Raw genomic sequence first — 576,716 nt, 5'->3', positions numbered from 1 at the left:
ATGACATCATTTTATCAACTCATTAATCAAAAGGAAAGGCTTCTCATTCTCACAGATGTTAAGGATGAATTACTCTCAAAGCATGCAGGCCATAGATGACAGGTACTCTATCAGCCTAAAGTATTTTTGGAAGCAGGGCAGTCAGTGAAAACTGACCTGGTTACTGAAGTTGGTTGGAATTCAGCGCCATTTTGATGGTTACCACAGGAAGCAGATGCTACTGAAGAAATTATTGACTCGTCTGTTAAAAATCATCTAATTAGGAATTTGGGCTTTAGTCTCCATATAATAACAGACTAAAGGCCTTATTAAAGCTGTTCTGAGAAAAAAGCCAATCTGCCTGCCTTTCAAATTTAAAGCACATACCAAGGTGTCCACACAACTAGCTTTTGGGACATTCTCTTGTTGTGTCTCCAAGTTTTTGCATTTCCAAGTTTGGGCACCACACCTACCACTTCTGATGTGTGTGCATTTTCTTTTCTAGAAAAGCTCTAAACATTTACTGACATTTATTATCAAAAGTAACGTTTTTAAAGGCAACAGTCGTGACAGCAATGCTACCTTACTGGAGAGGACAAGAAATGGAGGTTGGATTCAAGCCACTTGATTGCTCTCAATTCTGCTTCAGTGATTGAAGGGCTTGGGGTATTAGTCACTGGAAGACAGTGAGTCTTGTTGCAAACCTAAACTCTTTGTGTCTTTCAACCAGTATCCAACTGTCTTCATCTTTTGTTGCTACTCTTATAAAAAGTTAAACCTAAGTTCTTGAATCTGTCATCTGCTCACCCAGAACCCATTTATCTTCTGTGTTTTCAGATACATGTGACATCCACGGCTATGTGGCTTCCTGACCCACTCAGAAACACACTGGAAACAGAAAACATGGTGGGATGACGGTAGCGGCAGGAATACAGGAAGGATGAGATGGACACGTGTGAGGAACAATAACTCCACTCACAGACCTCTTTTTAGTTTGCTAAAGCACGATAAAAAACAAGTTTGAGATCAGTAGGCTATGCTCCCTCCAAAGGCAGTAGGGAAGGATCTGGTCCAGGCTATTCTCTTGGCCTCTGGTACTTCCTTAGCTTGTGTCAATATAACATCAATCTTTTCACGGCATTCCCCTTTTGGCTGTCTGTATCTAAATTTCTCCTGTTTACGAGGATATTGGTCATATTGATTTAGGGGCCTATCCTCCTCATCTTAACTAATGCATTTACAACATCCCTATTTCCAAATAAGGTCACATTCGGAGACTGGGGATTAGGACTTCAACATATAAATTTGGGTGTGGGGCAGCAGGGAGGGACAGGATTCTACTCAAAGATCTCAACAGCCTCTGATGGTGAAATCATATCACAGAAAAATCCACAATGAACTGTCATGAAGGGGCTACAAAAGAGGAATGATGGACTAGATTGGCCCTGAATTAAGATTTAAATCTGTATTCTTTCTAGCTGTGTAACTGTGGTCTCCTTTCTTAATGATTCTGAGCCTTTTTTTTTTTTTAATCTATAAAAGGAGATAATGAAAACTTTTCTTGTCTTGGGATGGTTGGAATCAAAATAAATGTGAAAGCCCCTTAAAGTTTCAAATTCTATTCATGTAGCATATAGTAAATGTACATAATCTACTTCGAGCTAATATTGTAATGATTTATGTAAAATATAGAAACCTTGCAATATAGGTTCAGTTATTTTCCATTATTTTTCATACTATAGGTGTCAAATGTACTACATTTTTATGCATTATAAATTTGACAAGGTAATGTATTAAATTTTACTTTAAACAGTCATATGTATTTTAAACCATGTAAGAGAAAAAAGATCTGTTATATTTACCCAAATATTTACCGTTTCTAATGCTTTTCCTACCTCCTTAAAATCTGAGTTTTCCCTTGGTACCCTCATTCACAGTAGCACATCTTTTGGCAAAAAATTCTTAGTTTTCTCCTATTCAAAATGTACTTATTTTCCCAAAATTCTTGAAGGATATTTTTGTTGGATATAAAAACGCCAGATTAACTGGGTTTGCTCCCCTTTGCTTGTAGCACCTTAAAAAGTGTTTTCCACTGTCACCTTGGCCTCTATGGTTTCAGATAAGAAGTATTCCCTATTTCAGATCATGCTCTTATATGTAACTTGGCATTTTTGTCTGGTGCTCTCAGGATTTCCACTTACCTCTGATTTTCAGAAGTTTGACTATGACATGTTTTAGCATGGTTTCCTTTTTGTTTATCGTGCTTGGAGTTTGCTGAGATTCCTGAACCTTTAACTTTATGTCTTTCATCAAACTAGGGAAGTTTTTGGCCATCATGGGAGGCTACCCCACCATTCCAGATGCAGAATTTCTATACTATAGTGGGTTAGAAGCTAAAGACTGGCAGAGCTATCTTGAGATGTCATTCCACATGGCATGTGGAAGTCAGAATTCCTGGGAACTGAGCACAGATGTACCAAAGACTCCCAATTAAGACTCTTTGCATTATTTCTCAAGAGAGACGACAGACATCTTTGTCAGCAAATAGAAATGGTGTACTGAAAGGACTAGGGCTTTGGGCTTTGTGTTGGGTAAGTGGGTCCTAGTTGCATATGAAGACATCCAGAAATGGCCAGAAAGGCATAAACTGGTGGGATATCTGCCTGAAAGCATTTGTTAGGTAAGCCTACCTAGTGGTGCCCTCTCTTCCACATGGTGTGTCTGATGGCTATGTGAGTCTGCAAAGCACTGGACATGTACTGATAGGTGGCTCTGATTGTAGAAACATACAAAGGGCCATCTGTTTTCTTTTCTCACAAGACTTTACTAGTACATATCCAGGCTTAAGATTCAGGGTCTCATCCATCTGAGCCATGAATTACAGGACAGAGGCTTGTATTCACTCTTAAATGCCTGTGGTGCTGCTTTTCACTCTTCTTTCTTCTGAATTAATAAACTGAACAAAATTAAATGTGAGAGGTTATTACGCTGTGACTTGTGAACATAAAGTAGCTCTATCTGAGTTAAGGGTGATGGCCTTCTTAGGTCAGAATAAATAGTGCTTATACCCAAGCAGATGGTAGACTAAATATTTCAAGACACTCGTGTTTCCTCTGAGTTTTTAGTGCTTATTGGAAATCCGACAAATCAAGCAAGTTCCTGCTCTTAAACTAGACCACCTATCAGAGAGTCACAGCTTTTCTTCTGCAAATTATTTACAGCAATAGAAAAATCACTGATGTGTGATCCAGACTCTCTAGCTATGATTCATCAAGAATGAGCTTTAGTTAACAGATTAAATGCCACACTGTCTTTGGAAAATTAGGACATTAACCTCAGATTCTACTTAGAGTGTGTGAGTTTTAATTCAGGAAACAGAACGTTTTCTCCTATCATCAGTGTGTCTAAGAACTCTAGAAATGAGTTTTTGTTCAAAAGCACTGTGGTTACCAAATGCAGAACCTGAGGGCATTTTTATCTATGACCAGAGCATATGGGCCATGAGGCTAGAGAATCAGGACACTGGAAACTCTGATAAACTTTTGGATTTTTATAAAACAAAGATTCTACTGTGAGAATTTTCAGTTCTGGTAACAGTAACTAAATAATTCAGACCAACTTCTCACTAAGAACAATAGAAGAAAACATTTTTGAAGTATGTGTTTAGAGGAATCAATGAACCAACAAGAGAGTGAAGAATTACAGGTCCAGGATCTGGGAGGAAAGCAGAGCACAGAGAAGTGATCTGATCATTTGAGGCCACTATTTCATGGGGTTAGCACTATGGGAGGAGAGGATGTTAATCAATGTTCAACTAATCTGATGGCAGTTGGTAAAAGCTGCACACCCAGCATCTTTCTCACTCAACCCCTTCTGACTTACTTTGGAGAGTTTTCTATCCATGCCTTATACAACTAGTGGGGGTTCTAATCATGACTCTCAACAGGGTAGGCATATGACCCAAGCTGGGGCAAACAAACAATATGCCATTCAGGAGAACAGCATTAAGGTAAACAATAAGGTGAGAACTGAATGGTGAAGAATTCCAACTCACAGAGGTACCTAGGGGATGGGTAGTAGGAAGAGAACCACATAGTGTGTGATCAGTCACATCAGGAGTGAGTGGCATCCATGGAGCCCAAGAGAAGAAAGTGTCATGAAAACCGAGGCCAACCATGAAAGATACTCCTGAGAGGTCAGAATGACAACAAAGGTGTCATTATATATGATAGCATGGAGTTTGTTGGTGACTTTTGACAGGAGAAATTTCAGGAAAAATGGTAGGAGAGAAGCCAGATTGGAGTAGGAGGAGAGATATCAGCTGATAAGGGAATGGAAACACTGTGTAGACAATTATTTTGTGATTTGGGTTTGGAGGGGGTAAAAAATGTGGCCATATCTGGAGGTCGATAAAAAGTCAAGGGAGTGTTTGTTCTGTTTTACTTTGCTTAAGATGAAAGATATTCAGGCCTGTTTGTATGGCTGCTCTGAAGTTGAATCCATTTTTATTATACATGAAACCAGCTTTTGTTCTAGTTTTAAGTTCTTATTCTTACACTGTTCTCTACGACCAACTTCTTGACATCAGATGTTGAGAGTAGATAAATTTGTAAGGCCTGCATTTAAACATAAATATTTGGGAGCTTTAGAATTGTCACTAGTCCAATCACAATGGGTCATGCTAAGCCATCTTAACAGTTGGCTAATGACAGGATCTTGTCCTTGAAGACTAGGGAAGCCAGACATAGAACTTTAACTTCTCTGATGAACCTAATGTTACACAGGGCTCACATTCACTCTCAAAACTTTAAAAAATATATGTAAAGAGAAACAACTCCAAAACCTCCTTCCCCCAGTCTCCTGAGAGTGTGTGATACTGTTCTTTAGACCATGATCATGTTTGGGATATCGATAACATTGAATCTCTAGACCGTAATGTGTGTGATAGTGTTCTTTAGACCATGATCATGTTTGGGATATTGATAACATTGAATCTCTGGACCATAAACCTGGGGGTTGGGCCTTATAACTGGGCAAAGTTGTTGATGTACATTATGAGCCCCTAACTGGCCAGTTGGTTGGAATCTTCAGCTAGTAGGTCTATTTAAGGGAAGAGAGAGTTCGACATTCAATTTTCTTAATTCTTAATCAGATAATTGGCCCAGTGGGGGTCTCTTTCAGTTCTAAGCACCAACTCAGAATCTAGGCAAAGTTGTGAACTAAGCAGCCAGAATATAATGCTTATTTATGAGCACTTTTTGTAAGAAAGTGCCAAGAAAGAGCAAAATATGTGAGCAGGAAAACAAAAACAAAATCGAAGAGTAAATTAATATGGAGTAATCAAGCATTTGAAGCTTTCTAAAAATTTCTCTCAAAAAAGAGCAAATAGATGACTATCTTAAGCAATTGTCAAGCATCAGATTCAGCCTACGTGACTGAATATCACCTATCATGTATAGGTGACACAGCAAAATCAAAGTCACAAGTTTATTATCTCCTTGAAAACCCAATTCCCAAGTCCTTGTCACGGTCTGCAAACTTCCACAGATATAAAATTACTTGAAATAGATTGGAGCCCTCATCCCAGAGAAGCATCTCATGCAAGTATAGTTGTCATTACTAAAACAAGCAGTACTTTCAACAGGATATTAAACATCTGGCTCAAGACTTAAAAATCTACGAAACTACCAGATTTATGAAAGTGCCAGGCTTGACTACATTTGGTGTGCAGGCTGGGGTGGGGGTGTGGAGTGGGGAGCAGGGGCTAATTCTATATTTGAGCAAGGCATCGTTTTGAAAACTTTCGGTTTTTCAGGACTTCCTGTTTTCTTGTGAATTAACTAGGTTATTCCATTCTTTACTTAAAAACGTTCCCCTCAAAGATGCAAATAAGCATGTATGTACACACACACACACACGCGCGCGTGCGCGCGCACGCGGGCGTGCACCACACAGTAGATGAATGTCTTTCTTCTAGAATGATTGATAATAAATTTTTTTGCAGTTTTCCTTTTTCAACAATGCAAATTTCGACGAAAAACTGGGCAACATCAAGTTGGTGACATCGAACCCATTTCATCACGGAAGTGGCAGTGATTTGTCCTCACTGGAATAGGTTCTTGTTTAGAGAATGGATTTGCCTTCTCTGCTGGCACCAGCCCCACCATCTATGGATTTATTGAATGCCTTAAAATTCATTACGTAACCCACACCACATAGATTCAGACTGAGCAACCCAGTTCACAGCATGAAAAGTATGCCACTTGGCTCTCACCTCTGGAGTTCTCAGGACTCACCATCTACTCTATCACTGAGAAGGAGCTGGCCACCTAAAATGGTTATGTTGCTAAATGGAAAACAAACCGCTGGGTGATCAGGGTGCTATCTCTCGGAATGTGGTATATATATTCTCAACCTGCAGCTGGTATGTAGAGCTTTAGAACACTACTACAAAGTTGTAATGACCCCTCTCATTATTACTCTTAATGATACAGTTTTTGCTTCCCATCCCAGAACTCGGAGATCTCTTGATCTAAAGGTCTTCATTGCCACGGGACAAAGAATGGCCGCATCAGATTTGAAACACAGGCTGTACCTGGCCAGGTTGGCTTCCTTATACCACTGAAACAACAGGCATTGAGACAACGTTAGTTGAAACAGTCATTGCAATGGGGCCAGTAACCATCTAGGGTGATTTGTTCCGATAAGTAACGGGAAATTGGGTTTCTGCTATGAAATGGTTTAGAAGTAGTTTCGTACGGAGGTTGATTTCTAGGTCGCCTGGAAATTTCCTGTTTGGCTTCTTAGCATTTCATCATCGGTGCAGCCAATATCCTGCATTAAATTTCCTCTGTTTAAAATATTTAGAGTGGTTCCTTAGGACCTTGATCGATACAGGCGTTGGTATCAGGAGTGGCCTCATGAAAAGCCCCTCAGGGTGGGATTCTAAGAATGAGATCTCATGTCTTTGAGCACAATTTCAGGGTCGTCTACCTTAACAGACAGAAAATGGTTTGCCAGTACCCTCGGCATGAGCACCTTCTTCCTCTGCAGTAGAATCTCCGTATGTTATCTGAGCCCATGGCCACCCAGAATAGCTATCAGTTTGGGGCAACTTGACTTGCACTACGTATACTCATGTGATTAAGTCTGGCCAGTGGAATGTAAACGGAACTAGTATGTGTAACGAGCCATCTTTAAAGGGAGGGGATTGCAGCTCCTTTCCCCTTTTTGACTGCAATGTACACATGGAGACTGGTACTCCAACAGGTTTCTTGGACTATCCTTTAGGACAGCAGAAAAGAAAACTTGAAGGAGACTCGGCCTCCAATGAACTTAAAGAACTTTCTTATCTGCCCAAGGGCTGGATAAAACCACTGACATTGCCAGTGGCCCCGGGGAGGCCAGAGGCTCTTTCTCAGAGATAAGCAAGATCCAATATCTTAACTGGAGACCATGAAAACCTAGTACGCAGGACGCCAAGAGGCCTCTCCTCTCCCACGAAAGGGAGATTTCTAAGGGTCCCCTTACACCCATTTGCCACACTGCGAAGGAGATAGAAGAGAGGGATTTCTGTGATAAAGAGATGATATTCAAATTCCCTGAATATCCACCCTAAAAAGACTCAGAGATCCAAAGAAAATGGTTTTAGCCAGAAGGGACTGAGACGCCATACACTGGAACATTCAAGGTTTATTTTTCCTTGCAACCCAGTGGGTGGGGACAGAAGGGGGACATTAGATCAGTCACAGGAAATAAAAAAGCAACATCCTCTTTGAATATGTGGGTATAGAGGGTGTGAACATCTGAAAAAACTGAGTTTTATATGGCTGACTTGGTAGAATGCTAGAGTCATAGTTAGGGAGGAATTATGCTTGCTAAAACCAGAAAGTTCTCACATTCTAGTATGGCTGAAGTCGTCAGGCAGAGCACGCCTGTCATTTCTTGTATCAGGAAATTCTATGTTGTAAACAAATGCCCACAGTGATGAAACAGCAAAGACTCTGATGAGCTTTACATGTACGAGAATAATTCACATACCCTGCAGCGATCTCTGCCAACATCAGTGCAAGAAGACATCTGTAAGCAAGTTGTAGAAACTTCAGGAAACGCCTCAGCCCAGGTCCTGATAAAACCAAGATCCTGAGCGTTGGTGACGAATGTCAGTCATCCCCCACTGGAGCCCAAGTTCCATAAAAGCAGTGACGGTGTCTGCTTTTTTGACCGTGTGTACCCAGTGCTCAGAACAAGGCCTGGCATCTAGTAGCTGTTCAATAAAGATGTGATGAATGTACAAATAGAGAGAGAATCCATAGCCTTGTCTTTACTTTCAAAATCTTCTACCACAAGGAGATAGTGTATTTATATTTAGAAGGAAAGAATTATTAACATCTTCTTAGTAAATATGAAATGTAGTACTTTAAAAAGTTTCCCTATTGGTGTCTCCGAAAGAAAACACCAGAAGATAATGGAGCAAAAGCTACATACACTGGAGGAAGAAAGTTGTGACTTAAGTAGGGGAAATAGTGACAGGGGTCAAGGGCTTCTAGGACGCAGGGGACCAGGACTGCCACAGAGGGGAGGTGGGAGAGCCAGAGGCAAGGATGGGCACCATGGCGACATGTTGACTTTTATTTTCTCCCAAATATTTGGGGTGGCTACTAGAGGCAAAGCACTGTTCTGGGCATTTTATTTCTGTATCTCCTTTAATTCTCATAGCAATCCTGTCAGATAGGAATGATTCCCATCGAACAAGATCAGAGAGGTTACACAACAACTTGCAAAAAGTCACACAGCTGGAGGCAACTAGAGTGAGACCTGATTCAAGCTGTTTCACCCACAAGCTTGGGCTGATACTTCCAGACTTACGTGAAACGCCAGCTCAGGGGGGCACCCCTCTGCTCACTGGCTATCTCTGCTCCTCTCTTACCCCGGGCTCTGACTGACTTATTTCGCCTAGCATTATACTCTCTGCATCCACCCACGTTTTTTGCAAATGACAACATTCTTTTTTATGAGTGAGTAGTATTTCATTGTGTATATATACCACATCTTCTTTTTTTTTATATTTATGAAATTTATTGTCAAATTGGTTTCCATACAACACCCAGTACTCATCCCAACAGGTGCCCTCCTCAATGCTCATCACCCACCCCCCCTCCCACCCCCCCCATCAACCCTCAGTTTATTCTGTTTTTAAGAGTTTCTTATGGTTTGGCTTTTTCCCTCTCTAACTTTTTTTTTTCCTTCCCCTCCCCCATGGTCTTCTGTTAAGTTTCTCAGGATCCACATAAGATTGAAAACATATGGTATCTGCCTTTCTCTGCCTGACTTATTCCACTTAGCATAACACTCTCCAGTTCCATCCGTGTTGCTACAAAAGGCCATATTTCATTCGTTCTCATTGCCAAGTAGTACTCCATTGTATATACCACATCTTCTTTATCCATTCATTGATCAAGGGACACTTGGGCTGTTTCCATAATTTGGCTATTGTAAATAATGCTGCAGTAAAAAACAAAACCTGTATATATGGCTAATAAGCACATAAAAAGATGTTCAACATTATGAACTATCAGGGAAATGCTAATCAGAACCACAATGAGATACCGCTTTACGCATATTTGTCTGGCTATAAGGATGTGGAAAAATCGGAACCCTAATACACTGCTGGTGGGAATGTAAAAGGGTGCAGACAACTTTAGAAAGCACCCTGGCAGTCCCTCAAATGGTTAAACAAAGAGCTGCCATATTACCCAGTGCTTCCATTCCTAGGTAGATACTCCAAGGACATGAAAACATATGTCTACCCAACAACTTGCACAGGATGGTCATAGCAGAATGGTTCATAATAGTAACAAAGTGGGAACAATCTGCCAGATAATAAATGGATACATGAAATGTGATATATCCGCACCATGGAATATCATCTGACAATAAAAAGGAATGAAGTACTGATACATTCTACAACATGAATGAACCTTGAAAACACGACGCTAAGTGAAGAAGCCAAGCACAGCGGACCAAATATGGCAGGATTCCACTTATACAAGATGTCCAGAAAAGACAAATCTATGGTGATAGAAAGTAGATTAGTAGCTGTCAGGGGTTGGGGCTGGGGGGACACTAGGACTGACTGCCAGGTGGTGTAGCACAGTGAAAACTAGACGGTTCCCAGAAATCTATATAGATGAGGGGCTGACAGGGATCCCAGACAGGAGAGTGGCTGTCACACGGTCACATGTCAATTTCGTCCAGATTTTCAACTTTATTCCTATGGTAATATTTTGTCATGAACAAAATCTATTTCTTATTATATGACTATTATAATGTCTAATGCTGTGTATTTAGTTGGGCTTTCTTTATCAAATAGTAGGTAACAGTTATTGACTACTTAAAATGTTCTGGCAGTATATGCTGATACTAAGAGGACAGACACTGGAACACCATGAATGGAGTTAAACGTAGCTTCACCACTTGCTGTGTGACCCTCAGTCAAGTCATGTAAGCTGGGATGAGTTATCCAAACCTGCCCTGGTTGCTTACCTGTAAAATGGGAATATAATAGCTCGATATCATTGGGTTGCTGTGTAGTGCTGAGAACAGTGTTGGTGGGTAATAAGTGTTGGCTATTTTTCTTTCTTTCTTTACTGCAGCAGAATTATTTAGTCATGTTTATTATTAACCCTCCCCCCCAAAAAACCAGTACATGACCTAATTTACCAGTTCTATTTTGTTGTTTCATTAAAACATAGTATATATGTGTATATATATATATATATATATATATATATATATATATATACTATATATATATATATAATACTATATGTCTGAGGGTATTATGTACATCTACATAATAGTAGATATATGTATTATATATATTAAAATATAGCAGATATGTTTATCTACTATCTACTATATATTTTATATATGTACATTAATATATAGTATATATATCTACTATATAATAAAGTAGATATATATATCTAGTTTATTTTAATGGCATTTTAGGTTCACAGAAAAATATAATGGAAGGTACAGAGTTTCCATATTGGCCCTCACAATATGCACATAGTGTCCCCTATTATTAACATTTTGCATTAATGTGGTACATTTGATACAACTGATGACCCAATATTGATATGTTATTATTAATTAAAGTCCATAATGTACATTAGAGTTCACTTTTTGTATTGTACATTAATTGGGTTTTGACAAATCTCCAATGATTCATATCTATTATAATAGCATATAGAATAGTTTCATTGCCCTAAAAGTCCTCTGTGCTGCTTATTCATCTGTTCCTTCCCCCGAACCACTGGCAATCACTGATCTTTTTACTGCCTCCAGAGTTTTGCCTTTTCAAGAATGTCATATAGCTGGAATCATACAGTATGTAGTCTTTTCAGATAATCTTCTTTCACTTACTAATATGCATGTAAATTTCTCCCGTGTATTTTTGTGTCCTGATAGCTCATTTCCTTTTATCACTGAATAATACTCCATTGTCTAGATGTACTAGTTTGTCCATTAACCTGCCAAATTACATCTTGGTTGTTTCCAAGTTTGGACAATTATGAATAAATCTGTTGTACACATTCATGTGAAAGCCTCTGCGTGAACATATGTTTCCAGCTCATTGGGGGTAAATACCAAGAAGCATGATTGCTTGATTGTATGGTAAGAGTATGTTTAGTTTTCTAAGAAACTGCCAAACTGTCTTCCAAACTGGCTATCCATTATGAATTCCCATCAGTAATAAATGAGAGTTCTTGTTGCTCCCATCCTTGCTGGCATTTGCTGTTGTCAGTGTTTTGAATTTTGGCCATTCTACTAGGTATATAGTGGTATCTAATGTTGTGTTATTTGCAATTCCCTGATGATATATGACATTGAACACCTTTTCATGTGATTATTTGCCATCTGTATATCGTCTTTGGTGAGGCATCTGTTCAGATCTCTTGCCCATTTTTAAATCTGGTTGCTCATTTTCTTACTGCTTAGTTTTAAGTGTTCTTTGTATGTTTTGGATACCAGTCCTTTATCAGATATGTGTTTTGCAAAGATTTTTCACCCCGTCTCCTGCTTGTCTTTCATTCTCTTAATATATTTGTTTTTCTAACTCATTAATATCTTCTTTAACCTTGATGTAATTCTCCTGCTCTTTTTCAGATTTGCTCATTCTAACTTTGCGAGTCAAATGTTTATTAATGTAATTTCTTTATTTGCTTTTGTTTAACATGAAAATGTGCATGCTTCTGGATTGTCTTCTTGGTGCATTGTTGGCTGAATCCCATTTTTTTTAATAACTAAGGTTTTCAAGATAATGATGAGAAGTGATAGATAACATGGAAATTAAAAATAGTAAATTAGGATAAAAATGAAAAGACATGTGCTATATGATAAGAAATTATTAAACTTAAATGAGAGAATACGATAGAGTAAGTTACAACAGCCTGATGCTCCCCCAAGATTGACTAGGGAAGCTGGATAAAATACAAAATCCCATCTGTCTGGAGACCACAGAGAACTGGTGAGTACTCTGGGGGCCACGATTCTGGAGAAAGATGAGAAGAAGGCAGATTGGTGAGTAGACATTCTAGGGTTGCTCTGCCCTCGGGGAATTCTCCAATTCTTGGCACCAACCCAGGCAGAAGGCAGAGAAAGGAAGAGATTCATTGCTTAGAGCCAAGAAGCCAGCAGAAATTCTAGCAATCTCACACATCTGGGGAGGTAAAGGGGAGTTTGGGGTTGACCAAAAAGCCACAAGAGACCCCAACGGGAGCAGCTGGTCGTTGGAAGCGAGTCTGATGCTGTTGGTTTTTCTGGAGGCGTTTGTCAAATTCTTAAACAGTACAGGAAAGAAATATAAGACACTGGGAAGAGGGGCACCTGTGTGGCTCAGTCGGTTAGCGTCCGACTTCTGCTCAGGTCATGATCTCACAGCTTGTGAGTTTGACCGCCGTGTCGGGCTCTGTGCTGACAGTTTACAGCCTGGAGCCCGCTTTGGATTCTGTGTCTCACTCTTTCTCTGCCCCTCCCTCACACCTGCTCTCTCTCTCTCTCTCTCTCTCAAAAATAAACACTAAAAAATTTTAAGATACTGGGAAGAAAGACAAAGGACAAATCATATTTTTTTTGCTCATGGTACTGAGAAAATAAAAATTTGAGTTCAGGACTGATCATAGGAGATAGGGCTAGTTAACAATCTTGGAGCTCAGTCAGGAACCCCAAAGGACCACAACCTCGGAAGCAAGTGGAATCAGAGGTCGACTGTGCAAAAAGTGCAGTCCAACCTTGAATTAGCTCAGTCCCTGATTGGATTAAGGTAATCCATCACTTCAATGATCTGCTTGCCAGAGGATAGATTGAGCCTTCTTAGATAAAGAAAATACTGCTCAGAGTTGCTACAATTTGACACACAATACACAGCACTCGGGAAGAAATCGCAAAGCCTTCCTAGGAAACTGGACCAAGAGAAAAACAAACAATAGAAGCACGTTCACAGATGAGACAGCTGTTGGAGATGACAGACAGTGACTTTGAAATTTTTATAAATAACATGTTGACGAAAAGAGCATTTCACAAGAGAACTGTAATATGTAAGTGAGAATCAAATGGAAATCTTAGAATTAAAAAATGAAATTACCCTCTGATCCAAGAATTCTACTCCTCAATATATACTGAGCAGAAATTTGCCCGTATGTTTTCTGAAGACCTGTATAAGAATACTTTTAGACTGTTAGTTTATAATAGCCCCGAGCTGGAAACTACTCAAGTGTCCATCAGTGGGCGAACGAATAGACCTGCTGTGGTGTAGCCACACAATGGAACACTACTGAGTGACAAGAAGGGAAGAACTATCAAATACACTGAACTCTTCTTTCCACATCCTCTCCTTTTCTCCGTCAAGCCCGCCCCTCCCCATCTTTGCTCAGAACAAAACTGTTGTAGTCAACTTTGACTGCCTTCGTTCTCTAAGATATGCCCTACGAGCAAATCAAGTTGACTCTGCTTTCAAAACATGCTTCTCTCAAAATAGCAATTTCTTTTCAAAATTTTGGTTCCAGACATTTCTCATGACTCCCCAGTCATCACACCGTGATCATAAGCCATGATCATTTCTCTCCTAGAGTCTTCAGGTGGGCTTCCTGCTTCTGTACTTGCCTTCCTAGCACTCCCAGATGTGAGCCTTCTGAAATTTATCTCACCTGCCCATAGCCATCCAATGATGCCCATCTCACATGGAATCACATCCTGAATGTCCCACATGCCACATATCATCTCTCTTCTCTTGTCAAGCTCCAGGTCCACAGGCCCTCTACTTGCCAAACTCCTCAGGAATTTTCTATGATCTTCTCAGAATTACCCTTGACTGATAAGGCCTCCTTACTTGGAGATGACTGGAAGGTTAATCTCCACTCCCAGGGGGTCAATTATTAACATAGCTATAAAACACTATCCCCTTGCCTCAAGGTGGGACAATGTTGGGATAAAATATACGCTCCAGAGCCTGGCTGAGGTTCAGGCCATGGCTGGACTTCACCTGGGACTATATTCTTGCTCAGCTACGTCCCCTGCCTCTTTTTGCTTCCCTCCAGCCCCTTCTCCTACCTCTTCCCCAATAAACTGCATGCATCCAAATTCCTTTCCCAGACTCCGCTTCTAGTTATCCAAACCTAAGACACAGAGCTATTGCAGAAGAAAGTGCAGTGACTTGGTTGAAGATAAAGGCTCTCATAGCCAGTTTCCTGTGCCATTTATATAAGTGGTAGGTTGCCCATTCTGTTCAGAGTGTCCTCGCGGATTTGGGAATTTCAAAACCTCAAGTCTTCAATGAGCCTACGAGTTAATTAACAAAATTTTAAAATTTAAAGAAATTGATGAACACAGGTAAGGGCTGAACTCTCAGACATCACTGTCAGCAGGGCAAAAGCCTTGGCATGTGGTCAACTTGGAAAGTTCAAAGTCTGGAAACCAAGCCAAAATAGAGAATACCAAGATAAGAGGTCCATAAATCTTATAGCAAAAGTTATGCCTGAATCCAGAGTAAGGAGTAGTTTCTCCTTTGAGTAATTCTATATTTAAGGAGACTTGATGGAAAAGTTCCAGGGAAAAAGCCAAGTGTTTCCAAGAGGAAAGATGTAGAGCCCGCTAGATCCCATTCCCGGGAACTGGGGGTTTAATTTCTCAGACTGCTACATGTTGAAGCAGCTTCCACCAGCCAGGGCAATCTAGGGAGTTCGCCCACATCAGCCTCTAGCTGCAGCGACTGTAGTGGTTGGGGGATGGGTATGCCAGGTGGTAAAGAGAATTCAGGAGGGCATCAGCAGGGTTCATCATACCCTGCCGTCACTAAAAGCTATTAAGAGAGTGGGATATGAATCTCTGAGAGAGACAATAAGAAGCCAATTTCCTCCATGTCACTAAAAAGTAAACTACAGGGCCACTCAGGACTCCTGCCTTTTACTTCTCTGAGGGTAGCTATGAGTTTGGAGGCTTTTCCTTTATAAATATCCAATCCCTTCTTCTTGGGTTTCACATGACCGGAAGTGTTCCTCTTTACCCCCAAATGTGGGCTATCATAAACTCCTTACTCCTACCACCTAAAATATTAACCCAGTGCGAGTTCAAATTTTCACAGAAGCATATTCAGGGGACTGTCCCCACTCGGGACCTCTGGAGCCCCCAGCCTAAGCCGGCTGTCCTCCCATAGCATCTCATGACCTTCTCAGCCACGGACATGTGAGTGTCTGGGGGGCCTGCTGTAAATCATGACTCGAGCTGAACTTCCTGGTGAGCCCCCCTCCCCTCTCCTTTAGTTGAATTTTGCTTGAATCCAAGTATTACTCTTACATAAATGTAAAGATCAATGTCCCCAGAAAGGAGTCTTCCAGTCTCTTTCCCAAGATGCGTATGTCTGACACCAGAATTACTATGTCAGATGGGAAAGAGGCGCGTGAGGTGCCATCACCCAGGACACGGGCTCAGCTCCTCTGCTCCACATCTCACCACATCCTCAGCTGAGAGCGAATCTCCAGAATCCTCTTGCCAGTACGTTCCTAGGCCGCCGAGGGTAGGGGACAGATCTGATGGGTGGGTTCGATCACCTCCACGTTGACGCCATCAGCAAATTCTCTTCAGCGTCCCACCACAGACACCCTCCCGCCTCCCACAACCCTCCCAGGTAACTGGTGTGTGTAGCTTCTGCATCTCCTTTGATTCTGGGATGGAAGTTCACTTGTTTCTTGCTGCCTTCACCATCGGCAGCACCCGGTTCAAGGTTACCCGGTTAGTTACCAGGTAACCATTTCACTTTTAGCCTTTGGGAATTTATGGGAATTTATGTCATCTCCAGTTTTGTTGGACTGAACTCCTGTTCTCTTTGTTCTTACGAACTGATGGACTTCTTATTCTTTACCTCTCACTTTAATGGGTTTGTCAGGGAATAGACCTTCATGCTTGGGTTCAGCCTGGTGTATTTCCGGCCCAGACTTTTCAGAGTTTTGTATGTTAGTGGATCTTCCTCCACAGGCTCCTTGCTCACATCCGTAGTAATTATCCAGAGAATCTGAGGTGGATTACAGAAAATATATGATTTTACTTTTAACCTTCAAATAAAGACCCAGGGAGAACGGAAAGGGCGAAGTCTGGGATGGAGGGGCCATCCCAGGGCACACCTGCCTTGTCCATGCCAGCATCTTTTTCTGGAAAGATTGCTGGAGCTGACAGTACCCCATCTACCATCCCAGAATCCAAACTAAAAATAAGCTCCTTCCAAAAACCATCGGAGTGGGGTTTTCTTCTATTCTAGACTTTCCTATTTTCAAAGGTGAGCTAGGAAAGATTGCTTCTATTAATTTGTGTTGTGAACGTTGACCTCACGCTTTAAATTTACAGAGAGCTTGTTCAGAAATAATCTGTCACTTCTTGGTGGTAATCAAAAAACATACAAGTCCTGCCAAAGAGTGCCCTTTGACTGTGCTTGGCTGGATCCAGTGTCCAGAATATAATTTTTTTTCCTTGAAAATATGGTCCTACTTCTAACTTGGTTAATTTCTAAGTCTGAAGTGTGATCCCGCGGATGGCCATTAGGGGGTGCAAGAATTTTAACTGTAAGGTCCTAGAGGATGCCACTCTTATCTTCCATTTAATGGGCAAAAGTGGACTTTTTCTTATGACTTTTATTTATTTATTTTAAAAAATTTTTAACGTTTTTTATTTATTTTTGAGACAGGGAGAGACACAGCATGAACAGGGGAGGGTCAGAGAGAGGGAGACACAGAATCTGAAACAGGCTCCAGGCTCTGAGCCGTCAGCACGTAGCCCGACGCGGGGCTCGAACTCACAGACCGTGAGATCATGACCTGAGCCGAAGTCGGCCGCTTAACCGACTGAGCCACCCAGGAGCTCTTCTTATGACTTTTATAAAAACTTTCAAACCACTGCATATTTAAAACATCATGTAGATCACCAAATGCGAACAAAGGAAGAAAGAAAAAGCAAAGAAAAACAAAAAACTAATAAATAACCAGACTACTGGTCCATGTTTCAGCATGAACCCATTCATTCATCCATTCAACAAATGTTTATTAAGTACCTACTGCCCACCAGATACTGACCCAGATGTTGGGGATTCAGCAACACACATGCATTCCTGCAGGTCTCACAAGTACTCAACTTGCTTTCTCTTCTTCATATTGCCTGTCTATAAGAATTCTGAATTCCAGAGACTTCCAGCAGATGACATCAGAATATTTCAGGGAAATTTTTGGCTAAAGGCCAGAGAAGAATCCTTTCCCTTAGCTAGGTACCAAATGAACTAACGGGTTCCTTTAAGAAGGTCACAAGGAGAACGTTTGGAACTTTAGAGACATCAATCAGCAAAGGATTTGGACAGAATTCAGTACTTTTCCTACTCAAGATACCATTGGGTAAAAATCTGAGGATACCTTCCATTTTTTCTCTATTCTCTTCTGGTGATGCAACCATCCTTTAATTGTTTCAAAGGGCAATCATACCTGCCCTGGGATCACCCAGGGTCACCCTCCCTGCAGTCTTAGGAGGAGACAAATAAAAAGTTCATCTATTATGAAGCGCCATTGACATGAACTGGTCAGTGGTTCTCCCTCAGGATAGCCTGTCTCCCTCCTTTATGTCCATGATGACTGATGATGATAAAGCTTATTCTGGCTTGCTTATTTATTTTTTTAATTAATTTGAAACAGAGATTGAGAGTGTGTGCCCACAAGCAGGGGAGAGGAACCAGAGGGAAAGAGAGTGAGAATCCCAAACAGGCTCCACGCCCAACATGGAGCCTGACTTGGGGCTTGTTTGCAGGACCCTGGCATCATGACCTGAACTGAAATCATGAGTTGGACGCTCAACCAACTGGGCCACCCAGGCACCCTGAGGCCAAGGCTTTGCCTACTCTCTGAAGAGGTATTTCAAAGTAGTAAGTGGGCAAAAATTTTATGCAGTGGTGCAAGAGCATCACATTCATTCATTTATTCTTTTCCTTTCTCGTAACATAAAATTGATCTCAAAGAAGAGGAGCGATCCAGGCATTGCTGTACCCTGCTTTCCTATTGACAACTTACTACCCCATGTATCCCAGATCATAAGAGTTTTAGCACATGGTGATGGTCCTGAAGTCCTCTGGGCCTGATGAGGAAGGGCTGTTCCAAGATCTCAGGCATATGCTCATCTTTATATGCCCTTTGACGGGAAATATGGCCACCGACAACTCCCGAGGATTATTTCTTATTAATTGTACCACTGGAAAGAAACATTAACTCTCTAGATCCCAATGCAAAAATAACTATAACAAACAAACATACACACAAATAAATACTCAGATGCTATCCCTGGAACAAGCAAATGTCACCAAAAGGGGGGAATCGTGGGCAGATCATGGATGGGAACCTCAGGGCAGTAGTGGAACAGCTGTTCTCAGAAGAATGGGCATGATGTGAAGACAAAGCCATAGGTGTCCACTGTGGCAAAGTTCACCATTCCTTTTCAATATAAAATTAATTCTCACTTTTGGATACAGAGCTATTTTGGGTGTGATTGATATGGAAAAAAAAAACTTTGGCTTTTCTTTTTTTTTTTTTAAACAAGAACACACAAAAGCTTTCAAGAATGGATCCTGGTTAAAATTATACTGAGGAACCCTTGGAGTCATGCCATATGGTATACCACAAAAAGGTAAAACACCATCAAATGTCACTGATCCCAGCGAAACTCAACAATGAATCTTTCATCTAGCATAAATGGAACTTAGCACAATTCCTAGTGAAAGACATACTTTCCCTGACCCCGTTAAATATCCTGTTTCCAAACCCCTTACATTCTCAACTATGATATCTATGGGCTAGTGGCAGAAGAAAAGAAGTTGTTTTAATTGCCCCATCTATAGAAAGAAGGGTGATCTCTAGAGAAACACAGTTTGAAAGCATCTGAATTTAGCACCTTTAAGTTAACAGTGGCAAACAGGAAGATCCTGCATCTGGCAGAGGAAAGACTTTCAAGTATGTAATGGAATTTAGTTCCTGCAGTCTGAAAAAGCCCTAAATATAAACTTTTGGGAGCGGCCTAAAAGTGTTTGTGGCTTCTCTGTTTGGATGAATTTGTTTTTTGCTTTGTTTTTCTGAGAAGTTTCATCCTGTAATTAACAAACGTGAAGAGGAATTTTAAGACATTTTCATTTCACATTCAGGGTTACACTAAAATGGTTGAACTTGTATTTCCAAAGATAGATTTTATTTCTCAGATTGTTACATAATACCTACTTAGAAAAAAAAATTTTTATTGAGGTTTAACATTCATCTCAAGAATACAGCTGGATGAATTTTTACGTGTGTATAATGTATCTGTGTGGTCACTACTGAGATCAAGATGTAGAAAACATCCAACACCACAGAAGACTTCTCATGCCTCAGTGTGGTCAACTCCTACCCCTACCCCTGGTCCTAGAGGTAACTTTTTTTTTTTTGAAGTTTGTTTATTTATTTTGGGAGAGAGAGAAACCATGCACATAGGTGGGGAAGGAGCAGAGAGAGAGAGGGAGAGAGAATCCCAAGCAGGCTTTTGCTATCAGTGGAGATATGGGGCTCGATCTCACAAACCATGAGCTTATGACCTGAGCCAAAACCAAGAGTCAGATGCTTAACCAACTGAGCCACCCAGGCGCCCCCAGAGATAACTTCTATTCCAACTTTTATGACTATTTGGATTTCATAAAAATGGAAAAATTTGGTATATGCTGTCTTGTGACTGGCTTCTTTCACTCAGTGTTATTTGCCTGGGATTCACCCATGATGTTTCATGTAGCGGTGATTCATTTGTTCTCATTATTCTATATTATTTCATTGTACGAATAGACCACAATTTCATTATCCGTCTATTGTTTTATGGTAGACTTATGCATTCATTTCTCCTAAACATACCCCTGGAGTGGAACTGCTGAGTCATTGGGTAGGCAGGCATTTATCTTTATGAGATAATGACAACCAGTTATCTAACTTGATTGTGCCAATTACACTGCAGCAAGAAAGTTGTTTCACGTTCCTAACAACTCTTGGTTCTAATCAGGCTCTCTAATTTTAGCCATTCTGGTAAGCACAGAGTTTTCTTGCTGAAGTTTTCCTTTGCATTTCCCTGTATGCTGCTAATGTTGTGCTGCTTTTCATATGCTTGATGTTATTTGGATTTCTTATTTTGTAAAGCGGTAGCTCAGTTATTTTGCCTATGTTTTGTTGGGTAGTTTGCCTCTTTCTTTCTTTTTTTTTTTTAAATTGTCTAATGTTTATTTTTGAGAGACAGAGCACAAGTGGGTGGGGGGGGGGGGCAGAGAGAGACAGAGAGGGAGACACAGAATCCAAAGCAGGTTCCAGGCTCTGAGCTGTCAGCACAGAGCTCGATGTGGGGCTCAAACCCATGAACCGTGAGATCATGACCTGAGCCGAAGTCAGACACTTAACCACTGAGCCACTCAGGCATGCCTTTTTCTAACTGATTTATGGAAGTTCTTTATATATTTTGGACATGGGAACTTTGTGGGTTGTATGCATTGCAACTATCTTCTCCTAATCTGTAGGTTGCCTTTTTACTCTCATATTGATGCTTAATGAAAGTCAATCCATCAATTTCTTTTTCTAGTTAATGGCTTTTTTTTTGAATCTTAAGAAACTTCTTTTAGTTTTGAAAGAATCGTAGATCCATAGAAAGTTGCAAAATAGTGCAGAGGGTCCGTATACTCCCACTGGTTTCCCACAAAGGTAGCATCTTACCAAACTGTAGTGGAATAACTAACCAGGAAGTGGACATTGATTCAATTCAGAGTTTATTCCCATTTCACATCTTATATGTACTCATTGTGTGCACATGTGTGTGTGTAGTTCCATGCAATTATTTCACGTGTGTATATCATGTAACCACTACCACGGTTAAGATACAGAAGTATTCCAGCACCACAAAGATCCCTGGGCTACCCCGTTATAGCCAAATTCATCCCCTACCAACCACTAATCTGTTCTCAATCTCTAATTTGTAATTTCAAGGATGTTCTATAATGGAATCACATCGTATGCAACTTTAAGAGATTGGCTTTTATCACTCAGCACAATGCCCTTGAGATGCATTCAACTTATTACATGTACCGATGGTTTGCTCCTTTGGGCTATAGCAGTACCACGGTGTGTTTAATGATTGGCCCATTTAAGGACATTTGAGTTGTTTCCAATTTTTAGCTTTTACCAATGAATCTGCTGTGTATATTCATATACAAGGTTTTGCATGGACATAAGCTTTCATTTCTTTGGAGGAAATGCTCATGAGTATGGTTGCTGGGTCATATGGTAAATAGGTATTTTGTTTTTTCAGAAACTGTCAAACTGTTTTCCAGAGTGACTGTATCATTCTATGTTCTCACCAGCAATATCTGAGGAATCCAGTTCTCCACATCCTTGCCAGCATTTGGGACCATCCCCTCCATGTGTTGTGTGATAGTGTGGCATGATGTGATAATGAGGCTTTTCCCTCTGGTGTCTATTGTAACTTTTATTTCTTTAGGGTTTTTTTTTTTTTTAATCCCAACCAGTCATTTAAAACCCAAGTAAACACAGACCTGGGAGCAGGGGTTGGACACTGCACCTCCCTCCTACTCACTGTGAACAGCAGTGGTAAAGAAAGAGGGGACAGGAAGGGTGGCTAAAGTGAAACAGCACAGAGCCATCTCCTTCCTTCCCCAGGCTCTGGCTGGAGCCCCTCTGGCTAGGGGTGTGGAGTGGACAGAACTCCCCTCTAAGCCCTCTCCCCTCCTCAGATAGCCTTCCTGAGTGTTCAACCCATTTCTTCTGGCAAGAGACTGAGGCACAGAGAGAGGAGAAGTGGGAGAAGAAGACACTGGAGAGGCAGGGATGTGGAACAAATGAATTCAGAGGTGAGGCATGGTGAGGTCCCTGTTTGGAGGCCTCTGTCCACTTACCCCATGTCCAGCCCGGGGAGGGGTAAGGAAGTCATTCCATCACATCATATTTTTTATTTTAGTTTTTCTAATAAGTATGTAGATAATATATTGTCTTATCATGATTCCATTTCCCATGGATTTCCCATGGATTTCCCATGATTTCACATTTCCCTAAGGACTAATGACATAGGACATCTTTTCTTGTGCTTGCCAGTTTTTCCAATAAAATGTCTGTTGGTGGGCTAGACTTGACCCATGGGCCACAGTTTGTCACCTTTAGTTCTAGATTATTTGTTTGTTCTTTGCCTCTCCATTTCTTCTTTGTCCTAATTGTTGTGTTCTTTATTTTGAGTCATACGTCCACTTGCTTCTTTCATGTGACTACTTGTTCTGCATCATATTACCAATCTATCCTTTTATCTTAATGAAGATATTGATTGTGCATTGTCCGTGTCAATAACTCTACTTCAGACGATATATGTTACTTACTTTTTGTCTTCGGAACTGTGACATAGTATGATGTTTAAAAGCTTTGGTGCTAGAACCTGTCTGCCTGAGTTCAAGTACTGGCCCTCCACCTACTGGTCAGTTAAGCCTCTAAGACTCTTGTGTAACTCCAGGAAGTGATAAAGTTCCTCCAGAATGACTGATATTGGATCACCACCAGTATAGCAAGTGGGAGCTTGGGGCCCAATTGAATGTGTCTCATAAAAATAAAACAATGTATTGTACTTGCATTGTGCACAGTGGAGCTAATTTAAGGCCACAACATCTACATCTAGTAACCATAATTATGATATGCCACATTGGAGAAGCTGAAGTAAACAGAATCTTAAATGTGAATCCGATAACATTGTATATTAGTAAAAAAGATGTAGTATAAACTTTATGAAAGAATATAAAAAGAGCCTTAAAAAATTCATGCCCTTTGGCCCAGTAATTTCACATCAAAAGCCTTTTTAAGCAAATAGTGGACATGTAAATATGGAGACAAGAAGCATATGTTAAGGATGATAGAGCAGGGACATAGAAGGAACTTGACTCCTGACAGAAAAATTGAGCTGCTCTGTCCCTCTCAGACCCTGTATCTCCCAACTTATTGTTGGACAGCTCAAGGCAATCCTAACTGATAGAAACTCAAACTCCCGACTACCAAAAATGATAAGTAATATTGTAGTCCATTTATTAGACTAAGATTTTTATAAAATGCATTGTAATAGCATATCAAATAGTTTATGGCGGGGGTGGGGGGAGTGAGAGGCATGATTTTATGTGCCACGTGTTTAGAACTACAAGGAAAGACATTTCCTACCAATGTTTATGCTTTAAGTAAGTTCTTGTTTTTTTTAAGTCTATTTATTTAGAGAGAGAGAGAGAAAGAGAGAGAGCATGAGTGGTGGAGGGGCAAAGAGAGAGAGAGAGAGAGAATCCCAAGCAGGTCCAGCACTGCCAGCATGGAGACTGATGTGGGGCTCAAACTCATGAACCATGACATCGTGACCTGAGCTGAAACCCAGAGTTGGATGCTTAACCAGCTGATCCACCCAGCTGCCCCTAGGTCTTGTTTCTTATCCTATATTTCGAGTTTCCTTTTTTAATATTTCATAATTATGAATATACAAAATAAAAACAAATAGTGTTTTCAAAATACATTTTCCAGTGAAATACTGAATCTGGTAGAGAAGTACCAGAAATCTAATCTATGCCACAAGTGTATATTAAGTAATGAAATAATGGTGCTGGATGGAGAGGGAATGCAAACTTCTGAATTCATTTAAGATCAGCTTTGCTTACATACAGGGAAGGAAAAAAGCCTATTCAGCATTCCTAGTTTCCTTATTCTTAGTTTCCTATTTTTATTCCTAGTCTTATAATACCTAGTTATGCTATTCAAAAACCAAAGACTCCAGGCACCCATTAAATGGATGAGATGGATATTTCCTTTGAGATTCAGTGTCTCTGCAATGAGGCTGCAAGTTGGCTATGTTCAGAGGGATTGTATGCACAGTAAAATCATAAGTATTTTTTCTTCGGTTGGATTGGGGCAAATGTTAGTAATAAATTATTCTCCTAAGCTTAAAAGAAGGCAATTGGCAATAAATTTGAATAATCACAGAAGACTGAGCATGTTGAGATCATTAACATGGCCCAGGCCATGCAAGTAACTTACCATATTTAATTTTTTAAGCCATATTTAATTTTTAAAGAATATATAAAAGAAAGTTCTAGTTTCAGCAATGTTGCGGAATGAGAAGTCTAAAACTCCTCCTACTAAAAACATTAAGAAATGATGGCAAATATAACATCTTTGAATTGTATTACCAAGCATTTTGGAAATTTTCAACTGTCAGAAACTAAGAAAACTAGATACCAGAGATGTAACTTCACGAGTTTATGTTTGTGGCTTCCACAGATGTCTGGTGGTGAGAAGAGTAGTTAGTTTCGCCTAAGGACTGACCTAAAGAATTGGGCTGTGTTGGAAAGGTAGAGAAGGGAGATAAAGCCCAGGCCCATGAAAGGCATAACCAAGATCCTAGAATAAAGCTAGAATCTTTCATAGGCTCCACTATCTGCCTTAACTGAAAGGGCAACCTAGGGGAAAAAATCAATTTTATCCCCTCACTAGCAGTGGGTGTGGGGGATAAAAAGAAAGTCCCTCAACTGAGACTAAGAATGTGGGCCTGTCCCTGACCTGGGCTTTAGGTTAAAAAAATGTTTTAACTAAATGATACAAGAAAGTAATGTGTAAATTTACAGTAATACTCTTGGCCATTGGAAGAAAAGAAAATAAATTACTCCGAAGAATATGTCCTCAGCTTGTACTCTATAGAATTCTCACAGATAAAGTTCTGTTAATGATTAGCTCACAATCCCAAATTACAAGACACAGGAGGAAATAATTCACCATGATGAAAAAACTACATATGTGATATAATAATCTGACAGAAACTACACATTTTAAGTGTTTAAGATAATTAAAGAAAACTTCTGACTCTGACCATGATAGAATAATGGGTGTCAGACTTACACTCCTGGTATGAACATCTCTAAAACAGGACAAAATACGTGAAGAAATATTTAAGACTTTGGACCACAGACAACACAGATCTGTGATCCTTTAGAAAAAGGAAAAAAAAACACATGAAGTGAACCCCACATACATCCTGGCATCTGAGGCATCTTGAGGGCACTTTCCAAAATGGTAGCGTAGGGAAGAGAGCACAAGCAGAGATCAGTTATCTGCCTGAGCAAAGGAAACACATACTGAAAATCAGAGCTTTGGAGGCAACTGGAATTTGCTGAGCAGGGAAGCAGAGAAGAGGGAGTGTACAGAGAAGGAACCCAAGAAATATGCATAGGAACCCCTTGAAGTCTGGTCAAATACTAAAATGGACATAAGCAGAACAAGACTCCAAAAGGCTTGGCAGAGAACAGCTACTCGGCTGTAAGGTGAACAGAGATTCTATTCACCTTTGAGATGAACAGATGTTAGAGATGACAAAGATAGATACGGTTTAGAATTCCAACCAGTCAGAGTGGAATGATCTCATTGTGCACCTAAAAATTCTGCCGAGATCCTATAAAGGCCACAAAATAAGGGGGGAGATACCCCTCCAAATAAAAATTAAAATCAAGATTTGATAAGATCAAGCTAAGTCTCCAGTAAAGGAATTGTTGGCCAAAACAAAGCTCAACATTTTTTTTTAAAGCTAACATAATGCAAACTCTCAACTACATAACAGCCACAATGTTCAGAACATAGACATTTTTGAAACATACAAAAAGGCAGGAAAATGTGGGCTATTACCAGGAGGGAGAAAAAGTAAAGAGAAACACATCCATGGAAAATACACATGCTGGAATTTGCGGACAAGGACCTTAAAAATTTATGTAGATAAATTTAGAAAATAAAGAAAAAGACAGACTGAATGAATGAACAGATGGGTAATCTCAGGGAAGAGATGGAAAACTATTTTCTAAAACAACTAAAGAGAAATTCAGGAACTGAAAAGTACAATATTTGAAATTCCCTGGATGAGCTTAACACAAGGTGGACACTGAAAAAGAAATGATCAGCGAACTTAAAAATAGATCAATAGACACTATGCAAATTAAACAGAAAGAAGAAGCTATTGGAAAAATACACATCTTTGGTGACTTGGGGAACAACAGCAAGTGGTCTGATACGTGAATAATTGGAATCCTAGAAGAAGAGTAAAGAGATTGTGCAAAAAATGTTTGAAGAAATGTCTGAAAATTTTCTAGTTTTGATTAAAAAAAAAAATCAATCCAGAAGTTCAGGAAGCTACACAAATCCATGCTGGTTACACACAAGGAAAGCCCCACATAAACACATCATATTCAAACTGATAAAAAACAAGATAAAGAGTAAGTCTTGAAAGAAGCAGGGGGAAAAATACACATAGAAACTAATGATAAGAATCTCTACTTATGTCTTATCAAACACAATGCTACCAGAAGTCAATGTAACAGCATCTTTCATGTGCTGAAAGAATAAAACAGTCAGCTTAGAACTATATATCCAGCATGAGTATCTTTTAAAAATTAGGATGAAATATGGACTTTTCAGATCAACGAAAGCTGAGGGAATTTACTGCCAGCAGACCTGCACTAAAGGAAGTCATTCAGAGAGAAGGGCAAAAATGAAATAATGCCAGAGTGAAACCCGGATTTACACAAGGGAACAGAGATTGCTAGAAATGGTGAATATGTGGGTAAATCACAAAGCTTTTTCTCATTGATAATGTTTAAAAAAAAAGAGCAATAATAATGTACTGTAGGGTAAAAACTTATGTGGAAACAAAACAGGTGACTGGAAGAGGGTAAATGAAAATATTTTGTTATAAGATTCTTAGATTAGATATAAAGAATTATTATATTACAGCAAGGTACACTGTGAGTAGTTACAGATATGTAAATAGCAGCCATAAGAAAGTCAAAGTCTCTGTATTAATATTCAAAGTACAGTTCAAGAGAGATCTTTCAGTTCATAAAAAGACATAGGGGTCCTAAATCATTATGTTTCCATGAACAAAAATTCAAAATACATGAAGCAAAATCACAGAACTAAAAAAAGGAATGGATGAGTCTATAGTTATAGTTGGAGAATTTATGCCTCTTATCTAGTTACTATTTGGACACTTAAATAAAAAATAATGTGTAGAGAATTTGCAATACTATTACATAATTTAACCAACTACACATTTAGAGAAAACTTCACTTCATTATTCACTGAATAATACACAGTCCTCAGAAGTGCATAGGGACTGTTCACCAACAGACACCATATGCTGGACCCCTAAAAATCTCAATAAATTGAAAGGAACTGAAATCATATGGAATATGTTATCTGACCACAATGGAACTAAACTAAAAGTTCAACAATAAAATGATACATGGGAAGTACCCAAGTATTCAGAAATTAAACAACACACTTCTATATGACCCCCAAGTCAAAAAAAAAATCTAAAAGAAGATCTAAAAAAAGATCTAAAAGCTCTTCTTGTGGAAGAGCTGAACTAATGACCACTAAAACCTAATATACCAGCCAAAGAAGTCCTTAGGTGGAGTCCCAGCTCTGGAAAAGAATGCTACAAAATCAGTGATGTAGAATTTCATCTTTTAAAAAGGATAGAAAATAAGAGCAATTAAACTTTAAGAAGGCAAAAGGAAAGAAATAGTAAAGTGAAATCAGTGAAATGGAAGACAGTCACACAATAGAGAAAAGCAAAGAAACCAAGAGTGGGTTATTTGAAAAGATCCATAAAATTGATTGGTCCTATCTATCCTAATGGACCTCTCGTAGGACTGAGAGGAAGAGAAAGTACTATCAGAAATGAAAGAAGGGACATTGCTACACAACATACAGATACTAAAAAGTTACCAAGCAATACTATGAATTATTTTATGCCAAGAAATGTGGCACCTTAGATGAAATCCATAATTCCTTGGAAGACAGAATTACTCATAGTGACACTAAAAGAAGCTAAAAGTCTGAAGAGCCTTGTGTCTATTAAAGACATTGAATTCAAAATTTAAAAAGAGCTTCTCACAAGGAAAACGCCAGGCCCAGATGGCTTTACCAGTGACTTCTAGACACCATTTGAGGAAGAAATAATATCAGTATCACACAGCTCTTTAAGAGAATAAAAAAGGAAGGAACACTTCCCAGCTCATTTTTGAGGCCAGCACTTAGAACAACAGATAAAGATGTTTTAAGAAGAGAAAAATAAAATTCAGGAGGCTGGAGCTAATATCTGAGCTAAGGGAGTGATGGCTTTTGCTGGGTCAGTTTTTCCATGCTATAACCCCCAGTTATTCAAATGCCAATCTAGATGTTGATGGATGGGGATTCTGAAGATGTAATTAATGACCCTAATCAGTTGTATTTAAGTAAGGAAGATTATCCTGGATAATTTGAGTCTGCCTGACTTAATCAGTTGGACATCCTTAAAAACAGGGCTGAGGCTTCTGAGAGAGAGCCAGCGAGAAAAAAAAGTTCTCTCTGTGGCTAACAGCTTGGGCACAAGCTTGGGGCCTGCTCATGAGCTCTCCTTCTCTGGCTGAATCCTGACTGATACAGCTAGGGTAGCATTAGAAGTTAGAAAAGTGCACAGAACCCAAGTATGCTAGCTCTCACAGGCTGTGTTAACAGGAAGGGGTTTTTCAGTGTCGTTGGATATGAACAGTCATATAACCTGAAGGTTTTCCCAAGAACTTGCTTAATAAATACCAACTTCTGCCCATCGAAGTAGAGAAATAAAATGAGATCATATATTGGTGAGTTTAAAGAGAAATTACAACCACTTTATCTTTGGGAACTATATCCCAGGGACACGGCTGAAATTAAAAATAGAGTATTTATATTTATATATGTATATATTTTTCTCCTGCTGTATAACAAATCAGCACACATGTAGCAGCTTTAAATATAACACCCATTTAATAACACACAGTCCGTAGGTCGGAAGTCTGGTAGGACTCAGGTCCTGGTAGGAGTCATAGGACTGAACCTTACTGGCTGTCAGCTGGGGTCACTCTCATTCCGAGGGGCTGTCCACATTCCTCCCCACATGATCCTCTCTATCTTCAACAGAAAATCCCTCCTCACTTGGAATCTCTGTCATGCTTTGAATCTTCCTGACTTTGAACTCCAACCAACCTCTAGACCCAGGTTCGAAGGGCTCCTGTGAACAGGTCAGGCCCACCTGGGAAATCTTCCCTTAAAGACAAGTGTCCCCCATAACTTAACCTAATCACATAGCGAAACCCACCATGTTCACAGCGCTGGGGCTATAAAGTGCATGCACGCCAGGGAGCTGGGAAGCTCAGCCCATCTTCAAATTCTACCCACCACAATATCTATATCAATATGTAGTCTAGATAGATGTATAGATAGGTAGGCACACAGAATGTTTATTCATAATGTATGTGTATATTCAAATATGTGTCTACTAGATATAACTGAATTCCCAACTCTAGGCCAGCCAGCCTGTGGTAGATTAAATAACGAAATATTGCCATTGCTTTGATACATGTGTCCTTACGTATGTTTCTGGGACGTTCTTGCCTGCTCGCTACCTCTAATGGCAATGTAATATCTCATGGAATAATGTGTGTGCAGTGATAATAAGAATTGCAAAACTGCATATTAGGATTCCTACAAGGATCAGATTGAAAATTGGGAAGATGGGGTTTTTCATTATTTTGTAGTTGTTATAAGGTGGGGGATGGGCAGAGAAAGAGCAAATGCCTTCAGATAAACAAAATGGGCTTCTCCTGTCTTCACCATTTGGGGGCTTCTGCTCACACCAGGCAAAATTTTCAAACTAACGGGGCAGAAGTAGAATGAATTTGGCAAACACACGCTTCCGGTTGAAGCCAGACTCCCAGATCATTTCAAGGCTGTGTGAAGTTGGCTTGCAGAGGCAGGGCGGCTGGGGAGAGGGATTCAGTGAGGAGGGCAGTGGGGGAGGGGGACGGGTGACTCAGCTCCCAGGGCTCCCTTTGCTGAGAGGCTCTGTCTGCTCCTGACTGTTCCCTTCATCTCTGAGTCACTGATTGTGAGTGACAGCCAGAGTAAATATAAAGTCCTTTTCTCCTCTTTCCAGCCAGCCGTCCAAACTCCGTTCCCCTCTGGCAGAGAGGCCCCATCCTGGTTGCTGACTGATCTCCCCAGGCCTTGGACAACCTTCCTTCACACTCCAGGCATCAGACTTCATTTTCCTTGCTTTCCCAAGCAGGCTGCCCTGTCGAAGGCCTGGAGGGAAGAGGCCAAGCAGGGCAGAGAGGCCAGAAGCTTGCCTTCACACTTCAGAGACTTTGGTAAATGAGTTTTTCTTCCCAACAGTAAGAGCACTGGGACGGAGGGGCCGTGTCTGTTTGAAGCTTGTAATTCAGACATCCATCTTCCTGGTGAATTCGTGTTGTAATTTTCTCGGAAATCAGAGTAAACTAAACTTAGGAAGGCCTCTGTGCTTTCAAACAGCTCAAGCTAGGTCAGAAACTGAGGTCCCATGATGGCTGCTCCTTCCAGTGGGTGGTTGGCTCCTACCCCTTCCAGTTCCTGAGTCGTCCTGTAAAGCTGTTCTCCCCATTTCATGAGAGTGTTTTTAAGCTTTAAAAAATGTCTCCTTTCTCTTGCTACAAGTCACTGAGGGCTTTGAGGAGCATAATAAATTTTCCTGTGCTTGACATCTAAGAGACTTGGAACAAATGTGCGTGGGCTCAGGAGATGGCAGTGCAGCTGAAAGGCACAGAGCTTCTTCTTTTGTTTTGTTTTTCTCCCGTGCCAGGGTCCCATCCCTGACTTGCAAACAACGTAATCCCACCACCCCCCCCACCCCCACCCCCCCCACCCCCCCCCCACCCCCCCCCCGCTCACAAACATAGGTAGTAAATCTAGGCCCACCACAGGTGAGGTGTTTTGTTTGAAAACTTCCTGAAATCTCCATTAACGTTCACAGTAAGTCTCTGAACCAAAGATCCCCAGGTCAGTGACTTTCCCCTATTTTTCAGACGATAAACAGGCCAGTAGAAGGGCCAGAATGTAATAACTGAAACAAAAATCCCAGGAAATCAGAAGACTTACAACAAACGAAGACAAACATTTCCTAGGGAATATAAGAAAAAAATGCAAAGAAGGCTCCATTGTGAAATGCGAAACACCAAGGACTTCTTTCCATTTGTCCAAATGAAAAGAAAAAAACAGCCAATTTTGAAAACAGTTTGGCGGTTTCTTTAAATATTAAACATATGCTTATCATATAATGATCCAGCCGATCCTAGGTATTTTCCCAAAAGCAACAAAAGCATATGTTCACACAAGGACTTGAACGTTGAGTGGTCACAGTGGTTTTATTTGTAAGAGCCACAAACTGGAAGCAATCCAAATGTCCAGCAACAGATGATGAATAAGCAAACTGTGACACATGCATATAATGGAAAGCTACTCAGCAATAAAGAAGATGAACAGCTGATACATGCAACTACACGGAGGGGTAAAAAAATTATGCTAAATGAAAAAAGCCAGACAAAAAGAGATTGCAAATGGTATGCAACCATTTATATAAAATAAAAACTCATCCATACTGGCAGAAAGCAGATCACTTGTTGCTGGGGATGAGGTATGGGCTACCAAAGGCATGAGAAAACTTTTGGGACAATGGCCTTAATTGTGGCGATTGTTATATGGATGTCATCAAATTGTACTTTGTATTTATTCATTTATTTATATTTTTAAAAAATTTTTTAACGTTTATTTTTGAGACAGAGAGACACAGAGCATGAATGGGGGAGGGGCAGAGAGAGAGGGAGACACAGAATCTGAAACAGGCTCCAGGCTCTGAGCTGTCAGCACAGAGCCCGACGCGGGGCTCAAACTCACGGACTGCGAGATCATGACCTGAGCCGAAGTCGGACACTCAACCAACTGAGCCACCCAGGCGCCCCAAATTGTACTTTTTAAATATATGTCCTTTATTGTGTCAATTATCTCTCCATAAAGCTGTAAAAAATAGCAATGATTCTTTCCTTCATTTCAAAATGAAAAGTAAAAAAGAATATGCTGTGTGTCCCCAAGACCTGTGAGATGATTTAGACGTTTGCAATGACATATACATAGACATAGATGCTTTTGACTTGAATGTTTAGGACTGGTTTGGAAGGCCCAGAGGTCGGAAAAATAATTTCTACTGTTTGGGCTCTCCAAAAATATATAATAATCTGATTGTTCTGAACTTGGAATAAATTTTGTAGCTTCATTTGCGGCGTTTCCTCACAGATGATGTGCCTGTAGAGTAAGAGATACTGATTTGGTCCATGGGATAGGATCTGTCAGTACTTCCATTGGGAAGTACTTCCATTGGGAAGACCCTTTGCCCTTACACACTTTCCATGGCAGGAGAAGTGACTTACCTGATGGGCGAGATTAAAAGACATGGCCCTCTCTCTGGCTGAGCCTCATGGACACAGGCTGTTATTTTCTTCTGTCCCCCCCTCCTCCTAATGGCAAGTACACCTGGGTTGGGCCCCTTGTCTACCCATCTGATGGGGCTTGAGGTACATTCCAGATCCATCATCCACATGACTATAGGAGTCCCCTGTGCAGATGATTCCACCCCCCCCCCGCCCCCGCCCCTTCATGTAGAAGCAAGGTCTACGTTTAAGGGCGGGGGGGGGGGGGGTCATTGAAAACAGAGTTTGGCCTCAGGTCTGAATCATATTCTGTAATTTCACTAACAATAAAGTGGATACTATGAGTCAATTCCAACCTGTCAGTTGGTTCAAAATCCATGGAGATGGGTGGTGTAATTAGAGGATGGGATCATATCAGGTGGTGCTGTAACTGCAGTAGCATTCTGCATGGAATGGAATGATGGGTAGGTTGTCATATTCCCAACAGGAGGGGGACTCTTTCCATAAATAACGTAGCAAGTAGGACTTCCAGCTATAAAATAGATCGATGATGGGAAAGTATGGTGACTATAGTTAGTAATGCTGTATTGTGTATATGAAAGTTCTTTGTTCACAACCCCCTCGGGAGCTTCCAGGGTAAAATCTGAAACTGGCCCCCATACTGGAGGGCAGGGAGAGGTGAAGAAGGAGGCAGACGACTCCAGAGCGGTAGGCGGCAGGTTTCTTATGTACCAGGTTTGCCTTGGGCAGCATTGTGTCAAGTGGGTCCTTGTACTTACACGCCAAATCTTAAAAGTTTATAGAGAGGCCTTAACTGGGTTTATTCACATATGCCATGCAAGTATTCTCAACATCACACCATTATGTTAAGGCTGTTTCCTTGGAGCAGGCTCCGAGAGCGGAAAAGGCAAGCCAAACCCACATTCCAAGGACTGGGGAGGGGGTGAGGAGCCTCAAATGCCCAGCTTAGGTCTTATGGGTCAACTGGCAGTCACATCCTGTCAGTGACTTCCCCCAACAAAAGTTACTGAAGAGTAGGTCTTAAAAGTTCTCATCAGAAGAAAAAAATTTTTTGTAACTATGCATAGTGATGGATGTTAACTAGACTTTCTGTGGTGATCATTTCACAATTACCATGTTCTAGGTTAACTCTATCTCAAAAAAAGAAGAGGAAAAAAGTGGTATTTTTAAAAAGTAAAGGAAAACGAAAGGTGAAATCGTTGTCATATTCCTAAATTAACCAGAGTTTCTTCCCCTCATTTGGCATTTTGATATAACAATGATAAAAATTGTTACACCTTTAAATCAATAGGTTCACAGAAGAGATTAATCACCCTTTTACGCTAAGAATGCCAATGCTGCTTGATAGTATGCTACAACATTTTGATATGTAAAGGTATTTTTTGTCATTCAGTTGCCAAGTTGTTTGAGAAGGATTTAGAAGATGTTGAAGATATATGGGAAGAATTGTTATATAACATTTAAATGAGTAAACTATGAGATTATTTTTCCTGCATTCTTTACGACTTTAGTTCTCTAAAATAAGAAACCTGAGGTCCAAAAATAAAGGGAAGAATTTAAAGCCATTCAGAGGTCCTTTTTCCTTTGTTACACATCTCTCCACTAATTTTCGAACTTGTTATGGCTGAGGAAAGGTTCGAGAAGTTTTGCACGGGAAGAGCCGGGGAACAGAATTGCCACGCGCACTGTGTTCCCTCCGGGCTCAGGTCAAAGGGCGTAGCCTTGACACCTGCCATTCTCCCACAGGCCCTCTGAAATGTGGGCCGGGGAAACATCGGAGTCCAGTGGGTACCACTCGTGAGAATTTGCGTTTGCTGCTTATTACCTAACCCTCAAGCAGTAGTGACGGCAGTAATTTTGAAACAACAGGTACTTTTTCTGTAGTGCTCACCATGTGCCAGGCATAGTCTAAGTGCTTTACGTGCATTATTTCATTTAAATCTCCTATCATATCAATGGAAAAGCTAGAACAAATCTTAATTCATTAGAGATCTTCAAGCCACATCACACCACTTATAAAGTCTTGTGATCACTGCAAGTTTCCAGAAGACAATTTGTATGTTGATTCGCACTCCCAATCTCTCTCTCTCTCTCTCTCTCTCTCTCTCTCTCTCTCTCTTTTTTTAATGTAGCTTTGAAGAGTGGCCCAGACTATGAGCTGTGTGTTCAGGGCAAATAAATACGAAAAAGAGAAAGAAACGGTGCCCAGAGAATCAATCTGTAGTAATAAGAACTAACTGTCAATATAGGGGCTTAGAGTGCAGAAAAGAGAGGTGTGTGTGTGTGTGTGGGGGGGGGGGGTCGGTATGCCTGGGTGGCTTAGTCAATTGAGCGTCCAACTTTGGCTCAGGTCATGATCTCATGGTTCATAAGTTCGAGCCCCGCGTCGGGTTCTGTGCTGACAGCTCGGAACCTGGAGCCTGCTTCGGATTCTGTGTCTCCCTCTCTCTGCCCCTCCCCACTTGTGCTCTGTCTCTCTCTCTCTCTCTCTCTCTCTCTCTCTCAAAAATAAACATTAAAAAAAAAGAAAAGAAAAGAGAGGTGTGATGGCCCCATGGAATGATATGCCCACCATGCATCATTTTTTTCATGTCATAGTACTCTCAGTTAAAGGACTAAGAGTCTCGGCACACTGCCCAGATGGGGCAGCTTTGTGAATAGTTTCTATCACACACTTGCTGAGGAGCGCTCTTACCTTCTCCCATCATCTGCCACTGAGCCTCATCTCTCCCCAGCCCCATTGATTCTCCATCTCTCTTTCTCCTTCTCTTCCCTCTTTCCATCTCCCTCAATACTCTTTAACTATTTTTTATTTTAAAACCAGCTCATCGAATACCTCTTTTTTTTTTTTAAGGGACTTGAGAAGCCTTCTCCAGGTGCAGTGGAGAGAGGCTCCAAATTCTTGGGTTGGACAGGAAGTGCCACCAAAATGGTTTAGAACACAATCCTCTATACCTCATTTACTTCCAGTTCATGCTGGACTAGTGTTCTAGTAAAACTGCTGTCCTAGAGAAAAGAATTTTGAGAGTTGGTTGGACTGTCTCCAAAATAAAAATTGGATTAATAAGAAGCTTCATGGGGAGAATGAGGATAAATTAAGTGACATGTCCAAGACAGAGCTGGAGCCAGCCAAGGTTTGAAGCCAGCTGCGTCTGAGTTTGGAACCACCCTCTCTAACCACTACTCTGTAGTGTCTTCCAGCTAAGGGGCAGTTTACCAATTACCAGCCCCAAGTAGGTCAGTCTGCATAACTGTAGTTGTTTCTTATAGAGCTTTACCTTTTCGTTGTGAGTGGGGCAGTCCATGGCAATGTCTTTGGTCTTTCTCTTTTAGGAGTGCTTCCCAGGGTCAAAGGCCTTCTAGTCTTCTTTCTAAGTACTATCATTATTTCAGGTGTAACTGATAATTCAAGAGCCTCGCACTTTTAATTCTTAGTGTAATGTATGTGCTGCTTCTTGTCATTCCACCTGCCATGGGTTCCCGGCCTCTGGTCTCACCCCAAAGCCAGCCTCACAACACTATTTACTTGTTTCCCCAATTCCAAATCCTATCTGGAAATGTAGATTTTACTAAAGAATTTGTAAGAGAGGTGGAGGAAGTACTTTACATAGCACGATAGATGTGTTTCACTCAAAAATTCCTAGATATCTTCTAATTCTCTCTTCTGGGACTTGCAGTCGCAGAATTTCCTTGCTCTCCTCCAGCCATCTTCCTGTAGGCTCCTCCTCATCTTCTCCTCTCAATTCATATGCAGAGCAATGTAGCTCTCTCTCTGTTTCCATATTCAAGTTTGCATGGCTCCACAAAACCACTGATAGCGTTGTCAAAGGTATTGTTTCTGAACACAGAGATTTTTGTTTGAACCAAGCAAGCAAATGATTCATCAACCATTTGATGAATAACCAACCAGCAAATGAATAACCAACCATTTTAAAGACAGTGGAATATGGTGAATACTTAATGCAGAAGGAAGCAGGGTAATCAGGGCTGATTAAAACCCATCTTGTCTAGGATGATAGAGAGGCTTCTTAGAGAGTGACTCCTGAAATCTTTAGAATGAACATGTCTTTAGAATGAACATCTCATGGAAACGTTTGTTCCTGGAGAGGCTTCTTCATCTACAAATGGAAGAGGCTGGGAAAGACCTTTGACAGACCATTCATCTGTATGAGGCCAATGTAAGGACCAACGGGACTGTAATTCACATGTCTAATGCTAGAGATCTGGTGGGAGGGTCAAGACCTCCCCAGGAGAGGCCTCATACTTGACCCAGAGTTATGTGGAAGAGCCAGTATTTTATTTGCTCCTGAAAGAGTTTTTAAACAGTTAAGAGTTTGTGTCCAGCAAAGATCTATAATACATGGCAGGACAATGACAATGTGGACCAGGGTCAAAGAACTCCATTTATGTAGGCACTTATTCTAATATCTGTTTCTTTTTATCAACCCGTGTCCTGCCATGATGTGGAGAAAGATAGATTTTCATGAGGTTTTGCACAAAACTGTAGAGATGACAGCAAGCTTCCTAGCATCTCACCGTCTCCCACCATGATCTTTCCTAGCTTCCCAGTACCTCATCCACTTTTCTCTTTAGCCAGAATGAATTATACAAGAGGCTCAGTCCTACGACTGTGAAGATCCAAGACCTGGCATTTGTCGTGGAGAGGCAACTACAATGGAAGGATGTATTGGTTTCTCGCCATTTTATGTGCAAATGTTGATCATTTCTTCCTGCCAACTACTGAAGATCCCGAATTTGAGATACGAGCAAGAATCAGCTCCCTCCCTCTGACCCAGGATAAGAACCTAAGCGTCTGCATTTCTCAAAAACACCGGCAGCTAATTTTTGTACAAATTAAAGTTTGGTAATCACAATGATAGAAAGATTATGGATGGAAGCTACCAGGAGAATATATTGGGAAGGGTGAGGGAGCAGTGCTAGTACATATGGGCCGAGGATGGTTTGACAGGCTGGATTCATCTTAAGAATAGAGAGAGTTAGTGAGGCAACTTTTGGTGGTTCCTCCAGAACTTTCTTACCCCTTGTCAGATATCTTCGCTGGACTGACATATCCTTGGCTGACTACAAATCAGGTCTGCCACTGTCCCACCATCTCCCTCTTTTCCACAGACACAGAGCTGCTGAGGTGAACTGGTTCATAACCCCTTGAGAGGAGCAGTGATGACACATTTGCATTAACATCTGTCCCTTTATCTTCAGACACAGTCTGGGTGGCCTCATTTAGGTAGATGCTCTACACTCGTGTCCTCCTAATTATCTCCTGCAAACTGTGTGTAGTCTTTGCAGCTGTTTCTGGAGTCTCGAGGGGCATCCACCAGGCCCTTCTAGTTTCCTGCCCATCTGTCAGCCTTTCTATCCTCACTCTCAACAGTGGGACTCAGCTGCAGCCACTGCATAGACGTCAGGGCTCCAGCTGGCCTTTACCTGCTGCATAAGCAAGCCAGAAGCAGGCAACAGTGTCTTGAGTATGTTTCTCTCTGGCTTTGCAAAGGCTCACTGAGGCTCCCCGCCTAGGTATCCTGAGATCTTTTCCCTGGAAGAAGAGATGGGACAGCAAAGATATCTAAAAAGCTCCTTAGAAGTCGAGCCTGATCCAGAACTTTAAGTGTTGTGGTGTTCCTCCCTGGGTCAGAGCCAAGAGGGCTCAGGCCAGGGTTGGTAGCTGTGGGGAAAGAGGACCTTAACGTCTGTTCTGAGGCTTTCTCCTGTCTTGACTTTGTATCACCTTTGAGCTGAAGTGGGGAATGGTTTGTATCTTGAGATAGATTCTGCACAGTCTCTTAGAGCAGACTCTGCACTGGCTGGCCTCCTATTAGGGTGTTTTTCCCCACAAGGGAGAAGATAGGCATGTAATAACCCTTTAGGGAACAGGGTCAGGCTCTTTGAGCATAAGTTTATTCCCAAGACCTTAGAGCTAAAGAGAAGTTTCCTTTAACCCTAATAAGAGGAATCATGAAAGACTGATGGATGCAGGGAGAAGGGAAGGGAGATAATAACCCAGCAAGCCTAGCCTCTTGGTAACCAGTAATGAGAAGTGTCAGAAAATCTTCCACTATCAGTGCGCCCATGTTATCAGACTTGTGCTCATCTGTCTTGAGTTGGGTTTCTTAGAACAGAGCCCATGAGAGACTCCAGGTTATGGAATTTATTGATGGAGTGCTTTTCAGGAAAAACCTGTGAGGAAGGGAACCCGAATAGGAAAGTAGAAAGAGCTAAAGAAGGATAAAGTCTCAGCCTGGTCCCTGGGTCCAGAGAAAGGAATACTCCCTATACCTCAGCCTTGACTTCACTCCCCAGGGATTCTGCACCTCATTCTTAACTGCTGCCTCACTCAGCTCCACAAGCTTTGCTGGGTGCTGGCGGTGGGCCAACATGTCCCTGTCTTGAAGAGCTCACAGTGGTCATAAATGACTGTAGGCAAGCAAGTATCTTTGTTCTCGCACTTTTTGCTATCACTGGATTTCTATACCTTATACTGGGAAGTGAGTTATTTCTAGTGAATCTGTCTCTGCTCTTGGGCACATCAGTTCATGAACACATTTCAAACCTAGTTTTCTAATGGTTCTGAAATAACCTTCCTCCCAGATTTTGCTCTGGGCTACAACGGTGGGTTATTATTCCTATTTAAAAAAAATACCCTGCAAACATTTACTTCCTTTTTTAAAATCTACTTCTATTTTTAGGAGAGTTGCTTGTAATTTGGTGTTTTAGAAATGATTAACATATTGAGGTTTTCCTATTTCTAACTTAAAGTTAACGTCTCAATCAAAATGAAGGGAAAAAGAAAAAAAGAGAGAGAAAAGGAAGCAAACTATAAGAGACCCTTAACGATAGAGAACAAACAGGGTTGCTGGAGGGAGTTGGGTGGGGCATGGGCTAGATGGGTGATGGGTATTAGGAGAGCACTTGTTATGATGAGCACTGGGTGTTGTATGTAAGTGACAGATCACTGAATTCTGCTTCTGAAACTAATATTATACTATATGTTAACTAACTAGAATGTAAATAAAAATTTGGAAGAAAAAAATAAGATGCTAAAATCAGTAACTATACACCATGATTTGTAACATGTAGATAAAGTTAATTTTATTTTAAAATTAAAGTTGAAAGCTTTAAATAATATCATCTATTTGTTTAGTGTGTGTATTTCCATATACCTATATAAGTATATTATAATTCATGAACAAAGGAAGCCTATGCATGATGAAAAAGAGGGAACTAGTAGCTTAAACCTGATGCTTGGAGAATTTAGTTAGCTCTTAATAAGAGGTCATAAAGAGCTGTTCTCTCCACTTTGTGTAACCTGCCCCCAAAACAGACATTTCTTGTCTCCCCCACCCCCCCAAATTCTCACTTGAGTGCTGGATAACTTTGTGTCTTTGTGCTGACTTTTGCCATGCTCTTAAATTACGTTATAAGCAAACATCAAAAATTCCTTTGTCTAAATTGTTAAAGCTCCTAGGTTACCTTCTGTGATGTCTATTTTATTTTATTTTTTTAAACTTTATTTATTTATTTTGAGAGAAGGGGGAGAGAAAACACGAGTAGGGGAGAGGCAGAGAGAGAGGGAGAGAGAGAATCCCAAGCAGGCTCTGCACTGTCAGACACAGGGCTCAATCTCACGAACTGCAAGATCATGACCTGAGCCAAAATCAAGAGTCAGATGCTCAACCGACTGAGCCACCTAGGCGTCCCTGCTGTACCTATTTTAAATGTTGCATTGCCACTCTGGTTAATAAGGGACCCAAGCTATTAGCATTTTTTATTCTCAGGCTCCTATGCTCCTATCCTAATGAAGAGGCCAATCTCCTGCAACAATTTTTTTTTTTCTGGATATAATGCACCTTTATTACCTTTAGAAACATCTTTTATACATGTGTCTTTTCAGAGTGCAACAACTTTTTTTTAATGTTGCACCCACTTAACAGGATGGATTGGAAGCCCCTGGAGAGATTTGTAAAGGCTCTCCACAGCTACAATATCTTCTTACCTTCAGGGTAATAATTCAGCCTGACTTATTTAAAAAATATATATGTGCATGTATACTTAGCATAACACTCTCCAGTTCCATCCACGTTGCTACAAAGGGCCATATTTCGTTCTTTCTCATTGCCACATAGTGTTCCATTGTGCATATAAACCACAATTTCTTTATCCACTCATCAGTTGATGGACATTTAGGCTCTTTCCATAATTTGGCTATTGTTGAGGGTGCTGCTATAAACATTGGGGTACAAGTGCCCCTATGCATCAGCACTCCTGTATCCCTTGGGTAAATTCCTAGCAGTGCTATTGCTGGGTCATAGGGTAGACCTAATTTTAATTTTTGGAGGGACCTCCACACTGTTTTCCAGAGTGGCTGCACCAGTTTGCATTCCCACAAACAGTGCAAGAGGGTTCCCGTTTCTCCACATCCTCGTCAGCATCTATAGTCTCTTGATTTGTTCATTTTGGCCACTCTGACTGGTGTGAGGTGATATCTTACTGTGGTTTTGATTTTTATTTCCCTGATGAGGAGTGGTGTTAAACATTTTTTCATGTGCCTGTTGGCCATCTTGATATCTTCTTTAGAGAAGTGTCTATTCATGTTTTCTGCCCATTTCTTCACTGGGTTGTTTGTTTTTCGGGTGTGGAGTTTGGTGAGTTCTTTCCAGATTCTGGATACTAGCCCTTTGTCTGATATGTCATTTGCAAATATCTTTTCCCATTCCGTCGGTTGCCTTTCAGTTTTGTTGATTATTTCCTTTGCAGTGCAGAACTTTTTATCTTCATGAGGTCCCAATAGTTCATTTTTGCTTTTAATTCCTTTGCCTTTGAAGATGTGTCAAGTAAGAAATTGCTGCAGCTGAGGTCAGAGAGGTTTTTTCCTGCTTTCTCCTGTAGGGTTTTGATGGTTTCCTGTCTCACATTCAGGTCCTTTATCCATTTTGAGTTTATTTTTGTGAATGTTGTAAGAAAGTGGTCTAGCTTCAACCTTCTGCACGTTGCTGTCCAGTTCTCCCAGCACCATTTGTTAAAGAGACTGTGTTTTTTCCATTGGATATTCTTTTCTGCTTTGTCAAAGATTAGTTGGCCATACTTTTGTGTGTGTGTGTGTGTGTGTGTTTATCAGTCAAAGAATTCTATCATCCTCCATTTTTAAATCTCGTTTGTCACTGCAACAGATTAAACATTCATTTTGTTTTGTCATCAGTAGGTGGTCTCTCTGCTCTCCTCTCACTTTGCCTGAGGACCTATTATGAGTTACAGACCAGAACCTCCAGCTTCTGAAAGTAACACAAAGAAGGACAGCCTCAGAGCATCGTAGGAAAGGCTGCACCAGAGTCTGATACTGATACTGTAAGGAATATATTCAGGGAAAAGCATCCAGAAGGAATGACGCCCATAAATAACCAGGACAGCTATACCAGAATATACTGGTTGAAAATCCATTGCACAATTATCACCTCTCCCTTTCCTCTACACCCACAACTTAGATTCAAATATCACTCTATGAGATGCTGTATCTAACTGTGACAATGTCCTTGACCCTTTGGTCTTCAGCCTTTTTTATTTCCTAATGCATTCATTAACTTAGAGAAAGTAAATCGAATTACCTGTAAAGTCCTCCCTTTCTAGGATGTAGGCTTCTGGCTTCTTAATGTTTTGCTGACCTTTGAGGAGAATTTTTTTTTTTATCACTAGATAGTAACTATTTAGGTTCAACACAAATATATCCAGGCTCCAGGCCAATAAACCAATGCTGATTTGCATGCCTACCCAATTTAATCTTGTTATTATTTTAGTCAATGTAATTTCTCATAAAAATAATTTACTAATGATTTGTACTTTCATTATTCAAAGAGCTCTTATAAGTACAAGTGTCTCTTCAGTGATGTAAAACTTCCTTTTCTTCAAGATTAAATACAAAATTTTAATTAAAATACGCAAAGCAATAAAGTAAAATTCAAATCCCTTTATGTAGTCAATGAAATGGAATTCAAAGAGAGAGGAATAGTGGATTTTTTAAAAATGATCCATCCAATCTTTTTAAAAATTTCATTAACTTTCAAAAATAAGTTATCTGAGATAATGTTTCCTCTTAACAGGCGGCAGAGTTTTCCAATGAAGTTGTTATTATTCAGTCACTAGTAAAATAATCAGCTACAGGGGATTTTGCATCCCTAAAATAAATGTCTGGTCTGCTAATGGACACATACCACCTCTTTCTAGGCCACTTCCATGTAATTTTATTTTATGTAGGTATATCTCATCTCGGCATTCGTTATGGAAGTGGAGACAATTCTCTCATTTTAGGGACTGCAAATATGCCAGCAGCAAGCAACCGTGTCACGTAGACAAAATTGTGAATTTGCAATCCACACCTGCAATTTCCACACAAAGTTGCTTGGCCTAAGTTGCCATGAAAAAGGTTAAAGTTCACTTGATCCTACATATATATGTATAAGGGAGAAGTTCTCTCCACCACCACAATTATGCTATTACACATCTTGTGTACTGTGAATAACGAATTTAACTATTCTAAGTGTCTCTTCTTGCACAAAGTTGCCAGCTCCCTCCTTCTTAAGATGCATAAAACCTTAAAAAGCTAATATGTAGTAATTAAAAATTACAAGTAACAGGAGAAGTGTCTGTTGAAGATTAGAAGAAAGAATCGTCTTTGAGAAAATGACTTGTATAGACAATAAAATAAAACTTAAGAAATTGTCATGTTCTATGAAACGGAAGGGGAAAGCTAGCATTATGAAATGAGAGTCACTCTGCCTTCTTCATGAGCACATTAGAATGTTTGCCACATAGTACTCACTGAATCAATATTTGTCATTTTAATAGTTGAAGAAAAAAATTTCTGAACTAAAAAGAACACCAGGGTATGCATAGCAACACAAAATGCATCCTGGGTAAATTTTGTATTTAAAGAATGAAAGGTAGGTAGATAGATAGGTAGACAAATAGATGAGAGAGAGGGAGGACAGAAATTTCTATGAGCATTGAATAAAGGGGGAAAAACTGGGAATGGAAATCCGACTGGCCTCACATCTCCTTGGAAGGAAATACTAGACCCCAAAGTACAATGAAGAAACCTCTATAGATTTTAGGAAAAAGTTACAACTTGTTCCTAAAAATGGAAGAGAGAAAGAGAGAGAGACAGAGAGAGAGAGAGAGGAGATCATGAGTGGGGGAGGGGCAGAGAGAGAGGGGGAGATAGAGAATCCCAAGCAGGCTACATGCTCAGCACAGAGCCTGATATGGGGCTCGATACTACGAACCATGAGATCAGGACCTGAGTGTAAATCAAGGGTCGGATGCTTAACTGATTGAGTCACTTAGGTGCCCATTCTGTCAAACCTTTATGCTTAAAAGCAATAGAAAAATAGTTCAAACATTTTGTTCTTATAATTATTTTTGAAATATTACATAAATATTTTATTCCAGCAGTCTTCAATATAAGATACACTTACCTCAGGAGTATACAAAGATTCTTTAGGGAGATAAATGGGCAAGTTTCATGGGAATCAATTCCTATATCCTGAACATATGCACTATTTATTAGAACTAGTTTGCTTGGTGGGTTTTTCTTTCCAAACTCCCATTTAATGATCACCCTTATCCCACTTGAAAAAATAAAGGTCCACTTCTTACCCACCCAGAAAACTACTACTGTACATGATTGCCCTTGGTGTAAATATCTCTGGCACAATTCAGAATAATGGTGTCAGGATTGAAAAGGTGACCCTAAAGACAGTAAAAACACTTTTGGAGATCAGGGAAGTGATCACTTTGGAGTGATCACTTTGGAGATCAGATGCTGACAAACAGCATCTGTTGTCTTTAATAACCTAAATGGTAAGCTGCTGGATTGCTTAAAAAAATTGTTTCACACTAGTGAATGTGATTTTTGACTTATAACATAGAAGTCTAAAGAACTAACATTGTTATAGAAAAGACTTTCTATTGAAATCTACTTAAACATTATTTTGTGCTTCCTAGAGTTTCATATAAATGTACTGTTTTCAGTCTGACTTCTTTCGCTCAGCATAATACCTTTGAAATTCATCCGTGTTGTTGCATATATCAACAGTTCACTTCTTTTTATTAATGAACAGTACTTGATCCTATGGATATAGTACAGTTTACTTATCCACCAGCTGTCAATGTGCGTTTATGTTGTTTCAGGCTATTATAAATAAAGATGTTATGAACATTCGTGTATAAGGTTTTGTAGGGACACATGTTTTAGTAAGTATCTAATATGAAATAACAGTTAATGTTCTTTACTCTTGCATAGATATCTCGAAGTGGCATGAGCAGATCATATGGTAAGTTATGTTTAATATTTTAAGAGGCTGACAAACTCTTTTCCGGAGTGGTTGTGCCATTTTATATTCCCATCAGCACTGTACGAGAGTTCCAGTTCTGCCACATCCCACCAACATTCTGTAAGCTGAAGCGAAAGCAGTGCTTGTAGAAAACGTATAGCTTAAATGCTTATATTAGAAAAAGAAAGTTCTAAAATCAAGCATCGAGTCTTCCAAAACAAGGATCTAAAAAAAAGAGCAAATTATATCCAAAGCAAGCAGAAAGAAGGAATTTATTGACATACAAGGAGAAATCAATGAAATTGAAAATAAAAATAGAGTAGAAAAAAATCAAATGAAACCAAAGGCTGGTTACTGAAAAGCATTAATAAAATTGGTAAATCTCAACAAAAGCAAAAATGAACTGTTGGGACCTCACTGAGATAAAAAGCTTCTGCATGGTGAAGGAAACAATCAGCAAAACTGAAGGCAACCAACGGAATGGGAGAAGATATTTGTAAATGACATATCTGATAAAGGGCTAGTGCCCAAAATCTATAAAGAACTTATCAAACTCAACACCCCAAAACACCAAATAATCCAGTGAAGAAATGGGCAAAAGACATGAATAGACACTTTTCCAAAGAAGACATCCAGATGGCCAACAGACACATGAAAAGATGCTCAACATCACTCATCATCAGGGAAATACAAATTAAAACCACAGTGAGATACCACCTCACACCTGTCAGAATGGTTAAAATTAACAACTCAGGCAGCAAAGATGTTGGCTAGGATGCAGAGAAAGAGGAACCCTTTTGCGCTGCTGGTGGGAATGCAAACTGGTGCAGCCACTATGGAAAATAGTATAGAGGTCCCTCAAAAAATTAAAAATACCCTACAATGTAGCAATTGCACTACCAACTATTTATCCAAAGGATACAGGTGTCCTGCTTCGAAGGGGCACATGCACCCCAATGTTTATAGCAGCGCTATCGACAATAGCCAAAGTATGGAAAGAGCCCAAATGTCCACTGACGGATGAATGGATAAAGAAGATGTGGTATATATACAATGGAGCATTACTCAGGAATCAAAAAGAATGAAATCTTGCCATCTGTAACTACATGGATGGAACTAGACTGTATCTTGCTAAGCAAAATTAGTCAGAGAAAGACAAATATCATATGGCTTCACTCATATGTGGAATTTAAGATACAAAACAGATGAACATAAGGGAAGGGAAGCAAAAATAATATAAAAACAGGGAGGGGGACAAAACATAAAAGATGCTTAAATACAGAGAACACACTGAGGATTGCTGGAGGGGTTGTGGGTGGGGGGATGGGCTAAGTGGGTAATGGGCATTAAGGAAGACGCTTGTTGGGATGAGCACTGGGTGTTCTATGTAGGGGATGAATCACTGGACTCTACTCCTGAAACCATTATTGCACTATATGCTAACTAACTTGGATGTAAATTAAAAAAAAAAAAAATTGGTAAATCTCTAGCCAGATGTACTAAGAAAAAAAAGTGAAGATACAATTTAACAACAGAAGAATAAAAGAGAGGCCACTGCTACAGATATGACAAAACACTAAAAAGATACTTAATTCATCTGTCATAAAGATGACATTGAGGGAACTAAAAAGATATGGGACTATTACAAAAGATAAAAAGATTATAAGGGAATATGATAAAAACACTATGTCTATAAATCTGACAACCTAGATGAAATGGATCAATTCTTTGAAAGACACAAACTATCAAAATTCATTCAAGAAGAAGGGCAGATAACTTGAATATTGCTGAATTTATTGAAGAAATTGAATAAATTATTGCTAATATCGTTTTAAAGCAATAAAGAAGACTCCAGGCCCAGAAGATTTCACTGGCAAATTATACCAAACATTTAAAGAAGAAATAATACTAATTCTACGCAACTGTTTGAGAATATAGAAGAAAAACAAACTTCTCAAAGACAGAAGAAAGAAATCTGTAGGTCAATATCCCTCATGAATATAGATACAACCCCCCTCCAAATATTAGCAAATCGAATTCAGCTATACAGAAAAAGGATACTGCATCACAATGAAGTGAAGTTTATTATGGAAATGCAAGGTTGGGTCAACACTGAAGAATCAATACCATTTACCATGTTAACAGACTCAAGAAGAAAAGTCTTATGATAATCTCCATAGAGACAGAAAGAGAATTTGATGTTTCCATCCCAGTACTACCTAGCAGTGACCTCAGGCCAATGTACTTTTCAGAGCAGAAAGACCCTGTCAGCCGGTCAATACTTCCATGGCCAGAGGTGAGCTATGTTTGCTTATGTGTTCTAAGAAATAAGGACGGCCTGGGTATAAGGATATCACCTGGACAATAATCTTTTCAAATCAAGCTCCTTGAGCCCTCTCTCATGAATGGAGAACAGGGCAGGGGGAGGCGGGGAGGAGGTGAGAAGGCAAGGACCTTTTCAACAAAACATTTCTGCCCCTGTCATCAACATTTTGCAAAGAGCTGAGTTTTAAGAGAAATGGAACAAGAGAGGAGATCAGAATAGCTCAAGGGCCATCAAACTTCTTTTGATAATGTTTTAACAAGATTTGTGAGTCTCATTTTGTGGCTTAAATAAAAGTCCTTCCGTCGAGAATTTGAATAGTTTTCATAGACTTCATCTTTGTTATGAGACAACAGAAGGCAGTGATGAGTCCCAAGCATTTTTCTTGGGAAATTCCTTTTCTTTTCTTTGAGATGTTTCCCCCCTTTGGCCTTTGAGACAACAGCTGTGGAATATCTTCTAGTACCTGGTATCTCTAATACCTGGAGAAGAGCTTGTGGTGGATATGTTCTAATTATAATAAGGGCTTGAACCTGGGGTGCCTGGGTGGCTCAGTCAGTTGAATGTCCGACTTTGGCTCAGGTCATGATCTCACAGTTCATGAGTTCCAGCCCCACGTCAGGCTCTGCGCTGACAGCTCAGAGCCCGGAGCCTGCTTCGGATTCTATGTCTCCCTCTCTCTCTGCCCCTCCCCTGTTCGTGCTTTGTCTCTCCCTCAAAAAGAAATCAACATTTAAAAAAAAAAAAAAAATAAGGGCTTGAAACTAATTGCAGCCCTACTTTCCATTCATTTGCTCATTGTTCACAGTGAAATTCAAAGTTCTCATCCTGGCTCACGAGGCCCTACAACTCTAGCCTCTTCCCCTGTAACTCTGTCCTTTCTTCTCCTCGTTCTAGTCACTATTTCATAAAGCCTTCCTAAAATTTGCCTTCAGACACGCTGTTCCCTCTATGTGAGATGTTCTTCCCTTCATTCCCCACCTGCTTACCTCCTATTCATGCTTCAGGGGTCCACCTAAAGGTCCTCCTCAGAGATAACCTGCCCTGAGCCCACCACCCCAAGTAGGAAATGTTGTCCCCTACACTTTCTCTCAGCACCCCTACTACGGCTTCATTGCACTTAGAATGATTTGCTGCTTTGTACGCATTTGGGATCTCGTCCTTGGCACTTCTCCCACTAGGCTGTAAATTCCATGCAGGCAGAAGCAATGTTCACTTTACTTTTTTTTTTTTCCAGAAAAACTTAACAGGTTTATTTATAATTGTTATACAGTTGAACTTGTTCACAGAAGCATTTTGACTTGCATTAATGCTTTCTGTCCCCGCATTTAATTAAAAATTCACCCACAAATGAAAATGGAAAAACTGCCAATACCTGACTTGTGTCCCCTATTTTTCCACTCGCAATCGTGTACTTAGGTACCCTTTGGCCCCATGGGGAAAAAATATCTAATGTTTGGAACTATCAATAACAGGAAGAAGAGATTTATCTATCTATCTATTTATTTATTTATTTATTTATTTATTTATTTATTTATTTATTTCTAGGAACGAAACGATTTCCATCATAGCACCATGTTAAGCACGCGTTCCTCTGTGCAGTGCACTAGCTGGGTGTCTTCTGGCGTAATTATTACACGTTCGGCATGGACAGCCCACAGGCTGGTGTCTTCAAACAGCCCCACCAGATAGGCCTCGCTTGCCTCCTGCAAAGCACCAAGAGCTGTACTCTGGAAGGGCAGAGGTGTTTTGAAGTCCTGAGCAAGTTCTCGCGCCAGGCGCTGGGAAGGAAGTTTGCGAATCAGACGTCCTGCGGGCGTCTGATAACGTCTCATTTCACAGGATCAGGCCCGTGACCACGCGGTTTCTTCACCCCTCCAGTAGAGGGCACACTTTGGCCAGCAGCTTTTGTAGCCAGTTGCTTCCTCTGTGCTTTACCACCGGCGGAGTTGCGGGCAGTCGGCACGGTGTAGAGACCCCTTCCTTGATTCTCCTCCTTGGACAGCAGCGACCTGAGCCGGAGGGGGCGCGGGTGTTAGCGAGCCAAGGAAGGCATAGCGGTAGCGGCTGCGAACCCCGCAGTGTTCGCTTCATACACACACTCCATACATACACTCCAGTGCGTAAACAAGTACTACCACATAGTAAGCGCTCAATAAATCCTTACTGAATAACTGTTGAATGGACTTCCATTATTCTTCTGGACTTTCCTACTTGATCCAGAGTGAATACTCCGTACTTAAGCCCGGTCGAAATATATTACTGTAATTAAAAACTTTTAATAATATGGCATACCTATTAAAATCACGTGCACTATTAGAATGAAAATGAAATTAGTGTAGTCTAAAAGAAAAAGGCACGGTTTTGAATGTTTAGTTACCTTGGAGTGCTGGAGAGTCAAGCAACCTCACCACCTGTGCCATCCGGCATTGCCACCACGGGTTGCTACCAGGTATGATCAGATAGCTTAGAAAGAAGTCGTTCTGCAAACAATTTCCACTAATTTGTTTCCACTTTTCTCTACTTTTCCCACCCATTTCCTAGTAAATGCTCATGCAGTGGGAAACAATTAATCATTTTATTTTTCTAGTAGGCTACTCTGTGCTTGATGAAGTGATCAGCACAGGGAATCCAAGAAGTGTATGTAATACAGGCTGTCTCCTCTCCTGCTAAAAATAGGATGATATGTTGGTGTCATTTGTTATATTCTAATTTTTTCCATTTTAAAAAGCGCCCCAAAGTTGGGGTAAGGAGGTTGAAATACCCAGTCTGTCTTTGCCTTGGCAGCTGAGCTACACATCCGTACTTTTCATTTTTCAGTTGCTGGACCACTACTGTGTCTAGCTACGGAGTGACAATGATAAGGAAATTAATAATGTTGACCATTTTGCTCCTAGACTAATGGTTTGTTTAATTAATTGGTTGCCAGGCACAGCAAACAGTATTTCAATGTCTCAAGCCATCCATAATGGGGACAGCATCTCTAATAGACTCAGGATCCAAGAGGTAAAGGAGACTGTATTTGAAATCAGGCCAACTACAATGACAGCATTATAACTTCAACATGAAGACATATGGTTTGATAAATAATTTCAGGACACTGATTCATCATGTGAGATTGGAGTGGCTCCAGGAAAAATCAGAATCAGGTTATCGTAGCCAAAATGTAAAGAAGAATGTTTGGATTCTTGGAAGAAACAAGACCTGATGAGTATTTCCAGTGTCCAAGGCATCCTTCTGACCAATGAAATGGAAAGGGGAAGCGAAATGGAGTCACTTCCTTTGCAGCCTTCTTGGGACAGAAGGAAGGGGCTATTGGCCTGGGACCTGAAGTGGAAGAAAAACCATAAAAAGCCTGCATGATACTAGGACCCAGAGAACTGGAAAAATTAGCAACCATGGCTAAGAGCAAGACAGACAGAGAGAGAGAAAAAGATAGTGACAAAAGCCATCTGGTCACAGGGGGGACCAAACTGAGTGACATGATAGAATTCTGTGCTCATGGACAGCTGAGGATCTGAATGGGGCCAGAGAGGTGAGGTAAGTAAATTGTGCATGCTTTTGTCACCCAGAAATTCCCAGTGGCTCTTTTCAAACTACATGCTTAATGTTTTATATGTGTTGTGTGTATATAGGTAAATAATATATATAATATATATATATTTGTGTGTTGTGTTATATAATACTACGTATATATACTATTATGTGTATATGTAATATAGAGACGTTGTATATAAATAAATGTAGTACTCTATGTTATTTAGATAGTGCTTACCCAATGTTTCAAATAATCTTCCAAGTGGTTGGGACAGGGGGTTGTGGTATCTGGCAACATTCTATGCAAATCATTAACTGTTTTCTCTTTCATTCCTTTCTTTTCTAGAGTAACACCAAATTTATTCCCTTTTTAATAAAGCATGATTCTGCCCAACCCCAAGTCCCTGACTCTCCCCTCTTTCCATGAGGCGGACCCAGTTCCTTAAGTGGAATACAGAAATAACTATTGCTACAATTGTATATACAGTTGAGTTATATCAAGTGGCATGTAGGAATATTCAGAGTTCTTTACGTTCATTCTTTGGGGAAAGAGAGCCGTGCTTTAGGCTGGTATAGTCAGTGTTGGTGTTTCCTGTCCCAGAACCCCTTAATGGAGCCAATGGACCCATCCCCTAGTGGGTGTGTGCCCTCACATGGCTCTCCACTGTCCCCTTCCCTGGAGAAGAACTGTTTTTGGCCAAGGAGAGCTCTTTCTGGAAATGCCCGGGAGGTTGTGTCCTCTGCATCCCCATGATTGATTCATATGTGGTTAAACTACTGAGTTGTTTAAACTAGGGAGGTCTGAGCAGGGGACTACAGGAAATATAAAAACGGCATTGTTTCTTCCCCAGAGGATCATCCTTCACCACTTAACTGAATGACCTACCTGGGGTCATTCTTTTGCCCAAAGGGGTGAGGTGTAACATCAACATTGACCCTTACCTCCACAATGGGGAGCAGGCAGACAACTGGCTGAGCAAACAGCATAGAGTATAAAACCAAAGCGAGAGACTCTTAACTATACAGAACAAACTGAGTTTTGATGGAGGGAGTGGGTGGGGTGATGGGCATTAAGGAGGGCACTTGTGATGAGCACTGGGTGTTGTAAGTGATGAATCACTAAATTCTGTTCCTGAAACCAATGTTACACTCTATGTTCATCAACCAGAATTAAATAAAAACTTGAAACAAAAAAATAATAATAAAAGCTAACCACCACCCCAACCCCCCCCCCCCCACCACAATGGCAAGAAAAGCCATTTCTGGGGGAAATAAATAACCAGCAGCAAGAACTTTGGAGACGGCATGGAAGGACACTCCATGGAGGAGACTCAGCACTTAAAACTACATCTGGAAAATCTTAGAATCAGACCTAAAATTAGCTGCAATTGGTAATAAGAACCTTCACATAAAAATAACAGTAATAAAAAGTAATAACAGTTATTGTTGATTGAGCGCCTGCTGAGTCTGGGGCTCTGGGAGGCTCTCTGCCAGGTTCCTTACAGTTATTCATCATAATCCCTGCAACAAATGTGTAAGGCTGGAGTGGGGCCAGCGCCTGCCTCCAGCCACAGCGCCATATTGCCCTGTTCTTATTCCGGTACAAACTTGCATGGGAAAGAGGGGTGTGGAACATGTAAAAAAAAGAGAAATGGAACCCATAGTATCATTTCCTTCTTAGCACACAACACAGTGAGTGCCTGGCTCTGGTAGTCACTCAATAAATTTTTATGGAATGAATGAAAGACCGGAAATTTACATACCAAAATTTTAATAATACTTAACTTTGGATGGTGGGGCCAGGAGGTGCACTTTTGTTTGTGTGCCCTCAAGCTTTCTGCATTAAATTAATTCTTTCATAAGTTGGAAAATTATGAGCATATATAACTACATGCCGATACTTAAATATTTTGGAAATTATGATCAAATTATGTATACCAAAAAATGCTTTAATGAAGAGAATTTTTTAGTTTTTCCATGTATCCCTTTAGGCTTTAATTTATTAGTACACATAAATCCGAAGTTGCATAAATGCCTCTTAGAAATAACTGTTAGCACCAACTATGGCAATTTGCATTATGCCATTATGACTCCAACTGTGTCCCAAGTTGAAGTGAGCTTCAGCTTTCCCTGGGGGAGGGGGCCACGGTTTAAGACATCTCTTCTCTATGAAAAGGGAACTTTTACTTTCATCTGTGGCCATACAAACGTCCCCATAAGAGAGAGTCCTGGACATGTTCTTTAAATCATGGGCCTGTTTTTCATAACAACCGGCAACAAACAAAAGAAATCTCAGCAAATGTGATGGCAGTCAGATTCAAAAATTAGGATTCTAAGAAGTCTGCTTAGATTAAAATATGCCTGGGTGCCATGACTCCGTTTTCTGGAATTACACCTCGGTGAGATAAATGAAAATACTCTGGAATGCCATTTCTTTTCCCCAGTGAGCCGCTTTCTGACCAGCCATCAGTCCTCTGCTGGGTAATCTGGAACCTGAAACTGAACTGTGTTCCCATTTTAGATGAAGAAACCGAGGCTCAGAGCCGTCTGCCAAAGAGCACAGCTAGCTGAGAGCAAGTCTGAAATGAGAATAGGTTTCCTGGTTGCCCTATGCAATCTCTGTGGTACCCACTGACGAGCACAGTTTGTCTGGTTCTCCTGCACACGTTCTTGTCCAGAGGCAACTCGGCTTCCCCATCTCACCTCTGCCTCCACCCCATCACCACTTGCTTCTGGAAGAACTCAGCATCTGGTCCATCTCTCCCTGTAATGCTTTCCCCATCTGCAGCTGACATTTTTCCTGCCTTCAACCTATAGGGGGCAGAGGTGGTCCTTCCCGAGGGTCACCGTGCCAGGAGCTCCAGGGCGGGGCCCAGCCAGCCCTCTCAATGCCACTTTCTCTGACCCCTGTCCCCGAGCAGCCCTTTTGGCTGATCCTGGTCCTTGGAGGCTGGGCGCTTTCTTTCAGCTGTGGTTGAATGAAGCTCTCACTAGGTTCCGGCCAAGCAGCCTCCCCATTTCCTCCTAGCTTGGGGTCCTCACACTTGCTGGGCCTCCTGGAGAAGGGCTCCTCTTAACTCCACCCTGCTGGGTGCTCACTACATATTCGGTTAAACCATATTATCCATATATTTTTTTTTTTTCACCTACGGAAACGTCAATTTCGTTTGGTTTAACTTAACATGGAAAAGTCCTGCACAAACACCAAGACACCAGACATTGTTGCATTGTAAGTGGGTGAGATTTGAAAGAAAGGTTATCTTCCAGGCATTGTATTTTCCTTTTTGGAAAGGCTTGACTTTTCTAGTCACTTCCATACCATATAGTTATACATCCTCCTGTATACATGTGCCTGTGCGTGTGCGTGTGTCTAAACGCGTTATGTCTTAATATGTGTTGATGCTATTCTCACTGACTACCATTTAGCATGGGAACATAACGGTTTATAATTGAAAGCGAAGCCAGGGCTCTAGGTCCTGTACTCTTAGCACACGTGGAGGGGCTCTGTTCACAGCTGTGCCCTCGGTGGGTGGATTCCAGCAGGGACCACAATCTTCAGATGTCCTTCAGTGGGCACAGCAATGTCATTCTGCCACAGGCTTGGTTCCCTGCCAAGGAAACAGCTAAGCTCCAGAACAGAGAAGCCAGCATATCTGTCTGCTTAGGAGGAAGTTTTGGCCCAGTCACGCAGAAGGTCTCAAAATGGGGTGGGAGCAATTTGCAATTAGGCACCCTCATTTGCATTTTTGTTACGAACAGCCATGTCGAGAAGAGCTTAGACATGCTGGCTAATGATTCTGGGAGCTGGGTCTGCCTCTATCCACAGACCTGCAGGCAGAAGGGATTTTACCAGAGCATCATTGAAATACTTACGGGAAAACACTTATGAAGCAGATATTCCATCTTGCTTTTTGTGTTAGTAATATTTTATCTGTTCTCAGGACTGTTTACTACAGCACATACTGGATTTCTCCATAGACTATCTGGGTGAGCTTAGACAAAGCATTCAATCTTTCTAAATCTCGGTCTCCTCATCTGTAAAATGGGGTAAGAACGTGTTCCTCATAGGATTGTTGTGAGATCACGGTTACATTGTGGTGGGGCGGGCATCCAGCAAACCATGATCGTACTGGTAAGTGTTTGTTGTCGTTGTGATGAATGATGAAAAGGAAGCATTCAGGACATCATAAGAGTCACTAATGGGGATCTGAGTTGGTTGGGGGTAACTTTACATCTTAGGGAAGATGTACTGAAGAATGATGTCATTATGATACCCAGTTAGGAAAAGACAAGGGGAGCGTCCTGAGATTATTACCAAAGTTTAGGTCTGGGATGCATGGCTTTGGGTAAAGGAAGGAGCTAAGACACCGTAGTTATCAGTAGACGCTTTTGTATTCTGTTAGTATTTCTAAATGTGCTTGATGAAGCAAAATAAAGGAAGTGAATAAATCAGAGGTAGGCATTTACTTCTGGTTCAGGGTTTTAAACACTATTGACATTTTGAGTGGGGTAATTCTTTGTTGTGGGGATCTGTCCTGTGCACTGTAGAATACTTAGCCACATCCCTCAGGTCTACTAACCTCCTAGTCTTGACATCCAAAATGTCTCCAGACACTGTCAAATGTCCCCTGGTAGGCAAAATCACCTCCCACGGAGAATCACTGTTCTAGTGAATTCATCTTAGAATCATAGCATTTGGAGTAGATAAATCAATAGCAAATAGTCCCCCACTTTTGAGAAGAGAATAGATAAAAACAAACAAGCGAACACAGTAACAAAGGCAGCCCAAGACTTGGTCAGCACGCAGGGTGGGTCTTTCAGCATGAGGACGTCTCCCTGAGTTGGCTGTGCTGGGTCTTTCTGCTGTCAACTTTGTAAGCTGGAACTAGATTTCTCAGAAGCCCCATCCCTGAGCGGCTTCAGACAGGGCTGGTCAACAGAGGAACCTGCATCGAATCTGGGAGGCCAAAGTGAGGCACCAGCCATCACTCTCAGAAGGCGTTCAGGGTCTGGGGGCAGACACACAGCCAACTCCAGCTTGTCCTCATTCTCTTCCACTCCTTGTCTGGTTCTTCCCGACAGCTGGGCCTGCTGACCGACAACGACCCCAGTTCACCACCAGAAATGTGACTGTGGAGGGGCAGAGATGGTGGCTGAGAGACAACAGCTTTATCTCCACGACAGATCTGCTTGGGGAACCAGACACGCTCGGCTTCTCAGAGATCCCTGCAGCCTCTGACTTGTCCACCTGACTTGTGCTTCAGGACGTCTGGTGAGGGCTTCTCTGAGCTCCTGATCTCTTTCAGAACTTCACTCCCCCTGCTTTTCCCATAGTTGGGCAATGTCCAACTTCTATAAATAACCCAACCCCTTATTCCATAACACTCATCACAGTTGAATGACCGATCTTTGAGACCACCTCTCTGTCCCTTAGCCTTCCTCAGAACTGGAAATTCAGGAGCCACTGCTATCTGAGCCATTGTTAGTCACATCCATCCCAAGGGAGGACACTTAGGACATGAGTCATCACCCAGAACAGAGGCAGAGGGAAACAGGACAAGCAGTCAACTTCCTTCCTAATTCAATGGGCACTAATAAATTTATCTCTACTATGCCTGTTCCAAGAGCTCAATTTGTTTTGTCTGCCCTGGAAGATTGTAGACTAGAAGAAAATTAACTCTTTGTAGGCTGGAAGAATAAGGCTGTCCCCTGAGCAGCCTCAGGCTTTAGATTTAAGCTGTGGTGATAAGTTCAGTAGAGCGGCCCCCGGCCCCACATCCCTACTGAAGGTAGTAACCACAGTGCAACTGTGGGATTCTTCTGTGTCTTAGTTCAGGTTCCCCAGAAGCAGACCCAGAGGCAAGGATTTGAGGCAAGCCGTTTACTTGAGAGATGATGCCAAGAGACACTGAGAGAGGCATGGGGAAACGGGGCAGGCAGCCGATAAAGGGTTCGTTATCAAGCTAGTGGCTGTGTGGCTAACTGCAGGTGCATTCCACTGGGGGGCTCTGGGAACCAGCATAGAACACACTGGGTTAACCCACCTGGGGTTGCTGCCTCTTAGGAAGGAGGAGTATTATGTTAATTCTTGACACGTGCTTGTGACGTGCTCTGCACACAGGCAGAAGACCCCAGCGTCCAGAGAATGCAGATGTTATAGCTGGACGTTGGCCAGTGGGCGCTAAAATGTTAAGGCCCAAGGGAATATGCAGAGAGGCACTGACAGCATCTGTTGTTCTCTGCAACACCAGGTTTTGTGCCTAAGAGTCAATATTCAGACAGAACCCAGATCTTAGAAAAGAAGCACATCAAAAAATGTAAAAGGGTGTGTCGGATGTCTTGTCCCTAGTCTCAGGAAGTGTTTGGTACCACTGTCTTTGAATCTTGAGTCCCGGAACCTTAAAGTCTTCCTCATTCATGTTCCTCTGTTCGATTTAGAGTAATGTGGAGCACAACCCATGTATTTGCTCAGTTTATTTGTTTCCTATTCTTTCTGGATTTACATCATCTTCAGACTTGATGGTCATTCCTATGCTTCCTCTTGCGTTGGTACGTTGGGCCACAGAAAGGAAAGAGGTCAGAGGTTGTTCCTGGAAACTTCACAAAATGAAAAGGGTGACTCTTGAACATAGGGATATATACAGGTATCCAGGGAAAAGAGCAAACTCAGAATGAAATGCACCCATGACTGGAGTGCCACTTGTCTTGGCACTCAAGGAAGAGAGAGAGAGAGTGATTAAAGTCTGGGGGAAGGACGAAGAGGAAGGAAAAGGGAGGAAGAAAGAATAGACAGGTGGGCCATAGTGCTTCCTGTTGCCAGCCGGTGAGATGGTCTCATCTTAATTTCGTGGTGATGCCCCTTAAGCTCAGAGACATTAAGTGGCTTCCCTATGGTGATTTAGCCAGCATGGCCAGGCAATGCTCACATTCAAACCAGGTCCGACTTCCTCCAAAACCAATATCTTTTCTACTTTGCAACCCAGTGCAACAGTTGTACTTAGCAGACAGCCTGGGTGGGTGGGTGTGGGGGTTCATGGTACAACTCCCTGCAGAGGTGAGAAAAGCCCAGTAAATGCAGTTACTCAAGTGTCACCCGCAATACCTTCGTCTATATTATTAACGATAAGTGAATGATAAATAGCATTTCGGAAATTACTACATGCTGTGCACTGTGCCTGTCACTTAATCGTCAGAGCAACTGTGATAACACTTTAGAATTACCTGGGAGCTTTTAACTATATGAACACTTGCTGGCTAAAATGAACAAATCAGGAGACTCTAGATGCTGGCGAGGATGTGGAGAAAAGGGAACCCTCTTGCACTGTTGGTGGGAATGCAAACTGGTGCAGCCGCTCTGGAAAACAGTGTGGAGGTCCCTCAAAAAATTAAAAATAGATCTATCCAGCAATAGCACTGCTAGGAATTTACCCAAGGGATACAGGAGTGCTGATGCATGGGGGCACTTGTACCCCAATGTTTATAGCAGCACTTTCAACAATAGCCAAATGATGGAAAGAGCCTAAATGTCCATCAACTGATGAATGGATAAAGAAATGGTGGTTTATATACACAATGGAATACTATGTGGCAATGAGAAAGAATGAAATATGGCCTTTTGTAGCAATGTGGATGGAACTGGAGGGTGTTATGCTAAGTGAAATAAGTCATACAGAGAAAGACAGATACCATATGTTTTCACTCATCTGTGGATTCTGAGAAACTTAACAGAAGACCGGGGGGAGCAGGAGGGGGGAAAAACTTACAGGGAGGGAGGGAGGCAAACCATAAGAGACTATTAAATACTGAGAACAAACTGAGGGTGGATGGGGGGTGGGGGAGAGGGGAAAGTGGGTGATGGGCATTGAGGAGGGCACCTGTTGGGATGAGCACTGGGTGTTTCATGGAAACGAATTTGACAATAAATTATGTTTAATATAAAAAATAAAATAAAAAATAATAAAGAAACATTAACAATTTTTTTTAAAAAAAGAACACTTGGTGGGTCCACCTGGGATCAGTATATTGGACTTGCTTGGGGTTGGAACATGGCATTAGTACATTTTAAAAACTCACTGGGTGCTTGTAATGAACACAACCAGAGTGAAGCACCATGGCTTATGACAGTGGTTTCTAGACCAGCGTGCATCAGAATGCCCCCGAGGGTCAGTAAAAAGGATTTCTGGGCTTCCCTCTGAGAGTTGATGATTCAGTAGATCTGGGGTGGGGACCACAATTTTGCATTTCATACAAGGCCCCAAGGGACCACTGATTTTGCTGGTCTGAGGACTGTACTATGTGAACCATCAATCTAGAGCAACTTTGAGGATGGTGTTAGGGTGATGTCCATTTTTCATTTAATAAACTGAAGCTTGGTGGTGACCAGGCAAGAACTTGCACTCAGGTCTGGGATGCTTAAAATCTATTCTCTATTTGCCTAATTTTATACACAAGTAGATCAGGCCTGACTTTGCCGATTACTTCACTGAAAAGCAGCTGCAGCCAATTTCCAGCATTGTGTAAAAGTCTGCCTGGTGGGCTGCATTAAGTCAGTTCCAAATTCTTGCCTAGCAAGAAGGAAAAAGCATTAGAAATGAGAAAGCTAATTTGGCTTCATTAATCAAGATAACATTAATTACTCCAATCTTCTTAATGAAAAACTGCTAATACATACAAAAACACTTTATCCAAGAAAACTTCCAAGTGCCTCCTCCAGGGCTTGTGCTCAGAATGAAAGCTCTTCTGGATAAATGTTCTCTCCTGAGTGGACTCAGCTGTCTGCACTGCCTGCCTAGGTAGCCAGGATGTTCCTTAGAAAGTACAACTTCTGTTCCAGCTGATCCCCGGGGCAAGCCCCAGCCGTCCCAGTGAAGGAGGGCTTTGGTCTATGGGGAATTCAGGGACAGTCCTGGGTGGATTTAAATCCGTTGTGAAAGTCAGAAGTTAAAGCCAAAGAACATCATAAACAAATTGATTATGAGTTCAATTTCCTCCAGGATATATATTTTTTTATTGCCATGGAAGTGAATTTTGAAACCTCAAGCATCCAAGTGATTTCACTCCTAACTTCAATCAATTCTCAATTTAACTTTTAGAATAGGCTGAGGGTCTCTCAGATTCTAGAAGGAGGCCAGCCTTCCGTGTATATACCCTCCCTCCCAGATCCTCCCTCCATGCCATCTTGCTCCTTATAACAGTGGTCCTTTCACTTAGAAGAGGGGTATGGAGCTGAGACATGCTCTGATCAGATTATTCCCTGACCCTCCTCTCTCCCTTCCATTTCTCCCTCTCTCCCTATAATATTCCTCACTTCCTTCCTTCCTTCCTTCCTTCCTTCCTCCCTCCCTCCCTCCCTCCCTCCCTCTCTTCCTTCCTTCCTTCCTTCCTTCCTTCCTTCCTTCCTTCCTTCCTTTTTCTCTCCCTTTTTTTCTTTATTTCCTTCTTTGCTTCCTTCTTCTTTCTTTCTTTCTTTCTTTCTTTCCTTCTTTCATGAGAGCCATACCACCAATCTGAGAGTAAACATAGAAAACTATCTTATGTGGATTCTCTAAAAGCAGAACCTGAGATGGCTTATTTGCAAATAATGGAAGGAATGATCTCAATTCCCATGAGAGGGAGGAGAGCAGGCAGGAGAGGGAAAGAAGCCAGGCAAAGATGTGAGTCAGCTGAAGTCTAGACTCAGCCTGACTTCACGAGAAGGGTGAGTACAGTACAGGGTTCCTTCCCTGAGGCCAGGGGCTCAGCCTTCTGTACCCTGTGTCAGTCAGTGACTGGTATGCCACTGGTGGAAAGGGCGTAATAGATAGGCATTTCCAGAAGTGATTCCCAACAGACCAAGGGCATATCTTGGGATAAAGAGACAGCTATCTGACATTCACAGAAGCTGCTTATGGGAGCACCTGCCTGATAAAAGGGATCCGGACACCAATAGCATCACTACGGGAACTTCACAGAATCAAGGAGATTCTTTCTCTTGTGTGCAGATAGCAAGTGCCACTAGGAAGAAATTGACATTTTCTTTCTACAGAAGGTCCTTTCTTTAGGACCGCCCAGGGCCCTTGGCTTTCCCCCCTCTCTATTCATACCTCCTCTGTAGCCCTGGGGTATGTTAATGTGTTTATTGTGTCCTTCTCCACCTTGAGACCAAGAGGTCCTTGAGGGTTGGAACCCAGACTTACTCCATCTTTGTATCCTGAGACAGCACCTGGCACATGCAGGAGCCTCCTGGTTTGCTAAAGGTATGATCCAAAGCTTTCCTGTCCCTCCTCTGCATTAACACTTCTCAGTCCAGTCCCATCTGGGCCACTTTCAGTGAAAAAGATGGCAATCAGGATCTTAAAAATGCACATGTCTGGAGCTTACGAAGCATCTTAATGTAATTGCAATTGTGTAGAAATAAAGACCGATTATTCTCTCTGAATAGAAGACAATGCCAAAAGATTTAGTTATTCTTGAACTTTTCTGGTCCAAAGAAAGACCCACTTACTGGATCTTTAAAGGACGAGGCAACAACCTGCACAGAGATTAACAAAAGAGACATGGACCATTCTTCAGGGTATTAACTGGCACATTCAGAGATAGCATTTTGTATAACAAAAGTTGTTATGGAGAATAAAGGCAGAATAACTCGGGAATAGACGCTCATTTCGCAAGGCCGGTAGCCTGTAAGTAGATATCACTCTGGCATTGTTATAATATGTAGAAATTGGGTTTTTCAAGTATATTCCAAAACATCTTCTACTTAAACTAAAACTCTTTCCTTTCCACTTATAACCATGAAAAGTTATTGCAATACAATAATCACAAGCAAAAAACAATTTGCACAGAATTGATGCAAATTGCATTTTAAGGAAAGCAAAGATTGTTTTTTTGTGGTTGTGTGTGTGTGTGTGTGTGTGTGTGTGTGTGTGTTTAGAGAGAGAGAAAAAGCATGTGAACCAGGAGAGGCTGAGGGAGAAAGAAAATCCTATGCAGGCTCCATGCTCAGCACAGAGCTTGATGCAGGGCTCGATCCCATGACCCTGGGATAATGACCAAAGCCAAAAACTAGAGTCCGATGTTCAATTGACTGAGCCATGAGGCACCCGAGGAAAGCAAAGATTGTATCATGATGGCCACTTGAATACATGGTTTTGCCTAAAATCTCTAAAAATCACACATAAATGATGAAATCAAGGTCTTGATTTTGATCGAGAAGATCAAAGAAGAGCTCCATCTGGGCACAGTGTTTCTGAAAAGATTAGGAGTGTTGGAAAGGGTTCTCTTGGACCACTACCCACATACTTAGCTACTGTGACATTCCCTTCTAAGAATGCGACTGGTGGAAACTGGGCGATGTGCCTAATCCTAGTGCCATTTTCATGGTCCAGTGGGTCTTTTTTTTTTTTTAATGTTTATATGTATTTTTTTCAAATATGAAATTTATTGTCAGATTGGTTTCCATACAACACCCAGTGCTCATCCCAACAGGTGCCCTCCTCAATGCCCATCACCCACCCTTACCTCCCTCCTACCCCCCATCAAACCTCAGTTTATTCTCAGTTTTGAAGAGTCTCTTATATTTGTTTCCCTCCCTCTCTAACTTTTTTTTCCTTCCCCTCCCCCATGGTCTTCTGTTAAGTTTCTCAGGATCTACATAAGAGTGAAAACATATGGTATCTGTTTTTCTCTGTATGACCTATTTCACTTAGCATAACACTCTCTAGTTCCATCCACATTGCTACAAAAGGCCATATTTCATTCTTTCTCATTGCCACGTAGTGTTCCATTGTGCATATAAACCACAATTTCTTTATCCATTCATCATTCTAAATGGTGGACACTTAGGCTCTTTCCATAATTTGGCTATAGTTGAAAGTGCTGCTATAAACATTGGGGTACAAGTGCCCCTATGCATCAGCACTCCTGTATCCCTTGGGTAAATTCCTAGCAGTGCTATTGCTGGATAGATCTATTTTTAATTTTTTGAGGGACCTCCACACTGTTTTCCAGAGTGGCTGCACCAGTTTGCATTCCCACCAACAGTGCAAGAGGGTTCCCGTTTCTCCACATCCTCGCCAGCATCTATAGTCTCCTGATATTTTCATTTTAGCCACTCTGACTGGCATAAGGTGGCATCTCAGTGTGGTTTTGATTTGTATTTCCCTGATGAGGAGCGATGTTGAGCATCTTTTCATGTGCCTGTTGGCCATCTGGATGTCTTCTTTAGAGAAGTGTCTATTCATGTTTTCTGACCATTTCTTCACTGGATTATTTGTTTTTTGGGTGTGGAGTTTGTTGAGTTCTTTCTAGATTCTGGATACTAGCCCTTTGTCTGATATGTCATTTGCAAATACCTCTTCCCATTCTGTTGGTTGCCTTTTAGTTTTGCTGATTGTTTCCTTTGAAGTGCAGAAGCTTTTTATTTCCATGAGGTCTGAATAGTTCATTTTTGCTTTTAATTCTCTTGCCTTTGGAGATGTGTCAAGTAAGAAATTGCTATGGCTGAGGTCAGAGAGGTTTTTTCCTGCTTTCTCCTCTAGGGTTTTGATGATTTCCTGTCTCACATTCAGGTCCTTTATCCATTTTGAGTTTATTTTTGTGAACGTTGTAAGAAAGTGGTCTAGTTTCATTCTTCTGCATGTTGCTGTCCAGTCTCCCAGCACCATTTGTTAAAGAGACTGTGTTTTTTCCATTGGATATTCTTTCCTGCTTTGTCAAAGATTAGTTGGCCATACTTTTGTGGGTCCAATTCTGGAGTCTCTATTCTATTCCATTGGTCTATGTGTCTGTTTTTGTGCCAATACCATGCTGTCTGGATGATTACAGCTTTGTAGTAGAAGCTAAAGTCTGGGATTGTGATGCCACCTGCTTTGGTCTTCTTCAAAATTGCTTTGGCTATTCGGGGTCTTTTGTGGTTCCATACAAATTTTAGGATTGCTTGTTCTAGCTTCAAGAAGAATGCTGGTCCAATTTTGATTGGGATTGCATTGAATGTATAGATAGCTTTGGGTATTATTGACATTTTAACAACATTTGTTCTTCCAATCCATGAGCGTGGAATGTTTTTTCCATTTCATTATATCTTCTTCAATTTCCATCATAAGGTTTCTATAGTTTTCAGCATACAGATATTTTACATCTTTGGTTAGGTTTATTCCTAGGTATTTTATGATTCTTGGTGCAATTGTGAATGGGATCAGTTTCTTTATTTGTCTTTCTGTTGCTTCATTATTAGTGTATAAGAATGCAACTGATTTCTGTACATTGATTTTTGTATCCTGCGACTTTGCTGAATTCATGTGTCAGTTCTAGCAGACTTTTGGTGGAGTCTATCGGATTTTCCATGTACAATATCATGTCATCTGCAAAAAGTGAAAGCTTGACTTCATCTTTGCCAGTTTTGATGCCTTTGATTTCCTTTTGTTGTCTGATTGCTGATGCTAGCACTTCCAACACTATGTTAAACAACAGCGGTGAGAGTGGACACCCCTGTCGTGTTCCTGATCTCAGGGAGAAAGCTCTCAGTTTTTCCCCATTGAGGATGATATTAGCTGTGGGATTTTCATAAATGGGTTTTATGATGTTTAAGTATGTTCCTTCTATCCCGACTTTCTCAAGGGTTTTTATTAAGAAAGGATGCCGAATTTTGTCAAATGCTTTTTCTGCATTGATTGACAGTATCATATGGTTCTTATCTTTTCTTTTATTAATGTGATGTATCACATTGATTGATTTGTGAATGTTGAACCAGCCCTGCAGCCCAGGAATGAATCCCACTTGATCATGGTGAATAATTATTTTTATATGCTGCTGAATTCGACTTGCTACATTCTTATTGAGTTTTTCTGCATCCATATTCATCAGGGATATTGGCTTGTAGTTCTCTTTTTTTCTGGGTCTCTGTGTGGTTTAGGAATCAAAGTAATGTTGGCTTCATAGAATGAGTCTGGAAGTTTTCCTTCCCTTTCTATTTTTTGTAACAGCTTGAGAAGGATAGGTATTATCTCTGCTTTAAATGTCTGGTAGAATTCCCCAGGGAAGCCATCTGGTCCTGGACTCTTACGTGTTGGGAGATTTTTGATAACTGATTCAATTTCTTTGCTGGTTATGAGTCTGTTCAAGTTTTCTATTTCTTCCTGTTTGAGTTTTGGAAGTGTGTGGGTGCTAAGGAATTTGTCCATTTCTTCCAGGTTGTCCAATTTGTTGGCATATAATTTTTCCTAGTATTCCCTGATAATTGCTTGTATTTCTGAGGGATTGGTTGTAATAATTTCATTTTCATTCACGATTTTATCCATTTGTTTCATCTCCCTTTTCTTTTTGAGATGCCTGGCTAGAGGTTTATCAATTTTGTTTATTTTTTCAAAAAACCAACTCGTTTCATTGATCTGCTCTACAGTTTTTTTAGATTCTATATTGTTTATTTCTGCTCTGATCTTTATTATTTCTCTTCTTCTCCTGGGTTTGGGGTGTCTTTGCTGTTCTGTTTCTATTTCCTTTTGGTGTGCTGTTAGATTTTGTATTTGGGATTTTTCTTGTTTCTTGAGATAGGCCTGGTTTGCAATGTATTTTCCTCTCAGGACTGCCTTTGCTGTATCCCAAAGAATTTGGATTGTTGTATTTTCATTTTCATTTGTTTCCATATATTTTTAAATTTCTTCTCTAATTGCCTGGTTGACTCATTTATTCTTTAGTAGGGTGTTCTTTACCTCCATGCTTTTGGAGGTTTCCCAGACTTTTTCCTGTGGTTGATTTCAAGTTTCATAGCATTGTGGTCTGAAAGTGTGTATGGTATGATCTCAATTCTTTTATACTTATGAAGGGCTGTTTTGTGACCAAGTATGTGATCTATCTTGGAGAATGTTCCATGTGCACTCAAGAAGAAAGTATATTCTGTTGCTTTGGGATGCAGAGTTCTAAATATTATCTGTCAAGTCCATCTGATCCAATGGATCATTCAGGGCCCTTGTTTCTTTATTGATCCTGTGTCTAGATGATCTATCCATTGTTGTAAGTGGAGTATGAAAGTCCCCTGCAATTACCACATTCTTATCAATAAGGTTGCTTATGTTTGTGATTAATAGTTTTATATATTTGGGGGCTCCCGTATTTGGCACATAGACATTTATAATTATTAACTCTTCCTGATGGATAGACCCTGTAATTATTATATAATGTCCTTCTTCATTTCTTGTTACCACCTTTCATTTAAAGTCTAGTTTGTCTGATATAAGTATGGCTACTCCAGCTTTCTTTTGACTTCCGGTAGCATGATAGATAGTTCTCCATCCCCTCATTTTCAATCTGAAGGTGTCCTCAGGTCTAAAATGAGTCTCTTGTAGGCAGCAAATAGATGGGTCTTGTTTTTTTTATCCATTCTGAAACCCTATGTCTTTTGGTTGGAGCATTTAGTCCATTTACATTCAGTGTTATTATTGAAAGATATGGATTTAGAGTCATTGTGATGTTTGTAGATTTCATGCTTGTAGTGATGTCTCTGGTACTTTGTGGTCCTTGCAACATATCACTCACAGAATCCCCCTTAGGATCTCTTGTAGGGCTGGTTTAGTGGTGATGAATTGCTTCAGTTTTTGTTTGTTTGGGAAGACCTTTATCTCTCCTTCTATTCTGAATGACAAACTTGCTGGATAAAGGATTCTCAGCTGCATAATTTTTCTGTTCATCACATTGAAGATTTCCTGACATTCCTTTCTGGCCTGCCAAGTTTCAGTAGATAGGTCTTCCACTAGCCTTACGGGTCTCCCTTTGTAAGTTAGAGCCTATTTATCCCTAGCTTCTTTCAGAATTTTCTCTTTATCCTTGTATTTTGCCAGTTTCACTATGATATGTTGTGCAGAAGATCGATTCAAGTGACATCTGAAGGGAGTTCTCTGTGCCTCTTGGATTTCAATGCCTTTTTCCTTCCCCAGATCAGGGAAGTTCTCAGCTATGATTTGTTCAAGTGCACCTTCAGCCCCTTTCTCTCTCTCTTCCTCTTCAGGAATTCCTATGATACGGATATTGTTCCGTTTGATTGCATCACTTAGTTCTCTAATTCTCGCCTCATACTCCTGGATTTTTTTTATCTCTCTTTTTCTCAGCTTCCTCTTTTTCCATAATTTTGTCTTCTAATTCACCTATTCTCTCCTCTGCCTCTTCAGTCCGTGCTATGGCCGCCTCCATTTTATTTTGCACCTCACTTATAGCATTTTTTAGCTCCTCATGACTATTTCTTAGTCCCCTGATCTTTGTAACAATAGATTCTCTGCTGTCCTCTATGTTTTTTTCAAACCCAGCGATTAACTTTATGACTATTATTCTACCTTCTTGTTCCATTATACTGCTTAAATCATTTTTGATCTACTTCCTGGAGTTTCCTTTGAGGAGAATTCTTCCATTTCGTCATTTTGGGTAGTCCCTGAGGTGGCTCCAAACCGCAGGGTGCTTCCCCTGTGCTGTCTGGAGTAACTGGTGTTGGTGGGCGGGGCCACAGTCAGACCCGACGTCTGCCCCCAGCCCACATGGGGGGCCACAGTCAGACTGGTGTGTACCTTATCTTCCCCTCTCCCAGGAGCGAGACTCACTGTGGAGTGGTGTGGCCCCTGTCTGGGCTACTTGCACACTGCCAGACTTGTGGTGCTGCTTCGATGGGATCTGGCATATTAGCTGGGGTGGATCTGCAAGGTGCACAGAGGCGGGAGGGGCAGGCTCAGCTCACTTTGCCGTTGGTGGTCCTCTGTGGGAGGGTCCCTGCAGCACCGGGAGGGAGGCAGGCAGACCCGTCGGAGGAATGGATCCACAGAAGCACTGTGTTGGGTGTTTGCACGGTGCAAGCAAGTTCGGTGAACTGGTTCCCTTTGGGGTTTCTGCTGGGGGATGGGCGAGGGAGATGGCGCTGGCCAGCGCCTTTGTTCCCCACCAAGCTGAGCTCTGTTTCCCGGGGCTCAACACCTCTCCCTCCTGGTGTCCTCTCGCCCTCCTGCTCTCCAAGCAGAGCTGTTGACTTTTAACATTCCAGATGTTAAGTCCCACTGGCTGTCAGAACCCATGGAGTCTGGCCCCTCCACTTTTGCAAGTCTGACTCAGGGGCTCTGCCTCCCAGGCAGGCTGCCCCTCCACAGCCCCAGCTCCCTCCCACCAGTCCGTGTAGCGCACACCCCCTCTCCACCCTTCCTACCCTCTTCTGTGGGCCTCTTGTCTATGCTGGGCTCTGCAGAGTCCATTCTGCTAGTCTTCTGGTGGTTTTCTGGGTTATTTAGGCAGGTGTGGGTGGAATCCAAGTGATCAGCAGGACGAGGTGAGCCCAGCGTCGTCCTACGCCTCCATCTCCCTAGTGGGTCTTAATCCAAAGGTGGTTTCCCAGGAACAAAGGCAGATCCTCTTGTCCTGCCCTGAGCAGGTACCACAGCATCCTCCTTAGAGCATGTATGTGCTAGAAGGAAAACTCTCCCTAGCGCTCATGGATATCAGGGCTTTTTTGGTCGATCTCCACTCCTGCCTACCTTTCCTGAGCTCCATTCCCTTTTTTTGTGGTTGGTGGTGAGCAAGGGGAGGGAGTTGCCATTTGAGGGGAGTCACAGAAAGAATTCCTAAAAGATATCATGGTGATAGGGGTAGGGAATCCTTCAACAAGCCATGATGATTCCAGGTTTTTCAATTGTTAAGATTCCTAGAGCTCTAACTCAAAGATTAGCCCTGGGAGGAAAGCCTGTGTTTGTGTCACTTTCCTCGCCATGCCCAGTGCTTTCCACCTGGGAGATGCTGTGGCCGATACAGGCATCAGTTGCTATTCTAGATCCTCACCAGAGTGATAAAACTAGTGAAAATCTCCTTGATCCTGGAAGTCTGTCTACTTTGGGGCATTGACAGGAGTGTAGTATGTTACTGGGACTATGCAAAAGGCTGCTCAGACTGCATTCAACATGTCATTTTTACACCCAAAACCTCTAACTTTTAGTGGAATGTAGTTAATGTGACTGCTTCTGCTTCCAGCTTTTTAATGCCTGAACCACTTGGATGCTTTACTACCTGATGTCTTTAAGACAGATCTTCCTTCCATACACTTATGATGCATGAACTTTGCTCACCTACATATTTTGGTGTGTTTTTAAATGGTTTTCCATAAATCAGTCAGAAAAATACAAATACCATGTGATTTCACTCATATGTGGAATTTAAGAAACAAAACAAATGAGCAAAGGAGAAAAGAGAGAGAGAGAGAGAGAAATCAAGAAACAGACTCTTAACTAGAGAACAAACTGATGGTCATCAGAGGGGAGGTGAGGGAATGGGGGAATAGGTGATGGGGACTGGGGAGTGAATGTGTCCTGCTGAGCACTGGGTGATATATGGAATTGTTGAATTGCTATCTTGTGCACCTGAAACTAACATAACGTTGTATGTTAACTACACTGGAATTAAAACAAAATCTTAATTAAAAAATGGTTTTCCATAAGTGTTACTTAACCTCACAAGAAAAATCTAAGTGATCTGATAAACACTCCTAGTATTTTTTCTAGTTAATTTTTCATTTTTCCCAATGTTTACTTTTTAAAAATTGAGCCTAAAATAAACTGAACTTAAGTGTACACTGTGATTATTTTTTATTATTAAATTCACATATAATTAAATTACAGTTAAACATATTAGTTTCAAGTGCACAATATAATATGATTCAACAAACGGTTTGATTAATTTGACATGTTAATCCACCCGGGGAACTTTCTCATCCTCCTCCCATTCAGAGGGAGCCAGAAGGTAACCACTATTCTGATTTCTGTCATCATAGACTTGTTTGGTCTGTCCTTGAACTTCATGTAAATAGATGCTGTTTTCCTTTTTTTTTTTTTTTTTAAGCATTTGATTTACTTTTGAGAGAGTTCAAGCAGGGCAGGGGCAGAGAGAGGGGGACAGAGGATCTGAAGCAGATTCTGTGTGGACAGCAGTGAGCTTGATGTGGGGCTTGAACTCAAAACTGTGAGATCATGACCTGAGCCAAAGTTGGGTGCTCAACCAACTGAGCCACCCAAGTGCCCCTATTTTGCAGCTTTTCAAAAATTTATTTAACATAATGTCATTGAGATTTATCTTTGTTTCTGCATGTATCAGTAGCACATCCATTTTTTTTTTTTTTTTTTTTTTTTTTTTTTGCTGAGTGGTGTTCCATGGTGGGAAGATTTTTGTCCTTTTGAAATAAGTGTTTCTATTTTTCTTGAAATATATAGGCATGGAATTGTTGGATCACAGAATAGGTGTATGGAAGTCATTTCTTGTTCCACATGAATGATGAGTGTCAGTGATAGTGATTTAACAATCACAGACATTGAAAGCCAGAAGTTAATTTAACCTGTTCTCATAATCAAATTTAACTATGGGTATGGGTGAATTGACCTATGGCCAGGACCTCCCTGCTCAACAGAAACAATAGCCATATAAGGAGGCCAATCAGAGACAGCTAGCTACCACGTCTGGAGAGATTCCCTGCCCTTGGTGTGCCTTTAGAACAAGAAGAATTAGGAAAGGGGATTGAGAGAGTCAGGGATACTAAACATGGAAATCTGGTTAAAACAATTTTATTTGGCAATGTAGTTCTTTGCTGAAAGGGTTGTGGAATGTCCTGTGGTCCAATATGCATGGCCATGGGTGGGGGCCAGTGCTGGATCATGAAGACATTTATCTGCCAAGCTACCCAACTTACATTATGTTGAAGGCAGCAGGAAACCACTGAAGGTTTATAAGCTGGAAGGTATTGGATTGAATTTAGACTACAGAATGATCTTTTTCATCACGGTAGGAAAAAATAGACTAGCAAAAGAGAAGGATCGGGAGCAGGGAGACTAGCTGAGAAGATGCAGGGGTCATCTATATGAGAGTCAGTGGGGTCTGAAACCAGGGACGTAGCGAGGATGGAGTATGAAGGATCAGAATCACCCTGGATCGCTGGGACTGCAGATGATGAGAAAACCAAGGAGGTAAGAATGACATTCTGATTTCTGACTTGGCTATTTAAGGGGATGCAATGCCATTTGCTGCTTCCCAAGACAAAGGAGAAGGAGGGGTTTTGACGTAATAGAGGCATAGAGATGAGTTTTGGACACTTTGAGTTGGAGATGTACCTGTGGGACAACCAAGTGGAGGTGTCTCAGAGACAGTTGATATTTCGGTCTGTATCTCATAGCAGAGCAGGTCCCGTGGGTGTGCAGCGTGTGGCAGTCACACAGGGCCCCGAGTTCAGAATAACCCCCTGCTGGGCTTAATGTTCTGCTGTTGCCATCTTGAAATTCATGATAAGTTTTTAAAATGTATTTTTCTTAATGTTTATTTTTGAGACAGGGAGAGACAGAGCATGAACGGGGAGAGTCAGAGAGAGGGAGACACAGAATCTGAAGCAGGCTACAGGCTCCGAGCTGTCAGCACAGCCCCACGTGGGGCTCGAACTCACGGACTGTGAGAACATGATCTGAGCCGAGGTTGGCTGCTTAACCGACTGAGCCACCCAGGCGTCCCATGATAATTTTATTGTGCATCGGGCCCCACAAATTCTGTCACTGGTCCTACTCAGTAAAGTAATCAGTTCTGGGGATACAAATTTGTAAGTAACGAGTATACAGGTGGTCACTAGAGCCAATGGAGTAAGAATCAACATAGGAATTTCCACAAGAAGAAAGTATGGAATGAGAAGAATCTAAAGGTGTCTCTGGAGAAAGACATATTTAAAGGATGAGTAAGAAGAGCCCCACAAAGGGAATAGAAAGCATCCAGCGACATCAATGGGGAATGAATCCGTGGACATTATGGAACCAGCATCTAGAAAGATGGACATGGAGAAAAGAGAACATGCTTATAGAATCCTGAGAAAGTTACATGCAGCTTTATACTTTTGATGAATGCTATCTATTGGTCCATATGGAGACTTCTGTCAAACACATATGAGCCCTTTTCCCCCGATCTTCCTCCTCCTTCTCCCCTTCCCCAGGATTCATTTGCCTCTTCTACACTCCTATCCTTCCTTCAGGGAGGTCATTTGTGAAGTAGACACACAAGGTTCCTGGTCCATGACAGCAGATCTTGATGCTCTGACCTCAGGAGTAGGGGGATGGGAGGTAGAGGCAACAGATTGTAGCTCGAGGCCCTTCCGATCCTTGAGAGTGCTATCTTCAAGGTGAACGTATCTTTTTCATGCTTATATTAGCCATCTCCCGTGGCATACCTTTAAGCATTATTATAGCAAGAATATTTCTATCTCCTTACTTTGTCTTACCAGAGACAGACCTCCATCTGGACCAGGTAAAATATGGGGTGGGAGAGAAAGGATAAAGAAAAAAGGAAATCCCAACCAATCACTTAAATCAAAAGAGATGAGAGCATTAAAAGGATGTGGTAGTTACCTGTCAAATCAACAGACAAGTCAAATAATAGAAGATCTCACAAAACCTGCATCAAACTCTACAATGTAAAGATCACAATTGACTTCTTCCAATCATGATGGAATAGCTTGTAACAGACCAAGACTAGCCAGATCAGTTATTTAAAAAATATATTGGAAGCCATAATACAGATTCTGGGGCTCCCAGGACTTCAAGGCCAGTATTCTGGAACAGGAAATCCTGAAGAGGTGGGCCAGCACCCTACAGTTGGTTTTGCCTTGGGGCATTTGCCTTTTCTAGGATCAGGAAGAAGACTTGGGAATCTGAGTGGCTTCCATGCCAGAGAGCTACTGTTAACAAGCAGAGAAGCCAATACATTTTGGGGAAGTCTTGTAGACCTAAAGGGATAAAAATATGAGACTTGGGTGGCAATACTGTGGAAGAAGAGAAGACAAAGAGTGAATGGTAATGAAAATTTTGAGAAGTTTGCCTTCCAAGAGGAGAGCAGAGACTGGGTAGGAACTTTAAGGATATTCAGGGAAAACAAAGCGGTAAAAGTGAGGGTCCTAAGAACAAATTTGTAGGACTCAGATTAACTGATTCTAAGATTTATTATAAAGCCACAGGAACTGAGACAAAGTAATATTGGTGAAAGGATGGGCACATAGATCATTGGAATAAAATTAAGACTCTAGAAATAGACACATGAATATGATCAACTGATTTTTGACAAAGGTTCAAAGATAATTCAGTGGAGAAAGGACAGTCATTTCAAAAAACAGTGCTGGATCAATAGAACATCCACGTGCAAATAAATAAATCTGACCTATGCCTTGCATCATAGAGAAAACTTGCCATTCACAAAGGATCAAAAGCAAAAAAAAAAAAAAATGCTTATGAGTACATTTAACCTAGGGGTGGAAGATCCAATACACTGCTAACTGTAAGGTATTGATGAAAGAAGTTGAAAAACACACAAATGGAATTATATCACGTGTGTATGAATCAGAAAAATTAACGCTGTTAAAATGTCCTAACTACCCAGAGTGGGCTATAGATTCAACGCAGTTCCTATCAAGATTCCAATGGCATTTTCCACAGAAATAGCAAAAACAACCCTAAAGATGTGTATGGAACCACAAAATACTCCCAAATAGCCAAACAATCTTAAGAAAGAAGAACAAAGCTGGAGGCATGACATCTCCTGATTATAAACCATATTTAGGGCACTCTTTGGGATGAGCCCTGGATGTCATATGTAAGAGATAAATCACTGGGTTCTACTCCTGAAACCAATAATGCACTGTGTGTTAACTAACTTGAGAACAAAAAACAACACAAAACAACAAAAAGACCACCCCCCTCCCCACAAAGCTATAGTAATCAAAACAGCATGGTATTGGAATAAAAACTGGCACATAAACCAATGGAACAGAATAGGAAGCCCAGAAATAGCCCCCACATTTATGGTCAACTAATATTCGACAAGGGAACCAAGAATACTCAATAGAGAAAAGATAGTTTCTTCAATAAATCATGCTGGGAAAACTGGATATTCGCATGCAAAAGAATGAAATTGGGCCCCTATCTTACACCACTCACAAAAACTAACTTGAAATGGACTAAAGACATAAATGTAAGACTGAAACTGTAAAACTCCTAGGAGAATACTTAGGGGAAAAAACTCCTTGATTTTGGCCTTCACAATGATTTTTTGGATATGACACAAGAAGTACACGCAATGAAAGCAAAAATGAATGAGCAGGGCTAAATCAAACTAAAAAAAAACTTCTGTAGAGCAAACAGTCAACAAAATGAAAAGGCAACCTATGAATGAGAGAACATGTTTACAAACTATATAGCTGATAAGAAGTTAATATCCAAAATACACAAGGAGGGGCGCCTGGGTGGCTCAGTCAGTTAAACATCCAACACTTGGTTTGGCTCAGGTCATGATCTCACCATTCTAGGGTTCAAGCCCTGGGTCGGGCTCTGTGCTGACAGCGTGGAGTCTGCTTGGGATTCTCTCTCTCTTCCTCTCTCTCTCTCTGCCCCTCCCCTGCTCACATTCTCCCTCTCTCTCTCTCTCTCTCCCCCAAAATAAATAAATAAACATTAAAAAAATAAACCCAAATTAAAAACAAAACAAAACAAAATACACAGGGAACCCACACAGCTGAGGAATTGGGGTGGGAGGAAAGTGATCTGATTAAAATGCGCAGATGAATTGAACAGACATTTTTCCAAATAAGAGATACAGATGGAACAAATACATGAAAAGGTGCTTGGCATTACTAATCACCAGGAAAATGCAAATCAAAGCCATAACGAGACACCACCTCACTTGTCAGAGTGGCTATGATCAAAAAGACAGAAGATAACAAGTGTGGGCAAGGATATGGAGAAAAGGGAACCCTTGTATACTGTATAAATTGGCACAGTCACAGTGGAAAACAATATGAGACTCCCTCCAAATTAAAATACAACTACCATATGACCCAGAAATCACACTTTTGGGTATATATCCAAAGAAAATGAAATCAGGATCTGGAAGACATATTTACATTCCTATATTCATGGCAACATTATTCTCTGCAGCCATCATGTGGAAACAACCTAAGTGTCCATCAATGGGATGGACGGATAATGAAAGATGTGATATAATGGGATATTATTCAGCCATGAGAAAAAAGGAAATATTTTCCACAACATAGATGGACCTTGAGGGCATTATGTGAAGTGAAGTAAGTCAGACAGAGAGGGACAAATATATGTGGAATACAAGAAAAGCTAAACTTATAGAAACAGAGGGATGAATGGTAGTTGCCTGGAGAGGGGAGTAGGGGAAATGGGGAGATGTTGGTCACAGAGTACAAACTTCTTGTAAGATGAGTAAATTCTGGGGGTCTCATGTACAGCATGACAACCATAATTAACAATACTATATTATATATTCGAATAGTGCTTAGAGAGTACATCTTTTTTTTTTTTAATGTTTTTATTTATTTTTGAGATAGAGAGACAGAGTGTGATTGGAGGAGGGGCAGAGAGAGGGAGACACAGAATCTGAAGCAGGCTCCAGGCTCTGAGCAGTCAGCAAAGAGCCCGATGTGGGGCTCGATCCCATGAACTGTGAGATCATGACCTGAGCCAAAGTCGGACACTTAACAGACTGAGTCACCCAGGTGTTTCAGGACTTTGAATTTTAGAACTGGGATCGTGCTGAGTAGCCCAGGATAAGTTGGTCACCCTAGATCTCACCTTCTAGGCTCTGAGAGATGTTTGTCACAAGAAGGGATTTGCAGAGGCTTACTCCTCTAGGGTCTCATGTGACTCCTTTCATGAAACCGGGGGGCTCAGTGGTTCTCTTCCTACTTTCACCATGTGCCTTTGCTCTTCTCAGAAACCTGTGGCCCCTGCAGAGAACACTGTCTAGTAAGACTCAAGGAAGGAGAAACCAAGGATTGATTTTGTTTTCTTTCTCTCCCACTCTGAGGCTTTTTCTGTTTCCAGTTCCCATGTGAGTCTGGGAAGAGCAGACGTCCAAAGGTCCAATCAGTCACCAACCCCCTTCCCGTCAACAGTGCTTCTGGTGCTCACAACCACTAAATCAGAATTAATTTAATAATTCTGGATCTTGCATTTATATCGCCCATTGCTTCAAAACCTCTTTGAGAACGATCCCTGAAAGAGAAACAAAATAATTCTAGCTATCGATGGATTTCTTTAACTTTCTGTTTTGAATGCATTTCAAGAGAAATTTCCAGTTGATTTCACTGAGGGTTTTAAAGTCATTGCCTGCAGCAGATGCGTGTGCTGCCTTCCCATAATCCCTCACTCTTGCTTCCTCAGGGCATGGCTGTCCAACTTCCAACTGGCAGCACCTGCCTTTCTTTGTTGAGAGTTGTCCCTGGTCTCCCCCCCCCCCCAAAAAAAAATCACGTGAGGTGACCCAGAAGTGCAGAGGAATTAACATCTGCAAGGAGCAGCCCCCGGTCCATGACTGAGCTGTAGTAGAAACAGCCTACAGCTCCCTTGCCTTCCAGCAGAATAACGCTGAGGCCTGAGTTTCCAGCTGGCTCCAAATTTCCCCTGTGGGATTAAGGTTCAGGTGCCCCCCGTGGTAGCTTTGCTTGATGATACAGCCCTGGTTGGCTGTCTTCCCTTTCCTGTCTCACTTCCCCACTCACCCACCAGTGTTTTCTTCATTTTGCTAGGAAGCTGCCTGTTCTCCAGGCTCTGTGTCAGGTTCTGCTTCTGAGGAAACCCAAACTACAGCTCTCCCGGTTACAAACCCAGAGCAGGTTGTTTTCTTTCAGAGCACGCTGTTTGTTTCTTCAGAGCACTTACCACGATGTAAGATTATTGGTGTTGTTTTTTTTTTTAAACCAATTTATTTATTTTGAGAGAGAGAGCATGTGTGACTGGGAGAGGGGCAGAGAGAGAGGGAGAGAGAGAGAATCCCAAACAGGCTGTGCGCTGTGAGCACTGAGTCCAATGCAGGGCTCGATCTCACGAACCGGGAGATCATGACCTGAGCTGAAGGCAAGAGCCGGATGCTTAGCCAACTGAGCCACCCAGGCGCCGCACAATGTAAGATTACTGTGTTTACTTGGGTATTAACTCTCTCCCTAACAAGGTAAGCTACGTGAGTTTAGTCTATGTCCATGTTCCTCAAGCCTTTCTCCTTCGAACCCTCGCAGAGCTTTGCATACAGCAGGCGCTCAATAAATGGTTGTTCAATGAATGGATGAAAGAGTGAATTTGAAGCAAACTGACTCAAAACCAGGAGATCTACAACCAGCTTACCCAATTATGTTTCAAGGAACACACACACACAGTATGTGTGTGTCTACACCAAGCTTGTCTAATAAATGATATGCAAGAATATCCTCCGGTCGAAACTGGAACCTGAGCCACTAGACTGACGTTTTCATCATTTAAAAGCAGTTATTACCTACATTATTCCCAATCACAGAGGCTTCCTGGGATCATTACAGTACTGTGCGTACGACACAGCTGTGAAAAGCATTCCGCATGCCCGCCTCTGGCAGACACTGTCCATGTCTGTGCGTGTGAAATGGGAAGAATAGGACCCTTGTCTCTGACGGAGGTTGAGGGCATCCTCAAGGACGTAACATCTATAATCACAACCGGCTTTCCAGAAGAGATCCCTATTTCCGTAAAGCACCTGGGTACCTGCAGGGTACCCGAAGCATCTGTTTTCAGGATACCGGCCAGCTTGTTTGACAAGTCAGGCTGCTTAAAGACAAAGAGCCTGGAGTGCAGGGAAAGCAATTAAGGAATAGGCCGAAGTGTGAAGCCACAGGCCCGGATGGACGAAGCTTGAAGAGGGTGTAAGGGCAGAAGTCCAGCTCGGTTCACTGGCTCCCACCATGGTTCCTAGGATACTTTCTCCTCTTCTTTCAGGATCCTAAAAACAAATCCCACCCCTTGCCTCATGCAGAGCAACGTTTACTTTTTTCTTTCTTTATTTACATTTTTTAAATGTTTATTTATTTATTTTTTTTGAGAGAGAGACAGAGTGCAAGTGGGGGGGGGGGGTGGGCAGACAGAGAGGGAGACACGGAATCTGAAGCAGGCTCCAGGCTCCAAGCTGGAGCCCCACGTGTGGCTTGAACTCACGGACCGCGAGATCATGACCTGAGCTGAAGTTGGATGCTTAACTGCCTGAGCCACCCAGACACCTTCTTTATTTCTTAATACCTTCCAACACCCAGGCCCACAGAACCTCCTCCATTTACATGGCTGTGTAAAGTGGAGGTCCCCAGAAGTAGAGTCTGAGACAGGGATTCACGTGCACAGGACATATTCGGTATGTGCTCTCGGGGAGACTTGAAAGGGAAAGAGAGAAGCAGATAAGGTGGACAGAGGGGCTGAGAGAGAATATGATCTCAGCTGGGGTCCAGCTTCAGCCCGATCCAGTGGGGAGCTCAGGAGTATGAGCTCAGGAGTTGGTCCCACTCTGAGACAGGCGGCCAGTGTTTGAATCCCTTTGTCAGTCACTCATTGTTGTGGGGCTGTCCTGGGCTGCCACCTTGTAGCAAGTCAGCTCTCCTCTGGCTGAGGGTATCGTTTTGGAGAGGGGACAGCTGTGAACCATAAGAGGTCTACACTCACTTCTACCCTTCACTTCTCAGTACTACAGTACTGAGGTGATGGGGGCACCAATTGAATAATGGGGTCTGAAATGGGTATCGAGAGCAGTTAAAATGGGGGTATGGAGTTACTTTGCAAAATGGAGGCACCGAAGAGGACTTAGGTCTTGGAATCTCCAACATGCTCATTTGTAATTATGCATCCCCCCTTCTGCACGTCTTTGGATGAATGGATTAAAAGCTATAAGAAGAATCCTATACTGTCCGTCTTTTTTTTTTTTTAATTTTTTAATTTTTTAATTTTAAAATTTACATCCAAGTTAGTTAGCATATAGTGCAACAATAATTTCAGGAGTAGATTCCTTAGTGCCCCTGACGCATTCAGCCCATCCCCCCTCCCACACCCCTTCCAGTAACCCTCTGTTTGTCCTCCATATTGAAGAGTCTCTTCTGTTTTGTCCCCCTCCCTGTTTTTATATTATTTTTGCTTCCCTTCCCTTATGTTCATCTGTTTTGTCTCTTAAAGTCCTCATATGAGTGAAGTCACATGATATTTGTCTTTCTCTGACTGACTAATTTCGCTTAGCACAATACCCTAGTTCCATCCACATTGTTGCAAGTGGCAAGATTTCATTCTTTTTGATTCCTGAGTAATACTCCATTGTATATACACCACATATACATACCACATCTTCTTTATCCATTCATCCATTGATGGACATTTGGGCTCTTTCCATACTTTGGCTATTGTCAATAGCGCTGCTATAAACATGGGGGTGCATGCGCCCCTTTGAAACAGCACACCTATATCCCTTAGATAAACACCTAGTAGTGCAATTGCTGGTTCATAGGGTAGTTCTATTTTTAAATTTTTGAGAACCTCCATACTGTTTTCCAGAGTGGCTGCGCCAGTTTGCAATCCCACCAACAATGCAAAAGAGATCCTCTTTCTCCACATCCTCGCCAACATCTGTTGTTGCCTGAGTTGTTAATGTTAGCCATTCTGACAGGTGTGAGGTGGTATCTCATTGTGGTTTTCATTTGTATTTCCCTGATGATGAGTGATGTTGAGCATTTTTTCATGTGTCTGTTGGCCATCTGGATGTCTGCTTTGGAAAAGTGTCTATTCATGTATTTTGCCTATTTCTTCACTGGATTATTTGTTTTTGTGAGTGTTGATTTGATAAGTTCTTTATAGATTTTGGATACTAACCCTTTATCTAATATGTCATTTGTAAATATCTTCTCCCATTCCATTGGTTGTCTTTTAATTTTGCTGATTGTTTTCTTCTCTGTGCAGAAGCTTTTTATTTTGATGAGGTCCCACTAGTTCATTTTTGCTTTTATTTCCCTTGCCTCTGGAGACGTGTTGAGTAAGAAGTTTCTGTGGCCAAGGTCAAAGAGGTTTTGCCTGATTTCTCCTCTAGGATTTTGATGGCTTCCTGTCTTTCACCCATTTTGAGTTTCTTTTTGTGTATGCTGTAAGAAAGGGGTCCAGGTTCATTTTTTGGCATGTTGCTGTCCACTTTTCCCAGCACCATTTGCTGAAAAGACTGTCTTTATTCCATTGGACATTCTTTCCTGCTTTGTCAAAGATTAGGTGGCCATACGTTTGTGGGTCCATTTCTGGGTTCTCTATTCTGTTGCATTGATCTGAGTATCTGTTTTTGTGCCAGTACCATACTATCTTGATGATTACAGCTTTGTGATACAGCTTGAAGTCAGGATTGTGATGCCTGCAGCTTTGGTTTTCTTTTTCAAGATTGCTTTGGCTATTTGGGTCTTTTCTGGTTCCCTACAAATTTTAGGATTGTTTGTGCTAGCTCTGTAAAGAATGCTGGTGTTATTTTGATAGGGATTGCGTATACCATCCATCTATATGCCACCTATATACTGACTTCTATAATCATGCATTTGTCACTCATATCAAAAACAAAAACTGCCTGAAACTTGTGACTATGCCCCATCCTAGCTAATATTAGTTGAGTGCTTACTCTGTGCTTGCCACTGATCTAAGATTTTTTCTTTTTTAAATTTTTTTTTAACGTTTATTTATTTTTGAGACAGAGAGAGACAGAGCATGAACAGGGGAGGAGCAGAGAGAGAGGGAGACACAAAATCTGAAACAGGCTCCAGGCTCTGAGCTGTCAGCACAGAGCCCGACGCGGGGCTCGAACTCACAGACCGTGAGATCATGACCTGAGCTGAAGTCGGACGCTTAACCGACCGAGCCACCCAGGCGCCCCTGATCTAAGATTTTTATATGGGGGCACCTGGGTGGCTCACTTGGTTGAGCAGCTGACTCTTGATTTCGGCTCAGGTCGTGATCCCAGGGTCGTGGTACTATGCTGCTTGGGATTCTCTGTCTTTATCTCCCTCTGCTCCTCTCCCCTACTTTCACACTCTCTCTCTAAAATGAGAAATTAAAAAAAATATGTTAAGACCTTTATGTGTTATATGACCTAGCTCTTCCACAAACAGAGGAGGTACTATTGGCCCCAAAGTAAACTGCTCTGGAACAGAGTAGAAGAGGTCAGACTTCCAAATTCCTTTTCTAAAAACCAATATAACTCAGATACCCAAACCTGACAAAGAGCACACGAAGGAAGGAAGAAAAAAAGGAAGGAAGGAAGTAGTAGATCAATTTCACTTATAAATAGGGACAAAATCCTACAGGCAGGAAAAATTTAAGAATTCTTTTATCACTGTAACTATATAACACATATATGTAATATAACTAATACCCAATATGATTAGATAAGAGAAAGAACAAGAGGTATAAATCATAGGATATTAGAAAGGCACAGGCAAAAATATTACTATATGTAGATCTTGTAATTTTATATCTGAGAATTTAAGAGAATCCATTGTATTTTACAATTCAGTGATCATATTTTTTTTCCTTGAAGGCATTTTTTTTCCTGATCTAGATTTCTTTCTATATCCCTTGTTTTAAATTTTACACTTACAGTGGCGTTATGTTGTTGTATTTGAGTCTTTTGAACTAAGCAGGGAGGAAAGCAGTGAATTCTCACTTAAAATGCTGATGGCAGGAAAATTATTCACTGTGCTGAGAGGTAGGTATCTGAAGCCTGAAGCTGACTGATCCACTCTCCCCTTTTCAAACTATTTCCATGATTGGTGGATATTTTAGATTTTAGGCTAATTTACATATTAGTGAAATATAGTATTGCTACATGTGTCCCTTTCTATTAATAGGGCCAAAGTAAGTTGTTGGGTTTTTTTTTTCTGACTGCTAGAAGGGAAAAAAAGGAGAAATTGTATACTAGCTTTGGTTGTTGTGATTTCTTATTTGTTTGTTTGTTTGTTTGTTTAAAGTAGGATCCATGCCCAACATGGGGCTTGAACTCATGAACTCTGAGATGAAGAGTCATAAGCTCTACCACTGAGTCAGCCAGGCCCCCCTACTTGCTGTGATTTTGATGCTAATGTCAACTCCCTACTACATTAAACTGGAAAGATTTTGAAGGCAATATACATCTCAGCTGGGAAGCCTAAAGGAGGACTAAACAGAAGGAGTGTGGGATGGTAAGGAAGCAAGTAATCTTGCAGAGTATTTTCAATTCTCAAAAAAAAAAAATACATTTGAAAGTAAGCTTTGCCACAACAGGAAATATTAGAACTATTCCAAATGTCCATTAAACATATCATCAACCTGTCTGAGCAAAGCTAGGATTGCTTCCTGGGAAGCAGTAATATTTCCAGAAAATAAAAATGTAAACATTCTTTTTGCCTAATTCCTCAAATATGGGGAATTAGCAATTAATTACAAACATAATAGAAGGGCTTATTAAAAAGATGGAAAGTATCAGGATGCAACTCTTTTCCTGGTTCCTCCACTTATTGGCTTCATGAGCCTAGAAAAGTTACTTAACTTCACTGAGCCCATGGTTTGCATCTTAAAATGAAAAGAGTATATATAGTATGCCACTTTTTGTGTAAGAGAAATAATGAAATAATAACACTATGTATGTATCTGTATATTTTTGCAAAAGGAAACACGGGAAGGATTGTTGGAGAAAGTCATTGAGAGGATGTGACCGCTGGTTGACCCAGAAGCTGGACGCGGGTGGGGTAGGGAGCAGGGGCTAGGGGGTGGGGGAGCAGTTGGAATTTTCTCACCCCAGCTGCTGTCCTTGGAATGTACACTCTCCCCAGCCTTCCCACAATGGGAGCCGTTTTCAAGGACGCAGTCTTCAGATAGTGATGTGATTTTGAGACCATCTGCAAGGTATATGTGACTCAATCCTGATAAGCCTCTATATACACTTTTAAGATTCTGGTGGGGAGGCATGGGGATCTACTGGTCTTGTAGCCACCAGAGACAAGCATCATAAGTAAGTCCCCTTTGCTTATTAAATCACCACCCTTTCTCCTTGCCCTCCATGTATGGAGCCAGTTTGTGAACTGACAACGATAAACCAAAAACTAATGGGATTGTTTACCTAAAGGAGGTGGATGTGAATGGGGTGGATGGGTTGGGGGCAATAACTCATATTCCTCTGCGTATCTGGTTTTGGATAGTTTTGACTTTTGGAACCATGGTGGTGTTTCATAATAAACAACAAGTAAAATTTAAAAAAAAATTACCAAGGATAAGAAGGGAAACCCTAAATTAGAATAAACAAAACCAAATGTATTTAATTATACTTCAAATGAATAACATAACCAAACTGAAGAGGGGAAAAAAAGAAATAACCAAGGTAACAGTATTTTGACTAGATACCCTCAATCTGAAATTAATAAAAAACTTAAGTAAATATTGAATTCTAGTTAGTAAGTTTCTTTTTTCCCCCACCATTGTGTGTTAGCAATTCTAATACTGCTTTTTATACATTCTAAGATTGAGCAAATAAGTCAATATATTAAGGATGGAGAAGGTACGATCAAAGCTGTGGTTTTGGATTGGAATTGAAAGCATCAGCACAAACTTGTGGTTTCTGATATAGAGATACATCGATAGGTGATAGATAGAGATGAAGAGATGCGTATATTTACATGTACATACATACATTTCCTAGCTCTGTCCACTGTGAGTCTGGAAGCTATGATACAGCAGTAGTAGTAAATACATCTGATGCCCAGATTGTAGTTGCTAAATTTCTTCTAATGAAGAAAACCAGAAGTCCTTGGAGAAATGGCTGATGCCAGGGCTGGGGCTGGGAGCGTAAAGGATAAACCTTGACATTTTGTCATGCCATGTTGACATAAAAGCTAAGGTAGAGGAGCACACCAGGCCAAATAGGGGACGATGTGAGGACCAAACAGAATAATGGCAGTAATAGATTAGAACACATGAATTGGGGAAAAAAATCCATGAGTCCATAGTGACACCCCAAAATAGAGATAAACAAGGAAAGACCTTTTCTTTAGAGAAGAAAGCTGGCTAACAGATAGAGAAGAAATAATAGAAATTAGGGAGGAAAATCACCATCTTGTAACCTGAGTGTCATAACTGATTTAGGCAAGAATTCACAATGGATGCTGATATCATTTGTTGATAAGTTATTGGGAAACAGAATATTCAAATGGTTTCAAGTTACCTTTCCACAAACTACTCATTTGCAAAGGGAAAAATTTACCTTCTAATGGGAGACACAGGATACTACTTTTGCTTAGGAGAGGTATTTACAGCAACCAAGATCAAATAACATACATAAAAGGACAAGGAATAGGAGAGAGGCCAGTTCGCTCATCTGATATACAAGATTATAGCATAGAACTTTGTCATTGCAACAATACAAGAAATAGGAATATGAGATGCGAATATTCTTCTGAAAAGATTAAACTCTGCGTGTAGCTGGTATGGCTATATGTCTAGAAATTCAGGAGAATCAAATGAAAAGCTATTGTAACCAATAAGACGATTCAATAAGGTAGCCAGAAACATAACCAACAATTTAAAAATTCAATCATTTTCTATACATCGGAAAATGTTAATAGAGAAAGATTGATTCACAAAGGAAACCAAAGCTAACAACTGACACTGAATATGTGCAAGACTTGTGTGAAGGAAGAAATGGAAGAATTTTGCCTGATATTAAAACATACTGTAAACAGCACAGAGTTTTGGTAGACATAGAAAAGCATATCCCGATGATTAGTGATGTTCAGCAATTTTTCACGTGTTTACTGGCCATCTGTATGTCTTCTTTGGGAAAGTGTCTATTCAGGTCCTTGGTTGCCAGAGGGGAGGAGTGTGGGATAATGGGTGAAACAGATAAAGAGGATTTAGAGTACACTTATCTTGATGAGCACTGTGTAATGAATGTATAGAATTGTTGAATCATTACATTGTACATCTGAAACTAATATAACACTGTATGTTAATTATACAGAAAGAAAGATGGGGCGTCTGGGTGGCTCAGTCGGTTAAGCGTCCGACTTCGGCTCAGGTCATGATCTCAGGGTTTGTGGATTCGAGCCCCGCGTCAGGTTCTGTGCTGACAGCTCAGAGCCTGGAGCCTGCTTCGGATTCTGTGTCTCCTCCTCTCTGTGCCCCTCCCGTGCTCATGCTCTGTCTCTCTCTGTCTCTCAATAATAAATAAATGTTTAAAAATTTTTTTAAAAAAATTATACAGACAGAACAAAAGAAAGAAAAAAAAGAAAGAGAAAATAATGAATCTCTCCCTCCCTCCCTCCCCCTCTCTCTCTCTCTCGCACACACACGCACACACACGCACACACACACACGCACACACATGTGCGCGCACACACACACACACACAGCAGAGACCACCACTTTACACATGATAATGGTGGCAGTTCAAGCCAATGGGAGAGAATGTTAATACATGATGTTAGAATAAAAAGTGACATTAGGGCAAATAAAAGTAAATACGGAAGAAACAAATTTAGAGCCTTCTCTCATGTCACACACAAAATTGAATTACTATTAAATATTTAAACGCCATAAAGCTTCAGGGAAGTATTATTATTATTAAGGCGGCAGAAGCTGTTCCTCACAAGGTATAAAACACATAAGATATATGTAAAAGGTTGACAAATTTGAAAACACCGAAATTCAAATTTCTGTAACAAATTGAACGATAATCCGAAAACTAAAACATTCATAAAGCCATATTGACACAAAGGAATGACTGAAGAATAAAGAAATAAGTGGTGAAGGGGAAAACCTTAACAGAAGAATTTCATATAATAAATGGAGATTCTTTCCCCTCTTCCAGGCGGCGGAGCTTAATTTCCTTCCCCTTAAAGTGTAAGCTGGATTTAGTGATTTGCTTCTAACAAACAGAGATTGGAAAAGGAAAAATAATGACTCTGCAATGGAGAAATCTGGCAGACACCATCTTCAGTGAGTGATGAAGGCTAGCGTCGCCAGTGGAAGGTCATGTGGATATTATGTACCCCCGATATGATGCGGTGACAAGGGCACTTCACCTCCAAGGTGTTCTTCCTCCAAGTCAGATTGTGAGAAAATGCCAGAGAAACCCAAACTGAGAACATTCTACAAAATACAGATAAACACTCACCAGAAGTATCAACGTCATGAAAAACAAAGACTGAGAAATTGTCATAGATTGGAGGCAGCAAAGGATACATGATAACCAAATGCATCAGGGTGTCCTGGATGAGATCTGGGACCAGAAAAGGGGCAGTCGTGTGAAATCTGGTGGAATCTGAATGAAGCCTGTAATTTAGCTAATACTATTGTACCAATGTTAATTTCTTAGTTTTTGACAAATACATAATGATTATATAAGATATTCATATTAGAAGAAGCTGGGTGAAGAGTGTACAGGAAGGAACTCTTTGTCTTATCTTGCAACTTTTCTGTAAATCTAAAATTATCTCAAGACTTAAAAATGTTTAAAAGCTTGATAATAATGAAGAATCCACACCACAAAAAGAGACAATATTATAATGACAGAACAGAAAGAAAATTATACATACATACATACATAAAAAGCCCCTAAAAATCAATAAAAGGCAAACAGTCTGGTACAGAACTGGACAGAGAGTGTGAAATGGAGGGGTTCCTGGGGGGCTCACTCAGTTAAGTTTCCGACTTCAGCTCAGGTCATGATCTCACAGTTTGTGAGTTCCAGCCCCTAACTGGGCTCTCTGCCATCAGCATGGAGCCTGCTTGGGATGCCCTCTGCCCCTCACTCTCTGCTCCCCCCTCTCCAGCTCATGTGTGCTCTCTCAAAAATAAATAAACATTTTAAAAAAAGAATATGATGGAAAACAAACACAGAAAGAAATTCCTATGACTGATATTTCTATGAGAAAATTCTAAATAATCAGAAAAATGCAAATCAAAACAAAAAGATATGGCATATGCCAACACAGATGGCAAAAAATGAAAAGAATGCTAATAATGGGGACTGGGGGGCATGGAAACTTACTTTTTACAGCTGACGGGAGTGTAAATTGGGGCAACGTCTTTTGAAGGCAATTGGCAACATCTATCGAGCTTTTAACTTGGGATAGTCTTTATTCACAACTCAACCATTGGGAAAATATTCTGGAGAAATGCTCTCACTCATACACAAGTGTATACACACAAGGATAATCATTAGAAATCTGGTTTATAAAATCATAAATGCTCTAAATGTCCACAGAGGAAGGTATTCAGAAAATTGACAACAATGTAAATGTCTAAAAAAGAGCATTTAGGGGCATCCGGGTAGCTCAGTCAGTTAAGCGTCTGACTTCAGCTCAGGTCATGATCTCACAGCACATGTGTTCAAGCCCTGAGTCAGGCTTTGTGCTGCCAGCTCAGAGCCTGGAGCCCGCTTCGGATTTGTCTCTCTCTCTCTGCCCCTCCCCTGATTATGCTCTGTCTGTCTCTGTCTCTCAAAAATAAATAAGCATTAAAAAATTTTTAAAAAGAGAATTTAAATTAAATAAGTGTATGAATATATGAAATATCATGCAACTCTAAAAAGGAGGGAAGAGATAGAGAGGTAGATGATAGACGAATAGATAGATAAATAAAAAGAAATGATAGATATATGCTTATTGTCTTTTCTTCCTTTGACGGGACTATGGGCCCTGTGATTTCAGAAATATAAGCAACAAGAGGGATGAGTGAAACAAATAACGTACTTATTTTGTATCAAGCGTACTCTTTACGAATACCTGAGCTTTGTTGACTTTGGGAAGGGCAGTCTGTCTCCTTGTCTTTAATGATCTTGAAATAGAAAGAATATATGATCATTATTTTGACCTCAAATGAAATCAAGATGCTCCGCATTCTGAGTAATGCTGGGAGAAGGCTAACATTTTTGTGTGTCTGTTTGGTGTTGCACAGATACGTGCTCATTGTTTTGCAGGAGTGTGCCTCTGTGCGTGTATCTGGTATTTTGTGTGTGTGTGTCGAAGTGCGTTTGTGTGTCTGGGTTATAAGGAGGTGCTGCTTCTCACCAGTCCAAGAACTGTGTAAATCCTCTGCTGTCCTTGTCTCCCTGGTCCCCTATTTCCACCCATGACAGCTGCATTGGCATAGGAACGTTTTGTTCTGGCCAAATGATTGTGCGCAAATGGCAGTATTAATGTTTTTGGAGCAGGTATGTGCCAAAACTCTACCAAGGATAAAGGGGAAAGAATGTTTTCATGCCCTGTCTACAACCACTACCCAGGCAGGGCTCAACTTAAAATATTTTATTCTCCCTACAAATCAGAAAAAACAATCTTTGTCAGACAATGTATCTCACTTAGAGGTTCAAAAAATACAGCCATTCAATCCATACCAGGGGATACTATTCATCAATAAAATAGCCCCAACTTCTGATATTGACTGCCACACGAATAAACCTCAAAAACATTATGTTCAGTGAAAGAAGCCAAATGCCAAAGACCACATATTCTGGTTCCACTTACACTAAGTGTCCAGAAATGACAAATCTGTAGAAACGGAAAGTAGATTAGTGTTGCTTGAGGTTCAGGGGTGAGAATAGGGAACGTTTGCAGTATATATCTTTTGGGAGTGATCAAAATATTCTAGGAGTGGATTGTGGTGATGTTTGCACAGCTTTGTAAATTTACTAAAAATCGCTGTACACTTAAAATGGGTGAGTGTGATGTTATGTAAACTATACCTCAATAAAGTAGCTAAAGATATTTATACAATCTTAAACAGAACAGTCAGACGATGCTGAATTTACAGCATCTACGGGGTCTATGTGGTACTCAATGTGTCACTGCCTACAACTAGACTACGTCCCATATCCACCGAATGAGAGTTGCTGTGGTTTCTCATCTGACGGCTTACTCATCCATCGGAAAGTGCTCAAAGGCCACAGTGGCAGGAGGCTGCCTTTAGCCATGGGCACACGGAAGCCCTCGCCTTCACATACTGCCCTCTCCAACCCCTTACATGCACCAATCAATATCAACCAAACAACTAAAAGAGAGGAACAACCATCGATGTTGATAGACACAGAGGCTTGGACAAGGTAGGCAAAAGCATAGCTCAGGATCATCATTCACATTAATATTGGGCAAAGAACAAGCCCAGTTAGAATTGTCCAACTTATAACTTGAATAACAAGCAGGAACATCCACAAAACTAAGGACTAAACAGCTTGCAAGAGAAAGATGGAGAAAACATATGGATTACTGCAACAGATCCCATACCCCCATCACAGAGGCAGAGCCATGGCCCAAGCCGAGCCATTCTGTTCTTTGTAAAAAAAAATTTTTAATGTTTATTTATTTTTGAGAGAGAGACAGAATGTGAGCGGGGGAAGGGCAGAGAGAGAGGGAGACACAGAATCTGAAACAGGCTCCAGGCTCTAGCTGTCCACACAGAGCCCGACACGGGGCTCAAACCCACAAACTGCGAGATCATGACCTGAGCTGAAGTCGGACCCTCAGTCAACTGAGCCACCCAGGCACCCCTGAGCCATTCTGTTCTTAACCTTTTGACCACACTCACTGATGTAGGGATAGGAATGTAATCAGGCTACCTCCTAAACACTCCTTTCTCCCTCTAGCTAGAGAGAAAGTATTTTGTCTCCCACGATGAAGGGTTTGAACGAGGGCCTGTAGGAACCAGGTATACCATGAGAGAGAAGGAAATTAATTCAATGATACAAGTAGAGGCAGGAGACAGAGAGGCTGCCGATGGCATTATGCCCCTAAATCCAGCTCCAACCCTGCCCCTCCTGCAGTTTGGTTATGTGAGCCAATAAATTTCCCATTTGTACTTAAACTGGTTTGTTTCCATCAGTCGTAACCAGAATCTTTTCTAATATAAACTAACACCGGAAAAAAGAATCAATGACAACAGGGACTCAATGAAACAGAAGTTAAAGAGGAGACACAGCACTTCAAAGAAGCAATAAAGCAACAGAATGGGATGTAGAGGTAGCTAGCAGGATAAATTAAAGAGACGGAAAAGAAACCGAAAACCGCCTCAAAGCTAAACATTAAAACAAGAAACAGCAAGAAGTAGGATTGACCAAACAGGAAAGTGTATCAGGGATATGGAGTGCAAGCTTGAGGGTGAAAAATCACAGAGAAAAATTACAGAGGGATTAATAAAGCAATTTTTTTCTGAGATAAAAAGGCCCGCATCTGTAGAGGGAAGGGATCCACAGATCCCAAGAAGGGATAGAGCCATCACCAACCTTTAATGCCAGCATGCAAAAGAAGCAGTACAATTACAAAGGAAAATGAACTAGACCAGCCTCAGAAGAGGATAGAACAACACATATGACTGCAGAAGACACAAGAATATCGATACTGAGTGCCATCTACATGATAAGAAGGTATAATGGAATTTAAAATGACATGGGAGGCATTGATCATACACCCTTTGCTTTTATTTGTCTTGTATTTATGACTGGATAACTGAAACTGTGCTATACTTGAATGTGGATCAACACCTGATAGTTGTAGCTTAAAACTAATCAGCCATGTGAAGTCAATACTGGAACGTTCTCTGGTGCGTGAATGTTTTCAGGGATCTATGTCACAAAGAAACAAGGTGGGAGGCAAGTGTGTATGAATGTGGGTCAAAAATGACCTAAAGGTCTGAGTTAGACACATTTGAGGAGGAAATATTCCAAAGGCATTAAGGCCACAGAATTTACCTACCATCTCCGTTCATGGGCTATTCAGGGACTTGACCTAAGTGATATTCTGTGACACCAGGAGGAGAAGGACTAAACACTTTACACCGCTGTTCCAACTCAAACGTGTGAGGCCTTGGCGGTCCATGCCTGTCAGATAGTTCCAGAGCACCACAAGCGGAGATCCCAGTGTGCCCCTCAGCCCCACCTCAGCTGAATAATTACGGGAGCCAGCAATGGCTAGGTGTCGAGACTAGATTGGAAAAGACACAATTCCCCAAGATGGTGGAACCCCAGCCAAAGGAACACCCTGTCTTGAAAAAACAGGAAAAGTAGAATGATGGTAGTTGGGGCCCTATCATGATTTCAACAAATTATATCCCAGTAAATATTTCTATACTCCAAAAGCCTGGCTACCCAGAGAGTTCCATGTTATCTGTTTTAGGCAGATTGGGAAGAGAACTGGAAATCTTCGACTCCACTCTGACCGGGGCCATCCATCATAGAAGTCTTGATGGAGATGTGATCAAATATGCCAGGAAATCTAAAACGAATGCTCTCTAATGAAAGAATTTACTTCAGGGTATAACGCAGCCCAAGAGGAAGAGAGAGAAAGGGAAGGAGAAGGAGGCAAAACGAGAAGAACTCACAAAGGGACAAGCTGTGGCAATAAAGGCACAGGAAGTCTTGGCTCCATTTAAATATATTATATATAAACAGATGTCAGTGTATGATATATAGATATATATTGGTACAATATTACTACACAAATATATAAATATATATTAATACACATAAGATGTAATTACATATATTAATCATAGTCTAAATAATTACAGTAATCTTGATGACAAACATAATGTATGTGTATAGTTCCTAAATGAAAAGATAAATAATGTAAAATATAATTTATCTTTAAGACACAGAAATATAGCTCAGAGGACACTTGCAAATAACGGGAAACGGGGCCAGAGGTGGGAAGAAGTATGAGTTGCTAATTTTCCCCACTTTAATTCGGAGAAAATAGAAACTTCTTGGTTTCTGAAGTTGTTACATTGGTGTTGGTGTTGAGATGATTGATTTTAATAACCAAACTTCTGTCTGGTAATATCTGAGGCTTTTAGGAACTGTAAGTGGCTCTTCTGGAGAGTAAAATGGCATAACCTATCCAAGGTCTGAAATACCTTTGTAAATGTTGATTAAAAAATTCTACTTTTGGGAATTTTCCTAAGAGAGTAATCAGATGTACACAGAAGCACACAGATACATGCAATCAGATGTACAGCAATTTGTGTGCAATTTTGTTTACAGCACCAGTATGTATGTGTACAAGAGGTCATTCAAATCCTGTACAATCAGGAAGGTGCCAGTGCAAGTTGCATTCTAGCCAGGATATTTCTGAGAGTGAAAGGCAGTGCTGTTAATAATTATACCAGGACGGCAGGTGCCAAGAGGGATGGTGTCAGACACCAGCATGTACTACGAGTACCATAGGTATATATTACCTTTATAGTCAGGAGAAAAAGGGTTACTTTAAATTTTTTTTTTAACGTTTATTTATTTTTGAGACAGAGAGAGACAGAGCATGAACGGGGGAGGGTCAGAGAGAGAGGGAGACACAGAATCTGAAACAGGCTCCAGGCTCTGAGCTGTCAGCACAGAGCCCGACGCGGGGCTCGAACTCACGGACCGCGAGATCATGACCTGAGCCGAAGCCGGACGCCCAACCGACTGAGCCACCCAGGCGCCCCGAAAAAGGGTTACTTTAAAATCTACTAAGTTCTGGGGCGCCTGGGTGGCTCAGTCGGTTAAGCTCTGACTTCCGCTCAGGTTGTGATCTCACGGTTCGTGAGTTCGAGCCCCGCGTCGGGTTCTGTGCTGACAGCTCAGAGCCTGGAGCCTCCTTTGGATTCTGTGTTCCGCTCTCTCTCTGCCCCTCCCCTGGTCATGCTTTGTCTCTCTCTGTCTCAGAAAAATAAATAAAAAACATTAAAAAAATAAAAAAAATATATACTAAATTCTTTTTTTTATTATTTATTTTATTTTTAGAGGGAGGGAGAGAGAGAGAGACAGAGAGAGAGAGAGAGAGAGAGAGAGAGAATCCCAAGCAGGCTCCATGCTCAGCACGGAGCCCAACATTGGGCTCAATCCCACAACCTTGGGATCATGAACTGAGTCAAGATTTGGGGGGCCTCCAGCATATACAGGCTGAGATGCTGACATTCTAGCATCACAGGACTAGAGCGATCGAGAAGCTTGCCTGGCTGCCTCTCACCACTCACCGTCCCCCAGTTTCCTGTAAGACAACATGACTTTGATGATTCTCTGTTGTACACCTAAGATCTCGTAATCCAGAATTTTCTTAACTTTTAGGACATCAGAACAATCTAGCAGTATCTTAACCACACAAGGAATCAAACATCCAACAAAAGAAAAGTCATCCACTAGTAGGAGCACATTCCTTCACATACACATCTGTTAATGCACCAGGAATGACTGCACACAAAGAAAAGCTCTCAGGGAGTTTTGTGGAGGCTCAAAAGGCTGTCTCATTTAGCCAAGTTTTCCTGAAGGAAATAGGATCAGGGAGGCTCTCAGAGAGGAAGAGACATTGAGGTAGTCTTGAAGGAAGTCTTCACATGTCGGAATTTCATGAAGTCTTAGTGTAGCTGGTGCAGAAAATATATGTTGAAAGCCCAAAGAGAAGCTTCCAGAAAGGAAAGAGTGAAGAGATGCATGGGTCCTTCCACTGCACTGTCTCACAGGCCCCAGCCTAGTACCTAACAAAATCATCCCTTGTTTGCTGGGCCAAGAACCATGTGTTTCGTTGGATCTCCACGTTCACAGCCTCCCTGGGCATAGATGACAATACCAGACACTCAACTGCTCCAAGCCACCTTTGTCCCAACTCTGACGCTATGAAAATGTGTTAGGGTTGCAGCTGCTAACAGACCTAGGAGTGACTGCTCTTCCCTCACCATTGTCTGCCCAAGGAGAAGGGGAATTAGCAGGAGTCTTCTACCAATGGGAGCGCTTTGAACTCTACCCAGTGTGAGCAGACACTGTGGGGCTGACCTACAGGAGTGGTGTGAACAGCAACAGGTTGCCCAAGATCTCTGAGAGGATCGGCATTTCGAAAACAATCTTGCCACGGTTGGTGGCGTCGGACAAAGGAACTCAATGGCAAGATTATTGAAACTGTTGAATTTGTACCTGATACGCAGATCGAAGGCTAACTTTTCTTCAATCCACTGATCATCACGACAATGAATGGGCAGAACTCATCACCATAAATCAATTTTACTTTGTTTCCCACTGCCTCTTTCAAGTTTGCTCAGTGGGAGGACTTCTCCGCCCCTAGTTCAAAACTCACTCAGTAAATTGCTTTCTGATCTCTCATAGATCATGGAAGATCCTTCACATGTTTAAAAATAAAGCATAGAACCTCCACTGAGAAATTAAAGTTCTAGTCACCTATAATAATTTAGATTCCAAACTTAATTCAAAGTTAAATCTTCCCGGCCTTCCTAGTTAGGGCCTTCTGTAATCTTTCCCTTATATCCCTTCTGCTCACCAGCCTGGTTTCTGACCCACATTTGCTTTGCCCTGGCAGGTTGCGTGAACAGCCTCTTTACTCCCAGCCACTTCAGCCTGTCAGGTAGCAGCCTGTGTCTCACCCTTTGTCTTCTCAGTCAGCCCTCGGTCCACTTTGTCTCTCCAACTGTAGGTGATACGGTACTGTGCTGTGAAGAGTTTCACTGAGATGAAACTCTTGGTCTGAGATGAAGGGAAGCATCGCCCACCTTCACCCTTGCTCACAGCCCATGAACAGCTCCCCACAAATCAGTCCAAACTATGATAAGCTCCCTCTGATGCCCAGAAACCCAATCCTTTTATACTCTCAGTGTCAATGAGGAGTTTAAGAGTCATGTAACTGGTTTCTACTCATTCCTTTGAAAATTTTCATTTTGGTTTAACACCTTGTTATTCAAATGTGGTCCAAGGACCCTGTAGCATCGTCTCAGCGCTTGTTAGAAACAGAGAAACTCAGGTCCCTGTCTCAGACCTACAAAATCAAAATCTGCATTTTAGCAAGATTTCCAGGCAATTTGTGTGCATGTTAAATTTTGAGAAGTGCTGCTTTAGAAACTCTTTTCGACTGTATTTTGGTGTCTCGGTCAAAACTTCCTATTTAATTTTCTGTTAACACATTTGTGGTTCAACCTCCTTAATGTAGCAGCGTGGGTTCTATTTTCAGAAAGGAGGGATGCTGGTGTCTGTCCTTTGCAAGTTCGGATCTCCAACCGCCTAAAGAACTAAAGTAAATGTCTTTCTGCTGAATTCAAACATTCCTCTGTTACTTCCAATTCAACATAACTTAAACCGAAGTCATCATTTTCCCCCAGACTTGACACCTCTTCCCGACTCCTTTTACCTATAAACCTACCCATTCTTTAAGACCTGATAAAGGTCAGTCTCCTCCAAGGCTTTTCTTGACTACTACAGACCACACTGATCGCTCCCAAGTCTCATCTCACACACCATATCATCCTTCAGCACTTCTTATATGCTGCTATGTTTCATTTAAGCTAGACTGCCCTGAATTGGTATTTAATTTTTTATTCATTCACTTACTATGTGCCAATCAATATTCTATTTATTGAGCACTTACTATGTGCCAATCAATGTTCTAGGAGCTGGGGATATAGTGAAAAGCAAAACAGATTAATTTTCTGCCCTTATGAAATGCATATTCTTGGGGAAGAAAGAGACAAAAAAATAGATAAACAGATAAATACGTAATCTTCTAATGATGACTATCAAATTAAGATCATGAGTCCCAACCTCTCCCTTTACCTGTAGCTCATACAGTCAGTTCTCTGCTCAGTATCTTCACTTGGATGTCTGACATGTGTCTCTAACTTAACATATCCCGATCGAACTCATGATTTTCACCCTAATGCCCCCTTTCTCAGTGTCCTCGTCTCAATAAACGGCATCCACCTCCCATCGATCTCTCCTTCTGTCCACCCCACTTCTACTCCATCATCAAGTCCTGGTAACTCTGCTTCTAAACTTATCCAAAACATCACCACGTCTCCCCACCTCCTCTGCTGCAGCTCTGACCAACAGCTCCTTTGGACTGTGACAGTAACCACCCGCCAGGTCCCATGCTTCCGGCTCCATCCATCTACCACAGTAGCACTCAACACAGGAGCCAGAGCAAACCTTTTACAGGGTGAGTCTGAGCATTCCCTAGCTCAAACCCTCCAGAGGCTTCCCACTGCACTAAGAATTAAATCCAGAGACGCTGCAGACTCTACACTCCTTGTGACCACTGACTTTACTCCCACCTCTGTCCCCATGCCTTTCCTAGCCCAGCCACCTCAGCCTACTTGATGCTGCCCGACTCACACAGCAGGCTCCCTCCCTAGGGCTTTTGCAATTGATTGTAGCACTCTTCCCCCAGAGAAGGCCTTCTCCCACCTAGGAGGCTGGCCTTCTCACTTCCTTTAGATCTCTACTCAAACATCACCTCCTCTGAGAGGTCTTTCCAGATTACTTTACCCAACAAGGCACTCCCTCACCTTCTCCTTTTCTTTTCTTCATGACATTTGCCCACTGTCCACCCCTGCTGCCCCCCACCACCACCACACGGAAACACACATTTCTTCATTCACCTGTTTATTTACTGTCTTTTCACTAAAATGTAATTACCCTAAAAGGTAATTTCTACAGATAGCAAGAAATTTGTTGTTGTGTGGTTTGTTTTTTTTTTAAATTTTTTTTTTAACATTTATTTATTTTTGAGACAGAGAGAGAGAGAGCTTGAACAGGGGAGGGTCAGAGAAAGAGGGAGACACAGAATCTGAAACAGGCTCCAGGCTCTGAGCTGTCAGCACAGAGCCCGACGCGGGGCTTGAACCCACGGACCGCGAGATCATGACCTGAGCCGAAGTCGGCCGCTTAACCGACTGAGCCACCCAGGCGCCCCTCTTGTGTGGTTTAAAACTATTTCATGCCAAGCCCCTCGACCAGTGTGTAGGGAGTCGATATTCAGTAAATATGTGTTGAGTAAGTGAAGCATAATTAGAGTACCTAAGTTTGCGAATTATTGACTTTGTTTAATGACAACCCAAAGTGTCCCTGTAATTACATCACTGTCACCAACTTGTATTTTAAAATGCTTCCTTAAGTAGGATTACAGCTGGGAACTGGCCCTTGCTTATTCCAGCCTGACAGTGTCATGCACATGAGTATCGTCCATCAGATGCATGAAGTAGAAGGAAAATTTGAGAGCAGTTGATCTAAAACACAATTTCCAGGCCCGTTGTGCAGGTAAGTTTTTCTTCTGGAGGCATTAAGTGACAAGGCAGGAGCTTGGCCTCAAGAAGCTGTCCCCTGACCTTCTCTGAGGAGTTGGGAAGATGTTGCCTCCCACATGCAGTGAGGAATTCACCCTGCCACCACCTTGCCTGCATCAGAGCAAAGATGTGGACATCAGTTTGATGGCGATGTCCTCTCGGCACGGCTCTGACTGTGACCCCTGACTGCGCTGTAGACACACACAGAAGTTTTTAAGAAACAGCCACACCCCTAGAGATTCTGATTTAATTGTTTTGGGTGAGCCAAAGCATTAGCACTTCTTAAAAGCTCCCCTGGCAATTTTAATGTGCAGCCAGGGGGCCAGCGTCTGGTCTATAATCCCCGGGTGTTAGCGCCAGGGTAACACAGAACAGAGGCACATTCTGGGCAGAGCCAAGTACGAGGCACTTGGGGTGAGACCCGGGAACCACAGCTGGTCTCAGCCTCCTTCAAGAGCTCACGGCCCTGTGGAGGGCTTCACAGCTGTATGCTCATATCCCAGTTAGAACACTGGGAACACTTCGGGGTTCGACAGTTCTAGAGGTGTGGAAAACTTAGGAAGATTCAAGAAAAGAATGGATGGAAATATCTGCGGTGTTTGGAACATGAAATATATGAGGCAAAAGTCAAAAATTAGGTTTAGCTAGCTTGGAGAAGTAGAGTTGGTAGGAAAGTTGGTAGAAACAGAGTTAACTTTTCGATCATTTTTAAGTGATTACATATATACCTACACGAAGAAAGATCTAGTGTACAAAAACGTGTGAAATAGACACAAGAGAGGTTAATTATTTATGCCTGTATTATACACACAAATACACACAGATTAGTTACAGGCTGATATTTACACAGTATTTACCATGGGCTGGGTACCATTCTAAACTCTATGTACAGCTGCGTGTATATTCACTCATTCAGCTCTTTGGATAACCCGATGAAATAGATACAGATATTATTCTTATTTTACGAGGAAGAATCTGAGGCACTCGAAGGTTAAGTAACTTGCTCTTGTTACCATATGGATCTGGAACTTAAATCTAACTGGACTGGTTGCAGTGTGATACACATATACATATGTGTATATACATGTATATATACATAGATATATGTTATATACGCTGTGAATTTATGCATGTATATATCCATCTTTCTAGATACATACTATAGCTAGCTATGTAGTACTATGGGTGAGTATACCCACCCATCCACAGACATACAGATGCACATACGTGTGTAGTAATGTCTTAAAGAACACACATACACATTTTGCTTTACAAAAAGATGCAGTTTGCTTTCAACAATAAGCAATACTTATTTAAACAATAACTTTTAACATTGGGATTCACAAACAAGTAAGCAAGAATTTTGAAGAGAAAAACACTTCCGCGATCATGTGATAACCCATTACAAATCCCTTGTTGGGAAAGGTTTTTGAGACAGATTAACTGGAAGGCACGAGTAGTTCAATGGAAAGTCTCGTACATTTGTTCTGAGTTATTTTAGCATGTGATGGATAAATATGGTGAAAAATGTGTTCTTTCAGGATTTTCCTGAGGGAAAACATAAAAGCCTGGCTTTTAAATATTAAGGCTCTGAAATTCGGTGACTCAATGACTTATTGTTCTCTGGCTAATTGGCAGGGGGGCAGGGGGGTTGGTATTGGGGAGGATGGCATGTTCTTGAAGAGACTGCACATCAACAGGGCCATTAAAAAGCTTGAGTTTGGGTTTGTTTTTGCTTTCGCTGTTGTTATTTTAATAAATTAGGCAAGGTGCTTAAAGGATTGCCCAGGGAAGTAGTTGAAATGCCAGTTTTACAAATACCATCTAAAATTTTCTTGGAAATAGGTCTGGGTTTAATGCGATGATCTTTTTTTTTTTTTTTTTTTGGTTAATGTTTATTTATGTTTGAGAGGGAGAGAGAGACAGAGTGCTAGTGCAGGAGAGGCAGAGAGAGAGAGGAAGACACAGAATCCAAAGCAGGCTCCAGGCTCTGAGCTGTGAGCACACAGCCGGACACGGGGCTCAAACCCACAAACTGGGAGATCATGACCTGAGCTGAAGTTGGACACTTGACTGACTGAGCCATCCAGGCGCCCCATGCAATGATCTTTTAAACGACGAATATGCACATGGTTCTAAAAATTAAAATATTCTTTTATTTTCTATTGGTTTACTTGAGAGACAATTTAGAAACCTTCCTATGTGGGATTGAAATTCTTTAATTTCCTAAATATTTGTGATTTGATCATTATAATGCAAACTCAGCTGAAAGGTTAATTCAAAATGAACTCGCGACATAATCATTTGGTCAACTTAATTAAGTAGTACTGAGTGTAAAGAGTGTGCAGCAATAATGAACAAACATAAGCTGAGGGTGAGGGGTGAAAGTCTCCGAAGGTCGAGGATGATGAATAAGTAAGGAGGGTGATACCAGTTACACTGGCCCTTGTTCCATTGTCCCAAAGTTGTTGATAGTTAATGAAATATTTGAGTATCAAAGACAAGAGACAAAGGTGCTTTATGGAATACTGGTGACCAAAGTCTTCTTGTGAAAGGGCAGCCGCTCAACTTGGTTGATGCCCATTAAGGGCCAAGTTAGCCAATTTTTAAAACACAGATGCCCTGCAGAGCCATCCTTTCCCTAGTTTCATATTCCCCTTTGTCTAGTAGGATGTGTGCTGTGAATGTAAATGGACTCTTCAGACGTAGTTACGAAGTGACTCGTGGAACATCCATAGCATTTCTGTCCTGTCAGCCAGATTTCCTCGGGGGGCTGGGTCTGCCACCTCCCCTGCCCTGCCCTGCCCCATCCGGTCTCCCCTACGGTTAGGGATCTCTGGGGGACAGGGAGCGTTTTCCCCTGCAGCTCGCACCCTGCCCATTCTTAGCCAAGCTTTCTGCTCCAAACCTTTCCTTGTGTCCTGACTCTGGTGGTGAGTGGAGCTACATCTCTAGGATCCCCACTTGGATCTTTCTCGAAAAAGACCAAAAGCAGGTAGCAGGGCCACTGCCTATCTCATGCCCCTCCTCCTGGCACTGCCCAGATCTTGTCATCAGAGGCGACCTTCCACACAGGAGGTACCATTAGATCATATCAGCCCCAGGAGAGAAAAACCATCTAGCACTAGAAGAAAAAGGATGGCAAGAGTCTCAAAGAACTTATTTTAATCATCTTCACTTTTCCAGAGCTACCAACAATACCTGGCAGTCACGGGTGTTCAATAAATACTGGTTGTACTGAACTTAGACTCCTTTTCTTCCTCCTCCCAACGTCACCTTCAGGATCAGCAGCCCTATTGGGGGTTTCTTATGAAATTACCATAAAATATTTTACTTATAATGCCTCGCATGTGAATTGTCCCAGGTCAACAAAATTTCCAAAATTCAGATGCCTTAATTAAAAAAAAAAACTTTTTAAGAGATAAGGTATGGTATATAATTTGGAATATAAGGCATAATAGTAAAGAAATGAGTTTTAAAACTCTGTAAGTGTTAAAAACTGGCAATTACCAAAATGCCCTTTAATAGTGGAATGGATAAATAAACTGTAGTATAGCCACACACTGGAATACTATATAGCAACAAAAATAAACAGTCTACAGCTACACAGAAAAATATGAATGCATGTCGCAAATATAATATTCAGAGAATTAAGCCACATACAAAAGAATACAGTGTAGGAGTTCATCTATATAAAGCACAAAGCAGACTAAATGATCTATGCTATTAGAAGTCATGATAGTGGTTGCCTCACAGGCAGAGGTTCTCAACCAGGAGTGGTTTGGTCCTCAGGGCATATTTGGCCATATCCGGAGAGATAGTTTTCGTTATCATGCCGGAGATGGGAGTTGCTACTGTGGGTAGAGGCCAAGGATACGGCTCAAGATCCTGGAGTACATAGGACAGCCTCCCCCACCCCCAGCAAAGAACTCTTCGGCCCAAAACATTAATAGTGCTGGGGTTGAGAAGCCCTATCTTAAGAGGAGTCATGGCTGAAAACATACAGAGGAAAGCTTCTGGGGTCTGGTAATATTCTGTTTCTTATCTGCTTGCTGATTACACAAGTGTGCTCCATTGGAAAATTCATCAAGCTATACACATGGCACGTGTACTTTTCTAGATGTACATTATCTGTCAACAACATGTTTTTAAAATGCTGAAAAGCTACCTATGCTTTAGTAAACCTTTGTTTAATAAAAAATATACCCTAGGATTCAAACAAAGAATATGCTAAGCAGCTCTCAGCTTACATTAACCAAAATCATCTAGACTTAGTAGAAAACAGAAAAAAAACAAGTAACATGTTATAGAAAACCCTAAATGTTTAATGATAAGACACAATTTAAATCTTTCACTCATCGAATCTTGCACTGAATATTAGAATTTAGGATGCACTTTAAAATGGCAATGACAATTTCATAAAAAAGAATCATGCACTAATAAAAAATGCATGAATGTTTTATTTACCAGAAAATCCTGCTTGATCTGTAGGTAGGAATCTGGCCAAGTCACTTAGAATCAGAATTTGTTGTGTCAGCATCTGCAGAGACCAAAGAAGAAATTATCTACTTTAAAATGCCTCAGTGCTTTCCATAGCTTCTTCTTGGGACCTCTCTTCAGCCTGCACATCTGCAGCGTCTCCTGCTCTGGGGTTGTTGGTTCGCAAACCAGACCCATACATGGAGGCCAGGCAGAGACCCAAGGAAAGGGTAGGCCACTCCAGATTGGCAGATGGCAGGTTTAACAAGCAAGGGAACTTACTTGCCAGGCTTGTCTTGGGTGGCCATGAGACGAGTAGACCCATACCTACTGCCAGAATCTTAAAAAGTTTACATAAATTCCTGGACAGGGTTCAGTCATGTATAACGACCTTCCAGAGGGTCTCAACACCACCTACCTCACTATCTCGAATCTGTGCCCTTGAAAATGGCTCCAGTTGTAGGAAAGGTGGGCAGAAGTTACATTCCAAGGACAGGAGAGGGGTTGGGGAATCTCTCATTACCCGCTAGCAGCTTGTGGGTCAACTTGGGATCACATCCTCTTGATGACCTTCCCCAACAGTGATGAGGTCCTTTGGCCCATGAAATTTACAAGATTTTCACTGAATGAATTGTTCTCAACAGAGCGTTCTGAATGAGAAAGTCTACTGTGGTCATCCTGTCCTCACCTCCCATTTATATGTTGTATGTGTTGAGGGCAAATAACTTCTCTTCTTAGTTCCCAGGCCTCCAATCAAGCCTCATGTGGAAGGAGGTAGGTCCCAAAACCATGGACTCCAATCCAGATGGAAAGAGATCTTGGAAGGGGGTAAGTCTATTTTGCATGTAGAGGAAACAGGAATAATTATGGCCAGAACATAAGGCTGTGAAAGATCATTTACAAAAATGGCCATAGTTACTTTCTTCCCTCAATCTAGACCTCCATGAAGCATGGCTTTGCAGTTCTTTCCCTGGGGAGATGGAGTCCATTTCACCCCTGCTTGAAATCCGGACTGAACTCGGGGCTTGTTTTGATTAAAAGAGTGTAGTTTGGAAAGTGAGGCCATTCCAGTTTGGAGCCTAATGCTCAAGAAGTCTCGCCCACTTCTGCTTACAAGAGCCATGCCCCTGCCTCGTGAACAAGCCTGGGCTAGTCAGCTGGATAATTAGAGACCACATGGAGTAGAGACAAGCCATTCCAGATGAGGTCATCTTAGACCAGCCAGGTCCAGCTAATCAAGGGGATGCCCACAGATATGCAAGTGAGTCCATCGAAGACCAGAAAATTAACTCAGCTGAGCCCAGTTCATATTGGCAGCCCACAAAATCATGAACCAAATAATTTAGAGTGATTTCTTGTATACCTTTGTCCTCAGAAAGATGACTGTAAGCAGCTCCGGCATTTATTCTATTCATGTCAAGTCCAGTTTTATGAATAGCCCCTCTTTCTCAATAGTTGGCCTAGCTCACGTAGCGTAACACCATGGCCAGGGAGTTGGATGCTTGGTGGCCATATCTTGGTCCTTTTCAGAAACTGGGGAGATGGGATAGACTGTGAGATAGTGGTACTTCCCAAAAGGCAAAAATGCACAACGCACAGGTTGCACCGTATCTCATTGCCTCTAATGTGAGAATTTAGCTGCTACGATGTTTCCAACTGGTTGGTCACTCATTGCTTTGTAGATTCTGTCCTCACCACGGACACCAGAGAAATTCATTTATTCGTTATTCTACTTACATGATTTGAAACATGAAGGATCACGAGGAAAAAAAGTCAATCAAAACAAGTTTTGTCTTTTGAACGCTTCAGTGTTTGGATTTCTGGATGACTTATCTTCTACTATATTTTATCCTTGAAGTATATCAGAGATCTTTTCTCCTGAGAGTGAAGGAAGGAAGTGTTGGCCAATTTTACACTGTGACATGTTACGGAATGACACTCCTTATAGCGAATGCTCCCGTTTGTATGGAAAGTAGAATTAGAAGCATAAAATGAAGAAAGAGATGTTAATGCTTGAATAATAAGTACAGAGCATTGGCAGATAATGGACAAAAGAACACTATTTCCTTTAATCTTACTTAATAAGCTTTGTCTTCTAGCCTTTTGATTTTTTTCTGGCTGACTGCGGATGCGCTTGACTTGAATTTATTTACTTTCAAAAATAATCAACACTAAGAGGTGGACACGGTGCGCGAGTGGGAAATGCAGTGGAAAGCACTGACAGAGCTTACTAATCCTTCAGGAGATGAAGAGTGTGTGGGTTCCTTCTGTTGAAACATTGGTTTTGTGATGGGTAATTCACCAAATCATCCTGGTGCGTAAACCACTCAGGAATCAAGAAATGAATTCTAATACATTCATAGGATGGAATGATCTGCAGCTGTTGAATAGTGACAAGGGGAGTGTACATAACATTTTGCCAAGTGAAAGAAATTTCTAGCAGTATATTATATTATCATTTTCATTACACACACACACACATATGTGTGTATATATATATGTATGTATATATATATATATATGTATACACACACACACACACACACACGCACACACACACACATATATTACATATATATTACCAGTGGGGTCTCCAAAGACAGATCATTTGAGTGCATTTCTCCCTCTAATGTTTCTTTATGTTTTACAGGCTCCCAGTGTTAGAATGTATTACATTCATAATTATAAAATATAAAAATGTAAATGTATCAATTAACTATATTGATAGTCATGCTGACAAAATATTTGCAGCCAGAAAAAAACTGATTCCCTCCCTCCTCAAGGTGTGTCCCTCTTGTATGAATTTTGAAATCAGTATTGTAGTCTGATGGGGATATTCTTTTCAGGGCTGCTGGGTCTAAGCTAAACTACATAATTCCTGACATCTACAGAGGACACGCTCTATGTCAGACCCTGTTCTAAGTATTTCATGAGCTTACGCTCATGGGATAGTCAGAATATCCTATGAGGTGGTGACTACTGTTATCATTTATGATATTTTATTTATCATCTCATTCCATGAGAACATGGAAGCGTGGAGATTTGAAGCTCAGACTCCAGGGTTCTTGCTCTTGACAAGTATTCTACAGTTCTCTCCTGTCTTGTGAGACCGGCCTTTCCAAGTATCACTCATCTGAAAAGGAAGGACCTCTTAGAGAAAAATGTAGAAGTGTGAACGCAGAGCTGAGGTAGCCACAGAAGGTCCTGATGTTCTTCTCTTTGTCTCTTCATGGAGGAATTCACCTTGAGTTTTCAGGACAGCATCTACCATTTAGAAGCTGAGAAGGATGTAGGGAAGAAGAGACTCCGGCACCCTATTTGCCTTATGTGGGTCCCCTTTGTAAGGCTTGGGATACAATTCAGGTAACCAAACTGATATCTCAGGACATGGTGTCCATAAGATATTGGTTGTGTGCTAAAATAAAATGTTCTGTACTTGAGAATCGCTGCACTAGGAAAAGTTAGAGGTCTGTTGCAGGACTGCTCAGAGCCTTTATTATGCCCATGTACCTTTTAGTATCCGTGAGTTAGATAAAGTGTGCACCACTGCCCAACTTCGTTCAACCACAAACATCTTCTCATGGAGCATCTTCTATTAGCGCCCCCAAATTAGTGTTCCGTGGGGCAAAATTTGAGAAACACTAGTCTCAAATAATGGTACTCTTTTTAAAAAAATTTTTAATGTTTATTTTTGAGAGAGAGATACACACACACACAGAGTGCAAGCAGGGAAGGGGCAGAGAGCAAGACACAGAATCTGAAGCAGGCTCCAGGCTCTGAGCTATCAGCAAAGAGCCCCATGCGGGGCTCGAACTCATGAACCGCGAGATCATGACCTGGTTTGGAGTTGGCCGCTCAACTGACTCAGCCACCTAAGCACCCCTCAAGTAGTGGCATTCTTCATGTTATTTCCATTTTTCCTAGTCTTCAGTGATTTTTTTCAACATCCCAACCTTATCTCAAGTGTTCTCTGGAGACACAAGGAAAAGATTTGTGTCCTTGTTTGGGTATGTTGATTAGAAGAAGAGTAGAAATCCACTGAGACCAACATGGTGGAAGGAAGGTGGGGGAAATAAATCTTGGTGCTGGAATAGGAACGGGGTCTGAAACTTCACCAAGTCCACCATGAGCTCTCTCTCCATCTACAGTAAACTGTGGGAGGTTTATTGTTAATGAAGCAGTGTTTCCTTCTAGTAATGTTAGTTGAGCTTGGCCTGTTGAACTGCAGAACTTGCTATATGATACACATGGTTACCAGAGGAGCATATGGAGGAGCTCATCACCAGTGACCTGATTCAAAAGGCACGATGGGGTGGGAATGATGCTACATTCTCGTTTTGTAGATGGCAAAGGAATGAGAGATGTTTATAGAACTCAAAAGGTCGTGCAGAAAGTCCTTTTCCAAGTTTACCTCCTGCACACGCTCATCTTCAAAAATACTGTAGAGTATATATTTGGTTGAGTTGTAAGGTTGTACATGGAAAGAAGTTGAACATTCATGCTAGGAAGAGACTGCCGGTCAATTATTAGGAGCATTACTGTGCTTGGTAATACAACCAACTGATAAATATTTCAAAAACGTTTTTGTGCATGCCTTGGAATTACAACTATGTCTTATTTAAAGAATGGTGGAGAGGGAACAAGAATAATGAGGGAAAAGCATAGAAAATCACTAAAATAATTTGTTAGACGGCCTCTGACTTACAACCCATTTCATTCAGTTAGTAAGGCTAAGTTATCCGTTTGGCAGATGACCCACTTCCTCAATGACCCCAGCAAGATCAGCTGAGCGAGTCCAGTCCCAAAGAACCACCCAGCTACCCCATAGAATGATGAATTAGTAAGTGCTTATTGTTTGGGTTTTTAAAAATTTTTTTTAAATGTTTATTTATTTTTGAGACAGAGAGAAACAGAGCATGAATGGGGGAGGGTCAGAGAGAGAGGGAGACACAGAATCCGAAGCAGACTCCAGGCTCTGAGCTGTCAGCACAGAGCCCGACACAGGGCTCGAACTCACGGACCGTGAGATCATGACCTGAGCCGAAGTTGGACGCTTAACCGACTGAGCCACCCAGGCGCCCCAAGTGTTATTGTTTTAAGTTGCAACGTTTTGATGTGGTTTGTTACACAGCAACATCTAACTGATGCAGTGTCCTTGGCATGGTGAAGATTTGGAGTCTTTCCCTTGATGACCTGACCCCACTTTGGCTCTTAACGTCATAACAGAACCTCTGAACTTCAGCCAAATCCCACATCAGGTCTCTGGCCTTGGCAAACCACCTCCCATCCCCTGCAACAATATCGCCTACCCCCTCCCGACAGTGCCCCCTGCAGGCTTGCTGGCCCTCAATAATCAGTATCTTCCACTCCATACAGGAAGTATGCAGGCATTTGTGGATTTCTTCCATGCTGTATAACAGCTGAGGGAGTGTCGGGGTTCCATCTCCTATTCTTTCTCACCTTAGGTTGGACACAGTTCCACTCCTGCTTGGCAGCGGCTGCTCTGTGTTGCCAGATGGGAGCCACGTGGGGCTGTCTCCTTCCAGAGTCCCAGATGAGCTATGGAAATAAAGGAGTACCATGCAAATAAGAAAGCCACCATCGCTTGCATTTGGTAGAGTCAAAAGCAGACAGCAGAGTAGGAAAGTTTTATAACTAAAGAGAAAAGGAAGGTATTAAGTATGATCTGATTGGACGCTGTCGGCATAGGAAGTCTGGACGCAGTCTAACTAGAAGCGGGGCATCTTACACGATTGGTTTAGAAAGTATATTTGGCCTTCTCTGATCCTGATTGGAAGCTGGGGCAAAACAATTAAAAAGTCGGCAATTATTAACAAAATGCTAATTGTTCTGGGCCAGATGCTACAGAGGTTGTGTTTTTGCTTCCTGAACTGGTTGCTGCAGAGGTTGTGAGCCAGCATTCTATTGTCATACATGGTCTGGTCATTTTCCTTTGTATATTCAGTCTCTCAGTCTTCCTTTTGGCAACTCTCTCACTCCTGTGAGTGATGGGTTGGCCAATTCAGGGAAGGCTACAGATCCAGATCTTCACTGTGGGGATGGTTCAGTTGTCTCCATGGTCAACTGCATAACTGCAAGATCACCTTGAGCTTTTGGTTGTTGTGTTGTCACGGTGATTATCTGTCAAGAGAGGAGCTATGCAGTAGGATTTACTATTCTGGATAGGATGCCAGAGACCAACATCATGACCACTGACAAAAACCAAGAATAATTAATAGTCCCTGTAAGACACTTACAAGAACCAGGAATCCCAACTGCCCATCCCAGGCCCAGTAAATGAATCCCAGGGGCCATAAAGATCAACCTAAAAATGTCAAGTAGCTGTTTCCCTAAGGCAATGTATTACCTGTTCTACTTTGCCTGTTTCTTTAGTCTAAGTATTAGCAAAGACTAGCAATGGCACAGATACCACCAAGACCAGCCAGCAAAAAATCTAGGGTAATATAATTGTCCATCGTTACTTGTGCCAGTGAGTTGAGATTGGTCTGTACATCATCTAGGGTGGAGGTGGTATTGTTAATCATTTCTGCCAAAGTTAATAATTATTTATTTATTTACTTATTTAGAGAGCACGTGCGTGAGCGAGTGAGCTAGGGAGGAGCAGAGGGAGAGGGAGAGAGAGAATCTTAAGCAGACTCTACATTCAGCATGGAGCCTGATGCAGGGGCTCAGTCCCATGCCCCCTGGGATCATGACCTGAGCTGAAATGAAGAGTTGGACACTTAACTGACTGAGCCACCCAGGCTCCCCACTGATAAGTTTTTTTTTCTAGATTTTCTGCTTATAAGATTTCCCCATTGGAAACACTGCTGTCATTCTTCACATAAACAACTGGTTGGAAATTTCTCAGAATGCCTGGATAATCAAGAATGGGCTTGTTTGGGAACTTTCATCTCAGTTGGAATTTTCTATGTTCATGATTTCTAGAATTAGGATCTCTGTATAGCGATGTCTTGGCATACTATTGCTAAAGTGCATGAAGTATGAGTCAGAGGCAAACAAGACAAGGCATTCTGGCTGCAAAAGAAGTAGTATCCAGTAGGGGGCACATGGAGACCCAGGAGAAAAGGAGTCCCTGATGGTGGAAGAGGAGGTCTTACATTAGCCCAGTTACAGTTTTGATCGCTATTAATGTCTTCCAGGTGGCAAGTAATTGGCCCATCACCCCATGAAGGTGGTTGAATTCCAATGTCTTATAATAATTGGTTCTTTTTCTGAGAGAAGGGCACTACCAAATTCATGTGTTGACTTAATTAAGGTCATTTGTCTATTTTGATGCAAATGCCATTCCTTATGGCCTTGCTTATTAAGACTGAAATCCCCCCGAGATTTTTTATCATGATGATCTGGTGATGGATGGCATATACAGCAATCAGCGAGGCAGTGGTTACTGTTTGGGATAATCCAAGAATGGCATTAGAATGCGTATGTGCTGACCTAACAGTTATAATAAAGACCAAAAGGGCCATTATGGGTGGACAATAACCAAGGGTCTATAGGAAATGAGCAGAATGGTTATAAGTGAGCAGATGAGCAAGCTAATTCCAAAACAGGAATTAGCCAGGAGCCTCGTCCTATGTCTCAGGCAGTGACTGTCCACTATCCTAAGTTATTCGCATATTCCATAGACCTTGGGTCAGCTACCTACTTCCAAAAGTTGGCTGCTACTAGAGGATATCTGAGAATTTGAAATTTGAGGTCCTTTAATGTAGTAGACTGCCAACTGTGTGGAATTCTGAATGCTTCTTTAATTATGAAACATGGACCCAAGGATGGACTCCCTGGAGTTTCACTGCTATATTTGTTGCTAACAGTATATGATAGGGTCCATTCCAATGAAGTTCAAGAGTAGTTTTTCTTTGAGGTCTCTTCTAATAGGTGAAATTTTCTGGTTTAAGATTGATAGGAGGCTGAAGCTGTTTAGGAAGATGTTGTGGGAGGGCAGCCTTAACCTGTTGATGATGGGAATGAGTACATGAGTCCTTTGCAATGTTTTGCCAACTCTGCGAGAAACAGGGTAGAATATCAGAAATGAAATCCCTAAATGTGTGGGTCTTGCAGTTACGAGATCATAGGGGGATAATGATGTGTGCCTGAGGGAGCGGACTGAATGGCCACAATCTCCTACAGCTCATCTTTTCTTTTTGTGTATGATTAAATTATGGTCTAATAAAATTCTGTTGGAAATGTTTTGGGTATGTCTTTTAGCAGACTTTTCTCTAATTTGGGGGGCCCTTTTGTACCCTCAGGATTATTACAAAAGAGTGACTCGTAGACCCCTTTCTGTGTTTGTTCGATCAGTTTTTGCCATCCGGGATTTAGCATCTGATGTTTTGATCAACACGTGTACAAGTTGATATAATTCAGGTAACCTTGGGACATATGCACCCAAAAGAAAGGTAAATTCTATCAATAGGAGCTGGCCTTCTCTGGGTTAGGGAAATTCTGAATTCTAACTATAAATTCAGCTTGGATCCAAGGCATACCTGACTCATGGCAGGAATGAATTTTTAGAAGCAACCAGCATTTAGGGGTCTTAGGAAAGTCAGTAGGAAAAGATAGGGGATCTGGACAAGGGAAAGAAGAGAAAGAAGTTATCAGAAGTGTGGAAAGAGAGAGATCAGAAGGAAAAGAGGGATGAAGGAGAGCTGGATATAAAGAGGGAACTGGAGGACAAAGAGGGAGAATTTACTCAGGAAATGAGTCTAATTTGTCATTGCTTAGGATTGTCAGGCTTCTCATTGGCTTCGGCCAAAAAATCTTATGGTGAAGCAATTTTTTCAATCAGAATTTCATTTGGAGGCCTCTGCATACCAATAAAAATGCTGCCTATTAAATCTGAGAAGTCTCGGATCCTTTGTTTTCTAAGGCACCTCCCAGATGAACAATTTTATTCAAGCCAAGTGTTCCCAGGGTGGCTACTGAATCTCCAAATCATCGCTGGTGAAGAAGTGCCATATTTTGGGAATTAGGATTATAAGAAGAGTTCAGGTAGAAAGCAGGAGTTTCTCCTGGAGGAGGAGGAGTAAAGGATTTAGACCGAGATGGTCCCTTGGGAGCAGGCAACCCTGTGTAAAGTGATGCTTGTGCACTTTGTAGCTTGGCCCCCAACCTGATGGTTTGGCTGCCTCTGAACACAGACTTGACCATCAGCACCTCCAGGCAGGTGGAAAACCGAAGAGAACATTCAGCAAAGAGAACATTTTCTCTGGATCAAAGCCAAGCTTTCAGAACAAAAAGAACAAAAAATGTGGTGGAAGGAAAATCTCACCCCGTCTTACAGGTAACGTGGCAAAATTTGCCCCAACGGGCTTTGCTTTGCTGGGAACCACAAACTCAGGCTCAAAGGGACCTATGCTTGCTTCCTATTCTGTGATTCTCCTTCCTATGGCAAACACTTTTGAGAGCACATCACACAAAACAGAAGCGCAAAAGAGCAAAACGGGTAAAAAAAAAAAAAAAGCCTGATTACATTAAGGGTGCCAAGCCAATAGGTACCAAGAACAGAACCCAGGTACCGAACTGAGAATAAATAGTGGAGGAATTCCACATCCAGAGAGCAGAGCTCAGGACCAGGGCTGGTTCGCAAATGTTTGGTGAGAACCTGACAAGCCACAGTGGCGAGGCACAGGGGGCCTCTGTGGGCACCTCGCCTGGTAAAGGCTGGGGTCCGTGGCGGTGGGCAATGCAGTTTGTCTCAGTAGAACCTTTAGGAAAACTGGAAATAAATGAAGACCACCCAAATGAAAATAAACAGAAGCTTTTTGTTCAGCACTTGTGTTTGGCAGAGGCTCAAAGGCAGGCAGGGGAATAGGAAAGCTTTATAATGAAAAAGAGGAAAGGCTTCCAGCAACCTCCCTGACTGCAGGCTGGGGCACGAGGAAGCCGGAAGCAGGCTACCTAAAAGCAGGGCAACCCTACGTGATTTTGGAGCGTATTTGGCTTTCTCGGTTGTCCCTAAGTTGGAAGCAAGGGCCAAAAAATAAGGAAGCCAGTAGCCAGTGACCAAGTCCTGATCATTGAGGGCTGATTGCCGCAGAGGCTGTGGTTTGGCTTCCTGCCTGGTTGCTGGAGAGGTCATGGGTCAGAGCCCTGTTGTCATCTCTGGTCTGGCTATTGTCCGTTTGTACATTCAGTCTCTCAGGGGCTCAACTCCGCCAGCCCCAAATGCTATGTGGTTTTCAACTTCTCACCACCTTTCCTCATTTGCTATTCTCAGCGCCCTGGGGACCAAGAAAGATTCACAAGATTCAGTCCTGCATCTTTGGGAGAACCAGCATTATTTTTTACCTACCACACTCATTTCAAATGATCCCCTTGCTCTTCTGGTAGAGAGATTTCTTCTTTTTCCTCTTCCTCCTTGCCTTCTTCCTCCTCCTCCTTCTCCTTGTCCTTCTAATGCTCCTCTAATTCTCCTCTTCCTTCTCCTCCTTATTTTTGTTCCTCATCTTTTACCCCTTTTTCTTCTCCTCCTTTTCCTTCTTCTCCTTTCCTTTTCTACAGAACAGAATCTTCCTCCACATTATATCCCCTTTCTTTCCAGATCTTTTTTGTCTCCTGGAGTCATAAGCCTCTTGGCTCTGCCTTAAAGGTAGTGATGATCATAGTGGAGGGGGGAATTACTGAGAGGAGAAATATCCTCAATGAACCGTCAACACTGCAGCCAGCATGGAAACGCTTCATCTCTGGAAAGAATTTCAAAACACATGAAAATTCAGGTCACCTGACTAAAAAAAAAAAAAAAATCAATGTGAATATTCAGCATGCGCAAAAGCTTCTGAACATCTTTGAATTGTAAATGTTGGTGGATGAGCATTTTCTCTGGCATCTTCATTCGTGTAATAAATATTTATCCAGCACTTCCTATGTGCTAGGCTCAGTGAGCAAAACAAAAATCTGTGCCCTCATGCAGCTTATGCCCTAGTGGGGAAGACAGACAATAAGTAGTAAACAGAATAAGAAAGTTAATAGTGTGTTAAAGGGTGACAGGTGCTATGGAATAAAGAAAATGCAGAGCAGGGCAGCGAGGGAAAGAGGACAGATTCACCTGCCTGGGGATGCCTGACTGCCACTGCAATGGCAACTTCATTGCTAAAGCCTCAGTGAATAAGATCACGGCAATTAAACCATCCCTCAGGCTTTGAGGATTGTTACGAAGGGGATGCACACTCACACACAGGGCACTGGCTAAGTTTCCGGGCATTATTGCTAATGTTATTAGTCCCCAGCACAACGGCAGGCTGAATCAGCTGCTTCAGACCTCAACTGGTTCAGGGTTCAGCGAAGCGTTCTATCTGATTTGGCTGTAGAGGTTATCAACCAAGCCTGGGCTTTATCGTGGGGACCTAATTTATAGTAAGAAAATTCTAAGAGAAGACAGTCGCAAATGAAGGCTCTGTAAGTTGGTAATCATCTATACTCCCATAAAATAACATTTTGTATCAGTATCTCTTAGCAGCAGCAGGATTCCTTATTGGATACTGTAATCAGTGAATGACAAGATTCTATAATTACTTCTATACTGTCCTTCCAAGATAGAATCAACCTTACTAAAGAAGGCAATAAAGCTTTTTAGAAGCCATTATTTAGTAGGGAATGTATAGCTGTATAAAAAATATTCATTGTTCCAAAAAAAAAAAAAAACCACCTTGGAGAAAAATACTGTGCTTACTAGAAACAATGAATTCTTTTCTAAGCATTTCTATTTCTAGTTCTGTTTCGTCTAGTATGATCTATGTCATCAACGCAAGATACACATATGGTCACATGTCTTTTGTTTTTCCAGTTAATCACTGCTGAAGAGCAGAGTCCAGGGTGTGCATTTTGAAGCCTCCCATTTCTCCTCGGATTGTCCAAAAACATGAGTGTTCACTTAGTGAGCACTAAACTCCATCCTGTTTCCTCACACGGCATGCAGACTGGATGTATGTTGTGGTCCTCTGCTCTCCTACCGTGCTGGGTGGAGCTCTGAGGACTGGTCCTATGCAGCTTGGTTTGTCAAAGTTGGTGTGAACACATACGTTTTCATTTCTCCAGGACAAAGGCCCAAGGTGAGATCGTTGGGTTGTGTGGTAGGTTCGGTTTTTGTCGGAAAAGCAATAGCCACACTGTTTTCCAGAGCGGTTGCACCTTTGTACATGCCTACCAGCAATGCGTGAAGTGTCACAGTTTCTCTGTCTCCTCGCCGGGATTTGGTGTCGTCACAATTTTGTTATCCTACCCATTCTGATAGTATGTAGTCATACTTCATGGTAGTTCTCACTTCCATTTCCCTTGGCTAATGATGTCGAGCATCTTTTCGTGAAATATCTCTTCACGTCATTTGCCCATTTTCTAATTGGACTGTTTGGGAGTACACTATTGAATGTTGAGAGCTCTTTATATATTCAAGATACAAGTCCTTTGTCAGAGGTGTTATTTGAAAATATTTTTTCCCAGCATACCACTGTCTTTTCATCCTCTTAATAGGGTCTTTTACACAACAAATGGGTTTAAAACATTTTTTTGATGAGGTCCAATTTAGCCAATTTTCCTTTCACCCACTTGCTTTTCATTCAACAAATAATTACTACATGTCTACGGTTTATCAAGATAATGTTCCAGTTGCCCATAGGAATCAAAGATGTGACATGGTTCCAACTTCAAGGCATTTCCAGTCTAGTTGGGGAGATTGGTGATACACCCAAATAACTAATATTACCTAACAAGTGTTACGTGGAATGGAAGAGGTAGAGATACATGTTTCAGAATTTTGTTTTTGAAAATCAGATATTATGTTTTGGCTGACAGCAAAGTAGTGGGCAAAGGTTTCATCACTTCTATGCCAGCAGATGCCACAAAATGGTATGGAAACTTCCTTTATAAACTCGTTTTTTCCCAGATTGAAACAATCGTTTTTAGATAGCTAACATATTAAATCTCATTATGTGCCAAGAATTTCACAAACATTGTATCAGTAATAATCTTGCCGGGCAGTGGAGAGGATTATACCATATTTTAAATTTAGAGAATCTAGGATTCAGCAAAGTTCAGTAACTTGTCCAAGGTCACAAAGACAGGAAGCAGTAAGGTCATAGGAGCACCCTGGTCTTTTGTGATTTTTAATTTTACCCAGAATCCTCCTGAGACATGTCCTTTTCCTGCCAGTATAAACTCATCAATCTTCTGGCTAAGAAATGGACTGTCTGATTTATGTTTTAAAAAGATGAGATACACATCCTTGGTGCACAAAAGTCAACGAGCTCTTCTTGATAAAGGAAGAATCCATTCAAACTTTTACAGTGGTCAAGATGATGCAAAAAAATGGAAAAACAAGCACTACCTGTGAGTCAGGAGAAGCAAAAGAAGGGATGGATGTTGCTGGAATTCAGTAAAATTTTGCTGAATGACAGCCCAGGATGGAGTGGTCAAGGGGGTAGCACTTTAGGTCACCTTCTAGCAGGCTGATTGTTACCCAAATCATCTTCGAATGCCAAACCTTTCACGGAATGTTTTAAAAAAAGTCACTAATAGCTCAGCAAAGGATGGACGCTGTGCCTGTTTCTGACCCTATAAGACAACAGAAAGGGAACTGGGGCTCTTTCTTGTGCATAATGTCCCTGGATTTCCATCTGTACTTTCTTCCTGTCTTATTTGTAACCTTGCCCAAATCGCTGAACCCTTCCGCATTTATTTTTCTTTTGAAATGTTTATAACTTAGGAAAGATGTTAGGATCTTGATTCTGAAAGAGGCTGTAAAGTGGCGAATTTATAGATTAGGACAGTTTTGCAAACACTTGCATAATGTCAAATAACCTTCGAACCCAGTCCCCGTTCTTGCCAGGATGCAGCCACTACTCGGCAACCCCCAGGTGGAGAGTAAGTCACACCTTTACTCTGCTGGCCTGTGCCAAAAGTTAGACCTACCATTTTGCATAACAAAAGGCAAAAATGGGAACACGGGACAAATACATCTGGTTGATTACATTTTCTCTAGGAGGGTAACCGGGAACAGGACAGCAATGGGGCCCCCCCGGGGAGAGGAAATGAGAGGCCGGGAGCATGGGTGGGAGGGTGTCTTCTTACCTGTGTACCCATTTGGACTTTCTGAATTTCGTCCCATGCTAATGGTATTCAAGTACAGGTAAATAAAATTAAAACTGAATGTAAAGAAAAAAGGAACAAAACACAAACTTTCTTCCACTTTAGCCCGTCTGTGGATAATAAAATCCCTTTAAGAGAGGAAATCAGATCTTTAGAGAAATCAACTCATTTTACCTTCCAAGTTCCCTTCCTAAAGGTTTTTTTCTTCCTTCCTTCCTTCCTTCCTTCCTTCCTTTTTTCTTTCTTTCTTCCTTCCTTCCTTTTCTCTTTCTTTTTTCTTTTCTTTTTTCTTTTTTCTGCTGCGGACAGATCAGCAAAGGAGCCATCCAATTCTACTGAGCAAATCCACACGGAGAGGACACTCTTAATCCACCGGCCTGCGAGAGGATTCCCAGGGCTTTAGGAGTCATCAGTGTAGGGCAGCTCCACAAACGCGTTATTTTGATGGAGTGACTCCCAGGCTGCAGCTAAAACCGACAATGTGTTTTCAGTCTAGTTGTCGGGGCTGAGGCAGTCAGTCTCAGGAAGATTCCCGGCCCTGCGCCTGAAGGATGCAAAGGCGCTAGGAAGCCCTGGCCTGGGGGGGAACCTTTCAACTCCCGGGCGTTCTTCCAGGACCTGGACCCCCTCCCTGCCAGGGGCCCGAATGCATCCGTCACTTGCGGCCATCCTCGGGCATCCTTCTGGCAGCGCGGGCTCACTAACCCGGCGGTGCGACGGCGAAGGGGTCTTGGGAGGTTTGCGCGCGCAGTAGCCCGGGGCGGACCCTGAGCCGGGTGCGAACCCAGTCGGGGCGTGTTGAACGACTGGGCGGCGCTACACAGCACATTCCCGGGAGAATGAAAGGAATCCAGCTCAGGGAATGGGTCACCACGGTGACTTTAAATACCCAGGGACTGTGAAGAGAGGAAGAGCTGTGTTTGGAGAAGCGCCACGCCGGCCCTGGTGAGGCTCGGGAGAGAGGGCGCCCACACTCCGCAGGGCGAGCGGCAGCGCTGGGAGAGCCAGGCCCACCCCGGATTCGGGTGACGCGTCACTCCGCGGTCTGGGGGGGTCCGGGCCCCGGGGCTCAGGGGCAGGGGACAGGAAACACCTTCCTCCCAGGCTGATAGCGACCTGAAGTCTCACCTAGGGGCTCCCGGGCCGTGGCCCCAGCACTGCACTGCGCCGCCAGGAAGAGCCCGAGAAGGGGCGCGGGTCCCCGCCCCGGGCGCGCGCAGCCCCAGCCCCGCCTCCTCCCCAGGCGCCCCGCCCCTCCCGGCGCGTGCCGCCCGCGCGCCCGGGGAGCTTCCGAGGAACCGGCCCGGCGGGCACCCCGTGCCCCGGCGCAGGCGCGAGCGCGCGCCGCCCCTCCGGCCGGGCGTCCCGCTGCGCCCCCCCCCCCCGCCCCGCCTCCGCACGCGCCCCCGCCCCGGGCGCCTCTGATTGGCCGTCGGCCGGGCCAGCAGGTGTCGGCGGCGGCTGCGGCCAGGCTGGCCCCGGCTGCCTGCGGCGCGGGCGCCTCCCTCGCAGCCGCTGCCACCGCCGCGCTCCCGCCTCCTGCCCGCTCCCGGGCTCCCGCTGCGGCTGCGGTTCTGGCGGCCGAGCCCCCGCGGCGCTGCAGCTCAGATCCGGCGCGCCGAGCGACCCGCGCGCCCCTGCCTCGCCGCTCGCAGCTCCCTCATCCACGCGCCGCGCTGCGGCAGGTGCCCCGGGCGTCCTGAGGCGCGGTGGCCTGAGCGCGGCCGCCATCGGTGACCCTGGCCAGGGACCTGCTCCAGCCTGGCCACCCCGCGTGAGTACCGTCTCCTCCCCTCCGGCGGCTTTGCGCCACTGTCCCCCTTGCGTTGCCGCAACTTCGGGGGTGGGTGTGTGGAGGTGCCTCTCACGCTCCCCCACGCCCGTGCGAGTCCTGAACCAGGAGGGTCCCCGGGCACGGCCAGCCTGCCTCTGCGGACTGGCTTGCGGAGGGCGGGGGCGTTGAACTTGCTCGAGGTTCGTCGCAGAGTCGCAACCGCCCCTTTCCCCCCTTGGCCGCGGCCGGAGCTCGTCCCTGCGTTTCCCTCGCGTTCGCCGTTCCCCGCCGGCCACGTAGCTCCTGGGCTGCGGTTCGCCGCGCACCTACTACGCTGCAGGTGCATCCGCCGGGCGCCTGGAACCACCGGGTAAGCGCCCGGGAACAGCCAGCGCGGCGGACTTGGCTCTCTCGGACTCTTAATTTCTGTAAAATGGGGCTAGTCAGAGACTCACTCAAGGTCATGGCCCGTGCGCGGAGTAAGAACCCTAGTCGATCGCTTCCGGCCGGGTCCGCGGACTGCCTGGGGAGGGGCGCGCTGTGCCGGGTGGGTGGTCACTTCGGCTTCATCCCGGTCTCTTCCTCTTACTTCCTTCCCTCCAAGTCCGCGGGATTTGCAGACGTCGGGAGCCGGTCCCAAGGGACCCTACAGAGGTTTGGGGGCGTCCGTGGGGGACCTTTGGGGGGAGCGCGGTGCCGAGCGCTTCCGCGGCGGAAATCCCTGACCTGAGACATTTGCAGCATCCCCTCCAATCCCAGTCATTTAATTTGCTAACGTCTCGGCGGGGTAGGGGCATTTTCTAGGTGCCTGCTCTTAGAGAGTCCTGCTCCGTTTCCGTTTCCCAGATAAGCCCTGTCCCCAAGATAAGTATGGGAGAGACGAACTGGACATGTCAGTTTGGGTCCAGGGACTTCGTAAGAGAAGCGGGTTCGCTCTGCTGTTGGTTTAGCCAACCCTGGCTCCCATCTGCTCTAGGAAAATGCCTGGAGTCTGGCTTCATTCCTGCCCTCCCTACTCCCTGCCCCTTGATCTGGGTTTGTTGCACACTTTCCCTGGGGAGGGTGGAGTCCAGTCCCAGAATGTGTAACTGTTGCCGGATGTCTGTCGTTTATTCCAGATCCTTTGAGGCAGTTCCAGTGGGTTGTGGGCGGTTCTCAGAGCTTTGGGCTTGGGAGAGACTTACCCCTCCTCTTTTGACATTGTTTCTCTGTCCCTCCAACTCAGCCTACCCCGCCCTTACTCAGCGATCACATGGCTACTTGGATAGTTTTGTGATGCGTGACAAACATCTTTGAGCCTCAACTTTTTTTCTTTTTAAAGCAAGCTCTGTGCCCAATGTGGGACTTGAACTCATGACCCCAAGATCAAGAGTCGCATACTCTGTAGACTGAGCCAGCCAGGCGCCCCCGAGCCTCAATATTTAAAATCTATAAAGCAGAATAATCCTTGTGTTACAGTCTTTCCAAGGCGGTAAGGGTTCAGGGGACATGGTGGAGGTGAACGTAGAAGGCAGTTGGTTCCAGACGATCTGAGCTGTGCGTGGAAGTGGAGGTGATTTCAAAAATTTTTTACAGCAGTCTCTGAGACCCTAGGCACAGATGTAAAAATCTTTGTTTCTAGAGAAATTTACTCTGCCAAGACTTTGAAAATACTACTTTTCATCTTCCAGTTGATGTCTCTCACTTGGCCATGGGCAGCTACATCTCTCCTAATTACCCCCTGCCCCATCTGTGGTCTTTGTGGGCAGGGAGCTGGCTGTCTCTGCCGGGCTGGGGGCTGTCTGTGGTGGTGGCGAAGCACTGTATCTGTGTGGGGGGGGTGTTGTCTCTGTGAAGGTGAAGTGTATCTCTGTGGAGATGTGTGTATCTCTTTGTGGCCTAGGTTTCCTGTGGAGGGGGAGGGACAATTGTTTGCTCCAGGGTCTGCTCGTTTTAGGAAAAGTGAAGGGCTAGCCAGGCTCTGCAGTGTAAACAGTGGTATGGATTGTATCCTGTCTCCTTCCTCCCTGTCCAGAAGGATAGAAGGAGAGCTCCTCTGTGGCCTTGGTCTTTAGAAAAGTCAGTTGGGGCAGACTGGAATACCTCAGAGAGAAATGGGCATCCCCTGTTTTGGGTTATTATTGTTTATGCAGTCTTTTGTTTCAAAGGCGAGTTAAAGAGGGACGACGGGTCTGAACTTGGTGACTTTATTTTAACGTTATATTCAGCTATGACATAATAACAGAAAATAGCACAGATCTGAACTGTACTCTCAGTGGATTTTCACAAGCTGGACACACCTGCACCTGCCCAGATTAAGACCTAGAATATTCCTCGTCTCCCCATGTCCTCCATAGATCTTATCCCTCAAGGGTAACCATCATGCTGCTTAGTTTTTTCAGGTGAGCTTGATTTTTATTTTCATTATTATTTATTTTACCAGTTTAGTGTCAAAGGTAAAACGAAGCTGCTTGGTGATTTTCTACTTCTTCTTTTAACGGATGCTAACCAAAGGTAGTTGCACATTAACCAGTCCAGAAAGCTTGTAGGGAGGCTTTGGGCTTAAGATCTAGGTGGAATCTAAACTGATTGTCTCTTCCTCGCCCCCCAGCTGGTTCTTGGGTGGTGAAATAAGCCAGACCGCAGGTACAACAGCACTGACATTGAGACATTGAAGCCAGGTTGTTCATAGAGTGTATTTGAATAGAGCAGACCTGAAATAGTATCATGAGAAAATATACATGAAAAAACATATGAATTAATTCTCATTTGAAACATAAAAATGGGAATATTGTGAATCTCTCAATGTTAAAAATTGGTAGAGGACCACAGAACTTCAAGGCTGAGTGATTTATAAGCCGTTTGTGCTGTTACCACATGGTGGCGCCACCTTGGCTGGAGAACGGCACTACCGAGCATTCTTTCCCAAGCCCCCAGTAAGGAATCCCAGGAATAAAATCCAACAGTGCAGTGTCTCCGGAAATGATTTCCAAAGTGTGTGGCAGGCAGGCCTCCCCTCTGGCGCCTGCTACCCTAAATCCACGGATCGAACCCTATCCCAGCTTTTTAGGAGGGTGGCTTGTGTGTTGGAGAAGGTGGAGTTGGGACGTTATGGCCTCTCTTTGGTAGTGTGGAACTGTGGTATGTCCTTGGAATTTTTTTTTTTAATTTTTTTTTTAACATTTATTTATTATTTTTGACACAGAGAGAGACAGAGCATGAACAGGGGAGGGGCAGAGAGAGAGGGAGACACAGAATCTGAAACAGGCTCCGGGCTCTCAGCTGTCAGCACAGAGCCCGACGCGGGGCTCGAACTCACCGACCGTGAGATCATGACCTGAGCCGAAGTCGGACGCTTAACCGACCGAGCCACCCAGGTGCCCCATGTCCTTGGAATTTTAAAGAGGGTTGACTGAGAAGCTAGCTCAGGTGTGTTGTGATTATTTTGGACTCATTTCACCCCGGAATTCCCCCAAAGGTATGAGAGAAGGAGTTCTCTTTCCTGAGCCGGGTAGCTATAGTCACACCGCACTGTCCATGGTGAACTTGAAGGAATAAATAGGTATAGGTGTAGTCAGACTGCTGCCCTCTGAAATGCCCTCTGTGTTCCACACAGAGGTGGGGGCCAAGTCACAAGGGGAGACCACAGGGTGTGGGCTTTTGTAGCCAGCTGTGGAGAGGGCTTAAGCAGACCATTCTAGTGCCTTTTCCCTTCACTGTCCGTGTGATCAAGATGCTGCCTAGAAGACTGTATTCATGATGGCCACCATGCTAAGAGTATTGCATATTGACCATGTGCTGGACCATATATACATATATATCCCTGTATTTTATATATATACATATATATACATATATATGTATATACACACACACACACACACACACACATATATATCCCTGTATTATATGTATACATATATATAATATTATATATATATATGGATATATGGATATATATGGGGTTGAGTCCATGAAGCCTGCAACATTGGGACTGAGTGTGTGCTCATCAGAATGTGTAGTCTTACTTTATGTCTAAAATTTTAGGGGCGCCTGGGTGGCTCAGTTGGATAAGCAACCGACTCTTGATTTCGGCTCAGGTCATAATGTTGCGATCTGTGAGACTGAGCCCCAGCGTCGGACTCTGCACTGACAGTGTAGAGCCTGTTTGGGATTCTCTCTCTCCCTCTCTCTCTCTGCCCCTCCCCTGCTTGCATGTGTGCTCTCTCTCTCTCTCTCTCTCTCAAAATAAATAAATAAACATTTAAAAATTTATGTAAATGAAGGTCTGTTAATTTATTTTTGTAATTTGCTGTTTTTCACCTAACATTGTTTTAAAAGCATATGTTGATAGCATTTGTTGATAACTGAAAGTTTAGTTGATGCATTTTAACATAGTATTTCCTTGTTTGGTATCATCAATACCTCATTGATGGACAAAAAGATATTTTTACTGTTTGCTATTATGAGAAATATTGCAGGGACTATCCTTGATAAGGTCTTGTAGAAATGTGTAAGTGTCTCTAGGATATATATCCCCAGAAGTTGAATAACTGGGTAGTAGGATATGCCTGCCTCAACATCTGTCTGTTACAGGTTTTGCAAATTGCCCTCCGTAGTAGTTGGCCCGCATTACATTCCTACTAGCACCGTGTTGGAGTTCCTTGTGTCCCCATATCTTTGTGCATCAGATGTTTTGATTTTGGTTCATCTGATAAGCATAGAATGTATTTCACTTTGCATTTCACTTTTACTTTGCATTTCCCTGAGAGTTTTTTTTTTCTTTAAAGATTTTACTTTGGGCAATCTCTCCACCCAGTGTGGGGCTTGAACTCACACCGCTGAGATCAAGAGTCACATGCTCTACCAGCCAGGTGCCCCTCACTTAGAGATTGTTAAAAAATACGTTTTGGTTTTCAAAGTTTCTTTTCTAGGCATTGCCATATTTTACTAGAGAAAACGTTCAGGTCTTAAAACTCCTCTGAAATTTGTATTTCTGTATTGTGTGAGGCAGGGATCTAATTGTTTTCCATACTCAAAACCACTTCTCCCATTATCATTTATCGAATAGTTTCCTATTTTCTCACTTATTTTATTGCAGTCTTCATAATATGCCAGTTTGGTTACAATTTTGGATCTGTTTCTAAACTCTGCTTTATTAATCTCTTATGATTCCTCAGCTAATACCATTTTATTGAATTATTAAGGCTGTATAATCTTTTCTTCTTAGCTTTTTTCTTCAAAATGGTCTCGGTTATTCTTGACCCCCTAGGCTTCGACATGAATTTTAGGATCTTTCCTAAAGATCCATTTTAATGAAAAATATTATTACAGAAATTTGGTAAAATACCAAATAAACTATATTTTTGTGTTTCTTTTTCTTCAAATATATATTGTGCTCATCAAAACTTTTAATTTCCCATAATTTGGTCTCCATTTTAAATGGATTCACTTTATGTGACTCTTCTCTGGCACCAGATATCTTGAATAATAAGGACCATTTGAATATGATTTTTCAAACACATATAGGATCATTTTTTAAATTCAGCAACATACGAGCAATGTTAAAGTCAATGATTATTCTTCTGTGACATTTGTATCCTCGTAATAATTCATTTCATTTATGTACCATAATTTATTTAACAAATCCTTCTTTTTGTTAAAACCTGAAGCACTTTATACTTTTTATTGTAACTTCATCCTTGTGCACATCTCTGTTTCATTTGTATGAATTACTTTGTTGAAAGTTGTTTACTTTTCCTTACATTTTTGGTACACATTGCCAATTAACCCCCCAGGAAAGTTTATAAATTGATTTTGCTATTAGTCGCATATGAGTATGACAGATCCCCATGACTTGCCAGCGATAAATACAATTATTCATCATCATTTCCAGTTTCACGGGCAAAGGAAAAAAGCCAGAATCCTGGGTTGTTTTGTTTATTCGTTTAGCTTTTCTTTTCTAGGAAGACAGAACATATCTTCATGTTTATTGGTTCTTCAAAGCTGACTTCACTATAGAATTTTCCACGAGGGTTGTTTCTCTTTTACTTTCTGTAAAAGAAACTTGCATTATCACTCTGCTTTTTTTTTTTTTTTTGAGAGAGAACAGATTGTTTTATACAAATCATGTTCATATTTTTAATGTTAAATATTCTGTCATATGAAAATACCGTATTTCAAAAAGCTGTTCCCCCGTGATGGACTTTAGATTATCTCTGTATTTTTTGGCTATTACGTATATACATGCAATAAACATCCCGGAAATGTATTTATGTGCATGCAAAAGAAATTCTTGAGGATCTGTGCCCAGAAGTGGGATTGCAGGATCATATTATATGCAGTTTCACAGCTTGATGACCTGTTGCCAAATTGCTCTCCAAAGCGGCCATACTCAGTTAAACTTCCGTGGCACTGTGTATGGATAGTGTCTGGCCCATAAAGGAACCGATACTATTAGAGAAGGGAGAACAAAGGCGTTGAAAGAAAACATAGTAGGTATGTATGTTTGTGTGTACGTAACTATCCTAAAGTTCATTTAGCAAAACTCAGAGGTTGTTGACCTTTTCATTTAGAAACTTGCATCATAGAAACGATTACATAGAAGTACATAGAAGTAAGACCAGAACAGCATGAAACTGCTAGAAGGTTAGTAGGGAAAAAGCTGGATGAGGAACTTGGTTGGAAACAGGCTGGAAACTTTACTGAAAGAAACCTGACCCCATTCAAATGTACTCTGAGAATCAAGTCTGCATTTGTGGAAGGGACCTAAAAAGAGCCTAATGAAACTGCGTAAATGCTGTCTGAAAACTGTTTCTGGTTTGGTGTTCGACCATGTGTTATATTCCCCCATTTTCTTCTGTCAGTAATTATGAGTTCTTTTTTTTTTTTTTTTTTTTTTGTATATATTTATATATCATCAGCTGGGGAAAGAAAAACACTCTGTAGAAAGTTCTTTTGTGGCTGTGATTTACAGCGTAATGCCACAGATACGACAGACACGCGATCTGCAGCTGGGATGCACAAATCCATTCTGTGGGCTGACAATTTAATCTCACTGAGCAGACACTTGAGAAAAGAACGCAAGACGTGCAAGGAAGGGCGGGTGCCTGGAGGACGGAGGTGCCCGCCCGTGGCCCCAGGATCTGTTGTGGCTATTTGCCAGAGTCCCCAAATCATCTTCTGACACTGACTCGTGACTCAGATAACCATGTCCTTCTATACGGTTCTTTCTTTGTGGTATGAAATAGAACTACCCTAAAGTGTGCAGGGTCATTTTCTAGGCTTGGATGTACTATCTATATCACTGCCGAAAAGGAAAATTACCCGTCTCTTTGCATTGTTTTCTCTGAAGATTCACAGTCTGGATAAGCAGTGCTTCTCGCCCCAAACATCTTCCTAACCTCCTCTTGAAAACCATTGTCTCAAGCGTCATTTCACTTTATCTGTGTAGCTCCAGACTCAGAAAATATGGAAGGTGCTGTTTTGTGTTTGTGTTATATAAATGTGGTTTGGGTGTTTTGCCTTTTTTTGAAAAGCAATTTATTGATCATTAGGGACTTTGATTTACTAGAATGACATGTAACCAGCATAGTCAAGATTAGTCTCTTTTATGGCTAATTAGAAGAAAAAGAAAAAATGCTGTTTTAATTGAATCTCTGTTTAGTCTTTTAGAAATCTGCGAGTTGGTTTTTCAGCTTTGCAGTCCAGTAAATGTCAGGTGCCTCCCAGGACGGCAGATCTTGCAGTCTGGTGCCTGAATGCTTCGGAAATCCCCTAACTGTCCCTTTGGGCTCCCAGTCTCGAATCTCTCCCCCTCAGCTTCTGGGTACCTGATGCTTCCCTTCCCACTGTGGTCACCCTCACTTTCTGCCTCAGTTTCCTTCCCTTCAGACTGCTGGTGGTGGTGGATGCCAATGCAGTGCTGTTATCTTCCCCTTCTCTTCTTTAAATGATCCAGAACCGGTTAAGAGAATGAGAAACAAAAAGAGCCCAGCACCATTTTTGGCTAATCAGGGAGATGGTTAAAATTGCTTCCCCTAAGAGGAAGGGCTTCCCAAAGAAGTGAGATCTAGTGGGAGTGCTTTGGAGACGGGCAGATGTGCTGTGCTTGTTCAGTCAAGACCACTTCTCAGGAGGGCTGGGGCTTTTGGATGGACACAAAACCCAACTTCCTTCTAGGTCACAGTGGGATAAGAAAGCCTATAGAGTTGGCCACCACTTTCTACCCCCACAGCTTAGTGCTGTCCTCCTTTTTCTCTTGATCAATATCACTAGAGTTACAGTTTTTTTTCCCCAGATTTTCCAAAGAAATTTGGCTTTCTTTTCTCTATTGTGTCATTATTTTTTTATTTTATTAATCTCCATTCTCATCCTTATTATTTCCTTCCTTCTATTGACTTCATTCTTTTTATAATCTCTTACCTTTACAAGATTTAACTCATTAACTTCCAGCCTTTCTTCTTACACACACATGCATGAGCCCAATCAGTTTGCCTCAAGTATTGCTTTAGCGATATTTGTATTCCACAGTTTTGATCTGTAGCGTTTTTACTGTTCACATGTAAGTTTTTTGCATTTTCACTAGGATTTCTTCTTTGACTTATGAGTTCTTTATATGCTTTTTATTTTATTTTTTAAATTTCCAGAACCTTTAGCCATTATTTTTTCTATTTTAATACATTGTGATTAGAGAATGTGGTCTACGTGAGTCCATTTCCTTGAAATTTGTGGCAATTTTGTGTTATGGCCTAGTACATAGTTTTCGCAGATGTTCCCATGTTTTCATGAAAATAAAGTAACTGGTTACAGTAGTCAATATATGTTCATTAGCTTAAGCCAGTTAATTGTGTTATTCAAATCTTCCCTCTTCCTTACTCATTTTTTGGCAGCTTAATTAATCAGTTATTGAGGGAGAATATATATAGAAATGAATTTGTCAATTTCATATTGGGCTGCTTTCAGTTTTTGCTTTGTGTATTTTGAAGCAATATGTTATTAGGTGCATTCTAGTTTACTTTTTCTCCTGGTCAACTGAACCTATATCATTATGAAATAACCCTGTTAATGTCCAGTAATGCCCCTTGTTTTTAAGTCTGTTCTAATAGAGCTATGCCAATTTTCTTTTGCTTAGTATTTGCCTGTTTTATCGTTTTCTTATATTTTCACTGCCAACAGTTATGTATATTTTTATTTCACGTGTGAAGCTGTTTTAAAGAGCATAAAGTTGCTTTTTTTAACCTGTATGTTTTAATGTGAAAGATACATTCATTTTCAGTGCCACCATTAATATATTTGGTTCTCTTTTACTGTTGTACTTTGTCCCACCTTTTATATACTTAGTTACTCTATCTAGTTGCTTTCAGTATAATTTAGATCCTCTCTTCTACCCCACATTACAGTTTCCCCTCTCACTTATTCAAAACTTTATGCTCTATTTCTGTTTTCTAGTGTTTATGATATGGTAATTTTAGCATACGTGTTTACCTTAACAAAATTCAAACTGAGTCAGAGTCATTTCTGTCTTCCTGAGCAATTCAAGGACTTTATACTTAACTCTGATCACCTCCCTCCCCAATTTATATGTGAGTGCTGTCTGGTGTTTTAGTAAGATTTTAACACTTTATTATTATTTTTTTCACATAGTATGTGATGTGTTGACGATATTATTCCACTGTCTTCTAGCTTCTATTGTTTCATTCCAAGAATTCAGCTAATAATATGCTTATTGTTCTTTTGTAGTAATCTTTTCTTCCTGGCTGGTTTTAATTCCTTATTAGTGTATTTGTTGTTCTGAGTTTCACTATAACATATATAGTAATGGGCTTCTTTTTTTTTTTTTTTTTTTTTTTTTTTTTCAATGTTTTTTATTTATTTTTGGGACAGAGAGAGACAGAGCATGAAAGGGGGAGGGGCAGAGAGAGAGGGAGACACAGAATCGGAAACAGGCTCCAGGCTCTGAGCCATCAGCCCAGAGCCTGACGCGGGGCTCGAACTCACGGACCGCGAGATCGTGACCTGGCTGAAGTCGGAGGCTTAACCGACTGCGCCACCCAGGCGCCCCAGTAATGGGCTTCTTTTTGATTGTTCCACTCAAGAATCACTGGACTTCTTAAATGTAAGGATTGCTGTCTAATCAGTGTTCTGGAAAATTCTCAGCCATTTTTTTCTTTGCTTCTCTTCCCCATTCTCTATTTTCTCCTGAAACTTTGATCAGAACCTTCTTCCTATATCATCTGGGTCCTTTAAACTCCTTTCTTATTTTACTTCTTTTCTTCCTGCTGCACTTTGGGTTATTATTTCAGCTCTCTCTTCCAATTTACCACTTATCTTCTCTGCTGTGTCTAGTCTGTTTTTTAGTATGTCCACTGAGTTTCCATTAACTTTTTCAAATAAATGTAATTTTTATAGCTTCTCGTTCACAGTTGCACTTTGATAAAGTCTTATTTCCCGAACCATATTAAGCATACTTATTTAATGTTTTGTATAAAATAATTTCATGATTAACAGGAATTTAGCAACTGGGGAAGACTGATCTGGCAGTCTAGTTCTGGGTTCTTTATTAATTTATTAAACAAGGGGTCATGTTGGGGACCACACGCTAGAACTCAGACTTGCCCTCTCCAGATGCTCTACCCATGTCCCTCCCAAAGGGCAGTAGGGGGTTGTAAGCGTGAGTAGTACTGGGCTTCCTCTGGTATCCTCACCATCCACGGTAGGCACCACAGGGCACCCTGCTCCCAAGCTGCCCCTGCTCAATAAAAGTTGAAAGGAGCCCCTCACGCTGGGTTAAAGGTCACGTCTACTTTGGCCTTCTGTTCTCCATTGACTTGGTCAAGAGGAAACTTGAAACACTCCTCCCTCTCCCTCTTGCCCCTTGTGACTCATGGTCCCACTCCCACTCTGCCTTGAATGGACCAGGACTCATCCCGTCGTGCTCTTTATCCCCGTTTTTCAGTCCCCCTGACTCCAGGGCTGTTTCCTTTCAGTTCCTGATGACTTCAGCTCCAGATTTTCCACCACTCCCTGCAGCACTGCTCCTGCCTTAGAACTGGCACTTTAGTATACAGGTAGGGAATCCTTCTAACATCGAGGCCTCCCAGTTCCTTGACCTGCTTTGCTCTGATTTTCTGTCTTCCGCCCCATTCTGCCACCGACTTCCACAGTCATGGATGGACACTTTCATTCCCAGTAATGGCCAGCCCTTCATAATCAGTTTCATGCAATCAACTTCCGTCTTCCAACCCTTTTCCTGTCTTCTTCCAATTCCGGCAGTCCCTCAGTGCTCCTCACTCTCAGCCCATGACCCTAGACCCTTGAGGTCCTCTCCTCTGCCTTTTCCAGCCTATACCTCGTGGCATGCCCTGTAGTCAATCTTTGGAGCACACCCTCCGTTCACATACCCATCCTGGACACCATCCTTCTCTCTGGTTCAGTCCCCATCTCTGCCTCTCCCTGCCTGCATCTTTGCCACTGAATGTGGCCAAAGGAAAACTCACAAGCAGTTGACTGGCCTCGTATGGCCATGAGCTTCGGGTGGGTGCCTGATATTTCCCTGGGCCTGGCCCTCTCCCGTTCTCTTCACTGATTGTTTCACACTCTCTCCCCTGCCTTCCCATTTGCCTCAGATGTGCTCACCTCTCCATCCTCATTCTTAAAGTGTCCCTGCTGTCACTCTCACTGAGAAAGCTGGAGCCATCCAGAGGGAGCTCCCACAGACTCACTCCACCATCTGCCCCCCACCTGCCTCCCTCTGTATCTACATCCTCTGCCCTGTGTTCTGGACTAACTATGAAACATCTGTGTTTGGATCTAAAGTGAGACCCTCCGCTCCCTGGCCCCGTAGCCCCTCCTACCTTGAATACTCAAAGATATCACTCCAGCGATTCTCCCTCTGTATTGCCAGTTTTCTCTGTCTACCAGATAATTCTCGTTGGCTTACACACATGTTATTTCTCCTTTCTTGGAAAACACTCCCTCTGTAACTGACTTTTACCTCTAGCTCTGAGTCATTTCTCTGTTTTCCTATATACAAAAACAGCTAAAGAGAGTTGGTCGTCTAGTCTCACTGTCCACAAATTCCCTCCTCCCAGTCTGTGTTACCCCACCCTGCCCGCCGCAGATGGCCAGCTCAGTTTCACCAACTCCACCAGCAACTGCCCGATGATCCGTGAGCGACTCCACCTTACTGAACCCAAGGGCTGTTCTCACTCTCCTCCTTCTTGTTCCATTAGCACCATTTGACTCCGCCAGTCAGCCCCTCTTCCTCGATATACTCTCTTCCCTAAGTCTGGAGGATACATTCATAAATGCCTTCTACATCCTTCGTAGTTCTCTAGCTGCTGCTTTGTCTTTTGCTTGACCTCTGAATGTTACAAGGCCCCAGGGCTGAGTCTTTGATCTGCTTTGCCTTTTTATTTCCATTTCCTCCCTACAGACCTCACCTCGGTCTTATTTCATGGTTTCAAATACCATCTATGCCAGTGATCCTTGACCCTTTATCCCTGGGCAAGACCTCTCTCTCAAGCTCCTCGAATAACTTACTTGCCCTCTCCTCCTGGGTGTGTAATAATCATCTCAACTCTTTGAAAACCGAACCCTGATCTTACCCCCAAACCTCTTCTACCTTCTTTTTTCTCATCAAGCTGCTTAGGTCCCAATCAATATAATCAATCTAAAATTATTAATGCCTTCCTTTACCTTCTTTTTTGTTGTTGTACTACTCTTTGAAATCTGATGTGTACTTTTCAATCATGGAAGATCTCAATTTGGATCCTAAATTTTCATCAGAATTACTTGATTCAGGGGTGCCTGGGTAGCTCAGTTGGTTAAGCATCTGACTTTGGCTCAGGTCATGATCTCATTGTCTGTGGGATTGATCCCCACGTCGGGCTCTGTGCTGACAGCTCAGAGCCTAGAGTCTGCTTCAGATTCTGTGTCTTCCCCTCTCTCTCTCTCTCTCTCTCTCTCTCTCCCTCCCTCTCTCCCTCCCTCCCTGCTCATGCTCTGTCTCTTTCTCTCTCAAAAATGAATAACCTTAAAAAGAATTACTTGATTCATAGTTAGATTTAGTGAAATATACAGTTAAAAAAACTGCATCCACACACCCAAGTTGTTCTAAATTTATTTAAATGTTTTCCCATAGCTGAATTGACTATCATTTAACAGGAAAGGTTAGACTTGTTTTGCATAGCAGCTAGCTCTCTGTTGGTTAGAAGGAAGTCAAAAATTTTGTCTGGAGCAACTTTGCTCTCCTCTTTGTTATCTACACAGTAGGATATTACCTAGGGTCAACTCTCTTTATAATCCTGTTGCTTAAATATCTTTGAATATGACCACAGTTTGGAGGGACTAGCCGAACACCCTATTTTATCAGAAATATTTTCAGTGTCTCCTTCCTGAATAGGGGGGCAACCCTGGGTTATAACTCAAAACATAGCTGTAGCCACCTGGCATTAATTTTCTTCAAGTGATTCTTCTCCAGATTCATGGAAGAACTCCTCAAATAATTATCTTTCCAGGGGAAGGGATGTCTTGCTGTGTTTCCATTCCTTCTGTTAGAAACATGTGAGAAATTCACTTAATTGCCAGACCGAGACAGAGGCTGAGATCTTGTGTTTTTGCCCTTTTGGACTCATTATTCTGAAGTGGTCTTAGAAATAAGCTTTTGGGACTTGGGAGGACAGGCATTCAGTACTTAGTATTTACATCAGATACGCCTGATAAAATTGAAAAATTTTTGAGGAAGCACTATCAATGTACAGCCTGGGCAGTGTGGGCATATAACACTCCTTTCTCAGAAAGGGACTTACTGAAAACCTAGGCAGTGGCAAAAACAGGTTTTTAAAAAGAATCTAAAATTATTTGGGGTTCGGTGTGGAAGCAAAGGCCTAATTTTAGTGTAGAGCGGTGTTCCCGGTGAACCTGCACAAATGGGAGATCGGCTGTGGGCACACCATCATCTCTGTCCATTTTTGCTCATTAGGTGCCTTCACTGTTTAGATGCCACCCTTCAGACACGCCGGAAAGTATGTCTCAGGAGCCTTATTGTACCCTTGGACTCAGCCATTTCATTTCTGGGAATCTAGCCTAAGGGGGAAAAGTCCTTAATGCGGAAAACCCTTGATGCACAAAGATGTTTCTCATAGTTCTCTGTGAAATTGTCCAAAATTAGAATCAACCCAGATGTACCACACTGGGAACGGGTCGATAAGGATATGCGCTGGATAAAATGTAATGTAACCATTAAGAGTGATGCTTAAAAGGGACTGTACCAACACAGAAATACACCGGAGGTAAGGTGTTTAGTGGACAACGGCACCGGTCTCTGTGCGTCATTGGACAAAACCCAACAGTAGTCCCTACAAAGAGTGGGACAAATGGCACTTCAGCAAAGCCATGTGTTAGTATACGCTGTTTGTTCAGTAGTGTCATGGGATTAATTTTCTTTTATAACGTCATCCTATCTTTCAAATTTTCTTAAGTGAGCATTTTCTGGGGGTGCTGAAACCACACAAAAATTCCAAAGTAAAAACTCAAAAGGATAAGAAGGGGTGGAGATCTGTGAGAGCCTCCTTCTGATGAGCACCCGGGACATTGTTTCTCTTTGAGAACTGTTTCTGCAAAATTGAGAGTGAACAAAAAAGGGAGAGAGATGGTAGAGGACAGGTGCCCCAGCTGGGCCAGATGGGGATACACATTGTTGGGAGGTTGTCTCCTCTGCCTGTCTGGAAAGGTCGGGCAGGGCTGCGTGCTGTGAATCTCAGTCCTCCTTTGTTGGACATATCTCTGGGCACACGGGGGCACCCCAACAGCGTTTGTTGACTGAAGAATCGATGGGCACAGACTATAGCGGATTCCATTGGCCATGTTACAGAACACTGAAGATTATGCTCTTAGGGTGTTACCTTTGAATTTTGAGAAAAATCTGGAAGAAAAAATTTTCGCTTATATCCAATTTGAATGGAATGCCTATGGGCATTACTACTCAAGACTAAACTACCTTCCCCGCCATCTCTCAAATTGCTGAACCCATTTATTTAAAATTTTTTAACGTTTATTTTTGATAGAACACAAGGCAGGGAGGAGAAGAGAGAGAGGGAGACACAGAATCTAAAGCAGGCTCCAGGCTCTGAGCTGTCAGCACAGAGCCCAACGTGGGGCTCGAACCCATAGACCATGAGATCATGACCTGAGCTGTAGTCGATTGCCCAACCAATTGAGCCACCCAGGCGCTCCTGAACCCGTTTATTGAAAATAAAGGTGTAGTTATTTTTGATTAGCTTCTGCTTCAGAGTTCTGTAATCTTGTCTATAGAATTTTGTGACACACCTTTAATTATTCTCGAAGTAGCTAACTTTAATTAAAGCATGTGTCCCTGAACCCCCTGCTGATGGAAGATGTACTTCATAGCTGGGTTTGTGAAACCCGCCACAGATCAGGCTAATGTTAAAGATCATTAAATAATTTCCCTTCTGCCAAGGTACTGAATTGGAGATTTTTTTTTTTATTGCCTAGAGCAGCTTTACTCTCTTCTTTGGTATCCAGTAGGATATTATCTAGGGTCAAATCTCTCTTTATAATGCTTTTGCTTATATATCTTTGAATATAACCACAATTTGAAAGGCCTAGCCTAGCACAATATTTTATTATAAGCTTTTCTGTCTGAAACTATTTTCCCTTTGAAAATGTACACTCCAGTCTAGTTCAAACACTCATTTCAATGTTCACTATATTGAGACTTCAAAGAAAGAGAAAGAAAGAAAGAAAGAAAGAAAGAAAGAAAGAGAAAGAAAGGAAGGAAGGAAGAAAAAGCAATATATTTATCGCATGTGGGCCTTGGGTCATTGACAAAAGCACGCAGTTAAAAAGGATCAGATCGGAAAGGGGTTTTGAAAAGGATCTGGTCCAGAGGTAGAAAACTGGTGGGCCAAGAGTCATCAGTAGGTCATTCCCTTATCTCACCAGGTGATGTGCCATGTTGGTGAGACCAGTGAAGTCCATGGACATGAGCCCATGGCCAAACTACTTTTGCTGTAAAACGAGTTTCTTGGTCAGTCACAATGTGACAGAGGGAACCGTGGTAGAGAATGAAGTATTCGTCACCGACGGGCAAAGATGCAGTCAGGAGCGTTACAGGCACAGTTGGCAAACCCCTGCTTGTCTATTCCAGGCAGGAACCAGTGCTCCCTGTGTGACAGAAAGGGACTAGTGTAATCACTCTCCACCAGGTAATTGGCTGGTTTCCTCCTCTCCACGTCCTGGGGAAGGGCTGGCACTGGTCTCTGCTATTGGGAAGACAGGCCTAGGCACTGAGCAGTGGTGACAGTCAGATGAAGCCTGCAGCGGGGAAGTTTGTGAGCTCGGACCCGCGTGTGGCCGTGTTGGTGGACCGTGTCCCCAGGGCCCACCGTATAGGGGCCCCGCTGGGGAAGAGGCCACCTGATCTCCCCACATGTCATCTTGTCCACCTGATTATCGAGAGCTTCCACAGAGATACTGAGACATTGCCCTGCTGCGCTCCTCTGGGGGGCCCATCGCCCACATACCTCTTCCTCACACCTCCTTGTCACTGGCTTCCCAGTCTTCTTTCCCATCCTGCCGTACTGTCAGCCACTGCCCCTGAATTGGTCTAGGTCCATTCTTCCAGACATCTCTTGGTCCAGACAACATGGAAAATCAATATACTGCTTGACATCCTGTCTGCCAGAAGGATTAACCTTCACTGTTACCCGTCGGGGCCACTCCTCAGCAGGGCTGTGATGTCATAGCTTTCCACTTTTGGAAATCTCGCAGAACTGTCTAAAGCAGGCTTGGGGGTTTTCTTCATGTTGGTGATCATCAGCAACTTCCTGTGAGGAGATAGGTGTGGCTTGAGGGAGAGGAGACAGAGCAACAGATACGGAGGGCGTGGCAGCCTGGGACGCCTGCCCCCGCAGCTTACATCATCTGATGTTGCTTCAGCCTGATTGCCTATATACCATTTCCACTTAACAGTAGATGCCTACTGTCCAGCCTAACGAGAGGCTCAATGCTGGGTTCTTCTGGTCATGGTGGGGGGCGGGGGGTGGGGTCACTGGATGTCTCACTGTCACGTGTTCAGTACCAGAAGCCGTTTTGCACAAGGAGAACGCTTCTGTGTAGAAGAGGGCATGGCTGTGTTTTAACACCCTTAGAGGCCTTGTGAAGCCTCTCTTAGAACTTCCCAGAGGTCCTGCCCAGCATCTCTCTTTGTTACAGACACTTCATATGTCACTGGGTCTGTCGGATCCTGCGTAAACCAAGGGGCAGAGTGGCTTGCGTTACTGTCCGGATCGCTACAGGGGCTTGTCTGACTTCGGGCCCTGCTCACTTCTGGCTGCCTTATAGTTTACTTAGGAAATGGCTGAGAGCAGCGTTCTTGTGTGTTTCTTATTTTTTTCTTTTTCTTTTTATTAAAGTTTTTATTTATTTATTTGAGAGAGAGCATGAGCATGGGAAGGGCAGAGAGAGAGGGAGAGAGAATCCCAAGGAGGCTCTTTAAGTGCAGAGCCCAGTGTGGGGCTGGAACTCACGAGCCGTGAGCTCATGACCTGAGCTGAAACCAAGAGTTGGACGCTTAACCGACTGACCCACCCAGGTGCCCCTGCTTATGTGTTTCGATGTGTCATCTTTGAAATCCAAAATAGCCCTCAAAGCTTCAAGCCTCTTTTTTTTTTTTTTTTACTGAAAGGCTAAAAGATGATGATGATGATGATGATAGCAATAATAAAACAACAACCCTAGGCTGTCTAGGATATTGATCAGAGAAATAACAGCTACACTAAGGTGGTTGGGACACGAGTCTGCAGCTGGCAAGGTGGGGTGCTAACTCTGTCACATCCTGGTGAGACCCAGGTAGACGGATGGGGGGGGCACAGATGCTTGTTCTTGAAACTCTTGGTTTAAAGTACTGTGGGAGCTGCTTTAGAATTAGACTTTTTACTGGGTGCCTGGGTGGCTCAGTCAGTCAAGTGTCTGACTTCAGATCAGGTCATAATCTTGCAGTTTGTGGTTTCGAGCCCCACGTCGGGCTCTGTGCTGACACCTCAGAGCTTGGAGCCTGTTTCAGATTCTGTGTCTCCCTCTCTCTCAGCCCCTCCCCCATCTATGTTCTGTCTCTCTCTCAAAAAATAAATAAACATTTAAAAAATGTAGAATTAGACTTCTTATCATGGTTTTGAAAAGTACCCCTCATTTGGGAGTTTATCATTTCTATACATTTCATTTCCTCTTCTTCAAGATTATTGTCTATATGTGTGTCTTTAGCTCATCAAAGGCCATGATCGGGGTCATTTTCTTTTCTATTTATGTATAGACCGTATCTCTGAGTTTCAAAGTCATATATTGGGTTTTAGGCACTCGGTAGGCATTTGGGATGAACTTATTTGCCAGTTGGCACTGTCTTAGTAACAGCACTCGTGGCTGGATTTTGTGAAGTTTGGCAAATTCTTTTTAATGGCCTACTCTGAAATCAGTCAAATAAATGCCACCAACCCCTGAGTGACTCAGTAGAGGCAGAGGCTGGAAGGCCCCCTGGGTGCTGAGGGAATTGTCACCCACATGTTTTCCAAGCTCAGACACTTTTCTCAAGCCAAGTCTTTGCCAGTGAAGCCCTGCGGAACAGATACCCTGTGGCACCAGTCTCTCCCCCAGCAGAAAATCCATACTTCTGGGAGTCACCTGGAATCTGGATCTGAATACACAGATTGAAAAAGCTTAGATCAGAGGGGCGCCTGGGTGGCTCAGTTGGTTAAGCGTCCGACTTCAGCTCAGGTCATGATCTCACGGTTCATGAGTTGGAGCCCCGCGTCGGGCTCTGTGCTGACAGCTCGGAGCCTGGAACCTGCTTTGGATTCTGTGTCTCCCTCTCTCTGCTCCTCTCCCCACTCATGCTCTCTCTCTCTCAAAACTAAAGCTTAAAAAAATTTTAAAAAGCTTAGATCAGATTGAAATAATTTAAATTTGCTATAAAACGAAACAACTTTCCTGCAGTCACAGAACGATTCCAGAACAGGCAGATCAAATAAGTGTGTGCCTTTGAAAGGGTGTACTAGAGAGTTGAAGTGTGTAGATAGTTTGGAAAATCTTGTTTTGAAAGATCTAAAATGGACTACAACAAGCACAGAAGTTGAAAGAGTTCCTTCCCGCAGCGTTCAGCACTTTTTCTTTTTTTTTTTTGAAGGCAAATCTATGAAGTATGTTGTTCCCAATTAGTGTCATCTCTTCCTAAAAGTAGTGCTAAATTTTTACACCAAGAAAGAGGAAGGCCTCATGAGCTATAATAATTTACAACTCCATGGGAGGAAGGAGTTGGAAAGAGAAAGGGGAGATCCAGGTCGAATATGCTAGAAGATGCTCAGGCTTCTGTATCAAACATGCACAGGAATGGTTTGCAGAGAAGGGAATGAATCACTTTTCAGTGTTCTTTCTTGCAGTTCAGCGAAGCTAAGAGAAAGTCTTTTATTCTGGGGAACCCATTTCTAAGATGTAGTGGGAACTCTGTGTTGGTAGATAAACCACAGCATTGAAATGGGAGCAGAAGGAAAGGACAAAGGATCTGAAATGATTTGCTGACACTTGCTTTACCTTCTTTCCACCATGGCACTGAACACCCCAATCCTCAAGTAGGCTTCCATGTCCTGTAACCAGGGCACGGTGAGAAAAGGGGTTTTCCCAGGATGCTTTGGGTCGTCCGAAGTTGGATAAAAATAGATAAAGCCATCTCTGGGCTCATCATTTATTTCTGAGTCTAAATACTGAAGACATCAAAACAACTACATTTTTACAAGGTGTTTTTAGTTGATGATGTGTTTGAAAAATTGTACCAGGGTAAGACTAGGGAGAGGTTTTCTTCAGTGCACAGAATGCCGCAGCAGGCCATGGGCGACGGAGGTCCAGCAAGCCCCGTGTAGAAATGGGAACTGCCAGGCACATCGTGGTGATTGCTTATAACCTGGTAACTTCTGATAACATAACTTGAAAGTGGGAACTTTCAAGTTGTCTCTCAGCCATTTTAATCTGGTAGAGAGGAGACATTTTTAAGACCGTAAACTGAAGAGTTCCTGTCCTCGGCAGTCCTTGGGCTTTGGTCTTCCTGCAGCCACATTTCATCTGACTCAGATGAGAGTTTCTTCTATAGTGGAGAGAGGCTGACTCTCCCTTAACAGACTGAGCTGTGAGGCCCAAAGGATGAAACGTGGGAGGTAGAGAGAAGAAATCCTGGCCCTTTGGGCCAAGCAGTGTGGGGGAGAGAGGGGAGAGAGAGAGAGAGAGAGAGAGAGCACAATGTGGTGAGGAGTGTATGTCCTGACCCTCCTTGCAGTGGGATGGAGGGAGGTGTGTGTGGATGCCATATGTTGGGCAGAGTAGAACCTTCAGCAGAAGGGACGGGGGTTCGAGAACATGGGGGGGGAAGACTAGGCTGGAGGGCACTGCATCCCTCTCTGGGAAGTCCTGTATAACCACATGCACCGTGGCCCAGGTGTGACCATGGAGCACTGATGGGGAGAGCCACCTCTCGGGTTGGGTCCCTCAGCCTGTGCAGGCCATGCAGGAAGCCAGGGGTTCCTGTGAGCTCTAGTGAGCGAGTGTTGAATGGCTGCATGGACAGCTGGAGCTGTCGAAGCCTGGGGTCCAGAAGGGGAGGCTGCCAAGAACAAGGACCTTGATGTTGAGATGCCTCGGTGGAGCCACGGTCAACAGCTCGGTGTGCCATTCATGACAAAGGACAGAGAGGGCTGGTTACCACTTGATACATATGGTCCAGACACCAGACCGGCCCCCCTGCGGCAGAGCCCAGCCTAGAAGAACCCTCGTCTACTAGTCACCCTGTCCCTCATTGCCAAGAGAGCAGTAAAGCCTGCCCCTGGTGTCAGATGGCATCTTGGGAAGGAGGAGGGATCACCAACACCTGGAAACCTCCCCATCTCTGGCTCCTCCTCCTCCTCTCCCACCAAGGGCAGTGACTCACAGTCCATTCCTCAGGTAGCCCTGACCGCTCTGTACTTGGATTGCCCTTTATTGCCTGCTATCCTGACCTCCACTCAGTGAAAGTGTGAACAAACAGCACTCACCCCGGTCCCAGGATTAAGTGCCAGCATTTGTGACTCGGAGAACCCTCAGATCTGAGGTTTGCATACTAAAAACCCAGGCTCTGCAGCTGTTATTTGCTTACACTGTAATTGTAGTGTTTACATACAAATTGATACTTCTAAGTAAGTACCTGCTAATAATTTGCTCCCTTTGGAAGGTAAATATTCTCCTTTTCTTGTCTGCTATTAGTTGCTATTGGCTATCCCTTTACTCTGAGAACAAATGGCTGAATTTTAGCCTACCATGTTTGATCACAAATTCAGAACTGATGAGGTCTGAATTAGTGAGGTTTTAGTGTATATTTCTTCATAGTTTTATGTTCTCCGCTGTAATTATGTGATCTAATTCCAAATACAGCCAGCTGCCAACTCTTATCTTGATGCACTTTTATTACAGGCAGAAGAAATGTACCAGACTTTTATATAGCAGAGGGAGCAAAGAGCATCATTATCCAGTTGAAACTGAAGAGGAAATTCTCAGTGGGGAGAAGAGCTGTGTATTTTTATCGAGTGTTCATTAGCTGTCCTCTGTGCAGGGGATCTACATGAAAACACCCTTCCCTTCCCCAAAGGATGGGAAGCAGACAGAGAAAAAACCCAAACAGCAGGAGAGGCCTCACACAGCTTCCACTGTGTCCAGTGGCTCAGAAAACAGAAGTATGGGGTGTCAGGTGCTGCTTTAATGTCAAGATGGGAGAGGAAAGCGCTGGGCTTCATATAAACACTGGGCTTTTTTTGTCTCCTATAACTACAGTCATCACAGATGAAGCCAGAAAAATGCAATCAAGGTTTATTAAAGAGGTCAGGGTTTTGTTTTTTTTTTTTTGTCAATAAAGTGTAATGTGTGTATGTATTAGGGTTTTCCACAAACAGGACCAATAGGATGTGTGTGTATAAATATACATATTTATATAAATGTGTTAAAGATATTTATCATGAGTAATCGATTACGTAGGGTGACCTATCCCATGTTTTGTGGCTGAAAACCCAGGAGAGTCAATGGTTAGTTCTAGTGTGAGTCCAAAGGACTGAGAACAGGAGAACCAGTGGTGCTGTTCCAGCCCAAAGATCAGTGGGCTTGGGAACCAGGAAGAGCTAATGTTTCAGTTTCAGTCCTGAAGCAGGAAAAAGCCAGTGTCCCAATTTGAACACATCAGACAAAAAGAATTCTTTCTTATTTAGGGGGAGGGGTCACCCCTTTTGTCCTGTTCAAGCCTTCAACTAATTGGATGAGGCCCACACACATTAGAGAGAGCAATCTGCTATATTCAGTCTGCTGATTCAAATGTGAATTTCATCTAGAGATCCTTATGGACATACTCAGAATAATGTTTAACCAACTATCTGGGCACCCTGTGACCCAGCCAAGTTGACACATGGAGTGAACCGTCACAGGGTCTGTGAGTGATTTCTGAACCCAGAGTCTACAATGATCCTAGTCCCTTATGCCTTCTTGTGGTGACAGTAATGACGGCCCCCTTGTGGACTCTGCTGGGCATGCCTGGGGATGCCAGGGCACAAAGAGCATGCTTTGCAGCTTTCGGTTTAGATCCGGGTTTCTCACCCATGGCATTATTGACATTTTGGACCAGATTATTCTTTGTTGTGGGGTACTGTCTTGAACATCACAGGATTTTGAGCATCAGCCTCTGACCTGTACCCACTGGATGACAATAGTGTATCCCCAGCTGTGACAACTAAAGACCTCTTAGACATTGCTGATTGTCCCCTGGGAGGCGATATAACCCTCAGTGTAAACCAGAAAACCACTGGTTTAGACTCCTACTCTCTTGCCCTTCCGCCAGCCAGCTTCTGCTGACTCCCTCCACTTTGTGCTTGGGGTGCGTGTGAATGTCCTTCTACTGCCATTTCACACTATCCCCTAGTAGCTGTTGCCACCAGACAGAAACCAGTCCATAAATATGGGATATTTCTTCTGTGTTTAGTGTACAAGGCTTGAACTTCTTATGTTAAATTTATTTGTAAGTATTTTATTCTTGATACTGTTGTAAATGAAATTGCTTTCTTAACTTTATTTTTTGAGGATCAATTTCTACTGTTTAGAAATATGATCGATATTTATATATCAATCCTGTGTCCTGCAACTTTGCTGTTCTCAGTTTTGTGTGTGTGTGTGTGTGTGTGTGTGTGTGTGTGTGTGTGTGTTCCTTAGAATTTTCAGTATACAAGGTCGTGTTCTCTCTGAATAGAGATAGTTTTACATTTTCTTTTCCAATCTGGATGCTTTTTAGTTCTTTTTCCTGTCTAATTGCCCTGACTGGAGCCTTTAGTACAATACTGAATAGTAATGGTAAGAGTGACAATCTTGTCAATATTTGAGGAGAAAGCATCCATCCTTTCATCATGAAGCATGATGTTAGCTGTGAGCTTTTTGTAGACAGCCTTAATCAAGTTGAGAAAGTTCCCTTCTGTTCCTGATTTGTTGAGTGTATATATAATGAAAGGGTGTTGGATTTTATCAAATGCTTTTTCTTTTATTGAGATGATCATGTGGTCTTTGTTGTTTAGCTTATTAATATGCTGTATTACAGTGATGGATTTTCATGTGTTCAACCAATCTTACATTCCTGGCATAAGTCATATTTTTTCATATAGTATTCATAATCTTTTTTTATATGTTGCTAGATTTTATTCGCTAATATTTTTGAGCATTTTTCATCTATATTCATGAAGATACTGCTGCATAGTTTTATTTTATTGTGCTATCTTTGTCTGCTTTTGGTGTAATAACCACTGAAGCCATCTAAACCTGTGCTTTTCTTTGTGGGAAGGTTTTGGTTACTAATCCAAAATCTTTACTCGTTACAGATCTGTTTTCTATTTTTCTTGAGTCAGTTTTTGTATGTTCTGTCTAGGAAATTTTTCGTTTCATCTAGGTTATGTAATATGTTTGCATACTGTTCTCAGTATTCATTTATAATCCTTTTTTATGTCTGTATTGATGTCCCTCTTACATTGTAATGATACAAATCTTGTATCTTTTTCTTGGTCAGTTTCACTAAAGGTTTGTCAATTTTGTTGATCTTTTCAGAGAACCAACTATGGGTTTTACTGATTTTTCTTTGTTGTCTTTCTATTTCATTTATTTCCTCTCCTGACTTTATTATTTCCTTCCTTTTGCTTACTTGGGCTTATGTGGTTTCTTTTTCTAGTTTTTAGGAGGTTATTGACTTGTGATTCTTCTTCATTTTTTTTTTTTAACGTTTATTTATTTTTGGGACAGAGAGAGACAGAGCATGAACGGGGGAGGGGCAGAGAGAGAGGGAGACACAGAATCGGAAGCAGGCTCCAGGCTCCGAGCCATCAGCCCAGAGCCTGACGCGGGGCTCGAACTCATGGACCATGAGATCGTGACCTGAGCTGAAGTCGGATGCTTAACCGACTGAGCCACCCAGGTGCCCCGATTCTTCTTCATTTTTTAAATATAGGTATTTATAACTATAAATTTATCCCTAAGCACGGCTTTAGGTGCATAAGTTTTGCTATGTGTGTTTTCATTTTCATTCATCTCTAAGTATTTTCTTAAATCTCTTGACCCTTTGGTTATTTAAAAGTGTGTTGTTTAATTTCCATATACATGTGAACTTCCTACATTTCCTGCTGTTATTGATTTCTAATTTCAACCTACTGTGGCTGGAAAACATACTTTATATTATTTCACTTCTTGTAAATTTATTGAGATTTATTTTACACCTAATATATGGTCTATATGGAGAGTGTTCCATGTGCATTTGAGAAGAATGTATACTGTTCTATTGTATAGAATGTTTTGTAGATTTCTGTTAGGTCTAGTTAGCTTGTAATGTTCAAGTCTTCTATTTTCTTGTTGATGTTTTGCTGGTTGTCCTTTTATTGAAAGTTGGTATTGGAGCCTCCAGCTATTATTGCTGAATCCATTTCTTCCTTCACTTCTGTTAGTTTTGCTACAAGTATTTCCTTTGGTATTTCTTGCAAGGCAGGTCTGCTAATCACGAAGTCTTTCTGTTTTTGTATATCTAGAATGTCTTATTGGCCTAATTTATCATTCATTACTATAGTTTTTCTGGGTATAGAATTTTTGGCTGATAGTTCTTTTCTTTCAGTTTTTTGACCTTCATGATTTCTGATAAGAAGTTTAGCAGTTGGTGGGATTGAGGATCCCTTGTATGTGATGAGTAACTTTTTCTCTTGCTTTCAAGATCATGTCTTTTTGGGTTTTTTTTTTTTGTTTTGTTTTGTTTTTTTGGCTTTTGATAATTTGACTATGATGTGTCTAAGTGTGCTTCTCTTTGAATTTATCCTACCTAGACTTTTTGGATGAGAAGAGTAATGCTTTTCATCATGTTTGGGAAGTTATCCACCATTATTTATTCATATATGTTTGGGAAGTTATCATTCATGTTTATTCATATTTATTCATTCATGTTTGGGAAGTTATCCACCATTATTTATTCATATATTTGTCTATGCCTTTTATTCACTCCTGTTTTTCTTGTGTACTTGAAGGAGTTCCATAGGTCTCTGAGACTCTCTTCATTTTTCTTCATCCTGTTTTTTGTACCCCAGACTAGATCATCTCAATCTCAAACAATCTCAAAACTTATCTTCAAGTTACCTAATTCTTTCTTCTGCCAATTCATATTTGCTGTCGAGTCCTTCTAGTGATTTTTTTCATTTCAGTTATTGTATTTTTCAAGTCCAGAATTTCTACTTAGTTCTTTTTCATAATTTCTCTCCCTTTGTTGATAGTATTTGATGAAATGTAACTCTCATACTTTGCCTTAATGATTTAGACATGGTTTCCTTCAGTTCTTTCATCATATTTATAATAGTTAATTTAAAGTCTCTATCCAGTAAGTCCAATATATGGTATTCCTCAGGAACAGTTTCTGTTGACTGATATTTTCCCCTCTCTGAGTCATTTGTCTATTCCTGTGTCATAATTTTTTTTTAATTGGAGATTCCAAATAATATAGTATGGCCACACTGAAAATCAGATCTCCCCTTCCCCTGGGTTTGTTTGTTTCTCTTTGTTTGTTTAGTGACTTTTCTGGACTAATTCTGTAAATTCTGTATTCTTGGTAGCGTATGACCCCTGAGGTTCTTGGTTAGCTTAGTGGTCAGCGGATTAGACAAGAGATTTCCTTGGTGCTTTGAACCAAGTCTCCCAGCCTTTGCCAAAGGGGCTCTGTGTTTGAGTGTGTTTTCAGTGCTGTGGCAGGCAATTTACACCTCTGTCTTAGTCTTCACCTCTTGCTTGCTCAGTGCCTGAAGGTTCCTCTAGAGATGAGAGATTGGAGTCTTTTCATCTCTTTCCTGAAGGTACACACAGATCTGTGAATGCACACAGCTTTGTAGTTTCCCAGGCATGTATTGAAGCTTTTCAGAACCTCCCATGGACATCTCATTTCTCAGTTTTTCTTTTTAAATGTTTTGACCAACCTCTTGTTATCCTTACTGGATATCCTGTCCTTATCAGTTATCCTTAACTACTCTATCCTTAGAGTACACTTACTCTAGAGTAACTCTTACTTTAAGAGTAACTACTCTATCCTTAGAGTAGTTAAGGATACTCTTTTCTGGGTCCCCTTATGTTCTTTTTACTCCTAACTTGTAGAGCCCTGTGCACTTCCTAGACTGAGCATGACTCACTTTCTATATGAGGTAGTCTGTTGACTTGCATATTTCCCCTCCTAAATTACGATACTTATCTAGACCAGTGATCAATACTTTTTCTTTTTGCATCTGAAAATGTGTAACATATACCCAGATGTTTGTGGAACAAATGACTATTATGGACTCTGTAACACAAGGAAAATTCCTTATCCATATGATATGTGGTGTTTCCATGTTGCATTTAAAGTTCTTATTTAGCACTCAGAATAGGAATTGTTTTTAGATAAACCTTTCTTTGCAACCTCTCACCTGTTAGGCATAGACTTGAAATGTGGGAATTATTTATGTTTTTGAAATATGCTGAATAGCCTTCAGTTCCTGATGCTGGTTTGACAAGGCTGCTGGCTCTGGGTTGAACAGACCTGACCTTTTCAAACTAAGCCATAATTGTTACTGAAAGCTTGATATCGTTTACTAGAAAGTATAGATTTTCCCGTTGGAACATGGGACAGAAGAGAGCTTGCTTCACATTCCTTAGTGTAAGCTTAAGTAGATGTGATATGAAACTGACATTTGTTTTTGGAAATAATAAATTTGACTCTATCTCTATCTCTACTTAGATATATTTTTCTTATTTGATTTTAATTCCAATAAAATATATATATAACACAATACTTAGAACTGTAACCATTTTTAAGTGTGCAGTTCAGTAGTATTGAGTATATTCACATTGTTGTACAACTAATTTCTAAAGCATTCTACCAAAGACGTCCATTAGTACCTGTTTTTGCTAATTGAAAGAAATCCAGGGGTGCCTGGGTAGCTCAGTCGGTTAAGCATCTGACTTCAGCTCAGGTCATGATCTCATGGATGGGGAACTTGAGCCCCGCATCGGGCTCTGTGCTGACAGCTAGGAGCCTGAAGCCTGCTTCGGATTCTGTGTCTCCATTTCTCTCTCCCGCTCCCTGGCTTGCGCTCTGTCTCTTTCTCTCAAAAACGAATGAACATGAAAGAAAGAAAAGAAAAAAGAAAAAAGAAAAGAAAAGAAAGAAAGAAGGAAGAAAGAACGAGGGAGGAAGGAAGGGAGGAAGGAAGGAAGGAAGAAATGCAAAGAGGACTTTCGTATTTACCAAAAAAAAGAGGCCAAAAATGAAGACAGCATTCAGCTGTTTTCCAGTGAGCTAAGCCACTACAGAGGCAGTGTGCATCCTAAGCCACCAGACTGGTGCTGCCCAGCTCCTTCCCCAAGAACCTCACTCAGTGTCTCAGCATCAAGTGGTCATAGCTTTGAACTGTGTCTGTGAGCATCTTATTTTGATTTATTTTGTGCATCCATTAGCAAGATGTGTCCTAAGGTGTCAAAAAAGCCTAAGAGACGTTATTTTTGGGGTCTGGGAATGCTAAAAATTTTCCACCTGAATTAATGGTAATTGTGTCTTTGCTTTACACAATTTCGGCTTAAGAAAGTTTTCATAGAAACACTTTACTTTCAGATAACAGGGGAAACCTGTATTTTAAAAACTGAACTCTATAACCTGAAACTGTCTTGATTATTCAAGGGTGGTGAACCAGTTTGTGGAGATCCTTTGGGTCTGTGTCTGCCTCCCTGGTGAAGCAGTCTTCATACTTCATAATAAGCATGCTTGTTATCAGCCGCGGGGGAACCCAGAGCTAAAGGAGAGTGCGATCCATTTCTGTTAATCATAGGCAACTTCTATTACTGCACTGGTGGGCAAGGAGCTTAAGATATGGTAGGTGATGTTTGAGCCTTTTGGGTGGATTGCAATGAATCATGCTCTATGGAGGCGATGTGTCACAGGAGGCAGAGCATTGACTTTGGAGGGACACCATTGTTTGTTTTGAATAACTAGATTTGTAACCTGGGGTAAAGTACTGAATCTCTCTAAGCCTGTTTCCCCATAGGAAGAATGAGACTATTGATATCTGTTGCCTAGTTAGATAAGGATTTATAAAATTGCTGTTATTGACTGTCTTTTATTTGTTTGTGAAAACCAGAAAAACCAACTTTGTCTCCCTGTTACTTAGAATTTTGATCCCCTCCCCCCAAAAAACCCTCTACCATAAAAATAGCATAGTTATTTTTAAAAAGCTTTATGTATGCTTAGTAATAAGTTGATGCTTTCCAGCTTTAGTTTCACATGCCTAGAAGAGGATTTCAGCTTCTCTTCACATGTGGAAACAAGAGTCCTACTATTCATACGTGTGGGTGTGCTAGTTGAAAATGATTTGATTGCAAAGGATAGGAGTAGCCTTTAGCTTACTCAAGCAGAACAAGGAAGTTTGGGGAAAGAGACGTGGAGGCCTCGGAGATTGAAACTAGGATGGCTTAAGGATCTCGGCACATGGTAGTATGACCAGATGGAGAACCTCTTCACGGAGGAGCCCTCGGAATTACTCAGCTCCAATTAGAAACAGTCTTTGGGCTACTTGGTACAAGAGTCACATTTTGGGGGAGAAAGTCTCATTGGCCTGGCATGAGTTCTGTGCCTGTGTTTTGCCTGGAGTGACAAAAACTTTAAAATAAATGGTTCCACCAAGACCGCATGAAGTGTGGGACTAGAAGTTCCGAGGAATGGAGTTGGGTAGTATTACCAAATTGTTGGGGTGGGGGGGGTGGATACTGGGCAGGGGAAGACAACATGTATCTATTCTCCCAAGTACAACCTTCTAGGAATTGCCCGAATTGATCAAAGCCTGGTAGGCAGAAGCCATGTTGATGTGAACAGAATAAACACTGTGCTTTAAATTCAGAGGCGATAAGAACCATCTCCCCACCTTTTAAATTGTTTACAGTGTTTGGAAATTCCAGTGGTAAAGATTTATAAAGTAGTAGGTAGGATGGTGAAAAGTCATGTTCTCTGAGACATGGCTTCAGGATCTCGTGGGGTTCTGATATTGGTCTCTCAAGAGAGGTACAGGATTCGTTCCCTCAGAATAGGGAGGTAGAGAGCCTAGACCCCAAACTCTACCTGGATCTGACTCCACCTCTTTGATTTCTGTTGATCCTGCATCAGGCAAGTGTTTAATCAAGCTAAGCACCAGTTTTATCATCTGTAACGGGGGACTGATAATTTCACCCTTCATAGTTTTCATAGTTTCATAGTTTTGTAATGTCATTATATGCAGCAGCTAGTACATGTTCGGATAGACCCAACGTACTGATGTCTCTTCCCCTAAACTCACAACCCTTGAGAAAACATTTATTCAACCCCTTCTTGACTAGGCATTGAGGAAATTAAGACCAACAACGTATGGTCTCTACCCTCAAAGAACTCTGCCATAAGCAGATGGTTTCAGGCTATCAGCACAAGGTGTGTGAAGGCAGACGGGTGGGCGGTAGGAAACGGGGGCATCTAGACTGATCAGGAAAGGTTTTCCAAAGCAGAGATGGATCCTGAGCCAGGGGGCACCGCATAGGTAAAATGATGAGGAGAGAAACCTGATGCACACAGTGCTTGGAGGGACTGCATTGGTTTGGCATGGCTGGAGTATAGCCGTACTCAGGGTAGGGACAGAGCTGGAGAGCCGGCCAGGGTTTACCTGGCTGGGAAGGACTAGGATATCAAGCCAGGAAGTTCTGTCTTTTCTTGTTCCTGGAAAACATCCTTCGCAAAGTGTAATCCTTCTGGGTTATCTTTACTTTGTCCTGAAAGAAGGAGGGAGGGGATATCTGATGCAGACTGAATAATTCTCAGGAATTTGGATGCCAGAAAAAGCTGGGTTGGGTTGCAGCAGGCACCATTATTCCTTTCCACATTAACAGCCAACATGGCACAGAATTCTCAAATGATGCAGGTAGGATATGCTTTCATTTAACCAGAGCTAAGGCTGAGTTTCATCATAAATGTTTCCTCCTGGCTATAGGACTGCCTTAAGTTTAGCAATAATTTTTTTCCTTTTGTTTCAGTTTTTGATTTTCTATCCATTTTAGGAAATACTTATTTTAATGGGTATTTTCAATCAGTATTCCTGTCTTTCTCCCAAATCCTATAAATCAAGGAAGCCAAAGGAAACCAAAATACAAACTTGAATGCAAATTCTAGGTAATTAAAAAAAATCACTCCTTTTCATCTGCCTTACTCCTACTTAATTTGTGTTTTCCATTGACAACTTTAAATTCAAACAGACTTTATTTATGAACTTAATTTCATCAGATGCTTCATCAGCTCTTTGAGCAACAGGGGAATGTGATAACAGGAGTTTCTTTGGGTCTCGGCAAAAGATTATACCATAGTTGGTGATGTACTGACAGATAAGTCTTGGTGAAAAATGAACAATGGCGTGTCTTCAGGTTTTCTGATCTTGATTCCTGCCAAAGAAATGATAATGTTTATATTCCAGTTGAGGATTTTCTTCTCTGCAGTCTCCTTTTTTGTGTGGGTAGGCTGTCAGACCTGCTGGAGTTTTACTGGGATTTAATGACACATCCCCCTGGGACCTTCCAGTTCTCTGTAGCTACATCTTCCACCAGAAGCCAGTGAGGGTTAATCTAATCTAAGAAGCTGGTACCTTTGGGGGAGGCAGATTGTATTCTGACAACCCCCAAGTAGGAAGATTCTGGGACATACGCTTGAATATATGCCACTTAAGTTAGATATTTTGGTTTAGCCAAGAGTTTCAAATGTATAAAACTGTTTGCAATTTGGAATCTTAGTCACTTAAAACTTAAATGTAGGTTTGCATTACAAGTTCAACTTAAAATCAGCATGGACTTTGGGACTATCCTTTAACAGTTGTTTTCATACACATAGAGGGAAAGATTTTCAATGTGATTGCTTCTTATAATGACCCTTTGATGGTAGGATGGAGCAGGTTAGGAACAAGATTCTGGAGTCAAGTATCTTTAATTTGTAGGTTGGTACAGCCACTTACCAGTTGGTGACATTGAGTCGCTTGTTTAACTCAGTGCCTCAGTTTCCCTCAGTGAAAGAATAGGAACTATAATAACTGTGATTTTTGAGAGACTTTAGAGCAGAGCCTGCCACAAATAATACATTTTATAAAAAATGTTAGCCACTTTTGTTATTGTTAGTTAATGATAATCATCATTAATATCACTTAGACCCATATGTTTGGCCAACAGAGGTAGGGTTTGCAGAAAGCAGGAATGCTAATGTAGAAATTATGTCTGAGTTATTAGAATCATTTTTTAACTTTCTAAAAACAATTTCTAGTACTATTAGTATAAAGTAGAGAGAGTGATAAAAAGGGCTTACAAAGTGCCAACCATTATATATGTATTTTATAATATTGCACAAAATACATAGCAAAAATTGAACCCAGTACAAGCTGCTGTATATTCTATAATTGTCTGCAGCTGTCACACATCATGGATGCCCCAAAGCTGTTATTAAATATTTTTGTATCTCTTTCTGTTCTTATCCCTGGAGGTGCATTTATAAACCATGGACTGCTGATGAATTTCCTGTCTCATGGCCCAGCTTTATTTTTCAGAAATCATGTAATTTTTCATTTACTTTCCCTCCCGATAAGAATAGCATACATACATATATTCTGTGTAATATCTATTATGTATGTGATAGTATATATATGTATACACACACATATATATGTATATATATAGTTTCTGGTTATAAAGTTAATAAATACTTAGAGGAATGTAAAGAATATACTATCTTAATAATTCTAACTCTTTCACTATGAACTTTGGTGTAATTTTTCAACAGTATGCACCTGGTACTTTCAGAAGGTGAATATTTTTGAGGATACTATGTATCTTCATAACAAATAGGTTTTCTAATGCATTTTTACTAAAAAATATAACAAGGAGATATCAATGAATGTAGCTGTCCCAAACTCTGCTCCTTCTTAAAGTGTATAGGTTATCAAACACATTGAATTTGTTACAGCAAATTGCCTTTGACATAAATACTGCAATTTCTGCTTTTTATATATTGTTTGATATATTTTTGTTAATTATCTTACTTTTACCCTTTGAGTCTTTTTTTTATTACATTTTTTTAAATTTTTTATGTTTATTTATTTTTGAGACAGAGAGAGACAGAACATGAACGGGGGAGGGTCAGAGAGAGAGGGAGACACAGAATCTGAAACAGGCTCCAGGCTCCAAGCTGTCAGCATAGAGCCTGATGCGGGGCTCGAACTCACAAACTGTGAGATCATGACCTGAGCTGAAGTTGGTCGCTCAACCGACTGAGCCACCCAGGCGCGCCCCTCCTTTTGTTTTAAATATGCCTCATATGTGGAATGTAAAATTGGTTGTTAATCTTTTTTGAGAGAGTCTTTTTTAAAAGTGGTTTTTTTTCACTTACAGCTATTATAAATTATAGGCTGGTCTTAATTCCTGCTGTCTCATTTTTGTTTGCTAATCTTAACATCTGGGTTATCTCAGCCTATGTTTCCTTTTTTTCTTGGCCTTGAGTGACTTTTTTGTCCTATTTTTCCCATGTCTAATAATTACTGATTGTATATTGGACATTGTAGAGGATATATTGTAGAGCTCTAGTTTCTGTCGTTTTCTTCTAAAGAGTGTTGCGTTTTTTCCTTCAAGGCAGTTAAATCATCTTGATGTTATGGAGCTTGATTTCACACTTTATTAAGAGGGATGTATTTCAGGTTTTATCCTTAGACTTAGGGTGAATACCTTAATTTTGGGAAACAGTCTTTACTTTTGCACTGTGGCCCTTCTTGGTTTCAAAGGAAAAGCTTGAGGTGTTCATTCACCGAGATGCTGTAACTTGGCAGATCTCAAACTTTCTTCACTTCTTCAAAGAGCAGGAGCTGAAATCTCTCCTTATATTTCTCAGTGTTCCATGTATTTATTGCTTTAAAATTGTGCTCCTTGGAATTCTCCCCCCGCCACCCCCCACAGGGATGAGGTCAGCCAAGGATGTGAGGGGAATTTATAGGTGGATTTTGAAGCTCCCCTCTAGGACTCCCCTTGTTCTGGGTCTACCCTCAACCCGCCACCTCAATTTCCAGCCACCCTGGCAACACTGAGCTCCGTTTTCCGATACTTCATGAGTTCCAGTCATCCTGCACCCCACAGACTAGTAACTGTTCTCATTGGAGAAGCCCTAGAAATATGGAGGTTACCCCATGAATGTATTTCCCTTTTTTCAAGGGCCAGATCCCCTCAAATTTCTGTTTGCTTTTGATTGCTCCCTGGTACCTTCAAGCAGTTATATTTAATTTTTTCCAAAGTTTATAATTGTTATATGCAACAAGTTTAGTCTGATATAGACTACTTGTCTATTACTGGAACACACTTGGAATGATTACATTTTAATAGCTTAGAAAATGTTAATTTTGTAAGGAATAGGTGTTCTCAAATTTATTTAGCCATTTCCTCATTGAGGAAAATCTAGCTTTGTTCCTATATTTTTTTGCCTGTAAAAACCATATGCGTGCTAATAAGTCAGCTCTGGAACCAGATACCTTGGTTCATTTCATTAATCTCCTACTTCCAATATGTGTTACCTAGAGCAAGTTATGTGGTTTCTCTTTGCCTCCCTTTGCTCATCTGGTAGATGGGTATGATTGTTTCTGTCTCCTAAGTGTGATGATTAAATGGGTCAGCACATGTAAAATATGTAAATAATTATTTACCCATAGACTGCAATAAATGGTGGGAAATTGTGTTGTTAATCATTATTTAAACCATGTGTTCTGAAATTTGCTCTGATGTTCCTTGATGTAGGTCATTTTTTATTCATTGTTCGGGTCTCAGTGGATTCTTCTAATCTGGGAATGAATATCCCTCAGTTGTAGGAATTATTTGCATAATTTGTTTTGATAATTTATTCCTCTCCAGTCTCTCTGTTATATCTTTTTGTATCTCCTTTTCTTTTTTTCTTTTAGTCTTCAGTTTTCTGTTTTTTTGTTTCACTTCCTGGAGATTGCCTCAGTCTTCCAAACTTTTTTGTTGAATACGTTTTTGCCATTATGTTTTCGACTTACAGATGTTTATTTTTGTTTGTTAACTAAATATTTGTTTGTAATTTAGTGTCATTTTTTTTTTCCTCATGGATGAAATTGACATCTTCTTCCGTATCTTGGAATGTATAGGGTTGTGGTTTTTTTGCATTTTCTCTAACTCTGAGCATTGTATCTATTTCTTCTATTAATCTTTTTGTTAGTTTTCTTCTTTGTCTTGGCTGTGGCCTGAGCTGTCTGACCACCTGAGCAGGCTGTTTACTCATATTTATGTATTTTTTTTTAAGTTTATTTATTTGGAGAGTGAACATGAGTGGGGGAGGGGCAGAAAGGTGTGGAGCCCTATGTGGAGGTTGAAGTCACGAACCATAGGATCATGACCTGAGCTGAAATCAGGAGTCAAACACTTAACTGACCAGTCCACCCAGGCACCCCTGTTAACTCATATTTAAAAATAAGTAATAAAATGCTGGTTAGAAGCTTCACGTGTGTGAGAGGCCTTACTGACGTATAGCCATCACCAAAGGCTGAAGTAACTTGTTGCCTTGCTACTCAAAAGTGAGTGGTACCTCCAGGGCTTTCCATTTGAACATACCAGTTTTTCCTCAAAGGAATCTTCTGGTCTTTTGTTCAGGTATAAGCCTGAATGCCACCTGGGAACTGTGTATGGGGAGTGGGTTGGAGGCCCACTTTATGTAGATTTTTAATGAAGCCTCCTGTTTTCAGGGTGATTTTACACTGACCTTCAGCTATGCCTATAGTTTGTGCATTCAGAGATTCTCTAGCTCAGTCTCTCCTGAGAGGAAACCATGTTTCTTCTTCACCCATCACCCCATTTTTAGTGGTCCTTGGTGCTCCCTGATTTTTTAATACTTTTTCAGCTGTTGTGGAACGGATCAGCTTTTTCCTGATGACTTTCCCCTCTGCAAACTTGGATTTTAGTTTTCTTAACTTCACCAAGTCAATTATCCTTCATTTGTGTGTTTCTTTCAAAATTTTGTTGACATCATTAATCTGTCTTTTCTTCTTTTGTTTCTTTGTTCCTGAGTTTTGTTTGGTTTTGTTTGGTTTTGTTTTTCTAATGATTTTTAGATTTCTTTCCCATCTTTTTAAATAGCGTTTTGGGAGATGGAATAGAAGATAAATGTTTACTCCAGTATGTATAAATAGAAACATCCTTGTTAAATGTAATCCTTATTCTAATATTTTATCTAATTTATGAACATTAAAAATGGTATCTGAACATTTTTCCCTTTTCTTATTATGTTTTTTGCAGTGACTGTTGTATCTTGAGTGATGTACTGAAGTCATCCTTCAGTTTGAATACCTGTGGATTTATGCCCAGTCTATTCCACAAAGGTGGTTGATGCTTTGCATGTTAACTTCTTTTCCCTGTGGCCCCAGTTTCAGTTTAGAAGCTCTGAGAAAATTTCATCTTTTCTATAATATCTTTCTCTTTTGCATCCCATAAGAGGATCTGTTGGGCCTGTCCATTGGACTACTTTGCATGCCCAGTTGGGTGCATTAAATCCTGTCACCAGTCTTACGATATTTTGTGAAGGGGGGTACCGGAATAGAGATTTAGGGACTCAAAATGGCATTGTAAATGATCTTAAATATAATTTAATTTTTCTGTTCTTTTTCTAGAAAAAGATTATGCATTATTTCTGGATAGTTTCCTAATATGATTTTGAGAAATTTAACTAGGTGAGACTGCTTTGCTCGGTGGTTAGGGGCATAGACTCTGGAGCCAGTTACAGATGCATGATCTTGGGCAAGTCATTTGCTTTCTCTTTGCTTTAGTTTCTTTCTTTTGGAAATGAAGATAATATTAGTACCCACTTCCTAAGGAGGAAAAAGTTAATGCATGGAAAGTGTTTAAAACAGTGCCTGCTTTGTAGTCATTGTGATGCGTTTCCTGTTATGTGCTTTGAATCAGGCGTACAGAGTTAAGTAATCCACACGTAATCCTGTAATTTCCTCCTGTTTAAGATAGCAGAAGAGCATATCTGTTAATGGCAGATCAGGCAATTGGGACTTGCTCTTCTATTGATGATGACTGGAAACTCTGAATAAAATATATGGGAAACAATAACAAAATACCTCTGTTTAAGAGCGTTGGAGAGCTAACAAGATAGTGAAGACTCAATGGGCCAGAGCTTCGGTGGACGAGAGACCGTCATTTGGGGCTTTTCCCTGGGGCATTTGCCAGTTTGTGAGGCTGAGCAGTATTTTTGACAGCTTCTTGGGGCTAGGGAGATTGGACTTAGAGGCCTGACAAAGCCAACTTCCTTGTGCTGAGATCCCCAAGGGTTCCACCCTTCAAGTGGGGTGAACTGGGTGGAGAAAGCCTGTGCAGGAACAGCAAGCTCAGCTTCCGGTGTTTTCAGTTTTGAAGTTGAAGTTCAATCTTGAAGATAAGAGTGCTTGCTTGCGGTCACTACAAGGCCCCTGACACAAACAAACAAGAATCCTCCGTAGAGGAAAGTAACTACAACATAGGCTTCCATTTTCTTTTTTTTTTTTTTTTTTTTTTAATTTTTTTTTTCAACGTTTTTTATTTATTTTTGGGACAGAGAGAGACAGAGCATGAATGGGGGAGGGGCAGAGAGAGAGGGAGACACAGAATCGGAAACAGGCTCCAGGCTCCCAGCCATCAGCCCAGAGCCCGACGTGGGGCTCGAACTCACAGACCGCGAGATCGTGACCTGGCTGAAGTCGGACGCTTAACCGACTGCGCCACCCAGGTGCCCCTAGGCTTCCATTTTCAAACCCAGTGTGCATAAAAAAATAATGGGGTACAAGAGGAGATGAGAGGAAATGAATACAAACAAGCAGGAAGAAAAGGGAAATATAAACAGACCTACAGAGTTCCCAGATAGTTATCAGACAGATTCAAAAATAACTGTGTTACTGTATTCACGGAGATAAAGGAAAAGATTGAGAATCTAGAAAGGAAAAAAAAAAACAAAACAACAGAACAAGCAAGAAAGAATGAAATGGAAAATTTAGAATTGAAAAATTACCAATATTAAAAACTTAAACATAGATTTAATGATAGGCTAAAAATACATGAAGAGAAAATGAATAAACAATCAAAGAATTCTGACCTCAATTGGAAAAATATCCAGAATGATGTATGAGAAACAAAAAGGCATAAAAAAGAGACGAGTATATTGAGAAGGTCTGACAATCACATGTGCTTATAGTCACCAGAAAGAAAGAGAAGGAATAAAAGAAGTATTATTAGAGGGAAAAAATGCCTGAGAAATTTACAAAACCGATGGAAGTGTAGGAGTGTTACAGATCCAGGATATTTCTCCACAAAACCTCTACAAAATGGAATGTAATTATGAAACAAAACACAACTGTGATGGCTAATTTTATGTGTCAACTTGGCCGAGCCACAGTGCCTAGATATTTGGTCAAACACTATTTTGATGTTTCTGTGAGTATGGTTGTTTTTTTTTTTTTTTTGGATGTGATTAACATTTAAATAGGAATTTGAGTGAAGCAGATCACTCTCTATAATGTGCGTGGACCTCATCCAATCAGTTGAAAGCCTTAAGAGAACAAAGACTGACACCCTCCTTCCTCTACTGTGAGCAAGAACAAATTCTGCCAAGGGACTGCCTTTGGACTTAAACTGTAACTCTTCCCTGGGTCTCCAGCCTAATAGACTCCCCTATCAGACCTTGGATTCGCCAAGCCTCCACCATTGTATGACCCAGTTCCTTAAAATAAATCTTTCTCTCCTCCTTCTCTCTATCCTGCTGGTTCTGTTTCTTTGTAGAACCCTGACCAATACAACAACCAAAGGAGAATTTTGAAAGAAGAGAAGCAAAAGCCAACTATCTGGAGAGCCCCGGACCAGAGAAATAACATAGTGGCATGGCATCTGATGATACTGGAACCAACGGCAGAAAATGACTCAGCTTCAGTGTTTCCTGAATTCCAACCTATAGGCTCATTCCTTCTCCAGGTTGAACAGGCATCCTACAACAACAGCAGATGAACATGACACCACCCACAAGGGGAATCAATTGGGAGCCAAGTAGGGATTGGGAATCAAGTAGAAATGGGGAATCAGTGGTGGATCAAGTAGACAGGGCAAGCACCCCCCCCCCCTCTGCTGGAAGAAGGGGATGATTCTGCCCCAAGTACCTGGGTTGAGAAGCACTCGGTATCACCACAGGCTGGGGGTATCTTACCACAGGTGCCCAGCCTGGGAAGCCTCTTCATCCCTGTGGGGCTGATACCTTTCTCCCCACCTAGACATACTAGGAGGAATCCTGCCATAACAGGCAGCCTAGACCTAGAAGCCTCTTTAGTTCCACGGGTGGGGTCCTCCTCACCACACCTGGCAATCTGGTTTAGGAAAGCCCAGTGCACTCCCTCATGAAGCACAACAGGGACCAATGTGAACCTCAGTGGCACGAGATAAGCCAAATGGATTTTTGAAGGCCATGGTAAGTAAATTGTCATTGGAACCTTAATCTAAAAAAGTAGGACAGGACCTTGTGCTAAATAAACCTAAACAGAGGTACTTCCTGTTACAACAAAATAACTAAATAGGACCCAGAGTCTCCTAACATAATAGCCAAAATGTCCAGGGTACAAATGAAAAACACTCATCATACCAAGACCTAGGATATTACAATTCTAATGAGAGAAGACAACAACTGATACTAACGCAGAGATGAATCAGATGTTGCAATTATCTGACAAGAATCTCAAAGCAGCCATTATAAAAATGCTTCAACGAATAATTACAGATCCACTTGAAACAAACGAAAAATAGGAAATCACAATAAAGGGAGTTATAAAAAAAAGAACCAAATAAGAAATTATGGAACTGAAAAATATAACCAACCACAGAAAGAAAAACAAAAAAACTTGCTGGATTAACAAAAAACTATAGTGGAGATGACAGAGGATCAGTGAACAGAAGGACAGACCAATAGAATGTGCCCAATCTGAACAAAGAGAGAAAACAGACCCCCCCCTCCCCACCACACACAAAATGAGTAGAGCCTCAGGGACCTATGGGACAGTAACACAAGATCAACACGTTTAAGGGTAAGGGCAAGAGAGAGCAGGATGTGTTCTGATAACTTAGTGTGCCTGTTGTTTCATAGAGATCAGGGAAGGTTACAGTCAAGCCCAGAGAGAAGGAACAGGTTAGGATGAAGTCTTCAAGGGCCTTGGTGGTAAGCTGAAGTTCTCTGAAATTTGCCAACAAAACTGTAGGGAATAACAAAAGGTTTTTACGCATGGGGGTAACTTGATCAGTTTATCTCTTTTAAAACAGATTATATGTCAGTAAAACCTTGGATTATGAGTAACTTGGTCTGCCAGTGTTCTTCAAGACAAGCAAACATTTCTAATAAATTTTAACTTGAGAAACGAGCGATGTCTTCCAATACGAATAGTATGTGATTGCTCAATGTCACATGATCACAACTGAGCCAATGGTTTGCTTTGCTTTGATATGCAAGTGTTTTGGACTACAAGCATGTTTCTGGAACAAATTATGCCCGCAAACCAAGGTTTTACTGTATTTAAATTTAAAATATTAAATACACAATACATTTAAATCTTTCAAAATTTCAAAAGCATTAAAAAGTATGTTTCACATAGAACAGATGAACATAGGGGAAGGGAAGCAAAAATAAGATAAAAACAGAGAAGGAGACAAACCATAAGAGACTCTTTTTTTTTTCTTTTTTCAATATAATTTGTTATCAAGTTAGCTAACATACAGTGTATACAGTCTGCTCTTCGTTTCGTGGGTAGAGTCCCGTGATTCATCACTTACATACAACACCCAGTGCTCATCCCAATAAGTGCCCTCCTCAATGCCCATCACCCATTCCTACCCCCCACCCCTAATCAACCTCAGTTTGTTCTCTGTACTTAAGAGTCTCTTATGGTTTGCCTCCCTCTCTGTCGTAAAGGACTCTAAATACAGGGAGCAAACTGAGGGTTGCAGGCAGGATGTTGGGTGGGAGGGATGGGCTAAATGGGTGATGGGTGTTAAGAAGGGCACTTGTTGGGATGAGCACTGAGTGTTATATGTAGGTGATGAATCACTGAATTCTATTCCTGAAGTCATGATTACACTATATGTTGGATTTAAATAATTTTTTTAAAAAAGTATGTTTCACATCCCTGACCATAGTTACCCTTCTCTTTAGGTAAGTCATGCTACTGGGTTTTTCCCATGCATTTTTCCAGAGATATTTATGCACATACAAGCAAATGTGTGTATGCACATATACATTAGAAACATATATTTTGTTCTCTTTTTATGCAAATGATGGTATGGTACACCTACTGTTGGGCACTTTGCTTGTTGTGCCTACTGTTGTGCACCCTGTACTTAACCCTGTATTTGAAGAATTTTCCATATCAGCTCATACAGTTTCTTCATTTTTTTCTTAATAGCTACATAGTTTTCCATTGTATGACTAGCCCATTGTTATTTTTCACTTAGTTCTCTAGTGATCTTTCTAAATATGCCATTTTGCATAAACATATGTGTATTATCTCTGTGGGATGAATTCTTAGAAGTGGAATTGCTGAATGAAAGGATGTCTATCCATCCGTCCGTCCATCCATCCATCCACCCATCCGTCCACCTACATATAATATCAATAGATATTAGCAAATTGTCCTTCACAGAGATTGTACATTTACAGTCCTCACAGCAATGGACAAGAGTGCCTGTTTTCTTAAAGACTTATCAGCACACCGTGATACTAAGCTTTTGAATCTTTGCAGATCTGATCGGTGAAAAAAAAGTCTTTCAATTTGCATTTGTCTTTTTATGTGTTTGATAGGTTTATGAGCCATTGGTAGTTCTTTTGGTGCACTCTATTTCTTTTTATTTTTATTACTCTCTTTGTCCATTTTTCTATTGGGTTTTTGCTCTTTTTTTTCTTACTCACTTGTCAAAGTTTTTATATTGAAGGAAATTATCTTTTTGTCTTTGATGTAAGATGTATTTTTCTTCTTTGTCACTTAACTCTGCTCATAGTGTTTTGGTACCTTATTATGCAGACATTTCCAATCTTATGTTGAATTTATCCATTGTTTTCAATGGCTTCTGAATTTTGTGTCTTATTTAGTAATGGTTTTCCCCCTCTGAGATTATGGAAGAATTTTCTCCTGTTTTCTTTTATTACCTTTATGGTTTTATTTTTTTATCTTTAAGTTAGTCCTGTATTTTGGAATTATTCTGGTGCTGTGTGAGGTCTGCTCATGTTACCCATTATTTTTCTAGCTTACAAAAATTCAAAATTGAAAAGGTCATTTTTCCTTCAGACCCAGTGTAGTCTCAAAATCTTCAGGAATTGCTTATGTTCTAGTATTTCCATTTCCTTCTTTTGGGTCTCTTCTAGGTTTCCTCCATATCTACAATATTCTCCCCAGTCTTTCTAACTTTATTTGTTTCACTTTGGCCCCTTTCTCATGTCTTCTCCCTACCGTGTCTCTCACTTTGTTCCACTGGTTTCTCAGCTACCTCGACTGCCTTCTTGGCATAATTTCTGTAGTGGTTGTAGTTTCCCCCACTCCTTTCCCAAGCGCTGTCAATTCACATTTTATCATTTCTTGATACTTTGATATTTTTTCCTGTTTCTTCATTCATGGCTGTGATTTGATCAATAAGTGTTTAATTTCTTAAAAATCTTTGGTCACTCCATTGCTTCATCAAATGTCTTATAATGAGAGATCTTCCCTTGCTGCTTGCCTTTCTTTCTCATTTGTTCTTCGAATGTTTTTATGTAGTTCCTGAGGGTTTTTTTCTTTTTTATTATTCATCATCAAAGGAGTTTAATTTTTCCTGAATAATTATTGTGGAAGGTTTATAGAGATTGGGGATATGGTTCTGCTAGGTGGAGTTTTATTCTATTTTGTTTTGTTTTTGTTTTTTTAGAACTGGCCTTTATTTTACCAAAGCCAATGAAGAAAGGAAGATTTTTTTGTTTTGTGTTGATTTAACTCTTTTATTTTTGGGTAATGAAAAGATTGTGTTTTCTTTACCGCACAAAAGAAGACTGCTTCCTTGTAAATAAGTGTTCTTTGTGATTCCTTGTAAATTGTTGCCATTTTCTTTGTGGGGGAAGAAAGAAACAGACAAAACACTGGATCCACACAAGCTCATGGAGCCAGCTGGTCTACCTCTCCTGTTACAAGCAAGAGTTGAAATGTCAGCCTGTGTCCTTTGCCTTCGAGAAGGGTAGTTTTGCTGGTGCTTGCTGAGACCTTCAGCTGCAAGCTCTGCAGCCTTTTCTCTTCTCTTCCTCCAACTTAATTTCCTCTGTTTTAGATGCTTTTCCACTTACATTCGGTCTCTATAGTTTTAATTGTCTCCTGGTTTAGCTGAAATGAAACTTGCATTTTGTTTCTCATTTTCCTTGTTGATTTTTTGGATGATTTCCAGGGGGAGAAGGGGGAAATGTCGACATTCACACACGCGGCTTGAACTAGAAGTCAGTCTAGATTTTGTTTGAGCTGCAAAAGGCCCAATAATTAACACCTTTATTTTAAAAGTCATTTGGTGGCATTTTCAGGTGGGATTGCAGCAGGCCACCAAGATCAACACACTCTAGCTGAATGTTAATAGCATTCCCAGACAAGGGACTCTGCCATCCCTGGTCCAGTCAGCTGTGCCCCGGTGGTGCAACGTGTCTGCTCTGGGCCATTCCTGTGTGTAGGGAAAGGGGGGGAGTCTCAGAGAAGCAGGCTGTTGTGGCAGGGATAGCCACTCTTAAAGGTGAAGGAATGAAGGTCATTGAGCCCTACAGCCCAAGTACCACTTGCTCCAAAGAACAGACCCAGTGAAAAATACATCTCGTGTGTGTGCGTGTCGGTGTGTATGTGTGTGTGTGTGTGTGTTTCTTGCCAGGTAAAGTTTTTTTTTTCTTCTTTTCTTTTTATCCTGGGAGAGTTCTAACATTTAGATTTTTTTCGAGGGCTAAGAACATTTATTTTCAATTCTAGTCAACATCTAGTCATGGTCAAAGAGGGAAGCTCCAGCTGTATTTACAGTTTTATCACCTTCAGAATTTCGGACATTGCAAGTTAACCTTTTTTACTTTTCTCTTTCTATTAGATTCATCATATCACACGTTGTGGGTTTGTAAAGATCTCATTCAATTGTCTGTCCTTGACCTTTTTCTTCTTAGTACCTTCCTAGAATGTCACTTTGTGTAGATAGACACTGACCTTTTGTGATGAACTTTCCATAAATTATGTATGTATGCACTTAGTGTCCTTGGAGTTACTTTTTTTTTTTTTTCTCATTTGTGAAGTTTGTACTCACCAGTTTCCTGGAGAAGTGTCTGTGTCCTCCCTCATGGCTGTTACTTCTATCCAGGAATAATACAGACGATTCTACTTGTGTTGGGTCTTCTAACTTCAAAGTTATGAGCCATTTGCAGCTATAGAGAGCTTTGAAAATATAAAGAAAATCACTCCTGAACAACTGCTGCCAGGCATCTGCTCCTTTGTTACAATCTAGCTTCTGCTTTGCTTCTCAGGGTGGCTGACGCAGGTCGTTTTTTCTCTGACGCTTGCAATCAAACACCTCTTCCATAATGTCTTGCGGAAGTGCGGGTGAATACATGTGAGCACACTGCTGTTTCGTGTCACGTGGAAAGCCTCCAAATGGAAGCTGAGTATGATGAGACTTGGTTTGGTTTCCTGTCTAAGCTGCTGTCATCACATTTGACCACGCACAGAATTAAAACACTGTTCCGTCTTGAATGGGTTGCATGGTTTCATAAGTAAGACCCCCACCTCTTTTATAGGTGGGTTTTCTGTTCTCCACATTTTGAGAATTGTACTGTTTACAGACGGCCTCAGGCCAAGCTGTTTTCTTTTTGTTGGTCTATCAAGATTGGAAGGATTTACCCATTTTTGCATGAATTATACTAAAATTTCCAATTATCTTTTGCTCGACCCCAGGTTTTTAAAGGTTTCCCAAGTCTTGAGACTTAAATATTCTTTGGTTTCTGGAGCATATTAGGAACCTGAATTGATATGAGTTATTTATCAGTTGATGCTAATAGCGTATCCATCAGGCATTATTTCAAGGCTTTGACATAAAAAGGGATTTTTTAGTGATTGGTCTTATAGCTCTTCTTTTTTTAGGGTATCTGGAGCTATAAACTGATGTGAAATACAACATAATTGAGTAGTGAGCAGTTTTCAGACTCTTTCCTATATTATGATAACATCAGGCTTCTCCTTTGACATTTTAGTTTTCATGATCCTGTTATAATGTCAAGATCATGTATTATAATTTTGAGTTACTCTTCCAATGTTATCACTAGCTTTGTTAGTGTTCAAAGTAACATTTATTTTTCATTAAGGAAGTAATCCATGTTCATTGTGGGAAAATTGGAAAGCATAAATAAGCAAAAACATAAAAAATAATTAAAAGCTTTAAGAAATCCAGTCATCCAGAAATAATAACTATGAATGTTTGGCATATGATTTGTCATTCTATCCTTTTCATTTTTTTGGTTGTTCTTTCTTTTTAATATGAAATTTATCGTCAAATTGGTTTCCATACAACACCCAGTGCTCATCCCAACAGGTGCTCTCCCCAGTGCCCATCACCCACTTTCCCCTCCCTCCCACCCCCATCAACCCTCAGTTTATTCTCAGTTTTTAAGTCTCTTTTCATTGGAATTCACAGACTTTTTTTTAAGAAAAATAAAACAATTGAAATCACTTAATACAGTTTCCAGTCTGTAATTTTCAGTCATAAATATGTTGTGAGTATTTTTCCATGTCAGTAATATATCATTTTTATAGCATTTGAATATACTGTCTCAGAGATACAGCAGATTTAACCAATGGTCTGTCATTAGACATTTCAGTTGTTTAAACAGATTTGCCATTGTAAATAGTATTAAGGAGAATACCCTCATACGTATCCTTGATAATGTGTGTTTAATTATTCAAATGGTGTTTATTGTAGAAGAAAGGGAAAAAACACGCAGAAGCGAATTTTCAAAAATTGCATCATACGAAATTTAACCATTCAGAGATAACCCTTGATAATATTTCTTGTGATTATCTTTCAGTGTATATTTTGAGTTTATCTGTTCACATCAGGATTTTACTGTTCATACTGTATTTTCTACCTTTTATTGAGCCATGTCACACATAGGAGAATACGCAAATCAAAAGCGTACACGTTGGTGGATATTCACAAATTGAACACATCTGTGTAACCGGCACCCAGGTCGGAAACAGCATTAACAGTCCCCAGCCTTGCCCTTTCTGGCCACTGTTTTCCTGCCCAGTGATGACCACTATCCTACTTTTCACACAACAGAATAGTACTGCCTGATTCTGAACTTTGTATAATTGGAATCTCCACGTCTAGCTTATTTTGCTTAGCATGATATTTATGAGATTCAGTCACACTGGTGTATGTAGTTGTAGTTTACCCATACTTACCGGCATGTAGTATTCCACTGGTGAATATACTACCCTTTAGTCTTCTATCGAAGAGTATTTGCCTAGTTCCTAGTCTGGGTCTATTATTCATAATGCTGCTTTGCACCAGATGCGTTTTCATCTCAGCAATAAATTTTCCATTTTCCTCTTCATTTGTTTTTATTGCTTTAGTTTATTTAACTCACTAACAGGTGTCCTTAGAAATCTCACAAACCTGATGTGATTGGCCAACTGACCCAATACCACTTATTGACCCATCTATCTATCTGACTTAGATGATCCATGAACAGATAGTTAGATACACAGACACACAGACACATATGGGACTTTGTTGGGACTTTCTGCCCTGACCTGTCCTAAGGTGGTCTCATGCCAGTAGCACACTTTAAAACCCACTATTGCAGATCACCTCGCATCATTTTTCCTTTTCAGAACTGTCTGGCTGACATTATCCATTTATGTTTCCAGATGAACCTTAAAACATCTTTGCCAAGCTGGGAGCAAAAATTCAAATGAATCTTTTATTGACTGAGGAATGTGTCACTTAACCTGGCAAAGATCTTCTGTCTTTACAGTATTAGGTATTCTCATAAAGGAGTGGAAAATAGGTAGGAGTTTATGCATACTTGATGATAACTTAAAAATAACACCCAACGTCTTGCTGCATAAAACAGGGAAGTTCACATGGCAAAACATAAGATGAATAAAATTCAAAGGCCAGTGGCAATTCGGGGAAAAACAGGACAGATGATTATTTTAATATATTAAGCCTACTTTTAAAATACTAAGAAGTACATAAGGTTCTCTGAAAGATCAAATTACACAGCTCATGAAAGTAGATAATTCCACAACTATCAGGGTCCAAAACAAGGTTTAATGATATATTCCATATACTGGTAACCAAAGCACCGCTAATTATAAGAACTTGCCATTTTCATTTAATAAGATTTGAGGAACACAGGCATTCATATATCCTAGTAGGAGAAATACAAGAATCAATGCTTTAATAGCAATCTGGCAGCTATTATCAAATATGCCTAAGCATTGACTCAGCTGTTTTGATCTAAGAATTTTCTTTAAGAATGTGCAAGGATATATGTACAAAGATGTTCATCTTAGTGTTGTTTATCTTTTTTTAAGTTTATTTGTTATTGACAGAGAGAGAGAGAGAGAGCGCGAACACAAGCTGGGGAGAGGCAGAGAGAGGGAGATACAGAATCCAAAGTAGGTTCCAGGCTCTGAGCTGTCAGTACAGAGCCCAATGCAGGACCCGAACCCACAGACCGTGAGATCATGACCTGAGCCAAAGTCAGACACTTAACCGACTGAGCCACCCAAGCGCCCCAATCTTAGTGTTGTTTATGATAGAAAAATATTGAAAATAAGCAGAAAGTATGTAAGTATGATTGGTTAAATTGTGCTACCGCCATACTATGGAATATTTTGGACCCATAAAACTGTCTTAAAAGGAAAGAATTTTATGACATATTAAGGGAAGAAATCAGATGAAAGATACAGCATGTAGTTTACCAAAAGTATGTGTTGTTACAATATTGTATTCTCTCTGCTACCATCACTTATAAACCAGAGAGATCCAGGAGCAAAAGCACTGTTCTGGAAACCAGGAGCTTCTGAACCAGTTTATGTGTTGGGGAACCCTCTTCCATTTCCTATGTTTACCCTCTCTCATCTGTAAACGAAGAGGTCATACCTAAGTGACCTGTGACTCGTGGATGTGAGGCTTCTCTAGCTCTGAGACGCCATTTCTGTTGTTCCATGGGAAATCTAATTGTGTTTACTCTAGAAAAGGAAGATGCTTTCCCCATTTTCCCAAAAGGTTTTCTCATTGTTCTCCGCCTTGTCCATGTAGAGCTACTTTATTTATTTCTTTACAGAAACCATGTATCCCTTTGGAGTCCCGATCATTCTATTTAGATTTGAGATGATCAGAGCTGCCACTTCTGTCTTTCACTAACTGGGCATCTTAGAAACTCAGTTAGAATTCTCAGAAACCAAAAGCCAGTGAAGTGAAGGGGACAGATATGTCACTTTGGGGGAAACTCCAAAGTGCCATTATCACCTTTAATGGGGTGTTTTGAAGGAAGAAGTCAGTCTGCATTTTCCCTGTGCCCTCTGATCTGTTTCTTCCTGCTCGTCGAGGGATTTGAAGATGGCAGTTTATGGAGTTCTCCTTGGCCTGGCAGCCTAAGAGTGGAGTCTTACTTCTAATTTACTTCTGCGGACCAGCAGGTGCACTAGGATCTCTCCCTACCCCCACCGCCCCCACCACCCCACCCAACACCATGTGTGCAAAGCGGCCCACAGATTTACTTTTGACAAGTAGCCTAAGAGGCGTGAAAAATCTTTTTTCTTTTTTCAAATAGTTGGGACTCCTGTTGTGATATTTTGGCTAAATTTTGAGGTTCATTTGCGTCATACAGGCATGGGGTTTTAAAGTCATTTAACAGAGGACGTTTAAGGACTGGCACTTCTCTGTTCTCTGCGTTTGTTGCCATTATTTGGAAACTAAAAGAGCAGGTTACCTTTGTCTGAATAGCAGCCAAGTGATGGGATCCCCTGTTGTAACATGTTAGAAAGAGAGGGCAGGGAACTCTAGACCCCAAGGGTGAAAACCTGAGGTCTAGAGTTTCCCTCTGCATCTCACAGGAAGGCCTACACGTGGAGTAAAGGTGTGGCCTCTGAGCCAGATACAGACCCAGTCAGACCCTAGCGGTCTTTTGTCATTTATCTGTTTTACAGCCAGAACGTGGAACTATGTATCCACACCTTCTCATCTGTGAGTGGCGGCAATGGCTGTGGTTGCCTGTAGAATTTTGTGAGAGTTAAGAATATCAAGTGTAATATATCTGTATCTGTATCTATATCTGTATTTATATCTGTATCTATATCTATCTCTGTATCTCTATCTGTATCTATATCTGTATTTATGTCTGTATCTATGTCTATCTCTGTATCTATATCTATCTCTGTATCTATATCTGTATTTATATCTGTATCTATCTCTGTATCTATATCTGTATCTATATCTGTATTTATGTCTGTATCTATGTCTATCTCTGTATCTATATCTGTATCTATACCTGTGTCTGTGTCTATATCTATATCTGTATCTATATCTATATCTGTATATAGATATCTGTATATCTATATTTCCTCTGAAACATAGTAGGTGTTCAACCAGTAGTGATCTATCAAAATCATTATTTAACAATTTACAATTTTTTATTGTTGAAGGATAGTTGGGCATACAGTGTTATTTGTGTTAGTGTCAGGTGCACAGCCTAGTGATTTGACAAGTTTGTACATTACTCACTGCTCACCACAACAAGTGTCGTCACCATCTGTCACCATACAGTGTTATTGGAAGATTATTGGCTATATTCTCTATGCTGTACTTTTCACCTTCACGACTTACTTATCAAAATCATTTTCATCATTTTTCTTACACTTCTCAGCATATTCGCTGGACAGTGTTTCAAATGTTTGCTCTAATGATGGTGAAATTACCTGAGTTTTGTTTAGTGTTATGTTTACTTGAGTTTATATGCTTATAAAAGATACCTTACAGACAAAAGTGTATATAAAAGTTGGACTTTTAATAATAATAAGTAATAATAATAATATACTATTAATATAATTATTACTTAATAATAACGGTAGTAATAATAAGAAGCAGCAGCAGTAACACTGTCTTTCCATTGAGAGCTGTGAAGCCTCTATGTAATTATCCCCAAACCCTCCCTCTCCCTCAGTGATCCCATCTTGCTCTTTAGGGTTTTACCATATTTGTTCCTAAAAAATACATGCTTTGACTTTTTATGCTTTTGAACTGTTTATGAACAGGATTATAGTGTGTGCCTGCTGCACATGTGTGTACATATGGTGTGCTTTTCTGTCTCAACATTATGTTTTAAGATTCATCCATGTTGGTGGATAGACCTACGGCATGCCGTTTTTCACTGCAGTGGGGAACTCCATTATGTGAAATAAATATACGTATCTGTTGACCTTGCCATTAATGGATGTTCAGGGTAGTTTGCAGGTTTTATTTGATTTGTTTTACTTTTTGTTTTACTTTTTTACTTTTTTTACTTTTTTACTTTGTTTTACTTTTTTACTTTTTGTGACTGCTAGTAACGTCTCCTGCTAGGTCGAACTACGTGAAATAGACATTTTTATAAATTGGAATGGTGCAGATTTAGAAATTTCATGTGAGCCAACCAAATCCCTACCTCTTGGTGCATGTTTGCAAGATTATATCTGAGGCATACCCCCAGGTGTGGCAGAAATGCTAGTTCATAGGGTACATGCATCATCAGCTTTGAAAATGATAATTGTGTCACAAAGCAGTCGGGTCAATATGTACGTGCTATGTGAAAGCCGCCATTGTCCCTCCTCCTGTCAACACTTGATAAAGGCTCTTTATTTTGGTGGGTGTGAAATGTGGTTTTGATGTGCAATTCTGTAATTACAGGTGAAATTAAGCATCTTTTCATCTCTCGTATTCTGTTATTTCTATGTAAACATGTGCAGGTGGCTTTGGAAGTGGCTCATGGGTGAAGGTGGAGGTGTCCTGAGTCACACGCTAGAAAAAGCCGAGGTTGCCTTGAGGAGACTGTTGGTGGAAATATGGATGGTAAAGGTGATGCTGCTGAGGGCTCGGGAAGAAGAGAGGTACCTTCTGAGAGAATACGGGTATCGTTGTGAATAGAAAGGTGGTCAAAATGTGAATGTTTAAAGCACTTCTGTTGAGGGCTCAGGCAGAAATGAGGAACGTGTTATTGGAAGTGAAGGAATTGGATCCTTGTATAAAGTGGCCGAGAATTTGGCCAAGTTGTGTTCTAGTGTTCTGTGGAAGGTGGAACTTCTCAGTGATGAACTTGGGTATTTAGCTGAGGAGACGTCTAAGCAAAGTGTTGAAGCATGGCCTGGTCTGGCCTTGCTGCTTCTAGCAAAGTGCAAGAGTAGAGAGATGAGTTGAAGAAGAGATTGTTAAGCAGAAGGAACCAGGATGTTAAGGTTTGTAAAGTTCTCAGTCTATCCATATTGCAAAACATGAGAAAGTGTGTCTGGGGAGAACATCAAGGGTGTGGCTGGACAGCCACTTGCTACACAGATTATGAGAACAACTCAGGGATCGAATCAGCCATTTCAGCAGAAACCAGGAACAGAGCTTTGGTTACCCAGGAGAGAGCTGTAGAGGACCCTCTTGTTTGATGGTTTGGCCTTCTGTGTATTGCATGGGAAGCCAACAGAGTTTTTGAGAATTCATATCAGCAGAAGCACTGCCAGTTTAGACTAAACAGAGACAGGATGAAATGAAAGCAGCCTGGCGTCCTCTGAGATTCTGCGGGATGTGGCCAATAGAGCTATCTGGCTTCACACGTTGTGTTATCCTTCAAGAAAGGGGAAGAATGAGCCCGAAGGCCATTCGGAGGTCCCTGGAGCTGGACTGCCACCATGGCCTGTGGGGTGGGACTCCTCCTGTGGCAAGGCCACCTCCTCAGTTTCAGCAGGGCAAGCTGCTGTGGCTACAGGGCCAGGGGAGTTGGATAGCCACCCTGGTGGGCTCAGAAGGGAGGGCCACTTGGGGGCACAGAGGAAGGGACTTATTCTTGAGGCTTAAAATCTAATGAAATTTGCTCTGCTCTCAGATATGCTTGAGACCCAAGACCCCTTTCCTCTTTTCAGTTTCTCCCATCAAGATTGGGAATGTCAATCCAATGCCTCTCCTGTGTCTTCCATTTTGGAACAGGTAACTTGCCAGATTTCACAGGTTCACAGCTGGAAAAGAATTTCACCTCAGGATGAATCATTGCTCACGACTTGCCTGTACCTAAATTAGATAATATTTAAAGGAGGGGTGCCTGGGTGGCTCAGTCGGTTAAGCGTCCGACTTCGGCTCAGGTCATGATCTCGCGGTCCGTGGGTTCAAGCCCCGCATCAGGCTCTGCTGACAGCTCAGAGCCTGGAGCCTGTTTCTGATTCTGTGTCTCCCTCTTTCTCTGACCCTCCCCTGTTCATGCTCTCTCTCTGTCTCAAAAATAAATAAATGTTAAAAAAAAAATAAAAGAAAGAAAAGATTTGCCTTTAAAAAAAAAAAAATAAAGGAGACTTTGTACTTAGAGTTGATGCTGGAATGGGCTAAGACTTTTGTGGCTGTTTGGATGGGCTGAATATATTTTGCATGTGAGAAGGCCATAAATTTGGGGAACCAAAGGGTAGAGGGTGTGGGCCAAGCTGTCACCCTAAATCTCATATGTTGAAGTCTTAACCCCAGTGCCTCAAATTATGACTGTATTTGGAGATAGGACATTTAAAGAGGCAGTTAGGTTAAAATGAGGCTATTAGGGTGGACCATAATCCAATATGTCTAGTGTCCTTATAAGAAGAAATTTAGACATTGATACATATAGAGAGAATACCATGTGAAAACACAGGGGGAAGATGGCCATCTGCAAGCTAGGGAGAGAGGCTTCAGAAGAACCCAACCCTATCGACCCCTGGATCTCAGACTTCTAGCTTCCAGAACCATGAGGAAACTTTTTCTGGTGTTCAAGCCACCTAGTCTATGGTACTCTGTTATAGCAGCTTTGGCAAACTAATACACCTGCCTGTATGTCAATACCACTCTGTCTTAATTAATGTAGCTTTATAATAAAGGCATTCCACACTGAGTAGAGGTAGTGAGAGTGGATGTTTGAGCCTTGTTCTTGACCTTTAGGGAGAGCATTTGGTCTTTTGTGATTGAGTATGATGTTAATTTTAGTTTAGGTTTTCTTTCTTTCCCTTTCTCTCTCTCTCTCTCTCTCTCTCTCTCTCTCTGTCTCTCTCTCTGTCTCTCTCTCTTTCTTTCTTTCTTCCTTTCTTTCTCTCTCCCTTTCTTCTTCTTCTTCTTCTTCTTCTTCTTCTTCTTCTTCTTCTTCTTCTTCCCTCTCTCTCTCTCCCCCCTCCTTCCTTCCTTCCTTCCTTCCTTCCTTCCTTCCTTCCTTCCATCAATGCCCTGCCCTATATATAATGGAGGAAATTTCCTTGTAGTCTAAGTTTGCAGAGGGCTCCTGTCACGAATGGGCATTGAACCGATCGTATGATTTTTCCATTTTATTCTGTTAATGTGGTGAATTACACGGGTTGATTTTGAATGTTGAACCAACCTGGAACTGTTTAGATAAAACCCACTTGGTCTATGTATATAATCATCTTTTTTGAAATCTTGCTGCATTGGTTCTGCTAATACTTTACGGAGGATGGTTGCATTCAGGTTTATGCTGGTCTTCAGTTCTAGGCGATTTTCTGGAATTATGTGTTTGATTTTATAAATGGATACAGCTCTTCATTAAAGATGATTTTCAAAAATATTGCTTCCCGTGATTTCTAGGCATGTGCGGCTGGGAGGTGCTCCTTTCAAATACCATCTTTTCTACCGCTGAGAAAATGGCTAAATAAGATGATTTTACTATATTTTTTCCTTTTGCAGAAGAGAGTTTATTGGTTTCTAGTTTATATTTTATAGCCATATGATTAAAAGATCAGGGGATAGGGTCTCCTGGGTGGCTCAGTCAGTTAAGCCTCTGACTTTGGCTCAGGTCATTATCTCGTGGTCTGTGAGTTTCCAGCCCCACGTCGGGCTCTGTGCTGACAGCTCAGAGCCTGGAGCCTGCTTCGGATTCTGTGTCTCCTTCTCTCTCTGCCCCTCTGCCTCTCATTCTCTCTCTCTCTCTCTCTTTCTCTCTCTCTCAAAAATAAATAAACATTAAAAAAGAAGTTCAGGGGTTATAGTGTATATAGGATATTTTAAAAAGTATTATAATTTATTTTATCTTGGAATTATAGATAATACTTAGAATTTAAAACTTCAAGTCACAAAAATTTAGAAGTTTTGGATCCTGTCTTTGGCATTTAGTGGCTAGGGCCACTAGCTCTCTTGTATGCTTGCTTCATTGCATCGAAAAAAGTAATTTATGTCTTTTTTTCTAATTTAAGGGTTGGGTGGGATGAATGAGACTGGCAGATGATCAGGTACCTTCTCCCTTTCTCTGCGGCCTGACATCGTCTGTAAATGTTTGCTGAATATGAGAGCAGAGCAAGGCACCACCTTAGATGAAACTGTATTAATTTCATATGAATAAAAAAATGGGTTGATTTTGGTCCCTGGAGCGCATTCCTCTTGCCCTCAATTTGTGGTCTCTCCTTGATTTCTCAGGTCTTGTGTTATCGTCTGTGTTGGGTATTAAATCATGGGGAGGAAGCTGGACCTGTCTGGTCTGACCGACGACGAAACGGAGCATGTCCTCCAGGTGGTTCAACGAGACTTCAATCTTCGCAAAAAAGAGGAAGAACGGCTAAGGTGAGATGCTTCTGTTGCCCTCCTGGGTAGCACGGGACAGCTTTCCTGAGAATGTTCCTCTCCGCTAGCCCTGAGTTCGAAGTCTTTATGTCATGTACACACACTTCTGTTTATAGGAAGACTGCCCTGTCCTTCACAGAAAGGCTCACCAGCTTCAATGCTGGGCACCATAGTGCCCGTTCGGAAACATGCCTCCCCATCAAGGTTTTCCTTGGGCTTCTCACCCTGCACAGTTTTAGCTGCAGGAGAAGTATACCTTGTGATGACAGTGGCTATTTGGAGCTTGCAACTTGGCTTTAATTTTCCTGTTGGCAGGTAGTAATCTTCCTGTTGCTGAAGAATAAAGTGTTAGGTGAACAGTTCTTGGAAGAATTAGACTCACAGAGTCTGTACAATCTCCTGTTAGAATACTCAACTCCCATGGTGCAGTAGAAGAGTTCCAAAGACCTGGTATAAGGAAAGTGCCATCTGGCTGGGCTGGGGTCACCTGGCCTAGCACCACCTTCCTCATTTTATAGAGGAGGATACTGAGGCCCAGAGAGGGGCTCTTCCAATGCTCTAGTTGGCATTTCCTCGTGGAATGTTCTGAGAAATACAGTTGCTGCTCATTTGGGTAGAAATGACTAAATTTGGAAGAGGTCAGAGTGATCAAAATGAGGTCATATGTTGGGTCTAGTGTGTTGGAACTAGATAGTAAGTCATCATTACCTGCCCTCGTCCATCCGTCTGTTTTCCCTTGGAATCTGATGGGTTTATCATGGCACTGTCTTCTTCCTTAGCCACCGAGCTCAAAACCCCTTTGTAATTCCTCCCCTGACTTGGTCCCCACGCAGGGCTGGACCAGGCACTGCTGAATCTGCCTCCTCACCATCTGTCCCCGACTTTTCCCCAAGTCCAGCTTTTATCACTGTCATCCTGGGAACTGTCATAATCCTTATGGCCTTCTGCCTCCACTCCTCCAAATAGCCAGGGCTGTGCGACATCTGAGCCCCAACCATGTCCTTTCCTAATCAGCTTAAAATGTGGGTTTTTTTTTCCTTTTCACTTGGGGTACGTCAGACTTTCCATCTCTTTACGTATTACCTCCCTGACTAGATTATAAGCACTCCAGTATAATCATGTCTATTTCTATCATGGGTTTTTTTCTCTGTCATATTATATACGGTTAATATGTGCTTGTTTGAAGGAAGACAAAAAAAAAAAAAACCCCACCTGTTAATTAAATAATTAATTGATTTACAAACCATGTGCCAGGCACTGTTCAAGCTGCTGGGAACATGGTGAGCAAACCTAGTCTTTGTCCCATGGAGTTTATATTCTAGGCACCAATCATGGGTGCCTACCGAGCACTTGAAACGTGATGAGCCTGAGTTGGGATGTGCTGTGTGACATACACACCACATTTCAAATTTAGTGCCCACCAATGTGTCCTGCCTTAGTAATAATTTTGTATTGACTTCATTTTTGAAAAGCTCTTGTTATACGAGATATACGAGGGGAAAGAAAAAAACATTAAATGTAATTTTCGCGGTTTCTTTTTACTTTCTCTAGTATGGCTGCTCGAAAATTCAAAATTCTGTGTATGTCTCATGCCATATTTCTGTTGGATGGCACTGCTCTAGAGGGAGGAGAGAGAGGGGAGATGAACAAATAAAAATGTGTTTAGATACGTTCAGTAGTGGTGAGAGCCATGAAGAAAGATAAAGCAGGGAAAGGGGCAGAGACTGGAGGAGGGTGGCAGGTGCTGTTTTTCCGTGGGCTGCTCAGGGAAGACCTCTCTGGGGACATTGGGGACATTTGGGCAGGGATCTGAAGGAAGCGAGGGAGGGAGCTCTGCGGCTACCTGGGGGGACATTAGGCGCAGCAGAGGGACCCACAGAAGTCAAGTTTCTGACTTAAGGACATGCCTTGTATGTTTCCCCGAGGAGCTAGGAGGGAGTGAGCCAAAGAAACATAGTACAGAATGGAATCTCAGCAACAGCCTGAGCTCAAACCATGTAGTAAGTAGAGAATCTGTGGTAAAGCCCTGAATCTCACTCTAGGTGGAGGAATCACAGAGTTTTTAGCACAGGAGACATGGTGGCCTGACATCTGCTTTATAGGGTCGCTGTAGCTGCTCGGTGGGGGTTGGGGGGGAGGCATCACAGAAAGGCGGGACTAGCAGCGGAGGAACTGATAGGAGGCAGCGGTCCAGGTGAAAGGTCGGGCTGTCTCAGAGCAGGGGAGGTGCAGCGGGTGGTGAGTGGTGGTCAGATCCTGGATACGTGTCAGAGGTTGAGCCAACAGTGAATACTGCCGCATTTCCTTACTGGGATATGCAGTGTAAGGGGGCACAGAGTCAGGGAAGACCGTGAGGTTTGTGGCTTGGGTGACTGAGAAAATGAAGTTGCCTTTCACCGAGTGGAGAAGACAGAAAAGCAGAGAGATGTCAAGTCGGCAATTCTGTACTTGCATCTGGCGTTCAGGTGGGAAATCCAAGCCAGAGATAAACACTTTGTAATAGAAATGGCCACCAAAGGGCAGCAGAGTAGGCAGAGCCTGGAAGTACAGTATAATGCCAGTCAACACGAAGACTGTTGGGGGTTTGTGGCCACTCATTTCCACTGAGACCAGTTTCAGCACGGTAGTGTGTTTGCGCCGCGTTATCCAGCTTTTCTCCTCAACGGGACCACCAACAAGACTCATGTCTAACTCAGTTTTGTGCCTCAAGCTCTGGGCACTGGGCCTGGCACATAGTAGGCATGCCCTAAATATCTGTGGGACAGATGGATGAGTGTAGATGGGCTGTCAATCTATATGGCCATCTTTATGTGTGCCTTGAAGAAGCAGTCTTCCTATTTTCTAGGAGTCATAAAGACCAGCTGTGTATCATGCCTCATCTCCTGCAGACTCGGGTATGGGTAAACCAAGAGTGTATTCAGTGTCTTCTGACTGTGGATACTTGTCTTAGCTTCACTGGAGTCATGTGCTGGACTGCGTAGAAGAGTTGCTTTATGGCTTGGTTTGGGGAGACTTATTTTTAAAGGCAGTGCAGTTGCCATTACAGTAGCTTGCCAAGGTGGGCGCCATCTTTCTTTGAGGACTCTTGGCCTTTGGCCAGTAGTCAGTGACTCTCCTGCAGTTCCATACAAATGCACACTTGTGGGAACCTGCATGTGTTAGGAAAGAATGATACTTGAAGCCATCAGTGCCTCAAGAGGAGTGACACAGCACCTCTTCTGTCCCTGGGAGTGGATGATTTTCCTCTGAAGACAGCCGTCACTATTGTCCTTCTACCGAAAGCCCAGTCAACATGCCTCCGTGAATGCTGACCAAACTCTGAATGATTTGGCCTAGGACCTTATTATTGGGTAAGAAGAGGTTGGGACATCACCACCTCAAAACCACCGAAATCATCAAAACATTTGCCTCACCTTTTCGGCATTGCTTGGATTTAGGGCGCATGGGAGAATCTAGGGAGCTGTGTTATAGCAGGCATTTTTGAATTCTTTAATATTTGCTTAAATGACCATAAGACTCAGAATGGAGGATTTTTATTTTAAAGTTTTAAATTGAATTACGTGTCTTTCCTCCTGATCAGCTGTTTTTTATTTACCTGGTGTCTCTCGTGAGCTTTGGTGGGGGTAGGATTGGGTTTAGAAGTTATGCAGTGTTTCTAATGATCTTCAGCGTGCACATAAAGTGCGGCAAATAAATAGGTGGTGGAAGTGTGAATTAAATGTCCTCAGAACAGAAGGGGAGCTAGTGGGACTGAAGAATTCAGCACAATTAGGTCATGGAAATGAATTCACGAAAAGAGAACTAGAAGGTGCAAAGCAGTCACCGTGAACTGGCACTGCCCTGGGTACTCTGTAAAGTCATCTTACTGCTTCCTCCCGGGAGTCTCTATAAGGTGGATCTCCACGTTACATGGAGGCACCCAAGCACAGAGAGGTTGCAAAGCTTGCTCAGAGTAGCACGGCTCGTTGGGGACAGAGCCAGGATTTTGTTTCCCAAATTTCTCTCAGTTATATATACTAGATGAAGCCTTTTCAAAACTGTCTCCCTTCTTTCCTTCCATCCTCCCTCCCTCCTTCCTAGCCCTTCTTCCTTCCCTCCCTTCTTCTCTCCTTCTTCTCTACCCCTCCCCTCCCTTCCCCTTTCTGTATTTTCCTTTCCTTCCCTTTCTTTCCTCTGTCTTTCTTGTGGTTAGGATCTTGTTTAACCAAAAGATAGCCCGAGGTGGTGAAGAGAGTCTGGTTTTAGAGTTTCAAAGTATGAGTTTGGGTCTTAGCTTGAGCCCCAACCCTTAGAAGTCCACTTACTCCTTCGGTTTAAATTGAACCTCTAAAAAAATGGGACTAAAGGCACTTGCCCTATCTATTCCATTATGTTGTTGTAAATACTGAAATAAATGATGCATTTAAAAGTGCTTTATGGGGGCGCCTGAGTGGCTCAGTTGGTCGGCTCAGGTCACGATCTCATGGTTTGTGAGTTTGAGCCCCACATCTGGCTCCTCAGTGCCAGTGCAGAACCTGCTTGGGATTCTCTCTCTCTCTGCCTCTCTGCCCCTCCCCTGCTCATGCGTTCGCTCTCTCTCTCTCAAGATAAATAAACTTTTAAAAAGTGCTTATGAGTTGTTAAAGATATGTATGTAGATCATAGTAACTGACATAGATAGTCGGAGAACATTGACCAGTAGTGGAAGCACCATGACTTGGGGAAGCCTTTCAAGATGGCGAGCCAGGACGGAATCCTCACGAACTGGAGTGACAGGCAGGTAGGATGGATAGTCTGTGCCTCAAGCCAATCTCTCTGTCCTGAGTTCAGGCCTACAGAGTACACTCTGGAGAACGGTTAGCACATGGCTTCCAGATGGCCCTCCCGGGACATCCCACAAGTACCTCCGTCTGCTGTGCCCAAACGGTGCACTCTCCCAAGGTGGCAGGGGATGGGGAGTCACAGACACTGGCCTGACTTTGTAGACCCGGCCTTCAGCAGGAGGAACAGCGGGCTTCTGCAGGGCCTTTCGGATTTCCCAGACATACCTGGGCGGTCCATTATGATTTAGTGTGCTCTGGGTAGACTTTAAAAAAAATAATGGCACATTTTAAGTGAAGGTTAGGGCTCTTTCCTCAGTTTATTCCTAGGTTAAACTGCCTGTGGGCTGTGGGGAAATGATACTTAACAGACATTTATTGGGTGCCTACCATGTGCCAAACACCATGGTGGGTACTGAGTATAGAAGATCAGTGAAACAGTTACATGTCCTGCCCGGGGACAATGACACACATTAAGCAAGCAATCCTACAATTGGCTATATAACTTCAACTGTGGAGAGTGCTCTGAAGGAAAATTGCAGGATGCTTCATCAGAGCATACACAAAAGAACAGGTTAGATGCTGGGGGGCATAGAAGACATTCCCAGGAAACTGACACTCCTGCTCATCCTCAGGGCTGATCTGGAATGAGCCGGGTCAAAAGTTACGTGGATGTTTTGGTGGCAGCTTTGGTATGTGTGCCCAGGATCACGTTGTACCAGCCTCCCATCTCCCCACCTTGGGCAGTGGGATGGTGTCACTGAGCATTTATATACCAAACTGGTTTCAGCAATGCCTGTGCTTGGCTGTAGAAGGTACTCTGGTCACAAAAACAGAATTAGATACAAGAGTATAAATGAAATGTGTGAAGAGGTGACAGGGCTTCTAAGCCGTTGCTTGGGAGCATTGCAGAATCTGCCCCCGGACCAGGTGTCTGAAGATTTGACACATCCTTTTTTCTGGTTCGCTGTGGGAGGGGGGAGAGAGACATCATCATCGCTGTGATGATGAGCCCACAGAGTAAAGTCATCATTAGACCTCATGCCCGTGCTGTTGTGGATCTTGGTCCCCATGCTGACGTGTGGATCAATTCTAAGCCCATCTTGATAGGCTGGTGGAGAACTCAGTCATTATTAGGGTGGCCTGTCGCCCTGCTTCTGCAAAGATCCCAGGTGGGTATAGTCCTGAGGTATTGGAGATTCTCTCTGGTTACCTGTCCGTCCACATAGGTTTCTTTTTTGATGCCCATTATCTCAGGCCACGTGGTCCTGTTGGTTGGGCTGCTGTGTTGCCACATCCAGTATAGATGTCCCCCTGCCACTCTGCCTAACGACCTGTGGTCTCCTCCTGGTCTAATGGAAACCTTTCTTCGCGCCCACTTGCTGCTCTTAATGGTTGCGCTCCCCGCCTTGCTCTCCTCTGAGTCCCCAGGCAGCATTAGTAAGTAAGTTTGGAATCTATAAAAGATGTGAGGAGCCCTTAACTTCCAGCAACTTCTACTTCCTGCCCTGTAAAATTTCTGCAAGCCCAGAATTGACAAAAGCAAATAATACCCATAAATCTGTAGGGCTCATATATGATTTGATACCTTATGTTGGCAAGTGACCTTGTCTTCTGTGCCCAAGGTATCTTCACTTGGCCGTGGTCTCAGTCATAATTGAGCCCTTAGCAGCTGTCCTCTCCAGAAGTCCAGAGTGAAATGTTTCTCCTTGGGCTAGCTTGTGTTGTGAAGAACATAGAGTCAGGTTTGGGTTTTCATTTGTAATGAGAAGTCAAACCAAGCATCATTGTAATTTTGTATGGAATTACATTTTTGGTTTCTAAGATGAATTTCACATAAAGTTAAGTGCACATAGCTTACACGTGTAGTTGAACTTTGATAAATATATGCACAAATGGGTGTGCCTGGGTAGCTCAGTTGGCTAAGCAGCTGACTCTTCATTTCAGTTCAGGTCATGATCTCACAGTTCATGAGTTCGAGCCCTGCATCAGGTACTGACAGTACGAAGCCTGCTTGGGACTCTCCCTTTCTCTCTCTCTCTCTCTCTCTCTCTCTTTCTCTCTCTCTCTCTCTCTCAAAATAAATAAATAAATAAACTTTTATATACATATATATGTGTGTGTATATATATATATATATATATATGTATATATATATGGATGGATGTATACACACACACATAAATGTAACCAATATGCTAATGAAGATGTAGAACATTCCATCATCTCCCACAGTTCCCTGCCTCCAGTCAGTCCCCTTGTCTCAGTAGTAGTGACTGTTTTGATTTCTTTATTTTTTAATTTTTTTTTAATGCTTAGTTATTTTTGATAGAGACAGAGAGAGACACAGAGTGTGAGCAGGGGAGGGGCAGAGAGAGAGGGAGACATAGAATCCGAAGCAGGCTCCAGGCTCTGAGCTGTCAGCACAGAGCCTGACGCGGGGCTGACTGTTTTGATTTCTATTACATGGTAGGTACTCTTTAGGATCTGGCTGTATTGATGTATGTATGTATGTATTTATTTATTTATTTTTGCTCAGCACGGTGGCTTTGAGATTCATCCATGTTGTGGTGTACATCAGCAATTAGTTCCTTTATTTTGCTGGGTAGGACTCCCCGGGGTGATCCATGCTGCCCCAGCTTGTGGACCCCTCCTCCTGTTGTTAATTGCGTCCTTTCCAGATTCTAGCTGTTACGAACAAGCTGCTATAAGCGTTCTTGTACAAGTCTCTGTGTGGGCTGTGCTTTCATTTCTCTTAAGCAAATACTTAGAGGTCAAATTGCTTGGTCTTAAGGAGGTTCACACAAGTAGAAAGTACAAAAAACCAGCGTGTATCCACTCCAGTCGTAGCAACTACCGGCATCCAGAGGCAGTTGCGGACATGGTATTATTTTGCCTTGAAATACTTCATCATGCATCTCAGAAAAGGCGCTTTATTACGTGGCATAATGCATGTTAACAGCTAACAGAATTAAAATAATTCCTTACTATCCCCTGTTATTTGGTAAGTTTATCCGGTGGTCTTTTTTTAAAAGGTCTTTTTACGGTGAGTGTTTTCAACGGAGAATGAAAAGTGTCCACTCACTAATAAATGTTTTGAATCTAAAGTCCCTTAGTTTTGTCATGACTTCTGACTTAAATCAGCAGGCCAGAGCAGGACTGGGTGCCTCCCGGGAATAGTTTTACTTTTGATTTGTTGTTCTCATGGTCAGGCAGAGTTAGAGATGGAGCTTAGTTTTGTTGTAATTTTCCCCTAAGAAGGTCCTTTGTGGCAATTTTTTCCATTGATCTCCCTCCAAATTCTATTAAAAAATTTCTTATCCATAACTTAAGTGTTCTTTTTCTTCTCCCAAAACCATGTATTTAGGTTGGGTGGGATATTTTAACACATGCAGAAAGGACAGCATGGTCGTCAAGGTGGGTGAGTGGAGAAGGGCACGGTGTGGAATGTTACAGCCTCCATTTTTTCTAGGGCTCCCAGTGAGCAACCAGAAGATGCCTGTGCCCCACTCCCCCCAGCAACTTATGATGGGCACAGTCACATCACAACTGGGGTGTATACATCAGCTCTTATGTATCACCTCTTATGCGCACGCAGAGGTCTTACTACATAAAGTGATTCTGTGGACCCCATATCAGTAAGATTGCGTGCTTTCCCAGTGCTGCAGATGTGGGGCATTGAACATTTAATTTCACGAAAGACTATGTGTAGAGTGGGACTGTTTGGAGAGAGACCAAGACCTGGACAGTCCTGAGACTGGTAGACATGCAGTACCAGAAAGCGGAGGGGACACTTATTTACAAGTTCAGTAGAGTGAATGCCGATGCACTTAGCTCTAAGACACACAACAGCATTGAAGCTACGAAATAGAGGATGTTGGAGAACACAAGACATGTTGATTTCTGTTCCTACCTTCCAGGGAGCTTGGGTCTAATCTACTCAGGCACAAGTGTAGAAAATGCACATTATACTCGGTTGATTTTATTCTTTGCTTTTTCTGTTTTTGTCAGATGATTTCATGCAGACAGTAGAAATCAAAATGGTAAAGAAGATCTTATAATGAAAAGCACAATGCCCTCTGCTTCATGTTTAATCATCTTGTTCTTAGCTCTTAGTCTCCCTGGAATTACCCCCATAAATCTAAAAAGTATGCTTATGTTGCTGTTTCTTGATGAATCAATTTTGGACATTCCTTCAGTTCTCTGCTCTGAATGGGCTTTTGCTCACTCACGCTACCATTAGCTTTTGTTTCTTGATGTTTCTGATCTTTGTTTCTTGATATTTCTTGAATTACTTTTGGCCTGGTTTTCTCTTAGTTGTCTTTCAACCTTATATGATAGATACAGACCTTTGAGTCTTACCCCATCAACTTTTCCTATCCCTTCTTGATTCTGACAGTGCAGATGTGCATATTGGTGCCCCTGCCTTCCCTCTACCACTCCTTCGGCTTTCTTTAGCTCACATCTATCTTTGCTCTTACATACTCAAGGCCGAGGCCATTCACAGGCTCTTCTGCAAACATACTTGAGCCTCTCCAGTTTTGTTCAGAAGTTGACGCTAATGTTGAAAATCAGCAAGCAGCCCTTAAGTAATTATGATGGAACATATTATCTGTGCTCCCTCTCCTTTTTTAGAACTTCACTGCAACCTGTAGGTGGCTGATTGTTCTCCTTTTCTCTTTACTTTTATAAATTAATTGCACTTTTATTTCTTTGCTGTCATTTTGAAGTAGTCTTGGGAAGGAGGGAGAGGCAGCTAAGTGTTTGTTTAGTCTGCCATCTGGACTTGCTGGTCAGGGCCGTGAGGTGCAGAGGTGACGAGCACTCCGGTGGCATGAACCCAGAGCACGCTCGCGGTCCAAGGGATGTGGATATGTCTCCTTCTATCACCTCTTCTCTTAGGCTTGGTACCCAGCTTCCTGAACCTGGGAGGTCAAAAGGAGTCCAGAAGAAGCTGGTTCATTGCTGTACGGGAACATTGTCCTATTCGCAGGAAAGTTGACATTTCTGGAAAGTCTGTCCTCACTTTCACTTCACCTCTGTGGATAGAGTGTTTGGGGGTGGGGTGGGGGGAAGGCAACCCATGCGATGGACCCTGTTCTTTCGGTCTTGGATCCATAATTCCAGGCATCAGCGATGCCTGCTGAGAGGCACAGCCTCTCATGGATTTCAGGTTTCTACATTTTTCTTTGCTTGACTGCCCTCTCTACTTCTAGTGTTGGTCTCCTCGACAGAGGAAACTGGGTTCAGTATATTGTCTACACAGGATTCACTGAGAATAATAAAGTTAATTTGTATAAAAACTCAGTGTGTTCAACGCTGTGTTCAACGGCATGCCCTAACAGCTAATGAGATTCGTCATCGGCATGTGAAGTTTCTCTATTGCCTTCTTTCCTTAGTTATGCAACTCTTAAAGAATCTTTGTATGGTAGAAAAAAGTAACTAGACATATCTGCTGCACTGAAGGCCATGCTGTTCCAGAATCTTACCCAACCACTTTATTCCTTAGAATTTGAGTTTCTGGGGACGGTTGGAGTGTGGGAACCCCGGCCGGGATCAGTGTGGTATCTTTAGCAGCTCTGAGCCTGGCACCAGGCTCCATTGAAGTTCTGGGCCAACCAGGATTTTGATGACATCATTTATGGCAGCAACAAAGCCTCAGAGGGGGAGCAAGGCCCTGATTGGAGGAAGAAGTGCTAAACATAGCTTCCTAGGCTGTAGGCAGACTAGTGGACAGACCACCATAGGGCAGTAAAGCTGAGGGTGGGGACGGCCAAGTCGTGCTGCTTCTTTGTTGGACTCCTCGTGCTTCCCATGTGACTCAGATCCAGGAGGCCCAGCATGCATCTGAGCGTGCCAGTCTCCCTGTGGTAGCCTACAGAGGGCCCGGCCCCGGACTTGTACCTCGTCCCTCCTCGGGGGGCTGTGTTCGCTTGAGTATTGGGCATTTGGCCTGGTGTTCCCTTCTCTCTATCTGCCTCTCTGCGTTTCTGGCATACTTAATTTGAAGAACTTCTTTTTCTTCTGTGATGTAGCCTATCGTGATGGTCTGTCAATATCTGCTCAGATAAACAGATTAAATTAGTAAAATAAATAAATGAGGTGTCATCCGTACGGTGGAGGTAGAGAGTGCTCGCCAAATATGTCATGTGTTCCTGCACATTTCCCAGCCCCCCCTCCTCCCCTGCGGTGAGGTCGAGGCCATTTAACTAAGTCCGGCCAATAGGCTGTGGGAGGAAGGGTACGTGGCACTGTTGGACCAAGACACTTAAAAGCTGATACTCCTCTCTATCCCCCTGCCCGCTGTGGGGACCCTGGAGGCCTCATGTTGAAACGTGGCATCACCAGATGGACGGAGCCCAATCCCTAAGACATTGGATGGAGCAGAGTTTCTGATGGCCAGCAAGGGACTTTATGTGACAAAGAAATAAACTTTTATTGGGTGAAATCGCTGAGGCCTCGGGGTTTATTTGTAACAGCAACATACTCTAGTATTGCTTTGAATAATATAGTTTCTGGGAGCTCAAAGGGACCCGAGTATTCATTATTTCTCTGCCCTTGACTTGCAGCTGAAGAAGCAGGCTCAAACAGTGCAGATAGTGGGAGAGCCTGGCCAGGCCCTGAGGTTCTGGATGCCAGGGCTCCTGGCCTTCTTCCACCATCTGGCCCCTCGTGTGGTAGAAGATACCGTGGAAAGAACTCCAGACACGCAGCCGCATCATAGTTTAGACCCTATGATTTTACATTGTCAGGCGCGTTTACAAAGTGGTTTTAACAGTGACTGTTAATTGCACGGTACTCTGGTGTTCACATTGAGTCTCGGAGGCATTTACGAGATAGACACAGCCTTTACAGGTTTTCATTTAATACATGCTTGCCAGAAGCTAGTTAGCAGCTGGATAACTTCCAAACATTTGCTGGTGCTCTAGTGGACCTGTCTGTGGTGGAGCAGGGGTTAGAGGTAATGAAGTGGTTTCCTGTAACTGCGACTGGCCATTAATTGTCAGCGTTCGCTGAACTGGCGGTCTCCTTAAGCCTACCACGCACCGCGGGGCCAGGCTGGACAGGGCCAGCGGAAGGAAGGGAGGGAAGGGTTGAGAGCGCTTCCTGCCTGTCTTTGTCTGAGAGGCTCTCGGGGATGGGGGATGGCGGTGTGCGAGCTTCTCCCCCTTTCCCTGTGTTAAGGAAAGGGAACCGAATGCACCTGGAGACCTGCTTCTGCCGCCCCCTGGTCTCAACTGCTCACTTCTGATAGGACCCGCACCTGCTTTGCCCCGTGTGGGGGAGGGCGGTACTCCACCGCACAAGAGTCAGGTCCAAGTGTCTTGAAATAAGAGCTGCCAGGCGTGTGGAAGAAGCCCTGTAGGGAAGAGAAGCGTCTCCCCCGGTCTAGAAACAGTTTGTGTGTCTAGTCTGTTACACAGACGCTCCTTTGAGGATTCATCGCCCTTTTTTATTAAAGTAGAAAGAACACAGTACTTTTAATAAAATGGGTCAGTGATCCTTCTTCATTCAAAATTCATTTTAATTTTCAACAAATTAAAATCGTATTACAAGAACTTGAGTGTTCAAGAAGTTTCTTTTTCCAAAAGTGAAACGCCTTTGTTCTCAGTGTCTTTTGTGGGGACGCTTAAATCGAGCTAACGAATGAACAAAGGCCCCCGGTTGTATCCGTCTCTGAATTTGGAAGTCCGATGGCCTTGTCTTTACTCGGTTGGAATAAGTGGGCCCTACGGTTGATGAGATAGCTGGGCGTTCAGAGAGTGCCTCTGCCTGACATCTCCACACCGGCCCTTTGTAGCCCCTCATACTCCACACTGACACCGTGGCACTGACCTGTCCAGTTAACGAATCTGTCATCTCAGAGGGGACAGGAGGGACTCCCTCCTCTGCAGCAATAGATCAGCGTGGCCAGCCAGTCACCTGGAAGGGCCCTGAAAGAAGAGAGCCCGAGAGCAGGTGCATTTTAAAGTCCAGTGGAAGGTCTGGTATGGTTCTGTTTGAATGTCACTTTGGGAAGGGGAAGGCCCTGTGAGAGTCAGAACCGGGAGACATCGGGAGAGAGCCTGGAGACCTGTGGGGACAGGTGCAGGGACCTCAGAAACAGGTGGGGGGCGCAGGGTATAGAGTATCAATCTCAAACTAGAGGGGACCTCCCAAGATTTTTTTAAGAATCTCCTTTTTACTTATTATTAGAATTTTTATTAATAATGAAAAGGTCAAATATACTAAATCAGAGTTGTTGGATTATTTCAAAATCATGGACTTAATGTCAGGACCCTCCTGGGCAAATGAGAAGGGAATGAAAGGGCAGAGGGAGAGAGGGAGAGCTTTATAATTTTAATAAGTGTCTTAGTTCTTGAGGAATAGTCCAGAAGGTGGACTTACATGTATAGTTAAGACTTACGTGTATAATTAGAATGTTCTAGAGAGTTAGAAATAAAAACATCAAGGGGCACTTGGGTGGCTCAGTCGGTTAAGTGTCTGATTTTGGCTCGGGTCATGATCTCACAGTTCGTGGGTTTGAGCCCCACATTGGGCTCTGTGCTGACAGCTCAGAGCCTGGAGCCTGCTTTGGATTCTGTGTCTCTGTTTCCCTCTGCCCCTCCCCCACTTGCCCTCTGTCCCTGCCTCAAAAATAAACCTTTAAAAATTTTTTTTAAAAAAGAAAGAAAACCATCAAGGCAGACCCATGGGAATACCTACATCTCGGTGGAAGGTAGGAAAAAGGAAAGACTTCCTTAAGAGGGGAATTTTTAGATCTGATTCTTGAAGACGGACAGGATTTTTTAAGCAGATTAAAACAAAGGTCTGGGTAACAGGAAGCATCCTGGGCAAAGTAATAAGGACATGTTTTCTCAGCCCCACATCGGGACCTGTGGGGGGCCGTGGAGGAAGACAGTAGTTTTGCTTCCACTGTTCCTGATCATAAGGGATAGAGTGTGGTGTTCCAAGAATGTCACCTCCTCTTATTTCTAGTGACCCTCAGAAAAACGGTTTCTTATCCATTGCCAGAAGGGGGAAACTGAGGATCCGAAAAGATGTTAAGTAACTTACTCAGATTGTACACAGTGAGAGGTAAATTCAAGCCGAGGCAGTTTCACCCCAGAGCTGAGGCCGGTAACTAAGATAGATAGCACACAGCCTTGGCATTGAACCAAGGCCACCCAGGCGCCATGGGACGTAGTAGGGGAAGTTAGGGCCATCTTAGAAAATCTGGTACCTGTGCTTGCTAAAGCTTTGCATATTGGAGGGGGGAGCTAGGAGGGCTTGATTTAGGATATGGGAAAGGGTAGTTGGGACATTATAGTAGTCATTAGTCCCCTGTGGCATTGAGCTCACCAAATATGGCTTGTCCAAATTGAGATGTAGTCCAAATATAAAGTACACTCTGGATTTCGAGGATCTAGTGTGAAAAAAAGCTATAAAAGATATCAGTAATCATTTTTATATTGAAAACAAAACGTACCTAAAATTACATTTTAAATAAAAATAGTTAGAATTAATTTTACCCATTGTTTATTTTATTTTTATTTATTTATTTTAAATGTTTTTATTTATTAGAGAGAGAGAGTGGGGGAGGGGCAGAAAGAGGGAGAGAGAGAGAATTCCAAACAGACTCCGTGCTGCCAGTGCAGACTCCGACGCGGGTCTTGAACCCATAAACCACGAGATCATGACTTGAGCCGAAACTAAGTCGGATGCTCAACCCACTGAACCACCCAGGCACCCTGTTTTTTTGTTTGTTTTTATTTTTTTAATGTTTTATTTATTTTTGAGAGAGAGAGAGAGAGAGCACAAGTGAGGGAGGGGAAGACACAGAATCTGAAGCAGGCTTTAGCACAGAGCCCGACGCAGGGTTCCAACTCACAAACCATGAGTTCGTGACCTGAGCCGAAGTCGGACACTTAATCGAGTGAGCCACCCGGGCACCACCCCCGCCTCTTTTTTTTAATGTGATTGCTAGACTACTTTATATACATGTTTCACATTAAGCTTTTATTGGACAACACTAGTTTGGAATGCAGGTTAAGCAGTTTGGAATTTATAAGACCAAAAAGTAAGCTTTCTTTCTCCATTTTGTTTGGGGCTAGTGCTTTTCTGTATGAGGTTTTTAGGTATCTGAAGCGTCCAGGCAATGTCTTAGCTACCAAATTGTATATTGACCTTTGCTTTCAAGTATTGTCTCTCTCAAGTGAAGGTGGTCTCAGAATAATGTCCTGGTTTGGGCCTTACTATGTAGTTTAAAAGGAAAGTCCATTGTGTTCATGCTATATTCACTGCAGAAAGTTTGCACATCTCAGGATGGAATAAATCCTTTGATGTCTCTTTGAAGTTAATGGTTGACCAAGTATGTCATGACCTTTGAAATAATCTGTGGCTTTAGAATAGCCTTATCTTCATAATTTGTATAGTGTCTCTGGCACCATAAAATTAAATTATCATATATTTGCCTATGGGGCCTGCCTTTAGGAATGGCCAGGGGAGTTTGTTGCTGCAAATGTGGTTGCAGGGTAAAAGGGAATGATACTAAAGCTTCCATTCACTTTTAAATGTGTAGCCCTTCGAAGATGTGTAGTTACCAATTGGGAGGTTCTGGTTCCATTCACCCCATAATCCCATAGTCTTTAATAACAGTTTCTTACAAGGTTGCTTTTGTGGTGTTAAGTTCCTGATCTTATTTACTTTTCCACTGCAAATGCCAGAGCTTCAACTCTGTTGGGCTGTGATAAAGCTTCTTGGCACAAATTCTTGGCCTAGCCCTCATTCCTCCAACCCCTGGCTGCGGAAGGCATTTCTTCGGCATTCGGTGTGCACAGATTTCAGAACTTGAAAGGGAGGAAGGAGGAAGGTTTCCACAGCCACTGAAAAAGCAGCTGTCTCTAACCACAGTAGTTCAGGCGCATACACAATCATCTCACCAGAGCTGGTGAGGGCAGATGGGCAACATGGAGATCAGAATTTCTTGTACTTCCTCGCCCTGTGCTGTGTTGCTAGAATAACTTGCTTGTTCCGTGAACAACTTCAGTTTCTGGATATGGACCCTAGCCTTGGTGGCCAGCAGCTGCCTTCCCTTCCCTCCCCACCAGCTCCTAAAGCCAACAGTTCCTAAGCTGACATGTTCATAAGGAAATTCATGAACAACCTGTTTGACTCACAGGTGACTTTTAATGGGCTCCTTCACCCCAGTGGGAGACTCCTGGTCCAGGGTAGAGATTCCATTGCTGGAAATTGGAGCAAGGCCTCCAATTCGAAGAAGAGCTCGGCCCCAGGTGCGCCTCGAGTCCCAGCCTTCTTCAGCTCACCCTGGCCCCTGTTGGCCTGACTCACGGGCTCCCCTTCTGCATTAACTATTAATGTGTGTAAGCCTAGGAGGCAAGTATCCTGCCCTGGCTGATTCTTCTCCCCATGCCTCAGGCCAAACCCAGAGTGCCTAGCTTCTGCATGCCTAAGTAGATTCTGGGTCCCAACACGTTGACATACCCAGTAAGTTGCCAGGGTCTTTGGAATTAGTTCAGGAATGGAGTGTCTCCTTTGCCCCTACCAGGCTTCCCCAAATGTTGGTGTGTGGTCAGCCCCAGTAACTGTGCTGGTTTAATGCTGGTCGTCTTCCACAATGTAATGCTTCGCTTGCCTTTTATGTCTTCTGGGCTGAGCAACTCATAGCCATCAAGGCCTGCTTTGCCCCATTCCATGCCAGGAATGTGCCTGGAGCCTGCATTTCCTCCCTTCCCAAGGCTGCTCCTGGCCACTGGTTAGACAGACATGGTTTTGTATTGCTCTCAGAATCCCGTCTCTAGAGCTCCCTACCCTACTGCTCTACACACCGGGGCTGGCGTCTACCTGAGTGCTCTTGGCAGATTGCCACCCTCCCCTGAACCAAGGCTCAGGCAAGGTCCGGTCAGACTGCCCGATGTCTATGGCTTGTGTCCCTCCCTGAGCCGCATCTCTGAGCCCCAAGAGGACCGACACTTCCCCAGACCCTGGACATTTGCCATACGGTCTTGCCGTACCCTGCTCTTGTGTCCTCCCCTTTTCTTCCCTCGCCTTCTCCTTCCCCTCCTGGGTCGGCTCTCCCACAACCAGGTTTATCCAACTGGGGGGTCCAGGACAAAAATTCTAGAAGCTTCTATTCCTGTGAGAGCATAAAAAACATCTGTGTGTGGTCCTGAAGCAGAGCATAATGGCCTACGTTGCCTGCCGTGCTTTGGTGACGCGTGGTGAGAGAGGGAGAGAAAACTCTTAAAATTCATTGTTGACCGTATTTTTGATCCTCCTTCCTTGGCACAGTATTTATTCATTTTTACATGAACCTCAGAGCAAAAGCGTGGGGGTGGTATGTAAGGCCAGATGCTCAACTGTACTACATGTCTCATTGAAAATACAAGAATGAAGGAGTTCATCAATGTTGGTTTGCTTTATAGCCGAAGAAGCCTCACCTGACACGTGACCATGGATATGTTCCTTCATATTTTGTGCTCTGCTTTTCCCACTGTGCAGTAAGAATGATGGAGGTGCCTATCTGGGGGCTGTGAGGGTTCCATGAATTAATACATGGACAGCCTGTGGACAGATTTGGGACATAGAAAGGACTCGGAAGAGCTGTTGGTGGCTTGCTTTTGGCCAGTTCATCTGGTGCAGGAGTTAAATCATTGCAGTTACGTTTATATTTTCATATCTGTTTAATACATTCAAATGGTTTTATGGCTTGGCTTTTCCTAAAGCGAGATACGTTCTCTTTTTGATTATTAGATGATTCTCGACAAGTAGAAAGGAATGCTCGAGTTTGTTTTATAGCCGATGCTTAATTATTTGGACCTTTTAAAATAAGTTTTCATTTAAATTCCAGTTAGTTAACATATAGTGTAATATTAGTTTCAGTTGTACACTATAGTGGTTTAACACTTCCATACAGCATCCGGTGCTCGTCGTGACAAGTGCCCTCCTTAACCCCTGCCACCTATTTAACCCATCCCCACCCCACCTCCCTTCTGGTAACCATCGGTTTGTTCTCTATAGTTAAGAGTCTGTTTCTTGGTTTGCCTTTCTCTTTTTTCCCCCCTTTCCTCTTTTGTTTTGTTGAAATTCCCCCCGTGAATGAAATCATATGGTATTTGTCTTTCCAAAAATACTAATTATTTGAACCTTTGATGTCTGTCTCCACTTTGTATATTCACTCGAGTCCTGACCCACCGTGGCCAAAGGAGACTTTTTTCCCTTAGATTTGGACACTCTGACTCCTTTTCATTTAGGGAGGTTGCTCTATATAGTTTCTGTTGCCCTGCATACTTTCTGTAGGGCTGTTTAGTAGCTTCTTTTCTTTCTGATTAGAGAAACAAAGTATTCCTATATGAAGTAGAAAATGGCTCAGTGGGCCCATGAAGAGTGGATTTATGAGAAAATCACACTTTCTGCTTTGACAGCTTAAGTATGAAAGGGAAGCTTTTAAATATAAAGTAGAACCCCTGTACGCAGGCAGGCACCCCAGCAGGACTATAATTGACCTTAGGTGCTGCCACTGAGAGTGTTTGTTTTCTCCTGGAGCGACATTTCTGTCTCCAAGGCAGTTTCCAAAATCTTGCGTGTCACAGCTCTACAGTCAGCAGGGCCTCCGAGCACTGCACAGACAGCGTCCAACCTTTAGTCCCTTTATTCTGAAGGCTCTCTGCCCTCATGTGACATTAAAGCCCTCAACATTGCTGATGTGCTCAAAGCCACCTGACGCAGAGGTGATTCTGGTCCACCGTTGCCATTATTGGGGACAGCAAAGGATGCCTCTGGTTGGAAAAGCTTTACATTGAGAAGCCTGTCCCTAAAACTGACATTGTCAAACCTTCGTTTCTTCTCTGAAGTAGAGAGAAAATATTCTAGAGCAAATGACGGGTTTAAGAGCTAAAATAGGATGTAAACATCAGTCCTGAATTCAAGCATAGCCCGCTCGATTTATAAATGAGGAATCTAAGTCCCTGGGAGTTAAGCGTGTTACATAAAGCAACACAGTGAGTGATACTGGCAGTCTCATCCTGTTCCCTCAATCATGACAGCGTGTCTCTTGTTTAGTCTTTGTTTTGCAGTGCAGTTAGGCATTCACTTAAATGTCAGGAGAGCTACACTCCACGACCCCCACCTACTTTCAAGGGAATATTTAAGTTAAGCCCACTGTATTGTTGAAATACAAATAATCATGATTTAAAATAAATTTGTTTTTTAAGGCATTTGATTTTGAAAATTGAGAAATGAATTTGCATCCTTCATTATGAAGCTCGTGCATATTCACATGGGATATTACAGCCCAGCTCTAGGTACGTTGTACAAATGCCAACAGCTGGCTGATTTCTGCTTCTGGGAAGTGGAACAGAGGTACTTCTCCCTATTCCTTCTGCTAAGTACAACTAAAAACGCCGGACACTATATCTAGACAAATGGAAGGAGACTGTGAAAGGTAGGTGGAAGAAGGCAGACTGGCTCAGTGCCCCTGGAACGGAAGAATGACACAGTGGCAAGTTCCCTGGGCGTTCTTTGTGCCTCATATAAATCTGAGATTTGGAAGTAAAATATCTGGCAGCCTGGAAATGCAATGGTCATAGACAAAAAGAGCCTCAACCCCCCCCACCCCGCCACCCCCAAACAAACAAGACCATCCAACAAAAGCCAAAGAACCAGGAAAGGAGTAGCTGAACAAGACTGAAAACTTGTAGACAACAACTGCTCTCCTCGATCCAAACACCCAAGAAGAGGATCTGGGGCTCCCAGCCCCACCCAGAGAAGGCCAGGTAGGGAGCTGAAGCTCTTAGCTTCAGTGGCCACTAACAAGCCCCCACCTCTCTTGTGGTGTAAACGGGGCCCTGTAGGGAGCCAGACTTCTACCTGCACCCGGCAGAAACAAAGTGCTTCTCCCCATCCCTGCCATGGTGGTGTCAGTGAAGGACTAGGGAAGACTCAAAACTTCCAACATTGGCAGAGATAATGAGGCCATCTGCCCTATGGAGTTACTGAAGACCATTTGGGGGGGCTGCAGTTCCTACCCAGCAGTAATGAGGAGCCTCCTCCCCGGGTGTCAACAGAAACCAGTGGGGAGCCTACACTTCTCCCCCTATCTGGCAGCAACAATGCCACACTGGTGTCAGAGAAAGCCAGCTAAAACAGGCTTAAATAAGACCTAGAGTCTTAGAACATAATACAAACATGTACAGGCTTCAGTAAACAAAAAAAAATTGCATACCAAGAACCAGGAACATCTCAAACTGAATGCAAGTGGACAATCAGTAGATGCCCACGCTGAGATGACAGATAGGATGGGAATAGGCAGTATTTGGAAGCAGCCTTGATACAAATGGCTCAGCCAGCAATTTTGAACATGTTAGAAACAAGCAGACAAAACAAAACGAAAAGCCTCAACAAAGGAGTAGAAAGTTTGAGCAAAGAAATAGAAGGTATGATGAAGAACAAAATGGAAATTTTTGAACTGAAAAATATAGTAACCGAAGCTCAAGAACAGAATGGAAGAGTAGAGGAAAGAATCAATGAGCCGGAAGATACAACAATAGAACTTACCAAATGTGAACAACAGGAGACAGTGAAATGAAACAAAAAAAGGAACAGAGCCTTAGTGGCCTGTGGGACTATCATATGGTATCTTACATTCGTGTTATCAGAGTTTCAGGTGAAAGAGGGCTGAAAAAGTACTTGAGGAAACAATAGTTGAAAACTTCCCAAAGTTGTCAAGAAAGAAACACAAGCCTACAGACTTAAGAAACGGATAGAATTTAAAACAGGGTGAACTCAAAGACACGCTCTTCTAAATTAAGAAAAGAAAAAATCTTGAAAACAGCCAGAGGAAAATGGCACCTTACATACAAGGGAAAAACAATGAGAATGACAGCAGATTTCTCAACAGAAACTGTGTAGGCCAGAAAGAAGTGGTACTATTATTATTATTTTTTTAGCTGCTGAGAGAACTGTCAACCCAGAATCTAATACACAGTGGAGACAGTCTTCAGGGATGAAGAGAAAAATCAAGACATTTTTAGGTGAAGAAAAACTAAAGACTGGCTAAAGAAAGTTCTTTAAGCAGAAATGAAGTGACAAAAGAAGTACATTGAAAACATCAGAAAAGAGGAATTTGATAAGCAAAAATAGGAGCAAATACAATATTTTTTATTCCCTGGTAAATATGTTTTTTAAATTATGCTTCACAGTTGAAGCAAAATTATGCCATTGTCTGATGTGATGCTAAATGTATGTAGAGGAAATATTTAAGGCAATTATGTTGTAAACAGGGTAAAAGGACTTAAAGGGAGATAAGATTAATATATTTCACCTGCGCTGGTAAAAATGACTACGTTAGTAGACGGTACTATGTTTTGTATATATAAAATGTCATACCTACTAACCACTATAAAAGTTATACAGATAACATTCTAAAAACATTAGATAAATCAAAATGAAATTCTAAAAAAATGCCCAAGTAACCTGTAGGAAGACAGGACAAAGAAAATAGAGAATCAAGAGAATAAACAGAAAAAAAAAAATAGCAAATTTAAGCCCTAACATATCAATAATTACGTTAAATATAAATGGCCTACATACACCAACCAATTAAAGACACAAATTAGCAAAGTGGATAAAAAGACACATCCCAAAGATATGCTGTCTATAAGAAACCTGCCTTAAACATAACAATAGAGGCTGGTTGAAAGTGAAAATATGAAAAAAGATATATCATGCAAAACTTAATAAAAAACAAAAAGCAACAGGGGGCGCACCTGGTTGGTTCAGTCAGTTAAGCGTCCGACTTTGGCTCATGTAATGATCTCACCTCACCTGAGTTCGAGCCCTGCCTCAGGCTCTGTGCTGACAACTCAGAGCCTGGAGTCTGCTTTGAATTTTGTGTCCCCATCTCTCTCTGCCCCTCCCCTGCTCATGCTCTGTGTGTCTCTCTCTCTTTCTCAAAAATAAATAAACATTAAAAAAGAACCAGGAGTGGCTATATTATAATGGATAAGCTATATTGCAGAGCAAAGAAAATCACCAGAGACAGAGGAAGAAGGCATTACATAAAAAAGGGTTGATGTACCAAGAAGATGTAGGAATCTTAAATGTGCATGTACCAAACAACAGACCTTGAAAATAGGTAGAGAAAAGCAGGTAGAACTGAAACCAGAAATCGTCCAGTCAACAATTAGAGATGGAAACTTCAACAACCTCTCTGAACAGTTAACAGAACAACTAGACAGATAATCAGGAAAGATCTAGAAAAAACCCAACACCACAGTCAACCATGGAGAGGCAGTAGGTTACTGTGGAAAGAGTCCAGCGCTAGGGTATAAAGAGCCACCATGGAGAAGAACATGAGTTGGAAGATGCCTCCAAATTGGAAATTGGTAACTTTGTCCATCAGTCTGTGCCCTCAGAGCAAGTCTTAGCTCTCCCCGTCAGTGTCTGCAGACCTAGTGTGTGCAGGGCCAGAAGAGGTCAGAGAGTCCCGCAGTTGATCCTGAGAGCTCACTCGGTCCTCCCTCCACTCTTGTGACTAACGGCACTGAGGCTGCTCTCCACCCCTGGGGTCTGTGTATTAGGCACTGACAGTGCCCAGCGTCAGGGACCAGACCCTCAGGCCTCACTTCCTAGCCGTGCGCTTGCATTTCCTCAGAGCATTGGCCCAAGCTTCTGAATTGGATATGTTAAAGCAACCATAATCTGCATATAAAATTTAAAGTTACATTTGCATGAATGGTGTTACCTCTAAAAATACGTAGACCAGATTTTAAACAAGGACAGAATGCACAGAATCTGTAGAACTACTTTAGAATAAGTGACCCTCTGGCAAACTGCATGAATCTAGAGGCAGCAGTATGAACTCTTAGCTTTTTAATTTCTTGCCTGATCAACCATCACTGAAAAGTTAATAGCTCAGCATTAGGAACCTTCTCGTGCAGAGATTGGCAAACGATGGACCCACGGGCCAAATCTGGACCGCCACGTGTTATTGTATGTGAAGTTTTATCGGAACCTAGAGAGCAACATCAGAACCATCTGGGAACTTGTTGGAAATGAAATTCTCCTGCTGCACACTATTGACTCAGAAACTCAGGGGGTGACACTCAGCACTGTGTGTTGGAGAAAAGTTGGAGAACCAGTGGATTACCCTGTCCTACCATACACTGGCTAATGCTGTGATATGGCAGTACCTAATACCTTTGTCTTCTCTAAGGATGCAGTTCAGCCAACATCCCTGGATGCTGTGGCCATGCACCTGATCCCTTGCTGTGCCTGAAAGTACACAGGCTCTGGCCTCCCGGGGAAGCAGGCACGCGACCGCAGTGTGGCGTGTGGAGTCTTCTAGGGATGCGTGAGCTCTGCAAGCCTGGAGCGAGGAGGACGGAACTACCAGAAGTCATAGACTTTCCTCGTCACGTCTGTGTTTCTGGAGGTAGGGTGTAAGGTCACCCTTGAGACGGGCCTCAGGAAGCAGGATGAGTGAGAGCCACGCCCAGGTTGCTGCGGTGAGCCTGGAGCCCAGGCTCGGAGCTGGAGGAGGACAGCCCGAACTGGAGTGCCAGGCAGACGGGATCACCACAGCCCAGGCAGCAGCAGACGGCTCAGGGAAGGACGAGACTGGGCCAGAGGGAATGGAAGAGTGTTGCTTTTCTTCTTTCTTTTGCATGCCTCGGTGTGCTGGGCTGCAGGATCTGAGGACGTGATTCAGGATAAAGAACCTAGCTCTGGAGTCCGGCTGGAGAAGAAGCAGAGAGCAGCAGTACCTGAGGTGTTCTTATTGTTTCTAAAAGTCAGAGTCGCGCTCACAGATGAGAGGTGTTAGCAGTCTCCAGCGAGGCATCAGCCAGGAGTTGAGGGTCAGAGGAAGTGATAGAACACTCCGTTATTCAGGTGTAATTCAGATGAAGGCTCCATCACTGAGACTGTAGCTACATGTAATCTGAAAGTTGCCCCACCAAAGAAGTGGGCAGAGCAGGTAGAAACTGCCTCTCTTCTAAGCTAAAGTGGCAAAAGTCATTTTGAAAAAGCCAAGAACCAGGTGACAGGGATACCTCTGTGATGGAGAATGAACCCAGACATCATGAGGCAGGAACGTCTGGATAAAAGGTTGAGTTTAAAGTTGTCCAGAGACAGGGTCTGAGTGAGAACATGTTAAATACAAGTGGGAAGGTTCCAAGGCAATGACTGAACAAGGTCTTTGTCAGGTGGTTATTATGTGTTTATGTGGTTAAAGGGCCAGACACTGGATGGGATTGGTGTGTTACCCAAGATGTGGATAATAAAAATATGCAGTGAATACAAATGAGATGACCTTTAAAAAAAAGAGAGAGAGAAACCCCCAACTTGTGCTTCCTTCTCCCGTTCTCAGGCTGATCCCTTTCCTCCTTCTATGACGGGTGATGTTTTGTTTCACTCCCCTGACTTGTGTGTCAATGACAACATCCCTGTCTCTACTGGTATTGCTCTGTGCTCAGGCATTAACTGGGATAGGGGATCTGGGGCTGAGCTCTTTGCCTGGACACACAGCTCCCTCTCTAGAACACCACGCGTCCTGAGTTCAGATCGTGTTCCTTATGCTTTTCTGCCCCAGCCCCCAACCCTCAGTTTAGAATTCTTTTAACAGTGCTTGGACAGGAATCACAGGGTGAGGCAGCCATAAAGCGGGCCTCGAGGGACTGGAAAGTCTCCGACAGGGGTGTGCGCAGTTGGAGTGACAGTTGTCAAAGGCGGGGAGCTGCTGGGGCACAAGGCAAGAAGGGATTCTGTAAATCACAGACAGTCGGCGCTCAGAGAACGGTGGAGTTAAAGCATAAAACACATTCATGAGCTGAGTGGACTGTCGAATACAGCCCAGGAGTTAGGAAGAGGGCAGGAGCCTTCCTGCAGTTTCAGGGTGGGGAGGTGAGCCAGAGTGTTGGGGAAATAGCTGTGTGGGAAACAATGAGGAGAGCAGGAGGCCGGACATCCCCACTGGGAGTCTTGGCATGTGTCTCCACGTGGGGATTCCTTCCCAGCATGACTCAGGGTGTTTGCACACTTTCCCAAATCCCTAGAAAAATCGGTAGAGGCCTCATGACAATAGGAGGAAGTGTTAGAATTTTTCTGTGAGAAATGAAGCTTACCAATCAATGGAGAGATGTTAATTAGTTTGAAGGAATCCACTGATGTCAAGCAAGGGCAGGGACAAAAGCCACGGACACACGATGTTGAAGGTGAAGGTCAACATTTCTGGGAACAGGACAGAGCAGTCAGGAGAGAAGCAATCATGGTCTAAGTGGTCATTCTTGCTTACGTCTCTTTCCGTGTTACAAGTGTGGGTCTATAGCCCTGGCTGCTGTGAACCCAAGTCATTGTTTGCAAATGGAATAAATATTAAAAGTGTGTAGTCATAGTGTACTTTAGTCAAATTCCGTGAGTGATATTTCAAGATACAAGTTTTTGAAACAAAAGAAGTCCTTTTGGCCATTTCAACATTAAAGCCGTGTGGAATTGTTAACTTTGCTAGGAGATCAAATATTTCATTATTCATGTACCACCATGTAACGTTCACTCTTGTTTTCCAGTGTTTGAATATTTGGCGTAGACCACAGTCCTTTGTAAGCTCTACTAAACAGAATATTTGTTTTCCTTAAACAGTTTTTAGGTATCTGTAGTAAAGACGAGAGGGTATGAAGAAGTGAGTATGGTGAAGTAAGTTTTCAAGAAACTTACGATTTTGAGCTTTCCCAAGAATGCCAAGAATTCTGGCTTCTCATTCTGAATCACATTATCTTTGGGGAGTTTGGGAACACTAGCTAGCTAGCTACAGTCCCCTCATAGGAGGAGACAGAACCACGGAACCACAGTATGGCCAGTGCAGCCTCTACAGAGGAGCGCTGGGGATTCGTGGAGCTAGACGGAGACAGGAAGGAGCGAGAGACGGCCACTGAAGGTCAATCAGATGGCTGAGGCATGAGCATAACCTGGGAGCCCCGCTGTCTCCAGAAAGCCAGCACGATGTGGTGGGGTGGGCTGCCGATCTTCGAACAAAGAGGTCTCTCTGGGACATTCACATTGGCCATGTCTGAGCGCACAGCCAGGTGTTTCGCAGTGAAACTCTGGAGATGGGAAGGGCAGGAAGAACCAGAAGGCAGATCCTGTAACAGCAGCATGTAGGCATATGTTTACATCATGGCAGATGAGGACTTCTGGCAGATTCTTCCCAGGGCTCTAAGCACTCTCTTAAGCATTTGTGATTTATATTTAACCATATATATATAAATGTATATGATATGTATATGTCTCCTTTGCTCTGAAGTTAAGTAACTGAACCATATTCAGGTTGTCATTCTCCACACCCTTGAACCTGAAGCCCGCCTGCATTTGTGGTCTGGCTTTATTCAGCACTTTATGCACTTGGCCTAATTTAGTCCTTACTTCAGTTGTGTGAGGTTAGGCATTATTGTCCCTAATTTACAACTGGAGGAAGAAAAGTCACTGACACAAAGTCACTCAGCTCCACCGGTGGTCAAGCCCAGACCTGCCTGTCCCTCCAAACCTTAACACCTGGCCACCGTGCTCCAGCCCAGGTGAAATCATCTGGTGCTTCCACCACTGGATCTTAGAAGGGCCTTCAGGAGATCACGGGCAGCCTGTCCCTTGCCTACAGGCAAGACGTTTTCATCCTCACGTTGGAGATGATCTGTCCGAGGTGTTAGCATTTTGCATGCGTTTTTGCACAGACCCCAGGAGTAAACTGCAGAAAGAGAGACTAGAGCCTTGCGGTTCCTTCTGTCAAACCGTGCTGCGCTTTTCTTGGCTTGCACCATTAAGAATGGACAGTTTAGCCTAAGGGATCAACAGATAGTTTGAAAAGGTCATTGCAGACCAGACCTGTCCTTTGTTCCTGCCCTTGTCTGTCAGATCGCTGCCTGGCACGACTGGCCGTGGTTGCGTTAACGTCCGCCCATGCTGAGGATTCCTTTTCCAGCCAGGATATTTAACATCAGGTGCATGAATCTGGCCGCTTTCCCGGTAACAGCGGCCTGACGTCGGTGTGTTCATCTTCCAAAGACAGACAAGGCCGCCTTCAGCATACTTGGGGCAAGATGTGTGTTTGCCGGGACGACGGCAAGGTTGTTCCGTATGACTGCTATGCCGCTCTCACTGAGTACTCTTTTCTTAGGAGTCGGGGCCTCTGACACTTTTATTTACACCAAGGTTTCTGAGGCGGAAATCTGGTACATTGTACCCGTGTCCTTCACCTCGTCATTTCTGAGTGGGAAAACGGTGTGCACATTCCCAGTGTGCTTTCTCTGTGCCGGGGCACACCTGAACAGCATCTCAGGCTGGGGTGAAGCCTCTGCATCGGAGTTCCAACTCGCGCCTGCTCTTTATCCTCAGGTCCAACTGGTCTCTGTGATGTGGACCGCCCAGTATTTATGTATTCAAGGCTCGTCATCATTCAGAGGGACTGGAGTTTGTCCAGTCACATCCAGTGTGGCCTCTCTTAGACCTCCGTGCATGAGCCCAAATGAAAAGAGCTAATGAAAGGGGCTCAAATATGAGCTGCAAAATGCTTGAAGGCCTGAAAGATACGATTTAATAAGAAAAATGAAAACAACTAATGGTAGGTTAACTGGTACATTACGGCCACTGCTGGCTCTACCTTCCACGACAATAGTGAATTACGTGTTAGTGATGCCGAGAGAGTATTAGGTTTCCCTGAATTGTCACCAGGGGAGAATTAACCTCCTTCTGTATATATGATAGGTAGGAGCTTTTGGGGGAGGAAGAGGGATAATTTAGAACTGCAGTGAATTAAATCAGAGATAGAATTACAAAGAGAGAGAGAGAATAGGATCCAAATGAGAAGAAGAAGAAATTAAGGATGAGGGCACAGAGAAGCAGCAGCCAGCCACCTTTAGTTAAACCGTGGTCTCTGTGCTGGGAGAAGACACGGGAGCTTGGCACCAACTTTGACACTGAATGCCCCCGTGTAACAAGCATCCGGATCGAGAAGCAGGACGTACGTGACCAGCTTCCAGAAGCCACTCTTCCCCCTTCTAGTCACTAATGCTCAAAGAGAAGGCCAATCTGTGCCTCTAGTGGCAGGATCAGTTTGGCCTCCTTTTGAGCGATAGACTCATAGAGTATATGTTCTCTTCTGAGTGTGGCTTCTTTTGCTCAATATTGTTTCGAGATTCATCCACATGATACGTGTAATTGTAGATTGTGTATTCTCACTGTCCCATAGTATTCAGTGTATTCGACTGTCTGCGTGGGCATCTGCATAGTGCCTAGTTGGGGTCCTTGCAGATACATCCACCGTGAGCACTCTGTCTTGATGAGGCCACGTGGATGGGTTTCTGTTACGGACACACCAAGGAGTGGGATTTCCTGTCAGAAGCATGAGTGTATTGCCAGGGAAGATATTGTCAAACGGTTTTGCGCCAGTTCGCACCTCTAAAGGTTCTGATTATCCTCATCAGAACTTGTATTTTCTCTCGTAATATTAGCCGTTCTGGTGGCCACTAGGTAACGGAGGAGAAAGCTGAGGCACAGAGAGGTGTCTGATACTCCATACCTCCCAAGTGGGGAAGCTGGTGTTTGTACCCTTACAGCTGGCTCCGGGCTTCATGCCCCCCACCCCACCCTCACGATCTTCCTTCCTCCCAGGAGATGCTTCCTTTCCTGTGATGACCCATGTTGGTCAGCCCTGGCCAGCCACCACACCAATAACTCAGTCAGCTTCTGTGGGCCCCCGCCTCAGATATTTTAACCAAGCTCTGTCGTCGGCCATTCGATTGTCAAACCAACCTCAAAATGTAATTTCTGGACCCAGAAAAGCTGCACGCTGCACCCCAAATCGCACTTTGGTTTCACATTTAAAATTCCAAATCCCATTAATGAATTTCCCAGCGAGCCCCAAAAGCGGCTGACTTGTGGTTCACTCTTTGTCTTTGCTGGCCAACCTCTGAGGGAAGAGGCCAGTTCTGTCAGACAGCAGGAAAAGAGCGACCAGCGAGAAAACGGAAACAGCCAGAGCGGGCAACATTTTTGCATGAGAGGGTTCTTTCTGCAGACGTTCGTGGAGACTGTGGGAAATGGACCAGACATGACAAATAGGCAAGGAGTAGTTTAAAAAAAAAAAAAAAGCAAGATCTAAAATGTTACGACCATTGAAATTACATCTAATAAAGCACGCCCGTGCACCTGAACATGTGTCTTTAAGCTAGCAAGAAGAAACAAATGGCTCATAGTGATTGTTTTAGGTTGACAGGACAGTGCCTAGGGTTTTGTAGTCTCTTTTGTATTTCGTGGAATTTTTTGCAAATTGCTTACGTTAGTTTTGTAAAGGAAAAAAAATCGCTTATATCTAAAAAGATTGTTTTCCTTTCATGTTTTTGCTGCTTGCATTTGGGGAAAATAATGTAGAACTGTAATCATTTGAAGCTCTGCAATCATTGTGTTTAAAAATCACAGAACCATCATGTAACAATTAATGGCAGGGTACTACAGTGAAATGAGTGAAAGCAGCCAGTGTTCCAATAAGGAAATGAATCTATATTAATAAAATGGGACCTATTCCAGAAGTAGAATTAAGGAGGTTATAATCTGTGTGTGTATAAATGGATGTATCAGTAATTATGCATATGTACATATATCTGCACATATATACATTGCTGTGTATGCAAACACATGACTCAAATTCACTATACACACTATATATATGTAATTTATCAGTCTATGTCTGCTCATTCTTATTAGTCTCCCTCTTTTTTTTTTGAAGTTTTAGTTATTTATTTTGACAGAGAGCATGCGAGCAGGGGAGAGGCAGAGAGGGAGGGAGAGAGAGAATCCCAAGCAGGATCCATGTAGTCAGTGCAGAGCCTGATGCAGGGCTTAATGTCATGAGCCATGAGCTGAAATCAAGTCAGATGCATAACCGACTGAGCCACCCGAGTGCCCTAGTCTCCCTCTTTTAAAGATAGACAGGGATGCTAAGGACCTGGGAAGTAAAATATGTATAATATGTGTATAATAGTAGATTATATATATCAATAAAATATATATGCTAAAGTATACATTTTGTAAGTGTGTATATTTTCATATAGCTGAATCATATATACACAGGTCTGCATGGAAATACACAAAATAACATCATTGCTATTTCTTGGTGGTATTATGAATAGTTTTCCTTTATACTTTATTGTATTTGAAGATTTTTTTACGATGAACATGTGTTTAAATGAAAAAAGTCAGAAGGAAGGTCTTAGGTAACATTTGAAACTTCTAAGTCCCCTTTGTAAGGTGGGTAAGGACCCTATGAAGGAAAAGGCAGTGTTGTGGAAAGATATTGTTCTCTGTTTTCCAAAGGAACATTGAATTGTATTGTTCAAACCACAGCTCTCTTTAAGTAGATAATACAGTAAAAAAATTGTGAATGTTATGTTAGATTTTTTGCCAACAATGAGGATGTGTTCTTGGCTTTGTTCTCTTTTCAAGGTCTGTTTTATTTTCTATCAGATTTATGGATTATTAGACCCCATTTCTTGTCTTAACAGAGACAAAATGAATCCTTTTATTCTTCTTAATGCTCAATGTTCTGTTCTACTTGGATAGATAATGAGACCATTATTCATTTTGTGCACTTATGTGTTTAGTAAACCAAACAAGGGAATAGAAATGTATTAGGCGGCAAATAAATATAATTTCATCTATTAAAATTCATTTATTTAAAAATGTTTTCTGATTACAAACATGTGACAGCATACAAAACTAAGAAAAGGGTATAGAAACTTAAAGAAGGGGTGCCTGGATGGCTCAGTTGGTTAAGCATCTGACTCTTGATTTCAGCTCAGGTCACGATCTCACGGTTCATGGGTTCAAGCCCCATGTCAGGCTCTGCACTGACAGTGTGGAGCCTGATTGGGGTTCTCTGTCTCCCTCTCTCTGTGCCCCTCCCATCCCCCCTTTATCAAAAATAAATAAACATTAAAAAAAGAAACTTAAAATTTTGCATAATTGCACACTTTAGAAATAACCACTTCAGAAAACAGTGGTGAGTTGCCTTCTAGATATTCAGCATTTATTACCAGTTATTGCCTTTAATGGGTATTTACTGAGCTGCATGGTTTGCATTGCTGTATTCTGGGGAAGAGTTTGTGAGCAGGACAGACAACATCCTGCCCCCACATAACTTACTGTGTCTGCCTGGGCATCACTGTGTGTGTGTGTGCGTGTGTGTTTAGAGGGGTATGCAAAAGGCAGAGGAGGGAGGAGGGAGAGCAAAACAGAAGAGTCCTCTATCAGTTCAGTGCGAAAAGTGCTATTATGGGGGAATTGTAGTCTTCTAAAAATTGTGTGCAAGTTTACACACATACATGCATACATATATACGCAAGTACGTGCATGTGTGTATACAGTAGCCAGATTGTTAAAAAGCAAGTTGGCATTCTATGTAATGTTTTCTCATGTTAATATTATATTAAGCAGTGTCCTATGTTGTCAGATATGGCTATGCCATGTGATATTGCAGTGTCATATTACATCACATCATATCATACGCATGCTTGAGAGCGAGGTTGAGAGAGAGGGTGTGCATGCGCCAGATAAAGGGGGGAGGGGCAGAGGGAGACAGAGACAGAATCGTAAGCAGGCTCCATGCCGAGTGCGAAGCCTGACGCAGGGCTCGATCTACCAACTGTGAGATCATGACCTGAGCTGAAATCAAGAGTCGGATGCTTAACCGAATGAGCCACTCAGGTGCCCTACTTGCTTCTTAATCTAGTTAACCCTTCCTTGATTGATATTTGGGATATTTATGATTTTTATACTATAAAGAATGTTGCAACAAATATCCTTGTATATAATGAAATTTTGTCATCTTCCCAGTCTTTTTTCCTTAAAATCCATTCCTGAAAACAGAATGACTGGCTTAAATGTGTGAGATGAAACTTTTCCAGGCTATGGGACATGCCATCAAGTTGGTTTCCAGAGGGTAGTGCCAGCTGCCTGCCCATTTTTTGCTCACTGGGGAAACCTTTCATATTTGCTTCTTCTGAAACTTGTGGACCGCATCCAGGGGAACACGCCCTGTGTTAAGATCTTTATGGCAAGTGCTGTTTGGCACGGTTCTCTGTTTATTGTCAATTAAGCAAATGGAGGTCAGTTCCACCTACAACATAACAGTGATAGCAGCCCCATGAAGTTAGTACCTCTCTGTGCATTCAGAATAGGAAATGGGGGTTAAGTGGAGGTCAGAATAACAAACGAGAGCCATGTCACTGGAGTTTCCTTTGATCTCATTTGTCTGGCTTGGAAGGCAGAAAGGACCACCACTAATATAAGAAACAACAAGCCCTATATACTTTGTTCCAGAATAAAAATTTTGTCATACGAACCCTGCCGAGACTCTCTCCTAGAAATTCATATCTGACATCTCAGATGTTTGGATTTTATAGAGATGGGAATTAGCAAACTTCTTTTGTGTTTTAGATATGTCAATTTAATCAGCAAAGACAAATAGCTTTCAAAAAATTAAATGAGATACTTGTTGGCTCTGGAACAGTGCTGTGCTTAAAGACACGATAATGGAGTGCCCATATAAGCACTCTTATTTCTGATGACCTTGACTCTTGACCCATCTGGGACACCCACGACTGAGACCATGTTTAGGGATGTAAAGCAATCTTCATGCTCTAGAGATTTTCTCTGATATGGATGAGCTATAGAGCTCATTAAACTTTTGGGCGTAATTGCTCGGATGACCACCATAATTTATGACAACATTCTTGTTAGTTCTATATTTTTATAGACCCTACCCTTTGGTTTAATATTGTTAAGGTTTTATGGTGGTCCCATCCAATGATGAAAAGTAAGTGGCAAACATCTTGCCCTGGTTTCCTGTGCTTTTTACCAGGCGGGTATCCCATGATAGGGCAGGTCCTGAAGGTGAAGTGAAAATGAGTGTCCCTTCAGTGTTGAGAGAAAGGTCTCGGTGGATGAGGGCTGAAGTGGGATGGGCTGGAGGCAGCATGACTGTGTGTCGCGGTGCCTCTGTGTAGTGCTTCGACTTTGGTAACTGCCTTCCCCTCCTTAGTTATCCAGTAGAAGACCACTGCTCTATGAGATCAGTACATTCCCCTGGAATTACCTCTTAATTAACTTTTCTGGTGCTTAATCATCATAAGCCTTATTTAATATCTAGGCAATGTAGGATAGTACCGGATGGGATTTCTTTTATTAGCAATAAGATAAGGTCCCCTGGAGCCTGTTAAATCAATTCTCATTAGACATTGATTCATGGAACCAAGAACTCACCAGCACTCTGCTGCTTTTATGTTGAGTTTAGTGTTTTTATGGGCTTTGTAGAGATGCTCAAATTTAATGGATTCTGGACACTATAATCATTTCAATATGTCCTGAAGCTTTATAGCGATAGTGTGTTTTGTGGTATTCATGTGTCATAGGGAGAAGAGAGTGAGAGGAGCCAGGATGTTTGGAGCAAAAATCAGAGCCCATTTGAGTCTTCGCACACCCATCCCACACAGCCACACAAAAAACAAACAAAAAATTGGGGACAGAAATTTGAAAATACCATATAGTGTGCATTGGAGCTATTAAAAATCATGCTATATTTACTACCATACGACCCAGCAATAGCACTACTAGGAATTTACCCAAGGGAGACAGGAGTGCTGATGCATAGGGGCACATGTACCCCAATGTTTATAGCAACGTTCTCAACAGTAGCCAAATTATGGAAAGAGCCTAAATGTCCATCAACTGACGAACGGGTAAAGAAGATGTGGTTTATATATATAACAGAATACTACTTGGAAATGAGAAAGAATGAAATCATGCCATTTGCAGCAACATGGATGGAACTGGAAGGTATTATGCTAAGTGAAATAAGTCAGTCAGAGAAAGACCGATATCAAATGTTTTCTCTCATATGTGGAACTTGAGAAACTTAACAGAAAACCATGGGGGAAAGGAAGGGGGAAAAATAGTTACAAACAGAGAGGGAGGGAGGAAAACCACAAGAGACTCTTAAATACAGAGAGCAAACTGAGGGTGGACCGGGGGTGGGGTGGGGGAGAGGGAAAATGGGTGATGGGCATTGAGGAGGGCACTTGTTGGGATGAGCACTGGGTGTTGTATGTAAGCCACTTTGACAATAAATTATTTTTAAAAAGTGTCATAAATTAAATCATGCACTTTGCAACCTTTTCAAAAAAATCATGCTATAGTAGGCTCATACATTACTAGATGAAAGTATAAATTGTTACTTGCTTTCTGGGGAGCAGTGTGGCTATAACTATCAAAATTACAATATGTGTAGCCTATAACCTAGTGATTTCATCATCTGCAGAACTATCTTGCATAGGTACTTCACACATTTGCAATGGCATACTTGAGGTTTTAACTGTAATATTGTTTAATATATATACCACTAAGTTATTGGGAAAATAAACCGTGGTATATGTGGACAATGGAATATTACACTGTTACAAAAAAGAATGAGGGAGGAAGCAGTCTTAATATACAAAGATCTCCAAGATATGTTAAGCAAAAAATAAGTTTCAGGACAACTGAATGATACAATTTTATCAAAAGGAACAAAAAATTTTTTAAAAAATATATATAGAGAGAGAGACAGAAGGGCAGCAGGAAGAGGCAAGATAGAGGGGGAAGAGAGAGAAAGAGTCTATATATAGATGAAATATCTCTGGAAGGATATATGGGAAACAAATAACTTGGTTTGACTGTAGGGAGGGCAGTTGGTAGCTGAAGGACAGAATTAAGGGCAAAGAAACCTTTCTGTTTTAAAAGCATTTTTTAAATGTTTTATTTATCTTTGAGAGAGAGAGAGAGACAGAGTGTGAGTGGGGGAGGGGTAAAGAGACACAGAATCTGAAGCAGGCTCCAGGCTCTGAGCTGTCAGCACAGAGCCCCACTCGGGGCTCACACCCATGGATCTTGAGATCATGACCTGAGCCAAAGACGGACACTTAACCGACTGAGCCACCCAGGTGCCCGGGAGGAGACCTTTCATTGTAAACCTTTCCATACTTTCTAAACTTTGAGCCACATCACTGTAAAACAATTGTAAATGGAGCCTAAAAACAATCATAAGAGTCTTAATGGCGTATGGCATTGTTGGATGAATATTAAGGGTTCATCAGAAGTTTATTTTCTTTTCCCTAAATTGTAAAATAACGCGATTGTACATATCCTTCGAAGAAGTATTGTTTATAAGTTTCTACTTTCCTTTAGAAGCAGGGTACTGAGAGAAACATTTATTTTTTTTGTCCTTTGAAATTGTTTATCTGAGTAGCGTTGACACACAAGCTTACATTAGTTTCAGGCGTATAGCATAGTGATTCAACAAGTTTCTACATTATGCTGTGCTCCTCACAAGGACTGTACTCCACTATTGCAATACCATTGACTAGATTCTTTATGCAGAAGTATTCATTTTTATATTTGTTGTCCCTCACTGTGTGACTGTGAATCTTTATACACGTATCAGTAGATTTCATTAATGTTTTGCTGGAACGTAATTTTTCTGCTTTTATGGAGTAGTGTGTTGATAGAATATTAATATTTTTATTTGTTTTACACAGTCTGGACTTGTGCATCTGGGAGAGTCTCTAAGGTGATCTGGTTGGGCCCCATTAAAGGATATGCATAAGGTCCGCAGCTAGTCAGAGATGCCGGGATGTTTTCATGGGTTTTTTGTTTTGTTTTGTTTTTTTCTGGTTTTGTTTTTGTTGTTGTTGTTGTTACCTTAAGTATATATTTTGGCCTCAGAAATCACAGTTATTCCTATGCACTTAACCTCATTCGAAAGGCCTATCAAAATAATAGGAGCTTCATCAACAAGCCAGAAACAAGGGAATACCTTCTAGTCCTCAACCCAAAGGACTCCTCAGCCCATCCAAGGACTCAGAATTGCTAAAATTGTCCAGTCAGTTAAAAATTTAATTGAAAGAGAGACCTCAGATTAAAGGAAAATGAAATATAAATAAGTAGTAGGTAATTAAATTTACAAAATTTGAGTTAGTGTTAAATAATTGTTCTTAATGATTGTACAGCTTAACATGACATCATTGTTAAGAGTCATGAAAAGCATTAATATTCTAATCTGAATAATAAGGCTATGATTCTTTCATGTGGCAGTGGCGGGGGTAAGAAGAAGAGGGAAAGTTTCATAGGCCTATCTTCAGATACTGTTTTATTCTTTATGATGATAGAGAAAATAGGATTAAATAGTTTAAAAACATGTAGGTAATTGCTTAAAAAATTGAAGAGACTACATAGGACTTCTGGATGACCAGAGAAAGAGAAGAAAGATCAAAGGAAGCTTTGATCCCTGCAGGAAAAGACATTGAAGCTGGTAGGAGGGCAAGGGGACAACAAGAAAGCACAAGATAAAATGACACAGGAAGATCAAATATAGTCTCCCAGTTAATGTGAATTTGTTAAAGTTATTTATTGAAAAGTAAAGATGCTCAAATTTAATAAAAAAGCAAAGTCAGTGCTATTGTGAAAGATCCACTTAAACATGGTAATGTAGAAAAGATAAAAATAAAGAAATGAATGTGGTGCTTGGCAGAATTTTAAGATCATCCTCAAGGTCCACTCCATCTGACCCCATCCTGGTATACAAGCCCTGCGTATCCCCCTCCCCGCCCTATGATTGTGTCATGTGATCTGGCACAGCTGGCCATTAGGAAAGGGACTTGTCCAGATGGGCCTGACCTAATCCCATGAGCCCTTTAAAAGCAAAGCATTTTCTCTGGATGATAGCAGAAGAGAAAGTCAGAGAGATTACAAGTGTGACAGCAGGGATGTTCCCTGTCGCTGGGAGGGCACAGGCCACATGGCAAGGGCCCGAGACCAGCCTCTAGGAGGCAAGTCACAGCTAGAAGACAACAGGGACCTCAGTCCTGCAACTGTAAGGAAACAAGTTCTGCCAACAGCCTGAGGGCGCTCGGGGAAGGATCTTCCCCTGGTCAGTGGAGTCCTCTGGATGATATACCAGCTGGCAACGCTTTGATTTCAGCCTTACAAGACCCTGAGCAGAGGCCCCAGCTAAAACACCCAGAAACCCCTAACCCATGGAAATGGTAGATAGTACCTTTAGCGGCAAAGTGGTATTGCCACTGAGTTTGTGGTGATTTGTTACATAGCAATAGAAAACACACACACACACACACACACACACACACACACACACACACACACACGTACAGTCTGGACAAGAAAGTTGGAGTGTTGCTATTAATGTCAGACAAGTTAGAGGTCACAGCAAGATGCATTACATGGGACCAAGTAGGCTTTTTAATTAAAGTAATTTTAAATAAGGTTAGTCTGGTGTGAATTGATTTTGCATTGTAGCTCGGTCACTTACAGCGGAACTTTGGACAAATATACTTGATGTTTAGGAGCCTTGATGTCTGCGTCTGTATCATGGCAGTATGCCATGCACCTCACTGAGGTGGTGTGAGAACTAAAAGACATGTGATATCCAACAAAAAACCTTAGCTGTATATGGTGCCACAGATTGCAGTGATTTCTAACCCTTTGGAGTCAGCTTTTTTCCAAGAGCCCATTAACCACCTGTTTCATTGACTGTCTTTCTAGACTTTAATCAGGCATCGATTTGAAACTTTACCTTTAAAATCTACCTCCTTCTCTTCTCTCATTTGAAAAGCGGAATACCACTGATCTGGCTCAGAACTCTTGGTGTCTATCCTCAGAGACTATTGACAGTGATTTGTGATCACATTTGCAACTTTTGTGGGGGCCCCGATGTGATTTGTCTCAGGCAGGCACCTGGAAGTCAGTATAAGGCACCTGTGTCCTATATTGTTTTAACTCATTTTACCTCTTGTCTTGGATTCCAGTTTCGTATTTAAACTGGAAAATAGTTTCTCCAGTGGAGAACATGAAAGAAAAGAAGATGTTGAAGCGCCCTGAATTTTCCACTAGGCTCCATGAAACAGCATTATACCACCTGCTCCAAGCAATATCACTTTTTGTCTCTTATTCTCATTGCCCTGTGACATAATTTTAGATACCATTTATTTTGAATGTCTTAGCTTATTCTGAGCTTTTCTGTAAATATTCTTGTACATCCATGCCCCTTTTTAAAATAAATTTTTAAACATACTCTTTTCAAAAATATGAGTTCTTCTGTGTTTAGTTTATGCTTTTAAAAATATGGCCTCATTAGAACACAGCACTCTGCACACGGCTGATATTCCATGTTTGTTGGTTTGTGTGTATGAGTGAATGAATCAGATAATTTTCCATATAGCCACACTAATGATTAGTTAAGATTTCTTACCCTTTATTCCTTATCAAGGGCACTCACAATTATATTATCAGTTTTCATTTATAAATATTTCTTTCTGAGTTGTCCTTCACGGGCTTCACCTTTTGATAATACACCTGTTTTTCATATGGTTTAAACAAATATACTTCCCTTAGTTCTTTTCTGCATTTGATCACGTCCAGCTTTTATTTTTCCACCGTTACAAATTCCAGAACCGTGTGTTATTTCTGATTGTATCTTTCTGTTTTCAGGTTTGGTGCTCTTCAGCAGAAATCCTCCTTCTGGAGGTGCTTTGTCGCAGGGACTGGTTAATAGTGACCAGCTCAGTTAATGTGTCTTGAAACACTGACTGGGAGGCAGCAGTCGTCTTGGTCCCTTCTTTTCAGGAGACTCGAGAACAAGGTAGCTTTGTCACAGATAGGTACATTTAATCTGCCAGGGATTTCGTTTCAGATCACTGACCTAAAGCTCCTTTGTGTACTGATTTTCACAATTTGATGTGATGTGAAAATAAAACTCAAGGCCTCTGGTCTTGCATCCATGGTTGATGGAGAAGAGTGAACTGTAGTCCTGGTGACTGAAATCAGCTAAAGAGCTTTTTAAAAACTACACTGTCTGAAGTTTGTCAGTGTAATTCGTTGGGCAAAGGGGAAGGAAGCTGATGGAATTCAGTTGAGAATATTTTTTTTCAAACTCCCAGATGGTTCTAATGTACATTCAGAATAAAGAAGCACTACTTTAGAACAGGTGTTCCCTTTTTCTGTAAAGGGCCAAGGAGCAAATATTTTAGGTTTTGTAGGCCATAAGTTTTCCGTTGCAACCACTCAGCTCTGCCTTTGTAGTACAAAAGCAGCCACAGACAATGTTGTAAAGAATGAGCATGTGTATACTTCTATAAACTTTATTTATGGACATTAAAATTACGACTTCATGTAATTTTCACATGAAATGAGAGATTCTTTCTTTGGGATTTTTTCAACCATTAAAACATGGGAAAACCATTCTCAGCTTATGGTGGATCTGAGCAAAATGGGTCGTGGACCTGACTTGGCCCACGGGCCAGAGTTCAGTGACCCCAGCTCTAGGTACCTCTGACAAAAGATCTCTCCTCCACTGAAACACTTCTCATGGTCTGGGAGGAGGGTTTCATCATTATTTTTTTTTTAATGATCACTTTTTAGTCACTGTGGTATTTGTCTTTTTAGGCTCTTTATCCCAGCTTTACTGTGGTTTAATTTACATGCCATAAATTAACCCATTTTAAGTGTGCAATTCAGTGATTCCGAGTAAATTTATAGATTTGTGTGCAATCATTACTACACCCAGTTTTAGAATATTTTCATTACCCTCCCAAAGATTTCTTGTGACCATTTGCATTCAGTCTCTTTTTCCATCCCAGCCCCAGGCAACCACTAATCTGCGTATCTTTGTAGATTTGCCTTTTCTGGATATTTCATATACATAGAATCATACAATATGTCATCTTTTGCATTTGGTTTCTTTTGTTTAGCATACTGTTTATGAGTTATTCTATGTTGTAGCATGCGTGAGTAACTTACTCCCTTTTACTGCTCCATAGTATTCTATTCCATAGTATTCTATTGTATGGATATACCACATCTTGTTTGTCCATTCACAAAATGGATTGTTTCTATTCTTTAGCTATCATGAATAATGTTTCTGTGAGGACATTCCTCTTCAGTTTCCTTTGTTGAGAGTTTTTGTCCCAAAAGAACATTGGATTTTGTGGAATCCTTTTTCCGCACCTATTAAAATGATCACGCATTTTTTTTTGTCCTTTTCCTACTAATATGGTGTATAACATTAGTTGATTTTCAAATGTTATAAACTTAGTCATGGTATATGATCCTTTTTATATGGTCCTGGATCTGGTTTGTAATATTTGTTAAGGATCTTTGTATTTGTATTCCTGGGGGGGTATTGCTCAGTAGTTTCCTTTAATTATGATATCTTTATGTAGCTTTGGTATTTGGCATTTGGTATTAACCTCATAGAATGAGCTGAAAAGTGTTCTCTGTCTTCTGAATGTGTTTGTGAAGGATTGATAGCAATGAATTTTCTTATCCGGCAGTGTCTTTATTTTGCCTTCATTTTTGAAGGATAGTTTTGCTGGATATTGAATTCTTTGTTGATAGGAATATGGATAGTGAGGGTCCTTTCCAGTCTCTACTGAGGGTGTGAACAGCCTTGCTCTTATACACTGCCTTCCAGAACCCCAGGGATATATGGAAGTTGATGATTATCTACTGCGACTTCCTCACCTGCCATGTCTCCCTGGTAAATTTCTGGCTTGTCTGCTGCTCTGTTGTTTGGCTCAAATAAGATCACAACTTTTGTCTTTCCCCATTCTTTTGTCTCTGGGATTGCTCCTGTTTCTGACAATGCCTAGGGACGTGAGGTTTTTCCGTGTTCTGCTCCAAATCAGAACGGCTTCCTTTGGCAGCCTAACCACAGGTTTTCATGGCTTCCTTCGCCTTGGTAGAATTATCAGCTGGCAAGTGGGGATGGGTGTGCATGTGGGTGTCTGCCTCACGCTAAAACGTACAGACTTCCTCTGTTCTTACGTGAGGCTCAATAGTGTTATTTGAATAAATGCTTCTTAATTTGCTGTGTTCCTTTGGACCACTTCCAGAGTCCTGAAACAGTCGTCTTTGACTTTTTTTTTCTTTTGAATTTTGTCATTGCTTTTTGGAGAATAACTTTTTTGTGTTTTATCATTGGGGATTTGCTGAGCTACTCATGCTGCCATTCTACAGTCTTTTTAACTTATTGATTAATGCTTCCTTTCTTAGGCAGCTTATGGAAAATCTACTTTTCTTTTGTCACTGTCAATAAAATCTGTAACAGGATTATTGGCTCAAGAAAACTTACTGGATTTTATTCAGGGTATTCAAATGTGCTACTAAAACGGGATTTGTGTGGAGGAATGAAATTTTAATATTAAACAATTAAGTATTATTAAATATACATATTATAGATTAAGTGATAGCATAGTTAAATATATTTTTGTATAAAATAGTTTTCTTTCTGAGTGGTAGTCCTCCTGTCTAGCACCGTCACACAGAGTTCTTTCTTGTTCTGGGAGGGCCCTGAGTGAGCCAGAGGAATGAAGAGCCATGAAAAGCAGTTCATCCCTAGCCTCCTTGTCCACCAATGTAGGCAGGTTGAATTGAGCAGTCTTGGTATCAGGTGCCAAAAGGGTAGGAATGAAGACTATTGGGTAGAGTGGACAAGGCAGGAAGTGACGTCAGCTTCCTGGGCCCCCACAGCATCTCCCATTCCCAGAGCCACGACAGGCTGTTCTCTTGGTCTTGGAATTATCCCTGGAGATGAGAAACCAGCAGTAGATGTGACCATGACTTTCTCTTCTAGTCCCCGTTACTGGCCCAGGGTACATCAGAGAGTCAGTGGGTTTGGGTCTTGGAAGTTGGTGAGAAATGGAACCTACTACTAGTCCCACCTCCTGACCGTTGTTCAGTCTATTTATAGTGTCCCCTCCCACCATCCCCATTCTTTCCTGTCTCTGCCCTATCATGCTCTCGAAAGGCCATCACATCAAAGTAGGAATCAGTTCTCACTGAGCATCCTCTTGTAAGAGAGAGATGCTCTTGTAAGAAGCATGAGCCCAGGTAATAAAGCCATTAGTGAATTTTATGTAGAAAGGCAAGGCTGAATAAAAGCATGCAGTAAACTGTTTCTGCTTATGATTATGCAATTCTTCTGTTTCCTTTATTTCCCTGACCAAGGCATTTGTAGTTCATGGCTTACTTTCCCTTCTTCAGCCAGCAACCAGAACTTTAAGAAATCCATACAGCTTCATAGAAGAGCAATATTATGTAAAGACAACACTGTACCCACAATGAAACCAGTATGGCTAGCTTATATGTCTCTGTAATGCTATTGGCACCATGCACATTTGTTGGGCATTTCTTCTGGCCAAGTTCCAACTGAAAAGAATTGAGTATTCTGGGCTTCCATGTGGTGGTTTAGCCATAACAGGTTGGTAACCGGGGGATCAAGACAGAGGCAGATGTTGCCTTCAATATGAGCTTACATAAGCCACGTTAGTCAGTGCTGGTTTTTTTTTTTTTTTAAGTTTATTTATTTATTTTGAGAGAGAGAGAAAAAGAGTGCAAGCAGGGGAGGGGCAGAGAGAGAAGGAGAGGGAGAATCCCAAGCAGGTTCCGTGCTGTCAGCGCAGAGACTGACACAGGGCTCAATGCCAATGAACTGTGAGATCAAGAGTCAGATGCTTAACTGACTGAGCCACTCTGGTGCCCCATAGTCAGGGTTGGTTTTAAACAATTCCATTTCTTAGGAAGCTAGTTGCACACTGGATCTTCCTCCTAAAAATCAGTGCCTTTCCCCTCACGAAGAGGGCGCTATGCAGACAGGAACCTCACGGCAAGGAGAAGTGTCCCTTGGATTGTTGTTGTGCTTGTAACGTCCTGCTAAATGGAATGGGACTTTGCAATCTCTCAGCCCCAGCAGTTTCCTCTTCTCATCCAAATCGAAGCACACAAATATTTCCCTAACTATGGTTTGGATCCAGAATGTTTATCTGGCAGACCTGGGCAAGTTGAATTTTCTGGAAGGAAATCTAGCTTTAAAAAACATCTTAGAACATTGTGTCCAGGGTTGAAATCAAAGACCATGTTTCCCACACACGTTGTTTTCCAAGCAGATTTCCTTGAGGTTCACCCCCCACCCCTTCCGAAGATTGGAGCTTAAGGTGGGGGAGGGGAGGAAACAGCAGGAGACTCAGAGAGCAAACGGACCCACACACGTTTCCCTAGTGACATTTGCTTTATTCATTGACACCTCTATTTGACTTCAGAAAGGACTACTTGAAGTGGCTTCCTGATGTTACCACTTTCCGCCAGGCAAGGGGAAATACGGGGGTGGAAAAGCAAGAAGCGATGAACCCAGGTTACTCTCGAGGGAATCGCTGGGGATTCCTACCACTCGAGGCCCATTTTCCTCTATGCTCTGGAGACCCAGTGGGAAAGCAAAGTGTTGTCCGCATGGTTGAGGCTTGGGGGGTAGGCACCGGCTTTGCAGGACAAGATTAGCCACAACGCCCTCATTGCCTGGCCTTACCCTCTGAAAGATTCCAGATTTGGATTTTGAATGAACCCCTCTATTCCTAGTTGGGGTATCTACTGTCAGAGGGCCACACAACTGCGTCTTTTTGCCCTCTTCCCTCTTTTTGTCTGTTTAGAATTAGCTCCGTCTGTAAGGCACATTTTTCCTATTCTGCTGTGAGGTAGCCCCTCTTCATTATGGCAGTCAGCCACATCTTGCGGTAGGACCGTTCAGCACATGGGGAATTAAAAGGAATGGAAAGCCAATATTTCAGGTAGGACCAATGGCATAGGGTATTATGTGGCTGGTTACATGGATGGAGGCATCAGGATTAAACTGACTCACTGTGTGATTCTGTTTCATGAACAGAGGGTGAATGGACTTCCCTAAAAGATCTCCCAAGGCCAGTCACAGGCCCGGTAGCATAGCCTGCTGATGTAGACACTTCTTTCTTTTTAAAAAAATTTTTTTAAATGTTTGTTTATTTTTGAGAGAGAAGGAGACAGAGCATGAGTGGGGGAGGGGCAGAGAGAGGGGGGGAGACCCAGAATCCGAAGCAGGCTCCAGGCTCTGAGCTGTCAGCACAGAGCCTGATGTGGGGCTCAAACCCATGAGCCATGAGATCATGACCTGAGCTGAAGTCAGACACTTAACCGACTGAGCCACCCAGGTGTCCCTAGACACTTATTTCTAACCCCCTAATTCATCTGGGTACCAACTGCAGACCTGCCATTTTTTAGCTGTATGACCTTAAATAAGTAATTTAATTTCTTAATTTCTCAGAGCCTCAGTTGGCCCATCTGTAAGATGACTGTAAGAATGCTACCTTTCTCTAGGTTATTATGAGGGTCAGAGAAGATTATGCACATAAAAATCTTAGGTATCACCTGATATGTGACAGTGCCTCAGAAATGGCAGTGGTTATTGTATCTAAACCCCTGAACCTGTTGTTGTTATGACTTGGTAATTTTGCATTTTCATTGCTTAAGAGACTGACAATTAGAAGGAAAAAAATTGCCTATCCATCTCCTGGAGAACAATTTGGAGATGGGGAAGAACGCAGAGACACTAACAGCTATATGTTCTCTGAGTTCAACAAGAGGGCAAGAACAGAGCATCTTTAAAATTCGCTGTAATGTGGGGGTTCTCTGTAGGTGAAAGGGAGCTGTGTGCTTGTCCAGAGAAACACAGCCCACCCAGGAGGGCCTCAACTGCACCACAAAAGGAAGGGCTCGCGGACTCTGGTGCAGTTACCTCCGCCGAAGACATTGCTCCAGAACGTCCTCCACCAAGGACATCCCAGAGCTGGGACGAGGGGCCAGAGGCACCCCGAAATCTTGGAGAATTGCGCCTCATATTTTAGAGCCCTGCATTGCTGACTGTGGCCGTGACTTGGAATCACTGTGTAAGAAGATAGAGTGTCTCCGCCAGCCCATTTCTGGCCAAGACACTCAGATAGATGCCAAAAATCACTTGACTTGGAAACTATTTCTGTGTCAGAGTGGTAGAATTCTGGATGATTGAGTTGTTTTCAACTCTGTTGTGTATTCTAAAGTTATCACCGCTCAGTCTTGGGAGAGAACATATGCATGAGACAAACGGAGCGAAGGAAAATTAACACAATTCTATGCATACAATTGCATAAGCTCGTGTATGAGAGGGCCCGGTACCATCTAGATGTCATAGAAAGGTAAAGAGGGAAAGAACACACTTCGTGTCCTGGGTTTGAATCCAGTTTTAGCACTTTCAGAGTGACAGTGCCAGGGCATGTCCTGGCTCAGAACGTCGGTCTCGTGATGGACACTGTCCACCTGACTTAACAGCCGCACCCAACAAATGAGATGACGGGTGTGAACTGCCTGCCCGCATCCATTCCTGTGCATTGTCCCCAGCCGGGTTTGCGTGGGGGTGCTCGATGGGGTGAGGGGGGAAGCATGAGCGATTTGTGAAGATTTGTGATAGAGTGTTAGAGGGGGGAATGACTTCCACTGAGTTGCCGGTGAAGCCTGTCTGGTTTCTTTCTGTCCATCAGTCTGTCTTCCACCTTATTTATTCATAGATGCGTGCATTCCTCCATTCACCTACCCGTGCAGCCCTTTTTATTGAGCATCCTGCAGTGTGCCAAGCACAGATGAACAAAATAGGAGTTGAGACATGGCACCAAACAGGAAGTGTAGAGATGTCACCTTCTTCCTTACACACTCTCACGTGCTGGTGTTTAGATATAAAAACACGGTCACATTGAACACATAAAGCATATTCCTAGAATCATCGATACCAGGAGAAGTTCGATGATCTGCGTGTCCAAAAGTGATATTTATACGTACGTGTGAACATGTGTGTATTTGTATTTCTACTGATCACTTATCTGTATTAGAAGTAAAAGCAGTGGGATCTCATTTCGCATGGAATCTCATTTGCTCATTGTTGTTTCCTGCGTCTTTTACCAATAAATCTGCATATTCATGTTATGTACCGGAAATCTCCATCTTCAAAGATCAGTTATTTTAGCTTTATGTTTAAGAACTACTCTTAAATTTTTTTGAGAGAGATAGAAGGCACAAGTGACTGAGGGGCTGAGAGAGAGAGAGAGAATGCCACAAGGGGCAGAGAGAGAGAGAGGGCGGGTGGAGGGAGGGAGAGAGAAAGAGAGAGAGAAACGGAGTTCACCTGAAGCAGGACTCATGTTTACCTGAAGCTGGCTCGAGCTTACCCGATGCGGGACTCAAACTCATGAACCATGAGATCATGACCTGAGCCGAAGTCAGACACTTAACCGACTGAGCCACCCAGACGCCCCTACTTTTTAGCTTTTTTTTTTTTTAATTTTTTTTTTTAACATTTATTTATTTTTGAGACAGAGCATGAACGGAGGAGGGGCAGAGAGAGAGGGAGACACAGAATCTGAAGCAGGCGCCAGGCTCTGAGCGGTCAGCACAGAGCCCGACGCGGGGCTCGAACTCACGGACCGCGAGATCGTGACCTGAGTTGAAGTCAGACACTCAACCGACTGAGCCACCCAGACACCCCTACTTTTTAGCTTTTAATTACCATTATGAGCAACTTGGTTCCGTTCCGGTTGTTTTTCTTCAGAAGAAAACTTAAAAAAAAATTGTTTACAAAGTATTTTAAGCAGTATGAAGGGTTTTTGAATGGCATGCATGACAGTAGAGCAGGTAAGAAATTGCTGGCAGGCATTCCAAGCAAAGAGGCGGTAAGATATTACGCAGTGGACCATGCAACGAAGAGGCTACAGCGTGGGGCCCTGCCGCGGGATTCTGGCCTGACTGTGAGGAGAAAGAACTTCTCTGTTCTCCTAGAGCCTTTTCTCTGAGTTATTGAGTGGATCTAGATAAATACTTGACATCTGTTCAAGGTCTTTGGTTCCTCTTTTTAAAAACCAGGTGCAGGTTGTTTTTTGGCTTTGGGTTTGTTTGGTTTTTTTTTTTTTTTTTTTTTTTTTTTTTGCTCACAGTGGAGTGCTATTCAGTGTTAAACTAATGACAAGATCACTGAGGCCTGAGTAGATGCTGTTCGTGAAACCCTTACTGCAGGGTCAGGCTGCCGGTAAAACATCATTTGGAAGAGGTCTGGCCTCCAGGAAATTGTCATGAAACCGATCCAAGAAGAGCTTGGAATTCTAGACTGCTTTGGAGCGCGCTGTTGGCTGCGATGGAATTTGTTCACAGCTTTCATGGAAGATGACACTGTTTGTAGAAGTTGGAAACTTTTCTCATAGTCTTCATTTAACTGTGGACACATCTGATTGGTGTAGCTGCTTGGAGAATCATGCCAAGGATAAATCTTGGGTTATTTTGATACATACCCTTTCTAGTTTTGAGAGGAAGAAGGAGAGGTGTATTTGCTAGAGGGGTAATAAAGAGTCAATTTACAAACTCACAATGCTTTAATACATACCTTTGAAATACTTTAAATTTACAATGAAATTCATATTTGCGATCGTGTCTGAGGTGCAAGCTAACAATGCAGTGAAGTATTTTATGTAGAAGCACAAATTTAGTAGAAATTATTCTTTATAATTTTCTCCGTGTCTTCCCATAAATCCACCCTCCCCCCGCAAGTGGACATGTTACATATTAAATTTGGTTTTATTGAACTTATTAGTATTTTGACCCAATTGGAGGCAGCCTTCTTTATGTACATATTTGTGGATCCCAGGAGCCTCTAGGTGAAGCCCTTTGGACGATATCTCACACATTTCTTAACACCGTTTCCCGAATGCCACATAACTGTGAGTTGTATGAAAAGCGAAAGCATTTTATAGAACTAAATGTGATTTTTCTCAATTTAAACTTGGTATTCTTCCCATTTGGAGCTACTTAATGATTTGCTATTTTGTCCCTCTATCCCCTGCACCCCAAATCAGTGCAGCTTTATTTTTACTTAATTATAGCAATTAAGAATATTTTTAAACTCTCAACTTTTTACTTTTCCTAGTAGATATTTGTATCAGTCAGGGTCACCCAGAGGGCCAGAACCAGTATGGGATATGTGTGAACATTTATTGCAAAGAACTAGCTTCCGTGATTGTGTGAGCCGGCTGGGCTTGTCCAAAATCCACACAGCAGGCTGTCAGGAAGGGCAGGCTAGGACTCATGTGAGAGCTGAGCTGCTGTCCACAGGTTGAATTTCTTCTTTCTCAGGAAAGCCTCTATTCAGCTCTTAAGGCCTCTCAGCTGATTGAATCAAGCCTGCCCAGATCATTGAAAATAATCTCCCTTACTTAAAGTCGACTGATTATGGACTTTAATCACATCTACAAAATACCTTCACAGGACCACCTAGATTAATGTTTGAATCACTGTAGACTATAGCTTAGCCAAGTTGATACATGAAAAAGGAGCATCACAACATTCAAATGCAAGACATTTCAAATTCAGCAAAACCGATATAGATTTATGCATAATTATATTTGATATCAGCTGAAACCCGTCATTCCCTTGGTGTTGCAATGAAATGCACGTTTGGAAAATAAATGTTCAAGTCCCTCCTGTCTTGGCAGAGGGAAAAGGGCATTAGAGAGGTGATACGGGCGGTCGTCCCTTGTCGCAGACTTTGAGTCCGGAGTTCTGTCTTGTCCAGCAACAGAATGGATGCAGAATTGAATATGAGAGAGGCTAATGCCTGGGAGGAGACAAGAGCCCCAAACAGGGGTTTTGTCTCTGTATTTATTGAGCTCTCAGGTTTTCCATATGTGGTGAACGTGCAGAAGAAAACAATAAGATAGTGACCATTAATCTGTGTATGTAAGAAGCAAAGGGTTTGCAGGGTGAGTGTCATTAGAAGTTGAGATTAAAGTACAATGATATATTGGAGCCTGATGCCAGATGGACAGTGTTTCTCTGTGGGTGATACGGTCGAGTAGTTGTTATCTCCGAAGTGTAAGATTGCCAGAGCACGCTGCCTCAAGGCTAACAAGGCACCCTTTCCACTAGCTAACCTTGGGTGCTTTCGCCCTGTGGTAGCTTTCTGCCTCTCTGCTTTGTCTTACTTAATGACTGGCCTTGGGCACTTCCGCCCTGTGGCAGCTCTCCGCCCTAAACCGTGTTAACCCATTGGTGCAAGCCTACAGAATTCTTAAACTTATTTCCCACAGTCCCTGAGACTCTCTGCCCTGCAGCTAAGACAGACAGTCAGTAGGGTAATTCCAGGATTTCAAGGCAAGTGCACCCCAGTATGTCCTGTCTTCTCTCAAGTTCCTCAGATCTCATCTTTCTGAGGGGCTCTGTCTAATAAGTCAAGAGGGCTTTCCTTGGCCGTTCAGAGCGTGTCTGTTGCTGAATGATTATCCAAAACAGCCAGGCTTAAACCCAGAAGCTTTGGAAGCCAGGGGAAGGCACCCTGAATTTTACCAACTATACCTATGATGATGAAGGAGTGGCTCCCCAACCATTGCCAGAAAAGGGGTGACAGACACTAGGCATTTGAAACATGGAGTGACTGCTGCATTTGTCTGCTTCTGTTCCACCTCTGAAAATGAAACCTTCTTGAGGGCACAGACTATCAGTGCCCAGAGCATGCCACAGTAAGTAGCACATGTACCAGTTTGGGTCCCAGCAGGAAACAGTGTACTCAAATCTGGATAATTTCAGGAGGGGTTCACCAAAAGGCCTAGGGAAACCCTAAATGATAATGCGGCACTCTATAGCCATTATAATCTCCAGTCTGGAATTAGGGGTGGGGGAAGTCACTGGAGGTCTGAAGACAAAGTCTGGGATGGAGGGACCATGGCCTCTGGTGACGGGATAAGCCAGCCCTCTGGAGATGAAGCTGGGGAAAAGAAATACCCTTGCCCTGAAAATGGACCACATTATCTCCTTCTTTTCACCTGCCTGGGCTCCCCGTTGGCTGAACCCACTAAAAATCAGAGGGCCAAGGAGTCTGCTGATGTGTTCCCTTCAAGTCAGTCACTGGGAGGCACAGTGGAAGGTGGATCAGAGGGACAAAATTAATGCTCTAGACAGCTCCAGGTATGTGAACTTGAACAAGCTGAGTAATTTCTCTGAGCTTCCATTTTTTCATTTAAACATGGGATGATCATAGTTATCTGGCTACGTTAGTTTAGGGGCAGAGAGTATATGTGGATTACCTTTAACAATGGGTGGCATTTCATAACTGTCTCAGCTCTTTTTTAATGTTTATTTCTTTAAAAAAATTTTTTTTAGAGAGAGAGAGAGAGACACAGAGCACAAGCAGGGGAGGGGCAGAGAGAGAGGGAAACACAGAATCTGAAGCAGGTTCCAGGCTCTGAGCTGTCTGCACAGAACCTGATGTGGGGCTTGAACTTACAAACTATGAGATCATGACCTGAGCCGAAGTCAGATGCCCAACCGACTGAGCCACCCAGGCACCCCATTTATTTCTTTTTTGAGAGAGAGAGAGAGAGAGAGAGAGAGAGAGCAAGTTGTGAAGGAGTAAGTAGAGAGAGGGAGAGAGAATTCCAAGCAGGCTCCCCACAGTCAGTACAGAGCCTGACGTGGGGCTGGAATTCATCAACTGCGAGATCATGATCTGAGCTGAAGCCAAGAGTCGGATGCTTAACCGATGGAGCCACCCAGGCACCCCTGTCTCAGCTAACTCTTAACATAGACCGGACCTTCACATGCCAATAATAGGGAAAGAGGTAAGATATTTAAGAAGCATTTTAAACTGGTTTAGAATAACCGTAGCATCTTACATACATATATACATACTTTAACCTAAATTCTGATCATCAGTAAAACAAAACTCCCATCTCCTCTAGAAGCGCCTTATTACCCAAAAATTTCACTTTTCCCTACCTAATTGCCAGGGATAAAAAACAGGTTAGTAACTTCCCCACTTTGAATTGCATTCCCCTACCTATCTCGTAAAGGAGAATTTAAAGACAAGGAAAAAGGACAAAAGATTTTAAGAGAGAATCGGAGACTAATGCGCATTTCCTGACTTCACTGTTACTGCAATTTGATGTGATTACATGAAAACTGTGAGTCTATATAGGCAGATGAAAAATGTGAGTATAGGCATTGTGATACAATAACTGTGCCCACCTGTGTAATTTCTCGTCTCTGGAGTATTTATGATTAGAAAGGAGGATTTATAGATAAGGTAACATAGATAATAGTATATACATAGTACAGATTACTGTGCTTTGTAAGTTAGATCGTTAAGTCACATGGAAAACCAAATAGAAACATCTTAAGATTTCATCTTAGGAACGATACAGAGGGAATCTGCGGTCTTTGCAAAGAAAGAAATCTGCACCTTCCAGGTCCTGCCCCAGCATCTGATTTTGAAAGACATTTTTACTGGTTCCTTAGGACAAACACTTGATGTTGTCTGCGTGGATGAGACTCCTGCCTGTGAATAAAACCAGGTCGGAGGTTTGCCATAGTTTATCAAGATACACCTATGAGTAATTCATGAGCCATCTGTTGACCAAAAAGCCAGTTAAGGAATTCTAATAAATGCGTGATTTCCATTTCCTAGGGTAAAGCAGCGTTGGCATTTACAACCTTCCTCAGCAACAAAATGCCAGTAAAAATATAACTGACAGTTATGGGTCTTTGCTATTTCTAAGCATTAATCACCTCAAAGGCAGTATCACAGATCTTCCTTTCTAGAACTATGAGCTACAAAACGTTGGCAACATGTTAAACTTCAATTACTTCTTAGAATACAACATCTTACATTCACATGAGCAAGACTTAATGACTCACAAAGACAATTTGGAATAAATATGGATATTCACCCTGGAATTTTCTCTTTCAGTGGCAATAATTATTAACAACACTAGTTTCTTCTCTGAGGTAGTAATTTTTGGCAGTTTAGATCTTATTCAGAATGTACTGAAGATGTGATTATTCTTAGTGCCTCTGTCTTTACCAGCTTGTAATAGCTCACATGGTAATTTAATTTCTTTTTTGTTGGGTGAAGGTGGCACTGTTATCAGCAGAAGGATACGATTTTAAAGTATCATGACACAGTGATTTTTAACGTGAACTGTTATGATTCTGAATCATTTTCAGAAATCACAGAGATTGCTTTTTCTGACATCCTGATCGCCCCAGGGAAAAATAAGGAAGTTATACTTTATGAAAGTATCAAACCCCAATCAGACTTTTGTCGCGTGGATTATTTTTGTTTCTGAACATCCCGTCTCGCATTTTTTGGCCCAAGGACGTGATCTGATTACTCTGTGGTGAATAACGTGGGAATGTCTGAGAATCTCACCTAAGTGGGTTAGCAAATAGAGGCGTGTGTTATGCAAACCTCAGGGCTGGCCACTACTGTGCCAGATCCTCCTAGTTTTTTCTTCTAAAATGAGAGAATAGACCCTTCTTTTCATGGCGACAGAGGAGCTACCTTCTGTTTGTAAGCATCTCCTTTGGGCCAGAAAAAAATTCATGCCCTGCAAAGTCTTGATTTTATCTCTCATTCCAACTGACTTGAGTAATGTGACTGTCTATTAAACTGTCTTCGTATTTTGAAGATAAAGATGATGGGTATATAATAAGACCCCAATTTTGTAAATAAATAACGGGTTTTATATGTGTATCAGTACTGATTTTTAAAAGACCTAGAGGGAATATTGCTAAAAATGGAAAATGATTACTTCTGGGTAAGTTCTGTTTTCTCTCTTGTATTTTATTTTCTAAATTTCCTTTAATCATACAGTAGTTTATTAAAAAAAAAAAAAGTTGGTAGTAAGTAAAAGTGTTCATTTCCCTCCTCACCTCATCCACTAAGGAGCACAGCCAAAGAAGGCACTATAGGAGTTTGAAAGAGGGGGTGTGTACTAAGGGGTTGTGAGGGTGACAGGTCCTTCCGGCCAGCCACTCGTTTGGTCAGTGCACCGAGAGATCTCTCCGAGACGACTCCCAGGTTGAGGTTCCCAGAATCCGACAGGGACGTCGGCAGCCCAGTATGATGGTTGGGCAGTTCCAGCCTCTGGGACAAGGATGCCCCTGTTGACGTGACTGGGGTGCTCTCTGCCCTGCTGGCTCCAGAGCGGACGTTTGTCCAGTGTGCACGGAACCAGGGTGGGGCTCCCTCTCTCAGGCTGATTGCCTTTGGCCTCCACCTCCATGGGAGGGACGCACTGCCCTTAGAGTGTTTGGCACGAGAACTTTTGGTTAAACACGACTGGGATGAAGCTTGCCTTTTGCAGTGGAGACCTGCACAAAATCTATTGAAATGGAAAGAATGAAACCTGCAAACCTTGAGGCTATTTAATTTCTAGGTCAGCCTTTATTACTTACCATTTGCATTTTCTGACCTCCTCCTCTGTGCTTTCTTTAGACCAGAACTTCCAGGCTTCCTGTGTAATACTCTTAACCTTCTTTCCACATGGTCAGTACTGGTCATCACCTCTCAGGACAGGGTCCAGCTCTCCCTTCTTTTGTGTTTGCCGGGGAACTCATCCATCGATGGCCGTGGAGTCCCTATTGTATATGTCCTAGGTCCTGGGCAGGGTAGATGCCCTCGTGGACCCGTGAAAGTAACCTCCCTTCGTTAACAAAAAGGCTCTCCAGCCCTCCTCTCAGCAGGACCTCTTAGAGATGAGTTCATTGTTCATTAGCCTTCGCCTTCTGGATATGAGTCTAGACTCAGGCTTCATACCATGTTACTACTGACAAGGGCTGGTCCCAGTCGATGCCTTTGAATTGAGACCTGGGTGGTATGCAGTGTGTCCATTACATTACCAATGTCTATCATAGTCCTCAAGTATAAATAGACAAATTCAGACTAGTGGTATATTGTGCATTGGTATATATCAGACCTGTGTGACATCAGAGGTTTCACTGGTGTAGAGTCACGGAGCAGGTAGCATCTCAGTTTGATGCACAAAGGTTAAAAGTGGGGGACGAGAACTATGGATGTTGGGATGTCTGTGCTATGGAGTTTGGCTGGTGTCCCCCACAACCGTCTGTTTTGCCTGTCTTCAGGTGACCTTGGGGCTGTGCAGAGTGAGTGCCCGGCCCCTCCCCGATCATTGCATCTTGTCTCTTTTACACAGTAAAAATAACTGGGGATGCTATGTTCCGCCTGGGATTATGATGCCTCATTGCCATATGTTTGTGTGGACATAAATAGTCTTCTCAGAAATTTGGCACAAGCCTGGCCACATGCTAACTGGGGACTGGACTTCCTAGAGATCACAGAGAAATCAGTTCCAACCTGAGCCTTGATCGGATGATTGAATTTGAGTTTGGTGCTCTAACCTTCCAAGTGGGTAGCTCCATAAATCTTGTCAAAGACAGTTATTTGGAAGAAAAGTGCTTCAGAACTTGCCATTGTGTCTTACTGAACTTTGTTGCTTTCGTGAAAATGTAACTGCAATCCTCATGTCCGTCACCTAGGCCCCCAGCCTCTTTTATGTTCAAAGTGGTAGCATTTTTGCACTTTCAACATGATGTGATGCTCATTTGCTCCTCCCCCTACTTTTAAAAAATGGTATAAAATGGAGAGAAATTACACAGAGGGTGCAGCCCTCGATAGAAACGGCCCATCGATTCAGTGTCCCATTAGTGTTGACTGTTGAATGAAATCCAACTCAATACCTGCAGAATGCTTAGGGCCTAATGTTTTCATATTCTAGAGCTTTGTGGAGCACTCAGCCCAGATTTTTAATGAGTTTGTCCCTCTTGGGACTTGCAGCATTTAGTAACGAAAACTAAGCAGCTGGCTTGCCAAATATAGTCAGGTGAACAGCCTTTGATCACACGTTCTCCTGGGGGATGCAGGCGACATTCGATTTCATGGCAATTAATAGGTAACTTTTAAATGGCCAATAAATTGGCAGTTGATTATATTTTCAAATGAACATGGCCACCGCAGAAATACCATGTCACCTTTAGTTAACATCACCATGACACTTTTGTAATGACAATTAGCATCAGTGGCTGAAAGACTTCTACAAGATCTGTTTAAAAGTATTTAGGGAATGAAGATTGCTGTGGTTGGTGCTGAGGATAACAGAAGTGAGCACAAGAGTTCACATCCAGTGGGGAGGCAGAAATTAGCCAAAGATTGGCAGAAGGAGTGTGAAATTACAGCTGTAACACAGGTAATGAAGAAGGATCATAATGCTGCTTAGCATTATAGGTTCTCTAGAAGCAGAGCCTGAGGCAAGGGTTCAGATTTCATGATTTATTGGGGAAGTGCTCGTAGGAAGAGGAGAGTGTGCAAATCAGGCCAAGGCCGTGGAGGTGAGACCTCAGCTGGACGGAGCTTTAGCCTGATCCCATGGGGAGCTCTGGAGCACGAGTTGTACCCAGAGTTGCCCCACCTTAAGACAAGGCTGGTCTTTCATAGTCTCTCCTGCCCTGCACTCGTCAGACATCAACCAGGGTCTGACCTGCCGTGGATGGGTATGTCCTCTGGGCAAGCGGGCTTCTGTAAGGTCAAGGGCACCACCCAGAGGAGGAGGACAGCAACAGAGAGAATGAGTGTGTGGACCTGTTAGAGGCCCTGGGTGTGGCACCAGCTGCATGCTCCAGAGATGCGAAGAGAACGTGTGACACAGTATTCTTCCTTATTCGGAACCCTCTGGTGGCCTCCCATATCACCCAGAAAAAGAGCCACATTTCTGGAAAAGACTGCCATTGCCTGTGGGGCCTGGTGGGGTGAACTTTCAGTTATCTTTTCTATTTAAACAGCAAAATCTATTTTGGACCCCGTTTCACATTTCTTCAGCATGTGTTGAGGCACCCGCTTTTGTTGTCTTACATTTTTATTCCAAAGATCTGTAAGTGCCCTCGAATTTTGCTTTAAGGTGCAACTTGACATATGGGATGACTTACCTGGCTTCAGAGAAATCTTTTTTCCTTCACCAAACATGACCAGAATTCCTGTCTCCTTGAAATTGGCCCAGGGCTGAAGAAAGAAAGAGTCTTTGAGGTCAAGAAATACATACATACTTTTAAAATCACACAAAAGTTTTGCTACATACAGTGGACTTCTTTATCTGGGCTATGTCCTTATAACATCTGCCTTTCCTCCCACATTTGGGTTTGTCTCTTAGATCTCTGCGGTCTCGGGTCTTTTCACAACTTTCTCCAGTGCCTGTCTTTATTATTTGGTATCGGTTCATTTTTTTCCTCCTTGAATTCTCCACCTTTCTGAGTTCTTTCTTAACATTTGCTTCTCGTCATATAGCAGATCAGAGGAGGTGCCTGAAATCTAGTCATTTGTCAAAATCCTGTGCTGCCTCCTACTTCCCTTAGCATCCATGTCTTTGAGGCCTTGGTGGGAGAGAGGCCCCCTGTTGATGCCATTGTGGTCCTTGGAGATGTTTTGAGTCCTTGTCATTATCACCCTGGCTGCTAGATCTGAAACACTACCAAGTTCCCGAAGAGACAGTTCCATCTGATAAATGTCTTCCAATTGTAGGAATGTATGTTACTTATAAGACCTGTATCTAAGGACCAATTTAATGTTGGAGGTTAGAACACGTCAACTCATGTTTTCCTGTATGCCAGTGGTGGGGGCACAGGTTGTGGGGGGGCTTCTGGTGCATCGGAAGAGATCGGGAACTATATGTAGTTTCAATAAAAGTGAACTGGCTGGGGTGCCTGGGTGGCTCAGTCGGTTAAGCGTCCGACTTCGGCTCAGGTCATGATCTCGCGGTCCGTGAGTTCGAGCCCCATGTCGGGCTCTGTGCTGACAGCTCAGAGCCTGGAGCCTGTTTCAGATTCTGTGTCTCCCTCTCTCTGCCCCTCCCCCGTTCATGCTCTGTCTCTCTCTGTCTCAAAAATAAATAAACTTAAAAAAAAAAAAAATTAAAAGTGAACTGGCTAGTTTGGAGAATACAAAGATAAAACATTTTGAGTTTTCAAAAACCTGAAATACTAGAAGGGGAAGTGGACTTATAAACACATGATTCAATAAACTGTTAGGTGACTCAATTTCCTCGTCTGTAAACTAAGAGCAAGACTTCTCTTTTGAGAGTATTAAATGAAATAGTGCATATAAATAGTGCATATTAACAGGATGATAGACTTAATGTTAGGGTGCTATTTGGTAGAGATATGTACACAGCAGGGAAAAGGAGTTAATTTTGTAGAGTAGTGGGTCGAGAAGTGTATCCAAAAACACTTAGAGTTAGCACCTGAGAGTTGAACAAGATTTTGTGGTTCTATCCATCTATTCGTGATCTGCATTAGCAGCAACGCCCATATCTGTTGGTGACATTCTGTTTGTTTATATAGGGTGAGAAATTGGACCCTGGTGGGTAGGTCTGATCCCCTCAAGTGGCCTGCCATTTTTCTTCATGGAATTACCCGTTTTATCACCAACTGACAGTTGCAGTTAAATATTATTTACAAATACCTGATGGCCTTGATCATACTAAACAACAAGAATTGCTAATCATTGTGTTTCAGAATCCTAGGCCCTGCCAAGTCTCTTGGGAAGGATGCAAAATATTTTCATAACCAGTTTAGTAATTTTAGCATCATAAAATATCTATTAGGGGATACTAACCGAGTACATATTGTTAATCTTAAAAAGGATTTGAATGTTTTTAAGTAGCTTCCACGTCCAGTGTGGGGCTTGAACTCACAGCCCTGAGATCAAGAGTCAGATCTGACTCTAGGGGCACCTGGGTGGCTCAGTCGGTTGAGTGTCCGACTTTGGCTCAGTCATGATCTCATGGTTTGCGAGTTTGAGCCCTACATTCGGCCCTCTGCTATTAGTACAGAACCCGCTGAATTCAGTCTGTCTCTGTCTCTCTCTGTCCCTCCCCCACTTGTATGCACTCTCTCTCTCTCTCTCAAAAAAATAAACATTAAAAAAAAAAAAAGTCAGATGATCTACTGACTGAGCCACCCAGGCGCCCCTTAAAAAGTATTTTTAAATGAGAGGGGAGTATCTTTTTATTATTTGCTCTACATTCAATTTTTTGTTGTTGCCTGAATCATTATCCTAACAATTAGGCCTAATTTTCACTGAAAATGGACTCTCAAAAACATTTCCTGGAAAACTGAGGCAAAACTGTATCATGGTGCATTGGCAAAATCTCCTCCAGGATTATTTACCCAGTAATGTCAAACTCTATAGATACAAGAACGTGTCAACTCCATTGTCCATGAGTTTGAGTTATCCAGAATAATACAGAAAGCATTTATTGTGATGATGAATGAGAATGAGGGTTTAAAGGTTAGAAATATTTAAAGCCTAAAGCAACCATAGAAACCTAATTCTTCATAAATCTTTTTGAAATTTTGCTTTTGACGAGGCTTAATCCATAACCAAATACCATTGCTAAATATAAACTTGAAATACAGGTTTCTGATATTTGAAAAGGTGGGCCTGGCCTACATTTCAGCCTTTATGTGACCCAGCTCCTTCCTCCCTGCTGGCTTCTGAGCAGGATATAGGGCACTAACTGAAACATTGTCAGGAAAATGTGAAACAGTCCTGCATAGAAAAAAGGAAAACCTAAAACAAAAAAACAAAACAAAACACAAGGTAACATTGGTTTCCTTGGTTGAAACTGTTTCCTTTGGATGTCAGGTGTTTGTGTATATATTTTTACCTTTTTGTTGTATCACATGGTTTTTAAGCCTAAAGTTTGAGTCATAGGAGTCACTAACTAGAAGTATTCCTCATCACTAATTACTCAGTTTTGATTGTTATGCTAGATGCTTTTGACCCTGCAGAGTTTAGTTCTTAATGCCTTTTCTGCTACACCACTTTAACCTGATGCTTGACCTATCCTATTTATTCAAGAAATAGCTGGCAGCCTGCTGTTTGACCCTCGGGAAGGGCTGTGCCGGCAGTGGGGAGCCACCCAGACCTGGCCCCGCCCTCAGGGAGTTCTAGGGGAGGAAGCAATTAACAAGTAAATGAATGAATAGGTATGTAAAGTCATCAGTTACAGATTGTGATAAGATCTGGGAAAGAAAGAAATAGAGCAGAGATAGACATTAATGGGGACACATTGTCTACAAAATGTTTGAAGACGGGAACCTTTATGTTAACTTGATTTCCCAATGTAAACAGGACATGAGACATTTAATTTAGGATTAGGTGCCAGAAAATGCTACCTCCTTTGAGGAACTGGAGAGCTTCCTTCTTTGTAAAACAGAAAATTATCCAATTTATCCTAGTCCCCCCCTTTTTTTTTCTTTTTCTTCCTCACCAGTCCCCTCCCCCCCCCACCCCCGCCCCCCACACACACTTTGGTTTCCAGAAAGCTTGGAGAAAACTTTGACGCCCAATTAAAATCTCTCTTCTGGTCAGTGTGATTGTGCAGCAGATACGCTAAGCACCACCCTGGCCCTCGTACCCCCAACCCAAGGATGTGCTTATAAAATAGTGAGTGGTTCTGGGGCAGACCAGGGCCAGCCTAAACAGACCAGAAAAGAGATATTTCAGACCAGAGCAGAGACAGCAGAGATTTTTTTTTTTTTTTTTTTTTTTTGAAAGAACATGAACATGCGTATGTGCAAGAAGGGGAGGGCAGAGGGAGAGGGAGAGAGAGAATCCCAAGCAGGCTCCACACTGGGCTGGATCTCATGACCGTGAGATCGTGACCTGAGCTGAAATCAAGAGTCCGGTGCTTAACCAACTGAGCCGCCCACAGGCCCAGAGCAGAGGTACTTGAAGGGGAGTTTTTAAAAGGAAGTTTCTCCGAATGATGTGCGACATAACTCACACTTCCATTTCTGCACCAAATTCTCAGTAAAATCTACATTATTCTCTGGTGTGTGGTAGGAATTGGATTTGTGTTTTGGAATGCATCCAAGTGTTGAAGCTGACCTCAAATTGGCTGTAGAGTTAGAGCAGATGTCCCGAAGAGGCCAGCTGCATTCTGTTTACATTTTGTTCCGGAACCTTTCATTGCTTTTCCTTATTACTTCTTCTCCTGGTTCGTTGATTTTATTGGGTTTATACCTTTGTGTATGTGAACATTGATAATAAATAGAAATAAATCCCTCTCTCTTGAGTACGCTGAGAACCTACAGTGTGATAGGCGAACAGACCTGGATTAAAATCCTTGCTCTGACACCGACCGGCAGTATCCTTGGACAAGTTGCTTTCCGGTGGGTGCTCCAGTGCCCCCACCCAGATCCCTTTTACCGGTGCAGGGCTCCCATAGCCCAGTGGCTCTGAGTGTTGACTGCTGATGGCTCGTAATTGCTCCCATGTTAGACTTTCATCCCTAGAGGTAACAACCCCTTTGGGTCAGGGGGTGGAGTGGCCTCCCACACACATGACTGACCTACACAAGGATGCGAAAAACTATCCTCTTTTCTCAGAGTGGCACCAGCTCTTAAGTATAATCCCAGAGCCCCCAGAGCTCCCATGGGGTTGGATTGAAGCAGATTCCACTGAGACTACATCTCTGCCCGACTCCTTCTCCTTTCCTCACCTGCTTCCTTTCTCCCCCTTTTGAGAACGTTCCTACAATAAATCATGTGCACAAGAATCCCCATCTCAAGCTCTGCTCTTTGGGCCTCTATTTTCTCATTTGTAGAATGAAGAGAGCTCATCACTGCTAGAATTCTTTTGAAGATCAAGTGAAATAATATATGTATAGTGTCCAGAAAGGCTTAAAAAATAAGTGTTCAGGAGCTAATATTAACTGTTATATGAGGGAAGGCCACATCACATGGCTAAAGGAATGTTGAAAAACTGAAACCTTATTGAACACTTCTACAGTGTCTTGTTATTCACTTGGATGGTGCTAGTCATCATGGTCCCACAGATGACAATAATCTGATTGCTAAGCGGTAGACTTTTTCCAATTTCTTTTTTTTAATAATTTTTTTAAGTTTATTTATTTATTTTGAGAGAGACAGAGAGGGCAGGAGCCAGGGAGGGGCAGAGAGAGAGAAAGAGAGAGAGAGAGAGAGAGAGAGAGAGAGAGAGAAAGAGAATCCCAAGCAGGCTCCACAGATTTGGCACAGAACCCGACACGGGAGTCAGACTCAATAAAGCATGAGATCATGATCTGAGCTGAAATCAAGAGTCGGACACTTAACCAACTGAGCCACCTAGGCACCCCACCTTTTTCCCATTTCTAAGTGCAGGGCTGCCCTCTGCAGGACTCTGAATAAACGTTAGTTGACGATATTAGGTTATGCAGTAAAACTCTTGCACCCAATGGCAAACTGTGTGAAGATTGTTCTCTCTAAGCTTTAACAAGCTTCCAGTTACCTCTAGAGACAAACCCTGGCAGCCAAGTGTCCTCAGAACTTGTGTCCCTGTTGCCTTGAGGCTTGGGTTTTAGGACCCAGTGGAACCTTTCATATCTGCTCCTACTTATCATTTTCAGAGAAGATACTCAGAATTCAGAGAGGCAAAGTGGCCGTTCACTGCCCCATGATGAATGAGGAGAACTGAATTCAAATCTTACTTGAGCTCTAGCTTCCAACTCAGACTGCTTTTGTGTGATGTGCTGTTGTCTTTGTGGGAATGGATTTGTTCTCTATGAATAGTTCCCATCTGTTTAATGACATCGACTACTGCTTATTTTTCCTACCTTCCTACTTCTCTCCACTTTGCTCACTTATCACTAACCAGCCTGTCATCATACGGTTTTTCCAGCACGAGAGGCAACCTTCCTACTCCAAGACCTTTGCTCTGGCTGTTCCCTTTCTCTGCCATGCTCTTCCAGGTACTGCTTCAAGTCTTTGCCCAAATGTCGCCTTCTCACACTGGCCATCCTATTTAATATGGCAGGACTCCCCCACCCCCACCCCCCGCAGCACTCCAGATTTCCCCTTGCCCTGTTCTTCTTCTTTTTTTTTTTTTTTCCATAGCACTTATCACCTCCTGCCACACTGTATAATTTACTTATCCATTATGTAATATGATGAATGGAGGTGCCCCGAGAGCTGGGATCTCTGTTTCTTTTGTTCACTGACATAGTCCATGTGCCAGGAACAGTGCATAGCACAAAATATGGACTCAATAAGTGTGTGTTGAATTAATTAACCTTCCAAAATGCATTTGTCACCTAATGGAAACGTCACTACTCCAGTGTGAAAGTACAAATCTCTGGGACGTCTGAGAGGTTGAACAAATATCCTATGCCTCATGAAAGGTCAGGTCACTGCTGTCTCAACTCTGTCCACCAAGAGCCCAGTCTCAAGAGGTACACTGTGCTTAGAAACCCCTTATCCACCCTTCACCGCCTTCATGCCCACAAGGCCAAGCCTCCTCTATCCCTGGGCTCTCTCCCCCTGCAAGGCAGGTCAGCCTGTGCTCTGACTCCGCCTCCCCATCTCCCCCAAACACTTCTACTCTGACTCCAGGCTCATCACCACCAGTGGCAGAGGCCCCTGTCCTCAGCCTCTTCTCTGAGAGTTGCCATTGCTGTCTCACTCTTCTACTAAGCTTTTAATAGAGAAACTAAGGCTTAAGTTACCTTAGTCTAATCTTTGCCCCTCTTCAAAGATGGGCAACTTCCCTTTTAAAGAGAGTTGAGGCTACTTTCTATCCAAAGATACACAATGTTAACATTTTGGTGTTTACTCGTCCAAATTATTATTTTTTAATTTAATATCTTCTTAATTCAGCAAGAAAACAAAAGTAATTGGAAGCAACCGCCTCATCTTTCCACCTCTCCTCCAAGGACACCATTACCCCAAAGCCTTTTCAGATGGTGGCTGCTTTGTCTCTTCTCCCCTGTACCCCTGGGCCAGCTCCAGACCAGAACCTCACCCCTTTGAAGCACTTGCCATCTGAATGTACTACTCACCACTTGACCTTGCTCTGGGCATCTGTCAGCCTTGCGGCCAGTCCCCCTCATTCACAGAATATTTTGTTACCTAGACCTCTGTCTCTCACTCTCTGTTCCTATGACCCTTCCACTTCTCTTTGGTGACCTCAGCATCTCTGCAGTGACCCACTCAGCATCCTAGTCTCTCAATTCTCTGCCTTCCATTAATCTTCCAGTCCATGGCCCTTCTCTAGCCCTTGGCATCCTCAACAATGTCCAGCTCTTACATTCTTGACCTCGAGCATCCCGGTCTTTGACCACCACTTCCTATCTTCTAGAGGCCTGTCTCCATCAATTCTTCTTCTCTGGGATCCAGTGGGTCCCACGTTTTCATTGTCAAGGCCACCTCTCGTCCTGACTTCATCCTTACTCAGCTGGGATTTCATTAACGTATTTGGTTTTTGTGTGTTCATTTTCAGTCTGTTGGCCTCTGCTTCCTCAGCCGTACCCACCTGGGAAACCCCACCCCTGGTAAACCCCCAGTTGCCCTCTGCACCTCCCCCCCAGCACCTGAGCAGCTAAGTATGGATGCAGGGAAATGGACCACCATGCTGACTTTCTGACCATAAGAGTCAGTGGGTCCTCAGCTCTGCCTGGTGTTCCTAAATCATTTCCATAGTCATCTCCACTCTCCAAAACGTCAGTTATTCACACCTTGTCCTCTGTTCTCCACCCTTCTCACCCATGTCCCCCCCTCATTCTCAGCTAATTAAATCTTTTTTCTTGAAGATTAATTTTATTTATTCCTTTCTAACTAAGAATAAAGCCACATGTTTTATTAATAGAGGAGTCCTATCCTCCCAGGCATGGTTGCTTATTAATAATAATGAACCAGTAATTGAAATTTCAACTAGAAGTAAATTGGACCTAAGAGAAAAGTCAGCTAGTACCCATTCAATTTTTCCCTCTTCTACTAAACTTTGTAGAGAGAAATTAAGGCTGAAGTTACATTAGTCTGATCTTCGCCCCTCTTTGAAGATGGACAACTTCCATTTTATTTTATTTATTTTTTTTAATGTTTATTTATTTTTGAGAGGGACAGAGAGACAGAGCGTGAGTGGGGAAGGGGCAGAGAGAGAGGGAGACCTAGAATCCGAAGCAAGCTCCAGGCTCCAAGCTGTCAGCACAGAGTCCGATGCGGGGCTCAAACTCACTAACTGTGAGATCGTGACCTGAGCCAAAGTCGGACCCTCAACCGCCTGAGCCACCCAGGTGCCCCCGGCAACTTCCATTTTAAAGAGACCTGGGGCTACTTTCTGTCCAGACATACACACTGTTAATATTTTGGTGTTTATGAGGCCAAGTTTGTTTTTTTTCAATTAAATATTGTTTTAATTCAGCAAGAAAACAAAAGCAATTGGAAGCAACTACCTCATCGTTGTACCACCAGATCTGCTCTGTCTTTCCTCTTCGGGCAGGTGACTAGACATTAAGCATGGGTAGCAGTAAACAATCTGTGGGTAGGTGCAGTATCTCCAGCATCTCAGAGCCCGAGAGAGATGGGCATAGCAGGCCTGAGTGTTTGAGGTTATAAGACTTTGACCTTGTGCTAACTCTTCTCAGCCTTCAAAGACTGTCAACCTTCCAGTTACTTTCTTTACAATGATTTCATTGAAATAATGACATCATTTTTAATCATACGTCTGTCTGCTTTTAATTTGCCTGCTAAATTAGCATAACGTGAACTTGATAACTTAAAGGATTACTTTCAGTATAGCTTAAACTATAGTTTAAACTATAAACGGTTCTTTTGTGATTTAAAGCATACTTAATGATTACAGTATGAACACTTCAAAGAGGAGTCCCAAAGACACAGAACTTACAAATACGAAAAGAACGGATGAATGTAACCTTATAATTGCTATAAGTAAATGTATGCCACCTGGTTACTGCAGGGTGAGATATTATCATCCATAAAGACAATTCTCCGTGTTTCCAAGTAGATTGCTGTCAACCTTTCCTTGCAGTAGCATAGCTAGAAATGTACGAGGTTGTGCTGGAAACAGCATCTGTGCTTCCAGGAAAGGCTCCTTCCTTCCCACGGCACAGATGACTTAAGTCTTAAGTTCCAAAGCAGAGAGTCAAGTGAAAAACCCACACAGACTGCCCCTGAAATCCTTCAATCATGCATGAAGCTGGTCCACAGACTGTGTCATGTGTGTCAAGGTGCACACTATATATCTTTACACAGACTCACACCCAGGAGAAGATACTTCAGGGACTTAGGTTTAGTGGTGTCTATGTTGCTTTCTGTTCCTTCCGTAATTTTTTTGAGTCTTAATTTTTGGGAGGTGAGAGCCAGATTATAAGCCAAGACATCTGATGGGACTGGCATAAAATGCTCCCCGTGTGGTGGATCATCGCACAGACAGCCCTGAGCAGCCCACAGCTGTGATGACAGGTCTCTGCAAGGTTTTACAGATGGAAATTATACATGCTTGCTCATTTCTCCTAATCATGTCCTTACATTAGAAACATGGCTGGCTGCCTCCTCCTTTCTCCTACCCAGTATCTGAATACCCGGAAAACGTTAGAAGTGTTTGCAGTTCAGTTGCAAAGGAATTTCATAAAGTCCCTGTAGCAATATTTCCCAGCGTGAGGCATACAGGTAGACCAGATGAATGTGGGTGGTGCTGGATTAAACGTCTTTTATATTAATAGTTATGTTTTTGTTTTAATGTGTATTAGAAAAAAAATTAACAAAACATATCTTGCCCAGTATTTCATGGATGTAAATACCTAGAATCAGTCAAAATAAGGATAGTTAAGTTCTTTTAGGTGAGATGATTAAGAGCATTAAGTAAATAGTAATAAAGTTGACAAATGCATGTGGCAAAAATTGTGTAAGCAGCCCGCAGACCTGCAATGAGAAGGTGATGCCCTCAAGGGCAGACCATCAGACACAATTTCTTTTTTTTTAATGTTTTTATTTACTTTTGAGAGAGAGAGAGAGAGAGAGAGAGCGAGCATGAAAAGGGGAGTGGCAGAGAGAGAAAGGGAGACACAGAATCTGAAGCAGGCTCCAGGCTCTGAGCTGTCAGCACAGAGCCCGACTCGGGGCTCAAACTCACAAACCGTGAGACCATGACCTGAGCCGAAGTCGGACACTTAACCGACTCAGCCACCCAGGTGCCCCCATCAGACACAATTTCTTACATGGAAAAGGATACGGAAGCTTTCGAAGACCATTGCTTAAAACGAGACAACTCAACATAATCCCTTATGGAGAGATTTGCTTCTTGGGCACTCAAGTTTCCCACTGGAGAGTACAGCTGCCAGTGATAACTACCCGTGCAGAGTGGGCATTACTTTACCATTCTTACGGCGTTTTGTCTCATGAAGAAATGGTAGGAACCATGGAGTCTTTTGCTTTCAGAGTCCACAAATAACCACCTAGGGACTACAACTGAATTCCGTCAGTCATTCATTCAACAAACGCTGCAGAGCACATGTGTGTGTCAGGCGCTAGGCAGGGGCTGGGGCTAGAGGAATGAGAAAGTCACCTCTGGCAGGGTGTTAAGCTTGGGAGTGACTTCCTCTGAAAGCTCATCCTGGCTGTCCCTGTGACTTGACGGGCAGCAGAAACAGAATAGACCGGAGAAGAGGTAATGCAGGAAGACACGATGGTGGTGGCAGCAATGGAGAGAAACGAGCAGGTTCTAGAGATACTTCGGGGTAGATCTGATAGGATGTTGCGGATGAGAGAAAGACGGGAGTCGGGAGGAATGCTAGGGTTTTGGCTTCAGAAGCCCCGTGGGTGGGGGGATGTCAGGTCCCCGGAGCTCACACAGCACATTGCTGGGGCTCAGTATCGCATTGTCTGGGAGGTGCTGCTGTTGTGGCCTGCGTGTCATTCGTCCTGAAGGGAACATCCTTATTCTTCCGGCATGAGGCCAAGCGTGTAAAAGGCATTCGACCAACGTTGGCAAATGGGCTAGTGGAGAACGTGGGACATAAGATGACATGGGTGATTGACTTCCAGTGTAGAGCAGTCACCTCTGCCCCATTTTAAATTTCACCTTGAAGATCATTTCGAAACTAGACTCCTGTATTACCTTGTCACACAAGGAAACACAACAGAAGCCCACCCTTCTGCCACAGGGACATAAGAATGTGCTTGGGGACAGGCAGAGCTGAGACCAGGTGAGCAGATTGAGGTGACACAATAATGGAGAGAGAGGCTGAACACATTTGTTGAAATCCAGTGGAGGTTGGTGCCAGCATGTCTGAGTTCTTTTTTTTTTTAATTTTTATTTATTTATTTATTTATTTTTAACATTTATTTATTTTTGAGACAGAGAGAGACAGAGCATGAATGGGGGAGGGTCAGAGAGAGGGAGACACAGAATCCGAAACAGGCTCCAGGCTCTGAGCTGTCAGCACAGAGCCCGACGTAGGGCTCGAACTCACGGACCGCGAGATCATGACCTGAGCCGAAGTCGGACGCTTAACCGACTGAGCCACCCAGGCGCCCCATGTCTGAGTTCTTAAACTTGCTGCTATGCCAGTGTCTTCTTTCCAAACATTCATTCATTCATTCATTCATTCATTCAAATTCAAGTTAGTTAACATATAATGTAGTATTAGCTCCAAGAGTAAAATTCAATGATTCGTCACGTGCACACAACACCCAGTGCTCATCCCAACAAGTGCCCCCTCCAGTGCCCACCACCCAGTTAACCCATCTCCCCCACCCACCTCACCTCCAGCAGCATTATACTACTGTCATATTTCTTACCTTTACCTGAGGGACTTAACACTAATCAAAAGAGCCAGAGAAATATTGGAGAGTGTATACCGTTAGAACATAGAGCCACGGAGCAGAAGCCTTGCGAGAAAGAAGTCTGCGATGCCCGGGAAGAGTTTCCATCTACCCCTGTCTGGGCTACGAGGTCGGTGTTCCATCGTGCCCACGGATTCTGGCACACCCCACATCGGACCCACTCTGAGTCCTCCACATCCTGCTTCTTTCTAATCCCCACATACGTGTGTTCTGAGTCCCTCTGCTCCTGTGTGCTCCAGGCTCCTGTCCTACTGACCCCCCTCTGTGGCCTACAGCACGTGACCCTGTGCCGTGAGCAAGTCAGTACCAACTCGGTCCTGGTGAAATGCATGAAATAGCACACGTCTCTGCCCCAGGCTTTAGTTTTACCCTCAGTTGTTATCCCTACAAATAATTCAGGTCATTCTTTGGCTTCATTCGCCATTTCACCCTCTCTTTGTTAATGGCTCCAAGGTAAAAGTGGATGCACAAAATCACTGAGGTAGAGCAACTGGGGTTTTCAAAAGGATGCAGCCGAGAGCGTGACGGTGCGGACACAGGCTTCACGAGCAGGTGATTTGAAACGATGCGATTTGACTTCACGGGCACCGAAGCAAAATAGTAACGGAACCATCAGTGGCATTGCCCCTTGCTGTCCCTGGCCCACCCGGTGGCAGCCTGGGCATGTCGGACACGTGCCATACTCATCATTTGAGAGTTTTGTCTCTATTTTGCAGCACGGTGTATATATAATATCACGTGATATTTTGCAAGTCTCTTCTGTAACTGAGTCTCTAGTGGCAAAACAAAAATAACCACACGTGTGTGACTAGAAATGAAGTTCTGGGAGGACCACGGGGGACTTGCTTTACTCTGAAGGGCAAGGGAAGTCCTTTCATGGAGGAACGGAGGAGGGTAGATGGACTCAGGCTGAGGGAACTTGGGGGAGAGGGGCTTTCCAGGAGAGGGGTCTTGTGGGAAAACCTCGGAGGGGGCAAGAGCATGGCATTTTCCAAGAACAAAGTTGAACAGACAGCATGGGGAGAGCCTGATAAGGGGAGTTTGGAGGCAGGCGGGCCATGTGGCTCCTGTTATAGCTTGAGAAAAACTGGAATCTGTGAAGTCATGTTAAGCAGGTGGGTAACCCAGTTAGGCATTCAGTTTTATGTTTTATTTTTTATATTAGAGAGAGAGAGAGAGAGAGAGAGACAGAGAGAGAGCGAGTAGGGGAGGGGCAGAGAGACAGAGACAGAACCTGAAGCAGCTCCAGGCTCCGAGCTGTCAGCACAGAGCCCGACGCGGGGCTCGAACTCACGAACCGTGAGATCACGACCTGAGCCGAAGTCGGATGCTTAACTGACTGAGCCACCCAGGCGCCCTGGCATTCAGTTTTAGAGATCCTTCTTATTGTAGTTTGGAGAAGAAATCAGGGAAGAGAAAGAGATTTCATCAGTTAGAAAGAGGTTATTGGCCTGGTCCCAGGGGATGTGAGGTGGGATGGGACTGTGGGGTGGCAGCTAAGACAAGCACATGGATGCCAGGTATTTCCCACTCAGGAGCTAGAATGTATAGACTGGCTCCTACTGGACTGGCCATGATACGTAAAGAGAGGCAACAGCAAGAAAATATCCCGTGTCTGGCTTTAGCCGCTGGGTGGATGGAGGGGTCGCTCCCGGAGGCCAGGAATCCTGAGGAACCAGCAGCTTGGCAGGGACTGATCCAACATGTAAAATGTTTAATTTGAGGTGTCTGTGAAATGGCATCCACGTATGTACTTGAGGAATCTGTGATTGAGCGCCATCTCGCGGTGGTGGAAATGTCCACGTTAAGTGTTAACGGTGCTACCCCCGGAATGATCAAGGCTATTCGTGTCACTCGGGAACACTGTGTATCTGCAGCGTTCACTGGCCACCATCTGCACCCACTTTGGCCACTATTCAGGAAATGAGGAGAGCTGTCGGGTTACACGGCAAATTGCCATGGTTGTGTTTCCCGTAAGTAGCCAAATCGAATGAGGGGCACGCGGTATGCGATGGCCTCAGCGGATGCTTGGGAAAATCTCTTTGCTTCGGAGAAGGAATTCATATCAGTTTAGTCTTCAGAGTCACTGGGAGACAGAGACAGCCTCTATTTTTGTCAGAGTTCTGTTTCAGGCTAATGCATCCAGCCATGGGGAAAGTGGTTTCAGAAGAGACCGGATCAGGTGTCAGGGAACAGTTCACGTTGAGACAGTAGCACCAGAGCCTTGGCCGGTCATCATTCTCCCATGAGCTGCTGAGCAGACTGTTCTCTGATTTTATCTTTATTTAAATCTATGAGAAAATATGCACAAAGCGTGGCTTTTAAAATAGCAGAACCAATAAGGAAGTTGTGGGAGGAAGTAAGACAGACACACTAATGCACACGAATGCTCCCGGCCTCACCTAGGCCATCCTCTCCTGTCACTGCACGCAGCCTGGGTTCACATCCTCTCCCAATCAATCCCTCGCTGAGTAATGAGAATTCAACCTTCACGAAACCTCAGTTTCTCCTGCACACGCTGGCCATGTGTGTAGGGTGCCTCACGTGACTCCTGGCCCATAGCAGGTTGAAGTAGTCCTCTCCAGAGAAACGGGACCAATAGGGTGTGTGTGTGTGTGTGTGTGTGTGTGTGTGTGTGTGAAGAGAGAGAGAGAGAGAGAGAGAGAGAGAGAGAGAGAGATTTTATGGACTAGGTTCCTGCAGTTGCAGAAGCTTGGTAAATCAAAACTCTGTACGGTAGGCGGGCGGGCTAGAGATCATTCCAGTCCAAAGGCAGTCCGCTAGCAGAACTGCTGCTCCAGTGCGGGTGGTCAATCTTTTTTAAATTAATCCAACTGATTCGGGATGCCTGGGTGGCTCATTCGGTTAAGCGTCCGACTTGGGCTCAGGTCATGATCTCACGGTCGGTGGGCTCGAGCCGCGCATCGGGCTCTGTGCTGATGGCTCAGAGCCTTGGAGCCTGCTTTGGATTCTGTGTCTCCCTCTCTCGCTGCCCCTTCCCTGCTCATGTTCTGTCTGTCTCTCTCTCTCTCTCTTTCAAAAATAAATAAGCATTAAAAAAAAAATCCAGCTGATTGGATGAGGCCCATCCACATTATAAAAAGGTAATCTGCTTTACCCAAGGTCTCCTGATTGAAATGTTAATCTCACCTAAAAAGTACCTTAGCAGCAGCATCCAGACATGTTTAACCAAATACCTGGTTGGCCTAGCCAAGCTGACATCTAAGATTAATTATCACACAGGTGGTCTCTACAAAACGCCCTTCAGACCGGGGATGCCTGGGTGGCTCAGTCAGTTGAGTGTCTGACTCTTGATTTTGGCTCAGGTCATGATCCCAGGGTTGTGAGATCGAGCCCCATGTTGGGCTCCACACTGGGTGTGGAACCTGGTTAAGATTCTCTTTCTCTGTCTCTCTTTTCCTCTTTTCCTCTGCCCCTCTGCCCCTCTTCCCTACTTCCCTTCCTGTGCTCTTTCTCTGGAATAGAGAGAGAGAGAGAGAGAGAGAGAGAGAGAGAGAGAGCAAACAAATGCCTTTCAGACTTCCCTAGCTCTCCCTGCCCAGGTGAACCCTCAGAAGGGCTCTCGCCCTTTTTCATGCCTCCTGTTACTTGCCTCCATGCATGACTTTGTCCTTTTTTTTTTTTTTTTTTTTGGTCTCTGAACCCCCCTGTGTTTAGGACATTATACAGCACAAGGTAGCATCTCCATATCTGTTCATTTAATAAAGAACCACATAAATTATATAGGATTCATTTATAGAAGCAAAAGATAGAAAATTCAACAGGCTGTGAATTTATTTATTGAGTAAAAATTTTAAAGCAATGGATACATTTAGATGCAGGCTTCAGGACACACATCTTATCATACCGTTAAAATAAAAATATACAACCAAAGCCCACGGAGACTGTTAAATTAATGCTGTCGTTCTTTTCCAAATGGTCTTTCCCGTATTCAATTTCAGACCATGTTGTCGGGCATAGCTGGGCTGCAAGTCCTCGTCTGGGCCCTGGTTTTCTCTCCAGGGGACAGAGAGCATGCTGGAAGACAGCTGCGGGAGAGAGCTCTTCAGTGATTTTGGTGATTACTGCAGGACCCTGCAGGACACCTAACATCACGGCTCTCCGTGTGGACACTCACCCTCAGGGGGACCCTGCCACCGCCAAGGGCAGAATACACACTCCTTCCTATCAGCACCCTCCCGCCCCCCCACCAGCGGCGCTGCTTAAGGAACGAGAAGCACACAGAACTACAGGTTCTCTGCAGTCACTTTTGGCTCCTGTCTTCCCGGTCCCTTGTTCCCAGACGGGGCCGCGAAAACGTAGGGATGCAGACAAGGGGTGATGCAGACTGACCTCGCTGAGTCAGTCTCCCTCCCCTCTGACTGTTTTTTTGCCTCCTTGCTTAAAGCTCCTGCCTGCTCTTGCCCCAGCACTGGGGTTGGAGCAGTCAGACTCACTGTCATAAAGCCGAGGCAAACGGGGTAGGGAGGGGAAGGAAGTTACAACACAGCGGGGAACAGCGGGTTCCCCGCTGGAGTGGGTCTTCTAGCTCGATCATCTGCGACGGGCAGACAGGGAGCCCAGAGCTGCATGGCCCAGATGTGGAGCCGACCAGAGCCTGCTGCTGAGCCCTGTCCTGGGCAGGGTCACCATGGGCAGGTGGAGGGATGGAAGGCTGTTAACCTCCAGTGTGATGGCTTGGGACTTCCTAAGGAGTGATCTGAGATGGGGTTCTAGGGGACACAGGTCTTCTGGATGGATGGTGGTCTCCTGGGGCTGGAAATCCCTCAGTTGGAGAGGCCATGTCCTAGCAAAGGACTGCATTTCTCAATGTTTCCATAAATGGTCATATTGATATGACCTACTAATATCATTACAATGATAAAACCCATGATTTTATTATATGCCCATGATGTACAGGTGCTGTGACTGTACATTTCATCTCTAGTCCTCTGACAGCCTTCCGAGGTAAGCATTATTGGCCTCGTGTTATCGATGAGGAAACTGAGTCAGAGAGCTGAAATACCTCACCAGGTCACGATTCTCACCCAGGTCCCTCTGATGCCAAGGCCTGTGTTCTTCATGAAGAACTTTCTTGATAAAGATGATTTTTCTTTCTCCTCCGAGGGAGGATGAGCCCAGGGAAAGGAAAGTTATCCTGGGAACTAGGAAGGAAGGACAGCAAATCAGAGTCCTAGGAATATGGCCAGCCATTGAAGGGCAAGCCAATGGGGGTGGGGGGGAGCTGTATATCCAGGCAGGGAAAGGCAGAGAGAATGGGCCAGTGCTGGCCACTCTGAAGCACAGAGCCAGGAGATTTCTGGGAATTGTGCTGGACAGCAAGGCCACAGGGAAAGAGCAGTGCCAAGACTCGAGGAATTCAGGCCCCCAGAAACCCATGGAAAGCTGGTTTCTGAGAGCCGCCACTGAGGAAGCTCTGGCATCCAGGGCCCAGAAGGGAAGAGAAAGGGCAGAGGGACCCTGGCCACCCCGAGATTCTAGTAGGAAGGACCCATAGCGGTGACAAATAGCAGTGACCAGTTGTAAGCCCTACAGGACCGTGACATGAGGGCTCCTGATTGACCTTCATGTTTCCCTTTGGTTCCAAGATAAGAACAGAGGGGCCCCTAGTGAGCCAGTGAACGAGGAGATGTCAGAAGCCCATGCATAGAAAGCTGTCCCACAGCAGGGTCATTTTTAGACAATGTTCACACCCAGCCCCATTCTGTGGTGGGTTTGGCATGTTTCTACACACAATACTGTGTTTTGCAGGGGTTCCCCAGTCCAGTATGGTAGCTTTAAGTTGAGGTACCTCCCCTGCCCCAGTCACCACCTTAAAGGGGACTTCAGTAATCTCTGGGATGCATGGTCTTCGTTTGGGGCTGCTTGGGTCCTCCCTTCTTCTTTTCCATTCCAACTTGCTTTCAATCCTGCCACTCTCTGCCTCATCACCCAGCTTTCCCTTTCCATCCTTACCTTGCTCTCCTTGACCTTGGCCCTGCCTTCCTCTTTCAGAGTGAGTCTTATCTGCATATGAGAAAGAAACCCAAAGTAACAGTGGATAAAGTGGGTAAACAGTGATCAAACAGGATAGGAGTTCATTTCTCTTTCACATAAGAGAAATTCAGTGGTGAGTTCAGGACTAGTGTGGTGGCTCTCCCATGTCACTGAGGACCCAAGCTCCTATGTTTCTGATCCACACAGCTTCCCAAGCTCAAATCATAGATCAAGATGGCAGCCGGAGCCCATGCTATCAAGAGCACAGAGCGAAATGGGGGAGGAAAAGCAGAAAGACAAAACAGTGCCCCTACTGGCTGAGAGAGCTCCTTCTAAGCACCCTGTGTCCCACACGTCTCTTCCGCTCTTGTCTCATGGGCCAGAATGTAGTCATATAGCCGCACTGTAGGAAGTGTGGGGAAGCGTGGTCTTTATTCTGGGAAGCAAAAGTCCAGGTTCCGTCATTGAGGAAGAAGAGAAGAGTGGGTATCTTCCTTCCCCTCCTCCTGTGCCTCCTTCTTGGCAATGACCAGGCTCACCATCAGTCATGGTTTGGGTTTCCTTCTGGGTTCAGTGTCTTTAGCTGCCTGCGTATGGAAGAAAATTAAGACACGTCTAACCTGAACTTAGCGCCAAGATTATAGCCAGGCTTTCAGCTTACCTGTCTTCTTGTAGGGACGGCATTACTGCCACTGTGTGTGCTCCAGCCCCCTGCGGGGACCCAGACACACTGTGCTGTGATCACACCCGGGGGAGGCAAAGCCCTAGAGCAGCTGAGGACAGATGGAGTGTGCCCTGAGTTTGTTCTTCTTTTATTTCATGAACCAGCCTTTACAGACAGAATTAGAAGCAAGAAAATAGAAATCCTGGGGCATGTAAAAGGTAAACAATTCCCACTCCAACTGTAGAAGCTCTTTTAAGCAAAAACAAGTAAAAAAAAAATACACAAAATGAAAAAGCTCAAAATCTACAGCCTCAAGGTATCCACATTCGGTGACTTTCAGCCTACGTAAAGGAACCATATTAAAGATAAAACCTCAGGCCGATTCCCAGTGTGTAAAGCTAGAAAAGCGGTATTTTATTTCCATTAGTTTACTTAATATTCAAATGTATACTATTTACTTATAAATCCCGCCATGAAATAAAGCCACATGAGTGCGCGAAACTACTTGAAATCAATACTTACAGGGGTGGTCTTGACCACAAGGTTGATACTCAGTTTATTTTGTGTGTATCTTCAGACGTAATATCGCAGCGTATTTCATGACATCATGGAGATCTGGATACACATAGATGAGTGATTGTAAACGGTAACACCGTTGACAGCTCATGTCACAACTATTTCTGCTCTGCCGTGTGGTCTACACAGGAGGAACAGCCTTTATGTGAACCTGCCCGGCCCACAGTGGTAAATGACCCTTGACACTTCAGGCTAAGCCATTAGTGGCTTCGAGATATTAAAAGATAGCACGTAACGAGAAACAGACCCATAAATGCAGAAAGCAAACTGGTGGTGCCAGTGGGCAGGGATGTGGGGAAGGGGCAAGCGGGGTACAGGGGAGTGGGACGTACAGGCTTCTAGTTGTGGAATGAGTCCATCGTGGGGACGAAAGGCACAGCACAGGGAATATCGTCAGCGGTATGAGGGCTGTACGGGCACCGGCAGTAGCTACCCTTGTGGTGAGCACTGCCTAACAAAAGTTGTTGAGTCCCTGCGTTGTACGCCAGAAACTCACCTAAGTATAATTGTGTGTCAATTATACTTCAATTAAAAAAAAAGAAATTCAGGGGATGCCTGGCTGGCTCCGTTGGTCGAGCGTCTGACTAAGGCTCAGGTCATGATCTCACAGTTTGTGGGTTCCGAGCCCCGCATCAGGCTCTCTGCTGTCCGTGCAGAGCCCGCTTCAGATTCTCTGTCCCTCCCTCTCTGCACCTCCCCTCTGCTCACGCTCTGTCAAAACTTAAAAAAAAAAAAAATTAACATTTTCAAAAAGTCAGAACAAAATATAGAGTACATAACAGGTTTGAATGTGATCCTGTTTTTTTTTTTTTTTCTTACGATTTCATAAATAGTGAAGTGTGTTAAAAATGAAATAAAACCCAGAGCCACAGAAGCCCTGGAATACTGCCGGCCACGGCGGTGTCTCCAAGTGGAGAATCCAACGATTTGCTCTCCCCAAAGTTGCCTGTGTCACACTCCCCAGCCTTCCCCGTCCTGCTACTTCTTCTCAAGTTGTCTGCCCTTCCCTCTTGTCTCTCCTGCCGACACTGCTGCCACTTGCTGCCCCCCCTTCTCTGTTTTCTGCCTGTACAGCTTCCCTCTGGTGACCCAGTGTCCCCCTCCTCACATCTTTCTTTGTTGCATGTCCTTGGAGGAGGTAGGGGTGGAATGGGCAGGATGCCGAGTTGACAGGAAAAATCACATTTTTGTACTTCCCTTCATTACCCTCAGTAGCCACCCTGGAGAAGGAAGAACCCTAAAGTGTCTTCCTTCTGTAGTGCATGTGGACAAACCAGTGTGCAAAGTGGTCTCTTCCAGAAGGCAGAAACCTTTTATTTCCTGTGGAAGGAGAGAGACCACGGATGCAGTTCACAAAACGCAACGCCAGATCTTAGGAGCGGGAGCTCTGTGTTTGCAGGTTCAAGACTGGAGGGTTCTCATTCCCAGTTCTCTGAAATCTTGCTCCAAGATTAGAACATGGGCCCTCACCCAGCAGCATCTTACTGCAAAGAAAGAACCTTTTCAGTGTTTTCCATGGCCAGCCATGGTTTCCTTACCAATCATGGGCGGTGGTCTTACTGTGGGAAAGGGAACCCGGGGTTTTGGGTGGGACGTCTGCATTCAGCCCCAGGTTCCACCACTCATGAGTTTTGTGGGACAGAACAAGTTTCCTAACCTCTCCATGCCTCAGTTTCCTGATCTGTAAGCTAGGAAGGTGAGAGCTGCCTGCCTCTACGACACATGGTCTCTGGGCAACTAGATGGAACCAGCATCTTTGACAGTTCTGTGAACCTACGGAGGTTACCCGCGGTCATTTTGGGCAGGTGGGCACACTTGAGAGCTGGGGACCAGCTTATTAATTAAAAAAAAGGGGGTTGCTTAAATTCTCACCTCTTTTCTCGTCCTTGTCTGGTTCATATTCTAAACACAGCTCTTGCTGTATTGGTCCCCACTGCCAGAAGCACTAGAATCTATTGATGTAACATGAGCATTAAATTTATTCACGACCTAATCTTATTTTCATAAAGAGAGGAAAACATAGATCTCTTAGGACATCTTGTAGACGCCGGTGTTGGGGAAGATATTTATAAGAAACTGTTTTTTGAGTTTGCTTTTCTGTGAAACCATGTGATGATTTAGGGATCTCATTTAATTAAATAGATCTTTTGCCATTTTTACCCATATGAGCAAAATTATGAGTGATTTGTATACATTTCCAAAATCCCCAAGACCAAAATATTGTCTTAGAATGCTCCTTCGGTAGAATTTATTTTGGTTTTATCCCTGTGCCAAAGAAAGCTCCAAAAAATAATAATAAACCAACATTTTTAATATGAAACAGTACACGTAATTTACCAAAATAAGGCTTTTAAGTTTCTTTGACCGTTATGTTGCATGTTTTTTGTTTTGTTTTGTTTTGTTTTTCCCTGAAAGCATTTAGCAAAGTCCCTGGAGTCTTGGAGACAGAACAATTACCACCATTAGTGTGGTTCTGAAGGAAACAGGGGACAGTGGGAAGAACCTGTCCTCTGCAGGGGACAGTGTGGACCTCCACCCAGAGACCACTGCTCCCTGGGCAGGCGCCCCTCTCCTGGACCTTAGTTCCCTTGCCCGTACAGTGAGGAGCTCCCCCCACTGCCCCTTCCTCCCGCCATCTGGCCTATGGCAGTTTCCTTCTTCCTGGGCAGGTCTAACAAGTCAAGCATGTTACGTGGGGTTTAAAACGCTGGTGACCTTCGCAGACCTTAACCCGACTATACACATTTTGTTTGATCCCTACGGTATTTTGAAACTGGAGAGCTTTCATAAAAATTCAATCAAGAGCTTTGACTGAAAAATCGGAGGATTTGCAACGCTGGCTGTCTGGTACAACTGCTGTCCACGCTTGAGTTATATGGCCGCCCCTTTGTCGAGTCAGAGAGTCTGGGCTCTCCTGCTCCCTACCTGTCCTAGTCTGGCTCACCCAGGTCACCTGCCCAGGACTTGTGCCCACCAGAGTTGGGTGATCCTCATAGAGTAGCTGTCTGGTGCCTGTCTCAGCCTATCCATAGTAATGCTGTTGGCTAAAAATGCCCGGGGGCACCTCCGTGGGCCCCAGTGAGCTTCCGACAGACATCTCCCCTTTCCAAACTAGTATTACCACTTGTGGTAACCCTTGTGGTTTGTATTTGATTGCAGGATGCCCGTCGTCAACAGCCATCAGGAAACTTTGAAAACAATAAAGGTCTATACCTACAAGACCTGGAAATTACATAGCACACCTGGGACCACACAGCCAGGCCATGGGGAGAGAGAGGGAGAAGGAGAGTGAGTGCACTGGGGCCCATGCACATAGGGGCCAGGCTAATCCTTTTACTGGGGTCAAGGGTGGGGGCCTAGGGTTTCTCAGGCTCACTCTTGGTGAATTTAAAATTTAGGAGTGGGAACGTAAAGCAAAGGAAGAGAAAAAACAAGTGGCCCAAATGGTCAGTTCTCAAAATCAAGCGACATCTCTCAGACAAAGGTGCCTTGGTAGGGGAAGGTGGCCTGGCAACATGTTGCCTCTTTGAGATGAATCCCTCCCCACTCAAAGCTTAATAAGGCAGGCACTTCTTTACAAAAACAAAAACAAAAACAAAACTGTCAAGGCTTTACACTGTAGTAGCAGAATTCATTCTGTTCTTCTTTCCCCTCAGAGATTTGATTGTGAGTGGAAATATCTCTAAGAATGAAAGAAATGGTTTTAACTTTCCATGGGTCCATTTTATAAGCACAACCGAAGGAAAACCCTACCTTTCAAAGTTGCGTGTTGTCATTGCTGATTGATTGATTGATTTTGAGGGAGTGAGAGCAGGGGAGGGGCAGAGAGGGAAGAAGAGTGAGAGAATCCCAAGTAGGCTCCACACTATCAGCACAGAGCCCGACACGGGGCTCGAACCCACGAGCCACGAGATCGTGACCTGAGCCTACTGAGCCACGCAGGCGCCCTGACCCTTGCTGATTTCTCGTGGAACTCTGCAGGGTAGTTCTGGCTTACGTGATTTGCTCTGGAAGTGGTTAGGTTGGTCTGAGAAAGTCAGGCTGCAGGTGAGAGTTCGGTTATAAATTTGTTCAGGTTTTTTGTAGGCCACTGCAGCCTACCCAAGAGCCCCGGGGAGCAAGGCCCAATCACCGGCAGGCTCAACGCATGAGCCTGAGCGACATTTGAAGCTTGTGACAATAACATTCCAAGAGCACCTGCCCGGTGGATGTGGATTCTGGGGCCGGCAGTCACATGGCAGGGCACTGACGGAAGAGGGGAGGTCTAGGGGCCCCTGCATCCCCCTCTCTGCGGGAGCTGGACCCTGTGCCAGAGGGCGGGCACCGCACAGCTAGTTTAGCAGCACGGCCCGGTGAGACAGCCACGGCGGGTTGCTCACCCAGCCCCGGGCCCTCCACGCGTATCCACCATGCGGGCGTCTATGCATGCATGCTCTTGGCAGTCGATCTGGTTTTGTACCTTCGTATCTTTTAAAGACATTATTGCGATGCTAATAAGCGACGCATTTAAGACAGGACACTTATTGCCTACCATCATCACATACCTGTTTTTACATCGCACTAAGGAGAGTTTATCTCACAAGCCATTCTTCACCGTTGCCTGGCTGGCTTCCCTCCTCACCCCTCACTGCAAGCGTGCCTTCAAAGGTCACTGATCGGAGTAACTGTGGTGGGACACCTTTTGGGTCTTCGATTGCTTGAGCTCTTGGCGGAATTGGGCAAAGGTGACCGTGCTGTCCTTGAAGAATTTTTCCTCCCTCCAGCCCCGATTCTTCCTACCTTGTCTGCCATCCGTACAGATAGGTACATGGCTTGGTCCCGGATTCCTTCTTATCTTACGTCTGCCCTCTCTTCTCAGATAATCTCACCCATTCCCATCTCTATGCTGACAACTTCTATACTTTCATTTTATGCCCAGATTTCTCCTCTGCGTTTCAGATCTCTGTGTCTTCCTACAGAACATCTCATCTCTGTTCCAATATTTTCATAGCTATTGGTAGCGTCCCACCCAGGTCCCGGTCACTGCCAGGCCTACCCATCCCCCAGCTGCTGTAGCCCGTTTTCCAAACAACTGCCCTCTACCTAATTGGATCTGCCTCCTTTTTGCCTCTACCCCACCCCAAGGGAGGATCTCTGCCAGCTCCCAGGTGACATGGGGTCATGCTACGACATGGGATGACTTTGGAATGATTCCTGCTGCAAAGCACCCATGGGATCAGGCTGCAGAAGACTGCTGAGACCTTGCTCTTGCCCTGTCCAGTTTATCTTACATCCCGTGTCCTGAGGGAAGTATTTTCAAGAGAATCGTCATCTCAGACTCTGCTTCTGGAGCCTGGGCTAACACAACTATGATATTGACAGCTCAGAATTACTATATCTAAATGTCCCCCACCTCCTCACATCTTATTAATGTACACAAACCTTGAGTGCACCCAGTTAAAATCGGTGTCTCTCAGTCAAGTTACAGATTGTACTGTATTTCATGGTCCAGTCAGGTTTCTTATAAAGAGTTGGACCAGGCTGATGGGGAGGTCCAGGTGTTACCTTCTCCAGATGGGAAAACTGAGATTCTAAGCGGGTATGTACAAGGTACACGTTGCAATGATTTCTCGAACTAGAAATGCAGTTTCCTTCATTGACATAATTACAGAGATGGAATGCTATACTTTGGATCTCTGTCACGTGTGATTTCTCCCTTTGGAACTCACCATCCAAAGCAACTGAAGTTGTTGGACATATATTCCTAGACTGTACAACTTTAAAGCTGGAAGGGAACTTAGAAATTACACAAGAAGCAAAACCAAATGCTAGCTCGCACTGTCTTACATATCTATGAGCAGAGCAGACGTCATTAATCAAACATGGCGCTCTTTTCCAGAGTGTTTAGATGTGCTCTCAGAACCCATCTTAATATGGTCGTAATAAAGCTTGCAGATGACCACTCCCAGTCCATGAGATAGATACATAGGGAGGTACAGACAAAGACACAAACTGAAACAAATATATAAACTGAACTTATTCATAACCTTTATCGGGTTCGATCCCTTTGTTGAATATCTGAGCAAGCTGGGTTCTGATTAAGATAAGTGACTTGCCCAGGGAGAGGCAGACTATTGGCAGACAAGTCAGTTCTCAAACCTAACCCTACAGACTGATGATTGTGTTCTTTTGGATATCTTCTATACATATTTGCATCTCTGCTCCTTTTGTTTGAATACTTAGCCACCAGAAGTTTTGCTGATGAAGATACGTGCATAATTTCCAAATTCCACTTAATCAGGTTGATTTTCTGGCAAATGGTAGAGAATCTGAGACAAAAGACATACAATTCTTTTCCCCTGAATGTGAGTAGTGTTGGACAAGGGAATTATTTACTCTGGGAATTTCCAGATGGGGCCACGTTTTGCGAGTTGTTGAGGGGAAGAGTGTATTTGATTTTTAGTTTAGCAGATTAAAATCCATTTTATTTCGGGGCGCCTGGGTGGCTCAGTCGGTTGAGCGTCCGACTTTGGCTCAGGTCATGATCTCACAGCTCGTGTGTTCGAACCCCGCGTCAGGCTCTGTGCTGACAGCTCGGAGCCTGGAGCCTACTTTGGATTCTGTGTCTGCCTCTCTCTGCCCCTAACCCACTCGCATCCTGTCTCTATCTCTCTCAAAAATAAATAAATGTTAAAAAAATTTTTTTAATCCATTTTATTTCTCACCACTTAGCCTAACGAGTAATCACCTTATCGAAGCTTTTTTGTTCATTTGTCTTTCACTAATTTGTGACCATTCGTTTGGAGTTGGGTGTTCCTGTGAATTTTCATGGTCCTTTCAGGTAACAGAGTAAATTCCAAATGGGAAGACATGAATTTTTCATGCAGTGAGTTCTAACACAGTTGAGACCTGTGTGAACTTTAAACTGGAAGCTTTCTCTTTGCCGTGTGAAATGTGTCAGTCCTAGCCCAGCAAGGTGTGTATAGATTACCGTTTTCTGTCCCTTCCCCGAGGACACCCCTTCTTTGGCCACTATGTTACTACATTACCGACACTCTGACTGATGTCTTAGTTTCGTCCACGACTGTTTTCCCCCTTTCTCCCTGACTATTGATGTGCCCCAGTCCTCAGCACTCTGCTTTTGTTCTTTCACCCTCAGAAATATCCTCCCAGAGGCCCGGTGTGCTTTCTTGTCACCTGCTACACTCGGTCACTTCGTGTTCTATTCATTGCTTGGAGTTAGTGAGCCAGACCTAGACTCACCATATGCTTGCCCGTCCTCAACATGACTGATTTCTTCATGCACACAGCAAGGGCCTTTGTCAGTGAGCCATGAAAGCTGAAGACAGTGGTGGTCTTTGGATCCCCCATTTCCTATATCCTGATATTCTAGGCCCCAGATCCCCTCGGATGTTTTTGTCACGACGTGACTCACACCCGTGTCAGCCCTTCTGCTCCCACCGCCACCTCCCTGGTCCAGGCCTGGGCGGGATGAGCCCTTTGTCCGCTTCCCTCCCAGCATTCATGCCTCCTGCAGGCCATGGAAGTGTAGCAATCCTGGGATTCCTAGAAGAGCTCACTTCCAGCTGTGATGCCTTTAACATCAGGGACAACCAAATCGATAAGGTGGTTATAAAAAATAAATAACATGAGAAGAAGGAAGGAAATGATCGCAAATAACAGTACACATCACCCACCTGGTGATCCGTGCTAGAAACCCGTTTGCCATCTTTGGCTTCTATGAATCCCAACGTTCTATGAGGCCTACTTTTTAAAAATTTCTCAAATTAGTTTCTTCTTGAGTCCCACTGCCTTGGTTTTCATTTATAGTCTCAGCCTCAGTAACCATCCCTGTGACAAAAGTCTCAGCCAGCTTCCCTCCCCTAAGTCAGCTAGCACCTTCTAATCTACTCTCTTGGGCCAGGACTTCCCTTTTTGAAGCAGATTTCACCTTGGTGAAGACCATCATTGTCTTCTTTTTATTTACTTTTACAAATCTTTTTTTTTAAGTTTATATTTTTTGAGAGAGAGAGAGAGAAAAGAGAGAGAATGAGTGGGGGAGGGGCACAGAGAGAAGGAGAGAGAATCCCAGCAAGCACTGTCAGTGCAGGGCCCAGTGCAGGGCTCGAACCCATGAACTGTGAGATCATGAGCTGAGCTGAAATCCAGAGTCGGATGCTTACCTGACTGAGCCACTCAGTCGCCCCACAAATGCTCATTCTTTCCGTAGCTTCCAAGGCCCTTTAAGACCAGCCACAGGCCCTCACCTCTGGCTTGTTCTCCTCCCTCCATTTCTTACTCCAGACACCAAACCAACAACTCCCTCCTTCTCAGACTCTGTTCAGTGATGTACCTGCACTTTTGTGCAAGGTGGCCTCCCCACCTACAATACCTTCTTCCAAATACCACAGGGTATCATTACATGTGGAATCATAAAGAAGATCACTCGTAGAAACTGAAAATAGAAAAGTAAGGGCTGAGTGTCGGGGAAATAGGGAGAGATTGGTAAAGGATACAGCCTTCTAGTAATAAGATTAATGGTTGTACTCTGAGGCTCTAATGTACAACCAGGTGACTGTAGTTGATAATAATGCAGTGCATAATTGAAATTTGCTGTGAGAGTGGAACGCGAGTGTTCTCACCAAAAATAGAAATAATAAAATAAAATACAGGTTAACATATGAGGTGTTAGGCATGTTAATTAACTCAGTGGTTGAGAATCCCCTCACAATGGATACTTACAAATATTATGTTGTACACTACAAATATATTGCAGTTTTGCTAATTATACCTCGGTAAAGCTGGGGGGAGATCTCCCTGCATCCTCCTGGTGGCAAACTCCTGTGCATCCTTCCAGACCTAGCTCAAGCCCCACGGCTTCTATGAGACCAAACTCCATCTCTCCCCGTCTGCTGCCTGGAAATTTATACCCTTGTCCATCGCACCTCGGACATTATTCTGTAGCTCCCTGGTCTTTGTATTGTCTCCTCTTCAAGGCTGTGAGCTATGACTTACTTGATGTCCCCACAACCTGGCAGAGAGCCAGACACAGAATGGGAGCTTTAACCATGTTGGGTGAATGAATGAATGAATGAATGAATGAATGAATGAATTTTCCAAGAATAAAGAGGAATGAACTAAATAATTTCCTTTTTGTTGGAGACATGTGTAAAGTATATTTTTAGAGTGTGAGTTAGCATAAGTGGTAGAAATTATTCAGATTAGTTAGAGATACTCTATTTTGGCAAGAAAACCTTTTTGAACATTCATATGGGATTAGTGAACACAACAATTAGTGTCTCTAATAGGTGATAGAGACATGTTTTGAACTGACATATTTTGAGATGTTTTTTAAAGTTCCTTTTGTATTTGAATCCATATATTTAATTGTGTTTAATACCAGTTTATCCTTACCTAGTATTACTTAACTTTTAGAGACATGATAAATTCAACAGTTACACCTGTTTAAATTATTCAATTGAATTTATTTCTAAAAATAGAATTTGTACTTCTTTACCTATACCTTTTGAATTTTCTTTTTTTTTCTTAACGTTTATTTATTTCTGAGAGAAAAAGAGAGAGAACGAGCACGAGCAGAGGAGGGGCAGAGAAAGGGGGAGACCCAGAATCCAAAGCAGGCTCCAGGCTCCGAGTTGTCAGCACAGAGCCCAACGTGGGGTTTGAACTCACCAACCATGAGATCATGACCTGAGCCGAAGTCAGATGCTTAGCCAGCTGAGCCACCCAGGCACCCTACCTTTTGAATTTTCTGAACGGGTGTTGCCTTTGGTCCAAGGCGAACTGTTTTGTGACCAGTCCCACCAGGCAGTGATTAAATTTCAAGTGAAGGGTGATCATTAATGACACGAGCAGACAGGTGACCGGCTACGGGACCTTGCACGTGTTAGTTTGCACCTATTTACCTGCCTGTGGGATGAGAAGGGTTGTACCAGAAAATAAGGTTTTCCTTGAGCACACACATTCTGGATGTGGAGTGTCAGTTGCAGGTATGGTAAAGGCATCCAGGAAAAGCTGGGAATACATCAAATAATATACTTTATATGTAGAATAATTACTTTCCCGGGGCCGCTCTGATTTTTCTGACTTGCAGTTTTGGTACTTGTACATGGTCTGCAACCGGCTGCACACATCCTCTCTGACACCATCGTAACCATCACATTGTCATCAAGTGCTCACGTGGGCAAGCCACGCTTCTAGATGCCCTGCAGGCAAAGGATTCCACTCATGTCCACGGGTTGCTCATCATTCAAGTACAGAACACGGCACCTGCCAACACCCTCTAGAAAGCAGCCTGAGTGAAGTGTGGAGGCTCCTCCTTCTCTGCCTCAAAAACGTTTTGGAGGGATCACTTCTGCCAAAGGCCTCACACATAGCAGGCATTTCGCAAAGGTGATTGCCATTCCTTTTATGGAAGCGTGACTGAAGAAAGGAAGTCTTGACTTCCCTTTTGCTCTGGGATGGGAGATGTCAAAGAAATATATTTATCTTATTTTTTTAACTTAAGTCCAAGTTAGGTAACATATAGTGTAATAGTGATTTTAGGAATAGAATTTAGTGATTCATCACTAACATATAACACATAGTGCTCATCCCAACAAGTGCCCTCCTTAATGCCCATCACCCATTTAGCCCATTCCCCCATCCACCTCCCCTCCAGCACCCTGTTTGTTCTCTGTATTTGAGTCTCTTTGGTTTGTCTCCCTCTATGTTTTTATCTTATTTTGCTTCCCTTCCCCTGTGTTCATGTGTTTCATTCCTTAAATTCCACATCTGAGTGAAACCATACGATACTTGTCTTTCTCTGACTGACTTACTTTGCTTATTATTAGCACAATACAGTCTAGTTCATCCACATTGTTGCAGATGGCAAGATTTCATTCTTTTTCATTGCTGACTAATATTCCATTGTGCGTGTGTGTGTGTGTGTGTGTGTGTGTGTGTGTGTGTATACACACACACCACATCTTTATCCATTCATCAGTTGATGGACATTTGGGCTCTTTCCATACCTCGGCTATTGTCAATAGTGCTGCTATAAACATTGGGGTGCATGTACCCCTTCAAATCAGCATTTTTGTATCCTTTGGGTAAATACCTAGTAATGTAATTGATGGGTTGTTGGGTGGTTCATTTTAATTTTTTGAGGAACCTCCACACTGTTTTCCAGAGTGGCTGCACCAGTTTGCATTGTCACCAACAGTGCAAAAAAGAGCCTCTTTCTCCGCATCCTCGCCAACATCTGTTGTTGCCTGAATTGTTAATGTTGGCCACTCTGACAGGTGTGAGGTGGTATCTCATTGTGGTTTTGATTTGTATCTCCCCGATGATGACTGATGTTGAGCATCTTTTCATGTGTCTGTTAGCCATCTAGATGTCTTCTTTGGAGAAGTGTCTATTCATGTCTTTTGCTCATTTCTTCACTGGATTATTTGTTTTTTGGGTGTTGAGTTTGATAAGTTCTTTCTAGATTTTGGATACTAACCCTTTGTCTGGTATGTCATTTGCAAATATCTTCTCCCATTCTATAGGTTACCTTTCAGTTTTGCTGATTGTTTCCTTCGCCGTGCAGAAGCTTTTTATCTTGATAAAGTCCCAATAGTTCATTTTTGCTTTTGTTTACCTTGTCTCTGGAGATATGTCAAGTAAAAAGTTCTTGCAGCCAAGGTCAAAGAGGTTTTTGCCTGTTCTCTCCTCTAGGATTTTGATGGCTTCCTGTCTTACATTTGGGTCTAAGAAATATAATATCGTAAGAGGCTTTACAAAATGTTTCTGTGAGTTTTCCAATAGTTTCCTTTTTGTATTCAGATTTGGAGAAGGTAGTTCACTATGTAGTATGAAAGGGTAGACCCAGGTCAGGAGACTCAGCTGTGCATGAGCATTAGGGGGGTAAGTGCCTTAACATCTGTGTCTCATCACCAGTGAAATTTGGCATCTCTCCGCAGGCTGACCTAAACAGTGACTTCTTCTAGATGGAGAAATCAAATATTCATAGAATTGAAATAGGTGTTCACACACAGTGCACGATGCATTAATTGCAGAATACGTGTGATGGTCTGCAATGTAGAGATTTTCTGAGCCTGTGTCCAGCCCAGGTAAATGAGAGAGAATGAAGCCTGGAACATTTCTGTTCCATTCACAACAGCCTGGAGAGTGATGACAGTTCCACTTCTCATGGGAGAGTTTTTTTGCTCAAGGTCAGATCTATATCAACTAGCTGAACAGCAGGAAGAAAATTCTCTAAGGAAAAAGTGTGTGTTTCTGTGGATGCGATGGCCTGCAGCTTCGACTAGCTGCAGAAGCGGGCCTGTGCTCAACCACAGAGAAACTTTTATTTGCATATATTTGAATGATGAGTAAGAACCTTCCAGATACTGAAATAGTCTCTCTTATTCAGAAATAAAAAAGAAGAGTCCTATCCGTTCCCTCATTATATGTGTTTTGCGTTCTTTTAACTTTCCTCTGGTGCTTTCCCTTCGGTGAATTGTAAGCAGCAGAAAGCAGAACGTCTTGACCTGCATAATCAGAATTCACAGATGCAGAGTAAGAGTTGGTCAGGTGTTTGGGTGTTTTGTATACGGGTTCTCCATAATGGTGGAAGCCTAAGCAATTGATCGTCCGGAGGTTTTTATGGTCCCCTGGCCAGCGCTCTTGTTTGACTGTAATCTCCAGCCCGGTGGCAGGACTTGCTTGGAAAGAAAAAATACACACCGAAACACGCAATCCAGGCCAGGCCTTCCGTGCCGGGGAGAAAGGAAGCCACCGGTGCCCTCCTCTCTGAGGAACTCATTGTCCTGTAGAAGGGACATGCACAGATGATTAAAATCCAGCGTGGCGAGTGCCCTGAGAGAGTGAGGCACAAAATGCTAGTCATGCCTGTCGGAACTGGAAACGCAGAAGGGAAGGCGACACCTGAAGTGGGTCTGGAGGGAAAAGAAGTGTGCCGGGAAGGTAGCGGGGGAAGACACCCCACGTGGGGGAGAGAGCACAAGCCGGCGTAGGGACAGACTGGTCTTTGCAGCTCAAGGGAGTGCCATACGGTCGGAAGTCATCATCACGCCTCTCTCAGTAGTGGTGAAGGGCAGCCACGTGTGTTTTCGAGGCTGGTCACTACGTATTGTTGCAGGGGGCTTGGAGTAGATAGAGTCTGACGCGGCCGTGTGGGCTGCTGAGGCTGAGGGCCCAAGCTAAGGGGAAGTGTGTTTAAGGGGGATTGTAGTGGCAAAATGGATAGGATTCGGTGTGCAATTACAAACAAAAGTAAGGAAGAGTCGGGGATGGCTCTGAGGATTCCAGAGGGGCCTCGGGATAGACGTTAGTGCTCTTTGGGGAGATATCTGGGGAAGGAAGTAACAACTATAATTTCAGAGAGTCGGAGTTCAGTCTCACCTAAGGTGACAACCTGGAGATCTTGGCTGCTCCAAACCCTAATCTGAAGCTTAGGAGACCAGAGGGGACCAAACGTGTGAGAACTACCAGCACATGAGCGTCATCTGTGATGCACGTGGGGCTCCATTTCTCAAAGGGGGAATGTAGAAGAAGACGAGGCAAAAGGAGCAACCTCTGAGGAAGACGTAATGAAACGTGAATTAATCTGGAGAGGAGATCCGTAGCCAGAGAGCAGGGTGGTCAAGAGAGCCGATGTCAAGAAGGTCAGATGGAAGGGGGACTTCAAAAAACTCTCTGGATATGACAGTGTGTGACTTCCACTGTCTGAAGATGTGTCAGTCAGGGTCCCATCAGAACAGAAGCCCTCTTAATATTTCATACAGAGGCTTTTAAATTCAGGAATTGGCTACAAAAGTATTGGAAGAGATCATAGAGCAACAGGAAGAAAGCGATGTTCCCCAGAGATCAGTCACCATAGGCGCTGCTTCTGCCTGGAGGGCTGGGTGGAGAAAAAAAGAAAAAGTGTAACTCAGATCCCGCAGGCCTGCACTTGATGGAGTCACTGCTGCTGTCACCTTGCTGCTGAAGGAGCGCCCACTGCAAAAAGGAGATCAAGGAGCCACATTCACCGACGGTCACCTGCCTCTACTGTAACATAAAGCAGAAAAATGGCGTCTCCCTCCCACCTTCCGGTCTCACACAAATGCCTCCCATTGGCAGAGTCCAACCAACACCAGCAGGCAAGTGGGTCTAGGAGATGTAGTTTCCAGGCTTCCAGCCCCCTTTGCTACCTGGAGGAGGCCATGAAAAAGCAAGAAAGAGGCATAGTTCCAACAGCCAATACCTGGGAGAGGGGACTAAGGCAACTGTTTTTATATACTAGGTGTGCTCTTATTTCTCTTTTATAGAAATGATGGTATGTGACGTGTGCCAATTTTTACAGGACGTGTTTCATGAAGTGAGGCACGATGTCTTGTTTTCTTTCTATTCCTAGCGCCTGGATTAGTAGGTGCTCAATAAGTGTGAATTGAGTGAATAATTGGCAAGCTAAGCAATAGTGTCTGTGACCATGAAGTGACAGCTCATAGCTATGGGTCGGAACTCTGTCTCTTTGATAGAAAGCAAGTGACATATGCCATCCCTTCTCCCTGCTACACCTGTGACAGACACGGCTAACTTATCATGACTCTCTAGCTCCATTGAGCCTGTGTGCCTCCTCTCAACACATGGTGCTTCACCATCTACCAACCAATCAGAGTTGGCGTGGCAGTGGACAGAGAAACCATAAAATGTTGCTAAGCTTTTCAGATGTCCGTTGTAGTTGAGAGGGGGCTAGACCAGATGTTGGATGCCATTGCTAAAAACCAGACTAACCACGGTCAACGTCCTTAGTCATTTGGAACAGGCAACTCAAAACCACGAGATGTCACTTCGCACCCACTGTTCCCTGTACTCGAGCAACAAGTGAGTACTGAGCATTCTTGTCCAGATATGAGCACAAAAACCTTCCTGACATACAAACAAGGTGACTCAATGTTACAGATACTCAGACCACTGGGTTTCTTGCTAATCCAAATGAATAACTACTATTTGCTTATTGTTGCTTTGCTCATTTAAAATCTTGAGGCAACTCTAGAAAGTAGAAATTGTTACTGCCACTCAAAAAGGATGGGGCTGTTGGTAAGTGGCTGAGCTCAGCTACGCCCTCCAGCTTCTGACCCATCCCTCTTTCCCACATGGCTGACCATTTGGGGCCTGGTGCTTCCCAGGACATGTCAAAGCAGGTACCTGGTCTTGCATGATTCTTGGTTGATTCTGCAACCAGCTGCTGCAAGTTCTCCTGTATAATTCTGTTTGATGTCTTTCTCCTTGAGGTACTACAGGGCATAGAATGTGATAAATGAGAGATGGTTCCAGAAAAGGGCATGCTACTCCTCCACTCAGCCTCTGGTTCAAGACACTCCATTTGCTTAGAACAAATTCTGGAGGGTTTGGTACAGTTTTCTTATTAGATACTCACTTTTAAAATGCCATTGGAGTTTGCAGCCCTGTGTATCAGGAAACAAAACTCATCAAGCTCAAGTGATCCTGTGGATTGACTTCACAGAGCTCTTTTGATCCCCAAAGAGTTTCCTTCCTGGATGTTTCATCCCATTTAATTTAGTGTCTCTGAAATATCAATAGAAGCTGGTCAATTGCTGAGACTGTTCTTATGTTGTTTACAGATGTCAGAGCTGTCAATGACTTAGCTTCTGCTCTAAATCTGAGAGCCTAGAGAACAACATCTTCATGCCTTAAGGGGAAAAAAAAACAAAAAACCTCTACTTGTTTCCCTGTAAATACTTTGGCCAGCCAAGTATAACTGATCAGCTGGCCTGATGTAGCATCCCCTTCTAATTCTGGATTCAGCCTCCCGCATCTGCCCATTACTTAAGCAACAAATAAGTATTGGGCACTGTTATGCAGACCAGGTAGTCCTGCTCATATCCTGGCAGTGTTTAAGCCAGCTCAGGACACCTGAAAATTGACCTGCAAACACTCCTGAGTTGTTATGGAAAGATGTTTATGATACATTGCTGTTAAGTGAAAAATGAAGTTATAAAACCATACATAAATTTCCAGCTCTAGTAGCAAGGTAGGATAAGCTAGTGCAATCCTTCTTTGTCCAAAAAACACTAATAAAATACAAGATTTAATATGAGAAAGAGAAGATATTTGCAAATCATGTGTCTGGTAAGGGACTTATGTCCAGAATACATAAAAAAAACTCTTATAAACAACAACAAAAAAAGCCAAATAAATTTATCTTCTTTTGTTTTAATTAATTTATTTTTTAAGGTTTATTTATTTTTGTTTTATTTATTTTTGAGAGAGACAGAGAGTGCAAGCAGGGGAAGGGCAGAGAGAGAGGGAGAGAGAGACAGAGAGAGAGAGAGAGAATCCCAAGCGCCTGGCTCCACACTGTCAGCCCAGAGCCTGACGCTGGGCTCCACTCATGAACCATGAGATCATGACCTGAGCCGAAACCGAGAATCAGATGCTCAACCAACAGCTACCCAGGTGCTGCCCCAATAGTCTAACTTTAAAGAGGGCAAAAGGTTCGAATAAACTTTTCTCCAAAGAAGATGTACCACTGGCCAACAAGTACATGAAAAAGTGTTCCACGTTATCCGTCATTAGGAAAATGCAATGGAAACCTCAATATGATACCACCTCACTGTCCCTAGGATGGCTATAATTAAAAAGACAGACAATAGCAAGCGTCGGTGAGAATGTGGAGAAACTGGAACCCTCATGTATTGCTGGTGGCGATGTAAAATGATGTAGTGATTTGGAAGAGAGGCCGCTGTCTTAGAGGCTTCAACATAGCGTTACTATACGACCCAGCAATTCCACCCCCGGCATTCCAAATATGGATTCACACAGAAACTCGCACACGAATGTTCACAGCAGCATTGTTTGTAATAGCCAAAAGGCAGAAACCGCCCAGATGACCATCAGTTGTATGAACGGGTAAATAAAATATGGTGCATCCACAAATGGAATATTCTTTGGCAGTAAAAAGGAATGAAGTGCTGATACGTGCTACAATATAAATGAACCTTGAACATGTGCAAAGAAAGCAGCCAGACACAAAAGACCACATATGGAATGATTCCATGTGTAGGAAATGTCCAGAGTAGGCAAATCCATAGAAACAGAAAGTAGGCGAGAGGTTGGCAGGGGCTGGGTGGGGAGGCCAACAGTGGGGAGTGGCCGCTTGATTGGTATGGGGTTTCTTTCGAGGATGAGGAAAATGTTCTGGAATTAGATAGTACTGATGGTTACACACCTTTGTGAATGTACTAAAAACCACTCAAACCGTTTAATAGGGTCAATGTTATGGCATGTGGAAGTATATCTGAATTTTTTTTGAAGTCGGGGAAAAGTAAAAAGGGAAACTCCCAGAGGGTGGAAGTAAAGAGGGAAGTAAAACCAGAGTGGTCAGCCTAGTCAGAAGGGAAGGAAGGGGCTACAGGCTCTGACGGCTAGTGACTGCAGTGTTAATTTCTGTACGGGGGCAGGAGATGTGGCTTGAGCCTTTGGAGGACAAGCAGATGGAAATGAGACACATGTATAACATTCAGCATTGGAGGGTTTCACTCTTAGCGAGGGGGGCACCCGGGAAATTTCTACTCACTGGCTTACGGGAACTACAAAGCAGGTGACCTTTGCCTAGACCCCTGGGTGGAAGAAAAGAACTCTCCATTAAGAAATCAAGCCTCAAAGCCCCAATCCTGCAGTACACACGGGATTGAAAATCCGAACCTTATTATTCATGTGGCACAGGATTCTCCAAGCTGAGAAGTGAGTATGAACCTGGTCTGGAATCAATAACCTCTCTGTGATGCCTCGTGAAAGCAGGTGCATAGCCGCTCTGCCATGACACCTGCACAGAACAGGTGCCCCACAGGAGGAGTGAGCTTGGCTGACGAGGACCGCAATCAAAGTGATAAACCGTGAAAGCAGAGACTTCACCCTGAGTAAGACTTAATAGACACATCCAGTAGAGGAATTAGCACTCCTTCTCAGAATTTAAGATAATGTAAGAATCAGGAAGAGGGTATAAAGGAAGTATGTTTAAAATAATTTAAAAGATTTACAAAAATCAATAGAACTTGTATTGACTTGCACAAAAGAGAGGAAACAGGCAAACTTCAGTGGGAAAAAAATCAATACAACTTCTGGAAATGAAAGTTAAAGTCAGTAAAATTTCAAAAGAGTTAAACAATGGAGAAAACGTGAATGAAGAAAGAATTTCTAAACTAGAAGCTAGAACTAAAATATGTGTCCTGAATGTATCTGAGAAATACAAAGAGACAGGGGCACCTGGGTGGCACAGTCGGTTAAGCGTCCGACTTCAGCCAGGTCACGATCTCGCGGTCCGTGAGTTCGAGCCCCGCATCAGGCTCTGGGCTGATGGCTCGGAGCCTGGAGCCTGTTTCCGATTCTGTGTCTCCCTCTGTCTCTGCCCCTCCCCCGTTCATGCTCTGTCTCTCTCTGTCCCAAAAATAAAAATAAAAAACGTTGAAAAAAAAAATTAAAAAAAAGAAATACAAAGAGATGACAGAAAGATTAGGAGGCATGGAAGAACAGGGAAGGCTTGACATAGAATTCCAGAAGGACTGATTAGAGAAAATAGAGCAGGGGACAACACTCAAAGTTATAATTGGAAAATTCTTTAAAATTAGTGAAAACTTTGGGGCTCCTGGGTGGCTCAGTCAGTTGCACATTTGACTTGTGATTTCGGCTCAGGTCATGATCTCACGGTTCACGGGTTCAAGCCCTACATAAGGCTCCATGCTGACAGTGCGGAGCCTGCTTGGGATTCTCTCTCTCTCCCTCTCTTTCTGCCCCCCCCCCCCAACTCATGCATGTGCTCTCTCTCTCAAAGGAAATTTTAAAAAATACTATAAAATGAATGAAAGCTTTAAAAAAATTACCAACAGTTCCAAGCAGAACAATGCAAAAAAATCCTCTTTTAGACACTTTATAGTGAACACCAACCGGAACACCAAAGACAAAAACAAAACAACAACAGCAACAATAACAACAACAACAACAACAACAACAACAAAAAACAAAATAAAAACTCTCAAAAGTAACCAGTGAGAAAAATGAGATTTCCTACAAAGGAATAATCAGACTAACAAACTTCATATTACAACTTTTGATGTCAGAAAAAAAAAGGACTAATTCTTTTAATATTATCTGGTGCTTTTGGAAAAGAACTGTCAACTTAGGATTCCATACCCATTTAAAACATCATTCCACTTTAAGGATGAAATAGACACTTGCAGCAAATGAAGATTGCTCGCGTTTTCCTTGTGGGAAGAATTGCAAGAAGTTCAGCAATTAAAAAAAAATTAACAGGAGAGGAAACATCAGAGGCAAGAAGAAATGATGAACAAAGAAATCTGTAAATGTGGATAAATCTATACAAATGTCAACTTAAAAAATAGCAAATGAATTCTGCCTCTGGTATTGACGAAGTAATCTCCTATTGGACCAACCCTCTTGCAGATAAAAAGTATACTTTCTGGGCACAACACAAAACCATTTACTGCACAGCACCCCATTTGCAACCAAATCCAAGAGGTACGAGAGGGATGTTGCCACTTGGAGGAAGGAAATGACCCCAGAATTTCTTGTGTTCAGGGCTTTTCATCTGAGAGCAGGTCTCAGACTGCATCACAGGGGGTGGCTAAAACTATGGCTGAACAATATTAAGAATAATTTTTGCAGTTACAAACCAAGATCGAACCCAAACACTCTCAATAATAACATAGACCATTAGAGGGAATTAACACGATGTTGATGAGAGGAAAGCTGTTAACAGTAGGTGTTAATCCCAATATGCATGGTAACCACTAAAAGAAGTAACAAAGAACATAAAATGCCAGATCATGCTTGGGAAAGCAAAGACAATGAAGAAAATCAATGTAATAGAAAGGAGAAAAGGAGAAAAAGAGGAAACAAATAACATTAGATAGAATTAACAGTAGATATAACAGTAGAAATAAATCCAAATGTATTAGTAATCTCAATATAAATGGTTTACACTTTCATGGGAAAAGAGATTCTCATACAGTATGAAAGTAGAAGATTCAGCTACATTCTGCTTATAATTATCCCAATCTGAAATATGATACATATGGTGAAAGTGAAGAGGTATAAAAAGATCTACCCCGGCACACCATCAGTTTCAAAAATCTAAAATATTAACAAAATAACTAATATAGACTATACATATAAGACAGACTTTAAGACAAAAAGCATTATTAGGGATGAAGAGGGTTGTGTGTGATCACAAAAGGAATATTTCATTAAGTACATAACATTTATGAAACTTGATGCACCTCACATTATAGTCTTAAAAAACATGACATAAAAAATTAACTAGAATTGAAGAGAAATGGTAAATCCACAATTATAATGGGAGAATTTAATGTCTTATTCTCAATGGATAGAGAATAAATATTCTTTTCAAACACATATGGACTTTACAACAGTAGAGCTTGTAGTAGGCTATCGTGCAAGTCTTAACAAGTACCAGAGAATTCACTTCTTCCAGACCCTCTTCTCTGATAAAAATGTAAAAAAAAGTAAAGGTAAAAATCAATAACAAAATCCATATATTTGGAAATATGTTAAATTATTAAAAGTAAGTGTGTTTTACTTTTTTAAGGTTTATTTTTTAGAAGTTAGGGAAAAAACTATATACAGAAAATCCTGAAGACTGAAAAAAAAAACCTGATAAATGAATTCAGCAAAGTCTCAGGATACAAAATTATATACAGAAATCTGTTTCATCTCTACACAGTAGTAATGAAGTACCAGGATAAGAAGAAACAATCCCATTTAAAATTGTACCAAAAATAATAAAATATCTAAGAATAAACTTAACCAAGGAGGTGAGAACTACAAAACATTGATGAAAGAAGTTGAAGGCAACACAAATGCAAAAATATTCCATGCTCATGGATTGGAAGAATCAATATTGCTAAAATATCCATACTACCCAAAGAAATCTACAGGTCTAATGCAATTCCTATCAAAATACCAACAACATTTTTCACAGAACTGGAACACATACTCCCAAAATTTGTATGGGACCCCCAAAGGCCCCAAAATAGCCAGAGCAGTCTTGTCTTGTAAAGCTAGAGGTATCACAATCGCAGATTTCAAGACAAAGCTGTAATAATCAAAACAGTAGGGTACTGGCACAAAAATAGACCCATAGATCAGTGGAACAGAATAGAAAGTCCAGAAATGAGCCCACACTTATATGGTCAATTAATCTACAACAAAAGAGGTAAGAATATGCAATGCAGAAAAGACAGTATCTTCAATAAATGATGCTGAGAAAACTGGACAGCTACATGCAAAAGAATGAAACTACCATTTTCTTATGCTATATACAAAAATAAACTCGAAATGGATTAAAGATCTAAATGTGAGACCTGAAATCATAAAATTCTTAGAAAAGACCACAGGCAATAATTTCTTTGATATTGGCCATAGAAACATTTTTCTAGATATGTCTCCTAAGGCAATGGAACCAAAAGGAAAATTAAACTATTGGGACTACACCAAATAAAAAAACTTCTGCATAGCAAAGGAAGTCATCAGTAAAACAAAAAGGCAACCTACTGAATTGAGAGAAGATATTAACAAATGATAGATATGTCCAACAAAGGGTTAATATCCAAAATACAGAAAGAAGTTAACAACACACTCCCCAAAACAAATAATACAAAATCTATTTCTGCCCATGAAAATGGGCAGAAACCTGAATAGACACTTTTCCAAAGAAGGCATACACATGGCCAACAGACACACGAAAGGATGCTCAACATCAGTAATCATCAAGAAAATGCAAATCAAAACCATGAGATATCACCTTACACCTGTCAAAATGGCTGGAATCAAAAAGACAAGAAGTAACAAGTGTTGGTGAGGATGTGCAGAGAAAGGAACCCTTGTACACTGTTGATGGAATTGCAAACTGGAGCAGCCACTGTTGAAAACAGCATAAAGCTTCCTCAAAAAGCTACAAATAGAAATACCCTATGTCCCAGTAATCCCACTACTGAGTATTTACCCAAAGAAAACAAAAACACTAATTTGAAAAGATACACGCCCCCTTGTGTTTGTTGCAGCATTATTTATAATAGCCAAGATATGGAAGCAGCCCAAGTGTCTATTGATAGATGAATGGATAAGAAGATGTGGTATTTACATACAATGGAATATTACTCAGCCATAAAAAAGAATGAGATCTTGCCATATGCAACAACATAGATGGATCTAGAAGGTGTAATGGTGACTGAAGTAAGTCAATCAGAAAACAAATAACATATGATTTCACTTATATGTAGAATTTAAAAAACAAACAAAGAAAAAAGAGAAACAAAAAACAGACTCTTAACTATAGTGAACAAACTGGCGGCTACCAGAAGGAAGGTGGCAGGGCGGGGGTTGGGGGGGGAATGGGTGAAGGAGATTAAGAGCACCCTTACATGATAAGCAGTGATTAATGTATAGAATTGTTGAATCACTGTATTGTGCACCTGAAACTAACATAATATTGTATTTTAATTATACTTCAATTGAAAGAAGAAAAGAATAGAGCAAACTCAAAACCAGTAGAAGGGAGAAGTGGTAAAGGTGCGACTAGACTTTATTGCGGCAGAAAATAAATAAGCAACATAGACCAGCAACCAAATGCTAGTCCTTCATTTAAATTAATAAAATAAATAGACCTCACAACTTACTGATCAAAGGACAAAAAAGCTTAGGGTCAACTAAACAATATTTGGAAAGAAAAGGAGACATGATTACAAATATAGCAGTGGTCTTAAAGTCGTGAGAGAAATCTGTGAACCTCTTTATGCCAGCATTCTTGAAAATCGAAACAAAACAGACCATTTCCTAGGCTTCAAGATCAAAACAGTATATATAATACCATTTTAAAATAAGAAGGCAGGGGAGGGAGAGAGAGGCAACAGAAAGAGAGGGGATTGGGGAGAAGAAGAAGGAGAAGGGAGGGAAGCTAAAATAGCTCTGAGTAGTAGAATACAGGTAATTCTAATATTTGTCCTTTCTGCTTACCTGTGTCCTGGTTAATTTATTCCCATCCCTAATGTGTCAGGCAAGGGCAACTCCTATCCACGCAGCCATTGTTCACCATTTAGGCCATGGATTTTGAGAATTTGCTTCTGGTCGGGTGGGCCACGGAGGCCCCTGGAAAGAAAGGGGTCAGGAGGAAGCCTGGATGTGCAGAGATGGGACAGCATCATGGCTGGTGGTGGGCCTGGGGAGGCAGCCTACGGGCCAAGACGGTTGAGGACTTGAGCCCCATCTTCTCATTGTCTTCTCCATTGTGTGTCTCCTATAAAGACACTTCTCATTGGATTCGGGGCCCGCCAGGGTAATCCAGGATGATCACACCTCAAGACTGTTCACTTGATTACATCACCCTTTTCCCCAAATAAGGCACATTTCAGGCTATGGTGGTGGGAGCACGGACATACCTTTTGGGGGCCACCATTCAACCCACTGCAGGGGCTGTATGACTGAGAGGTTTATAGAAAAAGGAAGTACTTCTAAATGATGAAAGATACCATATGGCATGTAGAAAAGACAAGTGCAAGACGGGAGAAAGTATTTGCCACATACATCGTAGATTTATCTGGAATGAACTGCACCATCACAGACTGAGGGTGGAAAAATGAGGTACTTTGCTGTTACTGTTTGTGGGCATCCACTTTTGTGGCAGGAAAACCACTCAAATTTGCCAGGTCACAGTAACTTGGCTACTTGCGGTCAGTTTTTCCTTAAGTAACTCGGCCTGTTTGGGGGCATCCTTGCCTCTCCGAGCTTCTCTTCCCTTCTCCCTGAGTGTAGACAGAAAGGCAGGCAGCGTGGTGTTTTGCATTCATATGGCTGGCCGTGTGCCCAGTATGACCGTGAGCTCTTTGGAAGAAAGGATTGTCTTTGATCCAGTTCTGAATCAGCAGTGCTTGGGATTTGCCCATCACCCGGGGAAGCTTTATTGACTTACATCGATTTGAAAGCTTTTAAAATCCCTGGGTGCGTTAGTTTCAGGGGAGGTTAAAGAGGACCGGGGCTGCATTTATCGTATTCCCAGCAGGGCTGTTGTGAGAATTAATGTTTTAGCATGGATGATCTCCTGCTCCTTTAGAAAGGCATTAATTAAGTGAAAGGTTTTATTTTTCAAGGATGTGCTTAGTTTTATGATAATTTGTATCTCAACCTATTGTCTGAAATAGAAGTAATGAGGCTCTTGGGCTTTCTCGTAGAAAATGCGACTCGCAGAAGTGCGCAAGAATTAATCCACCAGTAGGGCTCCTCTCTGGATATCGCGTCAAGCAGTTGGTCTCTTGGAGTTTGTCGTTTGGAGGGCAGGTCGTCCAGGGCGGTGCGGCCCGTGGGGGGGCCCGGGGCGGGGGGTGCTTTACAGAGAGAGCGTCCTGACCGGATGCGCTGTTTCTCTTCTCCCCCCCCCCCCCCACCTGCTGGCCCAGCGAGATGAAGCAGAAGCTGGCCGAGGAAGGCAGCAAGTGCAGCATCCTCTTGAAGCACCAGAAGTTCGTGGACCACTGCTGCATGCGCTGCTGTTCGCCCTTCACCTTCCTGGTCAACACCAAGCGCCGGTGTGCCGACTGTCAGTTCAACGTCTGCAAGAGCTGCTGCTCCTACCAGAAGCACGAGAAGGTGTGGATCTGCTGCGTCTGCCAGCAGGCCAGGTGAGTGGCCGAGTGGGCTCGTCAGGGGCCCGCTGGTGGCCCCGTCTTCCTTCAGCCAGGTGGGAGCAGCAGAGGCCGGCCGGGCAGGACGAGAGTCCTGACCGCGTGCCGTCGAGAGATGGCCCAGGTGCACGGGATGCCACGCGCCCTTCACAGAGAGAACGAGGGAGGGCGACGCTTCTTGTCCGGCCTGACCAGTCACCCCTTCGGCTGAGGGGGCACAGAGCACGGGGCCGCCAGCTCTAGGGTTTGGAGAAAGCTTCCCAGGAAACAAGAAATAAGGGCAGGATGGTAAAAGATGAAAAAGCAATGCTAACGTGAAAGTGGGGTGGGGATGATGGTCTCCACGTGAGGGAAACGGCTAGCGTGGAGTCTCACGGGGACACGTATTTTTATTCTTCCCTCAGTGACTGGCAGAGCGTTGGTTTGATACATTGAGTATTTGGAAACCGGTAAGCCTGATGAGCCAGGGTCTGGCGTTTCTCCTGTGGAATTCTTAAATCTTTGCTGATCCCAGCATCTGCCAGGCACATTCGTATTCATTGCGTCCTTCATAATGCCTCGCGCCGTGAGCAAGATGGGGTCTGGCCGGTCCCAAGAACACACACAGGAGCCCCTGCCCCCCTCATCTTTTCCTTCTTTCTTCCTGCTTCGTTTGTTCACTTCCATCCTTTAACGTATCAAGTCCCAGCATTTTCCCGTAAAGCTAGTTAAAGTGGATGACTGCCAAGCGCCCTTGGGATCGATCCCCAGGGAATCTGTCTCTGAGCTGTAGATACCAGAGATACCCACTGAAGCAAATGGGGTTTGTTGAGCACTCGTTACCCAGGGTGGGGTGCTGCCCAGGCTCTGTGTATGACTTTCAGAGCAAGGAATCCATCCGAGTCTCCATATAGCAGCTCCTTGGTAGGAGGAGGAGAAGCTCTGTGGCAACAAAGAGGAGGAGGAGACTTGAGTTGTACGTGAGCCTACGATTGAGAGTGGATGATGCAAAGAGGTACATCCTGTGCCTTCCCTTTCTCGGTAAAGTTGGGTTAAGGTCAAGTGCTGATAACAAGAGAGTTGCCTGTCGGAAGAGATTATGTGCAACAGAAGTTGGAGACCCAGGCTTTGGAGCTGGGTTCTAATCATTGATTTGTGTACTTGCAACCAACGGGATCATTGTGTGTTTTGCTCCAGCCGTGCTCAACCTCACATATGTAGATATGAGGAAAGTAGACGGCCGGGCTCTTCCTGGATTGGTGGCGGGGTGGGGGGGGGGGGTTGCGTTTCAGAACTTTAGGACAGATGCAAGGATACGGAGTTCAAGATATTTAAAATGTAGAAATTAAAACGATAGACTAATCTGGATGGTGAAGGAAGGAAAGTCAGAAAGGAGCTGTAGATGGTGGGAAGAGAACGAAGAGGTCAGTCAGCTAGAAGTCCCTGGTAAAGTTGAAGAACTGTGACCATGGGGGTATTTAGCAGAGAAAATTTTGTGTACGGGAAAAGCTGTTTGAATTAATGGTCTCCGAAGTGGATCCATCGGGAGGTGAACATGAGCATAGGAGGTTGAGGTCTAGCTGAGGAAGCCACGGGACTAGAAGACAGGTGCACACGGATTCCAAAGTGACCAGGTTGATGGCAGAAGTATGATGGTGATCCAGGTGACATAATCTCATTGAGCAAGGAGGAGGAACTAGCAGGCCGGGAGGCGATAGCAATAAGGAGTAGAAGAGTGTGGTGTGGCCGGATATCACAATTGTGTATCCGGGCGGGCGCCACACAGCATTTGGCTCAAACACCTGCCACGGCACCACAGCGCCGCACCCGTGTTCGTGACCAGCCTAGTCTGTGGCCAATACCTTCAACTCCATTTGGAGTACCAGAGCCCGGCGTGTAGGAGACACGCACATCTCTGTGGGTTGAGTAACAGAACAGGACAATGTTCCAAAGCAGCCAAATGCATGGTACAGGTGAGACTTCAGGAATTTTAAAGAGAAGGGATCCAGAGAGTGTTGGGGCATTCTTTTTCTGGAAAACAGGGGGACCCCAGATGGTACTCAGGTTGGGAAGAGGCATCACAGGGCACTCTTGGACAGGGTGTGCCATGAGCCAAAAAGATCCCACAAGGTGTGCGGAGGGCCCGGGACAGAGCACTCTTGCAATGGCATGTAGAATTTAGGTCGGTTTAGGTGAAGAATTCGGGTTTGATCCCCAAGAGGTTGTGGCATCATTGAAATTCAAAGCATTGAGACTCTAGCAGTCATCAAAATATGCTATTCTGTACTATTCTTCATGTATTCATCTCCACACAGCAGGAAATACTAGCTCTTGCACGATCTTGTTTCTTTTCAGTTTTTCTCTTTTCCTCTTCTTGGTGGATCAGAAAAATCGCCACCTTTACTCAACAGCTAATAACAATAAAACATGCAATCACAGCCTTTCAACCCCACATCCACCCCAAGTTGTGTGTATGGGTCTGTTATCAGCTCCAGTTGAATGGCACATTGCTTTCCTTAAACGGTAGTGATGTTAAGTGGGTTCTATACTGCCTCGGGATCATATCACTGATAAATGGAAGAACCTTGCCTTGAGAGCCAGTCTGCTGACTGAATGCTGTGCTGTTTCATTTATACTATTCCTAGATTGTCTCAAGGAATAGTCAGATATTGAAACATGAGCCATAAACGGGCAGCAAATGGTTTATAAGACTATAGTTTAAATTTCCATTTTACATTTTGAGCCACCGAAAGAGGAGGCAGGAGGCTCAGGTGACCCCATTGACCTGAATCTTGTATCATTTTCATGTCAACATCGCGTGACAACTCCCTGAGTCTCAAAAGAAGGACGTCAGAAAATAAAGAACCCTTTGTAGAAGGGATACCTTGAAAGATATCCCAAAAACTAATGTAAATTTACTCCCATTAGTTTTTTAAAGAAGGGTGGGGATTCCTGAGAAGTCATCCACATTCAGTGCGTCTAGCACAGATAGAACACACCCACACTTGTTTAATCAAAGTTGGCAGAAAGAGGATCCTGAGGAGAAGTTGGGAATTTTTCTGTTTTAATCTTGTGTAACGTCATGTGGGGACATTTCTGGGAGTCTTAGGATTGTAATAATATTGTCTGAAATCAAAGGAGATGAAAAAGTGGAGCTTGTTCCCTGTTTTCTTCAAGTTCATCATAGGAACTCGTTTAGGGAAAAAATCCGTGATGCATGTGGCAGGTTTTTGCTTCTAGAAATTTCTCTAAGGCCCAGTGTGGTAGAGAAGTATGCCTGGGTCAAAGCACCTCAGATGTAGGACCTGTGGGCTGACAGTCTTTTTTTTTACATTTTGAAGGATGCCTCAGAAGAGTTTATTTTTCTGATGTACTAACAGGCTGTGTAACTCCTCATTGCCACACAACAGACACAGCTAAATTCATCATGTGAAGCATTTAAGGGCCACTGTGACTTGAATCATGTCTGAAAAATTTCTGACTAGTAACAGCTTTTAAAGCCTGTCCAGTTTCTTGAAACAGGAAAAAAAAAATAGTTTACAGGAGATTACAGAGACTAAATACAGATTTTACCTGGCAAAAGCTGGTGTCATGCTGGGGGATGGCATTGTGGGCACTGTGCCTCCCTCCATGTTGTTCATTGGTTCCTCTACTCCTGGGGCAATCTGAAGTTCACCTCTTGGTCTAGAAGTGATTTATTTTATTTTGGATATTCTTCCAGTAGATTCACAGTCAAGCAGTGAGGTTTAAAATCGCTGTATATGTCAAAATCTATGAAGAACACATTCCGTGTGTGTGTGCGTGTGTGTGTGTGTGCACGCGCGCACATGTGTGTGTGTGTGTGTGAAATCTCAATGAAATGGTTGATAGCTCTGTGAGATTGTAGAGGTGAGCACTTTGGTGAGGCCACATTTAGACCCATTTTTCACTGCCCACTGGCCATGATGTACTTTTTCCCTTCCTATGTAAATTAATTTCATTTTTGTTGCATTGGTTTAATTTCAAGCTGTTTATCCAGTGGCTATACCATATGCATGTGGAGCCATGAATGACTATAATGATAAGAATTCTGGTCCACAAAAAATTAAGGGGCTAAGAGTCGAGGGTAGACATTTATGCAAAAAAAAATTAACAAATTGCATCAGAAGTAGATGACTATCAGGCACCTGAGCCTGTCTCTGGTGTAGTTCTAAATGAGCGATTTGGATTAGAAATGTAGGGTTCATCAGGGAGGACCCAAATTGTGTCTAGTCTCTGTAAAAATAGTAGAATCTGTAAATTCACCTTTCTTCTTTTTTGTCTCATGTCCTGGTGTTCTGTTTGGTTATTTATTACAGTAAAAATATTTCAATTTTAAATGAAAATTCCCTTTTAATGGTCATTGCTAAAATTATGATGCTGGTTAGTTCATCATCTGTTCTTTTGCTTCATATGTTTTGCATTAAAATATATTTTTTTTGTCAGTTTAGAATTTTTAACTTTGGGAAATTAACAAACCTTAGATGAATTTATTATAGAATGAATGATGGATTACTTATTTTAGAGATTATATAGCCAATTGGATACTACTGAATCATTCCGTCATATACATATATATATGTATATACATATATATATGTAAATTGATCTTCTCAACAACTTCTTGTATAGATTTATCCAAACACTAAAAATAAGGATGTAATAGTAGTTGCATTTTAAGAACTTCTACAGGAAACAAAACTTTCAGAATGAGCCCAGACCTTGCTTCCCAGCCACTGTCATTTGCGGTCCAATTGATTCAAGAACAACACTCCTATTTTCCTTGGGAACAAATTGGCTTCCTAGTTCTTTGCTTCATTATAAAAATTGTTCTCTCTGATTTTTGTCACTTTGTGCTATTATCTTTAACACAGACCAATTTGGGAGATTGTTGTCAGGGAGTGAGAAAAAAAATTATCCCTGGAATTGAAATCAAAACACATCTCCTCATTATGCTTGTGTCATTTGCTTTGTTTTTTTCTGAGACAACTTAAGGCCTCGTTTCTTTTCACTTGGAGCTGAATATCCTTTACTTCTACCTGATCATTTATTCCTTGGGTTGTCACAGAGTCCACATGATTCATAAACTAGCATTACTGACCTTTTGGTATAAACTCCACAGTATGTTTGAGAGATACCCCAGTGGATTTGCAATATCCCTGAGGAAGATACAGTAATATTAAAAATTCTCATCATATGATAAAGACATTCACAAGGGAGCAAATATTCGGAAAATATTGAACTTCACTAGAACGCAAGGGGGTAGAGATTTATGCTTCAAGTAGTTTTGTTTTCCTCATTAAATTAGTGATTTTTTTTCACCATTCTACTCAGTGTTGATGACGGTAGACTGAGAAAGGCACCCTTATCCATTGCTGGTGGAATCGAAATGGACATTATCTTTTACCGACACGTATCAAGAGCCTTTAGCATGTCCAAGCCCCTGAACCCAATCATTTCATTTTTGAATACTGCACAAAAATGAGGTGTGCTGAATTATTTGTAATACAAAAACAGAAGTAATCTAAATGTCCAACAGCAGAGCAGTGGAAGAAAATTAGGGCATATTCAACTTAATAGATTATGATGAGGCCTTTAAAGTAGTGTATACATTGTATTAGCAAATACAAATTTACAAGGGTAAATTCTTACATTAAAACATTATATTAAAAACTGCAACGTAGGGGTGCCTGGGGGACTCCGTCGGTTAAGCATCCGACGTCAGCTCAGATCATGATCTCGCGGTTGGGGAGTTCGAGTCTCCCATGGGGCTTTCTGCTGTGATCACAGAGCCCACTTCAGATTCTCTGTCCCCGAGTGTGCTTACGCTCTCTTTCTCTCTCAGAAATAAATAAACATTAGAAAAAACTACAATGAAAAATGTGTGTACAATATAATTGCCATATAATAAAAGAAACAAAAAAGACTGAAAGGGAATACACTATCAATGCTGTTAACATTGGCATTGGGAGATAACATACGGATAAATCATTTTTCTCTTACCTCTATCTTCCAATAAGTTTCCAAATTTCCCACGTTTTACGCATGTGCTTTTATAACCAGGTGTACATAAAGCAAACATGAAATCTGGGATGTGCTCCTTTCTCGCCTTCCCATTCCAAATCCTCTCGCCCATCACCTCATTGTTGCTGTTCCCCCAACAGCACCCTGCTTTCCACCACGGAGCTAAAACCACCCAGCTTCCCAGGGAAAATGGACCCGTCAAAGGGAACTTGTATTTTGAAGGCCCATATAACGGGCACTTTAGGTTACGGATAGCAGCCTGTCTATAACAGATCTCCACAGAGACTGTGACTGCAGCACTCAGACCAGTCATTGTCAGAGTGACCTGAATCATGAGGCAGTTGGGAATTTGGAAAACTATAAATTGTCCCCAGTGAAAGCTAAGCATCTAAATTCTGGTCACTGATTTTTTACTATGAATACATTAAATAACAAATATATCAAGAGTGCCTACTAAGGGCATGGGATTGAATTTGCCTTTTCAGATGAATTATTTCATGTAACCCTCATAAGAACTCTGAGAGAGGGCAAGAGATTAGCCCCGTTTTAGAGGCAGGGCAGTCTGAAATGTGGAATGACCAAGTGGCTAGCCAAGGTCACTTTGTCAGTCTCAAGTTCAGGAGTCTCCTTACAATCTCCCCAGGAATGCAGCCTCTGGGCCCCTCTCCTTCAGCTGCCCGGCAGGCCTCCTTGCTCAGCCAGCCACCTGGACCCTATTTTTAAGTCTGCAGAAGCAGGGGACAGCCTGTGCTCCCAGACGGTGTTAAAGGGATAGTGTAGATTTCAGTTCCTCTTGACGTGCACATTTGCACTTCCTGTACAGCCAGAGCAGTGAGGACAGACTGAGACACGGGAGGGAACATCAGGGAAGGAGGAAAAGTGTGGTAGCTTCACAGCCCATGCCACCACACGGCACTCCCCTCCCGTTGGCCCTTTGGGCTCCTCACAGCCCCACTTACCTGAGATGTGTCACTCTAACGTGTATCCTATCTGTGCCATCAGGGTCGAGTGGGTACTGTATCCGTTGAATGACTGACTGAATCTCCGAAAGCCTGCATTTTTAGGGAAGATACAGACTATGACATTGTGTGACATTGAACATTAAGAGCATGAACTAAATACTTGAGCTATTTTTGGTAAACCAGTGGCCTCTGAACACATCATTCTAACAGGTTTTAAAAAAGAAGATTTACTTTGATATACAAAGTTTAGTAGGCTTTGATTAAATCTGCAGTATTCACAATGAGCATTTAGGATACATTATTAGGCTGACAACCATGGGTTTTATTAGTGTGTTTACATAAGGAGCTATGATGGCTAATTTTATGTGTCAGCTTGGGTAGGCCACGCTCGCTGGGTATTTGGTCAAACAATAGTCCAGATGTTGCTGTGAAGATATGTTCTAGATCAGATTGGCATTTAAATCAGTAGCATTTAAATCAGTAGACTTGGAGTAGAGCAGATTACCCTCCATTATGTGTGAGCCCCTGAGTTGAAGGCCTTTCGAGAAAAAAGATTGATTTCCCCAAGGAAGAAGGAATTCTGTCAGCAGATGGTCTGTGGTCTCTAGCTGCAACAGCCACTCTTCCCTGAGTCTCCAGCCTGCTGGTCTACCCTAAAGAGTTGTTTTTTTGTTTTGTTTTTTTGACTTGCCAGCCTCCGTAGTCCTATGAGCCAATTTCTTAAAATAAATGTCTCTCTCAATAGATGATAGTAGATAGGTAGATAGATCGATAGATAGATGGATATAATCTCCTATTGGTTCTTTTTTTGGGGGGGTAACCTTAACTAAGAACGGGACCTTCAAGGAGGGCAGGACAATGGGAGATGGGAAGTGGAAAGGAGAGAAGTAAAATGGGACCCCTCATCATATATTGTCCAGCCTGGCCCCTGAGAGAGAGGGAGCCACAGGCAGAAGCAAAGAAGCCATTTTCACCATGGAACATGAGACTCAACAGTGTTGCTCTGCAGCCTAGGGCACAATGTATGATATAGACATGGGGAGAGAGGCACTGTCCTTTGAGGACAGAAGCTCAAGCACAAGAAGGATTATTGTCCCTGGTAGCGCTGAGGGGAGCTGGACAGTGATTTGGCATTTGCCCAGGAGAGCAGGGCTTGACAGCAGAAATCCAGTGGTTTCTCTACAACTGGACGTTAGCAGGGGCTGGAAGGGGGACGCACCACTAGTGACTTCCTGCAAGACTTCCCGAGAACTCCAAAAAACACCTAGGAGACATACCGTGGGTGGAGGCTGATGTCCTGCTTCATCCAGGAGGAGACACAGAACCCGTACCGTTGGAATTGTTATTAAGATGACCTTACATATGTGTTTCCCACAGGCTGGTGGCACTTGGTGAAATTCGGGTTGCAGTCGTAAGGCAGGCATTGATTTGGGCAAAGCAAGGAGAAAAGAAACCCTAGGATGTTGAAACATTGGTAGATGGACCACCTCAGTAAGCAGGCCTATGACCCTGACAATGCCAATCTGATCCTCTCTGGGAATTTGAATCTTGGGTGGAGCAACACATCGATTGAGGACGATTAGAGTTGAGTCATCCCAACATGACAACGTCCCAAATGTTGACCAGGGGTGATGTTCCCATTAGTGAGAGCCCTGGTCCTGCCACCTCAAGTCTTGGATGTTCAACTTTCCCCTTAGTTCTTTAAGCCACCGGATCTTTCCATTAAATTACCTTTTCACAGAAGTCATCCAGAATTCATTTTTATGGCTTAAAACAGAACCTAAAGAACCAGATCCGCTACAGTAGACATAATGCAACCAGAGCTGCAAGATAGAAATTTTAGACCAAGAAAGAGTAGAGGCAGGTGACCACCCTGATATGGGACTAAGAAGGGGATATTGTTGTTTCTTCCATGTTTCCTATCTTCCACACTTCAATGTGGTGTCTCGAAATTGTCAGGCCTGACTACTAAGTGTGACCTGAAAGAAAGAGTTCTTGAGTTTCTAATTTTCTAAGATCCCTGTTGCATAGAAAACAGAAAGGTTTTCAGCTATGACATTAGTTAAATATGTGTTGGAAAGAGAAGAGCAGGTCTACAGGCATGGTGGAGGATATGAGGGTATAAGCGATGTTTGGGCAAAGGCCAGGAGTGGTACAAACATGTTGTCATACCTAAGAACTGAGAAGCGACCGCTTTTGTAGGTCAGGTGGTTTCTGCGTCTTTAGTTTCAATCAAATTAAAGGAGGACCTGAATGGCCACTAAAGGTACTATTGGGTCGTAGGTGGCCATGTGATTTTTGGCATATAACTCAGATGGGGCTCAAAGTTGAAGGACATTGCTATAAAAAACAAAACAACAGGGGCGCCTGGGTGGCTCAGTCGGTTGGGTGTCCGACTTCTGCTCGGGTCATGATCTCACGGTCCGTGAGTTCGAGCCCCGCGTCGGGCTCTGTGCTGACAGCTCGGAGCCTGGAGCCTGCTTCAGATTCTCTCTCTCTCTCTCTCTCTCTCTCTCTCTCTCTCTCTGCCCCTTCCCTGCTCACACTCTGTCTCTCTCTCTCTCTCAAAAAAAAATAAGTAAACATTAAAACAACAACAACAACAACAAAAACCAAACTGCTTCCATTCCCGTGTAGAGGGAAAAGTTTCCTCAGAGCTTAATTTTTTAAAAAGAAGACCTAAAACTAGTGCTGAACACAATCTCATTCAGATAACAAATGATCCCCATCTGTGCGCAAAGGAACCAATAAAAAAGCCATCTCACTGCAAGATGTATTTCCAATAAACGTATGCTTATGTTTTGTTGCTATTTATCAGAATTGGAATATATTTATGGGGTTTTCTTGTACTCCAATAGAACTTTATTTATGAGCCCTGAAAGTTGAATTTTGTAGTTTCCATATGCTATGAGATACTGTATGTTTATGTTCTTGATCAACTGTGTCTTAATAATCAGAATTGATAACTCAATTCAAGATACGTATTTTGACACTTTGAGCCTCAAGGCTCAAAAAGTTATTAAATTCAATTTATTACACATATTTCTGTGACAAAGAATGATAGCAAGGTGATAAATAAGACTGAAACATCAAAATATATGATATAAAATTAAATTCTGAAAGGGAAGTAGATGAGATAGAACTATCTGTTCAAGGAGGAAAATGGAAAATGGTAATATTCCAACTGTTAGAAGAGTTGGCAAACTATGACCCACAGACCAAATCTGGCCTGTTACCTGTTTTTATAAAAAAAGCTTTGCTGGAACACAGCCATGTTTATTCACGTACATGTTGTCTATGGCTGCATTCAACTACAACAGCACACGGGAATAGTTATAGTGGGGACCAGATGGCCCACAGACACAAAAATATTTGCTATCTGGCCACTTACAGAAAAAGTTTGCTAGCCCCCAGCTTAGACCAATCATGGCCCATCCCAGCGCATTTCCACCATGAACATGCTGGGACACTCTCATCATAAGATGCTGGCCAGAATGCAGGGGGGATGGATGTGATGACAACCATCAGTGGCTACCATGATGCACAGTTTAGAATATCTGGGGATCTCAACCACCCCCGCAAAATGTCACACAGGCTGGTAGCACCATTTCTGTTCGTTGACTCCAGACCTAGGGACCACAGAACCCCACGGAGAGAGCCACACTTTGTGGCCTTGGAACAGATAGGGAACTTAAGAAATCATTGGTTCTTTGCAGGATTTCCTTCTAACATTGATCAGTCTAGCAGGTGTCCTCATCATGAACTTTGCTCCTTGACATGGTAGGGGAAAAAAATGCCCCAATTTTTAACCATTAGACTCAGATATTTAAATTTTTGCACTCAATCTTGATGCCAATAGTCATTTCAACCCAGCAGCACCTTTTTTTAGCCTGTAATTAACCAACCACCAGGCCCCCAACTGATGATACATTAACAGAGAAAAACATTAGAAGATAGTCTTTAAAATTGAACCAGTGGTGAACAGTTTGTTGTCATTTGAAGAAAAAAAAGAGAGAGAGAAGAATGTAGAAAGCACCCATGCTTCAGATGCTTGATGCTTTTCCGGAGATAGAGCATACCCGTCTCTCTGGTTTGCCTCACATCACCGGCCATACCATACCAGACATGAAGAGGCCTTATGAAAGATGGTCCCTGTTATAACAATACTTTACCTCTCCCTAGCACTTCACTGTTTTCACATGTCTTTGTTGAGGTGTATTACATCCAGAGCTAACAGACCTTCTCTTTTGCCAAGAGAAACAGCTCCTCCACTGATGCCAGTCTTGGACCACGATCTAGGCAACAGGTGTCAGCCCAAAGCCCCAGAATAGATTCCACTTTTAACATTAGCTGGAGGTTCTCTTTAACCTGATTAACAGAAACAAGAGAATTCATTGGGAATGACGGAAGCCATGCCATGGACTCGACCATATATGGTTATGAACATTCACATAAACATCATCATAATTCAACAAATACAGAACGTGGGCACATCTCAGAGATATTGTGGGTTGGGTTCCAGACAACTGCAATAAGGTGAATCTCACAGTAGAGTGAGTCAGATGAATTTTTTGGTTTCCCGAGTCTTATAAAAGCTATGTTTACACTCTACTGTAGTCTCCTGGGTGAGATGGCATTATGTCTAAAATGACAATATACATACCTTTATTTAAAATATTTGTTGCCAGTGCCTGGGTGGCTTAGTCCGTTGAGCATCCAACTTTGGCTCAGGTCATGATCTCATGGTTCATGGGTTCAAGCCCTGTGTTGGGCTCTGTGCTGACAGCTCAGAGCCTGGAGCCTGCTTCGGATTCTGTGTCTTGCTCACTCTCTCTACCCCTACCCCATTCATTCTCTCTCTCTCTCTCTCTCTCTCTCTCTCAAAAATAAACATTTGAAAATATTTACTGCCAAAAATGCTAATCTTGTGAGTTTTCAGTGAATTATCATCACTGACCGCAGATCATCATCACAAATATAATAATGATGAAAATGTTTGAAATATTGCGAGAAAACCAACGTGTGACAGAGACACGAAGTGAGCAAATGCAGTTGGAAAAATGGCCCTGAGAGACTTTCTGGACACAGGGTTGCCATAGACCTTCAATTTGTAAAGAACACAATGCCTGCTAAGTGCAATAAAGCTCAACATGACAAAACAAGGTTTGCCTGCACGTCTGAATTCTGATGTCAATGTCAAATCCCTCCCCACTGAAGAAGGGGTGAGAGTCCAGCCAAGAGTTAGGAGAGACAGCCCTGTCCCTGTCCCCATCCCCATCCATCTTCCTGGTTCTTCGTCTGGCAGCCACACTTTCTCTCCAACCGTTCCCAACCTGCACAAGAATGAGTGTCTCATTAATCCAAGGCTTTTACAACAATTGCGAAGACACAGTCTTCCTGCAGTCGCTCAGATTTTATAGTTTAGAAACAATGTCTTTGGCAGGAATGATTCCAGAGGTCCCAACTGGCCCCTGCTTGGGTCCATGAATCCTTGAGCTCGCCTGCATCGCCTGAAACTTGAGCCCAGTCTTGTATTCTGCACCTTGTCGGTGAGCACTTTTCAGCAACACCTGAACTTTTTCAGCTTGGGCTTTTTGTTTAGGGACGTGAACAGTTTCTAGGACAGAAACCAAGAATGCACTGTCTTATATCAATTGATCGTGGCCAAAATATGCAGGGCAGTCTTGTTTCCCGTCCCATAAACAAGGAGGTTGAAGCCAAGAGGCTTGGGGGACTCACCTGAGTTTACACATTTGCTGGCCTGTAGACAAAAGCTCGGCAGCCAGCGTTGAGTCCCTGGAAGCCGGAACCCCGCACGGGGGTCGGCTCCTGGCACATAATAGGCTACCAGTCATTGGTGGCTGAAATTGTGAAAGAATAGCAACTCAGTCCTGAACCCAGCCTCCCTCTACCAGTACTCTGCCAGGCTGCATGCTGAGGAATAACCACACCTGTCACAGATCCATTCTCTTCAGATGAATCCTATCAGTGGGAATGAGACCATGAAAGATTAACTGTAGCTATCGAAGCAGTTATTGGAGATGCCTTTGAATAAAACCTGGGAATCAGATAGGCAAGAGGAAGCAGGAGAGTTAACATTTGGGGATTTCCATTCAAAAACATTCCTTCCTGGGGCACCTAGTGGGCTCAGTCAATAAGGCATATGACTCTTGATTCAGGGTTAGAAGTTCAAGCTTCACATTGGGTGTAGAAATTACTTAAAAATAAAATCGTTTAAAAAAATCCATTCCAAACATATTTAATAAATGTCCATTATTTTTGTCAACACTGTGTTTTACACAGTGATAGAGTGATAAATAATACATGGTTCTTGACCTCAAGGAGCTCTTAGGTGAGTAATTGGAGTGAGCGAGCGAGAGAGCAGGTGGGTGGCCGGGGGAGGGGTGGGGATAACCAAAACTTGCAAGCATGTATTTACAATGTAATTAATTGTGTAACTGCTAGAATTCATATATAAAAGATGTGTTCGGAGAAAGAAACAACCATCAATTCTGGCTTGAGAAATCAGGGAAAGTTCTACGGCAGTCAGGACCTGTCAGAAGGGTCTTGGAAGATAAGGAGGCCAACAAAAAGATTGGGTGGTAGGCAGGGGTGGATATTGTAAATCAGAGTGAACCCTATCTTTTAGCGTAAGGGGAATTAACAAGCAGCAAAAATATCTACAGGTTACATCTTCCAAATTGTATATTTTTTTATTTTTTATTTGAAAAGATTTAAAAAAAATTTTAACATTTATTTTTGAGAGAGAGAGAAGGAGAGAGAACGTGAGCAGGGAAGGGGCAGAGAGAGAGGGAGACATAGAATCCAAAGCAGGCTCCAGGCTCTGAGCTGTCAGCACAGAGCCTGACGTGGGGCTCAAACCCACAAACTGTGAGATCATGACCTGAGCCGAGGTTGGATGCTTAACTGACTGAGCCACCCAGGTGCCCCCCAAATTATATTTTTAATACAGAAAAGCGTTATCTGCAACTGTACTGAGCATTCTTTTTACTGTCCCCTAACTGAAGGGTTTTCTTTTCCTTATATTTTGGGGGAGAGGGCTGGGGCATGGTTAACATTTTAGAGACACACTCACAGGCGTGACAGGCTCTATCTGGCTGTGATGCTTTGGCACTGGCTGCATTTTGAGCATGTCATGTTGGCACCAGAGGTCTGCTACAGGCTCGAACAGCATACAGAAAGCTACGGCTTGGGTGGTGAATATATCTGAACGGGTAATGAAGATGTGGCAATGTATTGGGGACTGGCAGGTGAGGGAGGATGTATAGCAAGGTCAAGATTTACTTACTTGGCAAACAAATAATCCTCTTCCTTTATCACCAGCCCTATGGACTGTGAGAACGCTAAAGGCGTATTTTCTTGGGCACTCCTTTTCCAGAAATGGGCGTGGGGGGCACGGGAGGGCCCTTTCGTCTTTCCACACTCTGCCCTGACCGTGTGCTGTCCCTGACAGAGCAGGAGTGGGCAGCGGGGCAGCACCCGGCCTCGGTGCTGGGACGGAGTGGCAGCTTGGGAAGGGCTTGCTCAGGGTAGGTGCCTGCATGACCAAATGGGAACTGGATGAATCAGCTGTACGATTTTTATTTTCTCTGGTCTTAAACTAGGTCTTGGACCTTCTGTAAAGCCAGTAAGACTGTAGCCGTTCATCTGTGCTCTAGATGGGGTGAGACCGGAGCTTGAAACTCTTTGGGAAGTTGAGGGAGCCACAGATGGTTCAGCACAACTAGTGTGCAGGGTGCCACTGGGATGTCTGGGAAGGAGGCAGGAGGCCAGGGCCCAGGGTGGCTTCGGGCTCTTTGGAGAACATCTGTGGTTCTTTGTTGCTGAGCAGCAGTGCTTCCAGAACCATGCCTGGACATTATTTCTTTCCTGGGATGGAATTCAACATGAACGTAGTTGAGGCAACCCCACCCCCACATGCATCTTGTGGTTCAACTCCATCTTGACACTGTTTATTCTACAATTAGCGATTTCAGTATCGTTTTTCCCGATGGAGAAGATAGAACTCAAGGGCTCAGTTGTCAGCTCAGTACCTGTTGACATTAGACCTTTGGCTTCAGACTGGAAGCCTGCATCCTCCTTCGACACCCTCACACACAGCAGGAACCTACTTTGTTGCCTGCCTTCCAAGTCTCCCTCCACCCCAGGTTCCCGAGCTCCTGTTTTTCTCTGCTGGAAGAATATGGCCATTCTCCCAAATGCCGCAGGGCCAAGCTTTATTTAGTGAAAATTTTATATAACAGCCACTTACGTAACACTGTAGGTTAGGCATGGCCTACGAGCATTATAAATAGTAATTTTTTTAATATTCATAATGGTATTTGAAGTAGGTACTATTATTTGCCCCTTAAGCAGGAAGAGGTTAAATAACTTAGGTTACATAGATTAGATTCTATTAAACAGGTCTGTTTCAATAGATGGGATGGGATTGGCTGAAAAACCATAGCATATCCTAAATTAAGCAGGTTGGGCACTTACTGATAGGAGTCAGTCCGTGCCGTGTTGGAAATAGGACAGATGCTGGAATTGCAGACCTGAGTTCAAATCCACCACTTGCTGCCAAGGGCACAGGATACTAATGCCCTCCTTTTGGAGTTACTGTGAGAATTTAGTTGAGGGGACCTGTTTCAGTGCCTGACATTTGGGTGTTTGGCAAATGTCAGTTACTGTTGTTATGACTGCTGTTGATGTCATGATCATAGTGTGGCTGGCTTCTCTGGGGACCCTAAAGAGGAGCCCCCTTAGTGATTGTGGAGCATGCTGATATTGACCCCCCCCCCCTCCCGCAACCTCCCACTTCCTACTCTCTTCACCAGCCTTCTTATGTACTGGATTCTGGTGAGCCCTGGATGCACAGAAAGAGCCTCAGTTAAGACTTCCAAGAAGCCTAAACAAAACCCTATGGCAAAGGCTGCCTTGAGCCAGTGTGTTCTTCACATTTTCCTTCAGCCTGACGCATCCACACAGGCTTGTTACTGGGATCGTATTTTGGGGTTAAGGCAGCCGATCTTCCACAGTGGCTGAATTTCATAGAAAGATCATGGAAAGCTCTCTTTTCTAACCCAGCAGAACTCTTGAGTGGAATGGAACAGCCCTGAGCAGCCATTTGTGTTCCTCTAGGCAGATGACGTATGCCACTGGCTAATTGCAGAGGAAAAGGATGCTGACCCATGAACACGGGTCCCAAAGTGCCTTGGTGACCCTCAGTGAGTCCTGTTCAGGGGCCCTAGTGGCCACCATCAGACCATCATTGTCCCATAACTCTTTCCTTCCCTAACGTAGTGGTGCACACACATGGGGTGACGGAACCTAAAATATATTGTATACGAAAGGTGGTCCTCTACACTGGAAACTTACGTTGATGGGAAGTCCAGAATTGTCGTCTGTTGACAGCACTTCCCGGAGGAAGGGATTGGATTGGTGATCTCTTGAGGTTCTTTTCCACCCTGTATTCATTCCATCCAACAGCCTGCAGTAGACACACCTAGGGTTTGAATCCTGGATCATCAGCCACGTTTTTACCATGTGACCCTGGGCAAAGTTATTCGATCCTTTTGAATTTGGGAGTTATGAGACTTGCCTTAAAAATTACTATAACCAGCAGGAGAGAAAAGGTATATAAATCACTTAGCAATACTTTACTATAATAACGAATAGTTCTTATTATGTTGTTTTCATTTTTTTTTTTTTTTTAGTTTTTTTTTTATGTTTTTATTTTATTTTTGAGAGAAAGAAAGACAGAGTATGAGCAGGGGCAGGGCAGAGACAGAGGGAGACACAGAATCCGAAGCAGACTCCAGGCTCTGAGCTGTCGGCACAGAGCCCGACACGGGGCTCGAACTCACGAACCGTGAGATCATGCCCTGAGCCGAAGCCGGACTCTTAACCGACTGAGCCACCCAGGTGCCCCATATGCTGTTTTCATTTTGAGGTTGTCAAATAGCTATTCCCTTTACTTTATAAAATATTAAGCACAGTATAGTTGCCTCTAAACATGAAGCATGGCAAAAATAATTTCGTTTTATAATTAATTCTTATAGTTTCTTTCCCAGCATTGACCAAGACAGTTAAATATATCACCACTCAACAAATGAAAACACTGGTCCACCATCTGAAAGATGCCATAGGATCGCTAAGAGAGTGTTTGAGGATATTGGCTTAAACCACTTAATAAACTTAAGTGTGCATTGCTTTAAATTTTAGTGCTGCTAGGAACTTAAAAAATGTGCACAGCAGACTAGAGCTTTAATATAAGCATCAGGTAAAAACCATTTGTACTGTATCACAATATACATTTCACTTTTTTTTTCTACTGAAGTAAAATGTTTACTCATCAGGCTAAGTTACACAACAGCTGATGTTTTTTTATCTTGGCAGTGTGAATGTTATCTTTAATAGCCAATGTTTCTTAATTTACTACGTAATAATAAAGTTCCACAAAGGGAATTAAAATGGTTTGGCAAATAATTATGGATTCATCACCCAGATTTTTGTGTTTTTTTTAAGTTTATTTTATTTATTTTGAGAGAGACAGAAACAGCACGCGTGGGGGAAAAGCAGAGAGAGGGAGAGAGAGAGAATCCCAAGCAGGTTCCACCACAGTCAGTGCAGAGCCTGACGTGGGGCTTACCCACGAGGCCGTGAGATCATGACCTGAGCCGAACCCAAGAGTCAGAGGCTTAACCGACTAAGCCACCTAGGCGCCCCATCGCCCAGAGTTTGAACTAAAATTTTACCTATCCTAAAGGAAGCCCCTGAGTGTCCCCCTTTCATTATCTCTTCCCCCCTTCTTCTGGAGGTAGCCACCATTTTGAACATGGGACTTGTTGATTCATTCATTGCTGCAGACCTTTGGTATGACTGGACAGATCCCTAAAAAAAGTTGTATTATGTTGCTTGTCGTCTTTATGTAATTGGTATTATGCTATCTATATTGTTCCACAGTTTGATTCCTCATTAAACTTTGTTACATCTATTCATGTTACATGTATGGTTCGTCTACACAGAAGAGACACAGTGTTCATCAAGTATGCCTTATGCTCCCTGTATCTTCCGGCCTCCTTAACAGACCCATACAATTGATTCTGGACAGACGCTGAGCAGAAAAGTCACATGTCGTGCTCAAGTCAAGGCAGTTAACTAGAGGGCCTTCTCTCTTCCCCTCCAATGATGGCCTTAAAGGCCTAGGGTTCGGATTATGCAGCTGTAGATGGCAAAGTCTTCCACAGCATGAGTCTCTAAGTGATTGTGTGGAACAGAGCCTCCTGTCAAGCCACACTGAACATGTAATATGAGCAAAAAAGAAAAATCCCTTGAAGTTTTAAGCCAACTAAGATTTGGAGGTTAATATATCAAAGCCTATCGTATCTTGAACAGGACAGCCACTCAACTGCTAATATAGTTCTCCATTGTATGACTGCCCCATGATTTCTGTTCTCCTCTTAATGGATGTTTACATTATTTCACATTTTTAGCTGTTATAAAACAGTGCTACCAAGACATTCTTATACATTTATCTACATATGCAAGAGTTTTTCTAGGGTATAGAGCTAGGGTTGTAGCTATACCCCAACTGTTCTAGCTATACCCCAGCTGTTCTCCATCAGAATTACAGCAGTTTATATTCCCACAATCAGTTAAAAAACAAAACAAAACAAAAAAACCTCCCTTTGTGTCACAACCTTACTACCCATTGGTATTAAAATATATTTTTAGGGGCACCTGGATGGCTCAGTTGGTTAAGTGTCTGATTCTTGATTTCAACTTAAATCATGGTCTCATGGTCGTGAGATTCAGCCCTACATCAGCTTAGGATTCTCTCTCTGTCCCTCCCATGCTCTCTTTCTCTCTCTCTCAAAATAAATAAATATTAAAAAAAAAAAAAAAAAGAATTCTCGGGGCACCTGGGTGGCTCAGTCGGTTAAGCATTTGACTTCTGCTCAGGTCATGATCTCACGGTTCGTGGGATTGAGCCCTGAGTCGGGCTCTGTGCTGACAGTGAAAAGCCTGCTTGGGATTCTCTGTCTCCCTTCCTCTCTGCCCCTCCCTCACTCATGCTCTCTCTGTCCCTCTCAAATAATTTTTTTTTAAAAAAAAAAACTTAAAAAAAAAACAACAAATAGAAGTTCTTTTTATGTCGTGAATACCAATCCCTAATCTTTGCTTTGTGCTGCCAGTATCTTCTCCCAGATTGTGGCCTGTCCTTTCATTTTTTTGACAAATAGAAGTTTTAAATTTTAATGTAGTCAACTTTTTCAGTCTTTTCCTTTATAGTTAGAAATTTGAGTCTTGTGAAGAGATTCTTCCCAATTCTCAGGGCATAAACATATTCTACTACATATTCTTCTAGAAGTTTTAAAGATTTGCTTTCAATGTACAGTACCCACCCCCCACCCCCCATCCACAGTTTCATTTTCCACAGTTTTCAGTTACTGGCCATCACCCGTGGTCCAGAAGCAGATAATTCTCCTTCTGACGAATCGTCAGAAGGTCCGTAGTAGCCTGACGCTCTATCAGAGTAATTCACCTCACTTTATATCTTCACACAGGCATTTATTTTATCATCTCACGTCATCACAAGAAGAAGGGTGAGTATAGCACAACAAGATATTTTAAGAGAAAGAGAGAGGCCATATTCACATAACTTTCATTACAGTATGTTGTTATAATTGTTCTATTTTATTATTATTGTTAATCTCTTACTGTGCCTACTTTATAAATTAAATTTTATCATAGGTGTGTATATATAGGAAAAAAATAGCATTTATAGGGTTCAGCAGGTGGTTTCAACCGTCTGCTGGGGGGGTCTCAAAATGTACCCCCCCCCCCAGATAAGGGGGGACTACTGTAATTCTTTGATCCCCCTAAAAAGATATTTAATCTAGAGAATTAGATGCTTGTGCATTGTTGGCAGGCCTGGAGAAGCATGCTCCAGGCCAAGTTTCGTGGAAGGACGCCCAGAACAACCTGGAGAACTGACCTAGGAAAGGGATCGCTTCCTCTGCCAAGAGCAGGAAGCGGGAGACTTTCAGGAGGCCCCAGAAATCAGGGCTCTCCTTCCCAGTTCTGGCTCCGGGATGACCCATCTCAGCCACGACCCCTGCTGGGTGGAGATCCCACCCGGCTGCCTTCCAGAGCCACAAAGGAGGAACTTGACCCTGGGACCTCTGCCATCCCTGCCAGACCCGTGCCTGCCCGCCAAGGAGAAGCACGCGGCCCTTTGCCTTCATCTCATATGCAGATGACATCTGTGCTCATCACCAGTGCTTTTAACACATCCACCTGTTCCAGAGGTCATTTTTTTAAATGTTTGTTTGTTTGTTTATGTATTTATTTATTTATTTAGAGAGGGACAGAGAGAGAGAGAGAGGGGAGGGGCAGAGAGAGGGAGAAAGAGACTCCCAAGCAGGCTCTGCACGGTGAGCACACAGCCCGGGGGTGGGGCTCGAACGCACAAAGCTACAAGCTCATGACCTGAGCCAAAATCAACAGTAGGACGCTTAACCGACTGATCCCCGTCCCCCGCCCCGGGGGGGCCTCCATTATTTTGATTATGTATCTTCTGTTTGGTTGGTTGGTTTCATCATGAAGCTTTTTTTTTTTTTTTTAAGAAAATTTAAAATCATGTCACGTATACAATTCTGTGATCACAGGTTTCTTCCCTCTCGGGCCCTTTATCAGTATTGTTTGTGGTAGAGATTAGCCCTGTTCACTGTAATTTCCAGCTCTCATCTTCCCAGGCACGTGGAGGGACGGTCTCCTTCACTTTCCGGAGAACAGGTGTGGCCCTGTGGCTTGCTCTGGCCAATAAAATAGGAGTGGAGGTGACCCAATGTGCTGTAGATAGTTTCCTGCCCCGTATGATATTTTGACATTTAAAAACAACCCTTTCTGGTTGGGGAGAAACTGCCCTTCCTGAGGCTAGCCAGTTCTTAGAAACGGCAAAGGGAGCAGCCCACCGTGTGTCTTTGATTTGCAAACTAAGCAGTCCCGGTCTTGCCTCCTCTGTCTGACTGGTACATCCCAGAAGGCAATGTTCCTCTGCCTCAGTCATCCCAGGGTCAGGTGCCTGCCAACCAGGGACCCCCTCGGAAGCCCATAGCCTGCAGAGATTATTCAGACTAGCCAATCCCAAACCGTTCAGCCCGTCTTTGCCCTTCCCACGGGAACCCCGAGAAAGGTCCTGGCCTAAGCGCTCCCCTCACTCCTGCCTTCAGCCTCCTGACCGCGCGGGTGTCTTTCCTGTGTGACTCTGTGTGGCATTCTGTGCCTCCCGTCTCTAGGACCTGTGAGTATAATAACCTTCATTGTTCCCTGGGTCTCTCTTCAACCCCCTCTCCTGGCTGCCCCTGACTGATCATCTCATAGAAGAATGCAAACACCCATGTGTCACTTTTGGATGGAAGCACTCAGTTGCCCTTGTGAGAATCTCTGGAGCCCTCCTCCCTTGTCTTGGAGAATGTGGCATCACGTGTTGCTGTGGAGGTGCCGTGCTGAACCTTCACAGGGAAGGGTGATGGACCTATGGCAGATTTTGCATGATGGCGAAGTCGGTTATTGAGGACAAAAGTCACTGAGAGGTGAGGGCTGTTTGCACCCATATCTAGCCGGCTCTGATCAACACACAACTGCACTGCTTTCTGGTCCTGGGCTTCCGCTAGTCCCTTTATGAGGGCTTTTCCATCCATCAGCTTGTTGGCTGGATTCTATTACTCGGGAGGTATTTGTTTTTTCAAGATTCATGAGTAACTTTTTTTTTTCATATCTGAGAATGTCTGCCTGATGCTTTTCTACATTCTTAACAACAGTTTGCCCCAGGGCACTGTCCTCGGATCACATCTTCTTCATGAACTGCAGAAGTTGCCCGTGAATGTCAGTGAATGCTCCTCTGGAGAAATTTCAGGCCAGATTGACATTTCCCCCATTTAGGTCACAACCACATTTCTGTCTGATTGCCTGGAGTTCTGTCCATATATATGAAGTTATAACCTCACTACCGTAAGGCTCAACGTAGCAAAAGTTTTTATGAAAATATTGTGTGCCTTTGGGATATACAGACTCAATCTCTCATTCATTTGAAAGAAATTTTCTGCTATCATATCTCTCTCTATATTTTTGTTGTTGTTTCATTTGTTGCTCACTGAACCTCATGAACAGGAATTGCCCTTATGTTGAATACTCTCCATGTGCCTTGCGTATCTATTCTCTTAAAGTCGCTTGGTCATTCTCCTACAGATCCATTCTGATTGTTCCCTGTTTTTTATTTAGGCCCACAATTTGATTTTTATCTGCTGTGTTCCTTCGTGTTCTAATTTATGTAGTAGTTCAGTAACAGTGGTGTTTTATCCTGTTTGTTTCTTCAGATCTGTGATCGTCCTTCCATACTGTCCTCTTGTTTATCATTTTTTCTTTAAGTTCTTGAGTACTTGTCTTGTTCAGTTCACGTTCCTATTAAGTTTCTCCATAGTGCCAAAACCTCAAGGGGGAATTTTCTTCTTTTTCTTGGGTTCTCTTGGCTTCCAGACTGGATTGTTTCCTGCCTTTGACATGCTATCTATTTTTTTCCTCCCTCCCTCCCTCCCTTTCTTCTACACGTCCATAATCTTTCCTGCCATCCTTCCTTGTGTTTCATTCCCTTTGTTCTCTTTTTCTTTGTGGTCCCTGTTTGCACAGTCATGATCCTGATTCTTTTCACTGTGACCCGGCTGAACATGGGAAGCTCTGTCCAAATCCTCTGTTTCATGTAATGTGATGTATTGGAATTTTCCAGATACAGCTCCATTACTGTGGCCTTAGAGCACTGGGGTGGGGCACTTTGTCATTAATGGGTCAGCCTCTCTGTTGAGATTCAAGTCATCTTCTTGCTCCAGGTTTCTGCCCACCCCACCCCCCAAAACAGGAGTATTTTCTTTCTCGTGGTGGAGGGAGGAAATTATCCCTCCGGTTTCAGATCATATGCCCATGTTCAGCACAGATCCCTAGGCAGGGATGGGCTCTGATGAATCTTCATGTGATGGGGGTAGGGCACTTGGACAGCGTTGCACGAGGGGAGGCTCTTACAGCAGGGGTCTGTCCAGAACTACCTGGGGATCGCTACTCAGAAGGAGAGAAGAGCATGGGGACTTCTGAAGGAGAGGGATGTCCCCTAGTAGCACTGCAAGGCTCAAAGTAAGAGAGTCCTAGAAAGCCATAGTAGCTTGGGGTGCCTGGGTGGCTCAGTCGGTTGAGCATCCGACTTTGGCTCAGGTCATGATCTCCTGGTTCGTGAGTCCAAGCCCCGTGTTGGGCTCTGTGCTGACAGCTCAGAGCCTGGAGCCTGCTTCAGATTCTGTGTCTCCGTCTCTCTCTTTCTGCCCCTCCCCTGCTTGTGCTCTCTCTCTCTCTCTCAAAATAAATAAACATTTTTAAAAATTTAATGTCAAAAAAAAAGGCTGTATTTCTTTTGTTTTGAATGCAGGGCATTCTTCCTCTACTTGCCCTTTGAGGAATATTCATGGGGCAGAGGAGCCTTCAAAGTCTAGATGAGGTAGCTGTTAACCTGGAATTTTGGTCTGCTACCACAGAACACATTCTCAAGGGCTAGCAAGATTTGCCCACCCTTACAGTGAGCCTTGCATGCTACAATGTGTGTGCATGTGTGCGTGCATGCGTGTGTGTGTGTGTGTGTGTGTGTGTGTGTGTGTGTGTAAATGAGTTGTTAACATTTACTCTTCTAGCTGTCTAAACTCAGTCTCTGGGGAAGCTTGTCACCTGTACTCTCTCCTCCATCCTGCCTGCTTCCTTCGAACATGGCTCCCCGTGACTCACTTTGTTCACCTGCCCCTATCCTGCCAATCCATGCTGAAGAACACCAGTAGGATCTCATAGCCTACATGTGCCTTGACCTTGCTGATCTAAGCCAGGTGTTTTGTGACTGACCGGGTGCTAGATTCACACTCCATCTTTAAATTGTTTGGATGTTAAGACTGATGACCCCTCATCCACCAAGAGGATACAAAAGGGTTTATTACTCACATGATGTGACTTTCTGGGGACAGCTGGAAGGCTCATGACAATCCACATAGCAAGCAAAGCAGAGAGTGTTTGGGACTTTATAGTGCCTAGGTCGTAAGACAGGAGATGGAGGGGAGGAGTGTTCCTGTGTGGGACTCAGGTCCTGCGTGGGGTGAGTGGGCTTTCTTATCTACTTGCCCAGATGTAGGGCAAAACGCGGGGGAAAGCAGGGGACTTCAAAGTTGTCAGCTGTCAAACAGCAAAAACAGAGTCTTTTTCTCAGTTTCTCCGGGCACCATTAATTTTGCCCCTTAGGGTGACCCCTGCTTTGGAGGACTCCATGCTCTGACCATTTTGCCTGAGAACTGTGAGCTCTTCTTAGATGGCGTGAGAGAAAGGAGCAGACAGTGATGCCTCTGCTCTGTTTTCTTTAAACCAGAAACGTCCTGTCTAAATGCCTCTTTTATAAATGATATTGATGGGTGGGGAGAGTTCTGCCACTTTTCGTTTGTGGACTGTGTTCTAAATAACCTCAAAAGTTTTCTTAGTTGTCCTTATCCCAAGGGAAAAAAACACTGACAAAAAGTCTGTTCATGATGATTTTGCAAACAAGACCTACATATGCGTGGTTATACTTGAATATTTCAGAGGGCCATGTTTCTTGGGGAACATTAAGGATTTCAGTATGAGATTTTTATATTAAACCAACAAATTAAAGATTTTAGGCTTACACAGTTGGATTGGATATGCTTTCCTAATCATTCAATAAGATATGCACATGGATGTTGCTCTAGATGTCTTTGATTAAAAGCCTCATTCTATCATGCATTTTTAAAAATTCTACTTTCTTATGGAAATGAGAGACAGTATCAAAGGATTTAAAAGCACTATTTAGTATAAACATTATACTAAATATATTTTATTTTTAAATAAAGTTCTAGAGTATGTGCAATTTGTAGGAGAGCTACCCAGAATCCCTGGGTGCCCAAATCTTGACTAATCAGATGAGATTAAGTCTAGATGCTGTTAATTGGTCAGAATAAGATGCTCATGTTTTTACTCGCTAATGATCCTGAAATCAGGATGTGTCTTAAAAGTGATTACCAAGCACCAGGAAAAGAATAAATTGTAATTATAATTGTCCCTTCACTTGTAGACTTGGCCTTACATAAGAGGTGTCTGTTCTTGAAATGATCGCCTCAGTTGAGTTGTGTTGGTAGAGCCGTGAGCCAAACTTCCATTTAGTTTGCATTGAAAGATTAGCTCTTGAGAGGTCTTCACCCACCATGATACGGCAAGTCAAAGAAATGTACTGTGTGCTTGGAAACTCCCATCTTACATAGGGCTGTTCAGTGGAAAAACTGTAAAACTGACAAATCTCTTGACTAGACTGACAAATCTAAAGGAAAAATAAATTAGGAAAAGTTGATGTGAAGGTCCATTCAGGTACTGCCTTTCCAAATATCAGAAGAAATCTAACTGATCTTGAGGAAACATCAGACAAGGACACATTGAGGGATATTATACAAAATAGCTGGCTTGAAGGGCACCTGGGTGGCTCAGTTGGTTGAGTGTCCAGCTTTGACTCAGATTATGATTTCATGATTCGTGAGTTCGAGTCCCACGTTAGGCTCACCGCTGTCAGCACAGAGCCCACTTTGGATCCTCTGTCTCCCTCTCTCTCTGCCCCTCCCCACTCATTCTCTCTCTCTCTCTCTCTCTCTCTCTCTCTCTCAAAAATAAATATATAAAAAAAAAACTGGCTTGAAGTGTTCAAAATGTTGATGCCAGGAAAGACAAAGACTGAGGAAATGTTCAGGTTAAAGAAGACTAACAAAACATGACAGCCAAGGGGCCCCTGAGTGGCTCAGTCGGTTAAGTGTCCGACTTCCGCTCAGGTCATGATCTCACTGTTCATGAGTTTGAGCCCCACGTCAGGCTCTGTGCTGACAGCTCAGAGCCTGGAGCCTGCTTTGGATTCTGTGTCTCCCTCTCTCTCTGCCCCTTCCCTGCTCTCTCTCTCTCTCTCTCTCTCTCAAAAATAAATAAATGTAAAATAAAATTTTTTTAAACATGATAGCCAAATGAAATGCCTAATCCTGGACCAATTCCTAAGGTGAGGGAAAACAGCCATAATGTATATTGGGACAATTGACAAAATCTGAATATGGATGATACTAGAATAGTATTAGATTAATTTCAAATTTTCTGAAATAGATCACTGTACATGGAAATACACATGGAAACATCTCATGGCAAACTGACGTATTGTTCACTTCTTTCCTCCATAAATCCTTCCTGAGTTCGGTCTACACAGGAGGCTTGCGGTAAAAAAAACTGTGTCCTGCCCATCACTGAGTTTCTAGAGAACTGTTTGTTCACATTTTCATTTGTGTTGTTTGTTTTATAACTTGGGGGGTAGGAAGTCTTGGTGTGCCTTTTATCCTTAATGATTCTTCTTTTTATCCTGAAGCCTCTTTGCATAGTTAAGGGCTGTTATTTGGGGGAAAGGGCCAGCCTGAGAGTTTGATCTCTTTGCGATTTCTTTGTGTGATAAGCAGAGATGTTAGCGAATGCCCAGGCCCATGAAAACCGCCAAGCTTGGAGAGTCAGAGGGATCACAGTACTGCTCGTGCAGCCCCCATGGTAACCTTTATGAGTGGGGTTTATGAGTTTATGGGTGGGGGGGGGAGGGGAGAGAGAGAGAGAGAGAGAGAGAGAGAGAGAGAGAGAGAGAGAGGCTCCTGGGGAGGCAATAATGAAAATAAAAGTCTGTGAAACACTATCTAGAGCCAGACAGGTAAGGACAGGTGTCCTCAAACCATATAGGTGCTGAGATGCCTGAGTCAGGTTGACATTTCTGTTCCTTGAGCTAATGGCTTCCTTGGCTTCGTTAGAAGCAGCTGGATGGCCCCATGAAAGCCGTGGTTGATCTTCTTTGTAAAAAGTGACAAAATGAGCTTTTGTTGATCCAAGAAAAGAATCCTCACCCTGTCAATTCGTTCCTGACCCTGTTCAAAGTGACGGGTCGGGCACAGTGTGTCAGAGGAGCATATTCCCAAGAGGGGACAGAAGACAGCTGTGGTCCTGGGTAAATAACATTTAGGGAGTGATGACCTACCAGACTCCAGGCTGCCTGCGGATGACTAACATTACGTAGGGCTGCTGTGACAAAGTACCACAAACTTGAGTGGCTTAAAATGACAGAGATGTACTGCTTCCCAGTCCTAGAGGCTAGCCATCTGAAATTGAGGTGCGGGCGTGGCCACGCTCCCTCTGAAACCTGTAGGGCAACGTTTCCTCTCCTCTTCCTGGCTTCTGAGGGCTCTTCTTTGATCTGGCATTGTGTGGCTTGCAGCTGCCTAGCTCCTGTCTCTGCCTTCGTGGTTGCATGGCATTGTCCCATTTGTGTCTGTCTTCACACGGTGGTGTCCTTATAAGGACACCAGTCATCACCTGTCATATTGGACTAAGGGCTCCACTATGACCTCCTTTTTACTTAATTCATCTGCAATAACCATGTTTCCAAATAAGGTCACATTCTCAGGTTCTACATGCTATTAGGACTCCACCGAGTCTTTTTTATTTTTTTATTTTTTTAATATTTATTTAATCTTGAGAGAGAGAGAGAGAGAAAGCAAGAGAGAGCGAGAGAGCAGGGGAGAGGCAGAGAGGGAGACACAGGATCGGAAGTGGGCTCCAGGCTCTGAGCTGTCAGCCCAGAGCCCGATGCGGGGCTCGAACCCACAGACCGTGAGATCATGACCTGAGCCAAAGTTGGATGCTTAACCGACTGAGCCACCGAGGCACCCCGGTTTTTTTTTTGAGGGATGGACTACACCATTCCACTTATAACACCCTGTTTCTGTGTTTCTTGTCTCTTACCCGTCAGTGTCATTCGGGCGATGTTGATGTCAATGCTGTAGGTTGCACCCTCAAAGCTGGGACCTCAGGGTGTTAGTCTGGGACTGGCGTCAGTGTGACTGAAGCTTAAGAAAGAGATAGCAACGTGCAGTGACAAGTAGGTAGGAAAAGGTCACAACCTGTGGGCACCACAGACAAGGTGACAGTTTTAAAACGAAAGGGAGATGCTTTTAACGCCAGGAAGGATTTCACACATCTTGCATTTCACAGCATCACACCCCGAAGGAGCCACTGGGTCTGTTGTCCCCCAGCACATGGCTGGGCTTCATTCTACCAGCCCTGGAAGATGGGGTCGGGTCTTTGTACCCCCACAGCTCAAGCCCAGCATCTGGCAGATGTGGAATTGAAGTCTCAGGGCCGGGACAGTGTCCCATGGACCGGCACTCCTGCAGGGCAGGGCAGAGCCTGGGCACATGGGTGAGTGACGGCTCAGCCCACAGATGTGGGCTCCTGCTCTCGATTCTGGGAGGAGGGCTGCCCGGGTGGCTCAGTCGGTATTGACTGAGGTCATGACTGACTCTTGGTATTGACTCAGGTCATGATCTCATGATTCATGTGTTGGAGCCCCAGGTCAGGCTTTGCACTGACAGTGAGGAGCCTGCTGAGGATTCTCTCTCTCTCCCCTATCTCTGCCTCTCCCCTGCCTGCAAAAAATTCCAGGAGGGAAAGGACTGTGTCATGGTGGAGAAGGATCCTGTAGCTTTCTGTACAGCCTCGCGGGGACCATATAGTGTGGGAGCAGAGGTGGGTTTAGGGTTGCTGTGGTGCTCACTGTTTCAGAGAAGCAGGGATGGAAAGAGGAAAAGCAGACCTCTCAGATGAGACCAAGGAAGCCCTGTGCTGTCCCACCCCTACCAACAGACACACACACACACACACACACACACACACACACACACACAATGTGGCCTTTGTCCTGCACTTTCCCAGCTGCATTTGGAAGACTCTGCCTTGGAAGCTGTCACACACTCAGACTACAGACTTTCGGGCTGATATGTTAAAGGAAATCCCTCCCCAGACTGCACCTCTGGGGGGGGGGCGGGGGGCAAGGGAGGACACAACACAGCCTTTAGGCCTGGAGAAAACCATTTTCCTTTATTTTCGTGACATCCCCACTTCTGTGCAAAAGGTGTTGGCAGTGCTTGCTTGGGGTGGAATTGGGAACATGCTGGTTTCAACACTGTAGTAAGGACTTTTTTAATCCATGACTTAAGACTCTTGATGTAAATGAACACCTGTGGTGCCCTTGAGGTCATAAGTCTAGTTTAAATGTATACCAGATTCCTAACTTTTGAATTCTGGTTGAAAATTTTTTCAATTTTTTAAGTGTTTGTTTTTTTTGTTTTTTTTTTTTTTTTTTTTGGGAAAGAGAGAGTGTGAGCTGGGGAGAGGCAGAGAGAGAGGGAGAGAGAATCTGGGCTGATAGCATGGAGCCCATCTCAGGGCTCCATCCCGCAAAACGTGAAATCGTGACCTGAGCCAAAATCAAGAACCAGACATTCAATCGACCAAGCCACCCAGCCCCCCCCCCCGAATATATTTTTTTAATTAGTGAATTTGGAAGTCCTAAAATTTACTCAATGGAATCTTGTTACAGAGAAGGTTCTCTATTCTAAGTAATTTACTCTTAATACTCACTTGGATACTAAGACTGCAGGTTATGCCATAGGAGCAAATGGATGATTAAAATACTAATTTTTGTCTAAAATATTTTCAGCAGTCTGCGTTGCTCCCACCTTGCACTTACTGTATTCCTACCAAAGGAATTTAATTTGGATTAAATTTAAATATACTATTTAATGCTATTTAATACACTATGTGCACAAATAACATGTATGTGTATGTGCATAAATTAAAAGCAGTTATCTCTCCATGTATTAGGCCACTTTTATATCCCTTTGCTGTTCTGTAGTTTCCAAAGTTCCTGCAATCAACACTTATATAATCAGGAAAACAGTGATGACCTTTCAGAAAAAAAAAAAAAACTCTTAAACCCAGGTTAAGAATGAAAATAATCTGTTTCCTTTTTCAGAGACCGTAAGAGTTGGGGGTAGTAAGTAAAAATTCTAACTCTGGGCTTTTCAGAAGAGAACATGCCTACAATTAGAAATGCTATAAACTAAGCAAGCATTCAGGAAGATGTGCATCTCTGATCCACACGTGGGTGGGTTTGAACAAAGGCCTTGTGCAGGTGTAAAGCAAGGCTGGGGTCTGGGTGAGGGTCTGGGTGAGGGTCTGGGTCGGGATGGACCCAGTGGTTCCCACGGGTGTCCGTATCACTGCCCAGGGGGAGTTCAGAAATATCTTTAGTGGGAATGTTTTGATTATCACAGCGGGATTACTCCTGGCCTCTGGTCCCTAGGGACCAGCCATCTCTCAGTGTGTGGGACAGTCTCAGCCAAGAAGAGCTGTTCCCTCCAAAATACCGGGAACATTCTAGGGAACAAGAGCAGTCAGTTATATTGTGTGCATTTTCCCCTAATAGAGAGGAGGCTGAGGGGCTCTGCAAGTCAAGCTGGATATTTTACTCAACGAATGATAGGCCTTATTTCTGCACAGAGAGACCTAGTTAGCTCTGCCTTTGTTGTAAAAGGAACTATTCCACATAAAGCCCAACTTTTCTTCTTCACGGTATGCGCTAGACACCCTGAAATGAAGTCTAAGAGTCAGTGGCACCAGTATCCGTGCTAACATTTATGGATTGCCAGTCAGAAACCGGGTGTGGTCCAGCCCATTCTCCTCTTACCTTAATGGAGTTATCATCATCTCTACGTATTAGCATCCATAAAAGCCCATATTTTACATGGTGATCATCATGGTAATACCTACTCTTTTACTTAAATACATCAACTTTTACCCACATCTTATCCAAATTTCTATTCAGCATTCACGACCCACTTTTGTGTTTAAATGTTGGCATTCCTTGTCTCAGTTTTGTTCGGCACTTACAGGCAATACTTCCATGAACGTCTTCGTGCAGGTGCCCTTTTACTTCTAGTTATTTTCCTAAGAAAATCTCGGGGTGTAGAACTCTTGGTTCAAAGACTGTGTATATATCTCTGACTCTTATTAAAGAGTACCATACTGCGTTCCCGCAGAATTTTCCAAACTTTTTCTGCCCTCAGCAGTAAACATCAATTTCAGTGCAAACGCCAATGTCAGGTTCTCTCAATTTTTAACCTCTTACTACTTTTCTGGGAATAGAACAGGGTTTTCCTGCAGGAGAGTCAGCTGTATCGATGACTTCGAATGCTTTCCTTCACTGAGGCGAGGGGGCACACGAGAGGAAAAGTTACGTTAGCTCTAGCTTTCGTTCCAAACCCTTTGCTGGTTTTTCATTAGTGTTTTAGCAGGTGGTCATTTCGCTTCTATGCAGAGAGCACTGTTAAGGCTGGTTTTAGCGGTAGCAAGATGGAGTGTCCGGAAGGCTGTGAACGCATCGTGCCTTTGTGGATGCCCAATTTGAAAACGTGCTCTCCGTATCACCAGCTGCAAAACCTGAGCACAGTCCCATTTTCACTCACCTCTTCGTTATATTTAAAAAACAAACAAACCCCAGGGCGCCTGGTTGGCTCAGTTGGTTAAGCGTCTGGCTTTGGCTCAGGTCATGATCTCGAGGCTTGTGGATTCAAACCCCACATCAGGCTCTCTACTGTCAGCACAGAGCCCACTTCGGATCCTCTGTCCTTCTCCCTCTCTCAAAAATAAATAAGCATTAAAAAAAAACCTGAGAAGCAAAGCCTGACTTGTCCTGTGTATCATCTATCTATCTATCTATCTATCTATCTATCTATCTATCTATCTATCATAATATAGTCCTGCCTTTCTAAATAAATGAATATATTGGTAGCTGGTATTCATGGGACAAATGACTGGAGACAACCAATGGGTTCAGTAATATGGCCCCTTTGCAAGAGCAAGAGGTTGTTGCCCATTTTAGGGGTGCACCTGGATATCTTGTCTCCCTCTGGCACCGGGCAGTGGCTACACAGAAATCACACACGCCACCCCTTTGTCCCTAATGCCATTATACGAGTGACTCTTCAGGAGTCCTTTCACTTGCTCATTTCATCTAAAAACACAACACCTTTTAATCCAGCCTACCTCCAGGCCAAATCTCACAAGATACTTAAAAAAATTTTTTTAATTGTGATAAGATATGCATAACCTAAAACCTATGATTTTAACCACGATTAAATGCATAGTTCAGCATTTTAAGTACATTCCACTATTATGCTGCCACCACCATCCATTTCCAGAACTTATTCATCTTCCCAAACTGGAACCCTGTACCCCCTACAGTCTCTCCCCATCCTGTGCCAACCACCATTCTCCTTCCTGTCTGTATAAATGTTCCCTCCTTTACATACCTCATGTAACTGGAGTCCTACAATTTGCCCTTTTGCGTCTTACGAGTTACATTGGTAAACATTTCCAGTTTTATACCAGCTTCTGTTAACGTGGTCTGTAGTGCCTTACGAAAAGGTCTTCTCTAAAATAGAAAGATACATGTAAAGAAATTTAGAAATAGGACCAGGAAAATGTAAATCAGCTATAATGCAAAAACACTCCCTGCAGTAAACGACACAATTCCAGATGTTGGACCACACGTTTGTATCTGAGTTCCTTGGTGACCAAAGCAGAAAACACAACTCGATAGATTATGTAACTCTGGGAGAGGAAAATATGACTTCCAGGCAAAGCGAGGGTTTCCAAGCCCTTTAATTCTGCAAGACTTTTCTCCATTTCATTTTTTTGAAGGGAAGCATTTATGTGGGGAATTATATTTTTGATAATGGCTTCATTAGGATTTCACAAGACTGCTCCTTAGTGAACTTCTAAAGTTAGCCCAAGGCCTGACTCCGCAGAAGTACTCTGAGAAAGGCCTTCAGCATACAGCCAAGACAGCATGGCTGAAGTTGACATTATTCGTGTAGTTGTTTAACGTCTATGTATTAAGTCACCTATAAGCATGGGAATTACAAAAGCAAATGAGACCTAGTTCTTACCCTCAGTGAGATCACAAAGTACAGCCTAGTGCTTTTGATGATCAGACTTGATTCAGCGGCTAGAAATCTTGGCTTTGTGTCCTTTAACATCCTAAATACCATTTTCTCTAACCATGCGTTTGTTCAATGTTGGGCATTGGGACAGGCATCTTCCCTGGCATTCCATGTGGGGGTTTATGGTGAGCTCCAAACACCCTAAAGCATAACCAGTATGCGGTGGGGTTCGTGGTACTCACTGGCCAGATGATACTTTCTCTTCCACATGGAGCGAGTCAAAAAAGGTATCAGGCAAAACCCGAGTAAGAGGCATTCGCCTTTTGCCGTAAGAATCTGGCTGGGAAGAAAACATGGAAGGAAGAGCCATTTCAACATTCTCACCTGCAGTAAGAGCCATCCCCCAAATCTTCTGACCTGACTCGTTCCCTGCTATAATTTCCTGGATGAAGAAGTCCCTCAGGCCACTCAGGCAGGCATTAAGGATCTTGTCTGGGTCAGAATGTGGGCCATAAGAGAAATGGCAGGAGCAGAGGACTCAGACAATTATATGAGTGGAATAGTTTGTGTTTGGAAGGGGTACAGGGTCAGGAATGAAGGCAAGTGGATTGAAAATGAAAGATGTGGAAATGCAGACAGCCCATCTAGACAGCTCTTGGCAGGAGTTTGCCATAGAGAATAGGGTGATAACTGGAAAAGATGGGGGCATCAAGGGGTGGGTGTCTGTTTATTTACCATGGGTGATCTTAGAACCTGTGTGATGATCCAATAGAGAGGGAAACATTGGTGATCGGGAACACAATGGTAACTTTGGGTATGAGGCTCTTGGGAATCTAAGAGGAGATGGGATCTAGAGCATGAATAGGACTGGATTGTGATCAGAGGGGCACTCCCACCATTACTGGATGGCGGGGAGGAGGGTGCTGGGAGGCTTAGGGTGGGAGATCAGGAACTCACTCTTTTTATCCCTGAGGAGTGAGGCAAGGGCATTAGCTGGTAGGTTTGAGGAGAGAAGACACAAAAAAGAGTTGACTTTGTGAAGGGAAGGGCATTGCTAAAGAAACACAAAAGGACTGCTGATCAGAAGGGCATGCTCACTTAAGTCTATAGCCTCTATTTACTGGGAAACCAAGCCAGACTGGTCATGTGATTTTTCTACAGCATCTTCAGTGCCTTGGGGTTCGGCATGCAGAAGGCAGGTCATAGAACTCATCTGGGACAAGCATCAAGATAGGTGCTTAGTTCACTAAATTTTCACCTTTATTCTGTTCTATTATATATATTTGAAAGCATAAATTGTTTTCTAAATACTGTTTTACTATAGTTACAAATGTTTATAAATAGTACTTTTGTTATCACTCAATTCAGTATGTTACAATTTTTATTATAATTTCTTCTTTGACCCGTGAGTTATTCAGAAATGTGTTTTCTAAATTTCCAAACATAGAAATAGGTTAGTTACATTTATGTTACTGATTCTAACCTCATTGAGTTGAGATCACAGATGTCTGCTATGTGATCTCAATCCCAAGAAATGCTTTTAGACTTGTTTTATGGTCCAGTGTATAGTTAATTTTTGTAAATTTTGTATGTATTTTTTAAGTTTATTTATTTATTTTGAAAGAGAGAGAAAGTGGGGTAGAGGCAGAGAGAGAGATGGGAGAGAGAGCATCCCAAGCAGGCTCTGCACCACCAGCACAGAGCCCAATGTGGGGCTCGAAGTCACAAACCGTGAGATCATGACCTGAGCTGAAATCAAGAGTCGAATGCTTAACCAACCAGGTCACCCAGGCACCACTGTATGTCTTTTTTTTTTTTAATGTATACTTTGCGGTTGATGGATGCAGTGATCTGCATACATATATATGTATATAGATCGTGTGTGTGTGTGTGTGTGTGTATACACATATATATGTGTGTGTGAATATGTACATCATATTCATATCCATACTCTCCTATGTTCTTAATGCTCTTTTAAGGTATTCCTTGCATAATTTTTGGAAGAGGTATATTAAAAATATTCCAGTATGGTTATTTGTCTGTCTGTTTCTCTGATAGCTCTGTCAGTTTCTGCTTTATTTCCTTTATATATCTGAGGCTATATTGTTAGATGCATACATATTTAGAATAGTTGTGTCTTCCTGATAAATCTTATGGTGAATTATTTCTCTTTATGTCTAGTAATGTTGTTTTCCCTAGAATCTATTTTTCTTGAGTTGTCTATAGGTACAACAAATTTCTTTTGGTTAATATTTGCATGGTATATGTACTTTTTCTATCATTTTTCTTTCCAGCTTTCTGTATCATGCGTTTTTAGATGTGTCTTTTCTAAGCAGAATATGTTGTGGTTGTTTTTGTTTTTTTTTAATTACTGTTACTATTGCCTTATTTTTAAGCATCTTTATTGAGGTATAATTGATACACTAAATATGCCCATATTTAATGTATACAATTTGATGAGCTTGAAGATATGTGCACACTTGTGAAAACATCACTACAGTCAAGACAACAGACATATCCATCACTTCCAGAAGTGTCCTTGTGTTCCTGTGCGTGTGTGTGTGTGTGTGTGTGTGTGTGTGTGTGTGTGGGAGAGAGAGAGAGAGAGAGAGAGACGTGAGAATACATAACATGAGATCTACCTTCTTAACCAGTTTTTAAGTGCATAATACGCTATGTTGACTGTAGACATTCTGCTATACAGCACATTTCTAGAACTAATTCATCTTGCAAAACTGAAACTTCATACCAGTTGAACAATAATTTTCCATTTCCGTTCTCCTCTGTCCCCTAATAACTACTGTTCTGTTCTCTGCTTTTAGGGGTTTGGCTACTTTTTTTTCAATATATGAAATTTATTGTCAGATTGGTTTCTATACAACACCCAGTGCTCATCCCAAAAGGTGCCCTCCTCAATACCCATCACCCACCCTCCCCTCCCTCCCACCCCCCATCAACCCTCAGTTTGTTCTCAGTTTTTAAGAGACTCTTATGCTTTGGCTCTCTCCCACTCTAACCTCTTTTTTTTTTTCCTTCCCCTCCCCCATGGGTTTCTGTTAAGTTTCTCAGGATCCACATAAGAGTGAAAACATATGGTATCTGTCTTTCTCTGTATGGCTTATTTCACTTAGCATAACACTCTCCAGTTCCATCCACGTTGCTACAAAGGCCATATTTCGTTCTTTCTCATTGCCACACAGTACTCCATTGTGTATATAAACCACAATTTCTTCATCCATTCATCAGTTGATGGACATTTAGGCTCTTTCCATAATTTGGCTCTTGTTGAGAGTGCCGCTATAAACATTGGGGTACAAGTGCCCCTATGCATCAGTACTGCTATATCCCTTGGGTAAATTCCTAGCAGTGCTATTGCTGGGTCATAGGGTAGGTCTATTTTTAATTTTTTGAGGAACCCCCACACTGCTTTCCAGAGTGGCTGCACCAATTTTCATTCCCACCAACAGTGTAAGAGGGTTCCCGTTTCTCCACATCCTCTCCAGCATCTATAGTCTCCTGATTTGTTCATTTTGGCCACTCTGACTGGCATGAGGTGATATCTGAGTGTGGTTTTGATTTGTATTTCCCTGATGAGGAGCGACGTTGAGCATCTTTTCATGTGCCTGCTGGCCATCTGGATGTCTTCTTTAGAGAAGTGTCTATTCATGTTTTCTGCCCATTTCTTCACTGGATTACTTGTTTTTCGGGTGTGGAGTTTGGTGAGCTCTTTATAGATTTTGGATACTAGCCCTTTGTCCAGTATGTCATTTGCAAATATCTTTTCCCATTCCGTTGGTTGCCTTTTAGTTTTGTTGATTGTGTCCTTTGCTGTGCAGAAGCTTTTTATCTTCATGAGGTCCCAGTAGTTCATTTTTGCTTTTAATTCCCTTGCCTTTGGGGATGTGTCAAGTAAGAAATTGCTATGGCTGAGGTCAGAGAGGTCTTTTCTTGCTTTCTCCTCTAGGGTTTTGATGGTTTCCTGTCTCACATTCAGGTCCTTTATCCATTTTGAGTTTATTTTTGTGAATGGTGTGAGAAAGTGGTCTAGTTTCAACCTTCTGCATGTTGCTGTCCGGTTCTCCCAGCACCATTTGTTAAAGAGACTGTCTTTTTTCCATTGGATATTCTTTCCTGCTTTGTCAAAGATTAGTTGGCCGTACTTTTGTGGGTCTAGTTCTGGGGTTTCTATTCTATTCCATTGGTCTATGTGTCTGTTTTTGTGCCAATACCATGCTGTCTTGATTACAGCTTTGTAGTAGAGGCTAAAGTCTGGGATTGTGATGCCTCCTGCTTTGGTCTTCTTCTTCAGAATTACTTTGGCTATTCGGGGCCTTTTGTGGTTCCATATGAATTTAGGATTGCTTGTTCTAGCTTCGAGAAGAAGGCTGGTGCAATTTTGATTGGGATCGCATTGAATGTGTAGATAGCTTTGGGTGGGGTTTGGCTATTTTAATGGACTCCATATAAGTGGAATCATGAAGTATCTATCCTTTTTTGGCTGGATTATTTTACTTCACATAATGCTATGTTCTTCCACATGGTTACAAATGGCAGGATTTCTGTCTTTTTTAAGACTGAATAATATCCCAATGTTGGTATATACCACATTTTCTTTGTCCATTCATCTGTTGATGGACGTTTGGGTTGTTTCCATAACTTGCTTATTATGAACAGTGCCACAGTGAACATAGGGGTGCAGGTATCTATTAAATATCCTGATTTCAATTCTTTTAGTCTATACCCGGAAGTGGGATGGTGAGATCATATGGTAGTTCTATTTTTAAGTTTTTGATGAACTATCATATAGCAGCTGCACAAGAAACAAGGAAGGTTATTATATAATGATTAAAAGGGTCAATTCATAGGAATAGATAACAATTGTAAATATATATGTATCCAACATCAAAGCACCTAAATATATAAAGCAAACATTGACGGATCTGAAGGCAAAAATAGACAGCAATACAGTAATAGTAAGGAACTTCAGCACCCACTTTCAACAATGGATAGAACATCCAGACAGAAAAATCAATAAGAAAACAGCAGGCTTGAACTCCAATGTAGAGCAAATGGACTCAACAGAACATTCTACATGTACAGAACATTCTACCCGACAACCACAGAGTACACATGCTTTTCAAGTGCACACAGAACATCCTCCAGGATAGATCACATGCTAGGTCACGAAACAAGTCTCAACAAATTGAAGAAGATTAAAATCATACCAAGTATCTTTTCTAACCATAACCGAATGAAACTAGAAATTAGTAACAGAAGAAAAACTGGAAAATTCACAAATATGTGTTGCCTTTTTGGCTTTTTTGTAGTTATTTGTTTTTCATTTAGTCTGATAATTTTTAAAACTAAACTGTGTAGTCCATACACTTTTAGGGTAATACCATATATTTGGGTTTCAATATACTACACTCTTATATGCTTTCTATTTGTCATATCTCTCTTCTGCCCCTTTTTCTCTCCTTTCTTGATCTTTATTTAGATTGCAGGAGTAATTTTTCATCACTCTATTTTCTCTTTCTACCAGTTTAAAAGTTTTATTCTCTTATTTATATTTTGGGGGTTATCCTAGAGATCATAACATACGTCCTTGATTCATGGAAGTCTAATATTAACTCCAAATTATCACCTTTATCCATCTCCTAAAGTTATAGGCAAGTATCACCTTTATCCATCTCCTAAAGTTATAGACAAGTATTTCAAATATTTGTTAATCCCCTCTTGATTCCTATTCTAGCTTTGTTGAATTTTAATATTGTATCAACATATTCCAATACTGAATTCTTAAAACAGTTTATTGGGATATAATTTACATACCACCCAGTTCACCCATTTAACATGTACACTTCAGTAGTTTTTAGTGTAACACAGAGTTATATCAACCATCAGCACAGTCTAATTTTAGAACATTTTTATCACCCTGTAAAGCAACTCATGCCAGTTATAGCCATCACTACCCATTCTCCCCTCCTGTGCTGAGCCCTGGACAGCTTAATCTCCTTTCTGTCTCTGTGGATTTGTCTCTGTCCATTTCATATAAATGGAACCACGTCATATGTAGTCTATTGTGACTGGCTTCTTTTCCCTTAGCATAGTATTTTCAAGGCTTATCCATGTTGTAGGATATGTCAGAACTTCATTTTCTCTTTATTGCCAAATAATATTCCATTTTATGGATATATCACATTTATTTATCTGTCCATTGATAGCCATTCGCGAAGTTTCCACCGTTTGCCTTTGTGAATAATGTGGCTATGAGTATCTGTGTATAAATTCCTATATTTTTGAGACATGTGTTTATTTCTGTTGAGAAAGAGAGAGAGTGTGCATGCATGTGAGCAGGGGAGGGGCAGAGAGAGAGGGAGAGAGAGGATCCCAAGTGGAGCCCCACACGGGGCTCGAACCTACGAACTGTGAGATCATGACCTGAGTCCAAATCAAGAGTCAGGGCCTAACTGACTGAGCCACCAGATGCCTAACTATATTTTCTAATTACATGGCATACATATGTACCCACACCCCACTTGGCAGACTACAGCCAGCAGGCCAAAATCAGCCTGCCATAGGCCAACTCCAACTCCAGCTCCAGCCATGCCACCATGGCAGACTAATTGCCATAGAGACCATATGGTCCACAAAGTCAAAAAATGCTTACTATCTGCTCCTTTGCAAGAAAAGTGTTTTGACCTCTGCTTTACATAGTCACAGTACATGCGTATTCGCTAATTTCTACACTTTTCACATGACTGAAATGAATTTCCTTGTGCTTCGCATTCTCAAGAATTTCCGTGATGGCTGATTTCATGCTGGCAAGTTATTTTGGTCTCAAATGCCTGATTGAAAATGCTTTGATGTTGTCTTCATTCTTGAAGGTTCTTTTCTGTGGTGGGAAATTCTGGGTCGGCAGTTATTTTCCATCACCGCCTTGACCACTGTGTCTCCACTGGCCTGTCACTTCCGTCCAGTGTTGCCGTTGAGCCATCAGCTGTCTGTCCCTCCTTTAGGTAATCTGCCTCTTTTCTCTGGTTGCTTTTCAGATTTTCTCATCATCCTTTATTTTGTTCAGTTAACTAAGGTGTATCTAGACATGCTTTTTCAAAATCTTTTTTACGTATCATTGGACGTCTTGAACCAGTATGTTATGATGTCTTTCACTGGTTCTGGAGAATTCTCAGCCATTTTTTTCTGGGCCAGGCACCAACAGCAACTGTATGTGGGTAAAGACAACAAAGAATATTTTGTACTAAATATTCACCTTTCGGATGTTACAGACTATAAATGTTGGTGGCCAGTTACAGACAAGCCCTCATGTAATACAATCGGGGCTTCACGGGTTTGTAATTCCCCAGGGAATGATCCGACTGAAGTATGCATACTCGAAACCTTTTTAAAACTTAAAACATGTAAATGCAGGTCTATTTGCCAATACTTTCATGGAGGAATGAGCTGTGATCCTCAATGGTGGATTTAGTGAAGTTCTGTATACAGCATATTCATAACGGGCCATGTTAAAATTCCAATTGCAGTGTCTTTAAGCTAGGGCAAGAAGTTGAATATTCTTGCAAAGAATCTAGAAGCAGAATTCTAATTTATTTAGTTTTTCCTATCTTTTAGTTTCTTGCCCATACCTAATTTAGTCTACCCAATCTTTCCCAAATTTTCAATTTCATTTTAAGAGAACACTTCTCTTTTCTTTTATACGTCTTTCATTACTTCCATACTATGTAACTAAATTATGAATAACTGAAATAAACACATGTGCATACTGATTCTTGATTTACAATTCAACTGGCAGAAGCAGAAATGTTTAGGTGTCATAGACAGTGTGATCTTTCAGTGTACCTTGAGGATCACATGCTTTATAGAAAAAAAGTGGAAAGATGGAGTATTGACTTAATGGAGGCTGATTTTTCTCTACTACAGCCCTGCTTCCTAGGATTCATCACCACTAGCCTTTGCCCCATTTCTTCACCTTAACTGAGAATTTTTTAAGTGTTTGTTTATTTGAGAGAGAGAGAGAGTGGTGAGCAGGGGAGAGTCAGAGAGAGGGAGAGAGATAATCCCAAGCAGGCTCTGTGCTGTCACTGCAGAGCCGAAAATGGGGCTCGAACCCACAAACCACAATGTCATGACCTGAGCGAAAACCAAGACTTGGATGCTTAACCAACTGAGCCACCCAAGTGCCCCAAGAATTTGTTTGAATTATTTATTTTGAGAGAGAGAGAGAGAGGCAGGGAGAGAGAGAATCCCAAGCAGGCTCCATGGTGTCAGCATAGAGCCCAATGCAGGGCTTGAACTCACAAACTTTGAGAACGTGACTGAGCTGAAATGAAGAGTCAGATGCTTAACCGACTGAGCCACCCAGGCACCCCTAACTGAGAATTTTTAAATCATTCAAAAGGCTTCAGAGTACAGAGAAAAATTTTTACACAATGCTAAGATAGCACCAAAATCTGAAACAATAGTACAATATATGAAAATGTCAGATCAGTCTCATTTATGAATGTTAATGCAAAATCCTTAAGTAAAAGACAAGCTAATAGAATCCAGGAATACATTGAAAGAACAACACCTCATAATAAAGTGCTTTTCATCCCAGAAACACAAGGAATTCAATAATCTATTAATATAATATCACATGTTAATAAGCCAAAGGAAATCAACCATGTGAGTCTCTGAATCAATGTTAAAAAATGCATTTGACAAAATCCGTTATCTTTTCCACTTTAAAATGGACAAAGAGAAAGAAGTGAATGTTTCATTAATGATAAATACCTGAGTGCCTGCTTGCCTACCCACTCCCTCTCTCCTGAAGCCAAAGGCAGTTAAGTACCAGGAGCGTAGGCATTAAAGTCAGGATGTTCACAATCACCACTGTTATTTAACATAACGGAAAAAGAAGTCAAATGTCTAAAAATGTAAAAAGAGGAGGCAAAATCCCCATTATTTTCCAATGGTATAACTGTGACACTGGAGGGTGGGCTACTGAAAACCACTTACAGTCATGAGTGGCAAATGACAGCCAGGCTAGGGTATAAAAACCAGTAGGTCTCCTACCTAGAAACAGTTACAAATATAATGGAAAAGAACATCCCATCTATAACAGCAGCAATAGCGAAAAAGGGTAAGATGCCTCAAAATACCAGGAAATCCATAGACTCCAGATGGAAACACAAAACAAAACAATGTTAAATCTCTACCGGCCATAAAAGAAGACTTCACTAAGTGGAAATATGCCCCTTGGATGGAGAAGCCAACGTGGTAAAAGCCTGGTTCTCTCTAAATCGATCTGTAAGTCCCATCTGAGCCCAAGGAAATTCTCAACAGGATGGGTATTAAAGCTACCCGAGCTGAACGTAGAAGTTCACATGGAAAAAAATAAATACAAGAAAAACTTGGAAAACTCAGAGAAAAAGATAGAACAATGGAGAGCAATTTTGTCCTGGTAGATAACCAAACATGAGGTAGTTCTGCTATAAATAGAACAACAGCATACTGGCCCCTGAATAGGTAGCTCTTGAAACAGAGAGCTTAGAAATAGGCCACATAGGATTGAAATGGACTGATGTAGTTTGTGACACTGATGGCATTTCAATTCAGTGGAGAAGGGTTCAATGAATGGTATTTGGTTTAGCTAGCTGGCCAGCTTGGAGAAAGAGGGGGGGGGGGGGCTATCTCCTTAACTTATCTCCTTACATAAAAACAAATTCCAGGTTAATCAAATATTTCAATATCAAAGACTGAACGTTTTAAGAAGTAGATGAAAACACAAGAAAATGTATAATCTCAGAGGGAGTCGATCTCCAAATGCAGAAATTCTAAACTACATCTTAATTTGATCACATAAAAATTAGAAATTTGTATAATGAAATTTAAGCAATCAACTATATATATTTATGAAAAAAAAAAAGGACACGCTGGGGAAGAATATCTGTACCATGAATTCGAAGGGATAGCATCCTCCAATTATAAAAGTTAATACAAAACCAAAAGAAAAGATACAGAAATAGGGGAAAAGGCATACAAGCAGGCAGCTTATAGAAAAAGAAATAGCAATACCCAGTTATATATGGGAAACAGGCGTTCTGTTGCACAATTAGTGGGACTATAAACTAGTACAAACTTCCAGAGGACAGTTTTACACATACTTCCAATTCTAAAAATGCATTCAGCTGCACAATTCCCCAAAAAGTGGCAGACGTATGGGAGCATCGTTTCTAATTACTAAGAAAAATATATATTTACCATATATATAATACTTATTACTACATATTATATTACTATGTATTATATTACTATATGTTGTATATTTATATATTTACTATATAAATGCCCATTCATCAAGGACTGGTTTTAAAAATTGAGACATCCTTTCTATGAAGTGGAAGTAGGTCCGTCCGTCCTGATGGGAGAGGTGAGGAGCGAGCATGGCTTTGGAGCCAAACCTCCTGGGTGCAAATCCCAGTTCTGCTATATACTAGCAGTGTAATCTGGGCCAAGTTACTTGCATCTCTGTGCCTCAGTTTCCCCATTTGCAAAATGTGAGTAGGAGGACCTACCTCCGAGGGATATTTTTAGGTTTCAATAAATTAATAAAGAGGTATTTAGAACAGTGCCAACCACAGCGTAAGCTGTCAATAAACGCTGAGGATTATATATTATTAAATGGTGCAAAGGCAGGGTACAGGCCAGTGTGTAGTGTGGTTTCTTGTGCGAGCGGAAGAGAGGGAGTGAGTGGAGTAAGGAGATGTGATAGATCAACCTTGATCTGAGCCTGGAAATGGTTAACTGTAGTGGAAGAGACTTTCTTCATTTTACACTTCCGTCCGTGTTTCCCGAATTGCCCAACTGTGTTGTTAGGAAAGCTAATTTGTGATAACAGAAAAAACTCCAAAAACGTGATTTAAAGAAGAGGTGGTTACCTCTCTCCCCTGAGAGTGTTGCACGTTGGCCAACGTGTTGACTCCACACGGTCATTCAAGGCCTCAGGACTCCACCATCCCCCAGGGCCAGGGAGTTCCCAAAGCTGACTTCCTGTTAGAATCCTCTGGAAAGCTTTGAGAAAATCACGTTGTCCAGCCACACTCCTTTCCCATTCAGTCGGAATCACTGGCGTGGGGCCCAGATACCAATAACTCTTACAGTCTTCCAGGAGATTCCTACGCAGCCAAGTGCCCTGGGGACTTACCAACCGTTACTAACGGTTGAGGCCAAAGCCACTTGGGGTTTCCGCCCCCAAGAAGGAGAGGAAAGCTATGGAGGAGGCCCACTCTCATATTAAGGGCCTGACCCCAAAGGGCACACGTCCCCTGTGCATCCACTCGCTTGTCCCAGAACATAGTCACACAAGGGAGCTGGCCACCACATGGCTAAAATCCCGTTACCAGAGAAGAAGAGGAGAAGGCATTCTGGTGGCCAGCTATCGTGACACAGATCATTTGAGAGGATTCTTCACCTCCCCCTCCCGCCCCCCGCAAATAACAAGGATTATCCAGAGGGGAGGGCTATGGCTGAATTTCTTCCTTAATAGCTTCATGTATTTCAGCAAGTCTAATGTGATTTTTTTAAGCTGGAATAAAAGAAACATTTAGTTTTCTTTTGAGTTTTGTGAAATAAACACACAGTTCTCAACTTGTGAAAACGAGATGTCATTACTATGGAGCGAACGTACTTCAAGGCGGCTGTCTCCGGTGACATTCAAAAGCGAGGCACAGCGATAAACAGAAAGGAGGATGGCATCTCATTAGCGAATCCGCTGGTACATCACAGACGCCCCAAGGGCGGTTGTATTAATATTGATAACTGCTTTCCCACGGCACGCGACAGTTTACAGTGCACTGCCGTATGACGTTCTCGTTTCAGTTAGAGGGTAAAATAGAACCACGAGCCTTTCGCATAGCGATTTTCGTGTCACGGTTTTAAAATGCAGTTTAGAAATGTACGTGATATGTGGCTGAAAACACTGCTGAATTCAGGATCTTCTTCCCTCTCTCCCGAGTTTATATATGGCTGAGCCTCCCACAGGCACCTCAGCTGCCGGTAAGAAAGGCTCCAGTGGTTTTCTCTCCCTTTCTCGCCCCCACGCCTCCCAGATTAGTATGTGTGGCATTGCTTCTTGGGCTGTGGCGGGCAGGTTGTCTGCCAAGCATTGGCTTGGGCTCCGGAGAAAAGAGCCCGATTTTAGGAGATACTACAGCCTGGCGGTACCGTAGGCGTGCTAGGACTTCCACCTGTCAGAACGTGATTTGAGCTCCTCTGGAAAGTGGGATGTGCGTCGAGACCTCGGAACCCTCCTTCTCTCTCAGTCACCTCGGTTCTCCATTCAGTCGGAAGCCTGTAACCCCTAGGATGAGGCCAAGCAGCGCGGAAGGGACTTTCAGGAGAAAGAACAGAGTCTCTAATTTAGCAGTGACAAGCCCAGACAGTAGATAGAAGCTGGCAGGGGACTCGCTCCATTGGTATTTGTCACTAGAGATAAAGCGATTTTAAAATGCTGCATCTGGAAATTAACTATATGTAAGATCGCATAATGCATCAGTTAAGCCTTCTAGGACACTTTTGAGAGTAAAGGGGAGTGCCTTTAATTGCACTACGATCGGTAGATACGAACTGGGACTGTTCTGGGTGAACGGGACTATGTGGTGTCCCTAATTATGTGGCCCTCATTTTCATTCACAGAAAAGCCCTCCTCGGGGGGTGCCTGGGTGGCTCAGTCCGTTAAGTGTCAGACTTTTGATTTCAGCTCAGATCATGTGAGATCGAGCCCTGCGTGTGGCTTGGCACTAAGCGTGGAGCCTGCTTGGGGTTCCTCTCTCTCCTTCTCTCTCTCTCTCTGCCCCTCCCTGCTCACAAAGTCGTGTTCTCTCTCTCTCTCTCTCTCTCTCTCTCTCTCTCTCTGTCAGTAAATAAGTAAACTTAAAAAAAAGTCCTCCTTGGTATGTATTTCTAACTTTTCATGGCCAGTGGGCCGGCCTATCACCCTAGATCCGGGGAGCTAGGATCAATTGAGCTCAACTCAATTATTGAGTCTGAGACATTCAGCTCTGTCAGGGGACAGTTGCCACAAACCCCCCTGAAGAGTCCTTTTGGGGGCTCACGCCTCTGTCAGAGCCGACCCAGACCCTCCCCTTAAAGCATTTAGCTTTCAGATCACGCCCTTGTGCTAAAACGGTCAGGACTTACTCTGGTTGGTTGTGAGACAGAACAGGTGCCCCTGTTAGGGGCATTAGCTAGGCACACTCTCCTTTTGCAGGATTCTAGGCCCTTTCGTTCCAAGACCTTTTGCAAAACCAACATGGGATCCTGAAATGCATGTGTGCTGGCTAACCTGAGGTATGAATTCCTCTTAGTTGGTCAAGTTCAGAGGGCTGGGGCCAAGTGAATGCGAACTATAGTTTTATGCACAGGTGTTTCACGAAAGAAGATACTTCCTCAACAATTCAACATAACTTTGCCACAAAGCTTGTGTGATTCCTTTTTAAAAAATAATTCTAATTATTTGTATGTTGATTTTCAGGGTTTTCTAAGAAACTATTCTTACCATATAGGAAGAACTAAGTAATCCTCATAAATTTCATTTCTTTTCTTGTTTTTCTGCACTGCCCAACCCCCTAGTAAAAGCTAAATAACATTAGGGATCACCACCAACATTATATGGTTCCTAATGTTAAAGGAAATGGTATTAATATTTCACCAATGTGTGTGATGTTGACTATATGGAGTTTTAGATGTTCTGTTCCAGAATGAGCAAGTTCCCTCTTATTCCTAGATTGCCAAGAGATTTTAACATAAATGGGTAATTTTTCTTCTCTATTAATTTGATGAATTAAGTTCATTAGTTTTCTAAAAAGTAAACTAACTTGCATTCCTGGCAGAAACCCAAATTGGTCACGTATTATCTTCTTATACTCTGTTTATATTCGTTAGGACTTTTGCATCTACGTTCACTGATGAGATTGGCCTGTAATTTTCCATTCTTTTACTTTTCTTTGTCAGATTTTGGCTTTTGGTACTAATGGTACACATTATCCCCATAAATTGAATAGAGTATTGTGCCTTCTTTTTCCATTTTCTAAAAAAAAAAATTATATATGAAATAAAATTATTTGTGTTGTGATTTGTGGTAGAACTCACTTGCCTGGGACTGGTGGTTTCTTTTTAGGAAAAACATTTTATTGTTGATTGAGTGTCTTTAATAAGTGTAGAATGATTCATGTTTTCTATTTTATCTTGAGTTGGTTTTCAGTAAGGTGCATATCCTAGGAATGCGTCATTCCATGTAACTTTCCACTTAGTTTGCATTCTTTTCTTTAGAATAGCATTTTATTCTCTCTCTACTTCCTATCTGCATCTGTAGCATCATTCCTACCAGTATCATGACTTCTTTCCTCCTTTTTTAAGATGGAAGTTTATTTACTTTCTCATTTTTTTAAAACCAGCTTCTGATTTGCTAGGTTATCTCTATTGAATATTTGCTTTCTAGTCTATTTCTGCTTTCTTTTCTCCCTTCTATTTTCTTTGTGCTTTTTTTTTCTACTGTTCTTTCTCTACTTTCTGAATGTGGATGCTTACCTTATTTATTTTTGGTCTTTCGCTTTTCCCCTAAATGCCTCTCAGTGTACCATGTTAATGATGTCCCATAAGTTCTGATTTGTAGTTTTCAAAATTATCACTCAATTGTAAGAGTTTTTAATTTGTTTTGATTATTTTTCCTTGACCTATGTGTTTGATTCCTCCAAATAAATTTTTAAATTTCCGTCAGGGCGCCTGGGTGGCTCAGTCAGTTAAGGGTCCAACTTCAGCTCAGGTCATGATCTCGCGGTTCGTGGGTTCGAGCCCCGCGTCAGGCTCTGTGCTGACAGCTCAGAGTCTGGAGCCTTGTGTCTCCCTCTCTCTCTGCCCCCCCCCCCCACTCATGCTCTGTCTGTCTCTCTAAAATAATAAACATTTAATAAATAAATAAATAAATAAATTTCCAGACTATGAGGTTTGTCTAAAAAAATTTTAAGTCTGTTTATTATGAGAGAGAAAAAGAGTGTGTGCATGCTAGCAGGGGAGGGGCAGAGAGTGAGGGAGAAAGTGAGGCAGAGAGTGAGGGAGAATTCCAAGTAGGCTCCAGGCTATCAGCACAGAGCCCAATGTGGGGCTCAAACTCATGAACCGTGAGATCATGAACTGAGCTGAAATCAAGAATCAGACACTCAACTGACTGAGCCACCAAGGCACCCCCAAACTATGAGGTTTTCCTAATTGTCTTTTGTTATTATTTCAAACTTACTTACATTATGCTCCCAGACTGTGGTCCATATGATGCCAGACCTGTGAAATTTGTTGAGACTTGCCCAAGTCATGGTCATCTTCTCTAAATAGTCCATGGGTGCTTGAAAAGAATATATATATATATATATATATATATATATATATATATATATATATATATGTGTGTGTGTGTGTGTACATATATATATGTGTATATATATATATATATGAATTACTAAGTAGAATGTCCTATGCATGTATGATCATTAGATCAAGCCTTGTATTGTGCCATTTAACTCTTTTATATCCTTGCTCATTTTTTGACTGCTTGATATATTAGCTACTAAGAGAGGCATTTCAAAATCTACCACAGTAATAGATTTGTCTGTGTCCCCTTGTAATTCTATCAGTTTATGTTTTATATATTTTGAGGCTATGTTATTAGGTACCTACAGGTTTACAATTGTTAAATATTCCTTTTTCAATTTGGCTTTCTGTACAACATTTTGGATAATTTGTTTACGTCTCTCCTTCATTTCACTAATTTCCTATCAAGTTGTGTTTAATCAGCTGTATAACATGGCCATCAAGTTTGCAGTCTCAAGTATAATTTTTTTTCACTTTTGGGAATTATATTTTATTGTTTGAAATTGGATTGATGATCATATAATAATTGTTCCTTGCTCATAATTTAAATGCTCTCTTATTTCTTTATACTTATTAAACATAGTTATTTTTTTGTCTGATAATTCTAATATTTGAGATGTTAAGTGGTCTGATTCTTCTGTTATTTCTCCTGATTCTTGCTCAAGATTATCCAGATTTAGCAAATATTGCTTTAATTTTGTTTTTGTTTTTGTTTACCAATAAAGGTAGTGAGAATTTAGGCTAAAACTCCAAGAAAGTTTTGTGGGTCTGACTTGAGGTGATAAATTTTTCAGAGGAAATTTTAAAACACCCATTTTCAAATACAGTTTATTCCTTTTCATCACGAAAATGTTTCTTCGCTGGCCCCTTCTGCCATGGTGGATTTATTTCTAGGTGACTGTTAGACCAGAAGTATAACCTATGGCATCCAAGCTTCATATGAAGGGTTTCTCATATTTTTCTACATTGGTGGGAGCCCTAAAATTCGTATCTGATGCCTTGCACCCAGCACAGTTGTCAAAAAGGTAAGGATTGCCTGGAGTCAGCTGAAACCCTCTGAGTAAAAGGCACCTCCATATTTGCTTACTTCCTTGAATTCTCATTTTTGCATAGCTTTGAGCTTTGCAGATTTCCCTTTTTTTTCGCTGTTTTTAGGAGTTTATAATTTAAGGAACATAGCCCACCATACTCCTGGGAATGGGAGTCAACTTATACCTTTTTAGGTTACAACACCACCAAAGTTTAGTGACACTCTCATGGACAAGTTTCTCAGATCCCTCCTGGCATTTCTGAGCCTTCCAGTAGCTGAAGCCACAGCAGAAACTCGTGGCTGAAGTCAGTAGTTTCTGCGACTCTGGCGGGTGTACGTTTAACCAATTCCAACAGCTTTGAGCTCTCTTAAAATTACAGATACCTGTCTCTTGTGTATGTTTTTCATTAATCATTTAGTCAATTTATATTAAATTACCCAAAACTATGAACTTCAAGCTCATTTATCCTCCAGGCCAGAAATCAACAGTTCATCTCTCTAGCATTTAGTGCCCTGTATGCTTTACCTGTGATCATTAGGGTTTGGAAACCCTATCATTCTAATTAGGGCCTAGTGACCAAGTTATTTAAAGTATAAATCTTATTGTCAGTTCAATTACAGAGGCTGAGAAAAACCAAACACGATGAATTTTCACCTGCTTATTACATGGCTCTTTGCAGCAAGGCCACCTACATTTCTTTAGCAGATAAAGATGAGAAATTAGTCCCATAACTCTTTCTATAACAAAATACTTAATAAGATAAAAATCTGATTAAAATCAAAGTATCTGCCCATAAAATAATACTGGATCGTTTTGAGTGAGGACCCCAATTTGAAGAAGGTGAGCGTTAGCTTACATTTAATAGGCAATTAATGTCCATTAGTAGACATTGGAGTTTTCCCAAGATAACACAAAAATCCCTTGGTAACCCATTTAGGAGCTGATAGGGATTTAGTCATTTGTTCAACATGTATCTAATGAGTGGCCATTATGTGCAAGACACTGTGTTCCAGCATTAGGGATTTGGAAGTGAACAGCACCAGACACAGGTTCATGGACCTCATGGCCTAGAAGGAGAATAAGCAAATTACTGTGTGACTCCAGTCAGAGTAAGTACTGAAAGGGAAAGATATAGTGCTGTGAGACAGAAAGATTTAGGCTATGGGGACCAGGGACCAGGGACCAGTGGGGGTGACATTTCAGTTCTCCTAAAAGGATGGTGGGAACTGGTCAGACAAAGGCAGACTGGGCAGTGAGAAAGGCAGGAGGAGAAACACATCCCAGAGAAGGCCAGATGTAGGCAAGACTGCTTCCTTCCTTATTTCTCTTTCTTCTTCATTTTTCCACTCTCCTCATTTCAGTTTCCATCTTCAACAGTAAAACGTGGTAGTGGTGATAAAGGCAAAGGGAAGAGTCTTGAATTATCAGAAGAACCCTGTATTTGGAGCTCCCTAAATACTGGACCTCAGTGAGACCTTGGGGGCCAAGGGTAAAAGTACCATCTCCTGCAGTGTACTTCACAAGAGCTACCCCAAGCAGGCTTACTTTAGAGATGCAGATTCTAGAACCTCTGGTTAGATTCTGCTCCTTTTATCTCCTCTTTTCCTACTTTTGCTCCTGGTTATGACTCCATCTGGCTCCTTGGAAGTACCCATGCCCTGGGTTTTTGGGTTTCCACCTTTATCGTTCTCCTAATTATAGCTTTGCTTCTTCATTAGCTACACACTCAAGTTCAGCTAAGCATCCAGACCCTCCCTCCTGCCAGCACAAAAATCTGCCTCTCGAAACCTTGCGTATAAAACTCAGACAATCTTAGCAAACCTACTCCTTTTGCAGATAAGGAAACTTAAGTGACTACTCTTCTGTATTGCCTCTGTCCTCAGTGCTTTTTTTTTCTGAAAGGAAATCAGTCATATTTAATTTGGATATCAAGTTATTTCAGCACCATTTGTACAAAGATGTTTCTCCCCTTGTTCGATTGCTTTGTCCCTTTGTTGAGTATCACATGACCATAGAAGTGTGAGTCTGTTTCCGGGTTTGCTATTCTGCACTGATCTATTTGTTTATCCTTTATGACAATACCACATAGTAATAATAGCTTACTATAAATTAAGTTTAGAAAGCAGATAATGTACACTCTCCAAATTTGTTCTTTTTCAAAATTGCTCTGACTGTTTTAGGTACCTTGCATTTTCAGGTAAATTTTAGAATCATCTTGTCACTTCTACAAAAATACTGTCTGGGATTTTGATTGGGATTGTGTTGAATCCACAGACGACCCATCTGGGGAGAATTAACATCTCAGTACCAAGTCTCCTAGTTCATGAACATGGTATAACTTGCCATTTGTTTCGTTCTTCTTTAATTTGTCTCAGCAGCAATTTATAGGTTTTCAGTGTAAAACACTTGAGCATCTTCTGTCAAATTTATTCCTATTATGTTTTTTGATATGATTATAATAAAAATGTTTATGTTCTAATTATGTGCTGCTTGCATGTTAAAGTACAATTCAGGCTGTCTGAGCAGAAGGGTTCAAAGCACAGCCAGGACAGAAACCCCCTAGGAAATAATTGTTTCTAGAATTTTCTTCTACCCTTCTGATCCCCGTAGCCTATGACTGAAAGGTCCTTTTATACCTAACAGAGTCTCTTGTCCTCCTTTCACCTCTACCACAGACTTGGCAGAGAAAGTTAGATTTGACTCTTAGTTTTGTCAGCTGTGTAGCCTTTAGCCTTTTATTTCTCATCTCTGCTCATCATTCTTCTCATCTATAGATAAAGATACTAATACCTAACACTCAGGGTTGTAGTGAGGTTTAAAGGGGATGCTCTGACAAGTGCCAGGAACCCATCACTAGTAATTCCCTTCTGTTATCCTTCTGTGGGCAACCCTAACTGACTTCTGCTCTGCAGAGGGACCGTTACTTTCCAGCTCAGGAAAGTAGAGAGATGCTGTAGTCATTGTGCCCTGTTATTCTTATAGCCAAAGTACCAACGACCAAAACAAAACAAAAAAAAAGTGAGGCCAAAAATTAAGTATAATTAGGTAAAATCAGAGTATCTCTATCACAAAAATGGGAAGAGGAGTTTCTTGCTCTTTTTCCATTCGTTGCAGGAACCTTATTATATCCCTGACCCATGATGGGCTCAATGCTAGGGTTCATGGCCATTAAAAGCCTAAAGCAGCCAATTTTCCCTCCTCAGAGATCCAACTCCAACACTTGTTTGTGGACCCAGAGCTGACAGAGAAGAGGACTTCTCCCTCAGGAGCCCCCACATCTTCCAGGCCTTGGGAAGTATAGGAATGCATCCAAGAATGAGTCTCCAAACACTTGTGAAAGATGGTTTTGGTCTAAACTGAGAGGCAAGAGGAAAAGTTTAAGCAGTGATCACATGTGAAGCATGCCTCAGCTAGTTTGGAAAGGCAGACAACGCTCTGGCACCCAGGTGGTGTTGGCTCACCAAGGCTGGGACCCAGACAGGGCGACGTAGAGCCCCTTCTCAACAGGAGAGTTTTCCCCCATTTGATTGGGTTTTAAGCTTTCATTCTGTATATCAATATGGAAATTTGGGCCTGAGTTTTTTTCCATCTTTTTTCCATGCCTCATGCTTTAAAAAATTATCAGCAGTTAATCTACAGATATGTACTAAGCACTTAGTGTGTGTCAGCCATTGGGCTAGGACCTGGCTGCACAGTGTTGACAAAATGCACATAATTCTCGGCTCGCTGGGGCTTATAGCATTGTGGGAGAATGTGACTATGCTGATATGACCACAGAAATGCATGCATATTTTCAAGCAGTGCCAAGGACTGTACAAAAGAAGTTTACAAAGATGTGAGCGCCTATAGTGGGGATATCTGGTATGGGCTGGAGGTAAGGTAGCCTTCCCTAATGTTTAAGCTAAGATCCAAAGGTTGAGTAAGTGTTGACAAGGCCCAGTGGATGGGCAGTGTGGAAGAGAAGTTCCCAGCTAGAGGGAACAGCATATGCAAAGGCCCTGAGATGAGTGGAAACGTGGCCTAAATAAAGAACCTAAAGGCCGGGGTGTTTGGAGCTAGCAAAGGGGAGAAGAGGGGGAAGGTGTGAGGATGGAGGCTGGCAAGGGCCTGGACTGGCCTTGGTGAGAAAGTTGAGACCTTTAGCTCAGTAAATATTTACTGAGCACCTTCTCTGTTCAGGCCTGTTCTAGGCGCTGAGAGTTCCCCAGAACAAAGAGCAGAATGCCTGCCTCATGTGCTTCTGTTCCAGGGGAAGCCTTGTCTGATGGCGACTGCAATGGCCCAGGTTCATGGTGAGGGTGGGGAGGTGCGGGGGTGGGTAGGCGAGGAGTTTGAGACCCAGCTCATGTATCTTTTGATGGAAATTTCCCATGGCCCGCAAGGCTCCCTTGATACATATTCTCATTTAACATTTCCTACGCCAGTACACTTCATGGTTTGTAACTATACATTCAGTTGTCCAACTATTTTCTTATTCTTATTTCTCTTTTCCCTTGAATAAGGCTCTATGGGCCCTGTGGCCTGGCCCTTGCTGGGTCCCCAGCGCCTGGCACAGCGCCCGGTGCTTACAGGTACTTCGTAAATAACTGCTAGCTGGAAGAATGCATTGGCTGTTGGGAAATGAGGAAGGGATCAAGGATGACTGCCTGGTTCCTGGATTACCATCGGTGGGAGGAGGGTGGCCCCACTGGTGGAGTTAGAGAACAGTAGTGAAGTACCATTGGAAGGACAAGATAAAGATGATGGATTTGGTTTTGCGCGTGTTGGGCGTGGGTGCCTTTGCTGTGGTGTCTCAGGTGGGGAGCTAGCCAGAGCTCAGGGGCTCATAAGTGCTTGGATGGTGCCTGGGGCGGGAGGGAGCACACCAACGTTGAATGGTGCAGTGAGGGGAGAACAGGGTGGAGGGTGAGTCTTACGGGTACAAAATCAAAGTTCCCCCAAAGAGTCAGAAGCTACTGCAAAATGCTTTTAAATATTTTGAATTCTCATCGGACAGCAGGAACAAGGGGCCTAAAGAAAGCAAGCTGATTCAGCATCGCCTGGGCTGTGTAAGCTATCCGCCACCATGGGGATTCCTAGGAATCCTACCTGAGGTGTGAATTGCTCTCAGAATCCCCATAAAGGCATCTGAGAATATTCTGCTGTCTGTAATTCAAAGGCAGCACTAGATGGGAAGTACAGGTTTCCCCTGCTATCTGAAAGGAGAGCATGCCTATGAAGCATTGTGTAAGCTGAAATGATGCAAAGCAAAGAAGTAATTAGCATTAACTTACATAGATAATTTTTTGAGCATTCCCAGAACCCAAAAATTACCTCTTAGGCTTTTCTGATACCTTAGGGCACATCTTGCTAAATGGATGCACAACATAATTCAAGATAAAGCACAGATGTTCGCTCAGTCCAAAGCTGTGGCGGCTCCCTGTGAAGATGCTGGGGGAAGTTCCTGGGGAAGGACCTTGGCGGGGCCACTCTCGCTGCTTGGATGCTTGGGGTGCGCTGCCCCTGAAATGGCTTGCTGCAAAGCAAACACCAAATGCTTTTTCACTTCTTGCCTTTTTCTTGAGAAGGAAAATCCTCTTTAGATTTCTTTCAGTTAGCAAAAATAGGCACCAAAGTAGGACTTTTGTAAAAACAAAGTGGCATAATGTGAAATTTCAAAGAGCAGGAGATCCCTGGGTTTAGGAATTAATTGGTAAGGGAAGAATTGAAGAGGCTTGTCATTTATAGTGGCAGAACTGAGGTTAGAAGATAATTAAGAAAAGAGGATCTAATTTATTCTTTAAAAAAAAGTTGTGCCAAGAACCACAATTGCCCAGTCAGGTAACTTCCAGACACTTGTCCAAATGAAACCACACACACAAAGACATGTGCATTTTCGAGGGCTGTGTGTCCCTCAGGTGATTTGTTCAAGCTGCGGAGTGAGGTTCTCATGCCAACCTCTAAAATGAGATCCCTGGAGAGATGTGTAGGAATGGCCTTCTAAATTCAGGAAGTGTCACAAATTCCAAATAAGCTGAGTAACTTTAGAAAGTCTTTTTGTCAGCTGTGCCCTTCAGATAGAGTCATAGAGCACTGAAACTTTTTCAGTGCTTCTAATCAATGTAGCATATGTCTCAACTTTGGGAAAAATAATACACCATCCAATAGGTAAGCTATGTCTTGGCCATTATGTTTTATCAAATAGAAGGAATTTGCTTCTTGCCTTTTATAAATTTCCTATGTATTAAATTATGTCCTTTATTTGTTTAAAGTGACCTTCAGGGAACCAAAACTTGTATAATCTATATAAATAAAGTGTGTGTGTGTGTGTGTGTGTGTGTGCGCGCGCGCGCGCTCGCGTGCACACCCGTGTGTGTCCTAGGTTTATTTATTTAGTATTTCTGTCCCCATCCACTTACAGTTCTATCAACGTGCAACAGAAAGAGAGGGAAGCAAGCCTTCATTCAAGCAAAGATTTGAAAGAGAGGTGGAGCCTGGCCTAGGAGGGGTGAAGCAGGATGCAGGGTTGCGAAAGAGCGTGTCTTTTCTAGGAGCAGCAGAACGGGTGTGCCTGAAGCAGGGGTTCATTACTGGGGGCCAGTGGGGAAGTCAGTGGATGATGTGGGAGGTTTAGGAACATGTAGAGCAATGCAGAGTGTGAGATGCCGTAAAGCGTGTGAGGTGTGAGGGTGTGCTCCCGCGTGCGTGTTTCTTGGAGAGGCAGGACCTGCCCTTGCCTTGCTTCCAAGGGCTCACCAAGAAGGGATTGAAAACTGCTTGGGGATCACTCTAAGAACTTACTCAGAATTCTTCCTACTTAAGGCAATAGGAGTCTGCCTTCCCTGTGCCCCTGTGGCTAAAAAGAAGAGAAATATAATCTCCATAGCAAAAGCAAACACATAGAATAAAACAAAACCGAACTTCCTGCTACATGGCGGAACCAGGCAAGAGGAGCCTCCATTGCTTTTGTATGATGGTGTGTGTCCAGGAAGGGCGTGCACACAAGTTTCCATATTAGCTTCATCTGTAATACCCCCAGACTGGAATGACTGTATAATTTGTACTGTATCCGTCTAATGAAATACATCCGTCTAATGAACTACAGAGGCATGTAGCAGCATGGATGCACAGACATGATGTTGAGCCAAAGAGGCCAGACACAGATGGGCACATACCACATGATTCCATTTATGCAGACTTCCAGAATGGTCAAACTGATCTATAATGAAAATCAGAATGGTGATGGTCCTTGGGGGTAGGAAGGGCGACTGAATGGGAGGGGACACAAGGGAGCCTCCTGGAGCAATTAGAATGTTCTATATGTTGACTAAGTGGTGGTATTACAGGTATACACATATGTGAACATTCCCTGAGTGTGACACTTAATTTTATTTAATTTTTTTTTTTAATTATGTTGATTTATTTTTAAGAGAGAGACAGAGCATGAGCAGGGGAGGGTCAGAGAGCGACGGAGACAGAATCTGAAGCAAGCTCCAGGGTGTCAGCGCAGAGCCCATCATGGGGCTCGGACTCACAAACCATGAGATCATGACCTGAGCGGAAGTCGGACGATTAACCGACCGAACCACCCAGGCTCCCCTATTTAATTTTTTTTTTAATTTTTCTATGTTTATTTATTTTTGAGAGACAGAGTGTGAGTGGAGGAGGGGCAGAGGGAGAGAGGGAGACACAGAATCGGAAGCAGGCTCCAGGCCCTGAGCTGTCAGCACGGAGCCTGATGCGGGACTCAAACCCACAAACTGTGAGATCATGACCTGAGTCGAAGTCGGACACTTAACCAACTGAGCCACCCAGGTGCCCCTATTTAATTTTTTTTAAGTTTATTTATTTTGAGAGAGAGAGAGAGAGAGAGAGAGAATGCACACCTGGGTGGGGGGAGGGGCGGAGAGGGAGAGAGAGGATCCCAGGCAGGCTCGACACAGGGCTCAAATCTCACAACCAACCGAGAGATCATCACCTGAGCTGAAATCAAGAGTTGGACGCTTTACCAACCGAACCACCCAGGTGCCCTACACCTTATTATATGGAAGCCATAGTGCCCCGAAATAAATTTTAAAAAATTAATTGAAACATTTACCCTGGTGCTACCATTTAGCTGTGTAGCTACTGGCCAGTTGCCAAGCATCTCTGAGCATCATTTTCCTCATCTTAAAAATGGGAATCGATAATATTGGGCCCATAAAGTTTGCTGAAAGGTTAGAGAAAGGGTGACTTGTGACCCTCACAGTGTCTGTCGCACGGTAGGAGGCGCCTCGTGAGAACTTAAATTCTTCTACGTAATGGTCTGCAGTCCGAAGCCCCAGGCTCAGGCAGCTCCAACTTGGATGGCACAAGTAGCCATGCTGAGCCCCCGCGGGAGTGCCACCGGGTGGCATTTCCCATGACAAGAACATCACTTCTAATCACACTCACTAAAATATCCCAACTCCCCCCTTTCATTGCAGTAGAGGATTTCCTAAGCAGGGGTGGAGAAAATTAGAAACTTCTAAAGAAGGCTTGTGGGTGGTACTTGCGGGAAGCGAAAACAGAATAAACTCACTGGCTACTGTTGAGGAGGAAAAAAAAAGTCATTATTTGAGAATAATGCTAAAATGTGATCCTGAAAAATAACCACACAACTTGGAAAACCAAATACGTTCAGATCCAAGCCAAGATGCATCATAATTAAACTTTTAAAAGCTAAAGAGAAAGGAAAAAATTCTCAAAAGCATCCCTATAGACTAACGCATTTCTTATAGGGGAAGATCTACTCGGGTGACGGCAGATTTCTCCTCTGAAGCCATGGCCGCCAGGAGGAAATGGCACGACATTTTTCAAGTGCTGAGAGGCAAGCCCTGTCAACCGTACATTCTAGGTGTGAGGAAACTCTTCTCCAGGGATGAAAGAGCAATCAAGAGAGTCTCAGATAAAGGAAAATTAGAAAAGAATTTGTAGTTGGCAGACACGTCCTTAAAGACTGGCTGTAGGAAGCTTTTCAAACAGGAGATAAATGATCAGAGAAGGAATCCTGGAGCATTAGGAAAACAGAAGCAGCCATGGATAAAGCAGAACTATGGGTACACCCAATGGACTATCTTTATAAATCACATGTTGGGGGGTGGTGCCTGGCAGGCTCAGTCAGTAGAGCGTATGACTCTTGATCCCAGGGTCATGAGTTCAAGCCCCATGTTGGGCATGGAGCCTACTTACAAAAAAAATCAATTGATCAATCATATATGAGGACAAGAACAAAAATGATAATACCATCTGATATTCGAGACAATGATATTTAAAAGTGGGAAAGGAGGGGCGCCTAGATGGCTCAGTCGATTAGGCATCAACTTTGGCTCAGGTCATGTTCTCAAGGTTCATGAGTTTGAACCCCGTGTTGGGCTCTGTGCTGACAGCTCAGAGCCTGGAGCCTCCTTCGAATTCTGTCTCCCTCTCTCTCTGCCCCTCCCCCAATCGCGCTCTGTCTGTCTCTCAAAAAAAAAAAAAAAAATTAAAAGTGGGAAAGGCAAGGGGGCCTAAATGTAATTAAGGTTTCCACACCTCTCTTGAAGTGGGAACATGTTCATACCAGTACACTGTGATCGGGAACATATGTTGTGTTGCCCAGAGTAATCACTACAAAAGCTATACAAAGAGATATACTCAAAAACCCCATGAATAATTCAAGATAGAATCCTAACAGTAGCACACGAGAAGGCAGGAAAGGAAAAAACAAAGAACGAGACCCAAAAGAAACAATTTCAGAAGGAATTGCCAAAGTGTGGGCAAAATCAGGGGAAATTCTCCTACTGGGTGTTTGGAAAGTTCTGCATCTTCCCAGGTGAGCCCCAGTATAGACCCCAGGACAATGACTTCCTGTGTGAAAGGTCCACTCACACTAGGGTGTCCCACAAGGACACGGAAGGAATGGAAGTGGTCCCCTAAGTGACCTGAGCTACCCTTACCTTAGCCGCCACCTTAAAACAAAGTCAAGAACTTCCTTCTTACTGTGTGGACTCTTCCTTCCAAAGGATGAGAAAACTTTGTGGCGCCAGGGATGCCCACAGGATAAGGCCACAGCTCAGCCCACTACAGGGTCCTGCTCACAGGGGCTGGGATGGGAGGCTGGGCCCACCGAGAGGGTCACCAAGGTGGGGCCTGCTGTTCTCGGGGCCAGGTGCCAGGACATGGTGGTGTGAATTGGCTTCCCCGGCCGCTCAGAGGCCTATCCCCTGCCTTCCACTCAGGACCCCTGGTGTTGTGGAATGCTGGCCCTGCCATGAGATACACTGGCCTAAACCCTGGCTCGGCCCCTACTAGCTCTCTGTCCCCCAGTCCGCCATCCATCAGGCAGAACTGATGCTGGTTTGGGGAAGTGCTGGGAGTAATAACCAAGAGAGCCCAGTTCCTACTGCAGTGGACCTTCAGTGAATGTGTATGTGGCCAAGATCAGAGAGGCCATCTGAATGGCTATGGCTCCTGGGAGCCTCAACCCAGAAGGAAGAACGGAGCCGCAAATGAATTTCAGGGTGGGCACTGAGGCTGGTTGACGTTCAGAGCTCTAGGATGGGGACAGGGAAGCCATCCCCATGCCCTGAGCCCGGGATGAAAACTGAGGACGGTCAGGGAATTCATAAAGTGCCACAAGGCATTATCAGTGAACCCCCCTCGTGCCATTGCTACACAGAAGATGATAAAACCACGGCCACTGGTATCGGACATATGCAGAGGCATGGCTGTCCCTCCAGAGGGAGGCCCCAAGAAGGAAGCAGGGCAGGTGACCCAATGTGGCCATGACAGTGAGGCGATAGGGCTGAGACAGCTTAGGTTCTGGTGCTGGCCCTGCCTGCCCTCTGGCAAGGCTCCAAAGCTTAGTGTCCTCCTTGGTCAGATGAATGTAACAATAGTCCTGGCCTGACAGCACTGTGGATGAGGTTCAACGACAAGTACACGCCAGAGCTCAGCCTAGCACCTGGCCCATAGTGAGCACCAACAGATGTTAGCTATTATTACCGTCGGTATTGTTGCCATGAGTGGGTGGTAAGCCAGGCAAGTAGGTCGAGGGAACCGACAGTACGCACTGAACGTTCACTTCAAGGAGGGGGAGTATTAAATTATGGAGATAGGTGAAATGTCCATCCGCTGATGAATGGATAAAGGAGATGTGGTATACACACACACACACACACACACACACACACACAATGGAATATTAGCCATCAAAAAGAATGAAATCTTGCCATTTGCAATGGCGTGGATGGAGCTAGAGAGTATTATGCAAAGTGAAATAAGTCAGAGAAGGACAATTACCATGTGACTTCACTCATATGTAGAATTTAAGAAACAGAACAAAGGATCATAGGGGGAAAAAAGAGGAAAAGCAAGAAACAGTCTCTTAACAAACTGTTAACAAACTGATGGTTCCCAGAGGGGAGGGGGTGGGAAGACGGGGGAAATAGATGATGGGGATTAAGGAGCACACTTGGGATGAGCACTGGGTCTTGTATGGAATTGCTGAATCACTACGTTGTGCACCTGAAACTAACATTACTCTGTATGTTAACTAAGCGGAATTTAAATAAAAAATTTTTTAAAAAGAAGGGAGGGTACTGTGAGGCACAAGGGTTTGGTCGTGAACAGGCAGGTGGGGAAGGAAGGGGGACCAAGGACAGATGTTGGAACTAATCAGTGTTTACTAGTTTCCAGCCTTAGAATTTTTTACTCCAGTGGTTCAGGTGGCCATAGCTGTTGGTAAACGGTGTGTTCATTCGGTCAGAACTGGCTCAGAACCTGGAGCATGACTGGGACACAGGCTGAAGCCCACCAGTCAACCCAGCTGATAGCTGTAGGGCGGGGGTGGCGCTCAGATACCTGAAAATCAGAAATTGTTACCCTCCTATAGCCTGAATGTTCACCAGTTTCCTTTCTCCTCTTTCTTTCTCTTTCTTTCCTTTTCTTTTTCTTTTTCTTTTTCTTTTTCTTTTTCTTTTTCTTTTTCTTTTTCTTTTTCTTTTTCTTTCTTTCTTTCTTTCTTTCTTTCTTTCTTTCTTTCTTTTTTATTTCTTTTTCTTTCTCTCATTCACTCATTCATTCATTCATTATCATTCATATCTAGGCACCATGCAAAAGCTGGAGACACAGCCCCGAATAGGATGAGGTTCCTGCCCACCAGGAACTGAGTCCAGTATGGAGAGTAGGGGAGATAGAAAGGCCCCATCTGTGACCCCACAGCATTCAAGACCATGCTGGGAGAGCACCCAGAGGCAGTGCACAGGTCCTGAGGTGTGAGCCAGGAAATCCGGAGAGCAGAGTGGAGAGTGTTGCCATGGCCGGAGCCTGTTTGGCAGCAGCAGGGAGAGGCTGGGCTGGGGCAGGGAGGGAGTGCAGGGCCCCACCCCAGGGCCTTCTCAGACCTAATAAGGAGTTTATGATTACCTTGAGAACAAAAGACAGACTTCAGGTGCAGAGGCAGACACGCGCAGATTCCTGTTTGAGGAGGATGCCTCTGGATGTGTCCAGAGAGGGACGCATCTGGAGGCAGGAACACAGGCCACGGCAGTCACCGATGGCTGGGATGGGAGCCTGGACTCAGCGGTGGCCGTGGGTGTGGTAAGGCACAGACAGCTTTGAGAGAGATCTAGGCATGTGGACGGTGGGAGCAAAGAGTAGGGGTCAAAAGTAATTCTGGGGTTTCAGCTCGGCCCCTGGATGGATGCTGGTGTCATTTGCAGGGAGACGATGCAGGAGGAAGAGAGGCTCGCACGGAGGGGGATACGTGAGTGTGGGGCTGTCGTCCCCCCAGTGTAGATGCCCGACACAGGGACCTAGGGAGAAGGATGGCCATCAGCACCCTAGTGCCTGGATCCAAAACTGGACCCTGGGTCATTAAGAAGAATACAGCCACGTCTGATTTGGCACTTAAATTTCAAAGTAATGTGCTTGCATTACGTTATTTTCACATCTCAGCCATCCACGGGGTATGTGGAGCCAATATTCTGGTTCTGTGACTGAAGAAATTGATGCTTGTAGAAATGGTGAAAACATCTCTTTTCATTGGTAGCCTTCAAAAATCATCTTTGGCATTAGTAGCTTTCCACGCAGGTTTAAGAAAATAATTAGTATTGGGGCACCTGGGTGGCTAAGTCGGTTAAGCATCCGACTTTGGTTCAGGCCGTGATCTCACAGTTCGTGGGTTCAAGCCCCACATCGGGCTCTGTGCTGACAGCTCGGAGCCTGGAGCCTGCTTCGGATTCTGTGTCTCCCTCTCTCTCTGCCCCTCCCCCCACTCACGCTCTGTCTCTCTCAAAAATAAAATAAACATTTAAAAAATTATTATTGAAGTGTAGTTGACCTACAACATTATATTCGCGTCAGGTGTACAACATTGTGATTCAGGAATTCTAAACGTTATGTAGTGCTCACCACGGTAACCGTAGCCACTATCTGTCATCGTACAGCGTTATTACAATATTATTGACTATGTTCTCTGTGCTCTATTTCTCTGTGACTCCGTGCAGGTTTTTAAGACTCTGAGATGCTCTCCTGGCATCTTAGATCGGGATGCATTCACGCTGCAGGAAACTTGGGTCGTAGATTTAGTTAGAGCATGCCAAGATGCAGGCAGTGATCTTTAGACTTGTCTGTGGCTCCAAAACATCAACTCAAACGAGAGCCACTAACAAACAAACAAAGCTGAAAGCAGAATTTTTTTCTGAGGTTTTGGAGGTTTCATAGAGCTGGAGGTTTTGAGGTTTCATAGAGCTTTTGTACATTAGTTCTGACGGAGATGTCTCTCTCTGTGGGACATTTCTGGGCTTATTGTCTTGCGATGGCCTTGGCAATGGATTGTTTGTGCAGAATTGCATTTGCTTCCCTCAAACCACTTTCTACAGATTTCTCTTTTCTTCTCTCAAATTCTACACAGGATCTTCACACCAAGGTATCTGTAAATGTATAAGAGCCTGTGAATCTATTTCTGTGGGACAAGGCCAAGGAAATAGATGTCTATACTGTGCGCACCTCTGATCGTAATATAAAAGTGCTTCTCTCCATGCTTTCGTTTTTGACCTTGGGAAAATCGTTCTCAGGAGCTTAATAATAAGTTCCTAGTGGGTGTTGTGAGACCTGAAAAACACTCCATGAATAATTGCTGCATTCACAGTTGCATCCAGAAAAATCAACACATTTGGTTTTGTTTCTACTTGGACTTTTTTTTTTCTTGCTTGGTGAGCTTTAATACCTTGTACAAAATCCCTGACCTTTCTGGGTGCCCCCCCCCCACCGTGACACATTCCTCAAGAGCACCCAGGGGGCGGCCCTGGGAGCCGGACTGGGGCTCGGCACTGACATCTGCTGATGTCGTGGAGGGCGGTGATTGTGTACAGGTGGCATCGTGCATGTGGACGTGGGGGGCAGTGTAACTCCCCAGGACAGCTGCAAAGGGGGGGGAGGGGCAGCAGAGGGGTTTACCTTTGCTAGGAGCCTAAAGCCCCCAGAGAGAGCCCTCTCTCCTTGGTGACCAGCCCAACTTTCTGCTGAAGGAAGGTTTCATCTCCAAAAGCAAGTCAACTGTGTTACGGGCTGTGGTCTCACTTCGGGGAAGGACACCCGAACTCAGCTGACCAACTTCATTCATTTTTAACTCATTATCTGTCAAACCTGCTGGAATATGCACTTCTGCCCAGAGCCGTTTCAGAATAAAAGGCCCAAAGGGGACGTCTCATGTGGCCCGAATATCTGTTCTTTCTTTCCCCAGCGGTAGTAGTCCCACTTCTCCTCGGCGTGTGTCCTGTGTGGGTGTCTGCCAGGGACACACAGTGTTGAGCTGTGTTCTAGATTGCTGGGGCCGTGACGCCTTCAGGAGTGCCGCGTCCCAGCTCTGTCCTCAGGCACTCGCGCGGAGCTGAGGTGGGCGTTCAGGAAGGAGCCAAGAAGATTCCTTTTCTTCCTTTTAAGCGTGGGTTCTCAGGTGTAAAGTACAGGAAGTCAGGGACAGGAGCCTGTGATTAATCCCCTCCTCCCCTCCCCTGTGCCTGTCACTACACCTGCCCAGCACACTGTGGGTTCTCAGTAGGGGGTTGGGAATCCCATCCACTTACTTCAGCCAAGCCTATGTGGATCCCCAGTGACAGAAAACCCAACTCAAGCTGGCTTAAAGAAAAGGGAATGTATTAGCTTGTGTCATCAAAGAAGTTCAAGGGCACTGGCCTGGCTTCCGGCGCTGCTGGATTTAGGGGTTCAAACTCCCTTCGGGACTCACAGTGTCTCACAATGTCAAGGTGACAGCCCAGCTCTACACTCCCTTCTCTCAGACACACGCCCCGGTGCTCTCAGGGCTGGACGAGTCCCAGGCGTGGCTCACATTGGCCTGCCTCAGGGTCACCTGCCCCTCCCCGATGCAGTCGCCCTAGTTCAGAGGGGCCAGACCCACCATCACTGCTGAGAGTGAGAGCTGGGAGTGGGGAGAGGCCGGTCCCCGAGTATTTGGAGTACTGTTTCACTAGGAAGAGGAGGGACGGATACCAGGCCCTGAAAACGAGATTTCCCAACCTGACCTCACACCTCCTCCAAACTTGACTAGTGCGGCCCTGTTTCTGTCCGTCGCAAGGCTAGGGCCTGACTTCCGGTTCCTCCCGTCCCTTCCGGGAAGGCTCTGTCAGGCCCCTGTCTGTGAACAGCTCCTGGCGTCCCCCTCGTGGGGCGGAGAGGGTGGGTCAGCTTCCAGCTGCTGCTCCGAGAAACCCCCAGGGTGGGACCGGCAGCCTCCCCAGGGAGGACCAATCCATCCGGCTTAGAGCCAGGCCGACTTCCGCAGACCCAGACCGGAAATGGGGCCCTGGCCAGAGAGCAGGACCCTGGAGGGGCCTTTCCGTCCCCTGCCTGCAGACGTGGAGAAGGCAGCCTCGCTGGAGAGCCAAGCAGAGGAGAGAATTCCCCAAACCCCCTGCCTGTGCTTCCTCAAGGAGCTCGGAAGTTCTCTGAGAAATGTGTAGGCAGGGGCGGTGTGTGTTACTCCAGTCACTGGTTGTAGCTGCCATGCACCACGCGTTGGTGCTCACAGACACAGACATGCACACACACACACACGCACACACACAGACATGTACTTGCACATACACACCACATACAAACACAGACGTGGACTCACGGTATACAGACACTCACAAACACATAGGCGTCTGCTCACAGGTACACACACCCCCCAGGTGCCCTCTCTGCCTCTGCTCTGTCTTGCTCTCTCTCCCTCTCCCCATTCCCTTTTTACCTCACATATTCAGAATGCTGTCACCCAATGTCTTCCTCGAATACTCCACACCCTCTCCTCCCTCTTCTCCCTCCTCCCCTCCTCCACCTCTCCCTCCTCCCTCTCCCACTTGCTCTTCCCCATCCTTTCCTTCTCACAGGCCCCTAACATGGATAGTGCCTGTCTCTCTGCTTCTCTCCCACGCACACACCCCCTTTCGCTCTATACGCCCAAGGCGTACAACGTAACAGCTCCCCACTCTTCCCCTTTCCCTAGACCCCAACACACACCCTCCAACCCTGAGCCCTCGGATCATGAGCACTGATCCTTCAAAGGTTGGCCTCTGTGGGTTTTCGCAGGTTTTCCTTCTCTGGATACTCCCCAAATGGCAGCCAAACCCTAAGCTTATGTTCCAGCTTCAGAAACTGGACCCGTGCTCACACGGAGTACCTCAGATAAGAAAACCGTGGTCAGAGAAGGGAAGTGACCCGAGCGTGGTCACAGAGTGGCAGAGATGGGCATGGGGCCCATCTCTCTGGCCCCCAGGCTGCTAATCCCCACATGTCTCTTCTGATTTCAGGTACACCCCCCTGTCCTACATGCTCACTGCATAGTAAGGGACACACTGGAGTGGAGGCCAAATCTAGTATACTACCAAGGTGTATTGATATATCAATGCAGAGATCTCTGTATGCAAACGATTTTGAGGCCTTAAGTCCAGCTCCCTTCTGACAAAACCCCCAACTAAATAACCAAAGAGGGGCGCCTGGGTGGCTCAGTCGGTTAAGCGTCCGACTTGAGCTCAGGTCACGATCTCACAGTTCGTGGGTTCAAGCCCCCTGTCAGGCTCTGTGCTGACATTTCAGAGCCTGGAGCCTGCATCAGATTCTGTGTCTCACTCTCTCTGTGTCCCTTCCCTGCTCTCTCTCTGTCTCTGTCTCTCTCTCTCTCTGTCAAAAGTAAGCATTTTTTAAAAAGTTAGAGACGGAGGGAGCCAAATCATAAGTGACTCTTAAAAACTGAGAATAAACTGAGGTTTGGGGGGGGGTGGGAGGGAGGGGAAAGCGGGTGATGGGCACTGAGGAGGGCACCTGTGGGGATGAGCACTGGGTGTTGTATGGAAACCAATTTGACAATAAATTTCATTTTAAAAAAGTAAACATTTAAAAAGATTTCTTAAACACTCTCCTTAAAATAAATAAATGACCAAAGAAATCAAAGATCACTTTTTTAAAAATATTTTTTCATGTCCATTTTTGAGAGCACGAGCGGGAGAGGGGCACAGAAAGAGGGAGACACAGAATCGGAAGCAGGCTCCAGGCTCTGAGCTGTCAACACAGAGCCCGACGGGGGGCTCGAACTCACGGACCGCGAGATCATGACCTGAGCTGAAGAGGGACACTTAACCGACCGAGCCACCCAGGTGCCCCAAAGATCACTTTTAACAGGCCTGCTCTAGCTCCGGCCACAGGGGTGGCCATCCCCGGCCAGTTCTGAATGATCCATGCCACGGATGGCATAGAGCAGCGCAGGACCAGCTCCAGGTGGGTCCCTCCCAGAGCAGTGGGGCAGGGGGCATAAACAAGGATGAAGCGACGCCTTTGAAATGACGAAAGCTTTTTTTGCCAGGCAAAATGACAACTGTAAGAAAACTCTGGGCGCTCCTGAGATCGAGCATCTGTGCCGCCTGGCAGAGCCCTGGTTTACTGTTTGGGTGAAGCAAAACGCTCCCCCCGTCTTCCTCTCTCCTTGCTTTCTACGTCAACGTGCCTTGGTACCAGAGGCCCTGCCAGGCCCAGCAGTCAGGGAAAAAAGGCCCATCTGTTGCCATGGAGGCTGTCAGCTTCTTCAGAGGCTGGGCCTTGAATCGCTGCCTTCGCAAATAGATCCCATAACCAACAACAACCAGCTTGTGTAGCTGGGAGATTACCTGTCGGTATCGTAGCCAACACTGAGAGCTTGTTCTGTACTGTTCTGGCACTCAGTCACCCTGACGACGACTCCATAAAGCAAGTATACTACGTCCGTTTTAGCAACGTGGAGACTGAGGAGAGAGGTCAAGAACTTGCTCACGGTCTCACCTCCGGGAAGTGGAGGAGCCAGGTTCACGGCTGGGCAGACCGGCTCCATGGCGGCCATTCTTACCCTCCACGCTGTGATGCTCTCAAAAACTCAAAAATGTAGATTTTCTCAAGAATGGGATCGCAGGTCCTTGGTTGAATCCTGGCCGGCGGTTTCAATTTTGGTGGGTCCCCTCTAAAACAGTGTATTCAATTTTTCAAGGCTTCTCTTGAGAGACGTTTTTGGCCACATACAGATGGAGTAGATCTTCCTGTGCAAAGCCCTGAAGTCCACCATGATGGTTAATGCTAAAATAAGATCCCTCCCCGCCCCCCCCCCCCCCCAACACCACCTACACACACAAGATCCTTGGCCAGGCTCCCACTCCGGAGGTGGGGACAGGTAATGTGCACCCTTTCCATCCCTGAAGGAAGTGTCTGTCCCACAGTGTGGTGCTCGGAACTCAGAGCCCCCTGAGTTTCTCTGTAGGCAGAAATCCACAAGGTCTGGCGGTTGCCACGGAACCCAGTTGGCGGTCCCTTCTGCTCAAACAGCGTGGACACTGGAAAGGGATTTGTGACCTTCTCTTGACAACATGGAAGACAGAGGTGGTGCAGAACTTGCAGAAGAGGAGCTCAGTGACTGAACGAGAAAGGAAGTGCTACTGGGAGAATTAGCTAGAAGATGGTTAGCGCATCCTGGTATCCCTCTTCCTCTCTCATCTTGCGGCGCAACCGTGGAAACCGATCCTTTGTAAGTCAGAGTTACCAGCACCTTCAGATGATTTGCATTTGGCCCCCTCGGAGACTTTCAACTTCTTTTCAAGTCAGACAATAACAGCAGCCTTTTCTTGAGACTTACACGTGAACAGAAGTACATTAAGTTCACGTGTGATTTGCAGAATTTAAATTTGTTTCCATTTGTGTAAGAAATAGCCCGTTGATTTATGCATGAAAATGAGCGGGTGAGGCATGTGCCTTTGCAAAGTTTGTGTTTATGTCCTGGCGTGTGTGAAGAGGACCCATTTCTAATGCAATACAGTCCGTAAAAGTGTCAGCAGGATTGGGCACCTGCGCATTTGTCCAGAGGAGAGGGACCCATCGGCAGAGGGTTAGCAGTGGGCAAAAAAGAACCAGTTCCTTCCTTTCCGCCTTACCACCCCGGGTTTATCTATAGGTCCTTTTTCAAGTAAGCGCTGCGTACAGAGGTGGGTGGACTCTGGTTGACAGAGTGACCTAGGTTCTCATGAATATTCTGAATCATGCACACATACTCACAGACGGGAGCTGTGGGATCACTTGCACAATATTCTGCCTACCACTCCGCGGTAAAAGGGTGTGCACGCTCTTCAAAATCTTGCCTAGGTGCTTTAGAGAGAAGCTTTTCCCAGTTCTTTCCTATCAGATGTTCTGCTCCCGGGAGGGAAGGGGAGGAGTGCCCGAGGGAGCGTGCACGCAGGAATTGTGGGTCAAGATGTCACATTGTATTTAGCACCAGAATGAGATCTTATCTGAAAAATCTATGCTGGTTTTGGACAGAGAGCAGACTGGCCCAGCCGAGACCTGCTACTTGGACTTGCACTGGGCCACTTGGCAGCTTTTTTTTTTTTTTTTTTTTAAGAACCTTTTAGTTTCTGGCGACCACTTGGATTTGTCCCGCCTACCTAGAAGGGAGGATTCGCGGCAGAGTGGGAGGGACATTGCAGGAACAGCTTTGCAGTACGTGCTGGGGTTACCAGTAAACGTTCTGCGATAGCACCTTCATAGTTGCTATGATCGGAGGAAAACACTTTTCTGTGTTTGTGAGTAATAGTACTTACGCCCAAGCACTGAAACATGCAAGGTATAGTAACTGGGTGTACTACAAGCGTGATCTCTTTTGATCCTTTCAGCAGGGTGGGGGGCACGGATGAGGGGACACTGTACGAACGAACGAGGGGACATTTCCTCCATGAAGTTTTCTTAGGCGGGCGGCTTTAAAGGAAATGCAGCCCCTCTCCCTCCCTCTCCCACGCACACGGATGGGTTTTTCTCAGCCCGGTTGTCTGGGATTTCCCAGCTCCCCGTCACCTCCCTTCTGGAGCGGGTGATAGAAACAGGCGATGTCACTGTGCTCCACCTTTCCCGGATTTGCCATCTGCCCCAAGTTCTGTGTCTTCCTAAGAAGGATTCCTGGCTCATGTTCTGGCTCGGGGCTTCTGTGGGCATAAGGACACAGAGTGAAGACGTGAGGACTCCATTCCCTGTGTTCTGGCATTTAACTCTCTCTCAAGACACTTGAACTAGGTCTGGGTAGAAGAACCTGGCAGAAAAAAAAAACAGAAAACAAAAAACCACTGTTTCCGGCCATTTGAATAATTAAGTGATGTTGACTTGTCCTTTATTTCACAGCTTACTGTTATTGATTATTTACTACAATCCTTCATTTTAGGCTGCCTGGTTGTCGTGATTGATGTTTTCCAAGAGAACTGGGTCTTTTTTTTTTTTATGTTTATTTATTTCTGAAAGAGTGAGAGAGAGAGAGGGACAGAGCATGAGCGGGGGAAGGGGCAGAGAGAGAGGGAGACACAGAATCTGAAGCAGACTCCAGGCTCTGAGCTGTCAGCACAGAGCCCGATGCGGGGCTCGAACCCAGGAACCGTGAGATCATGACCTGAGCCAAAGCCAGACACTTAACTGACTGAGTTACCCAGGTGCCCCCTCCAAATTTTAAACAGCTTGCTTACATTGCTTTTATTTGTTTTAATCTCTTCACTTTCTATTGTAAAAAGGCTTTATTCCCTTATAGCTCCAAGTTCCCAGCACATACACCTGCCCCTTTCCTCTCTTCTTTCAGTTATTTATGACATAGTCTCTGTTACATCAGTTTCGGTGTTTTACTATTGTGACTATAAAAAACAGCCTTTCGGTGTTTCTACTGAGTGGTCCAAAGTCATTCTGATGTTTGATCCTTTTTATGTGGCTCGCCCCTCCCTCACCCCCAAAAAGTTGATAGGATCTTCTCTGGTCTCAGTGATTTCACAGTGATGTGTTTTCACTTGGGTCTTTTTTTCGTCTATCTTACTGGGCTCCTAGAGACCATTCCACTTTAGAAGCTCAGCTCTTTCAGGCTTGGGAAATTTTCTTGAATTATTTCTTGGATCATTTGGGTTCTTAATATCTTCTTTTTTTTCCTTCTGGAGCACAGATATGGGATCGCACAGATTCATTTTCCAGTTTTCTTTTTCTCCTGAATTCTGTCTGTCCTTTTGTTCTTTCTGGAAGGTATCCTCAACTTCATCTTCCATTCTATCTACTAAGGTTTAAATTTCCAGAATAATTGTGTTTAATTTCTGTTATTTTTGTTTCTCTGTTCCTTTTGGAGTATAATGTTGTTCCTTCATATCTGCAGTGTATTCCATTATTGATGTTCTGAAGCTTTCTTCTCCTTTGAATTTCTTTATTCTGTTTGTTTTTGGTATATCTCTTTAATGACAGACACTTTGATCAAACAGGAGATGACCCAGGACTGTGAAGTTCATCTGAAGAGCAGTGGGGGTGAGTGGGGCTTGTTGGCTGGTGGACTTTCTCCTAGAATGATCGACTGGACCGTTTTAGTGGAGGAACTGTCGGGAGGTTTTTTCCTTTGGAGATGGTCTGTTTCTTCAGAGAGGAATGTTCCAGTCTCTTACTGGGGATGTAAGTCTCAGAGTTAGTTAAGGGAGCCCAGGGCAGAGAGGGGCCAAGGCCTGATCCAACATTCAGCATGGGGGGCTTTCCCTTGATTCTCCTGTTTTCTGTGGGTGTCCCTGCCCTTGATGTGCTTGGAGCCCTGGTCTCAGATACCTGTATGAGCCTTTCTAGCACTAAACCTTGAGTCTTCTGCTGAAACGGATGAGGGCAGTTACCTGGACGAAACAGAGCGTAAAAGGGTACCTGAGGGCCTAACCCCTTTCTATACCTGTATTCCCACTTCCAAAGGTAACTGATGCTTGTGATTCCTGAGCCTTGCTGGGGTTCTGATGTCTCACTCAGGCTTCCCTACTGCAGCATCAGGGTCCACTGAGTCATTTACTCACAGGTGCTGAGTCATTTACTTATGCTTCATCTGCTTTCCAGGTTCCCAGATGTCATTGCTGTGGCATCTGCATGTTATTTGTATTTTCCTAGGGTTTGGGAAAGAGCAGGGGTAAAGTCATGGGTTTAATTGACCTTGTTCAGCTAGAATCCTGATCTTTGACTCCTGCTCCCATTGATGGAATTGAGGCTACATGAGGACCCATCTGGGAACACGAAACACCAGTCTCAGGCCGTGGCAGTGGCACAAAGTGTCATTCCTCTCTGGCAGCCAGAGGGTGGCCCCTGAATCTCATAGTTGGGCACGACCACCCTAGAGGAGGGCAGTGCTAGGGGAGGAATGACCCACATTAAGAAATTCAGTGTGGGGCCGCTGGGTGGCTCAGTTGGTTGAGCATCTGACTCTTGGTTTCGGCTCAGGTCATGATCCCATGGTTCGTGAGTTCAAGCCCTGCATCGGGCTCTGCACTGACCGCGTGGAGCCTGCTTGGGATTCTCTCTCCCTCTTTCTCTGTCCTCTCTCTCTCTCTGTCTCTCTCTCTCTCTCTCAAAATAAATAAACTTTTAACAAATCTTAAAGAAATAAAAAGAAGAAAAGTTTCTTAAAAGAATTTCAGTTAAGCTCACAACCTAGGAGGCAGCTACGTGCACTTCTGTAGGTAAAACTCCTGTATAGAAAAAGCAGAGGTCTGGAAAAACAGTACCTACCCTTGCCACTGGCACAGCACTCAGATATTTCTAATCTGTTCCACTTTTTTTTTTTTTTAATGATCCTCTCGGCTCATTAATGGGTCACAACCAGAAGTCCGAAAAGCACTAGTGACCGGAGGCCACACTGGCAGCATTATCACCGCGATTGTCACTGTTTTGCTTCAGACTCTGCAGAGCTCTCTATCCATCTATCACACTCGGGCCATCCTGTATCCCACACGCAGCATGTCCACACGGTGGGGGGTGCCCCCCCCCCACAGCGGTAACTCCGGCACGCTTTCTGCCCCCCCCCCCCATCTGTAGCCCTTTCCTGACAGTGGTTTCCCTGCCTGAGCACCCACGCCCCCCAGCTTGCGCCCGTGAGCTCCACGCACCCCGGGAGACCCAGGCAAGAAGGCCAAGCGCCTGCGAGGCTTCCCCTAATGTGCACGCGGAATCCCAGGTATCGTGGGGTCAGAATGCACATGCGTGTTTTCCATTTGTATCACAAAGCTGAACTATGGCCAAAGAGCACAGAACATAGAAAATTAGGGAAGCACCAAGGAGGGAAGGCGCTGTCCAATGTATCCCACCGCCTGGAGACAATGGCCATAAAGACTCTGGTGTCCATCCTTCCCGCTCGCCCTCAGTCATGTATTGCTCGGGGGGTTTCCTGCTTTGTTTTGCTTTGATATAGAAGTAGGTTAGTCGTGTGGGAATTAACTAGTAACAAATGTCAACTACTTTTACGTGAAAAAATACTCTTCTAGCATACAGTGCTTATAGTATACCCTCATAAAGATATGCTGTAATCTATTAAGCAGTTTTCTACTGTTTGGTATTTAAGTATCTCTTTGACGTATCGTGAAGAACTACCTTGTCCGCGTCATGGTACAGAAGTCTAAATCCTGTAAGTACAGCACTTTGACTGGATTCTACATACATGCTTCCAAGTCCTCCAGAAAGAACAAACCAGTTCAAAGTCCCACGTGTGGTGAGAATGCCTTTTGAACTACAGGCTGGCCTCTTCTAGTGATTACCATTTTTTTTTTAATTTCTCTGCTAATTTTAAATTTTAGTAGGGTACCATGCATCAGTCATTTCCTTTACAATTCCTACCTCAGGGTCATGCTTAAAAAGGACTTCCAGAGGGGCGCCTGGGTGTCTCAGTTCGTTGAACATTCGACTCTTGATTTGGGCTCAGGTCATGATTGAGGGTCACGGGATCAAGCCCCGCGTCAGTCTCCATATTCAGCATGGAGCTTGTCTCTCTCTCTCTGCCCCTTGGCCTTCTTCTCTGCTCACATGCTCTCTCTCTCTGTCTCTGTCTGAAAAAAAGGGAAGGGGGGACACCTGGGTGGCTCAGTCGGTTGAGTGGTGAACTTCAGCTCAGGTCATGAGCTGGCCACCCCAGCTAACATGCTAATCCCCATTTTCACACGGAAAAATGAACAGAAGTAGAATTCTGTCCATCTTTGACACATAAACTTTTAGAGGGATAGGCAAAGTAATTTGATGCCTTCTCATAAAGCTATTAATACATGCTTACCTTTAAAATCATTCATGGTGGGGGCACCTGGGTAGTTCAGTCGGTGTCCAACTTCGGCTCCGGTCATGATCTCATGGTTCATGGGTTCGAGCCCTGTGTCAGGGTCCCTGCTGACAGCTCAGAGACTGGAGCCTGCTTTGTTCAGATTCTGTGTCTCCCTCCCTCTGTCCTTCCCCCCCCCACCCCATCTCACTCTCTCAAAAAAATAAATAAATAAATAAACATTTAAAAAATTTTAAGTAGCTCATTGTGTATAATCATGTATTAATTGGGAAGCGTTGCCTTTTTCCTCTGTCATTTTGCAAAGGGGTTTTCCTGAAACCCTTTGTATCTTTGCTGTCAGCCTCCTTTTCATCAGAACCATCCAGAGTCACGCAACATGGTTTCCCCAGTACAGCAGCCGTGTTTCCATCTGAGCGATCTCGAATCTACAGATTGCTCTGTCACTGGCATTTTTAATTTACAACACAGAGACAGTCTCATAATATTAGCTTTTAAAACTATCCTGAGGGTGTATATTGTCCTCCACAATGAGGCAATTTACTCTGTGTTTTTAAGGTTTTACTTTTCCTAAAGATGTATACGCACAGGGTTTAAAAGAGTCAGGCTCTGTTGTGAGAAACACAATCTTTCACTTTTCTCCAACGCGTCCCTCCCCGAGCAACCCCCTAGGGCAACCACTTTGGTCTCTTTCACTTATTTGCTTGATAAAATTGTCCTTGCTGTCTATGGTATGCCTCGTTCCTTGGTGATTGCTCAATTTCAGGCATTCTCTGTTACGTTCAACCACAGAACAGGATTTACACCCTGTACTCCCTCCCATCCCATTCCCTCACCTTCCAGTAAAGCCAACACCATAATTTAGTGTTTCATTGTTATGGCTGCATAAATGCTGTTTCCAGCTGAGCTGTGCACTAAACTGTGGTTAATGTTTTTCTACTCTTTTTTTTTTTAAATTGCAAATGTGTCCTATATCCCGAAGAGTGTATAATACGTATTTGTTGTATGGAGTGCCTGGGTGGCTCAGTCGTTTAGTGTCCAACTTTGGCTCAGGTTATGATCTCATGGTTCGTTGGTTCGAGCCCCACATCGGGCTCTGTGCTGACAGCTCAGAGCCTGGAGCCTGCTTCCTATTCTGTGTCTCCCTCTCTCTCTGCCTCTCCCCCACTTGTACTCTGTCTCTGTCTCTCAAAAATAAACATTAAAAAAATTTTTTTTAAATATGTATTTGTAATGGATAGAAGAGAATAATAAAGTGAATGTCTGGATTAAGGAAAACCACCTTTCCACAGTCACATCCCCTTCCTCTGCCCAGTTACATCGCTCCTTAACTTGTGTGTTAATCATCCTTTCCTTTAGGGCTTTATTTACCATTTTCATAGATAGCCCTGAACAGTGCTAACTGGAAAGGTCCAGTGAGAGGAACTGCAGTGGAAAAGTGGCATCCTCTTATGGGGTCAAGGAGCACATGGGTGCCTGGGGTAACCGCGACTGAATGTAAGACAGTCTGTCTGCCTGCATTACACGTCCAGCTGCCCACAGGCTCCCCATGCCGGTCTCACCTATGTGTGAAAAGAATACAGAACATATGTGGAATTTGAGAAACTCAACAGATGAACATAGGGGAAGGGAAGAAAAAAATAAGATAAAAACAGAGAGGCAAGCAAACCATAAGAGACCCTTAAATGCAGAGAACAAACTGAGGGAGAGGGGGTGGGTGGGGGTGGGTTAAATGGGTGATGGGCACCCACTTTCTGGGATGAGCACTGGGTGTTCTATGTCAGAGATGAATCACTGGGTTCTACTCCTGAAGCCAGGACTACACTATCTATTAACTAACATGAATATAAATTAAAAAACAAAATACAGAACAGTTGGAAACACCACAACACAATTAGATGTTTTATTCCTTTTTGGGCAAAAGCTATTTAAGAGGAATTTTTGATGGGGGGCGGGGGATAGGTGGATATCGGATTTCCTAGTGGCTTGAGTGCTCCCATTTATATGCTTGTTATTAATGCCTACCTTTATAAAGTCAGAGAATTTTATCTGGACGGTCTCTACTCCGAGGGATCTGTTGAGGGTTTTTTTTGTCAGGAATGTGATTCAGTTTTATGAGTTCTCCTGGCACCTTTGTGGGGAAACGTGCCCTTTCTGTTTCAAAGATACCACATTTATGATTCAGCCTATTACAGACCTCATTATGGGTCATTCCCTTTCTCAGTGGAAAAATCATGATCTGTCCTATTTCATGGATTTTTCTTGAATTTGTTTTATCTGGTTTGTTCTCCTTGTGTCTCTGTGTTCAGCCGGTGCTCTGCGGCCTTCTTCATTTTTAATCTTCCCTTTGATTTTTTTTTTTTTTGACATGTTTCTTGTCAATAGCATGTAATTGGGTTTTGCTTTTTTTTTTTCTTTCTCCAAGCATCTATTAAATACGGACTAGACCTCTTGACAGGTATTATGATAACTGACAAGTCTGTCGCCTCTTGTATGCTTTATCTGCAAGCCGCTAAGGTGGCCCAACAACTCCCCCTTTTTGCCACTGGAGAGTGATGGGGGCGAGTTATTACTCCCTAGTTGGATACCCACACATCTCCCCACTCATAAATTGTGCAAACAGTTACTGCATCTCTGCTGGGTACCGGCTTCCAGGCCAGGCTCTGGGGATACAACCGAGGATATAACCGAGCTCCTGCCCCATAAGCAGGGCTACCTTTATGGGCATGGTGGATTCGTGGCCCCAAGCTCCGTTGAATGCTCTGTCACTGTTGTTTTGAAATTCTTAATAATTTTTTTAAAAGGGAACCCACATTTTCACTCTGTAGGGAGCTGCATAGATTCTGTGCTTGGTCCTGCCTGTAAGAACACAGGGAGACAGAAGACAGGAAATTTCAATATGGCGTAATCGATGCCCTAATAGGAATTGGCAGAGGGGACTGTGACAACACAGCAGGGCTTCTTGGCAGTCTGGGAGGCCGCCAAGATGCAGCTGACCACGGGGCTGAGTCAAATGAGGAGCAGGAGTCGCCCTGGAGGGGCTAAAGAAGGGGCTAAGGAAACTGTGGGGGCAAGGCCAAGGTCTTTAGAGAGGATGAAGTCTGTGGCCAGAGCACAAATCATAGGTATCCCTGAACAAAGCTAACTGAAAGCATCAAGTTCAGAAGAATTATAATCTAAAGTGGGGGCAAACATCAAAAAAACATTCCAGATACATATACCAGATGTTAAACTGACTGTCTGCATTTTAATTTTTTTTAATGTTTATTTATTTTTGAGAAAGAAAGACAGAGTGCAAGTGGGAGAGGAGCAGAGAGAGAGAGAGAGAGAGACAGACAGAATCCAAAGCAGGCTCCAGGCTCTGAGCTGTCAGCACGGGGCCTGACACAGGCTCAAACTCATGAACCGTGAGATCATGACCTGAGCCGAAGTCAGACGCTTAACTGACTGAGCCACCCGGGTGCCCCATGCATTTTAAGTCTTACTAACAAGCTCATTCTAGAATTTACAGACTTTATACTAGGCCTTTTGCCAGGGCTACAGGAGCCAGTGTGAGGGAGAGAAACAAATGAAGATCTCTGAGGGCCTGGAACACCATCAGAGAAGGTTCTGCCCTCATCCTGAGTTAATGGGGAGCCGAACTGACCACATCAGTGTCCCTCATCAAAGTGACAGTGACCATCTGGCTTCAGCATGGAGCTTCCCTTAGAGGGGTGAGGGGGAAGCTGGATGATGAGAAGGCCTTGCATGGTCATCCAGGTGGGGGTGATGGTGGCTGGAAAGAACACGTGGGTAGAGCAAGTAAAGTAATATGGTTTCAGTCAAATGCAGAAAAGAAACGGAGAGGCACTTACAACTTAGCTATGGTTGTAAGAAAGAGGGAGTGAGTCAGAAATGACGGGGTGCTCAGCAGCCACTGAAGCAGGGAGTGGAGACCCACACCCATGCTTGTGGGAAAAAAGACAGTGTGCTGACCTTGCATCTGGGGTGGGAGCCATAAGTGGAGATATGCAGTGAGCAGGAGGGTCGAAGTTTAGAAGAGAGAAGCAATGGCAGCTGAAGCCACGGGGGTGTCCCTGGATTCACCGTGGTGAGTTCAGGGATGGGGTCTAAGAGTACTGATGGTCAGTGGATAGGGAGAGGGGCAGACTTTACAAAGGTCTGAGATTGAGAAGGAAGAGCCAGAGATGAAGGGAAAACAGCGTTTTGGAAGTCAGAGAGTGTCATAGAAGCCAAAGGAAGAAAAGCACTTCAGAAACAATGAGAAGGTCAAACACATCAATTGTGGGCTGAACCCGCACATGAGCTAAGGTCAGCAAAGTGGCCCTTCGACTGGGTGGGGAAGGAGGGGAGCCTCGGGAAGAGGAATTTCAGTGGGATGGACACTGAATTATCTGCAGAGGGAGGGGGGATGAGGAAATCACAATGGACTGTAAGGCCGGGAGCTCCTGCCTGCTAAGGAGAGAGGGGCAATAATTAGGTTTTTTAGGTTCTGTATGATGCTTTCCCATGTGGGGCCCTGCTGACTCTGGAGGGACAGCTTATTTCTAAAGACATTCAACAACTCACCTATGTGTACACCTTTCAAACGCAAACCAGCCCCTCCAGAACCCCCTGCCACCATCAGGCTGTCACAGTGGGCCACTGTCCCCTGCGCTAATCACCCGAGCCAAGCACCAGACAACAGAGACAGCCCCTATGCCCAGAGCCCTCGGAAATTATTCACACTAGCCAATCTGAGACCGCCTTGCCCGTTCCTTCCCATAGCAACCACAACACAGACCCTCACCCACACTTTCCTCTTAGTCCCTCTGCCTCCTGACCCTTCCTGGTGCTTCCCTGAGACCCTGCATGGCATGGCATGCCCCCTACTCTTGGGAGCTGTCAATCTTTGAATAATAAACTACCTTTTCCATATCAGTTGTCTTCCAATCTGTTGGCCCCACCGTATCTGAGTGATAATGAAACTTACATTTTCAAACAAGAGGGAAAGGTAGTGGTCAAGAGGGGATTGGAGTTTTTGTGTGTTTTTAGCAGACGAGAGAGGCCAAGTGTAAGTCAGTGCTGACCGGAAGGGGCCAACCTCACAAGTACTGATAGTTCAGTGTTGACGGGATGGAGAAGTGGTGCTTAAAGGCACTAGTGGTGAGGATGTGAATCGGTATAGCTCCCTTTTTTGGAGGGTGGTTTGACAATAGCTACAAAGAATGACAAACACATAACCTCTGAGCTAACAGTTTCATTTCTAGGAGTACAGGGTAGAGAAATGTGCCTATACCTAAGAACATTCATTGCAATATGGTTTGTAATTGCAAAACTGGAAACTATCTAAAAGTCTCTCATTCGGTGCTATAGATACAATATGGTGTAAGCCTTTAGTAGAATATTCTATAGGGATGGGGGGAAAATGAAGTATTTCTATATGTGCTGATACGGAACTATTGGTATGATAATAGGTCTGTCTATGCCCAGAGATTTGGGGGGATACAAAAGAGAAAGTGGTTGTCCCTACTGTGAGGTGGAAAATCTGGAGAAAGAAGAGGACAAAATGTCCCCTTCCTACTTGCCGAGCACATTTATTACATGATTAGTTTTATGTTTTTAGTGTTGATTTATTTACTTATTTATTTAGAGAGAGCATATGAGCAGGGGAGGGGCAGCGAGTGAGGGAGAGAGAGCGTTCCAAGCAAGCTCTATGCTCAGCACGGAGCCTGATGCAGGGCTCAATTTCATGACTGTGAGATCATGACCTGAGCCAAAATCGGGAGTTGGACGCTTCACCAACTGAGCCAGCCGGGCGCTTCACACTTTTTTATTTTAAAATAAAATTAGTATTTTAAGCCGTATATCCAGAGTTAGACTCCAGGAACTGAGCTAGCAGACACCTTAAACAGCTTCTCTTTCCACTCTCTTAATTTCAGAAGAACCTGATGCTTACTAAGTCCACAGTCACTCAGCAAGTTAAGCTCAAGAAGAAACTTGGCATGAGATTTCCTACCTCCTGTTCAGTTGTTCCTTCTTCTAGGTGATGCCCTTTGCTGTGGAATTTACTTGGCTACTTTACAACAGAAAGTGTCAGTTTCCCCAAGTGGGCCTCCATAAGAGAGTGCGTGTAAAGACACCAAAACTGGTCTGAGAGCCATGCCCTCCTGTCCCCTCACTCTGCTGTGGTGACAGCCATGCCATTGCAGGTATCAACAGCTCCACAGAGTGACGTGGGTGGGTGGAATGGGAGTACAAATTGGCACAGACTAAGGAGGAGTCTGAATTCTCAAGGGTCGTTAAAGGAGCTGGCTGTAAGGTTCATGTGGCACCCTGAGAGCTCCCTGGAATGGCCATCCTTTTGTGTTTCCATCCACATTTTCCACCTGATCCCTAAAAGAGCAGGCAGCCACATCCCTCTAATGTGTGTCCTCTTGTCCCTGGCAGTGGGATCTCTGCCCCCTCAAACAAATATTAAAGAACCTCCTTCATTGCTCTCTTGCCCCTGGGGGTAAAACAAGGAGAGGACTCATTGCTTCTAACACTTTATTTTCTCTACATTCGGCAATCTTTGGCTCAGTTCCATTTTATCTGATCCAGAGTACGAAGGTTCTGTCTGTCTGCATCTTTGCCGCAGGTTTCAAGCGCCATTTTTAACCTAGAGTTTTAGTATATAGCATTTTGGATTTTGACAAACTTCAAAGGATGCTCACAGGACTGGAGAACAGAATAGAACATACTATGTAGAGATTACAGGTTCTTAGCCACAAATCAATTCATGAGTGTACTACACCAAAATAAAAAGCTTTTGTACAGCAAAGGAGATCATTAACACAACAAATAAGGCAATCTAATAAGTGGGAGAACATATTTGCAAATGATACATAAGGGATTAATATCCAGAATATATAAAGAACTTGGGAGAAGAAGATGGAGGCAGAATAGGAGGACCCTATTGTCACCTTGTCCCACAAACACAACTAGATAACAATCAAGTCTAAATACCCTAGAAACTGACCTTAAGACTGAAAAAACAAACTCCACAATTAAAGGGAGAGGCCATATTGAAGAAGGTAGGAAATATGGAGATATGGTTTAGGGGAGAAACAAATTGTGGATGCTGCAGAGGGGAGCGAGCCATGGTCACAGAGAAGGGTGAGAGAGAGAGGAGCACACAGGGGAATGCCCAAAGAGAACATTTCTCCAGAGCTACTGACTTGAAAAATAAGAGGGGCTGAATTTTGTGAGTTCTTACAACCAGCAGGCCTTAAAACCTTGAATATTAAAGGTCAGCTGGCTTGGCGGGATAGAGCCCAGAGAACCCCATGCTGCTCCTGGAGAGAAAGCAGGCAGACCACCCAGGGGCAGACAGTGTGGAAACAGCAATCTGAAGAGCACCTGGGGCACACAGTGGGGAGATTATTTGCTCTTCTTGGAGCATGTCCCTGAGAGGCACTATTCACAGAAACACCTCTCCAGGGAGAAAATAGCTGGCCAATGACACTTCCCTTCCCCCTCCCCCAGCATAAGCACAAAACCACCTGTGGGAAGCAGCATAGCACCTACACTGTGTGCCTAACTTGCTTATACCAAGCTCCACCCTGCTGCACTCCAGTGGGACTGCCCTTCTCAGTCAAGCTTGCCTTAGTCCCAGCACAGAGGGCTTCTCTCCCAGAAGACCAGCACAAACTTTCACCCACACCACATTTTCTAACCAGAGAGTTCTGCAGGGCCTCAGTTCCAGTGGAGGTGGTGTCAGGTCTTATTTCACAAGCAGACCAGAGTACAACTAGTTAAAACTCACCACACTCAGGACAGGGACCAAACACTGCCCACAGAAGGCAAGGAGAGCCTCCGAACATGACTTATCTTAAGGATAGAGAAGCCAAAACACACGACAGAGCACATGCAGCACACCCCGGAGACACTCCCTAAAGCAACAGGCCCTGGGCAGTACGTGACCTCTTCATAAGGGCATTACTTTCAGGAGCAGGAGGAATAACTGACTTTTCTAACCCGTAGAAGAAGGCAGAGAGTTAGATAAAATGCCAAGATGGGAGAATTTATCCCAAATGAAAGAATAAGATAAGGCCACAGCCAGGGGCGCCTGGGTGGCTCAGTCGGTTAAGCGGCCGACTTCGGCTCAGGTCACGATCTCACGGTCCATGAGTTCGAGCCCCACGTCGGGCTCTGTGCTGACCACTCAGAGCCTGGAGCCTGTTTCAGATTCTGTGTCTCCCTCTCTCTCTGACCCTCCCCCATTCATGCTCTGTCTCTCTCTGTCTCAAAAATAAATAAACGTTAAAAAAAAATTTAAAAAAAAAAGGCCACAGCCAGAGATCTAAGTGAAACAGATGTAAGTAACATGCTTGATGGAGAATTTAAAGCAACAATGATAAGGACACTCATTGAGCTTCAGAAAAGAATAGAAGACATTAGTGAGACCCTTACCATGGAGATAAAAGAGTTAAAAAGGAATCGAGATGAAGAGAGCAGTAAACAAAATTGGAAACAGGCCTGATGCAATGAGCAGCAGGCTGGAAGAAGCAGAGGAATGAATCAGTGACCTAGAAGACAAAATAATAGAAAGTAATGAAGCTCAACAAAGGAGAGAAAGAAGAATAGATTTAGGGAACTCAGTGACTCCATCAAACATAGTAACATTCATATTATAGGAGCCCCACAAAAAGAAGAGAGAGAGAAAGGAGAAGAAAACTTATCTGAAGATACAATAGCTGAAAACTTCCCTACTCCGGGGAAGGAAACAGACATCCATATCCAGGAGGCACATAGAACTCCCATCATAATCAACAAAAGCAGGGTTGGCTGGGTGGCTCAGTCGGTTAAGTGTCTGACTTTAGCTCAGGTCATGATCTCATGGCTTGTGAGTTCGAGCCCCACATTGGGCTCTGTGCTGACTGCTCAGAGCCTGGAGCCTGCTTCAGATTCTGTGTGTGTCTCTCTCTCTGCCCCTCCCCCATTCACACTCTGTCTCTCTCTCAAAAATAAGTAAACATTTAAAAAATCAACAAAAGTAGGCCAACATCAAGACATATTGTAATTCAATTTTAAAAATATAGTGCAAAAGAAAAAGTCTTAAAAGCAAGAAGATGAAAGAAGTCCTTAATTTACAGAGGAAAACCCATTAGACTAGCTGGACATTTCTTAAACAGAAACCTGACAAGCTGGAAGGGAGTGGCATGATATATTCAACGTGATGAATGGGAAAAATCTGCATCTAAGAATACTTTATCCAGCAAGGCTATCATTCAGAATAGGAGAGATAAAGAGTTTCCCAAACAAAAACTAAAGGATTCCATGACCACAAAATGACCCCTGCAAGAAATATTAAAGAGGACTCTGAACAGAAAGGAGAGATCAAAAGTGACAATGACAAGAAAGGATGAGAAAATCTCCAGAAACAATGACAAAAAAGTAATAAAATGGCAATAAATACATATCTATCAATAATTACCTGGAATGTAAATGGACTAAATGTTCTAATCAAAAGACATAGGATATTAGAATGGATTAAAAAAAAAAAAAGGTCCATCTGTATGCTGCCTACAAGAGACTCATTTTAGACCTAAAGACACCTGCAGATTGAAAGTGAGAGGATAGAAAAACATTTATCACCCAAATGGATGTCAAAAGAAATCCAGAGTAGCAATGCTTATATTGGAAAAACTAGACTTTAAATCAAAGACTGTAACAAGAGATAAAGAAGGGCACTATACAATCATAAAGGGGACAATCCAAACCAGCAAGAACATAAAAAAATTGTAAATATTTGTGCAACCAACTGAAGCACCCTAATATATAAAACAATTAGTAACATTAAAGAACTAATTGATAATACAATAATGGTAGGGAACTTCAACACCCCACTTACATTAAAGGACAGGTCATGTAAACAGAAAATCAATAAGGAAACAATGGCTTTGAATGGACTAGATGGACTTACAGATATATTCAGAACATTCCATCCTAAAACAGAATACACATTCTTGTAGAGTGCACATGGAACATTCTGCAGAGTAGATCACATATTAGGTCACAAAAGAGGGCTAAATAAATACAAAAATATCGAAGTCATACCATGCACCTGTTTTGACCACAACACTATGAAGTGAAAAGTCAGCCACAGGAAAAAATCTGGAAATACCACAAATGCATGGAGATTAAACAACATTATACTAAACAATGAATGAGTCAACCAGGAAATAAAAGAAGAAATTAAAAAAAAAATCTATGGAAACAAATGAAAATGAAAACCAAAGGTCCAAAACCACTGGGATGCAGCAAAAGCGGTCGTAAGAGGGAAGTTTATAGCAATACAGGCCTATATCAAGAAGCAAGAAAAATCTCAAACAACCTAACCTTACACCTAAAGGAGCTAGAGAAAGAACAACAAACAAAATCTAAAACCAGCAGAAGGAAGGAAATAATAAAGATTAAAGCAGAAATAAATGATATAGAAACTAAAAAGACAATAGAAGAGGTCAATGAAACCAGGATCTGATTCTTTGAAAAAATTAGTAAAATTGATAAACCTGTAGCCATACTTATCAAGAAAAAAAAGAGAAAGGACCCAAGTAAATAAAATCACAAATAAGAGAAGAGAAATAACAACTAACACCACAGAAGAGAATATCATGAAAAACTATATGCCAAAAATTGGACAAGCTGGAAGAAATGGATAAATTCCTAGAAACATATAAATTACCAAAACTGAAATAAGAAATCAAAAACTTGAACAGACTCATAACTAGCAAAAACATTGAATCAGTAATCAAAACATTCCCAACAAACAAAAGTCGAGGGACCAGATGTCTTCACAGGCAAATTCTACCAAACATTTAAAGAAGAGTTAATACTTACTCTTCTCAAACTGTTCCAAAGAAAAAATGGAAAAGGAAGGAAAACCCCCAAATTCATTCTATGAGGCCAGTATTACTCCAATTCCAAAACCAGACTAAGACACTACTAAAAAAGAGAACGACAGGCCAGTATCCCTGATGAACATGAATACAAAAATTCTCAATAAAATACTGGCAAACTAAATCCAACAATACATTAAAAGAAATCATTCACCACGATCAAGTGGGATTTATTCCTGGGATGCAATTATGGTTTAATATGTGCAAATCAATTGACACGATACACCACATTAATAAAAGAAAGGATAAGAACCATATGATCATTTCAGTAGATGCAGAAAAAGCAGTTGACAAAGTACAGCATCCATTCATGATAAAAACTCTCGACAAAGTAGGTTTAGAGGGAACATACTTCAACATACTAAAGGCCATATGTGAAAAACCCACAGCTAATATTATCCTCAATGGGGAAAAACTCAGACCTTTACCTCTACGGTCAGGAACAAGACAAGGATGTCCACTCTCACCACTGCTATTTAGCATAGTACTGCCAGTCCTGGTCACAGCAGTCAGACAACAAAAAGAAATAAAAGGCCATCCAAATTGGTAAGGAAGAAGTAAAACTCTATTTGCAGATGACATGATACTATATATAGAAAACCCAAAAGACTCCACCAAAAAACTTCTAGAACTGATAAATGAATTCAGTAAAGTCACAGGACACAAAATCAACATACAGAAATCTGTTGCATTTCTATATACCAATAATGTAGTAGTAGAAAGAGAAATTAAGAAAGCAATCCTATTTACAACTGCGCCAGAAAAGGAAGATACCTAGGAATAAACTCAACCGATGAGGCGAAAGACCTGTACTCTGAAGACAATAAAACATTGATGAAAGAGACTGGAGATGACAAAAAGAATGAAAAAACCTTCCATGCTTATGGATTGGAAGAATAAAATTGTTGAAATGTCTGTGCTGCCCAAAGCAATCTACACATTTAATGCAATCCCTATCTAAGTGCCGCCAACATTTCTCACGGAGCTAGAACAAACAATCACGAAATTTGTATGGAACCATAAAAGATGCTGAATAGGCAAAGAACCTTGAAAAAGAAAAGCAGTGCTGCAGGTATCACAATTCTGGTATTCAAGTTATATTACAAAGCTGAGGTGATTGAAACAGTATGGTACTGGCACAGAAATAGATGCATAGATCAATGGGACATAATAGAAAACCCAGAAATGAACCAATAACTGTTCATCTTCAACAAAGCAGGAAAGAATATTTAATGGGAAAAAGACAGTCTCTTCGACAAATGGTATTGGGAAAACTGGACAGCAACATGCAAAAGAATTGGGCCACTTACACTATACACAAAAATAATTTCAAGATAGATTAAAGACCTAAATTTATGACCTGAAGCCAAAAAAACCCTAGAAGAGAACACAGGTAGTAACTGTTTTGACATTGATCATAGCAACTACTTTCTAACTATGTCTCCTGAGGCAAGGGAAACAAAAGCGAAAGTGAACTACTGGGACGTCATCAAAATAAAAAGCTTCTGCACAGCGAAGGAAACAATCAACAAAACTAAAAGGCAACCTACAGAATGGGAGAAGATATTTACAAATGACATATCTGATAAAAGATATGATCAAGAGTTGTGTCCAAAATATATAAAGCACTTAAACACCAAAAAACAAATAATCCAATTAAAAAATGGGCAGAAGACGTGGATAGACCTTTTTCCAAAGAAGACATACAGATGGCCAACTGACACATGAAAAGATGCTCAACCTCACCAATTATCAGGGAAATGCAAATCAAAACTTCAATGAGATATCGACTCACACCTCCCAAAATGGCTAAAAATCAACAACACAAACAATAGGTGTTGGCAAAGCTATAGAGAAAGGGGAACCCTCTTGCGCTGTTGGTGGGAATGCAAACTGCTGTAGCCATTGTGGAAAACAGTATGGAGGTGCCTCAGAAATTAAAAATAGAACTGCCCGTGGGGTGCCTGGGTGTCTCATTCTGTTAAGAGTCCAACTCTTGGTTTCCACTCAAGTCATGATCTCACTGTTTGTGAGTTCGAACCCTGTGTCAGGCTCTGAGCTGACAGCTTGGATCCTGTTTAGGATTTCTCTCTCACCCTCTCTCTCTTCCCTTCCCACACTAGCACGTGCTCACTTGCTCTCTCTCTCAAAAGATCAATAAATAAACTTTAAAAAAGTAGAACTACCCTACCCTGCAATGTACTGACCCAAAGAATACAAAAATATTAAATCAAAGGGATACATGCAGCCCAATATTTATAGCACCACTATCTACAATAACCCAGATAGGGGAACAGCCCAAGTCTATTTACTGATAAATAGATAAAGAAGATGTGATATATATATAATGGAATATTGCTCAGCCATAAAAAAGTATGAAATCTTGCCATTTGCAATGATATGGTTGGAACTAGAGAGTGTTATGCTGAGCGATGTAAATCAGTCAGAGAAAGACAAATACCATAGGATCTCACTCGTGTGGAATTTAAGAAACAAAACAAATGAGCAAAGGGGAAAAGAGAGAAACCAAGAAACTTTTAAGTATAGAGAACAAACTGATAGTTAGCAGAGGGGATGGGGGGCAGGGGATGGATGAAATAGGTGATGGGGATTAAGGAGTGCCCTCATGATGAACACTGGGTGTTGTATGGAAATGTCGAATCGTCTATTGTGCACCTGAAACTAATACTACATTGTATGTTAATTAACTGGAATTTAAATAAAAACTTTATATACATACATATGTATGTATGTATGTAGGTGTGTGTGTGTGTGTGTGTGTGTGTGTGTGTGTGTGTGTGTATAAACAACTTATATAACTGAGCACCAGAAAAAAAAATACCCCAACTTAAAAATGAGCAGAGGACCGGAATAGACATTTTCCCCAAGATCTACAGATGGCCAACAGACACATGAAAAGATGCTCAGCATCATTAATCATCACAGAAATTCAAATCAAAACCACAATGAGATACCACCTTACACCTGTCACAACGACTAGTACAAAAAGACAAGAAATAATGAGTGTATTTAAGAAACATTAAAATGATCTGTCGGCTTGAAGAAGATTACTTTGCAGTCTCAATGGAACTGTTATTCAAACTATGAAGCCCTTTTTTTCGGGAGCCATACAGAAATATATTTCAAGCCATTCCTCATCCGTAGCTGCATGACCTCCATGGAGGCCACACCTACGTTAATTCCCTGCCCTCCCTCTCCCATCTCTATCTCAGTCGGGGACACGTAGCCAAGCCCACGGCTGTGACCTCTTGGCAGTTCCCTGCCGATATTACTATAGCATCCGGTAAGGCCACGTGTGCCTTCCAATCCTTTTTCCCCCTTTCTGAAAGTTTATTATTTTGAAAATTTTGTAACCGCACCATCTTTCAGTGGTCACGTTAAGAACATTTGGTAATTAAATTAATGAAGACATTACATCCTCCATCTAACATGTTGATCTGAGAACCTGGAAAGACACATGGTACATAAAAGCAGAAGTGAAATAACAGCACTGATTCTGGGAACTGGAAGTCAGAAACGGAACTGAGAGTCCTACGCTACAACGTGTGATTCACCAGAATCACTTGGGTTAATAGAAAAGTAATTCCATTAATATCACATCACAGACTCCACCCTTTTAGCTACTATCCTCCACTGCTTGAAGTAACCTGTGACTGGTTTGCTTCTGCCCATGTGTGTTCTCCTCCTTTCCAGATTATTCCCACTTCTGTGTACTTAGGTTTGTTTTTTTTTTTAGATTTCCAAATTGAAGTGTCTTTTATTTACTGTATATGTCTAGCACCCTCACGTACCTTGGTATTATTTCTTCCCTTGAGGGTAATGGCACATGTGAAGAAAGAACCCTCTGTTATCATCAATATGATATATTGATTCCCTGGTGCATTCTTTAGTGTAGAGACAGAAAAGAAACAGCAAGCCGTAGGATATAGTGGGAGGCAGTTTTGCAGGCGTATCTGGGTTCAGATCTTACCTCTGCCTGGAAAACATGTGGGTCTGGATACTTCCTGCCCACCGACATCAAACTTAATTTCAGTCAGTTCATTGCGGTTGTACTAACATATAGAGGCTCCTTCAAGTCCAAAAGAAAAAAAGCCCAACAACCTAATAATAGATAAAGGGACGAGGAAAACGAATCGAGAGTTTTTAGAAAATTAAACACAAATAGCCCTTGAGCAAATGAAATGGCACTTAGCCTCCCTTATAATATGATAAATACAAATTAAATTACAGTAGCACACCCGTGCTCATCTATTAGATTGGCAAAGATTTAAAAAAATTGATAACACGCTGTTGGTAAAGATTCAGGGAACTCACATTACAGGCAGGACGGGGAGAAGTTGAGGTAACCCCTAGGGGACAAAATTGTGCACAATCTGTGAAATTCAAATGCACGTACCTTTCAACACTCAATCCTATTTATCCTGCGGACACATTCACCCATATGCAAAAGGATGGGTGTATTGATGGGATAGCAAAGTAGGAAACAATTTCAATGCCCATCAATAGGGCACAGGTTAAATAAATCATAATATACCCCTAAAAAGGAATGAGGAAGCTTTTTATTTTTAACGGGATGCTCTCCAGACTATGTTCTTGTGAAGGGACGCTTGGGTGGCTCAGTTGGTTAAGCGTCTGACTCTTGATGTCCACTCAGGTCAGATCTTGTGCTTCGTGAGATCGAGCCCCTCATTGGGCTCTGTGCTGACAGTGTGGAGCCTGCTTGGGATTCTCTGTCTCTTCCTCTCTCTGCCCCTCCCCTGCTCATGCTCGCACACTCTCTCTCAAAATAAACAAACATTTGAAAAAAAGAAGAGACAACAGCAAGTACAAAGCAGCATGTGATGGCCTACTGCCTGCCATATGTGCAGACAAAAAAGGAGAAAGGAATATTTGGTGAGCATTTTCTTGGGTGTGCAATAGGTACACAAGAAACTGGTGACGTCATTTGTTTCTATAGAGAGGAACTGGAGGGAGGGGGAACGCGGATGGTATTTTAAACTCTGTGACCCATCTTTTAAATTTTTTTATTTAAAAAAATTCATAGGCAAAAAGAGACAATGTTGGCTTCCCCTTGACCAGCTCTGTAGGCTTTGTTTGACCTGTGTCAGTCTTATTTTTTAGGACTAAAAGGACCTAGCTCCATGGCAGGCACGTAGTAGGCACTCAGCAAGTGGCAGAGATTATTATATACATGTCAGCCCCAACAGTTCCAACCTAGGTATTTTGCTATGAACAAACAGCGATGTTTTTATGGTATCTTTAACCGCTCGCTTAATACAGCAGAGTCCTTGACTGTCGCTTTGCACAGCAATACATCGTGTGTACATTATAGCCAGAGCCCAGAATTGGCTACTATTAACAGTAATCAAATCCTGTTCCAACAACCAGCTTGGAACTTAATTTAAAGGAAAAGGGGCACCTGGGTGGCTCAGTCGGTTGAGCATCGGACTCCAGCTCAGGGCATGATCTCACAGTTTGCGAGTTCGAGCCCCGCATCCAGCTTGGTGCTGTCTGCGCAGAGCCCGCTTCGGATCTTCTGTCCCCCTCTCTCTGCCCCTCCCCCACTTGAGCTCTCTCAAAAATAAACATGTAAAAGAAAGTAAAGGGAAAACGTCCCACCATGTAGCATAACGCTACCACTAATCGAGCTGGTGAATAAACCGAAGGGGCACTGGACACGATTCTAGATACGAATGGCAAGATGTTATCAGAGCGAAACCAGCACAGATCAGCGTGTCAGGGACGTGAGAAATGAGGTAACATCCGATGCGACCCCGTGTCCCTGGAAGTCTGGTTGGAGGAAGCTGTGACCATTTGTATTCTGAGGCCATGGGAGGTGAGATGCATGAGAGATAAACTGACAGTCCGAAGGCCACACACAGAGTGATGCGGTTGGGGAAAGAATCCAGATACGCTGACTGTTCTTTGCTGTCTCCGTCCCCAGATCATGCAGATGAACACAGGAAGGGAGCAGGGTTGCTCTCCGGGGCCAGCTTGGCTCAGAGTGAATATTTCTTTGTTGTTGTTGCTGTTGTTGTTGTTGTTGTTGTTGTTGTTTATTTATTTATTTTGAGAGAGGAGAGGCAGAAAGAGAGGAAGAGAGAAAACCCCAAGCAGTCTTGGCGTGGTCAGCACAGAGCCCGACACGGGGCTCAAACTCACCAAACCGTGAGATCATGACCTGAGCCAAAACCAAGAGTCGGACGCTCAACCGACTGAGCCACCCAGGCGCCCCCTCGGAGTGCAGATTTCTGCAGTGACAGCAAGGACAGCAGCTTTTCAAATCAACACCCGTAAATTAGCTCACTCACTCATTCATGCTGAACGAAACCGTGTCGTCCCCCACACCCATCATGACAGCTGCCTGGCTGCATAGGAGTCAAACCTGCTGCGCCATACAGAGTGAGTCAGGCAGGAGGGCAGAGCTGGGGGCCATGGAGACCACCTGAGAGATGGAAAGTTTAGGGCAAGGTCAGTGCCAGCCGCCTTAGGTCTGAGAGGGTTGCTTGAGGGCCAGATATGGACAGCTGGGCAGGTCCTGCCGAGGCCAGAGTGCCTGCAAAGAAGAGGCACAGCAGTGCCTGAATGACGCCAAAGAAAGTCCTAGAAGGGACAGAGGTACTCTGATACATCGCCTCCGGACCTTCTCAGAAACATATTCTCTTACAGACTTTTCTCGGATGACGATGTTCCATTGGTTTTCATCCCTAACTGCTAACGCAGGACCCCAGCCTTTCAAAGCCCTCCTGGCTACCCTACCCGTCAGAATTTCTGGGAGTCTAGGCACAGGGCTCAGCAGCTGGCCTGTGGCGTCCCGGAATCTGTTTTCCTTTTGTTTTTCCCCACCGCTTCTCCTCCCCAGTGTATGTATTTCGGGCAACGCCACATCCATTCCCCACCACATCCCTCTGGGTACAGCGGCCGTTCTCTTTGGGCTCCCCCCTCTCCTGGGATCATCTGCTGTACTGCACACTTTCCTCCTTTCCACTAGCACAGTGCCCACCACCAGGCCCCCCGTGGCCACCTTGGAGCCCTGGAGTCACGGGTGTCAACATGGTGCTGCCCCATCAGGGCAGAGGTTGGGGTGAGGTGAGCAAGACCCCCACCTCAAGTGCAAAAGTTAAGGTCGTGCCAGGCACCTGGGTGGCTGTCATTAAAGCATCTGACTTCGGCTCAGGTCATTCACGATCTCACGGTTCTGAGTTCGAGTCCCATATCAAGTGAGCTGGAGCTCCACTCTGGGTGAACATGAACCCCACTCTGGGTGACCTGGTGAAAAAACACCATGAGCCCGCTTCAGGTTAGACCCGCTTCTCTCTCTGTCTCTGTTCCTCGCTCACTTGTGCCCTCTCTCTCTCTCCCTCGCTCTCAAAAAATAAAAATAAGAAAGTGAAGACAGTGCCAAAAACGCTAATAATCAAGATAAATAATATTGCAACGTTTTCAAAAGACCAAAACAATGTAAAATTTACCCAAGGGATACAGGAGTGCTGATGCATAGGGACACTTGTACCCCAATGTTTATAGAAGCACTCTCAACAATAGCCAAATTATGGAAAGAGCCTAAATGTCCATCAACTGATGAATGGATAAAGAAATTGTGGTTTATATACACAATGGAGTACTACGTGGCAGTGAGAAAGAATATGGCCTTTTGTAGCAACGTGGATGGAACTGGAGAGTGTTATGCTAAGTGAATTAAGTCAGAGAGAGAAAGACAGATACCATATGTTTTCACTCTTATGTGGATCCTGAGAAACTTAACAGAAACCCATGGGGGAGGGGAAGGAAAAAAAAAAAAAAAAGGTTGGAGTGGAAGAGAGCCAAAGCATAAGAGACTCTTAAAAACTGAGAACAAACTGAGGGTTGATGGGGGGGGGGGGGGGTGGGGGGTGGGAGGGAGGGGAGGGTGGGTGATAGGTATTGAGGAGGGCACCTTTTGGGAGGAGCACTGGGTGTTGTATGGAAACCAATTTGACAATAAATTTCATATATTGAAATATATATATATATATATATATATATATATATATATATATATATAGAAAGAACCAAATGTAAAAATTTTGAATAAAGACAAGATCTTGTACAAAGTCTCTGTGTTAGAGACTGGGACATAAGGAATTATGTTTATATGCATTTTTAATGGTTAATTTTTCTAGAATATTAAAAAGTCTGGAAAAAGAGACATTTAAAATTGAAAAGTAGGTGTATTAAACTCACATTATTTTAAGTTTAAATATTTTATTTAAATAAGAAGCAGAGCCTGCTGCAATTTCACTTTCCTGGTCTTAATGGAACCATGTTCATTGACAACATTTTCAAAAATCTACTTCTGTTGTTCCTTGTTTTCACCTGAGAGCTGTAAGTTTCAATGAGAGAAAGGAGCTCTGAAAGTCCGTTCGTTCGATGAGCGTAAGACTTTAACAAGAGAAATGACCTCCCGAATTTGAAAATAAATGACAGACAGACTGGAAATGTATCAATTTGCTGGGTCAGAGTATCAATTCTTACAGGAAAGTGGTATTAAAATAGAAATTAAGAAGATGATAGATGTTCTTATTTCACATTGAAATGGAGATACAAAAATTAAACAAAAGGCCTGCAGATTATGACTTTTTAACTTGAGAAGAGTTATTTTCTGTGACTATGTCTGACTTGTAAAAAGCAGCCAGTGGTTTGGCTCTTGACTGGCCTGATAATTTAAATCCTATAGAAATGTCCTCTGGCGTAGATTCAAGCAACATCCGATAATCAATCATTTGTAATAAAAATCGCCATCGTGGTTGGATCTTCTAAAGCTTGGTGTTACCCAATTTGGAAGTGTTCTTGAGAATTGTTTGTAACAACACCAGCCACCCTGGCCTCCTGTGAAAGAAGTTCCAGCAAGTGGAATGGAATTAAACATTATTTCACATTGTAATTTGTTTGGAAACATTACCAAACGTGGGCACTTCTTTAATTTGAAAACAGGATGGACTCAGTGGCTGTGGCTGGAGCCAGCCCTCCCCATAGTCTCGTGGCCTAATGGTCTCAGGACAGCTCTGTCTCTTATGCAGCAGTCCCAGACTTCCAGAATGTTCCAAGCAGCCTGGAACAGAAGTGCAGGACTTCTTGTGACTTAACTTCAGAAGCTCCAGAACAACATGTCTGCCATTTTCTTTTCCTTTAAAAAAAAATGTTTATTTTATTTTATATTTTTGAGAGAGAGAGAGAGAGAGAGAGAGAGCAAGCTCGGGGGAGTGGCAGAGAGAGGGAGACAAAGGATCCAAAGCAGGCTCTGCACTGACAGCGGTGAGCCCCAGTGCAGGACTCGAACTCACAAACCACGAGATCATGCCCTGAGCTGAAATTGGACACTCAACTAACTGAGCCACCCAGGCCCCCTCTGCCATTTTCTAATGGACAAGCAAGTCGCCAAGGCTAACATAGATTCAGGGGGACAGAGAATTTAGACTCCACTTTTCAAAAGGAAGAATAGCAAAGAATTTGCAGCCATCTTTCACCCACCCTGTTCCAGTGGAAAGACACTTCCATCAGAGCCTGACTGCAAAGCCTCCAGAAACTCAGAGATCTGAGTGCCAGCTGTGGCCCAGCCATGTCACGGGCTTCCTTGGGCCAGGCTCCTCCCTGTACCAGGAGCCCTCTTTGAGTGCTCTCTGTGACTTCGGCACCCTTTGATTTTTACAGCCATGAGTGGCTCTGTCTGTAGAAAGAAGTTCCACACTTTGTCAGCTCATTGGGAGAAGGAGGAGGGGGCTGATCACTCCTGTGGCCGGGGCTGGAGCTAGGGGTGTGACACAGGGAGAGGACAGCCAGGCAGCCCACACTCTCTCCCTGCACTCACTTCTGTCCCTGTTTGGGGCTTTGCAGGGAGGCTCAATCCTGGAGAGAAAGGCTGGCCCGAGGGGGTCCTTGGGGTTTAGCAGAGGCTGGCAGGGTTGGCCCTGCAGAGTAGCAGGTGAGAAAAACAAATGTGATCGGATCCAGAAAAGATGAGTCAGAGTGGGTCAGCAGAATGCAGCTGGAGGGGGGGCAGCTGGGATCTCCACACAGACGCCCACAGATACCACCAGCCTTTTTCAGCAGCTGCTCTGTAACTTTTTTTTTTTTAATGTGAGCTCTGTGCCCAACGTGGGTCTCGAACTTACAACCCTGAGATCAAGAGCCGCATGCTCTACCCACTGAGCCTGCCAGGCGCCCCTCTCCTCCATAACTTTAGACAAGCCGCACACTTCTGCTCGGCTTATTTTTCTTTTGAATCGTCGCTTCATAGAAGGGAGCCTGTGCAGGGCAGTGACGATGGACACAGGCTCCGAAGCCAGGCGGCTGGGCCCCATCCCGGCTCTGCCTCCTACTCCCATATGTCCTCAGCAGGCCATGTAGCCTCCGGTTCCTCTCTTGTGAAATGGGTAGTAAGAAGAACACTACCTCATAGAGTGGTTGTGAATCTTAGACAGGTGAGTTTGCATAAAGGGCTTAGAACATTGCCTGGCATGTGGGAAGTACAGGGTGGGTGTTTTCACATTACATCCATAATCCGTGTGGTCCCGTGGAGACGTAGGGGCTCTGCAGCCAGATGGAGCTGGGGCCAAATCCCAGTCCTTTCTCATGGACCAGTGATACCCCGTTGTATATATACCACATCATCTCCGTCCACTCATATGTTGATGGACACTGGGGTTGCTTCCATATCTTGGCTACCGTAAACGAGGCTGCAGGGCGCCTGGGTGGCTCAGTCGGTTGAGCGTCCGACTTCAGCTCAGGTCACGATCTCGTGGGTTGTGGGTTCGAGCCCCACATCGGGCTCTGTGCTGCCAGCTCGGAGCCTGGAGCCTGCTTCGCATTCTGGGTCTCCCTCTCGCTCTGCCCCTCTCCCCCCCAAATAAACATTAAAAAACTTTTTTAATAGTAATAATGCTGCAATAAACAGGGGTGCCTGTATCTTTTCAAACTGATGTTTTCGTGTTCCTCAGGTATACACCCAGTAGTGGAATTACTGGCTTATATGGTGCTTCTATATTTAGTGGTTTGAGGAGCCTCTGTACTGTTTTCCCCAGTGGCTACAGCAACTTACACTGCCACCAACAGTGCACGAGGGTTCCCCGTTCTCCACATCCTCACCAACGCTTGTTATTTCTTGCCTTTTTGGTACTAGCCATTCGGACAGGAGTCAGGTGATAGTCCACTGAGGTTTGGGTTTGCATTTCCCTGATGCAATAATTCCCTGATGGGGATTGCCGATGAGCATCTTTTCCTGTGTCTGTTGGCCATCTCTAGGTCATCTTTGGGGGGGGCAGGGTGGTAAATGTCTATTCAGGTCCCCTGCCCATGTTTCAATTGGGTTGTTCCTTTTTTTTGGTGGGGAGTTGTATGAGTTCTTCTTGCCACTTGCAGCAACACGGGTGGACCCAGAGGCTGTTACGCTAAGCAAAATAAGTCAGAGAAAGACAAATACCGTATGATTTCACTTACAGGTGGAATATAAAACAAAACAAAACAAAACAAAACAAAACAAAACACGAAGGAACAACCAACCACAAAGAAACAGACTCATGAATACAGAGAACAAACTGGTGATTGCCGGAGAGGACGGGCAAAATAGGTGAAGGGGTTCACCTTAAGAGGTTCAAACGTCCAGTTATAAAATAAATAAATCATGAGGATGAAAAGGGCAGCATGGCGAGCATAGTCAATACTATCATCATAATGTTGCACGGTGACAGACTTGTTCACCTGACACTAATATAATATTGTATATCAACCATACTTCAATTAAAATGTTAAAAAAAATTTAAACCTGATTGAGTCACGAGACACTAAAAACTTTTAAGATTTAAAAATCCCAGTCAAGCCGTGTGACCTTGGGCATCTCAAGTGTCCCTCAGCCTCAGTTTCCTCATCTGTCTCCCCCTAAATGCCGTGCAGACTTCGCGACATTGCGCGCGGAGGGCCCAGGAGCAGCCGTGGGTTTGTCAGACAACTCGCTGTCCTCCCTTCTCAGTATTTGTCCGCTCTAGCTTCTCACCCTTCGCAGGACGCTTCACATTAATGGCCATTGTCACGTATCAACTGAACGTGACGCTTGCAGCCTCCCGGCGAGTCTGTCTGCAAATTCCCAGTGACACACAGGGGTCCCAGTGTGAGGGCTGTTCTTTTCCATCCAGCCTCCCAGTCTCTCTTGCTTTTTCAAAACGGATTGCTCTGACTCAGTGCTCCGGGGCCTGTCTGCTGTCAGGGCTGAAGGAGCCTTGTTTTCCAAACCCCTGACTGTCAGTCTGTTAGTTTGCCCACGGTCCTGAATCCACAATATCTTTGTGAGCTCCTTGCAACCTGCCAAATCTGTCCTCGACCTCGTGGCTCTCTGGTCTTCTGGCTAGCACCATCATCTCGCCTGGGAATCTGTCCGAAATGCCCATCCTTAGGTCTCTCCCAGACCTACCAGACCAGAAGCTCTGGACAGGGCCCAGCAAGCTGGGTGGTCACACGTTCCACAACTACTAAAAATTAAGAACCGGGGCGCCTGGGTGGCTCAGTCGGTTAAGCATCGACTCTTGATTTCGGCTCGGGTCATGATCTCACGGTTCGTGAGATGGACTCTGTGTTCGGGCTCTGTGAGGACAGTGCAAAGCCTGCTTGGGATTCTCTCTCTCTCTTTCTCTGTCTCTGCCCCTGTCGCACTCATGCTCTCTCTCTCAAGATAAAGAAATAAGCGTTAAAAAAATGAAAAATTGAGAACCACTTTAACCCTAAAGTCTCCTTCTGATTCAGATGAAATGTAAGGGTGGAACACATTTCTTTCCAAGTCTAGTTTTACTCTTTATTTGTTGATTGTATTCGCATCCTTCTAAAAAAAAAAAAGAATGCAGAGGGCTTAGGATAAAATGACAGTGTTGATGATAATAAGAAATGACACATCCTGGACCTTACCCTGGGTGAAATGGTGTGCTCAATGTCTCTCGTGTGTTATGTCATTTAATCCTTATGAAAACCTGAAGAAATATTTATTTTCTTCATTTGCATCTGGGGACACAAAAGCTCTGCTAGGTTAAATAAATTGCCCAGGATCAGATTTAGGGGAGAAAAGTTTGGTGGGCTCTTTTTGGTGAATTGGGCAATCCTGCCTTGCATTTATTTTAGGCACGCTGTATCCATAGAGTTATCTAGAAATCATACTTTGGGGTGCCTGGGTGGCTCAGTCCGTTAAGTGTCCGCCTTCAGCTCAGGTCGTGATCTCACGGCTCGTGGGTTCAAGCCCCACGTCGGGCTCTGTGCTGACAGCTCAGAGCCTGGAGCCTGCTTCCGATTCTCTGTCTGCCTCTCTCTCTGCCCCTCCCCCGCTCATGCTCTGTCTCTCTCTCAAAAATAAACATTAAAAAATTTAAGAACAAAAATAATAATAAAAATAAATAAATCCTACTTCCTAAGAGTTGGGTCTCACTGAGCAGAATAGGACTGAGTGATTCTGGTAGCAGGGCAGTCCCTGGCCCCCTCCGCGATGCTGAGCGCTCATTCGGGTGAGCTGCCCTCAGCAGGATGATGGACCCCAATTAAAGAGTTCTGGACTCTACAAGCCTGTGCTGGCAGGAGACGCTGTGTCCTTGTCGCTGAGGGAAGCTGTTCCTGCACACGGCTTCCCTCTGAGATACATCAAGAGGCTGAGACCCAAGGTGATGTCAGTTATTGGTCCTAAAGGATAAACCCAGGTCTTCCTGCTGACCTTGTACTGTGGTCCACATAGGGGGCGGGTGGCTCTTTGTTTGACTTCTTTAGAGAAAAAGCCTTGCTTGTGACAGAACTTAGATTTAGTGAATTTGTAGTTTCTTCTGAGATTAAATACCTATTTTCTTAGTGCTTACTGTGTTCAAGTAATGGTAGATGCATGAGCCCATCGGGCCAGTGATGCCTCGTAAGACTCTGCCAGATAAATATTGGCAGCTGCAGGTTGCAGATGAAGAACACAGCACCCAGAGAGGTTAGTAACGTGCCCTTGGCCACAGAGGTGGTAAATGCTAATGTCCAGTCTAATACCCAGCCCCCTGTCTGCCCCACACCAGCAAGTTCTAAGGTATGTTCTGTGGGCACATGGCTGCCAATCAACCCCCAGACATAATTTCTTTCTTCCCTTCTTGTGGCCAAATGAGTCACAATTCTGCAGACTTAAAATTTCAACTTAAAACCAAGGCTACTTAGTGGTGCCTGGGTGGCTCAGTCAATTAAGCTTCAGCTCAGGTCATGATCTCACAGTTCGTGGATTTGAGCCCTGTGTCAGGCTCTGTACAGACAGCTCAGAGTCTGGAGCCTGCTTTGGATTTTGTGTCTCCCTCTCTCTGCCCCTCCCCTGCTAGCACTCTGTGTGTCTCTCTCTCTCAAAAATAAATAAACATTAAAAAGAATTTAAGGGCACCTGGGTGGCTCAGTCCGTTGAGCATCCGACTTCGGGCCAGGTCACGATCTCTTAGTTCGTGAGTTCGAGCCCCACATCGAGCTCTGCTCTAAGTCAGAGCCTGGAGCCTGCTTCAGATTCTGTGTCTCCCTCTCTCTCTCTCTGCCCCTCCCCCTCTCCCTCTCTCTCCTTCTCCTCCTTCCCTATTTATTTATTAAATAAGCATTAAAATGTTTTTTTAATTTTTAAAAAAGCTAAGGCTACTTACTGGTAACCTACTAAGAGAATTATTAAGGGCCGTTGGAGTCTGGTGTTCATAAACATTCCATGTGTCCCGGTCATTGGCTGTGTGATCCCAGACCCTGCATCCTGGCTCTTCCTTGCTCTGCTCTGTTTATCATGGGCTGACTCTCTTCTGACCTTGGCCAATGGCAGGCCTGGAGGGAGATGGGAGGGCGGGAGGTCAAGAGAAGACCAGGTACCAGTAATTTCCCCCATCTGTCCCTGGCATCATTTCCTCGGTGGCCCCAGCTCCTGGCTCCAAGACTCTGCCCCTGGCAATGCCTCCTCCAGCCCTGGGGGGGCGGCAGCTTCCCTCTGTTGTTTGCTTCTAGAGTCCCTCACGGTCCCCTGTTTAGAGTCTCAGCAGTTTCCTTATCTCTGAAACCAATTGCCTGTATGCAAGTCCCTCTGTTTGAAAGGCCTGGAGCCCTTTCTCTTTTACTGCTATTCAGTGTGTCATTGGCGCTTGCTGAAGCTTCTCATTTTGCATCCTGCACAAGCGAAAGCCCAGCTCAAGGTCACAGACGTCCTTACAGGTTTTAGGGGGGATGCCTCCTTTTCCAGACATCATCAAAACTGTCTTCAGCCGGTCGTGGGTTTTCATCGCTACTGTTCTTAATTTTCACCAACAAAGAAATGTTAGTTTAGGTTAATGGTTATCAATTTATTTGGTTGTAGGTTGTTTGGAGGAACAAACAAAATCGCTAGTGTTTATTTGGTTGTAGGTTGTTTGGAGGAACCGTGCTGCGTATGATGATTTGCATTTGTGTCAACAGTATTTTTGGCATTTTATTTTCTTACAACGAATGCACCTGAAATTTGGGGATGCCATTTATTCTGTTCCTTTTTTTGTTTTTTTTTGTTTTTGTTTTTGTTTTTTTATCACCCAGCTCACTTCTTTGTCCTTGGAAAGTGGGAAGGAGCGAGGCAAGTCAGCTGCTCTGTCTCCCGTCTATGTAAGTGGGTTGTGGTCAGAATTGAAAAGAAAAATGAATCAAGTGGTCTCAGAAAACACTCTGCTATTTGTGCTAGGCACGTGCTTGTCAGGCTTTGAGGAACAGAGTAGTCACTTGGGAATCTTGCCAAAATGTGTGTTCTGATTGGGCAGGTCTCAGGGTGCGGGTGGAGGTCTGGGATTGTGCATTTCCGTTTAAGCCTTCAGAAGGCACCCAAGGACCATACAGGAAGCAGAGATAACAGGATCTCAGTCTTCCCCCAGCGTGAACTCAGTTTATGCGGTGCCCTGCCGTGCTGGGGCCGAGGGCCTGAAGACTTGCTTCATCGCTAACAGCCAGGATCTGAGCAGTTTTTATGTAGGCAAATTCCACGCTTCCCACAATTATATTGTTTTAGTCCAATGAACCACAATCAGTCTGGCATTCTTGGGCAAAGCTTCATGTGATTGTAATTTCAGTGCTGCTCTTGTCCTATGATTCTAGTCTTCTAACGAGACTTCATCGTGTTTACAAATTGAGTCATGTCAGAGAAAAAAAACAAAGTAGACAGCTGCTTACACAGTAAGTGCCTTGAAGTGTTAGTGTTCACAATGGGATAAGTGGAGGGTTCTTTAGCAAAACAGTACAACGTTTTTAGGTTTTCCTCTGATTCCTTGATTTATGGAGCTTTCTATTAGCTTAAACTTTCAAGCAGAAACCCTAATTTTCCATAAGAACACGAACCAGGGTTTCATTCGGAAGGAAAACACAGTCTGATCAGACATCAAGGCACTGACCCAAGAATAGGGTCTGTAGTCTGTTCCCAGATGTGCTGGTTCAGTGACAAATCAGCAAATTACCTAACGTGTTTCCATTTTCCTCGGTAAGAGCAGATGAAGATCTATGCCTCTGATACATCAATTATTTACTGCTACCCATGGACCAAGAATTCCCAAATCTATACTTCTCGTCCGGATTTCTGTTGCCACTTGGGGTTGCAATGGGCGCCCCAAATTCAGGTGTCCTCGTTGAACTTCCACCTTCCCCCCAAACCTGATCCCCTTCTTATATTACCTCTCCTGGTTATGTGACCAGGTTGTGTGACCATTATAACCTCCTCATCCAAGCCAGGAGGTATCATTCCCTGTTAAACTGTGAGCTCCTTGAAGCAGTAATTGGGCTTTACTCGCCTTTATAAGCACAGTACCCTCTGCCGGACTCCGCGCAGCAAAAGGCTCAAAAAATACCTGAATTGAACGAAACTTCGTAAAGATGGATGGTCCTTACAACTCCCGAAAGTTGTTTTTAAGAATTGTGGAGAATCACAGCCCCTGTCTTGCCAAAGAAAAAGTGAATGTAGGGGTGCCTGGGTGGCTCAGTTGGTTAAGCATCTGACTTCGGCTCAGGTCATGATCTCAAGGTTCATGAGTTCGAGCCCCGTGTCAGACTCTGTGCTGACAGCTCAGCCTGCTTTGGATTCTGTGTCTCCCTCTCTCTCTGCCCCTCCCCCAATCATGCTCTCTCGCTCTCTCTCTCTCTCTCTCTCTCTCAAAAATAAGTAAACATTAAAAAAAATTTTTTTAAGTGAACGTAGCTTTTTTGTTGATTATTTCTGCCGCCAGGTTATAGTGAACTGCCATGAATCTAGAATCCATGTGAGCAAAGCTTTGTACTTTTCTAATTTATTTTATATTCTGTGATCTAGATGTATCTGTGTATTTTCAGCTTTTTCCTTAACACGTTTCTTGCAGCCTGTCCCTCTCCTTCGTGGATACATTCCTACCATGTACCTTTGGGATGCTATCTTTCATTTCACAACCTGGGAAGTAGATTTTGTAAACATCATTTTAAAATGAGAGGACACTGAGGTTCACAGAGAGTAATTACTGACTTTCCCAATATCACACAGAAGTGAGTAGGCTGGAGTGCCTACCCTTTCTTCCCCATGGCCATAGACCTTCTTAATATACTATAGAGGAATAGGGTCTCTCTGCCTTTTACTTGGAAACTTCATAAAGACACAGTACATTCTTTTCTGTTTATAAAATAGTATACGTTTGGGGTGCCTGAGTGGCTCAGTTGGTTGAATGTCTGACTTGATTTTAGCTCGGGTGGTGATGCCGTGGTCATGCGATCAAGCCCTTGTGTTGGGCTCCACTCTGAGTATAGAGCCTGCTTGGGATTCTCTCTCTCTCTCTCTCTCTCTCTCTCTCTCTTTCTGTTTCTCTCTCTCTCCCTCTGTCCCTCCCCTGCTCACGCACACATTCTCTCTTTCTCTCTCAAAAATAAATAAGTAAATTAATCAATAAATAAGTAAATAAATAGTATATGTTTGCACAGTTTGAGAAATCAAAGTTACCCATAATATCACTGCTCAGAGATATCAATAGTTATATTTTATACATTGTCTTCCAGGTTTCTTTCCTATTTGTAATTATATTTTTTTAATGTTTATTTATTTTTGAGATAGAGACAGAGCATGAGTGGGGGAGGGGCAGAGACAGAGAGAGACACAGAATCCAAAGCAGGCCCCAGGCTCTGAGCTGTCAGCACAGAGCCCGACGTAGTGCTCGAACCCACAAACCGTGAGATCATGACCTGAGCCAAAGTCGGACATTTAACCAACTGAGCCACCAGGCACCCCTGTCTTTATATGTTTAATATAACACACTATTTTAGTTATTACGCATTTGTTTTAATATCTTATAGGTCAAGTTTACCCTGCCCCCATATTTTTTTCTTTCTTAAAGCTTCTCTTAGCTAGAAAAATATCCCTAATTTTTTTTATAATTTAAAGTTTATTTATTTTAAGAGTGCAAATAGGGGAGGGGCAGAGAGAGAGGGAGGGAGAGAATCCCAAGCAGGCTTCATGTTGCCAGCGCAGAGCCCGGTGTGGGGCTGGAACCCACAAAACCACGAGATCATGACCTGAGCCAAAACCAAAAATCAGATGCTCAACCAACTGAGCCACCCAGGCGCCCCCCCTAATTTAAAAAAATTTTTTTTAACATTCATTTATTTTTGAGACAGAGTGTGAACGGGGGAGGGTCAGAAAGAGAGGGAGACACAGAATCTGAAACAGGCTCCAGGCTCTGAGCTGTCAGCACAGAGCCCGACATGAGGCTCGAACTCACAGACCTTGAGATCATGACCTGAGCCAAAGTCAGACGTTTAACTGACTGAGCCACCCAGGCGCCCCTCCCCTAATTTTTTTTTTTTTTAATGAGAACTTCTCTAAATCTTCTACTTTGTGGGAAGGGGCTGTTCTGAGTTTCTAGACACAGCAGCAAGAATTCTCTCCATGCAAAAAAAGATTCCGTTTGAAAAAGCCTGGATTGAGGAGGCTCTCGATAAATGATGGCAAAAATCCATTTAAACTGGGCTTATATCATTTTTAAGAGACCAGTTTCCTTAATGACTATGGAACTGCCAGTTTCTCCCTGATGCCTTCCTTAAGTGGGGAATTAGTAAAGACATCATGACACAGGATAATGAGACAGGGCGGAGAGAAAATAGGGAAAAAGGCTTTAAAGAATGCAGAAAATAGGTTGCTGATTCTCTGTAGCTGCAGGAAAGGAGCTCCATCTTTTGTTTTGGTTGGACTTTAGCCGCAGAAGAGAACTTGACTCCAAGCGGGTGCCCCGTTGTCATCCCAGATGTTCCCCTGGGCGCCTGGGGGCTCCTTCGGTTGAGTGTCTGACTCCTGATTTCGGCTCAGGTTATGATCTCACGGTTCGTGGGTTTGAGCCCTGCATCAGGCTCTGTGCTGACAGTGTGGAGCCTACTTGGGATTCTCACTCTCTCCCTCTTTCTCTGCCCCTTGTCTGCTCTCTCTTTCTCTAAATACATAAACACACTTAAAAAAAACACACGAGTTTCCCAAACAAATGTACTTTCCCCCGCCTCCCCCCACTTTTCAGACTGAAAAGATTGGGCCCCGTGGCTGTGGACCCAGAGGTGCTCAGCTCTGACTGCAGCTGCCTCCTCTCCTAGCCCTTCTCTGTGCCCACCTGTGACTTTGAGAACCAGACTCTGTCACACTTTAATACGTCCAGAGCTAGACTACTTGGGCGGCAGACCAATTTCCCAGAAGCCCCACAGCTGGGGGAGTGAAAACGGTAAGACCACAGTTAGGTATCTTCCTGGGCCAGGGCTAGACCAAGAAGAAACCCCGGTTCCCTCTGGGTGTTGACCCCCCAGAGAGTGTGACACCAGACAGACCTCTTCAGGAAGCCCAACTCTGGGCGCATGAGGTTGCCGTCCAGCCCTTCCTTCCTGGTTGGAACACGGGCCGTCCAAGAGGGTTGAACCACCGCAGGCTGTCCCCAGGGATGGTGCAGAATCTTCACCCGACCCCGCGCTACACCGGGGCCATGCGCAGAGACGGGCACAGTGTCCAGCAGCTGAGCCCGTGACATCACACAGCATGGGCTAGCGGTCCAGTCTGGACGTGGACACATTCTCCCATCCCAGACCAGCCCTCCTTCTTTGGGGCCTGGTGGCAAATTGGGTTTTGTTGGGGCTGACACACAGCCGTGGGGAGACTCCTGTGGCTCATGGACCATTGGTTCATGGTGGGGATTAGCAAACGTTGAGGGGCCGATGGCGTGGGGTCAGAGGTCACTGTGCAGCCCACACAGTTTTCCGTGCTGGGGAGAACGTAGAGCTTGTGCTGGGGGGGTGCCTACGGTCGTAGCATGAGGAGGAAGGTAGACGGCATGAGATCTGCAGTGCAGGGCACGAGGGAGATTTAAAGAAAGTGATGTCTGTTGAGTCAACCAGAAAAACAAGAATTCATCCACCCGCAGACTAAGAACCCTCCTGCGAAGCCGGGAAAGATAACAACTTAAGAGCCGGTTATGGTTGGGGTTTACAAAAAAAAAAAAAAAAAAAAAAAGGAAAGAAAACCCGAAGCAATATATTCTTGTTCTCTTCGCGGAGATCATCTTAGGAGACGCGGCATCATAGTGCAAACTGTGAAGTGTGTCTGCAGAGGCTTCTTCTCTTAGTGGACACTTAACTTAGCAGTGATGACAGGTCCTAAAATAATTTATGAAAACAGCGCCGGAAAGTGCTCCAATAAAGGTTTGTGCTTAGAGAACAGATGAAGAGGACGGATGAGGTTTTGTTAAGAATGAGGACGATAGGTGGCAAGATATGTATTGTGGATTCTGCTGGGTTTTCTTGTGTTTATACTGTGGACGGCCCCAGGCCTACTCCAAAGTTCCCGGCAGGCTACAAAGACACCCATGGGCCAGTCGTGTCCGTCCTGATGGGGCAGCCCTCGTGGACCCCGCCGGAACAGGTTTTGCGGTGGGGCGCCTGGGTGGCTCAGTTGGTTAAGTGTCCACCTCTTGATTTCAGCTCAGGTCATGATCTCAAAGTTTGTGAGTTCGAGCCCTGCATCCGGGCTCTCTCTCTCTCTCTCTCTCTCAAAATAAATAAACATTAAAAAAAAGAACAGATTTTATGGAGATGAGATATTACTGACTCTGTTGAAGCTCCATTGTGAGCCCTCTCTGACTCCAAACCCTTCTCTCCTTGAAATTGGACACATTGTTCCCATACAGATAATTCACTTTTGCAACTTATATATAACTATATATACACATACACATAGTCACTTTATGTGATGCTTCCAACTTACGTTAATGGCATGATCAGCCCGTAGGGTTCTGAAGTTTGTTTTATAGATTAAACATGTTGATAAGGGTAGATCTGGCTCATCCGTTTCATATCACTGTGTAATCTTTTAATCTTTTGTGGAGTGAATAAACCGCAGTTTACTTAACCATTCTCTCATTGACAGACTCCTCACTTGGTTCACTCCCCTCCAGACAGTTACCTCTTTGTTATTATCGTTCAGATATTGGAAGCAAACCAGGCCCCAGGGCCTTTGCACTTCCTGTCTCCTCCACCTAGAATGTCTGAAACCTTGTCCATTTTGTCCGTTGCAGGATACGGTGCTCACCCCAGCACCTGGCGTGTGGTGGGTGCTCACGAATGAATTTGTATTTGATGTACGAGCGAGTGAATGAACAAGGAATGAATGAATGAGCCAAGGCTGTTCACAGTTTTTTTTTTCAGGGAATACCCCTGAGGACACCTGTGAGTGCTTCTCTGGGGAGATTCCAAGAGTGAAACTGCCAGACCATCGGGGACACACGCACTCCTCCTTCGAGCACTTTATAAGGAAGCGTCAGTCTCCTCAAAGACAGAACAGACCATTAGGGGTCGGGGGAGGAAGTTGGGCACTTCCGTCCGTGAAGGTGGGGTGCTCATGTTTCTTTCTGATGGGAGGTGGCGTTCCGTCCTACCTCCCGCTGTCGGTCCAGCCTGGAACAGGGCTTCTGACCTGTCTGTCTACCCTGCCCCCCCTCACTGTCACACCCCGCTCTCTTATCACCCTCTCAGAGTGGGACACCTGACCCTCTTCCTCTACATACACTTCTTTTGAAGCGCCTCGAACTCAGTGAGGACAGCGGTTGAGTTGCGTCAGGGCTGAGCACTTGACTTGGATTTGCCCATCAGCTGCTCCCTACGCGCTATGGTTGTGCTTATCCCCATCTTACAGGTGAGGAAACGGAGGCAGGGGGAGGTTAAGTGACTTGCCTGAGGTGGGTTTTTGCCGCAGTCGGCACGTGCTACATCTTTTGTTTGTCACGTCACCTCTCCGGCTACTTTGCAGAGGGGGCCAAAGCACCAAGAGGCGGAGTGACCTCGCAGGACGGCAGGAGAACCAGAATTTGGACTGTGCTTCCCTTGAATTCGAACAGCTCTTTCCACGGTGCTGTGCTTCCCCAGTGTAACTCGAGGGGCTCACCCAGCCTGTCCTGGGGCCCAGCACTCACTCACTCGCTCCTTCGGGAGCTTCACAGTAAGGTAGCCACACCCATGGCCTCGGGCCCTTGGGCACCTTCTTGTCCTGACAGGTCTATGAGGTCTTGGAGGACAGTCCAGGCAGACCCCTGTGCCATATGCTTAGTTGCATCACCTAAGTAGTTTGTCGTGCCCAGTCTTGTTTTCTGCCTTGTCGGTAACATCTCTCATTGCAACATGGGAGCGGAGTAGGAAGGGACGATGGGGTGCCAGAGGAAGGGCTTATCAGCATCTCCAAGAGCAGGTGCATCTGGGGGGAAACCCTCCTGCCAATAGATAGTGCCATCATCCCCATCAAAGCACATGCCCCACACGGGATCACGCGTTTGCAGCGTTTAATGAATACGGACGTGGGAGGCCATGCCCCAAAGATGTGTCCACTCACATCAGACTCAGCTGGCACCGTGGGCCTGCCCTTTCTCTGGGCACCCTGGGCTGAGTTATTTAATTCTCCCTCCAGCCTTACGAGGTACCATTAATATCACATTTTCCAGAGGACGAAGTAGCTCCCAGGACCAAAAGTCATCAATTCTGACTATGTTGTATTGCTGAAGTTGAAAGGTTCGCTGCTGACTTTTAAAACTCTTTAGTATTTAAAGAAACGTTCACACTTAAGTTGGTGAAACTACAGCGTGCTGAGAATCGCTGTGCAAACATCCTTAGGGATAACTCGGGATCGTTTACAGAATAAGCCAGGGAAGTCAAGCAGGGTCCCTCTGGACAGTTCCGGGTTGGGAAGCTGTTGGCAAGCCTCGTCACCAGGAGGGTGGCTCCCACCCCTGCCTACGTCTCCTCTCCTCCACATGCAGTGTCGCACCCACCGGTGGGAATAATCCAGAAGCCAAAGCCTATGTCCGGCCACTCCTGAGACACCTTTGGCTTCCTTTTGATCCCATCTCATGGCACCTGGCACTCTTTGAGATTAGTCTGGCAGCACTGAGGGGTAGCCGCCTTATCTGTGTGTGACCGCCGATATCCCTGGCACGGTGCCTGCCCCAGGGGGCACGCAAGAAATAGCGAGGGAATTAAAGAATGGGTGAGTGGACAAGTGAAGGAGTCCACATGCACGCACAGGACTCCATTCTGCCTTCCACTCGAGCAGGATGCCGACACGAGGTTCCTTCCTTCCCGTCCGCTCTTGCCTGCAGTCGTGTCCGTTCGGGTGGAGGCTGGAGACCGGACTACCCTGAGGTCTCCAGCCTCCCTGAGACCAGGGAGCCCCCAGGAGCACATTTACCCAGTCCCCGCTGGTGCTGGCATCCTCACAGCCCCCTCCCCACACCCCTCCCCCACGAATCACGTGCGTCCCATGAGTTTCCTCTGGGCCCTGAGATTTTACATAAGTGAAATAAGAGTGCTAATATGAAATGAAGGTCATCCTGACCGAGCCTTGCCTGACTTCCAGGAAAGCTCTCCACGGTAACGCTAAGTCAAAACATAGTCTAAAACACATCACTTTGTAAGAGAAAAGCTTTCTGCTCCCAAATCAGGCTGTGGTTTTGACAGTCATTCTCCAAGGATTCGGTGCCGGCCTCCCACCTCCCAGCAGCCCAGGGCGGTGCCCTGGTCCCCCTCCAAGACTTGAGCACACTGGGGCTTCCACTGTAGAGGTCATTAACGTGCTTCTGAATGCCAAAAGTTTGGGTGCAATCAGGGAGGAAAGAGCTCATCCTTTTGTATACTTGAGGTATGAAGACTCTTGGTTGCCAGTAAGGGAAACCAATTCCAAAAGGTGTAAAAGAGGGAAATTACCGGCTCATGTAATAGACGAGTCCAGAGCTTGACCTTGGGCTTGAGGAGATACAAGTGTTCAAAGTATAGCAGCAGGATCCTGTCCCTTTCCAACATCAGATCTGCTTCTGTCCAGAAGACCACAGATATCCCCCCAAGTGATGGGCGGGATGGCCCCAGCAGTTCTGGGCTTTCCTTCCTCTGTGGGGGGCCAGCCCAGCAGAAAGGCAGCACCCTGCCTTCCAAGAGCAGCAGCAAAAACCTCCATCTTGACCTGGGTTCGCTGGTCTGTGTCGTGTGACCACCCGCATGCTGACCAGGGCGGTGTTGGGGGTGGGGGGGTGCGAGGGGAAGGGGCGCTAGGTTTTCCAGAACAACTTACCCTCCGTTAGGAGGGAAGGGTGAGTGTCCCAAAAGGACAGGGAATGTCCTTTGGTCAAAGGAATGTGGAGCACAGTAAAACTATCCCCCAACAGTACCATTGTGGACCCTCAGCCACATTGCTGAGCCACCAACAGGTCCTTTGTGATGGTCGACGGCTCGGAGAGCAGGGCAGTGCACCGGGGATGTGGCCTGGAGAACATTTCTAGAGTCACATTCCGTTTGTGCTTTTAAAGCTATCAAATAAATCGTAAGCCCAGATGTTATGGTTTCCAAGGACAAAGTCTTCTGTACTTTTTCTCCTGTCTGCCGTGTTAGTGTTTATTCTGAAAATAGCTGTATGGGTTTTGGATAAAAGTGACAGATGCTAAACTAAATGACAGTTATTCTTTGTAGTGAATTAAAACGCTACAGGAAAATACACTAAGGAGAGCCAATCTCTCTTCCCTTTGAATGCCCATGGCGAGCACATCTGCATGGTTGAGCTCCTGTTTTGAATCCCTGCTGACGCGCTTTGCTCCTTTGGGCGACACAGTCAATCTTACTACATCTCGACTTAACCATCTATCCCAATAAGGCTCGCCCTTGTGGAGCTGTCTTAAGAAATCACCGAGCTGTCTTAAGAAATCACATTTCGCCAGGCAACTTACTGCTTGTGTTCTATCATTTAATCCTCAAACCGCCTTATGAGGTGGTTACTGTCATCCCCATCTTATAGACGAGAAAACTGAGGCTCACAGACAGGAATTTGCTCAGCACCCACACAGGTAGCAAATCCCTGGGCCCGTCCCAACCTGCCTCAGCACGCATGGTCTTAACTCCCCGTGCTATGCTCTGTGAATTAAATAAAAGGATTCGAAGAAAGCTTTTGGCACAGTGCCTAAGACGGAACAAGCACTCGCATAACCGTGTCCATTTGTTTTCATAGCGATGATACGGGTGATATAATGCAGTTTTAAATAAAAGGGATGAGACATTTGGTACGTGCTGTTGGATAGCTGCTTTTTTCCCCCTCGGTGGAGACCAGCCTCTAAATGCCCTCTTGGGGGTCAAACCGGAGTGCGGAGGAGGTGATGCTCGCCTTCCTTCCTGGGCTGCACGTAGGGACCACAGGTGGGCTTTGCACGGAGCCGTCAGCCACTCCTCTGGGGCTTTCTTTTCCATGTGAGGCGACTTTGAGGATTTTAGAATCCCACGCCCAGGCGAGGAGCAAGCTTTCTGGTACAAACTTTATGAAAGACTGATATCTGTGAGCCCAGTGATTCCGCTTCCAGAATCCACAATCGTGGCTGTGTGAAACCATAGCCACCAACATACGTGTCTTAGAATTGTTGTTAATAGAAAACAAAATGGGGAAAAATTCTGCGTCCGAAGATAGGAGATCAGTTACGTAAAGCAGGCTGCATCCAAACCGCGGAGAACCCTGGGACTGCCAAAGGTGCCGTGGGGGAAGACTGGTTAAGGACATTGAACTCAATCAGGAATAGCAAGAAAACAGTAGGTTAACACAGTATGTGTCCCTCACTCACCGGATTTTATTGAGGGTCCGCTGTGTGCACACGGTGGGTCTAGGCACTTAGGATACAGGAGTGGGAAAAAAAAACCCTGTTTCCCATGAGCTTATTACGTTCTGTTGGAAAGGAGAAAGAAATCATGAACAATTTAACAATCATTAATTAATGCATCAACATATTAACTTGTAAGTAACTCTATACAATTATATCTAATGACGCATGAGGGGCAGAGAAGTACTCTATGGGGAAACGGAGAGAGAAAAGGAGACCGATACAAGACGTGTTGGTGTGGTCGTGGTACTCTAGCCAAAGTGGCCAGGCAGGGCCTCACAAGGGGGTGACGTTTGTGCCGAGACTTGAATGAAGTGACAGACTGAGCTCTGAAGGCATCTGCAGGATCGAAGTCATTGTGATCCCATGTTTGTTAAAAGACAGTGTCGGGGTGGGGGTGGGGGGGCGGCGCCTGGGTGGCTCAGTCAGTTAAGCATCGGACTTCGGCTCAGGTCATGATCTCACGGTTCGTGAGTTCAGGTCATGATCTCACGGTTCGTGAGTTCGAGCCCCGCGTCGGGCTCTGTGCTGGCAGAGCCTGCTTTGGATTCTGTGTCTCCTCCCCCACTCAGGCTCTGTCTCTCTCTCTCTCTCTCTCAAAAAATGAATACACGTTAAAAACAAATTAAGAAAAGACAGTGTGCATATTACGTGTACTGGAGGTCCCTCGCATGTGCTCAGGAGCAAGCCCGTCCAGAACTTCTCTTCAGTGAAGTCCTGAGCCTTTTAGGAGGGGTGCCCCTCCACTGCCACCCTCACTGCCTCCTGGGTACTCTTGGTGGCTGCACTGATGCTGCCCCACAGCTTTTGTCGGCTGGGCTTTATCGGAAGGGGGAGGAGCTTCCTCCCTCTTAAACGTGGTCCCTCAGAGCGACACTGGCCCTGGGGCCCCTTCTGCACCAACAGACTTGAGACCGACACTGTCTTCCCCATGTGTGTTGCGTTAGGCGTGCATGCACACACGTGTGCACACACATACACGCCCACACGTACCACCTGTTCCCAGCGGCTATCCTACAATGCCGCAGACTGAGTGACTTCTAAACAACAGGAACGTATTTCTCACAGTCCTGGAGGCCGGGAAGGCCAAGATCAAGGCACGGGCAGACTTGGTGTCTGGCCAGGAGCCGCTTCCCAGCTCATAGACGGCTGGCTTCTCGCTGTGTCCTCACACGGTAGGAGAGGGGACGAAGCGCTCTAGGGTCTCATTTATAGTGACAGCATCCCGTTCATGAGGGCCCCACCTCCCAAAGCCCCCCACCCGCAGGTAACATCACATCGGGGATTCGGTTTCAACATAGGACTTTTGTGGGGATATAGACTTTCAGTCCATAACAAACACTTCAGATGTCAAGTTCCAGTGGTAAGACTTTGGGGTGATTTTTTAAAAAAATCTTCCTTTACTTACGTTTTTTTTTTTTTGTTTTTTTTTTTTTGAGAGAGAGAAAGAGAGATTGAGAGCATGAGCTGGGGAGAGGGTCAGAGGGGGAGGGAGAGAGAGAATCTTAAGCGGGCTCCACGACCAGCACAGAGCCCAACGTGGGGCTCGAGTTCATGACTGTGACATCACGACCTGAGCTGAAATTAAGAGCTGGACACTTAACTGACTGAGCCACCCACCTGACCGAGACGCCCCTTTTGTTTTTATTTCAGTGCTTTTACGTTAATGCATGTACCTGGTTAAAAAAGAATTTAAGCAATATAAAATGATATGAAAGTTAAAGGATCTCATGCCCCCAGCAACATGCCAAGTCCCAATGCCCCAAGCAGTCACCTGTAAACATTCCTTGGGGTTACTGCTAAAATTCTAACTAACGTGTTGATCTTACCATTTCTTGATTCGTCAACTTTAGACTTTCATGCCTGGCCCACGTCCTTGCTACCTCTTTCCCCTCCCCCCAAAGTTTTATTAAAACCCGGTGACCTCTGTCACTTTACATGACATATTTAAACCGTGATTGTTGTCCATATATTCGAGAAGCCGGTCTGGACCCCACTGTGCAAGATGAGGAAGTTAGCCTCTGTGAGCCTTCTGTGTTGTTCCTGCCTCTCTCTGCATCCGGGCTTCCTTTCAGGCCAGCTGATGACTTGGTTTCGCCTTCAGCCAAAAATGCAAATGTCTTGACAGGGAGGGCCTTTCATGCTTTGTCTATAAATAGAGTGTGAAAAGTAAAATGGTGTTTTCATTATACATATAAAATTATAATGCATATATTATATATGTAATACAATATATACAATTTGCTATAGACCAAAGTCTTGTCGTGAAGTCTGCAGAGAGAAGGAAATGTGATCCTTGGCCACGAACCTGGGCCACGAGCCGTTTGCCTCTTTTCTTCTGCTTCGTTAGTTGGCAGAATCTGACGGCCTTGAATGTGCTTCCTGATTAGACCATCGCTTTCTAGAGCTGCTGTTTTAGTTTTGGTTTTGTTTTCCCTGGGGCTTCTAATTATCTCTCTTTATTCTTATTGCCAAAAGAAAGATGTGCCTCCTTCTTCAGCATCTCTCTACATTCATTTGGCCTCTTAATCATGTGCTTATTGAATGGCCTGTTTGCACTGCCCGCCTTTCATACCTGCTGTGCAGCTGGCACCTGAGACTTCTGCCCATTGGATCCCTGCACTGACTCCCTCTTTCTAGAGGGCCATGATTTCCTCTTTCTTAGATGGTTTTTTCACTCTCCTATGGTTTACTTTAAGAATTTTTTTCCTCCCAGAAAGCACATAAACTTTCTGAGCTCTTGCATGGCTGAAGATACCTTTATTGGGCCCTCCTCCGATGACAGTTTGAGCATAGAACTCTGAGTTCCTGTTAGTTCTTCTCTGGGCTTAGGAAACCCATGCTCCATTGTCTCCTTGCATTCGGTGTTATAGATTTCAAATGTTAATGTCATTCATATTTTTGTTCATTTGCAAAAATGCCCTTTTTTTCTGTCTGGAAGCCTTCAGAGCCTCATCTTTTTGAGGGTCTGAATCTTAGATGTGTGTAGGTAGGATTGTCTGCTGTATTTTGTTTGGTATTTAATTTATTCTGCTTGGCCTTTGGTAGACTCTTAACCTAAATGCCTTTGCCTTTCTTAGCTTGGGCCCCTTTTATTCTGTTATATGTCTGATGTTTTTTCTTTCCTCTTCTCCCTTCCTGGAATCCTGTTAGATGCTGAGCCCACTGAATTGATCCTCATGTTCCTTTTTCTCCGATAAGTCCTATCTTTTTGAATTCTTGCTGTGCATTCGGGAAGATCTCACCGATCATAGGTTCTGTGTCCAAGAAACTATTATTGCCTGATTACTTACTTCTCACACCACGTAGTCTTGTTATATGGATGGGATACAGTGTCGTTTCAAATCACTGTTATTTATTAGAATGTTTAGAGCGATTTTCATTACCCTAGATTACCTTCATTTCTCTTTTGAAAAGTTCTCTCTTAGTTTCTCTTGGTCCTTCTTTCCCAATCCATTGGATTGTTTCAAATTTCTAGTGATCTCTGGTTGTCTATTCATATTTTTTAACAAAGGACTTGGCTGATTAATAAAGATGACTAACATGGATAGGCTAGTATTCCCAGCAGACCTGTCCTTTGAACAGGGGGTGATGTGCTGACTGACAACTCCCAAGTTTGTCGGCCAGGCCCATCTTCAGGTAGATGGACAGGATCTGGTGGGCAGGTGTTGGCGGGGGGGGGGGGGGGGGGGGGCGCTCCTCCAAAGCTGCCCAAGGAAGGTTTCACTGCAGGTGTGACCCTTGTATTCAATCCCTAGTCTTCTTCAAGTAGATTGTCCAATTTTATTACAGGACTGTTTTCAGTTTGGGGCCTAAGGACAAAGCATCCCTGGACCAGTTGTCCATTTGATTAGGAATTGGGATGGAGACCGAGAGGCCTCACTGTTGTGTATGCAGCCATTAGATCAGCTTTCTGAATTCCTTCTCACAACCAGTGCTGCTCTTGGCACAAGCCAGCTCCAAGTTGGACCCCTCGGTCCAGGAGGCCCAGATCCTGTACCTGTCTGGAGGACAGAATTCTCTCTTACGTTCATGCCATCATCCACTTTCGATTTTCCAGAAATATGTCAAAATCTCTGGTGTTTTGCTCTCACCCCTGTTCTTCATTTGTGTAGATTTTTCCCTTTGGGTATCTTCTCCCATTTTACTGGCATCTGGGGAGGAAGAGTAGATACAGATGTGCTTGTTCATCCATTGAATTAGAGGCCTTTATGTTCGTTTCGCTTTTCTGGATTCTCTAAAGTGAGTATGTGTTATGACATTCATAATAAAAGTAACAATAAAAGCTATTCTTGAAATGGAAGGGCCTTAGAAATATGTCATCAAGCCAAAAAGGGAAGCATCTTGGGGGCACCTGGGTGGCTCAGTCAGTTAAGCATCCGGCTCTTGGTTTTGGCTCAGGTCATGATCTCACGGTTCGTGACTTTGAGCCCCTCATCAGGCTCTGTCCTGGTGGTGCAAGACCCTGCTTGGGATTCTCTCTCCCTCTCTCTATGCCCCTCCCCTGCTCGCTGTCTTGCTCTCTCTCAAAATAAATAAATAAACTTTAAAAAATTTTAAAAAGAGGGGCGCCCGGGGTGGCTCAGTCGGTTGGGCGTCCAGCTCCGGCTCAGGTCATGATCTCACGATCGTGCACAGGCTCTGTGCTGACAGCTCGGAACCTGGAGCCCGCGTTGGATTCTGTGTCTCCTCCGCTCTCTGCCCCTTCCCCGCTCAAGCTCTGTCTCTCAAATATAAATAAACTTTCTTAAAAATTTTTTTAAAAATTAAAAAAAGAGAGAAGCATCTTGTCAGTGTTCTGGACCCACCGTTCCAGCACTGCCCAAGAAACTGCTTTCCCTCCGTGCTCCCAGCTGAATGCATAAGTGGCTGGAGAATCTTGTCTCTCTCGTGCTGAGTGAGAGGTGTTGTCAGTGCAACAGGAGTATCACATACAAAGCCTGCTATTAAGCAGGTGTATCAGTCAGTGGCTTAAAATGGCCAGCATGTATCCACTTGCTGTTTGGATGGACTCAGGTGCATGCTTGCTCTCCTGGTCCTTCTTCAGGCCACTCATGCATCTCCAGTCAATTGTTTATTTGTTTAAAGAGAGACTGGCTTTAATAACAGCCAAGGTTTGGAGGAGGGGAGGAAAACGAACAAGGCGGAGGGCTCACAAAGAGACCGCTGGAAACATGCGTTTCTGTGCACAGTAATCGTGTCTGCGCCAGTCCCGGGGGCCCTGGGACTCGGTCACTGTGCCTGGAATCCAAAGCTGTGGCTTCACTGCCAGCCTCCTGGGCTGAGTGCTCGCTGGCCCTGGGGGTGAGACTGGTACTGTGGCTCTGGCTGTGGCTGCAGCTCCCCTGGCCACCCCCCCCCCCCCCCCCCGTCACTGCCACAGGCTGGCCTGTGTCCTCATCACCAGAGTCAGCTGTTTCATCTTCTGAATCCACACCGCTGCTGAATATCTCTTTGTCCGGGTGGCCTAGACCTCATCCTCGCTGCTGTCCTCCTGGCTGCTATCACTCTTGTCACTCGCCAGGTCCCTGTCACCTTTTCCCTCGCTCACCTGTCTGAGATGGGCCGGTCATTGCCTGAGGCGGAAGGGGTGATCTGGGCCAAGTGTCCGTGGGCACCCTGAAGGCCAGCTTGGGCTTGCTCGCGTGGTCACGGGGTGCAGGGTCTCCAGGAGCGGCAAGAGAGGTCACCGTAAGGCTCAAGATCTGCAGTATCACACCCACCCATCTCCGCGGTCCGAACAAGTCACACACGCGCACCAGCCCAGACTCGAGAGTGGAGAAGGCAGCTCCACGTCTTGATGGAAGGAGCTGCGGAGTATCACGGCACCTTTGGCCACCCACCATTTTAATCACTCCGGTTTTTAATTCTGATTTTGTTTTCTAATTCTGTGTTTTCCGCAGGCTTCTGAGGACCCAGTCTCTGGAATGGTTCTACAATAACGTGAAGAGTCGCTTCAAACGCTTCGGCAGTGCTAAGGTCTTGAAGAACCTGTACAGGAAACACCGGCTGGAGAGCGGGGCGTGCTTCGATATTCTAGGTACATGGGCGGTGCTCTGCTCTGGGAGTCTTGGCGGGGCTGGTGGGATGGAAGGAGGCCGGGCTGGGAGGCCCCCGACACCGGCCACACTCAACTGGGACCAAGAAAGTTGCTTAACTATCTGGCCCCAATGAGGATCAGAAGTAGGAGGCTAAATACCAAAGATTCTGTTAAGTTTGAGTTACCCCGTGCCAGCATCCCCACTGGGCTGTCGGATGTGCTGAGAAGACCAAAGTATTGGGGCCCCTGGGTGGCTCCGTCACTTAAGTGTCCGACCCTTGATTCTGGCTCAGGTCGTGATCTCACAGTTGGTGAGTTCGAGCCCTGAGTCGGGCTCTGTGCCCAAAGCATGGAGCCTGCTTGGGATTCTCTCTCTCTCTCTCTGTCTCTCTCTCTCTCTCTCTCTCTCTCTCTTTTTTCTGCCCCTCTCCCCCTTCAAAATAGTAAATAAATTAACATTTAAAAAAAAAGACCAAAGTATTTCTGCGTGTTGTGGACATATTAATTCTAGATCCCTAGAAATCAAAGATTCTGGATCGTCTCCCCCTAACAATTAAAACGTCAGAAAGTCCTCTTTGTTTGATCACATAGACTAGTCTGTACTCTGAGGTATGCCCTCCACTCCCCTGCTCTCCTACTCCAAAATTCTACTCACACCAGTTCCAGAACTTGATGTGTTGGGAGAGTCAGGAAAGCACGGGCTTCTCTCCCAGGAAGGCTGAAGGACTAATTCTACCTTTGCTGTTTTTATACAGTTAAGACAACCAATGTAATTAGAATGAGAAATTATATTCTTCAGTTCTATTAGACCAGCCAGTAAAAAGAAATCGTTGTCAGAATATGAACAGCGTATCCTCCAAAAAAAGGCTCGTGTTTGTTGTTTTTTTTTTCCTTCTATCTGAAGGCAGATTTTTTCCAACCCTTTGCTGACACAGGTAAATGCTTTTTATCCACAAGAAAGAGGGAAGGAAAAAAGATCTCATCCGTCTCATTCTGGAGCTTTTTCGCCGTCATTATTTTACATTGTTGTATTTTCCATAAAGTCTATGGCCATGTCTTATCTAAAAATATGCCAGCCACTGAGACGAGGGAGGAAAGCATCAAAGGACGCATTAAACACAGAGAATCATTAGGGCCTTTGGTGGTGGTTGCTAGGCTCTATCTTTCAAACCGTTCAGGAAGCCTAAGCTAAGAGAGCAGCGCTGAAGGTTTGTACAGATTATTTTTGTCTTCCCTTTGCTGGTTTTTCGAAAAACCTTTTCTCCAGGAATGGAGTCCAAAAAAGAAATAAAGCCTGAGAGGAATCCTGTTACCAGTCGTTTTTCAACCCAGAGAGATACCTCAGGAAGTTTCCAGAATATTATTGGCTCACTTGACTGCATCTCATCCTTTCTGTTCTCTCACATGCACCCCCAGGTCTGCTTGGTGTACCCCTATACCAGTCACCAAATTCAGTCTGCTCTCCTCACAGTCAAGTCACAAGTCTGCTCTCCTCCCCTGTCTCCCTCAGGCCCCAAGGGTGGCTCAGGCAGACGTGTGTCCCAAGCGGGCCAGCTCAGGGCTTTGAAATTTTCACGTGCCACTTCCTGAGGAAAACCATCCACCGGGGGTAGCTGCCTGCCACCATAGAGGCGGATCTGGGCTCTGGGCCTTCCGGGATTCACCACTTCCTTCATCCGGGCCTTCAGGGAATGCTTTACACGCCTCTCTCCTGCTCAACCCTGTGAAGCAATAGCTTCATCACCTCTGTGTCCCCAAAGTGTGGCTCAACCCCTGGCACATCTTCTGTCCTCAGCGTGGCACTCGCTTAATCTTGAAAGCATTTTGTGGGTACCGAGACGCTTCGCTGAAGCATTCCAGCCAGTTGCCTTCATGATTCGGGGCGCCATTTAAACTAAGATTTCTGTTTAACAGAAGCGAAGACCAGGGGACAAGAAACGGTTTGTGAGATCATGTTCAAAGCTGATAAGCCGCCATCATGAAACAATGGGATTTATTCTACACACCGCCTAGAAAATTCAGTCACGCCTCGAGCAGGGGGAGATCCCCCAGGGCACACGTGGCCTCCCGGTTACGCCAAATGACTGGGGCGCCCTCACAATGAGCTCCCACCTGTCACCCAGCACCCTTGCATTGTTGTTACCGGCCTTCCTCAATCCCGACCGTACTCAGTCCAGAATCACCTAGGGGGCTCTAAAACAGTGCACAGGGTCATCTTCCACGCTCAGCCACGTACTTCCGAATCTGTGGAGGTGAGCCCAGTACAGATACTTTGTAAAGCTCCATGGGGTATGTTAAGGCACAGCCGAGATGGAGAGCCCCAGAGAACACCTGACCACAATTTGTGCAGTAGCATTCTTTTTTTTTTTTTTTAATGTTTCTATTTATTTTTGAGACAGAGAGAGACAGAGCACGAGCAGGGGAGGGGCAGAGAGAGAGAGGGAGACACAGAATCTGAAGCAGGCGCCAGGCTCTGAGCAGTCAGCACAGAGCCCGATGCAGGGCTCGAACTCAGGGACTGTGAGATCATGACCTGAGCTGAAGTCAGACGCTTAACCGACTGAGTCACCCAGGCAGCCCTATGCAGCAAGCATTCTAAATAAGATGGGCCCATCTTCAGCTCCAGCAAAGGGTACTCATTTTCAGAATCGTGATGGTCAGAACATAACATGCAATATCTACGGCACGCAAGGCATGTGCTCTGCTCCAGAACTCTCGGGGTGGAGCTCCTTGTACCTGTGAAACCTCTCCACCCCCAGGACCAGTGTAGTTGGCCTGAGCACCCTCAGTCCATTGAAAATTCACTGAGTTCGTAGAATCTTATGGGTCAGCCACCAGGTGCCCGCCCTGCACCCACGTCAGTCCTTCCGGCCCTCCCAAGCTAGGCTTACTCCTCCCACAGCCCGTATCAGGTGACCCGGATAGGCCAGGCCTACAAGGAGACCCATTAGTTCCATCAGATAGATCTAAGATGTAGTCATTCCTTTAATAAACATGCAGCAAACATGTATTGAACATCTACTGTGTGCCCACCTGGTTTGAGTGACAAGACAGACAAGACCCTACCATCCCAGGGCCAGCAGGCCAGTTGGAGAAGTCAGATCATAAGTAAATAAATTTTTTAAAAATATAGTGTCCAATGGTAACAAGTGCTCACCTGATTCATCCGATAGATTGAGCGTGACATTTTTAATGGTTACCCTAGAGAGAAGCGGCACTACGTGAAATGATAAATGTAGTCGTTATTAATGTACTTAATCTCTAGACAGTTGGATAAATAACATACGCGTTTATTGGATAAATAAACGTTTATTGGATAAATACGCGTTTATGGGATAAATAAAATGGGAGAAATAAGCCCTGCCTTTTTATTCATGAACACTGTATATCTATTTTGGATGTGATTCCTGTAAAGGTCTATAACATCCTTCATCTGGGATCTGACTGACAAACGTGGTCTTCTGAAAATGCTGAGCCGTGTGAAATCAGAGGTTCCTGCAACTCACGAAAGATAGGATGACCTGGTGTGACTGCCACATCAGTGCTTTCCAGAACAGTTCAGCCGCTTTCTGCCATTCCTAAATAACACTGAAAGATCCCACCTGTGAATTTAAAGGGACACGGGGGGAGAGATGCTGTACTAGAAAGTTCAAAATCATGCGGAGCAAGAGCTTGCCCTCTGGGCAGCTCATTCTCCCCAAGATATTTCTAGATCTTCTCTCTGCTCATTCCCCCCTCCACCCTCCCCCATTCTTTCGGCAGATGACCGCACCTTCTCCTTCACAGGGCAGGTAGTATGCACCCCTACACTGGATCCTGTCACCTTCCGGGAAGGACTCAAGGTCATGCATCCCTTCCTTCTTGCTAAGCCAGCCTCTCTCTTAACTGGTTCCTTCCTATTGATCTGTAAACATGCCCGGGTCTCTCTGTTTCCCAGACCGTTCCTGGTCTGCACATCCCCCCACTTGCCGCCCTGCCTCAGTGCTCTTCCCAGTAGGTGGCGGAGACCCTCGACCGAGAGCACACTGCACTCAGGGCCTCCACTCCCTGCCTTTCCTCACTGCCCCCACCAAGCCGTTCTCCCGATGGCAGCCAGAGCACACTTGGACGTGCAAATCTGACCAGATCACCTCCATGGAAGCTTCACTGGCTATTCATGTGGCTGTTGGAATAAAGATCAAAAAATAAAGATTCGGCCACCATGCCCTGTGTGGTCTGGGTCTCCAAGCCCAGCCACACTGCCTCCTGTTTAGGTCCTCAGATGCACCTGCTACCCCCACCGCCTTCCCTGTGCACGCTGTTTGCCCGCCTGCCCACCACCCCTCTGCCTGGTGACTCACTGTCCCTGTTAGACACGTCCACCATACTATGAAGCACCCAATCAGGGCACTTAACGTATCTATAATTTTACATTGACTTACATAAATCTTTGATTGATGAATTCTTTCCCACTAGACTATCCAATTGGTCAGGGCAGCAAGGATTTCTGGCTTTGCTCACCAGTATACCCTAACACCCAGCCCAGAGCCAGGCTCCTAGTTAGTAGGTGCTTGTGGACTCTTGGCCGGATGGATGAATGAATACTGGCTGTAGCCACGCCACAGTGAAATATTTGCACTAAGATCTGTAGCTTAGGGTCTGCAGAGATGACATCTTAAAGCCTTACATCGTAAGTGAAGACACTGAGGCCCAGAAAGACAAAGCCACATCTTCAGGGTCACAGAGCTAGAATAAATGGACTTCATATATATTATGAAAGGCTGGGCAAAAAACACAAACACGGAGAATGATATATGGTCAGACTGAGTCGCCATGACAGGCTACCCACTAATGGCTTGTTTCGTGAAGGTAGCCGGCTATTAAACCTGCCTCAAATACCTATAGCATTTACCCCTGGATTTCCCACATGGGAGCCCCCCTAACAGCCATCCAAGAAAGCACAGGGTGTATTATAAGCACTGGAGGCCTGTTGCTTAGTTTGACATAGCATTACTGGCATTTGCCCCGTTTTGAGCTAAGGCACATAGACCCATATTTATTTTCTGGGTTCCATCAGTGTTCCCACCAACATCCAATCCAATCCATTTTTCTTGAGCCACCCACTGTTAGGTGCTATCTTGGGTACCAGGGATGTAATATCCAGTGACTTTAAAAGAGTCCCATCATCGCCATCTTCAGAGATCTCATTTGGTGAATGAACACATATCATAAAAATCCCCAACTTGGAAAAGGGCTTTAAAAAGGGCTTAGCCAACTGCTCTGCCCGGCCTGGATTAAGATTAGGATTGTGTGTTCGATTCAAAGAAGACCAGAGGAGAGGCAGCGGGCCTTCAAAGATCAGATGCCAGGGGGTTGACCTTGGCTATCTCTGGGCTTGTTCCACGTGGACTCCCTTCTACAGAAGAGAAGGGTGATAGTTAAATCATTAGCTAAAGGCAGCTGTGTGGGTCAGTGCCACAGACCGCAGCTAAAGACCAAACCCACAGGGTCTCATCACCGTCACGAGCTCTTGAGATTTCTCTTTCTTCTAGTAAGGAAGCCGAGCGTCCGAGAGGTTAAGTCACAGACTCAAGGTCACATGGCTAGTAATTTGCAGGTCCAGGAATCAACCTTTCATGTCTCTGACTTCGATCTGTTGTTCTGTTTTTGACTCCACGCTGCCTCCAGAGAAGGTACCGGAAGAAAGCTAGGGGAGGCAGCAATGTAACACCACAAATCACTGTGAGAAGAAAAGGGTGACTGGTCCAAAACTGTAGCATTATTATAAAACCCAGAGGTTCCCTAAACCTGTTTGCAAAGCTGACTTAATCAGAGTGGGTACGGGTGACCTGCCAGTTCTGTGACCGTGCACCTGTGCTCCCTGGGGACCTGTGATAATCCTATTCTCTGTCCCGCTTTCCCCCTCCCTGTAGGAGGAAGCTTTTTCGAGGCAAACCTGGAGAATGAAGGAAGTGTGTCAGGCAGTGATTCAACATTTTATAGACAGTCTGAAGGTGAGTTTGCCTAAGAGTTTATAGCTAACGGGAAGTTGGAGGGCTAGGAACACCTTCAGACCCCGCTGGACACAACTACTTGTGGCTGTGTGGGAGTCTCCACGGGCATTCTTGTTGTTGCCATTTGTGTGACTCCATCGTCGAAATTGGTGAGTATACGCCAGGCGTGGCCTAAAGAAACGCATTTGCTACCCCACCCCTGGGTACCTCACATCACCTGGTGAGTCAGAGCTCCAATACCATCTTCCGGAGTTGGAATATAATAATGAATACACCCGCGTAGCTCATATTAAAATATTCTTACAGGGGTGCCTGGGTGGCTTCGTAAGTTGAACGTCTAACTCTCGGTTTTGGCTCAGGTCATGATCTCACAGTCTGTGAGCTCGAGCCCCGCATCCGGCTCTGTGCTGACAATGCGGAGCCTGCTGGGGAGTCTCTCTCTCCCTCTCTCTCTCTCTGCTTCTCTCTCTCTCAAAATAAATAGATAAACATTTAAAAATAATAATAAAATAAAAATATTCTTATAAAGAATGTGTCATTTCCTGATTCACTTCTCCTTTTTTTATACCAATATAATAGTCCCCTTAGAGCACAAGTTAAAAGCCAAACAAACTTCCGGTTTCAAATAAAACCTTCTCCACTATTTCACCTCCTCTCCTGAGCGCTGGACCTTGAGAGCCTCCTGAGTCCCCGGCTTCTGGCGCCCTACAGCTGCTCTCCGTTCTCTCCTTTGGGTGCCTTCCCAGGAAGGCCCCATCCTCCTCCATCCTTGCTGCCTGGAACCTCTCCACAGGGTACCTTACACCCCTGTGCCCCCCGTGCACCTCCATTCACTGCCGAGGCTGCAATGCCCGGCACTCATTTCAGCCCAGAGATCTAAACTCACATTTCCAAAGCTTGATTATTAAGCCCTGTAAATCCTACAGTGATCTGAACCTCAGCCCATCCTAATCAAGGTCCTCAGCCGCCTAGCTCCACCGGCAAGAGTTCCCTTTCCCTCAGCCCCCCTCCCTGCTACTTCGCCCCAGCCACTCAAGTGACAAGTTCCTGTCAGCTCTGTTTCCAATTCTGTCCTTCAATTTCTATCCTGATATTCTGACATCCATGGCCTGAGCACCTCCTGCCCACAATTCCCTGGTATTGATATTGCCTTCGGTGACCGTTCATATCCACCAGGGTCCTCCAGAGAAGCAGAACCAGTGGGACATACACACACATACACACACACACACACACACACACACACACACACACACACAGATTCATTTTATTTTATTTTATTTTATTTTATTTTATTTTATTTTAGGGACTTGGCTCACACACAGTTGTGGGGCCTGGTAAGCCTGAAGTCTACAGTGTAGGTCAGTAGCTGGGAGACTCAGACAGAAGTCCATGCTTCAGTCTTGAGACAGGCTTTCTTCTCTCGGAAACCTCAGTTGGTACCCTTAAGGCCTTTGCTCTCAACAGCTTGGATGACGCCCGCCCACGTTACCTAAAGGACCGTGCCCTTCGCTTCAGGTCAACTACTGTAGATGCTGACCACATCCACAAAATACCTTCATAACCCCAGTTTGATTACATAACTGGGTACAGTAGCCTAGCCAGGTTGATGCCTGTAACTGACCATCCCGTTGTCTGCTGGCCTTCTGAGCTTAGGTCAGTCTGCCTCTGGCTTCTTCTCCTTCCTCTACACCCCCCAACAGTCTTTCCCTCTGTGGCACCGACCTGAACCTTCACTTTCAAGCTAAACCATCTTCAGTGCTCCATTTCCTCCTCCTCTGCAAGTCACGACCGCAGCATCCAGAGCCTTTGGGTTATGGCTCCAGGCTCATACTTTCGCGGGACCTGTGGAGCTGGGTAATGATCCCCGCCACCCAGTAGCCTGGGAAGCACACAGGACCGTGGACTTGGTTTGTCTCTCAAGGCATCATGGGGCCCCTCACAGAACCAGCAAGAGCTTACAAGCACTTCTTCTGTGACAAATATATTGGCGAGTATCTTGAAGAAGAGACATGGGAAATCCAGTGTCCTCCAGGGAGTACTTGGTGTCATGACAACCTCAATTTTGTAGCCTGTTCGTGTGGAGACATTAGGGAAAATACATGTTCAGTCGGGCACCCTGAGGTGCGCAGAGCCTCGACCTGGGTCGCCCCGATCCGGGTGTCTTGTGACTATCATCATAGTCCGCTTACAATGGACCCGTCAGCCGGCTGGATCGCTCTGAGCTTGACCGGCTTGGCTTTAGAGATTTACTCATGTCTGCCAGATGCCAATCTGGGTCCACGTTTGTGTCTTTAGGAGCCTAAGAAGCTTGAATTAAGTTTTTTTGATTGATTAATGAGTGAGTTGATTTATTTACACCTAGTCTCGCTCTACAAAGGATTTGAGGCAGCTTTCAGGAGGTTTGCATGTGTTAAATAATGCATGAGGAGGAGATTATAAATGGAAACAGGAAGTTGAAATCCGGGCAAAGAAGACATAGGCACGCAGCCCTTGCAGACCTGTGTTCTTGTGCCTGGTGTGAATCAGGTTTCCGGGCTGAACTAAGAGAGGGATGATAGAAATTCGCACTTTCAAGTAAGAAGAAGAAATCTAGCTTCTGGGGAAGCAGAACTCTTCCAGTCACTTAGATCCAAAAAGAATTTGGTTGGGGCACCCAAGTGGCTCACTTGGTTGAGGGTCTGACTCTTGATTTAGTGTCAGGTCACCCCCCAGGGTTCCAGGACCAAGCCCTACATTGGACTCCATGCTGAATGTGGAGCCTGCTTGAGATTCTCTCTCTCTCTCTCTCTCTCTCTCTCTCTCTCTCTCTCTCCAAAATAAAAAAAAATTAAAGAATTTTGTCACCTGCAAAAGTCCTTTGACATGGGGACATTTCTATCCACCTGTCGCCATTTGCAAACAATATGCCATTTGCAAAAAATACGCTTGCTAAAAATAATGATAGCATTAGACTCTAAATCACGTTAGCTTGTATTTGTCTCGCTTTTGCGGTTAAAATCGAGGGCTTTGGAGACAGTCTGGATCCCAACTTCATCTCTCTTCCTGTCTCCCTGAGTTACCTTGGCCAAGTTGCTTGACCTCTCTGTGCTTCAGTTCTCTTGTCTGTCAGATGGCACCTACTCAGTGGATTCTTGTAGAGATTAACTGTGGCCATGGATATGACACTCAGTCTGGGGCCAGCAGGTGGTTGAGCTCGGTGAACTTGGTCAGAGTTGTTAGTGATAGACTTGGTTTAGAAGAACCAGTATTTCCTTACATGGAGTCCCTCTGTGCAGTTATCCGTAAGCCACTCTGTGTGTCGGGAGCCATGCTCGGTGTTAGGGCACAAGAGGGACCGTGTGATCCAGTCGTGCTCTCTGAGAATGACCTGTGCGGGGAGGGACAGTCTTTCTGGCCCCACGGGAAGGAACTACAGGACCTCAGATGGACATCCAGCCAAGGTGGGTGGACAGAAGGGATCTGGACAGGAGGATTTTCAGAGGAGGAACGCTTGGGCCCAGGCTTGGGGTCCCCAGAAACCAGCTCAGTTACAGAGCAGGGACCAGAGGAAGGAAGCCCAAGATATGGGGATCATAAAGGGAGAGATAATAACTCTGCAGCAATTCTGTTGTGGCTGGAGTTGAGGGTGAGTGGGAACCACTAGGGGCCAGGGTGAACAGTGGGGAACTTCTCACCGGGCCCCTGCAAGACTTAAACAGAAGCAGTAAAGTGGAACCATCATTTTACTTGTCTTTCCCTTTCCAAAAGTGGTCTGTGTTCTGTTTCCTGTCTAGGACACAGCATGATGGACACATTGGCTGTCGCCCTGCGGGTGGCTGAAGAGGCCATCGAGGAGGCAATTTCCAAAGCAGAAGCCTATGGGGATAGTCTGGTACGACGCCCTTCTCCTCCCTGGGGGGAGGTGCGGGTCAAGGTCCTGGCCGCCAGGACAAAGTATAGGTTCTCAGCAAACTGGCCTCATGGTGTCTGTCCTTGACTAGGGCCGGGCCCACCCTCCCTCTGCCTCTGTGGTCAGAACTCCCAAGAAAGTGATTGCCGGGTCCCCCGACCCACCCACAGCATGCGGCCCTTCTCTTCCCTCCCTCCGCAGGACAAGCAGAATGAGGCCAGTTACCTGCGGGACCACAAGGAGGAGCTGACAGACGAACTGGCCACGACCATCCTGCAGAAGGTAGGTAGACCCTGGCCTCCCGCACTGCAGTTCGTCACCCTGGCCCAGACCAGGGCCTCTGGCCGGCTGAGGCGCACCTGTGGGCACCATTGTTGCCTTGGGCACCGTTTCTGTGCCTTGTCACTCTCCCCTCTTGTGCTCTGGGGGCCAGTGCAAAAGGATTTGCATTGCCCGGCAAAACATAAGCAGAGGGGTCGAATATGGTTGCCTTTATGGATGGAGCTAGTGGGTGGGGAGCCAGGAACTCAGCACGGAGCAGGTTACTCACTGTCTTCCTGTTCCCTGGGCCTCCCACGAGTGTGTGTGTGCACGCGCATGCGTGTGTATACGTGTGTCCTCTTCTCACACCTCTCAAATAGTCTCTTGCTGAAGAAAACCTGCAGTCACCCCCTGCTACCTCTATGCCCTAAACTGTCCCTTACACGGTGTGTCAGTTAATTACTGTTGAGAAGCCAGCCACCCCAAAACTCTGTGCCTCTGAGCGGGATTATTTCTGTGTTCCACAGGCAATTCTCTGACGCCACAGGGGTGTTCTTCAATTCAATTCAATTCAATTCAGTTCAATTCAATTCCATTCAATTCTGACACTGTCTACTCAGAGTTAGCACAGACCTCACAAGCCAAGGGCTCAGCCCCACTAGAGTGCCCCCACTCCAGATACCAGTGAAGTTTCAGGTACGCCCAAGTGACAGCACTCCTGTCCAGCCTACTACTCATTCAGGGATTCCCATGACTGCCCTCAGGTCGGATGATTTTCATAAAACTCGGCAAAGCGCTATACTTCCAATTACTGGTTTGTCATAAAGGAGACAAATGAACAGCCAGATGAAGAGATACATAGGGTAACAAGGCCTGTGTAGGAGGGGTGTGCAGACCTCCATGCCCTCTCCGCCCGCCACACTCACTCCCAGCACATCAGTGCGTGCACCAGTCGGGCGCATAGAGTTCCTCCCTCGCCCCGAGGGAGGCTGAAGGTGGGGCTGAAAGTCCCATGGTTCACATGGTTGCCTTTTCTGGCCACCAGCCTCCATCTGTATAGTGGTCTGGCTCATCACCTCTTAGCCTAACGACGACGCTCCAAGCTTTGTGCCGGGAACCAGGGTCAAAGACCACACATACGTTTCATCATACCGCAGTCTCTTTCTCACGCGTGCATCTGCAGTGACCGCACCTCGAGCTCTGGGTTGGGATCTAGTCCGTGCAATGTGTTCATTCTGGGGCCGGACTGAAGGCACGTCAGCTACACAGCCAGGACAGAAGCACAGGAGAGCAAGAGGAAGCAGTGGTGTGGACGAGGGCCCAGGCTCCGCCCTGACACCTGTCGCTACCCACTCCCTCCTCACCCGTCATTGGCCAAAGCAAGGCACACAGTCAGCCACAGCCAAGGTGGGAAGTATATTCTCCCTGTCCTGGGAGCGATGAGGAGTCACCCAACAAAGGACTGCGTGCGGGGAGCGATGAGCAAGTTCGGTCGTCCTTTTGGGTCACAAAAATCCATGTCCCTGATGCCGTGCACACTCACTCCACCCAGAGACCCCCAAGCGTCTCATCCCACCCACAGCTCAAAGTACGTTCAACCCAGATTCGGCTGCTTCTAAGCTGGAGACCTACGAACCAAGCAAACAAGTCACGGGTCGAACACACTCTGTGGGGTGTGTACCAGACAGCTGGTACAGGACTCTGGAGATGGGGGTACGCCTCCATCCGGCCCTGGTCTGCCCGAGGGCGTGGTGAATATCAGTTCATCACTCCCCCTGGCTCTCGGCCTCCCGCTTTCTCATCCTGTCTGGTCTACAAAGACATTGAAGGATACACTTAGATCAGTGGCTCAGCCGTTCTCTCAGCTGCTTCCTGCCTACAAGAGGTTGGGAGCCCAGACACCAGTGTATAAATGGACTCATTATATCCAAATGGCTGTGCCCCATGTAGCAAGCGGTACAAATGAGCAGAAGCCTTCCCTGATGGCTCTTGGTACCTGCCCGCTTCACAGACTCTGCCAGCGCTTCCTGAAACCAGAATTTATAGCCAGAGACTCTGGGTTTGAGATGCAGCTCCAGTATTCATGAGCTCTATGGCCTTAACTGATGACTTAACCTCGCCGAGCCCGTTTCCTCATCTGTAAAATGGGAAGAGTTATAGAACATAGCCCTGAGAATTATTTCGATGATTAAATGAGATAGACCATATACAGTGCCTGAAACAGCCTGGCATGTGCTGGCCCTTAATAAATAGAAGTTGTCAGCATCACAAAAGGATTACTTATAAACCGCAAAGTGCTGTAGAATGTTTAGGGCTGTAGTTGTGTCGTTTTTACCCTAAGGCAGATCTGAAACGGGCTGGTACTCTGTTGAAACTAAGCCCTTAAATGTGGCTGAAAGAAAGTGGCTAAAAAAATCCCAGAGGTGGCCCCTTGCTCCACCCAGCACCCAAAGGCCTTGCCAGTAACTTGCCCCCTTGTGTCACCCACTTCCTCCCCAGATCATAAGAAAACAGAAGAACAAAGGCGAGCAGCAAATGGGAGAAGAGCCAGAGTGGTCACAGCCCCAGAGCTGCAGTGCAGAGGCCGCTGACGAGGGGACCGCAGCCCCCCCGGGAGGCCCCCGAGCTCCCTCCACCCTCTGGGTGAGTCCCAGGCCCCCCCTCCCATGCAGATGTCCTGCATCAGGCACAGGTCAGAGCCGTTGTCCCCATGGACGTGGGGCTGCCACGCCCAACCATCTGTAGTTGACTGGTGTGCCAAGGGTTCCTGAAGGGGGGACGGGGTGAGGAACAGAGAAAGTGTGGGGGTGGTGGCTGGGAGGGGACAGAGGGAGGAAACACAGTCGGGCTCCTAAGGAATATGGAGGCGGGTTTTTACACAGAGACCAATTTAGGAAGAACAAAGGTGTCAGTAAGCATGCTCCTTCTGGAAAGAGTTGTACTGACCCTGTGAAAAGAACACCTGTATGAGGGCCACGTGTGTCCTTACAACTTCCGCCCCTTGCCTTAGCGGACCTGAGAGGTGACCGTGAGAAAATTGCCGCCAAAGTGGCCACGGCCACATCTGGACACGGCTGGGAAGTCGGGAAGGAAGGGGCTCCGGCCTTTCTGCCTGTCACCTTGAAATTAAGCCAAGGGCCGAATCACAAAGCACGGTGGCCTTCCTGGGACCCAAGGGTCTGGGCCTGCTGATGTCTCTGTAAAATCCTTCACTGGTTTAAGCGGCCCCACGGGGGACACGGGGGCTGCTGGGAAGGACGGAGGCTAAGGCTGCGGAGCGGGGCCTTCCGGGTGGAGATTCAGCCCGAAACACAGGGACTGGTAGGCAGGGCTCGTGTTCTAGAAGCTGTCGGCGCCCACGGACCTGGCAGGGGGAAGGGACCGGGCAGCACACAGGCGCTGTGCCGAACTGGGCAGTCGGACGTGGGAAGAGCGATGCCAAGCCTGTACCCTGCCCCTCCTTGGGGTCAAGGGTCGAGAAAAGGGCGTGCACACCAGCTGCGTGGTCAGCGTGCAACTCCAGAAGTGATGCTCCGTGGCCTCACCACCACCAGATGCACGGGGGGTGACGAGAGGCACCTTGATGGCTTTGTCAGAGCTTTAACGTCATTGATTTATTGGCAGAAGCTTCCCTTGCCAACATGCTGTCAGCTTGACTGCTGTTCGTTGTGTGTGCTCCTCCACAGAATAAGTAGGAGACCCGATCCCAGCCCTCCGGGACTCAATAGCCTGGTTGGCAAAGCAGGACCGGGATACGAGTCAGTCCACGGTGATAGGCACTCGGTTGAAAGGTTGAGACCAGAGATGGATTTGGGGTTCAGAGAAGGGAGAGGCACACGACCTTCAAATAGCCTGTCATTCAGATGTTTTGCTAAGTGATCCCTGCCCTCGCGGGCTCAGGCTGCATGCATAGCATCACCCTGCTTTCCGGGGGTCTTTCTGAAGCAAACTCGAAGAGTCAGGTTTGGGGGTCTCCAGGAGGTGCAGATCTCCACAGCACCCCAGACCTGGCCGCGAGCTGAGGGGTCAGAGGCAAGCCCAGGGGGCTTGGGCGCTCTGCCTCTGGCACTTCTGGGCATGAGAGTCTGGAGTTGCCCTTAACCGTGACCTTGAGCAGCTGTTTAGTAACTGTCTGTAAAATAGGGATAATAAGAGAAATACAAGGGGACAAACTCTAGTCATTGTCGTCAAGAGGGGCCAAGAAGATGGCAGGAACAGAGTACTGAGGCAGGTGAAAGCTTGGCTAGGAGGCTGGTCAGGGAAAGCCCTTCCTAGGAGGTCACCTGAGACTAAGGTTTGAGAGACTTGGGAGCAGTGAGAGGAAGAGCATTCCCGCAGAAGGAACAGCATGCACGGAGGCTCAGAGCAGGAAGGAACTTAATGTGTTCAAGGAATAGACTAGAACAGTAACTAAATGAGACGTGGCTACTGGCCACTTTGCATGGAGATGGCATTCCCCAAATGATAGGTATTGTTCTTCTTGTCACCTTATTTCTACGTTTCAGAACTGAGGCCACAGTACCATCAAGGGACCTCTGCAAGTTGCAAGCTGAACCCGCTTTGGTCAGCTAGGGCAGCAGCTGTCAGTGGGTCACTGATCTGCCTGCTCTGATTCACAGTCCCCCCACCCCGTTCCCCCCCAGCCCAGCCCCTGCCTCGTGTCCTCCCGGGTGCCCTCTCCCCACCCCTCCCCCTGCAGCCAGAAGGCATCATCTTGCTTCTCTGCCGCTGTCTCAGCTCACCCACTGGGTGCCTCTGGCCACTCACTGCATGTTGGGCCATCCTGTTTTTTCTTCATGGGAGGCCGGAAGCTCCCCTCCCCCACCCTGACCCCGTGCTGCTTCCCCAGGGCAGGGGAGAGACTCACTCCCCGGAAACACACTCCTCCAACGCTCCCTGGTCACGTCAGTTGCCCGCAGCTCTGCACAGTAACTAACGGATGCAGACAGACTTGGGAGTCATCATAGAAAACGTAACTAATAAATAGCAGTAACTGAGGGATTGTCAGACATCTATAGGAATAGCATATGGTCAATAGTTTTCCCTAACGTAGGCTTTAAACTCACAGGGTGTTCCCACGTATTATTTCATTCGATTCACGCAAGAGCACCAGTTATAACCCCCATTTTACAGGGCGGTAAACTGAGGCCTACCTAGTCTGAGCCACTGGAATGAAGTTGGGGGGGAGGCAGGACCAGAATCCGGGTCTCCTGGCTCTGAGCGTTTCCTCTGCTCTGCCCTGCTCCCGTCCCCTGGCTCATTGGATATGAACTGCCTGTTTCCCCGCCAGATGTTCCGGGGGACCCCCCGTGTTCACAGCGCAGCCTAGAAATGATATTCCTGTCCCCTCACAGAGACTGGAGACACTCTGCGTGTCACCAGACACGTGGGACGGTGGGCACTGGAATGAGCCAGAACGCAGCGGCCCCACCTTTCCGCAGCGGGGCGACAAAGTGCTTCATGCACACCCCCCAGTCAAGCACTGGCCAAAAGCAGCCCTGAAGCTTCCCGGGGGGACCCCCTGCTCAGCCCCTCGGCCGGCTGGAGAGACTCTAGTCCACCCAGGACGCAGGTACGCGGCGGGCACAGGTCAGAGTCGCACGGGACTCCCGTTGCTACGTCAAAGCTTCTCAGGGGTCCTTTTCTCACCAGAAAGTCTGTCTTGCCCAATGCCTGACCTCTGCACAGCACAATTGTCATTTTGGCTTCCACCATCAAGGCAGACAAAGCTGACGCATTTCTTACTTACTTTTCCTGTGGCAAATGGCAGAATATGATTTGTTTCCAGATTTCGACATAGACCAAGGCCTAATGGAAGTCCTCTCGGATCGAGTACCTCTTGAATCTCTTTGATGCAGTGCTTTGCAAGCTGTGTCCACCTAACCCAGGGCTTGCATCCACCTGTGGGAAAGGGGATGGGAGGGGGTCCTTGAGGCTGTAGTTTGGGAACACCCCATAAAGGACATTGTTACACCTTCTTGCATAACACTTTAACCACCCAGGTCATAGGGCTTGGCAGGAGTGTGGGCGCCTTACCGAGGGGATAAGATCATGAGCTGGCTGCTATCACTGACAACTTCATCTTTAATTTTGATGGGGGGTTTTAAAATTATTTTTAGTGTTTTATTTATTTTTGTGAGAGAGAGAGAGAGAGAGAGAGAGAGAGACAGAGTGCAAGCAGGGAAGAGGCAGAAAGCGAGGGAAACACGGAATCCGAAGCAGGCTCCAGGCTCCGAGCTGCCAGCCCGGAGCCCGACGCGGGGCTCGAACTCACGAACTGTGAGATCATGACTTAAGCGGAAGTTGGACGCTTCAGCGACTGAGCCACCCAGGTGCCCCATGAATTTTGATGTTTGATCAAAGAAGTCCTCTGCTGGCCTCTCCCTGTGAGTTGTGCCCATACTGTGATTTGCAATATGTAAACAGCATATTTTTGTCAACAACATCAGGCAGAGAGACATGAATGCTTCGTCTTTCTCCAACCACATTGTACTCATGGGAGCAGCCCCAAACAGAGCAGCCTGAATCTGGAAGTGAAGGGAAATCCAGCATGCAGCCGGGTCCCTGGCACAGCCTGTTCCACGTAGCGGCCACTAGCGTCAGCCCCCGGTTGTCACTGGTCACGTATGTTCTGGCGTTGGGCCAGCTCAGCATCAGGCACGTGGCAGGGGTTTCTCGGATACAGGGCCGTGGCCGCCTGATGGCAGGATGTTGATCTGTGGGGACTCAGTCACGGCCCGGACTTGAGCGCTTCCCCTCTGGCTTCCGGGATACCCGTGAAGGAAGGAGAACATGTGGGTTAAGGTCTCAGCAGAACGCTGTGATCCACACCCTCGCGAACAACCATTTGTAGCTCCTGGTTTGGTTTAAAGACAGCAGTGTGATTAGAGCTTTGCAAAAACGTCTGGAAGGAGAGCCTGTGCCTTACCCAGCCCTCGGTGATAAGAACCCTTCGAGTCTTGATTAGCTGGCTGTTCGGAAAGGCATAAGCCAAGTTCTGGCTGTGCGGGGACAGAGAAGCCTGCATCCCTCCTCTGCCTGAGTTGCCGTCTCATTTGGCTGCAGCCACGTTAACAAACTAACAGGACAAGCTGGCCGGCCGAGGCCCCCAAGAGGGCCTGCGGGACAGGGCAGGGCCCCTTCCGGTGCCCCTGACCCACCACTTTCCACCATGTTTCATGCCTTCCTCCCTCTGTCCCTGTCTCTGGCCTGTTGCCTTCCTCTCTTGCCTTCAGACTTCCATGTGACGCTACACCTGGGGCTTAACCCCTGGATAGACCGCAGCCTGACTTCTTGGTCAGGACCCCAAGCCCTTTCCCTCTGAGCGGCACCATGGCAGGGCCAGCCTGGGGCCTCAGGCGGTGACACACCCAGCGGACGAGGGTCAGCTTCTCCAAATGCTTGCCCTTGAGGGCTAAGCTGGTGCTTTCTGCCGGCCCCTGGCCTGCGCTTGGCCCCACTCCCCTGCCGTGAAAGAGTCTGTGCCAGCACCACATCCGGAGTGAGAGCCTAAGGGGGACTTACCGTGGCCAAGACCACCACACTGCACAGCCATTCACCTAGAACCCGGGCTGAGCGGCAACCCCTGGGTTGTGCAGCCTGGTGACTGCTGATGAGGCCGTGTGGGGAGGGGACAGCAGTGCATACGGGTCAAGGAGCAGGCACTCGTTTGCCCACTTCAGGGTTCTCTTACCCCTCACCATGAGGCAGGGATGCGCATATTATTGAACCCATTTTATAGATAAGTAAACTGAGGCTAACGCTTTACCATAAACTGCCTGAGGTCCCACAGCCTGTGATTGGTGGGGCTGGGAGATGAACACCTTTCTCCTGTTCCAAAGCCTTTGATCTAGCTTCTTCCTCTATAGAATGAGATCAGCAGACTCAGTGACCTCCAAGTCCTGGGGCTGTGCTCTCCAATATGGTGGCCACAAGACCCAAGTGACCGTTGAAATTTAAATTAGTTAAAATGAAACAAAGCTTAAAACCCAGTTCTTCTGTCACACTGGCCACATTTCCAGTGCTCAGCAGCACCTCTGGCTGGCGGCTACAATATTGGGCAGCCCAGATGCAGAACATTTCCATCACTCCAGAAAGTGTTATTGCACAGCATTGGTCCAGGGTTTTAGAAAAAGAGGAAGTGATAAACAGAGGAAGAGATAACCAGAGGAAGTGATAAACAGGAAGAGATAAACAGAGGAGGTGATAAACAGAGGAAGAGATAAACAGAGGAAGTGATAAACAGGAAGAGATAAACAGAGGAAGTGATAAACAGGAAGAGATAAACAGGAAATGATAAACAGGATAAACAGGAAGAGATAAACAGGAAGTGATAAACGGAGTGGTAAACGGAGGAAGTGATAAACAGGAAGAGATAAACAGATGAAGTGATAAACAGCAGTGATAAACAGAGGAGGTGATAAACAGGAAGAGATAAACAGAGGAAGAGATAAACAGAGGAGGTGATAAACAGGAAGTGATAAACAGAGGAAGTGATAAACAGGAAGAGATTAAACAGAGGAGGTGATAAACAGGAAGTGATAAACAGAGGAAGTGATAAACAGGGAGTGATAAACGGAGGAAGTGGTAAACAGGAAGAAATAAATAGATGAAGTGATAAACAGAGGGCATAAATGCAGAACTATGCCTGGTCACTGGCCAGAGCCCGGACATGAAGCAGCGGGCCAAGTCTTGGTTCTCGGGGACTTCGTGGAAGTTGGTCGTCCCCACCTCCCCACCTGCTGTCCCCACCCTGGATGCTCATCTGCGTCACCCGCCAGAGCCCCACTCCAGCGGTTCTGACTCATGGGGTCTGGAGTGGGGCCTGGGCCTCAGTGTACTTGACCCAGATCTGCCCAGGTGAGGCCAACAGGCTTAAGGACAGCCTCTTTCTATCCCAGGAGGACTCCCTGACCTCCGGACCGTGGACGGCCCTGACCGTCTGCGTGGCCTCAGTGCCCCATTGACCTGGCCCCCGCTGGCTCAGGGAATAACTATGCAGAATCCCAGACAGTGCAGGCCCTGTGACTTTCGCTGATCTGCAACCACACTGAGCCCATCCCCAGGCAGACAGGAGCTCTCGTCCCTTCTCTTGAAAAAAGTTGACTGTGATTATTCTCTTTTTAATTTCCTCCCTTATTGTGTGGTTCCCTGCCAGGAGGGGGGGTCAGTGCCACCCAGCTTTCCAAGCCTTAAGGTGCAATATCCTAAAACTGCAGGGGTTGTGATTCATTTAAGGCCTGTCTCTTTGGGCGTGTATATACACAAAATTGCTTTAGTAATAATTTGATGATCCTACCGATAATAACGATGGCAACAGCAGGCACCAGACTCTTAGGATGTGCCCGGTGACCAAGAGGCACCTCTCTGTCCCTTCTCTATTCCTCCCTATTCTTCTCAGCCTTTCCTCTGGTGTTTCGGTCCCTTCCTCCCTCATATTTGCTCTCTCCTTTGAGGGACTCCAGTATAGACCTAAAGTATTTCTCATCAGTTATGATTACCAGATTGAATTTAGTATCTATGCCTGACCCTAAAACTCCAGAGCAAAAGCTTGGTCTCAGTTGTTATTCATACAGGCGCCACTGTTGATCCCTTGGCCCCCAAACGCCTGATACTAAAATCATTCTCTCCCTGTGGCGCGGCCTCCGTTGAGAGCAAAGGCCACTGGGGAGCCATGGTCAGGGCCTCAGGGAGCCTGCCCCGTTGATAGCCCTAGCCACCATCGCAACAGCATACCCTTCCAAGGGCTGTGGGCAGCACATGATGCAAAGGAAGCTGTAACAGAGGTAACTCGTGGTCCTGCTGCGTGTTTCGCCCAGAGCAACAGAGCCAGCTGGTTCAAGTGGCAAATCCCGCCGGGCTGGAGCATATTAGCCAGGAGCTCATTGTTCCCAGGCTTCCGGCACAGGCTCCACACAGCATGGAATAGCATCAGCCTGGAACCAGACAGCCCCGAGCTCAGGCCCTGCCTCTGCCCCCTGACCAACGATGTGCTTGGGTAAATTAGCCCACCCCGGCCTCAGTTTCCTCGTGCTTGTTTCCTCGTTGTCCGGGCTAGGTGGCAGAGCTTAATAAACACTCTTGTTTTGACTGATATTCATCGAGTGCTTTTGAGGTGCCAGGCCTGACACTGATCCCTTTACATGAGGAAACTGAGGCGTAGAACAGCTGAGGTTCCACCCAGGATCCCACACAGCAGGAGGAGAAGCTGGCACGGACCCCCTGCCTAACATGCCCCATTAGTTAGTGCCTGAAGAGTTGAGGCAGGCCTGTTTCCAAGCTCAGGTTCTCAAGTTCATCCCTGCGAGGCTTTGCTGGCTTTGCAAGCCTCATATTCCTGGACCGTCGATTCCACCAACCATTCTGGCCCTTCCTTGCAATGCACGTGCAGATGCTAACTCAGGTCAACCCTTCCTGACATCACCAGCCCTGTTTCTTCCGTGGACGCTAGGGCGGGTAAGAGAAAGGAAAGGGAAGAGAAGCAGAGGTCATGGGTAGGAACGAAAAAGTGGCACAAAGGTCCAGCCAGGGTAATGAGCAAGTAAATGACTCAAGTAATCCCATCACTTCCCAGGAGCCAGAGGTTGAACTAACTGGTGAGTAAAAGCATTATCGTGGCGCCATCTGCTGGACCATGTGCTTATTGCAATGAATTTGTGGCAAAACCAGATCTGGGTCTCAGAACTGGGGTTTTTGCACCCTGGCTGGAGACCTGGCCAGCAGCGTCCTGAGACCTGTAGAAGCCAGGTCTTGGGGTCTTCTGTGACTGTCAGGGTATAGTTCTCTTCTAGTGTGAAAGAGCAGCTTGCCTGAAATAGATTATAAAAGTCTGGTGTCCCCAACTCTCATGAAGAACACAGATTCCATCTTCCATGTTGGACCCAAAGGCCCCTTTCATTTCTTGGGCTTGGCTTTTGTAGGTGGGGGCGCATTTTTGAGCCATAGAAATGGACCCAAGCCACCTCTTAAAGACACATACGGACATGCATAAAATACCATGCGAACCACCGTAAAATGCAACATTAAGTATCATTTTTGTCATGATGTAAACATGTATTCAGTGGTTTATAGTTGAGAAGCTTGCAAATATAAAAAAGGAAGAGCAGGGCATATAAAATTGCTCATTGTGTCCTTGGCAATAGATCATCAGCTCCTTTAGCGCCAGACCTCCGTCTTACATCCTGTAAATTCAGTCACAGACGTGTAACCAACCATCACATCCAAAAGACCATCCCTGCCTTCAAGGAGCTCACAATCTTTGGCAGAACTGACATGTCATAATAGTGACTGTATCAGAGTATAGAAAGATCTGTGCGATGACACAGAAGGGTGGTCTTCTTGCCAGACCTTGGAGGGATGAGTGGTCAGGGATGTAGCCCCTGAATACACAGGAGTTTGCCATAGAAGGATTTGGTCCTTCATTTTTTTTAATGTTTATGTTTGAGAGAGAGAGGAAAGCACAAGCAGGGGAGGGGCAGAGAGAGAGGGAGACAGAGGGTCTGAAGCGGGCTCTGCACTGAAAGCGGAGAGCCCGACGTGGGGCTCGAACCCACAAACTGTGAGATCACGACCTGAGCCGAAGTCAGACACTCAGCCTGCTGAGCCACCCGGGTGCCCCTGTCCCTCATTTCTGGGAACTTCACTGGACCATCAGGCTTGATCTCTGTTCTCTCTGGTAGCTGATCATCACCTGTTAAGGATCTAGCAAAATCATATAGATGGCTCCCTGACTACCCATCTCCATGAAAACCTTGGTTGTTGTCAAGCTTCAGAACTGTTGACGCATTTGCTGCATGCAGGACAAGGCTAAGTTTCCACATCTCCCAGGGAATTCAGTCATCTGGCCAAGGTGTCGTAGCAGAGGCCGTGGTGGAGCCCGGGTACGACTGAGTCCTGACCTGGCTCCGACCACCGCAGGGCCCTGCTCACCACTCTCCCAACATGCTCTCCTTTTTCTCCTATTCTTAGCGCCTGTGGCGGAGGGTGGACCTTACCAAGAGCAGCGTTTCTCCCTGGAAGGGAAGGCAAGGGGGGCTGTTGGCGCCGAGGTCTGCCAGCAGGGGGAGACAGACTGCCCAGGGGCCGGCATTAGAGCTCAGTGCCTTGTTTCCCGTGGGAGGCACAGAGGCTTGGAGTGGCTCTGTCCTTTCCCTCCTCACTTGATCAACTCGAAAAGAGCAAAATCAATCACCAGGGAGGGATAATCCCTTGATGAAATGACAAAGGGAAAAATTGGCCTCTTTCTGTTTGATGAAACTCTTTAAATACAGAGAACAAACTGAGGGGGGGGTGGGGGAGGGGGAAACGGGTGACGGGCATTGAGGAGGACACTTGTTGGGTTGAGCACTGGGTGTTGTAGGTAAGCGATGAACCACGGGAATCTACCCCCGAAACCGAGAGCACACTGTATACAGTGTGTGTTAGCTAACTTGACGATAAATTATATATGTAATAATTAATTTATATATATTAATTAATATATATAATATGTACAATTAATATATAATAATAAGTTAATATATGTAATATATAATATATACATCTAATTCTTTGTAACATTCGTAACATATATATGTTTGTGTATATGTCGTAACATATACGTGTGATACGATTCAAACGTGTTTCCCCCTCACGACTTCTTAGGTAGCAGTGCCTTTTTCCCTGCTGGGTGGGAACATGTTGCAATAGTTGTAGGTTTGTGGACGGCCACGCTTGGCTCACTTAGCCGTTGTAGCATTTTCATGGTGCTAGATCTATCTGTGCTGCAGGAACTCTCGGGTTTGGAGGTCTTCAGGGGGAAGATGCTTTCCTTTTCCTGCACATTTGGCCTCAGAAGTGTTGCTGCATAAAAGGAGACTTACGACACAGTCTCTGTCGGAGGCTGCTGCGTCTCTGACACTTTCCGGAAGGCCTGGCCAGCTTGCGGTGCAGCAAACAGGGCACCGTTCCTGTCGTGATACAGCATTATGCACTGGTTCGCAGCTTTTAAGCCTCAGCACAGGAAAAGCCATCCTGCCTTCTCCACGTCGTATCGTCCGCCAGAAAGCGCAAGGCTTTCCTCCCGGTGACTCTCGCTCAGCTCACCCTTTTCCCCTCTTGTCTCTCCTCAGCGATCCCAGTCTGCGTTCTCACTCACCAGAGAAGATGCCCCGAGGACCCCTTCGCTGGAGGCTCTGTCAAGGCCGCCCAGGGGCCAGGACCAGCCACCGAGGGAGGAGGCGGCCTTGCCCATCTGGAAGAGCGTGGACAGGCTGGACGACACAAGTAACTGTTTTAAGCAGCATCTGGTTGGTCTGTGGGTCTCCGAAGTGCTGTCTGGGGGCTTCTTGGCTGTTGAGTGGCCCCCCTCCATCAGCCCGAGTCGGTGTGTGCCCCCTTGGGGCCGCTGAGCCACCAAGTCACGAGGCCTCTAGCCCGGTACACGCTTGTAATGTGGTCGTGTTCCCCACGGGGCAGGTTCCTGCTGAGACCCACGGGCCAGCGGGGGGCTCCTGGGCCAGTGCCCTATGGTCCTTGGCTGCACAGTCTCACTCCAGCCTCCTGTTCCACGTGGGCCAGGAGAATATGTCTCAGGCAGGCCAGAAAGGCTAATCCCACCTGGCAGGGCATTTCAGCGTTCAGAAGGATTTGGGTCCCAGCGTGGGTTGGTTTGAAGAGAGTCCTTTCTAAAACCCGACATACTAGTTGGGGTAGCACTCTCTACTGTCCCAAAGGAACCAAACATTTAGGCGGCTCAACACAATGGTTTAATTTCTCACCACACACCGGTGCAGTGCCTCGAACGGGCCTTCAGAGGCCAGAGGCTCCTTCTGCTTTGTGGCTCTGCTGTGCCCTGTGGCCTCTGACTCTTCCACTGGGTCCTTCACCTCGGCCAGCAGTTAGAGGAAGGGAGAATGGAGAAGTCAGTGCACCTGCTCCCTACCCGCCTCAGCAGGGAAATGGCCTGCAGGGAAATGACCGCAGGCCAGAACCGGTCACACAGCCCCACGTTGATGCAGAGGGCCTGGCAGACGCAGTCCTGGCGTCGCAAACACATTCCGGCCACACAGCTGGGCCGTGAGAGGGGCTTTCGTGGCCAGCTGTCATCCCCGCCACACCTGAGAATGGCGTGCTCCCCATTCTTCCTGCTCCTGCTTCTGGAAGGCCCTGTCTCTGCACAGAGCCCTTGAACTCACCTCTCCAGAGACCCAACATCCACAACACGCGGTCCCTTGTAAACCTGTCAGGTCACGTAACCCTTCCCAATGAGGAGGCTCGAAGTAGCCTGTCGCTTTCCCAGAGTCGCACCTCAGGAGGCCGTGAGGGGGTTGGAACCACGTGGGTAACGGCCGAGGGCCATGGAGCGGCCTGGCCAGGCCACCTCGGTCTCCCGGGCCCGTGACTGACTGTCCACGTCAAGATGCTCACTCCACCCTGGCACAGGCCTGTTCTTTCCTCACCTAGATACACGTAATGAGAGCTAGGACCACTGTCCTCACAGGAAGAAACCACAAAAGGATTCTCAGCTCCCAGTATATGTCAGCTCTGCACTCCCCTTTTCTGAACAACACCACAAAACTTCGCAGCAAAACATTCGTCTCAGAAATATGCTTTTAAAGATGGTGCTATCATTGCTGCTCTCTAAGGGAAAAGACTGAACTAACAGCTACTGAGGCAAATTCCTATGTGCCGTGTTCTCCCAGGGCAAAGAATGGCCAATGCAGTGTTTACTACAGTCGTTCTAAAACTTTTTTCCAAACAGGTCACTTGCATGCGTCCCATGTAGTAGAACCCATCGGGAGAACCTGCAGGGATTCGGTGAAACACATGAAATGGTCTTTCTTTATGTATATGGTTTGGGGTTTTGTTTTGTAATTGCATTCTTCCATTTAAATTTTTTTTTAATGTTTATTTTTGAGAGGGAGAGAGACGGAGTGTGAGCGAGGGAGGGGCAGAGAGAGAGAGAGAGGGGAGACAGAATCTGAAGCAGGCTCCAGGCCCGGAACTGTCAGCCCAGAGCCTGACGCGGGGCTCGAACTCACAAACTGAAGTCGGATGCTCAACCGACTGAGCCACCCAGGCGCCCCACATTCTTCCAATTTAAATGAGCTTTACTTTCCCTTCCTCCTGCTGTTCATTCATTCAGATTCTTTCTTGTTTTCTCTCGTTAGCTCCCACCAGAGACTGAAAGTCCCCACAGAGAAGGGACTGTAAAAGTTCCACAAGGCATGTGAGGATGTCATATAATAGATGGTCAATAAACAATAATAACTAACTTTTAAAAATACTCTACAACGTACAGGGTTCATCTGCAGGCACTATTTTATTCATTCCTCCAGGGTCATTATCTTGTGAGGGGCAGTGAGGGTGAACGAGTTTGAGATCCCACAGCTAGTGTGGCTAAACCCAAACATCGTGGCCCCAGCTTGCGGGCTCTTTCAACCACTGCATGATAATAAGTGCGTCCCAACTCCATAAAAGCAAACCAATAAACAACAGCAGCGACAAAGAGCCTTTCAGAACCCATGCTTAACACACTGATACATTTAGAAGAGATTATAAAAACATCTGACAAACACTCCAATTCATGAAATAGTTCCCTGCTGAATTATGAGCATTCCAAATAAATTTGGAAAGGATTTTAATTTTCAAAATGTAATTTTTTTTTACCTAATTTTCTGTAAAATAAAGCACCCATATTATAATTCACCAGTTGTATATAAACAAAATTTAGGGGTGCCCAGGTAGCTCCGTCGGTTAAGCATCCGACTTCAGCTCAGGGCATGATCTCATGGTTCATGAGTTCGAGCCCCGTGTGGGGCTTTGTGCTGACAGCTTGGAGCCTGGAGCCTGCTTCGGATTCTGTGTCTCCCTCTCTCTCTGCCCCTCCTTTGCTCGTGCGCTCTTTATCTCTCTCTCTCTCTCTCTCTCTCTCTCTCTCTCTCTCTCTCTCAAAAATAAACATTAAAAATTTTTATATATATAATTTAGTTCAACAATATCACACACAAAAGATTTCATACTCAAAAGCTCCATGCATCCCTCAGGATGGAGATTTAAAATTACAAACATATAAAGCCCTTGTGCAGAAAACTGCAGGGTGTTTTGAGGATTGCTTGGCCTTGCTAAGGTCTCCAGGCCAACCCCAGAGGTGCTGAGGGATGTCTGATATGTTTAGCAGGAAGCAGATTATACCCAGGGCCCTTGCCCCATGTCAGCGGAGCAGAAATGGAGACCAGCGGAGACCCAGAGGTGGAGAGCATCTTAGGTTAATGTCCACTGGGCTATTTTCAGCACTTCTGTGTATGCCTCAGGGGAAAGGTCGCTTCCAGAGCCTGCTAATTCACAGTCAGGGTCAGCCGTAGGGACACTGTGGGCTGAGTAAACAAAGCAGATCCACTGGGGGCCTTGGCAGGGCCGACCGCAGTCTGTGGATGTCTCCCAAAACACATCTTCCCCTTACAGACCTTGGCTGCGTGCACGGCATGTGCTCGGTGCTGGACATTGCAGTCAGGGGACAGCCCCTGCTCTTGAGCTGTTGTCTGCACCGTCGTGAAAGAGGATGTGGAAAGAGGAGAGAACGGAGGGACGCAGGGTCCCCGGTGCATATTCCCGGAGGACTGAGAGCATGTGGTATTGGAGCCCAGGCGCAGCCTTGAGCTGTTCCAGCCAGGAAGCTAGACAGCGAGGTTTCCATCGGGTCAGGCATTCAGGGAGCCGGCTCTGTTTTTGCGGAGATAGAAGTCGGTCAACTTCTAGCTTCCGCAGAGGCCCGTGGTAGATGGGACCGTAAAAGGCGGAAGAGAGGAGCCAGCAGCGGGCTGAATCCCTGCCCGCCCTGGGGTGGGTGTTGAAGGCAGATGCGTGACCGCAGAGAAAACACAGTCCGCCCTGGAGCCAGGCAGGAGCGGCCTTCTCAGGGCCTTTCTCTTTTTGGCTTCCTCCCACGGCCCCAGACAGCCTCGCATCGAGAGTTCGGCCTCGTCCCTGCAGCCTGTGGGTGTCCATGTTCACTAACAAGTAGTCTTTACCAGCCCAGGACAGGTTCCAGAAACGCTCAGGGACTGGAGGTAGAGCGGCAAAGAAGACACAAGCTGTGGTCAGGGTGGCGGCGGGCCAGGAGTGATGGGGGTGGACGGCCAAGGAAATAAGCTGTAGTGTAGTTTAAGGGTTTAAAAGTGAAAGCTTCCTGGAAGAGCCCAGAGAGCAGAGGGGCCAGTCTGCCCAGGAAGCAGCCGGTGAGTTGGGCCTCCAAAGACCACCCAGAAGGCAGACAGGGTGACCGATTGTAAGGCCCCAGGGCCACACCTCTCCCCTCGGAGTGAACGCTCCCCACGGCCAAGGCGGAGTCTGCTTTGCATCGTGGGGGTGTCTCTGTTTGCAGACTGTAATGTGAAGACTTGAGGACCTGTGGTTTATTTGGAGGTGAGCCCAGGAGACACAGAGAGGGGAGGGGACAGGAGACAGGAAGGGAAGGCAGGCAAATGACTCATCAAACAGGATGGCGGTTCGTCCCCACTGGGGAACTCTTAAGAGCCAGCATAGAATACTGTCCTGCGCAACAGGCAGGGGAGTGGGGAGACTTATCCACCAGCTTCCCCTGTCATTCATTGAGGGCTGCGTCCAGGGGGCTGGGATCGCCCCCCGCCCCTGGGGCAGCCCAGCAGTCTCTGGTAAACAGAGCACACCTCAGGCAAAGAATCACAAGTGCTGGCAGTTGGGAGCCCAGAGGATATATATACCCTGAAATGATCCACAACGTCTGCTGCAGAGAAAATCAATATTGCCACTTACTGGCCATTCGTAGCCTCACTGAGAGAGAGCCCGGGCATTTCTGGAGAAACCCAGGTGGGCTCTCTGGTCCCTGCCTTCCACACCAGCTGACTGATGCTATTGGGATGTGGCATTGGGAAAGTGCCAGCAAAATAGAGACCCTTTTTCCCAGAAGACCTCCATTACCACCACGGCAGGTGGAGCCCATAACAGGTAAATGGTAATAACACCCTCACTGGCCTCTCTTCTGAATGTTTCCATGGCCAATGAGAGCAGTGTTGCTGTGGTCCGGAATAGCAATTATGGGGTAGATGCATACATATACACATGTATGGAGTTCGTGGTGCTGCCCTGTGACGTCAGATAAAAATAATGATAGTATAAGCCCATTCAACAGGTAGAAAAAAAAAGGCTGAGGGGTAGCAGATAGTATGATCGATGCTTTACACAGGATGTCTCGTAATAATCCTCTGACCGCCAAGGAGAGCACACTGTCTCCATTTTCAGGTCAGGGTACTGGCACAGGAGGTGCTCTCTGACCAAGGTCGCCTGCCAGGAATCCCAGTAACTGGGGCTCAGCCCTGGATCTGCCTGAACCCACAGTCCCTGTTCTTCACCCTGCCCTAAAGCAGCCCAGGTATGGGTGAGGGGAAGAGTGCTATTATGACCATCCCCTGCTCTGAACAGGCACATGTAACACCCTTGATGGGTGTCCTCTCATTTAAACCCCACACCCAACCAGGGGGGGATTAGCTGTACCAAGGCTGAGAGGCTCTCAGAGCTTTCTGCCCAGGCCCCCTGACTCCACAGCGTCTGCTCTCCCCTCTGCACAAGCTGACTGTGGGGCAGAGCAGGCTGGAGAGGTCAGAGATGCAGCCCCAGCCGCGGGGCCTTGTCCGGGGGGGGGGGGGAGGGCGTGGTCATGCGCGTGATCTACCAGAACATGGATGGGGTCATGGAATGAGCCCGACAGGCTATCACACCAGGAGGACTCGGGGAAGGAGGAGGCCACATCTGGGCAGGGGGAGAAGCAAGTGCTCTAGGAAAAGGGGGGCCTAGGACGTGAGGCCTTTGAGGGGTCACCAGAGCTCTGCCACATGGAGATGTGCGGAGGGACCCCAAAGATAGCGGAACCAGCCAGAGAAAGGCAGGACCCAGGCCCTCAGGCTTCTGGGAGGGCTGTACTCCAATCAGCCGCCACCGGGCTCAGAATGTAGAAGGCCTGTGTTCTGACTCCCGGAGAAAAAAGGGAACTCAGGTGTCCTGCCAGCCTGGGCGGCTAAATTAGAACTGGGTCTCTGAGCTGAGAAGAATGTCCAGCCAACATCTGAATGCCCTTCAGGCTGTAGTTCTAAAGCAGGGTCCTGGCCAGGGCAGTCCTCTGTGGACAACACCATGAAATACTGATAACCTTCATTTCATTACATGAGACAGTAATCATCTAATGGGTAAAAATGAATCTGTGTTTTAAGTGGCATGTGACAGGACTCTGCCCCCATGTCCCAGCACAGCAGCGCTGTGGCCCTGTAGGCCTCAAGCCCAGGAGCTGGTGTCCACACACAAGTTAGTCCCCAAAGCCCCAGGATCCTCATCACCCAACCTCCAGGGAGTCCTGTAAGGCTCCTCATAAAGGAAACAGCTTCTGGTGGCAGTTGCTGTGCCCAAGGCCGGTGAGCTCTGCCAGGTACTCAGGGCTGAGAAGGACCGTGTACATGGTCCCCAGGCACATGGGCAGGACACGCTGTCCTTTTAGGCTTTGGCAAAAATAAGACAAGGCAACTTTCACCCCCTGGCGTGCAGATCAACCCTCGGGGCCCCAGTCAGCAGCCATCACAGATGCTCTGAGCAAAACTGAGCCTAGCTGAGGGCCAATCCAGACCATGACCCTGAACTGAGGACCTCTCCAGCCTCACAGCTGACCAAGGATTTCCACAGCACAGGCTGTAAGGCAGGGCTGCTTTGGCCTTGGGTAGAGAGGCCCCTCATCCCGACTCGGCCCGTTATGGGCTCTGGGACCTTTGACAAGTTACGTAGCCTTGCCTACCTTTGTTCCCCCATCTGCAAGGTAGGATTGGGGATACCAACTGCTTTCTCCCTCAGATCCTCTTCAGAATGGGGCACGTGCCCTGAGTTGAAGAGAAACGTACATGCGGAACAGGAACAAACCCTCACTCCTCCACGACCCACACGGAACGCTTCTGGGGCCAGATGTGTGGGGTTTTTCCATATCAACCAACTCGCTGACCACAGCCGGGTATCCTGCAACTCCATGCTGACCCTGTCTCCCTGGAGTGAGCCCCAGTCCCGCAGCCAAGGGCTCAGGACTGCGTGACTTCGGATACCAATCGCAAGTCCCAAGTTGTCACTCGCGTTTTGACCAGCCAGCTATACTCAGGGTTCCCACGACCTCCTCCCGAGGTGCAGTAGTTTGCTGGAACGGCTCGGCTCACAGAACTCGGGGAAGTACTTATGTCCGTAATAAAGGACACAGATGAACAAGCAGATGAAGACGTACATAGGGTGAGGCCCTGGAGGGTCCTGAGCACCGAGGAGCTGGGGTGTGCCACTCTCTAGGCACATGGACGTGCCGACCGGGAAGCTCTCAGAACCCCCTACTTCGGGGACTTTTATGGAGGCCTCATTCTGTAGGCACAATCAATTATCAACTCATTTTCCAGCCCTTCTTCCTTCTCTGGAGTGTGGGGGTGGGGCCGACAGCCCTAAGTTTCTACTCATGGCTTGGCCTTTCTGGTGTTCAGTCCCATCCTGGAGTCCCCCAGAGTCACCTCCTTAGCATAAAAGATGCTCCCAGAACCCAGGAAATTCCAAGGGATTTAATTTAGGAGCCCTGTGTCAGGAACTGGGGCCAGAGACCAAATGTTAGCAAGAACCTGGACAGAGTCTGGAGTGTGTGTGTGTGTGTGTGTGTGTGTGTGTGCATGCCTTTATCTTCTTTCATATATGCCTTCTCACAAGGCTGTGATTGGTGAGATCTGTCCAAGTGCCAAGGGCAGGCAGGGTGTGTTAACCTCGAGGGAGGCCAGGGAGGGTGATGGAATCATCTCCCATCCAACCAGGGGAAACCATGGCCCACGGGCAAAAGGCCAGACCCGGGGTTGCCAACAGTAGCTCTCCCTTCACCTCTTCTGTGCCCAGCCGGCCTAGGGGAGGAGGGGGGGCCATTCTGAGGAGGCCGAGGTGACCAACTACCCAGGTATATGTGCAATGGAAGCCTGATCTCTGAGTTTCTCCCCATCTGTGGAGACTGGGGCCTCGAGGGACTTCCTGGGGACCTTCAGCTCTGCTAAAGGGGCGTGGTCTCGTGGACTTCCTAGAGTCCGCCGATCCAAGGACCCCCACAAGCCGGTCGTGGGGAAGAGACAGCAGCCTCACCTTGCTGTCAGGTGATAACAGCCCTCTCTGGTTTCTCTCCTCCCACCCGCAGACCTGGCCGCGGTTTTGCAGAGCCCCGACGGGAACTGGGTGGCCCTGAAAGATGGCGCTCTGCCGCCCACCCGCCTGCTGGCCAAGCCCAAGAGTGGCACGTTCCAGGCCCTGGAGGCAGCCTCCCGCGTGACATCTGCCTACGAGGAGATGGGCTCCGAAAGTGAGGAGGACTTTGACTGGAGTGAGGCCTTGAGCACGCTGTGCCCGCGGCCCCCAGGCCTGCCCAGGAGCCCCCAGCCTCAGCCCACACAGGCCCAGGGTTCGGACCAAGGCCCCTCGGCCACCTCCGCCTCCTCCGGGCTCTCTCCCAACCCCGAGGCCATGTGCTCCGACTCAGAGACGTCCTCTGCGGGCTCCTCCCGGGAAGCTGGGCGCCGGGCCAGACTGTCCTGGTTGCAGAGGAAGGCCCCCAGGGACCCCGCCGCGGAGAAGATACGCCTGCAGGGAGAGCTGGACGTGAACTTCAACCCCCAGGCAGCCAGCAGGGAGACCTCGGACAGCAGCGAGCCCGAGGAGATGCCCCAGGCTGCGGACCGGAAGGCCAGGAGGTGGAGAAGGGCCCGTGTGGGCTCAGAGGAGCCGAGCGAGGAGTTGTCTTCTCCCAACGCCCATTGCCAGGGGCTGGATGCACATCAGGTAATAAAACCAGCTGCCTGCAGGTGCATGTACACGCTTCTCAGCAAGAGGTGCCCTTCTGCCAGCATGACTGGTGCCGAGAGGGCTGGGTTTAGAATTCACAGACCCAGATTCTCACCTTGGTTTGCTGGGAGGTAGCTGAGTGGCCCAGACAGCTCGCGTCACCTCTCTGGGGTTCCATGACCTCCTCTCTGGAGACGAGCGCCGACAGGTCAAAGTGGGTTTGCAGTGTTGCCCCCAGACCATCAGCGTCAGCACCACCTGGGAACAAGTTAGAAATGCAAATTCTCAGGCGCCGCCCCACCCAAAAACCCTGGGGACGTGGTGCGGCATCTGCTGGAACCAGCTCTCCTGGTGAGTCTGCTGGACCGAAGCGTGAGGGCCGCTGGCTTAGGGTTAAAGGTATGGGGTCTAGAGTGAGGCTGCCTGGCTTCAAATCCGGCTGTGTGTCCTTGGGCGAGGGTTCAGTTCCTTCCTCTGTAAATGTAGATGATTTTACCAGCCATTTCAAAGAACGGTTCTGATGCACGAAAAAGGTGAGGTTTATAAGGAACCGAGCTCTGTCCTAGACAGAGGGCTCAGTAAATATTATTCCAGTATGATAGCTTAGGCCACAGTTTACTCACATTCTGTGATTCTTTCGTCCACCTCACACCCCCTCTACGTGTCTTCAGTGGCCTTGCCAACATGAATGAGCCTCCTTTGAGACTCTGTGATGAAAGTTACGGACTCTCTACCTGGAAAAATGCACTCGTACACACACACACTCACGCACCTGACACACACACAAATACACACACACATACACATACACACAGGCATGCACTCGAATGTCATTTTACGTACAACGTCAGGTAGTTCGTGCACCCCCAACCAGATTAATTCTGTATTCTCCAAAGACACCCTGCTCGCTCGCAACTCTGTGCTGGGATCACGCTGTGCCCTTGCCCCTCCCTTGCCTCTTCCCGGCGAAGCGCGACGCGGCCAACTGAACGTGGAACTTTGTGGAGCCCGCTCTCATCTCAATATTTTCTAAACTGAAAAGCGACACAGGTGGCCCGGAGAATTGAAATGACTTCATGAAAACAATGGGTTGCATTTGAAACTGAGAGTCTAATGGAAGAATCTAGTTAGGTTGCCCCTGCCTTCTGTAGGCTCACATTACTGTCGGGTTGACCTTTTACACTCCTAGAGAAAGCACACCCACTTCTGGAACCTCACTGCTTTGCCAGTAGCCCTTAGCCACCGTGCTCTGCATTCCTAGTTTGTGTCTAACCAAAAGCAGGCGCTGAGTCAAGGATTTGGATGCAGGTTTAGGTGGGAGGAGATCCCAGGAACCCCAAGAGTGAGCCAGGGTGGCGAGAAAGGCCTATTAAGGCTGACTACTGAGGCTGTGCTCTCCAGCAGGGACCCACTGAGAAGCCACATGGGACACGCCTCCCCCCTGAGGACAGGAGCATTAGTCACAGTCTCCCGTCTCCCATTGGTAGAGAGTGGCCCCACCCAGGAGAGAATTAACTCGAGACACAAGCAGTTTCTGGAGAAATCCTGCAGGCAGAGACACCCAGGTCTGAGGTGGGAAACTATCAGTAGCCAGAAACTATCCCTCAGGACTTCAGGCAACTCAGGTACCTCCAGCGGATACAGGCTGGGACATCACCAGTGGCTCCGACAGTGCCCTCTTGGGAATGCATCAGCCAGATCCCTGCTCTTGAGAGACCCCGTGGTGAAGATCGTTGGGGACTCAGAGGCCCTCGGGTCACAGAATCTGGCAGCGGTCCTGCCTGAGCTGCTAATGTATCCCCTAGAAAACATCCTTTCTTTGCTCCAAGGTCTCATTTGCTCCTCTGTAACACCAGACCATTATTGTCTAGCTCAAGTGGAGACTGTCCTACAGAGACTTTGGGTGACTTACCTGAAGGGATGTTCTTGAGGGCAGTCGGCCTGACTCACAGGCAGGTATCAAATGCCTCGTATCCACAACAGCTGGCTGCATGAAGCTTCCTATTTATTCTGAAGTGGCTTGAAAGTTGTCTTCCGGTGGCAATATTTGCAAGGCATTAATAGAAGGCAGGACCGGCAGAAGAGCGCTTGGGACCAGCGTCGCTTCTGCCTCCCTGCAGTGTCCTCTCCTCCCCAGTAGGTGGCAGTGGTGTTGCACCAAAAGAGACTTCAAAACTGGCCCTCCTAGCTCTCCCTCTTAGTTTACTAGGGCAAGTCTCTCTTCTGTCTTCTCAAAAACAAAACTAAATAAAAATAAAAATAAAAATAAACACACACACACACACACACACACACACACACACACATCTCTAATACTGAGGGATGCATCATTTTTTGAGAAAAGTATGAAATCTTTTGTATATATGCGTGAACATATATATACGTGTATATATATGTATAGTATTTTTAACTGCATGCTTTTTATGCAAATTTATATTTAATATAAATAAATATGTATTTTATACGGTTAGATATATTTCATAAGGTTAGATCTTATATGTGTGTGTACATATATATATACATGTATATATATGTGTAGTATTTTAACTGCATGCTTTTTAACTATGCAAATTTATATTTAACATAAATAAATGAATGTAGTGTAAAAAAGTTGTGAACGTACAAATACAGTCCCCCTTGACCACCATCTAAATCCCTGCCACGTCCCCCAGAATAACTGCAGTTGTGTTTGTGCATTCGTACACATAGAGTACGTTTACAAATACAGTTCTGGGGGCACCTGGGTGGCTCAGTCGGTTGAGCGTCCGACTTTGGCTCGGGTCATGATCTCGCAGTTTGTGAGTTCGAGCCCCGCATCAGGCTCTGTGCTGACAGCTCAGAGCCTGGAACCTGCTTCACATTCTGTGTCTCCCCGTCTCTCTCGGTCCCTCCCCTGCTCATGCTCTGTCTCTCTCTGTCTCTCAGTAAATAAACATTAAAAAAAAATTTTTTTTTAAGAAATACAGTTCTGGAAAGCGATCTGTATTTTAGCAAAACGGGCCTTTACTCTCCATATTCTCTCGCCACCTGCTATTCACAGTGATAGAAATGTCAGCGCACATCTCCACGCAGTGCCTGCAGAAGATTGCCTCCAGGTGGTCCCTGGAGAGGGGGCGGAGCATGGGAGAGGGAACAGTGTGTTCAGGGCGCAAGCAGGAAGGGTGCACTTCCGGTAGAGAATTTTAAAACAATAATAAGTTCAACAAAAGTCAGCCTTTTTGTTGTCACTTGCACCATGCCGGGACAATTCTGAGTAGCGTAACTTACGGTTAGGCCTTCAGTGGCTCTCTGCTCTTTGCTTTTCCGGATGATACGTGGTAAGATCTGACCTTATTTTTCTTCAAATGAAGCATTTGTCACCAAATCATTATTAAATAATTCATCCTTTATCTGCTGGCCTCAGGTGTCCCCTTTAACATATATGAACCTTCTTTTATTTCCACGAGCCTGGTTTCCTTATGCTCTATTTTCTTCGCTGACGCAGAAGTCCATTCATGTACAGATACAACTTTATTTTCACTGTAATAACATCATAACGTACTTTGCTATCCGGTAGATGATCTTCCCTTCGTGGTGGTTTTTGCCGAGGATCTTTTATAAAGTGTCTCAACTTGTCTCAGGCCTTTACTCACATAAGTGATTTTTCACAATCTTCTCTTCCAGTTGAAGAAAATTTTAAGTTTTGATTGGATTGCTCCAAATGCATTTATCTATTTGGAAAAAAATGTGTGTCTGCATAATACTGAGGCTCCCCATCCAACGGTGTCCTCCTTGTCTCTATTCATTTACTTTCTGTCAAGTTTTAGAGATTTTTTTCAAAGCTCTCCTCTTTTTGTGAAGAAGTTTTTAATTATGTACATTTTATTGACATTGTGGTTGAGATCTCTTTTTAAATTTTTTTTTAATGTTTATTTATTTTTGAGGGAGAGACAGAGTGTGAGTGGGGAAGGGACGGAGAGAGAGGGAGACACAGAATCCGAAGCAGGATCCGGGCTCTGAGCTGTCAGCACAGAGCCCGACGCGGGGCTCAAACCCACCAACCGTGAGATCATGACCTGAGCCGAAGTCGGACGCTCAACCGACCGAGCCACTCAGGTGCCCCTAAGATCTCTTTTATCCATTCCCTGTTCTGAATTCTGACGGTGTATAGAACACTATTGACTTTATGTTTGTAATTTTATAACTCAGCCCTAATAGATTCTTAGTCCTAATAGTCTTTCCCATGGTTCTTTTAGCGACTCCTGGTAGATGATCATCTTGTCCACAAGGAAGGACATTTTTATGGTTTTTTCCATGACTTACACTTATTTCTCTTGCTCGTATTATGGCCCGGCGACAATCGTGCGCTATAGTACGAAGGAGTAGTGACACCCAGCATTTGGTGTCTATCTTGCTGCGGTCCTTAGCCATCTGCTTTCAGTGGCGACTCCTCTATGCTTAGTAGATATGGTTAAGTAAGTTACCTCCTGTACCTTTAGTAGATATTCCAAGACAGAGAAGCATCTGTCTGTTCCTGGCTCCCTCAATGATTTAAATCAGGAATGTGAGTTTTATCAACTGCTTTCTGCCATCCCTTGAAATGATCCTATAGTTTTTCTCCTGTTGATGTTTGTAAGTCCCATTAATAGAGTGCTTAATTCTGAAACATCTTTTCATTTGCTGCATAAATCTTACTGGATCCTGGTTCCTTTGTACAAAAACTGGTTTCTGGTCGCAGGTTTCCATTTTCATGCCTCCTTGTTCAGCTTTGCTGTCAAGTTGTACTAATGACTTGACAAAGACTCTCTGTTGTTTACTATTTTCTAGAACGCTTTATATGACTTGACAATTTTCTGAAAGTTTGGAAGAATTCACCTATAAAGCTATCCAGGTCTGCCCACAGCTTTAAAAGTGAACTTTATACGTGAAATATTTTATGTATTAGAATCTGTAGAAAATATATATTAGAAATATATCAGAAGACAAGAAAGTAAAATGAAAAAATTAATATAAAAGCAAAACAAAAAAACCTTGAGATCAATTAATAAAATGATAATCTATATATATATATATTCATTATATATAATGTAATATATAGTGTGTGTATATATGCGTGTATATATAATGAATTTCCCTCAAGTCAGCTTTGTTAGTATCCCGTAGGCAATGTAGTGTACCCATCGTCAAACTTTTGCAAGTAAATTATCATTCCCAACGTGATTCTCTTTTCAATCAAAATGAAGAGGTAATCAGAAGAGTAGATAACTTTCTGGTTGGTTTTGCTTTGTTTTTTACTCTTTGTTTTAGTCTTATAGCATTGTGAACAATAAATATGGCTTATGTGATTTTGCTGTTGGGATTTCCTTTGTGGCCCGGTCCATGGCCAGTTTTCATGACTGTTTCATTTGTGTGTTTGAAAAGAACACATATTATCTGTCTGTTGAGGAGAAACACCATGTACACAGGCACAATGTTGTGTACGTCAGCAAGATAGACAAGGCAGTGCCTCAGAAGCTCATGTTCCTTTGCCTTCCTGTCCGTCAGGCTTCATTCCCCTAACTCCCCACTCTTTTCTACTGTCGTCTTCATGCTTCTGTGGTTTTCTTACTTTCTGTCTCTTCGGACTCTGGCGACTCCCTGGAAGACACACCAGCGGGTACTGGAGGCTCCACCCCCTGCTGGACCCCTGCCGTCGCCAGCCCTGATCAGCAGGTAGAGCCATTGAGGGCAGAAGTCCTGTCCCACATTCTCTAACTGCACCCCCAGCCTCCAGTCTCACCTCACACATAACGTAGCACATGGAGTCGCTCTGTCATCTGTTACCATAGACTGCTGAGCACATTCTCTGACCTCTGGAACCCCAACCCCTGATGTCCACGGATGGGATGAAATCCATGCGGCTGGATCACTTTCCCTCCAAAGCCCTGCAACAGGTATTTCACCATCTCTAGCCTTGGAGTGAATAGACGCCTGAAGACATCCTAATTTTTCCTTTATGTGTAACGATTTTCTCTTCTCTTAGACGTTTGTTTGGTTCGCCGTTATCTTTAAAGAGCAAACAGTTTGCCAGAACGGTAGTGTCTACTCATTTCATGCTGTTGCACATAATACAAAGACCTTTTTTCCTACACACTTAAGTATTGTTCCAACTCTAGTGTTTTCTTCTGCCATTTTGATTCTTACTTCTTCCAGCTCACCTGTAGTTCTTATGCTGAATCTTGATTCTCTATCTTCCATGTCTGCAGCCCTCTCTTATTGTTTTCCCCTTCTCTTATTGATCTTTTTCTCAGCCTCTAGAATACCTTCCCAAGTTTGTCCTCCCCGTCACTCATTTGTGTTCCCAGGGTTAATTCAGCTATTACCATTGTCAGATATGAGTTCTAATCCTGCTGCCATGCCTGCAGTCTTTCGGGATTCTTTTGCATCAGCAGTCTCCCCATTTTATCTCATGCTACTGCCTTGCCTTTTAGTCTGGGTGCTTAGCCCTCATAACTTTCTATACCTCTTCATTGAGACTCTGTATTATTATGCCCTAATGAAAATGCAAAACCACCATCAGACATGGTGCCCTACTTGTTAGTGAAATTTACGTGATGCCTCTGAGCTAGCTTTTGTTTCCTTTGCTCTGCAGTATTTTTCCATAAGTTCCATGTTAACGTGTTTCTGTTAGTCATCGCTAAATGAGAATAATGCTGTCTCCACTGCATTGTTTACCAGTATCTAACATGCTCAAACCATTTCCCCTCTGCTAGCTTAAGATACAAGCTTTCTCCTACTCGCATTGTCTTGCTTTATGTTTCTTTGGACAAATGGCTAAGAACCTACAATATATATATGTATGTTGAATGAATGAACAAATGAATGAATGGAAAAGAACAAAAATCATTCTATGTTTCTACATGGTTTTATAGTCTCTGCCCCTGGTGCTTTATATTTCATGACCATACCTCCTAGGAGGCAACATGGCACCATGGTGAGCTCTTTCCTCCGCCCACTTGAATGTTTGAAGAAGATACTTCCTAAGTAGCTATAAAACAAGGAGGAAGTAAAAGGACTAGGAGTAGGGCTTATCTCTGGATGTTTCAAATGGCCAATACCACAACAGCTTGGATAATGTGCTTTTGTTTGTCTGGTGTTGTGTTGTGTTTTGTTTTGTTTTGTTTTGTTTTGTTTTATTGTGAGCATTTATCTTATACTCTGAACCAGGAGGAGGTACTCTTTGGTAGGAGGGCAACCAATTATCCTGACCACTGAGGAGAGGGAGAGAGTGGACAGGCCTCCGCAAACATTTTTTTTTTTTCTCTCCAGTTCATTTCCCTGGGCTTTGTACTTAGTGAAAATTGTTCCCATCCATTTACCAGTAATGAGCCGACTTCCATTCCTTTTTCATTACGTAAGTTTTCACCCTTATCTGCATCTTCCCACACAGTTCTGGTGGAAAATTTGGAGAAGCTGTAGAATGATGTTTGCCAGATGCCATTTTAAAATGGAAACCTGCTAGTTAATTTTTCATTGATGGAGACGTCAGGATTGCAGGGGCTGCTGTTTTCAGTTTCCTCTGAGGTTTCACGTTTTGTTGTACTCATTAGTGAACCTTGTTTCCTTGGGAGAAATTTGCCCCCTTGTCTAGCGTGCTAGGTCCCAGTTATTCTCAAAAGACATTTTAAGAATCTCGCCACATTGAGAAGCTAGTAATCCTTTATAACTAAGAATCTGTAAATATTCCTTTATTTTTGCGTGTTTATGCCTTGCTACGGAGAGAATTTAAAGTGGTTTCTATAAATGTAAACAGAAGAGAATAAAATGAAAATATAAGAAAAGTAGGACAAAGGGGAAATCAGGATAGGAAAAATAAATGAAGCTAGGAGTCATGTTAGTTCCCAATACGGATGCAGTGAGGTTCCTAATCACAGGCTAACAGTACCAAAAATTTGGCTCTGAGCTTTCCAGAAGACAATAGGAAGAGAATGATGCGAACAGCTTGCTGAGTCAGGGAAACCATATTAGAACAGTAAATCCATTCCTTAAAGCGGGCTGCTCCTGGAGCTGAGATCCATGAGAAATTTATCCCATGGGTCCTCATGGAGAGAAGGCAGGATGTATCACCCTTTGCTATAAATGCCTCCAAACAAGCACACACATTGGAGGCTGCTCCTCATAGTGTCCCTCAGCATGAACCAGTATATCACCGAGGGCACAGTTCCATCAAGTCAGTCTATCAGGGGCCAAATACACCAACCTCTGCTGGTCCAGGTTGTTCGGGATTCAGTTCGGGATATGTGGAGGAGTGGATGGCTGCCCCCACCCCAAGCCCTGGTTCGTGAGCGTTGTTAAGTTCCGAATTCAAGGGGGTGCTCTCTGACAAGTGCTAACAAGACCGACGGGTATTGGGGGTAGTGTGACGCCCCCCGCATCCCGAGAACACCGAGGCACCCAACAGGTGCACCTCCCTCTGAGGTGTGCCAAGAGAATATCCCCCAAGCAGGCCCTTCAGTCTACTCCAGTTGAATTTGAATTGCCTCCAGTACACAGACCAAAGGGTGGTAATCCCCACACCCTGCCCCCAATTCTTCACCTCCAATTGTCTTTTTTTTAATATTTTATTTATTTTTTTAAAGCAGGCTCCACACCCGATGTGGGGCTCAAACTCAACCCCACGATCAAGAGTCGCACGCTCTACCAACCGAGCCAGCCAGGCGCCCCTTCGCCATTGATTTTCAGACCTTTTTAGGCATGGAACTTTGCCTGAAATGCAAACTTAAGGAGAAGACAATATATAATATAACTGAAAGCAGAACAGCTCTGAGACAGGGCTGGCCTCTGCCCTTGTCCCTTACTCCCACCTACACAACAGCCTAAGTAAAAACAAATAATAACCTGGAAACAGTTCCGAATGGGGGTGACCAATACCCCCCCTCAACAGGAGCAAAATCTTAAGTATCTGGCAAATGATTCCCCTTGAACATGAGGACTGCTGGGTGTGCCCTCCAAGGTAACCTCCCTGCAGAGAACAGGTCTAGAAAACAAGGAGAGACACTTGCTGAATAATGGTGATTCTTAAATATGTTTGTGTCATAGGCCCTATTGAGAACCTGATGAACACAGACTCCTCTCCCCAGTGTGTGTTACATGGGGCAGCGGAGGGCTAAAGGGGGTGGGGGGCGGTGGCGCATAAACACAGTCACTCAAAGGTTTACATCCAATGTCAAGGAGTTTGGGGAGCAGGAGCTTCCCTGAGGCTCCACAGACACTGGGTGAGAAGTCCTGCTGTGGAGGATTTTTAATCAGGAGTCATTAGACGCTAAGTAAGAATCATCCACCAAAAATGATGACATTAGGTTTGCAATAAGTTAAAATGTAGTCTTTATTTGGGGCAGATATCAAATACCAGGGCTAATTATCAGTTAAGACCTTTACTTCTTTGTGGCAATCCAACCATGCTAACTTTTCCGCGGAGGAAAATGTTGGCCTCTCTATTCCAAATGGCTTGGACCTGAACCTAACTCACTCAACATTAGCAAGTCTTAGAAACCAGTGAAAAGAGGGGGATCTGGAACATACCTCAGTCCCCGTACCCCAATCCCTGCCCTGAATGTCCTCACTTTTAGGAGACTCTTCCTAACCATTCTGACTCTCGTGCTGGCATTAAGGTCCAAGTCTAAATGGCCATCAGAATCCAAAGGTCACAGAACTTAGAGTCTCCCTTCAATTGCAATGGAGAGTCAGAGAAAAAAAAAAAAAGATGAAATCCACTGTTAATGATGCTTTATTCCTAACAGATTTCTCTACAAAGCAATAGACCAATTGTGGTCAGTATGAAAAAATACACAAATGATTGTGTCTCAGATGCCCGTCCCTCGAGTAAATACTGACCCGAGAAGCCCAGGCGAGTGATTTTCTAGCTGTTTTATATGGAACTGCCATCATTCTGGCCCTTTCAACAAACAGCATGGTCTAATTCCGTCAGAGAGGAGATTATAAAGAGAGGGAACACAGACGAGCAGAAGAGCCCATCAGTCAGGGAATGATTTTCTGTTCTGGGAGAGGGAGATGTGCCCCAGATTAGATTCAGGTTTTGTTCATTTGGTTTTTTGTTTTTGTTTTTTAATTTTTTTAATGTTTATTTTTAAGAGAGAGACAGAGAGTGAGAGGGTGGAAGGGCAGAGAGAGAGAGGGAGACACAGAATCTGAAGCAGGATCCAGGCTCCGAGCTGTCAGCACAGAGCCTGACGCGGGGCTCGAACCCACCAACCCACCATCAGGAGATCATGACCTGAACCAAAGTCAGATGCTTAACCGACTGAGCCACCCAGGCGCCCCTTGTTCGTTCGTTTTTAAATCAATTTTATAATATGAAAGACTCAGAAAACAGCCTGGGATCCATACAGGACAACGGACCTGTAATCGTAAAAGCTAAAATTAAGCCTTTCGGATCAGTATGTAGGTGCTAAGTTTTCACAGCCTCCTTCACCAAATGCATCCGCAGCAGCTGGGGCCGGCATCTGCCTTCCATACAGTTCCACCGGCCAAACCCAGGTCCTTCCATGTGAAGGGGTTCTCACAGAGGCAGGAAGAAATAGATGATCGTATTCAATTTGATAGGATTCCAGGTGATGTGTTCCCATTTTAACCATGATAGTTGGCCAGGGATTTGGTGTGTAGCTGTGTGACTGTTCTTATCACACCAGTTACAAGAAAAATAAATGCTTTGATCACCAGGGCACAGCCTGTGAGCAAAACTGGTTTTAGGTTAGTGGCAGTACGTCGAGAGAGGACAGACCTCTGCCTTAAGGCACCAGAGATGGAAATCGTCCGAGTCCTCAGAAGAAACAGGCCGACGGTAGAGCCAGCCAGCGCTGAGGCTCATTCTCTCTTCTCCGGCTTCTGGAACAACTCTGCCAGGGCATCTGCAAGGAAAAGTACGTGCATTCGCCACGCATGGTAGTCCCAGGGCGGGTGCACCTGTAAGCCAGGCCCCTTCTCTGAAGTTCACTGGAATACCTAAAAGCAAGCCGCAGAACTGCTTTTTTAGGTCAGGTTCAGTATTTTTCATCAGCAGGAACAGAGAGAACCACGAGAACCTGGGATATAGTCAACGAAGGCTGATACCTAACATGTGAAAGTAATCCTTTAGCCGGGTTTTTTTCAAAGGTGGAGAAAATGCTAAGCCTCCCACCTCTCCCTCAAATGACCTGGCAGATGAAAGACGGGCTTTGTGAAAAAGCGTTCCTGGGACCGGGGTTGCTCAGTCTAGAAGACATTGACATTGCTTCCCTTCAAACATGTGGAGAATTTTGATAAGGACGATGGAGAGGCGTAATAGGAGAAAAACTGCTTTAAATTAAAGCAGGCAGGATTTCAGGGTGCATAAAGACAGATCACAAGGGTGAGTGGAGGTAAGAACACTTTATCCTCTAAGGAAATCTGAAGGTAGGCATCTCCAGAAAGCTTCCAGAGAAAGTATCTTCTCCCCCATTTACGCTTGTGCTTCATGAAAGAGATTAAATCCTTTGCCTGTCGGGTTCTGTCCCTATTCTGTGGTTCTGCCGTCTTTCTCTAATGAGCGTGGCTTCATCCGGAGCATCTGGCCTTGTCTTGGAAAAATGGCAAGAGCGTGGCCTTCAGGGTCAGGCTGTCTGGTCACATGACCTCCGACAGCCTGCTCAACCTCAGGGCCCTCGTGGATACGCAGGGAATCGTCAGGACACGTGAGTGAGACCCCGCGTGCCCTGTGCCCAGCTCCCTGCTCACCCACGCTAACGTGCACAGCCACAGCTGTCCAGTTCCGGCCCCCCACTCTCACATCCCCATCACTTTCTTACTTAGCCGGGGTCTCCGGGTTCCACGCGCTAAATTGAAGTGTGCAAGGAAAAGGTGACCTTGTGTCCTTCTATAACTGCCTTAGCCTTCCTTCTCTGCCTCCCCACGCTGCGTAGCCAATCCAAGAACACCTTGCCTCTTGTGATTGCTCTCTTTAAAACTGTCTTTCCTGGGGCCCCTGGGTGGCTCAGTTGGTTAAGCGTCCAACTCTTGATTTCAACTCAGGTCATGATCTCACAGTTCATGAGATCAAGCCCCTTACCAGGCTCTGCACTGAGCATGGAGCCTACTTGGGATACTCTCTCTCTCTCTCTCTCTCTCTCTCTCTCTCTCCCCCCCTCTCTCTCTCTGCCCCTCCTCCACTCTCTAAATAAATAAATAAATAAATAAATAAATAAATAAATAAATAAAATGGTCTTTCCTCTTCTAGGTAGATAATCAGTCCTCCAACCCCTCCACTCTCTCCACTTTTGCCATCTTGGGGCACCTGTGGGGGAGCTTCTGTGTCCTTGTGGCTGCATGGCCATCTTAGAGTTCAGCAGGGTCCTCTGGGTCCTTGCAGGTCTCTTCAGTGAGGGGGTCCCTGTTCACGAAGTCATTCCCACCCCGCTGACGTCCTAAGGCTTGAGAACCGGTGGTCTGTTCCCTGTGTGCCTGGTCAGAACCCAGTATCTCTCCCTCGGGCCGCCCCCCCTCCCCTGTGGCCGTCACTGTCATCACCCTTGGGACCCGGCTGTCCAGCCCCAAGTCAGCCGCTTCCTTCCCACCTGAGGAAACGCTACTAAGCTCACCTTCCGGCACCACCAATGATCTTCTGCCAGCCGGCTCCTGGATGCTCTCTGCACCACACACGAGCTCGGGGAGACCAGGAGCCCCTTCAGGTCCCTCTGAGGCCCTTCCTCTGGGTCTGATTCAACCCTGGCACAGCAGCCCCAAATTAATACGGTCCAAAGGGTGAGAGGCCACAGGCAGCCTGTGAGGCTCCTTCTCCCTGGCCCCCAACTGAGGAGCAAGCAAAATCCAGCATTTGAACTTTAGGGAACTTGAGTCTCTAGAAGGCTCTTCTCTCTTTCCATAAAATCTGGCTTTCTACATTATCACCATGTCAAAGAGGTGGTGGAGTGAGCTGATCCATGATCCTTCCATTCTGGATCTACACTCTTCTCCCCTGGGTAAAATGCTTAGGCTTGGCTAAGAAAAAGGAAGTGCGAAGGAGTGTTGTTTTAATGGCAACTGAAAAACATTAGTTTCTTATTTTCAAAGTAATGTCATCCCATTATACATACCAATGCCGACCTATAAAGTGGAGTGGGCGGGATTGAGAAAAAGCACCAGTGGAAGGCAATTATGATTTTTAACTGATTCTATAAAATGTCTTATGCCCAGATACGCATATTGCTATGTTATCCAGCTTGCCCTTCAGGAATTCCATTCTATGATTATTTTATTTTTCGAGTCGCCAAAGTTTCTTAGAATTCTCCACTGTCTTCATAATGCTCCTGGTAATCTGTTTGAGTCACCGTCCAACATTTTCATTTTCAAGGTCCCTTTGAGGTACAAGAATATAGTCTTCAGGCTGGACATTCTGCAGCCCTTCTCATCTTCTCTAAACCTTCTGTCCAGGTTCCCAACAGACTCTGGAAACCGACTACACTTCTCCCCCTTCCTTTGATCTCAACTGGAAGTTTGCTATTTCATATTCGAGTAACGTGTATCTGTCTACTGTTGTCTTATCAGGAAGTAGGATTATTTATTCTTTTCCTTGTTTCTTAGTCTTTTGGGGCCATGGATGCCAGTGAAAATCTGATGAAGGCCAGTAACCCTCTCCCTAGAAAATTGTGCATGGAAACTGAAGTGTGAAAACAGTATCAGGGATCCCCAGAGGCCAACCACAGACCCGTGTTAGCCGAGACCCCAACTTAACATCTATTGTTCCAGCTCTCATGGAGACTGACATTAAAATCAATACATGGGGGAAACCTCTAAGTTTATAACAGAGCAGGGATGATTCGATCCTCTGTAGACTGAAAACACAGACTCATTTTTCTTTAGAGATGTAACTATTTGTTGACGCACTTAATATTATGTAAATATTACAGGGCCAAATATTACTTAAGTTAGTTTTGAAGCTCTCGTGGCTTTTGATAATGATGCTTTCATCTACGTTCATGGTACTACATCTCCTGATGTCAGATCTCTGTGCGTACGACTACAGTGTTTATTGAACTCTGGGACCATCGTGTATCATTAATACAATTCTCAACACTCAAATAACACTGGACATATATCCCGATAATCTCCAGGACTTTATCCTTTAAGATTCTACTCAGCTATCACCGATTCCTCTTTCTTTCCTGACAACATCCATCCGACGAACTAGGCGAGGGCTCCCCCTGAGTCTCATCAAATGCTCACGTGTGTGTGTGGTACCCCATGTGTCAAGATGACGTCCCTCCACCACCAGAGAATTTCCCCAGAGCGGCATGGTTTTCACTCCCACCTGTGGGCTCCAGTGGCCAGCACGGGCCCAGCACATAGTAGGCATTCGGAATGCGTTTGCTGAATGTAGACTGAATCACCATTGACCAAGTCTTCAAAGGTTCCGGTGAGGTAAAGACATAAGCCAAAGCTAAAGAAAAGCAAACTGAAGTTAAGACGAATTGCTATGTGTGTTAAATCTGTTGAGTGAGCTGAAAAGAGGTTGCTGGATGTGGATTTGTGGCCAGTTGCTGACTTCCAGGCTAGTGTGGTATACACCACAAGGCAGCAGGGAAACTCTCTGGTAGACAAGCTCAGCTCCTTGGGCTCGTCCTCCACCCTCTGCAGTCTGACCCAGGCCCATTTTCTCCTCCCTCCCAACCCCCCCCCCCCACTCTCCCATTTCTGAGCCTTAGTCCTCCAGCTACACCAAGCAATCTCATGCTCCCTGGGTCTTACTGGCCCTGCTGCTTCCTCATCAAGAATGTCTGACCCGACATCTGCATATTAAAATGTTCCTCATCTTTCAAGAACCTACCCAGAGGCCATTCTCCCCATTGAGCTTCCCTGTATCCCCAGACAAAAGAATTCCTCCTTCTCAAGCACGCTGGGAGTACTGGTCACCTCCCATGAGGCCAGTTCATCACGGATTCTTGCTCAGGACCAGAAAAACAATCATTTTCAGTGGACTTTTTTTCTTTTATCAATCCAGTCAGGGGCTCTTTATTTTCATTTCTATGTCATCCGTTTGCTCCTACTCCCCTTTATATAGACTGCTGCCTTTAGCATCCGTCCAATTACAACTGTGTCAAGTAAATTTGATGCGCAAACGTCACAAAGAATGAAAGAATCTGTCACACATTTTTTTAGCAGAACAGGACGGTCCCAATTCTTGCTATAATATGGTATATGATGAAGCCCTTCCTGTTGAATGGCCAACTGAATGAAAATACCATATTTCCTTGTGTCCTTATAAATGCATTATTTACTGATCAGATTCTTTAGTCTGAGGAAATTCACCTTGAGGCACTATCATCTGAAGACTCTTGGGCTGAGCTTTTACTCATACAGGCAACTTACCATCATTGTTAGCTCTGAAGAGCCGCTCTCCTCTTTGAATTCATCCTCTGAGTCATCTCATCGTCATGAAATGTTGTTCTCTGTCACTTTCCTTCTCTTTGCAGTTATGAAAAATTTTGAATTCTCAACTGTATGCAGTGAGCTAAAAGCAGAGTCAAAACGGCGATGATTTATTTCGTTACTGAATCATCCTTCCAGGCAATTCCATTCTTCTGTTGTATTATTTTGGTGTCTGTTAGCATAATTGGGCATAATTGAGAGTAATGATGGAAGATAATTCCCAGGACGATGAAAGAGCAAAATATTTCGAAAGATAGGAAAAAGAAGATCACAAAGATCCCGTCATGTACCATAGATTGATGAAAGGGTCCAACGAACCCACGTAGTAATTACAAAATAGAATGAGTCTTATTTTATTTTTTAAAAAATCAGTAAATTTTCTCTTTGTTCTTAAGAAAGCCTTCAAGAAAGAATAAAAACAATAAAACGTCAAGCCTTATAAATAGATAGAGCAACTCAAAGAGGAATTAAAGAACTGAAGTCTGGTCTAATGGACCCCAATGGTTTGCTGAGGGTTATCTTGTTAAAATTCCATGCACATCTGTCCACCTTAAGGCCAAGGCCAGAGCGAGAGTCACAGTCTCCCTGTCTTCAGGGATCTACTCCCAGAAGCAGCTTAGGAGATACCCACCAAGTGGACAGTAGGAGCCAAAGGTATCATTATTAAGCTGGGACTGTAATTATCAAAGGAAGGTCACACAGTATTGCTTACCTACCTACGAGGACCTCACACCATCTCAAAATCTTTGCCCTTTGCCCAGAATGCTGTCCTTCCCTGTCTCCTTTTTAGCTCCGTAACTGCTGCACTTTGTATGGCCATTTCCATGAGAAAGCTTCTTCCATCTTCCGGCCCTCAAGTGCCCCTTAGGGGGGGCCTTCAGAGCATCCTTCCCCACCCCCTTCTCAGTACTTCCCACCAGGACAGTTAGCACCTGAGGTTTTAGTGTGTCCCTTCCACAAGGGGGTCGCCAACCAGGTGTCTCAGCCTCCTCCTACTTAGCTGCCTCGGTGGGCGCCCCGTAAGCATCTTGTGAGCGAAAAACGCTGAGTTTGAACACGTTTCTGAGCACAGGCGCTCACCTGCATGGTCGCTTTAACGAAGCATTAAGGTGCATGTATTTGAGAAAGTAAAAGTGGAAAGTAAAAGGCCATCTGTAGAGCAAGCAGGTCAGGTAAGAGAGCTTGATTTTCCTGGACAGTCCCTTCCCCGGGGGGTGATGGGGAACGAGCACCGGGACTCTGGCAGAGGAGTCCTCAGCTCCTGATTCTGACTTGCATTTAGGCATCCGGTGATTTGTCGGAGACTGACACCAGCAACGACGCCAGGCACCCTCGGAGCCGGGCGGCCGCCACGGAAGAGAAACTGAGAAACAGGCTGTACGAGTTAGCAATGAAAGTGAGCGAGAAGGAGACCTCTTCGGGGGACGATCAGGAGTCGGAGCCCAAGACGGAGTCTCAGAACCCCAAGGAGAGTCTGTCCTCTGAAGACAACAGCCAGGGCGTCCAGGAAGAGCTCAAGAAGGTAAGCACCGTGAAGCCACCGGTGGACAGCTTGTTTTGTGTGGCCGGGGTGCGGGGAAAGTTCTATATTTGTGCCGAAGTGTCCTGTGCCCCCAAAGAGCTGTCTTTCAAATGCCTATCCTGTGCACAGGGGAGACCCCAGAAACCCCAGTTGTTTAGCACTGAGTAGTTCAAGCAGGAAAAGGGCCCCGTGTGGCCCAGGCCTCCCGAGCCCTGTTTCCTCCTCCTGCTGTCCTTCACCAGACAGCTCTTTACTTTCGAGACTATAATTTTTTTTTTAATTTTTTTAACATTTCTTTTTGAGAGACAGAGTGTGAGCAGGGGCCTCTCACTCACAGAGAGAGAGGGCGACACAGAATCCAAAGCAGGTTCCAGGTTCTGAGTTGTCAGCACAGACAACCCCACCCCAACCCAACCCCACCCCACCTCGAGCACCTACGGACATTGCTTGAAAACCACAGCGGGAAGGACCCCTGGCAGAAAGGGGGTCCCAGACCCCCTGCCCCCCAGTCAGTGCTCCACCCCCTGTCCTTCCCTCTACAGCTTCTCAAAGCACATCCGTGCTAGACTTGGCCACATTAGAGTCGAGGTAAGGCTGCTTCCAATGGAAGAGGAAGAAGCTAACATTTGCTGAGGGTCTCCTATGTGCCTGGTGCTTTGCTTATGTTAGTTCGTTCATTTCATAAAAACCCTCTGAAGACGTACAGGAGGAAACAGGCTTGTTCTGAAGGTACTTACCTGAGGCCCACAGCTAGTAAGTTTCAGAGCTGGGGCCGCTTCACAAACCTGCTTGGCCTTAAATCACAGGCTCCTTCCCTTACAGCAAGCTGCTTCTTCTGTAACTCAGATAAGATCTCGCCTAGAAACACTTAGATTTCTTTGCGCTTGTGGTCAGGTCTGTCCCCCTATTCTGAGAGTACGTTACGTAGGCTAACAAGTTACCGGTAGCCCATGTGAATGGGGGAAGAAGCCCTCTTCATCTGCTCTGTAGGCAGGCTGTTGGAGCCAAACTCCGTAGTACAGATGGGTGCCATGGGGGAGCCAGGCCAAGCCAGGAATGACCGCAGATGGTCAAGAGCAGGCCCAGAGGGCTGTGGGGACCATCTCCCATCGCTGAGCCGCCGAACCCTCCGACGTCTCAGACTCTGCCTTTCACTCATTCCCACCCCACCCTCCATAACCTTTGAGTCCTTATACTCGTAAATCTATCAGGTCATCTGCCTGTGGACAGTGCGCACATCTTTCCACTGGCCTGCCCGTGGGCTGGAGCATGGAGCTTGGCCCTCGCAGGCAGCCCCTCCCAGGGATGTGGGCTCCAACCCATTGCTTCCTCAATGGTAGTGGGCTTTGCTTCTCCCCGTTACTTGAACCAATACCCCATTACTGTCATCATTTGTCTGCCAGAACTAAGAGCCAGAGGGTAACTGAAGAACATCACATTATTTCTTACAATGGCTCTACATCCTACTGGCTTTGCTGCCTGATGGTCACAAGGCTCCAAAAACTCCCGCTGTTCTGGCATTCCAGACCCTGATGAGTCATGCACTCCCGCCCGCCACCCCACCCCTCCATCAGCCAGCAGACGTCACCTTCTGGAGGCACAGCCACCAATCTGCACGGGGTTCTCCTGGGCAGAGAGTGAACAGGGGAAGGAGGAGCCAGTGGGCAAAAATCTTAGCTCCCCTATCCTCCCCCATGCCTCGCTGAGCAAGAAATGAGGAGAGTTGTTGAAAACGCTAGCTTTTATTCAAGCTGCCAAATATGTCCATTTCTCGAAATTTAAGTCTTTCCCCAGCCTATCATGAATCAGTGCATGAAAATATCAATCAGATCTGTTGTATGCAAAAATCCACGTAAGCAAACAAAAACAGATAATTAGCACATATCAGGCAGAGGGCTACTCTGGGATGGGAAAACAAATACAGGTTTCTATCTTCAATATTATTCAGAAGCAGAAAGATACAGGGATAGGCTTCGCGATTAGACTGAGTTTGAATACCAACCATGCAATTTGCACTCTGTGAACTGTGGTTAATATCCTAACTCGCCGCCAGTGCTTTGAACAAGCTGGCGCACCCTACCCCCAGGCTGCTCCCCCCTGTCCCTCCAGGCCCCGCGTGGTACTCCAGTCCTTTCTGCACTCAGCAGCCGGAACTGCCTTCCAGTCCCTGAGCTTTGCTCCCAACACCACCGACAGGCCCACACCTGTCTTGTTTTTCAGTTCATCCCTGGGACCCATCCCAGGGCTTCATTGTTGATTAGCTAAACACATCTTGGCCTCATCTGTAAAATGAGGATAATCATACCCACTAATAGAGTTGTAAGGGTTGAGTTATACAGCATTGGGTTTAGCACATTAGCAGGAGGCCAGCAAATATCATATCCCCTGGAACAACCTCCAGGAAAATAAACTTCACTGCTGTGAGATAACATCCGTCTGCTGGGACTGAAGGAACAGCTCTGCACCTGGTTGCAGTCAGCACCTGGTACGTCAAGCCTAGGTCTGTAACCACCTTTGGGGCTTTGTCATGCAACGTAGAATGTAAGTGGAAAGGCAGGGCATCAGAACACCCCAGGTTCCCATCTTTAGGATCAGAATAACTGGGACTATCTCTGGGACACCTGGGTGACTCAGTAGGTTAAGCATCCGACTCTTGATTTCAGCTCAGGTCATAATCTCGTGGTTCATAACTTCTATCCCCGCATCGGGCTCTGTGCTGACATTGCACAGCCCGCTTGAGATTCTCTCTCTCCTTCTGTCTCTGCCCCTTCTCTGCCTGCACTCTGTCTCAAAATAAGTAAACCTAAAAAAAGAGAGAGAGAATAACCGTGACCTTGGCACAGCATGGTTTGGGAGTGGAACTCACTAAAGTGACTATTTCGGAAGCTGCCGGTACTCCCCGAATCTTCTTACTGTGGCAGTGCCCCCTGGCCCAAAGTCCAACTGCCTGCGGACACCTGACGGGGCAGGAGCCCCTCTTCCTGCACAGAAGGCAGGCTGGGAGCGAGAAGAAAGTAAATGCTCTCCAGCTATTTGGCCCCCACTGGCATGATGATTCTGGGGCAGAGCTACACTGACTCCCCGAGCCTCCCCGGCACGCTGAGCTCTGGGCACCCACGCTGATGAGCCGTCCCCATTGACTCCCTTCCCATCCCTGCCCCACTTCCCCCTCCTCCACCACTACTTCCCCAGGATCACCTCCCGAATGAACTAAATCCCTATCTCAGATCGGCTTCTGGGTGAAACCAGACTAGGCCAGTAACCAAACAGGAGAAATGTAGGGTCCCCGATTGGCGAGTACTCCAGGGTTGTGACCGTACGTCGGTGTTCACACGTAGGCAGTGAGGAAATCCAGATGCCCGATTGGCTGCTAATGGCCTCTGCCTTACTAAGAGGAGCCTTGCCTCACACAGAGAGAGCTTTGCTCAGGCCCTACTGTCCCCTGCCTCCACCACTGGCCCTGCTCCCCAGGAGCCAAAGCAGAGGAATGTGCCTGTTCCCGTAGACACATGACATCAGTGGCTGTTTAGTGTCCTTAGTATGATGACCCATGTGGGAACTGGGACTTCAGAATCCTATCCAAAAGCAGAAGAACCATTTCAGAAACATTCTTTATCTTTCTTTTTTTAAATGTTTGTTTATTTTTGAGAGAGAGAGAAAGGGTGCACGCACGAGCGGGAGAGGGCAGAGAGAGGGAGACACAGAATCCGAAGCAGGCTCCAGGCTCTGGGCTGTCAGCACAGAGCCCAACACAGGGCTCAGACTCACGAACCATGAGATCATGACCTGAGCCGAAGTTGGATGCTTAACTGACTGGGCCACCTAGGTGCCCCTGAAACATGCTTTACCTTGATGGGAGTCAGCCCTTTGCTGTAGGCAAACTTGTCATATAGGTAACACTTGGGGGATAGTCAGCACCATCTGCACTTTAACCAACTGTAGAACAAGTCTGTGGAGCTTGGGGCAAGCCCAGAAACCTCTTGGGAACCGGATTCCCAAAGAGTCGTTCTTTCCTTAAGTCATCGTATTCCGTCAAACCTCAGTGGTCAGTCCTACAAACCCTGTGATCCTTCGAGCCCAGGAGTGAGCACTTACTTCTCCTCTACCACTGGGCAGGTGGTCATGCCGATGGTTCTGGCAGAAAAGTCATGGACAAAGCGGTTCTTACAACTGTCTGCTTCTAGGTATGCAAGCGCAGCATTCCTGAAAGAAGGAGCGAAAGAATGGCTAAGAACTCCTGGCCTGAGTTTGGAGACTACTTTCAGGGGCTGGATCTCCTGTAAGCCCCCTAATCTTTCCAGGCTTGGAGCAGTGGTCCCCAATGTCCCTTCAGGCTCCAAAGTCCCATGGTTCTAGATCTGTAACAGATTAGATGGATTTTTGTTTCCTGACATAAGTATCATTTATGACACTGTTTATATGACAAAAGATGTCCATGGAATGTTGAGTGTCTGTTGAAGGCCCAGATTAGTAAATTCTTACATTATAAGCAAATGTTTGTATATCCAGGCTCCTAAAAGCATTTTATTTAAAGTGGCTTTGTTTATTATTATTATAAGTGGCTGGATCATTGTGCTTTGCTTTCCAACGGAGTCACAGACTTGCGCATATCACCCATATTTATAGTTTCTTGAAACAATTTTCATTAAAGTACTAAGACTTCCCTGAACTATTAAATGACTTTCTCCCCAAACAAGAGACAAATTTGTGTATCTCCTGGCTGTTCCCCATTTACTAACCTCAAGGGACAGAAAAACACAATCCTGGTCAATGATCAAGGAGACCGATCTACTAACTGTTCCAGAAAACCTAGAGCCTAGGGTTTCTAAAGTTTAATGTGCTTGTGAAAAACTTTTCGTTGATATCAGTGTTGACATAAAGGCAAGTTTGTCCACATGTGTCATACCCCATAAAATAACTCGCCATTCACATAAGGATCCAATGTCTTTCATCCAAGGTCATATTCTATTTGAGAAGAATGTCTTCATCTTCAGTTGGTGCCAGAGAGAATATAGTGTTAGATACTGACTTGTATCTTACAAGTGACTCATCTCAGTAGGCCTGTGCCTGTTGAAAAATTAGAGCCTCTTTTCTAACTTTCCATTTAACCGTTGGGGTGGCGGGGAGAAGCTTTAGGCATCCACTGAGAACTACAGCTCTTATCCACGGTGCTTGAACGGGTGAGGAGGCTCCATACCACTCAGGATGTCATTGGCGTCACTGATTCCCACAACCGTATCCTGTGTGTGTATGGGGAGGGGCCTGGCTGCCTGCCTGGGAAGAGTTCCAGGTTCTCTCCTGGATCACTGGGGTTGCAGCAGAACACCGTCTTCCCTTGGCAGAAGATGAACTGACTAGAGAAAGATTGTCCAGAACTCCAGTGCAAAGATTCCTTAACGTCTCTGTGAAATGCAGGTATTATCTGAAAGGCCAGGGAAAACTGAGGTTGCCTCAGCGACAGCAATAGAATGGGACATAGGACAGATGTGGTTGGAAGAGAGAAAGGCAGAGTTGCCCTAGAAGGCCGCAAATAGGAAAGCACTGGTTCAGAGTTCTTGGCCCACAAAAGCTCAAAAGTAGGATCCCCTGGGGAAATGGGACCACAGGAGGTAAGAAGGGAGAGAGACCAAAGAACATACTGGGTGCAGGCAGCTCCCCAGAATAAGTAGGAGTGTGCTCTTGGAAAACACTTCTGGGTGGAGAGAATACAAGACCAAAAGAAAGAAATATATACCAGTCTGACCTACAAACACAAATACCAAAATCCTAAATAATTAGCAAACTAAATGTTGTAATATTCGAATTGCATGCCCACACAACTAACACATTTATTCTGAGGATGAAAAACTGGAGGCAATAGCAGGACACCCCACTGTTTTAATAAATTGCTTAGTAAATACTGTGTTTTTAAAAACACACGATAATCCCAACTGATGCCAAAATGGCCCTTGGAAATATTCAACACATATTCCATTAAAAGAAAAAAAAACTCCCAATGAAATAGATAATTCTAATGAAGGATATTCATCTCAAAGCACCTAGGGAGTTTTTCCTGAATGAGAACTCGTTGTAAATATCAAAAATGTCTTGAATATTATAATATTTCATTATTGATCAAATCCATATATGATGAGTCATGAAGGCAAATTATTTTGCATAAATGCTTATCTTGTTAATCAAAAGAGCATGTACATGCATTTGAAAAATAAGTATGTGTGGCTTTAAGATTTATGTAAAATTATAGGTGAATAATTTGATATTTGTAATGATTTTTTAAATATTGAGTATTTAAGAGAAGTAAATGAGCAAAACGGACCAGACAGAAGAAATTGGCAAAGTGGTCAAAGAACTATCATCAAAAAGAAGATAGTCCCCATGATCTTGCCAATAAAATCCATTAATCGTTCATGGTACCAATTACTCCCATATGATTTAGCATTAAAAAATTAAAGGTATACAAGTCCACTTTATTTATTTAAAAACTTTGAGTCCAACCCAAAAATCACGTACCACCAAAAATTTGCGTACTATCTCACTGGTTGATAAATATTCAAAAATTCTTAATATGTTAACAAAATGTTTCCAGCTGCATATTAAAATAATAATTTACAGTGGCCAAGTAGGATTTTGTCTAGGAATGTAATCACATCAATTTTAGGAAACCTGTTAATACTTTTCATTATATTCACAGATCAAAGGGGGAAAACATAATTATTTTGATAAATTCCTAGATTGGTGTTTAACATGTAGTAGGAAATTCATGAACACTCATAAGTATTGAGTGAAAAATAGTTGATAAATTGGAAGATAAAAACTCAACAGTAATGACCCTTTTGAGTCTCGCTGGTCTCTTTAGGAATTTGATGAAAACTATATGCTGCTCTCCATAAACCTGTAAAGAATGAAAAGGATTTGGATAGGGTCCCAGGATGAGTCTCACTCACTTAAGCATCAAGTAACAGGAATACAGAGCCCAGGCCCAGCTGTGGACCTGATGTGTCCCATCAGCCAGCTGCAGCCCATCTCAGCCATGGTCTAGAAGCCCCTGGAGAACACTGACCTAGACAATTGCACATATGCGGTTGGGAATGTGGAAGGTCCAGGAGTCCATCAGAGAAGTTCCAACATCCTGTTGGAGCAAACCCAATCCGAGCCTGGGCACGTTGGAGATGGTAAAAGTAACAGTTTGACTTTACCTGCCTCACCCCTCCCCCTGGGTGGCGCATTGCCCATGATGTCTCCCATGGGGGAAAGTAAGAACATGTGAGTGAACACCCCGCCTCCCCAGCTGTGCAGGACACTACCAAAGAGGTCAGTTTCTCGCTTGCCCCATCCAGAATACTGAGTCATAAGCTACATGAATAGGGGCTGGCGAGAAGCTACAGGAACAGCAGCCAGGGCTCAGAATGTATCAGATGGACTCAGATCCTGTTAACTGCATCATGGACTCCTTCTAGAGTCCTGCCTACCACTAGGACACCTCATCCACAGGCTCCCCAACAAGGATACCCCCAGTGGCTACAGTGAGAGGAAGCTTTGCCAGATGGCTAATGAGCATGCACACAAAGCAGGACTGAACCTGTGAGCATAGGAGAGGCCACAGACTTGATAACAGCACTGCCCTTTGGAAAGCAAAAGGCAGGCTGTCAGCACTCAGCCTGGTGCACTGCAGAATTGACAGAAGGCATACAAGTTCAAGAATTCTGCCTCAGGAGGGAGGAAGAAGTGTAGAGCATGAGTGTCCATAGAAGGTCTGAGAAAGCCTCAGAATCCCTAGTAAAGCTGCTGGAAGGTATTTCTCTCCTGAAGTCAGCCAGTAAAGATTGGAGGAGGTGACTGCTACTTCAAATGCAAAGGCAGCAACACGACTTAAAGGAACATGGAAAATCAAGGAAACGTGATGCCACCAGAGGATCAAAATAATCTTTCAGTAACTGACCCCAAAGAAATGGATATCTGTGATTCACCTGATAAAGAATTCAAAACAGCTTTTTATTTATTTATTTATTTATTTATAGAAAGAGATAGCACATGCAAGTGGGGAGCAGAAGGAGAGAGAGAATCCCAAGCAGGCTGTATGCTCAGCACAGAGCCCGATTCAGGGCTCAATCCCATGACCCTGGGATCATGCCTTGAGCAAAAATCAAGAGTCAGACGCTCAACTGACTAAACCACCCAGGCACCCCAAAACAGCTTTTAAAGGAAGCTCAGTGAGCTATGAGAAAATACAGAAAGTTAATTCAACAAAAGTAGGAAAACAGTGCATAAAACAAAATGAGAAGTTTAACAAAGAGGCAGAAATCATAAGAAAGAACCAAACAGAAATTCTGGAGCTGAAGAACACAATGAATGAAATGAAAGCTGCAGTAGAGAATATCAAGGGCAGAATGGATCAAGCAGAAGAAAGAGTATGTGAAGTAGAAGACAGGACCTTGGAAAGTATCCAGCCAGAGAACAACAAAGGAAAAAGAATGAAAAAGAGTGAAGAGAGCCTATGAACTATGGGATACTATCAAGAGAAGCAATCTGTGAATTACTAGAGACCAAAAAGGAGAAGAGAGGGGGAAGGGGCAAAAAGCTTATTTAAAAAAATAATGGTTGAGAACTTCCCAAATCTGAGGAGAGATTTGACCATCCAAGTTCATGAAGCTCATAAGTCCCCAAAAAGGTCAAAAATATTTTCTCTGAGGCACATAATAATAAAACTAACAAAACTAAAGGACCAAAAGAGAATCCCAAAAACAGCAGGAGAAAAGAAACTTATCACTTATAAGGGAATCTTCATAAGGCTATCAGCAGATTTCTCAGCAGAAACCTTACAGGCCAAGATGGAGTAGAATGAGGTACTCAAAATGCTGAAAGAAAAAGAAAAGAAAAGAAAAAAGAGAAGAGAAAAGAAAAAGGGCACCTGGGTGGCTTAGTCTGTTAAATATCGAACTCTTGATTTTGGCTCAGGTCATGATCTCAGAGTGGTGAGATCAAGCCCCACATTGGGCTCCATGCTGGTCATGAAGCCTACTTAGGAGTCTCTCTCTCCCTCCCCCACTGCCCATTCCCCTCCTAAAAAGTGCTGGAAAAAAAACCCTGCCAACCAAGAATACTTTAACTGGCAAAGCTTTCCTTCAGAAATGAAGTAGAGATAAAGACATTCATTCCCAAACAAAAGCTGAGAGAGTTCAGCAACACTAGACCTGCCTTACAAGAAGTGCTGAAAGTTCTTCAAGCTGAAATGAAAATTCACTAATTAATAATATGAATGAATGAAAATATACAACACACTGAGAAAGGTAAATATATAGTCAAATTCAGAATACTCTGATACTGTAATATGGTAGTGTGTTAACCACTTAATGCTAGTAAAAAGACTAAGGACAAAAATATTAAAATTAACTTATAGCTACAATGATTTGCTAATGAATACACAATATAAAAAGAGGTAAATTGTGACATCAGAAACATAAAGGGGGAGAATAGAGGGTAGTTTTGTATGCCATTGAAGTTAAGTTGTTATCAGCATAAAGTAGACTGCTATATCTAGAAAATGTTTTGTGTAAGCCTTACGATATAAAGCAAAATCTATAGTAGAGACACAAGATAAAGAGATGGGAGTCAAGGCATACCATGACAGAACATCATTGATTCCCAAAGGAAAACAGCAAGAGAGGAAGAAAGGAACAAGAGAACAACAAAACAGCTTAGAAACCAGTTAATAAGATACATTCATTAGTCCTTACCTGTGAATGGTTACTCTACCTGTAAGTAGATTAAATTCACCAATCGAGACACAACTACACACTGCCTACAAAGGACTCACTTCAGCTTTAAGAACACACATAGGCTTGAAGTAAAGAGATGGAAAAAGATGTTCCATGAAAATGGAAACCAAAAGAGAATAGAGGTAGCTGTAATTATATCAGACAAAATAGACTTTAACTCAAATGCTATAATAAGAGGCAATGTCATTCTAGAATGATAAAGGATTCAATTCATTAAGAGCATATAAATTCATAAATATATATGCACCCAGTATTGGAGCATTTAAATATATTAAGCAAATACAAACAGGTCTGATGAGAGAAATAAATAACAATACAAGAAGAGTAGGGGAGAGACAGAAAATCAATAAGGAAAGGTTGGATTTGAACTATACTTTAGACCAAATGGACATTTGCACCATTCCATCCAATAGCAGCAGAACACACATCTTTTTTCAAGCTTACATGGCGCATTCTTCAGGACAGAACATATTTTAGGTCACAAAACGAGTCTTAACAAATTTAAAAAGGTTGATATCATGCTAACTTTCTTTTACAGCCACAGTGGTATAAAACTAAAAATCAATAAGAGGAGGAAAACAGGAAAATTCACAAATATGTGGAAATTACACAACGCGCTCCAAAAAATCAGTGGGTCAAAAAAGAAATCAAAAGGGAAATAAAAAAAGCCACTTCAAACAAATGAAAATGGAAACTAAATATACCAAAACTTATGGAATTTGGCAAAAACAATTCGAAGAGGGAAGTTTATAGTGTTAAATGCCTACGTTAAAAAAGAAAGATCTCAATAAACAACCTAACTTTATACTTCAAGGAACTAGAAAAAGAAGAACAAACTAAGACCAAAGATAGCAGAAGATAAGGAAATAACAAAGAACAGAGCAGAAATAAATGAAATAGAGTCCAGAAGGCAATAGAAAACATCAGTGAGGGGTAGCTGGGTGGTGCAGTTTGTTGAGCGTCCAACTCTTGAATTCAGCTCAGGTCATAAGCTCATGGTTCATGGGACTGAGGCCTGCATCAAGGTTCATTATTGACAGCCCAGAGCCTGCTTGGGATTCTCTTTCTTCTGTCTGTCTCTGCTCTTAACCCAACTCGTGTGTGCTCTTTCTCTCTCTCTTTCAAAAAATAAACATTAAAAAAAAAGAAAAGAAAAGATCAATGAAATTAGAGCTTGTTTTGTGGGTAAAATCAAAATAGACAAACCTTTAGCTAGACTAAGAAAAGGGAGAAAAGACTCAAGTAAAATCATAAATGAAAGAGGAGACATAACAACCTATATCACAGAAATACAAAATACCATGACAGAATATTATGAACAATTATATGCCAACAAATTGGATAACCTAGAAAAAAAAGAATGAATTCCCAGGAATACAGAACCTACCAAAACTGAATCATGAAGAAAAATCATGAGTCATCATAGGAAATCTAAATAGCCAATAATGAGTACTGAATCAGTAATCAAAAGCCTCCTAACACAGAAGAGCCCAGGACCAGATGGCACAGTGGTTCATTCTACCAAACACTTAAAGAAGAATTAATGCCAATCCTTCTTAAACTCTTGCAAAAACTTAAGAAGAGGGAGTACTCCCAAAGTGATTTTATGAGGTCAACATTACCCTTTTACCATAGGCAGATAAGGACACTATAAACTACAGGCCAATACCCCTGATGAATACAGATGCAAATATTCTCAACAAAATATTAGCAAACTGAATTCAACAACACATTAAAGAATCCTACACCATGATCAAGTGAGATTTATCCCTGGGATGCAAAGGTGGTTCAACATATGCAAACCATTAAATATAATATACTACATTAATATAATGAAGGATAAAAACCTTGATCCTCTCAGTAGATACAGAAAAAGCATTTGACCAAATTCATCACCCTTTCATGATAAAAACCCTCAACAAATTGTGTATAGAAGGAACATACCTCAACATACCTCAGAGATGACAAGCCACAGCTGACATCATACTCAGTGGAGAAAAACTGGAAGCTTTTCCTCTTTTACAAAGGGGCCCACTCTTACCACTCCTTTTCTATATATTACATGAAGTCTTATCCAGAATGATCAGGTAGGAAAAAGAAATAAAATGCATTCAATTTGGAAAGGAAGAAGTAATATTGTCATTGTTTTCAAGTGATATGAGCTTATATAGAGAAAACCCTAAACACTCCACCAAAAAACTGTTAGCACTAACAAAAGAATTCAGTAGATTTGTGGGATACAAAATCAACATACAGAAGTCAGTTGTGTTTTTAAATACTAACAAAGAAACATCTGTAAAAGAAATAAAATCATCTCATTCATATTAGCATCAAAAACAATAAAGTGGTTAGGAAGAAATTTAACCAACTAAGTGAAGGATCTGTACTCTGAAAATTATGACTTTGATGAAAGAAATTGAAGATGACGCAAACAAATGGAAAAATACCCCGTGTTCGTGGATCAGAAGAATTAATAGTTAAAATGTTCATACAATGCAAATCCATTTATAGAAGCGATGCAGTCCCCATCAAAATTTTATCAAAATTCCAATAACGTTTTTCACAGAAATGGAACAAACAATCCTAAAATTTCTGTGAAACCACAAAAGACCCCAAATAGCCAAAGCAGTCCTGAGACAGAAGAACAAAGCTGGAGGCATTGCACTTCTTGATTTCAAACTATGCTTCAAAGCCAGAGATGTGAAAATAGTATGGTACCAGCATAAGCAGAAACATACAGATCAATGACACAGAATCATGAGCCCAGAAATAAACCCTCAAATACTCAGCTAGGAGTACGGAATGGTAAAAGGATAGACTCCAATAAACAATATGGGGAAACTGGATAACCTCATGCAGAAGAATGAAAATGATCCCCTGTCTTATACTACTCACAAAAATTAACCTGAAATGAATCAAAGACTGAAACTCTAAAACACCTCAAGAAACAGGGAAAAATTTCCTTGACATTAGCATGGCAATGATATGAAAATACACCACCAAAAGCACAAGCGACAAAATAATAAGGAACTACATCAAACTAAAAAGTTCTTGCGTAACAAAAGAAACAGTCAGCAAAAGGAAAAGGCAACCTACAGAATGAGAGAAAATATTTGTAAACTGTCTATGTGATAAGGGTTAATATCCAAAATATATAAGGAACTCATACAATTCAATAGCAAAAAAAAAAAAAGCAAAACAACCTAATTTAAAAGTGGGCAGAGGAATTCAGTAGATATTTTTCCAAAGAAGACATACAAATGACCAAGAGCCAGGTGCATAAAAAGAACCCTTAACATCACCAGTCATCAGGGGCATCCAAATCAATACCACGTTGATATATCACCTCACACCTGTGAGAATGGCTGTCATCAAAAAGATAGGAGAAAACAAGTGTTTGTGAGGATGTGGAGAAAAGGGAACCCTTGTGTATACAGTTGATGGGAATGTAAATTCGTGTAGCCATTGTGGGAAACAGTATAGAGGTTCAACTACCATATGGTCCAGTCATCCAACTTCTGAGCATTTATCAGAAGGAAATGAAATTGGGATCTGGAAAAGATATCAGCCCTCCCGTGTTTATGGCAGCATTATCCAGTAGTCAAGATATGGGAACAATCTAAGTATCCATCTACAGATGAATGGATAGAGAAAATGTGGCATATAGGTACAAGGGAGTATTATTCAGCCATGAGGAATAAGGAAATCTTGCAATTTGTGACAAACTTGAGAGTGTTATGCTAAGTGACATAAGTCAGAGAAAAATAAATACTGTATGATCTTACATGTGAAATCTAAAAAAGCTGAACTCATAGAAACCAAGAGTAGAATGGTGGTTGCCAGGGTCTGTGGGATGGATGGAATGGGGAAATGTTGGTCAAAGAGTACAAACTTCCAGTTATAAGATGAATAAGTCCTGAGACTCAGTTGCTAAGAGTAAACCTTAAATGTTCTCACTATACACCAAAAAAAAAAAAAAAAGGATTATATGAGATGATTGAGGTAGTCACTAACCCTATTACGGTAATTCATTCAAAATATAAAAGTGTATCAAATCCTGTTATACACCTTAAATTTACACAATGTTCTGTCTCAATTATATCTCAATAATTCTGGAGGGAAAAGACATGTTGATTTTTCACAAACCATAAAATTAAAGGACAAATAACTGGAAAGACATATTGCTTAAAAATATAATGGGCAAATAATTAATAGCCTCAGAATGCTAATGGATAAAAGGGCAATGCATGTAAGCAGGCAATTCACCAAAGAGAGGAAGGAAGGAAGGAAGGAAGGAAGGAAGGAAGGAAGGAAGGAAGGAAGCAGAAAGAACGTGAATGACCAATAAGCATGTGAAAAAAATATCTCACTTCATCTGTATTTCAACTGTATTCTATAAAAGGGCAATGCATGTAAGCAGGCAATTCACCAAAAAGAGGAAGGAAGGAAGGAAGGAAGGAAGGAAGGAAGGAAGGAAGGAAGGAGAAAGAACGTGAATGACCAATAAGCATGTGAAAAAAATATCTCACTTCATCTGTATTTCAACTGTATTCCATAAAAGGGCAATGCATGTAAGCAGGCAATTCACCAAAAAGAGGAAGGAAGGAAGGAAGGAAGGAAGGAAGGAAGGAAGGAAGGAGGGAAAGGAAGGAAGGAAGGAAGGAGAAAGAACGTGAATGACCAATAAGCATGTGAAAAAAATATCTCACTTCATCTGTATTTCAACTGTATTCCATAAAAGGGCAATGCATGTAAGCAGGCAATTCACCAAAAAGAGGAAGGAAGGAAGGAAGGAAGGAAGGAAGGAAGGAAGGAAGGAAAGGAAGGAAGGAAGGAAGGAAGGAAGGAAGGAAGGAAGGAAGGAAAGGAAGGAAGGAAGGAGGGAAGGAAGGAAGGAAAGGAAGGGAGGAAGGAAGGAAGGAGGGAAAGGAAGGAAGGAAGGAAGGAAGGAAGGAGAAAGAACGTGAATAAGCATGTGAAAAAAATATCTCACTTCATCTGTATTTCAACTGTATTCAATACAACACCTAGCCCAGAACTTAGCGTATGGTTTGCGCATTCGTCTTTCCCGTTCAACAAGTGCACAGTGAGGCTCTGGGAAGACAGCCATGAACAGGGCAAAGCTCATCATTCGTTTAGACAAGCAACAGAAATGCAAATTGAAATAACGAAATGTCACTTTGCCTAACAAATTGGACGATTAAAAAGAACGATGACCAAAGTCGGTAAGAGCTCAGGGAAACAGGCAGTCTAAGAGACACAAAATAGTAGGGGCACATGTTAGCACAGTGGTGACTGGGTAACGCTGAGCAATCAAAGGGGGCATAGCATTCGATCCAGCAATTGTACTTTCCATGCTTTATCCTACGGAAAAACTGAACAAGCAGCCAAGGGTATATCAGTGCAGTTCACCAAGCATCGCATTATTCTTGTAGGGAAACAATGACCTTACTGTCCAACAATGAGGGATTCGGGGGAATGGAGGGGGATGCGGTCCAGAAAACAGATGGGGCACCAGCCCTGGAATAGCAGACAGATTTGGTCCAGACACAAGGAAGTACATAAATTTGATGTCAGGAAGTTGGAGAAGCCTTATGTTCTGGGTTTTTCTCCCACTCTCTGAACTGGAAGGCAAGTCTGTCTTCTGAAGGTGAGGGGGTATTGGAATTGAAGCTTCAAGGTTTGAAACAGCTCTAGCATAGAAAGGGAAAGGAAACTGTGGGCAAATAGAAAGGGTCCCCACATGGCAAGGAAGGCCTGGGTGAGATCAGTGACCGCAAACATTTACCTGAGACATAAAGAGCAAGTAACCTTGAGCACAAATAAATGCAAAATAAAAATCCATTCTATTCAAAGAAAAGGTCTGTTAGTAGCAGGTGTATTCATAAATCCACATCATTCAGCATAATTACATAGGACAGCTCAAGCGTCAATTCTAGGATTTACATTACGACTCTTCATATCAAGCGTTTCTAATTGAACCATTAATTTGCAGTGAAATTTGTAGATGAATCTCAACCCAAGTTTGGGAGTTGGGGAGAGCAAATAAAATGGAAACAAATTATATATATATATGATATATAACAATTACATATATAACATATATAATATATAACATATATATAAATATAACACATATATAATATATAACAATTTTATATATATATATGTATATGTATATATATATATATACATATATATATATAACTTAAAACTTAAGAAAACTGAAGTTCTCCAGGAAACCTAGCAGTCTGATGGAAGAAAAGATAATGTAAAAGAATTCTTCCAAAATTAGGGTAGAAGTTTAATGTTGGTCAAATCAACATCTGAACCAGATGTTTTTTAAGTTTTCAAATGGATTCAAAAATCATCGGATAGGGAAGAAAGTCAAGAATAGCTGAGAAATATTTAGAAAAACCAATGAAGATGACCCCTGTTTTAAGATATTACAGTATGCTTTAAAGGCACAGTAATTAGGGGTGACTCAGTCGGTTAAGCATCCAACTCTTGATCTCAGCTCAGTTCGTGATCTCAGCATCATGAGTTCAAGCCCTGCATTGGGCTCTGTGCTGGGTTTGAAGCCTACTTTAAAAAAAAAAAAAAATTAAAAGGGCACCCGGGTGGCTCAGTCAGTTAAGCATCCAACTCTTGGTTTCATCTCAGGTTATGATCTCACAGTTCATGGGTTCGAGCCCCACATCGATTGGGATTCTCTCTCTCCCTCTCTTTCTGCCCCTCCCCTGCTTGTGCTCTCTCTCTCTCTCAAAAAAAATACATAAACTTAAAAAAAAAAATAAAGTCCTAGTAATTAAATTTGTGAGATAATGATACAAGATACAATGAAATAGTCCAGAAGTACAGTCTAGAATATATTAAAATTTAACTCACGATTTATCTCATGATTCCCACCCACCTGTCACCCCTGTTTGGAAAAAGAACACTTTCTAATAAATGGTGTTGGGACAAACATTCACTAGTTATTTGGAGGAGGGGAAGATGTAGCGAGAGAAGAACGTCCTTAATTTTCCCTCCAATGAAGGAATGAATGGATCTTCCTGGTCTGCAGGCCCAACAGTACTTACAGGAGACAATAAAGAAAGATTAAAGATCTGAAGTCTGAATCCCTGTTCGTTTGCCATTTATCCAACAAATAATGGTTGAACTATTCCAAGAGCTGCAATACAGCAGGGATAAGAGAGAAAAGTCCCCTGCCTCGTGGAATTTACCTTCTACTGGAGGAGACAGCTGAGAAAGATGTAAACAGGTTGAGGGCAAGGTGTCAAATAGAGAGAAGAGCTCAAAAGAAGGTTAAGCAGGGCAGTGATGGACGGAGTTGGGAGGAGGGGGAGTCCTGGAAGGTCTTTTCAGACACCATTCCGGCCAAGTGTCCCCTGGATTGAGATCTGAAGGGCAAGACAGAAGAAGGCAGGCAAAGATCGAAAGGAAGCACTTCCCAGGCAGAAGAACACAGGCAAAGCCATACTTTGGAAATGACCTGGACAACTTTAAGGAACAGATTAAAGAGCCAGGGTGGCCCGAGCACCGTGGCAAAGGGGAGGGCAGTGAGGGAAGGTGACAGAGGGCCAGGCGGGGCACTTCTGCTTTGACATAGGGAGCACCTGGGAAGGTGTCAGCAGAAGTGACAAGGAGGACCCTACATTTACCAAGATCACCCAGGCTGCCATGTGCCGCTTCCGTCCCCAGTGAACGTGGAAGGTGGTTTCACGTCCCACTAAGCTTCTGTAGATGTGAGCATGTTCCTGGGCAGCACCCTGGCTACTGCCAGCAGTGGAGAAATGTTTCCAATCAGGATCAGGAACTAATTTTTTTTTAAGTTTTTATGTATTTATTTTGAGAAAGAGGGAACAAGCTAGGGAGGGGAAGAGAGAGAGGGAGAGAGAGAGAATCCCAAGCCATTTCTGCACCATCAGCAAAGAGCCTGGTACGGGGCTTGAACCCACAAACCATGAGATCACGGCCTGAGCCTACACTAAGAGTCAGCCACTTAACCGACTGAGCCACCCAGGTGCCCAGGAACTATTTTTCTTTCTTTTTTTTTTTAATGTTTATATATTTGAGAGAGAGAGAGAGAGAGCATGAGCAGGGGAGGGGGCAAGAAAACGCCCTCAGGAAAACATGCAGACCAGTGAGTTTAATTCTGGAACAAAACTGCAGATAGCACATTTTCAAAAACTCATTTCTGTAATCACCATTAAAAAAGGAAACCTTGGGGCACCTGGGTGTCTCCTGTGAGTTAAGCATCTGACTCTTGGTTTTGGCTTAGCTCAGGATCTCACGGTGGTGAGATGGAGCCCTGTATCAGGCTCTCTCTCCCCCTCCACCCCTCCCCCACTCGCTCACACGCTCACTCACTCTCTCTTTCTCAAAAAAAAAAAAAAAAAGGAAAATATCTATTTCTTTCATAAATGGCCTTGGCCATGAAAACCAAGATGATTTAAGAACCTAAACATTCCTAAGAGGTCAGTTCTCTAATCTCTGTTACGGTTCGTAGCTTCGTTTTATTACACATGCTAATGTATTAGGTTTGTGCTCCAATTTCTTTCTACAATTCTGTGTCACCCACTTTCATCAAGTCCCTCCAGGGACATGAGTCTGTTCATGGAGAACGTATTTTGACGGGTTGTAGAGGCATCGCCAGAGCGCCTTCTGTTTTATGAGAGCTGAAACGTATTTGCATTTAGTTTTTCTAGCAGATTTCTGTCAACTATTTAAGAGGACATATGGAGTTTCTTTTCTTACCTTTGAACAGGGAAAAAAAATACATGAAATCGGGGCTTTTGGACAAATTTCCTTGCTTCCTCTGGTTGTCTGATGGAAGCGTTTTGTAAAGCGAAGAAAGCACCTGTAATATGGGACAGAAAAGTAATGAGGAGACCGTCAAGTCTGGACCACACTTAGAGCAGATTTCCTTATAGACCGAATTCCTTCCCACTGAGTGTTCTTGGTGCCCCAGTCCTAGTGGGTTCAGTAAGGCTCAGAACTAGACCTTGTCACCAGGGAGATCTCAAGCTCTATTGTGTGGCTTGGTGGTTGGTGTGGCCAAATTCTTACGGATGTCAACCAGTCAAGGGTGTAGAACATTCCAAAGGCTCTCACATGCCCTTCTCTCGCTGATCTGTTATTCCCTGACCTGATTATTCAATTCAGTTCAGTTCCACCATCACTTCCTACAGACCGTTGGGTCCCAGGAATTATGCGCACGGAGGAGGTGCTATGACAGGTGGGAAGGAGCATGGGCTTGGGAGACCAGTCTCTGGGTTCAAGTCCCAGCTCTGCGTCTGCTTCACTGAGCCATAGTTTCTTCATCTCTAAAGATGGGATTAAAACATCAACCGTGTCCAGTTGTTGTGAGGGCTAAATGCAGTAACGAGAAGCCTGGAGTCACAATGGCACCGGATGGACCCACATTAGCTCTGAGTTGGCCGCCTTCTTTCTTCTTCTGTTCCCTCCTAGAGGGGTCTCGGGAGCAGCATTCGGCAGGGGCCCATATGTGTTTGATGCACCGTGAGCTCCTGAAGGGCTTTTCTGTGCTGCATGACAGCCCCCCCTTTGTGTTCAAACCGGTCCCTAGAAGGGCCCTGTTAAAAAGTTCTTTCCTCCGATACCTGGGATGTCTGCTGTCCTGTGAGCCCCTTGAGGAACACTCACGTATCACAGGGCTGAAAGGAGACCTGGAGGGCTCCACACTCCCACCATCTTCCCTTTTTTGCCAAAGCCAGCTCTGGAGGTTGTGTCCCCCCAGTCTGCTCAGGACACTTGACATCGAAAATGATAGATTCAAAATAAAGACTAAATAGACGACCTGGAGGTTTTCCATCCCGGCCGTTGGTAATCACAGCCTCTCGGGTTGTCAGAAAGGAGCTTTGGGGCACCTGGTTGGCTCAGCCGGTTAAGCGACGGCCTCTTGATTTCAACTCAGGTCATGATCTCACAGTTGGTGAGATTGAGCATCGGGCTCCACGCTGACAGCTCGGAGCCTGCTTGGGACTCCCTCTCCCCCTCTCTTTCTCTGCTTCTCTGTCTCTCTCTCTCTCCCTCCCTCAAAATAAGTAAACTTAAAAAAGAAGGAGTTTTGAAATATCACATTGTCCCTTATTCCAAGAGCCCAGTGAACCGTTCTTTCTCTGCCGGCATCTAAATCTCCTTACTGGTGCGTCAGTTTGCACCCGGTCCCTCCACTGGGATTACAGCCTGTCCCGCCGTGTCCCTCCCCACCCTGCAGCCACAGCATGCTCTGAGCTCTCTTTCCAGAAAACTGCTCACCACCTACTCCCACGCAGCTGCCCCACCCCGGGGCCCCGGTGACCTTGGATTCCAGCTGCAGTCATAGTTTCCGACGCTTTTCTCTGCCACGGGTCCTCCCCAGCCCTAAATCTGTGCCTCCTCTGCCGGTCAGAACCGCCTTCCTGAAGCCTAAGCCTCTTGTGCGGCGTGGGAGGAACCTGGCTTTGAAATCGGGCGGGTCTGGGTGCAAAGCCGACTCCTGACGAGCAAACCCCCCTCTAAGGCCCATCTCCTCATCTGTGAGATGTGATCAGAATACCTGCCTCCGAGGGCGCTCAGGAAAGTTCGGGGAGGCAAGGCCAGGCCAGTGCTTGTCCCAGAGCTTGGCATGCAGTCAGTGCTCAGGAAATGCCAGCTCTTGAGAACAGCAGCAGCGAGGACCCGCGGTGGCGCCTGATTGCTGGGAGCACAAAACTCAAACTCCTGAGCTTGGCGTTCGGGGCACTGCCCTGCCCCCGCCTCCCTCCTGTTTGTCATCTGCACCCCCCAGGCTGTGCCCTCCAGCCTCCGAGGCCGGTGCCCTTCCAGCTGAGGCCGGAAGCCCAACTTCGCGGTTTCTTCACCTCTTTCTTGTGCCTCCAGACCAACCCCAAAGTCACATACCGGCGTGGCCTCTGCAGGTCTGCAGCCTGTGGCTCACGGGCAGGGTAGGGCCTCCCCTCTGCTACCTGCTGTTGGTCTTCGTGTCCTTCTCCCCTCTCTGCTCTCTGAGGACAGGGACCACGGCTTACTCACCTCTGCATCCCCTGCAGGGCTCCACGCCAGGGCCCTGGCACAGAGGAGACTCTTCCCGAAGGCTTTGCATTAAGTTAGTGCCGGTGAGAAACAGCAGACAATGTTTGAGGACCTGATTCGTTCAGTTTCCCAGCTAAGCAATGACATACCTTGCTTTTATTGCATCAGCAGTACGTATGGTTCAGTCTGCTTGCAGTCAGAGGGAGATACAGGGTCGGGGACATGTGTGAGTGCCCAGGGCGGGGGGGTGGGGGGCTGTCCGAATGTCCATGTCAGGTCACCTACTGTCGTTGCTTAGGATAGACCTTCTATATTGTGATATTATGTTCTTTTTTTTTAAATTTTTTAATGTTTATTCATTTTTGAGAGAGAGAGAGACAGAGCATGAGTGGGGGAGGGTCAGAGAGAGAGGGAGACACAGAATCCAAAACAGGCTCCAGGCTCTGAACGGTCAGCACAGAGCCCGACGCGGGGCTCGAACTCACGGACCGTGAGATCCTGACCTGAGCCGAAGTCGGCCGCTCAACCGACGGAGCCACCCAGGCGCCCCAAGTTATCTCTTCTTTATGAAATTGTGGTGATGTTGGTAGGCAATACTAGATTACAGTGTTGTTGTTTTGTGTGTTTTTTTTAAGATATTCTTAGTTGACGAGGAAAAAAACCTGGGAAATGGAGAGCAGCAAAGTTTAACTTTTTTCAGGAAAGAACAATAAAAAACATTCTTCAAAACACCTCGTAGGCAGGGAAAGATGCTTCGAGAGCGTGGTACATAATGGAAGGCACGTAAGTCAGGCAGTAACAGGCCCATCTAGAGCCAGTGGGGCAGTTTGGCGAGGGGAGGAGGGACGGCTCACAGCTCTGGCCCCAGACACTTTGTGGACACGACATATGCTGTCTGATTTAATCTCAGAAGCCCCTTGAGCTGGATGCTATTATCTCCATTTTGGGATGGAGGCTCAGAGAGGTTAAGTTATTTGCCCAAAGTGTCACAGACAGTGTAACCTGAATTTCCCAAGCCTCGTGGTCTGGTGTGTGCAATGGGGAGGTCACATTAGCATCAATCCTCAATAGGAAGCCGCAGGACCACAGCACCTACACCCACCGTCTCCCTCCGTCATCTGGGGGAAGCTCGGAAAGGTTCTCCCAAGTGTGAGTGGACAGCCCCCTCTCACGGGCCTGCCTGGGGCCTCACTAATATCTAGGGAGGACAGCAGTGCCCCCAGAGGACAGGTCTCACCAGGCCTCTGCTGCCCACATGCCTTCTCACAGAGGGGCTCCAGGCCAGCCAGATCCAGGCCAACTTACGACTTCCTTGCGCCCTTCCCTTTGCCCTCATGGGCCCTTTGCTCTAGAAAACACACTTGCGAATCAAATCTTACAGCTGTCTTGGTATATAGATTAATATATTAGTATTATGTATCAAAACATGCTCCCGGGCCTAAGAGTTCTCTTTTATCTTCTGATTTTAAAGCATTTGTATAGGCTTCTAAAAGAACGATGAGCTGTAGGCTCGACACCTGCTGAGCCCAGTGGGCAAGGAGGCCCTTTGCAAGACCCTGGCCACTGACCATCCCTGTCTCATGGAGTGACCCACGGACCTCAAAGCGTACCGCCTGCCTCCGTATCTCACAAACACCCTGGTGTCGCTGTCCTTTCGGCTACTACCAATTTAGCTTTTCTGCTCCTATGACGGGACTCAGAGCAGTTCCCAAACTAGAAAAATTCCTCCTCTGCCCCAGATACCTGTACATATAACTTAATCCTCAAAGCTTCCCCCCGCCCCCGACCTTGTGTTCGATGAGATCATTGTAAGACTCATATCAAATCAAATAAATAGACACCCCAGGCCTCTGTCACACCCCAGTTCATCACACGCAGCCAGCCATGGGGTCTGTTCCGGCCCAGCCGAGGCAGGCAGACACGTGCATGCACATGGGTAGAACTGGGGCCAGAATCAGCCGTCTGGCATCCACAGTGTTCCCTCTGGATTAAGCCAGGCATTTCACGCACCCCCGCTCTTTGCGTGTTGGCAAGCTTGGGGTATTCTGGTAAGGAACATTCCTGTCTGTTCCAGCTTGAAATGAGTCTGCATTTCTTTGTCCAGCATGGAGCTTTGAAATGAATGATGACGCCGGAAAAAAAAAAAAAAATCTCAGGAGAGTTTGCAAGGGTTGCTAATAAGCAAGAATAGCTAATGGTTAGGATGGAAACCGTCTTTTCCGTAGAACTCCACAGGCTCAGAATCTCCTCCTGGCAACACCCTGCAGTCTGCATGCCTTTGGAAAGCAGTTTCTAAGGAAGAGTAAATGGAGGAGGAATTTGTTCCAGAACATGTTTTATCTGAATAGGGAGTGTGTGGGGACAGGAGGGAGAAATCACTGAGGCGAATCTCTGCAGTCCCTAGTGAGAGAAGAAGGATGCTGGGGTTTACGACTTGGGTCCTGACCTGCTCTTCTGCCATTGAAATGGCCCCCGTGGCAGGACCCCCGCCTTTGAGCGGTACGTAACCTTCTGAAAGGTCTGCATCGGTCCTATTGTAGGTTACAGGCGGACAGGAAACAGGAGTCTTTGTTGAGGTTGCTTGTTCTGCTGCTGCTGTGAGCGATCGAGGGCACCGGAGAGCTTTGCATCACCCTCTCTGTACCCCGAGTGTAGACTTTGTTTCGGCCCCAGAGGTAGCAAAGTCGGCATGATGTATGCGATGTTCCATATGAAGTCCCCATGAAGTTATGCAAAGTCATGCTGGCCCACACAAGCATTTTTTTTTTTTTTAATGTTTATTTATTTATTTTTGAGAAAGAGAGAGGAGAGAGAGAATGAGCAGGGGAGGGCCAGAGAGAGACACAGAATCCAAAGCAGGCTCCAGGCTCTGAGCTGTCCGCACGGAGCCCGACGCGGGGCTTGAACCCATGAGCCGTGAGATCATGACCTGAGCCGAAGTCGGACACTTAACCGACCGAGTCATCCGGGGGCCCCCCCACACAAGCATTTTAAATGGGAATCGCACGGGTATCTGGTGCCTGATACAATTTGCCATTTAACTTGTATCTCTTTGACAGCTGGGAGGTTGAATTTGTTACTGTGTGGCCGTTTTCATTCTGTCATCTGTGGGGCCTCAGCCCCAAGTGTCAGTGAGGCCACCTTCCCATTTGGTAGTTGTCCCTGCTCTGTGGGCTAATGGCCACACTTTCACCTCTCCCTATTTGATCCCATGAAACCGTCGCACTGGACCCATCTTATAATTGCTATCTGGAGTACCATCGGCTACCGCAGTAGCTCGCTTTGGGCTCTGCAATTGTGTTCTGTTGGTGCCATTCAGCTCGGCTCTCTGGGGCTATGAGCAATAAAGCAGAGGGTCCTTTACCTCTTCACTTCTCCCACACACGGGGCTCCCTGCCAGCACCCCGGTCCACACCAGCTTTTCATCTGAACAAGATCCCATCCAGTGCTAAATCTAGCTTTATTTAACGTAACTGTACGAGGTGCTTTCTACTTTTAACTCTGGACCGGGCAGGGAGCGGGACATTTACATAACAAGTCCGTGTCAGCCCTGCACCAAATCTTCTGGTCTCCTTAATTGGACCAGCGAGTAAACCAAGGAACAGGGAGGCTTGGAGCCCCGCTCCTGCCATGTGGCTAATTAAATCCCAGGTATCTTAACTTCCAGCCCACGCACTGTTCGCACCCACCCCCACGTCCAAGCAAAAAGCCCCGTCAGCCCTTTGTAGTGGACAAGTAGACCTGATTCCCTGCCGAAGTTGATGGCTTCCAGTTTGCACTTGCCCACGGAGAGCTCACCACCAGACAGAGGGCAGTGGTCCCGCCGACTGGCTCACCAACCAGAGAGATCTTGTCCAGTTTTCATATTCTTTCTTTCTTTCTTTCTTTCTTTCTTTCTTTCTTTCTTTCTTTCTTTTTGGCCACTTCCCCCAGCTGGCGGCTAGTTCGCTTCTGAACTTTCCCGGGGCTTCCCCCAGACCACACATCTTCCCATTAAAGCTGTGGTTGCTGTCCTCGGACCGGCCGCCGGGGACCCCACGCTCTGACTCAGCGGCACATGCAGACGGCCTTCAGGGGACAGGAAAGTATGTCTGCACGTCCAGTGGCGGGGGTAGGACTAGAGGCGTGCCTTGAGGGCAGGGACTTCATCCGCTGTCCGCTGCTTCATCCCACCACAGACCACCCCCAATGAAATATGTAGGGTGAGCCGTGTGGGGACTGCAGAGACCTGGGAAGTGCATGTCTCAAGGAAGGCATTCTCGTCAAAAGAAAAACCAAAAGCATGCCTCTGGGCAATGTTTGGCTTCCAGCGTGCAACCCCTGTGGCTGAATAAACAACACTATTTATGGATGGAATGGAACAGTGACCGCCAAGCAACATGGATGCCCAGCTTTGACGCGACATGTTCAGTCGGAGTCAGGATGCAGATAACGCTTCCTGGCGAAGCACCTCTTAAACCCTTCCCATCAATAACCCTGGCCCTTGAATGACCCTGTGCCCACTGGGGACGTGTGTCCATCTTCACACTTTTCCCTCCTACTGTGCTGTGGTCCTTTTTTTCTTCTTCTGAGTCTCCTAGTCATACGTTTTTCTTTTCAAAAAACTGTACAAGGACACCTCTTCTACCAAAGAGGGGGCAGGGTTTCTAAACACGAACTCACATGCTAAGAGCAGGGCAACGCATCTGCTTTCGTACCTACAACGTTGCCTCTTCTGAAACGGACGCGAGCCGACAGTGGTAGAGCCGTGTCGTGCCAAAGTCATGCCGAGCCCCGTTCATCCTCGCCTGGTGCCACGGCAAGTCCCAGCGTCCTGGAAAGTGGCGGGGTAGCCCCTGCAAGTCCCTCCTCGGATAAAGAGTTGGCACTGGCTGCTCCCTTGGACACTGGCCCTATTCTACTGGGTCTGTGTACTGTCCCTTCCATTCCCTTCTCCTGACACCGCAGACCGAATTGTTTGGGTTTATGGCAAATCCCTTAAACCGAAAGGAGTGTGGCCGTTGGGTCAGGCAAGCAGCTGTTGTGGAGCGGACGGGCTCGATGGGGCGCCCTCTTATCACAGGCGCCCTAACCCTACAAAAATTTGACAGATAGGAGACCATGTGCATGGAAGCCCAGAGCCAGTTTCTAGACTGTGGACTCACTCACTGATTTGTCACTTAAACACTTTGATTCCCTAGTGAATTGGGAAGGGTGTCACAACATCCTCTGGGGCGCCCGGGTGGCTCAGTCGGTTAAGCATTCAACTTCAGCTCAGGTCACGATCTTGCAGTCTGTGAGTTCGAGCCCCGCGTCTGGCTCGGTGCTGACAGCTCGGAGCCTGGAGCCTGTTTCGGATTCTGTGTCTCCCTCTCTCTCTGCCCCTCCCCTGCTCACTCTGTCTTTCTCTCGCCCTCAAAAGTAAATAAACATTAAAAATTAAAAAAAAAAAAAATCCTCCAGCAAAACAAAACCTGCAGTAGCATCATCTGTTTGGAGGAACAGGCTTTGCAAAATCGAGCCATAGCTGCCATTAACTATTTGGCCAGGATACGTGAGTCAGAAAGGTACCTTAGAAGGTACCAAAGGGATTAAAATTCCAGATTTTCTTGAAACACTTTACTGGTAAATGGTAAACACACACACACACGTGCATCCGCAGTATTTGAGTTCCAATTTATAAACCCTTCGATAGGATAAATAAACTTGATCATAGGTAGATGCCATTACTATCAAGAAACATTGATCTCCAGCTTATAATGATGTTCTATGTCCTGATGAACTCGAAGATGCAGATAATTCTTGGTGGTTGAAGTGCCTCTGCTCCATCAATGACTTTGGCCCAGATCCTGATTGTAATTTTCAGCCATGAATGTAAAAGCAGGAACTGTCTTACGTCGGTGAGGAATCTTTTCAGCCACAGATAACAGAAAAAGAAGTGGGGTAGGAGAACATCAGCTAGATCTCTTCACTGGGTTAGGAAAACAGGAGCTTTGCTAGAGACCCCCTCAGCAGGCTTTCCTGTCGGGCTCACTGGGCCCGTCACCGTGTCACATGCCTGCCCCTGGCTACAGAGGGGTGGGGAATGGAGTGCTCTGTCCCGCCTCTGTGGTAGAGGAGAGCAAGGGAGAATGGGCTCGAGAAGAGGCGTGTGTGAGCTAACACATGGGGGGCTACCGAACCCTGCAGGGAAACTCTTCCACTCTCATTCCACACATGACAAAACAGAGTTCCAGAGGCACGATGTCACTTGGTCGAGATCCCAACACCAGATGAAGGGAGAACCAGATCTGGAGCCCAGGTCTCTTAACATCCAGTCCAGACCTACCAGACCACACCGTGGATGTGGTTTGACAGAGTCTGTGACTGACGTTCTGTTGAGGACATAGAATGCCATGCAAACAGTGAGGTGATGCGTCTAAAACCACCAGCCGTGGGCCAAAGATGTGGTAGCCTCGGCTTGATGTCTCCTTCCTTCTCGAGGGATCACATAACCCGGTGTGAGTCATGGAAGCGAGGCCGTGTCAAATCAGGCCTCCTCCAGGCGCCTTCCTGCTGTGTAGATTTTTTTTTAGCTTCTCGTTCCTTCGGCACAGCGATGTTTATGTGTGTTATGATGGAATAAGTCTCATGATGAGCACCAGATAATGTGGAATTCCCTTGTCACTGTTAATGTGTTGTTCTTGTCTTCTGTCCCCTTCTGTTATTGGGCCAAACAGAAGTATTCTGCTGTTTCTCTCTGCAACATCTCCACAGAAGTCCTGAAAGTCATCAACGCCACCGAGGAGCTGATAGCAGAGTCCGCAGGGCCCTGGGAGTTCCCACCTGTCCCTCCCGACAGAGAGAAGGGGACATTTCCTCTTGGGACAGACCAAGTGAGACTGGATGAACAGCTGACTTCTCTGGAAGAAAACGTAAGCCGGTGTGGGTGTTCCCCGTCTCGGGTAAACGTGAGAAGAAACTGATGACGTTGTGACCCGTCACAGACAGTGCAAGGACACATGCACGCCACACAACGTAGCAAGTATATCCTCAGGGAGGGTGTCAGGCCGGGTCCTCCAGAAGCAGACCCTGAGGAGAGGATAGGCTTGCAGGCGATTTCTTTCAGAAGTGCTCCCCCAGGGAGGCTCATCAGGGAGCGGGGAAGGACTGGGGAAAGCTAAGAGGTCAAGCAAAGGTGTGACCTTAGACCAAGAGTCGCTTTGATCTGTAGGGAGCCCTGGGGTGTTAGCTGCATCTCAGGGTTGTCTTGACACGAGCCAAAGGAACTGGCTTTTTCTACAGCCAGCAGGCACTTCTGTTCGGTCTCTTGGCAAGCAAGCCAAATGTAGACACTTCTGTCTACACTAGCCCCAGGCGGTCTGGTGTGTAGGGCTGAGCGGGTGGGAACCCAGGCACACTGAAGCTGGGGGGGTGGGGCGATGCAGAAACTACAAAAGGGCCCCGGGAGGATCCAGGTGGAGCACTCCCAGTGCCACTGCAGGGCAAGGGCGTGGTTGCCCACGGAACTTAAGTCACAAGTGGTCTGCCCAGCTCACAGGTCTGTTTGCCAGTAGGGCGTTTTTCTAGCCTCCCTCGAGAGGAAAGGATGGAGGGAACAGATTCTTCCGTACAAGTATCCCCGCTCATCGCCGAGCGTTTTCAGAAATGTCTGATGAGAATTTGCCAACACTTCAGACGAGGGGGTGACACAGAGAGATCTGGAACATTAGCCCCTTGGGCCACACTCACCATCACCGGCTGGCAGAGTCCTGCCCATGAATCAGATACCAAATGAAGTCGGGTGGTTCCATCTTTCCACACCCAGCAAGAACCAACCCTGATTTTGGGGTGCTGTCAGGAATGCAGCTCCCAGAAATCAGGACCGGTTGGTAGAGGCAATTTTTGCAGAAAGTTGCAACAGCGACAAATCAGGATGCCTCCAGGTTAAAAAAAAAAAAAAAAGTGCCGATAGTCGCCTTATCTTAAAAGGTAAAGACTCTCTCCCTCTGAATTCCCATAAAACCTGAGCAGAGGTCTATCTGCCAGTTAACGTCACTTGGCTGCCCTTTCTGTCCACCCGTCTATCCCCATTAGATCGGCACCACTTACATTTTGGGTTCGATAATTCTTTGTTGGGGGGGGGAGGGCGTCCTGGACGGTAGAGCATGTTCAGCACCCCAGCACCTACCCACGAGATGCCGGTAACAGCACCCTCCTAACTGTGGCCATCAAAATGTCTCCAGATGTTGCCAAACATCAGAGAGGGAGATGCACGGAGGTGCAGTCGCCCCCAGATTAGGAATCAGGTGTATGAATCCCTGAAGACCGGGGTCCTGCACATCACGAGCTCCAGCCCTTGCCCAGAGCCTGACACAGAGGTGCTCAAAGAATGTGGTTACCTGATAGAAGGTTCAGATGAATGAAGTCCTTTTTTTTTTTTCTTTTTTTTTTTTCCGGAAGAAATGTTTTGCTTCTGGTGCGTCGGGTCTCTGTTCTTTAAATACGTCTATAATACGGTTCTTTCAGTGCTGATGGTCCTACAGTGGCCGTAATCCCCTGGACACATAGAAGTGAAAAGGTGAAAGTCAAGAGATGGTTCACCAGGCAAGGGGCGTGGGTTTTTGTTTGTCCGTTTTGTTTGTTTTACAAGGTATTGTATTTAAAAAAAAATACAGTGCGTGAAATATTCAGATTTAAATGACAACCGTGGGTTCCCGTGGCACACACTTAAAGGGAAGACAACCTGCCTCTTCTGCCCTCCAAGGGGGATATCGGGGGTTTCGTTTTGTAACGTCCTGTTATCACACGCTATGTCTCCTTTCCTGGGGTTCCTTAACACTTTCAGTTCAAATCACATCCACTCAGCCGCCGATGTGAGAGGTCCCAAACCCCGGCAGGGACTGCGTTGCAGGCCGCCGTCTGTAGTGCACCTCACCCCTGCCCAGCGTCTGTAGTTTACTTCACCCCTGCGCCGTCCTGGGAGAGGCCTCTCCTGGTCCCCAAGAGTTAACTGCCTCTTCCTCCTCCTCCCTTCCCCCCACCCAGCTCTTCAAACTGCACCTCAGAAGAAACTCCATAGCTGTTCCTTTGAATTCTCTGGGTTTTGAGTCAGAGAAGGGATGGCTGTTTTCTTTATCTCTTTAGAGACAGAGATCACAGCCCTGGGCGGGTCTGGCTCTGCGGTTTCCAGGATGGAATTCAGCGGAGCAGCAGAAGGGCAGGGAGATTCTTAAACCGGCCTCTGGGTGCAGTGGTTTAATTAAACTGGGGCTTTTGTCTGTGTTCTAAAGAGCGGCTCCCGCGTTCCTCGTTTTCTCGCTGCCTGGCTCCTTTGTGCTCAGGGATGGGGACTGTCAGAAATAGCAACGGGGACACCTCTTGTCACCTTCTGAACATTGGCCACCGCAGACCAGCCCGGGGACTCAGAAATGAAAGAGAACATTGGCTCGAGAATGTTTCACCTTCAAAAATACTTCTGAAGGTTTCAGAGCTGCCTCCGATGACAAAAAAATGTCGTTCACATGGCGAATCTCCTGTTTTCACAAGGTGCCTTGTTAATCCACTTAATTAGAGTAGGGCTTGGGGACTTCAGAATTCCCTTAGTCTCTCTGTGTTGACACTTCTCACCCGCTGCCTGGCTGGGCACTGTGAAATCAGCCCTTGGCTCCCTTGCAGGCAGGGGGATCCTGGGGCCAATCCCAGCCTCCCCTGTGCACCACGGGGAGCTCAGTCCCTTGGATTGCGTGCCTGCGTCTCTTGTGTTTGAAGCTCTCGCTGACAGCTGTGGGTTGTAGGGTTCCACTGGACCTGCAGGGACTTGGCTGGGAAAGGCAAGTTTCGGGAAGGGACTACAATCTGAAGTGTGGGTAAGGTCCAGGGATGCCGCAGCCCCCAGGGAGTAGCGTTCGGCGGGGAGGCAGGCAAGCGGTCACCACCCCTGGGCAGTGGAGCCCAGGGGAGAGCTGGAGCCTGGGGGATCGCCCCCTAGTGGGAGCTGTCACCAAGAAGCCCACACAGAGAGGGAGCAGGGGAAGGGAGACTGACTTCTTTCTCCTCCTGCCTTTGATCTCCTGCTGGTGTCTCCCCACAAGGGGGCCTGGGTGATGAGGTCCACACAGGGCAGCCTGAGAACAGAGTGGGGCAGAGAAGAGTGGAAAATGGATCTAGGAGTCCACAAAAGAACGGGCATGACCGTTCTCAGACCTGTGGTGTGAGCAGTGGGGACCCCCAGAGGCCATCTTGTGGATTTACGCAGGGTTAGTGGTAGGAGGGATGAGTCAGCTGCCTCACCCCTCCACTGCCACCATTTGAGGAGCTCCCAGACGGCCTGGGGCACCCCGTCATTCCCAGCACAGAGGCAGGAGAGGGACAGTCCCGACTTCCCTTTTCGCACTACCCCGTAACTTTCGGCAACACCAAATCCGTCGCGTGGGTAGTGGCTGGAGACACCGGGGGACTTCCCCTCGAGGGGCCCCACTCGGCCACAGAATCCGGGACCGGGCAGAGGGTGTCGTCGGTCCTCCTCCTCAAGGCTCTCGGGTACCCCTACAGCACCGGAGAGGTCGTGGCCCTGGAGATGGTCCTGGCCCATCAGGTGCTCCTCTGCCCTCGAGAGCAAGCAAAGAATTGCTGTCGGTTCCTGTGTAGCCTTAGTTCTCTAGAATGCGTTTCATGGAAGGTAAGTCTGACGAGACGCGATAAGACCAAATCAGCTTGATCAATCTGGACAGTGTCTTTCTAGGATCGTTGAGATACGGATTAGCACATTAAAGACTCCAAGAAGTCCTGCAGCAAAGGAATATGTTTCACTCTCTTCATCCTACAGGCTTTGACCACAAGGCCTCTTGAGACCAAAGTTATGTCAAGTCCCTCCTTAAGGAAACACCTGTTCTCGTCCCCTGACCCACTTTGAGAAGGGCGTTTTGAACCAGGAGCCAGTCCATGGGGTCATGGGCATCAGTGGCTGGAGCTTGGAGAAGACACAGATTGCACAGACGTGGTAGCCTTGGTTCTTGCCGAAAGTGGGCCTTTAGCCAGCCAGCAATTCCAGGTTCATGGTTTTCAAATGGGTTGTTTTTTTGTTGGTTTGGTTTTTTTTTTTTTTTAAGATTTGAATAACATTTCCACTGCTATAGAATGTTAACGTTTGTTGTTTTAGCCCCCGCAACAGAGCCAAAGTCATGTTGATCTATAACCACAGTAACTCTAGAACTTTCAGGTCAGAGTTCAAAACGTAAAAAGTCACAACATAACGTGGCAAGCAAGATTAAGTATCAGGCCACCATAGGACCAGGTGAATAAAGGCAAGGGAATTGGCATCAGCCCCCAGGAGCTCAAATCCCAGCTGCACCATTTCCCAGCTGTGAGGCCTGGGGAAGTCACCAGAACTCCAGGACCCAGCGTTGTCCTCTTTCACACCGTGACTATAATAGCACCCACCTCAGGGACTGCCATGAGCAGTAAAGAAACGTCACATCAAACCCTTGGCTCAGCGCCTGGCTCCATAAATGTGTGTCGTCACCATCATCACCATCACGGGCCCTTCCGGCGCCATGACCTTGGCGGTGAGTTCCCGCTCAGCCCGCGTCGGTGCCAAACCACAGAACCTTCCTTTCCCCCTCATGCCAGGAGAGCGGGCTTTCAGGGAACACAGAGTAAAAGACGAACATTCTGGCCTTACTGAGCTATTTCATACGGGAGCTCGGAGGCTTGGAGCTATTTCATATTGCTTTGATTTGGCAGAGAAAACAAAGAACGTTAGCAGATGACCATGCTGAAGACAAAACAAGAGACCGTTGAGATGATACAGCTGTAGGGTGTGATGATGTTGAGTTTTGTGTATTTCTGGAAAAATCCAGGCTCTTGAGACCCAAGTCATGTCGAGTTGTGTTTAACCCCATTGTCACACTCACTCAAGTTATTGGTCTCATTTAAATAATAATTCCAAATTTTGTTTCACCGTGCAACGCTGTAAGTTTATATTTAAAATTATCCAGGGGCGCCCGGGTGGCCGTTGGGCGTCAGACTCTCTGTTTCAGCCCAGGTCATGATCTCATGGTTTCATGGGTTCGGGCTCTGCACTGACAGTGAGGAGCCTGCTTGGGATTCTCTCTCCCCTTCTCTCTCCACCCCTCCTTCGCTCACACTGTCTCTGTCTCTCTCAAATAAATAAAACTTGAAAAAAAATTTTTTAATAATAATAAAATAAAATTGCCTTATCAAGGGGTGCCTGGGCAGCTCAGTCGGTTAAGCTAAAGCTAAAGCTAAAGCTCAGGTCATGAGTTCGAGCCCCATGTCAGGCTCTCTGCTGTCAGCCCAGAGCCAGCTCCAGATCCTCTGTCTCCCTCTCTCTCTGCCCCTCCCCTGCTCGCTCTCTCCCTCTCAAAACTATATATTTTTTAATTAAATAAAATTAAATATTTTTTAAAATTAAATAAAAATTTAAAAAATAAAATTATCTTATCAAAATACATTTACCTTTTATCCTCTCTCCTTGTCTCTTCCTCCCTCTCTTTCTCTCTCCCCTCAATTTTCTTTCCCTCTGAAGAGAAATTTTTAACTTCAGAACTTTTAAGAGACTAATTTTTAAGGTTTTCTACACTCAAATAGCTTTGAAATATTCATCATTTCCTTCAGGTGACAAACAATAAAGGAGTGTATCTTGTTTTCAAGGCAAAGAATAAATGTCTTCTATTAAACTGTGAGGATCTTTTAGAAACACAAGTTCTCTGATACTCACATATGACCAAGAAATGCACAACTAAGGGCAAACTGAAATGCAATTGTCAACAGACATTTGATTCGTGGCCCACCATGCGACTGACGAATCGCTTAACACGACGGACGTCCACTACCCCAGTCAGTGCCGGAAGCCCCCCAGCCAAGCCCATTGTGCCTGGTGTGGCACCAGTGCTCATTCATCAGACCTGCACCTGCCTTTGCTGCACTCTGAAATGTTGTGTAAAATTGCCAAGTTTTTTTTTATTATTATTTAAAAAATGTTTAATGTTTATTTAGTTTTGAGATAAAGACAGAACGTGAGTGGGAGAGGGGCAGAGAGAAGGAGACACAGAATCCGAAGCAGGCTCCGGGCTCCGAGTTGTCAGCACAGAGCCCGACAGGGGCTGGAACCCATCAACTGTGAGATCATGACCTGAGCCGAAGTCAGATGCTTAACCAACTGAGTCACCCAGGCGCCCCTAAAATTACCAGTTTTGATGGAGATGCAGGAATCAGGCTAAGGAACTGACGGGGTTCTCAGTGTTCTTTCCCCAACTCAGCAACACTCGCTGTAGCTCAGTGCAAAACGCTTGCTTGTCCTGTGTGCACAAGCTCTTGGCTTATCCCAACTCTGCTTTATTTAACTCAAGTTAAAAGAGCTTGTGTGACCACCGTGTTTTCATTCAAATCAACTCCAAATTGCTGCAATGACATGCTTAGAGCTTTGTGGATGTTGATTAAATTTCAAAAAACCCCTCGTAAGTAATTAGCTTCTTTAGATCAAAGAGGTCCGGTGTTGTTGGTCATTTCATCCACGTTATTCTGTAGGCAGAAGGGAATTTGTTTCATGCCTCCCGTGGTCTGAATGATTCCAACGATGCTACCTTCTGTTTGCCCACTTTTACGGCAATCGCTGTATTAACTCCTGAGTCAACGTTTTTTTCCCTTTAATTTTTCCTCACATCACTCCCTTCGTCTGACTTCCCCTTTAATTTTCAGTAGCTCTCAAAAAGTGTCTTCCTTGACAGGTGAATAGAGTTGACAGGTTTGTTTTAACATCACGCTTTTTTCTAAGAAATAAACTATTTTCCTGCTATGAATTTCAGGTCCCTTTTAATGCCCTTCATTCATCTGTTCCAGGCAATCTGTAGGTAATCAATCAGAGATAATTCATTCGAAATGTCTTAAATAGTTGTTTTAAATTAATTTCATCTCTTTTATGTTTTCTGAATTTTTCTCAATTACTAAATGCCAAGCAAAAAAAAAAATTTTAATTTTAATTTTTTTTTAATTTTTATTTAAATTCAAGTTAGTTAACATACAGTGTACTAATGGCTTCAGGAGTAGAATTTAGTGATTCATCGCTCACATATAACACCCAGTGCTCATCCCAACAAGTATCCTCCGTAATGCCCATCATCCATTTAGCCCACCCCCCCAACACCCCTCCAGCAACCCTCAGTTTGTTCTCCATGTTTAAGAGTCTCTTATGGTTTGCCTCCTTCTCTGTTTTCGTTTTATTTTTCCTCAAACAAAATTTTTATTGGAAAAATCACATCACGAGTTGTTCTTTGCTTCTTCTGTCTTGGTATTCTGGTTGTTTGAATCACCGGACAAATTTGCAACTTATGTGGCTGACGCCATGTACTTTGGAGTATTTTATCAGATTTTCAAAACTTATAAGTTGCTTTTTCTTGCCGGAAAGTTGAGGCAGGGGAGGTGCAGTTGACGGTGAGGGGGTGGTAAGACCTCATGCTACCATTTAAGCGTGAAGAAGGTTTCTAGATGGGGGCATTGCCTGGCTTTTCCCCCAGTGCTGAGCCTGAATCACCTGGGCGCCCGTGAGGGACCCCACCAGTCCTGGTTCCAAATCCTGAGCTCGAGGCTGCACCCCCTCTGCAGGTGTACCTGGCGGCAGGCACCGTGTATGGACTCGAAGGCCAGCTGAGTGAACTGGAGGATGCCGCCCGCTGCATCCACAGTGGCACCGATGAGACCGAACTGGCAGATCTGGAGGACCAGGTGGCCACGGCTGCAGCCCAGGTTCACCACGCTGAGCTCCAGGTAAGAACCCCTCCCGCCCAGATGGAGGACCACCGTGAACGAGGGGAGAGCACCCCGTCTTCCACAAGAATTACTGCAAAGCCTTTGTATCAGTTCCCTAGCACACTCGCCTGGTCCTTTCGGGTGGATTCTGCCCAACCCTCCTTCTAAAAAATTATAGCCTTGATAATATATCAGAATTTTCTTTAAACCTTTGTCGCCCTCCGCTTTGACAAATCCTCTGACCCACAGGCAGATCTCCTTGCTATATAGGTTCCCATTCCATCTCAAGACCACCCTCCCCTAACCTGTATCACACTGCTGATGACTTACTTGATGCCCTTTTCCCCTCTATACACTAAGAGCCCCATGAGGACATGACTATAGCTGTCTAGCTTAACACGGTAACTTCAGTGCCTGACATCTGACACGGCTTTAGCACTTTGAATAAAACTGGGGTGAATAGCTGAGTGAAACTGAAAATGTAGATTTCTTTATGAAAGAAAGAAAGAAAGAAAGAAGAGAAAGAGAAAGAAAGGAAGAAAAACAAAAAACAAGAAAGAAAGAAAGAAAGAAAGAAAGAGAAAGAGGAAGAAAAACAAGAAAGAAAGAAAGAAAGAAAGAAAGAAAGAAAGAAAGAAAGAAAAGAGAGAAAGAGGAAGAAAAACAAAAAAGAAGAAAGAGAGAAAGAAAGAAAAGAGAAAGAGAAAGGAAGAAAAACAAAAAAGAAGAAAGAAAGAAAGAAAGAAAGAAAGAGAAAGAGAAAGAAAGGAAGAAAAACAAAAAAGAAGAAAGAAAGAAAGAAAAGAAGAAAGAGAAAGAAAGGAAGAAAAAAAGGAAAGAAAGAAAGAAAAGAGAGAAAGAGAAAGAAAAGAAGAAAAACAAAAAAGAAAGAAAGAGAAAGAGGAAGAAAAACAAAAAAGAAGAAAGAAAGAAAGAAAGAGAGAAAGAGAAAGAAAGGAAAAAAAACAAAAAAGAAGACAGAAAGAGAAAGAGGAAGAAAAAAAAGAAAGAAAGAAAGAAAGGAGAGAAAGAGAAAGAAAGGAAGAAAAAAAAGAAGGAAGAAAGAAAGAAAGAAAGAAAGAGAAGAAAGAAAAGAGAGAAAGAGAAAGAAAGGAAGAAAAACAAAAAAGAAGAAAGAGAAAGAAAAAGAAGAAAGAAAGAAAGAAAGAAAGAAAGAAAGAAAGAAAGAAAAAGAAAGAAAGAAAAGAGAGAAAGAGAAAGAAAGGAAGAAAAACAAAAAAGAAAGAAGGAAAGAAAAGATTTCTCAGACCAGTATTTTGATGATTTAGATATGGCCTTTTCAGAACTGAAATGATATTATCTGTAAGACAGATAGTATCATTGTGATATTAGCTTGTGAAGACACTTGTTTGCAGCTTGCATGGATATCCCCGTGGCCTCTGACTCTGGATCAGAATTGATTGTGGACTAAGTCGCTGATGCTCAAAGTGGGGTCCTTGAGACGTGCTGGTAAGACGTGCAGTGTAAGCTCAGTATAAGCCCCTGGTTCACGGACGGACACCTTGCACCCCTAAACTGTATCCTAGGAAAACTGGGGTCAGTAGAAACCACCTATGGAGAGAGAAGATGACAGTCTTGCGTGCTAATTATTTTTTCAACCGGGATTTTTGTTTTAGAGAGTCAAAAATCACAACCGCCACTGACAGCGGGAAGCACTCTTGAGAGTGTGAGCACGCCCGTTCTCCACCCTGTGGGTGCTTTAACACTGTGTGCTATAGGTGTGGTCTCTTTGGACGCGGCCCCGTCAACTATTCATTATCAGCAAGAATGACTGAAGAGCGTCTGTCCCCATATACAAATCATTTCCCATAAGTGCCACCCAGCCTTTAATCCGTTTGCCATAAAGGCTACAGGAAGTGGGATCAAATCTTCTCTTTTCTGGGGCACACTCTGCAGCAAATAACTTCTTGGATGGTTTAGCCAGAAGTTATATTATTTGCGGGTGTCTGGGAGGGTTATGTTGGATAATTAGTTATTCCTGCTTCTAGATTTCTCCGGTCTTCAATTGTAAGAGCCGTGTTTTATGGGAGAAAATCCTGGAGTCCAAACTACCATTTTCTGTGTTTGAATGTGCCTGGTTTTTCTGCGTTTTTAAACATCACAGTAACGTTATCAATAATACCTAGTGTTCAGCGAGCCTGCCTTTGTGCCAAAAGTTGTACTTGGCGCTTGACCTCAGTATTGTAATGAATCCTTCCAGCAACTCCACGAGGGGCTCCGTGATGTGTCCCCTTTCATTTCTAGGGAGACTGAGGCTCAGAAAGGTTATCCCACTTGCCCAAGGTCAAATAACTAGCAGGTGATGGAGCCAGGGTTTTAACCTCTCTGACCTCACGGCCACGTTCTTCACCAGCCTGCGCCGTGTGGCTTCCTGAGAAACGTGTCGGTGCTGCCTTCAGACACGCAGACACTCGCATCAGTGCCCTTCATTGGCAGAGGAGGGCATCAGCCCTGCCTTCGGTTTTATGGACCTTGTCTCGATCCGGGAACCGAACTGCGGGCCGCTGTCAGAGCAGGAAGCCTCACACTCCCTGTAGTCTGCCCTTAAAGGACAGATGTGTCGCGAGCAGCTCAAGAGAGTGCAGGGATAGGGGAGGGAGGGGGGACCTCAGGGCAGAGCCCACGCACACTGGCTGCAGCCGCCTTTCAGGTTTCCTGCCTGACACCCCAGTAACACTCAGGCTGCGTGGGGAGAGCAGCAAGACGGCTGGGACCCCTGCCTCCTGCCGCCCCTCCACCGGCCCGCTCCGGCCTCTTCCTGTGTCCCCCACGGCACATCCTCTGAGAACGTGGCGGTGTGGCAAGAGCATGAGCGTTGGCATGAATCCGGAGCTCTGCCCCAGACCAGCTGTGAAACGTTGGCCGTGTTACTTACCCTCGGAGCCACGGTCTCCCCATCTTTCAAAGCACGGTACCTGCGTCATAGGTTCACGAATGAGTCCGTGAGCGAAGCGTGAACGAGTTCGCATATTTAAAGCGCTTCGCATGATGGCAGCACATACTAATGCTCTTTTCCGGGAGCAGGGACTGTTGTCTTCTTCAACCCTGGGGACCTGATGGATCAGGCTTCTTTCTGGGCCCTGAGTAGGCTCCTCCTCCCTGCATCTGCCTTAAGACTCTGCTGGGGAAAAAAATTCTCTCTGACCTTCTGATGTTATAGTCGAGGAAACTGACGCCCAGGGAGAAGAGGGAGTCTCTCAAGGCACTTGTCCTTTTAGTGAAAGAAACGGACTCGAACCAGGGGCTGTTGGACCTCCCTCCTAAGAGCCGGTGCTCTGCGGTTTTGATTCATGGAGTCGTGGGAGATGGAAGGGCCTCTAAATCATACCTGCCTTTCAAAGTTCACATCAAGTGTTGCCTGCTATAGAAGCCTTCCCTGACCACCTTTCACACCCTCCGCCCCCGGGCTGAGCCAGGAGGTCCTGGGCCACGGTTCCCATCATGCCCCAGGCTTCCATTTATCCCCAGAAATACTCTGACAAGGGTGTTGATACAGTCTGGAGCTACCAAGCTAGACATGTAAATTTACAAAGAAAAACCTATGCTGTTTTTTTACTATGGCACTAGATAGAGAAGGGCCTCGTAGAAGTTGAATGAATGAGGGGCACCTGGCTGGCTCAGTCAGTAGAGCACGGGATTCTTGATCTCAGGGTTGTGAGTTCGAGCCCCACGTTGTGTGTAAAGGTTACTTAAAAAATAAAATCTTAAAAAAAAGCAAGTTGAGTAAATGAGTATACATAAAGGCAGATTTAATCTTTATAGATTCCTAACAATTTTTTTAATTTTTTTTATTATTTTTAAGAGCGAGAGACAGAGGGCGAACGGGAGGGGCAGAGAGAGAGGGAGACACAGAAAAGGAAGCAGGCTCCAGGCTCTGAGCTGTCAGCATGGAGCCCGACGCGGGGCTCGAACCCACAAACTGTGAGATCGAGACCTGAGCCGAAGTCCAACGCTTAACCGACTGAGCCACCCAGATGCCCCGAGGTTCCTGACACTTTTAGCAAAGATCCTCCCCTCCTGTGCTTTTTCGCCTACCAATTCTGTCTTTCTGTTGCATTAAGATTTCTGATATTGAGAGCCGGATTTCAGCCCTGACCATTGCAGGATTAAACATAGCACCGTGTGTCCGCCTCACAAGAAAACGCGATCAGAAGCAAAGGAACCAGGTGCGTTTGTCCCTCACTCCCTCTGTTGGAATATTGCACCACCTGGAAAATTTGGAAGATAATGTATCTTTGGCTTTGCAAAGGCGTATTGATTGCTGTGTTCTGTTTGTAGGTACAAACCATAGACACATCAAGGCAGCAGAGGAGGAAACTGCCTGCCCCACCAGTGAAAGGTGTGCTTAAAGGAAAACAGTAGCAGAGCTATCAAAGAATTAAGGCTGACTTTGAGTGACTTGGTGATCTGAGTTTGAGAACCAGACCTAACGGGGAGTTCTTACCTAGAAGTGTTCTTGTGGAGAATCTGTCTTGACTTGAATCCCCCCCAAGAAGCAGATCCATGGACAAGGATGTGATTTGGAACGTGATTGCAAGAAATCGTGGTAGGAAAGAGAGAAATGAAAGGGAAGGAAATTAAATCAGTACAGTCCAATGTCTTTTTTTTAATGTTTATTAATTTAGAGAGAGTGTGTGTGTGTGTGCAAGTGGGGAAAGGGCAGAGAGAGAGAGAGAGAGAGGAGGAGAGAGAATCCCCAAGCAGGCTCCGCACTGTCAGCACAGAGCCCGATGCAGGGCTCGAACTCATGAACCGCGAGATCATGACCGGAGCTGAAATCGGGAGTCAGACTGAGCCACCCAGGCACCCCGGTACAGTGCAATTTAGTTCATAGCTTACTTCTCTGGGCAAATGAGGCTGAATCCTGCTGGGGACTTCTGGGAGACAGTATTGACTGCACCTCAGAGTTTCCTGCCCAAAGAACAGGAAGCTGAGGATATCAGCTGTCAGCCCTCAGCCCCTGAGGTTTCCGGTGGGGGTGGGGAGGCATTAATTCCCTGGTACTTCTGCCCCACCCCATGCATGAGCCAAGGGAGTGACGGTGCTTGTGGTCACATGCTTCCAGAATGTGCCGAATGACAGAATGTGTGGTGATGTCAGGGAAACGTGGGCAGGACACCGAAAGCATCTAACACAGCGCCCCGCCCAGAAGGGAGTCCAGCAATGCCGGGGTGGCATCCTCATCCACTGGGCATTTTGAACACTTTCCCTGGATTTAGGAGCCGCTGACGATGATGCCAAACCAGAGATTTAGATCTACAAAGTAGAAGAACAGACAGACAGAAGATAGATGTTTGAGTCTTGGTTCCACTGATCTTTTCTTCAACAAACATTTATTGAATGCCTACTTTATATTCCATGAGACCCTATACAATTACAATTTATTACAGATCCACGGTCCCTTATCTGAAACCCTTGGATAAATATATGTTTTAGGACGTGTTGGACATCAGAAAGCTAAGACGGTACATGTACTATATATTTCATAACAGTCCTCTCCCTCTGGTGTCTGGGGAAGCCTCTGATAAACACATTAAATCCTTTCAGCAAAGCTCGAGAATGTTCACACTGGGTGGGATGGACCAGGATTTTAAATGGCCACATGTCAGTTTAAGTCAGGGTTTCCCATCAGACAGTTTTGGCCCCAAAGTTATAAAGATTTTGTCTTTAGAGCCTTTTATAGTCCAGAACTGCAAATAAGGATTTATGAACTATGTTCAGTTATCTCCAAGCTACCTTTTCCTGGAAAGCCGCTAACAATTCTTGAGTTCATTTGGTGCATATCATAAACATAGACACAAAATTTAGAGATTCTACCATCAGACCTGTGGACTGCAACGAGATGCCAAGTCTAGAGCAAAAATCTGGGTGATGGGGACACCTGGTCTTTCTTCCTCAACACTCGGCCCCGCTCCTGGGTACCACTTACTTCCATGTGTTTCCTTTTAGCCGAAAACATTGAGGCATCTTCAGTGACCACCATTAAAACATTTAACCGCAACTTCCTTCTCCAAGGCTCCTTGACAAACAGGACTAATGAAAGGAAAAGCACCACCAAGGATTTGATGGTAAGTCAGCCCTCAGTGCCCATCGCTTCCACTGCCGACGGTGCCTCCAGTCTGTGGCCCTTCCGTCTGCAGCTCCCCCATCAGAGCCCCAGGAAGCATCCTCCGTGGATGGTTTCATGGTCCATTGGCTGGGGAGACGGGCGGGGGCAGGGGCGCAGTGAGAAGTGATGAGCACCCTGCCCGGTACCGCTCACCTCTTTGATATGTGGATACGTCCTCTCAGCCGTACATCCAGCTCCTTGTGGGGTTTGATCCGAGAGAAGTAAAAATACGTACATGGGAACGTCAAGGTCTGGTTGAGGTGCCAGACTCCTCCTGTTTTTGATCCAAATTCACTCTTCCTTAAATCTCTTCTTAGCCCTGAATGACTTGTGCTCCTGAGAAAAGCCAGCAGCTGCCCCTAAATGCAAAGGGAGGGACAGGACATCATTGGCACGTAAAGAGGCGATTGCGTAAAGAGGACTAACGGACTGTTTGCCTGAACACCAACACATGCTTCAGATTTGGGCAAAGGCTTGGTGCTGTTGATACGGGAAGTGATAATCCAGCTAACCTGCCTCAGTGGTACCAATATGCTGAGGGCAGATGATGTCTGAGTGACAGGATTAGAGCAAGGGCCAGTTTGTTCTGTTGTCTTTTATGCCTCGCCCCTCCCTCCCTTCCCCTTCCTCCCCCCTCCCCACCCCCACCGTCCCTGTGCTCTGAGTGCGGAGCACCAGGTAATGATGTAATGGGGGGCGTGCCCTTTGGGGTTCCGGATTACTGCGTCTCTCAGGCACCCCATGGCAACAGCGCTGCCCGCTAGCTTTTCTTCACTGCTCAGCCGTTACCCTCGACCTTTTAAAGTCCAGTCACTTTGCTCCTGGCCGTCAGAGCGTTACTTCAAAGAGTGAAAAAGATGCATTACGCACTTAAAAGGGCAGACCATTGGGGTCAGGGAAGGAATCTGTTATAAATAAGAGAGTTACAAATAAATTACCTTTCATAGAGACAGAACACAGATCAGGGGGTGCCAAGGGCTGTAGGGAGGGGCCGTCGGAAGAAGCCACTCGGTGGATAGGAGGTTTTACTTTAGAGGGACAGGAGGTTTTCAAACAATGGCTGCACAACATGGTGAATGTACTAAATGCCACTGGACTGTTCACTTTAAAATGGTTAATGTTGGGGCGTGTGTGTGGCTCAGTCTGTTGAGAATGCAACTCTTTTTTTTTTTTTAATGTTTTATTTATTTTTGAGACAGAGACAGCGCATGAGTGGGGTTGGGGCAGAGAGAGAGGGAGACACAGAATCCGAAGCAGGCTCCAGGCTCCGAGCTGTCGGCACAGAGCCCGACACGGGGCTCGAGCTCACAACCCGTGAGATCATGACCTGAGCCGAAGTCGGTCACTCAACCGACTGAGCCACCCAGGCTCCCCGAGAGTCCAACTCTTAATGTCGGCTCAGGTCATGATCTCAGGGTAGTGAGATCAGGCCCCACACTGAGAGGGGAGCCTGCTTAAGATTCTCTCTCTCTCTCTCTCTCTCTCTCTCTCTCCCCCCTCCTCTTTGCCCTTCTCCCCTGCTCATGCTCTATCTCTCCCTCAACATAATAAAATAAAATAAAATAATAAAATGGTTAATGTTACATCACCTAAGTTCACCTCAGATTATTTTGAAAAATAAGTTACCTTTAGATAATACAGCGAGGTTAAAAATGAAAGAATGGACAATATTTCCTAAAGAAATGCAAACAAAAAACAGCAATATCACTTTCAAACAAAGTAGAATCCAAGAGAAAAACATTTGGAGAAAACGGGGAAGGAGGATGTTTTAATTTTGATTTAAAAAAATCGGGGTGCCTGGGTGGCTCAGTCAGTTAAGCGTCTGACTCTTGGTTTCAGCTCAGGTCATGATCTCATGGTTCGTGAGTTTGAGCCCCACATCGGGTTCTGTGCTGACAGTGTGGAGCCTGCTTGGGATTCTCTCTCTCCCTCTCTCTGTCCCTCTCCCACTTGTACTGTCTCTGTCTCTCTCAAAATAAACAAGTAAACTTTAAAAAATAAATAGGTAAGTCCTGAGCCTTTCTTGATTCAGCATGCAAAAGTGATACAATTTATTGTGCCATGGCTGGTGACTTTAAAATTCCCTTAGCAGCCCTGGGAAGCCCAAATATGCCAAAAATAAACACAAATTACGAGGAGCCCGGGTGGCTCAGCTGGTGAAGCGGCCAACTTCAGTTCAGCTCATGATCTCACGGTTTGTGAGTTCGAGCCCCGTGTCAGGCTCTGTGCTGACAGCTCAGAGCCTGCTTTGCATCCTCTGTCTCCCTTTCTCTGTGCCCCTCCTCTGTGCACACGTGTGTGCTCTCTCTCTCTGTCTCTCAAAAATAAACATTTTTTTAAAAATTAAGTACAAATGAAAGCATGTGAAAAAGAGAGACTCTCCAGCCGCACTGTCATGCAGAGCTCTCCAAAATGACGGATATGTTCTCTGTGTGGTGTACAATATGGCAGCCGCCAGCCACATGTGGCTGTTGGGCCCTTGAAATGTGGCTACTGCCTCGAAGGAACTGATTTTTTAAATTTCACTCATTTTAATTAATCTAAAGAGCCACATGTGCCTAGACCACCAGAAGTGACAGAGCAAACCTAGCAAATTGGAACAAAACTTAAAATACACAGAAACTCTACTTGGAAGTTAGAAAGCACGTACACCCACATACACGATGCATTCCAGACATCAGAGATAAAGGCAGAAACCAATGAATGCAAGCCAGAAAACTATAGAAATGATCATAAGTTCAAGAGCTTATTCTTCGAAAAAATAAAAAGCAGAGTGTTTTGTAAGCCAAATCAAGAAAATAAATAAATAAATAAAAATAAGAGACTCTAACAGATGTAAATTTTTAATTTAAACATACCATGCGATGTAAATATATAGTAATGAATTGTAGAGGCTTAATTCTAATAAAATAAGAATTACATCAGAATATTAGTAAGAACTGACTTAAAACTTAGTAAAACTTAAAGAAAAGATTGGGGCCACCTGGGTGGCTCAGTCAGTTGAGCATCTGACTCTTGATTTTGGCTCAGGTCATAATCTCACAGTTCATGGGAGCAAGCCCTGCATTCCAAGAGAGCTTAGAATTCTCTCTCTCCCTCTCTCTCTGCCCCTCCCTTGCTCACTCTCTGTCTCTCAAAATAAATAAACATATTTTAAAAAAAAAAAGACTGGACAAATAGTTTTGCTGATAAATTTTTTAAGTTTATTAATTTTGAGAGATCGCAAGCAAGGGAGGAGCAGAGGGAAGGGGAGAGAGAGAATCCCAAGTAGGCTCCATGCTATCAGCACAGAACTGGACTCAGGGCTCAATCCCATGAACCAAAGTGAGGTCATGACTTGAGCCAAGATCAAGAGCGGGAGGTTTAACCAACTGAGCCACCCAGACGCCCCTCAGGGATAGATTTTTTAAGCAGAAATTAATTCCAGGCGATATAAAGTACTCCGGAACACTTAAAAAAACTTGAAAACTGAAAGATTCGTGTTGTGAAGCTACACGTACGTGTGCGCACGTGTTTCGTGCCTGCTCACACACACACGCGTGCACACACACCCCACACAACAGCTCTCCTTCTTCACATGTACACACACGCAGCTTACTACATAACGCATCAGCGAGTTAACTGCAGCAGTAACTTTTACAGAAATGCAAGGACACCTTTAAGACTGAGGTATTGATTACTCAGCTACATCAGTAGTTCAACAAGAAAAGTCATTTCTTCCCAAATTAATTTGTAGTTTAATCCAATTCTCATAAAGCTCTCAGTGGGACTTTCTTTCGAACTAAAGTTCCTGAAAGAATGACTCAAAGAATAGACAAAAGCATTTTTGCAAAATTAAAGTGATTTTCCTGCTAGATTTTTTTTAATCTTTATTTATTTTTGAGAGAGAGACAGAATGTTGAGCAAGGGAGGATCAGAGAGAGACAGAGACAGAGACCGAATCCGAAGCAGGCTCCAGGCCCTGAGCTGTCAGCACAGAGCCTGATGCGGGGCTTGAACTGACGAACCATGAGATCATGACCTGAGCCGAAGTCGGACGCTCAACCGACTGAGCCACCCAGGCGCCCCTCCTGTGAGATTTTAAAACAAATTAAAAGCTATAAAAAATGGTCAGTGGAAAAGAAGGCTCAGAAGAGGTACAGGCATATCTGAGAATGTGTTTTTGATTTGTTTTAAAGTATTAGGAACTCCCTTTTGCAATTGCACCAAAAACAATAAGATACCCAGGAATAAATCTAACTGCAGAGGTAAAGGATCTGTACGCTGAAAACTATAAGACACTTACGAAAGAAATTGAAGAGGGCAACAAAGAAATGGAAAAGCGTTCCATGCTTATGGATTGGAAGGACAAACATTGTTCAAACGTCTGTACTCCCCCGGCTGCCTGAGAGGCTCAGTTGGTGATGTGTTCGACGTTGGTTCAGGTTATGATCTCACAGTTCGTGAGTTCGGGCCTCGCATGAGGCTGTTAGCGGGGATCCTGCTTTTCTGTCTCCCCCCCTCTGCCCCTCCCCGCTCTCAAAAATAAATAAACAATAAACAAATAAATGTTCTTTTAAAAATAAATAAATAAACGTCTATACTACCCAAAGCAATCTACACATTTAGTGCAATCCCTATCAAAATACTACCAGCATTTTTCACCGAGCTAGAACAAACAATCTTAAAATTTGTATGGAACCGCAAAAGACCCCAAATAGCCAAAGCAATCCTGAAAAAGAAAAACAAAACTGGAGGCCTCACAATTGTGGATTTCAAGCCATATTACAAAGCTGTGATCATCAAGACAATACGGTACAAGCACAAAAACAGACACATAGAGCAGAGGAATGTTATCAAAAACCCAAAAGTGGACCCACGACTATATGGCCAACGAATCTTCAACGAAGCAGGAAAGAATATCCAATAGAAAAAAGGACAGTCTCTTCAACAAATGGTGTTGGGAAAACTGGGCAACAACATGCAGAAGAATGAAATAGGACCACTTTCTTACACCATACACAAAAATAAATCCAAAATGGATGAAAGACCTAAGTGTGAGACAAGAAACCATCAAAATCCTAGAGGAGAAGAGAGGCAGCCACCTCTTTGACCTCGGCCGCAGCAACTTCTTACTAGACACATTGCCGAAGGCAAGGGAAACCAAAGCAAACGTGAACTACTGGGACTTTATAAAAATAAAAACTTCTGCACAGCGAAGAAAACAACAAAACTAAAAGGCAGTCTATGGAATGGGAGAAGAGAGTTGCAAATGACAGATCTGATAAAGGGTTAGTATCCAAAATCTATAAAGAACTTACCAAACTCAACACCCAAAAAACAAATAACCCAGTGAAGAAATGAGCAGAAGACATGAAGAGACACTTGTCCAAAGAAGACATCCACATGGCCAACAGACCCATGAAAAGATGCTCAACACTACTCATCATCAGGGAAATACAAATCAAAACCACGATGAGATACCACCTCACACCTGTCAGAATGGCTAAAATTAACAACACAAGAAACAACAGGTGTTGGCAAGGATGTAGAGAAAGGGGAACCCTCTTGCACTGTTGGTGGGAATGCAAACTGGTGCAGCCACTCTGGAGAATAGTATGGAGGTTCCTCATATCAACAATAGCCAAACTAGGGAAAGAGCCCAAATGTCATCAACTGATGAATGGATAAAGAAGATGTGGTTTATATACACAATGGAAGATTACTCAGCCATCGAAAAGAATGAAATCTCGCCATTTGCAACAATGTGGATGGAGCTAGAATGTATTCTGCTAAGCGAAACAAGTCAATCAGAGAAAGACAAATACTGTATGATTTCACTCATACATGGAATTTAAGAAACAAAACACATGAACTTAAGGAAGTGGGGGTGGGAAGCAAACCACAAGAGACTCTGAACATAGGAAATTGGCCATGGGGGTGGTAATGGGAAGGGAATCAAATTAAATAACTGCTGTATTCCACATGCCAAATAAATTTCAGACAGATTAAAAAGTACAGGTAGGGGCACCTGGGTGGCTCAGTAGCTTGGGCATCCGACTTAGGCTCAGGTCATGATCTCATGAGTTTGTGAGTTCAAGCCCCATTTCGGGCTCTCTGCTGCCAGCTGGGAGCCTGCTTCGGACCCTCTGTGTGTCTCTGTGCCCCTCCCCTGCTTGTGCTCTGTCTCTCTCTCTCTCAAAAATAAACACTTTTTTAAAAAGTACAAGTAAAAAATGCATCACTTTTGGGGTGCCTGAGTGGCTCAGTCGGTTGAGTGTCCGACTCAGTTTTGGTTCAGGTCATGATCTCATAGTTCGTGGCTTCGAGCCTGCTTAGCATTCTCCTTCTCTCCCTCTCTCTCTCTGCTCCTCACCTGCTCATGTGCATGCAGGTGCACCCCTCTTTCTCTCCAAAATAAACTTTTTTTTAAGTATCATTTTTTAAATAATTAAATATTCCCAGTCAACGAGCACAAACATTTTTTATGATATAGAAAACAGGGGCACCTGGGTGGCTCAGTCGGCTAAGCATCCAGCTGTTGATCTCAGCTCAGGTCTTGATCTCAGGGTCTTGAGTTCAAGCCCTGCATTGGGCTCCATGTTGGGTGCGAAGCCTATTTAAAAAGAAAAAAAAGAAAAAAAGCAGGAGACATTTTTAATTGCCTCTTCTTGCCCTTGCCAAGTGGCTGATGACCATGCGCTCATTGTCTCGCCGTAGGAGCCCAGTCTGGCGTCTGCTGTGATGTATTAGTGCCACGGAGCTCCACTGCCAGTGACCCACTGCCTCCGGCCGTACACGACAGTGCCTTGACCCAACAGCCATCCAATACTGTACCGATTTCCACCCGAGGAGGGGGCCTGGGGGGGCCATGGTGCACCACTGCACAGGGCTGTCCTGATACCTCACCCAGAAAGCAGCCCCAGACTTGAGCACTGCGGTCTTGCCCACTCGCTGCCTTAGGCTCCCAGGGGAATCCAAGACAGAAAACCGAGACGCTGGCTTCCAACAACAGAGCTCCCTGTTCAAAAGACGCATCTTCTCCGTGTTCGCTTCGCTACTGTGTGTTGTCTTTAAGATCTCTCTTTTTTTTTAATCCCTTTGATTCAACTGAAATTATATGTCAATAGTTATTTGTCCAAAGGAGAACCGTTGGGAGCTGGGGGGGCGGGGGGGTGGAAAGAAGGGAGATGGAGATTATCGTTTAATTCAGCACCAGTTCTTACTAATCTCTCAAAACCACGTTTGTCCCACAAATACTAAGGAAAAACGTGCAGATGTCCCCGCAGTGAACATCGGGACCGTCCCATCGGGGGAGCGCGCACCCGGCAAGGATGCAGGTCTCCCTTCAGCCGCCTCCTTCCTGGGAAGCTCCTAGCTACCCCTCTCCCCACACCACACGACCGTAACCAGTGGCCCAGTCATTTCCATCGCCTTGCAATCACACACCACGGAATGGAAAGTTCTGACTCACCCACGCCAGGCCCGGGTCTTTCCGAATCGAGGTCTCATGGAGAATTTAGGGTTTCTCCTTGGACTCACTGACAGGTTCCCCACTGTGAAGGGGAGAGGAGCTTGAGAGAGCTCACCATTGGCTTAACTTTGGGCGCTGTCTGGAATCCACGTGATGCAGCTTAGTGATGGCCGCGTCTAAGTGGATTCTAACCACATGAGAAAATGTCCTCCAGAATTTATTTCCCAGTAGATAATTCGGCAAAAGTAGTAGGATGACCTGAAAGGAAAAAAATGGTTAAAGAATAGCCTGGGAAAGCTCACAGGCATGAAAAAAGCAAGGACAAACTGTGAGTTTAACAGACACACGAGCCGACACGTGCTCCACGTTTGTGGTCTCGAAGGCATGACCGTGTAGAGTGTGCTTGTAAAAGCCAGTGGAGCAGAATTCCGCTCAATGAACTGAGCATTTACAGCCTTTGTTAAAATTTGTCCCTGAGACATTCTGAATCTTAGGAAGAGAGCAAACGATGGGGGGCAAGGGGATAGTTTGACCGAAATGTTTTAAGTGACTGCTTTGAGGAAGGCAGTTTCTTCTCATTTTCATCCTCGGAGCAACCCTCTTCAGTAGGTATCCCCACTTTTCAGATTTGGAAACTGAGGGGGCCAGAGAGATTAGTTTGCCAAAGTCACACCTCTAAGCCAACTGTCATCGGAATGCCTCCCCAAAGCCTCACCCTGCGTTGGTTTCAACTTCTACCTTCTTTTGCTGCTACACACATTGCCAGACCTGATTTGCTGCTCAAATGTGTGTTCCGATCCATTCCTGATGCGATCTACCTATCTTCCGGTGACACCCTTTGCTGATCCTGTGTATGTGCTATCCAACAGAAGTGACTTCTTTGAAACACAGTAAATCTTGGCTTTTTGTTCTGTTGGTATGACTCAAAGCAGACAAATACAAATTTTAAAAACACAACAACAACAACAACAAAAGATCTGAGTTCCAAATCGAATGTTTCCTTTAAGAGGCATGAAAAGCAACTATTGGTGTGTTCCAGTGTTAATATTCAGTTTTCTTTGACAAAAATGTGTACTGTGTAAGCCTTGCAAAAAACAAAAACAAAAAAAAAAAAAAACAAAAAGAAAAAAAAGAAGCCTGCTCTATGGCGTTTGAAATTTTATAAAGGTTTCCTTGTGCCAAATAAGTGCAAAGATTTAATTTACTATTAAAAACCATAAGCATATGTTATAGTTTCGGAAGAATTATTTTGTCATCAAGTGATTTTGATCTTCAGTGTCAATATTTATATTTAGATTAATTTTTATAAATGAAAATATTTTAATGGTTTAAGAAAACGAGGACAATAAGACCATATCTTTGATGACTTCTGAAAGTTATGCTTGCCTTCATGTTATATGCACATCGCCAAGAATTACTGTCAAGAGAAATGATAAAGAAGTAAAAGTCATTTATGAAAATAATGTGTGTGGGGGTGTGGTTTTTGGGGGTTGGGGAAGACTGGGAGTGGAGAGGAGGCAGGGAAAGAAGTCAGTGGCCAGTCATCGGAGGGGCCGAGATTCAAGGCTGCTAGCCTCACACCCCACGTTCCTTCCAGTTACACCACTGGCTTTTCCATTGCTCGTTATCCTGAGAACGGAATTTCCCAGCATAAGCCCAGCAGTCTCAAAGCAGGAGACGGGAGGGGAGTGGTGTGATTTAATCCCTCAGGAGACCTTTTTGATTGTCATAACTTGGCGGGGCAGAGCGGGCGGGGGTGGGGGGGCGGGGGGCGGGTGCTCCTCCTGGCATACAGTGGAGAGTGGCCGGGGATGCTGGTAAATGCATAACCACCCACAACCAAGAGTTATCCAGCGCCAAATGTCCATAGTGCCCAGGCTGAGAACCCTTAGACCCTGCAGGTAAGCCTGGACATCATCGGGGAGGCCCCTGCCCATCCCTGCAGGGACTGCATAGCCAAGCAGGAAGCAGGACCGTGACTCTCCCAGAGTCTTGCACGGGATCGGTGGCAACTGTTGCTTCTCTGAGGCTGGCCTCCCCAGACCCTGGCCCCTGCCATCCCCGAAGAAGAGTAGGAACCCTCCTCTAACCTGAAATGAATGAATGAATAGTAATTCTAATAGAAGCCACCAGCCTTCTCTATCTGGTGGCCTAACACAGTAATACTCCAACTTGAGTGGCACCAGAATCACCTGTTAAGACACAGATCCATAGGATTCCCCCCGGTCATCTCTAGCTTTCTCCACACTCCCGTGAATGTGCCTGGCACATCGGTGTTTGCTAAGCATTGGTGACAAACGAGCTAACATTTAGGTCAACAGGGCATTTCAGATGGGGGAGAACAACATCGTCGACCCACCTGAAATTCTCTTCAGGCGGCGTTTCCTGGCTGGAGTTCCTGATTTCTCCATCCTTCCTCCCCACGGCCCCAGCCCTGCAGGATAGGATAGCAAGACAGTCAAGAGAGGCCAGTCACACTCAAGTGACGGGAACGGTCCGCCTCTCTAACCCGTAGAAGTCCCCAAAGCCTGTGTTGAGCAACCAATCGGCATCATCGGTGTAGGTTTTCAAGAGAATCCATTTGAGCCAACAATTTGAATATCAAGAGGGATGGGCAGCTGTGCTCACAGAAAAAGTGCGGCACTTCTTGCTTCTGGGGTATGAGAGCAGTGTAATAAAAATATTTCCCCCTAAGAGGTCAGTGTTTGATTTGCCACAACAGCAACAAAAATGTGACCCAATAGTCAAGGCACGTGAAGGCTGCCAGAAAAAACTAGGCTCCACTCCTAGACTGTCCACGTCCTAGCTCCTTGGCCTGTCGCCTTGTATGTGAAATGGGTTCTAGTGGTGTTAAAAGGTTCAATGAAACAACATGGGAGAAAACTCAGTAGAATCTTGGAGTACTATAGGTACTCAGCGCTTGTGTCCTCCTTCTCTCGGGATAAGAAAATCCTTCACACATGAGCACCGTGACTTGTACGAAATGCTGTGCCTCACTTTTCCTACTGATAGTAGGAAAGACCCTCGTTCTACAAATACGCACGCCTTTTACACCCTAACTCTGAGAAGAGGGCACCACCCTTGACATCGGGCTTGACCACGGGACGTGCCTTATGGTCGGTGGAACGTACCTCTCTCAGTCCACTGGGGCTCTGTGATGAAATACCGGAGACCCAGCAGCTCATAAGCAACAGGAAGGTATTTCTCACCGTTCCGGAGGCTGGAAATCCAAGACCAGGGTGCCAGCATGGCCAGGTGCTGCCGGAAGCTGTTGCGGACTGCCATCTTCCCACTGTGTCCTCCCACGGTGGAAACAGGCGAGGAATCTCTCTGGCGCCTCCTTTAAAAATACACCAGTCCCAATTGGGAGGGCGGACCCCTCAGGACCTAATCACCTCCCAAAAGCCCCACCTCCTTATACCATCACCTTAGGGGTTAGGTTTCAACATATGAATGGGGGGGGGGGGGGAGGCACATTCAAATCATAGCATTGGAGTCTCCAACCCTTGGTTTGGACTTGGCCACATGACTTGCTTTGGCCAATAAGATGTTACGGTGAGAGCTGCATAAGGGGCTTGAAATACGTCTATGGAGGTGGGTTTGTCCACTTACCTTTTGCCACTCACTATGAGAACGTGTCACAGGTCCAAGGAACAGGGCCAGACCCAACCAACCTACAGCCTGCAGCCAAGCTTGGCTGAGCCCAGCCGAGATCAGCAGAGCCACCCCACCAACCTTTAGACAGACGAGCAAGAATAAACCACTGAATCTGGCAGTAGCTTATGACACAGGAATGGCTAATGGATACGCTACCTGAAAGATGAGTTTTATCACCTTAGATGAATCCTGCTGGGGAAGAAGTGAAGGTGAGTGGCTGTCAAAGAGAAAATCACGTGCCAGTATGAAGGATGCATAAGCAAACTATTGGGCTGTTTGTTTTCGACATTTCACAATTGATGTAGGCAACTTCTGTTAGGTTTCCATCATGCGCCCTAAAACATAGCATCGCTCTCTTGCTGTCACTCTCGCGTGTGCGCGTGTGCATGTGCGTGTGTGTATTGATCTCTCACAAAGGGTTCTCTTTCATTGAGATTTTCGATAAAACACTAAAGCACGGGAGACATTTGGTGTGTTCTTGTAAAAATAACCTCTCTCACAACAGCCACTCCATTTTCTCCCCGGGGAAGTATTTCCCATGCACAATTTGCATTCTACAGAACAGTTGGCTGTGCGAGCCTTCTGTCTCTGCAATTGAGTTCCAATTATGATAAAGTGCAGGTAAATGGAGCTGCATTTTAAAGAGTGTTCAAAGGGCTAGAAAACTTTAATACCCACTTCAAACACTGGAAACCTCAAAGAAGTTGTTTAGAAGGATCCAGGTTGGTAGAATCAAGTCCTACAATATGGAAAAGTATGTTTTATATCAAAGTTAATCAGGTTTCATAAAGATGAGAGCGTTAAGGTAGCGCTTCTCAGGGCGCCTGGGTGGCTCAGTCGGTTAAGTGTCTGACTTCAGCTCAGGTCGTGGTCTCGAGGTTCAGGAGCTCGAGCCCCCGGTCGGGCTCTCTGCTGTGAGCACAGAGTTTGCTTGGGATCCTCTGTCCCCCCTCTCTCTCTGACCCTTCCCCAATTGCACTCTTTCCCTCTCTGTCTCTCTCTCTCAAAAAATAAAAAATAAATAAGCACTCAAAAAAAGTAGTAGTCCAAAGTGGGATACAGATAACACACAAGGTATAGAATGTGGTCAACTGCAGACAGGTGAAAGAAAATACTAGAACTTCTATTTATACTTATTTTTTATCTGGAAGCAAGTTTACCAATATTAAATACATGATAGATGACAGTACATGTAAAGAATTTATAAATGAAACTACATCTTTTGAGCACGCATCATCAAACAGTTTTTACTCATGGCATATGTAGCCAAAAAGGTTTGGAGACCACCCACGAACTAGAACACCCAGTACACTTCTCATGACTCAAATTCCCCTTCCAGGTAGTCCCCACCCCTGCCCTGTCAGGGACCGTGCTAACTCTCAAGACATGACCCAGGGCTTGAAGGGCAGCGGAAAGCAGGGCAGAGGGGGGGAGGTCATCCTGAGAGCCCCAATCTATTGGTTTGCCTGGGATGAGTGTCCCTCCAACCCTTCAGAGAAAAGCTTTGGGTCAGTCTTGCCTTCCTTGCTCTCCCCCCACCCCCCCAGCCCAGGGAGGGAATGTCTACTTCCTGGCCAGCCATCTCAACTGAGCTTCTAAAGGACATCAGGGCATTTTTGCCCAGAAACAACCCAGGAGGCAGCCTTGAGGTGTGGGGATTTCCAATCAAGTGTCCTTGTGGCTCTCTGAAGCGGACCCAAGTTAAATCTCTGCTAGCAGAGGTAAGAGCCACGTGGCACTGTGAGGCAGGTGTAACAGCCTCTCCTCTATCCCGTTCTGCGTCCCTCCGGTTTATAGCCCCCAAAGCCCTCCAGCCAGGCAGGCTCAGCCGTTCACAAGCCCAGCAACCTAAGGACCTCCAGGAAGTCTACTTGCACAGGAAAAGGGCACCGAACATCCGTACATCTGCCATCTCTTAAGATCTCGCGTGAGTCCAGGAGAGGCTGTACTCTGCTCTGAGCAGAGCAATTTGGAGAGTATTCCCTTGGCCCTTCCCCGTCAAGTCTGCCAAGTTCTCAGTCTGTGCTTGCTCAGGAAGGTCTGCGAGACCTGAGAGCCTTGTGGCCTGAGGACCGCGAGAGCCACCTTCTTCCCCGTGTGCTGTGTGATCAAATGAAAAAGTGATGCTGGCCCAGAGCCAGGGTGTGCCACAGCCATGGGGTGTTAGGATGACAGGACGCGAAGGCACGTAATTGCCGTCCTCATTCATTGAGCAATATGGCCATTACTTAATGGAAGCTAAAAGAGCAGTTTGCAGGCAGTCGGGGTAGGATTTTTTGTCGCACTTCCGTCTCCAACACGCCCCCCCTGTTTTCTGGTAATGACAATAACTTGGCACTTTCAAGCCTGTCTTTCCTGGTTTATTCTTCCCTTCTGTTTTATTCATTTCATGACAAACGCACTCAGAAGTCAGAAAAAGATTGCCGTCTTTGAGGACGGGCCAGTCTTTAAAAGGGGAAGGCTGGACAAGCATTCTTTGCCCTGAGAAATGTAGACCATGTGTCGTGAATGCTCCACCGGGAACAGACTGTGAATGAGCATTTCCACCCCATTTGTAATGTGGGTCTTTGTAGGACCATCCTGGTGATGAATGGGTTTGCTCTCCTCAGTCTGGCAGAGTTGAGGTTCTTTTTTGTCTTTGAATGACACTGTTTTTGCTTTTGCTGTGCCCAGTAGCGATTCTTCCTAGTGACCACGGGCTATTGAAATGCTGACTATCTGAGGTTCAACAGCTCTGCTGATGTCACTCGGCCAAATGTCAGCTTGGTGCCCGTTGATTGTTGAACTGTCCGATGACAAAAGAATAATAAGTAAGTCCTTCTTGACTCGAAGGAGTTAGGATTCTGCTCTACCGGCCTCCACTCTGTCTTTGATTGCAGGGGAAAATAAACATCTTGGCTAATGCTGAAATAATAGATCTACAATGTGGTTAGAAAGCCCGTTTCAGGCATTGTCAGAGCTGGGCTGTACCAGATGGGAATTCTGGACCACAGCTCCTGGTAGGGTCCCATTTACCCTTTGTGGGTCACAAGCCATTAAAGCTAAGACCTTTCTCAACTCTGTGTCTTCCCACATCATATTCAATCCTCTGGAATGCCTCCCTCTGACTGGGAAAATCCCTACCTATTCTTTAAGAAGGCTGTGCTCAAGTGTCACCTCCTCTCTGATGGCGCCGGATCCCTCCCAGCCTAGGAGAATCCTAGTGTAACCCAGGTAGTTGGAGGGGGGTGCCACTCAAAATCTAGGTTCAAACCTATACTGGTTCAAACCCTTAATTCTATTTCCTGCAAAGCCCAAAGCCTTTCCCCAAAGTCTGTGAGTTTGTACTTTTGAAGATCTGTGGTTTCTGATCTCTGCTTCCCTGCTGCAGGCTCTGTTTCGCACTGCAACAATTCAGAGAGGAAATTTAAGCCCGTCGCCATTTGCATTTAAAACAACAACAAAGACAACAACCCACCATTTCTAAATAGTAGACCTCACTGAAGGGCTTCAGGGCAGCAGGAGCTGGCAGAGGTTAGGTGTGGCGTGGGGGAGTGGGTGGGGGCATATACATGTTACCTAATGGCTAAAAATCCCACCGAGACATTCCTGTTCCTCAAAAGTCCTCTTTCCAACCAACAGTGGACTTTCCGTATGGCACCAGTCTCCTGCTGTGCCCTGTCTCCTCCTCTCTGACCTGCAGGATTGCTTGGCCAACTCCACGGGCTTCCGTGATGTTTTGGCCCCACTGAAAACTCAAGGCATACAATCTGTCCCACTTTCTGCCCCAAGCACTTGCCCAGAGACACCTCTCCACCTATGCAGAGTGCCGGGACTCACTGTTAAGCTATCATTTTCCACCTAGTTGTGTGATTCACTCCTTCCTCTCTATGCAGACTATTTTGCATGTTCCCCCACCACCGTCCCAATTATCACAGATAAATATCATTTATGTGCAAGTCTGGATCGATACAGTGAAATCCTACGTTTAGTCCATGATTTAAGGCAAGACATTGAAAAGTTTGGGAGGGAAGTGATCCAATCAGATTTGTGAGTTATTCTTTTTAATTGCTCCGGATTTTTAGCATAAGGAGTACATTGCAGCAAGACAAAGATTATGGGGAAACTAATTCAGAGACTTCCCAGAGAGTCCAGGAACAAATCAAGACAGTTTGGATCAGGGCAGGGAGGAAGGAGAATTTCGGTGGATCCAGGAGACATTTTGGAGGCAAAAACGGGATTGGGGAATTGGTTGGATATGGGGAGTAGAAAAGATTGAGGTGTGAAATAAGGAAAACATTGCTCCCACTCACTGAACTGGCGGATGGTGAGGGAAGATGAATTCCTTTTGGGATATGTTCAATTTGAGATATTGGCCAAGGGGAGAGGTCCAGGAGGTAGGTGGGTGTACATTTGCAGAGATCAGGGCTGGAGGTGGAGATCAGAGGGCGACTGGGACATGGATGGACCCAGAAGTGCGCACGTGGATGAGGTCACCAGGGGACTTTACAAAACCAGATAGGTACCGAGGGCCTGGACCTATGGAACCGTATTGGCCGAGGAAGAGCAGTCAGAAAGAAGGAAAACCAGGGGACAATAATGTCTCAGGAAACAGGAAGTTTAAGAAGGAAAAAGCGAGTGGCTACTGACGACTCAAGTTGTGGGCACACCAGAAGACCTCAGGGTTCTGACTGCTCGACTCCATTCCACCAACCAACATGGAAGTAGAGGCACACGAGTAAGCACAATCCAAATAAAAAGATCAGTTTGGGGTCATGTTGAGTATCAGGTGCTTTTGGAACATCTTGATAGAGATATCCAGGTGCAGATTAGAAACACACATTCACTCACTGAATTCAGCAGCATATGTTTAGTTAGTGTCTACCCTTTGCCAGGCACCAGATAGGGAAAAAGTAAAGGATTTGTAGTTCCGCCCTCTGGCAGTCTGCAGTCTAGGAAGACACAGAATTCATGACGCTGGCATGCCCATTAGAGAAGGACATACAGTCAGAACTGGGTAGAGTCCTATTGCCCAGAGGCAGGCTGGGGGTGCAGGGGTGGCCAAAGATCGGTATTGAATATCTCAAATCTGGGTCTCTGGCTTGTCCCGTTTTATTTCATGTTCTCTCACATCTCCTTCCTGGTGCCTTTTTGTCCTTTATTTTGCCTGAATGACGCATCTGGGGTTTAGAATATCTGTTCCTGCTGTGAAAGATCTTGTATTTCCTTTGATCTTCCGAATTTGTATTATACCTTCAGGTTCTTAAGTGTGATGGTGGTGGGGAGGGGAATCAGAATCCCCGGGGGTGCTTTTTAAGAATACACATGCCAGCCCATGCCAGCCCCCTTTCCCTACCAAAATTCTAATTTCACACAATCTTATTCCCTATCTGATAGAATAGGCAGTTAGCTAGATATTAGCAGGGAATAGGATTTTCTGACCATTAATCAAACAAACAAACGAACGAATATAAATAAATAAAAATCCAGAACACAAACAGCTAGGAAAAGCCCCAGGGAGCACACATGTGCCTTTCCCTATAACCACTGCCCTAAAGCAACCTATAGCTTCATTACAATACATTTACTTTGTAGTTTCGACTCCCCTTTGGAAGGGAAGGCTGCCATGACAGTTTGGACAAGGACCCTATAGGGCCAAAAATTCCCCCCTCCCAACCAGTAGGAGGGTCCCTTAGTTGACTGGAAGCAATCTCAGAGACTGCCCTAGCTATGGAGGCAAAAGCATAAAAAGAGAAGTCACCCCCCAGCCCTGGTGCATTTGCCGTCTCTGAGCCTGCCTGCTGTCCCATCCTGAGAGTGTACTTCTGCTTTTGAACTTTCTAATAAAGCTTCGCTTACTTGAGAGTTTGGCTCTGCATTCTTTCTTGGACGAACTCAAGAACCGGGGTCTGCACAGAGGCAGGGAAGGGACCCACCCTCGACACAGCCCCCTCCGCACCCAGGCCCAAGGCAATAGTGAGGCTGAAAACAGGTGTTCAAGGGTTGGAGGCAGATGCGGAGGATCAAGAAGAAAAAGCAGAGAGAAGGGAAGAAAGGCAGGAAGGCCCCCAGATTTCCTGCTAGGGCTGTTGGGTCAGTAGCTGAAACAATGGAACAGATACGGGATATAGTAGTTCTTGCTTTTACTCTGAAGTTTGCTCAGATTTTTGCTTGAACTGATTTTCCCACCACTCCTGTAACTTAGCACCCCAGCTATGTAGCGGTGATGTCCCCACCGCTAACCACGCAATTACATAGAAAAAATAGGGGGGTGCCTAGGTGGCTCAGTCAGTCGAGCGTCTGACTCTTGATCTCGGCTCAGGTCATAATCTCATGGTTCATGAGTTCGAGCCCCTCGTGGGACTCTGCACTGACAGAGCAGAGCCTGCTTGGGATTCACTCTCTCCCTTGCTCCCTGCCCCTCCCCTGCTCACTCTGTCTCTCAAAATAAATAAATAAGCTTTTTTAAAAAAGAAAAATATATGTGTTTGCTATGAAAACCAGATTTGGTTTTTGTAACTGGGTACTTATTTTGGAATCTCTGACATTGCAGAGGGGAAACTAACGGCATTTCTATACATCAAGCACATATACAAAGTCATAATAAGATTGGGTACTTTTAATACAACTGTTTCTAAGACAGTAAAGATATTCACTCTTTTTTCCCCTATAAGAAAAAGCTACACAGAACCCCTTTCTGTGCTTGCTGTGGAAATTGCTCTTGAAAATAGTCTGTTATATTGCTTGGGGTACTTTATTTAGCTTGGAATAGCCCAAGAAACAATGATGCTGCCCTCCAAACTCATGGCCCTTATTGATAGCTCTACAAATTTTCATGTTTCTGCATTAAAGAGAACTAACATTCAAAGGGAATTAAGGTGCCCTGAACTAAAGAGTAGATTTTGTTTTATTTAATCTGTTTTCTCACCCTCTCTCCGTGTCCTACCCACTTCTTAAGGTCAAATGCCTTTATTTACATAATTGCCCACCTTTGTTTCCCTTCCTCAAAGGTGTTTTTGATGCATGATGCATCAGTCAGTTGAGCATCCGACTCTTGATTTCGGCTCAGGTCATGATCTCAAAGTTCATGGGTTTGAGTCCTGCATCGGGCTCTGCACTGACAGTGCAGAGCCTGCTTGGGATTCTCCCTCTCCCTGTCTCCCTCTGTCCCTCCCCTGCTCATTCTCATTCTCTCTCCCTCTTTCTTTCTCTCAAAAATAAATAAACATGAAAAAAAGATGGTTTTGATGCAGAAAAATTTCCTCTCCATCTTCATTCTTCTTTAGCTCAAGGGAAAATTCTAATGCATTTCCTTCTTGCTGGTAGATTACTGTAACTAGTATAACCAAAATGTGGATGATCTGAGACCCTCCCTGGTCTCCCGAGTGTTTGGAAATAGCTACTTTCTCTATTTCAGCTCTATCCTCCTCACCCTGAAAGCATCGTGCCACCGAATAAAACTGTGACTTTGCCAGGCCACTGGGCTTGACTGTCCTCTGCTGGTGACTACTCCTCCTCACCCAGCCTCTAGGATGCACCCTTCCTTCCCTTGGTATCCAAAACACCATCTTCGGATTTTCCTCCTTTCTTGATGATCACACTGACATAGTCTGAGCAGAGAAGGAGCCAGCAAACGTGCTGGAAATAGTGTGACAGAAGATATAGAAGAAAACCAAGAGAGGGTGATGTCATACAAACCAAAAGAAGAAAGGAGTAGTAGTTCACTTCATCAAATTCTGAAGTCATGTAAGGAAAAAAAAAAAAAAATGAAGTTGCATTCAACTGGCAATATGGAGGTCAACCAAACTCGGACAAGTATACTCTTGGTGCGATGGAGAGAGAAGCCTGTTTGGAGGGGTTTAGGAGAGATAGGTCTTGAGCAAGTGGAGAGAGTAATATAGACAGCTCTTTGGAAGAGCAGAGAAATGGGTCCTGGCAAGACAAGGAATGAGGTCAAGGGAGGTTTTTACTTTTGTCTTTTTGAGATGGAAGATTCTAGAGAATACCTGCATCCTGGTAGAACTAATACTATACAGAGAAAGACATTATAAATACAATAAAGAGAAGGGGATTCTTCCAGGACCAACATCCTAGAAAGGACAAAAGAGGAAAACAGGGATTCTACATCGATTGTAACAAGAGGCAAAGTAGAGAGCAGAGGTACAAATGCAAAGAAATTTGGAGATTTCGTGGCTGGATGATGTTTGTTCCCATCTGATTGTTTCTATCTTCTCAATAAAGTATGCGCAAGGCCATCAGCTAAGATGAATATAGGGGGAGAAGTTGGGTTTTGCAAAGAGAGAAGAGGTCTGAAATCATCACTGTAGAGAGTTAAAAAAGGACATCCCAGGAAGTACAGCAAGAAGTGAAGTGCAGACTACCCTTTTGAGATTTGTGGTCTCAAATTTAAAATGAGGCTGGCTAATGAACACAGACGTATTTTGTGTAAAGCACTTAGCCCTGACCTGGTATATAATGCACATTCAGTAAATGCAAGCTATTACTATTTTGCCACATGAATATGTCTTTGCTGTTTGCTTAGATGAGATACAATCCCGTCCAAAGAATGGAAGGAAGGAAGGAAGGAAGGAAGGAAGGAAGGAAGGAAGGAAGGAAACAAAGAAAGAGAAAATGAATCTTGGGTGAGATGGCTTTACCAGCATTGTAAGTCCATTAAATACAGAAAACATTTCCGATAAAGTAAGATGACTGAATTTAAGAGTCTTGAAAAGTAGACCTAAAGCCTAAGGAACCAATGAAACATGAAGAGTGTGCTATCAGTTAAATAAGATTTTATACAGACATGGAACCACAAGTTTGTCTCATTGTGGCTACGGCATTGTGATAGCCTTGTGCAGCCCTGTAACATAAGGGCATGGTTGGCCTGGGATTACAAACCTTGGTGGGCAGACTACAATATGGGTATATTGCACATAAAAAAAATAACTTGTGCCTTGGTTAAAAGAGTAATAGAATCGATTAAGCAGCTCTTATATTGAAGTGAGCTGTGGAAAGAATTTGGGGAGGCTATTATTACAATGAAAATATCAGCATAAATCTGGAACTTGGAAAGGTCACTGGTCTATCCTTGAGATTAGAAGCAACAGCTCCTGCATCATCCCACTTGGAGAAAACATACAGGTGATCTAACATGAGGCCTTAACCCCCACTGTGGTCCTTGGCCCTTCTCATACTGGGGACAAAGCCAGGCAGGGGTTGTGGGGGGGGGGGGGGCTGTCCTTAGAGAACAGAACAAGGTGATTGATTAAAATCACTTTTTATTTCACCTTATTGAGAGGACCATAGAGCTGGGGTTCTTTAATGTATCAATGTCTTGGGGAAGAGAGCGATCCCTCCTTTTACAACATGGTGGTGTATCACGTGCTTAACTAGGAGTTACAGCCTCCATGCCACTTTCCAAATGTATATGATCAGCATCGCTTTCCAAAGAGCCTTTCTGAAGTTAGCTGATTGTACTTATGATGTTGACCTTTCTTTCCCATGCTGTCAAGGGGTCTCATCTCCATCTGGCAGATGCGGGTCTCCATCACCTCCACTTGAGTATCGCCAAGTCTCCATTCCCTCGTTGAGTGTCCCAAGGCCCCTTCAACCTTATTAACTGAAAGGAAACTCCCACGAGTGGTCTTGGTTATATATGGGTCATAAAAGCCTTCATTCTGATGTGTTAAAAACTTGCGGTGTGGAGGGTTCCTCAGTGTGGAGAGTTGGTAAACATGTCTCCCTGTTCCTCCAAAATGGCAAAATCCTGTATTCAAATCCTTATATATTAAATGCTGGGTCTTTTACTGTAATTACAATAGTACATTTACTTATGCTTGATTACCCTTGCATGTCTGGGTTAATAATATTCTTTTTATTATTAATTAATAAAATATTAATAATTAATATTACTATTATTATTTATTATATTAATAATATAATGCTGTCAATGTATTGACAGGAAGTAGGAGAAACTGGTGTTCACTTTTTTTGATTACTCTTCCTTTTTATAACAATTTTAGAGAGATACCAAATTCATCTACCATACAATTCACCCATTTAAGGTGTAGAATTCAATGGTTTTTTTTTTTAAATATATTTACAGAGTTGATGTAACCATCACCACAATCAATTTTAGAACATTCTCATTGCCCAAAAAAAACCACAAAAAATAAAAAAACAAAAAAAACACATACTCATTAGCTGCAACCACCCATTTTCCCCTTACCATGCACTCCTAACCCCAGGCAACCACTAGTCTACTTTCTGTCTCCGGAGACCAACCAATTCTGGACACTTCACGTAAATGGGATTATGTAATATGTGGTCTTTTGTGACTGGTTTCTTTCACTTCGCATAATGTTTTCAAAGTTCATCCGTGTTGTAGCATGTAACCTTCTTTTTATGGCTGAACATCCATTGCACGGAGGGACCACATGTTGTGTATTCATTCATCAGTTGATGGACATTTGGGTGGTTTCTGCTTTATGACTCTCATGAATAAGGCTGTTATGAACATTCATGTACAAATGTTTTGTGAACGTACAAGTTTTCATTCCTCTTGGGTATTTACCCTGGAGTAGTACAGCTGGGTCATATTACAAATCTGTGTTTAGCCTTTGGAGGAACTACCGGGCTGTTTTCAAAAAGACATTCCATATTCCTACAAGTAGCTCCTACAAGCAATTTATGAAAGTTTCAATTTCTCCACATCCTCAATAACATTTATGATTATCTCTCCTTTTGATTGTAACCATCCCAGTGGGTATGAAGTGGTATCTCATTGTGGTTTTGATTTGCATTTTCCTGATGTCTAATGGTGTTGAGCACCTTTTCATGTGCTTATTTACCAACTGTGTTATCTTCTCCAGAGGAATGTCTATTCAAATCTTTTGCTTATTTTAATTGGATTATTTTTTTTATTATTGAGTTGTAAGAATTCTCTATGTATTATGGATACAACTCTCTTATCAGGTATATAACTGGCAAATATTTTCTCCCATTCTGTGGGTTTCTGTTTCACTTTCTTGACGGTGTCCTTTCAAGCACAAAAGTTTTTTAATTTTGATGAAGCCCAATTTATCTTTTTTCTTTTGTTATTTGTGCTTTCGGTGTCATACCTAAGAAACCATCGCCTAACCCAATACAATGCTTTCTTCTAGGAACATTATAGTTTTAGCTCTTACATTTAGCTTTCTTGTCCATTTTAATTTGTATGTATGATGTGAATTTAGAGTTTAACTTCATTCTTTTGTATGTGAATATCCAGTTGTCCCAACACCAATAGTTTGAAAAAACTATTCTTTCCTCCATTGAATTGTCTTGTCACTGTTGTCAAAAAATCAGTTGACCATAAATTTTAGGGTTGTTTTTTTTTCTCTGAACTTTGAGTTCCATTCCACTGACCTACAATGTCTATCCTATGCCAATACCACACTGTCTTAACTACTGTGGCTTTGTAGTAAGGAGTATGAATCTTCCAACAATGCTGTTCTTTTTCAAGATTGTTTTATCTATTTTGGGTCTCTTAAATTTCTATATGAATTTTAGGATCAGCTTTTCAATTCTTGCAAAGAAGCCAGCTTGAATTTTAATGGATATTGTGTTGAGTCTGTAAATCAGTTTGGGGGAGATTAGCACCTTAGCAATATTAAGCCTTTTGATCCATGAACATGTTTCTTCATTTATTTAATGTCTTTCAAGAATATTGCATTGCATAGTTCTAAAAGTATAAGTTTTGCACTTATTTTGTTAAATTTGTTGCTATGTATTTTATTATTTTCATGCTATTATAAACTATTCCTTTTGCTTTTAGAGTTCTAAAACAAGTTAGAAAGGTTTCCATCTTTTTCTATGCTTTAAAAATCCCATTTTAGGGGCGCCTGGGTGGCTCAGTCGGTTAAGCGGCCGACTTCGGCTCAGGTCATGATCTCGCGGTCCGTGGGTTCAAGCCCCACGTCGGGCTCTGTGCTGACAGCTCAGAGCCTGGAGCCTGTTTCAGATTCTGTGTCTCCCTCTTTCTCTGACCCTCCCCTGTTCATGCTCTCTCTCTCTCTGTCTCAAAAATAAATAAATGTTAAAAAAAAAATTAAAAAAAAATCCTATTTTAAATAACATGGGATTTTTGATGTTTGATGAACTTGACCATCAAAAACTATTGGGCCAGGTTCCTTCTTTAAAAAAAAAAAAACAAAACTTTTTTTAATGCTAATTTTTGAGAGGAAGAGAAAGAGCGCAAGTGGGGAGGGGCAGAGAGAGAGGGAGACATAGAATCCAAAGTAGGCTCCAGGCTCTGAGCTGTCAGCACAGAGACTGATGTGGGGCTCAAACTCACAAACCCCAGACCATGACCTGAGCCAAAGTTGGATGCTTAACCAACTGAGCCACCCAGGAGCCCCACCAGGTTATCTTTATAAGCCCTCTTCCTCTTTCTTGTTCGCAACTGCCGAGAGTTTGTCTACTTTGAAAGCCTTTAACACAAAACAAAACTTGGCTTCTTACTGATCAATAAGTTATACTGATCACTACTCTTGCTTTTCCTAACTTACTAACTTTTGCTTTGCTCTTTATGATTTGGGGGATTTTCCCCATATTTTTGGACTTATTTTGTTCTTTTTCTAGCTCTTGAGTTGAAAATATAGTCCGGGTATTTCCCATGTTCTCTCGTAAGTACAAGTAATGCTATGCATTTTCCCCTAATGCTGCTTTGGCTATATTCCCTAAATTTGGATGTATACTGCTTTCTTTGAAAAATGAATTTCTTGGGGTGCCTGGGTGGCTCAGTAGGTTAAGCGTCTGACTTCAGCTCAGGTCATGATCTCGCGGTTTGTATATACATGTATATGTGTATATATGTATATGCACATATATATATGTATATATACACATATATACACCCCACTTTTCAATTAGCAGTTGCTTGCAATAAGTTTTTCAATCTCTCTGTCACTTGACTTTAAATGTGTCATAACTACAAGCTAGATAAAGTTGTGAAACCATTTTTAATTGAAACCAGAGGTTGTATTATAACCAAAAAATATTATCATTCACTTTTTAACGTTTATTTGTTTTTGAAACAGAGGGAGATGGAGCGCGAGTGGGGGAGGGGCAGAGAGAGAGGGAGACACAGAATCTCAAACAGGTTCCAGGCTCTGAGCTGTCAGCACAGAGCCCGATGCGGGGCTCGAACCCACGAACCATGAGATCATGACCTCAACCAAAGTCGGACACTTAACCGACTCAGCCACCCAGGCACCCCATATCATTCACATTTTTTGTGATTACTGATAATAATGTACTTTATTTGTTACCACTTAATGTTTTTAATTTACTACATGGTTTCTTCTGGACTGTATCCTTTTCCTTGCCTTTTGTTTAATTAAAAAATGCATTAAATTTCTATTCTTCTAGAAATCACCCATAAAATATTTCAGTCTCATTACATACCAGTATGATTTAGACATAACCTCAATTTTTACTGATTTCTTTATATACCTATATTTCTTTTGTCCCATGCCTTTCTTTTCTGTGGGTTTTTAATTTTTAATACTGATTTCTTTATATACCTATATTTCTTTTGTCCCATATCTTTCTTTTCTGTGTCGTCAATATTGCCTGTGGAAGAAAACTTTCTGAATTCTTGAATATTTTAAAAAATGCTTTAAAGGGCCTTTATTTTGCCTTCTTTCTTACATATTCTTTTACTTAAATATAGGATTTGGGGTTCAAAATCTCCAAATTTTGAAGATATTCTGTGATCTTTAAGAATCCAATGGTGCCAGTGTTTAAATATGCAGTTTCTTCCATCAACTCATTTTCATCTGTTTTTTCCTTCAGGTGGAAGGAAATGTCTGATCCAAAGATAGTATACCCTTGTTGTCCAGTGCCAGATTTATTCTGTCCCAAAATATATCTTGTCTGAGACCCTCAGGGACTTTTTGATGGTAAAGATGCTGAGTTAACCATCTTGAGCCAATTACTATTCCCTTCTCTTTAAAGATAGTATAACCTTTTAGGGGCGCCTCGGTGGCTTGGTCGGTTAAGCGTCTGACTTCGGCTCAGGTCATGATCTCGCTGTCCGTGAGTTCAAGCCCCGCGTCGGGCTCTGTGCTGACAGCTCAGAGCCTGGAGCCTGTTTCAGATTCTGTGTCTCCCTCTCTCTCTGCTCCTCCCCTGTTCATGCTCTGTCTCTCTCTGTCTCAAAAATAAATAAACGTTAAAAAAAAATTTTAAAGAAAGATAATAAAAAAAAATAAAGATAGTATAACCTTTTAGTATGATGATTACTATTAATGATCTGTCATCCAAGCTCCTACTGTAGGTTAAGTAGGTTTCTGGGGACATGATTTTACTTTTGGCCGGTGCAAATACGCCTAACAATGAGTTCTGCTGTGACAGAATTCTATTTTCAGTGATAAATAAAAGAATTAAATCCTTCTGCCTAGTAATGTTTCCAGTATTTCCTTTATATCACACGTTGCTGATACAACATCAGGTGTTCATAGTAAGTTGAGATTTTTTACTCTTTCTACCTGACCTGGACATGAGAGGGTGTCTAACAGGCCTAGAAACATAAATAGTGTATTTATTGTACTTGTTTCAAAATAAAAAATAGATTGGACCTATTGCTTTAAGCTTAGTTATTTCACCAGAAAAGTTTTCTGGGGGTTCAAAAAAAATATCTTAGGAGAATTTGAAAATGTATTTGAAATGTTATTTGAAAATGTAATTACTATGCTTCTAAAAATGAGTTCAAATGTTATTTCAAATGTTATTTGAAAACGTAATTAATATGCTCCTAAAAATGAGTTCATCCTTACGTTTCTTGACTTTTCAGACATTCTGTAATTATTTCCATTTGCTCCAGCTCTGTGCATCACTGAGGTATGTTTATCCAATTTCTGCCCAAAGAGTACAAGGGAGTTAGAGCATAAGTCATCATGAGACTGGATCAGAAGCCCTGGATTCAGGTCTCAGCCTTGAAGCTGTGTGAGCATGAACAAGATTCTTAACCCCCCTCTTAGCCTCAAGTTCCTGCTACGTAAACATAAGAGAGTATCACCTGCTTTATTTAGCCTCATTTAATAAAACAATATATATATATAAACGCTCTGGTTTGGACATTTTCAGCCAGAATGATTGTATGCTTAGAGTCTTAGGATTCAGACATTGAAATATATGGATAATATAGGGAACAAGTCGTGCTTCTGTTTGGTGGCCTTAAAACTGCCAGATAGGGGCACCTGGGTGGCTCAGTCGGTTGAGTGTCTGACTTCGGCTCAGGTCATGATCTCGTGGTCTGTGAGTTCGAGCCCCGCGTCGGGCTCTGTGCTGACAGCTCGGAGCCTGGAGCCTGCTTCAGATTCTGTGTCTCCCTCTCTCTCTGCCCTTCCCCTGCTCATGCGCTCTCTCTCTCTCTCTCTCTCTCTTTCTCTCTGTCGAAAATAAATAAACATTAAAAAAAAAAATCTGCCAGATAAACCATCACATGTCTTGGTGTCTAACTGGAACCAAATTTATTTCTTAAACTGAAATCTGGAAAGGCTAGTATTTACATTTGGGACCAGGCAACTCATCTTCAGGACAACAATTTACAAGTGACTGAGCCTCTCCATGTCACATAAGGCTCCAGGTAAATTAAAAAATCATGAATATCGGTCATCATAAACAAAAGAAAAGGTGGGAGAGAGTCCAGACAAGTATTTCCCCACAGCTCTCAATTACTGTGAATGAATTTTAAAAACCTGTTTTTTAAAACGTATTTTACCATTTCAAAAGGGCTTTGCGTATTTACATACATCGCTTCATTTGATTTTCCTAGCAGGTCGTTTTGGCAAGTACTCTTTTTCCCCCCATTAATTTACAGATGAAACTGAGGTTCAGAGAGGTGATGTTACATCCATGAAGCCATGTATGTGGTAGACAGAGTGAGCCTTTGGGCCTTTGGTTATTGATATGAATCTGCTCAGACGTTCCCATGACGGACCTTCACTAACCAACTCTCCAAGCTGCTCAACCCCTTGCTTCCGTCGATCACCCCGCCCTGATGCTGCTGCCCAGTCTGGCCGGGTCTCCACCACGTGAAACGCATGCCCACCAGGAGTCAGTCGTGTTTGCTCCCAAATCTGTTTATGCAGGTTTTACATGTTACTGCAATTATCTAATTCAACTATAATAAAACTGAGCGAGTGAGTGCACACGGAAAGACGGTCGTCACATCCAGGATAAATACATGGGGTATTTATTTGGAAATATGAGACAAAAGCAAATGGCTGAAGAAAATTACGGTCAAGTAAAGTACAAACAAAACCAACAAATGTGAGCGGGAAGTAGTCATAAAAATCTAGACAGAGTTTGCATTGAGAGCTTAAAAATACTCTTTAAGCGCTTACGTTAAAAACACAAAAAGAGGACACTGTAACCAGTGTGTTATTGGTAGAACTTGTGATCCCAGGGAGCTCCAGTTAGTAAGCCGATCATCAAAAAAAAAAGGCCTGAGCCCAATATTGAAAGACTATCAAATTACTTATTTTAGTAAGATGCAAACACATAGTATGTCTATCGCTGCTATAGATCTTTAACGGACTTTTTTGATTAGCAAACTCTACTGTAAGCAGCCCAAAAATACCTGATAAGAATGTCTATTTTACTACAGGTTCCAAATTCCTCCCCACAAACCATAAGGCCCCACAATCCCTGGATCCAGCTTGGTGGAGACGGAGCGCTGCCCAAGAATTTGCTTTTCCAGAACTTAAAGCAAAATATAACCTACAACATTGCCGCCCTTTGCTACTGTTGCTATGCAATGGGACTCCAGCATAGCAAGGCCTCTACCCCGAGATGGGTGGGGGATTGAGGGAGGCAGTTAAAACTGCTCTGCAGGATAAGGTACCAGAAAACGTTCACCTTCCCCTGACCAGTGGTTTCCTTGCCCGGAACGCGGGGAGAGGATGAGTCACGTGGCAGTGGGAGGGGTCTCAGGAGGCAATGATGCCTAACCCTGAACTTGGAAGTTGATCCCCAGCCCGTGCAATGCCGTAGCCTCTTGGGTTCTCTCCAATTTTTCCATAAACGTCCTAGGCGCTATCACCCTGTGTTAGCACTGTTTGGGGAAGTAAGGGAGGAAGAGGGGCAAAGAACTCCACCAGAGTCAGAACTGAAAGTAGGAGAGGGCCAGGAGAATGCAGACCGCCAGAGAATCCTTGGGAATTGTAGGTAGGGTGCAGGACGGCCCAGAGCCCCGTGGGATTGGACTTGAATCAGTTTATTTATTTATTTATTATTTTTTTTCTAACGTTTATTTATTTTTGAGACAGAGAGAGACAGAGCATGAAGAGGGGAGGGTCAGAGAGAGAGGGAGACACAGAATCCGAAACAGGCTCCAGGCTCTGAGCAGTCAGCACGGAGCCCGACAAGGGGCTCGAACTCACATACCGCGAGATCGTGACCTGAGCCGAAGTCAGACGCTTAACCGACTGAGCCACCCAGGCGCCCCTTGAATCAGTTTATTAACAAAAAGAAAAAAGGAAACAGTAATCTCAGAAGACGCAGTGCTTGGATATGCCTAGATTACTTGTTTATGGAAATCACGAACTAACTGCACTCTCCCTGTTTGCCAAAATGCAGATCAAAGCCGACAGAGACACTGTTACTGTGCCTACCTTCGATTGAAAGCAACGTGTCCAGGTATCATTCTACAAAGGCCGTAACTGTACTGAAGTGGTTATTTGTAAAACCATGGTGCGAAGAAGAGCTTAGAAGTGTCCCCAGACATGGCATTTAGAAAGAACATCCTCTTCGGGTACTTCCTGTTTGTACTTCACAGCTTTGAAAAGTGAAGTTCCTAATTGTTACTCAGTATAAATCCGTGATGAGTTCGTGTTGAAATTCCGCTGAGGAAAAAAACATAAAATGCCTGTGTATTTGGGTTCCTTTGATCACCTATCTACTTTGATTTTCCGTAACTTTTGAGTGTTTTCTCCCTTCCTTCCTCCCTTCGTTTCTTCTCTGCTTCATTCCAGAAAGGTTGTAATAAGGATACTTACAAAGACAGGGATAAGGGAAAACTGGACACTTTACAGACAGGTTTGTAAGATTGAAAAAAAAAAAAAAAAACCAAAAAACACACTTTTCCCGGAGTAATACAACTGTTTTGCTTCTAAAACCAGTGAAGCAAGTCTCTGAGGATTCTTATAAATAGACACTGTGATATAAAAAAAAACACACACACAGCTTGACAACGATCTGTAAGACAGATGACAGAGAGAGTCATTTGTGCCGGTCCCTTCCCTGTCTCTCAGCACAGGCTGATGACATCACCCAAAACAGTTCAGCAAGACCCGCTCTGCAGAGGGTGGGAGGCGGCAGGAACAAACTGAAACAATATACCCGTTCTCAGTTCCTCTGCTGACCTGATTTGATCCAGGACTGGACTCTGGAACATCTAGAACAATACCCTCCACAGTGTTTCAATCAAACGACTGACAAAAATTGGGCAGCAACGAACACGTTGCTGGCAAAATGAACACTGTGAGCTCAGATGCCTAATTTTAAAAGTGGAGAGGGCCCAAATCCAGGAGAAATTTTGCTGTTTTCGTTGCTTGTTCATGCAATGGTCGAAGAGGTCCAAAGGGACGAGCGGGCGTTGGGGGGGCTGAGCAGTAACTATTCGCCGACCAGCACGGGCGTATTTTAATAATTTAACAACTTGTATGGATGCAGTCACGTACACCAGCTGGATGTCAACCCTCCAACAAATACAACCAAATTCTAAAAAGCCAAAGAATGTTTATTTAAGACTTTTTAAACTTGAGCTTTACGGACTCTGCTTCCAGTTCCACGGGGAGAGTCCAGGCGCGTTGTTTATAAGGCAGACAACAAACAAGGCTAAATTTCACCAACTCTTCCCCTTAAAACTCCCATAGGATGCCATCTGTCACCAGTGTTTATGGCAAAGATGTGATGAGCCCAAGACAGTTGATGGACATCTGCCCGGCCAGGTGGCCTCTGAAGTGTCAGGAGACACAATGTAACATACTGTCAGTTTGTTTCTAGCATATCCTCCTACAGCCCACGTTGGGCGGGCCCAACTTCTCCTGGATCAGGCTAGCACAGAAGGCATGATCCACGCCACAGACAACCCCAACACAGGGCACTGGGAAACTGCACGCCCAGCTTCCCTGGGTCCGAGGGTTTCCACTGGGGCAGCAGCACTCTGAAGGCTGGGTTCCGCTTCATTGAACAGAAAACCCAAAATAGCAGAGGCTTAAACACGTGGGCTTCCTTCTGTCATGTAACAAGACCAGAGACAGGCAGTCCGTGGCCCCAGGCTCCCTCTATCATTCTGAGCCACCAGCGGCAGCACAACCATATGGCGAGGTCACCTTATCGTCCAAGATGGCGGTCACACTTCCAACATCGCGTCTCCGTTCGAGGCAGCAGGAAGGAAGAAGAGAGGAGGGCAAACCGGGCCCTTTTCTGAACCGAGTCGGCTTCCGTTAAGTGAATTCTTAGAAAGCCCACTCAACGTTTGTGCCTGTACTGCATTGGCCACATCTAGCAAGGCCAACTGAAATGGAGTATACTCTTTTAGCTGGGCATGCCGCAACCCAGAATGAAACTGGGTTTCGTCTGCTAAGAAAGAAGGGGAGAACGATACTAGGTAGCAACCCACAATCTCTGCCACAAATCCCAGGGCACAGAACGGCGAAACAACACAGCATGGCATTGCTGACGTATTATGCACGCTGGACTAACCCAAGTCAGGAGAGGAGCCAAAAACTCTGTACCACCAGATGCTCTCTCAAGCCAAAAGGTTCAGTTTTAACTTTTTAATACAAAACACAAATTCCTTCCTTCAGGACCCCACTCTTTGACTCGGTACTAAACTCTTCCCCAAATGCCCCCTAAAGTGGAATAATCCAGGTCATGAGTGGTTCCACCGCTCTCTAATATTTTCCTAATTCACTGTTTGTTGTTTTTAATCACAATTCCATTAACATCATCCCACTGCCTGGGCCATCGGAAGTGAAGTATCTACAGATCAGCCTTGACTTTTTTTGGTTTTTTTTTGAAGATAAGCAATAAATGTAGATTTTTTTTTTCTTAAGGGAAGACAGAAATCTCAATTGTCGGGGAACCTGGGCAGCTCAGTGGGTTGAGTGTCCAACTCTCACGGTTATAAGATCAAGCCCCGCGTCAGGCTCTGTGCTGACAGCATGGAGCCTGCTTGGGATTCTCTCTCTTCTCTCTCTGCTCCTCCCTTGCTTGTGCGCCCTCTCTCTCAAAATAAATAAGTAAACATTTAAAAAAAGAAATAAGAGGTATTGGGGCACCTGGGTGGCTCAGTCTATTTTATACAATTTTAGTGAATATACTAATTCACGTTCAAAAAAATAATGAGTGGGCCCCCAGCACATACTGAATTACTCCCTAATTGGTTCAAATATATGTATCTTGTCACAGCACCAGGCTGCCTGATGCTATCACTTGGCCAATGAACTTGTACCCTTCATGGAGGGACGAGTTTCAGGGCTGCTTCAGAACTTGGATAGGGTCACGGAACTGAGAAATAGGAGCTTGGTTATCATGAAGAGGAGATCCAATCACTTTTTTATTTCCAGTGAATGAGAACACCGTGGTTTTACACCTGCTTTGTTAGCAACGAAAACCCTGGCATTATGAAAAATTAGCGTTAGTGTATGTTTGACACAAGCTTTAGTGACATCTATGTTCGTGAGCGATTTTAGGGCATCTATCAGCAACCACTGGAACTGTACTTTCCTGGTCCATGTGTTACATGTTTTCAACTGGCCAGATTTTCCTATTCTTTCCCTGTAAAAATACTAATACACATAGTGTGGCTCACAGTGTATGCTTAACCTCCATAAAGGAGTAAGAATATAGGATAAAGGGCATAGAATTTGGAGGCAGACAAACCCAGGTTCAGATCCTGGCTATGCCATTTACTGGCTACAGACTCCTGAGGAAGGAATACCCCACTTTGTGTGTGTGTGTGTGTGTGTGTGTGTGTGTGTGTAAGTAATCAACTTCCTGAGACTCATTTTCCTCATCTGTAAAACAGGATAATAAACCCACCTCACAAAATTATTATGAACGGTAAAACAATAATGTAAAGTGCTTAGCACATCTCCTGGCCCACATGGAATATAGAAAATATTACTAGCAATTTTCTTTGGTCATTTAGTGCATGCCTCAGTTCAGAATATGCTTTCTTGCTTTTTTTTTAAATTTTTATTTAATTTTGTTTAATGTTTTATTTTTATTTTTGGGAGAGACAGAGCATGAGCAGAGAAGGGGCGGAGAGAGAGGGAGACCCAGAATCCGAAGCAGGCTCCAGGCTCCGAGCTGTCGGCACAGAGCCCAAGGCGGGGCTCGAACTCACAGACTGCGAGATCATGACCTGAGCCGAAGCCAGACACTTAACCGACTGAGCCACCCAGGCACCCATTTTCTCTTTTTAGCCATAAAGTAGGTCAACTCACACTTACCAAATACTCATAGTATATTTAACTCCCTACACAGTACTTGCAAATAACTAAGAAAATTTTCAAGGTCTCAGGTATAAAAGTGGATAGGTGGGCAGACTAACACAACAGGAATTTAGTTAACGTAATTTATAGGCTGATTCATTTCTCTGCCATAAGGCAACCCCAAGTTTCCCTGCTATAAAATAGCACTTACAGAAATACACATTTGTAAAGGTCTTCTGAAGGACCAGTTTTTAGTACTGTAAGAAATGTGCACCATCGGTGGATAGAAAATTTGCACACACATACGTGTTCACCACTGTAGCACATCCACATGGCAAGGTCACCGTGCCGTCCGAGCGTCAGACACCTTCACAGCGAAAGGTTTAACCTCAGGCTGGACGCCAAGGAGAAGCTCATTCATTTATTCCAAATTCATGTAGTGGACTTTTGTTGTCAACCAAGATGAATTTCCTGAATTTACTCTCCACCTAAAATAACCAAAACAAAGGACACAATATGAGCCACCACAGATTTTCAAGAAAGTCTATGTCAAAGGATAGTGATCCCTAAAAGATGAAAAACAAGTGAGGTGAGCCCTGTGACCACCGCATCTCACTGCCTTGAAAGAGTTTGGAGGGAAACACAGGCAGAGCCCAGCAGACTCCCTAAGCTAAGTAGAAACAGTGACGAGTCCAAGGCAGCTAGAGTTCATAGACAAAAGTCCTGGAAAGAGCTTCCGAGAAAGGGGGAACTCTGAAGAGTTCTTGGGCCCTCCTCCAGTAATCGGCAGGATACTGATCAGCACATGAATATAAGGCAACCATGTGGAGCTTAGGAAGAAAGCACCCAAAAGGTTAGGGGAACAGCGCGCAATGCCCCACACAGGGCTGGGAATAGCGCCTGTATGTATCTCTTGCCGGTTCTACTTCTCTAGTTGAACACACACAAATATATAGAAAGGAATTTGTTACAGGGGATGATCGGCTTATGTGACTGTAAGGGACCTTTAAGTAGCTTCCTTAGGACTGCATCTCTGCATCCGATGCAGGTAAGGGAAAGAAGAGAAGATCCAGGCAAGTCGGAACCCTACAAGCAACCACATGCTGGAATCGCACGAAGATGGCCTGACGCTCATGTCCCTTCTTGTTGCCTCTGAGCTTAGTGCGAGAGTAGACCCCAGAAGCTGAACCTTGTGTCCCACCCAGCATGGGGTTAGCGTACCAGTGTGGGTCCTCTGAGAGGCAGACACTGAGATGGGTTTAGATGTGCAGGATGTGTGGGGGAAAGAGGGAGGAGCCAAGAGGAGGTGACCCTGTGAAGGAGGAGGGAAGAAGGGCTGAATAAGAGACTCAGACCTCAGCCCAAGGTTAGGAAAGTTCACCCAGGCCAATGGAGAGTCCATGAGGAAAGGTGCCCATCAGTTGAGTCCCACATCTGGAGAACAGCCCGCACCGGCACCCCTGTTGCACAGTCACCTGCTGGGAGCAGCGGGTGGGAAGTGTGGCCTCAGCAGTAAGCAAGGTAGAATTCAGAGCCCAGTGTCTGGGGCTGTTGGTCAATTATGCACGCTGAAGCAGGGAATCTGAGTGGCGCATTATCACCCGCCTGCCACAGAAGGATGGATGAGGACCCAGGGTTCTAACCAGACAGTACATCTTCATAACTAGCAGATATAAAAAAGAGCTGCATAAAACCCACCATTGTCTTCGTGGTAGGCAAACTGCTGGGGATGCTGTCCACTACATCACAGTGTCTCCTTTATGAGGACCCAAGAGAAACATCTAGTGTGGCTCAGGACCAGGCAAAGTCATTCCTCCTGCACAACTGGTATGTTTTCATCCTGTAGACCTACAAATTTTCTCATTGATTTTCCCTTTGTCTTAACCAGTTAAGATCCAGACCTGGGGTCTAACTTTAGCTTTGGGGCTTTTATTTTTCAACCATTCTACCTTTTTTCTATTCTTTCCTGATTCCTTTAGTCAATATTCTTTTTCCCTGCAGGCGATCTATAATCCTTTCTGAAATAAGGCGGGATATAATCACGTTCAACTAGGCCAGTACCTGTTAGAACTAAAAAGAGTAGTTTTTAAATGCTTCAGTTTATTCCTTTTACTTTTATGGTAACTTTACATACAGGTCAACCCTTCTACTCTCAACCAGCCCTAATAGAAACAGTGAGCGACCCACGTGTGATTTTAAATTTTCTAGTAGCCACATCTTAAAAAGGAAAAGGAAATAAATGAAATGGAAACAATTTGAACCTTTGAAAGGCCAGTGTATACTTTATACTTAGAACATGTATGAATTTGGACCAGCCACACTACAAGTCCCGGCCCAGTGGCCACATGTGAAAAATGGTTCCTGTATTAGACAGTGTAAGCCTAAAACAGGCCTACCAATGACCAGAAAATCAGAAGAGTTTTTAAGATAATTGTATCTAACCTATGTGATTGCCTTTTATTAAAGATTTCTGAGGTCCTGGGGGTCTCTGACACAACACTAGGAAGTAGAAAGGAGTTCTCCCAGGGGTAATGATCATGAAATCCCTAAGATACTGTGTGTGTGTGTGTGTGTGTGTGTGTGTGTGTGTGTGTGTTTAACTTCTCTATGTATCTTTGTTATTTTATTCTTCACTAAACCACCCTTGTCTCCTGCTGAGAAACAATGTAATATAAAATGGCTAAGAAAGAAAACAGAAAGAGATATGCATTTTGTATGTCCTGTGCTTCATTACAGTAGTATTAAAAATTACTTTAAAACATGCTTACAGAGGTGTTAAAACCAAAGAACACAAACCATCATAGTTGTAATCAACAAATGGGCAACCAAAAAAAATGCCTGATTCTCCTTGTTTTGGAACCAGCTCTAAAACCTTATACCTTTGCCAATTTTGATGCCTTTGATTTCCTTTTGTTGTCTGATTGCTGATGCTAGAACTTCCAGCACTATATTAAACAACAGCGGTGACAGTGGGCATCCCTGTCGTGTTCCTGATCTCAGGGAAAAAGCTCTCAGTTTTTTCCCCGTTGAGGATGATGTTAGCTGTGGGCTTTTCATAAATGGCTAAGTTTGGATTTAAAAATTATTATTCATTTACATCAAGATTGGAAGACCAAAATTGTAGTAAGATACCTGAGAGTTAAGAATTTGAATTTTTAAGGCAAATTATTTAACCTAGGAAAGCCTCCATTCCTACATCTTTTCAATAGTTATAACTAAATCACAGAATGGCTATGAAAATACGTAATAATATTACGTATAAGTCCAACCGACAAATAGTAAGCACTCAGTAAGTGGTACCCATCATCATTAACTAGAAAAGATTATTAAAGCCAGGTATTCTTAACTTGGGGTCTACAAATACCTGGTCCATAGACAAAACTGCAGGGTTGTGGGGAATCCCAAAACGTGGATGGGGAAAAGAGATTACATCTACATTTTCGCTAACCTCTAAGCAAAATTCAGCATTTCCCAATTATGAATATTCACCACAATAGTATTAGAAGAACCTGTCTCTTTGCACTAATAGAAGTTACAGGTGTTTTCATGTTACATTTCTGATGTTACAGTTATGTCAAAATATCTTTTATCGTCTCTTGGAAATCTAGTTGTCGTTACACCTGGTGCTAGATCTTAATGCGTGAGTAAAGAATACTATGTTATCAACGTTTGTTTTTAATTTCGAGAAGCGTAGTTTGCTTTGTAATCCTCAATGTTTTATTTTATGCGCTTAAAGCATTATTCTGAGAAGGGGTCCATGGGCCTCACAAGACGGCCATGGCACCAAAAAAAGGTTAAGAATCCCTACATTTTAGTCTCTCTCTTTCCTTCCAGAAAGCCAACCAAGTTGGACAATTGAGCCCCTGCCTGGGTGAGCCCATTCCCAAAGTCTCAGGTTTGTTTTCTGTCCGTAGCTGGCTGGAAACGATATTACAGTCCTGGAACCCGACTCTGTATCAGTCAATTTGCCAAGCTCGCCTTCCATTTACGCCTGGCACCTGTCCTGTTCAAGGTCCTGTGTCCCAAGCTGACAGGCTGCTTTTCTGGTACGTTCGGATGACACAGCCCTGGCCCCCGCTGGACGCCGGGCCCCTGGTGAAGCGGGACAGTGAGTGTGCAGCGTGGTCCAGGCCCAGTAGCATCTGCGTGTCCTGGCAGTTTGTCACATTTGCCAATTTGCTGGCTCTCGGGGAACACCGCAGCCCTGAAACGCACCCGGGGCTATCGATCCGTGTTTTATCAAGCCCTCCGGGAGATGCACGCTGAACTTGGACAACCACCCGTAGGGAACGGGGCGGGGGGGGGGGCGGCCCCACCCGGGGCGAGGGTGGGGGTGGGGGGGGCGGAGGAGCTCTCTCGCCTCCAACCTCGGAGCTGGCTCCCACCGCTGCGGACCAGGGACGGGGGGTCGGAGTCGCGGGACGGAATTGCGACGCAAGAGGCGCTGAGCGGCGGCCGACGAGTCCCTAACCAGGGCCGGGGTGCTTGTTTTGCTCCTGCACCCCGATTTTACTTACATTCCCCCGAGCCTCGACGGTGAGTGATGGAGACTGTGCACCCAGCACCGACCTCTCGGCGCCGCAGCTGCACGGCGAGAGAAGGGGAGTCAGGGAGAGCGAGCGAGGCACGGGGTGCACAGCCCCCCCCCACCCCTCCCCGAACCCCGCGGGCTCTGCCCCGACGGCGCCGAAGCCCCCGGTACCCTCCCGGCCCGGCCGCCGGCGCTGGAGGGCTTGCTCCCTGCCGGGAGTTGCGGTCCCGGAAGCCCGCCGGCCCCGGGCTGGACGGGCTCTGCCGCCTCGAGAAAACTACAAGTCCCAGGATGCCCGGCGCGGGCGGGTCACGAGGGAGGGGCGGCGGGCGCGGCTAAATAGCCTCCGTCGGCCATTTTGTGGGAGAAGCCACAGCGCCGCCTCTTCTCTCGCGTCCTCGCCTCCGTGGCCGCCGCCTCTTCCTCCGCCTCCTCCTTCGCCTCTTCCTGCCTCCTCCCGGCTTCCGCCGCCGCCGCCGCTGCTCCAGCCGAGTCGCAACCCCGGGGCGAAGCGTCTCCTTAGTTATTTACGTTTTTCTCGCCACTGCAGCCTCCAGACTCGGTGATCCGGGCGGGCCCCGCAGCAATTTTATCCCCTCACCGGCCTCACACTAGTGTCGCATGTCCACTATCCAGAACCTCCAATCTTTCGGTAAGATCCGGCCGCCGCCCCCTGCCCGCTGCCCCCCGCGCGCCTGCCGGCCCGCCCTCGGCGGGGCCGCCGGCCGCCCCGCAGCCCCGAGGACCACCCCACCCCGCCCCCCGCCGCCCTCCCCGCACCCCGAGTGGGGCTTTGTCTCGGCGCCCAGAAAATGGCGACTGGGCCCCTGGCGACCCCCTCCCCGAGGACGGCCGCAGCCGCCGGGCCCCCCCCCCACCCCCCCCCCGCGGAGCCCCGGGCCCTGCCCCCGCCGCGCCCGGACCTGCCCTTCCGCTCGCGGGGCGCCGCGGAGCCGGGCCCCCCGGGGATCGGCGTCCTTCGGCTGCGGTCGGAGCCGATGCCCAGCGGCTCCGGCGGGCGTCGGGCTGGAGACGCGGGTCGCGGCCTCCGATGGGTCACGGGCCCGCGGACCAGCTTCCCCGGCGGGACGCAGTAGTCTGTAAAATGACGCCTTTGGGGAGACCCGTGCTCGTGCTTGTGCGTGGACGTGGGTAGCTTTCTCCGTTTCGCTGCTTGCAGACGCGGCCGCGGTTAAGTGCTTGGGGTGGGCACGTTCGAGTGCCTCTGTTGTCATCAGAATGGGGGCGAGATGACGCACGTCTTTATCGTAGCTGTAAAATCGTGTTTTTGAAATCCCCCCCCCGTTAGAGGACGACGCTCCCCGAGAAGTCTGCCTGGAATAGCGTTTTCTGTTCGGATGTCGGGGGGCATCGGCCGTTCAAACGTGCCTCTTTCTGCGAGAGCACCTTGCCGGGGGGTTTTGGTAATGCCCCACCCCCGTCACCGCCCCGTCCCCACCCGCAAAAACAGCAGAGGCACTAGAACCTTCTTTGCCGCTGGCCTGGATCGTAGTGGGCCGTACACCGGGGAATCACTTTCTGGAAGGTAATTCTTCCGCTTTGGCGTTTTTTGTGTGTGTCCCTTTGCAGACCCCTTTGCTGATGCAACTAAGGGTGACGACTTACTCCCGGCAGGGACTGAGGATTACATTCATATAAGAATCCAGCAACGGAACGGCAGAAAGACACTGACTACTGTCCAGGGCATTGCAGATGATTATGACAAAAAGAAACTTGTGAAAGCTTTCAAAAAGGTAAAGGTGTTGGGAAGGAAAGGTTGAGCCACAGCTACTGATGTGCTTCCGAGCAGGACACCCTTACTCGACTCCAACGGTGTGGGCGAAAGCGATCTGGCTGGGGAAAGCCTGTTGGTTCTGGTAATTAACACCCAGGCATTTATGGGTGGCCTCCCATTTCGAACTGAGATGTGAATGGCTTTCAAACGAAACGAAATGTGGAATAGTCAGTTCTTGGTGTTCTAAGTAAAATCATTGCCCGTATGTTTCCTGCTGATTCACTTGCAAATCAATTTGGGAGTGTTGGGGAGACCAAACGTGTTTCCTAAACACGATCAGCTCTACTCAAATGGTATATTGGTCTTAATGGGCAAAGTGAAACCTCCTTGTTGTACCTGACTCCATTGTGTGAAACATCCCCTTCTCCAGAAATTCGCCTGTAATGGTACTGTGATTGAGCATCCCGAGTACGGAGAGGTTATTCAGCTTCAAGGTGACCAAAGAAAAAACATTTGCCAGTTTCTCCTGGAGGTGAGTGATTGGGTGCTTTATGTACAACCTTGAGATTGCTTCCAAAATTGTATTCAAGGACAATGTGAATTATCTCCTACTTCGTTCAAAAAAAAAAAAAAAAAAAAAAAAATCACGTGAATGAGGTAAGTCCGTTAACTGAGAGAGAAATACAGTATCGGCACTTTAAAGGCAGCGGAACCGTTTTTGGTTTATTTTGTCATTCGAATGACGTGACCGTTCTTGTATCTGCACAGCCAGTTTTGGGGCACGTCAAGGTATGTCCGCGTCTACTGAATTGCTAACGGTAAACGCCACGAGGGCCAGTGTTGCAACAGACTGTTAACCCTGATTGTTTTATCATCGGGGCTCCGCGTTTTCTTGGGGCTGAAGTCCTGCATCCCTCAGAGCGATTCTCTTACGTTTGTCTTGCAGGTTGGCATTGTCAAGGAGGAACAGCTTAAGGTTCATGGATTCTAAAACGAACCCGAAGACGTGGAGAATTTCTTGAGTGATTTTGTCCTCTAAACCCGGTGTGGCTGCCTCGTGAAATGACTCTCTGCAGTAAACGGACTTTTCATGTATTTAATCGTTCAAACTCCCATTCACACCTGCATGATTACAGAGAACATGGGGTATGTAGGCTGGTAACACACAAGAAAATTGCAGTAAGATGGTAACGAAACCCCGTATTCATCTTAACATGTTTCCAATGGAAAATATTTTGTTTTGAGTGTTTATTTGTTTATTGTTCAGCTTCTTTTTCACCTGATTAAATGCTTTTTTGTTGTATTAAACCATGTATGTTGCAGCTTGACAATAAAGAAACATCTCTGAATCCTTTTGTGAGCAGTCAGGCTCCCAGATCTAAGCAAGTAAATACGCAGGTTTTGTCTCTCAGAGTCGGAGTTCTCCTTCTGCAAGTGTTCTTTCTGCTTAGTTTTCACCTGCTGTTAAACCCAAAGCCGGAGAGGCACCTTTGTTATGTAACCTGTGTTCTTCCTTTACTGACTTACTGATGAGAATGAGAACTGGAGTATAAGCTCAGCCAGAGGCAAGATTTATCAGAAGGTGATGTTAAAGTTTGAAAATAGGAAGTACAGTTTAAATTCCCAGGTATTAGCACGTAGAATTCTTCTGTGTGCCTTTATCGCTGTCACTGGACTACCCACATGAGTCTGTCCCCAAGTCCAGGTGATACAGCAGGCTCCCGACCCCAAATAAGTTCAGTCACATGCGCTGTCCTGCAAGTGTTGGTGGCTGGTGTCGCTGTCCTGCAGACGGAAGACGAGGTGCAGATTATCTGGCCGGGAGTGCTGGGCATCGGGGTGCCCGCTCAGGGCTCCCGGGCCAGAAGACCCGTGTTCTTTCACTGCGTCTTGGCTTTGGTATGTGTTCCGCCACAGGAAGTGAGAGCCGTGGGTGATCTCGCAGGGGATTGGGGACGGTGTGAGAGATAGATTCGCAGCTCGAGTTCCACACTCCACTGTGGATGGTGGATGGTAATAATTTGCTCGGTTACATAAGCCATGCCCTTGAAACCATTTTGCCAAGATGCGTCCACAAGTGTGTCCTCTCCGGCCTGATGATGATGTGAGAGATGTCTCACGTGGGCCACCAGTTCTGTACCAGCTGAACCTTTGCCCCTATTTTGAGGGGACTGCTTTTGGACAAGCAAAATGGGCCCCATAGTTGACCTTTTAAAGACACTAAGTGATAGACTCACTTTCTCACCCCATTACTACTTAAGATTGGTCCTATTAAGTGAGAATACCAGAAGACGGTGCCAGATTTAGCAAGCTCATTTCTGAAAAACAGTACAATTTGAACAAGAAGATTAAGCTGTTGAGCATTCTTCAGCTTCACTGAGCCATCCTCAGTTTTCTATCCGTAACATTTTACAACGATTCCACCTCTAGTTGAGAGGTGCTGTGGAAACGGTTTATGAAAACGATAAAGCAGAAACCTGAGTTAACAGGTACGTTCCAGAGTTGCCTTTTCATTGTAGCGTATTTAAAGTCGAGTCAAACTATTGCCCAGGAGAGAATTGACTTAAAACTGAACACAGAAAGGGTGCCTGGGTGGCTCAGTCGGTTGAGTATCCAACCTCTGCTCAGGTCGTGATCTTGCGGCTCGTGAGTTTGAGCCCCATGTCCAGCTGTGCTGACGGCTCAGAGCCTGGAGCCTGCTTCGGATTCTGTGTCTCCCTCTCTGCCCCTCCCCTGCTCATGCTCTGTCTCAGCAATAAATAAATGTTAAAAAAAAAAAAAAAAAAAAAAAAAAGGAGGAGGGAAACTTCAGATGAAAAGGGACCTCATCTGGGCTCCCATAGGTAAGCTCTCCCATCGTCCATGCGTCAGGCCACTCCCACCGCATGGATCAAAAACCTTGAGCAAAACTGGATTTTTTTGAGGAGCACCTCTCTCGACCTCCCTTTAGCCTGTGAGCCCCAGATACCTGATTGGACTTCTCACCTGTAGGGCAATCCCCATCCTTAGAGCAAGAACAGATCATGTACCCTTTCCTCTCTGGTGTTTGCGATGCCATGGAAAGAAAGGACGTAACTAAGAGCTACGGATTTCTGCAATTTTACCGAAACTTCATCCAAGGATGAACTTGGAATAAACATCACCCTCACGTGGAAAAGCTCTCTGAGAGCCTTAGAGGTACGTAAAAGCACAGGAGCAGGACTAACTGTGCTTGTCTGCTTCAGGGGCAAAAGGGACTAGCAGCATTGTATAACCGAGGAGGGAAAATAGATCACGTCTTAAACGCACCGAAAATAACTAGCCGAGGGGCGTACTTCCTTGTGCTTCTGGTGTGGGAGTATTTAGATTTGCAGTGTCGTAAGTGGTCTGTACTCTGAGGAGGCAACATGGAAAATACTGAATAGAGGACAAGGACATTTGTCCCTGAACCTCTAGACTTGGCAGAGGTCTTGGCGAAGCCTTTAGGAAACGAACCTTTGGTTGAGGCACAGCCTGGAGGAAGGGGCTACTAGCAGTGACGTCCTCTGCCCTCAGATCTCAGAAGCCCTGAGGCAGAGGAAAGCCTGGAGAAGCCGCCCGGCTCCAGGTACAAAGGATTCAAGTGACAGTGGCTGTTCTCAACCATCCTCGGAAGGGGGCGACTCTTCACACAGAAGAACAGTTCTTTTCCCAGGCACACGGCAGTGGAAGTAAGAAACACAGAACGTGAATAGATGTCTGTGTGCCACCTGCCACCGCTGGGCTCCAGCTAAAGGAACGGGTAGCTCATGAAAAAACCAGCCTCACCAGATTGCCCACAACCTCATTAGGGTTGTTCCACTGGGGCTCCTGAGGATTCCCCTTACCAAGCCAGAATTCCTTGGTGGGGGAACAAGGGAGGCATGGCCCTGCCGTAACGAAAACCAAGGGAATCTTCATCTGCGGCGGATTGCAACCAGCTGCCCTTGCTCGACAGGCAGGCGGTAGCCAGGTGACACGATGCTTGTCTGGGGTCAAGGGACCAAGCAAATCAGCTACGATTAAGCAGGGGTCAAACCATGTAAAGGGCCCTCAGCGTTGACAGCTCCTTTCGCGTGGCCATGTTGGCGTTAACTCCCTTCATCTGGATAATGGAAACTTGGAAAAAGAAACACCATTAATCAGAGGAATGGCTGCATTTCCTCACTCGTGGAGAATCATTCAGAGTGGAATTAGTGCCAGAAAGGGGAGAGAATTTCCAACTGTCCTTGGATACTCCTCATCCAGGCATCTTCGTGTTCGATGCCATCCAGCCAGTGGGGAGCCTCTCACCTGCACAGAACTGGAATGCCCAGCTAAAGTCAGCCTTGGCTGTGAGGATGCCTGGGGGTCAGGCAGCTCACCGAGCGGCTCATCAGTCTGATTTTGAACCTAGCAGGGGGAGCGGTAAATCTGCCGCGGTCTGTAGTTCTCCCGATGAATTGAGGGCATGATTGGAATTATGGTTGGTGCCTTCATCTCAAGGGAATGAACAACCTACAGACGTTTTTCATGCAAAAAGCAAGTATACACATAGGTGCCATTCATTCAAGGCACAAAAGGGGACTCAAGTTCAAAGCCAAAATTCCTCACGGGGAATCTAAGTGATCTCAGCCCCCCAAACGGTGCTTCAAGCTGAAGCTCTCTTCTCTAGCCTGGCGGGTTCACGGGGCCTCTGGGCATACAGAACGGTCTTAAAGGAGGCTAACTGTAACCCTCAGGTTAGTCTCCACGTGTCCTTCACACATTTTTTTTAATTTTTTTAATGTTTATTTATTTTTGACAGAGAGACAGAGCATGAGCAAGGGAGGGACAGAGAGAGAGGCAGACACAGAATCCAAAGCAGGCTCCAGGCTCTGAGCTGTCAGCACAGAGCCCGACCTGGGGCTCGAACCCACGAGCCACAAGATCATGACCTGAGCAAGATCATGACCTGAACCCAAGCCTGACGCTCAACCGACTGAGCCACCCAGGCGCCCCCTTCACACATTCTTATCAGGACCCCAGGTGCACGCGACAGCAAACAGCACGGCAGTGGAGATAGAATCAAAAAGTACTTTAATCCATGTAAACCATGACAAATTCCGCGGAGAAGACATCGCCAAGCATTTGGAGAGAAGCATAACTATTTGAAGTAGGCAAGAGGCCCACCTACTCCCTGGTCACCAACTGAGGGCCACTGTCAGCTCTTTGTTGCCATCGACTTGTTAAAAACACAGGAAATGTGAGCCCAATATTCAGATTGGACTACAGGAACCCCTAGCGACCTCCTTGGTAGACCAGGATTGTTGAAATAAAACCGCATAGGGTGCAGGGGCGAGTTGGGCTATTAAAGAGACCGGGAATTAAAGGGGCAGGTGAAAAGGGGAGGTGATTGGGGCAAGTGTGTAGCCCTTTAACGCCCCCTTGTGGCCACTTTAAGAAAAAACGATAGCTCCTGGAAGGCAGTTCATCGTAAACTGCTGAGGTTTAAGTTGTTGGCAGGGGATCCTTAAAGCACCAGCTGACGACTTTAATTTTGTCGCCCCTCGCGTATTAGGCCGAAATTGGTCCAGCCGATCTTTTATCACTGCAATCCATAAAAACCTATTGCGATCTACTTTTACGTGGGAGAGACCAGAAAACGTTTCTGCAGCCTCACCCAGGGGAAGTATAAAGCCACGTCACCTACTATCGACCACAATGTTATTAGAAGGAATTTCACTCAAATGTAAACAGAGACATCTGTTTAGAGCCTCCAGAGAACAAGTGCTGCTCCTAAACTGTCACCTGTTGAAGAACACAGTTGGAGTTTTATACACAGAGAGAGAGAGAGAGAACTCAGATATATAGTGCTCTCGATTTAAACCTGTGTCACAGGTTACTGTGCCTTTTTGGCTACTAGAGGCACACCCACACAGAGGGTCAGCTGCACATCAGCGATTTTTATCTGGGAAAAGTACTGACGGGATTCCCTAAAAGCTCGTAAGGCCACGATACACGATGCCATTCCATTAAGCCTGGAGAACCCAGAACAGAACTCATTTGGAGAGGCTCAATGTCACAAGCAGGGGAGACGTGATGAGGGCTCGGGGCGACAGGGAAATTGTACTGTAGGGATCTGATCCTACGTGATCAGCGTCAGCACCATGAGCTGGGCCCCCGACCCTGAAGATGCCTTCTAAAATTCAAATGAGATTACGTCAGTTCCCTGCACAAAATCTTTGTGAACCCTGTGCTTAATATTAATGCTGAACATATTCTAGGGGCTTACGGGGTCCCAGTGACCTGTTCCCTGCCTGCCTCCTGTTCTACACCTTTGACCTTCCACTCTGCTTCGGGACATACTGGTCCCCTGCCTTGGTGCTTTTGCACTCGGCGTTCACTTTGCCTGGGATGCTCTGCCCCCTCCCCATCTCCCTCCTTGTCACTCCATTTTAGTTCCAACCTCAGGGAGGCCATCGCTGACTATCTAGTCCTCACAAGCCCCCTGCCGTCCATTGCTAACAAAACACCCTGTATTTTGCTTTCTTCATAGTACTTCCATTTATTCAAAAGTATCTTGTTCATTACCTGTTTGCTGGTTTCCTTTCCCTGTAAGGTCCAGGAGAGACTCTTGTAGGAGACGCTGTCAGTGTCCCTCATTCCCTCGGCACTCACCATTCCTGTGCACGTTCCCTGGGTGTTCCATCTACAAGCAGCTGTGGCCTTCGCTTGAGGGCTTTCTCTGGCCACAGGAGCACGCTGGGCCTGCACGGGGAAGGGAATTAACGCCCGCGCCTTGCCCCTTACTTCAGTGGCCCTCAAACAGTGACTGGTGGGAATTGGTATATTGTACCCCAGATCCCTCGCCCGCACATGAGAAAACTTGGAAGCATGTTCTATCCTGGCTCCCAGAATTCCCCAGCAAGCTGGGACCTCAGGTGCCCATAATAATAACCTATCGATATTGCGCCCTTGATCGGCTTTCTTTCTTTTCCCGTCTCACGTCCCCATTCTTCTGCCAATGCTTTCTGAGCTCACCTCCCAGATAAACTACGGGCACTTAAATCCTTATCGCAGACTTCCGTGGGAACCCAACCTAAGACGCCCCTGTATCTCTCACCCCCAGTGCTTAGAATGTGGTCTGGGAAACAATAGATGCTCAGTAAATACTTGTTGAACAAATGATTAAGTCTTCCTTCCTTTGACCTCCACTCACCCTTTGGGAAATTCCAATCCAATTAGATAACTTAGCTGCGGATCGTTCCGGTTGCGAAGGCATTTGGAGCCCACCCATCCCCGAAATGGGAAACGGCTACACTTTTTGTCATCAGATTGTTTGAACACAATTCTTCCTGGCGAGCTGTCTCCTCGCCCTGCCTGTCACCCATGCCGTCTCCCTGGAGTGGGGGCAGAGGAGAGGAATTCAGACGCAGGAGAGAGAAAGCTGGCAGGATGCCTGGCAGAGGCATATCCTACCAGGGCCTTGGGGAGACGGGGACGCTGGGCCCCGCTGGCATTCACCAGCATTACCCAGTGCCCGGCCCTGCCAAGATGCTGGATGAGACTTAGTGACATTCTTCTCACAGGCCTTCTATATCACAATGGGAATCCAGTGGGGGAAAGAATGGATTGTTTGGTTGCAGGTGTTGGGAAATGTGGCTAAATGGAGAAGAAGTTGGGTCCCCACTTCGCACGATGAATAGTGGTGGATTCCAGACGGATCAACGATCTAATTGTGAAAAGCAAAGACTTAACGGTAATCAAAAAAATGTAGTAGGGTACGTTGTGACTTCGAGACGCAAAAGATTTTTCTATTGTGAAACATACCTAAGATGCAATTTACCATCTTGACCGTTTTGAGGTGCAGTCAGTGGTGTTAAGTGCATTCACCTTGGGTCGCCACCACCACCATCCTTCCATGGAACTCTTCTCATCTTGCAAGACTGAAACTCTGTGCCCATTACATAGTAACTCCCTCTTCGGCCCTCCACCCACCCCCCCACCGCTCCTGGCAACCACCATTCTGCTTTCAATCTCCATACATTTGACCATTCTAGATTCCCCATACGACTGGAGTCCGACAGTATTTGTCCTTTTGTGCCTGGCTTAGTTCATGTGGCATGATGTCATCGAGGTTCATCCGTGTTGTAGCAGGTGTCAGAACGTCCCTTAATTTTTTAAATTTATTTTGTATATTTTTTAATTTTTTTTTTAACATGTATTCATTTTTGAGAGACCGAGTATGAGCAGGAGAAAGGTAGAGAGAGATCGGGAGACACAGAATCCGAAGCAGGCTCCAGGCTCTGAGCCATCAGCACAGAGCCCGATGCAAGGCTTGAACTCACTGACTGCACGGTCACGATCCGAGCCGAAGTCGGACGCTTAACCGACTGAGTCACCCAGGCGCCCCTATTTTACTTTTTTAGAGAGTGAGAGCGTGCGAGAGCTGGGAGAGGGGCAGAGGAAGAGACAGAGAGAATCCTAAGCAAGCTCCACACTCAGCACAGAGCCTGATGTGGGGCTCGATCCCACAACCCTGGGATCATGACCTGAGCTGAAATCAAGAGTTAGACGCTCAACTAAGCCACACAGGTGCCCCTTTCTTTTCTTTTTAAGGCTGAATAATAATTACTCCGTGGTATGTATGTGCCACATTTGGTTCACTCGTTCATCCCTTGATGGATACTTGGGTTCCTTCCACCTTTTAGCTATTGTGAATAAAGCTGCTATGAATATGGCAGAAAAGGAATTTTGTAACAGGACCCCAAACAAAAGATAAGGAGACAAATTGATGGTTTGGTCGCCATTAAAATTAAAGACTGTGTTTTGTCGAGGGGCGCCTGGTGGTTCAGTAGGTTAAGCGTCGGGCTCTTGGTTTCGGTTAGGTCACGATCTCATGATTTGTGGGTTTGAGCCCTGCATCTGGCTCTGTGCTGACAGCGTGGAGCCTGCTTGTGATCCTCTCTCTCCCTCTCTTTCTGTCCTTCCCTTGCTTGCTCTCTCTCTTTCTCAAAACAGATAAAGTTACAAAAAAAAATTGAAAACAAAGACTGTGTTTTGTCAGAAACACACCAGGCAAAGTTAACAGACAATAACAGAAGATATTACAAAGCCTAAAACCTATGAAGGTTTAGCGCTAAATTCTAGAATATATAAGGAATTCTTGCAAATCAGCAAAGAAAGCCTTTTGTACTTGAGAATGATTTTTATTTCCACAATGTTCATTGGAGGATTTTCTGCCCCCTTCTGACTATTTAAAATCCGGCACCTTCAAAAATTAATTGATTTGGCCAAATTTTTAAATTTATGCTTTCAGAAACCAAACAAAAGAAAATCTAAAACAACAAAGTTTAAAGACACAACCAAACTAAAAAGAAACATTTTCAATATATACCAAGGGGTTATTAAGCTTCTTTCAAAAATATGCACATATCATGGCTTTCAGAAAAAAAAAGAGAAAAATTTTTTACCTCCATTTGAGGGAAGACAGCTTCGTGTTTTGGCTATTAGAACTGGAGATAATTAAATGAAAGAATAAACTTTTTGTTTCTCATGAAAGCTTGAACTTTTTTATTGTTATCTCTGTAATGTGTGGGTTTTTTTCGGGCCTTTTGGAAAACACAGAAAATCCAGAAGAGCTTAAAAAAAAAAAAGTTACCCATAATTCCACCATGCAGGGGAGACACTGTATCACATAAGTATATAACCTTATAGCTTTTTGGGGTGCCCAGGTGGCTCAGTCGGTTAAACGTCTGACTCTTGATTCGACTCGGGTCATGATCTCATGGTTCATGGGATCGAGCCCCTCGTCAGGCCCTGTGCTGATAATGCAAAGCCTGCTTGGGATTTTCTCTCTCCCTCTTTCTGTGCCCCTCCCCCGCTCATGCGCACGCGCGCGCGCTCTCTCTCTCTCTCTCTCTCTCTCTCAAAATAAATTAATTAAAAATAATAATAATCTTATAGCTTTTGAGGGTTTGGGGTATAGTTGTTTTTATAATGAAAGTAGGATTAGCCTATTATATTTTGTACCCCATTTTATTGATTATTTTCTCTCTCATTAACAATTTTTTATGTCATTCATTATTCCTTCTCCAGTGGTTGATAGCCCCTCCCCCCTAGGACCTTGCCTGTCAAGACTCAGGTGTGGAAATTCTGGGTGTTCCCATTGCAGTTTGGCGAAGCCAAACTTTGGATTTCAGAGGAATCTACGCAACAGACCTTTGTAACCAGCTCTTTGTACCATTAGTTTCTGCTGATAATTGCCTTCCTGCAATTTGCTGTCCCTAGAAACTCCCAAGTCCTCTCCCTTTTTCTTATCACTTGTCCACAGAATTATTGTTCTTTGCTACATGGACCCAAGTGCTAACCATCCCTTTGTGGTACTCATCACCGAATACTCCCGTGTGTAAACACGTGTTAATACGCTTCTGTCTTTTGTTGTCTCCTTTGCAAGGTCCCAGGGGAGGCTCTCGAAGGATAAGGAAAGGTTTTCCTCCCCCGCAATACCAGTACCTGAGGTTCTGTTACCCAACAAGGTCGTCCGCCCTGGCTCCTGAAACTCCAGCCAAGGACGGAGGCTTCCAAAGGCCCAACGGCAGAGCAGAGCAGCTCCAGGTTAAAAACCCAAGTGAGCTGTGTACAGCAGACCTTCTTATAATGGCTAAATGGACTTTATTTCAATAATCCAACTCCATCTTGGAAGTGACTGTGTTCCAATAAAACTTTATTGATGGACCCTGAAATTCCAATTTCATAGATGTTTCACAAGTCACAAAATAGTACTCTTCTTTTGGTTTTCTCCTCCACCACTTAAAAATGGAAACACCATTCTCTCTGAACTTACTGGCCATGGAAAAACAAGCAACAGGCTGGATGTGGCCCAGGATTCATAGTTTCCAGGCCCTAATTTCATGTGACACGGGGATCATGGCGCATAAAAAAATCACACACAGGACCAAGAAATACCGTTCTGATTACGATGGCATTTTGCAAAGCCACACTTCTCTCTAATGTAAAGCAGGTTTTTATCTGAAGCTCGTCAAAGTAAAATGTAGTGGCCCATAACAGTGGATGAAAGCCTGTTTAAAGAGTTATTTCCAAAACAGGCAGGAGAGTGAGACTTGAGGTAGAGGCCACTTGGCCCCCAAAGCCTTGGAAACCTCCTCCCGGTATTCGGGACCATGTGAATGCCCACATCTAGGACGAGACTTGCATTTATGGATTCATCCTGAGTCTCAAAGCATATCCCCGCTCAATTTGGAGAAGGAGAGGAAAAAATAAACAAGAGTTGTTGATGTCACTAGGACGTTGGTCAAAAAGGCCTGGATTCTGTTGTCTGCTTGGTCCGTGACTGCTCAGCCAAAAGCCTGGCTCTGGGATACGAGGCATATTTCACTCTGGCTCTGGGATACGAGGCATATTTCTCCATGTCCCAAACCTCAGTCTGCTTATCTATAAAATGGACATGATGATGATAACCTCAGGGACTCATTGTGGGGATAACTACACGGTGCTTGGCACATAATAGCATTTAACAAATGCTTTCTCCTTGAGTTATTATAAAGGAGAAAACATTGGTCGTGTCCACTTTACAGAAATCAACGAGGTGCGTGATGAGAAAATGTGAGATCTAAGGTGGCATTTCACCCATCCTGTTAGAAGCAGGGCCTGCACAGTCCTGGGGACCAAGTCCATGCATTAAGTTGGGGGCCGGGCACAGTGGCCCCTGTTTACGAAGAGTCAACTTTGATCTTGAACTGCTTAATCTCCATAGCATTGTAGTTATGACTCCACTTTCATTCTTTGTTGGTACCTTTTCTCCTTTTCTCTTGATAAGTATTGTCAAGAACGTATCCGTTTTGTCAAAACAAACAAATAAACAAAGAACCACAAATTTCTTTGGTTTCCTTGACCTAATATGGAAAGCTAATATGTCTATTCTTTGGTTTCTTTCATCTCTGCCCTTTATTATTTTCTTCCTTCCACTCTCTTTGTTCTATCCTTTTGGTCACTTTTAAAATTAGACACTGAGCTCCCTCATGTTTAACTTTTCTTCTTTTCCACTGTAAGCATTTAAGGATGTACATTCCCCTTGTGTAGCCCACAGGTTTTGATAGCTAGTCTTTTCATTATCATTCACTAAGAGATATTTTCTAGTTTCCATTAACTATGGTCTTCCCGAAGCTCCTTGGAGAGATCTGTGCTCTCCTGCCCTGAACTCTGCAGGCATCCTCAACCCGATTTGTGTTTTTTGTTTTGTTTTGTTTTGTTTTTGTTTTTTTGAACCAGATTCATTTTTACTGCTGGTGTCAAACTCTCTTCAAATATTCTATTTGGAGATGTCAGATGTCAACTTATTGCCTTGAAGATCTCACTGCTTTTACACTCTTTGTGGTTTTGCTTTGTTACAGCGTGGGCAGGGCTGGGGGTGCGATGGGGAGACAATTTGTCTTAGTTAACCACAGATCTCCAAGTGTAGCTTGTAATTTTAAGTGGAAAAAAAAAGGAGATGCAGTACCCACACACGGCCAATAGATGATGCTATTGACCCATTTAAGGCCAGCTCTTTTATTCCGTAGGGCTCTCTAATTTCTGTTGATTTGCAGGTGAGTTTGTTTCAAAGAAAAGACCCCAAAGTCAGAAGAGGTAGAGAGGTTATATGATACTGGCTAAACACTTAGATGCTCCAGGCACTCAAGATATAAGCATAATAAATTAAAACTTTGGTTTAAAAGATGCAGAGAGGGGTGCCCGGGTGGCTCTGTCAGTTGAGTGTCTGACTCTTGATTTCAGCTCATGTCATGGACCTCAGTGAGGTCAGTGAGATTGAGCCCCGCATCAGGCTCCCTGCTGAAAGCGTGGAGCCAGCTTGGGATATTCTCTCTCTCTCTCTCTCTCAAAATAAATAAAACTTTAAAAAGTAAAAATAGATAAATAAATAAATAGATGCAGAGAAATGTCCCTGTGAGAACTTCTCATTCCAGAGGTCTAGTGAAGGAGCATTTGTTTTCCCTCCCACGTCCTGATGTCCCAGTGATCTGCCCAGTCAGTCCCTGGTGATGCTTCTCCTGGCACAGTCACCTGGATGATTTGTTTTGTATTACAAATGAACACTCCTCCCAAAACTCACCTTCAAGGGTTAAAAAGGTCAGAATCTATTTGGGCACAATTTTCCACCAGAGTGAAACAGGTTGTGGAAGTGACAGTGAGGGAGGGCATCCGCCTTTGCATGATTACCTTTCCAAGGTACACATATCCTCGTGTTTGTGTCCTGTCTCTCTCAAATGCCCTCTATTCAAACCACAGCCTCCTAAGTGCTCCTTGAGACTTAATCTGATTAAGAACCACCAGCTGTCCCACTTCTGGGTATCCATCTGAAGGAAATGAAATCCCTATTTCAAAGAGCGATCTGCACTCCCATGTTCATTGTAGCATTATTCACAATAGCCAAAATGTGGAAACAGCGTAAGTGTCCATTTATAGACAAACGGATAAAGAAGATGTGAGGTGTGTGTGTATATGTTATAAAACAAATAAATATGTATGTTACATATGCATATATATGTTATATGTATGTGTATATGTATGTATGTATGTACATATATATGTGTATAACAGAATATTACTCAGCCATTAAAAAAGAGGGGTCTTGCATTTGGGACAACATGGATGGACCTTAAGGAAATTACGCAAAGCAAGATAAGTTGGACAGAGAAAGGCAAAGACTGGGGGCGCCTGGGTGGCTCAGTCAGTTAAGTATCTGACTCTTGATTTCGGCTCAGGTCATGATCTCCCGGTTCATGAGATTGAGCCTCAAGTCGGGCTCTGTGCTGACAGCACTGAGCCTGCTTGGGATTCTCTCTCTCTTTGTCCCTCTCCCCACTCGTGCATGTGCGCTCTCTCTCTCTCTCTCTCTCTCTATCTCCAAATAAGTAAATTTAAAAAAGAAAGACAAAGACGGTACAATCTCATTTATATGTGGACTCTAAAAGCTGGAACTCCTAGAATCAGGGAGAACGGTGGTTGTCAGGGGCTGGTGGTGGGAGAAATGGGGCGATGTTGATCAAAGGATACAAACTTTCAATTATCCAATGAACACATTCATCCCTAGCCTGGTGACTGTAATTAACAATCCGGTAACCTGTACTGAAAAGTTGCTGCTAGAGTTTCAACAGTCCACCAAAACAACAGCAACATAGTAATTATGTGAAGTGAAGAAAGTGAAGGATATGTTAACTAACCTTACTTTGGTAAACATCTCACAATACATACAAATCATCACATTGTATGCCTTAATTTACATAATGTTATATATGAATTCTGTCTCAAGCTGGAGGGGAAAGAATCCCCTGATGGTTTCATTAAAATGCAGATTCTGTTTAAGAAACCGAACAGATAAACATATGAGAAGGGAACCGGGGGTGGGGGGAGACGAGAGGGAAACAAACCAGGAGAGACTCTTAATGATAGAGAACAAACTGAGGGTTGAAGGGGGGGGTGGGGGTGGGGAATGGGGTAGATGGGGGATGGGTATTTAGGAGGGGACTTGTTGTAATGAGCTCTGGGTGTTGTACGTAAGTGACGAACCACTGAATTCTACTCCTGAAACCAATATTGCACTGTATGTTAACTAACTAGAAATTAAATTAAAAAAAAAAAAACCTTTTAATGTAGATTCTGACTCAGGAGGTCTAGCCACATGCGTGAGAGTCTGCATCCCTAACAAGCTCCCAGGTGATGCTGGTAGCCTAGGTCTGCCAGCCACACTTTGGGTAGCAAGCGTTCATGGCCGTGGTCTAATGGCAGGAGTCAGGGTGGTGGTCCCTTCAGAGAATCTCTGGGATTTGGAATCAGAAGGCCTGCCTTCAAGTCCAGGCTCCACGCTGAAGTGTGAGCTGACCCAGCCAGAGAAGCTCTCAGAGCCTCAGTTTCCTCAACAGTGACTTAGGGATGTTACACTTAATAACACACAGGGTGAAATGGAGTGATTTGATTATGGCTCCCAACCCAATGCCTCGCCAGGGTAAGAGCTTGGTCACGTTTTCGGGAGATGTGACACTTTCACGGAACGTGGCAGTGTGAATACTGATACAGGACGCCCTGGCCCACTTCTAGTTTGTCACGGAAACGATCTGCGGACTCATTTTCTAAATCTGCCCGAGATGCTATGAAACGCCACAAACCCGTGAGACCCTTCCTCTCCCACATCTTCAGAATGTCAGGGGAGGGAAGGGACTCAACGTTTTAACAGGTGCCCAGAAACATCTTGAGATCGCGCAAGTCTGACACACTGTTGTACAGAATTTAAAAATATGGGAAAACCCACCCGCCTCCTTGCTGGAAACTAGGGAGACAGACCATCCATCCGCCTGATGCAGCGGCATTGATCTCTTAGTTTTCATCACGAGGGAGTCAGAGGAAGCCCAGAGAGACAGCTCAGCCCTCTCGTGGAAGATGGAGGAAGGGAGAAGGGGACAGCAGTCACCAGACGGCCCTACGAACCCCCTAACGTGGAGGGACGCGGGCAGGCCTGGGACGAGCCTCCAGGCTTCCATCCACGGGGCAAGGGCACCCCCGGAGGCAGGGCTTCCTGCTTGGCCGCAGGGAGACCACTAACCCGCCAGCCCTTCCTTCTCTGGGGTCCACGGCTTCTCCCGGGAGAATGAGAACAGGAGGAGAATCCGCAGGATCACAGAGAGTGCCCACTTTTGTGCAGGGCGTGTTACCATTTTCATATCAAAGTGTCCTGTACGAATTCCCTTCCCTCCTAGCCATTCCACTCTGGGGCAAAGCGGAATGCATTCAGATGTTTCGGGCACCGTGGTTGAAACGACCAATCCCAGAGCCAGAATGAGTAAATACCTTCAGCCCGAAGAGGATCCAGGCAGGCCAAAGGTGGGAGGTGGCAAGCTTCAGGATGTGGGCTCGGCAGACACAAAGGGCCCCCCGTGACAGAGCAGATGGCCAGTGTGATGAGAGCACTGAGCCAGGGGGCAGGTTGGCAATAGAGGAGGAAGCTAGAAAGCCAGGCGGTCAGACGGGCTCATAGGCCCGGGCGGCAAGCGTGAGTGTTACCCTGAAGCATTGGTGTGTTTAAAATTTTTTTTTTTAATCTTTATTTATTTTTGAGAGACAGAGAGAGACAGAGCATGAGCGGGGGAGGGGCAGAGAGAGAGGGAGACACAGAATCCGAAGCAGGCTCCAGTCTCTGAGCTGTCAGCACAGAGCCCTATGCGGGGCTCGAACTCACGGACTGCGAGATCGTGACCTGAGCCGAAGTCGGACGCTTCACCGACTGAGCCACCCAGGCGCCCCAGCATTGGCGTATTCTAAAGCAGAGAAACAGCCCGATAGAGTTACTGGACGAAGCCAGTTGTGGCTGCTGCACAGTGAGAGGAAGGGAGGTAGGGGGAGCAGTAGTGGAAGTGAGGAGACCAAATCGAGGCTACTGCACCGGTCCAAGCAGGAGATGGTGGCAAAGAGAAGAGTTGGGCGGGTTACACACTTGTTCTGGGGACAGAACTAACAGGACTCGGGGTTGTACTGGACATCAGTGACCAGGAAAAGATGACTCCCACATCCAACCTTTAGAAACCGAGGGGCAGGAGGTGACATGACCAAAACGAGGAAGGCTGGGGTAGAGACACACGATTAAGGAGTGGAAACACGAATTCTGTGTGGATATGCTATGTGTTAGGGACTTTAGACACATGCCCCTTTGGAGATGTCAGGCAGGTAGTTGGGTGTATGAGGCTGGCGGTCAGAGAAGACATCAATTCAGGAGGTATGGACTCACAGACTATTTAAAGCCATGGTGAAATTTTTAGGGAGAGACTGTATAGAGAAGAGGTCCCGGAAGGAATCCATGTGGCACATCAGAAATGCTAGTTTCAAAGAAGTATTTCTCGTGTGACATCGTTTTGTATAAAATTTTAAAATTTGGGGCATCTTGGTGGCTCAGTCGATTCAGCATCCGACTCTTGATTTTGGCTCAGGTCAGGATCTCACGGTTCTTGAGTTCAAGCCCCGAGTTAGACTCTAGCGTAGAGCCTGCTTGGGATTCTCTTTCCTTCTCTCTCTGCTCCTCCCCTGTTCGTGTTCTCTCTCTGTCTCAAACTAAAATAAATAAACCCAAATCTTTTTTTTTTTTTTGATTAAAATGACATAGAAAAAATCTGCATGAATATTCAGCAAACTGTTCGTGGTGGGTACCTCTGGAGGGTTGGGTGGGAGGGCTTTCCTTTTCTCCACTGTATGTCTCTGGCACATTTGAATTTTTATAAAGTGCATGGTTCTCACCTTTGTCCTGAGAGAAAAACGATAAATGGAATTGATTTAAATGATAGCTCCCATGATTGGTGAGGATCCTGTGACGTGGGCGAATGCGTCCTCTTTGGAGAAAGCGTAAGTTGGCACAACTTTCTAGAATGAAATTTGGATTTCATTTGAAGGAAAGTACATGTCGAGGCCCTTGAAAAGTTGAGACCTTTCCGCTTCCAGGCACTTTCGCTGGGGAAACCGTCAGAGATGGTTGTTAGGAAGCATGGAAAGGTTTTAATAAATCCACGATGGCACGTGAACGCTATCGATGTCCCCAGACTCGGCTGGATCCAGCCATTCCTTATCCCCGTTGGAGTCCTTCGGGAGCTGGCTACTGGGGAACGCTCAGGATGGGAATTACCACCTGATCATTACCCATCCTGTGCCTGCGCCCTCCCCTGCAGGTCTCCGGGGAGCCCCACACTTAGTCTGCGGCCCCAGGGAAGTTGTCGTCTCCCACATCCAGCTTCTGGTTGAAGAGAAGCACCCATGAGATGGGGAGATGGCCAAGTTCTCCCGGAGAAGACCAGTTTCCCTGCATGGTTGAGAAAAGAACATCAGACACAGGGCCCGTGCTCAAAGGCTCCGGCTTCTAACGGCCCGGTTTGACCCCACCGAATGTCGCCTTCCACCCCAACCACCAAAAGCGCCTTATTATTGGACCCGAGCCGTGACCGGCTCGCCCTGAAACAAACACGCTTTCAGATTCAGGCCTCCTCCAGGACCCCAGGCTAGATTTGCATGCAAACCTCTCCCTCCCTTTGTGAAGAGTGTCTGAAGTTGCATGAGCCTGGGCCCCCGGAGATGGGGGATTTTCCCGCTGTCAGAAACCTGAGCTGAGCTGGAAAATAGGGAAATAATCAAACGGTTAGCAGGCCCCGTGGCTTTCTGAAAAGAAGCCCGGGAGAGGCCGGAGGAGAGCAGGAGCGAGGGCAGGCCAAACGTTTGCCTACAGGGGGTTAGGAAGCGTCACTGGTCGGAGGGGGGGGTGGCAATGGGGTGAAATGCCTCCTGGGTTCTGCTGAGGAGACGACGTGCGGAAAGGTGTGAGCATGTGCTTTGCACAGTCGCTGCTCCCTGGACTTTCCTCTCAGGTTCACCGTCATCGTGTTGGTGTTTCCGGGAAGGCCTGCCAAGTCCATTTGCTGAAGCCCTTGGACGTGCCCGTGGGTCCGGTTTCAGTCACCCCAAAGCCTGGTACCACGGGGGTCTGCTTTGCAAAGCAGAGTTTCGGTTTCCATGAAAGTCTGTCTTCTTCATTGCTGCCATGTTCTGGCACTGAAGGCTCATGTGTCCTAACCCTGACAGGCGTCATTGTCTCCCGGACACCCCCCAGGCGGGCTAAGGCGAGGGACTGTCATCCAACCGAGAGGACTGTGGCTCAAATGGCTTCTGGGTCTCACCCAAAGTCCCAGAGCCAGGGTGTGACAAGGCCCACTCCCGAGCCCTGATTGTGGCTTTCCCGATCTTTTTTACTTTCTTTAATGTTTGTTTACTTTTTTATTTTTTTATTTAGAGAGAGAGACTTAGAGAGCAAGCAGGAGAGGGGCAGAGAGAGGGAGACAGACAATCCCAACTCATGCGGGGCTCGAACTCATGAACTGTGAGATTGTGACTTGAACCGAAGCCAAGAGTCGGGCGATGAACTGACAGAGCCGCGTAGATGCCCCCCTTTTCCGATCTTCCGGTGACTTCTCTGAGCAGGTAAGTCAGCTTGGCAGTGGACAGAGAAGCTGGTTCACCCATCCCAGTAAAAAGTACTAAAGTCTGCTTGAGGGGCCCGGGAGCTAAGGGGCCCGGAATTCAGGGCACCAGATGGCTTACAGACCCAGGAACCTAGTCTGCATTTCCTCCTCCAGACTGCCCCACGCTAGCGGTCTGTGTTTGTACCGCCATATTCCTCCACTTTTTTGTATCCCCTCTGCCAAAGAGAAAGAAAGGTGTCCCACAAAACTGCCCTTGGGGGGACTGATCGATCACACACCAGCCTGGGACAGTGGTGCAACGTGGCCGGGGGTTATGCTGCCCTTTCGAACCTCGCCCACGGGAACTACCCAGGAAGCAACAGGTCACCCCATCCACAGCCGAGTTTCACCTGTAATTAAACGTGAATTCACTCATGCCTTGTCCCTGTGCCCACGTGCTGCTGGGAATCTGAGCCACAGTAACCTGGGCTGAAGCCAGGCCTCTCAGAACAGCACCAAGAGGCATCAGGGAGTAAAAATAGACTCCTGATTATTAAATCCAATGCCTCACTCGGGGAGCTAATGAGAGCACTCCCAAAGGAAGCCGAGAGCTGCCTCTGGGCACAGAACAGGTGCTTCCAGTAAATGCCCCCACTCCAACACACACACACACACACACACACACACACACGCGAGCGCGCAAATTGGGATTACACAATTACCTATTTAAATTCATCACATTTCTGATGGGAAGCCATCAGGACGAGGATGTGAAAGCAAGAACTTCTAACCTTTCTCGTGGAGGAACTGCTCATTTGGTGCCAGGCACTGTGGGGATATGAGGTGAGGTCACCTTTCAGCAAACGTGGCCAGCACCCCGCCCACCACGCACCTGGAAATCACCTACGGTCCCTCAGCCTCCTACCCTAAACCCCTGCACGTCTCTGACTGGGGGCCATCTCTGGCTGTGGGAGCTTGAGGCATGTGAATAGGACTGTCCCAAAGTGCCCCCAGGAGTGGGGCCGGTGAGGGAGGAGCTGGCAGACAAATATCACGGCCTCCTCACCCCTTGTCCCACTTGGGTTCCCTGGGGCCCCTGGGTGGGAGGAAGCCCCCGTTGCCCACCCTGGCCCCCTGCTCATTAACTTTCCCTGCCTTGGCCTTCCTCCCTTTTCTGACTCACTTTATAGAATCGCTTTTCAAGTACAGAAATACAGTGTATTTGCATCCAAATCCTAGTCTCAGCATCTGCTTTCAGAGGAACTCAAACTAAGACTCAGTTTTACTCTTAATCTCAGTAATGACATTTCCAAGGTAGCTTTACTAAGAGTGAGCATCTCATACTCAAATATCTACAGGCCAAAGTCAATGAGTGCAGAAGCCAGGAGGTGCATGAGGGGTCCTGGGGCAGGGGGGGCTATGTCCTCTCTTGGGGATAGCTCCTACTCTGCTCAAGAGACTGTTGCCATGCAAGGGGGGGGGCCCTTTTGCTAGATCTTTCCATTTTTAAAGAGGCTGAAACTCTGCCTCTTATTATGGGTTTTCTTAATTTTTAAACTTTGGAATCGATTCAAACATGTTCAAATACTGTGAAGTTACGAGAAACCTACTCATGCACCACAATCCCCCAGCTTGCAGCCTCTGGTTGCACTGGATTTGTCAATCAGACATCCACGGGGACCTTTCCGGGGGTAATTTAAGTTGAGGAGGGGGGCCAGAAGGCATATTGTGGAGAGCTGAGGAAGGAATTGGAGGTGAGAATAGAGAAAGCCAGTGTACGGGGTTCATTTCAGAACAGAGGAAGAGTAGTTCTTGAGGTCAAGGAAGCACTTTGGTTTTTAAAGTTTGGTCACTTGAGAGTGTTTGTAAGCAGAGAGGAAAGATCCAACAACAAAGAGGAGACTGGAAACAGAGGAGACAGGCAGGGTAGCCGGCTGAGAAAAGTTCCTCAAATGAGGGCAAGAATGGACTCAGTGATGCCAGATGGGGACTTGACCTTCATGATGAGGAAAACCCATTACTCTCAGAGATCAGCCTGGGGGGTAAGGGGGCAGTGGGGCGTGGGGTCCCTGACACCCTATGGTAAAAATGTTCTGATACACCCCAAGGCAGAGGGACGCATCCCTTTGAAAATAACATGTATTGGATGTATTGGATATTTTTTTCATTTTAATTATCTAATTACAAAATTGATAACACGCTTGTTGTGAGGGTGTTGGAAAATGCAGAGAGGTATAAAGAAGAAAATAAAAATGTCCTGTTGTCCCATCACCTAGAGATAACCACTGTTCGTATTTTGCACCTATACCTGTTTTCCTTCAGACTGGAATCACACCACCCACACTGTTTTGTAATCTGATTTTTACTTCTTAACATGTCATGAATGTTTTCCCATGCCATTAGACATTCTTTTAAAATACGATTAGTTACAGTCACAACCATGTTACCCAAAGATGCCCACACTGGAGTAGATCCCACTCTGCAATCTCTTCTGACAATGCGACGTTGACACATCACCATTAAGAGGTGGGGTCTTTGTTTCCGCTCTTTGAACCTAGCCAGACTTTTTTAACGGTCACAGTCAACCAAAGGAGGCGTAGGTGATGCTACGTGACTTCCAAGGCTAGATCATGAAAGGCAATAATATGTCTTCTGCCTGACTGTTTCTTTCTCTTCCACCTGGGAACCAAACCACGATATCACGGGGAAGTCCAAGCTACGTGGAAAAGCCCCACGTGAATGTTCTAGCTGAGCTCCTGGCCGATCATCAGTATCTGCTAAATACGTGAGCAAACCAACCATCACGTGATTCCCGCCTTTAAGTTCTCAGGCTGAGCCCCCAGACGGCACAGAGCTGAGATAAGCCATCTCCACTGTGTCCCGTCCGAATTTTGACCACAAAAACCATGATTAGAAGGAATAATGATGAGGCGCCTGGGTGGCTCAGTCGGTTAAGCATCTGACTCGGTTTCGGCTCAGGTTACGATCTCATGGTTTGTGGGATGGAGCCTTGCGTTGGGCTCTTCGCTGACAGTGTGGAGCCTGCTTGCAATTCTCCCTCTCCCTGACCCTCCCCCTGCTCTCTCTCAAAAATAAATAAACTTAAAAAAACGATGGTATAATAAATAGTTACTGTTTAGTAACTGAAGCAGTATGGCATTGCATGAACGTATAATAATTCTCCTTTTTGGGGCTTTCGGTTGTCTCCAATTTCTTATTAGTCCAAATAACAGTGAGATGAGCCTCCATATAGCTGATTCTTAATTAGTCATCTATTTCCTAAGAATAAAACTAGGTCAAAAGCCACTATCCTTTTAGAGCGATCTTTGGGAACACATTGCTAAATCGCTTCCTAGAAAGATTGTGTCAATTTACATTCCCATCAGTAGTGGATGAGGGCGTATGAAAGCATCTAGTGAGTTGTTCTTAGTCAGTGAGTTGTTCTTAGTCACCATCCTCTGGCAACCTCACATTTCTTGTCCTCCCGCCGTCGGTCATTTTTTGAGGTATACGATTCTGAGGTTCCTCAACAAAACCGTAGATGCCATGTTGGGAGTTGATCAAGGAAAGGGTTGGCTGGTGGGGCTCCGGGACCCGAGCTTAGCTTAGAGCAGGGGTCCTTGGGGGGACTGCTGGCCTTAACCACACCACACACCAGAGGCTCCTCCTGTCCTGCTTAGATGGAACCACAACACTAACCCCAGAAACTATGTCTGCTCCCATCCTCCTCTTAAACGTGGATGATAATAGCAGCAGGAATATCCTTTCCTTCTATCCGGTTGTCGAGACGACATTCACATAACATAAAATTAGCCAATTTAAAGTGATAAATTCAGTGGTACTTAGCAAAATTCACCGTGCTGTGCGACGACCGACCACCTCTATCTGGTTTCAAAACATTTTCGTTGCCCCTAAAGGAAACCCCATTCCCACTAAGCAATTTTCCCCATGACCCTCTCCCTAGCCCCTGGCGACCACCAATCTGTTTTCTGTTTCTGTGGATTTGTCTATTCAGAGTATTTCGTATAAATGGGGTCATGCAGTCAGTAGCCTTTTGTGTCTGGCTTCTCTCAGCATGATGTTTTCAAGGTTCATCCCCCTTGAAGCATGTATCAGGACTCCATTCCTTTTTATAGCTGGATAATATTCCATAGTACGGCTATCCTACAATTTGGTTATTCATGGGTGGACATTTGGATTGTTTCTGTCCTGTTCTTTTTTTTACCAAGATACATGTACTGAAACTTGTCCCCCAGATACAGTCATTTGTTGTCATTTCTTTGTCTGAATTCTTCCCAGGTTCTTCCACTCAATGACTGAGGAATATTTGTCACTCTATTTTTCATCCCTAAAAACCACCTGATTCCTTATCGAAGCCCTCCTTTAACCTGATCTGGATTCAGTTTCTCCCACTTACTTTCAGAGCAAAACAAAAACCGTCCCAGAGTCTATCGCATGAGTCAAAAACTCTTTTTGATAGAATAGGCTTTAAAAGAAGATATTCAGGGGGCGCCGGGGTGGCTCGGCCGGTTAAGCATCCAGCTCTTGATTTTGGCTCAGGTCATGAGCTCATGGTTTGTGAGATTGAGCCCTACATCAGGCTCTGTGCTGACAGTGTGGAGCCTGCTTGGGATTCTCTCTCTTCCTCTCTGTCTCCCCCTCCCCATCTCGTGCTCTCTCTCTCAAAATAAATAAACATTTAAAAGAAGAAGATATTCAAATGGAGTTGAGGCAGCTATGGAGTTCTTAGAAGGCATTTCTGATTAGCTGGAGAAATTTGGGCCAAATAAATGGTTCTCAAAACTCTCCTTTGTGCTTCCACATGGTTTGATAAATTAAGCATGTGACTAAAAATAGAAAAGAAGCCAGTCGTTGGAGTGTTAGATGCCAAAGAAGGAGTTGGTGGCCCTCCCTGTCTCTACCCCATCTTTTTTCCCACCCCTGGCCTCAACACAGGCCTCTCATTGTGACATGTGATGGGCACATTGAGTATGAACTCAATTACCCCCCTGGTGCCAGAACCACATGCAGCTGCCCCATTCTTCACGTCCAGTCGTTGGATCCATGTGGGAACACGAGGGGGCCATGGCTGACACGTTAGAGTTAAGGGCTTGTATCTCATTCACTAATTCCATCCAAAGACCTACTGAAATGGGCACTAAATATACTGGGCTCCATTGGCTTATCTTACTCTGAGAAAAAAATTTCAAGTTCACCACAGCTTAAGAATGAAAACCATTTGCATGGCCAAATCTTACTGCCCCTAGGTGTTGCTGTTAAAGGTCAAACACCAACAACGACCATCAACATCTTGATCTATTGAGCAGTTCAAACCAAATCTATCGAAACCGTATGATTCTTACGTCTTCTCCAAAGTAAACACTCGGCAAACGGCTCCAAGATTCTGTTCAGTATTTCCCAGTCCCAGAGATCAGCAGAGTAGAGGTTTTCCCCCACTCTCTGAAAACAGTGCCCCTGTGAAACCTTGCATAAATTGAAATGGCGTGAATGGAAAAAGCATTACCATTTTGTAGAGACAAAATTCCTCTTCAGCTTTCAGCTAGCAAAAACACGTAGGCCTTTTGTCAGTAGCAAAAAACTGACGTTGGCCTTTTGTAAAAGGAAACAGGCATAAAGCAAGCTTTCAGGGAGCGGGGGAGACCTCTGTTTTGATCTGGGTGAGGGTTTTCGGGTACTGATCAAAGATATAATGATCAGCAGATAAGATGCCTGAGAATATATACCTCCCCTGGACGAGCACCTCTCAAGTGGCAATTAAAGTCAGGTTTCACAGGTAAGCTGTCTTCTCTTGTCCGCTGCCATTGAGGATGTAGGCCAAAAGGAAGGGGTTAGGTCAAAAGGCAAGATAGTTTGCAATATAAGCAGAAGCATTGTATTATTAGTCCAGACTGTTTTGGTGGCCTGTGCCAGAAACATAGCACAAGTTAACTAAAGCATAAAAAAGCAAATTGGTTCACCAATCTTCAGTCACGGCTGAAAATACACCGATGAACAGAACAGGCACCCCCTCTGCCTTCATGGAGTTTGCATTTTAAGGTCAATATACTTCATTATGACTCCATCCAGACTAGCTCCTGTCTTCCTGAATCACCACACAACAGCTAATGGGAGGAGTATCAAAGGCCAGAGCCCGAGACAGGTACCGGGCGCCTATGATTTACAGAGGGAGTGTTCTTAAGAGAGAGGAGAGGGAGGGAAACAGGGTGCAGGCTAAGCAGGAAAGTGGTCTCAGCTGGAGTAAGCTTCAGCCTGATCCCCTGGGAAGCTGTGGAGCCTGAGTTGTACCAGAGAGTTGGTCTCAGCTCGAGGCAAGAGGGCTGGCCGTCGGCACCTCCATGTCAGTCACTCATTGGCTCTGGGCTGCCCTGGGGGGACTGGGGGTGTGATATTCCAGGCCAGATGGCTCCTGTTCTGGCAAAATAACCCTCTGAAGGGGAACGCTGTGAGTCATTCATGACCAACACTCCCAGCTGCTGGGAGTGGATTCAATTAGCTAATTATTCACTTAGTTAACCGATATGACCAAAGAGCAAACTCAGGTAGTAGTGTAGTGGTAGTAATTATGGGAGATGAATGAAACTCTCTTTATGTCTTTCCTAGGACCTCGGTGATTCTTCTAGGGAAAATAATAATAATAAAACTAAGGCCACATGGTAAGCTGAGTCTTCTGCAACAATGCCCAGGGTAATGAGGGAATTTCAGGGAATGAGGTTGAATACTGTAAATTGTGTTTGGCAGCTGGAGAGCCCATGTCTACCAGGAAATCTCTGCTTCCTAAAAAATGGAAGCGCTGATAAGGTCAGGACAATTACAGCCTTTAGTTATTTGTAACTAAAACCTTGTAACAGAATAAAGCGGGAGTCGAAAACTCAAGATCTAATTTGTCACCAACGGACAACACGTTATGTCTTCTGGAACGTCCACTGCGGATGAACAGTGAGAAGTGTTGGCAAATATTTTACTGTTTCTTCCATTTCAAATGACTCTGTTTGTTACGAATTGCATTTTCAACGACTACAGAAACTTTACGAGCTTTAGGAAGATGTCAAACGATCCGCCATGTTCTAGCATGGGAATGGAAGGCCTGGGGGCCCAGAGTCAGCAGACATAATGCAGTCGGGGCTGGAGGGCTGGAGGCCGGCACCCAGTGTGAGGAAGGGCCTGGGAGGTTTTTGTGTTGAACCCACAACCCGCTCCCCACTACACAGAGTGTCCTGTCTACATTAACAGAACTTTACTATCTCCATCATATTCATGAGCATAATTTCGCTATGCCAGGAGACTCCTGCCCAGGAAAGTAACTTGAAAGTTCATTATAAGAACCTCCCAAAAGACACATCAATGCCTCTCCGGGAAGCGTCAGCAGACCGCTGACTTTCTAAACTTCTTTGGATCTCTCACCTCAAAACCCTTGCCTTGCTGTTTCCAGAAACTCTAAACCATTATGCCATGCTCTTTATCCAATCCTAATCGAGCATCTCACTGAAAGAGTCACTTTAAATAACATGTCCATTTCTGGGGCGCCTGGGTGGCTCAGTTGGTTGAGCGTCCACCTTCAGCCCAGGCCATGATCTTGCGGTTCATGAGTTGGAGCCCCACATCGGGCTCTGTGCTGACAGCTCAGAGCCTGGACCCTGCTTCGGATTCTGTGTCTCCCTCTCTCTATGACCGCCCCCCACTCACACTCTGTCTCTCTCTCTTTCTCTCCTAAAAATTAAAAAAACAAACAAACAAACATTAGAAAAACCCACTTCCGTTTCTCAATAAAGTCCAGCTTTGCCTTTGCCCCTCGGAGTTCCGTTGTGGTGTTGTTCTTCCTTTCCAGAGTAAGCAATCAACTCAGCACTGTCTTAACAATAGGTTGTGTTGGTGGTATTTGGGGAGCTTGTATTTGACAGATTTTAATAGCTATAGCTTTTCTCAGACATAAAACTTCATGCTTGCTTCTCTGCCGTCCTCAAACTCTTCCTCCAGGGCCACGTCTTGAATCTCTGCTCTTAATATTGTGATGTTTCACATCTTCCTCTAACCACCCCCCCCACAATTAAAACAGGAGATGTACCCAAATATTAAGAGTAGGTAGAAAAATTATATACGTGAACCTTTACGCACCTAGTATGAAAGCTTTGAAATCTGTGAAACAAAAATGGTAGATGTACAAGGACAGATGGACAAATCCACAATCTTTATGACAAAATTAAAAGTCTCAGACACTGGCAGAGTCGGTACAAACAAATGAGAATATGGACTGAGTAACAGTTGATAACATACATTAAATGTTATCACCTCAAAACAAATAATATATTCCTTCTCCTTGATTCACTTTCTACACCGAGCCTCCATGATCCATCCTGTGTTTTCTTCTCACTTCATTGGTGCCTCTTTCCCAGATCTTTCCTTGTTCGTCTCCTTCCCTCAGACTTAACATGATGCTGGAGCTCTCCTCTCTATTTACATCCACTCCCTTGGAAACCTGGTCTGGTCTCTTGGCTATAAATACTAACTGCCTGCTAACAGCTCCTAAATTTATATCTCCATTCTGACCTCTCTTCTGAGCCCCACATTCATAGATCCAATCGTCTACGCAACACAACTCAAATTTAGCATTTTGGACATTGAATTCCAGACCTTTACCCCCCAACCTGACTTGTCAACAGTCTTCCCCATCTCAGCGGATGGCGACTGTGGAAAGTCACACAGCACAAACCTTGACACGATCTTAGACTCCAATCTTGGACTCCCCGTGGCTCATCGGTCAGGAAATCCAGTTGGCTCTACCTTCAAAATATATCCCAGATCCAGGGTACCTGGGTGGCTCAGTTGGTTAAGCATCTGACTCTTGATTTTGGCTCAGGTCAGGATCTCGAGGTTCATGGCTTCGAGCCCCGCGTCAGGCTCTGTGCTGACAGCGTGAAGCCTGGTTGGGATTCTCTCTCCCTGTCTCTCTCTGCCCCTCCCCTGCTTGTGCACGCATGAGCACTCTCTCTCTCTCAAAATAAATAAACTTTCAACTATATATCTATATCCCCAGTCCAATCACTTCTCCCCACCTCTACTGCTGTGATCCAAATCATGTCCTACCTGAACAACGACATTAACCCCCTGGACATCTCCCTGCCTCCACTTTTCACTCCCTACAGTCAATTCCCCACAAAGTTATCAGTGTGAGCCCTTAAAAACTGAGATCATGACACTCCTCTGTCCAAACCCACTTCACCAGGAGTCAAGGGGTCTTACACAGCCCTACAAAGCCCTACAAGATGTACACACACGTGCACACACACACACCTACCTACCTCCTCTACCCTCACATTCCACGTCATGTTGAGGCCTGTCCTGACCACCCAATTAAATTGCCATCCCAATCCAACTTACCCTACTCTATTATTTTGGAAAACATTTGTCCCTTTCCAATGTACATATATCATTACTTTACAATTTGCTTATGCATTGCGAGTATTGCTTATCGTCTGTTTGCTCTCAGCAGGATCTTTGTTTTATTCACCGATGGATCCTAGGAATCTGGCACAGTGCCTGGCACATAGTAGGACCTCAATACATATTTGTTGAATGAATATGCATTTTTCATGCTAAGATGGAACATTAGCAAATTTTGACTAGGTATTAGGTCACACAGGGAATGTTGGCAAACTTCAAAGAGTGGAAATTACTAGGTCACATTTCATGACAACAGTGTAATATAATTACAAATTAATAACCAAACAATACTTTTAAAAATCTTTGCCCTTTGATATTTTAAAATACTTTTTGACTTCTTCCTTTTCTTCTTCCCTTCTCTCTCCCTAGCCCACCTCGTGCTGGCAACCCCCCCCTCAACAACTAGTCCATGTTTTGTGCTAGAGATATGCTGAGTTCTGAGCTGCAAGGCTGTGGGAAAAGAGGAGTCCCTGGAGGATGTGGTGTGGGGTTGTCCGTATCAGATCAACAACCATTTCTATGGTAAGTACAGGTCATGATCTGTCTATGAGATCAGCAGCTCAATGGAGGAGAAAACTGCGGGGGACAATGAGGTACAGCACTCTGCATGGTGACAGTGAGTACTTCCCTACTGACCTGAGATATGGTGTGTCCACCATGGGCAGTCAGGCAAAGAACCCAGGCCTGGAGACCGGACTGAAGTTTTCACACTGCCTATGAGCACTGGTCCATCTCTGTAAGTTGGTTTTGTGATTCACATGTCTCCAAGAGTTGTTGTGACCATGGGACTTGGATATCTGATGTTCATCATATTCTCTTTCATTTTATTTTACTGAATACGCTTTTTTTGAGAGAGAGGGAGAGCATGAGTGGGAGAGAGGGGCAGAGAGAGAGGGAGAGAGAGAATCTTAAGCAGATTCCACACTCAGCACAGAGCTTGATGCAGGGCTTGATCCCACGACTGTGAGATCCTGACCTGAGCCGAAATCAAGTTGGACACTCAACCGACTGAGCTACCAAGAACAGCCCATATTTTACTGAATACACTTCTTACATTCAGAAAAACATACAAATCATTGGTGAATAGCTCTGCTATGGACTAAATTGTATCCCCCGCTTCACTCCCTAAATGCCTCCGTATGTTGAAGTCCTAACCCCCAATGTGACTGTGTTTGGAGATAGGGCCTGTAAGAAGATGATAAAGGTTAAATTCCATAAGTCATCTAGGTCATAAGGGAGGGACCCTAATCCTATAAGATGCCCTTATAAGAGGAGGAAAAGACACCAGAATGCTCTCCCCTCTGCCCCCCTTCCATGTGAGGGCACAGGAAGAAAACAACCATCTGCAAGCCAGGAAGAGGGCCCTCAAATTGGCTGGCACCTTGACCTTGGACATCCTAGAAAATGAGAAAATAAGAACTATCAGAAAATAAGCGTCATTGTTTCAGCCACTAAGTCTGTGATACTTCGTTAAGGCAACCAAAGCTGCTGACTAACACAAGCTCAATGCATCTCACAAAGCGAACACACCCATGTGATCACCAAGGGGGTCAAAATAGAAAATTATCAGCATTCCAGAAGCCCTCATCATTTCCCCTCCCAATCCCCCTCTTTACCAAAGTTAGCCAATATATTAACTTCCACTAACCATAGATCAGTTTTGCTTAATTTTGGACTTTAAATAAACAGAATTATACAGGGTAAAAAATAAAAAAATAAAAAAAAACAAGTAATTCCTAGTCTAAGCACCCCCCAAAAGGAAACTAAACACTATTATATTAAAAAGTAAGAGGATGATCTATAAAAACCTGTGATGCAATCTAGTTATACTTAAAGGAAAATTTTGAGCATTACATGAATTTATTAAAACAGAAAAAGATTGAAAATAAATAAGCCCAAGAATCTGCAAAAGAGAGCAAGTGAATCAAAGCAAAGAAATTAGAAGAAAGGAATTAATAAATTTAAAGGCAAAAAAAAAAAAGATGAAATAGGAAATTAACATGGACCATCAAATCAAATGCTTGCTCTTTCAGGGGCTCCCCTGAGGTAGCTCAGTCAGTTAAGCATCCAACTCTTGGTTTCAGCTCCAGGTTGGGGAGATCGAGCCCCGAGTGGGGCCCTGCGCTGACAGCGTAGAGCCTGCTTGGGATCTCGTCTCTCCCTTTCTCTCTGCCCTTCCCCTGATAATGCTCTGTCTCTCTCAAAAATAAATAAGTAAACTTAAAAAAGAAATGCTTGTTCTTTGTTTTTACAGTTTATTAAAAACTTAAGTGTCTGAGTCAGGCACCTACCCAACCGAGCCACCCAGACACCCCTGAAAAGCTTGTTCTTTAAAGGACATCTTCCCTTTGTCCCTCGAGAGCCTTCACCTTCTCCACCAGATTCTATGTCCTGAGTGAGATACTGATCACTGTGTATGGTGTCCAGGGGTCTCCGATCGGGTTTGGCCACTGGGGAGCGCTAGCTTGTGTTGGAAGAGAAAAAAGAGTCAGATTAAAACTTTTATTCCTTTGTTCCATGTATGTCCCTTTCTTCAGACTGTGTCTGCCTGTGTATCTCATTGTCAAATCAGAGCTCCTTCCAAGGCGGACCCCCCGCCCCGCCAGGGTTCTCCTCTTCCGGGTGTTGGTCACTGCTTCCTGCCCTCACCCGTTCCTGTCTAGGAGTGATAATGCCCCCACCAATGCCAGCCCCTGGCATTTCCCTGTACCCTGACCACAACTTCGTAGAGTTCTTTGCTAAACGCCTCTCAAATTATCCTATTGGAGAGTGGCAACTGTTTGCCCCCTATAGCAACACACCCCAAATTTTGAAATTACACACCAATTAAAATTTGAAATATTTTGGCAAGTGTCATCAAGAAAAAAGAGAACACACACACACACACACACACACACACACAAGAAATGATTGCAAACATGGAAGAGTTTGAAAGGGATAAATCAATTATGTGAGGGGCGCCTGGGTGGCGCAGTCGGTTAAGCGTCCGACTTCAGCCAGGTCACGATCTCACGGTCCATGAGTTCGAGCCCCGCGTCAGGCTCTGGGCTGATGGCTCAGAGCCTGGAGCCTGTTTCCGATTCTGTGTCTCCCTCTCTCTCTGTCCCTCCCCCGTTCATGCTCTGTCTCTCTCTGTCCCAAAAATAAATAAACGTTGAATGAAAAAAAAAAAAAAATCAATTATGTGAAATTTTGTATGAATAGATTTGGAAAACTAGAGGAAATGGATTGCTTTCCAGAGTAATACAGATAATAAAAAATTGGTTTGAGAAAGAAAACAACCAGAAAAGAAAAGGCAGTCAAAGATCTACCCTAAACAAGGCACCTGAGGTGAAATGATTAAAACAAGGTAAGAATTTCCATGTCACATAAATATTCCTACAGCAGAGAAAAAGGTGGATATGTCCCCAACTCATTTAGGATTGTGGCCTAAAAATCTGATAGCAAAATTAGTGAATTAGAAGAAAGTGATTGGTCTATTCTGCTTAAGAACATAGTGGGAAAATATCCCAATAAAATACTCGCAAATTGAGTCTGGCAATGATTTAGAAGAATAATGTATTATGAATTTATTCTAGAAATAGAAAGATGATTCACCATTAAGATATCTATTACTCTAATTCAGTACAGTAAGAGATTAAAGGGGAAATACATTATCATCTCACTAATGCTGAAAAACCATTTGACCAAATAGAGATCGTCCCGCATTGTATTACTGTCAGCCACACGGCAGAGGTTTTATGAGAAGGTGGGGTGAAAAACAATAATCCTTTCCCCACCCCGGATTGTAAGAGAATAAAAAGTCATGCGGGGGAAGCACTCCCAGTAGACATGAAGGGGGTGGGGTTAAAGGCAAGGAGGTGGGGAGAACATTCCCAGAAGTGGTTGAGGCAGGACATACACACAGCGTTTCAGGAAGTGGAGAACGGTGGTGACCACGTCAAGGACAGAGAGGTACACAGCATGGCAAAGCCACAGACAAGGCAGCAGAGTGGCCATCATCAAAGCCAAGTACTATGTCCTGGGTGGTCCCAAGGGGTTTCTGAGGGCAGACAGGATTCCAGAACCTTGCCTTCTTTATGAACTCCTTCCTCACACAGAGCTCTCCGAGAAGAAGCTTGCTGTCTGCCATTTTTCCTTCTACTGTAGAAGAGGCTCACGTCTCACACACCCCAAAGCTTCCAAAGGGAATTATGCTGCGGCACAGGGCACCCCAAAACTGGAAACGCAAAGAGCACGTCGCCTCCTGGGGGAGACTCTGGCCCTACTTTTTCTGTATAGTGATGCGGTTGTAAAGGAGTAAGCGTAACATGTTTATTTGAATTTTAAATGCAGCAACTTCTAGACAAAATAAGCCCAGTCTGCTGGTTGGGTTTGACCATGAGGACTGGCGTGGCTGATTGGATTGTACCCAGGCATTTCCATAAATTAGACAGGCTAAGTCTGCAACCACAGTGTTTTGACAAAGATATATTTAAGATTCATATGTTATATGGGCACACTGGGATTCTGTCCTTTGCAGGATTCTATCCTTTATTTAATCTTAAGACGAGAAGAAAGTAGGTGTTAACTTAAAATTGTGTTAACAGAAGACCATAGGGGAAGGGAAGGAAGAATAAGTTACAAACGAGAGGGAGATAAACCATAAGAAATCTTAAATACAGAGAACAGAGGGTTGATGGGGGTGGGGGCTGGGGGGAGCGGGAGAAATGGGAGATGGGCATTGAGGAGGGCACTTGTTGGGTATGGGCACTGAGTATGATATGAAAGCGATGAATCACGGGAATCTGCTCCCAAAGGCAGGACTACACTGTACATACACTGTATGTTAGCTAATGTGACAATAAATTATTTAAAAAAAGTTTTGTGAAGGTGCACAGTTATGATGTATGCTTTAGGCCCAAGAGCTTGAAGAAAAGTGCAGTGGAAATCTGGGAAGATGGGCACGGGCTAAAGAAAATAGAGATTTTAACCATCTCTTGGAGGTGGGGGTGAACACTGCAGGGCTCATTTCACCTGCAAGAGTCATGGCGACCCAGCAACCTTGGACCCCACAACTATGGGATGGGGGAGGGAGAGCGGCCGACATGAGGAATCATTACGTTATTCTTTTGAAATCTCTCTTCTTTGTACCTTTCCTTTCCTTTCTCGCTGTGTCTCTGCCCTCCACCCTTTTTCTTCTGCTTATTTCTGTCTAAATCCTATCCCTCCCCACCCCTGCCCTGCCCCCTTCTCACTTTCTGATTCCCTCCTCTTTCTGTTGTTCTGTTCTTTCCTCCCCCTGCACCCCCGTGACTGAATCAGCATCAGTCCTGAGCTAATGAGTATGTTCTGCTGTTAATTCATGTTTTCGTGTTTCAGGCTCCTAATTCTTTTGAAAATTGTGTGAGACGGATTTTATTTCTCTCTCTTTCAGAAAGTATAACTAGAGAAGAGCCTGTGTGGAGTATATCACAGTACACGCTTTCCCTCCAGGACGATCCTTTCCATTCTCTTAGAAACCTGTGGAGTTCGAGCCCCGTGTCAGGCTCTGTGCTGACAGCTCAGAGCCAGAGAGGTTCCTGACCCTCGGGAGCAGTTCCCTTCTCCTTGGCAAAGATGCTCAACTGAGTTGTTCCTTCTGTGAAAAGTCAAGGTGCCCCTTTAGTCATGCATTTTCCAGAACCTTCCTATCATAAGAGATGCAGAATTTCTATACTCCTTTCACACCTTTAATATTAATCTACTGCATGGACCCCAACCAGGTTGGAGACTGGTTTTCATCTCAGTGCTGCAAATACCAGTGAGATTTTGGGCCAGTCTCTTAATGTCACTGGGCCCCATCTGGAAAAATAGCTTTTTTTTCCCCAAGGTTTTATTTTTAAATAATCTCCACACCCAATGTGGGGCTTGAACTCACAGCCCTGAGATCAAGAGTCGTGTGCTCTATTGACTGAGCCAGCCAGGTACTCCTGGAAAAATAACTTCTAAGGGACCAAATTTATTTTTTTTTAAGTTTTTTTTTTTTGTTTTTTTGGAGATGGGGGAGAGAACAAATGGGGGAAGGGCAGAGAGAGAGAGGGAGAGAGAGAATCCCAAGCAGCCTCCATTCCCAGTGAGAAGCCCGACATGGGACTCGAACCCCTGAACCATGAGATCACGACCTGAGCCGAAATCAAGAGTTGGACCTTAACGAACTGAGCCACCCAGGCGCCACAAAGGGACCGAAGTTAAGATTCCATCAAGTCCTTTATTTAGTTGGCGTCACAGAAAAATACAGACCATCTTGCCAGTGAGCCCCTGTCAGCCTCAGTCCTCCCCTCTGTAATTCCTGAACACAGCCCAGTGTTGACACATGGCAGGCGGTGAATAAAATTTGATGTTTGAACAAATACACAACAGATTTCCCCAGACTCTCTGGAGCCGGCTTTGTCACAGACGCGGTCAATGACACAAAGATCACTGAGGTATAAGGACTTACGAAGCCTGGGCCTCTCTCACCTCCTCTACACTTAAACAAGGCAGCCGAAGAGAGCCAAAGCATAAGAGACTCTGAAAAACTGAGAACAAACTGAGGGCTGATGGGGGGTGGGAGGGAGGGGAGGGGGGGTGATGGGTAGTGAGGAGGGCATCTTTGGGGATGAGCACTGGGTGTTGTACGGAAACCAATTTGACAATAAATTTCATATACTAAAAAAATAATAATGAATATAATAATAAAATTATAAAAAAAATAATAATAAATAAATAAATAAACAGGGCAGCCTTGGGATGGTGTTCCTCTGCCCCACCCTGCCCCCCATCCCGCTCTCGTCTTCCTGCTGGATATCGTGCTTGGGAATGACTCCTCAGGGCCCCGGGGGGAAAAGTGTTTAGCAAGCACTGGACAAAACACAGTGCGCTTAATAACAAGTTAGCCTGCCCCCAAATCGCATCTTGTCTTTACCAATATCTGTAATTGACTTCTAAGCAAACCAGCAGCTAAACTCACCACTGGCTCTGGGAGAAGGATCCAATGTCAAGCCTAAGGGCAGAATGTTTGGCTGGAAGTCAGCTCCCTCTCATTCTAAAAGTGGAAGCAAATCCAGGAACATTACAAGCTGGGCCCATGCCTCTGAGAAAGAAAGAGAAGTTGTAGTTATTGCAAATCTGTTGATTTTTAATTTAATGACATGATTCTTTTTTTCCAGAAAAACCGTTGTTAAAGCAAGAGTGTAGACTACGATCGATGATGTCAAGGAATGATGACATTCTACGAATCTGCGGCAAGAGTCACTTTGTTGCATTGAGATTTAATTTATTTCACGGATGCCCGCCTTACCAGATCTTCTTTTTGCCTTAACTCCTTTGAAAGTCACAAGTGTTCGGGGGCGCCTGGCTGGCTCAGTTGGGAGAGTCCCTGACTCTTGATCTCGGGGTCATGAGTTCAAGCCCCACGTGGGAGACAGAGATGACTTAAGTAAATCAAACTTAAAAAATGAATCTTTATTTTAATAAAAACTGTATAAGCAAATTATCCTTGAAACAGCACATGAGGAAAAACATGTTGGTCACTTCTGCAGAGGGGAACTAGGTGGAAGGAGGCAGGGAAGGAGGGAGACATTTTATTGTGCCATTTGAATTTTGAAACATCTGAAAATACTTTCTATTATAAAAAATGCAGCTAAGGGGCGCCTGGGTGGCTCAGTCAGTGAAGCGACCGACTTTGGCTCAGGTCATGAGCGGTTCATGAGTCTGAGCCCCGCGTCGGGCTCTGTGTTGGCAGCTCAGAGTCTGGAGCCGCTTCGGATTCTGTGTCTCTCTCTCCCTGCCCCTCCCCTGCTCATGCTCTGTCTCTGTCTTTCTCTCTCAAAAATAAATAAACATTTAAAAAATGCAGGTCAAATAACACCGGCACAGCATTTAACAATCAGTAGTATGAAAGACAGCTCTCTCCCTGACCTACCCCTACCCCCAAACTCCCCCTGTCCTTCAAGAAGCACCTGCTTTCAAGCCGTTCAGTGCTGCTTCTCGTACCTAGTCTCACACTATGATTTGCTTCCTTTTATAGTGGTCTGTTTTTCCCTAGTTTTTATTTGCTTAACTTTCCGTGGAATTTTTTTAAGTGACCCCTCAGAATGGTTTTCATTCTCCCCATCCTGTGATTATCACCTCTGGTTATCAACAGCAGCACCCAAGGGGACTCCCTCCCTCCCTAAGAGCCTCCTTTGTTCCCGCTCGCTTTCACCGAGACTGTGTTACCAGCCACAGTCCTACTTGGAAAAAGATAAATTGAATTCTGTTTCCTCCAGGGATATGTCCGCCTCTCCAGGGGCTGCCAGAACATCCTGAATGTTCTTCCCTGAAATCCCTCTCCTGCCTCACAAGGTAAGTGGGGCTCGAGGTGTAAATTCACCTATTCACATCAGAACACGTTCGAATGTAAAAAGCTGGCTTCATCAGTGGACAAGGATTCGTTTTTGTGCCCAGGCTCACGGTGGGTGCGGAATGTACTGTATTGTCAAAGACACCAAGTCAGGCTTATCTGGCATAGGGGTAGGACAGAACCGAGAAGAAGTTCTCTTTCTACTTCCCTTTCTCCCCAGCCTTCTTTCCATCACCAGTGTTTTGAAAATTCACAGTGAAATGTCTTCGTTGCTTCTTTTCCCATCTGTGGTGCTAGGCACTCTGTCAGCACTTTCAGTCTGGACATTCCTTTTCTTCCAACTCTGAGGATTTTTCTTGTACTACTTCTCTGATAATCTCTTCCCTCTCACCTTCTCTGCTTTATCTCTGGAACTCCTTATTGGGTGCTGTACTTCCAGGACTGAGCCTCTAATTTTCTTATCATTTCTGTCCCATTTTCCATAACTGTATCTTTTTATAATACTAATACTATACATTAATATGACATACAAATGTATATTACTTTTCCATCTCTATCTTCCAAACAATCTGTTACATTCTTCACTTGTCTATCCTGTCGTAAATGCCCATCAGAGGGCTTCCTACGCTCTGGCAGTTCCCGCTCCAAAGAATTTCTTTCTTGCGTAATGGATCCAGTACCTTCAAGTCCGTCTGAGAAGCTGAATGGTTGTTGGGGGTTTGCTTTTTATATTTTCTTCTGTTATTTGCATCATCTTAGCTTTCTCTGAGTTCCCTTTTCCCGATTTGTTTTGTTGTGGCTGTTGTTCCTTGTTGTCTCCCACTCGGTCATGCACGTTGGTGGCTTTTCTCTACTCAGCCTTGGCTTTGGTTCATATTTAAGACTTACCATTCAGCCTGGAGCTGAGGTCTTCAGTCATCACCAGGCATCTAATGAATCTTCCAAACCAGACTCCCAGAATCTAGACCGTTTCTAGGGGAGCCTGAGAATACCCATCTATAACTTCCTGTGGTAAAGCCATGAAGGGTTTGGTCAGAGGAAACTGAGTGGACCAGCCTGACCCTTTTCAGACATCGGGCCTCCCCTCTCCTTCAGGCAAGGCTCTCTTCAAAACATTCCCGAGTGCTCCCTTATGAGCCTCAGTCAAGCCCATATCACACCTTTTGGGAGAAATGTGATCACTATTAGCCAGTTTCCATTGACTTTCTCAGTGTTCTCAGGCAGTTTTCCTTCTTAAAATAGACATCACAATTTACTCCGATTTTTTAAAACTGTTTTTTCTCCAAACCCAAACAAAAACAGTAAAGCAGGTAAGGGCATGCTTTCTGGGAAAAACAAAACAAAACCAAAGCAAAGACAAAACAAAAAACAAAACAAAGCAAAACAACAGCAACAAAAACCAAAAAACAATGAAACCAAATCAGAAGAATTTAAGGAGCAGGGGTCAGGGCACAGGGCAGGAAGATGAGAGGTGAAACTCACAGGAAGGTGACATTTACCAGACAGGGTCTTGGACCTGATGCTCAGATATCCCAGCCCAAGGGGCGCCGAAAGGAAAAGGTGCAAAGCATCATTATGATGTAAAAGGGCACCGGCAACTGTATGTTGAGTAATTCTGTGGGAGAAATCAGTATACCAAGAGAGAAACTTTAAATATTAACAGTCAAGAAAGAGATAGGAATATTCAGTTCCTCCCCAAATCTGGGACATTTTTCAGACGAGCACTATGAATGTTGCTCAAGTTACCATTTTTAACAAGAAACCATTGAAATACAGCATATCTTTGGAGGGAGGTTTTCTTTCCCTCACACAACCTTTTGCAAGACTTCTGTGTGGGCAGCAGGCACGTCTGTTTCAATCGCCTGCCAGACACCCCACCGCCAAGCAGGAACTGAGAGTCTGGGAGCTGCGGCCTGCACCACCTGGGATGTCCCAGCATCAGGAAGGAGAAATCGTTCAGTTGAGCAGCCACAGGGGCAGGATGGGCCAGAGAGGCCGGCCCTATGGGGCACAGCCTAAGTGCACTGTCGCGGCACGGAAACTCCCCTGTTCCCTGGGGCAGCTCAAACCATATCTGGTTGCAGCAACCATCCCCTTCATTGCACAGAATGCCGGGTGTGGGGAAGTAGAAACCTAAGGGAAGGCAGGCAGTCCCCACCCGGCACTGGTGCGTCCTACAACCCATCCCCTGCCCTCAGCCACTGCTCGTGCAGGTGAAGCAGGTGTGACAGTTTTCCCATGAGTATGGACAGTCCTCTTCATGCAGCGACACATCCACACCTGCCCCCGGCGCCCACGCTGGTCCACCTGCTGAATCCTGCTCCAGGTGGAGGGAAGGGCATAGGTGTGCAGGATGAAGGGATGTTTGCGGGAGGGTGCCGTCTCTCTGTGTGGCTCCAGTGAGTCTGAACGGGCCGGACAGGTCATCGGGGGCTTCCTGGAACAGGCAGTGTCTTTTCAGGGGCTGTACTACTCATGCAAAGGGTCCTCGAGTCTTTCCCTTGTGGCAGTCTTTCCCTGTGGACAGGAGAAGGTCAGTTCTTGCCTGCAAAGCCCAGGGCTGGGTGCCCCACATCACGACCGCCAAGACCAGAAGTGGTTGTTGTCGTTGATCAGGCCATGTCTACCCTGAATCGTGCAACACACAGCCTAGGACGGTCAAGTCCTCCAAAGATTGCAGCAGGTCCAGGGGCTCTGGACACAAACCTTATGTTTAATCCTTTATCTTTTCAGAGAAATTCATTTAAAAGATGGACCACCTGGAGGTGCCTGGGTGACCCGGTGGGTTAAGCATTTGTCTCTTGATTTCGGCTCAGGTCAGGATCTCACGGTTCATGAGATCGAACCTCACATCAAGTTCCGTGTGTTGACAACGTGGAGCCTGCTTGGGATTCTCTCTCTTTCTCTCTCTCTCTGTCCCTCCCCCATGCTTTCACACTCTCTTTCTCCTTCCCTCAAATAATAATTTTTTTAAAAGGTAAACAACCTAGGGGCGCCTGGGTGGCGCAGTCGGTTAAGCATCCGACTTCAGCCAGGTCACGATCTCGCGGTCCGTGAGTTCGAGCCCCGCGTCGGGCTCTGGGCTGATGGCCTGGAGCCTGCTTCCGATTCTGTGTCTCCCTCTCTCTCTCTGCCCCTCCCCCGTTCATGCTCTGTCTCTCTCTGTCCCCCAAAAAAAAAAAAAAAAAAAAAAAAGTTGAAAAAAAAATAAAAGGTAAACAACCTAATAGAAAAAATAAATAAAGACTACGTACTCCCAGTTCACCAAAACGAACAAACAACAGCAAATGGCCAATAAAATATGAAAAGATACTAAAAGATATTGTCCATGTTTGAATATGATCATGTCATTCTGTCTTTCTTATAAGAACGGAGGGTGGAAATTTTCTCCAGATCTCATATTTTCATTGGTTTTTCTAAAGCCAATAAATGCCTTTCCCTTGGTGCATCTTAGTTTTTCCTTGTATCAGAAGAGCAAGATGGTCTCACAATTTCAAAATGAGAACTAACTCAAAGAAAGAGCCAAAATATATTCGCTTTGTTAGTCACACTGTTTGTCCTCTTTGATTCCTGTTATCCATGGTCTGATTTATTTTGGTATTGAGTTCATGCTAATATCTGAAGCTGTCTGTATAATTACCAGTGTCATCTTACTGTGATAATTTAATGCTTGAGATTTCTATATTTAAAAACAACATACTATCTCACTCTTAAAACTAAAATTTTTTTCAAGAAGTATAGGCTGGTAGGCTACACATCACATTTTATGACTTTGCTCTGGAGTAATTTTTAAATTATGCTGTAGAAAGAGATGCGTTCAGGGACACCTGGGTGGCTCAGTCAGTTAAGCATCTGACTTGATGTCGGCTCAGGTCATGATCTCATGGTTCATGGGATCAAGCCCCGAGTTGGGCTCTGCACTGACAGCATGGAGCCTGCTTGGAATTCTCTCTCTCCCTCTCTTATGTCCCTCCCCTGCTCATGTGCTTTCTCTCTCTCTCTCTCTCTCTCTCTCTCTCTCTGTCTCGATAAATAAACATTAAAAAAAAATTTTGTAAAGATGGATTCAGGTCTGTCCTCTTCTTAATAAAGAACAATAGAAGTCAGGAATTTAAAAATGGAAGAACACAAGAGAGGCCTTGAGGATGAAATGTGGTTCATCCACCTCTGAAGTTTATCTCCTTTATGTCTGCAGCAGGACTTTAGGGTAGGACCCCAAAGAATCAGAGTTCTATCTCATCAACATGTAACATAAACAGCATCTCTGGTTATAGGGCATCTATACCGATCTGAGTTGTTTTAAGACCTTTGTATCCAACGCCACCTGAGCTATCTTAAGACCTTTCTAGGTCCTGAGCATTCTTACTTTTGAAAGCCCCACCTATATTCTTATCAAATCCTTTAAAATCCATCCATGTCATAAATATTTATTGAGGATCGATTGCCCTAGGCATTGTTCTAGAAACTTGGCATACAGTAGCGAACAAAACTAAGATCCCTACCTTTGTAGAACCTTTGTTTGACACAATCTAAATACGACTATGGAGGAGTCAGGTGGAGTTGAGTTAAGTATAGTTGAATGGTTGGCGTGCTCTGTTAGGTAGACGCTTACATTAGTCAGGTTAGGCTAGACTCTGCAGAGGTAACAAGCAATCCCCTCAATCTCAGTGGCTTAACAGAACTCAAGTTTATTTTTGGCTCACTGCATGTCCAGTGTAGGTCGGAGTTTCTCTGCTCCCCTGGGAACCCCGACTTCAGAAGGCATCGTTGTCTTGTAGCTGCACCAGTGGAAACATACGACCTCTCCAGCCTCTATAGCCGGGAAGGAGTAAGTTGGAGAGTCTTAAGTGGCTCTTAAGTGTTTCCTACCAGAAGGGACAGAGGCCACTTCCAGTCATAGCCAATGGCCAGAACCAGCCACAAAGTGCTTACTGCAAAGAAACCGAGAAACGCAGGGGAGCCCAGGGTTATTCACGAGCAGTAAATGTCCCTGCCGCAAAGCTTATCTAATATTTATTGATTTTATTTTGCAGTTTTCCTTTTATAATATAGAGCCCGTCAGTGTTATTTCAAGCCTCAGATATTTGCACGAAATGCTCATGTGCTTTCAGAGGCTCTCAGCGCTGTTCTTGCAATAGTCTGTATTTGACTGAGGGCTTGTCGTGTGCCCGGCGCTGGCACGCATAAATGCGCAGCTCATCTACTCTCCACGACAACCCTGTGACACGGGTCCCCGTCCTGTCCCCGTTCTGCAGCTGAGGGGATGGAGGCCCAGAAAGGATGAGTCACCTGCCCAAAGGCACACAACCAGCAAATGGCAACGGCCTGAGTGTGTGCCACCTAGTTTCACTGCCTTTAAGAACACGAAGCAAAGATGGCCTGTGGGACGTGCGGTAGTTACCTTGTCGGCCTGTGCCAACGCTCACGGGAACAATAATGAAAGCGGAGCGAAGAGGAAGCGGAAAAGCAAGACCCTTCCTGCCCAACGCCAGCCCAGCAGGGAGCAGCTCTCATTTCCCTTCGGGTGTGTTTTTACCCAGCGCAGCGCTACAAAGAAATGGGAGAGATAGGAGGTGTCCCCGTCCTTCGAAAGCTCGAGACCACAATACCCACTCCAGTCAACTTTCGGGTACAATGGGCACTTACTCAACCAGGTGCAGCCCTGACGGAGTTAATTTTGTTTTCCCATGAACAGCTAACGTGATTGGAGAACGGACGTTGTTAAGCCAACAGGTGAAGTTCACGGAGGCGATGATTTCCGTCACTGGGCCGGAAGCAAACCTACATGCAGGCCCTCCGCCGACATGGTGCCTTCCCCCAAACCCAGCAACTAGAGATCAACAGCACAGCCATGACTCAGCTCAGCCGTTCACCGGGCCTGTTGTTTATTTCTGGGTTTGTACTTAACGTGTCGCCGAGAAGGGCAAACAGGACTCGGTGCTAGCCCGCACACGCCCATTACCTAGAGCAGGAAACCACACAGGGCGGCCCGTTACCGCGCCATTCCATCTGGGTAAAGTTCCAGAACCGGGGGGCGCCTGGGTGGCGCAGTCGGTTGAGCGTCCGACTTCAGCCAGGTCACGATCTCGCGGTCCGTGAGTTCGAGCCCCGCGTCGGGCTCTGGGCTGATGGCTCGGAGCCTGGAGCCTGTTTCCGATTCTGTGTCTCCCTCTCTCTCTGTCCCTCCCCCGTTCATGCTCTGTCTCTCTCTGTCCCAAAAATAAAAAAAAATAAACGTTGAAAAAAAAAAAAAAGTTCCAGAACCGGCAAAACTTATTTATGGTGGCAGGTGTCAGAATAGGGATTGCCCCTGGGAGGAGGCACGAGGAGACATTCTGAAGGGATGGAAATGTTTTCTATACCTTGAACTAAGTCGTCTGCACAGTGAAAGGCCGGCTAAGCACTTGAGATGTGTGTGTTTACTGTATCGAAAGTGTGCCTCACTCCTGTACCTCACTAGAAACCACTGGTCGGGTAATGTATGATTCCACCACGATGGGCTCGCAAACCAGGAGTTACCCTTACCACACTTTAAGCCGGGTGTTCTTGGTCAAATCACTTAATCTCTCTAGACTGTGACTTCCACATCTGTAAAAAGGGGCTATAGTCACTGAGCCTGCTACCTTCCCGTGTTCCCTTAGCCTTGGACACAAAAAACTCTACGCTATATTCATTAATTCCTATATATGTGTGTGTGTGGCTCTCTATCTGTATTTCAGCGCGATAACCCTCATGGCCCATCAGTAGGGGAACAGAACCATTAACATCCAACAACCGGTTCACAGTTCCTAAAGGCAGGAAGAACTTAATCCTCAAACAGCCCCAGAGATGAGTGGAGGGGAGAGGGGAGGTACTCGCCGGGAACTCCCAAGCTTGGGAGTTGACCTTGTGCAAGTTGTGGAGACAAAAAAGCAAGAAGCGGGGAGGAAGGGGGGCCCTGACGCCCTGGAAGCCTGTGCACCTAGCCACATCCAGGCCACCATGCTCGGCTATGTAGGTTGCACACTGCACAAGGCCCTCCACGTGAAGGGCACGCCCTGCAGTTGTGCTGTGCAGGATCACTGCGGGAGGCCCTGTCGGAGGGCTGAGGTCTCACCCGGTGAATGTCTCACCTTCTCCAGGAGAACCTCTCAGGTCGGGATCTCACCATGGCTGCCTCCACCTTCACCTGGTGATTTCTCAAGTGAGCAAAAACCACCACTGCAGTGGATTTCGTTCCATTCCAGTCGGAGATCCCTGTTCCGGTCAACTCCACCCTATACTGTCCCGAGAACACCTAAATCCGGGGAGGCCCCCGCACAGCCACAGGGGTGGAGATGTGAAACCCTGCGACTAGACTCGGGGAGGTGGGGACCCCTGAGGTGAGTCATGTAAGTGACACACACACCCACTGCATCTATAGAAGAAGTAGTAGGAAGAATGATAAAGCCTCTAAATGTGGCTTATTTGGGGCATTGATAAGGCAAAATACCATTAGGTGCCCAGAAACATTCAGGACATAGGGCTGGGGTCTTATACCAGAAAGCATCAATATGTACATTTTTTAAAACTATATAGCCTCATAAAAAGCAAATCCTTTATACAAACTTTTTGCAAATGTTCCCATCCTCTGACTGCCAGGTGAAGTTAAAAAATGGTGAAACAGGGACACCTGGGTGGCTCAGTCGGTTAAGCATCAGACTTCGGCTCAGGTCATGATCTCACAGTTCTCGAGTTCGAGCCCCACATCAAGCTGTGTGCTGACAGCTCAGAGCCTGGAGCCTGCTTCAGATTCTGTCTCCCTCTCTCCCCTGCTTGCCCTCTCTCTCTGTCTCTGTCTCTCTCTCAAAAGTAAATAAAATATTAAAAAGAAAAAGAAAAAAAATTGTGAACCAAAAAAACCCAAAAAACAGAACCATTTTCTCCCAGAATTACAATCCTGGGTTTTATTGTCCACGCCAATGTTACAGAGGGGTGGTGGGGTGGGGTGGGGCGGGGCAGGGCGGGGCGGGGTGGGGGGAGTGGGGAGGTTGGTGGGCACGTTCAAGGGCTAACAGCCCTCCTGAGGGGACACTTAGATCTTTGGGGAGTGCAAGGTGGGGACCCAAGGCTTTGCTGGGCTAAGAAGAGGGATGCTTTCTTCTTCCATTATAATCTGCTTTCTATCTTATAAAAACGTGTTAATTTTAGAAACAGAGAAAACAGGGGCACCTGGGTGGCTCAGTCAGTAGAGCATCCATCGCTTGACTTTGGTTCTGGTCACAGTCCCAGGGTGGTGACATCGGGCCCTGTGTTGGGCTCTGCACTAGGTGTGCAGCCTGCTTGGGATTCTCTGTCTCCCTCTCTCTCTGCCTCTCCCCTGCTCACCCTCACGCTCTCTCTCTCTCTCTCTCTCTCGAAAAGAAATAAAATAAAAAACATTTTAAAAAATCGAATAAGAGAGATCATGGGTATGGTACAACACATACTAATTTAAAAAATACAGCAGCAAAAAGTGTTGGCCAGAGAATATGGAAACAGCGAAGTGTTAATTATCGAAACTAGCTTATAGGAGTTCATGACACTATTTTCTTCGTTTCTGTATATGGTTAAAATTTCCATAATAAAAACTACTTAAAAAGAAGCAATGGAGCACAAAGAAACTGGTGAACATAACAATTGAATGAAAAAATAAGCCACGAAATCTCTCGTACAGAAGAATTCTAAATAATTTATGTAGATGCTTCGCCCTCCAGGATGTGGAAATAACTCCCCACCCCTTAAGGCTTCCTTCTCAGAAGTACACAATGGAAAAGAAGAAAAGAAGAGTATGTTTGGATAGAACTAATGAACATGCTCTGGCCAGGTGTTCAAGGTCAACATCATCAGTGACGGTCATGTTGACAGCTGGTACCCCTGACAGGAAGTGATGAGAAGGGCGCTTCACCTCTGTGTTCTTCCTCTCCCAAACCTGTAATTCCTCTCTGACCCTGAGAATGTCACGCAAACCCAAACTGAAGGACAATCTAGAAAATTCTTGCCCAGTGCTTCTCCAATTTGTCAAGCTCATCAAAAATAAGGAAAATCTGAGACCCGGTCACAGTCTAGAAGAGCCTAAAAGGAACAAGATGACCACATGTAATATGGCATCCTGGATGGGATCCTGGGTCAGAAAAAGGACAGTAGGTAAAAACTGTAAATCTGAATAAATATGGGCTTGAATTCATGATCCGTATCAATGTATTAGTTTTGAGAAATGTACCATAGTATTGTTAATGTTAGGGAAGACTGGGTATGAGGAATACAGAAACGCTGTGATATTTTGGCAACTTTTCTGTAAAACTAAAACCATTCTAAAATAAAAAGCTTGGGGCGCCTGGGTGGCTCAGTCGGTTAAGCGGCCGACTTCGGCTCAGGTCACGATCTCGCGGTCTGTGAGTTCGAGCCCCGCGTCGGTCTCTGTGCTGACAGCTCAGAGCCTGGAGCCTGTTTCAGATTCTGTGTCTCCCTCTCTCTGACCCTCCCCTGTTCATGCTCTGTCTCTTCCTGTCTCAAAAATAAATAAAACGTTAAAAAAAATTTTTCAAAAAAAATAAAAATAAAAATAAAAATAAAATAAAAAGCTTATTTTAGAAAAATCACTACTTCTGAGGAAGTGAAAAATACAGATGTAAAGGTAATGTCATAGTAATACTGACTCCAGTTCACTTAAATCAATATCAGGCATAGTTAGGGTTGTTGTTTTTTTTTTTTTTAATATTTATTTATTTATTGAGAGACAGAGAGAGACACAGCATGAGTGGGGGAGGGGCAGAGAGAGAGGGAGACACAGACTCCAAAGCAGGCTCCGGGGCTCCAGGCTCCAAACCATGAGAACCTGACCTGAGCCGGAGTCGGATGCTTAACCGACTAAACCACCCAGGTGCCCCGAGGCTCTATCTCTAAATGTGACTATATTTGGAGATAGGGCCTTTAGGGAAGTAATTAAGGTTAAATGACGTCATAGGGTGGGACCATAATCCAATGGGACTGATGTCCTTATAAGAAGAGACCAGATGGGGTGCCTGGAGGCTCAGTGTCTGATTCTTTATTTCGGGTCAGGTCATGATCTCTCACAGATGGTGAGTTCAAGCCTCTACACGGACAGTGTAGAGTCTGCTTAGGATTCTCTCTCGCCCTCTCTCTCTCTCTGCCATTCCCCTGCTCTTGCTCTCTCTCTCTCTCAAAATAAATAAACTAAAAAGAAAGATTTTGTTTTTAAAGAACAAACCAGATAGATACCCCCCCCACCCCCGTCTCTTTCTCTCTCTCTGTCTCTCTGCCTATGCACAGAGGAAAGGCCATGTGAGGACATAGTGAGGAGCTGACCGTGTAGAAGCCAGGGAGAGAGATTTCACCGGAAACCAAGCCTGACAGCCCCTGGATCTGGGACTTCTGGCGTCCGGAATTGTGAGAAAATAAATACCTGGTGTTTAAGCCACCCAGTCTGTGGTATTTTGTTTTGGTGATCCGAGCTGACCCAATAATGGCAACAGAAGTGGCAAGCGGAAGTCAGAAGTTGGGAACAGAGTGATTGCCATCTACGGATTGTGCATTGTTTGGGGCTAAGATAATAAAGTTACCGATTACCTTCATCAAGCATGCATTTTACATCTTTGTTGTAACAAGTGCACATGTTGAAGAGTCACTGAAAGGAAAAAACCCCACCTGTTTTGCTCTACTCTTAACCTCTGACACCAGATGTGGGACAGCTTTCCCCCCACACTAACTTTCCAACTCTCCAGACATTAACTGGGTGTCCTAGAATCCAAATGTGACATTAACTACCTGGGGTGAGTGCAGTCCCCACAGGCGAAGGGCTTCGTCCTACAAGACTGTCCCCCTGTTTCCGCGGCCAGTCGCAGGTGTCTGGCTGTCGCTTACACTTGTGACTACTTGGCTACAAATTGGGGGTTCCCACAAGCCCCTACTCAAGTTCAATAGTTTGCTACAACTGCTCCTAGAACTCAGGGAAACACGTTTATCGATTCATTATAAAGGAGAGAACGAAGGGAGAAAGGATACAGAGGGAGAGATACATAGGGCAAGACCCAGAAGTGTTCTATGTGTAGTGAACTTGGGATAAGCCACCCTCCTGGCACATGGCCAGGTTCGCCCAGAAGCTGTCTGAAGCCCATAGGTTAGGGATTTTTATAGAGGTTTCATCACATAGCGTGATTGATTTTTAACTCAGTCTCCAGCACCTTTCCCTCCTAGGAGGATGGGGGTTGTGGCTGAAAGCTTCAAGCTTCTAACAATGCTTGGTCTTTCTGGTGAGCAGGCCCCATCCAGGAGCCCACTGAGGATTGTCTCATTAGAACAAAGTATGCTTCTATCGCCTAAGAAATTCCAAGACATTTGGGAGCTCTGGGTCACAAACCAGGGTTAGAAACCAAATATGTGTATCTTGCTGTCATAGCAACTAACAAAAGAATAAAAATAGGATGTATGCATTAAAAAATGGCGGATGGATGGGGTGCCTGGGTGGCTCTGTCAGATAAGCATCCGACTTGGGCTCAGGTCACGATCTCATGGGTCGTGGGTTCGAGCCCCGTGTCGGCCTCTGTGCTGACAGCTCAGAGCCTGGAGCCTGCTTTGGATTCTGTGTCTCCCTCTTTCTCTGCCCCTCCCCTGCTCATGCCCTGTCTCTCTCTCTCTCTCAAAAGCAAATAAACATTTAAAAAAATCAAAACTGGTGGATGGAAAATAAGGGAATAAAGAAAGCTCAATAAATTCTAGTGGAAGGCAGGAAGGAAAGGAGGGAGGAGAGAGAGTTAAGGCACAGTGCATAAAGGTCGTTAAATAAGATGGTAGAAAAATGAATGAAAATATATTAGTAATCACCAATTCATCTTAAAAATGGAGTGGTTTTTTTTTTTTTCAGTATATTCATTTATTGTGAGAGAGAGAGAGAGAGAGGGCGAGCCTGAGCAGGAGAGGAACAGAGAGAGAGAGGAAGAGAGAGAATCCCAAGCAGGCTCTGTGCCGTCAGTGTAGAGCCTGACGTGGGAGTCGAACTCACACACTGTGAGATCATGACCTGAGCCAAAATCAGGAGTCAGACGCTTAACCGACTGAGCCACCCAGGTGCCCCTCCAAAATGGAAAGGTTTTAGGAGGCACATGAAATCTAGGGACACAACAAGTCGAAGGATGGAAAAAAATCTACCAGGTGAATCAGTCTGGGTTCCAGTAGAATCCAAATCAGACGGTTCAAAAGACTTTAGGGACAACCCACAGAGGGACAGCCCACCGAGGGAGGTAGAGGAAGATTCAGGAAATAAAACAGGGATGAGAAGCGGAGAGAAATTGTTGATACTCTCAGGTGACAAGTGACCTGGGGAAGACAGTTTTGCTAGACTTCAGAGGATGTCAGAGTCCTGGAGGAGGGGTCTCCATGCCCTACAGTCGTGGAAGGATGTCGTTTCTGCCATATAATGCAGTTTGGAGTGAGGAAGAAGAGGGAAGGAATACCTGACCTCTCTTCTCCATTCTTACCTCTCCTGCCTCCCATTGGCAGCCTAACCACAGGCAGCTAGCAAGAGAGTCTGGGGTGGGGTGGGGGGACAGTTTGTGCGCCAGGCAGAGAAGAGAAGGGGGGCAAAAGGTATGGCAGTTTCAGTACAAAGGGCTATGGGGCGCCTGTGTGGCTCAGTCGGTTAAGCGTCCAACTCTTGATCTCAGCTCGGGTCTTGATTTCAAGGTCATGAGTTCCAGCCCCACGTTGGGCTCCACACTGGGCATGAAGCCTACTTAAAAAGGACGGGGGTGGGGGGAGGCTTTAAAGACAAAAGGCACTATTAGGCATGAAAGGGGGTTTTGCATAATGGTAGAACAAATAATTCATCTAGAAGATGTAACAGTCCTGTAGCTATATGAATCCAACAACATAAGCTTTTCAGTATATAAAGAAAATACCACAGGGGTTATAAGGAGATAATAACAAATATACTATCATAGTGGGAGGTTTTGACATATCTCTCCCAGAATGTGATGGAGGCAGCAGACAAGAATTTTCTAAGTCTACAGAAAATTTAAACAACACAATAAGCTTCTTTTAAAAAATAGAGAGAGTATTCTACTCCCAATAATTTAAAACATACAGTGTTCCTGGGGTGCCTGGGTGGCTCAGTCGGTTAAGCATCTGGCTCTCGGTTTCAGATCCTGTCATGATCTCACGGTTCATGAGTTCGAGCCCCGCTGACAGTGCAGAGCCTGCTTGGGATTCTCTCCCTCCCTCTCTCTTTGACCCTCTGCCCCCCTCTCAAAACAAATAAATAAACTTAAAAAAAAAAAAAAAAAACAACATAAAATAAAATATACAGTGTTCCTGAAAACCATACCAATTTCTTTCAGCTGGTGGATGGATAAAGGAATGGCAGTACATCCACACAGGGGAATATTGTTCAACAATAAAAAGAAATGAAATTCTGTTACTTGTAACAATGTGGCTGAATTTCAAACACAGTATGCTGAATAAAAGAAGCCAGACTCAAGAGGTCACATACCTACGTGTCCATTAATATGACTACAAGAGGCAAAATTAAAGGAACAGAAAACAGGTTAGAGATGGCCAGGAGCTGAGGGGCAGGGGGGAAGTGGAGGATGACAACCACTCTAGTCCCATCATGGTAGGTACTTACTCGACCCGATGCATCCGCAAAAACTCACTGAACCGACCACCAAAACCGGGAATGTTACTGCCTACAAACAAACTTTTAAATTGAATTTTAAGAACATAGTCTATTGAAGTTCAATAAAATATATACTTGACCAAGTGCCTGATCACAGAAGGAATCTTAAGAACCAGGAAAGATCCATATTACACACACAGATCTTCTAACTACAGTCCAATAAAACTCTAAATCGGTTATAAAAATTTAGCTCCCAGACGTTATCCTTCTGGAAACTAAGAAGATGCATGTTAAAAAAAAAAAAAAAAAATCAATGGGGAAAAGAATAGCATGATAGAACCCATAAAATATTTCAAGCAGAATAATAACAGAAGGCATTAAATGTGAAAACGTGTAGAACACAGCCCAAGTGGCCTTTGGAGTAAAGAGCATAATCAGAGAAGACAGGAATTTTTTTTTTGTTTGTGTATTTATTTTGAGAGAAAGAGAGAGAGAGAGGGAGGGAGAGAGAGAGTGCTTGTGCTCAACTGCGGGAGAGGCGGGGGGCGGGGGTGGAGAGAGAGAGAGAGAGAGAGAGAGAGAGAGAGAGAATCCCAAGCAGGCTCCCTGCTCTCACTGTGGAGTCGGACCCAGAGCTTGATCTCCATGAGATCATGACATGAGCCGAAATCAAGAGTCAGATGCTTAACCTACTGAGCCACCCAGGAGCCCCAGAAAACAACTTTTTTAATAATAAAGTAACCCTTTGGCTCAAGGAGTTACAAAATGGACAATGACAATTTAAAAAGTGGAAAGAAGGAAGTAATAAAAATAAGAACAAAACTAGCTGTGATGGCAAGTAAGGCACACTGCAGAGAGGACAGTAATAAAATGACAACGGAATTGCGACTGCCAGCCAGCCAAGAAAGCTGTTGAAAGAATGCAGAATCCAATCAGGCAGAAAAAAAGATACACTGAAGCCAGTCACGTGGAAAAGGAAATCAGGCACATTCCAGCTTGGAGTGCAGAAGTTCATTCCCTGAAGTCAAGTGATGGAGAAAGATTGCAATTATTGGTTCCCCAGGAGAAACACTGGTTTCTTTCTTTTTTTTTTAAATTTTTTAAAATGTTTATTTATTTTTGAGAGAGAGAGACAGGGAGACAGAGTATGAGCAGGGGAGGGGCCAAGAGAGAGGGAGACACAGAATCCGAAGCAGCCTCCAGGATCTGAGCTGTCAGCACAGAGCCCAACGCGGGGCTCGAGCTCACGGACCACGAGATCATGACTTGAGTCGAAGTCAGATGCTTAACTGACTGAGCCACCCAGGCACCCCAAACTTGTTTCTAGATCTCAGTCCACCTGAAAGGTTTTGGCCAGGTCCGCCCATGCCCACCTGGTCCTGGGCACAGACAGGGCCCCATCCTAAGAAAGGGCTGAGTATGTGCCGATCTGTGGCGCAGGCAGAATTGGCCTAGAATAGTTCTCAGGACCCCAAACGGCTTTTATTTTCATGGATTTTAGCTACCGATATTCACTGTATTCAAATTTAAAAAAAATTTATTCACTTAAAAATAACAATAATAAATTCAATACATCATTCACAGACAATGCGAAATGATAACAAGGCAAATATCCATAACTGTGGAAAACCATGAGTGAACTGTGCTTTATTTGTTTAATAAAATAGTATACAGCTTACTTGTAACTAAATCTATAGATGACGGGTGAGTCTCAGGGGAAAAAAAAAACTCTTGAATGGGAAAGGCAGGTTGGCAGAAGAGAAGAGCCATATACAATACCATTTACATAATTTTTCAAGTTAGAAAAGAAATTAATTGGTAGAAGCAAATCTCTGAATGTCGGGCTGAATTTGGACTTACTTTAGCAGGCAGTGAGAGCTCACTGTTGAATGAATGAACCACCAAAAGATTTTGAGCAGGAAACCCACACTTCTGCTATAAGATCAGTCTGGCAGTTTCTTAACCTGAGGTCCACAGACAGAAGTCAGGGGGCTTGTGTCCTTGCCTGGGGGGAAATTTATCTTTGTTTTCAGGAAATGGGACGTTTCCTTCCATTAAGTGTAGTCAACAAAACACAGTGCTATTGGCAGGAACTGTGACTTTGGCCCTAACAGAAACCGCAGATATTTTCCTATCACATTATAGTTGTGGTAGATTTCTTTAAATACCCTTCTAGTCATCACCCTTGGAAATTACAGTAGGCTTTAGATCTGCTGCTGGATCTCATTACTTAGTAAATTGATTTAAAAAACACACATAGGGGCACCTGGGTGGCTCAGTAGGTTAAGCATCTGACTTTGGCTCCGGTCATGATCTCCTGGTTTGTGGGTTCGAGCCCCAGAGCAGGTTCTGTGCTGACAGCTCAGAGCCTGGAGCCTGCTTTGGATTCTGTGTCTCCCTCTCTGCCCCTTGCCTGCTCACGCTCTCTCTCTCTCTCTCTCTCTCTGTCTCAGAAATAAACATCTAAAAAAAATTTTAAAACACACATATATATTACATCTCAAAATTGATTTTTAAAACATTTCAAAAATGCATTTTAATATGAAGGTTTCCTTTGTAATTCTGTGTTTCATTTTATGCGTTTAAAAAACTGATTCTGAGAATGTTCATAAGGTTCACTGGACTGGCAAAGGGGTCCAAGGCCCCAAGGAAAAAGAAAAGTGAAAAATAAGACGGCTAAGAGTGGGAAGAGGAGGGAAGATGTCTGAAGGCTGCAGCAGTCTGATCCAATGATAGCGGGGCTGGAATGAGGGTGTGAAGGACAGAGGGGAAGCTCAGCCCTACAACCCGATCTGACTCATTTCCTGCCCAGCCCCAGCCCCTAGCACAGTGCCTGGAATACAGAGGCCACCAAGTCTAATTTGTTAAATGAATGGAAAATGGAACTGGCGTGGGAAGCAGCAGTGAACTGGGATATACTGGGCTGGTCCAGTAAGTGGGCTTATGAGGTTAGAAAGAAAAAAGGATCCTGGTCCCCGGGGGGCTCAGTCGGTTAATCGTCTGACTTTGACTCAGGTCGTGATCTCGCCATTTGTGAGTTTGAGCCCCGCGTCGGGCTCTGTGCTGACAGCTCAGAGCCTGGAGCCTGCTTCGGGTTCTGTGTGTGTGTGTCTCTCTCTGCCCCTCCCTCACTTGTACTCTCTCTCTCTCTCTCTCTCAAATAAATAAATATTAAAAAAAAAAAAAAAAGAAAGAAAGAAAGAAGGAAGGAAGGGAGGATCAAGGGGGATAGAAGCTGTTGCATCAAACCCGGCTGCATTCCAGTGGGGTCTGGCCCCAGGGGCAGGTCTAGAAGGATGGAAACGTGCAGGGAGCCCCTACTAAAGGGCAAGAATAGCCCAGAAGTGCGCAATGGTCTCACTTTTCAATTTCACTGATCTTGTTCCAGATTTGCCTTTTCTCCTTTCTAGATGGGACTCTTGAGCCATTGCCACAAAGCACATCTGTCAGTCTTCCTGAACATCTCCACAGAAGCAGGTTGAGACAAAGCTTTTCCCGGCCCAGAACTTCTATTGCAAAGAATGGCTTGCCTATGTGACACCGCCCAGGCAAGATGTGGATCTGGGGCCAGGATCGACATGCAAGAAAAGGCAACTGGATTTGAGAAGAGTTAATTTTATATGTCAACCTGACTGTATCATCCCATGCTCAGATATCTGGTTTAACAGAGAAAGGCAAACTCACTGTGCCTGTTTTGGAGGTAGGACTTGGTTTTCTCCGGTCTCCAGACTTGGACTCAAATTGAAACTCACGGCATCGGCTTTCCTGGTTCTCAGGCCTTTGACTCAGGCTAGAAATACACCATTGGCTCTCCTGGGTTTCCAGCTTGTCCAGTGTGGATCCTGGGACTTCTCAACCTCCATAACCACACAATTGATTGATTGATCTATCGATCTCTCTATCCCCTATTGATTCTGTTGCTGATTCCACAGCAGTAGAAATGATCTTTGTCCATGGCCCTTCACCTACGAAAGTGGTACAGATGTGACCAATGTCGTAAATTCAGAGAATACATGCTCCTCGTGCTTTATTAAATTTGCTAAATCAACAAAAGAACATCAGGGAAAACGAGGTAATGAATTTCAGTAGAACTTAAGTTTGGCTCAAATGGTGGAGGTGAGGACTGCTTTGGAGGGGGGCAGGAATTTGGGTTGTCGGGGGCACATGGACACAGACACACACACACACACACACACACACACACACACACACATACACACACACACACCTGCTTCACATCCTCCTCGTGCATTCTTCATGATCTCTGGCAACATGACTTCCACCCCGAGACTCCACTCTTAGATCTTTACCCTTGGTCGCCTCTAGTCTCCAAACTCCAGCCCTTCCCAGCTAATGATGTATATCCCTAGCCTTGAGCTTTCAAAAATAATGGAAACATAGATAGTATGATGCCACCCAGTGCCTTCATTTCACAGATCATAACATTGAAAAGCTTAGAAACCTAGAGATGTGTCCAGGGATGTGTATCTGCTGGTAATTTAGCAGAGTTGAGACTAGAAGCCAGATTTCCCCAATAGAACTCTAGCACTCTCTCGGATAACCTGGTTTTCCCTCTGGTCTATATCCTTGTTAGCTATCTGCTGTCTTCAATTAGATATGCTCTGTTCACCTCAGATACTACAAATCCTCAACATACAGCAGTCACCCGTAAAAACATTGAGTCTTTTTTAAATTAAAAAAAATTTTTTTTAATATGAAATTTATTGTCAAATAACAGTGTTCATCCCAACAGGTGCCCTCCTCAATACCCCTCACCCACCCTCCCCTCCCTCCCACCCCCCATCAACCCTCAGTTTGTTCTCAGTTTTTAAGAGTCTCTTATGTTTTGGCTCCCTCCCTCTCTAACCTTTTTTTATACTACGTGGCAATGAGAAAGAATGAAATCTGGCCTTTTGTAGCAACGCGGATGGACCTGGAGGGTATTATGCTAAGTGAAATAAGTCAGGCAGAGAAAGACAGATACCATATGTTTCCACTCTTATGTGGATCCTGAGAAACTTAACACAAGACCACGGGGGAGGGGAAGGAAAAAACATTGAGTCTTAAATAGAAAGCTAGGGGCAAGTATTTGTCCCGTCGGAGAGTCATAGGGTTAATATCCTTAATTTGTAAAAGAGCGTCCTGTTCATTCAACACGTTTATTCAGTGCTCAGCAGGTGCACTGTGCTAGACATTAAGAACACAATGGTGAGTAAGAATAGCACGGTTTCTCCGTGTGTGGAGTTCACTGTCTAGTGGGCAGAAACAAATGAATCTGAAATCGCCATTGGGAAAGGCAGTCACGTGCAGCTTCTAGGCTCCTGCATCGGAGGGCGGCCCTGGGCCTGGAACATTCCCTTACAAAGTGATAAAGAGCCCTTATGACCTGTGCTGGGTATAGCTCTGGGCTCTGGAATATCTTTTCCCATCCCACGTTTCAACAGACGTAGTTCTTTGTTCTATTTAAGCGTGGTCAAAGGCCCTCGGGCCTGACTTCGGCTTTCTGGATTTCAGACCCCAAGGGGGAGGGCATGGGGTCCTCGGCCTGCAGTGCAAAGGGGGTGCGTGCGGACCATCTCCCCGTGTGGGCTGTGAGGTAAAGACCCGCTGGCCGTGCGTGGGAGACAAACACGGCTATTGAAGCCGATCTTGCTCTGTCTCTTCTCTACGTGAGTGAAAAGTGTCCTTCCACCCAGGGCCCGCGTGAGTCATGTCTTTCCTGGCAACCTCGACACCTGCAAACTAGGCAGTGGTTTGACATCCTGGGACTCCTGTCCCTGCTGTTAGGCCACAGGTGCCACTCACCCGACAATTATCATAATGAAACACGAACTGGAGGAAAGGAATGCCTGCCGAGGACACATGTCATGGAGGGCCTGACCCATGCTGGATGTGTGACCCAGACTGGGGAGTGTCGGGGGCTATGAATGAAGTTCTGAGCTGAGAATGAAAGCCTACACAAGCACGAATTAAGGAAGGGTGGAAGAAGGGGCAGACAACACAGGCCAAGGAAATTACGTGCAAAGGCCCTGTGGCATATTTGAAAAACTGAAAGAAGGCTGCTATCCCCTCCGGGTATAAAGTGGGAAGAAGGATGTGGCTCAAAGAGATTGGAGAGGGAAGCAGGCACCAGACAGTGCAGGGCCTTCTAGGTCACATTAAGGATTGAAACCTGCATCGACTGAGGAATGGACAGCACAGGAGCGATTGTTAAGGAGGCGCTGACACAGCGAGATTTGTGTTTTGACGAGATGAAGCCGGCGGTGGTGGGAAAAATGGATCTGAAGGGGAGAAAGTAGACACCGAGAACTAGGTGGGACCGTTGCCAGCATCCAGGAGAAAGAGAATGGTTGCTCAGGCCAGAGGTTCTCAACCAGGGACACGTTGCCCCCTCGGAAGACACCTGGCAATCTCTAGAAACGTTTTCGATAGTCACACCGTGCGTGAGGATGTTACTGGCATTTAGCAGCTAAAGGTCAGGGTTGCTACTAAATAAACACCCTATAGTACACACGATTGTTCCCGCAACAAAGAACTACCTGGCCGGAAATATAAATCGTGCCTAGACTGAGAACCCCTGGCTCCGACTGTGGCGGCGGTGGAGACGGGGCGCACACTGTGGGGAGAATTAGGAGGGGAAAGTCAGCCGTGCTCGGTGACTGGTGGATGATGAGGGAAGAGGGAACGATTAGCAAAGGGAACCCTCCGCTTGCTGGCTTGCTCACTCGAATGAGTGAGGCTACCATCCACTGAATCAAGACACGCAGGAGAAGTTGACGGTTTGCTGGGGGAGGATGAGGCGCTCGGCTGGAGCCCGACAAAACTGAGACGCCCCTGAGACATCCAGAAGAAATCAGACAGGCCATTCCCTGGGTCCACGGCTCAAGAGGAAAAGCCTGAGCAGGACACGTGCGTTTAAGAGGCTTCGGTGCGCCTTGGTGGGGCGATTGAGCGACTGACTTGATTTCACCTCAGGTCACGATCTCAAGGTTTGTGAGTTCGAGCCCAGCACTGGGCTCTGTGCTGAGAGTGAGGAGCCTGCTCGGGATTCTCTCTCTCCCTCTCTCTCTGCCCCTCCACTACTCTCCCGCGCACGCTCTCTCTCTCTCAAGATAAATAAATAAGCTTTAAAAAAAGAGGCTTCTGTGAATAAAACGGGAGCCACAGGCATGGATGAGATTACCGAGAAAGGGGGTACAGGGTTTGGAAGAAAGAGGGCCCGGGGCAGAGTCTTGAGAAACTCTTGGGAGAGGAGCACAAACCAGCAAAAAGCATCTAGAGAGCATCTGGGGAGGCGGGAAGAAAACTAGGGGCATGTCACCTCCCAGAAACTTCAAGAAGTGTTTCCCCCACACCTTCTCCAACACAGAGCACCTACAGAGTTTGTTTTAAAGCTTTGCTAAACTGATAAGTCAAGAAAAATCTTGTTTAAAGATGTCAAGGTTTTTTTTGTTTTTTGTTTCTGTTTTTTCTTTTTAGAGAGAGAGAGTGTGTGTGTGTAAGTGGGGGAGAGGGAGAAAGGCAGAGAGAGAGAGAGAGAGAGAGGGAGAGAGAGACTCCCAAGCAGTCTCCATGCTCAGTGCAGAGCCCCACATGGGGCTCAATCCCACGACCCTGGGATCTTGGCCTCAGCTGAAATCGAGAGTCAGACATTCAAGTAACTGAGCCACCCAGATGCCCCAAAGATGTCAAAATTTTAATTGGCAATTTTGGGGTAAGTAATGAGATTAAGCACCTTTGCCATATTTACTGGCCATTTATACTTCTTTTGTGAATTGGCCAGTGTACGTCATTTGTCCATTTTCCTTTTCTAGATACTCCTATTTTTCTAGATGGGTATGACCTCATTATATATTTTGATTTTTCACTCTTTGCTGTCACATTCTCATATATTGCTACACAATTTTTTTTTTTAACTGAGCTCACAACCGTGAGATCATGACTTGAGCCCTAATCAAGAGCCAGATGGTTAACCGACTGAGCCACCCCAGTGCCCCTCTTTTCTCTTTTAAGATGTCTTTTTCCATGCAGTTGTTTCACGTTTTTTTTTGGGGGGGGGGGTTGTTTTTTGGTTTTTGGTTTTTGCAAGATTGTTAACTTTGTCTTCTTGCTTTGGTTTCATGCTGGAGGACGCTGTTCCTTTCCAAGGATCATAAAAATGTTCTCTTCTATTTTCTTAGGATAGTAAATCCTTTTTTACATTTAAACTTTTAATCTGACTAAAATCTAGTTTTGTCTGTGATGAGTAATTGGGATTTTTTTTTTCTCAATTCAGTTGAGAAATGTCATCTTTCAATCCCCTCTTTATGTTAAACTAAATCCCGTAGGCCATTAATCTGATATCAGCCTATCTCTTAAATTTTTTTTTTTAACGTTTATTTATTTTTGAGACAGAGAGAGACAGAGCATGAATGGGGGAGGGTCAGAGAGAGGGAGACACAGAATCTGAAACAGGCTCCAGGCTCTGAGCTGTCAGCACAGAGCCCGACGTGGGGCTCGAACTCACGGACCGTGAGATCATGACCTGAGCCGAAGTCGGACGCTTAACCGACCAAGCCACCCAGGCGCCCCAATATCAGCCTATCTCTTTTGTTCTTTAGATCTCTTGATATATTCTTGTACCCAAACCACCTGCTTTAATTACTGTAGCTTTATGTTATGGTTTGATATCTGGTAGTGCACATCTGTATTACTTTATAATCAGGAAAACCCATAACGGTTTACATATGTATGAATGTGTATGCACCTGTGGAGG

General features: G+C 44.4%; 2 protein-coding genes and 1 long non-coding RNA gene across 6 annotated transcripts; 2 read left to right on the top strand and 1 right to left on the bottom strand.

Annotated features, from left to right (window-relative positions):
* The first annotated feature begins 116,867 nt into the window (after window positions 1-116,867).
* On the top strand, window positions 116,868-487,305 carry MYRIP (myosin VIIA and Rab interacting protein). 4 transcript variants are annotated; one of them, XM_078432451.2, is made up of 17 exons: window positions 116,868-117,358; window positions 171,704-171,847; window positions 270,814-271,035; window positions 387,986-388,122; window positions 394,035-394,115; window positions 397,892-397,989; window positions 398,209-398,289; window positions 400,768-400,911; window positions 411,378-411,531; window positions 419,465-420,102; window positions 436,805-437,044; window positions 464,559-464,753; window positions 472,444-472,605; window positions 476,670-476,774; window positions 476,887-476,947; window positions 478,558-478,676; window positions 485,417-487,305. In XM_078432451.2, the coding sequence occupies exons 2-17, from the start codon at window positions 171,738-171,740 to the stop codon at window positions 485,447-485,449; spliced, it is 2,580 nt and encodes an 859-aa protein (XP_078288577.2). In that variant the 5' UTR covers window positions 116,868-117,358; window positions 171,704-171,737; the 3' UTR covers window positions 485,450-487,305. The 4 variants fall into 4 exon arrangements, with proteins under 4 accessions (XP_078288577.2, XP_078288578.2, XP_078288579.2 ...); XM_078432452.2 differs by lacking the exon at window positions 485,417-487,305 and adding an exon at window positions 479,035-480,288; XM_078432453.2 differs by lacking the exon at window positions 270,814-271,035.
* A 27,649-nt stretch (window positions 487,306-514,954) lies between these two features.
* On the bottom strand, window positions 514,955-516,904 carry LOC144612804 (uncharacterized). The gene is made up of 2 exons (XR_013549931.2): window positions 516,752-516,904; window positions 514,955-515,881 (listed from the first exon to the last, which is right to left on the bottom strand). It is a non-coding gene; the product is annotated as an uncharacterized LOC144612804 (long non-coding RNA).
* On the top strand, window positions 516,094-518,912 carry EIF1B (eukaryotic translation initiation factor 1B). The gene is made up of 4 exons (XM_078432454.2): window positions 516,094-516,480; window positions 517,419-517,582; window positions 517,994-518,095; window positions 518,510-518,912. Exons 1-4 carry the CDS (start codon window positions 516,450-516,452, stop codon window positions 518,552-518,554), a joined length of 342 nt encoding a protein of 113 aa, XP_078288580.1. The 5' UTR covers window positions 516,094-516,449; the 3' UTR covers window positions 518,555-518,912.
* Window positions 518,913-576,716: the final 57,804 nt, after the last annotated feature.

This window comes from Panthera onca, chromosome C2 (assembly GCF_046562875.1).
Source record: "Panthera onca isolate mPanOnc1 chromosome C2, mPanOnc1 haplotype 2, whole genome shotgun sequence".
In the NCBI taxonomy this organism is placed as follows: Eukaryota; Metazoa; Chordata; class Mammalia; order Carnivora; family Felidae; genus Panthera; species Panthera onca.
The sequence above is the reverse complement of the archived record's forward strand: the minus strand, read 5'-3'. Positions and strand labels throughout refer to the sequence as shown.

Excerpts from the sequence above, each read along its gene's own strand:
- MYRIP (XM_078432451.2), top strand. The coding sequence starts at position 171,738 with ATGGGGAGGAAGCTGGACCTGTCTGGTCTGACCGACGACGAAACGGAG. Across the intron at positions 397,990-398,208 it reads AAGCCTATGGGGATAGTCTG|GACAAGCAGAATGAGGCCAG; the intron begins GTACGACGCCCT and ends CTCCCTCCGCAG. Across the intron at positions 476,775-476,886 it reads ATCAGAAGCAAAGGAACCAG|GTACAAACCATAGACACATC; the intron begins GTGCGTTTGTCC and ends TTCTGTTTGTAG.
- EIF1B (XM_078432454.2), top strand. The coding sequence starts at position 516,450 with ATGTCCACTATCCAGAACCTCCAATCTTTCG. Across the intron at positions 516,481-517,418 it reads CCAGAACCTCCAATCTTTCG|ACCCCTTTGCTGATGCAACT; the intron begins GTAAGATCCGGC and ends GTCCCTTTGCAG. Across the intron at positions 518,096-518,509 it reads TTTGCCAGTTTCTCCTGGAG|GTTGGCATTGTCAAGGAGGA; the intron begins GTGAGTGATTGG and ends TTTGTCTTGCAG.